This window comes from Vicugna pacos, chromosome 16, assembly GCF_048564905.1.
Source record: "Vicugna pacos chromosome 16, VicPac4, whole genome shotgun sequence".
NCBI lineage: Eukaryota > Metazoa > Chordata > Mammalia > Artiodactyla > Camelidae > Vicugna > Vicugna pacos.
Window position 1 is genome coordinate 3,358,230 of NC_133002.1, and position 469,478 is coordinate 3,827,707.

Sequence of the window (469,478 nt, forward strand, 5' to 3'; positions counted from 1 at the left end):
CATTGAGCTAATGCAAGAAGCAAAAGAAAGCATCGAAAATAAAACTATTAGAAACATTCTCAGAGAGATAAAGGTGACTATGCACTCAGGAAATTGAAAATATTGTAGCAGGAGCAAAAACTTTAATAAATGATTCGGAAGATAAAGTTGAAGAATCTTCCAAAAAGAAGGAAAAAAAACCCCAAAAGATGGAAATTGGAGAGGAAAGAAGTATGGGATCACTGTAGAACATCCAATTTCTACCTAAGATGTGAATGGATGTATGAGGTTCTGGGTTCAATCCCCAGTACCTCCATTTAAAAACAAAAAAAACCCCAAAAGACAGGCTATTGAATGTGCCCTCATTGCATGCAATTGCAACAAGTAGAAAATGGAGGCAAAAAAGTGTAACACAAAATTGATTCTCAAATGTCCACTAACAAAGTAAAAAAATGAATAACGCTTACCTCTGGTCAGTATTCCTGTGGTAACCAGGGCTAGGGATAGTGCCACAAGGTTCCATGAATCTGGATTGTTGGTTTTTGACTGTCCAGACCCTTTTAATGGTAAGTGATAGAAATTCAGCTCAATCCAATTTTAGCCATGAAGAGAATAAATGCCTAGGCTTCAGGAAATGGGAGGTCCAAGAAGTGGGTCCTGCTTCTAGCATAACCAAATCGGATCTAAGAGTGCAAATCACATCATTAGATCTCTCCTTCTACCATTCTCTTTGCTTCCTCCTTCTTACTTCTGTTTTTCTCTGTGTGGCTTCGTTTTTCAGGCTGTCTTTATCCATAAGGGACCAAAGACAGCCACCAAACAGCCCCGGCTTACATTAGTCTCGTAACTAGCAATTCCAAAGATAAGAGTACAATTTTGCTGCCCCAGCATCTGAATCAATCTTGTTTTTTTTTTTCAATTGAAGTATAGCTGATTTACAATGTTGTGTTAGTTTCTGGGGTCCAGCATAGTGATTCAGTTATATATATGTAAATACATATTCTTTTTAATTACAGGTTATTACAAGATATTGAATATAGTTCCCCGTGCTAAACAGTAGGACCTCATTGTTTATCTATTTTATATATAGTAGTTTGTATCTGCTAACCCCAAACTCCTAATTTATCCCTCTCCCCATCCCCTGTCCCCTTTGGTAACCATAAGTTTGTTTCCTATGTCTGTGAATCTGTTTCTGTTTTGTAAATAAGTTCATTTGTCTCATTTTTTTTAGATTCCACCTATTAGTGTTATCATGTGATACTTGTCTTTTCCTGACTTACTTCATTTAGTATGATAATCTCCAGGTCCATCCATGTTGCTGCAAATGGCATGGTTTCACTCTTTTTTATGGCTGAGTAGTATTCCACTGTGTGTATATATGTGTGTGTGTGTGTGTGTGTACTACATTTTCTTTATCCAGTCCTCTGTTGATGGACATTTATGTTGCTTCCATGTGTTGGCTATTGTAAATAGTGCTGCTGTGAACATTGGGGTGCATTTATCTTTTCAAATTGGAGTTTTCTCCAAATATATGCCCAAGAGTGGGATTTCTGGATCATATGGCAGGCAACTCTATTTTTAGTTTTTTAAGGAACCTCTGTACTATTCTCTAGAGTGGCTGCACCAAATTGCATCCCCACAAACAGTGTAGGAGGGTTCCTTTTTCTCCACACCTCTCCAGCATTTATCGTTTGTGGATGTGCATCAGTCTTTGGAAAGAACTTGGATTATATTACTTGCTCCCTTTTGGACCAAGGGTGTATCTAGGGGAATTAAGTACTCTGAGCAGCCTGATTCATAAACCCATGTAACTGACAGGTCCACCAGAATCCCGTGGAGTGAGAGAGAGAGATTTTAAAAGGAAAGGATGGGAGAAGACTCCTCCGTACCCACCAACCCCAAAAGTAACAGATGGCCACTTACGTGTAATCTACCCTCAGGAGTCAAGATGCTTCACGCTATAGGAGATTAAATAAAACTCAATGGTTTTATGAACCACATCCTTGAGAAAATTATCACCTTGAAGTGATGGATGGCTTAATTAGAATTTTAAAAAGAAAAAAAAAAACTCAACCCACAACATTATCCAAATTACTGGAGGTAAAACATCTTTGGTTTCTAGGAGATATGTAAATGATTCACTTGTATTTTTAATTTGTAAGTAAATGGTGCCAGGTTTCTAGCTTGAATCTGAAGACACATCTTTAATCCATACAACTTCACACAAAGAGGCACATCTTGGAGAAGAATACAAATCTAAAATTATTCCTATCCAGATGTGCCCTGACATTGTACCTAATATTTGCTGGTCATGATATTCTCATAGCTCTGAGTTCTCTGAATCTCATGTGGACTCTTATTCTTTTCAAAAATAACCCCTTTGTAGTACTTTAATACAGCTCCAGGACTTGACCTGACCAAAACACATTCTATTAAACTTGCATACTAAATAATCTTTCCTTGTAACTGTCAGAACCCGCCTGAATCCCTACTTCTATATCCTCCCTCTCCCCACAGATATCAACCATCTGACTCCTAAAATAAATCTTGGCCTTTGGAAGGCACTCCTACCCATCACCCAGGGACTTGGCACACAAAGTTATACTTGCTGCTAAACTTGCTCTGACCTCATGCTCCAATAACCGGGCTTCTGACTTGTCTCCAAGACCACGCTTTCTAGTAATCAGTCCTAGTAACTACATCTCTGTCTGTTTCCTGTGCCTGAATCCTTGACTTAGAAACCTTCCAAGGGCCATGGTCTCTCTAGACCAGGAGGCTCTGCCTTGTTCTTATCATTCCCTGTTCTTATCACACCAGGAACTGAAGGTACACACTGTTGACTTGAAACAAATAGACTGCCAGATATTTCTCCAGCAAAGATCGGTTTATTTGGGGTCAGCAGAGAATTGCAATTCAGGGCCTACAACTGTAGCAAGCCACGTGCACATTCCCACACAGCAAGAGAAGGAGAACACTCTTGTGGATGTGAAAAGGGAGGCTGGGAGGACTATGGTAAACAAGGAGTCCAGGATTTTTCATTGGCTGAGTCCTGGCCAGGAAAGGGGTCTTTCTTCTTCCTGTTGAGCCCTGCTATCAACACAGGGTGTGAGAGCCTCTCCATTCTGGTCTCCCAACTCTACTTAATTGATATTTCTGTTTATTATCTTTTTATGGCACCATAATCTCAGCTTAAATAGCTGACAGGTAGGTGGCACTCAATATTTAGAGATCTATGTAGAGAAGCATTAAACATCTTCCTTCAGAGACTTCCAGCTTCTCTGTGTTGGGACGCTGCTTTCTTGGCTTGTAGCCTGCTGTCTCTTACCCTACCTTCCCGAGGTAGATTTCGTCCCAGCATCTGTAGCTCTATCTGTCCCTTTCTAAGCCCATTTTACCCCAGCAGACGGGAACCCACTTCCAGGCTTTCTCTATACCTCAGAGGAGAGCAAGATTATTTCCTGTCCTGCTGCATTTTCTCAATATCCTAAGTTTAATTTCATGGAAAATTTACTCTTTAAGAAGAGTAATTTAATTGGGTGCTGGGAGAGGAAGGCCCAGCTGGATTGTAGTAATTTTTATACTTCTTTTGTGCTACTCTCATAAAAATAATTTATCCTTAACTTCCCTTACCATACTGGATTTTGTCATTTTTGTCTCTCTAGCATCCTTAGTGTTGGGGAACATTAGTTCCCCCATTTCATAGGACTTTTAGTCACAAAACTCTGACAGCCTTGGTCTCAAGGGTCAACCCAGGACCAGGATCTGGCCATGATCTGAAGATGATCTGACCATGATCTAACCAGGATCAGTCCCTCCTCTCCCTCTGATCAGAGTGATTGTTTCAGAAGGTAGGACCTGACCAAGGCTGGCCAACCAGAGAACTTCCCTAGGATTTGATGTATACAAGTGTGGAGAGAAAAGTGGGGTAGTTTTGCTGTGATGTCGGCCTGGAGCTGCTGGGGCTCTCTTCCCCTCCACATGGAGAAAGGCTGAAGGTACCAAGCATGAAGATATGAAGCCAAGATATGAAGATATGAAGTCAGAAAATGAAGCCAAACCAAGTAGAGATGAGAAATGAGAGACAGAAAATTTTAATTTAACACACTCTGTATTTTTCCCAAGATGGGAGCCAACTGCCTTTTTTTTTTTTTGCTTTAGCCAGTTTGAGTTGAATTTTTATCTTTATAATCAAGAGTCCAGATGAATAGAATTCTATTTCAGGATATTCACGTATCTAACCAAAATCCATCTGCTGAAGGTCTAGGGGCTAATCTCTCCCCTATCTTCCCCGTCAAGTTCTAACCCATTGGAAAGCAGACGTAGGGAGGGTTTCCTTACGAACTGTGTGGAAGCAATGTGACTTTAGCCTGAGGCTAAAGTAGGGTGACTCTCAAGTCTCCTCTTGTCTACGCCTTTCAGCCCATCTTTAGGGAGAGTGGGGTCTGCAAGCAAGACATTCCTTCAGCTAGCAGTGCATAGGGTCAGGGATGGTCACACAACCTTTCACCAGCAGAACAGAGAGAATACTGATGGTGTAAGCCTCTAGAGTCCCTTTTTCAGTGCAGTGCTGCCTTCCAGTTTCTTGTCCTAGTGTCACTAGTCTCATAAGTCACTCCTACTTGCTGGTGCCCTCAGGGACCCTCAGGGAATCAGTTTCCACCAAGGTCTTTTTTCCCTGGGAATGTGAAGGAAAGTCACTCCCCTTCTTGGGTCCTTACCTCCCTTCCCTTGGCATCTCACCCTGGTTCCTCCCACATTATGCATAGTACGTCACCCGCAGGGGCTGGCACAGGGCTCAGAGGGAGCAGTCAGAGCCCATCTCTTGACTTTCTGAATTGAAGTCCAACCTTCTGTGCCCCCTTCATCAGATAATGCCGTCTTCAAAGTCACTTTTCTTTCTCAGGGCCTTCGTACAAGCTGTGCCTCCGCATGGAATGCTTCCTCCTGTCGTCACCTCACTTGACTAGCTTTTTGTCTTCCGTTAGGCCTCTGATGGAATAAAATTCATGTGTTATAACAAGACAAGGAAAATTTTAATATAATTTTTTTCTTTGCCCGTTTGGGCCTCCTCCTTCCCCTTTAGTGTGTATTGTGCACCTGCATCACCCAGACCTCCTCAGGAGGAAACATTCCTTCTTAATCTTGTAAGGAGTCCCGGTGACCCTCTACTTGCTTTGTACAGGCAGATCTGGAGTGTCTAAGCTATCAATGTGTCATGTGATGTATAACCTTTTGTCTCAAAAAATGTGATCTCCATTGCAGGCCCTTGTTTTACAACAAAAAGAAGTGATCATTATATTTTAATTATAGGCTGATGTAAGAAAATAGAATATATGTACAGCTAAAAACATGAGATACAGAAGTACATTGAAGTATCTTTTAAAAATATATTAGAAGAGAAAAATTATCCCAAACTTGAATTGGAAAGAAATCAGCATTCCTGATAAAATGTGTAAGGAGTTTTCTGACATTTAACTCATTGGTACTTATTCTGGAAAAACCAATCACCTGTCCATTTAATCGAGTCATGACTTAAACTTCCTTTTATATTCGATCTAAAAGTGATTAAACTTTCTATTTTTCTATAAAAGAAATAGCATCTTATAGTATCTTTACTTGCTATATTTGTTCCTAACTTGTTTTGCCCCTTCCTTGCAGTAGACCATAAGCTATTAAACTGTGAGCTTCAGTGGGGCAGGGACCAGGTTTGTATTATTTATTTCCAAGAACAATTAGCACAGTACCTGGCAAAGAGCAGGAGCTGCCATGATATTTGTTAAACTAATCAATAGTAAGTGCGTAAAATTTAAATACGTGCCCATTAACAAACTGGACACATTTAAACAAAAATTTACGTGAATCTTCTCTTTTCTTGTGGTGGGACTCAGGACACGCTACTACAAACTGCACAAGGTGAGAAACTGAGCGTGCAGTACAGTAGAGAAGGAACCAAAATACGAAGCCTACACCCAAGGTGGTCACAGGAATGATCATTTGTCTCTAGGTTGTCGGCTGAGGCACTAAAAGGATTAAATGATTTGCTTTGGCTTTTGTTCTTCATTAGCACTGAAACGGCTAGTTAAAAGTCAGTGGTTATTATACTTATTGACACCTCAACAGGTAAGGCTTCTCTGTGTAACTTCTAAAAGAATGCCTTGCAATTACCCTCTGTATGATTTTTAACTCATTTAATGCTCCCTCATTTAAGATTTTTGAAGGGGGTGCAGGGGAGGTAATTAGGTTTATTTAAATTTTTTTTTTTAATGGACGCACTGGGGATTGAACCCAGAACCTCATGCATGCTAAGCATGCACTCTACCACTTGAGCCATTCCCTCCCCACCTCCAAGATGTCTTTTATTGTCTTCTGAATGCAATTTTTTTCCAATTAAAAAATGCATCACTAAATCCTTCATTGCACTAGTAAGTGCTCAAGATGCAATAGGCCTCCTCCACGTCTTCCTTCCTTTTGCCAGTGTGGGCTGCCAGTTACATGAATGTAGGTCTAAGGACACCAGAGAAGAAATTGTCAGCATCTCACCATTCAAGCAAATGTTTCATGTCCAACCAAAGAGCTAATTCTATATGGGACAAAAATAGATGGAAATGTGTTATTTGTAGCTCAGCTTGCCTTGCTTTTTTGACAGAACAGAACTGACTTCATTTTTTCTATCCTGCTCTCTTCTATACAGTGACTTAAAAACATAGTATAGAAACTTTCAAAAGAATTTCTGTTATTCCCAGTGGCCCCAAATGGATATGAAAAAGAGCCTAAGAGCAAAACAGAATGCAATTCACTGCAGTACTGCTTTCAGTATAATTTGGGTCTTTTTTGTTGTTGTTGCTATTCAAGACACATACTGTTTTTTCATCGATTATTAAAGAAGTGCATATCTATTGTGAAAATTTATAAAATACATGAAATAAAAATCAGTAGTAATCCCCAAAACCAAAGGTAATGACTATTGACATTTTGGGAGATTGTCTTTCAGTATGTTTTCTACAGACAAGGCCAGTTTCAAGGGCGTGAGACCTATGCAGACACACAGGACTCGTGTTCAGAAGGGCCCTACATTTGTTTGAAGGCTCTACTGTGGCTATCTTGAAATTATTAATAGTTTTTGAACAAGAGGTCCTGCGTTTTCATTTTGTGCTGAGCCTTGCAAATTATGTAGCCAGTTCTGTCTATCAATGTTCATGCACTCACACATGCTGATTATATGCACATATACGTATATTACATGCAAACATATGATATATTTACAATCTGTGTCATAAAAAGTCATTGTAAATGTTATTTTTAATATTTGCATAATATTTCATCATGTGAAAACATAATCACTTATTTAATTATGTTCCTATTTTTAACCCTTAGATTGTAAAAAACTTGGTATTATTGTAAATAGAAATGAGGAACACCTTTTTATATTAATTTTTCAATGTACTTCTAATTATTTCCTTAAAATAACATCCCAGAAGTCAAACTGAGGGGCTACATGGATTTGAATGTTTTTGATACTTTGTATTTAAATTGGTAAGTAGCTTTCCAGAAAGATTATTGTTACTAAAAGAGTGTTAGAAACTCTCTCTTCATACCCTGAGTGGCAAAAAATACAGTAATTTAAAAATACTTGGTAATTGAATAAGTTAAAATATTATCCAGTTACTTTAATTTCTGTTTCTTTGACTATTAGTAGAGGAAATATATATATATTTGAAAATATATATATTTATTAGTCATTTTTGTTTTTTCCTGGAATTGCCCTAGAAGACAAACTTCTCAACATGGTTTTTAAAGCCCTTTGTGTCCTACCACACTGGCTTTATTTTTCACTGCTCCTCTCCTACTCATCTCCCCAATCTATTCTAAAATCCAGCCATCCTGTATGTTACTCAGTTGTGAGAAATTGTCATGCTTTCTCTTGCTTCTGGTCCATTAAACATTCTACATGCTATTTCTGGACATCTCTTCCTGTATCTCCTTGCCTGACTAGCTTCTATTTGTCCTTCAGTTCTCAACCTAAACATTATTTCCTTGAAAGCCTTCCTTAAACCCCAAATTCAGTTGGTGCCCCTTCTTCTTTAAATAAACTTTTTATGTGGAATAATGTTAAGTTTATAGAAGAGCTTGTGAAGACAGTAGGGTTTCCATGCACCCTCCACCCAGCTTCCCCTAATGATCACATCTTACATAATAGTGGTACGTTTGTCAAAACTGAAATCTGAAGACACATATGACACTATTAACTAAACTACAGACTGCATTTGGATTTCACTTATTTTTCCACCAACGTTCTTTATCTGTTCCAGAATCCAATCTAGGAGACCATACCGCACTTAGTTATCATGTCTTCATAGTCTCCTGTATTTCATATGTTCTTTATTTTGTGTATATTTTATTCCAATTGCATCCCCTTCTAGCATATAAACTCTGTGAGAGTAGGGACTATGTATCTTTCACCTTTGCATCCCCAGTAAGTAGGTGATGTATATGACTGAGTATAAAGCAAGGTTTTTTGTTAAAGAATCTCTAAAAAAAATGGGAAACCACTTTCCATTTAAGTTCTTACAGAATCTCTTATATTGTTGTATATTTTCTCAATTATTTTATTCAGAACTATAAGGAACACACATCAGCCATAAATGACCTCACTGAATGCTTGGATGCTTGTAGAGATCTTCTGCTGAAATCAGTAAAAATGATAAAAAATGGAGGTAAAGACATTTTTAAACATTTAGTTATCTGTGTTTTAGGGGTTGTGACCTCACAGTTAGAGGGGCTGGATGTCCTTATAAACAAAGCTTTTAAAAGGAGATGGACTGAAAAAAAAGGAGATGGAGACTGAAGGATAAAGGTTTATTATAACATGCACTTTAAAAAGCAATGCAGCTATTCAGGGTGGGGAGGAAGTGGAGCACTTCCCTGGTCACAGCTACTGTCTCTTTGCCTGGAACTGCTCCAAAGCATCCTACATGGTGCCTCTGAACCCTCTCTTGTCCATCTACAATCAGCTCCCCATCAACATCCGGAGTGATCTTTTCAGAATTCAAGTCCCCTACCTAAAATCCTGCAATAGCTTTCCAATTGACCTTCGAATAAAGACCAAAATCCTTAATGATAGAGACACTGCCTTGGGAATGATCCCCAGTGCTCTCCTTACTTGCTGCAAGTAATAATAAACCCTTCCTTCTCCCGCAAAAAATAAAAAATTTTTAAAAATCTTAATGATCTAGAAAGCCTTGAGTGCTCACTCGCCTGCCTCTACCCTCAGCATGTGAATCTCAGCTCAAGCCTCAATTCCCTGACCGTGTCTGTCCATCAGGTATATGTTCTCAGCATTCAGCTGAGCTTTTCTTAATAGCCCTTGTGAGAATTATAACTATAAACTCTATGAGAGCAAGACCCAAGTGAATTTTTGCTCACCCTTGTATTTCCAACATCTAGCAAAGTGCCTGGTGTAAGTAATTTGAAGCACTTCAAATTAGTCGGAAAAATGAAAAATAAGCCCCTTTAGCAAGAGTGAATTATCTACTTGGTGGTTTAAGAGAATAACTTTTAATATTTTTACTTTTCAGTTCCTAGGCACTCAAACTTTACTCTGAGTCTTGGCAGCATGAGAATTGGCCGTTGAACCTGGTTAAGATCATTCAGTTCTGCGATTCTGGGATCAAATAGCTGTCCAGCTTAAGTGAAGTCTTATTTGGACATCCTCATTTTTAGATGTCTTATATATCAAGCTAATCATCAATGACTGACATCTGCTGCCTGATTTTCTGAGAAGTCTTTCATCTCTACTTAATTTCAACGTGATATTTACCATATGAGAATTCTCTCCCTGAGCCCTCTCAACCGTGGTCCTTTTTCAGACTTTCCAAGTGGTTCTTCTGGTTAAGGACATGTCAGGCATCCTACGCGGAAATGAGGGCTCGCTTTCAGGTATTTGTAACTGACATAGAGAAAGAACATAACTCTGTGTATCATGGACTCCGTGAAATCTCCTTGGAGAATAAAATGTTGCTCTCTGTATCTCATTCCGTTCTGTAGCTTGTGTACCTCTTGTAAGGATCAAGAGTAATTAGGAATCACCAGGCAGTTACATAGAAGGACCCGCCAGCTCTCTGTAGTGTGTACTGCATGTAGTCTGTTCACGCTACGTTAACAGCATTTGTATCTCCCAGGGGTACGATGCTCTGTGCAATGTGTCCTGCCTATAACTTGCTTAGAAAAAGTCGTTATCAAAAGTTGTGTCTTGCTCAGAGAATCCATGATGTTCTACATACCCCAGGCTACTTCTTTACTCCCTGGCCACAAGCCTAACCCAGAGTTCTAATCTTCAAGAACTCTTTGCTCCCTAAATGCTCCATTCACATCTTCTTTCTCTTTCTCCCTGAAGGTCGTCATAGTTGTCTATTCAAAAAAATCACGGAGTTAAAAAGAAAACCTCTTTTTATGTTTTTCCATAACACTTATCATCATCCAATGAAGTAACTATTTTACTTCTTCCCATGGTTTATTATCTGTTTCTTCTCACTAAAATGCATGTTCCATGAAGCAGAGGTTTTTTTAAAAAAAATTTCTGTGTGTGTGAGTGTGTTTGATGAGGGGAGGTAATAGGTTTATTTATTTTTAGAGGAGGTACTGGAGATTGAAGCCAGGACCTCCTGCATACTAAGCATGCACTCTACCATTGAGCTATACCCTTCCCCACTTGAAGCAGAGATTTTTATCTGTGTTATTCACTGTTGTTGTCCTATTGCTTAGAAAAGTGCTTAATACATAGTAGGTGCTTAATAAATGTCTGTTGATAAAATTAATGATGACCAACCCAGAGAATAAAAAATATTCAAGATTAACTATACTGTGCATAGGGTTTAATGCAGTTCTTTATTTCAAATTGTGGAACAAAATTCTCAAAGATAAGGAAAAAAAAAACCCCACTACTTTGGAAGAGAATGCAGACATGTGGAAGAACTGAGGTGCTGAATTAGGGAATTTAGACTAGAAATACCACTGAGGAGTGAACACTGGGAGACAGGCTAGATATAGCCCTATATCACACGTGCAGCTGGGGCTTAGGTTGCTAGAAATAATTGCCCTGAATAATTTCTGAGAGTTTATGCCATCCCTGATCGGCCTGGCTCCACCTGCCCCTCGGTCTGGGCCACTCAGCTTACTTCCTTGCCAGAAAGGTCTTAGGAGGTGATAGCAGAGTGGGGGCTTTATAACCAAGGGAATGGGGTGAGGCAACCTCCTGGGGGTGAGGACTGGGCTGGAAGAGCAGTTTCAGGAACTTCGTTCCACCTGACTGGACCCATGCAGGCTCTGGCTTCCCCAGGGTTTTCTTGGAGAAGCCAGAAATGTAACTGTTTGCCCGTTTTTCCTGCCCTCCAGCGGGTTGTTCTGAGACCCACACATCCTCTCCAGAGATGTCCCATGTTACCAGGTAACCAGTTGTGTCTCTTTGAGAAGCCATGACCCTTCCCCCCAACTCTTCCTTTTCTGGAATCATACTTCTCTGCCCTCTCCACCCACCCCCTCTACACAATAAAAATGAATCCTCTAAACTTTGTCTCAGGCTTTGTTTTCTAGAAAACCCAGGCTAGGGCATAGAGAAGAGGGAGGAGTTGTCACACTTCAGTTTCAGAAAGATTGCACTAAACCATAGATGTATCAGAGTTCTAATCCTTTTCTCGTGTGCTTTACTGCAAAAAAGTATGACTCTGCTTCAGAATAGTTAAAATATTACTATCTAGCAGAAGTCAAATAGCCAGAAAGTAAAAAAACTGGTAGAACTTCAAATGAAGACTAAAAGACATGGAGATGAGTTATTCTAGTCAGAAAGACCGCTCTAAAATTTATTCATTCATTCAGCAAAGAGTATAAAGCACTAATCTAGGTGCTGGAGGTACAGCAGTAACCAAGACACATGGACCCTTCTTCCCCAAGGAGCTTAACTATTACTGGAAGAGACAAGTGACAGACAAATAAGAAATATTTAGTATAGTGTCAGATGGTAATGAATGATATGAAGAGAAATAAAGAGCAGGAGATGGATAGAGAATGATGAAGTACTCCTCTAAGTAGCATGGTCAAAAGAAACCTAAGCAGAGACCTTCATGAAGTAAGAGAGGAATCCACGTGAAAGGCCAAGGACTAGCATCCAGCTTTGCATGCTCATCCGTTGTTTGTCAGATTAGGTTTCAACTAGGAATAGATAGAGTAACGGAAGGAGACAAGTTTTGCCTTTTTTTTTTTTTTTTTCAAAATCATCTAAGCCTGTCCTAAAACCCTCCTAAATTCTTCTTGGTGACTGGTTGTTTTTTTAAAATCAATCAGCTTAGCGGAAGTCCATGATGCTTTCTCCTTCTTCAATGCAAGATCATTCCTAATCTCTTCTAGCTCCATGATTGCTATTTATTTATGTATCTCATATCCATGTAACATGGCATATACTTTGAAAGCAAAGTCTGTATATTTTCAGCATTACATTCCCTGAAATATCTAGTACAGTGCCTATCACAAGAGTCAGCAAATAATTACTTGTTGAATTATATTTTCAATTTTTATTACTATAAGTACTTTTTAGGACAAAATCATCTGACTTCTTGAAATTCCTAAATCATGAGTAAGTCTTTAGCCTCTTTTGAAAATACACTTATGCATGCACCAATTTAAAAAAAATAAAATACGTGATCTTGGACAAGTTTACCTAACCTCTCTGCACCTCAGTGTATAGCAAACAGAAATAATAATTCAAATAGAAATAATTCTTATTTCACAAAACTTGTTGGTGCAAGAATTTTAAAAAGAACATAAATCATGTGGTATAGGACCAGACATGTGGTAGTATTTATTAAGTTGTTGATCAATTGAGAAATAAGGAATTTTCAAGGTGGATCTAAAACCAGGTTATGTGATCATGTAAAGACTGTGCTGATTATTTGTTAACACTATTTGTTATTAGTTATTTCCTATAATGAAATCGTGGTATTATCACAAGATCCTTTCTTTAATCAGCTTTATTGAGATATAATTTACATGCTATAAAATTAATCCGTCCACAGTGTACAGTCTTTGAGGAATGCACACAGCTGTGTAATCACCACCAAAATCAATACATAAAGTATGAACATCACTGTAAAAAGTTCACTTACACTCCCTTTGCAGGAAGTTCCATCCTTCTACCCCCGGACTTGGCAACCACTGGTTTGTTTTCTGCAAAAGTTACTTTTTATTTAATTAAGCAAATATTTATGAAGGCCTTCTATTTCAAAGTCGAGCTAGATACTTCACAGAATACAAAGATAAGTAAGATACAGTTTGTGTCCTAAAATAGCTTAAAATCTAGTCTAGTTTTATGTAACTTTGAGATTACTTGTCTACCAATAATATGGGACTGAATTTCAATATGAATTATGCCCACTAAAGAGGAATAAGAAGAAAAAATATTGTGAATGATTCCCTTACTTTCAGAACACTGAATGAAATTATGTACCTTCATGAATGCCACTATGATTGCAAGATATTCTGGATAATTGTTAAAAAGTAAACCATTTTTAAAATTAAGTAACACATATTGGAAAAAAGTGCAGAAATCATAAGTGCACAGCTTGATCTTTCCAGGTTATTTAATGTCAGCCTAGACCAGCTCTCTCACCAACACAGTAAAAAGGCAACATCCCAAAGCCTTTCAGTTTAGAGAGAATAATTACATCATTGAAAAAAAAGAAAGAGATAAGAGAATAATGTGCTGCAAAGGCTCACCAAGAATTGTGGGGATAAGTAGTGAGAAAATGGATGGCACATTAAAATTCATGAGGAAATGACGGTTAAGTTCCATGAATAACAAAGCGATTATTATGCAGAATCAGGTTTTTCTTTCATCATTACAGAAAGACACAAAATCATTATTGTGATCCACCACGAGGTTTTCTTTTGTTATTAGATGCTGGGACTGGCCTATTAAATGTTCCGTGTTACCCAGGGGGATGGTCACAGAGGCGAGGAACGGTGGTTGCTGTGCATGTGGCTTTGTATGGTTCTAATTGTATACAGACTAGAAGAAAGGAGCAAATTAAAAACAAGGGCAGAACGGCTGGGTGGGCATTTTCTTGGTGATTACAAAGAACTGAATCTATCCTCAACCTTACGGCCCCTTGCTTCATGCATTACACCTGCCAATTCCAGGATAGACAAAGCTGGTATTTGCATTTAGAGCCTCCTTGGCCAATACAACGGGGACTACAGTTAATTTCAAAAGGAGTGTACATGTGAATCAAGGAAAGGTATTAAAAGGTGAAAAAACAATCTGGAGAAATAATCCTATACAAATGTGTATAGTGGGTCAAAAATTGACCACACTGTAAATCCAATATGCAAAGAAATTATTGCTCTTTATTTTCTTTGAGGGACTTAATTTTCTTTGCAAGCTTCATGGTGGGAGGGAGAAAAAAATCCCAAACTTTAAGCCTGTCAATTCAAGGTAATGGTTTTTTTTTTTCTTTTTTCAGTTTAAATAAATGGTCATTTTTGAATACATTTTCTTTTGGGTAGTTGCAAAAATCTTTCACATTCTTCCCCCTTGTTCTTGCTTCTTTTCAAAAAGTGTCTAGCTGTATAGAAGGATTTGTGACCTCATGGTGGCAAGGGGAGGAGAGGCCTCAGATCCCTGTGGGGGTCTCAGGATGCAAATTTGTCCCTGCAGCAGAACAGCATCTCTGTGGACTGGTGGCCATTGAGGGCCCCTTTGGAGATGTGGTAGGTCTTACCTGGCCTTTGGGCCGTGAGCTGGTATCATCCCTGGGTCAGTGGTTCAGGCCATTTGCTCTACACACGGCCACCTCTTAGTTGGTTCTAGTCTCATCCTTATTTCTGTGCTGTCTCACCAGAATTCCCTGACGATCACACAGGAGCCAGGACCACTGCTTCAAGCTAATCCATCCACCCACTTCTCTCTGTCGCCGCCCAACAATCACTGTATCAGCTGTTGGACCGAGTCAAATAGAAGCAGGGCATGAGCCCGTTGATTCTCCGCTTTCTCCTCATGCTGTCTCACATATCTTCCTTCTCTAGAACATTGCCCTGGAAAAGAGCACTCAAGACACAGAAATCTAACCCCTCTTCCTCCTTTCAGGGCCACCGTTCACCCTCCACTCCCTCTGTCACTGAACAGGCTTTCTCGATAGCCTCCTGCTTCACTAGCAGGAGATGGGAACTCCCTGGTTCAGTCTTAATGGCAGAAAAGAGGATCTTTTCTTCATTACAAGACTATTAAGAGTGATCCTGACAGGGTAACAACTGGGAACTGGGGTTTACAAAATACTCATTTATTTTTCCCAAATATTGTTCCAATTTTTTTTGAAGAAGCATGACAAATGCTCCCTAATTATACATGACACAGTGTTTCAAAATTATGACCATTAAGGAGAGAAGAAAGAAATTTGTGGTTTCATATTTTAGGGTGGTGGTTTTTTAGGCCTTTTATGGAAACAGAATTTAAAAAAATTTATATTTGATGCTTGAAATGGGGTACATTAAGGAAGAGTGTATCCCAATTCTTACTTGGAGGACTTTAAGCTCAGTTCTTTTTCGTTTGGCTCCTTCCTCTCTTGTCTGTCTTCTCCGGCACCAAAGATTCATCTAACTCTCCCAATGACAAAAGACCCACAATTGCCTTGAACCTATGGAGTCAGAAAAACAAAAACATGGATGCACCAAAGCTCCCGTAGGAAATGTGTCCCTTTATTATATGCTTCTTTTTCTTTCCTTCCTTTGAAAAGTACTGAACATTGGTGAAGGGAGTGTTTTGCATGTATTGGAGTAAGACAGAAATACAGTTTGGATCTCAAGGATCTTCCACCTTCACCTTCTCTGCAGTAGAGGGTCAAAGTGATGACCAGGAAAACACGAGATGTGGTACAGCGTCTTTCCTATAAGCTGTGTTGACAACTGATGTGGAAAACAGTTTAGCAGCCTCCTTCAATGTCCTGACAACCAGTGAGAAGATATTTATAAGTACTTAATTATTTATTTGCTCAAATAGGCTTATTTACTGAGGTTTTCCTGAGCTAGTGTTTGGAGGGTTTTTAATGTAGAGTTAATTTTTCAGATATTCGTAAAAGAACAGAACAGAACATGATAACATCTAAGTACTCAACAGCAAACCTTAACAGGTTGCCATTTTGGTTCAGATTCTTTTATTTTAATTTTATTTTTCGGGTTCTTTTACGAGAAATCAAAATTACAATGAAGCAGCAGTCCCACCTCATTCCCTTCACTACTTACCACAGGTTACCTGTGTCCAGAAGTTAGTACGTATCCCATGTTTTTTATAATTTTACTACATAGGTATGTATCCATAAGCAATGTTACTATTTTTTCTGTGTTAGAAATGTCATTTAAATAGCGTCATGCTGTGAGTATAGTTCGGCATCTTTATTAATACAGTTTATTTCTACTATTTTATTTTGTGTTTTCTATTTACTATGCTTTTATTTTACTTCCTTTTCTACACTTTCCTGCCTTCCATTAAGCTATTGAGTTATTTCTCCCCCACTTCTACTAGCTTGGATATTACGCATTGAAAAATATCAACCTTTATTTATTATAGCATTAAAAAGGATTTGCTGCCATACAGGTGGAGTTTCAGATTTATTTACGTAAAGCTTTATGTGATACAGAAAAAGTACCAGAAAACAAACTATGCTATTTTCTTATAGGCTTACACGTTTTGAAATCTACCTTTTCTTCACTGTAATTATATACAAGCTTTAAACATTTTTTTCCCCTTGGATTCTGTCTCTTTTGGTGAGAAGTTCATGGCTCTCAAGTATATTTTCTTCATAGTGGTGAAACTAACAAGAACTTAACTTGCTTCTCTTTGACATTTATATAACACTTTCTTTTTTTCATTCAGTGTTGACTCTTAAATTTATAACACACACATTCAACCGGGTCTAAGATATCCTCAGCCTTTTTTTAAACAATACATAATCTTAGAAGCTGCAACCCTCCTGTCATTCATGTTATTATAGTAATTAGGTTTCACTTTTTCACAAACTCTCTCAAGTTAGAAATACTTACTTTTTTTTTTTAACTAACTTTACTGTTCACAATTAGGACTTATAGCCAATGCTTTTTTCCTGGCTTCATTTTTCTTCATCTTGAAATACATACTTGAGCATATTTTAAGCAGCAATTTATTATTATTAAATTACTTCAGTATTTGTCTGAATATATCTTAACATCAGTCTCCCTTTTGAATGTTACTTTGAGTGCAGACCTCGATTATTTTCCTTAATAATGTGGTGATACCTGTTATTCTATTGTCTTTTCTCTATTTTTGTTAAATGAGAAACCTGCTGATGATGTTATTATTATTCCCTTGTACAAAATATTTTTTATCTTGTTGCTTTTAAGATTTTCTCTTTTTCTGTTGTGTTCTGTGTTTCACTTTGTTTAGGCATATATGATTTTTATTTCCTCCTGTTTGGGGCTCACTGATTATTTACTCAGATATTGCTTCTTTCCTATTCTGCCCCTTTTATGACTCTGGAACTCCTTTTCAATATATATTCAGTCTCTTCATTCTAGTCTCTGTATCTCTTAATTTCTCTTTCACGTCTTCCATCTCTTCACATTTACGTGCTACGTTCTGGGTGAGTTCCTCAGCCCTGTCTTCTACTTTATTCTTTTCTCTTGATTTGTTTAAAGTGTCCACTGAGTTTCTAATTTCCATGAATATATTTTTAATTTTTTTGACATTTAATTTTATTACATTTTCAAGCCTACCTGTTTGTTTTTGTAATGTTCTCTTATTTCACTATGGTTCTATTTAAAAAATCTTTTTAATAATTTAAAACACTTATTTTACAGTCTCTTTCAGATTTTCCTATTACTTCTAGTTCTAGGGGTAGTTTTCCTGTTTGTCGGGTTCCTTGACCTCTCTCATGATAGTGTTTCTCCATGTGACGTGTAATTTGTTGTTGTTGTGAGCTCAGTTACAGTAGGGGATGTTTACTCTATGAGAAGTCCTTGCACCCTAAACGTGTCCTCACAGAAGACTGTCCCCACAGAACAGTGTTTAATTTTCCTGTAGATAGATTTGCATTCCCTATTTGTTTCTGACATCTAGGGATTTTTCTCTTTCTTATATTTTATCAAGCACACATGTGTTATTGTTGCATAAGGCAAGGTGGGATCATTCAGATTTAATTCATCAGGTTTGCTGGAAGTCCCAGGTAGTAAAAGAGATGAATTTTCTGTCTAATTTACAATTAAATGAAAGGAGATGTAGCTAATTTAATGTAAAGTAAAAAATTATGCATACGTGCAATCTTAGAATTATCAACTAAAATCTCAGCATTTTAGTAATCCCTAGGTTACTAAATTAGATTTGTTTCTTTTGTCTAGATTATGTTGCCTTCCTGTGTATTTATTTTGTGATGAGATTTGTAAACTCAGTGGCATTGGATAAAGCTTAGAGGTATTTTGTAGAAACTGGGTTTAATTCTGCTTAGTCAAATTCATGTAGTAGCTAGAAAAAGCAGTGAAAATGAAGTTTTAGATAAAAGCTTATAGTTGCAGCAAAATCTATATTTAAAAAATAGAAATAAAGTTAGTGACTTATTCAATAGGGAGGCCACAAAGAGTTGGCAGAGAAGGCAATAGCCTGAAATTTGGAAAGTTGAACCCTGGACTTTGCTCTGCCTCTGTATAGCTGTATGACCGTGGGCAAGTCACTGGGGATCTTAAGGTCTCAGTTTCCTCATCTCTAAAAAAAATGAAAAAATTGAAAAACAAAAAATTGAAAAAAGCTCTCAAATACGACCAATCACAGATTTTAACTATGATTTAAAAGGGTGAGTCTCTTCCTCTGTTAAATTTTTCTCCTGTGAAGAAATGATACTGAACAATTGGACATCTACATAGAAAAAAACAACATTGACCCGTACCTTGTATCATATACAAAAATCAACTGAAAATGGATTACAAACCTAACTATAAAACCTAAAATTATAAAATTATAGAAGGAAACTTACAAGGACATCTTTGTGATCTTGAATTGGGCAAAGATTTCTTAGGTATCACACCAAAAGTCCAATCAAAAGAAAAACATTGATAAATTGGACTTCATCAAAATTAAAAACCTCTTCTCTTTGAAAGACACGATTAAGAAAATTAAAGGTCAAGCCATGGACTGGGTTAAAATATTTGTAAAGCACCTGATTAAGGACTTGAATCCAGAATCCATAAGAAACTCTCAAAACTTAATAATAAAATAAGTAACCCCTCCCTCCCACACACAAGTAGACAAAAGATTTGAATGGACATTTCACCAAAGAGATATGCAGGCTACAAATAAATGCATAAAAAGATGTTCAACATCATTGTCATAGGGATATGTAAATTAAAACCACAATGACATCCCACCACTGCCTATTAGAATGGGTAATATAGACAGACAAACTGACAATATCAGGCCCTAGGAAGGATGCAGAGCAACTGGAATTCTCATACATGTTTGGCAGGAGTGCAAAATGGACCAGCCAGTTTGGAAAAACAGATTGGCAGTTTCTTGTAAACATACATTTATCGTTCGACCCAGCAATTCCACTCCTATGTATTTACTGAAGAGAAATGAAAACATGGTCACTCAAAACCCTGCATGTGACTGTTTATAGTGACTTTGTGCATAATTACCAAGAAACTGAAAAGAACATAAATGTCCCCGAATTAATGAACTGATAAACAACTTGTGGTACATCCATACAACGGAATACTACTCAGTAATAAAAATGATTGAATTATTAATACACACCACAGCTATATTCAGCTATAGCTGAATCTCAAAGTAATTCTGCTGAATGAAAGAAGACAGACCAAACAAGGGTACAAATTTTATGATTCTATTCATGTAACATTTTGGAAGAGGCAAAACTATAGAGACAAAACAAATCAGTGGTTGCCAGGGGCTAGGGGCGAAGGAAGGGACTGACCACAGAGAAGTATGTTAGAGTAATGTAACTGTTTTATATTTTTATTATAATAGTGGTTACACACCATATGCACTTGGCAAAATTCATAAAATGCATGCAACTATACACTAAAAAGGATGATTTTTACTATTTGGAAATTATGTCTCAATAAAACTTACTACACTCCAAAAGACTTATACATAGACTTACTATAGATTTTAATGGTTATACTTAAAAGTATAAGCTCCTTTTTTCTCCTATGAAAAAACTGTATCATAACTGAGAAATCAATAAGGACAATAAAAATTTAAAATTAAAATGTAAAGTACTTGCAATATAAAATCCATGTGCTTTAAAATAAGTAATATTAAATATGTACAGTATTTAAATGATTAACTTATGTTAGTAATTTCAATCTTTTTCACTTTTCAATTTTACAAGTTAAATGTCAATGAAAGTTTTTTTTTTTCCCCTCAGAAAAACAGTAATGTTTCATTTTTCCTTCAAATAAGGTTTATGCTGAAGTTTCTCAGATAAACCCAGCTTGCCACCTTCAGGCAAGTGAAAGATTTACAGAGACCATCGCCAGAGATAGGACATTAATTTTGCAGATTTCTCAATCATTCATAATTAATAATATCTTGGTCACTCTATTAGTGTCTTTGTGAGATTTCTTCTATCCAGGATTTTTCCCTGGCATTTACTGAAATCTTTGCAACTTTCAAAGCTCCGTTCAAATGCCACTAACTTCAAGAAGCCTTTTCTGATTACTCTATTAGTTCTTCCTCCTCTAAATATTTATCTCCTTGACTACTTCTAATCTCATTGAAAGTAATGATCATCTCTTATACATATTTGTATCCCTCTGTGTGGCTATTAAAAAGGGTACATAATATAGCTGTAGATTCTAATACTTATTGAGTGAACATATGAATGAATGAATAGGAAGTTAAAGTACTCACTGAGCTTTTATTTGAAAGAAGTCCTATTTTATTAATAGAATAATGGGACACACACATTGTGGCAAGATTATATGCATAGGTGTAAAGCATCAGTTTTCACTGACAATGACTAAAAGTATCTCAATTATCATTAAGCTTTCAATTAAATAGTATCATTGATGAATGATTTAATGATTGCTTGGTGATACTCAAATCTTAATATCTGGACACTTAAAACCAAAAAAGAGAGAAGAAAGAGGAGAAAGTGTGATGATGGTTTTTACTTTTGAACTGAAACGTGGATACTTTTATAAGTTCTATGGTATGGACATGTAATTATTTCCCTCTAAATGCCCAAACTGCTGATGTCCTAGAAGTGAGTTAGTAGCATATGTAACAGTGGCATGGGGTCCCCTACCTCACTCATAGGAAAATTCCCTATTGTTACCGTCTAACTACCCAGTTTAGGGATTGAGGTTCTTCGTTATGCCTCCATTACCCCCGGAACATAAGAGCTCCCCACTTGTTCCAGGCCTTTATGTATCCAGGACTGCTAAATGACTAAGTGATCATAGGCTTTGGTTTTTTAATTTATTTTTAATGGAGGAATGGTCCTCACTTTAGATGGCTCATCTTCTTGAATTCCTTCCACCAGAACTTTGTAACAAAAGAGCCTCTTTCTCTTGCCTACTTTGAGAGCTCCTGATTCCTTCGATCAGTTCTTCCTTTCTCATGACAATCTCTCTTTTCTCTGCTGTCCCTAGGCTCCATCTCATTTGTCGGAGACAGACAATAACGAGTTCTGCAAGCATGCATGGGAGGCACCTATCTTGGCCTTCAGGTCAGCAGTGACTCTGGATCTTTGTTTCTGCTCTGGTGAGGGCCGAGGAGGAAGGAAGGTCCTTGGCTTACAAATGAGATAGAAATAAAGGAGGGAAATAATGGAGGAACAATCAGATTCATATTTTGGGATACAAATCTGCCACAAGGTAGAGTTATTATACCTGCCTTGGCTAAAAGTTTGTTCTCTTTCCTCCAGTCCTACATCCTTTCTCAAAATATGAACTTGCTTTTTCTCCTTCGTTAGTACCTCTGTGTTTCAGCTCTCCAAAACACACCTACTTCAGTGGTACCCCAATAATTCCATTGACTGTGACTCATCATACATATACTGTAGCAGCGGCATCTTTTTCTGGCTATTCTCTTCTCTCCATTCACTTACCTTAGTTGAGTCTAACCAAATGCATTAAGTACATTTTCAGTTTACTCTCTAATTCTCTTCCCACCCACTTAAAATCTGGTTCCTATGTGCTTCTCTTTACCAAAACAACGATTGTTTTGGTCAAATTCGTGGATTAAAAAAATATGGTGTACTTTTAACACTATTTCTCACTCTCTGTGCCTTCTTGTTATGATTAGCTTTCTGCATACTGTCATTTGTCTGGTGTTTTTAACTTTCTGGATTTTATTGTGTTAATATCTTTGATAATTTTCCTTTCTGCTCCAGTTTTTTCTTTTAAATTATAACAGTGGTTCTATACTCTCCTTTCTTTCCTGAAGAGGATTAAAAAATTCTATTCTGCTTTTGTAAATCTTTAATATTGAGCTTCCTTCCTGTGTTTCTGATGCTCAGAAGCAGATTGCTTGGATTTGAGAACATTTTGAAAGATGGCTTATGAAGCAACAGCAACAGGGTGCAAGTCATACTTCTCACACTTCTTTGAATATCATTTGTCTCAGGTTTTTCTTGTGACCCAAAGATAACAGGAAAGATTCACTGTTGTTGGGAACACTGAATTTTTTCCTTTGAAACACTGACCTTTCTTCTCAAATCCAATCCATGTATTTTCTATTTTCAGTTTGCCTTTGTAATTTGTAAACTCACTGGGCAGGAAATAATTGTTGATCTTTCAGTGTGCAATAGCCCTGAGCACATGGTTATTAATGGTAACATGTTTTAAACGTCCTTGGTTTTAAAATCAACAATGTTAAACGATATTTGAGTTTTTCACTTTTACTTTTCTTTATTCTTGGCTTACAGGTTTTATTCTGGATACTCTCATTAGGTGGTTCTCATATGAGAATGGAGATATAATAGCTGATTTATAAATATTGAAAGAAAATATATTAGCCACCAAGACTTAGATAATTCTATCTCGCATTACAGTATAGTAGTTATTAGCGTGGCTTTGAAATTCAGTCCTATTATCTCTTTGTTTTGTTGTCCTGAGCAAGTATGTGAGCCTTGATTCCCATATGTGAAAACTACTGATTATAACCCACCTCTATGGGGTTTTGTGAGGAATAAATGAAAACAATTTATATCAAATGTTTGACCGCTAAGTGCTCAATAAATGGTAACTATCATTGGTCTGAAATGATTTGCTCATTTTCTTAGAAAGTGACTTTATTATGCCACTGAAATACCTTACCCTGAACTCACTGATACCTTGCCTGTACTACAAATGTAGTTTTGCTTTATGGTTTATTTTTCTGATTTGTAATATTTTGAATTTTTAACAGAATCCAGAAGGTTGGGAGATTCCTTTCAAGGATGAGAGAAATCTGAGACGTTCTCCTATTACCAGATTTATTCCTGTAGTTTCCAGGTTTTGGAGATATGAAGGTTGTTAGAAAGCTGCCCTCACTCAACATCTGATAAATTTGCATTTTAAGAGATGTTAATCAGTCCCATTTAAAAGGAGTCGGTATATATACACTTTTAATGAGCACAGGAAAATCTTGGGGGCCAATGACATCTTTTGAAGCCTGGTTAGATGGGAGAATAGTGGCCTTTAGTTAATGTAAAGTGACAACTTGAGTTGTCTTCTTTAGCAGTTAAGTGTTGGTCAATTCTAACAGCAGGAACAGTTGAAAAGTCCAAGAGACAATCTTCTTGCACTGATTTTGTTACAATTGACATCAGTTACAAAATCATAAGATTCTATAACAGAGAGATCTCCTCCCTAAGTACCTTTCCTGAAAAAGTCACCCCACCTGATTGTTGTATATCTGTTTAACTTTTCAGCTTTTGTGGTTTCCAAGAAATCCACAACCATTAAGTGGGCTCAGTATCTCTGGAGATCAATCATTCATTCACCCATTCAGCAAATTCAAATACTGACGGCCCACTTTGAATCACTTTGCTGGACTGAGTGTACCATGGTTTTCTAAAGTTGCTGCCCTTGCGTTTTTATGGTTGGGGCAAAGGGGAAGAAAATAAACACAGAGATAAATTAAAATGCAGGATCCCATGAAGGAAATGAACAGTGTGGGGAACCTAAGTCCTGGACACTGTAGAACTAGAAATTCAGCTCTGCAACTCATTAGCTGTGTGCCTTGAACGGGCCATTTTAGGATGAGCAAGGTGAGACTTTTGTGGAACGCTGAACTCCAGGAGGGTTCCAGCTCCTGGCAAAGGGTCATATCACTTCAGCTGTGTAAATTCAGGATAGGCTTGCAGTGACCACTGTGGCCGAGAAGAAAGGAGTCGCCTGGCCCTTTTGCGCCCAAGAAGAGAAACAGGCGAGGGCCCTTCCGGATCCGGGTCTGGCTTCGCCGTCTAAGGCTCAGAGCACGCGGGCAGATGGCGGGAAACACTCGTGGGTGGGCCCTCGGCTCGCCGCCCTGTCGCGGGGCGGGGTGGCTCTCCTGCCGCCGCGCGCCACGTCATCAAACAGCTCCCCCTCCCCTCGCTCGAGTCGCACGCGCGGAAGTAAACACCTCAACGTCATCAGGGCGCGTCTTCTCCTTTCCCCTCCCATCTCCCTGGATCGGTGGACGTGCTCACCTCCGCTCCGGGCCAGGTCTATGTCCCGGTTTCCCGCTGTCGCGGGCAGGGCGCCAAGGCGGCAGGAGGAGGTTGAGCGCTCAAGAGACCTCCAGGAAGAGCGGCCTTCGGCTGTTTCCATCGCGGATAGAGGTGCGGTCGGCGGGACACTACGGAGGCTAACGGGAGTTATGGCATGGGGTTTAGGGGGGTAAAAGTCCTCCTTAGGCAGGTAGAGAAGAGTAGGGTGAGGGGCGCATCGTTCTTCTCGCCCTCCAAGCCGGAGGCGAACTTTGCGTCCAGTGAGCACTTTGGTCTAGAGGGGGGCGGTCCCAGACGCAAGTTGAGTGAGAACCCCACTGGGGGACAAAAAAGTGAACCCCATCGCCGAGACGCGTTCTGCTCTTAAACAGGCTTATAAAGCCTTTGTTCTCTACCCATCCACCCCCCCACCCCGCCCCTTCGTCGGGCCGCCAGCCTGCCTTTGGGTATGGTATGAAGGGAGCCAGTTTCCAGGAGCCAGTTTCCATGGTTACCCACCACTTGGCCTTCTGGGATATCAGTCACTCTGAACAGGGACCTAACTTGAACCATGAATCAGAAGCAAACACAGGTGGCTTTTAATTCAGCTGAGAGTTTTTCCGCTGTGTTCCAGTTTTTGTTTAATAAAATTGGGTTTTGTTTAATAAAATTGGGTTTTGTGCTTCTGTATAGGTATGCTTGCAAATACATTGCCTTGTGCTAGGCTTACTCTGTCAGATACTTTGAGTCATGCATTAGTAAATGCTCAGGTTGTTAGATTTCACTGAAAAGTTGCTCTGGACTTGCTAATTGGATGTAAGTGATTTAACTGAGAAGTCATGGGTTAATTCTTGCCAGCCCTGAAATTGTCTTCAAGAAATGTCATTCTCTTTTCAGTTCTGGCAGACTGAGTCAGAGAAATCTTTACAGGCATTTTAATTAAACAGTTTCTTTTTTTTTTTCTGTTATTACAGAGGAGAAAGGATGCACATCACAGGAGGGAGGAACTACTCCAACTTTTCCTATTCAAAAACAAAGGAAAAAGCTTATTCAAGCTGTGAGGGAGAATTCATTCCTTATTGTTACTGGAAATACAGGAAGTGGTAAAACAACTCAACTCCCAAAATATCTATATGAAGCAGGTAATTTTATTCTGGGATAACACTGGGAATATTTTTTTAAAATATCCTCTTAAAAGCTAATAGGACTTCTGTATTACTCAAACTCTTACATCCCTGTTCTTCTCTTAGCACACTTTCCCTGCATCTTCCTTGCTTCTTTGTCGTCTTATTTTGGATGCAGGAATTAGCTGAGATGGCAGGTTTTCCATTTTTAATTACCATTATAATTCCAAATAGAATTATAGGTAGATGTTGATTCTCTGCTCTAAAATAAGGTTGTCATGCAGTAGACTATTAAACATTGGGTATTGAAATAATTTTCAGGGAGAAGGGATTATATTGATATCTACCACTGACATTTCTTGGTTCTTTCTCTAGAGCTGTATCAGGTAACTGTTGATTACTTGACTTTGCTAACACCAAGCCAGCTAAACAAATTACCCTTACAGTGTTTTTCCCTTCCTCATGGTAAAACTTTCTATCATAAGTTTGGTACAAGACTCATAGAATACAAACTTGTGGTTGCCAAGGGAGCAGGGGATGGAAAGGGACAGAGTGGGATTTCAAAATGTAGACTAGATAAACAGGGAAATATATACAAGATCTTGTGGTAGCTCACAGCGAAAAAAAAAAAAGTGACAATAAATATATTTTTAAAAAAAGTTTGGTACAGAGCAAAAGTGTGTTGGATATTATTCATATAAAAAAACACCAAAAAATTTAGCTTATATTAACTTACTCTAAGGCATCAAATCTGCCATCTATTAAGACATAGCACTATTTTACATACTATTAATAAAGAAAGGTGTCATCAATTATAAAATGCATCTCCCTTTCAGAGATATTAAGATGGTAATAAAAAGCCTGTAGAATCTACGAAAAGTTGTATATTTAAACTTCTATTATAGGATGTGTGTGAAATTTTAGATTCCTAAGAGTTAAAAATTTTTGGCTTATTCTTTAGATTAAATCTTCAGATTGAAATTGGAAAAAAACTAAAATATGTACATTAGAATGGTTATTAATATGTATTCTTATTTTAAATTTATACTTAAATTTCCATGGCGCAAATGTAATACAGTGTGTTGTTAATTTGCACAGTTTTCTTTTAGAAACACTTGAACGGTTTGTACTGATTGACCAGAAACAGTTGAGCTCTAATAGGAAGCAGTTGTTAACATTTTGTGGTTTTTACCTCTGGTTTTGATAGGGTTTTCACAACATGGTATGATTGGTGTGACTCAGCCACGAAAAGTAGCTGCCATATCTGTTGCTCAGAGGGTTGCTGAAGAAATGAAATGCACTTTGGGATCCAAAGTGGGATACCAAGTTCGTTTTGATGATTGCAGCTCTAAGGTACAGAAGTTTGTATTTAACTACTGTAAACTTATAGAAAGAGTGGAGAAAGTTATGAAAGATTTTAACTTCAAAATCCCATTTATATTTTAAAGAAACAAAGCCTCTGAGTAGAATTAGTTTGTGTTGCCCATTGTTAATGCTTTAGCTCTGTGTTGTCTAATTTATCCCTTCTCCCTTAATTTATGTGACAGTTATCTTGATTTTTCGTAGGTCTCTTATTTTATGTATTTAGCTGTGAGGATCCTTGGCGTGTAATTTCCATTTGTATTCTTAAAAAAATTTTTATTATAGTAAAATATACGTGACATGAAATTTACAATTTTTACCATTTTTAAAAACTATTTTTAGGTGTACAATTCAGTGGCATTAAGTACATTCAGAGTGCTGTGTAACTTATCACTATTTTCAGAGCTTTTTCACCATCCCAAACAGAAACTGTGTCTGTTAAACAGTACCGCCACATTTCCATCTCCCCCCAGCCCCTGGTAATGTCTGTTCTACTTTGTCTCTGTGCATTTCCGTATTCTAAGTACCCTGTATAAGTGGAATCATACAGTATTTTGTCCTTGGTGTCTGGCTTATTTAGTTAATGTTTTCAAGGTTCATATAAAGTATAAGTTTGTATTCTTGAAGTCAATGGAAAACTGACAACTTAACAAAATTGGTAAGCCAATACTTATTGAGCATCTTCTGTATTCATGACAATAGTTCATAGTTACTGTTTACATTCCCACAGGATTTCTTAATCCTGTACCAGATACAGAGCAATCACTGATTTGCATATGGTCATGAATAGGAATGACCATCAATAGTGCAAAGAATGACTCCCTAAAATACTATCTTTGCCTTCCAGTGGTCACTGGTGGGAATTTTTTGTTCTTTCCTTTTCCCCTTGTTTTATGTATGTCACTGCTATTAATTCCTCACCTTTGGACCTTATTCGCCCTTTGTTTTAATGCTAGTCAACTGACACTATTTTTGTAATCGGAAAATGGGCAGGGAACAAGAGGGTAAGAGAAAATGATACACCTTACCACTTCCTTTGCCTTTTCTCCTAAGTCCTCTAAAATAGCAGCTGAGACAGGGAGATGAATCCCATTTCATTGTTTCCCACAGCTTGCTCACCTGGAGTCATTGCATTATCTTAACCACTTTCCACTGACTTCATTATGTTTCCTTATTGGTCACCTTTGTTGCTTTATTCCAGAACATCCACCTTAATTCCTTATTCCTGTCTATATATAGATTATAAGTTTCATAATTTACCATGCATGTTATTAGATATATGTTATTAGACTATTTTATGTTCTTTTTTGTTTAGTCAGATTAGTTTGATCACTTACTGTCTACATTTTGGGGGGAAATTTAGTTTGGGCAGCAGAGGTGAATTTCTGTGATTCATTCTATCTATCTATCTATCTACCTATCTATCTATCTACCTATCTATCTATCTATTGATGTACTCTGCTGTTTGAACATTAGGATACAGCAATCAAATACATGACTGATGGATGTTTATTGAAACATATTTTGGGAGATCCAAATCTTACCAAGTTCAGTGTCATTATTTTGGATGAAGCCCATGAGAGAACTCTAACTACAGTGAGTATTTTAATATATTGGTTATTCATTAGACAGTTTACTTTTTGGGGGTAGCTTTGTCCTGTATAGTGAATTGCATTCTCTTACTTACATTTTAATCTATCCAAATAGGAATTCTTTGCTTAGGTGAGCAAAATATTTAAAATAAGTTGGTTGTTAGGTATACTTGTGACTTACAAGAAATTTACGTTTTTTTTCAGGACATCTTATTTGGTTTACTGAAGAAGCTATTTCAGGAGAAGTCTCCTAACAGGAAGGAGCATTTAAAGGTCGTGGTGATGTCAGCAACTATGGAATTAGCCAAGCTCTCTGCATTCTTTGGAAATTGTCCAATATTCGATATACCTGGAAGACTTTATCCAGTCAGGGAAAAATTCTGCAATTTGATTGGTCCACGAGATAGAGAAAATACTGCATATATTCAAGCGGTATTATTTGGTTTTTTTATATATATGATTCTAATTGATTGAGTAGTTTGATAAGTTATTTGTTCTCTTTTATTTTAATGGCAGCCCTAGGTCCTAGGATTTTTGAGACCAAATTTAATTTTGTGGAACTAGGGGAGGTGGTGGGGGTGGGGGTCGAGGTTGGGGATTATGTTTCCACTAGCGTGTGTTATGCTTGTGTTTCTTACTTTAGATTGTGAAAGTGACCATGGATATTCATTTGAATGAAATGGCTGGAGACATCTTGGTTTTTCTGACTGGTGAGCATTCAGTATCAGGTTTAAAATTTTACTGTTTGTAAGAAGGAAATGTGACATCACGATAGAATGTTACCTTTGTTGGGAAATCTAGGCTCTACTCACGTTACCCTAGGTTTTTAAGATTATCTGAGTAGCTTTAGATATTATTTGTATTATAAGATATATAAGATAATTCCTCACTGCCCCCAAAAACGCCAGTCTCATTAGTAAACATGTGAAACACACTGACCTTCCAATAGAAAGATATTAAATGACAAAATATTAATATTTGTGGTACTCTGTTTTATATAGAACTGTTGCCACACTGAACAGTCCTGGATCTGAATGATTAATTTCATTATTCCCAAAGACATCCTACTAGCTCCTTTCTTATTTGAGTGGTGAGATGGTACTCTGTGGTAGCAGTGCATAAGGTGTGGAATTCATGTCTCATAGACTAGCCTTTCTTGGAGGTCAAAAATGGAAAAGTTAAATCTCAGACTAGTGTGATTCTTCAAGTAGCAGCATCCTTCTAACAGATATGAGTCATTTCATGGCTCACCTCCTACTCTGCCTTGTACTGATGTCAGAAGTGAGCCATTGTAACAATCTCTTTGCTCTTTTGAGATTACTTAAGTATTTTGAAATAAAACCTAAATGTAGTATCTCCTAGACTAGCTTCCCCTATGTTAATGACTAACTTTACTGAATCTTCTTCAAATACCATACCAACAAGATGAAGGTCTTGAAGATTATAAATATTTTAATTTTTTTAGAGATTTAAATTCCTTGGAAACTGGTGTTTCTTCTATTTCTAATTTTATTGTTGAACACGTGGGTACAACCTATGTGTTTATCGACTTCGGATCAGATGAGAGATTTAGAATAACTATCATGCAAAACTAATATTAATCTAGAATCCTGTTTTTTTATTCTTAAGTTAATTTTGCTGTTCAGTTGCTGACGTTATTTTCCTCATTTCAGGTCAGTTTGAAATTGAAAAAAGTTGTGAGTTACTTTTTCAAATGGCAGAGTCAGTTGATTATGATTATGATGTTCAAGATACCACTCTAGATGGCTTGTTAATATTGCCGTGTTATGGATCTATGACAACAGGTAATTCCTCACTAGAACAGAAAATTTGATTTTTAAAAAGCTTTTTTATTGAATAATCACATACATATGCAAGAGTGCACAGATGTAAGTGTTTAGGTCAATGAATTTCACATAGTGAACTCACCTTTGTAACCAACAGCCAGGTCATGAAACAGAGCATTAAGAGAACCAGCATCCCTTAAGAGAAGTGATTTTTTTCTTGAAGTCTTTTTAAAAAGCCGTGGACAGCCATCCCTCTTACTGTTGTTAAGAGTGGTCTGTGTCCTCTCCCTGCAGAACAAAAGTGTTGTTGGTAATTTTTTGAAATTAGGACTATAATTCCTTGATAGTAGTACTATAAGTTAAGTCTAATTTGTCACTGCTACAGAATTTCTAGAAATCTTATATATCAAGATACATGAAATAACCTAGTATGTAGTTTTCTTTTTAAGTAGCCACACATTAGTCTCCTTTTCAAGAAAGATGTTCTTTTATAAATTCAAAGAATAAATGCAAACTCTTATTCTAATATTTGTTCATAATATTGTTGAATGAGGTTTAGAATTTGTTTTGCAAAGCTATTTTATTATGTAATTTGACTTGTAAACTAAAGGGAAGTTAACCGTAGTCTATTTGGAGTTTGACTGGGATTAACATTGAATGTAATACAAAAAACATTTAAACGTTTTTATATTTTATGTGTATTTTTGTTTTTGTTAGGTGGGTGGTTCTTATCCTTATATTAACAAAAAAAGTTTAGAAATATATGTGTTGGTAAATAACCAGAGACCACACGCTATTTTGGAAATCTCTCCTGTGATGATATTAGGCCCTTGCTCTCAATATTTTTAGATTTTTACATCTTTAAGGGGATTCTTAGGATAATTATGAGATATTTAAGGGTCTCATTGTGTTTTGGAGATTTGAGCTACTAACTCTATTGTAAGTTACTTTGTAACTGGTAAGGTAATTCAAAGCCCATTACAGTTGCTTTGTTATTAACCATTAACTATATATATATATTTTTTTCCTTTTTCTATGTGAAGTAAATAATTTCATTCTTACTTGTGTCTTACTGCCCCATTGAAAATAATGTTCTGTATCTCCCATTGCTTCTTGTTTATCTTCCTGAAATCCAGTTTTTATACTATTTAAGATTGCTAGTGACCTCCTACTTCTCAAATCTCATGGCTTTTTTCTATTAGTTTGCATTTTGATTTTGTGATAATGAAAAGTCTCCTTCTTAAATGCTATTGTCCAGGATAATATTTAATTATTTTGTTCTCCTGTCCACTCTCTCTAAGGCTGCTGCCTTCCCACCCTCCCTGACCGTTGTTCCCCTCTTACTGTGACTTTTCCTAAGGTTTCATCCTTAGCTTGCTGTTTTCTGAAAATTCTCTATTTTGGGGAAGTTGGCTCCTAGGAGTTACCTGTCACTTCTTTGTGATGACTTCTGGAAGCTGTTGCTAGTTCATTGTCCTGCACTCTATACCTACTGGGTTTCATGGGGCTTTTTGGTCTGTGCATCATGTCATCCTAGATCATATAATTCAAATAAGTGGCAACTCCTACAGGCTTTCTTTTACCTTTGTCTCATCTAGATTCCTTTTTTTTTTCTCCTTTTTTTTTTTTACTATCATTAGAGTTGGGATCCTTAATTTGCTATCCTGAGTTATTAGTATATCCTGCTAAATTATTCTTCCTGATTTAGTTCACCATCCTACCTGCCATAGTGAGCATAATCTTCCCAAAGCACCGTTCTGATTGTGTCAGTCTCCTGTTGGGTACCTTTAGCTATTTTCTATTGCCAGCTGAATTAAAATGCCAGCTTAATAACTTGGTGTTCGTTATCCTTAAACGTGACTCAACCAGCTTTCAGCCTGAATTCTTAGTGTATGTGATTTTCTTTGTTGGTGTATATGTGTAAATTGAAAAGGTGTGGGATTGGGTGTAAGTAGAGCCATTATTGAAGGATTTTGTTTATTTATTTTAGTTTCCTTTCTGGGTCCAAGGGCGCTCTAAGGGTGAGCTGTTGATAATTCATTATGAGCATAATAATATTTATTATCGTGGTTTGTAACCATGCAAAGAGGCATTCAGATGGAGCTGATGAGGTACTAAGTAATGGGTGAGGCAGAGTTGGATGAACTAAGGAGAAGGTGGCAGATTCCTGGGATCTTAAGCTTTCTTTTTAAGCCTGGTTAATACAATACAGCATTTATTTTCTTTATTATTGCTACCTTGGGTGGTTGGGAGAGACACTATTTTAATGTTATTTCCTGTTCAGGAACAGAAAACTTGGATTTGGAGGAGAGGGAAGAAGGGTTTCTTGGTTGTAACCTAGTGAAGGGAGTTCAAAAATGACCCATACCTAGGTTTAGTGAATAGGTAAAAATTATGGGGTAGATATTTTATATTTGCTCTTATTTCTGGAATAGCCATGAGGGTGGCTGACTGATTTAGAGGGGATCTTACAATATCTCCATAATTGACATAAATTCTCATCTGTCAGATGTGAAGAGGTGCTGTGGTTTCCTTTCTACCAAGATTATATGAACTGCTCCCTGGGCTAAAGTCCTCCTTACCCACCCCTACTCCACTTTGTGATGTTCCATCAGGCTCTCAAATGTAAGAGTTATTTTTGATGCCTTTTCCCTCTACACCTTTTTTTGTGACTCCGTATTTCCATTTCCTGAACTTGAACTCCTTCTTTCCCTCTCATTCTCCCCTCTTTGCTGGTCAAAATCCTGCTATTTTGTTTCACAAGTGCAACCAACTCCATAAAAACCTTTCCTGTTTTCCCTCCCCACAACTGGCTTTCATTTCTTCTTCATTGGAACCTCATTGTGCTTTACTGTACCCTGTTGTGGCACTTAACCCATTTATCTTGTTATGATTGTCTCATCACCTCGATGAGATTGTGAACTTCTTGAGGGCAAGTACCGTATGTTGAAAAGTTCTCATTAAATATTTGTTAAATTGAGTTTTAGATTTTTCCCTTTCTGCTGGATATTCTGTTAACATTTTGCATAAAGCGCTCTCTGAACTTTATTCTTTTTTCTCTCAAAACTTTTCCCTTCTGACTTCCTTCTTTTGTTCAGATTTTGCACCTCTTCAAGTTTGTCATGCACTTAGGAAAAGCTGAACCCTACAAAAATGTATGAACTGAAATATACCTGTTACTTCATAAGTGACAATTATTTGCATGGAATTAGACAATTTTAGCACTGAAGTAATTACCTAATTCAGTGCTTCTTAGCCTTTTTTTGGAGGGTGGGAATCTCAAATTTTTTTTTTAAAGTATTGAAAGCCATGGCTGTTTTTTCCTAGAAAAATGCACATATACCCATATATATGTTTTTGCATAATCAGATTTCTTTATTTTACAGATAGAGGCTAATTGATGTTCCTGAGGTCACATGGTAAATCTACATTTGATACCTGGTTATTTATTCAGTAGTGGGGAATCTAACAGTACATGTGTTTCCAGAATACATGAAGAAAAGGAGAGGAGCTTTACCTTGAATTAGTGTATGGCATTTTAAAAGAGGAAAAACTGCTCATTTAGATTATTGCATAAACCCCAAATATCTTTTTTTTGTTTCTTATGCCTGAAAAACAAAGATGTTATCTCAATATAGCAATTTCCAACTGTCTAAATAGTTTCTTTAAATGTTAAGATTAAAGAAAAGATATGGGGGAATAAGGCTAGTGAGCTTTACATAAAAATTCTCAGTTTATGTGGAGTCTCCCCAAATGAGGAAAATTTTCTTTTGTCTTTTAAAGGAATATATACTTTTTAAAAACAGTAAAATCAGTAAAGTAAGAAAAGTAATTAAACTTACTAGATCCCACCATGATTAAGTGATAATCACTATTAATATTTTGAGGTATATTTTTCTAACCTTTTTCTTTATAAATTTAGGTATATTTTTATTGTTTAGTTTTTTTTTTTAACAAAAATGGGTTAACATATGCTCCTTTGTTTTTCTTTTTTGTTCTTTGTAGAAATTTTAGAAAAGTACCCCAAAAATCCATTTTCTACTATACAGAATTAATACAGTTGGTGTCTCAGCATATTTGTTATTGTTTTCTTTTAAGAAAAAATAGTCAGTTGAGGAAAAATGATACTATTTCATTATAAAGAATGCAAGCAGTGTACACAATTACAAAGGTGAAAGTAAAGAAATCACCTCAAGCTCCTCCATCCAGAAATAACCATATTTAATACTAGGAAAACCGTTATTTAAAAACTCTGTGTGTGTGTGTATGTGTGTGTATATTTGTGTTACATTTAGAAGGATAAGTAAGTAGATAAGTAGGTTGATAGAAATACTTTTTAAAAGTGAGATTACACTATTAGTTGCTTTTTAAAAAATAATTTAATTTTACTTGAATTTACTTGAAGGAATTGTTAAGCTTCAAGTGAATCTTTACCACATGAGATAATAATTCATTAAAGATTGTTAAAAATATTAAGCTGAAGTTAATATCTTCTTTTTAGACCATATTTGAATGGAGATCTTACCTGTTGCCTCTCTGATTTGAAAGATGAGGGCTTAAGTACTTTTACTCTTCTATATCCTCCCCTTCTGATTTTTGTTAGTTATTTTTACATTGTTCAGGTGTATTTAGTGTTTACCATCAATCCTTTTACCATGATTTTTTGATTCCTAAGTTACTTTTAGTTAATTTTAGATTCGTTAGATTTTAACTTTTTTTAAATATAAGGGCTCTTGGGTGTTTTTTTTTTTTTGTAGTTTTTTTTTTTTTTTTTTTGTCTAAGAATGTCTGGCTTTTGCCTTTATACTTGAGCTACATCTTGGCTGGGTTTTATGTTCTTGGGTCACACTTTCTTTTCCTTAGAACTTGGTAGACGTTGTCCAGTTGTCTTCTGGCATTGAATGTTGCTGCGGAGAAGTCTGAGGCCAGCCTGATTTTTTTTCCCTTCCTTGTAAGTGATTTGCTTTTTCTGTCTGATTGCCTGAAAATTTCTGTTTTTATCCTTAAAGTTCAATAGTTTTAATTAGAATATTTTTTGGTGTTGAGTGTTGTATATTAAAATTTCCTGGAATTTTATGTGCTCTTTTAAAAAATCAACTTTACTGAGATATAATTTACATATAATAAACTGTGCCTGCTTTAAGTATACAGTTCAGTGAGTTTGACAAATGTACATACCTGTGTAACTACTACCAATACAATAAACTTTTTTGAGTTGCTCCTTTTATCTACAAATTCATTTCCTCATTTCAAGGAAGTTCTCTTGTGTTATATCTTTGAATATAAGTTTTGTCTATTTATTGGTTTCTCTATTTCAGGGATACTAATTCTTATGTTGGATCGCCTGTCTTCCATATTTTTAAGCTTCCTCCTAGACAGTTTATCTTTTCAACTGCATTTACTCATGATCTCAAGCCTTTTCTCTGTATCAGAAGTTTGATTTTCAGCTGTTTTAGTGAGACTTCTCAAGATATTTTTGACTCAGCCAAAAATGACTCCCAGGGAGGGTAGAATTTGAGCTAAGCAGTGTTGTATCTCTTTGGTTCTGTTCCAGAATCATCTTTTTCCCCCTTTGATTGACAGTTTCTGTTTACTGCTTTAAATTATGTTTCTTTTATACACATACACACACTTTCTCACACACACGCTTTCTCTCTCTCTCAATTGTGCTTCTGCTTTGGGATCAATTTGAGACAAATCTATGAGGAAGTTTCAGTTGGCCTTAATATATGTCACATATTCACATATTTTAGGAGCATCACTCTGTGTAGTGTTAAGTGGTCTATCCTCAGTATCCTTATTTCTTGGTAGACTTTGTAACATCTTTCTGCCTCTTTGACAACTTTTTCCCCTGTTAATTTACATCTTACAACCTTATGAGGTACTGAGATAGATGGAGTAAGGCGTATCAGAATCTGTCTTTTTTTTTTTTTCAGATTTATTTTACTTTTTTGGGGGGGGTGGAATTAGGTTTATTAATTTATTTTAATGGAGGTACTGGGGATTGAACCCAGGACCTCATGCCTGCTAAGCATGCAGTCTACCACTAGACTCCCCAGAGTCTATTTTAGATAGGAAGATCAGGTAGTGAAAATAATCAGAATTTCTACATCTTAATGAAAGTATTCAATTTCCCTTTTCCTTTGCGGAAAGTGGGAATGTGCTTTAGGGTGTATGTATTTAACTTTTTCCCTAATATTTATAAATAAACATAAAATTGACATGTGTTTATACTTGTGGAATATGGTGTTAAAGTACGTGGGTGAAATGTAAATGCGAAACAAACGTGAGTCTTTTCAAGCAGCAGTTTCAGGACTTTTTATTTGACTGTAGTGAACAAAATAATAAATGAAGCTGAAGTTTTGCTTGAACTGAAGACTAAAATTAGGTACTTTTAGAAATGGGTTATTGAAAACAGGGTTGGTAATAGATAAATGTTCAGATTGGACATTTCTAATTTATATAAAATTTTAGAGTTATGTCAAATTTTAAAGGTAGAAAAATTTCCACTTATTTTTATCATACATTTTAAAATTTATCAATTCATCGAACTTTATTGAGCACTTTCTATGTTCTAGGCATTGCAGGTACTGGGGATACGTCTTGAATAAAAGAAAGTCCTTGTTCTCATAGAGCTACATTATAGTAGAATACATAGACAATAAATAAATGTATAAATCTATAATTTGAACTAAAGTAGTATATGGCTTCTTTGAACCATCTGGAAGAAATGAGCTATCTAAATCTAAGAAATACCTAAATAATTTTTCTCATGTATGTATAAGCTGCCTCTCTAGCACTTTTTTACTTGTGAAATTAATTTCAGAATGATGTATTAGAATAACAACAATACTTGACTTGGTTTTAAACTTGCCTGTCTATATGTACGTCTTGGGCAAGTAACTTGACCTCTCTGGGCTTTAGTTTTCTCATCTATGAAATGAGATGGTTGGCCTAGTAACATGATTTTAAAATTGTGCTGATCTGTGTCACTGCTTTTTTCCCTCATAAAAGTTTAACTTTGATCTGTTTCATATTTTGGAAATACATGGATCTTTATATGATTTTATATGGAAACAAGTTTTGTACTTTATTTAAAAACAGATTTGATTTAGATTTTCTTGGCTGCTGAAAAGAAAACAACTTGAGGTTGCTCAAGTAGAAAAAATGAACTTTCTAAACAAACACGTGCATATCTTGTGGAAATCAAATGCAGCTAGGCATTAAAAATTTTTTTCTTTTTAAAGTATATGTAAGTACTTACTGTTCTAGTATATAGTGTAGAATAATAAACACATATGAAACAAAAAGTTTAAAAGGATGTTATGAGAGACATAGACATGCTAATAATTTCTTTTTATACCCCAGTAGATTGACTTGTGTACTTCCTGGAATGATTACTCCTAATTTTTGGAGATCACTGAAATAGACAATCTACCTAAATCCTTTGCTTGACCTGTCTAGTAGCTTAAGTGGTCTTTTCCTTCATCCTTCCTCAGCCACCCATTCAGAAACTTGTTATAGACTTTGTCATTACCATCATTTATGATCGCAGTTTTAAACATCTTTCTGATGATTCTGAATCCTGTTTCTGTTAACTAATTTCTGTTCCTAATTCAACAATTTTCAGAATGCATCGAGATTTGTCTTTTACCAGCCAGCACTTATCTCCTTTTGTCTATGCCATAACCATTTCCTTGTAAACATTAATTCTCTTGTCTGGTTCTCTGCTTAACTGGCAGGAGGGCAAATCTGGCCAAATCCATCTTTCATTTGTTTCACGCCCAGGTCTCTTAAGGCCTGGGAAGTGCCAGGAACCCAGAAATACTCTCTTATGAACTCTCATGGCTGATTCAATTTTTTCTCTCTTTAGCTTTACTTCATGTACACTAGTCACTTCCCTATGGTTCACAAGTTAATTTTTCCTCTTTGCAAGAGACTAATCTAATCAAATTGAGCATCTCTTGGACCTTATTCCAAATTTACAGGAGAATCAGACTGGCCCACTTGGAGGGGGATATTTATCCTTGGTGCCATAAATTGTGGCCAGAGGAGCAAGGTAGCATACTATAAGCACTGCTGCTGGGGCATACCCTTCAGAATGTGTGGATAGTGGAAATCAGTGTGATGTTACTTGTTGGGACATGTAGTCATAAATTAGGCAGACATCTGAAAAAGTAAAAACAGCCTTAGCTAATCAATCCTTAAAACATAGATAGGTCCTTAATCTGTAGTCCATAGATGGGCTTCAGAGAATCCCTGAACATCCTGATACTGTTTGAAATTTTTTGTGTGTGTGTACATATGTGAATTTTAATGGAGAAGAGGCCCACAGTTTTTAAATACTCTCAAAGGGAGCTATGACCTACATAAATGACTGCTGAAGGATTTATTTTAGCAATCTGTGGTTCCATGGATCTTTGAGATCTTAACAGTGAAAGGTGAGGAAAAAATAGTTTTTGCTATTATATTTTGAATTCAAGATAATTAGAGGTGAAGAAAACAACTTTTAATGAAAAGAAATTAGTTTTTCAAAACTTGAGTTTGACAAATGCGTGCTGTCAATTAGTATTTTCTCTTTACGTATATTTTAGATCAACAGAGGAGAATATTTTTGCCACCACCACCTGGAATTAGAAAATGTGTCATATCCACCAATATTTCTGCAACATCTTTGACAATAGATGGAATCAGGTATAACTTTTAAAATTCCTCTTAAAGCCAAGGAAGCCACTTAGCTGATCATAAACATGAAGTTTGTGTCTCTGTGCCCTCTAATTTCCTTCTCCCTACTTAACTTGTAATCACCTATTGTATTTTGTAATTATTGATTGCTCTGAATAGGAAGTGGAGAAGGAAGTGCATGTAGCATTTCTGTTCACACGTTTTAAATACTTGTACTGGCAACTTCTAGTTTTCTCTTCCCAGATTTAAGGTTGTATGTAGTACTTGATGAGTTTCATTAAATGGGAAGCCAAACCTGTTTCTCTGTGCTCCCATTCTCAGTGTGTACCTAAGATGATCTGCTATTCCCTTCTCTCTTCTGTAGTAACTTTGTGTATCCAAGTGTTTATCTGGAAGTACTATTTCTCACTTTTCACCTTTTGTGAAATGAACTATGACACAGACCCTTTATTTTTAATGTAATCAGCGGTGCCCTCAAATTTTTGAGTGAATTTAGTAGAGAAACACTTGGAGATTTTAATTCTAGCTACCTAATGTGAAGTTCTTTTAGACTGTTGAACCACATTCCTTCTGGATATTTATCTTTTCCTCCATATATTTTATGTTTTTAACTAAGGCTGTCTGTCTGCCACAGGAAGGCTGGACCTGACCCAAAGATCCTATATATTTTGGGTAAAATGATCACCCAGATCTGAAAGGAAGTTTAATTTCCTCTGCTTTTATCCCTCACTTTAAGAATAACTGTTTCACTAAGGGCTTAGGGGAGCAGCTCTCTTGAATAAATTAACCTCTAAAGATTTCTGTTTCCAGCAAAGGCAAAAGTTATTAAATAGCATGTTTCAGAATGTTCCCTTAGTGAATGATAGACTTACTACTGTTCCTAACTTAATTTTTTATCTGACTTGTTATCTGTTTAATTGGCTTAAAATGGTATTGTTAAAGGCTAACTGGAATTAGACTCTGAACCTGTTAGAATGGTTTAGAGCTGATTTTCAGGTTTGCTTTTTTTTTTACAGGAGAAATTCACATAACATAAAACTAACATTGAAAAGTGAAAAATTAAGTAGTATTTATTACATTTACAATGTTGTGCAACTACCACCTCTGTCTAGTTCTAAAATATTTCATCACCTCCAAATAAAAACCTGTACACTTTAAGGAATTGCTCCCCATTCCTCCCTCCACACCTGCCAATCACCACTTTCTGTTTCTATGGATATCCTCTTCTGCATATTTCATATAAATGGAATCATACAATATGTGACATTCTGTGTCTGGTTTTTTTTACTCAGTGTATTTTTTGAGAGTCATCTGTGTTGTGTCATTCCTTTTTATGGCTGAATAGTATTTCATTGTATGTATATACCAAAATTTGTCCTTTCATCTCTTAAGGGTTAATGGACATTAAGGTTGTTTCTGCCTTTTGTCTTTTATCAGGGGTTCTCTGAACTTATGTCTACAAGTATTTGCTGAGTACTTGTTTTCAGTTCTTTTGGGTGTATACTTAGGAATGGAATTTCTGGGTCTATGTTTAGTGTTTTGAGGGACCTCCAAACCATTTTCCACATTGGCTGAACGATTTTACATTTCCACTAGCAATGTACAAGGGTTCCAATTTCTTGACTTTCAAGTTTTACACTTAACATAAAGGTTGTCATGTAGAAAAGGAGAACCCAAAGTGGTTAAAAATTAATAAGTCTTTCCTTATTTCCTGGAAAATTAACTTTTTTCGTTCTCCTTAGATATGTGGTAGACGGTGGCTTTGTGAAGCAGTTAAATCACAATCCCAGATTAGGACTGGACATTCTAGAGGTGGTTCCAATTTCAAAGTAAGTCTCTGTGTTAAGCCTTTTTGTTCAAAGAATAGTTGATTAGATAATTTCTAGCTGGTTTGGGGGTGGGAAGTGAATTACTTAGAAAACTCACAGAATATTTTCGGGACTTTTTTTTCTTCTAAAGGAGTGAGGCATTACAGCGAAGTGGCCGAGCTGGCAGGACTTCCTCAGGAAAATGCTTTCGGATCTATAGTAAAGATTTTTGGAACCAGTGTATGCCTGACCATGTGATCCCTGAGATTAAAAGAACTAGTTTGACATCTGTAGTTCTGACCTTAAAGTGCCTTGCCATACATGATGTTATAAGGTATGTAGACAACTTGAAAAGAAAAAGGAAAAGTTTGGTAGGGAGCCAGGTTATTCCTCAGAAATTTTTAAAAAGTATTTGGCTTGTATATCCCTACACTGCAAGGTTCAGCTGAACCTGAATAAGGCTTCTTTGCATTGCTTTCTTGGGATTTGATCCCTTGCTCATGTTTTAACCTTGGCTTAATGGATTTTTTCATGCTGATGTTTACTTGGATCATTTAGTGACCACTGTTTATCTGTAATGGAAGATATATAATGACCCTAATCAAAAAAGTGTCTTGTTTTTTTGTTTGTTTTGTTTGCTTGTTTGTTTTTGTGTAGCATCTTTTTTATGGCCAGCACTGTACCAAGTACCATGAGAGACAGTAGTTTTTTTGTTTTCACTAAGCTTAAATTATAGTGGGGAGATAAGATTCAGACACATGAAGCAAAGAATAGAATAATTATTAAATTAGTTAAATGTTAAATTATATAATTAATTAGTATAGGACTCAATATTGTAGGGGCTTGAAATTTCATATTATACATGGTAGAGGAAGTAATGAAATGTCTTGGTCTTAAATTTTGGTCTTAATTGTCTGGGTGTGTAAGTGTCAGGAACCTTGGGAGAAAGTGACCATGCATTCTTTAAATTCATAATAAGAAGGGGAGTGATTACTAGGTGCATTGTTTACTCTTGGAAAGCAAATTAAAAATTTTTTTGATAGTTATTATCATGAGACTACAGATTTTCTAAAGGAGAATATAAATTCTAGACAGAGGAAGGCAAAGATTTGGAATTCTAACTGTACTCATAAATGATACTAATGAGAAGGAAAAGCCACTTAAAGAAATCTAAATTGCCAAACAGATGAACCTAGATTTTAAAAATAATATTTAGAAAGGATAGCAGAGCAGCATGAAGAATAATTTAGTGAAGAATAAATCTCTCAGAAAAATAGGAACAGTAATTACTTAATAACATCTGCCCCGAGTTATTTTTCCATCTTAAGTTTTAAGACATAGAATGTAAAAAAGTCCTTAAAATGCTAGAGATCAGGAAAAAAGACTTCTTCCCTCCCTCTTTTTTCATCCAGTTTTATTGAGCTATAATTGACATACAGCACTGTATAAGTTTAAGGGGAACAGAATAATGATTTGACTCTACATGCATCATAAAATGATTACCACAGGAAGTTTAGTGAACATCCATTGTCTCATACAGATACAAAATTAAAGAAATAGAAAAAAATTTTTTTCCTTCTGATTCTTAGGATTTACTCTTTTAACAGCTTTCATAATAGCATACAGCAGTGTTAATTATATTTATCACATTGTATCTTCTCTTTTTAACATGTGTATAGAATTTGGACAGATAGAACCAGAATTTGAAATAGATGGTATAGTATTCATAGATGACAGAAAGAAAAAACAGCTTTTCAATTGTTATTTTGATTTCTGTTCTCCTTTATTAAGAATGATTTCAAAACTGGAACAAGTCTAGATAAGAAAGCATTAACGATCAATATGGATTAGGAAATAATGAGAGAGAGTACCTAAGGACCATAAATGAGTTTGTCTTGAGGCTTTATTTCCATGATACTAAAAGAACTTACAGATAGAATGTTGGAGGTATTGTGGGTTGTGTGTGAGAAATTATGCAGTATGGGTTATCAGAAAATTGTGAGAAACGCAAATGTCTTGATTTTTCCATTTAAGAGAAGGACAGGTTATGGAAACAACTGCTCAGTAAGCTTGACATTGATTTTTAGCAAATTCTAGCATAGTTTATTGAAAAATGATTTAAGATAATTTAATGGTGATTTATAATAAGTATGAATCAAAATGGTTCACAAAGAACATGTCATAGAAACTATTTCTTTTTCAGTTTGAAGATACGACCATTCACATAATGGGTGCCCCACAAGAATTTATTGAATGATAACCTAATGGCTCTAGTTTCAACACAATATTTAATAAGATTATATTTGACATCTCTGTGAAGAAGGATGTGACAATACTGCTGAATTAGAGTGTAGTTGTCAAATAGCTAAATCTAGAAAGAATTGATTAGTTGCTTTGTGTAGCCTAGATGGGGGTTTTACTGGTACAGTACTGAACTTCACTCTTTCCTAATAAGCATTTTTAATGAAAATATTAAATAAAGATATTGAAGTCATGATTATCAGATTTTTGGAAAATGTTTTCATGTCTAATTGGTAGGTGGTTAAAACCAAGATTTAGAATGGTCTACACAGGCCAGAACCTTGGGTGGAAATCAACAAGGTAAAAGACTAAAGGGTACATTTTATATCCTGCGTTTCGGTTGCACATTAAGGAAATTCACTATGGTGGGGGTGGGTGTAGCTCAGTGGTAGAGCACATGCTTAGTATGCATAGGGTCCTGAGTTCAATTCCCAGTACCTTCATTAAAAAAAGAGAGACAAAGGAAGAACGAAAGAAAGAATATCAATGCAGAAAAGATCTGAAATTATCAGATTCCTACAAACTTAATATGAGCTTGCAATTAACAGAATTATTATTTTGTTTTAAAAAACAATTTAAAAAGTCCCATTAGCATGGACTTTGGTTATATTAATAGACTGCAGTGTCCAGCTGACTGGCAATTATAGCATTCCTGTTCTGTGTTGGTCACGCTACATTTGGAGTTCAGTTTTGCATATCATCACGTTTTATGATGAGTTTGACAAAGTAAAAATGGTAATTAGATATGGTGGGTCTCTTAGAAGCCAAATAATACAAGGAGTGTTTGGCAGCTTTGGTAATTGGTATAATCAGGAGAGAAAAATAATTGTAGTTTTTACAGATCTGAAAGGGTTCTTATATAAGAAGACAAAGTTGACTAGTTTGGTATTGCTTTGGACAGTCATTGGCAAAATATGATCCGGACTCATTGACTGTTTTTGTCACTAAAATTTTGTTGGAACACGGCCATGCTCATTCATTTATGTATGGCTGTTTTACTTCAGCAGCAGAGTTGAGTAATTGTGACAGAAACCATATGGCCTGCAAAACCTAAACTATTTACTATCCGGTCTTCTTTAGAAAGTGCTTGACAACTTTTGCTCTAGGAGATACCAGGCCTTGTTGGTACAGATTGTAGGAAAGCTGCCTATAGAGCAACAGTCTACCAGATTTTTGTTTGTTTATTTGTCTTTAAGTAGAGCTGTCAATCCTGGCATGGACATTTATGTAAGGTGTTGGACCTTTTGTCCTTTTTTGCACCTTTTTTTCAAGGTGAGAAATTGGAGTAGATGATTTATCCTCTCAAGACCAATGATGGAAAAAATAATCCAGTGCAGATAATACTAAGTAATTATTGTTCCTATGGAAAAAAATGTATATTCATGCTTGGTTATATCCTGTGTGAATATTATTAATTGTCATGTTAATTAATGATATTGTGGTGTGTCCTTATTTAATAAGAGAGTGTCCTTATTTTCAGGGGATACAAGCAGAAATATTTTGGGGGCAAACTGGCATTATATTTGCAGCTTGTTTGCAGATAGGGAGAAAATGAGTATATACACATACATAAAGTAAATTGGTAAAATTAATTGAAAATATTTACCATTTTATCAAAAACCATTTTGAGGTACTATTAAATAATTTGTAGCTTTTGGCCACTTTCAGTTAATTCTCCTTCACTGTTTTATAATGTTGTAATAAAAACTGCAGAACAAAGAATAAAAGAATAAAGACTGTTAAAAAAAAAAAAGACTGTAGAACAGAGTAGAGATAAAGAATAAAGACTAGAACAGAGCAGACTTGATATTGGCTATAAAGAATGGGGAAAGATTAAGATAAGTAGAGAGGAGTGGTGAGAATGTTCCAGATAAGGGGGATCAGAAAGGAAGTACTTCTTGAATTAAATGGAAGAGTATGATTCAGAAAAAACTGTTTCCTCCTTTGCTGAATGTTGATCATGACCATAGAATACTTCTTGAAAAAAGAAAGGGAAAAGAAAGACTTGAAAAATAGAAGGAGAAGTAAAACATTTTAAGGGAATTTTCAAGTGTGTATAAAATCTTACCATGTTCAAGGAATGGAATTTCATTTTATATCTCATCTAAACACACAGGTTTCCCTATTTGGATCCACCTAATGAGAGACTTATTTTGGAAGCTCTTAAGCAACTTTACCAGTGCGATGCTATTGACAGGTAAAAAACCAACCACAACAGATGTTAATTGCTTTTTAAAATAGAGTTCATAATACTTTCCTTTATCAGTACAGAGTGATTTGTTTGAATTGGATAGATTGTCTCACCTGAAATTAGGATTCATCCTCAACCTTTCTTCACCATAATTCTGAAAATGTACCATAAACCTGTTTTGGTTTGATACTGGTATTACTTAACAAGTAATTTCTGAGAACCGTTTCAATGCCAGGCATTATGTTTGGTACATCAAAATGATAAAGAGAGCCAGAATCCTTGTACTCATGATTGTGTGATGGGAAGAGATTTGATAATTATCACTGTCTCATATCTTCAAGGACATCTTCTCTGTTTCTGTAGCATTTTGTGTCTTTTATTATACTACTTTATTCTGCCTCCTTATTTAGTTTTTCGGATATATTGGCCCTGGACAGAAGGTTTATCATCTTTATATTTCTCTTATCAATGACCACAGTGTATCATGTTTCTTATATTGAATTGAATTTCTGGAGGTGACTTAAGGTAATCTAAATTATGTCTGATTTATTCTGAATGATGAGCATTTCATTTGTACTCTCCCAATTAGAAAGACTTAACCTTTTCTTTCTATTAAGGAGTGGCCATGTGACCAGGTTGGGTTTGTCTATGGTAGAATTTCCTCTTCCTCCACATCTGACATGTGCAGTAATAAAGGCTGCTTCTCTGGACTGTGAGGATCTGTTACTTCCAATAGCAGCAATGCTGTCTGTGGAAAATGTCTTCATTAGACCTGGTAAGAAGTTTATTGATGAGTTGTTTTTGTTTTAATTAATAGATTTTATTTTTTGGAGCAGTTTTAGGTTTATAGAAAAATTGAGGGAAGGTGCACACACACAGTTTTCACTATTATTAACATCTTTCATTGGTGTGGTACCTTTGTTACAACTGATGAGCCAATATTGATACATTATTATTAACTAAAATCACTGTGTAATAAACTCTATGGGATTTGACAGATCCATAATGACACATATCCACCATCACAGTATCATAGAGTAGTTTCACTGCCCTAAACATTTCCTGTGCTCCACCTGTTCATCCCTAAATCCCTTCCCCCAAGCCCTTAGTAACCACTGTTGTTTTTACTGTCTCCATAGTTTTGCCTTTTCCAGAATGCCATGTAGTTGGAATAATACAGTATATAGCCTTTTCAGATTGGTTTCTTTAACTTAGCAGTGTGCATTTAAGATTCCTCCATGTCTTTTTGTGGCATGATACCTCATTTCTTTTTATTGCTGAATAATATTCCATTCTGTGGAATTTAACCATTCACCTATTGAAGAACATCTTGTTTGCTTTCAAGTTTTGGCAGTCATGAATAAAGCTGCCATAACATCCATGTGCAGATTTTTGTGTGAACATTGATTTTTAGCTCATTGCCGAACTGTATAATAAGAATACGTTTAGATTTGTAAGAAACTGCCAAATGTATCTTCCGAAATGTCTACACCATTTTGCTTTCCCACCAACAATGAATCTGAGATTCTTGTTGCTTCAGATTCTCACCAGCTTTTGGTGTTGTCAGTGTTTTGGATTTTGGCCGTTCTAATAGGTGTGGAGTGATATTTTGTTTCTGTTTTAAATTGCAGGTCCCTGATGACATACGATGTTAACAATCTTTTTATATGCTTATATTCCATTTGTATTTCTTCTTTGATGATCTGTCTGTTCTGGTCATTTTTAATTGGGTTGTTTGTTTTCTTATTGTTGAGTTTTAAGAGTTCTGGAAGGAATTGACATCTTGACAGTGTTATCTTCCTATACATGTACATGGAATATCTATTTCAATCTCCAGTAATTCACTGAACATTTGTTTTTTATTTTTAATAGATGTACTGGGGATTGGACCCAGGACCTCTTGCATGCTAAGCACATATTCTACCATTGAGCTATATACCCTCCCCTCCCACTAATGAACATTTTTGACTGCTTACATCTAGCCCTGCGGGACATGAAACTGAAGATAAACAACTTTTTCATTCTGTTATCCTTTAACTTGGTTTTTGAGTAGAGAGTATATATTGTTCCTGGCTGAGAGTTAATTTCCTTTCACTAGTAAAGGAAGATAGTATGGTGAACCTTTGCCCTGTTGTAGTACCTTAGTAATATATTAACCTTTTTTTTCTAGAATCAAAAGAAATGGTAGTTCAGCCCTTGTACCCTTAGAGATTTGTTTTGAGGTTTCCACGTCTTTTTTGTTTATTCTGTTTCTTTCCTTTCTTGGTGTGTCAGTACAGGGCACAACAAAACACCTTAGTTCATCATGTGTCAGGTTTGCTTTCTTCCAGTGGGGTTGGTGGGGGCAGTGGTTGTCACAATATTTTTCTCCCCCAGGAACTTCTGAGTAGATTGTGTATCTTGCCTGCAACCAGAACTTAACAATAGAGTGTGTTATCTCATTAGCCATATCGCTTTATGGCCGTGAGTGCTGGGTCCAGGTTCGTTTATTATTGCAATGATTATAATGGAGGGTATGTTTTTCTATAAAAATACTCTAGTTTATAATCAGTGTGCTACCTATCCCAAATAGATTACAGTGTAGTTTTCAGTGTCAGAATTTTGATTCTAATAGTACCCCTAATTGCAATTACATTTTTTCTCGTAAAATACTATATGCAGTTAAATAAGGGTGACGGGCTTTCATTAGGTAATATCAATGCTAAAAATACTCTAGAAACGATTACAGAGTATTGAAGTGGGAGTCAGGAGATCAGGATTCTAACTTTCCACTGCTACCTAATTATCTGACTATTGGCCTAGTCTTTCTGGACTTCATTTTTCATTTGTAAAACCAGGGAGTTCGATTAAGAAAAAGGAAATGTTTTTCCTTTTGGAATACTTAAATAGATGAAACAGTCTGGTGTTAGCCTTTTTGGGGGGAAGGGTAACGTATTATTGTAATACAATTTCAAACTTACAGAAATATTGAAAGAATATTGAAGGAACTCTTTTGTGCCTTGTATCTAGCTTCTGCAGTCTTTAACATTTTGCTGCATTTGTTTTATTCTTTCCCTATATGTGTGCATGTATACATGTATATATTTATAAAAATGCATTTTATATCTTTTTCTGAATCAATTGAGAGTAAATTGGAAACATTGTGCTCTCTTACCACAAAATATTTACATGTGTATTTACTAAGAACAAGAGCAATCTCTTATTTAACCATAGTACATTTATCAAAATTAGGAAAGTTAACATTGATACAATACTGTTATCTAGTCCAGAATCCATATACGTATTGCCCGTTGTCCCTAGAGGATACAGAAGTAGTTTCAGAATTGCTAAGCTATACCACTGTGAAAGGCAGCCTTATTACATAACTAGAGTTCAATATTTGCTTACAGTTTTGTTTTTTTTTTTGAGGTAAAATTTACATGTAGTGAAAAGTATAAATCCTAGGTATATAAGTCACTGAATTTTGTGAAATGTGTTCACGTATGTAACCCACACTTCTGTCAAGATATGAAACAGTTTTATCACTCCAGAAAATTCTCTCAGTGCCCCTTCCTAGATCCCATCCCACTTCCTCCCAAGCCAGCCACTTCCCTGATTTTTTTTTTTTAAAGGCTAGTTTGCTTCTTCTGAAACTTAAGTATACATATAATTATACAATTTGTGTTTTTTTGTGTTTGGCTTCTTTTGGTCAAAATATTGTATGTGAGATTAGCCCATCTTCTTGTATGTATCGATGCTTTGTTCTTTTTACTGTTTAGTGGTATCCTGTTGTTTGAACATACTGAAATTAGGTTATCCATTATCCTATTGATTTGTTTCTTGTTTGGTGCTATTTATGAATACAGCCATCTTGAAAGCATTTGTGCAAGTCTTTTTCATTTTTAATTTCTCTTAGGTAAATACCTAAGAAAGAAATAGTTGCATTATTGAGTTTAGTTAGAAATTGCAGACTCTTTCTGAAAAGTGACTGTACCATTTAAAAATCCCATCAGCTGTGTTTGAGAGTGCAGCTTGCACCTCATGTCCTCCTCAGCATTTGGTGTTGCCAGTCACTTTTACTTTGTATATTCTATTATATATTAGGGATACCTCTTTGTGGTTTTAATTTGCATTTTATTGATGAGTAATAATTTGGGTTCCTTTTTTTGGGCGGGGTGTAATTAGGTTTATTTATTTATTTATTTCTTAATGGAGATACTGGAGATTGAACCCAGGACCTCGTGTATGCTAAGTACATGCTCTACCGCTGAGCTATACCCTCCCCCGATCACTTTTTTATGTGATTATTGGTCATTTAGCTGTCTTCTTTGTGTAGTACCTATTATAATCTTTTGCCTATGTTTTTTTTTTTTGCCTATGTTTTAAATTTAAAATATATATATATTGAATCTGGGAATTCTTTATTCTAGTTATAAGTTATTTGTTAGGTATGAGTTGCATGTATTTTTTCCGAGGGGAGGGTATATAGCTCAATGGTAGAATCTGTGGCTATTTCTTTTTTAGTGGCGGGGTGGGTAATTAGGTTTATTTATTTATTTGTTTTAATAGAGGTGCTGGGGATTGAACCCAGGAGCTCCTACATGCTAGACATGTACTCTACCACTGAGCTATATCCTCCCCCCTGTGGCTTTTTCTGTTTACTTTCTTAAAGATGTCTTTTGATGAGAGAGGTTTTGAATTTTGATGAAGTCTAATATATCAGTTTTTTTTCCTTTGGTGGTTATTGCTTTTAGTATGTAATTCTTTTCTTCCCCCAAGATAGTGAAAATATCCTTCTTATATCTCTTGATATTTTGACTTAGGAGTTTTATAATTTCTAGCCATTATGTTTAGGACAGTGATCCATCTGAAATTAAGTTTTGTCTGTGGTGTGAGGTAGAGGTCTAGGTTACTTTTTTTCCTGTGAGTATCCACGTGTTTCAGCACATTTGTTGAAAAAACTTACTTTCCCTCATTGAATTGCTTTGGCTCCTTTGTTAAAAATCTATGGAAAGTATATGTGTACTAATCTATTTCTGGACTTTATTTTAGTCCATTGATCTATTTGTCTATCTTTATGTCACTGCCGACTTTGTATTGATTATGTAGCTTTGTGATAAATTTTGAAATCTGATAAATTTTGAAATCACAGTCTGTTTCTTTTTCAGTATTGTTTTGGTTATTCTATATTTTTTGTACTTCTATATAAATTTTAGAATCAGCGTCTCAGTTTCCTCAAAGTAAGCTTGCTAAGAATTTTGATAGGGATTGTGTTGAACCCTTTGTTGACTTTTTGCTATCTCTTAATATATCCTTGCTCTAGGGGTTATAATATACATCTTTAATCAAAATTTACTCAAAATTAAGATTTTATTCCTTCATGTGAAATAGAAGAAACCTTGCAATAGTTTAGTTCCATTTACTCCCCATCATTTGTGTGATTGTCGTCATATATATTAATTTACATACATTATAAACCCCACAATATAGTATTATAATTTTTCATTTAAATATTCCTATGTTTTTGAAAGAAGACAAGAAAAGGAAAATTAAGTCTCTCTAGAGCTAGAAGTAGAAGTCCAGGTGTTGGTTTTTAAATTCTTACTTAGAATCCTCTGTCTATGGGTGGGCTGTTGACTTTTTTTTTTTAAGCCTTTCATGTGGTTGAGGTCTTAGGTTTTAAGTATCTGTTCTTTGGTTTTTATCAAGTCCTTGAGGTGGCTTTTGATATCTTGAAGGCCTTTATTTGGGACCTACACTTTAGGAATACACTGAAAGTGAACTGCATGTGTAGACACTCAAGGAAAAGGGAGGCTTCCCTTTGCTAGCCTAATACTTGGCCTTGGTATCTATGGACAGAAGGCAGTCTAATTCTTTGCAATATATTGAGATAATAGCCAATAAGACTATGTCTTGTGTTCTGTGCTTTGATTTGATGGGAAATTTTTCAGTAAGTCTTGCCTTTGTGAAGCACTTGATGTGAGTGATGTTAATGGATATGACACTTGAATTACCCTCAAAGCACTGAGATAACACAGATTTATCAGTGTTTCTAAATATTCCACACAATGAAAATGTAACTGTAAAGCAGTGAGTGGCCTTTTCTGTTGTTTTGTTAGAATTAGATTTATTTTCTTTAGATACTGACCTAGGCCTCTTTAAAAAAAAATAGGTAGTAACATGTGTTGCTGTTGTCAGATATATTATATTTCTCTGTTATAGGCTTAGCAATACAATTTTGTAGATAATGTTTCATGCAATTTCTTTTAAAATTGCATAAAAGAATAGAAGAAATAATGATTGTACACTTTTTAAAAATTTTACCTACATAGTAACTTTTACTAGTGCTCTTTTATAGTGTCATTCTTGTGTTACTTCCTTTCGTCCTGAATAACTTCCTTTTTTATTCATTGTAAGGCAGGTATGCTGGCAACAAATTCTCTCAGGTTTCATTATCCAGGAATGGCTTTATTTTGCCTTCATTTTGAAAGATCATTATGCTGGATATAGGATTCTTAGTTGACAGTTGTTTTCTTTCAGCATTATAAATATATCATCCCACAGTCTTCTGGCTGCCATCATTTCTGTTGAGAAATCAATTGTTAATTTTATTGAAGTTCTCTTGTACACAGTAAGTCATTTTTGTCTTGCTGCTTTCAGTGTTTTGGCTATAATATATCTGTGGATTGCTTTGTTTTTATCCTACTTGGAGTTCATTAAGCCTCTTGAATGTGTAGATTAATTTTTTAATCAAATTTTGAAAATTTTTAGCCATTATTTCCTCAAAATTTTTTCTGCCCTATGCTCTCTCTTCTTCTGGCACTTTCATCATGCATGTGTTGGTGTGCTTAAAGATGTTCCGCATTTCTCTAAGACTGCTTATTTTTCTTCATTGTTTTTCCCCTCTGTTCTTTGGATTGCATGATGTCTCTTGATCTGTATTTTGCTGCTTCTTTCTTCTACCAGCCCAGACCTGCTGTCAAGCCCCACTTACTGAAGTTTTCATTCTATTTATTGTACATTTCAACTTCAGAGGTCAGCCACTGTTGGGTCAGGGGTTGTACCCGAGCCCCTTAAGACACTGTTGTTTTCACCCTTTACTGTTTGGGTCTGTTTTGTGTGATTTGGAGACGATTTTCACAGTTCAAGGAGTTTATGAGTTTGTCCTATGTTCAGCCAAAGACCAGAGGCTCAGACATTCCCTTTGCTTTTGCTCCTCAGAAGGTACAACCTTGGGCATCTGCAGCCTTCCAGAACATCAGGACAGCTTTGGTTTTAGCAAATTTCTCAGATCTCTCTGCTAAATGTTTGACTGGTCTCATTTATGACAAACCCATAGCTAATGTCATACTCAGTGGTAAAATGCTGAAAGCTTTCCCTGTAAAATCAGGAACGAGACAAGGATGCCCACTGTAGCCACTTCTGTTTAACATAGTATTGGAAATCCAAGCCACAGCAAGCAGTCAGACAAGAAATAAAAGGCATCCAAATTGGAAAGGATGAAGTAAAACTGTTACTATTTGCAGATGATATGATAACCTTACATAGAAAACCCCTAAAGTCTCCACTAAAAAAATCGTTAGAACTAATAGGTGAATTCAGTAAAGTTGCAGGTTACAAGATTAACATTCAGAAATCTGTTGCTTTTCTATATGGTAATAGTGATCTATCAGAAAGAGAAAGCAAGAAAATAATGTGTTTAAAATTGCTTTAAAAAGAATAAAAATACCTAGGAATAAACTTAACGAAGGAGGTGAAAGACCTGTACTCTGAAGACTATAAATCATTGGTGAAGGAAATTGAGGACAATACAAAGAAGTGGGAAGATATCTTTTGTTCCTGGGTTGGAAGAATTAATAATGTTAAAATGTCCATACTACCCAAAGCAATCTATAGATTTAATGCAACCCCTATCAAAATGCCCCTTACATTTTTCACAGAACTAGAACAAATAATCCTAAAATTTATATGGAACCACAAAAGACTCCAAATTGCCAAAGCAATCTTGAGAAAAAGGATCAAAACTGAAAGTAACATACTGCCTGACTTCAGACTATACTACAAAGCTATAGCAATCAAAGCAGCATGGTACTAGCACAAAAACAGACACATAGATCAATGGAACAGAATGGAGAGCTGAGAAGTAAACCCATGCACTTAATGTCAGTTGATCTACAACATACAAGGCAAGACTGTACAATGGAGAAAAGACAGTCTCTTTAATAAGTGCTAGGAAAACTAGACGGTTCCATACATGTAGAGTGTATGAAAAAGAATGTATAAAAGAATGAAATTAGAACATTTTCTCACACCATTTATAAAAATAGACTAAAAATGGATTAAAGACCTAAACTTAAGAACAGAAACCATAAAACTAGAAGAGAACATAGGCGGAACACTGTGACATAAGTCATAGCAATATTTTTTTAGATCTATCTCCTAAGGCAAAAGAAACAAAAATAAACAAGTATGATCTAATTAAACTTAAAAACTTTTTCACAGAAAAGTAACCGCTGACAAAACAAAAAGACAAAAAAACCTATTGAATGGGAGAAAATATTTGCAAATGATATGACTGATAAGGGGGTAATATCCAAAATACATAAATAGCTCATGAAACTTAATATCAAAAAAGAACCAAACTGATTAAAATATGGACAGAAGACCTGAATAGACATTTTCCAAAGAAGATATACAAATGGCCAACAGGTACATGAAAAAATGCTCAGTATCGCTAATCAGCAGACAAATTCAAATCAAAACCACAGTGAGATATCACCTCACACCTGTCAGAATGGCTACCATCAAAAAGTCTACAGATCACAAATATTGGCAAGGATGTGGAGAAAAAGGGAACCCAAGTATACTATTGGGAATGTAAATTGATTCATCCAGTATGGAAAACAGTATGGAGGTGCCTCAGAAAACTAAAAATAGATCTGTCTTATGATCCAGCAATTCCACTTCTGGGTATATATCAGAAGAAACTGAAAACACTACTTTGAATAGATAACATGCACCCCAGTGATCATAGCCATAGCCATACATTATTTACAATAGCCAAGATACGGAAGCAACCTAAGTGGTCACCAACAGATGATGGATAAAGAATATTATTCAGCCATAAAAAGGATAATATTCAGCCATTTGCAACAGCTTGTATGGACCTAGAGAAATAAGTCAGAGAAAGACAAATACTGTACTTTTTTTTTTCATATTTAAGATGCCTACAAAGAGGTTTTTTTCTTTCTTTTAGGCAACAAAATATTTTTCAGTCCTTGACATCTCACTCTCACCTAGCACCACAGATGCAAGACAAATACTGTATCCTATCACTTATATGTGGTCTAAAAAAAATAAAACAAATGAATTCATGTAACAAAACAGAAACAGACTCACAGATACAGAGAATAAGCTGGTGGTTATCAGTGGGGAGAAGGAAGAAGGGATGGACAAGATAGGGGTGTGGGATTAAGAGATAGAAACTATTATATATAAAACAGAAATAGACTCATGGGCATAGAAAACAAACTGGTTACTGTGGGGAAAGGTGGGGAGGAATAGTTTAGGAGTTTGAGAATAAAAGATACACATTACTATATGTAAAACAGATAAACAACAAGGACCTACTGTATAGCACAGGGAATGATACTCAGTTTCTTCTAATGAGCTATAAAAGAAACATTTGGAAAAATACCTATATATGTATAGATGAAATGCTTTGCTGTACTCCTGAAACATTGTTAATCGACTACACTTCAATAAAAAATATTTTTTAAAATAATAAAATTTAAGGGGATTTTAAAGTCAAAAGAGGAACTACTTTGTATAAAATAAGCAACAAGGACATATTGTACAGCACAGGGAAATATAGCCATTAGTTTGTAGTAACTCTAAGTGGAGTATAATCTAAAAATACTGCATCACTGTGTTGTACACCTGAAACTAATACTATAAATCAACACTACTTTAATAAAAATAATTTTAAGGGAGAGGGTCTAGTTCTATGGTACAGTGCGTGCTTAGCATGCACAAGGTCCTGGGTTCAATCCCCAGTACCTCCACTAAAATAAATAAAAATAAAACTAATTCCACCCCCCCCCCCCAAAATAAAGAGAATTGTAATTAAGAGAAGTTTGGCTGGTCTGCCTCTGTTTGTATCACACCGAGCTGTTAGTCTCCACTGATTGGTATCTGATTGCTCTGTTGTTTTTGAAAGTCCCCTGGGGCACAAATTGCTCCATAGTTCTATCTAGATAAAAGTTGGGCACCTCAGCAGGGGCAGAGTATTGCCAATCTTTGACAGTACTTGTTCCTGCCCTCCCCTGGGAAGAACCTCTGTGCTGTGGAGCAGGAGCTGAGGGTTGATTGGGAACGTCTGGTCTTCTCTGGCTGCCCCAGCTGGGCCCTCCCTATAGGGCAGAAGCTTGCAATGGGAGGTGCTGGGAACTGGTTCCTACTTGAATGCAGTGCTTCCTGCTGTTCTTACTGAAAGCCATAGATTCAATCTCCAGAAGCTTTGAATATTTATCTTTGGTAATTTTGACTAGTTTAACAGATGTCTCTGAGAGTGCAGTTTCACCTAACTCCTCATACCACCATTCCTAATATACATCAGTAGCTGAAAATTCAAACAGAAAAGGAACTAAGTGAAAAGCAAGTCTTCCTGTCCTAAACACGTCCCCAGGTCTGATACCTGGAGGCAGCGATCACTGCCAGTTTCTTACTCATCCTGAGAGAGATGCTCTTGCTATATATGCACATATGATCTAGACTTCCTTTTTAAACTTAGATCATCAAGAAGTTCAGCTGCTGCAAAATGCAGCTTCAGTTTTTGAGCATGTGATTTACTGAGGTCTTGTTACACCCAAAAATGTGTATCGGATTTCCAGCTGCTTTAAAGTGCGTATATGGTCTTTGTAGGTTAAACAGTCCTTTCTGGCTTGGGTCTTAGTCATTGTAGATCACCTGATTTAGTTTATTACATACTTATCGGTAAGACCAGTTGGTATTCTCAAATCTAACACTGAATAAAGATTTTAAACATCGAAATGATGATACTGTCACCATTTTTAGTAATCTTTTTGCTCTAGTTAACTGTACACAATGTTTGGTATAGATACTGCTTTAGAAGTCAAACAATGAAGTGAGGGCTCTTAAATATTTTTAAGCCTTAAAATGAAACAATATTAATCTAACATTGTGTTTTAAAGTTTTTAATTGTTTTAACTGTGATATTGAGAAGTAAGGGGTACTTTATGTGTATATGACACGTAAAGCTTTATTCCCCTGCTTCAGCTCTGAGGATTGTTGTTACAAAAGCCCTTCCTGTGTGATAGTTTTGTATTCTGATTGATTGTTAGATAGAAAAGCACTGAGTTCTCCTCCCGAAGGGAGAAGTTCAGCTGATACACCTTGTTCTGCTTCTTCAGCTTCTTATTTATAGTTTTTGCCTCGGTAGCATCTACCTATTTGCATTGAGGTAAAACCAATAATAGAATTTCATCTGGGGAAAGATAATAAGTTAAAGAAAATGACAAGTCTACTGGGAAAGGAATTAAAGATGGATTGTCAAAATATTGTGTAGTCAGAGGATAAACTTACTGAGATTGTCATAACTGTGTGTGATATGGTTTTTGATTTTCCTATACAAATCCTGAATTTACTGTGAGACTTCTGCCAATTTTAATTTTAATTAATTAGATTATTTTGAGGGAATAGTTAGGGAAAAGGAACACAAATATGTTCCGTATGTTGTCTTCAAGAATAAAGGGGGAGAGAGAGAGGGACAGAGAGAAGGTAACAGCAGTGTGGGAAGGACAGCCGGAAAAGCAACGTGCCTTCTGCATTTTTCAGATTGTGAGCAGGTAGCCACTCTAAACAACAGAGATCCAACACTAACCATGCAGTTAATTTTCACAAACTATAAACTGAGTTTAGAATTTTAATCCACTAAAACTTATTGTAGTTATTCGGACGTTTCAATAAGAGATGGTAAGCCATCTGTGTAAATTGCTAAAGCAGATATTAGAGCCAAATCGAACATTTCTAGGGTTGCCTGGAGGCTGAGAAGGGAAGAACTGAACCATAATGGGAAGCTTCTCTGAGGCTACATAGCCCAGGCATACACAGCCCAAGGTAGCTGACACTCCACATTTTTATAGTAGGGAATTCAATTCAAAGATCCAGGAGCCCCTGGCTGATAGGTAGGCTTGGCTCCTAATGTTGGCAGCCAAGGCAGCGTTGATACTTGAATCTAGTACATTTGATTTTGGCATAATACCTTCTAGGCAGTGGTGATGGGTGCATGAAATTAGATGTTTTGACTTAAAAATCAGTATCCCTAACTGGTTCAAGCATTATATCTTCAGCTTGGTACTGTCATTTGTATGACCTATGATAAATCATATTCACTCTTTTTTTTGTCTCCAGCTGTTTCCTTCAGTTGTTACCAAATCACATAGGTGGAACCCACTTAAAGCCTGGGATGGAGGACTTTATATCTTCATGAGTGTTTTGCTTAATCAGATTGCTTTCCTCCTAATACCAGGAACTCCTGCTTTGCAGATTCACAGTGTAGTCTGTGTAAGTGCTGCTCCCTGGCATCAGGCAACATGGCGCCTCTGCTAAATCTAGTTGTGATTGGTAGACTGACAGAATAGGAATTGTGGTTTGATGTCATACAGAGAGGAAAGAAGCCCTGGGAAGTTTGTTGGGGGGAAAGGTGGAGGGGTGCCCTCTGAAAGATTAGCCTGGGTAAAGTGGTATGTGGGGAACTTGAGCAATCAGAGAACAAATCATTCCTGAGTGGGATCTGGTCAAAGTCAGTAACAGATAAATATCAAAAACATGATGTTAAGCAATAGAAACCAGACACAAAGCGCATTTATACAAGGGTTAGAAACAGATAATACCTTTCTGTGGGGTAGAAGTTAGGATATCGTTGTCCTTGTGGAGGGAAACAGGTAGTTATTGGAAGGATAGCAAAAGGAGAGCTCTGGGATGCTGATAATCTGCTTGTTGTTCTGGGTGTTGGGTACATTGGTATGTAATGTTTGTGAGCATTCACTGAGCTGTACACTTATGGTCTGTGTCGTTTTCTGTGTGAATGATATACTTCAGTATAAAGTTAAAAAAGAAAAGTTTGTAGTAGTTCAGTTCTGCATATATGATGGTCCTAATTGTCCATAATTAGAAATTGAATAAAATAGGGACTGGTTAAATAGGTTTATGTTTCTTATACTCCTGAGAAATACAAGGTAGGTTTTTTGAGAATGAGTAATTCTGTATGTACTGGCATTAAACTGTTGTTAAATAAATAAAGGAAGTTTCAGAAGGTATATCCCACTTCTGTAAAAATAAACCACTGTACACAATGCTTGTATTATCTATAGAAAATATCTTGAAGAACACACACTAAAAAATTAACAATTGTTAGCCTAGAGGATTGTTTTATAGATAATGTGTCAAAGTGGGGAACTTTGAGCTTTTACATTATATATATATTATATATATATATTATATGTATATATATATTTTCTGTGAGCATGGGTTGCTCTTATGGTAAAAATGAATTTAAAAAATAAATTCCAAACACTATTTTAAAGGTGAATTGATTAGCAGAAGTAATGTAGCTGTTCTGATAAAATCTCCCAAGAATGGTTAAAAGAAGAAAGGAGTCGTGGGAGTAATTAGATACCCTGCAGAAGGGTTAATATATTTCTCCCTTATTCCACCCCAGAGGATGAGGCAGATTTTAATGAGCTTGAATAAAGGAAGTGAATGTACGCACTTGATGTAAAGTAGAACTAAATTGCCTCACCAATTGCCATTTTAGTTGATCCAGAGTACCAGAAGGAAGCAGAACAGAGACATCGAGAACTGGCAGCTAAAGCTGGAGGATTTAATGACTTTGCAACTTTAGCTGTCATCTTTGAACAGTGCAAATCAAGGTATGTGAGATAGTTCTATGTACTGGCAAGTGCAAGTTTGAAATAGAGCTCCAATATATACTATGTGACTTTAGACAGTAAGGTTCTGTGGGGATGATACTGACCTCAAGGTATTTTTGTGAACATTTGTGAGATTTATCTATATCAGATGACTATGACTTAGTAATCATTTATTATGTAACATTAATTCTCTTCTTTCTTCTCTCCTAAACCTCTCCTGAAAATGACCTTATAGAATTTTGGTTCTGTTTCAATAGCTTAAATGAGAAAGTGATTGGATATTTGTTAAAGCATGTTTGTCTAAAAAGAAACCTATTTACAAAATATTTTTTAATTCACTCAGGGGCACCTACATCAATTTGTTTTTTTTCCAAATTCCTTAAAGTGCTTTTTAATTAATTGGGCAGGTCTCATAAGAGAGCTGATAGTTGCTTATGGGTTTCTAGTTTTGCTATAGAAATGAGAATGTTAGACTGTCCTTCCCCTATAGAAGATATTTTCAAGACACCAGTATTTTTGCTTTGCAGTGGAGCTCCAGCTTCGTGGTGCCAAAAACATTGGATTCATTGGAGGTGCTTATTTTCTGCATTTCGTGTTGAAGCTCAACTTAGAGAGCTAATCAGGAAGCTTAAACAGGTGATTGCTATACTGGTTTTTCCCTAGAGAATTATTTTCTCAAGACCCTGTGAGTACTCTACCCAAAACCATGTGTGTTATAAGGTGTTCTAGAATGGCTTGTAGTAATAGCCGCCATTCCTAACCCTGTTTAAGCACCCAGCTCTGTTCTCCCTTATCCTTTTAGGAGGTTCTTCTCCTGGCCTTGGGTAATTTCCTCACGTTCATATGCTAATCAGTCCTCAGCTGAACACTTGGGGCCCTTCTGCAGATCTTTGGAGTTGTCTGTGCAGTTCTTTTCTCTCCTGAACTCTGGCCTGCGAGCTCTGGCTATCTTGGTCTTCCTGGATTCTCAGCTCTGTCTCTTTAACTCAGGGAGCTCTCCAGGATTCCTCTTGGGTTTTTCCTTTCCTGCGCCTTGGTCGGGAATGTCTCTCAAGGTTGACTGTAAGCTGGGGCAGTTGTTGGGCTTACTTCATTTACTTCCAGGGATCGCTGTCCTTTATTGCTTTACATAATAGTGTTTTGGAAATCATTATTTCATGTTTTGTCCATTTTTTTGGTTGTCTCATGCAGAAAGGTAAATATGGTCCCTCTTACTCCATATTCACCAGAAATGGAAGTCTTTAGAAATATGGATTTTTCAAAATAAAAGATTATTTCAGATTGTTCTGTGGGATTTACCACTATACATATATTCTTTTGATAGCAAAGTGATTTCCCAAGAGAGACCTTCGAAGGCCCTAAACACGAAGTATTACGAAGATGTCTTTGTGCAGGTTATTTCAAAAATGTAGCTCGAAGGTAAGCAAAAAGAGCTTGAGAGATGGCTAGAGGAATACTGCTATATTTGATGACAATATTGAACTATTTAATACTAAAGATTGACAGTTTGATTTAAGTTCTGTGATTATGATGGCATCAATCACAATGACCTTTTTCATAATTGCCACTTGTGCACGGGGAGCTGCGGTGACTCAGAGTGGGATATTAAGCTCAAGTAGGGTAGGAGGGGAGTCTGTAGGACAGCTGACCAGAATGAGATATTAGCATCTAAGCTGAGTGACAGTGGCTTTCTTGCAGAGGGGCAAGGATTGGGGAAGGTACTCACATGGGGGTCGTTTGGTGTTGAGTGTCAGAGTCTGAAGGCATTTTTGTAGGGAAAGGGGTAAGAGTGGTGGTGATGGAGATTTGTGATACAGAGGAATTGATCACATAATTGAATGTATTAAGGATAATGGTGAAGGGAGTTAGAAATACTGAAAGGGAGAAAACAAGAATGAGCCCTGTGGTGCTGATTGGGATTTCAGGTTTTATGGTGGTTTTAATATTGTTAGATGGGTGGATAGATAGATATGGTAATAAAAATAGATGTTACTGTGTGGGTATATATAAAATACATATATTTGTATGTGTGTAAATATTTACATACTTATGTACCCTGTGTGCTGGACTGGGAGCAATGATGCTATAATAGCAATAAATACACTTGTGCCCAGATCTTGACTTGGAACAACCATCTGCCACATAAAGGACCCAGGGCTCTTTGGAGAAATAGGGCTTAGAAAGTACATAATGGGCCTGAAACATCTTATTTTGCCAGCAAGCAAAGAAGTGATTATTGAAGGTTGAGACCATGTCAGAAGTACACAGAAGCCAGCTTGAATAGGCCTCAGCTGATCAAAGATGAGAAATTTTGAGCATTGAAATAAATAATGATAGTAATTGATTATATAACCCACTAAATAAAATGAGAATCATGGGTCTATAATCATAAAATGATAAATCAATAAATTAAACGTTTAATGACAACTGGAATGACAACATAGCGAGCACCTTTTCCACAAAATTCTTGTTAATTACAAAAGGGAAAAGTAACTTCTCAGTGAAGAAACCTGACCAATGTTCCCTAAATCAAGCGATCAAAGTGAACATCAACAGTAATGAAACAAATCGAAAGCATATTCCTCCTGATAGGATATAATGGAAACACAGCATCACTTCTGTGATGTTCCTGCCAAAGACCTGTAACCTGAATCTAATCCTAAAACAGACAAAATCAAATTGAAGGACATACTACAAAATAACTAGCCTATAATCTTTAAAGGTGTCAAGATCATGAAGGTTGAAGAAAGAGTGGGGGAGTATTTATTCCAGAATGAAAGAGACTAATGGGCCATGAAAAGTAAAGGCAATACATGATTCTGAACTGGATCCTTTTGCTATAAAGGATTATTATTAGGACATGTGATAAAACTTCAGTGGGGTCTGAGGATTAGATGTTGGTAATGTATCAGTGTTAATTCCCTGGTTTTGATGGTTGTATTATGGTTTTGTAGGATAATGTCTTTGATTATAGGAAATGAACAATTGGGTATTTGGGGATGATGGGGCATAAGGGTAGTGACTTACTTTCAAATGGTTCAAGGAAAAAAGTTTATTGTGTTGTACAAATATGTACTAAACTGTACAGATACATATACAAATAATTATAACAGTCTGATCTGGGTTATAATAGGAATTGAATATATATAAAGTTCTATAGGAAATCAATTGTGACAATTGAGCTAGGGCTGTTACTTTGACAAGTTTTTGGAATAATATTTATGTAGGGAAGGATAGAAGAAGATAATATGAAGTTAAGAACATGAATTAGAAAAATTATAGACAAAATGTTCTAATAGTGAAATTTAGAATAGTGAAAATTGTTTATACCTTTAAAAAGAGATAAGTCATGATATAATGTAAATAATACTGTATTTAAGTCAGAAAACCTATATTTGGGACTTACTTTCACCATACATTAGCTCTGTGGCCTTGAGAAAGTTAATTAATTTATTTGAATCTCAGTTTTGACCCTTTAATAATGTACCTGGCTCATAGTTCTTTTGAGGCTTTATTATAAAAGCATTTTGGAAATTCTAATGCATAAATACAATATTATTGTTAATTAACCAGAAATATTTATACTGAACTGAAATGACTAAGTTGTATCATTAGTTTTAAAATGAATTGGTAGAGAGGTTATAGTGGCAGTTGAATGAATATAAATCTCTGCTCATAGTGCTCTCTGTAGTAGAACACATTGTAATTGTTCATTGTTAGCGCTCTACTTATTTCATTGCTTTACTCTTCTTGTATTTATCCTTTGGTTTTTCGGTTCTTAGATCTGTCGGGAGAACGTTTTGCACAATGGATGGGCGTGGAAGCCCAGTTCACATTCATCCTTCCTCAGCAGTAAGTACCTTATTTTTAGTAAAAGGAAGAAATGTGTAAAGATGTAGGAATAAGTAATACACAGATGTCTTCTACTTTTTGCTTTGAGGATAAGTTTACATATATCTATGTTACATATAGCTGTAAAGGCATTGGTTGGCCCATGCCTCCTGTTTGATTAAAGAATATAGAAATTAATTCAGAAGAGTTTGTGCTGTTAGTATTTGGTTGGCCTAATATGGAATAAGGCAGGTTATTGTGTTATCATCCTTAAATGAATTCTTTTGTGTAGCTTCATGAACAGGAAACCAAACTTGAATGGATCATTTTTCATGAGGTATTAGTTACCACCAAAGTCTACGCAAGAATTGTGTGTCCAATTCGTTATGAATGGGTAAGGGACTTGTTACCCAAGTTGCATGAATTTAATGCACATGATCTGAGCAGTGTGGCCCGACGTGAAGTGAGAGAAGATGCAAGAAGGAGGTGGACAAATAAGGAAAATGTGAAACATCTAAAGGGTGAGCGGATTGCTTGTTCTGGAGCATAAATGTCCTAATTCTCATAAAACTACAGAAATATTATTACAGAGCTTAGATTCTGGTTCTGTCTCCTCAGAAAAGTAAAGAGTTGCCATGAGTCTCAGACTCCCTTCTTCCCTTTCAGTTTATCATGTTTTCCTTAGAAACACTTAGCAGTGTGCAATAATTTGCTGAACACTCCATAGCTAATATTTGGTGAATCTGGATTTGGAATTCAAGGAATTTGACTCTGTGGCCTCTACTCTTAATCATTACACAATATTACTTCCCAGTAGTGCTTTCTTTACTTTTTTTTGTTGTTGTTTATAAAACCTCAGAACATCTTCCACCCTCCACCCCCAGCCCCCAAGGGGATTCTTCCTTGATATGTTAGGTTCTTAGTTGGGAGGTAGAAACAGTTGTGGTACTGAACTAGGACAGCTTAATTCTCAGCTCACATATAATTGATGGAGCAAATTATATTATCCTTATGTAACAGCACTGAGAAATAGAATGGTGGGGAGTTTTGCCCAAGATTATAGAAGAGTCTTTGGAAATGTTATCTACCAGGTGTTCTGTTACAGTGTGTAACTACACTGCATGCTTGAATTAGGGTCAGTTTTTCTGACTCCTCAAGGCCACTGTGCTCTTATTTTTTAACCATAGACTATATCTTTTCTTTTGAAAGGGCAAAATTTAATTTCCTTTTTTTCCCACTTAACATTGAAAAATCAGGGCATCTCTTTCTCTTAATATTTCTAATACTGAAACTCAAAGTTTTACTGGATTAATTTGTAATGTTTTCAGATGGAGTATCAAAAGAAGTCCTAAAGAAAATGCAAAGAAGAAATGATGATAAATCCATATCAGATGCGCGTGCCCGTTTCCTTGAGAGAAAGCAGCAGAGGTCCCAGGATCACAGTGACACACTGAAGGAAACGGGCTAAGCAGTGAACCCTCCAATTCAGGAAGTAGGAAAAGCAGCCAGAAAATGTGCTTCTACTTTGCCATTTATGTCAGACAGCACTACCAAGAGGAAGTGGTCGGCAGCTGTTATTAGCATACGAGTTAAAAGCAAATCAAAGTTCATCAGTACCAATAAATGGAATTTTCAAAGGAAAGATTGGGTGGCCATAGTCATAGGCGATGACACATGAAACCAGTGAAAGACAATACATGTGATGTTTTCCTCACTTCAATTTTGCTGGCCTTAACTGGTATCAAATGCTGTCATTGAGATATTTTCAAAGAACATTGAATTGTATTTAATCAGCGTGTATTCCATTTGCATTGAAGCATTAAAAATTATTTTCCCTAAATCTCTTTAAGGCCTTCTTGTTGCTATTAGAATAGTATTATATCAGGTTATCAGGTATGTGACCATTTCCTTCAGAAGGCTGAACATAAGAGGTTTTTACTCAGCAATACTTAGATGTCTAACCATATAATTGCTACAGAGCTTTATAGATATTTAGAGAAAAGAATCAGTTAGTAAATAAGAAAATTGCCTATGGCAAGATTCTTTGTTGAACTAATACTAATCTTTAAGTTGATTTTTCTGGGATTATACAAATTCCTTTTTATATAAAAGTATATTGTTTAAAACAGTAGCTATAGCCATTAACCAAAGGACAGATGATATATATATATATGTTCTTTTTTCAGCTGTCCCTACATACTTGTATCAGCACCATGTATGTAGGTATGACAGTGTTTAAAACAGCCCCTCCACTGGCCTACTCTCTTGCCTCCAGCTGCTAGGGTAGGACCATTTAAACATCTATTATGCTGATCTTGAGATGGGATTTTCAAAGCAGCGAACACTACATCACCAGTGTTTCAAATTGGAACCTTGAGGCTAGTTAGTATCACACTCAGGCCACACTCAGCACTTGCCCACTCTTGTTGTTTACTGCCTTGTATTCTAGTTATTTGTGTATTTGTCTGTCTCCCCCACTAGATTATACGCTCCTTGTGGGCAGGGACTCTGTCTTTTTCATCTTTGTATCTTTCATGGCACCTAGCACAGTGCTTTGCCCATAGTAGTCACTCAGTGTTTGTTAAATAAAGCTATTAGTGTCATTAAAATTCAAAAGGCAGTATAATGTGTGTTTTTAGATGTTTTCTTGTAAAATTTAAGACTCTAAAATTTGTATAGGTAACTCACTCTTCTGCAGTTATCTCCTTTGGCATCTAAACAGTTTTCTGTTCATTATTAGAAACTTGAAGACTTTATTGAAAAATCACATAAGGATTCAAATCCATGTGTTTGTTCTTGAAGTAAGGTGAATGGTGGTGGTTTCTCTGAACATTCCCAGAATTGTTAATTTGTTCATTTAAATCTTCAGTGTTGTAGACACTGTTTCAGCACATGAGTCCTATCAGCTTCTCTTTTCAGGTTTATGTGTCAGTAATTTCCTTAGATATGATGGGGGTATATGTGGATTCTTAGAATGAAAGCTCTTTTATTTCAGTAAATATTTATTGAGCACACATTCTAAATCTATGGTCTGTATTTATAATTTCATCAGCTGTCCCTATAATGTTCTTTTTTTTTAAAACATTTTTTGATTGAGTTATAGTCATTTTACAATGTTGTGTCAAATTCCAGTGTAGAGCACAATTTTTCAATTATACATGAACATGCATATATTCATTGTCACATTCTATTTTGCTGTGAGCTACCACAAGATCTTGTGTATATTTCCCTGTGCTATACAGTATAATCTTGTTTATCTATTCTACATATGCCTGTCAGTATCTACAAATTTTGAACTCCCAGGTCCCAATAATGTTCTTTATAGCATTTTTCTCCAGTTGAGGATCCAGTCAAGAATCATGTATTGTATTTAATCTCCTTTAACCTGGAAAAGGTCCTCTGTCTTGTCTTTCATATTTCACATTTTTTAAAATTGAAGTATAGTTGACCTATAACACTGTGTTATTTCCAAGTGCACAGCATAGTGATTTGATATTTCTACACAATGATCATCACAATAAATCTAGTTACCATCTGTCACCATATACAGATATTACAGTATTATTGACTATACTTCCCATATTTCATACCCATGACTCATTTATTTTGTAACTTAAGTTAGTACCTCTTGATCTCCCTCACCTATTTCACTGATCCTGCTTCCCCTCTGGCAACCACTTACTTGTTCTCTGTATCTATGACTGTTTTGTTATGTTCGTTCATTTGTTTTTTAGATGCCATGTGTGAGTGGTGGAATCATTCTTTTTTCTAGCTGAGCAATATTCCATTGTAAATATATAAACCACATCTTCTTTATTCATTCATCCATCAATGGACACTTAGGTTGCTTCCATATCTTGACTATTGTAAATAATGCTGCAATGAACATAGGAGTGCATATATCTTTGAATTAGTGTCTTTATTTTCTTTGGAAAAATACCCAGAAGTGGAATTGCTGGATTGTGTAGTAGTTCTATTTGTAATATTTTGAGGAACTTCTATACTGTTTTCCATAGTGGCTGTGCCAATTTACATTCCCACCAACAGTGTATGACGGTTCCCTTTTCTCTACATTCTTGCCAGCACTTATTTGTTGTCTTTCACATTTAACATTTTTGACATTTTTAAATAATATAGGTTGGTCATTTTATAGAATGCCCTCAATTTGTATTTCTCTAATGTTTCCTTATGGCTCTGCATTTTTGACTGGAATTTTGCATAAATGATACAGTATCTGGTCCCAAGGCATCAAATCTGGAGGTACATCGTATTTGCCCCTTACTGCTATTATTAATTTTGATTACTTAGTTGGGATATTTGATTTTTTTCAATCTAGTTACTCATAATTAATAAGTAATTTGGGGGAAGGATACTTTGCGATTATATGAACTAGCCTGTTCCTCATAAATTATTACCCTCTGGATTTATCATCAACTGATGATTCTTACCTGAATCAGTTTTATTCTCATGGTTGCAAAATGGTGATTTTTTTTTCCCTAATTCTTTCCTATACAGTTGACCCTTGAACAACATGGGTTTGAACTGCACAGGTCCACTTATACCAGATTTTTTCCAGTAGATACGTAGTATAGTACTACATGATTCTCGGTTGATTGAATCCAAGGATACAGAACCATTGATATGGAGGGCTAACTGTAAAGATATACGAGGGTTCTGGACTGCTAGGGTGGGGGTGGACTCTCAACCACCTCATTGTTCAAGGGTCACCTGTATAGATTTGTTGGCATTATACTGTGAGCTTCCCTTGAAGAAGAATTTCCAATTAACACTTGGGTATTAGGAACAGCATAAGTCAAGACAGAACTGGAAAGCACAGGGTGTATTTGAGAGGAGTGGCAAACGATCTAGTTTATTTGGTGCATAAAGTATATATAGGCGAGTAATAGGTTGAAAATGTAGGTTGATGATAGATTATGGAAGGCCTTGAAAGCCAAACTATGGACTTGGACTTTTTACTTTATATGAATTTATTGGAGGGGAATTACATCATTACATCTTTAAGGTAAGTGTGACATTGGTGTTGGTAAGAATCGATTTCCATTGAGTGGGCTGTGAGATGAAGTATGAAAGGAATACTGCATCTCGTTAAGGATGTGGAAGGAGTCTTGGAGGAAAGGCAGTGGTTATGGAGATGTTTGTTCTTAAAAGAAATGAAGATTCACCTTCAAATTACTAAATAAAACAAAAAGTAATGAAGATGAACATTACAGAAAAATGGACAAAGGACACCGTCAGTCATTTCATAAAAGGAAACAAATGGTCAATAAATAAGATACTGAATCTTACTAGTAATTTGGGAAATGCAGTTGAAAATAAGTGAGATGCCATTCTTTTCCATCAAATTGGCAAAGTTAATATGCCTGAGAAGTGTTGGTATAGGATAAGTTGCTCATATTTTAGAGAACATTTTGACAATATCTAATAAAATTGAAGACGTGAACAACCTGTTACCTAGCAAGCCCAACTTTAAAGTTTATGTCCTAGGAACTCCTTGAGACTATGCAATATGTTCTGTTCCTCATAAAGCGTGACTCCCATAGATTTAGCATCAGTTGATGATTTATGTTAAATACAGCACTCATAAAACTGTTATTACTTGCTTCTACAAGCAAAAAACTGGAAAAATACGTAAATAACTATCAATAGGGAAATGTTTGAATAAATTGTGATATGTTCTTATGGTTGAATTCTTTACAGCAGTGAAAGTGATCTTTGAGACTCCTGTTGCCTACTTACAAACTGCTCTGCAAGACAGATGAACCAGTTTGTATTCCTAACAGCAATGTAGTAAAGTACTATCTTATTGGAGCCTTGTGGCCCCTCAAAAATATTCTTGTTATTATAGACCCAAAAGGTGTCATTATTATGTTTATTTATTCAGCTCTTTTTTCTTAGTCCAAATTGTCTATAAGAAATGAAATTAACTGATTTGAATTTGATAAGGCCAGATGGTAAATATTTTAGGCTTTCAGGCCAGTCTCTATTGCAACTACTATGCTGTTGTTTGTTGTAGTATAAAAGCAGCCATAGATGATACATAAACAAATGGATTGGCTGTTTTCCAATACAACTTTATGGACATTGAAATTTGAGTTTCTTACAATTTTCCCATGTCAGGAAATATTCTTTACCATTTGCACTTTATTCCAGAAAAGCTACTTTTCACATATCCATTCTAATTCACATTACTTCGTTTGAAAGAAAAGACCTTAATTTCATGAAGTACTGAGATATTTTTGGTTTTTACTTTTTCTTTATAGTAGAAGTGACAGGATTGAACATGTCAGAAATCAAAAAATTTAATTTGTAATCTTTATTCTCCCAAAGATTTTCGAAGCAATCTGTATTACTTCTTAGCTGTTCCTTTAACCTGAAAATGTGAGTAATACAAAACTCTTATGAAGCTGTTGAGATTTTTCAAGGGACAGAATCATATTACTTGTCCAGGTAAAATCTTACATAATGTTTCTTAACCTACTATTACTTGGTGCTCAGTTAAATCATAGGAAATAAAATGGGATAACCCCACAAACAGCCTAGCACCCAGGTTGGTGCTTTCTGTATATGACAGGTATTTATAAATGATTGTTGTGCTAACTGCAGGTGTGATTATTTTTTTCCCCTTTAATGGGCGCACTGGGGATTGAACCCAGGACTTTGTGCACTCCAACCACACACTCTACCACTGACCTATACACCCCACCCCCACAGATGTGATTATTAACGACATAAATTAGCCTAGGCTTCGAATTAAATAGGTAGCTATAGTCAATAAATGCTGTACTAGCTTAAGAAGTAGGGTGAAAGGGTTTTAATGTGAGTTTTTAAGGAAGAGTAAGACTTGGATTAGAATAAAAATGGAGACACTGTGTGGATCAGGAGAGGAATCAGGTAAACAATTGAAAGATGAACAGCGTCACCTTGAGAAGGGCTTTTTTGAAGGATTTTGAGGTTTCCAGTTCTATAACTTGGGTTAACACTAAATAGGTCATATGCAGGATAATGTAAGTGCCAATCATTCTTGCAGCTAGAAAAATTTGAGTCAGCCTGGACTGGAGGTTTTCTTTCATAGCGTGCAGCACTTTCAGACTGCCATGGTGTGCTAGTTGCCACTACTTCCGGTTCCTTTTCAAGAAATGGAATTTTTAAGGCCTCTGCAGTAATGAGCACAATCTCATCTCCACATCTAATCTGATGGCTTAGCACGATGGTCCCAAAATATGGAGACAGTAAAGGACAGTCAGGTTATTTTCACCCTGTGGAAAGATTTATATTTGGTCGGCTTTACATATAGAGTGGCCTAAACTCAAGAGGCTTTTTCATGCCTCTTGGTGCTAACAGGGTTGGCTTAGAAAAGAAAAATAAAATTAAAATCAGTTAATTTGAGGTAGGCTTATATGAATGCTACATATTTTTCATTACTGGAGTGTTACGGAATGAATAGTAATTATATGGTTGTATACTGTACAACATTAACTCACAGTTATTTGTAATATAAGCAACAAGGAAAAGGAAATAAATAGGTTTTGGGTTTGTTTTTTTTTTTTTCTTTTTTTATCAGTCATGACACATTGAGGTAAGACATTTAAAAAGCAGTAAATTTCTAGTGTGTCCTAAATTTGGTACATATTCATATCAGGCTCCATAGTGATGAACCTGAGGCCTTTAAGATTCAGAATTGCTTTCCCCATATAAAAATATATTTTTAAAAGCCTTGTCAAAAGATTTTAACATTAACTTTTCATTGTTTATTCTGAAGTATTTGTTGACCAAGTAAATTATACTTTCTTGACTTTGTCATTACTGAATTAACTAAAACTTTATCAAATCTCAGTCCTCAATACTCTGTTCTGAGGAGTTTACTACCATAACAAGGCTGCACAGGTGCATTGCTACTGGTAGAACTATCCCCGGAGTGTGACAGAATTTTAAGACTGTTTGAAGAGCATCTTTGTGGGTCATGCCTTTCTTTAGAGACAGTAACTCCAGGAGGTGAAATGAGACAGTTCTACGTATTTAGAAAGGGGTAAGAAAAGCTCATAACAATCATTCCCACACCTTGGCCTTCATGGCCGCTTCATTCTGTAGATCCTCTCAAGCTTCTTTAACTTTTGTGTTTGGATGTGAAAGGAATGTTGTGACGTAGCATGTGACTGTTGATCAGTAGTGCTCTAACTCTCCTGGGTTTTTCTGTCCCCAATGCTCTGTGTATCACTATATTTGAACCAACTTCCTCGAGATGACTTTTTAAGGTAATGTTATGAGCTACTTCATTCCTCTGATGGGATATGATTTAACCTTCAGAAAACATGGGAGGAGCCTGTATTATATGCTAGATTCCAGATTATATTCCCACAGGGCTGGTCTGTACTATTCACTTGGAACATGTTTGATCCTGACACAGAATAAAGATTCACTATAGATCTTCCTCGTATCCATGATACATTATAAACTTGTCTATATAAAATTAGGTTTAGGACAAGCCTGAGCAGTGAGTGTTAACTGAGTATAAATTCAGGTCCACTTCATACCAAAATAAGGCCATGAAAAATTTTTTTCTTGCTTTGTAAATGTTCTTTTTGGGAGAGCTTTGCCTATATAATCAGTGCCCTTGTACCAGGCCAAAAAAGTGGGTACTGTATGTTGACTGATACCTGAGCCACTTACTGGCCTTTGATATGCTCTTCATCTTATCCTGCTGGGATTCGTATCAGTGGCTGTAGGGGGCTGAGATGTTTCAAAGCTGCTGTTTAAATGGCAAAACCACTTAGCTTACTTAGGTGATGCTTAAGTATATCCCTCTTGGTTTCATTAAAATCTGAATTTTAAATATTTGGCACAATGGTTTAGGTTTTAAAGTTCTGCTTTACAATTAATCTCTTAATGTTTGAGAAATATTTTTACGCTGTGGCTTTTGCAGTGCAGCCAACTCATGCTGTTTTCAAAAGGTCAAGTTAAAAGGCGGGGGGCCTTAAATCTGGGGTTGCTTGAAGATGAAAAACTATACAGGAATCCTACAATGAAAAGTTATTCTGATGTGTCATTCCTGTTGGAGGTTTTATATATATAAAATAGTTCCTGGCAAAAAAAATATAAAATTAGGGACACAATAAAGGTTTCTTGTACAGCTTCTGAGAAATTGGCACTCCTCAAAATAACAGACGAGCAATGCAGTTTTTGCTAATGACACTTGCTGTGACTCAGAGCAAGGACCTACTATTGAATAATCTGCTAAAAATATCTTCAAATTCAAAGAACTTGACCACTTATTAACATGGATACCTTACTAAAACATTTTCTAAAACCAAAAGCTGGGATGATAATATACTTATACCAGTTGTCTTATTAAAAGACTTTGTCATACTTTGATAACCTAATACACCAGAAAACAAATGCTTTTTTTTTCTTTCTTTCGTCTCCTCTAGTTAAGATAGTGCCTGCAAACAAAGCCATTCAGTTACTGCTCAGGTAGCTGTTAACAGTGACTCAGCCTTTGGGGGCTTCTAAACCAAAAATTGACAACCTTTTTGCCTGTGCCTACACTATTAGCAAGAACAGTATACTACCATAAAATGCTCTCATTACCTCAGCCAAAATGATCTTTAAAAGGCACGGGTTTGGGGTTGTTTCTCATCTGGATCATTTTTTCTCTTGAAAAATTTTGGGTTTTTTGATTTGATGGATACAGTGTTCAAAATGAGTTGTATGATAAATCTAAATTCTTTCCAAATGATTTCTGAAAATAACGCATTTATTAGATTTCTGTGTGTGATGACACAGCAGTCACTAACAGAATCTCAGCACTTTTGGTTAGATATTCCACACCAGATACCCAAATTAAAATCCATTGCTTTGGGGATTCTAAGTGTATTTAAAATTACAGGTTTGTATGAAAATACGACAGTTATTAATAAATTAAAAGAAAATTTTGCTGGTCTGTCCATGATACAGTTCTTGTATCCCAGATTCTGAGACTGGAAATGTAACTTTACTGCTTTTACTGTAAGAAAACAATAACTCCTTTAGATTTTTAACTTAGAATTTGTCTACTTCCAAAAAAGATTCAAAGCAGTTACTATTAAACTGGTAATAGAAAGGTCGTTTCAAATGCTCTAGAATACAGAACACCTTCAAGTTTGTGGCTTAACAAAACATAATGAAATTTTGCCAAGCATACGCTTTCACTCTGAGGACATGGTGGCAAGGCTTTCCTTTGCACAACAGTCTCTGCTCTCTTAACTGCCAAAGATTCTTCCCTTATCCTCAGTATGTGAGATATACTTCAGGAAAAAACATTAAAAGCAATTTTAATGTTTGCTAAGCAAACTTCTCTAAGCAAAACTGCTTAACACAAAATTACTGTATTCCTAAGAGTTTTATGTTTAACTGAAAAGGGCACTAAAAATAATTATTGGGTACTTGAATTTTTCCTGAAGATCTTTCTGGAAGATCAATCACACCTCATAAGATGAAAGGCACAGAATGAAATTTTTTTGTCCTTTATTGTAATTTGTGCTATTATGAAATATTATTACAGATTATACATTAGCAATAAAGTGGTGGCAAGGTTATCAATCGACAATACCGTGGATACCTTAATGCTGTTAGAAGACACGATGCTTCAGCTTTGAAGAGCTTGCATTTCCAAATACTAATTTAATGCTGAGGTGGTCCCACCGAAATACACCACTAATAGTTAATCCCTTTCCCCAAGAGTATGCATTAGCCACACCGAGGAAACACCTTAAGGTTTCACAAACCATCTTTAACCTAATTATCTAAATCTTTGAGGCTCCTTAATTACTTGATATGTCTAAAAAAAATACTCCTGCTACAATTTTGTTCCTATTCTTTAGCGTATTTATGCTACTCAAATTCTTCAACACCAGATAAATTACTAAGCTAGACCCATATACAGTCCGCCAAAATGTCCGCAGAAAAGTTAAGAAAGGCTACCACAAGGCCAGCGTGAGATACCTCACAAATGGCCTTCACTGTCCTGAGCCAAATGTCCATTATCCGAAGAGACTACTAGTCAGAATCCAAGCGTCAGCTTCTCCAACCGTCAGAGGGACGCGCGAAAGGGCAGAGGATTTTAAACGCCATTTCATTCCCTCTCCCTGGATGTAACACACCACCCACCACTTGAAACTAGGCGGGGGAGGAGCGCTGCAGCCGGCTGCCAAGAGCACCCTGCAGGGAGGCCGTTTCCCTGAGTCACGGAGAGGGCGGGAGGCTGGGCCCATCTGCCCACGCCACGTCCTCCTCCTTAGGGACTCGGTTTAGATAGGCAGGGCCCACAGGGGAAGGGGAGCAGCACCGCCATTCCTCAAGGCGGCCCACCAGTCAGCTCATTCCCAGGGGACGGTGCCTTTCCCTAGAACGCGCTCTGCATTCTGGCAGCAATCAACCGACCTTTTCCGACCAGCATCACGTGCACCCGGATGTACGTGGGCGGGACCTAGAGCGCCCACGGAAATGACGTTGGTCGCCCCTAGTCGCATGATGTGGCAAAATGCAAAAAAAAAAAAAAAGGTGGGGGGAGGGAAAAGCAGGCGGCTGGGGAAAGTGATGAGGCAAAAAAGTAGTCCCTTCGATTCCTCTATTTACCGTCGTGTCGCCGCAGCACGCGAGGCCCTCAGCGCACTGCGACCCGAATTCCTGCGCTCCGCTGTACCGCGGCGCTCCGTGGAGGGGTACATAAGGTGGAGGGGGTGAGGTGACTTGGGCGGAGTTCTGTCGCCAGGATCCCTCCGCAGGGCTCAGCCGTTTCCGGAGTCTGCGCTGCGCCCGGTTCCGCCATTGCGGCTCTCCCGGACCCTGGAGCCTCCGCCCCCGACCTGAGCTCTTTCGTCTGCCTGCCAGTTTCCTGCGTCCCCGGAGACTATCCTGCTGAGCCCAGCCTCCCCCCTCCCCCTTCTCCTCCTCTCCCTTGGAGAGCCCGGGCAGCCACTGCCCCGTAGCCCCAGTGACAGGAGGAGACCGTACCCCCCGACAGCGCCATGGCCCAGATTCTGCCAATTCGTTTTCAGGAGCATCTCCAGGTGCGGCTGGCCCCGGGCTGATGAGGGCTGTGGCGAGAGGGAGGGAAGAGGGAGCAAGCTGGAGTCTGAGCCCAAGCGAAAAAGAGGCTCAGAGGTGGGGGGTGGGGGTATCGTTGCCTGGGGTAGATGGAGGATGGGGACACTATCTTGGAAATCTTAAAGGGTTAAATGATGTGGGGCTTGGAGAGAAAGGACGAGAGTCGGGGTGCAAAGGGCGAGCGAGACCAGGCCTGGGTTTGAAGGCCTCTGTCTTCGCTTCCTGGATGACTGGAACTGCGCATACTAACCCTTCCACCCCCTGCTTCTGTTCAGTTCATTCATTTGGGTAGGTTGGGGGTAGAGGGGTTCTCCTGCGTTTCTTCCGGAGCAAGAATTCTCATTCCTTAAGCCAGTGCAGGGCTGTCACCTCCCATTGCACTCTCTTCCCTTTCCCCCATCGTGTCTGCACCCAGGAGTTGTGGGGCGGGTGGGATGGGGAGGAGCAGTTTTTTTTCTTCCTCCCGCTGCGGTTCTCCACGGGAAAGGCACCTTCCCCTAAGGGTGCGGGGGACGGCAGTGGTTCGTCTCTTGCCTTCCCCAAGGCAAGAGGAACAGGGAAGGTCACTGAAGGCAAAGGAGGAATGTATGGGGGAACGTATTCCTCAGGGCGGTGGCAATCTTAGAGTGCGTGGGGTCAGGGTTCCTAGGGGGAACTCGAGTGGTTTTTTTTCCCCTTTTTTTTGATTTCTCTGGGAATGGTGCAGCACTTATCCTCTCTTTGATTCTAGAAGCCAGAAAAGAGTTATCCAGAGGTTATCTTAACTTGGGCTGAGTACCTCCCTCAAGACTGCATGGAATTGAACGAGCCCTGGGGATAGAGCACACCTGTTCTGAGATATGCAAGGTTATTTGGTCTGCAATTGGCTTCCTTTAGTAGGTTCTAGAGTTCTTCCCCATGGTGCATTATCCTGTAGGCAACAGACTGTCTTATCTGGCATCATGCCCGTGGCGGGCCCAGGCAGGTGATCGTTGGAGGGTTTGACTGAATTAAGTCTTATGAGCTTCTGATTTTCCTAGTTCACCTGTCTTGGTTTTACTTTGGCTGAAATAGTTTGTTCATAAAATACGCTTTCTTCCCAGTTACCTTCTTTAAAGAAGCGTGCCTCAGCTCAGTCATTTGAAGGGCTAATTTTGTAATGATAAAAGATGCCAGTGGTTTCACATGACATATTAGTGACCTCTTGGACAATTTACCATTGAGGGCTGTTTTTATTTACTTTCTGTCATTGTTATTCATAAAGGATTCTTCTTAATAAAAAGGTTTAATTGGGGCTATCAGTAACATAATTTCATATTTTTTACAGGTATTACCTTTGCTTGCATCAGCAAGAACTTTCCTTTTAAGTCCTGAAATATAATGAATAATAAATCTTTACTCAAAAAATGAGTCAAGTAATGCACTTTCTTCAGTCATCTTTGGTTTTCAGATAACTCATCTGATGTAATAGAACACTTTTACAGAACGTTAAAACGTTAAATGACAGAATGGACATAGGTTTTTGTTAATGCCCAAGACAAACTTTAATTGCTGTGGTTACAGTTCTGTTCAAGTGGGTAGTAAGTGTGGAGGGTTAGGAAAATAGTGTTCTTGAGGGTAAGGGGAAAACACACCCTTGTCCTCACATCAAAGTGCTTCTGGAGTATAATCTTTCTACAGACAAAAGTTTGTAAAATCATACACAAGAAAAGCGGTTACAGTTGCTGTTTACAAAGCAGAGGTATAGCCCACTGGTAAATCTTATTTCTTGACTAGTGGTGGTTTGAACAATAGTTTTCATTTCTATTAAAGGAGACAGGATTGTTAAATAATCCCAAAGATTGGACTCCAACCTTGTCACTAATTGAAGACAGATTTAATATGGGTCTGATTTCTAAGTGGCTCAGAGTTTTTGCAAATACTTGAAGCCATTTCCTTCTCAAATAATTTGAAGGGTATAAAATAGGTTTGCAAATAGACTTGAAGAATTCATTTATTTTTTGGAGTAATATATATGCCATGCTTAAGCTTGCTATGGTGACTGTATACTCCAGCTGATAATGATTAATTGTGCAGAGCCCTGGTCACCAACCTCTTCCAGGATAACTCCTGACTCCTCATTTTTATCCCTTCCCTTTAAAAAAAAAATGAATGATTATTATTTTTTTTTTTATGAATGATTATTTTAATTGGCATCTTAGGTCTTTGGCCTCTGAATCCCCGTCACTTTGCTAAGTAGCAGAAAACTTTCTGAAACACTTACGATAAAAGTTGGAAATAAGAATTAAGGAACTTCAGTGTAGAATTCGCCTGTGAAGGCTTCAAAAGGTGAACATAAATGATTTTATTTTATACCATGTAACTACTTTGGCCAATGGAAGGATCTGTCATCAAGGCCTGGAACTACATCAAATTAATGTTAATATTTTAAGTTATGAAGGAATTTTTCTTATTTTAGGATGTTTAGGCTAATAGCAATGAACAGATGAGTGCTTATTTGAGCAAGACTTTGCTAGAATTGTAGGTTCTGAAAAAAATCCTAAGCTACATTTAGTGTTGCCTGTTATTCTCATTTCTTGGCTCATTAAGTATCTGTATGCCAGTTGACTCATTCCACTGTATTCCCAGGTTCTTTGGGTCTGCAGTTAATCTCCCCACCCTATTCTTTTCCCTTTGATCCATAAATACAGGCGTGGAATTTGTTGTGCATTGAATGGCAGGGGTTCTTGCTCTGTTTATTTTGACTTGCAAAGAGAAAGCAATGCCAAGTATTACTGGGATATGTTATATGCTTAACTATGCTGCCTGGAATTATGCTGCAGTCTTCTGTAGGAATAACTTCCAAGCTTAAAATGTATCAGGTTTTTGAGAATTTTCCTAATGGTCAATTTACTTAGCTTAAAGGGGTGTGGCTAATTCTAGTGAATGTGCTTTCACTCTGTTTTGGAAATAATTTGACATGGAATTGGTTTGCGTGTGTGTGTGTGTGTGTGTGTGTGTGTGTGTGTGTGTGTAGAACCACAGTCATTTTCATTTTGGACTGCAGTGAAATACATGATTTCAGGAACCTTAGCCTGTGATGTTTGAATTATATTTAACAATAACAAGATGTTTTTCTGTCAGTGTTAATGATGCAGCTTTTCCTTTTTGAGAGTAACCTGTCCAGTAGAACTTTCTTCCATGATGAAAATTTATCTGGCTGCCTAGGCACATTGAGCACTTGAAATGTGCTGGTGTGACTGAGAAACTAAGTTTTTACTTTTATTTATTTTTAATTAATGTAAATTTTATGAGGCTGTGACTATGACATTGAGCTGCACAATTACAGGCCACACAGATGTGCTTTGTAAGAGTGAAGGTTTATTTGGCCACCCAAATTTATATGTTTAAAACACTTTGTTAGCAAAAATAAAAACATTCATAATCTGAAAGTGTTAGTTGAATACTGTCTTCTCTTTTGGGAAGCAGTGGTGATGAGCAGTGTCCAGTGAGTGGAAGGAGCAGCAGACTTCTATGAAAACTTGTTGTGTCCTATGAATGTGACTGGGTGCTTTCAGGTCTTTACTTAATCCCTCCAGACATCCTTCTTAAACAGTTGAAAGTGAGACTTGAAGTAGTAGCCAGGGGAACACTGTCAGAATGGGATTTTGAACCTGGGTCTTCTGATACTAAATATTTCAAAGAAAAAAAGTGATCGGCCTTAAGTTACACAGGTCCTATTGTGGTTTTTTTTTCTGTTGGAGTCTACCCTGAAAAGTGATTGCCCTACTGGTTTCAAGTGTGATTAATGATTTGGTCTACTAGATAGATCAGGGGTTTGGAGGTTTTTGAGACCATTGCTGTTCAACAGAAAACTATGAGCCACAACTATAATTTTACGTTTTCCAGTGGCCATAGTAAAAGTAAGAACAGGTGAAATGAACTTTAATGCTTTGTTTAGCTCAGTATACCCCACATGTTGTAATTTCAACATGTAATCAGTATAAAATTTTCAGATGGGATATTTTACATTCCTTTTTTGGGGGGGTACTGAATTTTCAAAATCTGTTGTGTATTTTATACTTAGAGCACATCTCAATTCAAGCCCTATTTTCATTGGATATATTTGATCACTATTTAACTTTCATAAAATTTACAGTTGGAAAAGCAAATTTGCATATGTAGGTTGTTCCAGACATACTTAAGTTTTCCATAATTGGATCGACTATCAGTTACTACTTTAAGATTCAAAATAATTCAGTCACAGTAACCACATTTCATGTGCTCGGAACCACATGTGGCTTGTGAAATGTGGCTACAGTATTGGAGAAAGCAAGTTAAGACTAACCACTTGCTCCTTTTTCTCTGTAAAATAGGTATGCTGCCTCACAAAGTCAACTGTGAAGGTCTGAGACGGTGTATGTGAAAGTACTTGGTGTAGCTCTTGAGGAATATTCATTGTTAACCATATAATTTTTGTCCAGTACGTTTTATTCAGGTACCTCTCAACCAGTGACACAGCATTTTATTTGCAGACCTAAGACCTAGATATTTATGATTTATAAATATTTGGTACTGACCTGAGATTTGAGTACTTACTATTTATCAACAATTGTGTTAGACTAGGGACAGTGGTAACAAGACTGCAGATTGCATTTGTGCTTGTGTTGATTAGTTGGCAAAGGCTGTCCACACATAATTGGAACCTTGGGTGTTATTGAATGTTAGATAATGTGCAGAATTTAAGATAAACATTCATATAACACAAAATTGATCCTGTTCTGAAACTGCCCAAAAGAAAGAAATTTTTAAATTAATCTTTTATTATAACCCGTGAGTGCTCACATGTGCCATTGGTTCATTTTTAATTAGTATTCTTTGTTCAGATATATTTGAGAATCCTGATAAATCACATCTGATACCTACATAGAATGTCAGCCAGGCTTTTGTGAGTGGTACTATTATGGCTGTCCCTCTATAAGATGGTAGCGCTGAAGCGAATGTTCTCACTTAGATAGGAAATAAGTTCATAGCTGATATTTTTGTCCTGTATATTAGAATGAGTCTAGTTCTTTAAATTTATTTACTACATACATGCCATGCAGAATCTACTTTATGAAATCAAATTGTAAGCCATAGCAAAGTTTACAGCTCTACATGTCTTTTTTTTTTTTTTTTCCTTCCCCTCTTGGCCAAGTGCCTGAGGCTAATGCTCTTAACTCAAGGGATGGCAGGAAGCTTGGATCGGAATGTATTATGCAAAACCCATCTGTCATACTTGGATTTTTGTGTCTCTCCTTTTGTTATGAAAGACATAATTTAAGGTATTTTATCCTAGTTTAGAGGGAATTACTATTCATTTTAATAGTCTAGGGGGAGGGTATAGCTCAAGTGGTAGAGTGCATGTTTAGCATGCATGAGGTTCTGGGTTCAATCCTCCATCAAAAAATAAATAAAGAAACCTAATTACCTCCTCCTGCAAAAAAAAAACAAAACAAAACTAAGGAAAACAAAGGACAATCACATAAAAAAAGATAAGTAAACATCTTAATAGTCCTGAAATCTACAAAAGATCAAAATAAATTGACCATTACAGCTATTTGAGCACCTACTGTGTGCCAAGAACTCTGCTAAATATTTTATGTTCATGTTCTCATTTAATTAGCAAAAACATCCCGTCAGGTAGGTAGGATTAGCCTTATTTTGCAAGGGGAAACCGAAGTTCATAGCAGTTAACCTGTAGAGTCACACTTTATAACACTTGCTCTTCTTTCAGTGTGGCACATGGCCTCATTTGGTGAATGATCTGTAAAATGTGTGTGTGTGCTGTGGTGTATATTCTACTAGTATTTTGTTTCTAGCTCTGTAGTTTTTATATTATGAGAAATGTAGGGGGCCAGTGAACCTACATCTGATTTTCTATGCCTTAAATGGTTATTTAGATGATGTTTTTAAAGAGCTTTGTCCAGGTTCCCACTAGAAAATTGTGCAGAATGATTGGGATCATGTTAACTTGTAATTACTTAGATTATCTATATCCCTCTCATAAGGCTGAATGTCTCAAATTTCTCTTAGACTTTTCCTTAATGACAAGAGAGTGTATGCGTTCCAGTCTGAAGTCACTTGTGAAAGCAGGAAAGTTCTGCTTTCTATTTTACTATTTTCATGTTTTTGTGTTTATACTAATGTAAAACTTGAATAGAACCCAAGGAAGACAATTGAGCATGGGGTGGGGGAAGAGGAAGGTGGAAGTAGAACATGCTCCCTCAGTTTAAATAGCATAACCATAGAGGGGAAAATGGATACAAATTTGTAGGACTGTGCTTTGGAGGCAGAACTGCCAGTAATATTAGGACTTCCTGTCTGAATCATTGGGTAATTGAGAAATTTTAAGTTCTGAAGTAAAGCAGATTTAAAGCTTACTTTTGAAAGAATGGGAACTGAGTCCATTAAAGCCATTTTGTCACATTAAAAATTTTAACTTCTGCAGTGTGTTATTGTGGGAAAATGTCTCAGATGTTTAATTGAAGCTGTATCTTTTTATCTTTTCTCAACTTCCTCACTTATTATATAATTAATACTTTCTGTACAGTTGTAATGTTAGACTATAGTATGTATTTGTGTTTATATCATAATACTTAGCCCACATAGACACTCAGATATTAGTTCTTGGCCCCTATGCTGGAGGGGAATCTCTATCCAGTTGAGTTGAACAAATGTTATGCTACAGGAAAAAACTACCTTACCCAGGTATTGAAGCCAAGATCTTGGAATTACACCAGACTTTGTCCTCGTTTTCTACGTCTAGTCCATTTCGGGAGTAGGGAAGGGAAGAACTGGGGGTCCTGGGGATTGCAGTTTTTAATGACCTCTGTCTATTGAAACTGTGGGAATCATCATAGATGAAAAATGGGAATTGGGTTGAGAGTTCCTTTCATCTGTTTCTGACTAGTTTCTCATCTGAGAAAGGGCTTAAAAACCACCAAAGTGGACAGAGTGAAGCCAGAGACTATCCATATATGCTAAGCTTGGCAAACAGCTGACTGGGTAGATCTCATTATTTGAGAATTAATAATTAGGGGGAAAAAACCTTTAGGGAAAACATGGTCTACAAAATCCGTCTCTTTCTACACTCTACGATACCCTACATTCTCTCCTATGCAAATCTAAGGCAGGTTTCTTTTCTTTTCCTTTTTTTTTTTTAACCATAAAATACTCCTCAGGAACTGAGTGTCCATATTACTGAGTCCTTTCATAGTTACTTCTGTTTGAATTGAGTGCTACAGCAATGTTCAATGAAGGCTACCATGGGCTTGAAACCAGCTGGATTGGTAAGAGGTAAATTTAACACATCTAGTAATTATTTCTCTCTGTATGGCCTCAGTTACAACTGTTGAATGTTGTAAGCAAACATTTTAAATATCGTTCAAATATCAGTCCATTGGGGATGTGTTTCTGGAGATTATAATCCAAAAACCAACTGTAAAACTAACTCTCCTAATACAGAAATAGAAATTTGAGGCATTTTATAAAATTCCCATGATTACACCAGAATGGATATTTAAAAAGCACTTTGATAGAATGGAGATGACTTTCCACTGCTAATGAAGACATGTATGATGTAAAAAATGTATTTGAAGAGTTTGAAATGGTTTCTGAAATGTGAAGAGTAGAAAAACATTTCAAAGTTAATTATTTTTAAAAATGTCTATATAAACTACGTCAAATGACTACTTGAATTATACATTAAGTATATCTAATCCCTAAAAGTTCACAATTTAACAAGACCAGAAGCCTTTTTAAATTAAGATAAAATTGATATAATTTAAAATTAACCATTTTAAAGTGAACAATTTAGTGGTATTTAGTATATTCACAGTGTTTTGTGACCATCTCCAGTTTCTAGTCCCAAAAGATTTCATTACCCCAAAAGGAAATCCCGTATCCATTAAGCAGTCTCTTTCCTGCCTCCTCCCATCCCCTGGCAACTACACTAATGTGCTCTCTGTCTCTGTGAATTTACCTATTCCTTATAAATGGAATTGCACAGCATGGGACCTTTTGTGTCTAACTTCCTTCATTAAGCTTACTGTTTGGGGTTTATCCGTATTGTGGTATGTATTAATACTTCATTCCTTAGTGGCTGAATAATACTCTGTTGACTGGATATACCACATTTTATTTGTCCTTTCATCTATTGATGAACATTTGGCTTCTTTCCACCTGAGGGTATTGTGATAGTGCTGCTACGAACAATAATGTACAGGTTTTTTTGAATACCTGTTTTCAGTTCTTTGGGATATATACTGAGAAGTAGAATTGTTGGGACATGTGGTAATTCTATATTTTAACTTTTTTAGGGACTGCCCTACTATTTCACAGCAGCTGTACCATTTTACATCCCCACCAACAATATATGAGAGTTCCAATATTTCCACATTCTCTCCAACAGTTGTCAAACGCTTTTTTGGATGTCCAGGGAGTAGTATGTTTGGGAAAATGAATATATATAAAATACTTGGGCATATATGGTATTTCTTACTACTGTATGTTCTTGCCCAGTCTCTGCACGTCTGCCCTCTCTTAAATTACGTGTCTCGTCTTAAATTGCGTTTCCGTTTCTTCTGAGACAGCACGTGTACCTCCACCTGTAACCAGTCATAGCTTTAGTTGCATTCAGCTGAATGGCATTTATACAGGAAAGGGTATAACCTTGAGGAGTCATACCCATCTGTAAGATTTGGGGTATAAAAACTTCCCTGTATTCCTCTGCAGCTTGATCAGAATTAATATGTGATTATTCATCTAATTATTGGATAATTATTTTTAAGAATGAATCAAATTTAAAGGTTTTTAATTTTGTAGTTAGTAGTTGGGTACAAGTAGGAAAAATTCTTTGAGTCTCCTGATAGTTTACCAAAGCTAATAGTCTTTTTAAACAGTCCCTGTCTCCACCTATGGTTCCTTCCTGAATGTGTTAACAATTTGGAATTAGTGACCAGAGGAAACAATTCTAAGAATGTTTGCCACGAAGGCTTAACAGAGGGTAGAAACAAGTATGTGTATTTTTAAGTGTGGGGTCAACAAGGGTTAAAGGCATTTTTATTGCTTAAAATTTGTGAAGCGCATAGAAAACAGTGGCTGGTACACAGCTGATGAAAGGATTAAAGTGACGCTGCATTTTCAGCATTTTTATTCATTTCCTGCAGAAGACTGCAACTGCAGTTCTTATTTCATATTCTGCTCGTTTCCTGGAAGGGCTCAGTGAAGCGCCTACTGTCAGCATGTTTTTCAGTGATTAATACTAGTGAAGGTAGAGGATGTTTTGGAACTTTCAAAGGAAATTATGCTGAGTGAAATCCTTGGGATAGGAAGTTAACCAAAGCTTCAAGCACTAAACAATATCTGTCTTGGGTGACATCCACGCATCAGCAGGCCTCTCTAAAATTGTTGACTTCTTAACTCTGTAGCGATCACACCTATTAAGTCTTCATTAAGGTACAAGATCCATTTACAGAAAAAGTAATGGATATAGGACTATACATAGAGCACTTCCAAAATCGCCTCATCTGAAACCCAGTAGCTGTACATACTTCCTTTACATTCTATTAGATGAAACAAGGAGGAGGGAACCGGAAAGTGTAAAGCCAAGCACTGATTGTGAAACATTATCCTTAATAATGCTGTTGTAAACACAAATTTTAATGCATTTTGGTTTTCAGCTGATTCAGCTGGTAAATGAGTTCTGTTCTGAGTTTGCTAGTCATTCATTAGGAAGCAGACTCCCCAGATGTGCATATAAAGAAGCTTGTTTCCAGTGAGTGTTCCTGTCTGATCAACTGTAAAGAACTGCTGGTTGAAATTAGTAGGCTCAAAGCAAACTTACTGCTCCTTTAATTGTGTGATATTTGTAGGCATAGACACAATCGTGATTGATTGCTGAGGCAGACGTTGTGCTAACAGAGTGTCGTATTTAGCTAGCCAAAGAATTGGGCATTGAAAAAATAGTGTGGTTTTACTTGGTTGAATTGTCTTACACTAGAATTTTCTGCCCTTTTTGCTACGTGCATACTATTGTATTAAACACTTGCATGGTCCATTTGGTTCCTTTAACAATATCACTAATTTATTCTAACATGGTTCTGACTCACCGTCAGTAGGTTTCCTGATTCCTTGACACATGAAGGTTTTCCTATCTGTCTTTAGTAACGTCAATTTTGAACAAAGAAAATTGGCCTACCCTTGTTCTGGGTTTGACTGTAATATTAGTAGCGTCACATCAGAGCCAATCTATTTTAGAATAATTTGTCATAATACCGTAGTCCTAGAGCTAAATAATTGTAAAAGAATAGAAGTCCATAAAATAGAGTGCTTGTATGCCACATTTATAATCAAATCAAGTACAGTTTCAAAACCAAGACAGGAAAATACAAAATGTTAAAAACTGATGAGCATTTAACTTAGATTTCTGAATCTAATATTGTTGAAGTTAAAAAAAATTCACCATAAATCTTTGATTTTAATACAGTCTGTTTCACCATTAACATTTTTGAAATTGGGTATTCTTCTTAACAGTTGTGTGCTCTTCTGTCAAAAGCTTTATCATATTGAGCATCTTAGAAATTGAGGCAGTGGTAGTTTACCAGGCACAGAGATGGACCTCTCTTGTATTCTCTGAAGAAATTACATCTTATTATATCTGCACATTCTCAATCCTTCTTAGTCCCTTATAACCCTGGGCCTAACCAATTTGAATTTTTAGTGATTTCTTGAAGGGGAAGAATCACCCAGACTGAGAAGTTTTTCCTTAGGCTCTCACTTCTGCTAGCATTGAACTTTGTAGGTTTTTTTCCCCCAAGCCTCCTGCAGATACTGGACTCTGAAACCTGGAAGTTCTAATTTTTTCTGCTTCTCCTTGTCTTGTGTGAAATCCTTATATAAGATGAATGTGTCTCTTTGCCAGCTGTCCTTTATATTTGCCAGAATTTAATATTAAAGTTAAAAGTTCTTGTTGAACTCCCAAGAGAAATTTCTGAAAACAATGCTGTCCAGTAGAACTGTGCAGTGATGGAAATGTTCTATATTCTTTGCCTTCCAATACAGCAAGTAGTCACATGTGACTGTCGAGTACTTGAAATGTGACTAATGTGCCTGAGGAGCTGAATTTTAAGTTTTATTTACTGAATAAAATTAAATAGCTGCATGTGACTGGTGGCTGCTGTATTAGACAGTGTAGCAAAACCTCTTAGTTCTGATTGGATCTGTACAGCTCCTTTACAGAGCGTAACCTCTTGCTCTGGAATTATGTCGCTCTTTGAATGACTTGATTTTCATCTTTACCTTTTGAGATGGTAGTCTTCCTTCCTGCCGTAAAGGTAAATTGCCTAATAAAAGTCTAATCCTTACAGTTGTAATTTACTTTTCAAGTTCTATAACCTATAAAAGAGTGGAGATTTATCCCTTTTTAAAAACTTTAAAAAATAATAAATTTGCAAGCTTTCATAATACTAGGAAGAGCATATGCTCTGTCATCTAGATTTTTCTTTCATTTTTCCTGTTTTCTTTGGCCTCTAGATTTTTAATAATATTTTGCTATATTTGCTTTTTTGTTTTACTTAACCTGATTTTTTAAAAAATTTAAATTTATCATGACATCTCACCTCTAAATATTCCAGCATCCATCTTTAGAAAATAAGGAACTTTTCTTACAATAACAGTATCATTATAACATCCTAATAGTTTACAATCCTTCAATACCAGTCCATATTCAGATTTCTTTGTCCCCAAATGTTAACTGGTTTGTTTAAAGCAGGGTCCAAACAAGATCTACATGTTGTTTTCAGTTATGTCCCTTAAGCTTCTTGTAAGAAACGTTTTATTTCTACAGAGTTTCAGATTTACAGAAAAGTTTGAAGAATGGTACAAAGATTCTTTCCACACTTACCCAGATTTGTCAGTTCTTAACATTTTTTTTTTTACTATATTTGACTTATCTTCTTCAGCCTCTCTGTACATTTTTTATTGAACTGTTTGAAAATAGTTGCAGACATGATGCCTCTTTGCTACTACATACTCTAGTGTGTATTTGCTAAGAATAACAAAATGATCTTAAAAAACTACAGTGATCAAAGTGAAGAAATTGACTTTGACAGAATACTGTTACCTAATTTCAGGCTTTATTCAGATTTCATCAGTTGGACCCATAATGTTCTTTATATCAAAAGAAAATTCAGGATCATGAGTTGCATTGAGTTTTCCTGTGTCTTTAGGTTTCTTTCATCTGCAACTGTTTGTATTTCAGTATGTAGATAATTTTGAAGAGTACAGATCATTTATTTTGTGGAATGTCCCTCAGTTTGGGTTTATCTGATAGGTCGTCATGATTGGATTCAGATTGTATACCTTTGGCAGGAATACCACAGGAGTTATATGTTTTTTTGTAGTGCATTGCATCAGGAAGCACATCTGTCATTTTGACCCACTGCTGGTGATACTAACTTTCATCATTTGATGAAGGTTGTGTATAACAGATTTCTTCACTATAAAACTTTTTGCTTTTGTAAGAAGTATCTTGTGGGGAGATATTTTGAGACTATGGAAATATGTTACTCCTCAAAATTTCATCTATTAATTTTTAGTATCCATTGATGATTCTTGCCTGAATCAGTCATTGTGATTACAGAGTACTAACTTAAAAAATTCCATCAGTCTTTCACCATTTTTAAGTTAACTTTCTTTCACAAGGAGCAACTTTTCCTTTTTTATTATTTATGGTTTTTATTTATATTGGTATAGACTCCTGAATTTCATAAATCTTTTAATCTAATTGTCCTGAAAATAATTAACAGTATGTGTATGGAAAAGAATGTTGTCCTCTGTAGGAGGATTCTGGCCTCAAGAACTTCAGGCATATTGAAAAGCAGAGATGGAAGAGACTTTCATTCTTTAGGAAAGTTCTTTTATTTGAGGAGCTTAAAATTTAGTTGGATAAATTGACCTGAAATTGTGGGACATGGGCAGATGAGGAAATTTTGGTTTTGGCAAGGTAGAGTATAGGGGACAGAGAGACAGTGTGTGTCTGTCTTTGAACCATGTGGCTTCAACTTTTCACATGGAGGGCAAAACGCTGTGTCTGCTTTCCATTTCACCTTCTATTTCTTAGTCTTGAGCTCTTCAGGGTGAAGAGAATTTTTGGTGCTACTGACCATATGCCGTCTGTTTGCATTAGCTTCCCCAGCTTGCTCCTTCAGCGAAGGTGTAGGAAACGTATTTGCCAAGTTTGTTAGAAAGTCTTAACAGTACTGTTTCATGTTGCCCCTAAAAACAAGAATTGAAATAAAATAGGGTTGCTTACCATGAAAATGTTACGTGATTCCATGTTACATGGTGTTAAAAGATTCCAGTCTCTACCTAACTTTAGTTAGGCAAATTAAAGGGCAGAATTGGAAGTTTTAAAGAATGATTTCCTTTTCTCAGAAACAAAAAACAAATTTCGGTGTTTTGAGTAAGTTAAACACCCAGAGACCGGTAATCTTTTATCAGTAGTCAACAGAAATTCACACCCAGGGTTTCAATCAACTTCTAGGACAGCTGAATTAAGCAGATAATAAAATGCAAATATGAAAAAAAGAGCTAACTGTGAGCTGGCCTAAGTACTGATGTGTTACATGTACTAGGAGTGTCTATTGAGGCTTTAGTATGAGTCAGGCAGGCATTAAATCTTCATGTGGAAGATGTACTATCATTTCAGATGAGGAGACGGATATGCAGGGATAATTGATTTACCCGTGATCATTTATGTGGCAAAACTAGGACTAAACCCATACATCTTGGCTCTTATGGGAAGTCCACAGAACTAACTCTGGATAGCACTTGTACTTTATAATCACAGCCGTACATTTCCACAGTAATTGTCTACTTGAATGAAGAACCTCTGTGTTCTTTAGATTTGGAGAATCTGAAGTATTATTTCTCTCTACAGAACTAAGAATGCAGTGTCTTTTTTCCCTAGCATGTTAATCCAAATTGGGGTGAGGGAACGAGAGGAAAAGGCATTTTTGTATCATTTGTAAACTAATTCCAGGGCACTCCAGAGTTTTGGTTGTGCTGATTAATGTTAAATCAGTTTACAGTCAGCCCTCCCCTCCACAGCAGCCACAATTTCTCATCCATATAAAGGACTTTTGAGCATCTATGGGTTTTTGGTGTTTGGGGGTTTGGGGGGGTCCTAGAACCAATCCCCAGCAGATATCAAGGGATGACTACTTATTTTTTGGAATTTGAACTAGACTTAAGTGTCAAGTCTTAACAGTCATGCTACGTGCAGACCAGTGTCCACAATCTAGCCTGGAAACTGAATGAACTACAAAGTACAGGTAGCTTTCTTTAAAACGGGAGCAGTTGATAATTTGTGTGCTTTTGTGCATGCGCTGTTAATGTTTTTTAAAAAGGGAGAATGAAAATACGTATTTTCATATATACATAGAATATCTAAGATGGAAAATTATTTCTAATTGCTAGGGGGAGAGAGGTATTACTGGAAATGTGGAGTGGGTGACTTCATAGTACTTAGACCCTTTTGTGTAGTATGAATTCTTTGCCATATGCATGTAATAACTATTCAAAAGAAAGTAACCCCTTTCCTTGGACCTAAATTTATTGACTCCATATCCTTATTTTATAACAGCCAAAAAAAGTTATTTGAAATTTAAAAATAATCCACTTTATTATGGAAACTTCCAAGTATATCTCAAAATAGAATATTCTTGGCTTCAACAGTAGCAACACTTTGCCAGTTGAGAGAAGAAAAACTGTGGCTGGAATTTGGATATTATTGTGTATTCTCTGAAAATAGCTGCAAGTTTGGAGACTCTTCTGTGTCCTGTGAATTTATTAGTGTTTTGTTCCACAGTCTGTAATTCAGTTTCTGTGGTAGATAGTCGATGCACCATCAGACCTTTATAATTGACTAGAATATTTTATGATTAGTATGTGCTCCTTTGAAAATGAAACTTGTTTAAAAACATGTGTTTTAAAGTTTTAATCTGTGTAACTGTTACTAGACACAGTCGTCTAGTATGATAACCCTCTTACATGATCCTATTTTAAGAGTGCTTCTAAGCCAGAATTGTGGTTAATGGTGGTGACTGCCCTATGACTGCGTGTTTTGCGCTGTTTCCCTTTTGAATATATCATAGAAAAATATGGGAAGAATTGGTGAGTGCTCTGGCGATTCTCACTGAAAAGTATCACCACTAAGTGAAAATTCTTATTGACCTTATTTGAAGAAGAGGAAACAAATGTAACTTTCTTTTATCTAGTAGGAATAGATCACTTGAAGTTCTGTTGCTTATCCTAACAACTGGGAGAGGATTTTTAGGAAGGAGCAGTTTCCTATTTAGTTGTGTAAATGGGCATTGCTTAAGTGTACTTCTTGAAATGTTTAAACATGTAGATTGGTAATAAGAGTTTGCCATCTCCCTCTTATTTAATTTTGTTTTTTAAGTAGAAGGTGTTAAGTCTGTTTCATGTGGAGTATTTTGAATAGTCCTGGTACATTCCTTTTTTTTTTTTTTTGAGTGCTAGTACATCTTGATAGAGAATACTAAAAATTTCTATGCATAGCTTTCTTGGTAGAATGTGTTTAATGAAAAAAGAATTATAGGGATTACATAGATTGCAAGAAGTGCAGAATCCCCATCCATTTTGAACCAAATCTTTGCCTTTTCTGCAAATAAAACGGCTCTGAGACTGAAGGTCAGTGCTCACTTTTGATGACGTGCTTTTCTGGGTGCATATATCTGGAGTTCTGTCAGAGAATAAGAAACAGATTTCTTGATTTTCCTTTTTTCCTCCTCTACTGTCTTTTCTAATAGTGTGTTCTTCTCTTACAGTTGTCTTGTAGCTGCCTCTTATGTGGAGGGATAAAAAAGAATCTATTAGAATCATTTGTGGGTTCAGTTAGTAGTGTTTGTGCTTTGCATCCTTGTTTTACTTTTAATTTTACTGCTTGACTAGCCACTATTTTTGCTTTTTATCAGACACTGTAAGATTTAAGGTGTGGCAGCTGAGACTCAAAATTGTCTTAGGTGAATGCTCTGGAGTGACTCAGAAACGAAGAATTCTTATTTTACAGAGTAGTTTAGAAGGTAACTTTTTGCCTTTATATATGTAGTTCTGGGAGTTCTATGAGCTATTGCAATGTTTTCTTTAATTATGGAAAAGTAAATATCAACTGAACTTAAAAGAGTCTGAGGACTGGTCTACTTAGAAAAACGTCCACCTCCCCTGAAATTAGACAGCTTGGGTAGTACAAGGCTTCCCTGCGGCCCCTACACTGACCCCGTATGTTGAGAACCACTTATTTTTACCTTCCCCCATTAGTTCTGAAACTAAAAGTCACTATAAGAGTTAAAGTTAGGAGAAATGAAAATTGATAATTCATAAAGTTTTATTGTAACCAAACTCACTTATAAGTTACAGATCTCATAGCTAGTATACTTGCTTTGCTTTGCAGCATATGCTTGAGCTTGTAAAGCTAGTTAATCTTCTACTTGATTACCATGTTTTATTAATAGTTAGAAAATTGTTTGACTCCTTGCCATGGTATTCAGTGACTAAGTTACTCTAACTACACTGTGTAATTGGCTGTGCCTGTGCAGTCATTGAAATATAAGAGGGAAGTGAAAGTAAAATGTAGTCTCAATCTTATGTTGTATCTCATTCAGATCCAGGCCTGGTTATGGTTAAGCACTATTAACAGTAGAGTTTGGCAAAAGAATTTAAGTAAAATACCGTTTACTAGGTTTGGCCAGTCCATAAAAGAGTAGTGACAGTGGTGGTTGCTGGGGAGAGAAACTGGATATTTGGAAGACAAAGGCAAGAGGAAGACTTGATTTTTTTTTTCCTGGGCTTTTTCATTCTTGTTTGTATTTTGTTCCATATGAATTTGTTACCTATTGGAGGAAAGGAAAGAAAAAGCAAAACAAAACCTGGGCTGGCCAAAGCTAATAAAGCCTTCCGGTAGCCTAAATCTGTTGAACAGTCACCCAGAGAAATGACCTACTGTGGTAGAGCTCTCCCTGTAACAAGTGCCTTTTGTTCTTACACAGTTAACTAGTTTTCAGAGTCTCATCTTTAGATCCTATATTTTTGTTTAGCAAATACTTTAATAGCTTCTGAGTACACAGGCAAATCTGATTCCATTATTTTCGTTGTTAAAATCCTTAAGTAGTTTCCTTTGCCTGTAGAATAAATTCGGGATTCTTACTGGGGTGCATTTAGCTTATCATTCTAGCCCTCTCTTGTGTTCATAACCTTAATTCTCTACCTTGCAAACCTTCCGTAACCTATACTCCTAGTATTACAAAAGTTCTTGCAGTTACGTTAGTAGACCACACTTTCACATCTCTAGGCCTTCGCATTTGTCCTTCTCCTGTTGAGCATTCTCTAGAGACCTCCCTTGAACATACTCCCTTAGCTGTTGGCCGCCTTCAACCAGATCTCTGTGACATATCTTTGTTTTGGCACTTCTGTAGAGTATTGTAACTTTTATCTGGCTAGTCCAAGTTCCTTTAGATCAAGAATTCTGTGAAATTTTTAAATGTCTCATTTTATGCTGTAACTTAATTTTCAGATTTCTGAAGTCCAATGTATGTGAATAAGTTAACTATTAAGTGTTAAAGGATTAGAGAGGATAGATCCAATAGTTCAAAGATCTTAAACCGGGTAACACTGATGACCTCAAGTCCCTTGGCTCATAAAGGCAAGCTCTCTGATGTAACTCTTTCCTTTATATCTGTTTATTCTACCTCTTAGTTACAACCATAGGATTATACATCTCTAGTTATAACTACAAGGTTATAACAAAAGAATTGAATGCTGTATTTGTTGGAAGATAGAAGGTCCATTATATTAATCGCCTCACTTGAATCAGTGTAATGCAATTGTCCCTGTTGACCAGGAAGCAATAATTGTTAAATGAGGATTTGAAATGATGGTAATACATGAATATCAAGTCTTTCTAATTCATTTTGTAACATGTTTTTTTTTTTTTTTCCCCTCCTCAGCTCCAGAACCTGGGTATAAATCCAGCAAACATTGGCTTCAGTACCCTGACTATGGAGTCAGACAAATTCATCTGCATTAGAGAGAAAGTAGGAGAGCAAGCCCAGGTGGTAATTATTGACATGAATGACCCAAGTAATCCAATTCGAAGACCAATTTCAGCAGACAGCGCCATCATGAATCCAGCTAGCAAAGTAATTGCACTGAAAGGTATATTAAAAAAAAAGATTATGGGCTTTTTCCTTAAAACTCTTCCTGTGTACCATTTATTCAAATACAGTAATTAAGATCTTCCAGTTTTAGTATGTTGATTAAGTTTGGTTAAATAGATCTGCAGAGTTAAAGCTGTTACTGAATTTGATTTTTAACTCCTTTCATGACTTAGTTGGCTTCTTTCTTGTGAGATGTCTTACTTTCTACTCAGCATAGATCTACTTGGAAATTTTTAAGTTTTAGATTAAATGAATTTAAATTTTATACCTACAGTGTGAGAAGATTGTGCTAAAAACGTAACTCTGTATACAGTAGACATAAGAAATTAGTGATTCATATTCTAGAATAAAGTATACTTTACTAGGATTAGCACCTAAACATTACAGAAGTTTGCTGTGATGATAAACTTGCTGTTTATGCTGTGCCTTTTCTATACTTCAGGCTTGCGTTTCATCTAGATTATCAAGTTCTAAAAATGGCTTGAATTTACACTAATTTTTAAGTGTAAAGAGATGGGTATTAAAGCTTTGGAATCAAGGATGTCATAGTTTATTCAGACTAACTTATTAATTGTCACAGTAGGTAACTGTACAACCTGTCAGTCTAAACAAGAGTACAGAGAACCTCATACTGTCTGGGAGCCTAACTTTTTTCCTTCGGACTTTAGACTGAAAGTATAATTGAACCTTTAAAACAGAAGTTTTTGAGAGGGCTAGGTAGCAAACCTGCTGAATCTAAAAAAGGCATTTAATTGCCTGTTTTTTGCTTTGTTGTTTTTCTTCTTGGTAGTAGGAGGAAGAGTTCAGATTCCCAGTAATTTTTTGATGAATTTGTGAGTGAGTTGTTAGAGGTGCTGAGATTTTTAAACAGACTTTTGTTTACATGATTTACACTTTGTATTTAGTAGTAACACTGGTTGGAGATATTGGGGGAGGTAAGGGGAACAAGCGTATTTAAACAAGTAAGTCGCCATTATAATCCAAGATAGGCCTTGATCTCATCTCATAGCCCAGCTTTTACCTGGGACCACTTATTTTGTGACAGTAAGCTTTTTGCTTCTATTAAATAATACATTACTACACTTTAAGGTATTAAGCTCCCTTCAGCCTCCTTAAAGAATTTAAATTCAACTGCTTAGCAGCTCCCTCACCTCTTAAAAGACCATCATTTTAATTTTCTCAAAATTCTCTTCTATTTTTAATGTTATTGTTATTTTATCACATTTCTTAATGCTTTCTTATGTGTGCAGATGGTGAGTTATCTTAAATTAGATTGTATTAGTTATTGTCCTGTTATATAAAAAGAATACATTGAAAAGATTTTCAGAGCATTGTACAATAATAGCATTATAGATTTGTGCGTGTATGTCTACACTGTAGAGTTAAGCTGTCATCCCTTGCCCTCCCCGAGCCACCCTCCATACATACACTCCAATCACTTTCATGTAAAGAATAAAAAGTGCAATTCTCGAGGCTGAGGAAGGCAGCAAAGGAAAGCAAATCATTCCCAAATACTGCTTCCTTCTGAATCCAATTTCAAACCCCTTGGTTTCTTTTTATAAACAGGACTATAACTCTCACAATTTTTCAAGTCTGATTGTGGTTTACATATTGTGTGGGATGGGAATAACACTCTTTGTTTTATGGAAGAAGTTTTTACCCATGTAGTAAGAAGGGTCATGATACAAAGCTGTATGTTTTGTGTCCCCTCCCATCCCTCTCCACCTCTACCCCTATACCAGCTTCATTTTTGTTCTTCAGGAGCCAGATTCTCTGTGGCTCAGGAATGGAGTTTTCTTTAGTCTCTGAGGACTAATCTGGATTAGATAGCCTAGTGACAACTGTGAACTTTGACCTCTGTTAATTTAAATCAAATTACTTTTCGGACTGTGATGGATTTCAAATTATAAGTGCAAGCCTTTGCATCTGACTCGGTGAACTCTTAACATTCAAGGCAAATTTCATCCTTTTACTGAATGTTTGCTGCCTTACTTGGATGAAGCTTGAACTTTGTTCTTACCTCCAGTAGACTAACAACATCTGAAACTCTCCTTTGTCTCCCTGTCCTTTCCTATAGCACCTCTACTTTCCCTTTGTATCTTAAACCAGTTAAATGTAGCATGCACTTCTCTTATGTGCTAGTGGTACAAGGCAGAGTTGAAGTAGATTCTCTTCCAAGAAGTTCCCACGAGATTTAGTTGGATGGGGAACGACTGCTTTTTCAAGAGTAGACATTTTCCCCATGGGCTTGAATCAGATTTGCTTTGTTCAATGTACCTACAACTAATTAAGTTTATGGGTAAACATTCTTAAGTATGAAGATTACAACCTTTGATTACCATCATTAAGTGAGCTGTTCTTTAGACTCATTTTTAGTTGGGATTTAGAAGTCCTTGGAAGTTATGCTATGTTTAAAATGTCTTTATTAGTGGTTGTAGAGTTTCTGCTTCAGATGTAGATGGTTTACTCAGTCTTAGCTGTCTCTTCAGTGGTTGTGGCTCTGTCAGTGTGACTTCCGTAGTTGGTTAGTGGTCTCAAGATAGAACCATTTTGTTTGGAAGTTACAGATTTTGCTGTAGAGCTAGTCTAGTCCAGCTAGATAGTAATTTATCCTGAACTTTGCTTTCTTAGTGATTCATAATTCTTACTTTTGTTTTTAGCTGGGAAAACTCTTCAGATATTTAACATTGAAATGAAAAGTAAAATGAAGGCCCATACCATGACTGATGACGTCACTTTCTGGAAATGGATCTCTTTGAATACGGTTGCTCTTGTTACGGATAATGCAGTTTATCACTGGAGTATGGAAGGAGAGTCTCAGCCAGTGAAAATGTTCGACCGCCATTCTAGCCTTGCAGGATGCCAGATCATCAATTACCGTACAGATGCAAAGCAAAAGTGGTTACTTCTGACTGGCATATCTGCACAGGTAATATTTTTCTAGTTTTTATTAAAGAAAAGGCCTAGAGAATTAATGTGCCCAGAATGCAGTTTGTTTTGAAATTAGGTCTTCTTTGCAAATCTGACTTATTTTGGAAGACTTTTTTTTCCTTTCTTTTTTTATTTTTAAGAAGTTAACATTGCTGGCTCATTACTTTTATACTGACATACAGTTCAGAGTACTCTTACCAAGTGTTTTTAGGTCTTAATTGCAGGTTGAGTGGATCTTAAATTCTTACATGAATGATTTGGAATTTACTGTCGACATTTACTGCAGAACATGTACTCCTATATCCCTTTTTTTTAAGATAGTGTAAAAAGATGGTTGTAAATGAGGCACATGTGAAACATTCATGTTAAGCTTTAATGAGATAATGTTTGCAACTAAGTTTTAAATTAAGAGGTATCAAATCTTCATTGAGAGAACTAGTAAAGAATTAGAAATCCTGCTAAAGATGAGAAAACATTCTAATTGTTTCACTAGTTGATGAATCTGAGAGTTACTGATTCATTGGGTCATCAAACTTTATTCTGCTCAATCTTTTGTAGCAAAATCGTGTGGTGGGAGCTATGCAGTTATATTCTGTAGATAGGAAAGTGTCTCAGCCCATTGAAGGGCATGCCGCCAGCTTCGCACAGTTTAAGATGGAAGGAAATGCAGAAGAGTCAACGCTGTTTTGTTTTGCAGTACGGGGTCAAGCTGGAGGGAAGGTAAGTTTTGCTTTTGGAAATTATTTTAGTAAGAACTTGTACTTTGTCTGTTTGCTACTAATTATCTAATTTCAAAATATTGTCTCTTTTCTTGTTAATTTTTCTTTAACATTCAGATTTGTGGTGACTTAATTTGTTGAAATTGTTTCTAGTGATACTTGTCTAAAATGAATAATCTTTAACAACTTTTTTGTGTATCAGCTGTTTGTAATAAGACTTTATTTTCATTGCCTTTACCAAAGGCCTTAATATGATGTTTTTCAGCTTTACTGAGTTTAAGAATCATTAGCATGGCTAAAATGCACATTTGTGTGCCATCCGTCTAGAGTCTGATTCAGTAAGTGGAGCTCATAATGTGTGTTTTATATACTCTTAAGTGACTAGACAGAATGTGGATCACAGTGTGAATACCACTGCCTTAAGTCAGAGCTTCTCAACCCTGACTGTGCACTGAAATCACCTGGACAGTATGAAGTGCTTTTTATGTTAGGATTCTTAGTTGCAGACAACAGGCACAAAGTCTGGTTGATTAGAGCATAAAAAATTTAGTGAAAAGATAATGGATAGTTTATAATAGCTAGGAACATTTTGAACCAAGCTTGTACAATGAAGAAGAATGAGGGAAAATGGGCAGCAGCCAGGCCCCCAGCCAAAAGCCCTGCCACAGAGCTCGGAGGACCCACTGCTCTGACTGCACTGCTGGATGCCCCGGTTAGCGCTGCTGCCCCGCGAAGCTCAGGTTGACTTTGTTCTCACTGCCATAATAGAATCTCTGAAGTCTCAGTATTTTTCATGGTAAGTAGTTTTTAAAATCAAGATAGAGATTGTGTAAAATATGGTAATCAATAGCCAGTAAGCTGGGAGAGAATATATGCACATAGAGTTAGAATTCTGCCTCAAATTTCAGAGTGGGAATCCCCGAACCAAGGAATGATCCTACCAATCTGGTATGACAAGGGTAGGCTGTGACATCTTTCTAAAAGTCCTCTTGGAAATAAGCCTTGCATATCATTTTTGTAGTAGTTTATAAGTTCTTGAGCCTGTGTGATGTGTTGTGTTATCTTTCATGATCTGCCATGGTTTTTGAAGGAAGATAAACTTTTCAGTATGGCTAGTCATCCTAATTAGGGATGAGACCCTGTAACTTTCATATGGTTATTTATCTTGAGAACTTCTTTTTTGTCTTAGTCCATTCCTGACATGACTAAGCAAAATATATGACACTCTTTCATTGACAGTATTCACTTTCTTTTGCCTTGCTCACTGATGTGCAATGTCAGACATTTTAAACCAAAATGTTCTCATCCAGTTTCTGAGATGTATATGATTACAGGGACAACTCAGCTTAGGTGTACGCTTTCAATCTGTGTTTAAGTAGGTATGGGCAGAGAAGAATTTAATAACTTAAGTTAGATTTCTATTTGGGAATACTAAATTATAATTGAAAGCCATGAAAAAGTACCTTTGTGGTTATTTTACCATTCTGTGTACTTACTTTAAGGTAAATTGAGGTGTGATTGTTTGAGCTAATCAACTGACTTTATAAAATTTTTGTCTTAAGATAATATACATTGAGAGGAAGCTACAAAAACAGTAGGGACAGATCCTGTACCCTTTATCTAGTTTCCCCCAGTGGTTACATCTTACATAGAAATATTGTACAGTAGAAAAACCAGAAATTGACATCAGTACAATTGTATAATTTGGTGTCATTTCATCATGACAAGATTCAAGATACATACTATTCCATCACCACAAAGATTTCCCTCTTGCTACCCCTTTATAATCACAACCATTTACCTCTCCTTCACCATCTCTAACCCCTCACAGTCACTGATTTACTCTGTAAATTTGTGTAATTTTGTCTCTTCAAGAATGCTGTATAAATAGAAGAATATAATATGTAATCTTTTGAGATTGGCTTTTTTGTTGTTGTTCCCAGTGGGCATAATGTCCATGTTATATGTATGTATATGTGTGACTGGGACATTGTGCTGTGCACCAGAAATCGACACGTTGTAACTAACTGTACTTCAGTTTTTTAAAAAGTTCATTTTATTACTGAGGGTATTTTATGGTGTGATTGTACCATATAGTTTAATGTTCACCTTTTGTGAGACATTTTGGTTGTTTCCAGTTTGGGGCTACAAATAAAGCTGCTATTATCCTTTCAGCGGTTGATGATAGGTTTTGTTTTCTTTTGGACAGTTACATATCATTGAAGTTGGCACACCACCTACAGGGAACCAGCCCTTTCCAAAGAAGGCAGTGGATGTTTTCTTTCCTCCAGAAGCACAAAATGACTTTCCTGTTGCAATGCAGGTATTTTAAGCAAAACAAATGGAATTTTAAGATCTCTCCTCTTAACACAATTCATTCAAAAACTACTACTCACAGTCAGTATCATTTAAGTGGTGCTTAAAAGAGTACCATTTATCCAAAAGTAAAGTTTACTAGTGAAACTTTACGAAGTAATACTCTTATTTTCATGTAGTGTGTAAATTGGGTTATCCTAAGTTTTTCAGAGTCATGTTTTCTCTTGTATATAATTTATTAATATTCTTGTGTTTTATGGAAGAGCATGGGGTTATCCCATATTTGAATTTGCTATAAAAATGAGGAAACCATAAATACTAGCTTTTAATTTTCTTGTCAACCTCTTGTCAAAGTTCTAGAGTTTCACCATCTCTAAAATGGAATTGGAATAAATTTCGTTTGTAGATTATTTTACTGAATTGTTGATTTTCTTTATACAGATCAGTGAAAAGCATGATGTAGTATTTTTGATTACTAAGTATGGTTATATCCACCTCTATGATCTTGAGACTGGTACCTGCATCTACATGAATAGAATCAGTGGAGAAACAATCTTTGTTACTGCACCTCATGAAGCCACAGCTGGAATAATTGGAGTAAACAGAAAAGGACAAGTAAGGAAACATAGAAAAGTAAAGTGTGATAAAATAGCACTTATTACTGTCAGCTTTTTTTCAAAAAGTAAATGGTAACTTTGGATGTCAGAAAATAATCTATACCTAAAAATGCAGAAGCATATGATACAGTCTCTCTTTAATCCTGTCTCAGAGAGGGAAACTGGCATACAGCATCACCACCTAAGATCGTATTTTTGTCTCTGTTACAAAAGAAGTGCCTCTTCATGGAAAGAAACTGTTAGGGTCACATTTGATAGGCTGTAGACATTTTATGGTGATCTTCTTCTTGTGATCTCTGAGACAAATTACCAACTACAAGGAAGAGAATTCTTCCTACATCTTTCTTCCTAACTCTTCAGTAACTATCACTAAATGTTTAATGTTGGAAGGTGATACGTTACAGTAGCTATTGTGGGGTACCTGGAAAGTCATCCAGTTAGATAGGGAACATATTTGTCACACTTGATAAACCTCTTCGCTCCACCTAGCACAAGTGATCCTTTTTCTGTTTTCTTAGTATTCTAATGTAATTTACAATATTCTGCCAGGGCATATCTTTTTTTCTTAAAAATAAAGGTTAAAATTTTAAAAACGGTACTGTTACTGGTCTTGCCTTTTACTAGTTTTCCTCTAAATTAGTATTTTTTTTAGATGGTAAGCAAAGGAAGTAGGTAGGCTCTTTCCTCCTTTACTCTGTTAATTTCCACAAAATGGTATGTGTATGAGGAGGGAAGTACTCTAGAGAAAGGGAGTCTTTCCCTACCTGTCCATCCCCTACCTCAGTTCTACACCTGGTGAGGTGCTTTATGTCCCTAGATCTTAAGTGGCCCTCCTCATGGCACTTACACAGTGACTTACAGTTGCTCACTTAACTGCTTCAGTCACTGTTCTCCCTTAGGAAACGGGCTTTTCTTTGTTTAATTGTGTTTCTACACCAGTTAATGTCTGGCACAAAAGTGACTTTAAAAATTCAGTAGCTTTCATTTATTCAGTGGCATGTGTCTCTTGGAAGAATCAAGAATGAATTGGTCTTTTGATAAACTAGGTTAGTGATTGTTTTATAATCATAAAGTTGTTAAGCCAGACACTTTATTTCTGCTACTATGCTGATGTTTTTTAAGATAATGCTTAAGTTAAGCCAAAGTATCTTGAATAATTTTCACCATATATACTTAATATTCATAACTCTGATTCTGGGACCTTACTTATTATTCCCCTCCCTTTCCCCCACAAATTTTCTTTGAGTAAGGAGATGGATGTTTACAGTAAACTTTAGGCCTCAGGACTTTTCTCTGTTCTTTTGATCAGAGTCAAGTACAGCTGGACGTAAGCCCTGAAGGAATGAGTGCGTGGTTTCTATTAGTTGAAAACTCGAAAGTGATCAAGGTGACATTATTGCCAATATCTGGCTTAAATTCTGAACTTGGTAGAACTGAGTACTTTAGAAAATACAGGAGAACCTTCTTTGTCCCCTGTAGATCTTAAGTACTGGTTGCTAGAAATCTGCTAGTACAGTCTAAAAGCAGAGTGAATATGAAACTATGGATTTGGTGTTTGGGGAAGATCAAGGTGATGCTCATTAGGAAGCTTCAGGAAGTATGGTTAGAACTGGGTTTGTTTATTTCCTTATTTTTCCTAGGAGGTAAGTATTAAAGGTGAGAGTCAGGAATGCAGATGACTGTAAGGAAAGCAATTCCTTTCTTTTTTTAAAAGGGATGTCTTAATATGGAGTAGAACGACACATTGCCAATATAGGATGGCCTTTGAGGATGGAGGTCAGCCCTGTGGAAATGAAAAAGTTTTGGAGGTTAAAATTCCATCGTTTTCCTCGTAAAGAATAATAGAGCAGGCAAATAGATGTTACTTATCTAACTGAGTTCTCAAATTATATTCGATTCTTGTTCTTGGGACAGAAATTTCTCACATTCATTTATTTAACAAATATTAAGTGTCTGCTCTGTGCTAAACAATGTTTGGTGCTTGTAATACAGTTCAAGATAAGTCCCTTTCCTCATGTGGAGTAGTGACTGAGAAACACTTAGACGGGAAAATAGTATGACGAGTGTTGTTGGAGGTGAAATAAATCGCTTACTGGCTGGAGTGCGTGACCACCTCTGGTGCTGGGGAGAGGAGTGGGTGCACAGTAGAGGGCTTCCTTTCTCTGTGGCAGCTGACACAAATTCAGCTTTTGGACAAGTAGACCAACATTATGAGGAAGTGACTTTTTAGGAGGACTGTGAGGGTAGGTGACTCTTCGCCAAAAAGCGGTTGGAAATTGCACTTTACCAACGCCATATTTATTAAGCACCTATTGTACACTTTGCATTTTATTAGGTACGTTGGATTCAGTAGGTACGAGGATTCAGTAGTTCCTCCCCTCATTGAGTATATAATCTGAACTCTAGGAATGTAAATGTAATTAAAATTACTGAAAAATCCTTGTTAAAAAAAAAATCCTTGAGTTAAAAGGAACGTGCCTTAAACTACTTCTAGGCGAGTCCGTACCATGTTAAGAATGGATGGTAGCAAAGTATTTAGAGTTTGGACAGTATGAAGTAGGGAGTTACTTATATTACAGAATGGCCAAATTTTAGGAACCCTCAAGTGGCTTAGCATCCCTGTGTCTTCTTTTTTCTGGTCTCTATTTTTTCTTTTTTCTTTTTGTTTATTTTTTTTATGACAACAAGAAAGCAGCTGTCACAGTGTTATTACCTTTGTGACTCAGTAGTAGTTGTCTGTAAACCGATTTGGTATCATTGATAGTCAAATGCACACACTGCATCTATTCATTAGCTCTTAAATTGCAGGTTCTCTCAGTATGCGTGGAAGAAGAAAACATAATTCCTTATATCACCAATGTTCTACAAAATCCTGATTTGGCTCTGAGAATGGCTGTCCGTAACAACTTAGCTGGTGCTGAAGAACTCTTTGCCCGGAAATTTAATGCTCTTTTTGCCCAGGGAAATTATTCAGAGGCAGCAAAAGTGGCTGCTAATGCACCAAAGGTAAATAGCTATGAAGATGAACTTGCCATGATTGGATTCATGCTAACATGCTTTATTTCATTACTCTTATAAGCAGAACCAACTTCCACAGAGAAGCTAATCTGTTTTAGGTCAGATTTTCCAGAAGTTGAGTTACTTGTCAGTACCTCTATATTTGATTAATTACTTTTCTGTGCTCTAGATTTAGTTAGCTTTTTAAAACTCAGAATGTTAGAATGGTATGTAGACCTAACAAGCTATGATTTACATAGATATAATAATGTTTAATTACTTAGTTGTTACACTGTTTGAGCCTCATCTATGATAGCTACTGATTTTACTTCCACAAGTTGGAGATTTAAACAAATCCTGTTGAATTTATGGTAGGAAAAGTTGTCTGAAATTGAGCTGAGTTTATCCTCATCACCTGTGAATTATGTTGGACTGAATTAACGCCTTACTCCCTGGCCAGTGTAATGAAATTTCCACTTAATGTGAACCGGCAATAATAGCTTAGCCATAACTGCTTATTAATACGCTTATTCTCTTATACATTGGCATTATAATTAGGTTGGTATATTTCTGATTCAGAATAATCTTATAGCACTGAACCAGAAGTGTGACCAACATTGAATCTTTACTATTAAATATATTGAAGATTTGAGATTTGGTATTCGTAGATGGAATCATTCCTCTGAGATTGATCTAAGAAACCCATGGAGTTATTAGTATGATGTTGGATCATCTTTAAAGGGAGTCCTTAACTTTTTCTTAAAGGGAATCCTTCGTACCCCAGACACCATACGTCGGTTCCAGAGCGTCCCAGCCCAACCAGGTCAAACTTCTCCTCTGCTTCAATACTTCGGAATCCTTTTGGACCAGGGCCAGCTAAACAAATACGAATCCTTAGAACTGTGTAGGCCTGTACTTCAGCAAGGGCGGAAACAGCTTTTGGAGAAATGGTTAAAAGAAGATAAGGTATATTAATTTATGTGAATATATTTTTGCTGTGATTGCAGTAGACAGCACATTAGCAAGGTAAAAACATATAGACTGTGCCAAAATGTCTCCATCCATTATTTATTGCTTATGAGGACAGAACAAGAACAGACATTGCATGTGATGATAAACGTATATCCTTTTGAAAATGTGTTTTAATTTTGTGGCACGTTGAGGTGGGATATCTTTATTTTTTAGGTGGAATCCAGGATTACTTGTTGAGTGCTTAAAACTACCAACCTGGAAGCAAGTTGCTGTCCTTTTGCCTTAGGAAAAGCTTAGTGTGAGACCCTTAGTTTAGTATACATTCAAATTTGTCAACATATGTGATAGTCATTTGGACATAAGAGTATCTTCTATCTCCCACACTTCACACTTGATATACACAGTAGTGTCAACCATACATCATTTCTTTTCTTTTGAAACTTCCAAAGTATCAAAATTGTCATATTTGCTGCTAGTAATCATGTTTGGGTGTGCAAGGGAAACGTTATATAAAATGTTGGATCATAGATAAGTTAACAAGGCAGCAGGGCTGTCTCAATTAGCAGTGATATCGATTTCCAGAGTGATTTCACGGAATACTGATTGGCATTATGTGAAAAAATATTTAACTTAGTTTCTTGAAGTTATTTAAATATGAATCTTTAAAAACAGTTGTTAACCATCTTTCTTTACTGTAGGATTTCTCTATACCTTTTATATTCACTCGGTACTTAATTTCTTTTTACATAGAGCATCTGATCATACTATGGTTTCTAAAGTACATGTGGTAAATGTTGCTTCTCAGTTAGACAAATTACAGGGTTAAGCAATCCATTAGTGATATTGTCCCTTTCATCCCACCAGAGAAAACCTTTCTCCACAAAGTAACAGTAATGATTACCATGTCTTATGCCACTGTCAAAAACCAAGGTGGTTCTGTTTAAAACACCCTGAGTAGAGAATACCTTTTAATGTTATTACACCATTCAGCGTTAGTGTGTCAGTAATATTTTTACATCACTAATTCTAAGTCCTTGTTTCTTGAACCAGCTGGCAGTCTTATACTAGAGAATAGTACGTCAGGATTGAGATGCTCAGACGGGAGTTTGCTCGGACGGGAGTCTGCTGAAGAGTTGTTACTAGCCACACTAGTATTTGAGATCCATCTTAATTATTTAAGATAAGGGAGGATGGGAACAGCCAAGGTAACTGAGTTGACCAGCATAACAGCGTGAAAGCTTTTTGAGCATCATTACTTGTTTGTGTGAATGGTCATATGGGATCCATTTGTGGTTAAAAGGACACTGGTCAACTCTTCATTTAGTCAGCATGTTAAGTTTAGAGGTATAGACTCTGGTAGAGCTTCTCAGTATTGACTTATCAGGGATGGGGCTATTCTCTGACATAATCAGAACAAGTAGAAAATCAGCTCTAGTGTATAAAGCAAGACTCTCTTAGAGAAGCTGCTTTCCAGATTGGGCAGCTGACTGAGGCAGGTTGAACAGTACAGAGGATATTTGCCTGCATGCCGCCTAAAAATTCTAAAATTTTTATCTGTTTGACCTTGTTAAATTGGTGGCCTTCTTTACAACCTTAAATCCAGACATCGAGAAGATAATGGAACTTAGATCCTTCAGACATACAGATTCTGCTCTAATTTTAATAGTGGTCCTTGTGGTAAGCCTCATCTGGCTCCTTAAATCAGATTTTCATTTGATAACATTACATTAAGGATTGCGTTGTTCTTGAAAAATTGGGACCACGGGAGTTTGACACCTGAATATTTTTAATAGTTAGAAGTACATGATTCTGCTTTTTAATTATTTACATTTCTAAGAAGATAGTTGGTAATACTGGTAAGTGTGAAGTCTTGGTGGGTTTTTAATCCTTGTTTAAGTAGGATGTGTGGAAAATTCTCCAGAGATACTGCTGTGAATGCAAAATCAAGAGTCTTTATAAGCACAACTACTGCATATTTATCATACGTTTCTGGGACAACTGAGTAACTGTCATGTTAGTTATTATTTGTAGGGGAAGTTGTGTCAAGTGCTGGTTATAAAATACCTCATGGATTACTAAACAGGCTCTCTTTCCTTTGGACAGCTGGAATGCTCTGAAGAACTGGGAGACCTTGTGAAATCTGTGGACCCTACACTGGCACTCAGTGTGTACCTAAGGGCTAATGTCCCAAATAAGGTCATTCAGTGCTTTGCAGAAACAGGTCAAGTCCAGAAGATTGTTTTGTATGCTAAAAAAGTGAGTTCAGTGAAACAAATACTCAGCATAAATTCACTAAAACATTGAGAGAAATGAGCCTATAGTAACTCTCAGTGACTTTAAAAATTTAAGGAAATTCACTATTAATTACTTGGAAAAGTATAAAAACGCTGTTACTACTCTCAGATAAAAAATTGCACTTCAGAAATGGAGATAGTTACTTTTGCATGACTCATCAGGGTTTAAGTTGCTAGGGTATGTTTAACCTGTTAGAACAAATTTTTCTGTGGTCATTGAAACTGAATAAGCCAGTGAAAAATTTACAACTATTTGTTCAAGCATGTTGTCACCAGAGTATCTTTGTCTTATATAACCAGGTTAAGTTAAGCATCTGAGTTAAAACTGAATTTATACTTTTACCAATAGTTCTGAATTAGCAAGATTCTATTATAGAAAAAGCTTTAAATGATGTCAAAATGGAACTTTGCAGCAGGGGTTAAATTTTTCTGTGTTTGTAGGTTGGATATACTCCAGACTGGATCTTTCTGCTGAGAAATGTCATGCGTATCAGTCCAGATCAGGGACAGCAGTTTGCTCAAATGTTAGTTCAGGATGAAGAACCTCTTGCTGATATCACACAGGTAAAGGAATTAAAATGTATTTTGTAGAAGTTGATTTAAACAGAGAATGAGGGGATCTTTGGAGAATAGGTTAACTTTTCTGTTTGTAGAAATTACTTTGGAGAATAGGTTAACCTTTCTATTTGTAGAAATTAGAGCTATGTCTGTTTTCATGGATAAATCTCAAGTATGTTACCAAAAAAAGCAAGTTGCAGAAGAATGGACAGTAAGATACTATCTGTATATAATTTTAGAACATGCAAAACAAACACCACCTTTTTTAGAGGAGGTATATGTATTAAAAATATGAAAAACGTATGGGAATAACAAAATGCAAAGGATAGTCATTCCCATTAGGTGAGGGGAGAGGGAAGAGATGCATATACGAAGTGGGAGTCACAGACTCTTTCATTTTTATGCTTTTCTGTGTTTTAAATAGTTCATCAAAATTTTAAATTTTTATCAGTTTGTATTCTGCTATTACATAGTATCTTGAAATAGTTTTTACTTGAACTAAAAGTCACTCCAGAAGACAAATTTTTTTCTTGAATTATGAAGTTAATGTTGTCCAAATAATATTCTTTAAATCTGGGATTTGGTCTGGCAATTTTTTGTATGTAAAGGAAGAAATAATGTTTAATTTCCTTTTGTTTACATATTATCAACAGTATCATAAAACAGTTTTTAAGCATCTTAAAAACAATTTTCTTCAAATCTTTTTTTTTTTTTTTTTGCAGATTGTGGACGTGTTTATGGAATACAATCTAATTCAGCAGTGTACTGCATTCTTACTTGATGCCCTGAAGAATAACCGGCCATCGGAAGGTCCTTTACAGACACGATTGCTTGAGATGAACCTTATGCATGCACCTCAAGTATGTGTTTTCATGCTTTTTTGGCATGTTTCCAACACTGTTTCTGTGGTTATTCAGAGCTTCTTAGATTAAGTTATTTGAAGCTACTGAGAAGCCTGTTCCTCATTTAACAAAATTCAGCTAACATTCCTTTGTACCTTCTCTCCTTTATGTGTTCATTAGTGAATCTTATTATGTAATCTGGATATGGGATTACTGGTATAAATGGGGTGATAAAATAAACTCATCCTGTTTGTGATTTTATAGGTCGCAGATGCTATTCTAGGAAATCAGATGTTCACACATTATGACCGGGCTCATATCGCTCAGCTGTGTGAAAAGGCTGGCCTCCTACAGCGTGCATTAGAACACTTCACTGATTTGTATGATATAAAGCGTGCGGTTGTTCACACCCATCTTCTTAACCCTGAGGTATTTCAGTCTCTTAATAGTTACGACTAATTAGTATACTGAAAATGTGTTTGCGTTACTGAATGATAGTAATTTCATATCACCATTAAGTTCAACATTATTTTATTTATTTTGTCCTCTAGTGGTTAGTAAATTACTTTGGGTCCTTATCAGTAGAAGACTCCCTCGAATGCCTCAGGGCCATGCTGTCGGCTAATATTCGTCAGAATCTACAGATTTGTGTTCAAGTGGCTTCAAAGTATCACGAACAGCTGTCAACTCAGTCTCTGATTGAACTTTTTGAATCTTTCAAGAGTTTTGAAGGTAATTATGAGTTTCTGAGTTGTTTTAAATTATTTAAGATAGCCAGGAGGTGTTATTGGTATGGTCATAGGCTGTTGGAAATTCTTTCTACAAGCTTACTTTGATGGGATAATTTAAGTTTTATTATTCAGTAAATGTTGTCAAGCATCTTTTATGTCAGGTTCTAGGGATGAGCGATGAGCAAGACTGTGTGGGTATTCTATAGGTGGATTAAAGGCAGAATTTTAAAATTCAAATATATATAGTAGCTTTGTCATAAATATATAAGATTAAAATACTAATAATTGGGTATAGTAAGATTTCATGCTTATATTGTCTAATTCTTATTGTGGCAAAGTTTCTAGCCAAGGACATTCTGTGTACAGCAGGTTTTCTCAAGCTTACACTACAGACGTTTTGGGCCGGATAATTTGTTGAGTTGGAGGATGTGTTGTGTGCATGCAGGATATTTAGCAGCATCACTGGCTTCAGTCCGCTAGATGCCAGTAGCATGGGCTCCACCAGTTGTGACTACCAAAAATGTCTCCAGGGAAGAAAATCGCCCCCAGTTGAGAACCATGGTTGTACTAAATACTAATGTGATCACTGTTGGTGGCTTTTAGGTTCATTAGCTAAACATCTGGTCCCCAATTACCTTTCCTTCCCTCTCTTTATAGTACTGCTCTAGACAGAAGGAATAAGAGATTTCTACTGATTTTCTTAGTTTTTTCATTTTCTGTTAACTATGCACTGCATTTATACTGTTCTTTCAGTATAGTAGCCACCAGCCACATACAGCTATGTAAATTTAAAGTAATTAAAATTGAATACAATTAAAAATTTAGTTATTTGGTCACACTAGCTACATTTCAGATACTCATAAGCTACATATGGTTAGTAGCTACTATATTAGATAATACAGATATAGAATTATTTGGATCACTGAAGAAAATTCTGTTGAACAGCACTATATTATATTCTTAAGCTACTTTTGCATGTTTCCCATTAACTGCATATAGAAAAACACCTGTTATAATGGACTTCGTTTAAAATTTCTTACATGGAATATGGTATGATAATAGCTTTGATATTAAGCAGTTGCCTCCTAAGTGTTTCTCAGCTACTAGAAAACATTGGATTGAATTTTCTGTTTTGTAGGGATTAAAGTGCAAATCTGTTTATTGAACTGAATTCTCATTGAGCTTTTTAAGCAATCAGTTTTTATTTGGGAGTATTCAGTATAATAGTGTGTTTGATGTTTTTTAAATTGAGGTATAATTAGTATAATGTTTAATTGCTTAGGTATTTTTTATTTCTGTTATTCTCAAAGGTGCACCTGTGCTTAATTTTAATTATTTGTTTCTTTAAGGTCTTTTTTATTTTCTGGGATCCATTGTTAACTTTAGTCAGGACCCAGACGTGCACTTTAAATATATTCAGGCAGCTTGCAAGACTGGGCAGATCAAAGAAGTAGAAAGAATCTGCAGAGAAAGCAACTGCTATGATCCTGAGCGAGTCAAGAATTTTCTCAAGGTAACTGGTTTTGAGTAATGCATCTTCTGGTTGGGTTGAAGATCAGCAGTTCTACAAGGGTTTGCTCATAGTTTTAAAATATTTTTCCCCTAAGTGTGAAATTCTTAGCATTCTCAAATTGTGTGCTGAATTATTTCTTCCAAATTTAATATTTTGTGGTTTCCTTTGAAATAGGGAAGGAAATTGGTAAGTAATATTTAAGAATGACCATCTGTTTAAATGAAAAAAAAAAAACCCACTATCTCAGAGGAATTTTCTTTCTTTCACTTTATTTTTGGAAGAAAAATTTCGAAAAGTGGTTGTAGATGCTCAGTATTTTAAAATATCATTTAGGCTCTTTTTGAATATTAAGATTCGCTTGCCCTCAGTGTCATGTTAAGGAGCCTCTGTTATATATAAACGTTCTATTGTGTAAAGAACATAGTTTTTCTCTTATCAAATTAGCCTGACTCTAGAAACTGAGTATTAATCATTTATTAATTCATAAATTTAAGTTACAGTCAAACAAAAAAATCTTCAGCTTTTGTGACACATGAATTTGGTTGTAGAGAAGTAAGGGTTGCCTGAGTTGGAATGAAGAGTAATGATTTAAGGATTCTTAGACTTTAAAGCATACCCAAGGGCAGTTAATTTTGTTAAATATTTAACTTTAGCTTCATTCTCATACCTACTAGTTACTTTGTGAGGAAAATAATACTTTAGCAGTTGCTTCTAAAAATTAGGAAAAGTATAGAATATTTATGTATTTTACATTTATATTAAATATATATGAAATGATTCCAGAGATAGTATATAAAATTCTTAAGTATTTTTTTCTTCTGGGATATTTTAGATTGAAACTGAAACCGAAATGTTTATTGTGCAATTTAGTAGGAAAAAATAGGCTTTCCTTACTGCAATCATCATTTTTAGATAATCTATAGTTTTAGCTGTTTGTTCTTTTGAAGAACTTAATACTTAGATTAAATAACTGAACCCTTAGGGGTTGTAGTATAATGATGTAATTAGAAGTGCTGAAGTTGCCCTATATTTTAGATTAAAAGATAAACTTTCCCCCAAAGTATAGCTTTATAATGTTTTGGCCATCATAAATATTCTGAGTAGCCTGCCTGGCTAGTATGATGTGTCTGAACCCAGGACTTTCTGGTGTCAAAAAACCCCTCCAAATGAGAAGGATTTCATGCTCTATGCTTGGCTAGTGTACCCATGATACCAGTTTAGTTCCTCCTTTGAATATCAGTACTGTTTCCTTTTCTTAAAAAATACTACTACATCTGACACTGATTTCTTTGTGTTTTTATTAAGCTCTCAACTTTTATGCTTCAGTTGTAATTTCTTTAGCATTAAGTTATCATATAAGTAAAGCAGGACTAAATTAACTGTTTTCACCTAATTGTGATGTTCTTGAGCTTCAGAAAATCCTCTGGAATCTAGGATGGTGCAGTCTTGTGGTGCTTAGCTCATGAGATCTAATTAGATGAGGATTCCCCTCCACACTTGGGAACTGGATGCGAGTCTGTTAGAGGAGAGTGGATGTGAATTATGGGCTTTTGAACCAGTCAGACCTAGTTCAAATTCCATTTCTTTCTGTTATTAGGTATAGTTTATTCATTCAGTAAATATCTAGCTGTTACCTCGGGCAGATTAACTACTGTGTCTCAGCCTTGGTTTCTTCAACCACAAGCTGTGTTTGTCAAGTACTTTGTATGCCATAGGTGTTCAAGTGGTGACCATGGTTAACAAGCCTTGCAAGTAAGGCCGAGTTAGCCTTTCTGTCAGGCAACTTTTGTTTCTTCTTGGTTTTTAGTTATTCCTGACTTCTTGAAGGAATTTTAATTCCAGGGTGAGTTAGGAAAACATGGTGTCTTATCATTAAATAATCTGAAATGTGAGCTCATTGCTAAGATTCTGCTGTTGTATATTCAGCCTTTCACGCCAGTAATGAGAATGAAAGTATTAAACCATTTACTCACTTGTTACTGACCTGTAGTATGTACCTGCAATGCTACATCTCATCATTATTGTTACTAAACTTCATTTTAGACATACTAGCTATATAATTGACTGGTGGTGTATGTAAACTGTGATAATAAGAAAAATACTTATCTGAATCTAATCTTGAACATTAAACACGTATCATTTATACGCTAGCCGCCAGGAATACAGAGATTGGTAGAATATAAATTCTTTACAGCAGCCTGTAAGTAGGATGAAATGGTGTCATTAGCATTATTCAGTTCATGCCCTAACCTTCTGAAACTGTAGCCCTGAACAGAAAACATAGAGCTGTTCTTCAGACCGATGAGCCTCTTCTTGCTACCTTTGATCTTATTTTTCTATCCTTTTTCCTCTCTTGGTTTTACTTCAGCCTCGTTGGCCTGCTTGCTATTCCTGGAACTCCCTAAACCCTCTCCTGCCCCAGGGCCTTTGCTTGTGTCGTTTTCCAGTTTCCTCTCAGACTTTCATGACCTGCTCCCTTACCTTCTTTCAGATTTCTGATCAGATGTCATGAGAAAGGACACCTCAGATTTACCCTATCTAAAAATAAAATAACTCCTATTCCTATTCCATCATCACTTCTCCTATATATTGCTCTTTTCCTTTATAACACTTAACACTATGAGACAGTGTCTCTTCCCACTAGAATGTAAGTCCTTTTGGGGAATGCTTACTTTGTTCTCTGTTATATCTCCAATGCTGTATTTCCACTTATTCCAGTGTCTGGTACATAGATACTTAGTAAATAATTAGTTAAATGAATAGCTTTATGTTTAAGAAAGCCTGAATTTGTTTACATAATTTCAATTTTAATCTTAAAATCTTTAACCATATAACAAAAGAGAAACCTTTTAGTAAAAGTTTGAAGTATTAATAGCATTATTCTCATGTATGAAATCATGTGCAAATTTAGGCAATCAAGAAAATATCTCCAGAGAAAGACAAATATCATATGATGTCACTTATATGTGGAATCTAAAAAAATGATACAAGGGAACTTATTTACAAAACAGAAATAGACTCACAGACATAGAAAACAAACATGGTTACCCAAGGGAAAAGGAGAGGGGGGATACATTAGGAGTTTGGGATTAACATATACACACTACTATCTATAAAATAGATAAATAATAGGGACCTACTGTGTAACACAAGGAGCTATATTTATATTTAGTATCTTTTAATAACCTATATTGGAAAAGAATCTGAAAAAGAACATATATATATATACACATACATATATATATACACACATATATATATATGACTTGAATCACTTTGCTGTACACCTGAAACTAACACAGCATTGTAAATTAACTATACTTCAATTAAAACAGAAACAAGCAACCAAAATTCAAAATTCTTTATAAATTAAAAAAATGTATCCCAGTTTTTGTCTATTTTTTCAAATTTAAATTTTCTTTGCAAATACAAATAGTTGTCTTTGCAGTAGAAATCTTAAACACATATGTATGAGACTAGAATACCTAAGTAGTCTTAGATTACTTGCAAGTGTGTTTTTTCCCTAAGTGGTGAAATACGCTATTTAATATCTTACATGCATATTAAACAAGTTGAAGATTAATGTGTTGATACTTGTTTAGTAGGAAACACTTGGCCTACAGAAGTCTTTCACATTGATCAATCAAACATTCTTTTTAGAAACGATTGCAGCAGCTGTTAGTACAAAGTTTCCATGGTGCTAGTAACACTTGCTTGAGACTTTCCTTGATGTGAAAAATCTGCAGCTGGACATCCACTTCAGATTTACAGCCATTTTGATTTTTTTATTCAAGATTTCTTACAACTCCCGGATTTAGTTTAGTGTTCTCTGAGTACTTCATAGACTGATCTTCTAATTATTTATAATTGGGTGACTGATCGGTGTTAGACTTACGAAACATTTTATTTTGACCTTGCAAATGATGTTCTTAGTGGCTGTCATTGAGGAAAGTCCTACCCTGCTTATTAGTTCTCCTTCCTTAGTAGACTATCATAGAGGAATCATTTATTGAGGAATGTTTCACTGTGTATAAATGAATTCCTGATGGAAACTGTTGTTTTTTGTGCTGTACCTAATGTCTGTGGAATGTAACAGGACATGTATCAGGTAAATGCCCAGTGCAGGTGTTACCTATCTGTCTGTAACATCTGTGTCAATCTATATGTAGGATGATAGCTTGGTATTTGTAATGATAAAAGCAATTGGCAATTTAAAGATGCTTTAGGTGCTTTTTTTTTTTTTTAACTTGTATGTTATAGCAACATATGGTGTATTTAATTCATGGCCATCACCATCATGCTGCTCTTGTAGGCTTTATTATAATAGTGTGTTAGAAGCTGGCCATATAGATTGGAATGGGGAGGGGTAAAAAAATAAGTTATTAGTTTGAAAGAAATGTGAGCCATATATACCTAATTTGACAGTATGACTATAGCTCTTAAATCAGCTCCAAATTCACTTGTTACTATTAGTGAAAGTCCCAGTGTGATTATTTATACCCTGAGTGTCACTGGTGGCTCACAAATCTTGTTGCCTGTTTTTGTAAAGAGTATGTGTGGGAAGGACCTGGTATTTTGCTGTGACTATAGGTATTCATAAAAATTTACTGAAACAGGGTTAGGCATTCTTCAGCTATTGGGATATGAGCCAAGTATAAAACAGCTTTTCATATTTTACATTGATAATCTCACAGACGAAGAAAATTAATGTTTCTTTTTGTTTTGTTTTTCAGGAAGCGAAGCTAACAGATCAGTTACCACTTATCATTGTATGTGATCGATTTGACTTTGTCCACGATTTGGTGCTCTATTTATATAGAAATAATCTTCAAAAGTATATAGAGATATATGTACAGAAGGTAAGTAATCCTTAGATAACTTAAAAATAAAATCTTGTAGATTTTACTTCTCACACTGGAAATTTTCATCCTTTTGAAACTCTGTGTCCAGTAAGAGTGAGCTACAATGACTTTCAACTTTTTTTTTTACCCCAGCAGAATCCTTTAAAATTTTATGTGCATGCCAAGTACATAGAATAGAACAGAGCTGCTATCATTGAAAAAGTTAAGTGGCCTACACCTTACTTATTTGATAGCCTCTGAGGTATCTGAGTAGAGGCCGTAGTCTCTAAAGCACAGTATTAAAACCATCTTAACTAAAGATATTAGAAACTTTATCTTCTAGCTCCCCAAACAGAAAGGCAGTGTTGCTATAATGGAGGCCTTTTTACCAGATGATGTTCCATAATCATTTCATGACTGTAGCATCTTTGGACTTACTTGTGCTTTGGAGGAATGCTGAAGTAATTAATTAACCCAAGCCAGACAACTGAATTTTAAAACTGAGCTCCAAGAAATAAACAAAGCAAAACAAAACAAAAAACTGAGCTTGAAGAGGGAAATGAGTTTTATTTTTTTTTAATTTCTTTTGGTTTTGCTTATAAATAATACGACTTTTTTTTTTAACCGTAGGTGAATCCAAGTCGACTTCCTGTGGTTATTGGAGGATTGCTTGATGTTGATTGCTCTGAAGATGTCATCAAAAACTTGATTCTTGTTGTAAGAGGTCAATTCTCTACTGATGAGCTTGTTGCTGAGGTTGAAAAAAGAAACAGGTGCAGTACTGTTCTCATCTTCATAACTGGAATAAATTACTAGTCTCTCCTAGTGTGGTAGTGAATAAAAGTATAACCTGTCAGTTGCCTTAGAAGCTACTCAGTAACTCATATAGACCTTAATTTGCTGGAGATGCCTAATTTAGAAGTGATAGGCTAGCTATAGCTTGATGTATAGCGCTGGAAAAAAATCTGTTTTGCTGTTTTCTGAGATATTATAGAATATCTGTTACCCTGGTTGATCAGTTATTTCTTACATGTTTATAATTACACAGAGTCAAACCACATAGCTGTTTTTCATATAAACTATGTAAAAAGCCTCCTTTTAGTTAGGTATGATACCACCATATTTAATAACTAATTCTTCTCTGATAAATTCTTACCAGGTGTAACAAGAGAAAAGAGTTTCCTCTATAACCCTGTAACTCTATGTTAAACTGATTTTTAAGTTGAACCTTAATATGACAATGTGAATTACAAATTTCCAGTAGAGGAGAATATATGTGAGTGTGTCTAATACTAAAAAAGTACATGAAGTATGTTTTTTTAGTTGGGACATTTTGATGAACTAGTGTTCAGAAAGTGCTGATGTAAATGAGGTTAGTGGGTTAGAAAAATAGTATAAGGTTACTCTATCTATGAAAAGATATCAAGAGACCCTATGGGGTTTAATTTTAAACTGTGTTGGTATAGGTGTTCTACTAATGGTATTCATAGAATTTATATTGGAATGTTTCAAACATGGAAAAATTCTGCATTTAAGGACAATGAAGATATAAAATAGAACATTGATTTTTAAAAGCTTGAGACTAGTTTAAAGTGATTATAGGTCATAACAATTTAACATGTTATTTAAACCATGATAAGAGTGTTGGTCATCTGGACCATTGAAATATAAGCTGTAGCTTAGCAAAGCCATGTCCCTTGGTGGAGTGATCATATGACTGCTAGCATTATTAAGCCCAGAGGTTCTAAAGCTACCAGATTTTTGTTCCTGGTATGTATTTGGGGTACTGCTTCTTTTGGCTATTGGTAATGATGTATGTTAATTATGTTAGAATTGAAAGGAACCTCAGATAATCTGGCCTATTTTCTCGTTCCATATCCCTATCCTACTCCTAGGCAAGATTTATTTAGGTCTAGATATTTTGACCAGTGTGAAAAAGAACAGTCTAGGAGGAGGGAATAGCTCAACTGGTAGAAACGCATGCTTAGCATACACAAGGTCCTGGGTTCCATCCCCAGCACCTCCTCTAAAAATAAAACAAATAAGTAAACCAAATTACCACCCCTCCCCTGCTGAAAAAAAAAGGTTTAAAAAGAAGAAAAAAGAACAGTCTGTGAATCTGTCATCTCTTCTTTCTATATCCTATCTAGATAATGTAGCTGATAGATTTGGGAGAGTATGGAATAGTCTTACATACTGTCTGTGTAATCTTGGGCAAGTCATTAAACCATTTCCGGGTCTTAATTTCCCAATTTGTAATAGGATTGTTGGAGAATTCAAAATAATACATGGGAAGCACATTATAGACCATAAGGTACTTACATAGTTAGCATGTCAAGAGTGTGTTATTTATATATAATACAGTATGTGTATATGTGGGTTTTTGTGTGTGTTTTGTTTGTTTGTTTTTACTAGATTGAAACTGCTTCTGCCATGGCTAGAGGCAAGAATCCATGAGGGCTGTGAAGAGCCTGCTACTCACAATGCATTAGCCAAAATCTACATAGACAGTAATAACAACCCAGAGAGATTTCTTCGTGAAAATCCTTATTATGACAGTCGTGTTGTTGGGAAGTACTGTGAGAAGAGAGATCCACATCTGGCCTGTGTTGCTTATGAACGTGGCCAGTGTGACCTGGAACTTATTAATGTGAGTACTGCTAGCTGAACCATGTGGAGAGAAGAACGCATTTTTACAAACCATTTTATGTTTTGATAGTTTCAGAGTGGTTTTAAGTAATAATGGGGAGTTTTTGGAAGAGACATGCTTTTTAAAAAACTTTGCCGATGATTATGAACTTTAAAGTGGCCAAAATAGTAGATTGTCTGTACTCACCTGTTAACATTTAACCCCACTAGTTTTATCACTTGTGTTCTCATACACTCTCATGTACACATAATACACACCATATGTACATACATGGGTGTATATATACACACATTTAAATTTTTAACCATGTGAGAATAAGTTGCATACATCATGGCTTCATACCTCTTCTGTGTGTGTTTCCTAAGAATAAGGATATTCTCTTTCATAACCACATTATAAATAGCAACCTTGGTCAGTCTGACACTGATGGAATAAAATAGATTTTAAAAGAAATTCTGATTTTGTCAATTGACCCAATAATGTTCTTTAAAAGAAATTTTCCCCTCCAGTCTAGGATTACATATTGAATGTACTCATATCTTTCTAGTCTCTTTTGATCCGAAACAATTCTTCAGCCTTTCTTTGTCTTTTATTGTCAGACATCATTGTACAGATAGACTTTTTCTAACTTTTTATTAAGGTAAAATTCACGTAACATAAAATTAATCGTTTGAAAGTGAACGATGTTGTGTAATCACCAGTCTGTCTAGTTTCAAGTTTTCATCACCACATAAGGAAATCCGGTACTCATTCTCTGCCTCCTTCCAGCCCCTGACAACCTACAAACTGCCTTCTGTCTCTGTGGGTTCACTTATTCTGTATATTTCACGTGAATGAAAAGTCTCTTTTAAAAAAAAATGTTCTTTGAGTTTTTCTTATAGTTCCTACTGATTATATTTAGATTGTGCATTTCCATCCAAAATTTATGACTGAAGTTTTGTCTTTCTCATGCTATAACGTGCAGAAGCACCTGATGTCCTTTTGTTCTTCCTTTGTGGAGTCACTTTTTATCAAGTTGTCAGTTTTCCATTGTATGATTATTAGATTTTACCCTTCAGTTATTGAGTAGTTTGTGAAGAGACACTTAAGACCATGCGAATCTCCTGTTGTGTGTGGGTGGGTGGGTGGGTAGCCCCCCTGCCCCGCAATTTGGAATCTATTGATTCTTCTTAACCATTCTTACTCTACACTGGGTGCGAAATGACAGTACTCCAACTTCATTGCTTTCTCCACATTTATCAGTCATGGATATATTCGTGCACTCATATGAGTTCTGTGGGTTATAATCCAGTAATGTTTGTTTGTTTCTTTGTGTTTTGATTTTCAAATTATCCCAGTTTTGACTGATAGAATAACCTTATCAGCCTGCCTCTCATGGCTTTGGGTCATGGTCTCATTGCTGTTTGAGCACTTCCTAATTTCCTGCACAACAAGTTACACCATGCTCATTTTATACCCTCCCCAGCCCTGGATCTTTCATTTTTCTGGGAAGCTTTAATCCCTTTTATAAAAAGTGGAGAGTAACAATAGAAACACAAATCTAGGCTCTAGGTGTATTTCCTTCTAGGATCTTTCAGTGGTCAGAGCTAGGAAATAAATGCATCTATGTACGCATATACACATGGGAAGATAAAGACACAAGAATAGCTAGTAAGGGGAGGGCATAGCTCAGTGGTAGAGTGTATGCTTAGCATGCATGAGGTACTACTGGGTTCAATCCCCAGCACCTCCATTAAAATAAACAAACCCATTCCCCCCCCCAAAAAACCTACAAAATAATAAAAAATTTAAAAAGAAAGAATAACTAGTAAAACACTGAAAAGAAAGCTGTGACTCGCCCTGCCAGATACTAAAGCACATTACAAAGCCTCTACAATTAAAACATGCATCCTGGTACATGTATAGACAGACCAATAGAGTAGAATTTACAGCCCAAATATAACTCTAACATCAGGGTATTTTTTAAAAGTCTCCAAAAATGAATAGCTGTTTTTTCTGTTGACCGAATTTTAATAAGAAAAGCGTGATTGTGACCTATTTAAGATTATATGTAAAAGTGACTTTTTTTTTTTGCTATAAATTACTTAACGGTATAATTATAAGGAAGTAATCTTTAAAAGTAAAATCAGTCTATTAAAAGTTTTTACCTTTTACTTTGACATTAATCTTTAACATCTCATTTAGGTTTGCAATGAGAATTCCCTCTTCAAGAGTCTTTCCCGCTATCTGGTACGCCGAAAGGATCCAGAATTATGGGGTAGTGTGCTGTTGGAAAGCAATCCTTACAGGAGACCCCTAATTGACCAGGTAAAATTGGCGAATGTATTTAAAAGTTATCTTTTTAACTGTGAATAAAACCTTTCCCTCATCACATACCAAATATACTCAAATGGATCATATCTAACTGTGAGAGATGGCAGTAAAAATTAGAAAGAAATAAAAATTACACTAAAAATTACTAAACATATGTATCATGTTAACAAAAATGAAATATATCTCCTCCAAGAAAATACATTCCCAAAGAGAGAATTTAATTATACAGAACTCTCTCAATTCATCACAGTTAGAATACTAAATTAAATATTTAATAAAATGAGTTAAGAATTGCTATTGTTAATACCTGAGAAGTGACTGAATTGATTGGAGACATTCAGGACAATGGTAAGTCAGCAAAGAATAAGGATTGGTGAGAGAAAATACAAATGACTGAGTAGGTGAATGTTGAATAAACTCAGTAGTAAGCTTAGAACTGCAAGAGAGATTTAGGCTTATAACTATATAAAATTGAAAGCATTTTTAAAAACCCTAAAAATTGAAGATTGTTACTATGGTTCTTAAATTTTCCTGGTAGAAGTATAAATATGGAAGAGGATAAACTGATGACTATTAATTTTTTGTTCCTCTCCTAGGAAGCATTTCTAAGGAAAATTCCTAGTAGATACAAAGCTTCCTGGGAAAAAAAATTCATTGCAGCATCTGAGAACCATGCATATAAGGCAAAAATAGAGGGACTACTAAGTATATAATGCCACATTTATGTATTTGATTTATATGTGGCCATTAAAGTGATAACGAGGAGTGTTTGTGGGTAATATTTTAAGTAGGGGAAAGATAGGAATTAATATAGGTAGGGTGCTTTTTCAGGAGTATGGAAGTACACATGTTATGGGTATACCTGAATTTGCATAGAAAGACATTTGGGTGATATTTTAAAGGTATTTCATCTCATTCATTCTTTTTTACCTTCAAGTTTTCTACTCAGAGGCCAGCTTATACTTATTAGATAATATCTTCAAAACCACCTTGATTCTCAGTGTTTATTCCCTATATATCCTCTGTAGGTTGTACAGACAGCCTTGTCTGAAACTCAGGACCCTGAAGAAGTGTCAGTAACTGTCAAGGCATTCATGACTGCAGACCTTCCTAATGAACTCATTGAGCTGCTGGAGAAAATTGTCCTTGATAACTCTGTATTCAGTGAACACAGGTATGCTGTGAGAGGGGTCCAGTAGTCTTTATATGCAGTCTTTAATTATGGCCTGTCAGTTTTGGGAAGGAACGAAGAGACAAAGATTAGAGAACATTGTCTAAATTCTGACTTTTTTTTTTTTAACTCTCACTCTTTTAATATCCCTTTCTCACTCTACCTTCTGAGACAAAAACCTCTTTATAGCTGCAGTGTTTATTCTTTATGACTAATGAGCTTTTAAAGCATTGCATTCAAATCTTTTTTCCTTAAAGGAATCTGCAAAACCTCCTCATCCTCACTGCAATCAAGGCTGACCGTACCCGGGTTATGGAATATATTAACCGCCTGGATAATTACGATGCCCCAGATATTGCCAATATCGCCATCAGCAATGAGCTGTTTGAAGAAGCATTTGCCATTTTTCGGAAATTTGATGTTAATACCTCAGCAGTGCAGGTAAATCTTCAGATGACCTGAGTTGATTTACTAAATGTAATGCCTTCTCTTGACTCAGTGTATGCATTGTCCTGTGAGGATGGGCATAATTTATTGCTGTGGCAATAAAAGAGCAATAAAATCCTAACCATTTAAATGTCATTGCTATGTGGTAAGATTCATTGTACTGTAATTTTTTAACTAAAAATTGGTTGCCTAGGTCTTAATTGAACATATTGGAAACTTGGATCGGGCATATGAGTTTGCTGAACGCTGCAATGAACCTGCAGTCTGGAGTCAGCTTGCAAAAGCTCAGCTGCAGAAGGGCATGGTGAAAGAAGCTATTGATTCGTATATCAAAGCTGATGATCCTTCATCCTACATGGAAGTTGTTCAGGCTGCCAATACTAGCGGTACGACTTCTCACTTTCATGTGTTTGTCTCCTCAGAAAATGTACATAAGCTAAGCATGAATTTAGTTGCTTATTCTGAATTATATTGGAGTTAGAGACTACATGGTTACTTGCCCTCCATCTTAGTGCAGATAAAGAGAGGCTGTATTTTGTGAACTTAAAAGCTCCATGGGGAAGTTTAGTTTTCTGTTTTGAAGTCTCGTAAAATTCTCATTTGGCTCTAATCTTATAACTTTAAGGAAAAGGGGAATTCAGCTATTCATTTGGTCAGTAATAATAGAGGCATAATAGAAGTTTTGCTATTTTGATGCCTTTCACTGTTTACATTTGTTACTCTCTCTTCTGCTTCCTTGAAAAGGAAATTAATAGCTTGGGTGAAAAGATAAATTTGGATATGTTAGTGTTTGGATTTACTTATTTATTTTCCTATATGCAGGAAACTGGGAAGAACTGGTAAAATACTTGCAGATGGCCCGTAAGAAGGCTCGAGAGTCCTACGTGGAGACAGAATTGATTTTTGCGCTGGCTAAAACAAACCGCCTTGCAGAGTTAGAAGAATTCATCAATGGGCCAAATAATGCTCATATCCAACAAGTGAGTTTCCTCTTTTAAATTTTCCTTTAAAAGAGTGTAAAAATAGTTGAGTGGTTTTATTAGCTGAATAGGAACTTGTGACAGTTGAAGGTTTCCAAGGAGAAGTCTTACAGGAAAAATACTTTTTCTCGATATTAAATTGAGTTGTGACTTTGGAAAGAGGATTGAAACGGTTTGTGTTTTTTTTTCAGGTTGGTGACCGTTGTTATGATGAAAAAATGTATGATGCTGCTAAGCTGTTGTACAATAACGTTTCCAATTTTGGACGCTTGGCATCTACTTTGGTTCATCTGGGTGAATATCAGGCAGCTGTTGATGGAGCCAGGAAAGCTAACAGTACTCGAACATGGAAAGAGGTGATCTAAATAAACAGTTTGAATGAAGAATTAAGATGCTATTTAGGAATGCTCTTTAAACTTACTAATTGAATTAACCAGCCACGTGTACATGTGAGTTCACATAATTGAAATTTTTTAAATTGTAGGTCTGCTTCGCCTGTGTCGATGGGAAGGAGTTCCGTCTTGCTCAGATGTGTGGGCTTCATATTGTTGTACATGCCGATGAATTGGAGGAACTCATCAACTACTATCAGGTAGTGAACCGGAGTCTTTTGCATTAATTGAAATCTTTTGCCACAGATATTCTTATTTTTAATTCCATTATTTCCTTTACTTAGGATCGTGGATATTTTGAAGAACTGATAACCATGTTGGAAGCAGCACTGGGACTTGAGCGAGCTCATATGGGGATGTTTACCGAATTAGCTATTCTATATTCTAAATTTAAGCCACAGAAAATGAGGGAGCACCTGGAGCTGTTCTGGTCCAGAGTGAATATTCCTAAGGTAACCAACCTCTAATTGTAAGGCAACTCTGTAGCTAAAACTCATACTTCAGTTTTAATTGTAATTTATTTATTTGCTATTAGCTGGAATTAGAGACCCATATCTAAAGCAAGTAAATCTTTCTCATGCAGGTGCTAAGAGCTGCAGAACAAGCTCATCTTTGGGCAGAATTGGTGTTTTTGTATGACAAGTATGAAGAATATGATAATGCTATAATTACTATGATGAATCATCCCACTGATGCATGGAAAGAAGGGCAGTTCAAAGATATCATTACCAAGGTGTGTACCTTCTTCAGAAGATAAAGGCCTCAGAAAAAGAAAGCTCAGTAGGAAATAACGCTACCTTACATGTGGACTTTTTCCCATTTAGGTTGCCAATGTGGAACTGTACTACAGAGCAATACAATTCTACTTAGAATTCAAGCCCCTGTTGTTAAATGATTTGCTGATGGTGCTGTCTCCACGGTTGGATCATACTCGCGCGGTCAATTATTTCAGCAAGGTAATAATTTTTAAAACTTACTCATAGCAAGGAACTGAGGCACAGTTGGATAACTTTTGTCCATGGACCTTCAGCAATGTGATGCATTTGTAACAAATTCTTATTTTAAAGGTAAAACAGTTACCACTGGTGAAACCGTATTTGCGTTCAGTTCAGAACCACAACAACAAATCTGTGAATGAATCACTGAACAACCTCTTTATTACAGAAGAAGATTATCAGGTAAAACTTTTTGGTTCCTGCATATATTCTCAAAACTCAGGTTATCATTGACTTGTAAAGTTGGTGTGCTTTGCAGTAAAAAGGCCCATTATCCCTTAGGATTACAAATAGAAGGTACTTGTGTGCCTCACATCTAAATTTTGTGAAGTTTCCAGGATTGATAAATCTGATGTCTCCTAATTATGTGCCAAGTTTGCAAAATTTGCTTAGATCTTGTCCAAGTTAATGCTTTAGAAAAATACTCATCCATCTGGACTATAGGTTGAGTTGAAAAAGTCTTTTGATCTCTTAAACTAGGCCATAAAACTTACATGGTATTTGCTATGTTTTATTCACTGTTTTTCTTCCCAATAGCGTATTAGTCTTTTAGTGAGCTTTCCCTTGTGAAGGATTTCACAGAAACAAAATTAAAGTTAAGGATAAGCCAGTTGCCTTTTCTTTCTCTTACTGTCAACATGATTTTCTTTCAGGGTCAGATCCCATGCTGATCTGTATGACTGAATATCGTGTTGGTTGTATCAATAGTTTCCCTCGAGCATAAAATCTTACCCTCCAGATTTTATAACCTCCCAATTTTTTTAACCATTCAAGTTAGTCCTCGATATTGAAAACCCTGGAGAAAATTGTACCTTTAGAAATTTTATAGTACCTTCGAGGGCTTAATTGTTATACAGTTAGATTAAAGAATGATACTTGTTCAGATTACAACTTTGCAGTTTGATGCTTGAATCGAGGCTGTCATATTACAGTAACGGCTTATTGATCAAGTCGTATACGTACATATTACACAGTATATTGATCACATATAATCAGTCATATACAATAATGGCTTATTGGTCAAGAATGGTGGAACATAAAATATAAGCTAAAATGAAATACTGATTTGGCATTTAAATGGCTTTGTCTTGTTTTTTAAGGCTCTGCGAACATCAATAGATGCTTATGACAACTTTGACAATATCTCGCTTGCTCAGCGTTTGGAAAAACATGAACTCATTGAGTTCAGAAGAATTGCTGCTTATCTCTTCAAAGGCAACAATCGCTGGAAACAGAGTGTGGAACTGTGCAAGAAAGATAGCCTATACAAGGTGAATAAAGTTGGTGGGGGCAGAGCTGTTAAACCAATTACCAGATGATCTGTGTTAACCTTAAAATGGTATGTTACAAGTGATTATGGTCTATAAAAGTGTTAGTTTTGTGAATCTGAGAATTGCCTCTTAGTCCCCCCTTTTTTTTTTCTCTTATTTTTTTTTCTTAGTCCCCATTTGAGGACGTAAGTCAGGCAATTTCTTGATTCTGGAGACTGTCTTATGTTAATGTCAAACCTCTCCTGTTAACCTGTACTTTGCTTTTTTTCAACAAGTCTTTAACTTAAATGATGTAACTGGGAGTTTTTGTCCCCCATTGTATTATTTGGTTTACTAGTTCAGTGTATGAATTTAATGTCTGACCTTCATCCTTTCCTTTAAATAGGATGCAATGCAGTATGCTTCTGAATCTAAAGATACTGAGTTGGCTGAAGAACTCCTACAGTGGTTTTTGCAGGAAGAAAAAAGAGAATGCTTTGGAGCTTGTCTCTTTACCTGTTATGATCTTTTAAGGCCAGATGTTGTCCTGGAAACTGCATGGAGGCACAATATCATGGATTTTGCGATGCCCTATTTCATCCAGGTCATGAAGGAATACCTGACAAAGGTAGAACTAATTGTCTTTAGGATATGTAAAATTCAATTTTTCCCAAATGTTTTTTCTCTAATACAAGTAATTTAGTTGATCTTACAATATTCCTATTCTACTGAAAATTTTAGTACCTGATAAATGACATTGAGTGGAAAGGGAACTCAAACATAACTTGTCAGAATGTTTACCCTCACTGTATTTCTGAGGGTGAATACTACCGTATTGTATTTTTTTTAACGCTTGATAAAATCTTTTTTGTCAAAATAACATCTTCCTCAGATCAGTTCTTGTAACTCAGCTGTCCGTAACTTAGTAATGTATATTTCCATCTGTTTGATTGGTTCTTGAGTTTAATATGTATGCCTATTTCCCCTGGGGAAGCTGTGTCTATATTCTTAATATCCTGTTAATCTTCATACTTTGATAGTTTAACCCCTAATTTAAAAATAAGAGTTTAACAATTAATGACACATTTCCTAAAAGCACATTAAACAAGCTGGGGTATAATCATTTTATAAAATTCACTTATTCATCTTAGTGTTTGTTTTTGATGTTAGGATATTTTTTACTTACTGTCCTCAACGGTTACTAGCTTTAACATTTAATTTAAATGGTCCTAAAGGATCCATTTTAAATGTCAAAGCAAAACATGCTTATTAAAATCAGTTTCACATCTGATCTCTTTGCATGCCCGAGTGAAGAGGGGAAAAAGCACTGCTAACACCCCCTGTGTAACTAAATGTTTCCTTAGGCTGCCATCCAATTAGATATCATTGTGTTAAGTTGTAATTTTTTTTTAAGAATTAACATTTTCTGTGTATAAACTGCTTAAAGTCCAGTGTAAGAGAAAAAACAGTTGCCGTATCTTAGCCATACATGAGAATAGCTTCCTTTCTTACGCGTAATGCCAACTTGTGAGACCTGGCTCTAAGCTGCTGTTAACCAAAGTGCTATGAATTTTACTAGCGATTAAGCTGCTTTCTTTCACACTGACTCTAGCATAAATTCTTCTGCAATAAGCTCTGAAGTTAAAAAAATACATATTCTAAATTTTGCTTCCAGTATGCCCTTTATTTTCACTTTTCTCATACCTTTTTTAGTGGTTAGATGTTTCTCCCCTAAACCTTTGTTGCTGACTCTACCTTTTTATGCTCATTATGGAATTTGATTTTTTTCTAAGCTGCACCTTCTGAATTCCTTTGCAGGTTGATGCAATAAAGGAAAAGGTGAAAGTTGATTCTTTTCCATCTTTAAGTCTGGAGGACTAAGTCTAAGGAATTTGCATGATTTTTTTTCCTTCCTTTTCTACACTGCTGCTGCTGCTTTTTCCCCCCAGTAAATTTTCACTAAAGCCTCTGCAAGTCCCTTGAAACATAACTATAATAGAGCTGTAGGACATTAGTAGATGTTTGCTACTAATCGGCTAATAGGCTTTAGGAAGGGCAGGAGGCTAATCAGTAGTTGGTTCACAGTCTCTCTTAAATGTATTATTAAAAACTGAGCATGTTGAGTTTCTGTATTAATTCCAAAGTTTCAGGAAATTTCTCTTCCCTGTCAGAGTATCTGGACCATAATAGGATTTTCTCAATACTCTAAATAAATTTAAACAGCCTCTGGTTTTATTTTGTGAGCTTGCCTGACAGTTGTTGAATTTATATATGTATATACATGCCCTAAAAGGCTTTTTGGGGTTTTTTTTTTTTAGTATTGAAGGACTGTGATCCAGTTTCTGATCTCTTGATTCTTACTAATTTTTTGCTGAAGTAGATACAAGAGATACTAGCTGCTTCTGAAGAGACTTTCCTCATGTTTCTCCAGGTGTCCAGTTCTTATGGTGCTAGTCCGTTTTCAAAAGGAATCAAAACTTTTTTTTAAATCATCAGAGTAGCTTGCTCTAATTGTTGCTAAGCAACATGGATATTTCTGTATTTAATGAAACAATATTAACTTCTACTTTCTGTAACGAGGCACATCTCTGAAGCTACAAATTTGCTCTTACTCAGCCGTTGGCTTGTCCAAGGTCAAATTTAGGCACCTTTTGGTTGCTGCTTCCTTCATTGGCTTATCTCCATCCCAGTATAAATGAAACAAACTTACAAACTTATGTCCAGTATCAAATTGTGATAAGAAAAGGGTGGGAAGGTAAAGGACAGTTGGAACAAATTTAAAAGAATTTGGAGGGGGGACAACAATGCCTTGAAATTTTGTTGAACCAAACAAGTCACCATTGGAACTTAGGGCTAACCTGAGTAAAATACATTGTGTGTGAGGCCCTTCAGCAGCTAGTAAGCAAGGCAGTTAGAAAGCGTGTGTGTGAAAAACAGGTAATTGAACTGCAGTGTTATGCGTTGTTTTAAATCAAGCATGTACGGCAGTCATTGCAATTACATCATAGTACTTTTGAAACTCTTAAAGCATTGCTGTGGGCTGTGTGTGTTTCTTGAGAGCCTGTATAGCAACAGTCATCTTCAGATCTCACTTCTTGCTTCAGTACTTTTGCCTTTTTTTCATGCACACATGCACCAAAATAACTGACTGCATGTGAACTTTTCCTCTGCAGCATATTGCAGTCTTTGTGGAAAAGCCTTTTACATTACAGGGAATTTCCAATAGTACAGATGGAACTAAACTCAGTGACATGCTTACCTGTAATTTTTCTTTTTAAATCCAAGGATCAGAAACTTTTGTTACAGCTCTTAATAAAGCTTGTGTTCATAAAAGCCTTCTCTGCTTTTCTTTTTTGAGCAGCCTAAATTGGGTCAGTGGAAACAATAATTGGATATTGCTGTGCCAGAGGCTGTCCCATTATATAGAAAAATCAAAAAATTTTTTTGCTTAGCTCAGTTCTGCTCCTTCAGAGTTGTTATTTTTTGTTTCTTCCCTATATCCAACCTGCCTAAGACTATGCCTGGGCATTGTGACATTGCTAGCTCTTCTAAATCATTAATGTACTTCTGTCTTCATCTGACTCAGACATTAACTTCGAAACATGTGTTCACTTCAGATTCTTTTCCTTGAAAGTCTGGAAATGTATTATGCAGTGGTGGATTTTTGTTGTTTGATTTTTTTTTCTTCTAGAAACTATTAATGTACACTCACCCATGGTTTTTTTTGGGGGGGGCAGGGGTATATAACCCTTTAGCTCACTCTTGGGTACTGTTTAGGTTAGCAAAACCCCACCTGACCAACCCTTAGTGGCACAGACTGTGCCTTAAATTAAATTACACAGTTGTAACAGTTTTTAAGTTTGGGTGCCAAACAGTGGGTGTTTCTTGTGGTCCTTATACTCCATAGTAGTCTTTAATTTGATGGGGGTAATTTGCAACACGTGAGCACTTAGGCTGTAAAGTGGAAAAACAGTATACGAAAGCAAGCTAACCTGTCTTCCTAGGGTAGGAAAGCCACACTTTATCTGAAGGTGTCTAGAGCCTACCTCTGCTTACTTTTCTCACATTTTGTTCCCTGGCAGGATGATTAGACCCATAATTATGGTATTTAATATGAAATGATTAAAGTATGTGTAAAATACTGTCCTAAATAACCTTAATGGCCTGTATGAGGATTGAAACACACTGTTTTAAATAGTTTCAAATAGAATCTAGGGGCTGCTTTGACCCTGTGGGGACCCAGTCTTCGTAGCCTTTTCACTGAAGTCTGCATGTCCTTGTTTGGTGATTTTTCACTATTTCCCTTTTTGAAGAACATGCAGTGATCATGTCGAAAAGACAAATACAGTATAGTTTAAAAGGCAAATGGAAGTTGTACGGTGAAGGTTCCCTAATCCCAGTGTCCTAATGTCATTCTCCCCAGTCCTTCACAGAACTGCGGAATCAAGTCATGTTAGTCCTAGAAGGAACTTTATAGAGTATCTTGTTCAGCTGACACACTGTATAGACAAGGAAATCTGAGGGTCAGTGCAATGGTTTACCAAGATCACACAACTAGTTAGTGGAAGGATCTATGTATTCCAGCTCCTTTCTTTCACTGATGTATTTGGACTCCTCTACAGTATCTGCTACTATTCACTTTTATTTAGAGTAGCTAGCATATGATAGCTGTTTGCTTCTTTGGCTTGAAAAAGAAAAAAAAATTTCTTCCTCCAAGAAGTTTGGGCAAAATCAGGCTTTCCTAGTTACTTAGAAAATAGAGCGTTCACACATGCAGCCTGTCTTTAAACAAAAAGAACAAATATGGAGCCACTTGAGTCTTAGACTTCAGTCTGCACCTGTTGTCAATAATGACAGAAATTGTGCACAGTTGGCAAAAGATAGCTTATTCTGCACAAGTCCTTGTCCAGTCAGTAGACTCATTTCACTTTTTTGAAGACCATTTCCTTTGGGGAGGGAAATCTTGCCAGGTCATGAGTTCATTATTATTATCTTTGATAGGGTTTAAACTTCGTTTGAGAAAGTGGTTCCTTCTTGTTAATCTCCCTCCCTCAGGCTGGCTGCATCCTAGCATGCCCAGTTTTAGCCTGGCGTGAGCTTTTATGGCATTTATAAATCCCTCCTTCCTGAGGGTTTATAATGACAGTGCTAAAAATCACCTTGACTGAAGTATGAACATTGCCACTGAATTTGAGGGGGATCGAGAGTGTTCTTTCTAGTCTGTTTTATTTTGACAAAATTTAACACACTAAGGCTTTTCCACTTTCTGCCATAAACCTAGGTTTATAATACTTTTGAGGTGCTAATTACCGTTACCTGTTTTTCTACAGGTGGATAAATTAGATGCTTCAGAATCATTGAGAAAAGAAGAAGAGCAAGCTACAGAGACACAACCTATTGTTTATGGTAATCTCTCTCTTTAACCTCACAGAAATGTAGTAGACAAAACAGTTCATTCTGTAGGGATTCGACCTCAAGATAGAAATATTATAAGCTCTAAAGAGCAAAAACCTCACTGAGTTAAGAAATAATTCTCTCTACTACCTTTGTTTTCTGAAAACAGTCTTAATGCAGACATTGACATTATTCACTAAAATAATCTTAAATGCAAAGATAATCTCAAAAAATAGTCACTTGAAATCATAACCTAAATTACTGAGAAAGAAGTATTGATGAACTCAATTTTCAGAAGTACAAAATGTGAGAGAACATGCCAAGGCCATCTGAAGGACACTTCACAGAAGTAGTACATCCTTTCTTTAAAATTCTGACTGGGACACAGAGAACTGGGTGGGGTTTCCATTTGAGAACATTCCAGAGAGATAGGATCTTCAGACTCTTGAGTGAATATTGAAGGCAATTTAATTTCTTCTTTTGTGTGTCTGTCTAGACTGCTTCCCCTTTCTATTTCACTCTTGGTGAACAGATTCATTTGAACAGTGAATTTGAAGGGTATAAGTTAAGCACTTTAACCAGGTGGTTTTGGGAGGAGGGTATAAAATTATGACTATTATATCTCAGCCCACTAAAGGAAATGATAGTATATAAATCTACTATGGCATTATCTCCCTTTCCTATAGATAAAAAAGACTGGGAATTTAGAGTGTTCAGGGTAGTTTTGATATAGTTGGAGAAAATAAAATAGATTATTAGAGGTGGGAGCAAGATGTTTGACATAACTGAGTTAGGAAACAAAGTAGAAACAAAAACAAGGTGGGTGTAATAATTTGGGGGCACCTACTGAATTTGGCTTATCTTAAGGGTATTTAAACTTCCTAAAAGTGTTAACTTAGTATTTGAGAGAGATTGTTTGCGCTAATGTATTCCATACCTGATGCATATTTGAATAGGTCTTATTTTTTTATTGCTTTTAAAAAAATACTGGATACTTTGCTAGAAATGCATTAGGTTTTATTACCACTTAGACATGTTGAAATCAAATTTAAATCTGATTTTAAAAGTTCAGTTGTGTTTAAAAAAAATCTGTTAAAAAATTGTTTCCCTGTGCTAATTATATTGTCACCAGATACAGTGTGCAAACACCATGTGCCAGTAGGCTTACTGCTAAGTGTCTTGCATGTCGAGCATGCATGTGCGTATTGCTTTAAATGATGCGTGAAGTAACAATTACTGTTAGAGTCCTGGCCCTGGCCCTGCACTGTTTTTGTTGGCTTTCTAGGCAGGACCCTTCTTAGGGTGCGTGTCATGCTGAAATTGAGACAGTCTAAAGTGCCCCCACCAAATTCATTCTAAGTTGTGATTCCACGTTGCTAGAGTAGGGAGATCGGGGTGTGGTCATCCTACAATGCTAACAGTTTCTCCCACTTCCTTGCCCCCTACCCCTGCTCCTTTTTGTTTCCTTCTTTAGGTCAGCCCCAGTTGATGCTGACAGCAGGACCCAGTGTTGCAGTCCCTCCCCAGGCACCTTTTGGTTATGGTTATACTGCACCACCCTATGGGCAGCCACAGCCTGGCTTTGGGTACAGCATGTGAGACGGAAAGCTGATCCTGTAGTCGCCTATTTTCGTACTGAAACATCGTCTCTACCTGCTTCTCAGTTTATAACAGGGGAAAACAGGCACATGTTCTTGTAACCTTTATTTCATGAAGGACTACTTTTTGTTTCTAACTATAAACTTCAATCACCTATGTTAAAAGCTTATTTCACATTCCGCATCATTTTAGAATTTATTTTCAAAGGGGAATAGTTTCAATGTTTATTCACTTGGGCTTTTTTTCTTTCCCCTCATTCTTTGAAGAACTGCTTAATATTCAATCTGTTGTGAAGAAACTGATTTGCACTCTGTAGTGTTTAAAGGAAAAAAAACTCTAATATTGAATCTCTTAAATTTAGTGTATGTAAACAGCTTACAGTATGTATTGTCTAAATGCATTTAAATCTCTTTTATTCAAAGAAAAGCTAAAGTGAAAACATTGGTATGTGACCATGCAGGACTGTCAATGCCAACAAAGACAACACTAATCAGCATATCCTACATTGGATTGCAGTGCTCTCCAAATTATTTGAAAAATGCATTACAGACAACTTGCCTGACTTTTAAATGAGCATAAAAAAAAGGCCCTCTAACCTATGCAGGTTTCCTCATTACGCATATAGAAAATGCTAGTGTGTTTTTGCTCACTTCATATGTAACAGGTGCCCTTATGTTGTGCTGTATCCTGTGCTTTTTCTGTGGGACCATTCCATTCAGGAACAAAGAGCACCATGATTCCAATCTGTGTGTATTTACTAACCCTTCCCTGAGGTTTGTGTATGTTGGATATTGTGGTGTTTTAGATCACTGAGTGTACAGAAGACAGAATTCAAACAAAATATTGCTGTTCTTCCGTTTTGTTTGTGGAATTTGAAATTACTCCAATTTAAAATAAATTACTGGACTGTGGAAATAATATGTAGAATGGCAGTTTTAATTAATCTCTCAAACTTAAATCAAAAGAAACATCGTTTTGGTGGTTTCATATTGGAGACTGAGGCAGTATAGGGAGGCAGGAGAGCAGAAGTGGAGTAAGGGTCTTGGGACATGTGCAAACTTGGCATTACATTGTGTGCATTCCAGTAGTTAATAAGGTACATGCAGTCGTGTGAAGAACCAGTCAGTGCTGCAGTGGGCTACATTGCAGCTACCTCCATCACTTTAACCAAGTGGTATTTGAGGTGTTTATAAGCATTTCATTTTAATGAAGAAGTCATGGGTGTTAAATTATATTAACTTGAAATAAGAGTACATAAGCACATAGTTTACATGCTGTTCTTCACCATGAATTTTAAGAGTCCCCAAATTATGGGTATTTAAAGGTTTTTTTTGTTTGTTTGTTTTTTTAAACCAGCATTTGAATTCAAGTTTTTAGCTTAGGGCAGAGAATGATACTTGACCTTCATTTGACTGTTAATCCTCAATAGAGTTAGAGCGCCCCCTACCTAGCCTTGTATTGCTCTGCAACTCTCCAAGTCAGGCCAATGGCCATAAACTCCTCAGAAGTTTTTTTAAACTTAGAACTCTTGCCTTTCCCCTGCTCCAATTTTCCCATAGGAAATTACAGTATTAGTTGGAAAATCCCTTTTCCTTTTTTGGTTTGTCAGAAGCAAGTCATCTTGCTGTTCAGGTCCTGGCTGTACTTGTGTTTCTCCTGGATCTCTGCCTGCTCTCTTCATTATCAAAACAAGAGGAAGAACAGTGATGGTCCCTGGGAGCTCATTCTTTTCAGAGTCAAGATTTGTTCTCCTGGACAAACTGAATCAGCTGGTTTTTATCAATGGAATGACTGTCTCTTTCCCCTTCCCTAATAGAAACAAGTTAAAATAGTAAAGGTTTCCTTACAGCATACTTAAGATTTTTTTTTAAAGCCTTGTTTAAATCTGGTTTGTGTCTCTGATACTGAGTTGCCACTTAAACCGTCCATAATGGGCTGCAGTAGAAAGAGAAACTGCTGTAGTGTATGACTTAGGTCCAAACTGAGAGCAAGCTGAACTTCTAAGCTTGTTCTCTGACATGTATGTTCACACTAAACATACTTTTCAGAATTATTTGTTGGAGTATGTTTAAACCACAAAATACCTAGCTCAAGACTTGGGCAGTAGTTAAGTATTGTACAATAAGAGACAGAATGAATTGGTAATAAACTGTAACTTAAGGGATCTTCCCTAACTTCACTGTGAACAGGATGATAGTTGATAGTCTGGAAGAAGGAATTGAAACAGAAAACCAAGAGTACTAAGAGTTCTTAGCACTCTCTAAAGGTAACAAACAGGAGGCAAGAAGGGGGGAGATTAATGGGAAACTTCAGGAGGTAAATGAGCTTTCAGTGATCTTCCTCCCTAGCATCCAAATACAGCCATTATACAAAAGAAAAAAAATGATAGTGTTGACAACCATTTCAACATAGACGTTAGTATGATAGCAAGAGACTGCTGACCTCCAAGTAGGGCTGCTTGAGTTTTCTATAAATTTGATTTTGTCATTTAGACATTCTCATTCTAGTAGTTCTCAAACTTTCTTAGGATCCTTTTACACTCAAGTTATTTAACATCCCAAAGAGGTCTAGTTTATGTGGGGTTCTATCTGTTCACATTTACTATGTTAGTAGTTAAAACAATTTTTTTAAAGTATCAGCCCATTTAAATATGACAGTAATAAATTCATTGCATGTTAACATAAGCAATTATGAATTAACCGTATTTCCCAAAAAATCCAGGGAGAAGAGTGGCATTTTACTGTTTACAAGTCTCTTTAAAGTTTGTCTTAACAGAAGACTGCTGGACTCTCATATCTGCTGCTGCATTCAATGTTAACATTTTGAGGTATATGAAAAAGATCTGGCCTTATGCAGATACGTAATTAGGAAAAGGAAGGAGTATTTTAATAGCCTTTCAGATACTTGTGGTTAGTTGAAATGTGGACTCTGAAGCTATGAAAGTGAACTTTTTGTAGTTACAGCTGCCAAACACCCAGGTCTGGATAACTAGGTTTTGTCAGTTGTTCCTGTAAGTAAAAATGTTCCATGATAAAAGCAGCTAGTTTGCTCAGGACTCAGTCTCACAAGTCTTCTTCCTCAAGATAACAGTCGTAAGTCGACGTGCACCAGAAGTTTGAATATTAAGACAAACAGTTTAGGGTCAGATTGAATAATTTTTTGTACTGCTTCATCAAGTACACAAATGAAACCTTTTTTTTTAACTGTTAAGTGTAGGGCAGTGGAAAACTACAATGACTACTTGTACAGGTAGGTGCCCCTGCCTTGATTTGTGAAAGGTGCCAGCAGTTTTACCCACCATTGCTTTTTTTTATCACCGTAAATGTCGAAACATTGAAAAAGAAAAATAATGTCTTAGGATTATGAGTTTTGATCCCCTGAAAGTGTCTTTGAGACCGTAAAATAAGATTATGAGCCCTATAAAATAAATACTAAAGAACAAGTGAGCTAGAAAACAAGCCTGTTTCCATGATTACCAGAATTTGTATACAAATCAATCATCCTAGTCGATATGCCAAGATTCATTACAGTTACTTCTATCAGCTGCACACGGCGGAGCATCCTGTTGGGAATGCATTGTCTTTGGACCTGTAACCATCAGTCTGTGAGGCAAGCCTCAGAAATTACCTGCGCCAGAATCATACATTTAGGATTGCATTGTCTTCAGCTGTTACTTGCTGTTGCATCACTTTTCAATCCAGTATAAACATTCTATTTAGAAACAGTTGCTACTGTGGCATCACTCACAGTTGCAATTTCTTCTGTGCTGTCAGATGCCAGTGGAAACCATAATACTGAACAAATACTAGAACCTTTAAGGCTGGCTGCAGTAGTCTTCATTGTTCTGCCCAGACTCCACTGACCTTAGACCTTGAAGTTGTAATATTTTGCTGCTTATGTTGATGTTAACTGCTAACAAATGCTCATTGTTTAAGTTAACCATGGAGAGTTGCAGTCACTTAACATGCGTTGTTACCAGAATTCTCCCTGACAATCACTGTTCTTCGTGATACACTGAATTCAGAAATAGTGTCAGGATCCCCTAAAAGAAGGCTTTCAGGAAAAATGGCTTTTTGCAGAGATCAGGAAGCTATGTGGCTCCTGGGAGCTGGGACCTTCCTATTCTGGGCAGCTGTTGTAACAGAAATTATTGGAATTCTGTCATGCTAAATATATAAACAAACAAAAAAATAAGGTGCCCTTAAATTGAACCATCCAGTTCCTTAAGTTCTAGGTAAAGAAATAGTGGGATGTTGGGGTGATAAGCTAAATTTACTTCACAATTACCATAAATTTGTTTAATTCCTTATTTATTTTTTAAACATTTTTAATTGAGTTAGTCATTTTACAATGCTGTGTCAAATTAATTACCATAAATTCTTAATGGGCCCATTACCACCTCCAACAACAATACAAGTCACTTCACAAGTGTCAATGCCTGCATTGTTAGGAAAGGGGGGAACTAAACATGTAGAACAAAGGGCTGAGAAACGGACCAATGAAGGTGAGGGAAATGAACATGAAACACTGCACAGGTTTCAATGCTAGAAAAACCTCAACTTTAAAACAAAAAGTCCACAAAGTTAGATTCTCAAGCCATTGTGGGTGTCTATAACATGATCTATTTAGTAAAGTATGCAGTCTTCCAAAAACTGAGAGGAGGAGAAACAAACTGCAGTTTGCTTCCAATGGGAATGCCCTCGAACCCCTGATTCTCCAAGGGGACAGCATCACGATCTTGGGGAAGAAGAGCTATTAACACACAAAGGGACCTAACCACACAAAGGAAATGCTGTTTCCCACCTCGTGATCCAGTTTTATCGTGACCTGTTTCAGTACCCATCACTTGAACCATCAGGACTATTTATTAACCAAATTTTTTTTCTTTTTTTTAGCCCAAGATGTCTGTGTAATTTTGCCAAGTACATGATAGAAGAACACAGGAATGGATTTTCATCTCAAGAATACTTAAGTTGAGGGAAGAAATTCAGCTTTTATTGTTAAGACTGTGACAGTTTCAAACACTCGTGGTGGTGGGACGACCATCATCATACAAAATTCCACCTAGTAAAGTTTTAAGTGACCAGTGACCTTGTCAATTAGGTCCACCGGTCCTGGTCCAATTCCTAAAACAGTTCGAGAGCCTGGTGCAATCTGAGTACGTCCAGCATCTTGGATTAAACTTACAGTCAGTCCCAGCATTTTCGCATGGGTCAATAATTCAACCAGAGTTTCTTCATCAGGGGCTTTGACCACCACTTTGGGCTGGCCACAGTATTCCCACTGTTGGAGTAATTCGGGGTTTCTCCTTTGAATTTGCTTGTAGGCAGAAACAGCAGCATGAGAGCACTGGGCAGCCACCTTCCCTTTTCCCATCTTTAAGTCACTTCGAACCACAAGGATCATTTTGTACTCCCCACTCTCTCCTAAGATGCTTGCTTCAGTTCCAGTGTCGGTGTCTGTCTCACCCACTGAGCTCCTGGGGGTCATCCCAAAGCGTGCTCGGAGGCCCCAGCCCAGGCACATGCCACAAGCAACTCCAGCAGCCAAACTGAGTGCACCAGGATGAGCCAAATACTCCATAACCAAGGATTTGGAGATCATCTTAAAGGAAAAGAAAAAAGTTACCACTATCTAGCAGTGGAAAGTTAGAGGCTTATCAGATAAAACACACAATATATAAGCAGCAATATTTTAGTTCATCCAGAAAAAAAGGCAAAATATGTTTTGGGTCTGAGGCATGTATTGATTTTTTTTCTCCCCTATGTATCAGAAAAGATTCAAGAATACAGATAAAGCAGTTTAGGTCATTTTGAATCTCTGTGAGGAGGACATCTCTCTTTCTTGGACACAACAAAGCTCTGTTCCTCAGTCTTCCCTAAGTCTTATGGAGAAAGGAAATGTTCTGTTTTACCAAGATGCCGAAAGGATATAGATATAAAGAAACCAAGAGTAACTAACTCACCCTCTTCGGGAATATAGTGCTTATTGTGTCTTCATAATGCAGCAGTTCTCAACAGGGATGGTACCAATCCCTTAGAGAAGTTCCTGGTTGTCACAGCAATGGGCCCGGAGTGAGGTGCACCGCTGACATTTACTAGACCTTGGCGTGGAATGTTAAAAGCCGTACAAGTGAAAATCTGTCTCACTGGACATGACTGTAGGCGAAAAACTATTATACCTAAAACTAGAACCCGACTTCATTTTGTGTATGAACACAAAGTTTTTTTTTTCGTGGTTTTAACGCACACTGAATTTACCAGTAGTGTAACTATCATAGGAAACAAAGGAAGATTATCCTTTTTCATTTTAGAAATTCCTGTCACCCCAGCAGAGCTGCTCATATTTGAATCATCAACAATAAAACACCTATATCAGCCTACATTTGAGTCTGTTGGATTCATACTTACGTGTATAGGCACAACCACCATCAGCTTCTTCTAGCAGAACAGTATCTAAGCATTTATACATTTGAGATACATGAGGACACCATGTTTCTAGTGCTTATAAGTAGTGCCCTTGGAATTGTGCAGTGCATAATCTGCATGGTATAGACAGCAGTTGTAGAAATACATATTTTATCATAAATTCCCTTTTTATAGTCATTTAAGTTAAAATTAGGACATTATATTAATGTTTCTGAAAGAAAGAATGTGTTGGGTCTGGTAGGGTGAGAACCACTGCTCTAAGTGCCTATGACTCAAGTCTCTAATTCAGAAACAAAATCTCCAATGCCTTTGCAAATAGATTTTCATATAAGTCACGGCTGTCTCCAGATCTACACGGATTAGGAGGATTAGGAGAGAAACTGGGCCAACAGACCTTCAGTAATTGTTAAAAAATGATAAATTACACTCTATCTGAAGAAAAAGAAAATGTCTATATAAGTTTGTGTCCAAATTATAAAAGTAGAATTAACACATTACTGCTGTGCTATGTATCTTGCTTTTTAAGGCTAGATCTAGGTCAAAGTACAGTTAATAAACAAGTGAAACAACCCAACATCCCTTACACTTGCAATCTCAAATTCAAACCTTGCCCTCCCCTCAACAAAACTAATTTCCCTGAAACTGCTACGTAATCTTATAAAACCTGTAGCTACTGCCCCTTCCTTGGAGTCCATTAGAATCCTTTACTATTCAGATACTTTCTGAAACACCTACCAAAAACCCCTCTGCATTTTTAGCTTATGCACCCCTTTCTCTAGTTGGAGTTCTTTCTGAAGCTACCGTCTTTAAAGCCCAACTTTTACAGATAACGGAGGCAAGAATACCAGGACAATGTGGTGAGCAACATATTTCCAGAAGTTCAGAGCATTCTAAGACACTCTTTTATCCTTAGGATGTTCTAATCTCCTATCAGCTTGATCTGATTATCATCTAACTCCTCTAAAAGGTGTTTCAGCCTGTCCCCTTCTCCGTGTATCTCTTATAAATATGTATCAGTAAACCCAGTGTTTGAGACTAAGGTAAAATAACTACTCTTAGTCTCATTGATAATCCCAAGCAAAACAAACAGGTCCTATGAAACCCTCCTCTTGGTGCCTTCCAATTCCTCTGCCAGATTAAACCCCTTTCACAAATGCTCCTGATCCCATTACCTCTAGAACCATCCTCCACCCATTAATCATGTTTCACTGGCTATTGCCCCTTGGCCTTTTCCAACCTAAAACAAAACAAAACAAAACAAAACAAAACCAAACCAAACCAAACCAAACCAAACCAAACCAAACCTTACTGAATCCTCTTTGACCCTTAAATCACTGTCTCACTTTTCCTCTAAACTTCTTCAGTTACCTGCCTCCCTTCCTCACTCAACTGAAATTCCTAAGGAATCAGAAACTAGCCAACTGCCAAATGAGGTCTCTTTAGTTTTTGGCACCACTCATTGGTAACTTTTCCTTAACTTTCTTCCCTTGAATTCCTTAACTCAATTTTCACCCTATTATCATCCTACCTTTCTGACAGCTTTTTTCCATAGTCTTTCTCTGGCTATACATCCTCTGTTTGCCCCTGATTTATCTATCACCCAAGCTTAAACATTAGCCCTCAGTCTGTACGTATGTCGTCCTATGTAGCAACCATTAGCCAAATGTTATTTAAACTTAAATTAATTACGGCCAAATTTTAAAATTCAGTTATTCTGTTGCACTTAGCCACATTTCAAGTGCTCAATAGCTCAACAACTTAAAAGTGGCTAGGTGCTGTTCCATCAGTCAGTGAGACAGAGAACATTTCCATGACTTTCATGGCAGAAAGTTCTACTGGACAGGGCTGGTCTATATAATCTCTTTCCATTCAATCAATCAATCAATATCTACTGAGGGCCTACTGTGCACTGTTCTGGACCCTGGAGATAAAGCCCTGAGCAAAACAAAGTCCCACTGTTCATGGAGCTAACATTCTAGTAGGAGGAGACAGACAATAGTTTGTCAGATGAACAATCTCATTTATTCCTGAACCATCATATGCTGAGGAATCCTAAAGCCTCTCCCAGGCTCCACGCCTGAACTTTCAGCTTCTGCTGTATCTCATCGCTTAGATGAATATGAAGTAGCCTGAACTGTGTCCTAAACTGAACTCAGTATTTTCCCTTCCATCTCAGACTTCCTGTAATCTTTCCACATTTGGTTCACTTGTGCTTTAGATCACCCTAGTCCATCTGACGTTGTAATTAATTGCGCTTCTAAAGCACAAATCTCATCCTGTAACTTCTCTGCTCAAAAATCACTGGATAAATGCGTAAGGTATAACGAAACTGAGTTCCCCTAAAACTGAGTCCTCTTATTGGGTTTATAATTAGTTTCATTAGTCAAAATTTTATTCCCTTTCTTGTCTGCTGTGATCTCAATCCTGCACTAATTCAACACTAATCAACCAGAGTCAATGACTAAAACTGCTGTTGTGTAGATATCATCATTAACATACAAACTCTGGTTGTTTCGCCAGGGCAAGATGAACTAACAGACCCTTGAGCCAGGGACCACCTGGCCAGGAAAATCATAAACCAGAGATATCCTGACTCCTGAATTAAAAAGTGTCACAGAAATGTCAAGAGATGATTAATCTAAGCCTCTTTGTTCTTCTCCTTAAAAAAACCAACCAACCAACCAACCAAGCGAAAAAACTAACTCCAAGACCAAACTGGAGTGGAAATGAGGCTTATCGCCCACTCCCTTGCTTGGGGCAGGGCCCCACAACGAACACTCCTTTCCTTCACCACAACTCGGGTTGTCAGTATTATTGCCTTTGCTACCCATCAGGCACGTGGACTCGTTCGTTGGGTCCCATAGCACGAATTCAGAGCACTACACAATTTGGTTTTGATCCACTTTACCCTTCTAACCTACTTTCCTGTTACATACTGTACTATTCAGCCACACCAAATTACTATGTATTTCCAAACAGCAATTTCACTTGAACATACAAACATCCTCTTCACCCATGAAGCTGTAGTTCAGTGCAACCTGTCTCTTAAGTCTTTACCATCCCCCGGTAACCTTAATTATTTACTTTTTAGAGTCGCTGTAGCAATTATACATAACCACTGTAGATCATATTCTTAACGTCCAGCACAGTTCCTGGGGTACAATTTGAAGGAGTAAATACTTCTCTAAACATTGTATCTGTGTAACACAGGAGGTCAAATTTTTGGATCATATTCTTAGAGATCTTTTCTTTCTTCGTAGGACTCAACAACTTGATACGCTGTGGGTATTCAACTAATACTCATCAGAGCGTGAGGCCTACTCGGTATCTTCTGACTTTCGGGGCGAGTGCATCGATACTGCCTATGGAGGCGTTGCCTGGAAACTAGAAATTCTGGGTCCTTCCCCTCCCCAGCAGCTTGGTTCCTTCCAAAAGACTGGCCGAACCAGAACAGTGGCTCCAGCGGCCACTGGGCGGAAGACCGTTTATAAAGAAGATGAAAGGTTGGAGGAGGGCGAGGGGGTGGATAAAGAATGAGATGGGAAGAAGCATTTCAACTGCGGAGAGAACGGAGAATAACATCCTTCTCCTTCGCCCCCTTAGGGACCGACCTACCTACAGTACCTCTCCTCTGTTTCACCCGCGACTTCGCGTTCTTCACTTCTGGGTAGCGAACACGCTTCTTTCGTGCGAGTTACCTCTTCCGGGGTCTCTTAGACAACAAGTTCCGGATCAAGAACCGCGAAGAGAACAGTCATTCTTCCTTTCGCCCCGCCCACAGGTCCCTGACCTAGACCCGAGCTGAAATCCCGCGACAATCAGCGGAGGTGGCCAAAAGGAGAGGGGAACGCTTCTCTTTTGGAGGCAGTCTCCCAGGGTGGGGCGGGGGAAACGGACCGGAAGTGACGAAGGCGAGTTCCGGTTGGCCGGAGCCCAGCGGCGGGTGTGAGAGTGGGTCGGAAGCCGCTTCCAGGATCCGGAGATCCGGAGAAGCTGGAGTCAGAGCGGTAGGTAAGCGAGCGCGGGGATTTGGGGACGGACGCGCGAGACTATCCTCAGAGCTTGGCTTCTTCTGAAGCGCTCTCACTTAGACGGTGCAGATCTGGGGCACCGTGATTTCGACTTCAAGCAGTGTTTTAGGGCGCTGCTGACTGTCTCAGTCTGGCAGGAACCAGGTTATTTTGGGACGCCTCCCGGTGGTTGGCTACCGGCACATTGAACCCATGCACTGGACTCCCAGCCTCTCATCGCCGCGGACTTGCAAGCCGTTCTAAGCTTCTATAGAATACCCGTCTCCTCTTCCTCCTCGGGTGTCTAGGACCTTGGAATAAATGAAGAAAGATCTTCCCTGCTGATGACCAAGCTGTTTCTCAGGGTCGGTCAGTTGCTCTCCCCAAACACTAACGCATCCATTTCTAAACAGAATTCAGAGGTTCAAGTGCCACTTAAAACGTTGGTGACCAATGGAATGGGGCCTTGGCTCCGTAGATCTCTTGCAGATGACCTGAAGATTATCGCCCGCTATTTTCATGAAGAATAGCGTTCTCTGCCTTTTCCAAACCCCTGACCCACTGACCTTTTTATTTCATTACAGTGGAGACATTTGCAATAAAACGTGAAGGTTGTCTTAATCTCTAAACTTCCAAGAAGCCATATGTGACCCAGTGTCACGCTGCTAAGATTTATGACCTAAATTTTACACTATTACCTTTTGTTTTTCTGCAAATTCCTGCAGAAATCTCATAATACATAGGCTCTGGCACTGTTTTCCTGTCTTGACAACATAGCTCCTTTTCCTAACTTTGATACCTTTCCATTCTCTTTTTGGGGCTCTTCAGAAATTTTGTAGACACATTCCACTGATCCTTCGGAGAAGTTTGTACAAGTATTTCTAATGTAATGATAGAAAATTTAATGTTCTAACTGCTACTACCTGTTAATTGTATTATCATCAGCTCTGATTTTTGTTGTGTATTCTTAGCATAAATGATGATAGTAAGAAACTTACCTTCTAGGCAACATTTTATGCATTCTGGATTACAGTTTTATTGACCTTTGGAAGAGGTGGTGGTACTCACCCAGACAAATGTGGCTGATTTGTATAGGTGTGAAATGACTCTACAGAAGAAATCTTTTATATTTTACTTTGTCTATATTATTTTAAAACACTGAAGCATTTTTTCCCTTTGAGGTATATATCCTGCTTGGTTAATACAGTTTAATTCCTGTGATTCATGTTCCAGAATAACCAAGTTTCTGAAATTCTTCAATAAATGATTTAATGCCTTTTAGCAATTTAATGCCTTATAGCTACTTTAATTTACATATTATTTTTGACTTAGAAATTTTTTTCACGTTTGTCTTTGAAATGAAGTGACAAAATTTTTTGAGATGTGGAATTATATAAATTAGAATCATTAGTTTTAACATCTGATAAATTTATTTCTTGACTTTATAACTGCCAAACTTGGTCTTATATTCTTTTTATTCAGTTCAGTTATCTAGGGACCAATTGTCCAGATTTTCTCACTTTCCAACTTCTTCCTGACTTTGACTTGATTACCGCTTTTTATGATTGCAAAGATTATTTAACTTTAAATCAGAAAACCTGGATTGAAGTCTGGGCTCCAGCACTTGTCAGCACTGACTGTATGTTGACAAGTTACCTAATTTTCTCAGCTGATCTGGATTGTGTTGATTAAAATATTGCTCACTTCATAAGACTACACAATGAATAAGTGAGATAGTAAATGTGAAATCACTACATAAATGAAAATATGGTGATATTGTCATTGTACGCTGAAAGCAGGAAATATATCAGTGCAGAATACTGTTACTTTGCATCATTTCAAAATTTGATTTTGTTTAATACTAAATGGGTTATTGATCAGAAAATATTGTCACACACTTTTCTGAGATGATCTTTGTCCTACTTTCGAACACAATAAAAGCTAGCCAGGAGTAGTTTGAAACTGTAATCAATTGAATTAGTCACCTTGGTTAATAAGTAGGTGGCTGGAAAATGAGTATAGTTTTGCATCTGGGAGTTTAAATTTGATCTCTTTGGCCATCGTGTATTGTCACTCAAGAATTTCAAAGTGCAGAGGGAGTTGAAGTTTTGGGTGCTTACCTGTAGTTAACTAAAGCCCTATTTATGTATATATGCTTATATTAAGAAACTTTGTCATTCTTCTGAAAGCAGAATTTAAAATTAGAAGCTCCCTCTGTGAACACATAGATTCTTCTCATTTAACAGAGGAGAAAATTAGGGCCCAGAAACAATCAGTAATTGGCTTGCCTGAAGTCATATGGCTTAGGTAGTGCCAGAACCTGAACTGGAAATGAGGTCCCAAGTGTGCTTTCTTTCTGCTTAGGTTGTCTCCGGGTATCTTTATTTGGTTTGGTAATACTTCCTGATTTGCATGAAAATGGTTTCTTATGTATTAAAGGGATCTACATGTGTGTACGTATTTTTCCCTTTTTAGCTGATTTAGTTGTATGAGTTCTAGGAAAACAAAAACTATGCTTGGCAGGATTTGCAGTGGAATGGAATAAGGAAAGAAAAAAATTAGTTCTATTCAGAACAGTTGCTCTGAGTTTATGCTTCATTACTATCAGGTATCAAGGTGTCTTCTTTCTAGCAAGTGGAAAAGACAGGATCTTTGTAACACATGGCTCTACTGAGTGAGTGTTGTTGATGAAAAGAAAGCTGTGTTATTTCTTTGCTTCTGATAAAAAAAATTTCCTCAAGCTGTTTGTAATTTTCGTAGAATTATTTCACTCTGGGTAAATAGCCACTGTAAAAGAGTTATTTTTTTGTCTTGTTGGGAATCCTTTTGCTTCCACTGATTTCACAAAACTTGTTTAGTCTCTTCCCTTTCTTGGAGATTATAGTGCCAGGTGTTTATTATTACTGTTGTTTTGCCTAAAAGTGCTCGTTGTTGGTGTTTCTCTCTCTTTGGTATGGAAATAAACTCCAGATTAGAGAATTCTTTGTAACCTCAGGAACAGATTGGATGAACTGAAACGGAAATTGATAACTTGCTTGTTGTTGTGTTAGTTAATCTGTTTTCAGATTTGCAAATATTTTGGGCAGTAAGCTTTTAAAGTATTTATTGCTTCAAGAAACTCCTTTTTTGTCTAAGAAAGCAACTTTGTATGAGTTTACTTAACTGCTATTATGTATCATGTTAAACCCTTAAGTAAAACTCATTTCAAAATTATATGTTCCTGAAAGGTTTTGGAAATTTGAACAAGATGTACTTTCTGTGTCAGATAAAAGATGATACTTAAAGTTTGAGGCATTTTTAAATTAAGCAAGGGCAGTCCATTGAGTAATCCTATCCCAGCTGGTCTAACTGTAAAGAGTTTGTCAATATTCTAGAAATACAATCTTCAGTAGGTTATTGTGGTTTTTTCTCTTGTTCTTGAGGTTCATTAATAATAATCTGAGTCTTTATAGATTTTCCTGGAAGGACTAGGTAGATAGCGTTAAGAGCCTGAGCTATGAATTTAGATTTCCTTGGTTCAAATTCCAAATTTACTGCTGTGCAACCCTTGGGCTAGTTATTTAATTTTTTGCTATCTCAGTTTCTTCCTAGCTGTTGAAGTCAGTACATGCCTTTATTGTTAGGGGTGAATGAATACATTTAAGTAAAGCATTTAGAACAGTGCCTGGCATGTAGTTAACTATGATTGTTACATCATCATTATCTTGTGGCTTACCAAGCAGTTGCTAAGAACTCTTTCTCAACCCTCTTTTGAAAGCATATCTTTGTGTCTCTTTTTACTTGATTATTATTTGCTCATTATTAATATAGTTTCAGTAAATAAATAAATATATATTTCATTTTGGGAATATTTTACAACATATGCAGGATTCTTTACCAAATGTGTCCTTTTTGTAGGCCATTACCTCAACCTTTTTGCGTTACTATTAACAGTTTATACGATATTTGTTAGGCCATACCACAGAGTTTCGGAATTGCAATTTGGAGATTTGATTTTTAATGATGTCTTCTAGCACTTACTTTCTTTGCATGAGAAGATCATTTTGCAGTGATATCTATTGCCTTGTCTATCTGTTCAGTCATCCAGTCAGTGAACAAACATCTAGTGTCTTGAGCCTTTTACCAGGTTCTGGGGAAAACAGTGGGAAACAAAGGCCAATAGATATTTTAGTTAGGAGCCTGATAGAGGAAAAAAATACAAAAAATGAAAGACTAAGCACTGTGTAATAAATGTTATGAAGGAAACAGGCAAGGGTCTGAGAGAGTTAGTGTGGATATGTGCCTGTTTAAGACGCTAGCACAGTATACCTAGAATATAGAACATGAGATGATGTAGGAAACAGCCATAGTCCAGGTTACATAGAGCTTTGCAGTCCATGCAAATGAATTTGGATTTGATTTTGAGTATAATAGGAAATCATTCTACAGTTTGAAATAGGAGAGTAATACGATTTATAAGAAGTTTACTCTTGCTCATTTGTGAAGGATGAACTGAAGGGAACAAGAGTAGAAATGGAGAGAGGTTAGGAGTCCATTGGAGTAGTCCAAGTGAGAGATGAAAATAGCCTGGACCAGAGTAGTGGCAAAAAAGTGGAGAGCAGTGGGTGGATACTAAATCTATCTGGAATAGGACTTGGTCCTGGGTTAGATGTGAGGAGTAAGGAAATGAGAAGAGTCAAGGATGACTGCTTCTGCATTTAGTAACTGGGTGGATGGTTGTACCAAGTACTGGAAGAGGGAAGTTTTGAGAAGGACCAGGTTTGTTACAAGAAGGGGGCTAGGGAAGGAAAAGAAAGTACATGTTAAATTTGAGATGCTTAGAAATTAATTATCCGAGTGCTGCTATTTGGTATACACATCTAGAGGTCAGGACCAGAAGTACAAATTCGGAGTAGTATTTTAAACTGTGGAGCCACGTAAGTTACTTGGGGAGACAGGGAAGAGCAGAGGGCCCAGGTCAGGTAAAATAGAGAACTGGCAACGGTGACTAAGGAATGTTTGAAGAAAGAACGATCAGATACACAAAACTAGTAAAAGTGGTTACCCCTTGCAGGGAGAGTATTAGATGACAGAGGGGAGCGAGGTTTTTTTCACTTTTTTTCTTTAATATTTTAAAGCATACGAAAGTCAGCTTATTCAGACCTCATTAAGAAATGTTCAGGGGGTGGGTATAGCTCAGTGGTAGAGCATGTGCTGAGCATGCATGAGGTCCTGGGTTCAGTCCCCAATACCTCCAATTAAAAAAAAGAAAAGAAATGTTAGACTCTGTCAAATGCTGCCCACTGGTCTACAGAACGGGATAAATTCAGTAAAGTAGTATTGGTTAATCTGATTAGCCATTTCTAACCTCATCATTAAAACTGGTTCCTTCCAGTAGCTTTTAGGCCACCACGTTCAAAAGCATTTAATCAAGAGAATATACAAGTTTCTTTCATTCTTTATTGAGTTTTTAAGGTCTATTTAGAGGAGATTTTAGTACTGCTTTTGTGGGGCAGAGGAATTTTCTTTAATTTTTATTAAATAATCAGAGAGATCTCTAGAATCTCTGTATCTATAGAACTATGCTTTTTAGGAATTTGAATATTTGAATTTATCAGTAACCTTAATAACTATTGCTAGTTAAAACATGCCAGGCAGATTCCTGCCTCAAAGTCTTTGTACGACTTTTTTTCTCTTTCACTGTAGTGCTCTTCCCCATATTTTTCATGGTCCTTTTCTAAGGTCAGATTCTGAGAGAAAGCTTCTCTATCCACCCTGTTCAATATTGTGCACAAACACATATACACACACACCAAATTGCTTTATTTTTCAATTGTAGCACTTACTACTTTCTGGTACATGTTTGAATTTCTGTGTGTTCACTGCTGTATTTCTAGCATCTCAAACTATGCCTGACAAGTAGTATATACTTAGTAATATTTGTTAAATGAGTAAATGAAAAAATTCATTTCCGTAGCTGTATAATATTCCATTGTGTAACTATAACTTTGTTTATTTGACTTCCTGACAGTGGACATTTGAGTTGCTTATAGATTTTGCTGTTAAGACCAGTGTGGCTAAAAACATTACTGTACACATCAGCTCTTCACATGTGCAAGAGGTTCTTTTGGCTATATACCTAGGCACAGAATTGCTAGCAAGGGTATACCAGTATTCAACTTTATAAGCTATTTCCCAAACTTTGCTATTACCATCCTTCCTAGTTTTTGCCAAAGGAAAAGAAAGCATGTAAAGAATGATGTAGTGAATTATAAAATTGATTGTTGGATTATAAAATGGTCACAAATTCATCTCATCATTGTATACATACCCCTCTGCAATATGATTTTACTTCTAGAGTCTGTTATTCCACCCCTAGACTCTGTACTTGGCTGTGTGACTTGTTTTGGCCAAAGGGACATCAGCAAGTGTGACCAAGGAGAGTCTTGAAAAGCCTGACTTCTCTTACTGCTCTTTGGAACCCGGAGCCCACCGTGTGAAAAAAGCTCAGGCTAACCTACTGGGTCAAAGAGGACCAGGTGGAACAAAGACAAGGCATCCCAGCTTAGTCCTGTCTAGCACGAGAGCCAAGCCAGCCGGCACCAGAACTGCCCAGCCTAACTCACAAAATCATGAGAAATTTTAAATGATTTTTTTAAGTCACTAAGTTTTGGAGCTAAGTTGTTACACAGCAAAAGATTATGGATACAAATGATACCTCATTATGATCTTGATTTATATTTTTTGATTGCCATTGAGGTCAGGTAGATCCTCTGCTATGAAATATCTCTTCATGTCTTTTGCCTGTTAGTTTTATAAGGTTGTTTCTCTTTTTCTTAACATTTTAAATTCTTGATATAGTCTGCCTTTTAGTCCTTTTTACTTATATGTTTCTCTGGTTTATCTTCTCATTTAAGGAATCTTGTGATGAATTTAAGTTTTAATTACAATACTGTCCAATTTATCAGTCTTTTCCTTTATGAATAGCTCTTTTGTGTGTCTCAAGAAATCCTTCCCTACCCCAAGGCAGAACGCTGTTTATGTTTTCTTCTAAAACTTTTGCTTCTTGATTTTTAAATCTTTAATCCATTTGGAATTGAATTTTGTGCACGGCTCAAAGTAGAATCCAAATTTTCTTTTCTTTTATGGATAACCAGTTTGAATTAGTCTCTTCTTTCCCCACTGATCTGTCTTGCCATCTCTGTCACATAGAGTTCCAAATACAGAAGAATCTTTTGAGAAGTCCCTTTTTCTGTTTCTTGATTCGTTTGTCTATCTCCATATCTATATAACATATCCATAGAGAGAGACAGCTATACTCTGGATACAAGAACTTTGTCATATACATGTAGTGCAAGTATTTTCTCTTGTTCCATGGCTTACCTTTTTTTAACAATGTGTTTCAAAGAACAAGTTTTTAAACTTGATGAAGTTCAGCTTATAAATATTTTTGATTCTTTTTAAATCCTGAGAAATATTTGTCTGCCCCAAGATTGCAAGATTTTTCCTGTTTTTTTTTTTTTTCCCCTAGAAGCTTTATAGTTTTAGTTCATACATTTAGGTCTATGATCTGTTTCAAATCAGTTGTTGAATATGAGAGATAAGGGTCAATGTTCATTTTTCAAAAGAACATGCAGTTATTTTAGCACCATTTGTTGAAAAGACTTTCCTTTCACCATTAAATTGCTTTGCACTTTTGTTGAAAATTTGTTGTCAAAATTAATTGACCTTATATATGTGGGTCTTTCCTGTATTCTCTGTTCTGTTCCATTGAATGGTATCTATCCCTTTGCCAAAACCACACTGTAGCTTTATAGTAAAGGAAGTCTTGAAATCGATTAGTGCAAGTCTTCCAACTTTATTCTTTATCTAAATTGTTTCATCTATTATAAATTCTTTGCATTTCCATATAAATTTGAATCCATTTGACACTTTGCTTGAGTTTTGATTGAGATTGCGTTAAACCTATACATCAGATTGAGGGAAATTGACATAGTAACAATATTGAACCTTCCAAGTGATGAGCATGATATGTATTTCCCCATTTATTTAGGTCATCTATGATTTCTTTAAAAAATTTTTTTTGGAATAGATCTTGTACATATTTTGTCAAACCTACCTGTAAGTATTTCATATTTTCAGATGCTATTGTAAATGAAATTTTTAAAAATTTAACTTTCTGTTTATTCCAGGTATATAATAGAGAGTATTGGTTTTGACTTTTTATCCTGTGACCTTGCTAAATTCACTTAATAGTTCTAGTAGTTCTGAGCATTTTTCACTTTTCTCTCCTTTTGACCTGAGTTAGTTAGAACTGTGTACATTAACTTCTAAATATGTGCAAATCTTATATTTTTGTTGCTAAAGTTTGACATAATTTCTGGTTGAAAATGTGGTCTATGATACCCATTGTTTGGAATTTGTTACTTATTTCTTGACTTGATCATAAGTGGCTTATGAAAAAATCTGTATTCTTTGTTAGATGCTGAATCTTATACATATCCCTTCCTACATTTTAGTTATTAATTTTATTGTTAAATCTACTATTTTACTTGATTTTGTTTTTTATTTGCTTGAGATACCAGTAATTAACAGTCGTTCTGTGAAATCGGCCAGTAAAATGTTGAATCTAGCTCTGTGTATTTTTATCTATTTTAATGTTACAAATTTTGATGCTATATTCTACTAGGTGCATTCAGATTTAGAATTGTTACAGTTTTTTTGGTGAGTTGAACCTTTTATTATTATGTTCTCTGTTCCTAACGATGACTTTTGTCTTATTTTTAACCTTTCTATATCCTTATTTTTTATGTTTTTTAAAAATAATTTTACTTATTTTTTGTCGGGGGAGGTGATTAGGTTTATTTATTTTTAGAGAAGGTACTGGGGATTGAACCCAGAACCTTGCGTATGCTAAGCATGTACTCTACCACTTGAGCTATACCCTCCCCCTCCTTATTTTTAAAAATGTGGATTTTTAAAAAATATAATTTGCAGCCAGTTTTTAAAGGGATGAGTTTAATCTGTTTATTTTGATTATTCACATATTTAGACTTGTTTCCAAGAAGTACTATTTTGATACTCACCAACTTTAGAACACTTTAGCTCTAATCTCTCTCTTCCTGATTTATATACCATTGTCCAAATTTCAGTTCTTTTAAAAATGATCACAAACTAGACTCATTATTTTATACAAACTTTTAACAATTTGCCTTTATATTTACCATTTTATTTTTCTACATTTTGCATATCTCATCCAATTTGGGGGATTATTGCTTTCTTCTTATAGAATATTCTTTAGAAGTTTCTTTTTTAGCAGATCGGGTGGCAAACTCTCTGATTTATTGCTTACTATTAATGTCTTTATTTTGTTGGGCACACATTCAGATGATATAATTCCATTGTTTGCTTTCACTTTCATTGTTATTTCTGAGAATTCTGCTTTCATTCTAACTGTTCCCATCTTCAGCAGTCAGTCCTTTCTTTTTGACTTCTTTGAAGATTAAGAGATCTTTGATTTAGTGGTCTGTAGTTTTTAGTTCCTGGATGGGATTTATTTTCATTTGTTCCTAGATCTGTGAGCTCATTTCTGAAAAAATTAGGCCTTCATTTTTTTTTAATTTACATTTCTCCCATTATTTCTATTTTTCTGGGGTTCCAGTCAAACAAATGATAGACCTTCTCATTCTGTCCTCTATGTCTCTTACTTACATTTTCCATTTTATCTCGCTGCAGTCTTAATAAATTTTGTGAATAGCTCATCCAGTTCACTTCTGATCTGCTATATAATCCATGCATTGGCCTTTAATTTCAACAGTTATATTTTTTATTTTTAGAAGTTACATTTGCTTTTCCTTCCTTCAAATCTGTTTAGTTGTGATAGTTTTTATTGTATGCTCATATTTGTAATTGCATTTTTTCCTGTAAACATTTTATACATAGCTATTCCATAATATATTTATTCTTCACCTGAATCTCTAATATCTGTTGTTCTTGTCCTGAAGGAGTAGGGGGTGGAGGGTGGGGTCTATACTAATAATGGCTGCTAGCATCATGTTAGCTAATCTACATGTAAACTATAAATCACTATACAGAAGGAGTTATTATGTAAATCAAAAACCCTGGCCTTGGGCTGGGTAGAATTCATAGACTATTAGAATAGAAAGAAAATTATGTCAGTTTTTTATTCTGTGTGCCTGATAATTGGATGAGGAAAGAGAATTAGGGTGTGAAATGACATTCCTGAGGTCTCTCAGTTAGCTGAATCTCCCAACTCTAGACTATTATTCCTTTTGCTATCTTAATTCTTGACCTTACGCTTACTCCCCCATCTTTTTGGTGAAGATGTTTTGCTGAGATTGCATTAATTATGAAAAACAGTATGAACATTTACGAGTAGATTGAGAGAAAATGATAAGTGGGGTTTTTTAAGTTGTAGTTTTACAAGCTGTGCGTTTTCCCTATGAAAATAAAATCATATTTTTTACACGTAGGAACATAAGATGATATTTTTACATACTAGAAAGAGAGTTGAAGAAACCGTCCCCCAAATCAGTCAGACTTGCAAAAAAGAAGTGTCTAAAATGTCTTCCAGGTTGTAGCTTTCTAAAATTTGGATTTTTACTTAAAATTTTACCTCGTGAAAAATTAGATCTGGAGCAGTGGCCTTTTCAACAATTAGAAGACTGTGATGAGTTCAATGTATTTTACACTTAACTAAGTTGAGGGACATTTTAGGCCAAAAATATATACGGTCATAACCTGCTAGCCTATTATTAGGAGATTTGTTGCTTTTCTCTTGCTGATTTTAATATTTTCTCCTTATCCTTAATTTTTGTCAATTTGATGGCTGTGTGCGTGAGTATGTTCCTCTTTGGGCTGATCCTGTGTGGAACTCTCTTGTGCTTCCTGGACTTGGGTAACTGTTTCCTTTCCCAAATTGGGGAAGTTTTCGGTTATTGCTGCTTAGAAAGTTTTCTTAAGTCCTTTCTCTCTTCTCTCTCTGAGACCTCTATAATGCAAATATTAATGTGCTTCATGTTGTCCCAGAGTTCTCTTAAACTATTGTCATTTCTTTTCATTCTTTTTTCTTTTTTCTGTTCTGCAGTAGTGATTTCCACTAATCTGCCTTCTAGCCCATTGATGCATTCTTCTGACTCATTTAGTCTGTTCTTGGTTCTTCTAGTGTGTGGTTGATTTCAGTGATTTTATTCTTCAACTCTGGGTATTCTTTATATTTTCCAACTCAGGAGGAGCTGGTGCCTCCCCACTGCTGGGTGAAGAAGCTTGGTCATGGACCTCTGGCAGTTAGGGCCTGTGGCATTTGTGGCTCAGGAGATCTGCTGATGTATAGAGTTGTGTTCCCAACTCATATGTTGTTTGGCCTGAGGCTTCCCTACAGGCTGTTGGATGTGGCTAGATCTTGGTGCTAATGATCCAATCAAGATGCCAGCCTCCGGGAAAGCTCATTTATATGAACACTCCCAAAATGTCCACCACCAGCTTTTATCTCCCCTGAGTGAGCTGCAGCCTTCCTCTACATCCCCAGGAGACCTTCCAAAACCAGCAGCAGGCCTGGCCCAGGTTCCTATGAAATCACTGCCTCTGCCCTTGGACCTGGCACATGCAAGATTCTGTGTACACTTCCCATGAAAATGAAGTCTGTTTACCCCAGTCCCTTGGGACTCCTGGAGCTAAGCCCCACTGCTTCAGAACCAGATGTCCTGGGGTCTCCTCCTCCTCCTGATGCAGGAAAAATGGATGTGGGGCATGAGGAGGGCTGTGTCCCAGGTCTTGGTGGAGCCCCTGGGACATGCCCCACCAGGTGTGGGTCCTGGCTTTGCACAGGAGAGAATTCAAGAGCGAGCCACAGTTGAGTAAATGTAGATTTATTTAGAGAGATACAAACTGCATAGAGTGTAAGGCAAGAGAAAGGCCACGAGGTGTGGAGGTTGGGTGCTCAGATTAAAGAAAGAGCTGATACACGCTCCATAGACAGAGTGCGGGCCTTATCCAAAGAGTAGGGAGTGAGAGAGGCGTCTTCAAGGCTCAGTGTTGTTAGTTGTTATGGGCGTGGTATCTTCACACAAGTGGGAGGACTATTCCAACTGCCCTGGGGAGGGGGCTGGGATTCCCAGGAATTGGGCCACCGCCCACTCTTTGACCTTTTGCAGTTAGCCTTGGGACTGTCATGTCGCCTGTGGGCATGTTTTTAATCATGCTAATGTGTTACAGTGAGCATCTATGAAGCTCAAGTTCTACTAGAAGTCAAACCTCCCGCCATCTTAATCCTCAGGGCCTACTGGGAGTTGAATCTTCCACCATTTTGGTGTTAATTGCTGTCATTCCTTGAATGGCTGTGCCCTGCCCCCTTCCCTCCTGTCCCACTCCCAGTGCCAGAAGCCTGGTCTGGGGAGCCTGACATGGGGCTTAGAACTCTCACTCCTGTAGGAGAGCCTCTGCTACTTAATCATGCTTCAGCTTGTGGGTCCCCCACTCAGGGGATATGGGGCCTGATTATATCGTGAGCATGCCCTTCCTGCCGTCTTGCTGCGGTTCCATCTTTTGGTTTCCAGTTGAAGAAGATCTTTTTTGCTAGGTTCCAGTCATTTCTTTGATGATTGATTAGCAGTCAGCTGTGGTTTTGTTGTAGTTGCGAGGAGAGGCGGGCTCATGGTCCTACCACTCTGCCATCTTGATTGGAAAGTCGCATTTTAAGGGAGGTACTGGAGATTGAACCCAGGACCTGGTGCATGCTAAGCATGTACTCTACTACTGAGCTATACCCTCCCTTCCCCCCCTGGAAAACATCGTGTTTTATTGAGAAAGCTGACTTAATATTTTTGTGAAAAAGTAGAAACAGTTGGATAGATGATTTTCTTAAAAGGTAGTGTGTTCATTTTATTTTGGAATTCAGTGATGAAGAAAATTAGAATCAATGGCTTCACTGCTCTATTTTCTTTTCCTTTTCATCTTGGTAAATTCTCCAATAACTCTTATACAACTCGGTGAGTTGCCATTTTCATTTCATCATTAAATGTTTTTTTGTCGCTTTGGGGGACTTAACAGTAGATTAGTTTCATACTGTTTTTGCATTACAAGTGTAGCTAATGTTTGAAATGAATGGAGTATTATATTCTTAGTGCACGGGATGTACAGCCTACAAAGAAGCTTTGTGAGCTGAGTTTAGCAGTGTTTTCTGAGCAGTTCTGCCAGAACCCCACATATTTTAATATCAACCTTATATTTTAAGTGCTTCAGCTGTATTTAAAATTTGCTAGTTACTGCCTTTTAAAGCATTTCTTGTATCTATATATAGCTTCACAATGAAAATTATTTGATATTTGAGTTATGCTTCTTTTCTATTTCTGTCTTCTCATCCCATCCACAGACCTATAGAGTTTATTTCAACAGCTTCATTCTTAGAAACAAAGCTAACTTAGATGCTTGCTGTTCAAATTGGTATTATGGCCCTCATTGCAAAGCTCCATTGAATGTCAGAAATATGTCATGTGCTTGATTTCTGTTTGAGAAGATTTCAGTATTTTGAACAGTCTAGTAATACTTTGAATTTATTCCCACATCCAGGAATCTGACTGACATTGTTTAGTAACAAGTTTCCAAAATTAATGCTACTTCATTGAACTGTGAAAAGTGGCTCTCCTTAAAAATGATTATTTCACTTTACTCTAGCTACGTTGGCTTGAGCCCTTTTACCATGCAATAATTGTTTAACAGATTGTCCTTTTGATACGTTTCAGAATGTTTGGATTGATGAAACATAACTCGCTTTTGTTATCCAACATAACAAATTTTTCAGTGGATGCTTCTGTTTAAACCAGTTACTCAGGGTCTTTTATACATCATAGAGATATGGAAGACAAATGCCTATAAATGAATACTTGGGGTAGTATTCACTATGATTATTTTGGAAAATTGTAACATTCATGAAAAGGGTGTGGAAAAGCTAATTCTAAGTGCTGCTATGTGCCAGTCACTGTGCAGGACAATTATATATAATTTTTCTTGAATTAGAGAAACTAGATAACTGAGAATCCCTTAAAGCAACATAAAAAAAATATAAGGATGACATGAAAATAGGAATGGGAGTATTTTACAAATAAACTCAAATACAGACATTTAAATAACTTACCCAATGTTACACACCTGTAAGTGATGTTGGTTTTAGAGCCAAAGAAATAAAATTACTTTCAGGTGGGAAGGAGAACAATTGGAACAGCATAGATGCCTTCAGTCTTGAATTGTGGAGTATGGATAAGTACCCAGTCCAAATGCTGCTTACCCAGACTTGGCCGCAAGTCAGTTGAGACATATTGGCAGCTTTGGGGCCCTGAGTCTTCCTGTTTCCCCATAAAATTGGTTATCTTATAATGAGGAAGATGATAATGAGTAAGATAACAGGGTATGCTGATGCTAGGTTATACGTAGTCTGTTGCAGTTTGAAGACACGTGCAGTAAAGTTCGTAGGGTATTTCCTGGATAAAAGATAGGCTGGCATACACAGCTGAGTCCGCTTAGGGCATCTGGATCTACATCTTAGTGTCTGATCCTCAGCTTTATAATTTAGAAATTTGACGTTGTAAGCATATATCTGAAAGGACTCCCGAGGCTGTATTTACTTCTGCTAACCAAATTCACACACCAGGATACCAATTTATCAACATTACCAAGAAAAATATTACTATCGTGTTATCTGGTTCCCCTTGGTTATACTAACCAGCATTGGGTTACTGTGCTGAGCAGACTAACAGAGTAACACAGATTGGTTGATTTAAACAACCAAAAATTTATTTTCTCACAGTTCTGGGGAGGGGAAGTCCAAAATCCAGGTGCTAGCTATCTTCCTGGCTTGTGGATGTACCTTCTTGTGTCCTCACTGGCCTTCCTCTGTGTGTATGCAGAGAGAGGGGTTTCTGATCAGTCTCTCTTCTCCTCTTGTAAGGACACCAGTTCTGTTGGATTAGGGTCCCACCCTTAGGATCTTATTTAACCTCAATTACCTGCTTCAAGATCCTAACTACAAATATAGTCACGCTGGCGATTAGAGCTTCAACATATAAATTTGCGGACAAGGGGACACACATTTCAGGCCACCTCTAGCATAGTCTCTCCTTATAGAGTAAGTGTGGCATAAGAAATATATATTTGGTCTTTGTCCCAGTTCCAGACACAAAACTCCTAAATCCCTTGTAGTTTTCCTGAGTGATGTGAGTAATAGGAATGTCTTGTTCTAATGAGGCAACTTTTGTTGGGCTCCTAGAATCCTCCAGAATGGGTGTTAGTGTTAGAATTGAATTGAATTGTAGGGACAGTCAGTTTATGTCTGGAGAGTTGAGAAGTTGGTTGTTGGTGTGGAAAAAACCCCACACATTTGATGTCAGAAGTGTTGTAAGTAAAAACATTTTGGACTAATCCTCCCAGAAGACCAGGTTACAATCAAAATATTTGGTGAACCTACAGTCAGTGGAAGGTAGGAAAGATAATCAGTGATAATCATGATGCTATATGCCCCACAGGCATGAGATTTCTAAGTGCTGCACTGCATTGGAGATATATATTTTCTATTTTTGTCTTGTTGAGCTTCCCTTTTACCATAAAACCAGCTCCTTAAATTACTGTTTTTCCTTCGGATAGTAACTTTATAGTTATTGTCCCAGTCTCCTAATACCTTCCAGTTTATCAAAGAAAACTCAGACTCACCCCTACTCTGACATGATGAGATTTAAGTTGAGCCTTTAACTCTTAAATCACATTATGGACCAACTCAAATTGGGCTTATCTCTTTCAAGATTCTCAGAAAAATAATCTTAAATTTAATTTTGAGATGGGGGGTTATCTTACAGTAGGTAAATGTCCTCCATACTGTTGTTGAGACCACCTGTATGCAGACACGCAGGTTTGCTGCTAACTTGTTCAGTGACATTGTACAAGTCACTTTGCCTCTGAGACTCACATTCTTTGTGAATTGTAGGGGTAGGATAGGCTTTCATGCTAAGATCTTTTCTATGATTGTAATTGCTTTTGCCACATGGACCATCATTCTACTTTTGAAGAGAGAGAGAATTATAGATGGTATTTAAGACCGCATGAATACATGACATCATTAGGGAAAGAGTGTAGAGAAAACACAATAAGGATTCCAGGACCAGACACTGAAGAACACCAGGAAGTAGAGCAGTGGGAGCTATCAATGGAGTAGGCAGAGAAGTAGGAAGAAAAACAAGACAGTATTTCAAGAAAGGGAGTGATTGCTTGTGGTGAGTAAAGACAAGAGGTTCATTAAGGTGTGTCCATTGGATCTTGCAATGTGGAGGTCACTGGTGACCTTGACAAAAGAAATTTGTTTTGATTTGTTGAAACAGAAGGCGTATTGCAATGGATTGAAAAGAGATTTGGTGATGAGGAAGTGGAGACTATGTTTGCCTAGGCAGCTCTCTGGAGAAATCTGTCTATGAGGGACTGAGAATGGGAAATGCTATTTGCTAAATGCTAATGCTAATGCTTATTTGCTGCTGAGAGTAATCCAATAAAGGGGAAAAATTGATGACACAGAGATAACTGAAGGAGCAAAGTCCCTGAGAGGGTAAGTGAGGATATACAAAATGTATATTGACGTGATAGCCTTTGCTGGTAGAGGACGCTGCCCCTGTCGTAAAGAGAGGAAGAATGCTAACATGGCTGAAGGTATAGATAATTGAGTAGATTTAGTGGTAGAAAGATTTGGGGAATTCTCCCTCTGCTTTCTTGATTTAAAAAAAAAAAACAAAGAAAGAAAGTAAATGCCTGAGAGTACGGAGGGGAAAAGTTTGAGAAGAAAGAACAAGGAATGAAAGTATGAGAGTGAAAAAAAGTATTAGTAAGAATGAGCATCAATTTGAGGTTTGAGATTTGGCATCTCAAATAATTGTCACATGATGAGTACTTGATAAATATCTGTTTAATGAATAAGTGAAATGAAAGTGACTGTGCGAGTGTGTGATTTTTCTCCAGCTTTGTTCAGCTAATCAGTCATTCTATAAAAATGCAGGTTGTTCCGGGAGCATCGCAGTTTTGCAAAGTATATATGGGACTGAGGAAGATAGGGACAAAGGAATGGAGAATATTTTTAGGGGAATTTTAAAAGACAAGGAATTTGTGTAAGATATTTTGGAAAATGGTTAAAATGCCAAAAAGTTTTTATGCTTTTATAAGCTTAACTATTTAGGACACAAGTGATTCGTTACATTTTTGGCTTTATATTATAGTTCTGTTGGGAATGATAAAAGTTTTTCAAAAGTTTTTTGTTTAGGTTTCTTTTATTTTACAATGTCATAGTTTTAAAATTGAAGTATAATTGATGTACAATGTTATATGTTACAGATATACAATATAATTCACAATTTTTAAAGGTTATACTCCACTTATAGTTATTATAAGATATTGGCTATATTTCCCATGTTGTGCATTACATCCCTGTAGCTTATTTTATACTTGATAGCTTGTACCTCTTAATCCTCCACCTCCATCTTGCCCCTCCCCCTACCCTCTCCCACTGGTAACCACTAAGTTCCTTCTCTATATCTGTGAGTCTGTTTCTTTTCTGTTATATTCACTAGTTTGTTGTATTTTTTAGATTCCACATGTAAGCGATACCTTACATTATTTGTTTTTCTGTCTGACTTATTTCATTTAGCATAATGCCCTCCGAATCCATCCATGCTGTACACCAGAAACTAATACATTTTAAATCAACTGTACTTTAGTTTAAAAAGCAAAGAAACAACCCATTTAAAATATGGGCAGAACTGCACTGACACTTTTCCAAAAGAGGAAATGCAGATGTCCAAGAGGAACATGAAAAGTTGCTCAACATCACCAGTATCAGGGAAACAAATCAAAATCACAGTGAGCTATCATCTCACACCTGTCAAAATGGCAGTCCTCTGTCCCAGCAGTACACTCCTCTTTTGTCACCCAAGGCTCAGGGTCCAGCCAGTCCCAGTGTAGAGTCTGGCCTGTGTTTGTGGATTCTTTCCACAGGCTTTGGGATTGTTGTTTTCTTATTTCTGGTACCTGGCCCCTGGTGGATGAGGCTGGACTAGGCTTATGCAGGTTTCCTGGCAGGAGGAGTTGGTCCACAGCTCAGAAAGTCTACTGATGGGTGGGGCTGTGTTCCCATCCTGTAGGTTGTTTGGCCTGAGGCTTCCCAGCCATTAAGCCTACAGCTGTTGGGTGGGGCTGGGTCTTGGTGCTAATGATCCAATCAAGATGTCAGCTTCCAGAAAAGCTCATGTAGATGAAAACTCCTGGAATGTCCACCACCAGCTTTTAAGTCTCCTGGGTGAGCTACAGCCATCCCCTGCACCCCCAGGAGACCCTCCAAAACTAGCAGGTAGGTCTGGCCCAGGTTCCTATGAAATCACTGCCTCTGCCCTTGGACCTGGCGCACACTAGATTCTGTGCAGGCTTCCCAAGCGAATGGAGTCTCTGCTTCCCCCAGTCCCGTGGGGCTCCTGGAGTTAAGCCACACTGGCCTTCAAAACCAGGTGTCCTGGGGTCTCCTCCTCCTCCCCATGCCAGAGCCCCGGGCTGGGGAGCCTGACGTGGGGCTCAGAACTCTCACTCCTGTGAGAGGGCCTCTGCAATTTAATTTTTCTCCAGCTTGTGGGTTGCCCACCAGCGGGGTATAGGGCCCGAATATATAGCGAGCACGCCCCTCCCCTCCTACCATCCTGCTGTGGTTCCCTCTTTCTGTTTCCAGTTGAAGAAGATCTTTTTTGCTAGGTGCCAGCCTCACCCCCTCACCATGGTTGTTTAGCAGTCAGTTGTGGTTTTGCTGTAGTCACGAGAAGAGGCGAGCGTGTTCCTACTATTCCAGCATCTTGACCGGAAAAATCACAGTTGTTTTTTTAAACTGTGAATTTATTTTGTTTATAAAGAAGTAGACTGATTAAAAGAAGATAACTTAGTCTCGTAGGTTATTTCTTTAAAAATGAGATTCCAGACTATTTTTTTTCTAGAGAATTTTTTTTTGAAAATTTTTTGAGTAGGAAATGTCAGTAGACCTTTTTTTAAAAAGCATACTGTGTAAGGACACATTTGCTCAAATAAAAATTCCTGTTGAAACAGCTTTAAAAACATCTTTGAATAATTGTGTAACACCATTGTTATAAGTAAGAACTTAAACAGACCCAAGTTTTAGATAAAACTCTTACAGATGATACTATGGGAAAGGGTAATACTGGGGAAATAAACTCAGTTATCATTGTTTTTCAGGGGGAAAGGTTTTAGAATGTTTTCTTCGAAACACAGAAGGCCTTTTATGCGTTATCTTTTTACTACAAATTAATTAAATGTTATTTGTTATGATGCAGATGAAAGTCTTTTTATCTCTAAAATGAATTACCTATAGAATTTGGCTGAATATGAGTTCACACAGTTTTAAATATTTATAGAACTTAACTATGGCTTCAAGTTGAATGATTGAAAGATGGAAAATCTTTGCTTTATTATATGGTCCATTTCAGACATCTTTCGTTAATTTTATTATTAAAATCCAGAAAGCTTGATTTGTGGAACAGATTCACATTGTGTGAACCTATTGTGATGCTTTGATTTTATAGATTTTCACAAAATATCTTCATCTTTCCTTTTTTTGGTAATTGCTTGTCTAAGTTTGCAGAATCAATTTTCAGCTTCTTTGACTCCTTTAAATGTATTGCCCTCTGAGCTCCCATATTTTCTCCTGTGCTTTCTTCCTCATCATCATTATAACTACTATATATTGAGTTCATACAAAAGGTGAGATAATATATTGGTATTTTATATACAATACCTGCTTTAATCCTCATAGTAACCCTTTAATGTGTGTCATGTTGTCTATATTTTGCAAATGAAAGAAACTGATGTTTAGAAAGATTTAGAAACTTGCCCAAGGTCAGAATAAATACTTGTGAAGTTTGGATTTGAATCCAGTTCTGCTAGATTCTAAAAGCTGGTTTTTCCCAGTAAGTTATTTACTTTGTGTCTCTTTCATTGTATTATATTATAATTGAAGTCTTGTACTCATCTGGCTTCCCTGCCGGACTCTGACCGTCTGGAGGACAAAGATCTTGTCTTATTTGTATTTATACTTTCAGTGCCTGTTATAGACCCCAGAACTTTTTTAATTAGTGTTGAATGAAAGACACTGACGTCACTGATGGTAGCAGTGAGTCGTGTGTTATATAAAGTGGTATAGAGAGTTTCTAGATTAACTGCTTCATATAGCTCCTACCCTTTTGATGTATTGCCATTTATAGTTATATACACGCATGCATGCCCAATCACACACCTTCATCCTCATCGATCCTGTGGAAGTGAGAGTTTTTGTCCTCATTTTATAGATCCAGAAAATCAAGATCTAGAAAGAAATGAGACTTGCTTAAGATCACACAACTAGTTAGTGGCAAATCTGGTCTGCATATCCAGATTTTAGACTTTCAGTCATCTGCTCCAGGCTGTCCATCTGTGCTGATGGAAACCTATACTTTATTTCCTGATACGTTCATTGGTTCACATTGTCCCCAAGTGGATTGTGTCTAAAAGAAAAGACCTTCTGTTGGAGTGATGAGTGTATGCTCTTTTCTGAGTCTTTACAGCCTTTCACTTACTTTCCTTTATGAGGCATACCTTTTGGGAATAGTAATTATGGTTAGAATTTTAGTCAGGGAATGAAGTAGCTCAAACTAATGAACTGTAGGAAGATTGAACTCATGACCACATCATAGTCTAATCAGCTGAATATAAGTCTAGCAGGACTCAGCACAAGCAGAGGACTCAGCACTGAGACTTTGTTGGAGTGATATGCTTTCTGAGTAGAAAGATTTGCTTTACTAACATCTGAGTGATATAGGCACAGGTAATCTGTGTTTTTATGTAGAATAATTATGTCAGCACAATTTATATGTTGTAATACAGGGACTTAAAGTAAAAATTTACACCTATACCTGTAATGTGAAGCATGCTATAAAGAGTACCTATTTAATATACATTAAACATTTAAAATTTTCATCTTCTATGCCCATATCATTAATTTTTTAGATAGAGTTGTTGCATGAATAAAATTGACCTTGGATCTGTATGTTAGCATTTTTGACATATTTGGTAATACCAATTTTTTTCTAATGCTAGAAGGACTGAAAAATTTGTTAAATTTGAGTAGCTAATGTGTATGATATTAAGTTATGAATCAAAATGACTCTAGATCTTATAGGTTATCAATATTTGAAGGTACTAGTACTTAATATCCTTCTGTGGACAAACTACCTCCAAATTTTAATCTGGAAAATTGCTGGAATAACTGTTTGGAAAAGGTTTACAACAACATGGCTTTTATATTTTAAAATGGCTTTTATGTTTTTACTACTTCTGTTACAGTTTCTTTACAAATAATTAAACCTTGATTATGAAAGAGAAATTTAAGGTGTAAATATATTATTGAAACAGCCCGGGTGGTAGTACTGCCATGTTGTTTCTGTATTCAGCGTTATTCAGTCATAAATGCAGAGCAGAAGTATGTAACGTACCCCTGGACTTTATTTTGTTTTCTTAGCTCCTCAAGAGTTACTGATCTATGAAATGGCAGAGAATGGAAAAAATTGTGACCAGAGACGTGTAGCAATGAACAAGGAACAATATAATGGAAACTTCACAGGTGAAGTATGGTGGTTTAGAGGGAGCAGATCTATGGGTTATCCTTCTCATTGGAGTAAAATAGAAATAGATTATATATAATATTTATTATCTTTTGTTAATAAAATAATATATAATAATACAAGATACGTAAAATTCATATGTATCTTGTAAAAGATTAGTTATCATTTGTTTACTCTTCATAGTAAATTAAATTATGGGTATATAGGGCCTATAAGTGGTTTTCCACAGTGATAGCAGAGGCAGCCTGGCCATAGTTACATCAGCAGTATTCTAGGTGCAAGGTAAATATTTATTGCACCACAAGATTAAGAAGTAATAATTTGGCTTTATTTGGTGCTCAGTTTTATCATGCTATTTTATAACTTTAGAATTAGATTATAAATTTACTTATTATGCTAATCCTAATTATGTAATTATCCAAAAAGTCAGAATGTGATTATTGTGGATTTATTTTTAAATTTTAGTGTAAGACAAATTTATCTTTTAACTGAATTTGGAATTTGTGGTAAATTTCAGTATATTTGTCTCTTATTCATACATTTACCCGGAAAATTATAGCTTTCATTTATATAGAGGATTTAAGTAGGAACTTTGCTTTATATGTACAAAGGAAAAGGAAAGGTTTTCCTTTTTTGTTCATTGTAGTAGTTTTCTTTTTAACTTCTAAATCATTTGGCATCTAAAACACATTGCAAATAATACTTCAGCGTAGCAATATTATATCATAGAAATTTTCTTGCATTGGAGGAACCACAAGCTATCTGAAATAATAGTTTCCACTTGTTTGATTACCACATTGCCTTGCAGAACACATTTTGCAGAATTTTTGACTTTTGGGTTACTTTAGCTGTCAGAAGTTTTGCATCATTTTACTAAGAGTTTCAGGATTCAGAGATAGGCATTGCATATATCATAGTCTCTTCCCATTAGGAGCTTATGCATGTTATTTTTTCTTACCTTTCTTTTAGCAAGCACATACATTTATATATTCTTTCCCTCCTGCCCACTCCCTTGGAATTTAAAATTAATGTTAGTATGGCACACTTACTCTTCTGTACCATGGTGTGTGTTTGTTTAGGGTTTTTTCCTTAATATTTCCTAGAGATTGTACATGAAGATCTTATTCTTTATTACGGCTGCTTAGTATTCCATTGTCTGAGTGTATCATATTTTAATCACTCCTCTGTCCTGTATTCATAAATTTAAGTTGTTCATAATCTTTTACTAGAACAAATAACACTGCATTGAATAAACTTGTACAAAAGTCATTTCCCCTTATACCTAATGATTCTTAGAAATGGAATTATTGGGTGACAGGGTATATGCATTTGTAATTTCAAGAGATGATGCTTAGAGAGTTATCATTACTACCAATAATAACTAACCTTAATTGCACGTATACATTCTTATATTAACTCAGTTATCTTTACAAAACTCTAAAAAGTAAGTAGTATTTTTATCTTTGTTTTAAAGAAGAGAAAACTAAGGCATAGAAAGGTTAGCTAACTTGCCCAAGGTCACCTGACTAGTAGATGGCAAAGCCAGGATTTGAAACCAAATAGTTTGCCTTCACGTTTTGAGCTCTAAACCAGTTTGCTCTATGATACGATGCTAAATTGCCCTTCATAGAAAGTGGGCTAATTTAGTATTTCAGTAATGTACAAGAAGAACTTGTGTCCTGATGACAAAATAATTGCAGAACTAAAGAGTAGAACAGCAGGACCTAGCCTAGACTTGTCACAATGTGAACAACATTATTTGTTTTTTGAGGTTTATATGCAGTCCTTCAAATGTGGAATGGGGAGGTAAGTGAATTTTGAAAGTGATTGGGAAAAGTGAGCATTCTGTTTTAACCTCTGCATTAATCTTTTTCAGATTCCTCTTCGCTGAGTGAAAAGAAAAGGAGGGATCGGGAAGAAAGGCAGAATATTGTCCTGTGGAGACAGCCACTCGTTACCTTGCAGTATTTTTCTCTGGAAATCCTAGTAATCTTGAAGGAATGGACCTCAAAGTAAAGAATCTTCCTTTACTTTTTATATAAACCTAATTTACTAATTTTAGAAATCTTCAACAATCTCCTCCCTGCTCTGCCAAAATGGATTAATTACATTTAGAATGTTATAGAAGCATTTATTTTCCTTTCTCTGTATAGTTTGAAGAAAACTAGGTTAGGGGAACATATTTCTATTTGCTCACTGGATTATTACAGTCAACTTTCTCATGTCGACTCTTCTATGTAAAGGAGAACACTGAAAATGAGAAGTTGTTTTCTTCTGGCTTGACCTACAGGAGAAATCAGACCTGTGTACATTAAATACACTGATTCTTTAGTAGGTCAAGGTTCAGGATACGTGGCACTTTTACTGATAGTGTGAACCAGTGAAAGAGGACTCTGCCATGGAAATTGTGTTCTATCTTGAAATTTAGTACTTGTACCTGTTTCAGATAAAGAGCAAGTTGAAATTTTATTTGCCGTAATCATTTTCTGGCTTACCTTTCCAAGTTATCTGTGACAATATCTTAACATTTTTATTGTACGTAGAGTTTATAAAATGTTTTCAGCTCATTTGATCCTTAAAGCAATTCTGTGAAGAAGGTAAAACAGGTATATGATAATTATGATTTTTTATTGTTTTTTGGATCATTCTGATTTTAAAAATGAGAAACAGAATCAGACAGATTGAGTGTCTTACTCAAAGCACAATACTTAATGGACTCTGATCCAGGTCCTCTGACTAAAGGCCAGTGCTCTTTCCATTGTGTTATAATGCCTGTCCCAATTAGAAGTTAGGGTATATACAAGATCAGTCTTTGGATAAGGGAAAGGCTATGATGGGGTGTCTAAAAAGAAACTAGATTCTATACCCATGTACCTTCTCTTGACCCCCTTCTTCACCACCAAGAGACCATAGTGCTTAAGAACAAAAGACCTTCAATCCAGAAAGAACCATTTCTGTAACCAAGCTAAATAACCTGCTTCATCAGGAAGTTGTTTTGAGAGTGATGAATCCTGAAAATGAGACTGACATATTTCATTTTTAAAAAATTTGTTTTCAAGATTATGGCATCGTCAGAGCATTGTGGTGTCTTTTTTACTGCTGCTTGCTATGCTTACAGCTACGTATTATGTTGAAGGAGCACATCAAAAGGTAAGAGGTTCAGCACCTCTGTTTCTATTCTTGTATCCTCCCTAATCCCAGACAGTTTCAAAATGGGACTGTTGAGCGTTTCGTAGAATTTTTATCCTCAACATTTTTAGGCTTGGTTGATTTTTTTTTAAATTTATCTCTTAATTAGTATCTTGATGTCTTACTTTTAAGACCAACTAGTAAAAACTATTGTTGTCGAAGTTCATGGATGCTCAGCATTTATATTTGGTATCTATCATTCCTTTTTACCTTTAAGGATTTAAATGTAACTTTCCTGATGCTGTTTAGTCAAAACAGCATGAATCCTTTCATCACTACCCAAGTCTTCATATTTTCTGTAACACTCCTATTATCTATCCAAACTGATATACTCATCCTAGATTGAAGGTTTGGTTTTATATGTATAAAATGGGAAGTTCATTTGCCTATAATCTGTAAGTACAGCATAACTGAAGGGAAAATAGAACATTTGGTTAATGACTTTTATTAAAATAGCAGGTTAATGTTTTCTAATAGGACATGGTTCTAAAATGGTATCATTTCATATTTTAAAGCAGTTTATCTCTAAATGCGTCAAAATGTTAATGGTGATTATCTCTGGGGGGTAGAGATTATGGGTGATTGTTATTTTTAGCTTTATGCTTTCATGTATTTCTAGTTGTCTGTAATAAACATATTGCTTGTAAAACTGGAAAATGATAAATGTCATTAAAAATGGAGGGAGGGAAGCAATTTAATCTCAGAGACATTTTTATAGTTTTAAATGCATTTAAATATTTTAAAGAAATCTGTGTATGCTATCAAGAGTGCAGGGAACTGGCTTGATGAATTTACTTGCCAGTGTGAAAATCTAGACTCTAAAGTCTGGAAATCTTCCAAGTCCATATCCCAGTGGATTTCAGTTTGCTCTTGTTTGAAAAGCGTCTTGGTCTTCAATATACAAAAATAATTTTATTCCCATTTTTGCCTTAGATAAATAAGAATACATTCTGGTCTCAAACATTATATAAATAACTGCTCTTACCAGTGTATATTATTATGCTTTTTTAAACAAAGTTTTTGTAACTTTCAAGTATCTTAAAATTTTTTATTCTCATAGTTATCAGTAATTTGCGTTTTTCCTATAAATGTCATTGTTATAATAGGATTTTTTTAAATGTAGAAATTAGCTTTTTTCCTATTAGAATAACTTCTTTGCTATCTCTGCTACTACGTGTTAGAGGAAGTAAGCCTCTTCATGGAGCTTTTAACCTTAATGCTTTCATCCCATTGGAAACTTAATTGGTTTGTTTTATTTGGATTGTAGTTGATAAATACCACATTTCTGTTTAAGAATTCTGATTTTGTTTTCACCTCATCCTTTTTGTTTTTCAGTATGTGCAACGTATAGAGAAACAGTTCCTTTTGTATGCCTACTGGATAGGCTTAGGAATTTTGTCTTCTGTTGGGCTTGGAACAGGGCTGCACACCTTTCTGCTTTATCTGGTAAGAATGACTTTTAATAAGCAAGGCTGAAAGAGATTATGTTTTAATTCGTTCTTTTACTTCAGAAGTTAAAATTCTAAGTTTTGTATTTGAATACCTTTGTGTTTCATATGCATGCTAATCCTCTGGTCAGTGCTTTAAGTTTGATTTGGAATTCTGTTTTGTTTTTCCTGTTGGTTTGAGGATTTAAAAAGAAAAGGGAGGAAAAACCTTTAGGCAAATGAGATTGTTTACTTATATTAATTCAGCCAGGAAATGTTTTTTCCTTCCAGAGTTTGGAGTAATGATTCTCTTGCTTATGCAATTGTCATTTTAATAGTTGAAGTTATTTAAATGTATAAAATTCCATGTAAGGCTTAGAATTAATTTGGACAGTTTATTTTCTCTGTTAATCAACAAATGAGAGTGTCTTCCCTCACATCTTCAGACATCGTGTACATACCTGGATAGTTATTTTGATATTCTTATTGAATGTAATTGATGAAATATTACATATGTAGAACTAATGCTTTCTTAAACCCTTTAAAATCAAAGTATAAAATGTACCCTTACTAAAAAATACTTTTTTACTTAGTTGAAATTAGAGAGAAAAGATAGATTTTCCTTTAGACATTGACAGATATACTGAAATAATAGCAAATCTAGGACTAGGGGTGACAAGCAGGACATGTAGGGCATAGAATTTACGTAGGCACTTCTGGGGTCATGTGAGTGTGGAGTTGATAAGTGAATGCCTCCTTAAATTTTGTGCCCTGGATGCCTCTCGTGTCACTCTCTTCCTGCCTCTGATTAATATATTGAAAACAATTTCATACTTGAAAACAACTTAACCTTGATGGAGAAAAACAGCTGAAAAGTTGTCACAGCAGTACTGATTGTGGAATAAAGTTCAACAATGCAAACACTTCCACTCTGCTTCAGTGAGTTCATCTGAAGCAGGTATAATAAATATTAAGATATGATTATTCAAAGGGTTGCTTTATTAATGGTTTGAAGAATAATTTAAGAATTGATCTATAGTACACAACTTCTCTAAGATTATGGGACTTTTTCTAAAGCGGTTGCAGTGGCTGTGGCTTGGGATGAAACAAGACAGATTTGGGGGAAATTTTACTGCTTTAGTATGGGGAAGAAGGAGCCAAAGAACTGTTGGTTTTTGAAATGAGAAGATGTTGATACCATTAGCTGAATAGAAACCTGTTAAATATTCATTTGTTCTTTCAGAGCATAGCATATATTCTGAAAAGAGAAATTTAAAGAGATACTGTAATTATGTTGCAAGGTAGATGAGAGCTTCACCTGATCCTGGTGGGTTGCTGGTGCCAGAGGCTGGATAGAGAGAAAGGGGAGATTTGTGAAGGACTAAGAACACTTTCTTTTCCTTTTTTTAATTAGTAGGCTTTGTTTTTCAGACCCATTTTAGGTTTATATGAAAATTGAACTGAAAGGATAGAGTCCCATATACCTTTACACATGTACAGACGCACACAGAGAGTTTACCCAATTTTTTTTAAATCTTAGGCATAATTGACGTATATACATTATATTAGTTTCAGGTGTACAAACATGATAGTTCCCTCTATTATTAGTATTTAAAGTTTCTACATGTCTTCATGGCTTGATACCTCATTTCTTTTTATTACTGAATAATAGTCCAGCTTCTGGACTTACCACCACAGTTTGTTTATCCATTGACTTACTGAAGGACATCATGTTTATTTCCAGGTTATGACAATTATGAATAAAGCTGCTACAAACATTCATGTGCAAGTTTTGTGTGTGTGTGTGTGTTTGTGTATGCATTCAACTCATTTGGGTAAATACCTAGGTACAGGATTCGTGTATGTTAATTGCTGATATATAGGAAAGCAATTGACTTGTGTATTGATGTTGTATTCAGCAACCTTGCTATAATCACTTAATAGTTTCAGGACTTTGTTGTTGATTTCTATGTAGAAAATCATCTCATCTGGAGGAAGCTTTATTTCTTCCTTTTCACTCTGTATACCCCTTCATTTTTTTTTTCATTGTCTTATTGCATTAGCCAGGTCTTCCAGTATGATACTGGATAGTAGTGATGAGAGGGACATCCTGCCTTGTTCCCAACCTTAGTGGAAAAGTCTCTAGTGTCTCACCGTTAGGTATCACGTTAGCTGTAGGTTTTCGTAGATGTTCTTTATCAAGTTAATGAAGCTGACTTCTCTTCCTAGTTTGCTGCAAATATTTTTTTCCTGAGAGTTTTTAATCATGAATCGTTATTGATTTTTGTCAAAAGAACACTTTTTTAGACAATAGTGATCAAACATGGATAAAAGGCTAATATAGCAAGCAAATTCAGTACATAAAGCCTTGGAGAGCAATAAATATGTTAATATCAAAAAGAAATATAAAGACAGACCCAGCATATGCCATTTCCACTTGACCATATTGTCTTTAGTTCTTTGATAATTTAGTTTAGACACAAGATTCCTTCCAGGATTCCCTAGGTGTAACAGGAAGAATGAAGAAAAACAAACATTTACCAAAAAAAAACATTTTCAGAGAGCTCAAGCAAAAGGAAAATAAAAGATGTCACTGATCTTTTATTTTTCAATTGCCTTGTTGGGATGGAAGTCAGACTACAAGAAATCAACTACTTCTGTTGCTAATAAATACGACAGACATTATCATCATCATTGTCATCAGAGTAATACGAGCTGAAGTCAATTCTGTTGTTTCTTATCCATATTTGGTGCTCATGTTTGTGGTATCTGTACCTGCGGGGAGATGTTGCATCCTTGTCCTGTTGAACTGCAGCCATATGGTTTGCTTTGACCAATGAAATCTGAGCATAACTGGTAGGTTTTGCTTCCTGGCAGAAGCTTCAAGCTTTTGTCGTACTGTCTTTCACCTGAAGCCTGAGTCTCTGGCTTTGATGAGCAGATTCCTTTTGCTAGCCTCTGATGGATATACAGAGTAAGGGAGAAATAAACTTTGTGATTTTAAGCGACTGAGATTTTAGGATTGTTTGTTCTTACAACCTGTCCTGACTGATAGACTAGCTAAAATTTATTGACTGTTACGCTCTGTGCTCAGCACTTTACATGAATTATCTCATGTAGTCCTCCCGGGAGCAAAGGTAGTCAGCAACCAATAGTGTAGCAAAGGTGTAGTAAAAAATATCAGTGAGTATAGACCATGCATTTGTGAACTTTGGCAAATAGAGAATAGAGAAAAATAGCCAGGAAACCAGAGGCAAAGCAGAATCTAAAGGATTAAGAATTTGATCTGTATTATTTAAGAAGCTAGTTGAAATAATTTATGGTTAGATTTTTAAATCTCAACATTTTCTTGGTGATAGATGGTTGATACAGTTTTATCCTTACAGATCACCATTCCTTTTGTTTTATATTTGCAATGTGCTTGTGTCTAGAAAGTTCTAATTATACCTCCTTTCCTTTATGAACCTTTACATAATCGTCATTTAGGGAGATGTGACATTAACATTCTCATGTCATACATTTTTGTGCTGATGGGACAGGTACCTTTTCCATATACATATAATTCCTTAGTCAAGAAAACAAATGACCATATTAAAAGAGTGATCTGGTCAGAAATATAACCCTTCTTTTAACAATAATTTGCAGCAAAACAGTTAAAAAAGAAACCGAGTTTAACAGAGGGAGAATTAATTCATTCTTGATCATGGTTCTCTTTACTGGAAATCATGACTTCAAAGTGAAACAGGAAAATTTTTCCTGCATAGACAAAATTTCTCAATTAGATTCTTCCCAGTATGGAAGTTCCTCTTTTGGAAATATCATTCAGTTAATTATATCTCATTATACAACTAAATGGTGATCTAGAAATGTTACTATATTTCCTAAAATATTAGATATCTATGTATCTGCCTTTAAAATGAAAAAGTTATCTTGATTTTTAAGTTTATCAATCAATAATTCCATTTATATTTTTAGATACAAGTGAAAAGTTATGACTTTATGTAGATGTCCTGGAAATTCTCATAACTTCTTTGAACATTAGAAGTAAAAAGTTATTTGGTCCACACTCAATTTAGTGAAAATCAACAGGGAAAATGATTAGTTTGGTCTAATATCAAATTTTGTAAATTCGTTTGAGAATGGTAGAAATCTAGTACTTTGCCGAGGACAGATATGTAGCCACAAAGGAAAAGTAAGATACTGTTTACACAGGAATAGTGCTGCTAACCCAAGAGGAAGCGATGAAGGGAAAAGTGAATGGATTCCTTCTGAAGGCTCAAGGGGAGCTCTTGGGCCTCTCAGTTAGTTGGTTTGTTCCATTAGTATTAATAGTCAACAAATGGACTTTAGGATCTCTGTTAATTTCCTGAATGGTGTATGTGTTATGTGTCTTCGTAAATATGCGTCTTTTGGGCAAAAAGGACCTGTAGTATTAGATTCTCCAAAGACTCTGTAACCCATAAAAGGTTAAGGACCACTCTTCTAGGACTTTTTTTTCTTAGTATGTCTATATTAGTTTGCCACTAGGTGGCATTCATTGCTGATACAGCCAATATACTGGACTATATTTGCAGGTTCTATTCTGGATAAATATGAAATCCTCAAATAGCTCTCCTTAGGTTCTATTATTTACCTGTATTTCTATTATTCTATTCTATTCTATTCTTTCTCTCTATATTATTTATCTGTACTTATGACTATATAATGCCAGTACTTTAATGTACTTTAATCCATAATCAGTGTGTTCACAGAAGTTTGAGAATTTTGGCAGAGCATTAGAAGCTACAAAGGAGAGCAAATGGAAATTTTAGAATTTAAAAAAACATAGTAACTGAAGTTAAGAACTCAGTTAATGAACTTCAGTAGGCAACAGCTAAGAGAGAGGTAATAAACTGCAAAATAGGTCAGAGAGAAATATCCAGGAAAAAAAGGAGCGATGGAGAAAAAAACATACTATCTTCAGAAGAACTCATTTGCCGTCATTGATTTTGCTGAGAAGTCAGATGACTGTGGAATGGTATCTTCAAAGGGCTAAAAGAAAATAACTACCAACAGAAGATTCTGTACTCAAAGTGTCCCATGACTGATATAAAATAAAGATATTTTCAGAAAAACAGAAACAGTTTGTCACCATTAAACATGCTCTAAAGGAAGTATAAAAATTATTCTTTGAATAGAAGGAAAGTGATTCAGGATTGAAGCTTAGAGATTTGGGAATGAATAAAGATTAAGGAAAGGGTAGATATATGGGTAAATTTAAATTGGTTGACATTAGAAGCAGTAATGATGGAGGGAGGGAGTAGCTCAAGTGGTAGAGCTTGTGCTTAGCACGCATAAGGTCCTGGGTTCAATCACCAGTACTTCCATTAAAAAAAAAATTCAGTAAACCTAATTACCACCTCCTCAAGAAAAAAAAATGTTTTAAAGCAACAGTAATGATTATGTTTTGAGAGATTCAAAATAGAATTAGAGTACATCATATACAAATCATATGTGGAATAATTGAAATTAAGTTATTCTAAAATCTTTGCATTGCTCTGGAAAATGTAAAATATTGATTTATATAAGACTTCAAATGAAGATTTATATTATAATCTTTAGAGTAAGCAGTACAAGAATATACAACTATTTAACTAATGGGCACAGGTGAAAATCAAGTTATTTTTAAAAAGTCAAGCCAATAGAGGGAAAGAAAGGAGGCCAAAGGAACACAGAACAGGCAGGATGAGTAGTAAGCCTTTGATGGTAGATTTAAATTCAAATATATCAATAATTATATAAATGTAAGTAGAATAAATGTTCCTTCCAATTATCCAAATAAATATTAAGAAATTCAACTATTTGCTATATCCAATCTACATACCTAAAATATGAATGCACAGAAAGATTAGTAATAAAAGGATGGGAAAAAATGAGCCATTCAGTGTCAACCAAGAAGAAGCTCACATAGTTATATTGAACCAAAGTAGAATATGAGGCAAGAATTGTTAATACATAGTGTTCGTTGTTAGATTCAATTCACAGGAAAGAAATAACACTTCTAAATTTGTATTTAATAATATGTACTCAACGTATAAAGAGCAAAATTTGGCAAAACTAAAAGAGAATGAGATAACTTCCACAAACTTGGAGAGTTAATAGGGAAGTATAACATAGACAAAATACGTGTAACAACTGTATTTCTGTATAGTACAGTAAACACTTAGAGAATGAACATTTTTAGAAACACCATTTGTAATAACATTGTTAAAAGCAAACATCTAGGGATAAATCTAACAAGAAGTGTGCCTGGCCTCCACGTAAAATTGTAAAATATTATTGGAAGCAAAAAGATCTGGGTTAAAGAAATGATATATTATGTCAAACCTACTCTGAGTAAGTATTTTTGTGGAAATTGACAAAGTGATTGAAAAAAATCTTTATCACAGCAGCTTTGTAGTAAGTCTTGACAACCAATATTATGTATCTCTCTTGGGTGTTTCTGTTTCTTGATCTAGATAGCAGATACCTGTCTGAAATAATTTATTAGGATGCTTGTGTTATATACTTTTCTATATGTACTATACTTAAGTAAATACTCTCATTTTAGAACGTCTGCTCTTTTGTTTTAGAATTTTATAGTCATTTTTGGGTAAATATACCTGAAAATAATATCTGTTGTAGTTATTTTAAGTGGGCATCTAACTACTTCCTAGAATTGGAAATGTTACGTTTAGATAACATTCGTTTTTCTGAGACTTTTTTCAAACTAGAGCTGGTATATCCTCTTTTATATTTCCCCAGTAAATAAAACTGTATCTACTCTCGGCTTTATAAATCAACATTTTAATATGCTCTTGGCATTAAATTTACTTAAGATAACAGGCACGATGAATGGCTTAAATGTGGTTGTAATTTTTTAATGTGTGCAAACATGCTTATGATCTCTGATGTATCTGTGTAGTAGGTATGTTATATTTTCATATAAGGAAAGAATCATTATTATATAATGGATTAGAAATAGCATTTGTAAACTGCTTTTCTTCTTTTTATTTCTTATGCAGGCACTTTTTTGTTCCTTTGTTGAATGTCTTTTTTCATGAGCAAATTTTGCCTGGCAAATAGTGCAGGTTTACTGAGTTCATTCATTTACTTTATTCGTGTTTTTTATAAGTCGATCAGATGCATAGAAGATTCTGTGGCTGGCAGATTTTTCTAAGATCACACCTTATAAGCCCTCTTCTCTTGGATACTAATTTCCTGAAATCCATTAACAAATTTATTTTAGTCTTAGCAAGCATGTAGTGGGGTTTCCTTTCAGGAGATCCAAAACACAAGTTACCCAGGAATGCTTATTTACTAGTGGAAATTGTGCCCAGAGTGAAAACAGTAAGTTAATGAAGGGAACATGACTGCTGTTAACCTCTTTGATGCATCTCTGTGTTTGGATGTGGCAAAATTTTCACCTTAATAATGAGTTGACCCAAGGCAAGACAGCCCAGGGGCACCACTTTTTCTGTAAGAGGCCAGAGAGTAAATATTTTAGGCTTTGCGGGTCATACGGTCTCTCTTGCAGCTCCTCAGATGTGTCATGATAATAAGGAAGCATCCAAGGGCAGAGTATAAAAGAATGAATGTGACTGTTTTCTAATCAGCCTTTATTCACAAAAACAGGTGGCAGACCGGATTTGATCTGCAAGCTGTAGTTTCGGAATTCTTGCTCCAACTCATGGGATGACAGTAGTATACCAGAGAAGCATATCGAGCTTGGGAGCCTTAGTGAGCTAGCCACCTTCCAAGATTTTTACATGACATGTTAATCATTTGATTCCTCCATTTGCCAAAAAAGGATTGTCACTTCCCTTTTCCAGGTCATAATACTAGACGTAACATGGTGTTTTAGAAGAGAATATAGTTATGCGAGTCTAGAAAACCATCAAGGTAAAAAAAAAAAAATTCTTTTTTTTTTCATAAAGAGAAAAATGGAAGAATTTCTTCCAAATGAGCTGCCTGGTGAAGGCAAGATTTAGTTCTAAATTCACATTTAAACCGTTGATGGATGTGATTATTAAATGCCATTTTTTTCAACACTGTATTCATTTTGAGAAATAAATAATTTATGGATTACATTTATATTGTTGCAAACAATTGGTAGAAGTGATAGGGTTGTTTCAGTAGCTCCCTTAGAATTATTTCCCATTACTAGAAAATATGATTCATAATTTTATAAACAACCAGGTTACAAAGACAGGAATTTTGATACTTGATAATGAGAAATGTATCTCAGACATGCTCCTCACATGCATGTACATTGTTATTCATCAATTTATAAGGGAGAAGATTTAAGAACCATTTGTAAACTGTATGTGCCATCAGTGATTCATAAAGTCTGCTCTATATAACAGTAACAAAGAGAATGAGCCCTTTGGCAAGAATTTACAAATAATGTGATATATGAAGTTTTTGACACTAGGTGGAGTGGTTTCCTGGAGAAAGGCTTAAAAAAACCAATATTCCTTTCAAATAAGCCCAGCTCTTAGACAAAGAACTCTGAGAACAAAAACTATCAACAATCATTTAAAAATTTTTAAAGATACTTAAATATTGAACTATAAATAGAAAACGGACTATATTTTATAGATAACTTTTCTCTTTGGCATGTATCTTAGTCATTGAATTCCCTCGCCTTTGGGAATCAAAATGGGAGGGATTTTCACAGGTTGAAATCATTGGAACTGTGCTCTTTTGATGTGATTTGGATGTAGAAAAGTTTGGGAGCTATTCAGTTAAACTGTAAAATAAATCAAGTTTTTAAAGAAGGTATAACATCAAAGCATTATTATCTGAATGGTATTTATAAGTCATTTGTTTAATGTGACCATTTTAATAGAAAAAAATTTGGCTCTTTGTTATAAAATAAATACAAGAAAAGTTAGTCATGAGATACTCGTCTCTGTAAGATTTAAACTTTCTGCTGTAAAGTTTAGGGTTATTTCATCAGTAAAATGGGGTTAAAAATTGTGTGTCTCTTAAAATGCGACATCGTGATTACTATCAAATATTTATAGAACATCTCTGTATATAGCACCCTGTTTGCTTTAACGAGCAAGTACTTTATAGTATGTATATAGTACTTTATAGTACTACTTTATATGTATATAAAGCTCTTTCTTACACTTTTTGACTCTTGGCTATTTATTGCCTAAAGTAAATGTTACTTGGAAAACTGTATGTACATGGATTGAAATGGAATGGCGAAGTACTTTCAGTAAGAGAAGTATTGTAGCAATTGTTTAATACCATGAGGTGGAATAATTCTTTTGAAAATTGTTAGCCAACCCCTTCACTTTTTTTCTGCTTGACTTCTGATTATTGCTCCATTGCTTTGTCTATTCCTCTGTAAGACAAAAACAGGAAGAAATTGCCAAAAGTCAGTTTCTAGTGTGACTTGATCTTGATCTATATAGGTACAATGACTCTGACTATAAGCATGCAGTGACTCAGGGCTTTTGCGGGAAGACCAACAGGCCTTTCTTAGAAAAGGTCTGTTTGCCCTTTTTTTTGATGAGGGTACGGTCGGTCGGCTCTTCTCCTGTCTTTCCCCCAAGGAATGACTCATATATTAACTCTTAAGAGCATCACATCAAAAGTAGAACCCAAGGTCTCCAGGACATAGGGCTGGGTTTTCACCACCCAGAAGGGTATGAAGAGACTGGCTGACTTCCTGCCCTAAAGTCCCTATTTATTAATATCTACTTAAATGAACACTAAGAAGATTCAGTTTATGCAAAATCTGTTCTCTTGGATATATATTTTAAATAATTTATAATAACCTTTTTTAAAGCTGTCTTTATAAATGTGTAGTCCATTTCTCCTGAACACTTAAATCAACTCAGTGATCAAAATTGCATAGATTTAGAGAAGAAAAGTGCAGCATTGTTTTTATTTATGGATTGATTTAAGTAAAAATGACTCTGAAGACAGTTCCTTATAACTTGAAGCATGAACTACAGAGTTTCCACATTTTTGTTTTGGTTATTTTATACTTATCATAACACTTTTAGTATATAAATATGTAACTTCATACATTGCTCTGTTCCCTAGGTTGTGCAGGCATTATTATTATTAGCTTTTCATCAAATAAGGAATATGAGATAGAAGTCTGATCACATCTAATAAGTTACTGACAGATTTAGAAAACTAAAATCTGCATTAACTAATGGCTGGTACTACTGCCTTTTTACATACTATACTGCATTTTATAGGGAGAGATGGGGCGAAGGTCTTAGTTTGTAAAGTGGGGACCTTCTTCACAAAAAGAATATAAGCACTAGTTAAATTTCTCGGTTCCCGTTTGGAATCAACAGTTTTATGCTCCAGCCTTCTAGAATTATTTGTTGTACACCATAACCTTAGGTAAGTTTTTTTCTGGCTATGATGAGAAAAGCAATGATTAAAAGAATTTGGAGAGGAGAATTTCTGTTTGCAAGAGCATTTCTAAAGTCCCCTAAAAGTCGGACTTAAAGAAAACAAAGATTTTGCAAGCATGCAGACATTCATTTGTCATCTCCTTTCATTTATTTATCACCCAGATATTCCTAATGAATCACATTCCAGACTAACCACTGACTCCTTTTGTTCCTTAGTGAAGGAGTGTGGCAAACAAATGTTTTCCCAGTGAATCAGCGCAGGATTCTTGATTTTATTACCTTTGCTCTAAACTTTCCAGACAAAACTAATTGGAAATTTTGCCTTTGGGATCTCACTTGACTTCTGTGTATGGATGATGGATTAGGCTATGAATTGACATTACAGATGTTGTGCAAACAACTCGTCTTTAGAAATGTTTTATCAGTTCTGAGGGAGCCGCCTAAAGTGGAAGAATGTCTGTCTGTCTGCTCATCTTCCTTAAACAACTCATATATACATATACTACATTCTTAATGTGATATCATGTTCATCTTGGTTGATAAGAAGTCTTGGCTAAATTAGGCTGGTTTACTAATATGACCATTATAGGTTTCTACTTTTTAAAAAATGTTTCTGGAAGTAAGGGCCCCCCAATGAATCAAACAGTAAAATTAAAAATCCGGAAAACATTTGTTTCCCAATGAAACAGCAATACATATACAAATTTGTTATTTACTAAGGCAGTTATTTTCAGGGATTAAGATGTGACTATCCCTTTCTTTACAAAGACCCTGATTAGTGTTTGTGGCACCAGGACTACTTTCTCAGAGCTTATATAGGTATTACATTATTATCAGGGCACTACTTAGAACTAACTTTCACTACCAGACTAGGATGTTTTTGTTTGGTATAATTTCAGGAATGTTCATTTTATCTCTAGGATAATTTTTTTAATTCAAGATTTTCTTAATTAGACAGAGCTAGTAGTATATTTACTATTCCTGAAGCTAGAATAAAAGTTGATCCCATAGAATTTTTTTGCAGTCACTAAAGCTTCATCTTTTTACACTATTCATGAAAGAGTGTACATTATAGAAGTATAACTTTAAAATTTTATCTTAAAAGAATATTTTAAGTTAAAACACTTTTTCCACAAGTACCTATATCTGCTCTTGTTAGAAATCCTACCCCTGATCTGTCTATGGTTTTTCTCTCATCTAGACATCCTCTTGCCTGGGCAAGCACTACATCTTTTATCCTGGACAAAGCAAAATTATTCCATTATCAAAATTTTGGAAAATATAATGTAATACAGCTCATGAGACTAAGATATATGAGGCCTTGAACTGAACCAAAACCAGATGTTCGATATGTCACAAGCAGCTGAACTATCTTGTTGAATTGACTTCACTTACAATGACTATACTGAAATACCTCCCCACCAGTTAAGGGCCCTAAAATCCTGTCACTTTGATAAGAGTGTAACTTTTCATCACAATCATTAAGTTTGACCTATCTATCCTTAAAAGGAATGTCCATTGGCAATAATTAGGAAGTCTCAGGGGCTATCTGTACAGTTAGTGACTGTTACTTGTGACTTAGTGGCTAACTAGGAAATTTATAGAGCTTCCTGGGGAATAACAATGTGAGCTGTATATATATAGTTGTTTAACTTCCTTCAATTACCACCACATAGATTAAAGGACACTATCCTTAAATAGAAAAATTAACCTTTGAGGACCTTCATTTGCTGCTTTTCCTTAAGCAGTACTCCTTGTGTTGATCTTAACCTTGCCACATGGCACAGTCTTTTAAATGTCCTGAGGCTCATTTTATACCACAGCATATGGTCTATCTTGGAGACTGTTTCATGTATATTTGAAAATAATATGAATTTGGCTATTGTCAGGTATAGTGTTCCATATTGTTCAAGTGTTCTATATCCATACTGGTTTTCAGTTTATTTATTATATCAACTTTAAAAAAATAGGTTGTTGAAATTTCAACTATAATTGTTGATTTATTTATTTCTCTTTTTAGTTCTGTTAGTTTTTGCTTTATGTATTTTGACATTCTGTTATTAGGTGCCTGCATATTTAGGATTGTTCTGTCTTCTGAAAAATTAGCCCTGTTATTATAAAATGTCCTTATTCATTTCTAATAATATTCCTTCTCCTGAAGTCTACTTAATCTGGTATTAATATAGAATACTCAATCTTTGTATGATTACTTTTACATTGTTTATGTTTTTTCATCCTTTTACTTTTACTTTTGGGTCTTGATGTAGACCTGATGGACTTTTTATAGACAGCATGTACTGAGGTCTTGCTTTTTTAATCCAGTCTGACACTCTGCCTTTTCTGCCCAACTATTTTTTTATTATTTTCTTTTTCTAACTTCTTTTGTATTGAGCGTTTTTTTTACTGTAAATAATGTAGCCACATTATACCGTTGTACCCCATTTTCTCCATCCCATACTTTATGCTGCTGTTGTCATATATTTTACTTCTATATGTGTCATAGTTTTTACTTAAAACAACTAGTTATTTTCTGTTTCCAGCACTCTGCACTCCATTGTGTACATTAAAGTTTCTATCTTGTATCACTTCTATCTGAGAATTTCCTTTAACATTTATTGTAGTGCAGATCTCCTGAAACAGATTCTTTCGGCTTTTGTTTGTCTGAAAAAGTTATTTCATCTTTATTTTTGGAATATATTTTTCATGAATTCTAGATTGACATTTTCTTTCCTTTCAGCACTTTAAAGAAGTAATCCTGTTGTTTCTCAGTTTATTTCTCATGAGAAGTCCTATCTGTATTTCTTGGTAGGTGACTCAGTCAGACCTTGGAGATATTGCAGGTTGGGTTCCAGACCACCACAATAAAGGGAACATGGTGATAAAGCAAGTCAAACAAATTTTCTGGTTTCCCAGTGTGTATAAAAGCTATGTTTACACTGTACTGTACTCTATTAAGTGTCTAAAAAATTTTTATTTACCTTAATTTTAAAAATAATGTTTTTGGGAAAGTGATACTGATAGACTTGTTTGACATGCGGTTGCCACAGACCTTTAATTTGTAAAAATCTCTGTATCTTCAAAGCACAATAAAATGAGGTATAACTGTAAAGTGTTATTTTTACCTCCTGTGATTGCTTTTAAGATTTTCTTGTTATTGCTCAACTATAGCAATTTGATTATGGTGTGATTTTTGATGATTTTCAACAATTTAATTATGTGTTTTATTTCTTTGTGTTGATCCTGACTGAGGTTTGTTGAATTTCTTAAAAATGTAAGTTGATGGATTGATATTTTTCACCAATTTTTGAAAATATTTGGCCATCCTTCCCCCAACACACACACTTGTGTGTGCACACACATACTTTCCCTCTCTTTTTGGGATTTCAGTTACATATATATTAGATTGTTTGGTAATATTCCACGGGTTCCTGAGGTTCTTTTCTTCCATAGTGTTTACTCCTTATTTCCTTTAGTTTAAATACGTTCTGTTGCCTTGTCTTCAAATTCTCTAATAATGTCTTCTGTGGTGTCTAATCTGTTGATTAACCAATGAATTTTTGTATTCAGATACTATATTTTCATCTGTAGAAGTTTCATTTTTTTCTACTTTGTATTTCTTCTCTCATTATGTTTATGTTTTCCTTTAAATCAAGGATCAGCAAACTTTTTCTGTAAAGGGTCATATAGTAAATGTTTTAGACTTCATTAACCATAAGTCTCTGTCAAAGGTACTCCGTTTTGCCATTGTAGCACAGAATTAGCCAAAGACAATGCATAAATGAATACACATGCCTGTATTCTTTGAAACTGCTGCTGGGCTGATTTTGGCCCATGGGTTGAAGTTTGCCAGCTGCTCCTTTAAATTCTTGAACATATTTATATTCACTGTTTTTAAGTCCCTGTCTGCTAATTCCATTATCTCTGCCATTTCTGGCTCTGTTTCTATTGACTAGTGTTTCTTCTTGTTATAGGTCATATTTTCCTGCTTCACATATCTAGTTATTTCTTACTGGCTGCTGGAATGTGGTACTAAGTTGTTGATTGTATGGATTTTTTTTAATCTTCTTTTATAGACTGTCAGTTTTTTGTTTTGGGAGAGAGTTAAGTTACCTGTGGATCAGCTTGATCTATTTAAAGCTTTAAAAAAAAACACACACACACACACACAAACCAGAAACCACCGTGTTTTGGCCTGTTTAGAGTGGATTTTTCTCTAGGCTCTTTCCAAGATCTTTCCTGAATGCTGAGTCTTTCTGCTCCAGCTAGTTGAAGTTGAGATGTTTCTCAGCCCTGGATGAAGTCTAGGAATTATACAGTTTACAATCCCGTTAGTTGGTCTTTTCTCACTAATTATACTTTGCCTGGCCTCATGGAGTCTCATCATAGCATGCAACCCAGCTTAGTCTGAAGGCGACCCCCATGCATATTTGTGGAGTCCTTTCTCTGTGTAGCTCGCTCTTCGCTCATGTTCTACCCCACAGATTTCAACCACTCAGCTCCCCGAACTCAGGTTTTCTTTTCAGTGCAGCAAGACCACCCTGCTCTGCTTGGAGTCTTCCTCTTTGAATCATGGATTTTGCTGGAGACACAGAATATGTCTACAAGTGGAAAGCCAGGGTCATCCCAGGGCTTCCTCATTCACATCCCTTCTCTCAGCAGTCAGAAGTACTATACTGCCTATGGCACGATGTCTGAAAAGAAATGTCCCATATACTTTGTTCACTTTTCCTGTTGTTCACTGTAGGAGTGAAAGTCTGTAGCAGTTACTTCATGATAGGGGGCAGAAAACCCTTAGCCGCAGGACAGGTCTCTAACCCATGCGTATCAGTACCTGTGTAATCCCATGAGAGCTGGAACCTCCTGCTCAGTACATTGTGTTATATTTACCTTTTATGGCAGATCTGTCCAGGTAGCCTTTTCTACTTAACACTAGAGCTTTTTATCTTTATCCCTTGTTTCTTCACTTAGTGTAGTTTAAATGTGATTCTTCTAAATTTGATTCCTTTTAGTAGGAGTTTTAGATTTAAAAAAAAAGACTTTAAAGATAGTTTGAAGATGTGTAACTTTAAAAATTCTCTTAATTAAAATGATAAATTTTTTTAGTTTTTGTGTTGAATTTTTCATGTAAACTAATACTTACTTCAGTGAAGTCCATTCTATGTAGGAACCATTAAACTACTATGTTGAAAAGAACGTGTGAGGTTTCCTATCAGTTATCATAGTTTAAAATGTCAAGGTGCAAGTTAGACGGGCTCTGGAGAATGAACAAAGGGCAAGAGGCTGACTTATTCATGTTCACTTTGTCTGGGAACCACCACATCTGCCTCTAAGGCTGAGTAATCATGACTTATTAGTGTGGTTATGGAAAGTATACGTCAGTTTAATTGTGTAAACCATCCCTTCTTTAGGGAAAAAATTCTCATCAGATGGCTGAAAATTTCCCTTTTTAGAATCATTTAAAATTAAAACTATGAGCATGTCTTTTATCTTGTTGATTAACCTGCTTAATTTGTTGGGGTTTATATTTCACTTATATTTCGGGAATAAAATATTTTTTCATTCCCATATATCTGAGAAATCTCATTATTTTATCATCTGGGACAGTTCAGTTTTTGTTCACCTAGAGTTCATTTCTAGAGGACAGTTTTGTGGGGAAATCACGGACAAACTATTGAATTTCTTCTCTTTTACTTAATAATACCACATTTCTCTTTTGTGTTTTCAAACAATAAAGGTGGAAGTTACAGTTGCCTTTTTTTTTTAACTGCATTTGATGCTTAGCTGTAAGTATACAGTGAGAAATTTTTCACCAATTATTCAGTTATTCCGAATTCTGCACTCTTGGGTTTGTGTGTGTATAGGATCACAAAATAATTCTTGTTTTCTTTAACTGTGAAATATCTTTTATGCACATAATATTTAAAGAAACAGTTGTAGATTTCATGGTTAATCACAACTTTAAAAAAAAGCCCTGAATACTCAAAAATATTCCTGTTTTAAACATTCTATAATTATTTTTAAAACTTATTACTGTTTATTGTTTTCTCTGACTTAAAATTCAAGAAAAAGAGGAAGAGACTAAAAATTCACATAGGTTTTTTTTTGTTTGTTTTTTTGTTTTGGTCTAGAAAAAAACTTACAGTTAATTGATTCAGTGCTCAGTATAGGACTTCATTTTTTAGATTTTTATTTGAACACAAAATACCAACTGCATTTAGGGAGAAATGTAGCTTAGATTTATGAGTATCTTTCTTTTTCATATTAGCATGCAACAAAAAAGTTTATAATCACCTTCTATCTCAATAACAGTATGAGTTCTTTACTGTTTTATTTTCATCAGTATGTCTTATGCACTTTGTCTTCAAACCACAAGTTTTTTCACCATGTAGTTTAAAACGCCTTTCTTATATCCAGTGACCCCTTAGCGTATGTGTATCTGTATATAAGATGCATGGATGTGTGTGTATAATTTTACTCTACAAATACAGTATTTTTCTTCATAACAGCTAATGGCTAATACTTTCGGGGGTCTTAATATATGCCCAGCACCGTTCTAAGCTCAGCAATTTATATAAATTAACTAATTTAAACTTCACAGTATCCCCAGAATATAGATCCTGAAGGTATTTTATTATTCCCATTTTATAGATGAGGAAAGGAAGATTTAGAAGATAAGTCGCAAAGGTCAGAACCTGAATCAGAACATCTGGGTCTAGAAGTTATGCTTATGGCAGCTGCTATAAACTTTGTTTACAGCATTCTTTAAAGTGAATACTTACATAACGTCTGTTAGAAAAACACGTTAAGAATGTCCAACTTCTGGAGCTTGTATTTCATGAGAACTTTGGAAATTAGCAGTAGATTTTATTGACATACTTGATTATATTTAGGTTTTTGGTTTTTTTTTTTTTAAACTTTGAAGCTAGATAAAACCATAAGATGAATCTAATTCTTTTGCCTTGCAGGAGAGTAAACTGAGGTCCAGAAATGTCAAGTGACTTGTCTGAGGTTGCTTATTTTCTGACCATTAATAGCTTATTAAGAACCTAACCTATTTGAAACTCAAAACGAGCTTGTTTAAAACATACAGGTTCCCCTCCTACACTTTTAGTGGGAATGTAGTTTGGTGCAGCCATTATGGAAAACAACATGGAGATTCCTCAAAAGACTAAAAATAGATTTACTCTATGATCTAGCAGTCATACTCCTGGGCATATATCCAGAGGGAACCTTAGTTCAAAAAGATGCATGCACCCCAGTGTTCATAGCAACACTATTTACAATAGCCAAGACATGGAAACAACCTAAATGTCCATCGACAGATGACTGAATAAAGAAGTTGTGGTATATTTATACAATGGGATGCTACTCTATCATAAGAAAGAATAAAATAATGCCATTTGCAGCAACATGGATGGACCCAGAGATTGTCATTCGAAGTGAAGTAAGCCAGAACGAGAAAGAAAAATACTATATGATATCACTTATATGTGGAATCTAAAAAAAAAAGAAAAAAGATAAAGATAAATGAACTTATTTATAAAACAGAAACAGACTCACATACATAGGAAATAAACTTAGGGTTTCCACAGGGGAGGGGTATGGGAAGGGATAAATTGAGAGTTTGAGATTTGCAGATACTAATATATATAAATTAGATAAACAACAAGGTCATACTGTATAGCACAAGGAACTATATTCAGTATCTTATAGTAACTTATGATGAAAAAGAATATGAAATCAAATATATGTATGTTAAAGCATTGTGCTGTACACCAGAAATTGACACAACATTGTAAACTGACTATACTTCAATTAAAAAAAAAAATACACACACACACACACACACACACACACAAAGAAAAGTTAAAAAAAACCTTACAGGTTCCCATGTCCACCTGTTGAATCATTTTATGCTTAGGGGACCCCGAATTTATATTTTTAACAAAGTCCTCACCTTAGCATACATGTGCATTTGGGAACCATTGTGTTTACATCTTTATCACACATTAAATATGAATCCATTTTAATCCATATGATTATTATCAGTTTGTAATCTTTCAGAATAAAGGTACAAAGCAACACAAAAGCTTCCTTAGAAAAAGTTAGTTTAAAAGACAAACTCTGATACTAGTTCCAAATTTTTATTTTCATTTTGGGTTCTCAGTGGGAAAGATAAGTGAGGTACTTACTTCATTAACCGTTTTTCAAGTAAGGACAAAAAGTGATATTCTCAAATTATGCCTAAAGGAATAGGGGCACAGGAGGTTTTATCATAGGGAATAACATTCTTACAAATAAGAAAGATGGATAAATAAAATAAGAATCAAGCTAGAAATCATATGGTTTCCAGGGGCCAGTAGTGCTGATGAAGGAGACTGAAAAAGGACACAAGGGAACTTTTTGCAGTGATGGAAATGTTCTGTATCTGTATCTTGATTAATTATGGTTATATGACTGAATATAATTTCAAAACTTACTGAAGTATAGACCTAAAAAAATGACTCTTACTGTGTATAATTATACCTCAATGAATTTGAAATTGATTTTTAAAAAAGCAAACTGGGAAGAGGTTCTGGGAAGGATAATTTTTTCAAATTATCAATTGCAACTTGTCGTTTAAAAGCTAACATTTTTCTCTTAATATATAATGATTGAGGTACGATTAAAAAAATGTCTATTGATAATTCCTTTTTCATTAATATTTCTCACCAGAGGTTTCTCATTTTTTTTAATAGGGTCCACATATAGCTTCAGTTACATTAGCTGCTTATGAATGCAATTCAGTTAATTTCCCTGAACCACCCTATCCTGATCAGATTATTTGTCCAGATGAAGAGGGCATTGAAGGAACCATTTCTTTATGGAGCATCATCTCAAAAGTTAGGATTGAGGCCTGCATGTGGGTAAGATGTCCATTTTCATATTTGTTTAAAATTAACCTCACTCTCTTGACTCTTTGTTGTACCTCATTGAAACTGAACCAAGCATATACCAAGTCAGTAGATAATTAATTCATAAACTGACCAGCTACCTAACTTCCAAGTAAAAGAAACCTTTGAGAGCTTCTCCTGTTCATGAGTGACATTCAGCAGGAAGGCAGGAAACGCTTAGTGCCACGAAGCACTGATGCCATGTAGACAGCAGCAGAGAAAAGAAATACAGATAATGCAACCATACCATTTTGTAAAGTTTTAGTAATGTTTGTAAAACTTGACAAACATGTAACAAATGGTTATGTATCAGTCCAGATTGGTAAATATTATATGTCTCTCTCCTAGATATAAATACTCTGTTTATTCTTAGAAGACTCATTTCATTTTCTGAGTTGTTCTTATACTGAAGTAAGGTCAGTATTTATTTCTTAATAAACCACACTTTACTGTAGTGGAGGTATCAGACTATATCGTTGTATACGGTGATCTCACTTTCAGTCTACCAATTATTTTTATAGTTTGCTAAATATATTTTGGTAAGTTTTAGACTGCTTGTTCAATGGTAGAAGTATTTTAATCCACATATCCACACAAAGCATTTTTTTATGTGCCTAAATTCATTCAGGTGTCTGTCACTGGGGAATAGTTCATTTGCTAACAGTTCCTATTACTGTTTGAAATATTATTTTAATATCATTTGGAGTCATTAAGTCATATGTTCTCTGTAACATTTTTTCCCTAACAGTTTTCTTATAAAATAAAAAAACGTGGAACAGACCACTTAAAACTCTTAATTAAAACGGGCATGAATACCATGCCCACAGAAGAGGCAGAGTTTTCAAACACATTTAAATGTTAGCAACTTTGTCATGTTTTAAAAGAATTAAAAGGGAAAATGCCATACATTGAATTTGTTGAATGTGAAAGACAGGAAAAACTGTCATGTTCCTGTTAGTCTTTTATAAATACTGGAAACAAATTCATTGTACTAGTTGCATATGTTTTATAAATTTCACCACATTAATCGATGAAAAGCTATTAATGAAATAACTAGATACTTAGAACATGCTAGAAAGGGAGTATGTATATAATAGACTTCGGTTTTCTGTTTTTCATTTGTTCTTTCAAAGATGATTTACGTGGCTGGATTGACACTAATGCCAAGAAAGAAAATTTTTCATCCCAGCTGGCAGCGTTACCTACCTCTCCAAATTCCCATAGTGCATACTGTCTGAGGTGCTCATTTGGCCTAGCTCCATGCATGCCTCAAATTAGTTAAATTGGCTGGTGTGGTCGCTTACTTCCCCAAACAGATTTAATCTCCAAAAAGAAATTCAGACTGTACCTTATATTTATTATCCTCACAGCAGGCAGCATTAAGCTCTGCGCGTAGTGCAAGAATGTCAGTAAATACTGATTAGTTAGCTGAATTGCTCTTCCTATTCCCTTCTTTGAAACTGCCTTTTTTTATGTTAAAAAATGTTGCACAAAACCGTGTTTAAATTGGTTCTTACTGTTTTCACCATTTACAATGACAGTCCCTTCAACAAAGAATATTGAGGAAACTGAATATCCACATGCGTAAGAGAGAGGTTGGACCCTTACCTTACACCATACGTAAAAATGAACTCAAAATACATCAAAGACCTAAACTTAAGAGCTAAAACTAAAACTCTTGGAAGAGAATATAGAGACAAATCTGCATGATGATTTGACAGTGGTTTTTAAAATGACACCAAAAGCAGAGGCAAAAAAAATAATAGATAAACTGAACTTTGCTAAAATTAGAATCTCTTGTACATCAAAAGACCACTATTCAGGAGAATGAAAAGACAACCACAAAAAGGGAGAAAATATTTATAAATCGTATATCAGATAAGCGTTTAATATCCAGGATGTTTAAAGAACTACAACTCAACAACAAAAAGACAAACAACCAAATTAAAAAGTGGGCAAAGAACTTGAAGAGACGTTTCTCCAAAGAAGATAGACAAATGGCCAATAATTGCACAGAAAGATTCTCCACATTGTGGGTCACTGGGGAAATGAAAACCCAAACCGTATGGAAATACCTCTTCACACACTTTAGGATGGCTGGTTTTTGTTTTTGTTTTTGTTTTTTAAAGGAAAGTAAGAAGTGTTAGTGAAGATGTAGAGAAACTGGAATCCTTAGGGGGTCGTTATAGCTTAGTGGTAGACCATGTGCTTAGCATGTGCAAGGTCCTGGGTTCAATTCCCCAGTACCTCCATTAAAAAATAATGCCCTTACTTATTAGAAATATGGGATGAAGAGATACATACCATTATATATTTTTTTTAAATACGTAAAATAAATACCTGTCTATTATCTAAGTCTTTCTGTCTCTTTATCTACCCTGTTGGTTTTGATCCTCTGGAGAACCCTTAATGCAATTTATTAAAGGCTTTTTTATTTAAAAAAAAAAAAAAAGAGAGGTACTGGGGATTGAACCCAGGACCTCATGCATGCTAAGCACGCACTCTACCACTGAGCTGTACCCTCCCCAACAAGCTTGTATCTTTTTGATCTTTCACAATTTGGCTATATTACTAGTGCAGGGCTTCAAAAACTTTCTTTTCATTTATGAATTCCAATAATAATAATAATAATAATAATAATAATAATAATAATAATAATAATTAAATTCAATAATATTAAGCATACAAACATTGGAGATTCAGGCTGATCAAAACTTAATGGTCTCTACCCTCATGGAACTTTGCATCTTAGTAAGGGAAATAATTATGGGAAAAGATATATATAAGTATCATTTAAAAATATACATATAAATATTTAAACAAACAGTGATAAGTGTCATGAAGGAGAAATCTGCATAACATAAAAATTTTTCCTAGTCTGTGATTCAGAGAAGATTTCCGTGAAATAGCAGTGTTTCAGTGGATATCTAAGGATCCTTGTTAAGTTCATGGTTTTGTTTTTGTTTTTGTTTTTCTATTATGGTAAAATACTTATAACATAGTTTACCATTTAACCATTTCTAAGTGCACAATTTGCTGGCATTAAATACATTCACAGTGTTGTGTAACCATTGTGAATATCCACTTCAAGAACTTTTTTGTCATCTCCAAACAGCAACTCTGTACCCATTAAACAGTAACTCCCCATTCCCTCCTCTCCCCAGTTCCTGGTAACCTCTCTACTTTCTCCCTCTATGAATTTTCCTATTCTTGATACCTCATCTAAATGGAATCATACAGTATCTGTCCATCTGTGACTGGCTTATTTCACCTAGCATGTTTCAGGTTTCATCCATGTTGTAGTATGTGTCAGAACTTCATCCCTTCCTGAAGCCGCTTTAAAACTGATCTTAAAGGAAATCGGAAGCATATTTTCTCTTTTTTCTTGTTTGCAAAACTGTCTGATAATTTTACTAGAGTTGGTATACTTGTTTTTTTAAACATTACTGTAAGAGCCCTGAATTTCTCAATGGTTGCAAGTTACCCTGCAAACTTTTGCTTTTAACTTCTGTCTCATGTTTTTAGTTGGAATAATTAGTAGAAAAATGATTTTGTTTTTTAAAGATCATTAACACACTGATAATACCAAACTGCTGTAATTTCTGAGTGGTCAGCATATATAAAAATGTCTCCTCTCCAGATTTTTACCATTTAATTTAGGATTCCTAACAGAAAAAGCAAGATGCTGGTGATTTACTTGTGAATTCACTTGACAAAACTTTTAAAATATATTTTTATTGAAGTATAGTCAGTTTACAATGTTGTGTCAGTTTCTGGTGTACAGCACAATACTTCAGTCATACAGGAAAATACGTATATTCAATTTCATAGTCTTTTTAACCTTAAGTTGCTACAAGATATTGAATATAGTTCCCTGTGGTATACAATATAAACTTGTTGTTTATCTATTTTATATATGACAAAACTTTTTAAAAGCATAACAGTTCAGGATTTTTCTCCTCCCCCAAATCTTTGAATAAAATTGACATTCCAGAAAAATACTTTTTATCTTTTGATTTTGTATATTTTGTTGCATATTAAAGTCTTCTCCAATTCAAGAAGCAGGGACCTCAGGGTTAATAAATTGATACACAGCAGATAGTTTTTAGAAGAGTTTTATGAATTATTGCTTGACTAAATACAAATTGTCTTTCTTTTACAATAATAAAGCCAGTCATCTCTTTCCCTTAATTAAACTTAGGCTGACAGTTTTTAGTATTCCACAGTTTAGTTTTTTTTTTTTTGTATTGATTTTGTTTGCAAGAATTATAAAATTGTTTTGTAACAACTTCAGTATCTAATTTGAGATAACTGACTAAACTTCTGTGTCTAGACTATAATGTATTTTGAGGAACCTGTCTGGATGATTATATTTTCCTTTTATTTTATTTTATTTGTGTGTGTAGAAAATAGAACCCTGGCCCGTGATCACCATTCTTATTCCTTGCTAATATGGGAAAACATGAGCAGAATTAAAATATAACAATGAATATGATCAGCTAAGATAGTACGTAGCTCTTGATTTCATCTCAATACATTACTACTTCCTTTTTACCTTGAAGGAAATTTGTCATGAGTTTGAATCATATGATTGTTTTCAGAACTATTGAGCATTTGACTTAATAGCTTTTAAGAGAAGTTTATGTTTTGAATGAAATGTTGCATTTAATTTTTCTTCCTACTTTTTGTTATGAAAAAAATTTTTAAGTATAGGAAATTATATAATTAATTCAAAATATTATCAACCAACTTCAGCTAATATTAACTCCTGGCTAATACTGTTTTATCTAGACCCCTCCTCACTTTGCTCACAATTATCTTGAAGCATATCCCAGATAACATTATCATACCTCATCTGTAAATATATCAACCTGAGGACATTGTCACACCTAAGAGAAATTAGGAAGCGTTTCTTCAGTTACCTGATGAGTGTCCAGATTTTTCTGATTGTGTTTATTTCTCTTTTTTCTTTTCAGATGTATTTGTTGATGAAACTGGATTGTTTGTCAAGTACAGTTTTCCATAGTTGATTTTTACTGATTGTATTTTGGTGTAGTTTAAATGTTTCTCTTTTTCCTGTGAATTGATAGCTGGATTAAGAGGCTTGGAAAACAATTTTTTTTGACAAGAATGCACTTTATAGTCTTGTGTGTTTCTATCACAAAGTGCAATATAAATAGAAACGTCTCCTTATCACCAATTTGGTTACCCTGAGATATCTTTTGTATAGGTTAAGACAGGGTAAATAATTGATTATTTCTCTTTATTTACCAGTTTTTTAAATAATTAGTTGGTTCTTTAACATCTTCCAAAGGTGACTAACATTAACTCTTCTTGTTTAGCAAAATATGATTTGAATTTTATTTTCATATCCTTCTATGTATATGTGTCTCCTCTTCTCTCTGTTCTTTAAATATAGTCTTATTCTTCTGGAACTTAATTATAACACCTGATTCACATGTGGGTAATGGAGTTACGCTTGGGATTCCACATGCTGAAAAATAACATTGATCGTGAAATATTTGAATTTGATAATGTTCCTTGGGGATTCTTGTCAATGCATTTGCAGGTAGAGTCATAGGACAGAGCAAATAGAAAGGCCTAAAGTTGCTTCTGAAAATGAGCAAAGCTTTTTTATTCACTATAATTCAGAACAGAGAAGGATGGCTCAAAGTTAAGAATTTTCTTAGAGACTATAGGCCCCTTGTATTATTATCTATCCTGTATGTAAGCCATTTAAGACCAAGCCAAGTTCCTGATTCTTTTACCTTTGTTTTCATCCTTTTGTCCTAAGTTAATTGAAAAAAAAATTATCTTCAAAAACAAGAATCCACAAAGTGACTGAAACATGAGTCACTCAGTGTCCTGAGGAAATCAACATTTTTCCTGTGGTGAAAATTTATCCATCCTATGTTAAGATTTCTAGTGGCTTCCTGACCACAGTTTGTTAAAAGCTTTAATTCTGCACAAAAAATGTTATATTGGGATTAAAGCAACAGCCTAAATACCAGAAGATTTCCTAGAAAATATGTATCTTAACAGCTATCCTAGTGAATGCTCATTAGCAAATCATTTGAATATTTGAAAATGGGGATGACAAAAATAACTGTGTGTGTGTATGTGTGTGTGTGTGTGCACAAAATCTAAAGAATAAAACAAACGAGAGAATATGTCTGAGGAACAGATTCTCAGATATAGAGAACAAAATAGTGGTTACCATTGGGGAGGAGGGAACAAGAGAGCTATAGGGGATTAAGAGGTACAAACTACTATGCATAAAATAAGTAAGCTACAAAGATACATTGTATAGCACAGGGAAAATAATCAATATTTTATAGTAACTTTAAATGAAATATAATCTGTAAAAACTCTGAAGCACTGTTTTATACCTGAAACTAATATCATATTGTAAATCAATTATACTTCAATTAAAAAAAGATGTCATAACATGTCAAAAGTCTAGAAAAGCATATGTTATTTCTAAAATTAGTAAAAGGAAAAGGTATGTGAAAAATAATAACAACAGAGGCTGTAAGTAGAGATGCTTGACAATTAACATTAATTTAGTATCTGCAATGTACCAGGGATTGTCTAAGACTTTCATGTATGTTATCTAGCCTGGCATTGCATAGGTTAGTATTCTGGTCAGGATTCAAACTCATATCCTCCTGATTATATAGGATAGCTTCTCCTCCCTAATACATGCATGTTAGCATGCTTTTTGGTGAGAACTGACAAATACAGATTTGATTTGTTTAGCATCGCTGTGTTGAGAAGAGAATCTCATGTAGTACTTTGGTTTTTCACAGGGTATCGGTACAGCAATCGGAGAGCTGCCTCCATATTTCATGGCCAGAGCAGCTCGCCTCTCAGGTGCTGAACCAGATGATGAAGAGTATCAGGAATTTGAAGAGATGCTGGAACATGCAGAGGCTGCACAAGTAAGATCAGTGGGGGAAAAAAATAGAATAATTATCCCTTAAAGAGGTTATGATTAAGGTAAAATTGTCAGTAGTTACTCTGAAGAAGAAAACTGTCAGTGTGAAATCAAAATCATACATGGTTTGGTATAAAAGATTTCGAAAAGCTGAAATATAAAAGTGATTATAATCATGATCTTAGAATAGAGAAATACAGAAAGAGTCGACAAGACAACTCAGACTAAACCCAGGTAAATTCCTCTAGCCAGTGAGGTTAAGGAGCTAAACACTGTTTGTCCATTATGTGTTTGCAAGTGTTATCAAACAGACCACTGAATAAGTAAGGGGGATAAATAGGCAGGCCAGGCTGTAGTCCAAAATAAGAGAACTTCTTACTTAAGTTAATTTTAAAAAAATAATTAATTTTAATTGATTACTTAAAAAAATAACAAAACAGTTCACTGTGGTTTAGAAGAAATTTAACTCCCAATTAAGAAAGGACAATTAAGATAAACTTATCCTTTGTTCTGGGGGAGAAAGGCCAAGTCCTTTTTATACCTGAGCACAAACTATATATCAACCTGTATCTTAATGTTACAAAATAGGTGTTTTTTTTCTTTGTAGGAAAATTCCTGAGAACATTATTAACTGATTGAGTCTCCATCATAGGGATGACAGTAGAAATCAGCATAGACATAAATAAAGGATTTAAAGGAGAGATTTTTGAAAGAATATATATAAAAAATACATCTCCCTCTTGAAATTTGACCATTACTCTATGAAATGTTTAAGAAATTGTCTTATTATTGTGTGTCTGTAAGTGCATGCGCCCACATAAGTATGCATAAATTATTTTGAGGAAGGAGTTCATAGTTTTCTTTTCAGTGGAATTTGGGACCCAAAACCTCCTACCCTAGAGAGGAACAAATATGTACTTTTTAGTGACAGATGAGCTTTTTAAAAAAAGCATTATTAAATGGAAATCACCTAAGCATAGTTATGGTTTTTAATTGAAAATACAACTTTCAAATATAAATATAGAATAGCCAAATATAAAACAAATGAACTGAAGAGCTATGGACAACTGCTCGGTATGGAAAGAGGCAAGTTGTCCTTGAATCTGCTTTGTCTTCACCAGATACTGTGCCTGTCCTCCTCACATCATAATGTTTATATTAATGCTAATAATTATTACTAGTAATACCAATAATACTTTTAAATTATTTTTAATGCTTTTTAAAATCCAGTCTCTAATTTGAGCCTAATGTTAACTCTCAAGTAGTATGGAAAGGTACCATTCTATTAATTTTATAGAAAACTGCAGAGCTAGAAATTGTTACCTCCTTAATTTTACATGCTTAGAAGTAGAGCTGGAACCAGAACTCAGAATGCCAGCATTACTGGTAAATTCCATTTACTGAAACTGTGTCCATCTGTAGACATAGATGGTTAAGTACCGTCATTTGGGATAACTCTGTCATTTGTGACACTAATTAGTGCATGGCATTTAACACATTAAAAACTTTTTTCACCTATGTAAAATCAGCAAATTGAAGTAGAGTCAGTGTAGGATGGCATGCAGCTTTAAATCTTTATGCTATGATTAGATACCAAGCAGGTATAAGTATTGTTTTCTGGTAAGCCAACTAATAATACTATGATTATTTTCCTTTTTTTAAGAAAGCTTTTTGGTTTAGAATTAATAATTTTTCATTGGCATGGTTTCTTCAATCTCTCCTCTTCCTTCATCCAGCTCTGTAAAACACTTCTCAACATCACTTGCCACTTGGCAACACATTTAAGTTCATATCACTTTTATTTGATTGATTGATAGATTGATCGGTTGATTGATTTTTGGAGTCATCATTTTGGATTCCTCCATGCTCCCACTCCAGTCTGTATTTGGTGTTCTCTTGGCCCTCTGCATGGGTGCTTCCCTCTTGATTTGGGACCCTTACCTTCCTCTTTCTGGATTTACTCCCTCATTTTAGTTGAATATATTCTGCAGTGGCTTTCTGAGAAAGGATGATTAGAAGGAAAATTCTTAAAATACTGTGTTCATTCACTTTTAATCAATTAAATGAATATAGGATTCTAAGTTGAAATCACTTTTTAACTTAAGATTGGAAGGCATTTCCCAGTCATCTTCAAGCTTCTAGTGTTGATAGTAGTTTACCTCATGCCATGGTGAGCCCTCTTTATAGGTAGTCCTTTTGGTTGTTTTATTTTTTTCTCTGAAAGCTTTTAGATTTCATTATCTGAAGTATGGATCTTTTTAAAATATATTCTGCTAGGCAGTCAGGAAACTTGTCAACCTAGAGTCCCTTAGTTTTGGGAAACGTTCTTGTATTTTTTCTGTGTAAGTTTACCCTCTTTGGTCTCTACTCTTGCTTTCTGGAATTATCATTATTTTGATATGGGGACTCCAACACCCATTATTTTAATTTTTTTATCATTTTGCTGCTAATACTTACTCATTTTACTTTGTATGCAATTTCTTCAACTTTATCTTCTAAACCTAGTATTAAAATATTTTTCCACTGATAGATATTTATTTTCAAAAATCAATTTGTATTATACTTCCAAAAGATGGCTTATCTTTTTGAAGATTTTTTGTTTCTTCAAGTTTTCTGTTACTCCAGGCATTTGTTTTCTTATTTGTTTCTCCTTTGTCTGTTCTGTCTTCTGTTGAAATCTTTCCTCAAAACCTGGTGATCCTTGTTCATCTGTTTATATATAAGAATAAGGCACATAAAAGCTGAATGGAAAGTATGTATGTGGACACAAGGTGTAGGAGTAGCAGACCACTGGGTTTATTGGAACCTCTGTTTATCAGCTCCTGTGCATCTTTCCTTTGGGATGGTTCATTTTCTCTAGAGGTGGATCCTCTAATTTCTTGCCTAGGGAATATAAACCTTGCTGCTGACATTCTAAACCTAGCCTGTGAAGGTGAGTTAGAGATCTCCTTTAATGTGTAGCCTTTCATTTAACCTACTTTGTGTCCAGTCTGTGAATACCTGCGCAAAAATGTCCTGAGCCCAGAACTTTCGGTTCACTGTGTCCGGAGGCTATGCTTGATGTCTTCTTTGGGACTAGGGGAGGAAGTTGTCTGGCTGTGCTAAGTACTTCTTATATAGTCTCCTTGTTTTCAGCCCTATCCCAGTTTTGGAGTTCTGTAGTACAAATTACTTCTCTTCCATGTCCTCCACTGCAGGCTTTCAGGTATAATCTTTTCTTCTATCTGCATCTCTCTTCATTTATTAATGCTAGTTTCATCAAAGACAGAGTTCATGTTCCTATTTTCTATGTTTTGGTGTCATTAAGATAAGGCATATTCCAGTTATCTACTGCTGAGTAATAAACCACCCTAGTGTTTAGTGGTCTGAAACAAGAATAGTTTATATTGCTCACAGATGTGCAGTTTGGGCAAAATGGCTTGACTATAAATTGGAAGATCTTCTTCCAAGGTTTACTTACATGATGAACAGGTTGATTCTGGCTGTTGGTTTGGAGTTCAGTTGGGCTGTTGTTTTGGGACCTCAAATTACTCTTCGTGGGGCTTCTTGGGCTTCCTCGTAGCACCTGAGTTCTAAGAAACAAATGTTCTGAAAGAACGTCGCTGGAAGCTACAAGGTTTCTTGTGACGTTATCTTGGAAATCCCAGTCACTTTACCACTTTATGTTGGCCAAGTAGATCACTAAAGCCTGCCCAGACTCAGAGAGGGGAATTAGACCCACCTCTCAATGAGAGCAGTAAGCAAGAGTTTGCACCCATCTTTAATCTGCCACGGGGGCAAAGGTCTTATTTGGTCATCTTGAAGTGGAAAACTTACTGTAATAACATTTTTAATAGGATAGAACAAACTAAAATTATTCTAGAAGGGGGAATGAGATGGTAGTTGATCTTGACATCATATAATGTAAGAAATTGTTGAAAAGAATTTAGAAAGGGGAAGTGATGGGCTTGTCAAATATACAAAAGTTGTCTCTCCTCAGGCAAGAGCATATACTCATGCTGAGAACCTACAGGGATAAGTTTTGTCTTAGAATTAGCAGGTTAAAGTTTTCTAAGGCCCACACTGGCTCAGTAATTTTTTAAAAATTCCGAAAACTCAGGTCTTCTAGAATTTGATGAAGAAATAAATTGTGCTTCATCTTTTATGTATAATTTGAGCTCTTGAAAACTTTTGCACCTTGAAGGCTCTTAGTCTTTATCTAGCTCTACTTTGCAAGTTTTGAGTTGTAGAAACCAGAATGCACACAATACTCTGATGTTCAAGAGGGTTAGCTGTTTTCATCTTGTAAAGCCAATAATTACCCATCACTATTTTAGGATAAACTATTTCTTATTCCCTAATATCATTTTAGCTTCTATTAAAAAATCAAGTAAACAAAATGTGCACTTCTGTTTCATGTTCTTTAGTCAGAAATTATATACTCTTTCTGAGCATTTTATTTAAAAAATTTATCCCAAATTACTGTCATATGTAATGTCAGTTGATTATGCAAACTAAAAAATAATGAGTAAAATAATGAGTAAAACAACCTCTCCCTGACAACTTTGTGATCTTCCCTATTAAATTTCTAAAGTCAATAAAAAAATCTATGAATAAGGCACTTGAATGAAGTGTGTTAGTACAGCTATGAAGTAGAAGATATTTTCCCTGATTTAAATAGGAAACACACTCTCAGAGCCATTACCCAACCCAGTTTTCTGACTTTGAATTAGTGCTTTGCCTACTGTAACACAATATAGCAACATTTTCATCCTGGTTAATGGAACAAAAAAGTGGAGAACCGATTACAATTTTTTCTTTCTACTACATTTGATTTTTCTTTTCTTTCTTTGTTGCCTTTCATGTTTTTTTCACCAGTATCCATCAGTTTAGTGGCTTATTATAGATTTCAATGTATGTAAGTATATTTATCCCTTCATACTTTCCCCCAGGTTTAGATAAGGGGTTGTATGAGGATTTTTAACTTTTATTTATTTGTTTTGTGGGTAAAGGAGGTGGAGGAAGAATAGTTGGGGAGGGGGCTGTTGTCAGTTTTCCACATTTTAAACTAACTGAGACAGTGCTAATGTTTTAATTCACTGTTCAGAGAAGAGTTCTTGCAAAGTAAGTTTGGCAAATAAAAGGTTTTTGGTTTTGTTTGTTCTTGCTTAACACTGTGGAATATTGCTAGAGCCAAGTAAGATGCCTCAACTGTTTGATACACTTTTGTGATACATTCTTGTTTTTGTTTTTCACTTTCACTGTGCAAATAAATTTACAACAATTTAAAAGGATATTTTTTGTCATTTTAGTTCTAAGTCAGTGATTTTACATTTTTTTATGTTTCTACTGGCAGATTTGTCTTACACTTTTTGTTTCTATTTTTTCCAGTTTTGCATGTTTTCGAATTATGTAAGTGCTTATAGATTGAAATATTCCAGAAGTATTAAAAGCAAAAAGTGAAAGCCCACACAAGTACTCCCCAAAGTAGAACAATAGTCACCATATTCTAGACAGTTTTCTTTGTATAATTTTTTTTAGTAAAAACTAAAATCATACTGTATATATTAGTCTTAGGGTCCCCTTTGACATATATATTATAGACATTTGATACTGATTTTTAAAATTGTGTTCTTACTAAAAATGATTGCATACAGCTTATTGTAGAAAATTGGTATTTGTGTACTTTTAAAAAAATCCCTTTTTCCTTCAGTCTCTATAAATATTTATGAGTGAGTCATGTTCTATTTATTGTTTTGTGGCTTGTTTTGAATATAAAAACATACTGTGAACATTTTTCAGTGTCATCAAATATTTTCCACATCTTTTTTTTATAACAATTTTATTTCTGACTACAAAGCATGTTTATCATATAAAATGTTGAAACTACAGAAAAACAAAGAAAAAACTTTCATCTAACTGGTTCATTTACCCATTTTTAAAATATTTAGTGTATCTTTTCATTTTCTTATTGATAGAACTTTTTAAGGAGATTCCATTTGTCATACGCTGACAGTATTTTTCTGTATTGTTTGTTGTGTGTTTTATTGTGTTTTGCTTTTTGGATAAATAAGTTTACATTTTTTCTTTATTCTGATATCTTAGATGTTTCCTTTTGGAGTTATGCCTAAAATTTATCTTCCTGAACCATTAGGATTATGCAGTAGATATTCAGCTGCATTTTCCTCTAGTATTTTTATGTTTTTATTTTTACCTTTAAATCTTTAATCTATTGAAATATTCTTACCTATCATACAATATGGGAATCTAAGTTTCTCTTCTACAGCTCATTAGCTATTTATGTATTGTTCCAACACTATTTTCCCAGTGATTTTAATGTTAGTTTTCTCTTAGGTTTTATTTTCATAAATTGGATATTATATTTTTGTAAATAGTTATTAATGGTATAAAGATACTAGGTTTTTATTTGATAAGCCGTGACTTTCCTGACATCTTTTTAGTTATATCTTATCAATTGTGATTTAAAAGGTTTTATAGTAATCAGTTTCATAAAGACCTAAAAGTTTACCTGATTTTTGTGCTGGAATCTCCTAATTGTTGGCATTTGTTTTTTAAAACCTCCAGTTTGACAGGAGCAATAAAATGTTAAAAAAAAAAAATTGGATTGACTGTAGCTAAAACAGCAAATTAAGTAAAATGAAATGAGGTGGGAAATGTATTTTTTATTCTTGAAGGCAAATCCCTTTGGTAGAGTAAGCTTATCAGCAGGAAGAGTAAAAAAAATACTTGGCTCTCGTTGCTTTCCCATGTGCTCTCCAACTAGATTAAAGTGTGTATATACTTTTACCAGGAAATTGTTACTAGGTAGCAATTTTATAGCTAAGTATTTGCCTAAATTTCAGTTTTGACTGATGGCTGGATTTTGTTTTATAGATATTCTGAGGGAAAAAAAGATGATTGATGCATTTATTTGAATTCTGATCCCTTATGGTACCTAATTTATTTTCGTGACCACAATATTGAGATTAGGCAGTATTTTTCCACTAAGCTGACTTCCTTTTGCTCTTGGCTTTCTATCGTGTTTTTACTAGATGTCTGTGGGAGGTAGACATGAATAAATGTAGCTTCCTATAACTTTTAACAATGACAGCATTGTTCATAAAAGTTAGGTCTAGATAGCTGTTGTGTGCTTTGTGGACTATTTCTTGCAAGGCTTAATTACTCTCTTTATGATCTTTTTTTGCCTTTGTTCATGATTTCTGTTAATGATATCACCATCCTCTTAATCACTTGGAGTTCAAATCTGACTCCCTCCTTACCTCTCATATCTAGTCATTCTTCAAGGCTTGTTGATTCTGCCTCCACAGTATCTTCATATTTGCCCTATCTTTTTCCCTTCTCACTACTGATTCATACCTTTATCACCTCTTCTCTGAACATTTCTGGTGACTTCCTAATAAGGTCTCCTCTTTACTAGTCTTTTTTTTTTTTCCCAATCTATTTCCGCATAAAGCAACAACAACAATTTACTGAAAAATTCCTCTGGTCGTGGACCTTTGCTTCTCAAAAATCTTCCAGATCCCTGAGAATTGTCTTGCTGTATCTTTCTTGTATCACTTACCACTTTCTCCCTTCTTTTAAAACTATTTGTGAACTTTTCTCATTTCTCCCAGGAGTTTGTAAGCTCCTTGAGAGGAAGCCACAAAAATGTGTGTATTTTTGACACTGCCTGCATTGACTTACATATCCTGCTTATGTAATAGATGCTTTGAATGAACTAAGAAATATTAAGAGAAAATGTACTATTACCTGAAGCATGATCACTTAATGTTCAGTCTTTTTTGTAACATCACAAATAAGATTTTTTATTTATCACCCTTATAGTTCTGAATTTTAAACAGATTTTTGGACTGGTGGCTCATATCCATCAGCTTGTTCAACTTTAGCACCTGTCTTATCCCCAGTAGCTTTTGCAAAACCACTGCCTTCGCCATGATACACGAATTTTCCCAATTCAAATTTGGGGATTCAGCATTTTTGCTTTGCTATCAAAGTCATGATAGGGCAGATTACTAGATTGGCATACCTTTTCTATGTCTTTTCCAACACTATCTGAAATCAATTTATTGGCCACTTTTTTAAAGTCATTTGTACGTACCTGTTGGGATATAATTTTCATCATCTTCTTCTGGATTTGGCAGTCCTGTTGGTGCTGCGTGTGAGGTCTTCTGCATCTGACTGTTGCGTTTTTAAGTAAAACCAACACAGAATAGATAGAGCTAATAACCACCCGCAGTCTTGACATCAACATGAGCATCAGTCATGGGCTGCCATTTTTTTTACCGTGCAGCACATTTTATCACAGGTAAGATCTGTGCCATGGAAATTACTTGGATAGTTTTTGCCTTGAACATTCTCCGTAATTAGCTTGAATTTTCTAAATGCAACTTCATCATTCTCCAGATCAGCAAAGCACACTTCAAAAACATGATTCTTGAGGCCATCAGATGTGATTTTGGTTCCTTAAGTTCTCATGACTAGTTTTTTCAATATTTTTTATATTGAATATAGCTGGTGGTTTCACATCTTACCAATCTTTCTTAGAAAATGGATCAACTGTTTGCCTTTTGGCTCCCTTTTTGCTGCCTTTTGTGAGGCGCTTGTTCTTGCAGACTGCCATGATGCTGCTCAGAGAGACAAAAGGGAATATTCAGTCTTATTCCAGTGAAAAATAAAAAATAAAACAAAAAATACAGTGAGCACAGAAGTCATCTTACATAAAAAAGATGGAACTGTTTTTCATATTTGAGTTTAATAATCTGATTGTAAAGCACTGTAAATTCATCTTTCATTCAATTAAAAAAATCATCTGAGAGCAATGGTTGAAGATAATATAGAAAACATCCTTAGTTAAATGACTTGTAACCTTTAATTCACATTAAGTATAATAATGTTTGTAAAGTTAAATACTTTAGCAAAAATAAAGGTGGTTGTGATGGCTTATTATGTAAGCTGCATAATCAAAGAAAAAGGAAAATTAAAGACATTAAGATTCAAAGAATTTGAAAAATTAGTATTTGCTTGATGTATCCTAAAAGATTAGCGCAGCCAGTATCATTGATGAGGAATGGACGGGAGAGAGTGTAGCTCCAGCGGTAGAGCGCATGCTTAGCAGGCACGAGGTCCTGGGTTCAATCCCCGCACCTCCTCTAAAAATAAATAAGTAAACCTAATTTCCTCCTCTCGCCAAAAAGGAAAAAACAGAAAAGAAATGATGAGGAATGGATGGTTGTGGTATTTTTGTGTTTAAAACTTACACAATAGGGTAGGAATGTTGTACATATTTACTGAGAAGAATATGGTTTGAATAAGTTTGCTTTTCTAAACATCTCTTCAAGTGACCGAGCTACTTGGATTCTTTTTCACAAAGTATTAGGTTACTGACTGTGTGAAACTTACTGTTTCTTATTACTCCTGTCAATATAGGAAATTGAGAATTAGGTTAGAAATAAGAAATGTAAATTTCTTAAAACTTCATCTTTTAAAAGGATACAGTATTTTCCTTCATGTTTATAGTGGTTAGCTTTCTACTGAGTATAATTCATGAGTTTGTACAGCATCTTAGATTAAATAGTTCCTCAAAGGCTGTTTTATAGTCACTGGATTTAATCTTATTTTAAGGGAGCATTTCTTAGGTTCTGTTTAGGACTGCTTTTTTTAATTTAATTAATACTTGCCACTTAGTCTGATTTATTGAAACTAAGCCACCAAATTAAGTTTAAATATCTTTTACTACCTTCAGAAATTTCAAGCTATTTACATTATTTTCTTAGTGAAAACACGCAACACCAAAAAAAAAAATTCATCAGTTGTAACGTAGCTCTCATTCTTATGGCCGGTGCACTTTCTTTTTATGCAGGAATAGATTACCTATGAACATCCGCCCTACGTATGAGGTGATAATTAAGGTTTTTTTTAAACATTCTTTTGATAATGATAGAATATATGTTTGGTCATTTGATTTTAGAGACAATGGGAAAGGATTTAATAGTGATTATATACTCGCTGAAGTGCTTTTAACATTCCTTTGATGGTATTCTTTGTTAAGCACATTTTCCTATGAAGTGTTTGTCGTTGTACATACCATGTCAATGCCTGCTGGTTTTTCCCCTGTGAAATATCTGTTCTTTCACATACAGAGATTTATGAAAGAGTTCAGGGTGTAGATGATCAGAAACCCAACAGGATGCATTTTCATATAATTCAGTGCCAGTTGAACACTCTGGGTGTCGGTTGTTGCTGGGACCTGTTTTTGACTCTCTTGAACCTTACTGGCTGTGGTTTGTCTGGCCATCACATGACTTCTCTGAAAATTCCCCCTCCCCTTCATTTCCAGTAAACTGTTTGAGTAGGAGTGAGTCAGAGTGAAACCAGCTTCCCTGTAACCACAGGGCTTGTTAAAGAATTTGTCAACGTGGACTCTAGAGGGTTTGCATTAAGCTTTGCAGTAACTGCTATGGTTTGTGTTGCGTCAGGAGTTCCACAGAAAAGCTTCCTGCTCTCAGACTCTCTTGCGTGTTTGCAAAGGGTTAAACTTTACCGTGATGCACATTAGCGACACATGTTTAACACATTTCTTTATCATTTAAAGGCCGAGTCAAAGCTACCGGGGCTCACTGTAGTTTCTCTTTTCAGAATCAAGCAGCCACACCCAACAACGTTAAGTTTTTGAAAAGACAGGCCTGCTAGATCTTCTTTCAGAGCTGGCTCATGATTTTACCACAAAGTACCATCAAGATTAAGCAATTTTAAGTGGTCTCTTTTGAAGGATTCTGTTGCAGGATGTTGCGACTACTAGCACAGTTAGCTTTGGTACACAAAGGTCACTTACTTGCATTTGGTTGAACAAGAGAAGATACTTAAAACAGTTCTATAGTTGTAGTTTCTAAGCACATTTAGCATGATTTAGAGTGGAATTCTTAATGCCTCATTTTACTTGCTTTCTCAGGAAGGTTTTACTTTATTTTGAATTCTTCTCTTGCCTCTCCACTCCCAGACTTGTAATCTTTCTTCCTTTTCGGACTCTTCTCTATTTCTTTAACCCATTGTTATAGTAGTATTAACTAACTAAACAGGAAAGAGTTGCAATTTGATGCAAGCTGCCAAGTGAATGTCTGTTTGTTGTGTGCATCCCCGAATCCGTTTGTTTTTACATGTTCATTTCTATACTTAACCATGTCATCTCGACCAAACTTTTATTTTAAAAATAAATTTAATGAATACATTTAATTTCAGCCTCCTGAAAATCATTTTATTCTGCTAACCTTCTATCCTAACAACAACAACAAAAATTTAGGGAAAAGAACATGGTAGAAAATTTTGAGCTAGTTATTCCTCACAGGAAAGGATACTACAGAATAATGAAAGTTTGAAATTGTTTATTTTAGCAATGCTCACTAACTCTCAATGACCAAATTAAAATAGAAAAAGAAATAGTTGTTTTAATGAAGAAACAATTCTAGTTGAAATTAAGTGATTTAAAAATGAAAATAAGAGGTTAATACAGTGATTTACAAAGTGCGGTAAGTAACAAATGTTTAAGGCTTTTCTTGTTAGTTTGCTGTACACATTGGAGAAAAATAATAGTTTTGTTTTATGTCTGCTTTGTTCTTTTCATTTGCACACCTGTTTATAGATATGGGGGAGAAATAAGCAGTGGGCAGGCATTAGGTTACCTTTGTTGAACTAATTTAAAGATTTTTTTTCAGGTTTATGTTTCAAACACCTTTTGTAAAATGCCTTTAGAAAGGCCCCTTTCATTGAAACTTGGACCAGCAGACTGTATGTATGATGTGCTTTTTTTTGCTCATGAGTTTGCAAATCAGTAACACATTAAATACAAACCCACCCTCTGTTGTAACTGCTGAATGCTCCTAGGGGTCCTTGCCTAAGATCAGAGTTAATGCAAGACATAGGCAGCATAATAACTATTATGCTCATTTCCTATTACAAAAGATATTTTTATTTCTAATTAGTCAAGATTTTTGGTTTGCCCATAATAGATCTGTAGTCCCCGCTTCCTGAGTATTTTTTAAGGAATTTTCTCTGGTTGAACGTTCTTCCCATTTTCCTGTCTTGGGCCTTACAAATGATTGTCATGCTTTTAAACATGCATTTAAGTGGGCATGATAATTCATCCAGTGTTCCTCAGAAGTAGAAGTGTACTCTAGATTTCTTTGTCCTGTTTCCCTGATGGGGATCTGCATCAATTAATGTATCAAAACTTGTAAAAATTTGTATTTTTACTACTTCTTAAGGTAAAGACATCAGCAGTTCATAGCCTGTTATTTAAAGCCATGCTTCCATTTGTTTGAAATTTGCCTCTTTCATGTTATAAAGGGTACCACCCTCATTCTAGTATTGCAAGTTTTTTTTAACATACATCCCCTTTCCTCTTTTCAAACCTTTATAGATTTTAGTTGGTTCCCCTTTCTAGAGAAGATAATCATTTACTTTTTATATCTGATAGCCCCAAAACTCTGATCATTTTAATACCCCCTGCCATGGATTTTTTTTCCTAAATTCCTTATATCTTTTCTAACATTTAGTTGTCAGAACTGCACGTGATTTTCCAGGGACAACTACATAACTACACATTTTTTTCAGATTTCTACAACTATATAGTCCTAGTAGGCAATGTGTTTTGCTGATGTTTTTAATAAATTGTTGACCTCAATAAGCTGTTTACTTGGGAGACTACTCTTTTCTTTGTTTATAGCTTAAAACTTTTATAGCCCATTATTTTATATTTAAATAATTTTCCCTTAAATATGTCATCTTGTTCTTGTCCACTTGGAAACTTACCTGCCATGTTTCCTCTTTTCCCCTCAGTTTATTGCCATGAATTTGACACTTCCTACTTTAAAATTTTAATTTCAGCTGTAGATTTGTGGTTTTTTGTATTTATATATATTTATTAAAGTATAGTCAGTTTACAATGTTGTGTCTGTAGATTTGTTTTTGTTTGTTTTTTTCCCTCTTTTTTCTGCTGTAGATTTGGAACTTAAACTCTTCCTTTTTCCAGGACTATTTATAAACTTAAGTAGAATGATTGGTTCTGTCTTAGGAGAGAATCCCACTATTTACATTTCTCCTAATAGAGATGGACCCATTTATCTTTATCTTTTGTTTTCAGTCTCTTAAGTTTCCTGTCCCTGACAGTTTTGTAAATTTTGTACCGACATAGTTTTCATAGCTTTGCATGTTTAAGTTCATCTCAACCATTTTTACCTTTTTCTTTTTTTTCCCTCACAGACTAGTATTATTGTTTTCACATGTACAGTAGATTGTCATATGCTTTCTGTTTTTTAAATTCCAATTTGAATCTGGACATAAAAGTTATTCATTAGTTACTTGTAACCAAAATACAATCTGTTATAAAGTGCTAAAAATGAAAGGTGATTTTTTTTTTCCCCTAGCATCAACTAAGATTTGGTAAATACCCTTTCTGAAGAGACATGAGGAGATCACATGAGGAGATACTGGCTTGAGACAGGAAAAAAGAGAAAAGAAAAATGCATTACTTGTGTAATGTGTCATTTCTCATAAATCTTGCACACACAGACAGTTTCCCTGAGTGTCTGGAGCACTGTTGTTCTTCCTGGGCTACAGGGTCCATTGTTATTTCAAGTAGAGGCCAGGCAAGCACTGATAGGAGGAGTGCCTGCCTGCCTGCCTGCCTGCCTGCCTGCCTTCCTAAGAATTACCATATGGTTTCTTCTCAACAGAAATCTAAGCAGGCAGAGAGAGAGGAAGGAAAAAGACGCAGCAGATACCGGCCAGTTTTACTGCTGGTAACTTAAGACCGTGAAAAGGAGGAAAAAGCTCTGTATACTTACCTGGAACTTTCCAAAAATACTTCTCTAGTTTTTTAATCTGAAAATGTTAACAAATGGTGATGGTCAGCCCCTGACTTCTTCCATCTCTTCTTTCCTCCTAGACTACCCAAGAGGTATTTTATGTCTAATAGAAGATTTGTGCATTTTAAAATTAGTAATCATAGTGAGGTAACCGTTACAGGTGTAAATAACTAAAGAATGCCCTCTTTATTTTCTGGAGACAAGAATATGTTGATTAAGAAGGAGCATTCAGGAGCAGTAATCTCATCCATCTTTACCCTCTTGTGATGGAGTATTTAGTTAAGCTAATTGTTTGCACTGGTGAAGCAGGTTTGCTAAATTTTCGATCCTTAATGCATTTTCTTCCTGAACCCTCCTCTGCTTTATAGCCCTCTTCTTTTCTTGATATTAACATGTTGCTTTTCTTTTTGAAATAAACGAAACAAAATAAAAAATCTCTTACCCCTTACTGGTGTGTGATGTTGCACTAGCACTGAGCTCACATGTTTGACTAAGAATTCTGAGTCTTAGGATTTTTGTATCTTTTGACAGAAATGTAAGTCTAGTCTAAACGTTTTGTCACATAATCAGTTTTGTCTCTTAATTATCATGGTGATATTATTATCATCATTTTACAGAAAAGATGAAGAAACTGTGGCTCAGAGAAGTTTGAGAACGACATAGTTGGTGTGCTATCATTTGATGTCGCAGAAAGTCTGTAGAATTGATCTTCATATTCTGTTTCTCTAAGCGTTTTTCATCTTTTTTCTTTTTCATGCTTTCCTTTTCATTGTATGTTTCCTGAGCCATCATTTCCTTCCCCTTCTCTCTACTAATTGCAACCCACCACTTACATACACATACTAGATTATTTATTTATCTCAAGGGAAAAAACTTGCTAGAACTCTCTTCCCCTACATTCTCAGCCTGGCGTATTCACTTACCTTCTTTGGGTTTTTAATCATGTGTCACCTTTTCTGTCAGACCTTCTCTGACCATCCTATTTAAAATTACAACTTCCCTGCCACCCCATGCTGTAGTTTTTGTCTCCTCTCAACTAAAATGTAAGCTGACTGAGGGTCCAGATTGTTATCAGTTTAATTCAGTGTTGTATCCCTTGCGCCTACAGTAGTGTTTGGCATGTAGTAAATACTTGGTAAATATATGTTGAATTAATGGATGAACCATGATGTCTTTGTATTCTTTATTACCACATGTGAGGGGAGGATAGTTACCAGCTTTATTGGGTTGAATTGAATAGCTTTTAAATAAAAGATAATAAAAGAAAAGATTCTAATTTTGTCTTCTAAAATTCTATATGAGCAAAATCTACATGTGTTTAATTTTTCAAAACTCAGCATTTGAAGCTTTTCATTTCCTCTTTTTATGCTTGAATTTATTCAATCTTCATATGTTTGAATTATCAAAACTGTTAATTATCAAACACTCATTAGAACCATCTGTAGGAGAAGGGCAAAGTTTAGGGTTTTTTATTTCAATTGAAATTTATTACGAGTTGGCTACAGTGAAGCAATATTAAAAGTAATATTAATACTCTTACAACAAAAGTACTTTGAAAGGGGTTTGGCAGCGTCTAGTAAAGTTAGATGTAAACATAATTTATGATCCAGCAGTTCCGTTTTGTAGATTTATACCTAGCCGAAAGATGCTTCCAGAGACTCATCCAAGAATATTCATAGCAGCGTGATTCCTGACAGGTAGATAAAACTGTAATGTCCACCACAACAGAATAAGTTAACTTGATTTTGGTATATTCATATAAAGGCAACAAATTCATTATTGCTACATGCATGTAGGAATGAATCACATGAACATAATATTAAGCTACATAAGCCAGAAATAAGAAGACCTACTATATAATTCCATTCATATAAAGTTCAAAAGTAGGCAAGCTACATCTATAGCAATAGAAGTCAATGATAGTGGTTATTTTGGGGGAAGGAGTAATTACTAGGAGTGCCACCAGTGGGGTTTCTGAAGTTTTGGTTATGTTCTATATCCGGATCTCGGTGGTAGTTACATGGGTGTGTTCATTGTAAAATTCCACCAAGATGTATATTTTAGACTTGTATGCATTACTGTGTATTTGTTGTACGTCAGTTAAAAAAATACTTTTACCACCTTCCGCTGAAGTCAATTTGGTGGTAAATATATGAGTGCGTGAAGAAATCCGTTTAATTATGACCTTGAACCAGATAGCTGGTAGCTTGCTATTTTAGGCGCAACTCTCTGAAATGTGTGTTGTTCACAGATTATAGATTCCATGTGTGTTATTTTTTATGTGGAAAAAAAAATCTTACTAGTCATGCAAGATACAATGTGGATGAAACGTCTTAGAACCTGCTACAGACAGAGTTGCCTTTTTATTAATGAGTTTTGGGTCTTTATTTTTCCATATCCCATAATACAAACTGCATTGATTGTACTTTACAGTGTAGATCCTGTGCACGTATAACTGAAATAACTGTTTCGTGAGGCAGTTATTTACTTGTGTCACATGTATTGATTTCACATTTTTAGTTTGTTCATTAAAAAACAGAACGCTGTTTGTGACCCACTAAATTTTCACAATATGCAGTCTAATAAAACTGCATTAAGTAATAGAAATGTATGAACAGGGTTTTTAGTACTTATTAAATTTAGCTAGTTGCCAAAGTAAATATTTCTTGCTGTTTCAAAAACTACATGAATCTTCTTTACTTTATAGATTTTTGATTGATGTGAAATCTCTGATTTTTATGTTTTTTATATAATCCCGCCCCTTTTTTTGAAGGGGAAAAGATGGTCTTTATGTTATTCAATTTTATTTTTAGTATGTCAGAGAAAGGGAAGCCATATCCTATATCTAGATAGTGACAAAAGCAAGCAATTGACAATTCTAGCTATAGAATCCAATACTGTTTTACAATCATTATTTTTAGCTCCCTAAAAAGTGTGCTTGTTAGCTGGGATATGAAGAAGACAAGATAAATGTTTACTCATTACACATTGAAGTACACACACAGATTTCTCATATTTGTCATTTACAATCTTGATTTTTGCCATATCTGTGAGCCAGTTGAACCATTACTTCCTTAATGGTTTGTTTTTTCTTCATTTTGAACTGCTGAATTTTTATTTTTTTTAATTGAGATATAATTGGCACAAAGCATTGAATTAGTTTTAGGTGTATAAAATGATGATTTGGTGTATGTATATATTGCAAAATGATTACCACAGTGAGTTTAGTTAATATCCATCACCACATATTGTTACAAATTTTTTTTTCTTATGATAAGAACTTTTAAGATCTACTCTCTAAAAAACTTTCAAATATGCAGTACAGTCTAGTTAACTAAAGTCACCATGCTATACATTACGTGCCCAGAGCTTATTTATCTCATAACTGGAAGTTTGTGCCTTATGACCACCTACACCCATTTCATCCATCCTCTATCCATCTGCCAGTCTGGTTTTCTGTATCTGTGACCTCAGGGTTTTTTTTTTAGATTCCACATATAAATGAGATCATATAGTATTTATCTTGTTCTCACTTATTTGACATAACATAATGCCCTCAACATCCATCCATGTTTTTGCAGATGGCAGGATTTTCTTCTTTTTTCATGACTGAATAATATTACAGTGTGTGTCTATCTATCTTTATGTGTATATCCCACATTTTCTTCATTCATTCATCCATCAGTGGACCCTTAAGTTGTTTCCATGTCTTGAGTATTGTAAGTGATGCTGCAATAAACAGATTTTTTTTCAAGATAGTGATTTCATTTCTTTTGGATCAATACCCAGAAATGGAATTGCTGGATCATATCGTAGTTCTATTTTCACTTTTTAGTAAACTCCGTACTGGTTGTAACAATTTACATTCCCACCAACAGTGCACATCTTTTTTTCTACATTTTTGCCAACATGTGGTATCTCTTGTCTTTTTTATGATAACCATTCTAACAGTTGTGAAGTGATATCTCAGTATTATTTTGATTTCCTTGATGATTAGTGATGTTGCACACCTTTTCATGTACCTATTGGCCACCTGTGTGTCTCTCTGGAAAAATATCTGTACAGATTCTCTACTTACTTTTTAATCAGATATTTTTTGTATCGAGTTGTATGAGTTCCCATATATTTTGGATATTAATCCCTTATTAGATACATAGTTTGCAAATATTTTCTCCCATTTGGTAGGTTGCCTTTTCATGTTGTTGAAGGTTTCCTTTGCTGTACAAAAGCTTTTTAATTTGATGTAATTCCACTTGTTTATTTTTTATTATTGTTGCCTTTCCTCATATCCAAAAAGCATTACCAAGACCAATGTCAAGTAGCTTACCCCTTATGTTTTCTTCTAGGAGTTTTATGGTTTCACATCATATGTTCAAGTCTTTAGTCCATTTTGAATTGATTTTTGTGTGTGGTGTAAAATAGGGATCCAGTTTGATTCTTTTGCCATGTGGCTGTCCAGTTTTTTCCAACACCATTTATTTTTCAACATCATTAATTGAAGAGACTATTCTTTTCCCATTGTATGTTCTTGGCTCTTTTGTCATAAATTAATTGATCATATATATGAGGGTTTACTTCTGAGCTCTCTATTCTTTTCCATTGATTTTTGTGTCAGTTTTTAAGCCAATATCATACTGTCTTGATTACTTTAGCTTTGTCATACAGTTTGGAATCAGAAATCATGATGCCTCCAGAAAAAATAGAAAGAAAGCATGATGCTTTTGGTTCATCTCTACCAAGGTTGCTTTGGCTATTCTGGGTCTTTTATCATTCCATACAAATTTTGGAATTGTTTTTCCATTTCTATGAAAAAATACCACTGGAATTTTGTTAGGGGTTGGATTGATTCTTTTAGATTGCTTTCAGTAGTAGGGACATATTAACAGTGTAATTCTTCCAATCCATGAGCATGATATATCTTTCCATTTATTTGTGTCTTCTTCAATTTCTTTCTTCAGTGCCTTATAGTTTGCAATGTACAGGTTTTTCACCCCCTTAGTTATATGTATTTCTAGATATTTTATTTTTTTTTCACACAATTGTAAATGCAATTGTCTTCTTAATTTCTTTCTGATAGTTGACTATTACTGTATAGAAACACAATAGATTTTTGTATATTGATTTTTTTAATCCTCTGACTTTACTGAATTAGTTGATTAGTTCCAACAGTTTTTTGGTGTAGTTTTTAAGATTTTCTATATATAACATCATGTCATCTGCAAACAAAGACACTTTTTTTTTTCCATTTGAGTGACTCTTTGTTAATTGCTCTGGTTAAGACTTTCAGGAGTATATTCAATACAAATGGTAAGAGTGGGCATCCTTTCTTGTTCCTGATCTTGGAGGAAAAGCTTTCAGTTTTCACTCTTGAGTATGATATTAGTTGTGGGCGTACCATTTTTGCCTTCGTTCTTTTTGTACCCACTTTGTTGAGAATTTGTGTCATGAATGAGTATTGGATTTCTTCAAATCCTTTTTCTGCAGCTATGAGATGATTATATGATTTTTAACCTTCATTTTGTTGATATTGTGTATCAATTGATTTGCAGATGTTGAACCATCCTTGCATTCCTGAAATAAATTTCATCTGCTCATGGTGAATGATTCTTCTAAAGTGTTGTTGAACTCAGTTTGCTTAAAAAATTGTTTTTCTTGGAGATTTTTGCATGTGTGTTAATCAGGGATATTGGCTTATAATTTTCTTTATGTGTAGTGTCCTAGTCTAATTTTGGTTTGGGGGTAATGCTGGCCTCTTAAAATGAATTTGAAAGTGAACCCTCCTCTTCAGTTTTTTGGAAGAGTTTGAGAAGATTGATGTTAGTTCTTCTTTAAATGTTTAGTAGAATTCACAAGTGAAACCATCTGGTCTTGGACTTCTCTTTGTTGGGAGGTTTTTGATCACTAATTCAATCTCCTTACTAGCAATTGGCCTGATCAGATTTTTTATTTCTTCATGATTTAGTATTGGTAGATTGTAGGTTTATAGAAATTATCCATTTCTACTGGGTTGTTCAATTTTTCAGCATATAATTATTCATAGTAGTTTCTTATGATCCTTTGTATTTCTGGGGTATCAATTGTCATGTCTTTTTATTTTAAATCCTCTTTTTTTTTTATGAGACTAGCTAAAGTTTTTGTCTGTTTTGCATATCTTTTCCAAAACTCAGCTTAGTTTTGTTAATTTTTTTTCCTGTTGTTTGTCTAGTCTCTATTTATTTCCACTATGATCTTTGTTCTTTCCCTCCTTCTACTAACTTTGGGCTTACTTTGTTCTTTGTGTTCTAGTTCCTTGAGGTATAAAGTTTAAGTTGTATTTTTGAGATCTTGTTTCTTAATGTATGCATTTATCAGTACGAATTTCCTTCTTAGAATTGCTTTTGCTGCATCCCTTAAGTTTTGCTATATTGTATTTCCAGTTTCAGTCTCAAGGTATTTTTTTATTTCACTATTGAATTCTTTGAACCATTGGTTATTTAATAGCATGTTGTTAGATCTTCACATATTTGTGAATTTTCCAGGTTTCTTTTTGAAATTGGTTTCTAGTTTCATACCATTATGGATGGGAAAAATGCTTGATATGACTTAAGTCTTATTAAATTTATAATATTTGACTTATGTTCTAATACATAATCTATCCTGGGTAATGCTCCATGTGTCCATGCTAAAGAAAATGTGTATTCTATTGCTTTTGGATGGAATGTTCTATAAATGTTTGTTAAATCCAACTGGTCTTATGTGTCATTTAAATCCAGTGTTATTTATTTTCAGTTTGGATGATCTATCCATTGGTAAAAGTAGGGTATTGAAGTCTCCTACTATTAGTGTATTGCTGTTTATTTCTTCATTTAGATCTCTTAACATTGCTTTATTATTTTCCTGTCTCTTAGTTTGCTATAGTCTAACGGGTCTCATGGACGCAAGCCCTGTAGGCTTCCAAAGCTAGATGTTTTAGGGTGGAAGTAAAAGTTGGGGCATCAGGTGTGGGTTTGTGAGGAGCCAAACCTTTCACTCTGCAGGAAGAAGCTGGAAGTTGTGGGTTCCTCCCAGTTTTGTGTCACTGCACTGGGCATGGGATATATGGTTAGTGTGTTTCTCAGCTTCTCCTACCCCTTCGATGTGGGTTTTTACTCATTCACCCAGTGTGTAGGAATCACCCTGTGAGTTTCTGGATTTCTTTCATAGGGAATTGTTCCTTACATAGTTATAGATTCAGTGTGTTGATGAGAGGAGGTGAGTTTAGGAACCTCCTGTGTTGGCATCTTAAATCAGAGCTCTATAATCTTTTCTTAAGACTTCTAAATCCCTAAATTATCTTCCAAATGAAATTGCTTTGCTTTTCTGAAATGTGTTTGTATGATGTGGTTTTTTTTGCACTATTACAGAATTTTACCCTAATTTCCAATTTAAGTAGACAGTCTAGTGATTATCTCTGACTTAGTAATATAAAAGCTATAAATTGGATATTAAAATTTCATTTTCAAATGTAGTTGTACAGCTCTGTTCTCATCACTTTTTTTGGCAAAGGTATGTGTATTTTGTAATCCAGCATCCCATAAGTACTGTATTAAGTAATGTATTAATTACTTCCTATTGTCATAATCACTTTATTTCACCAAGTTAATACCCCTACGTTTTCTTGTAACTCAAGAGTTTGTTTCTTAACAATCTTCATCTCATAAGTTTGAGTCCATTATAACTCAAAAACAGAATAGATGATATATGACTCTTTTGAAATTTTACTTCATTTAAAGGAGGCCTATTCAAATATGCAACATTAAAACTTATTCATTACATTAATGATATTGTTGAGGATATCAGCAGTAAGATAAAATATTTTATTCACCTTGACTTTAAAGAATTCATACTCTATATCTTTATGTGAAAATGGCTCATAATGAGTCTTGATAATGGGTAGGCGATTGCAATTAAGACACACTTTATTCTATTTTTAAGAGAAGATTTAAAAATTATGAGTTATATTTCATTTAGTTTCTGTGAAGATGGTCGTATCTTTTAATTATGTTATTTACTATGTAACATTATTTCATTGTAGAAAATATGTAATTGCATGCTTATTAGGATCTTAACAAGTAAATAGTGTAAAATGATGGTCTACAATGCTGAAACAGCTTACAGTATTAAGTCATTACTGTTCAGTTCTATTTCTGGTTAATAGAGAATAATAATATGACACAACATATTTGATTAGGACACAGGAATAAACAAGTCATTTTTAGACTTCACAAATATGGTATATTTTAACATAAATTCCTATTATACACAAGGAATTATTGTTTGAAACAGTTGCTCTGTGGTTTTTAATATTGACTGTGGCGCTCCTTTAATGTCAAATCCAAGAAGAACAATAGCTCAGCAGAGGTTGTAACATATAATGGGTTAAGATGGCAGTTAATTTATAAAACTACTGACCAATTATATAAATATATAAAACTACTGACATTGATGGTGATAGGTCAACTAAAACTAACACTAAAACTAACTAAAACAAGAAATCTTGGAATTTCACATGATCACTTCCCATGCAAATGAAAAGGCTTATTGTTACCATTAGAAGATAAATATTATTTCATATATATAGATCCAAGTTAATCTCAATTCAAAACCTAGTATTTTGCAAGCTAGTTATAATTAGCCATACAGTTTTCTGTTCTCTCTTAATCATAAATATGTTTCTTAGGAAAATGAAATGTGTAGCAAAAAGTAGTACAGGAATATTCATATTTGAAGGCATTGTCTGCTTTTCTTTATAAATCCTTGAAATCTCAGTGGTAAGGACTTATTGTAACTTTTCTTCATTTTTTTCTTCTGTAGTCACTGGAATAATGTTCCTAGTGTCTCTCATTCTTGGTTTCAGAAGCATGATTGATTATATACACAATCACTGTCTGTGGGAAGAAAGATAATTTTATTTTCTAGTATTTTGTGCATTTATTTTTAAAAAATAGAAAGTGATATATGATTATTAATTATAAATGCATGCTACATATTTAGGTAGAACTAGAAGACGAAACTTTCCTCTCAGGCACCAAAAGTTGTGAAATACGTAAATGTTGTGAAATGTGAATCCAGAGAAATGAAACTACTAAAAGGAATTTGGGTTTAGTTGTACAGATTTTTTTTTTTTTAGAGAAGAATGACAGTTGAGGAAGTAATCAAATTGAACTTGCTACACTGTTCCCACAAACAAACGAAAACGATTAAAATGAAATATTTATTTCCTTTGAATATTTAACTTGAATATTGAATACCTAACATGTTAATTTGTTAAACCTTTTCTTTAAATTATTGTTGTTTATTTTTGGTTCACATTTTTTCTTGGCTAGTTTATTTTATTTGGTGGCCTAAGAAGAATGAAGACATTTTTGTTCGAAGTCATTCTTTTAAACTTTAGTTTTAAAAAAGGTTGGCTTTTTGTCGTTGTTTTGTTACGTTTTTCCATTTTCTGCTGACTTTGTGTGTATGTGTGTGTGTGTCAAGCTGGGTTTATTGTCTACTATTATACATATGGTACATTTCTCTTTAAAATCAGACAGGAATATAAATATTTTAGTGCATAAAAATATTACTTTTACATCATAAGAAAGCTGTCAAATTATGCAAGTAATGAAAAAGTACAGAAATTGTTCAAAAATAAAGAATTTTTAAAACTACAGAGCAACAAATAAGGAACATAGAATTACACTTAATATGTAACATTTAGAGAATAAAAGGAATGTTTTCAGTAAAATCTCTTAACAAAGACTTTAAGGTCTTATCAGTAAGTTTTGAATATATGACTTTAAAAGTGAAATAAGTTTAGATAAAAACAACAAAAAATGTGTGTTTATGAAATCTAAACATGAGTTAAATTACTATCATAAAATATTTTATATTTGGTACCAGGACTAGTATAATGTTTCCTTGAGTTCATTTTCATTATTCTGGCAAGGAAAACCATCAAGAAAATACTGCCTCAAGCTGCATACTCTGCTACTGTTGGTTTCTTGTAATGAAGCAACTGTGCAGACTTCGTATTAGTTCAATTTAAGTAACTTTTTATGAATTATTTAATATATAAATGTAATTTTAATTCCGAGAATATTGTGAAAGACCTGGAAAACAAATTACAGGAACTGAAAGTAGCACAGTCACTGTGTGTGTGTGTGTATGTGTGTGTGTCTGTGTGTGTGTGTGTAACACACAGTAAATACGATTTATGAAATCCATTTTCAGTAGATTACTTTCAGGCTTTTTAAAAAGTAAAACTCTCCATTAAAAAAACACTTGACTTATTTTCCTTATAAGCCATGCCAGCTAAAAATTAATTTTAAAAGGGCGGGGGAGGTAAAGGGAGCTTTCTATTTCACTTATTTGGATAGAGTAAGTCTTCCTTCAAATAAAGATTCTTGAAGCAACATTAAGGATAATTGGTGATGGGCAACCAGGCATCTGAAAGAACAAGGAGTCTACCTTCCCTTGTTCTTGTCTGATTTCTTTTCAGCGCAGAGATTCTCCCAAGGGATATATAGCTCCTTACTTTCAGGATGTTTTTAAAAACATGACCTCTGGAACTTTTGTATGCTGAAGTATTTTTATTATTTTGTATGTTAGATGATCTGCATAATGTTAAACACTTTTTCTTTATATAAACCAATTAGTATTCTTACCTCTTTTCTAGTTTAAATGTATATGTGTATGTATCTCTGTAGTAGAAAAATACTATCAGTTTAAAATGATAAAAAGTTTCTTCTGTGTAGCACAGGAAACTGTGTTCAATATCTTGTAATAATCTTTAATGAAAAAAGTATGAAAACGAATATATGTATGAATATGCATGACTGGGACATTGTGCTGTACACCAGAAATTGACACATTGTAATTGACTATACTTCAATTAAAATTTTTTTTAATATATATATACAATGGTGGCAGTATCGTAGTCACTTGGTTTAAATAAATAAAAGATTCTAAAGCCTTGGAATTAAGATAAAAGAAAACAGGACATCAGACATTTTAAATACAACACTTTGTTGATCTTGTCTGATTTTAAATATTGAAGACTGCATAAATACTATGATAGAAAAATGTTCCCACATCAATCAGACTTAGAAAATAGGTTTATAAAAAGTTGTGTTGTCTTTAGAATAAAATTTATATAATTTTTTGTTTGTTTTACTTTTTCTTCGCAATTGAGTACCATTTTGCTTCTCTACTAAAGTAGATTTGCTATGAAGATATCAAGGGCTGTAAAGAAGATGTTTTCCTGAATTTATATTTTTTAACCCTTGGGCTATCATAATTAAACTTTTATATCTAGTTCATAATCTGATAGTAATTTTTGGTATTTTAAAAACTCAAAGCATTTCTGTTTATTATGGCCAGTTTTTTAGTGCTCTTATGAATTAAAATTTAGTAATCTGTGAATTGTGTAAATTATTCAAAATAAGTGGAAGTGTACTTTGTTTTAAAATAAATTACATGGGAAAACTGATTTTGTTATATGTTCCTAAACAGTTTTTAAATCAGTACTTCACATTTAATGCAGTGAATGTTAATTTAAGAAAAAAATCTTCAGTTAGAAATAGGAATAAAAATACAAAGACTCCTTTGCTGCAGTAATTCAGTTGTTCAAAATTATTAAATCTTATATAATGTACTTACTAAAAGAGTAAGCCAAATCCTAAGAAGAAAAATTTTGTCTTTGGAAATAAACTGTAAAATTACAAAATTTAGTGATTAACTTTAAGAGCCTGTATATTTGAATTTGAAAGTGTTTGTGTTAACTGTTAATATCTCTTTTTTTGAGGGGAAGGTAATTAGGTCTATTTATTTTTGATGGAGGTACTGGAGATTGAACCCAGGACCTTGTACCTGCTAAGCATGTGCTCTACCACTGAGCTATACCCCACCCCCCACTTTCAAAATCTATATTATGGTTTAATTCCTTTGACTTTTTCACCATTATCATCAAGTAATTAGGAGGAAGGTTTGGTTTTGTTTTTAATTTCAGTATTCACTGTTGTGATAATCTGATAGAGCTGTTCAACATAATATTATGGGTTAAAAAATTTTTTTGCATTTATTTTTTAAAATTGAAATACACAACTTCTGTTGAGGATTAGCGAGGTGCTTTAAGCCCTGTTTATTCTATGAAGGAACCTTCTACCAAAAGATAATACAAAAATATTATGATCATTCTATAAGATTGTTGCCTACTAGAGTATTGAACTAAAAAGAGAAGAGGTTCTATGATGTGAAGACTTATTGAAATTTTGGAGTACATACCATTTCAAGACCAGAAAACAGTTGAAGTCAAACTTCAGATTGAGACTTTTAAGAAAAAATTGTGTACATATATTTAATTGCAGCATCCACATGCTGAAAGAAGAAATTGTGAAAATAAACCAGCAAGCCAAATCCATGTTTCAGCATGGGAGGTGGCATAGTGAAATAAAAAGAGCTGATTTCAGAGACTGAAGAATCTACATATACCCCAGGATTATTAAAAGGCTCAAATGAAATGTTTATAAAACCTAGTACGAACTTTACAAATATAGGATAGTATTTGTTTTGGGGGGTAGTGAATGCTTAGTTATTGCCACGTTAACTAGGTTTTTTTCCCCCATCTTCTGGCTAGTGGTCAGTAGAGGTGTCTTCATTGGCTGCCTTAAAATCCTGTGATACAATACTGTGATGTCAGTCAGGGAGTAAGTCTGCTGAGTTATTGAAAGAAAGAGGAAGAGATATGTGGTAGGCTAGAATTTCCAAAAGAATGAGTTGGTTCACAGTTAGTTTATAGCATTTTGTTCACCCGTAGATAATCCAGAAAGAATCTGAAAAATAAAGTAACAGTATTTTGGCTTATTTTCGAAACATGATAAAAGTTTATCTTTAAAGATTGGTAATTAATGTTCTATCAAGATTTTATTTGCATGTCTTTCAGTGTAGCCTGCTGTGATTTTTTTTCATCATTCATCTCATCAAATGAATCAATGCTTTCAGGTTATGAGAAATTTAATATGATAAACTCTATAAAGAACCATTTTTCCTTCTTCCTTCTATTTTTCATTAATGTTATGATATCCTCCTTTTATACAGGACTTTGCCTCCCGGGCTAAACTGGCAGTTCAAAACCTAGTACAGAAGGTTGGATTTTTTGGAATTTTGGCCTGTGCTTCAGTAAGTAAATTGTATTTATATGGTAGATTTATATTGTTATGAAATTTATTTAAAGGTACATGACCGAATGAACAAAAATGCTATCAGCTTTCGGGAGTTTATAATTTTATTAATCATTCGTCTTACTCATCAAATAAGCTGTTTCCTGTTGGATATGTTCCTATTTTGTTTATTGACTTTTAGGCATTGCATCATACCATGATGATTTCAGATCTAAATGGCTTGATGCAGTAAGAACAACAGAGGCAAAATCCATCCTTCCCACGAAGAAATTATAGTAAAGCGCACTTAACTAAATAACGGTGACTTAATTCTTTCCGGGGTTATAGATAGGTAGTCTTTTCCCAAAGTTTCAGGCACTAGTTATAAAGGAAAATTCATGTAAAACCTGCCTTAAGTGATTTTAACACCTGGTTAGGTATTTCAGACATCTGTGGCAAGGTTAGGGCACCTTTGGCTATTTGTGTGAAAAATTATTTGTGTAAAAAAAACTTAATGTCTCAAATTGCAGATTTGTGAAAATGACATTCCTTGATGAGTTCATGTTTATCCCAGTCCTTCTCTAATGTAATAGAAACAGTTATATTTGAAATGGAGTATTTTGATCAGAATTTCCTTTGGTACTCTGTACACAATTGTTGGTGGTTTTGTGGTGGATTTGGCCAAAGTGATATGATAAAATGTGCAGTTATAAGTAAAATTCAGAAAACTATTGTCTACTGACGCATAGTTACTTTATCCATTATATATTACTGTCTCTTGGCAATACTAGAAATGTTCATAATCTAACTTTTCTTTTTAATGTAGAAGCTCTTTATCACAATATTGATCTCAACTGAGTAATTTGCAGGTGTGTTGTGTTGTGGTGTAGTGGGATGAGAACTGGCTTTGGAGTCAGGCTTACTTAGGTTCCTAAACCAGGTTTGCCTCTTAGCTGTGTAACCTCAGTCAAGTTAGTCTCTTTGAGCCCAAGATTTCTAATTTTTAAAATGGAACAGTTAAGACACTCTTTGCAAAGGCTAACGTCAGGATTTAGGATAGTATATATGAACTAACACAGTACCTAGAACACAAGTACTCAGCCATTTTTTATTGTTATTCATCAGTTTTGTCTCAACCACTGAGTGCTTGGATGAGGAAGTGAAAGGGGAATTTCCTTTCCTCAAGGATCCTGAAGTCTAGTGAGGGAGACAGTTTAAATACAGAGGTAAATGAAAGGTGCCGTGGAAGCCCAGCAAAACAGGATTAAGCTCAGAGGCCTAAAGGAGGATAACATCCTTAGCTGAGAGGCTGAGAGGACAGCATGGGAGCCATGTTGGCTGCGTTGAAATCCTGCTGTGCTGCCACTGACATGAAACAAATTGCTTAACCTGTCTATCTCACTTTTCTTATTGGTAAAATGGATGTAATGGTATTGTATATAGCATTGTTTGGGGGATCAAGTGAGTTACTGATGTAGGAACCTTAGAAAAATACCTAACAATTCAATATGGGGAAAATACAAGTACCTTTAATTTATTACAGAAAACAATTATTCTTTGGCATTCATCTGTGCTTTTGTCTTAACCTGCTAGAATTCCACTGTCTGTGTTAGCCAGACTTCTAGGAATAGTCAATATTTAACATAAATTAACAGGTCAATTTGACCCTCTAGGAACTCTTTACTAGAAAAACTCTAGTATTAATAAGTATATAGACTTGATTTAAGGTGTAAGAAGTTTATTAATTAGTTATTTTGTTAGCATTTAAACTAAGATAAACTAAACTCCTAGTTGGGGGAAAATCTTAAAACTACTTAATATTCTTTTAATTTTAATCTTCCTATCTGTGTATTTAGTTAGCAGTTGAGAAAAAAGAAAAAGTAACATGCACGTGTCACAACAAATTCATTGTTTATGCTCTTCTGAGAGTATCCAACATATACTGAGGTGTCCGACATGTTAACACATTCTAATTTTTATCTACTCTGATTTACATATCTTGTATACTTTAAGTTAATTTCCATTTCAATATGTAATGGAGTCTGATAATAAAGGAAAACAATTAAAATTTTAATTCATAGAGTTGTGAGAGTCATGAGAAAATACAAGAAATGACAGCTGTAAGGATGTGGAAGTGGTATTGCTATTACATGGTTGTAAGATAGATGAAATTGCATAGAGCTTTTGAATTTGGATAAGAAAAAATAAAACTGAGTTATTGAATCCAAGTGTTATTAACAAAAGAATACTTGAATTCTAATTTAGTTATGGCATTGTTTTTAAAAGAACGTACGTGACAAATATCTTTTAAACAACTGGGCTTTTCTTTGAAAGTTCAAACATGAAATTACATAAATTAATTGGCTTATAAATGGTTTGACCAACTGACACAAGGAGAAGAATACTTCCGTGGGAGAAAAATGGATGAAATGCTCAAAAACAGCTTGTGGTTTCTTTGCATTTTTACATGAAATTGTCCTTTAGCATTCCTGAAATGTGGGAATGTTCAGAAAAGGTATTTGTTGTGAATAACTCCTTTGTCTGGGACCGAATATTCACAACATATGAATCTGTGCTCTTGTATTTCCACACTTGATTTTTATTCTAAAGTAAATCACGTGGCCCCATGGCCTTGGGCTGCCATAAAATACAATACAAATAATGAATTTTTTTTATGTTGAGAAATTAAAGCACATCCACCTATAAATATATTTGTGAATTTACAGGAATGCTTTCTATAGATTTGAGCACTTTCTAGATAATCTTATTTTAATTTAAGCTAAAGATTTTAGAACCCTAGTAACTACTGAAATAATCTTAAGGCTTTTTCTTCTTTTTTACCTTACCTTATTTGTGCTAGAAACTTGTCCATTTCTCCTAGATTGTCCAGTTTATTGTCATAAAGTTGTTCATAGTATTCACTTACGATTTTTTGTATTTCTTTGATGTTGGTTGTAATTTCTCCACTTTCACTTCTTATTTTGCTTGTTTGTGCTAGAAACTACTTTATACCTTACCTTAAAAGTCAGCTACTGGATGGCCAAGTATCTACTGAATGGGATTAAATTCCTGCTGATCCATTGACTTTTTAAAAAATTTATGTTATGATTATTTGGGGGAAGTAGGGAGGGAATTAGGCTGGCTGGCTGGCTGGCTGGCTGGCTTGCTTATTTATTTATTTATTTGTTTGTTTGTTTGTTTATTTATTTATTTATTTATTTATTTATTTATTTATTATTTTTTAATGGCAGTACCATGCATGCTAAGCATGCACTCTACCACTTGAGCTATACCCTACACCCTGATCCATTGACTTTATCCAGTTTTAATGTGATGAAAAAAGTATATTTACAGGGCATTAGCCATAAGTAATACAAGCAAAAGGACAGCTGGGTTTGCTTTGAACAGATTGGACAACCACCTGGGATGAATATGAGACCCAGCTTTTAGATACATTAGAATGCTTGTCCAACCATCTAGACAGTCTAGTACTACTGATCAGGGATCCCACACCTCTCTTTCCAGTTGTAAACAAGGTGTAAAGCATAATTCCACACACCTATAGGTGGTAAAATTAAAGTGTTCTTTGGATTATATATGAATGTCCCATTTTAATTTTTTTCGTTTTTTAAACAGATTCCAAATCCTCTATTTGATCTGGCTGGAATAACATGTGGACACTTTCTTGTACCTTTTTGGACTTTCTTTGGTGCAACTCTGATTGGAAAAGCAATAATTAAAATGCATATCCAGGTAATTATACTCTGATATCCTGCTTAATGGTGATGACCCTATTAAAAGTCACTGGAAACATATTTCTCTTGCTCCATCCAAGGCAAATTGTAAACATTTTGGTTCTGCTTCTTGGTTGGTAGAAGTATGCTTACTTAGGTTGTCACCCGTGAAATGTCATTTAGAGGTTAGTGAATTTGGTGCAGAATTTCCTTTCTGTTGGAAAAATGTTCCTATTTATTATCTTTCTCCTTGTTTTATTTCTTGCTTTCTTTCTTCCTCTCTCCTTTCCTTCCTCTCTTTATTTTGCTTTTTTTGCCTTGTGAAACTGTTTCTCCAGGTCTTTTACCTAACAAAAATAATGTTTTTATGTAGGAAAATGCACACCATATTAATATACATAGTCCAAAAATGTCATATCTTTACTGACCATGAGCTGGGGAAGTACTGCCTTTCATTATTTCTACTTTTCTTTCACACACTCTATACATAACACTTCCTCTCAAGGAACCAGTACCCTTTATAGAATACCAGTCAGTGTGGAGAAGAATGGGGAAGAAAGGGAGCCCTGAGGTGGCAAGGAGATGTGGTTTATGGTTAGAGAAGTGAGAATCTGCTAGTCTTCAAAACCACTCTGAACAAAATCTTTAGGATAGGTGTGTGTATGTGTGCATATATGAAGAGAGGAGAGAAAAGAGGCTAAGAATAAGAACTTAAATGAGAGGAAATGGATACGTGCTTCTAGGACTATGATATGAAAGGCAAATCTCACTAGAATAAAATAAAATTAACCTGAAAAGAGTGTCTTAATTAATGAGATTTGCAACAAGGAAGCATTCACCAAAGGACAGGCAAAAACAATGAATAATTTCTTTGCCCTGGTCTGATTCCCTAATAATTAAAAACACTTCTATCCCCCAAGTTTCTGCTTAATACCTCTCTACCTCCAGTTCTTAGAAGAGAATGCAAAAGGAAAATTTCAGCTGCTTCTACCTGCCCAGTTTCTAATACTCGATTTTGGTGTTTGAGATAAATTCATTGAGCTTGTCATCTACTCTCCCGCCATGATAGTCACTCAGAATTTCGAGTATTTATTTTTCTTCCTTCAAGGAATATATTTTCTCCCACTTAAATTCGGTACATTGTTCGATGAAATGGGTTTTTAAATATTGGAATGCTAGTTACTTTGGTAAAGATTTAAAATCCCATGACAGGATTTTTCAGATAAACTCGTTTAACTTTTTGGAGTCCTTTGAAAGTAGTTAATACCTAAGGAACAATAACAGATTATTTAAATTCCCATTGTAACAGCAACTTCTCTAGGAATCCATAAACTTTATACATCCTGCTTTAGGTGCTAACTTTCTGTAAATTGTAGTAAAATGTATTATGCTAAAAGTACCCTACAGGGTAACTTACTGGACCTTTCATTACAGCATATTCAAAAATAGTATATTTTTAAAACATCCTCAGGAAGTTTTTTTCAAGTTATGATGATGCTTAATTTTTTCATGTAATACTTCACACTTTAAAGTACTTAGTATGCCATCTGATTCAATTATTATAATCCAGACAGAGATGGAGAAATTCTTACTCTCATTTTGTAATTATCAAACTTAGGTAAATAGGTGATAGTTGCCTAAGTGAGTAAATAACAGCTGGAATTTGAACCTGAGTGTTTCAGCTTCAAGTCCCGTGTTCTTTCCACTCTTTTGCATTGACTTCTTAACTATCACTTATTTATGTGATTAAGAAAATGGAATTATTTAATACCTGCTGTTTATCAGGACCTGTGCCAGGCAGTTTTCATTGCTTATCTCAGAACAATCCTGTGAAGTGCTAATATCTATATTTCATAGATGGAAGAAGCAAGTGTTAGAGACGATAAAATATATGGCTAAGGCCCTAGAATTCAAGCCAAACTCTGTAAAGTCAAAGCTCATTGTCTGTATCTATCTGGAAGAAAAAAAAAGAAAGCTAAAATCCATCTGTGTTTCTGAAAGGAAAGAATCTGAGTTCCTTCACTAAACTGAGACCATGGGCTATGTTTTCTGTGTTCTGTTGTGTAAGAGAGACATACTTTCTAAAGGCATGTCACTTGACATACATCCAGATGTGGCTCGGGGCAATAAACATTTCTCATTCCTTGGGTAAGCAATATTACTGAGTGATAAAAACTTTATAACTATTTCTGAAATAACAGCCCCCTGTTATACAGATTTTTCTGTAATCTAATAGTAAACCTATCTCTTCTCTTGGTTCTCTTCTCTTTTTCCCTCAGCTTAAACTAGAAAACTTTCCTTGATGTATATTGTTATTTTTATTGATATCATTCTGTCTGTTAAATTTCCCTAAAAGTTTCACATCAGCCCACCTAATAGTGGTAATTAGGGATTTCTCTTTCCACTGAGCAAGTTTAATTCCTGTGCCTGTACAAGGTCCCTTAGAAACATTTCCTTTCTCCCAAATAATGAGGAAGCTGAGAAGTCAGCATACTGATGTATATCGTATTTCATGTACATATAATTTATTTATCATGTGTTTTATGTATTGTCTCTTAAGACCTTCCTCCGTCTTAACCACCACACACAAATATACAGAAATATAAGCTCCATGAGGGTAGAGATTTTGTTTTTCTTGGCTCACTTAGGTATTCTAGTGCCTAGAATAGCATCTGGCGTGCAGTAGGCACTCAGTAAATATTTAATATACAAGTCTGTCTAAGGTTCTTCTTTCCATTGAAAGACCCTTTGTTTACAGGTAGGTAGTTTCTTCTTTGTTCATTCTAGCACCATTAGTTCCCTGCACCCATATCTTTGTTTGTATTCCTCCTCTACCCTTCCCTTTATTTCTTCTGTGCACGTGGTTGAGTGGTCTCTTTGGTGATCTGTGCCTCATGTTTATTTGGTAGAATCCCCACTCAGCCCTCCGTCCTCAGTATTCTGAGACTTTTGTTCTCAAATGTCTTGCCCAGCACAGTGAATTTTTAAACTGTTACATATAAAAAGAAAGTTTTGTTTTCAAGAAATGAAATTATGCAATTATCTGGGAATTGGCTTGTTTTGAATGGTAGGAAATGATGGTAGGAGAAACTCATGATGGTGAAATCACGAAGAGGCAAACCATTAGCCCTGTTTCTTAGTTAAAAAAAAAAAATTATAGCTCCAAGTAACTGGCTTTTAGTATGGATACTAGAAGAAACCTCATATACTAATGCTTTTCTCCCTAAATGATTGTAATAATTTATTATCTTCAAGATCTTCATACATCATTTGTACAATTATTTATAAATCATCATCCATCTCATAACTATTTGACATCTATATGTTCTTGCTTTTTTCATGAGATAGATATCTTTTTCAAGTTAATAGATGCATAAACAAACATCCAAAAGAACTATGAACTCATTTCCTTCAGTTTTATTTTCTCATATACAGCCTCAAAGTCCGAGCTCATTCAGGATCTGCGAATAGAGCTTTCATGATACTTCTATAAATTTTCCATGAAGGGCATACATTCTTTCAAGGGTCCCTGGATTAGATTTAGCCCAGATTACTATCACCAGGCTGATCAGCTTTAATGTCAGTAGTGGGGTCTCTATGGGAACTCATGACTGAAGTTGAGGACTCTGTTCTAAGGTACATAGAACATGTGGAACGTCCACCCAGGCTTGAGTTTCATGACTCATATTTTTCCCTCAGACATGGTCATGTATCCTGGCAAGACTAGTACTGTGCTTAAGGAAAAACGTCTTTAAAATACAAAGTAGGTAGCATTTGTCAAATGCTGTTTTGTTTTGTTGAAGAATTTTTTAAATTGCATTTAGAAGCAGCACCTCATCTTTTTAGACTATTATCAGAATTGTGAATTTATATTGTGTTTTTTGTTTTGTTTTGTTTTTGATAAGAGAAATATTTATCTTAGCTGGCTTTTTTTTTCAACAGAAAATCTTCGTTATCATAACATTCAGCAAACATATAGTGGAGCAAATGGTGGCTTTCATTGGGTGAGTAATTCTTTAAGGACTAATACTAATACTATCACTGTTTAAATGGGAAGAAATGTATTAAAAAAAAGTGTTTATTGAGATAGAATTTTTGTGGTAGCTCTTTGTTTTTTGAGAAGGAAAAATCTTTTGCATTGTTTTAAATTGGAGATGAACTTCTTTCCCTGCAGCAGGAAGGGATGAAGCTCAGATTGTCCTTGTTTAATTTTAAACCAAGCTTGTATCAAATCATACAGTTATTGATTTAAAAGGAGCTTTGGAGTTTGAGAGTTGCCCTTCCAAAACAATGTGAAATTCTCTTTATGTAAAAGACATGTGTGTATCCTTATAATTTATTTTACAGTGCTTTAAAAACTTGGATGCCAGATACACAGTTGTATTTCATTTAAATATAAATCTCTCATAAAATATTAATATTTCACTAAGTAAGGCATGATAAGATATTACAAACTATGTCTATTATGAGCCTATTAATTACTTCACTAAAGAAAAATTAGGCCATTTAGAAAGACTAAACTATCCAAAGCTTTTTTAACATATGCTTTAAATGATAATGTTACAAATTTGTGGAGTTTACTTTGATAAAACAGTAAAGAAAGGCTTGTTTGGTTAATCAAATTAATGTCAACTGAAATGTGAATACTGCCAGATATTAAATGAAATTTTTTTCAATATATGATTTTTTTATTTGGTGTTTATAGGTGAGAGGTTTTCTTTTCATTTAATAGTGTAACTGCCCAATGGTGGAAAAATTTTAACTTCAAATGCCCTTTATGTAGTTTTAATACAAATCTTTATTTTAAAAGCCACTTATAAAAAAAAAAGTAAAGAAAAAGAAACAGGGAAAAAAATAAAAAATAAATAAAAGCCACTTATAAAGCAAAATATTTGTAAAAGTTTTTGCTATTAAAAAATTACTACTTGGAAGTGAGATCATGAGTTTTATTACTCTTTGAACCACATTATATGTTATATTTACTCTTTTCTATATATGTTTTATAATAAAATCATTTTTGGTTTTTTCTGTATAGTATTAATGTAATAATTGAGGGAAAATATATTCTTGAGAATATACTCCATGGAGTCAGCCACTGATTTTATTACTTGCTCAGTTTCTGATTGGAAATATAGATTATAGCTTGTGAATTAAATTTTAATTACTCCAGTTTTTGTTGCCTGAATTCTTACAAATAAAGTGGTTTATTACCTCCTCCACCAAAAAAAAAAAGAAAAGAAAAAGAAAAAGAAAGGAACATAATAAAAATTAAAATAAAAAAGTGGTTTATAAGTCACCATACATCACATTCAAAAAGAAAGAAGGCATATTCCTGTCCCTTATTTTTTAAATACAAAGAAGACATTGCATCTGTTCTTAGAGATTATTGTGCCTTGAGAGAATTCTGAAGGACGTACAGCTAACTGCCACTCAAATCCATGCGTTGTAAGAATGACTTGTTTTCCCTTTCATTCTTAAGATAAAGCTAAAACTGCTTAACATGGTCTGTATAGCCTTGAATGGTCTATCCTCTACAGTTTTCTCTGCTTGGCTCTCCCACCATTGGTCTTTGCTCCTGATTTTTCCCTTTCCCTCATTCAGGGTTTCTCAACCTTGGCACTATCGACATTTCAGGTCAGATAATTCATTGTAATGGGGGACTATCCTGTACATTGCCAAGTGTCCCATGTCAGCCCCTACTGTTACCACCAGTCCTGTTGAAAACCAGTGACTTAGGCAATGTCCTTTAGATTTCAGCTATTATGTTCACAAATCACCTTCTCTAACTAGGTCACAAATACCCTCTTTCCTAGGGACCTCTTTTTTCAGCAGCATGTACTACATGCACTGACAGTTGTATTTTTACGTTCATTTTGAGGGTGTATAATTACTGTACTTCTACAACTAACCTGTAAGCTTCTTACTGGCAGAGGCCATGCCTGTTTCTGTCTATTGTTGTGTCCAAAGCTCCTGGCATCTTGATTGACACATAGCACGTGCTTGATACATATCTAGTGAATAAATGAACACATGGTGTTCAAATAAAAGTCCCACCAATAAGAATTAGCAAATCATTTGTATAGCCCAGATTCTTCTGTTTCCCCAGCCTTTGGAGTTTCTAAGAAATTATATTACTTATCTCTAGTAAGTAGAATTAAAAGTGTCTTTAAGGTTAGGCCAATAAATTGAAGTTAGAATTTCTTATGTTTTTCAAAATCAGTAGTTGCTTCCCTTTCCTATCTCCTCTAGCACAGCCCCTCAAAAAAAAAAAAAATCCATCGATTCTTCTTAAAGGTGGTTTTGCATGAAGTTATTCTAGGTGTTCAAGGTCTACTGGAATGGGTGATGGTTTTGTTTTGTTTCGTATGTGTCATATTTTAAAAATTCTTTTCAGGAGACAGATGTTGGAATGTGCTGATATCTTCATCTTTTCCCCAGTGCTGTCTACAGAGATTACCCATCAACTTCTTGTCTAGATGAAATATTGAACAGTATAAATAATTAGACTTTACAACGGATAATAATTCTTTATAACCAGATGCTAATGGGTACCTTTTTCATCTTTGTCAGTAATAACATTATCTTTTAATAAGATGCTCTGTTTGAGCTTGGCATGGTTTTCTTTCCTACATTTTGAAGTAGGAAATGCTATACAAGTGTTCAGATGATACTTAATAAATAGTGTCAGAAAACCTAGATTAAAAATTAAGTTAAACAAGGAGAATGAATTTTCAGTAGACTTAAACTTATTATGTTGTATCATAATCGTAAAACTTAGCAGTTTTTTTCAGGAAAGGGAAGGAAACCAGTCAGACTGATTCCCTTGACTCATTGTTGAGTTGAACTGAAAAGACTGCATGTAATCTGCTATAGAAACATTCTCCTTTAATTGTTGGTTCTCCCTCTGCACACTGTTAAAACTCTAAATGGCATATATATCAAATCATCAAACTAAACTAGTAAAGCTTGGAATACAACTTTTTGAAGGATATTTAAAACTATGTGCCATGATAGAGTGAAAAATCAAAAGACAAGACCAAAAAAAAAAAAAAGTCAGCAACAGTTCTATTTAAAATAAAATTATGAGATACTAAGGCAAAGCAGAATGAAAAATGAATCCCAAGAGTCAGAACAGCTATGGAGTAGAATATGAAAAGAGCACACAGGCTTTGGACAAAACAAATCTAGGTTTGAGTATAAACTCTGCCTCAAGCCAGTTACTTAATTCCTGTCTGTATCCACTTGTAGTTGCTATTCTTTCAAACAAGTTTCTTTAAGTAGCATTTCTTCCCCAGTTCAGGAGACCACCTTTCCAACTTCCAATCAAAATGTGAAATGTCCTGTCTCAAAATATCTTACAGTTTAGTTGAAATGTACTCATGTCAGCGCTTTAAAATTCTAAGGCATGTGAATTTTTAAAATACCTTTCCTCTCAATTTTTGTGTTGCCTTTGTTCTTAAAGTCTTATTTTTTCCCCAGAGTTTCTGTTGACGTGAATAGAAAGCCTGCTGGGTGACTATTTTGTATGCTCTCAGGGAAGATTGAGGGAAAGCCTACTTCTCCTTGAAGAAAGTTCCCATTTCTTTACTCTCTGATGAATAAAATGCCTTTAACCAGGACAAAGTTTTTTGTCAAAGATTATATAAATAATTCTTGAGGACACTATTTATTGAACATCGTGAGCACTTTACATACAGTTATTATCAAACTATATATGTAATCTCTGGGGGCTTTTCACTTATTATGTTGCTAATATTATGTGCTGCTGAATTGTTCATTTTGTCTATTATATTTTATTACATTGGGTAATTTTTCATCCACTCTCCCATTGATGGACATTTGGAATGTTTCTATGTTTTTTTCTGTTTTGAACAAGTGTTTCTGTGAGCGTTTCTTAGTGCAAGATAGGTAAGCACATAATAAAGATCTAGAGTATGATAAAAGGGGCAACACAGAAGAGGGGAAAAGTGAATAAAAGAAAGATTGAACATAAGCAAGATAACCCTTAGTCTTTGATAACTTAGTTTTTGCCTAGGATGAGATTTTTGTCTAGGCAGGTCTGCCTGTGGCCTGCCGTGTTAAGCTACTCACCACCCCCCAGGTGGCAGGCAGAGTTTGTGTGGACCATTACGTCTCTGGTGGTGCCGGTGAGTATCAGTTTTATGTAGGTTTGAATGCTATACTGATGACTGAAAGAAATACCCTTTTCCCAAATGGCTTCTAGTCTCAATAAAACTGTGAAATGGCCCAGCTACATGTGATACCCTAAAGTATTCCTTTGGCCTGTGGAAGTTTTAGTACGGTATGTCATCCTATGACAGTCCTAAGGTCCCAGAGATAATGTAAACCCTGTCGCAAAAATTTATTGTCATTTTAAGAGTAAATAATTCCCATCGCTGAACTAGAAATAATTTGTAGGTTTATTTCTTGGACAGTTCTGGAAAGCAGTCATTAGGATCTCTGGGCTTAGGGGACGGTATCCCTGTTGTCTATTCCTAAATCAAAGGGTTTGTCTAGTTATATATGGAAATTGGAACAGATGTAACGAATCAGTTACATATTCTGAGAGAGGTTAGAATAGATAATAGCCTTGAGGAGGAGGCCTTTTGGTTTATGGTGTATTTGGCAAAGAGACCAAGAAAGATTAGGCATGTAATGGAGTTTTCTCAATTTGGTATCCTGGGTTGAAATAAGTCAGAGGACAGAACCAAAGAACCAGGGAACTTTACAGCTTCAAAGGCATTACATTCGTTGCAGTCTTTTTTTATTTTTTCATTAAGATTTAAAACTAACTTTATTTAATTTTAGATTTTCTCCAATGAGAGCGACCTGGAAATGTTTCTTATAAAGCATGACCAACTTTAAAAAAATGACATGTTCCGGGTATTCTCACCAAATAGAGAGGATGAGAATTCCCAGAAAATAACATTAAGCGTATGACTCGCAGCAAACCATATGCAGAACATGGGCTCGTTGTCAGGTTGCCAGGGTCTTATTGGAAGACAAAGTCCCCAGTTTTACCACACAGGAAAGTTTCCGTAACTCAGTCATGGAACTCGGGGGATGGGGTTGGCTGCAGCAGGGACTTTCTACCAGATACAGAACGTTCCATGCTCTTCTTTGCTGTCTCCTGTTTCTGAGTTAACTTGACATTTGACCTCAGAGTCGGATTTGCCTGTGGCAAGAGAGATCATTTTAACCAGTGAGTAATTAAGTGCTTGAATCTTAATGTTGTTTCTTGTTCCTTACTCTGTGACAAGTGGTCAGAATGAGCTCTATTGGCCTGGACTTTTTCTTCTAAAGAAAAGAAATCTATCCTCTCATTTTAAAATATAAAATGGTTTGTGTGCTTGGTTCTCTTTGGCTTTTTTTTTTGATCACTGTAAGAGAGTCAGAAAAAGTTATGGACACAGGAGACACACACATTTGTATTAACGAGAAGAGGGTATATATGTTGAAAGCCCCAGCAGCTGAGACCCAGTTGTACATTCTGATTTTAATGTAGTCTTGTGCAGTTCAGGAGGTCGGGGTGTAGTTCAGCTGGTACAGCGCATGCTGAGTATGCACGAGGTTCTTGGTTCAATTCCCAGTACCTCCACTTGAGAAAGGAAAAAAAAAAGAAACCAAAATGCCGTTCCAGTAGAAAACTCCTTCCTTTTTGTGTCCTCTTCTTAGAGTTGATCTTCTTTTTTGATTCTTAACTCTTTTATATTCTTGTTATAGATATTGGGAGGCAGCATAGATAAAGGTTAAAGCAAGAACTCTGGAGTTAGACTGTAAGGTGAGAAATGGACATTGTATTAAGAAGTTACTATTAACATAACTAGAGCATTTCTGTAAAATGATGAAAACTAAAACTCAGCTGTATTAGACTACACAGAACTATTGGATAAAGGAAAAATCAGGCCAAGGTCGTGCCTGACACATTTTAAATGTTCTATAAATATTTATTGACTAAATAAATTCATGTATTCATTATTAGGAGAGACCTCTGTGTATTTTAGGCTGAGGGAAATATTCTGGTAAAAAGCTGGAGATGAAAAATACAAACAAAATAAAGAAAAGGCGTGGGTTGAAAGTTAGCATTTAGTAAAACACTCAGTGTGCCAGATACTTTACCTACATTTTTCTGATCCCTAACAAAACCTGTAAGCTAGTATCACTGTATAGAAGGGGAAACTAAAACGTATCTAAATTCATGTAAATGATGAGAGATGTAAGGAGATAGGATCAAAAGCCTGAGTGGATTGGCTTAACCACGTCCTTCAAAACTGGAATGAAGATTTCAAGATCTTTTGAGGAGCAGACGGACTTTGAGAGAATGCCGAAGAAGGCAGTGTGGCAATTTACTTTCAGTGGGGATTTGGGTGAGAGTGCTGTGCTGGTTTGAGATGGCTTTGTGAATTTGTTAGGGAGTCAGCATGAGTTTTTCCTATCCGCTCTTTCTTCTCATTCAGACCTGTCTATATCTACCTGGCACCGCTGAAACTAGTTACTACTGGTGTTACTTTGAGAAACCTGCTGGGTTCCATACTCTAAGTTTGTGAAGGTTTATATGCATTTTTTTCTGTCTGATCACCCTTCTAGATTAAGTTCATTGAAGGCACGCATCGTGACTTTTTTGTATTGTAGACTATCTGCTGCATTTAGTGATTTTCTGCCTAAAGGTTGGAGTAACTGGATTTTTCTTAGATGAGATTAAATTCCAGTCAGTACTGTCACTTTTTTTATCCAGTCACCATCATGCCACTTTGAATGATAGAAAGGCCAATGAGCTTCTGTGCCGTTTCACCTTAAATTGAAAATTCTTCAAACTATTCTTTGGGTCCATGGGTCCCTGTTGCTGATTTCATTCTTTCTTAGAACTCGGAGGGGCATCCAGCCAGCCGCAGATTGATTTGTCACCATATAAAGCTGCCATCAGCTGTCATTTTCTGTAACTGAAAGCAGTTGATTTTCAGCAGGGTTTTGTTTTGGCAGCCAGTCACTTTTACTTGGTTCTTACAGACTACTTCTTTAACTCTGGCCTCATTCATTAACATAAATGCCTGTTTGGTTCCTACTACTCAAGTCTACATTCCGAAATGAGGTTTTGTTTTCAAAAGCTTCCCTTTAATGATAGAGTATTTCAAAGAGTAGCTGCTAATTATAAGGAGATCTTAACTCCATTCTGATTCTTATAGAAAACAATTCCAAATGTTCAAAAGCAAGGGCAGTTGCGATTTTTAAAGAAGCCTGTGATAGAAATACGCTGTGAGGCAGTAGAAACAAAATACCTGACGTTTCTAGATAAAGCAGTGGTCTTCTTATACACAGCCACTAAGAAACTGATGGTGTCATGTGTTTATAATACTATTCAGCACACAATGGACTAGCTTGAGTGCAAAAGAGGTTTTAATAATTTGAAAGGGGCACAGCTGTGAATGAAATTCAAGATGTTTTAATCCCAAATTCTAAGGTTGAATCACAACGAATTTTAGACGGTGCCAGAGGCTCTCTATCAACCCAAACTTGTATATATGAGAAAGCCCTAGATTTTTTTAGTGTAGCACATAATTTTCGTTTTGAATTGATTTTTATGTTGGGGCACTATTTGAACATCCTGAGATGTAAAAGGAACTTGGTTTGGGTCAGGCTTCCACACTTCAGATCCAAAAGCAAGTAGAATATATCAGTTACCAGTTTTTTTCTTATAATTATCAGCTTCAAAGATTCAGATTCACAACTTAGTTAAATTTTAGTCATATAGGAATAATAGATCCTGTTTCTACTAGGTTAAGTTGATTTGCACCTAGCACTAGTTCATTTACTTGTCATATTCCTGGATTAATTAGGTATCAATTTCTCTCTCTCTCTCTCTCTCTCTCTGTCTCTCTCTCTCTCTTTTCTTCTTTCTCTAATATCTGAGGACTGGAAGGCTGTAAATATTAATGGAAGTCAGCATGATGGCCTTTGGCTTCTTCAGAAAGATTGTAGGATAAATTCTCCCTCCTCCTCCTTGCCCGCCTGAGCTCCAGAGCAATGGACCTCAGGAGGAAAGACAGTCCCCCCCCTCATTTGTAGGGCAATCTATCATTGTTGAATCAGGCCGGTGTCTGAGAGCCATTCTGAGTCACTATGAATAGAGTTGTAGTATTGGTCAGGCCCCAGGGAAACTGGTGGTTAAATACTGTGAGAATCTTTATCAGACAGGAAATGACAACTCATTAAAATACTAACCGTTAAGCCTGTTTAGATCGCAGCCTCATTGCAGGGGGGGGGCAGTTGTATTTAACTCTACAGTGTTTGACTAAAAATGTGCACATTTCTGAAAACAAAGAATTATTTATAAGGCTTATCAAGAAAGAGAATTGCTAGTCTGTCTTGTTGCTGAAGCACTGAAGTTCCTCGGTACTGTCATTGCATCTTTTGTTCAGAAGACAGATCAGCACGTAATAGAGGTGGAATAGGGAGAGGCTTTTGCTTCATCCCTGAGAATGTATCCTGCTAGTACCTTACTGGTAAAGTTCAGTCTCTTTAGCAGAAGTCTCTGTTAGCTTCAGTCTGGAAGAGTCTGTTTAGGGTTCTACTTCTCTGCTCCCAGACCAAATCTCGGTTGGTAGACGAATTCTCTAGAGTCAGAGGATGAATTTGATCTGTTGATTTACATACAGTGATCCTCAATCAAGAAAATGCTGAAGAGCCTGATGTTCATTTAAAACATAAATATAAGTTTAACTGTGGGCACAGGATTTCATTCTCTTGATCTTTGTCTATCTAGATTCTTTAAGGCCCTCTTTACACCGGCCTATGAGAGCCACTGTAAAGAGTGGGAGGATGAGTGAAAAAGAGACACCTAATCTGGATCTTTCTTTTTCTCTAGTATGTTACCTAACAATTTTGCATTGAGTTGGCCGGCTAACTAAGCCTTAAGATATTTTTGACCTTTTGGGAACAGGGTATTATATATTTGTACCCCTTGCAGTTTAGTTTCAAGGTCTAAACCAGTGGTCTCCACCATCAGAGTGGGACTAAAATAGAACTTCTATTTATTTTCGTCTTTTTTTCTTTTTTGCATATTTTTGTAATGTATGTAACACTATGGTAGCACACACATACATATAGTTTATGTGGCCATACGTACATGGAGGATGTAGCTCACCGTTTGTCTGATCCTCATGTCAGAATATCACATATTATTACAAAAGTAGGCTGAGGTAAGAATAGGAGTTCCACAATACATAAGGGGCCTATAGTGGGCATGCTGCAATTTATTGTGTTTTTTCTATGCCCTATTAGTCAGAAATATTTACTAATGATAACATAAAAGCCATCATAATTATTTAAAGTAGCAATTTAAAACTTTTATTTAGATTTCATCTTCATTTTATCCAGTAATTTCTATTTGTGCATTCTGCTGTTTGCATAAGTAGCATATACATAAAACAAAAATGTTTGCAGAGCATTGGTCTAGACTCTCCTGCCCTTAAAAACTGCTTTTGGTACTATCACAAAGTACTGGTCATTAGCATTCTACTTCAAAAGATCTCTTCTATGTTTTCTGAATTAGAGCAGCAGTAGAATTGATTAAACCCTTCTTTCCTCTTTCTTCTAATACTACCCTGACCTGAATCTTATTCTAAAACATTTTCTCACATTTATAAACTTTCAGTGGTTTGACTAATCACACCCTGAGAATGTTATTTAGACGATTCAGTTAATCATCAGAGGGATGTTAAATAAATCAGCCTCAAAGTACTGCACAAATAGTGAAACGAAGGTTAAAAAAAATTTTTTTTTTTGCCTGCACTTTTTTTTTTTCTAAGAAAGAAAGATAAAGGTTTATTGCCCTGTAGACTTACTGTGAATCTGTGTCACACAGTATGGTTTCTGGAAAACCAGTGATGTAACTTATGTGATCACATTAATGCTAAGATCCTCAAAAAAAGTGGTTAAGAAAGGAACAGAGCCTTTATTAAATATTTACTTTATTAATATCTGTTTTATTCCCTTAGGTATTTCAACTGCTTCACCTTTATATAAGCCCTTTGTAAACAGAGCTGAACAACAAGACAAATCAATTTTTTTCAAGTTTATATTCTCTCTATTAAGCACTGTGCCCCAGTTCTATGATGGCACATAGTAATTTTTTAAAAACCCACATCTGGCTGGAAAAATCCAAACAGAATCATGAACAGGAAAATTTCAGGTCATCTAATAGCAAGTCCTAGTTTGATGACTATCTCCATGATGGAGAAGGGATTCAAAGTAAATCAAATGGTGTGTTTTTTGTATCTGGGGAACCAATTTGTGTGAGAGTTACATGATTTGAAAGGAGTCCCTTGAAAACAGAATAAGAATGACCGATGAATTTTTGTAATGGGTGTATGCTCAGGACTAACCAACAAATGAAAATTTATGCATTGTGGATGAAAAACTGGAATAATCACATCACCCACTCTCTGCAACTTCTGCCAATTGTGATGCTTCCTATGGAAGATTTTCTGGCTTTTTGTGGGAACAGAATGCAGACCTTTATTTATAATGAGTCAATATGGGGAGAGTTCAAAAATACAGATTTCTTATCAGATAAGTGATTTCCAGAAACAGAGTCACATATGCATTAGAAACTGTAAAAAAAAAAAATAGACTTTTGTTTGCATATTGGTCAGGGCCCTCGACGGAATTTTGTAAAGCAGTTTGTCTTGTTTGTGTTTCAACACATACTTGGGTCTATGAGCATGGCAAAATAGTGTTCCCATGGAACCATTTTTGAGCTCTGGGTGAGTTTAGACTTCTGTGGGTTTTTTCTTTTTTCCCCGTCTTTTGTTTGTATTTTCTGAGGGCTTTTTTTTTTTTTCCTTTATTAAAATCAGTAACAAAAGCTCAAAAATTGCCATTAGAATAATTTGCTGGAAATTAGTTTCTTCTAGAGTTATATTATCTGAAAAGTGTTTGTGCCAAGAAAATAAGTATCAAGATACTGCTGCTATCCACAAAGCTGCGTCTGCCCACCATGCTGAAGGTCTACAGCAATGAAAAGTAAATGAGATCAATTATTCTTGCTTTTTTCCCCTTCTTTAAGGCTTTTTTCACATAGAGAAAGTGGCTATTTAAAAGCCAAGTTTAAGCACTGACTGAAAAATAGTTCTGTGTGTTTGTTCTCCGCCTACCTTATGTTCTTCTGTATCACAAATCTGTAATACTTTGAACTTAATTAGCACCTATTGGCAGGTGGAGAACTTCACCCACTCACTGTGGGTTGAGATGAGAGTCCTTAGCCAGGTGCACAAGGTACTTTGAATTTAATGGCTTTCAGAAAATGACATTTAAGTTCTTTCTTAAGCTAACTATAAAAAGACACTGAAGGAAAGCTGTATAGCTCAGCAGTAGAGTGTGTGCCTAGCATGTAAAAGGTCCTGGGTTCAATCCCCAGTACGTCCAATAAAAATTAAAAACTAAATAAACTAATTGCCCACACACACACAAATAAACTGGGAGGTGGGGGGAGACACTGACCTGTGATGCAAGTTATTCCTCCACATTTTCCTCATGTGTGTACCTTAAATTAATCCTGAATGTCAGAATGAACTCTTACTTCTGTCTGCTGCTTGAAAATAACTTGAAGGATGAAGTTCTGACATGGTGTTATTATTTTCCTTAAATGCATGTTAAGAGTGAAAGCTGTAATTTCCATTTTTATCTGGGCCATTACTCAAAGAGCTTTAGTTAAGCTCTCAAGAATTAAGAAAACTATAGTATAAGAATGCTTTGTACAACCTGAGGCATGTGTGGCCTAAGCCATTGTTTGTAGACATAGAGAAATGAAAATAAGACTAAAATTTTGATGAATATATTTTAAAAATTAAGAGGTAACTCACTATGTAACACTTAATACCTAGATTTCAAATATGTTAACTTTTTAGATTTACTTAGATCATGTGGCATTTGTTCATGATAGTTTTGATTAATATATTGCTATAAAAACCTTTAACTTCTTCTCTGTTTTTAACTGTTCCTAGTCTCTTATGAGAAATTACATCTCCCATTCCACCACCAAATCTCTTCAAAGCTGGTAACATCATACATACCATAGCACCTTGAAAAATTAATTTCTGCATTAGCCCAAGATAATTCTTTGAAAGTTACACATCATGTAAATGTATCATGACACAGTCTCTATTAGCTAAATAGTAGCTCTTAATGGACTTAACAATGGCAAATCATTTACATTTTCCAGTTATTTTGAAGGGAGTTTACAATGATTGTTGCCTGTCCCTTCCTCCTTCCCTTAAGCAACAACAAGGTAGAACCTTTCTAACATTGGCTATGGTTCTTAATTTTCCCTTTAAATAATGGCTTGACCCTGGAGCCCTAGAATGACTTGAGGAAAACTGTAAGCCATATTTCTGCTCAACTCTAGTCTGAAGTCAGACATCTGAAGAAGGAACAAGACATATATAATGGAATCCATCTCTTGGAGGACATCAAAAAGGGAATTTTCAAGTCATTTCTTGTACAGCCTAGCTGTTCAGATAAGCATATAATCATTTCAGCCTCTAAATAAAGTTTTTCTTAATTTAAAAAAAATGACATAAGGTATTGTTATTAAGGGTGAATGAATTGATTTCTGAGGGAAAGATCTTATAAATCTACAGTCTTCAAAGCCAATCTTGGGCATTTATTTTACTAGGTTTTTCTTTTTATATTCGTGTGGTTTATTTCAAGTGTAAGTGGATGAGCTATTTGCATTCCTTTATGTGTTATATAAGAAACTATTCAAGGAAAATCTTTTAAAGTGAAAGTTTGTCCTATGGTTGCTCCTCTGTAGAAGAGTCATTACCGACTGGTAAACAGCAACGGAGCTCAGAGACAGCTCTTCTGGGTTTACACTACTAATATAAGGGCGCTTGAAAGTCTGTGAGAGGGAGAGAAGACTGTGGGTTAAGGGGCTTTGCCCTTCTCCATCTTCGATGTCTGTCATATGGGTCTTTTGGAATCATCAGTGCAGTCATTGCCTCTACTACGTATGTCTATTCAGGCCTTTTTACATATACTTCAGTATTTATTAAAGGACTTTTTAAACAACTTCATCCCACACCGATCTCTTGTCCCTTCAGTTTCTTTGGAAACTTCTGTACCAAAAATGGAGAAATTTAGTACTGATTTGTAAATTCTTTGTTCATAAATTAGTTCGTGTGTGTTTTGAATCTACATAATGATTTGGACATAGCCCATTGCTTGTAATTTTTTTCTTTTCCCATAGCACCAATTACAGTGTTGGATACAAAACAAGGACTCTATTAAGGGTTTGGTGGTTGATAATTAAAAGGATCAAAGAAAAGTATCAGCCAGGAGTTATATACTTGTTAACCTCTGGTAAATATAGTAGCCAAAAATTTCTTTTCCTCTACTCTTGCTTTTTGTTACAGAAAGCAGCAGTTGAATTATTGTAGGGAAAAAAAGGAGGTGAAATTAATTTAATACTTACTTTAAAAGGAGAACATATTAAGCACTGTTGCAAATATATAAAATACCTTTTGTTGGCCCCAGGAAAAAGGTTGGGCTCATTTAGCTTTTAGCCCAATTATGACAGATGAGAAAATAAAGGGTATAGAAAATAGAGATGTTTGGTTTTCTAAGTTGCCCCCAAGTTACCTTTTTTTTTTTTTAAATGCCTGCAAGCATTTCTAAACCGGGAGCCCGATGGCTGCAGTTGCCAAACCGGTTTAACAGCGCTGCCTCCACGTATTCTAGGTGAGAGGGAGCTCCGAGCACATAAACTTATCAGAGATCACCCTGAGATCCCAATCATCTCAGAACAAGTTGTTTAGTAATGTACTGTAGTTTCTGTGCAAACCGTCTACCATAAACCACGAAGTGATTCAAGGTTCATAGTTCTTTCTTTGTTCCTTTGTTAATCACTGACTTCTGACTAGTGGGAGGTGCCTCCCAAATTTGCTAATGCATTCTTTTTGGATAAGGATGACGCACAGATTGTCCTAATAAGGACTTGGATTGAGAAAGGACCGCCCCCTCTGAGAAGATGGGACAAGTCAGAGAGAGGGCGGGCAGTTTCTTTTTCAACTGGGGATGACACAAGCATAAGTCATTTCCTTATTAATCGGTTCAAACCAGTTCTTACAGGAACTGGTGGTGATAAATGTGAGACTTCTCAGAAGTCATTCATTTTATTCTTTGTACCACACCAGGGTGCAGCATCAGCCGGGCTGGCCTCACTCTGAGAACTCACTCCTCTGCTAGAAGGGACTCTCAGCCCCTAGTTTCTTCTTAAACACGTTGGTGGGAGAGATTTTTCTCCCTTATGGGGTTGTTAAAGGATGGATTTTTATCCACTGCAAAGAGCTCCCAGGGTTTTGCCAGCTCTGCTGATTGTACTTTACTTTTCCTCTATCTAATCCCTGCTTCTTGAGTCGAGGCGGTAAGTGGATTTTTCTTTAACGTTTTTCCTGCTTTTCTTCCCAAATGTATCTTTTTTCCTTGGGTTATTGTACCCTGCTTCAGTGCTGTCCCCGGCATAGGTCCATCTCTGCAGAAGCCATTCCAGGAATACCTGGAGGCCCAGCGGCAGAAGCTTCACCACAAAAGCGAAATGGGCACACCGCAGGTGAGACTTCCCTCTGCTTTCTCCTTTCCCCACCCCGACGGTTTCAGGCTGAAATTACATTCATAGCACTCCCTGGCATTTTTAGGCAAATAGAGTAGATAGAGGTTTGTTTGTCTGTCTTCTTTAACAGAAGTGCGAGGTTCTGTTTACTCTCTACTGGCAAATTTGTCTTTGTCTGAATCAGAAAATGTGATTTCTCTTCTGTACATCTTCTCCCCAAAACCAGGGTTGAGCTAATGGAAAATAATAGGTCTGTTACGTAAAATGAGTTTGCTTCTTGATCTTAAATGATTGATTAGCAAGTAAACTTTCCCAGTGGATTAAAGTTAAAATTTATTGCATAACAAAGTGTTGAACTTAGTGAGGTCCTTTAAATATCTTCCTTCATTTTTACTCTAGTTTTCTTTTCATAGGTGGAAAAATCTTTTTTTTTTTTTAGTGGAAATCAAAGCTGTTAACATAGCTGAACTTAAAAACTTTTAAATTAAACGAAGCCTGCCTGTTCTATAAACAGCTCTGTGGCAAAAGGAAGTGACCAGAAGAGGATGAGTAGGCAATGACCTGAAGTGGGAAAGTTGAAGGAAGCATAGTTTTAATTTTTGTGTGTTTCTTGTTTGCTTTTTTATTTGAAGTCCTTGCACTCTTTATGTGGCCCTTTGCTGCCCTCAGTAGACCAAACATGACTTCAGAAATAGATAACATTTATATTTTAAAAGCTGCTCCTAATACTGGAGATATAATATATTTACATATATATATTATAAAAGTATCTTGACACTACAGTCTACAAGTATCTACGGGGTTACTTCAGGTAGAATTTAATCAAAAAAGAAAAACAAGAAATGACCTCACTCTTGTCCCCCTAAACTATGTGAATCAACCTGCACTTTATATCCAACAAAGTGAAATCTTATTAACTCCGTATAAAAAGGCCTGAATGTAGATTTCACAGTAGCTGAAAACACAAGACTTTTCGTTTTTAATTGTTTCGGCTTTATAGGTTCTAAGCTCCAAGTTCTCCTTATTTTCATTAAAACATGGTAGGTAATCCTCCTTTTACTACTGAACTAATGAAGCATTTCTCATGGGTTGTTCTGCCTTCATTCCTGCAGGGAGAAAACTGGTTGTCCTGGCTGTTTGAGAAGTTGGTCGTTATAATGGTGTGTTACTTCATCCTGTCCATCATTAACTCCATGGCACAAAGTTATGCCAAACGAATCCAGCAGCGGTTGAACTCAGAGGAGAAAACTAAATAAGCAGAAAAAGTTTTTAACTGCAAAAATTAATACGGACGGGTTCTGCCTTAAATTGGGAGGACTCCAAACCAGGAAGGAAAATTCCCTTTTCCGACCTGTATCAAATTTTTTTTTCCCCCTGAAAGCAGTTTAGCCCATATTTTGCACTGACATACTTTTCCTTTGTGTGTTAAGGTAAGGTATCCACCCTCAGTTCAATCCAAGTTGTATTTTATTAGGGTGGAATGTGATGGTCAGCAGCAAATTTAACAGAAACTGGCCTTCTATTTGTTACTTTCAAAGGTCCACATGGTACGATTAAAGAATTCCGGACACCAAAAAAAAAAAAAAGTTCCTAATACGTTAAATATGTCAGGCTTTTCTGGTTGTAACAAATGACTTCTTTGTTTTTCTAAGTCATCAAAATGTATATAAATTATACTAGATTGGATACCAGTCGTGCATGTCTATCATGGTAAAATTTAATATGCCATCCTGCCCAGTCTTTCCCACCTTTGAAAAAAGGCCATTTTATGATGCGTTGCACACCCTCTTGGGAAACTGATCTTTAAATTTTGAGACAGTATAAGGAAAATCTGGTTGGTGGCTCACAAATGAGCTGACACCATTTTTTATTCTGTATATTTAGAATGAAGTCATGAAAAACTTTATAAAGACACCTTTGATCATTCCAAAATTGTGTCCGTTTTCTTGAGCGTTTTGATTTTTTTTTACTTCCTTTTAACCTCTACCAGCTAAATGCAGCCTTACCAAATTCACCTACCACCACAATTTCTTAAGCCTTTATTTATTTGAGTGAAAGAGCTACCACTGAGGCATTTTTTGCTAGGATGGGACTGCTCAGTAGCTACACGCTGAGGAAATGGCGCCTTGGGGACTGGCGTATTGAGGGGATTTCTTTGTGAAAACAGAAGAGATGATAAAGGACACTGGAGAGAATGATAACTTTAAAGAAAAAAAAAAGACCTTTCTCATATCCATTTTTAATTTAGCACTTACTCTGGTTTTAACAGACAGAAATTTACTTTTATGTGTAACCTAATTTTCTTGTCTTCAGTGTGTGTTTTGTCCTTATGTGATTTTACCTCTGGGATGTTTCTGGTTGAACTTGCTCATCTTGTTTTGCTTGGGAAAAAAATAAACAATTTTACTTTTTTCCTTTAGGAAAATTGGTACTGACAATTATGTTGAACGTAGAATTGGGTTTAAATGTGAACAGGCCAGAAATGCCTGGTTTGTTTCATCAAATCCTGCCTGAATGTCCGCTTGTTTTGCCTCCGTCGTGACATCTCCATGGCTGTACCACCTTGTCGGGTAGCTTATCAGACTGATGTTGACTGTTGAATCTCATGGCAACAGCAGTCGATGGGCTGTCTGACATTTTGGTATCTTTCATCTGACCATCCATATCAAATGTTCCCATTCAAACATTACCCAGCATCATGGTTTACAAGTTTAAGGGGAAAAAAAAAAACTGGTTCTTATGTCTAGTGGCACTTTGAATCTTTTATGCCATGATATTGCGGTAGTATCAAGAGGATTTATTGGAAGATTGGGTTAGTCTCTGTGAGCAAAGCTAAATAAATAACGGACAAGCAACCTGCTTTGTGGGTTTTGGAAAGGTTACTTCTTAACGGTCTTTCTTCTCTGCCCAGGGACCTTCTGGCCATGTGGCTTTTAACCTTGCTTGAAAAGCAGTAACCGAATGCTTTATCTTCTATAGATTCACATTAACCAACGTAAGTTTTTAGATTCTTCAGGGTTAGTGTGTTTCTAAATCAGCTTCCTGTTGTGTTTCATCTCCTTCACCTGCATTTTATTTGGTGTTTGTCTGAAGAAAGGAAAGAGGAAAGCAAATATGAATTGTACTATTTGTACGAAATCTTTGGGGTTAGTTGGTAAATTTATTTCAGGGTAAGGTATTCAAAAAAAGGAAGACTTTTTTCTTAGGCTGAAGGTCTAAATGATTATAATACATTTGACGCATGATAACGGCTTGTTCACTCTTTCAAATGAATTTGCTTTGAAAACAAATGAAGAGCAGCTTTCCTCTTCCCTCCGCTAAGTGTCAGGTGTGGCATGCGCAGCCGATCCAGTCGACCCTTCTGTTCCAGCGGTTGGTTTGTCCCTTTCTTTTATCCACCAGAGTGAATCCCAAAGACGTACCTAGTTAATTCCAGCTAACTGGAGACCAGAAAATTTGTAAATGAGTGGTTTGGTATTACTGCAAATAAAAAAAAAGGGCCTGGGAATTCTTTTGATTCCATCTCTACTTTGTTTAAGTGTCATTTTCTGTCTTAAACATCTGCAGCGTCTTACCATGTGTCAACTCTCAGTTGCTATCAAGCACTACAAAACCTTGCAACACAGCCTCAGTTTGCACACTTAAGTCCTGAGGAGCACCTCCAAACAGTGTGAGGTGGGAACACGCAGTGTTTTCTATATTCTCTGTGAAACCATAAGCTGGAGTGTGGAGCTTAGAAGAAAGGGGGAATATTAATTTCATTTGGATAATGGCCATTATTTCCATTCTCTGACAAATCCAGAAGAAGACAAGGCTAGAAGTGACATTTCTGAAACACACTAGTTAATTCAGTGTACGTAGTGGCAAGTGCTCCTTACAAACAAACATGGCCTGTGTTCCAGGGTGCTCTGTGCTGTTTGTAGCTTTATTTGGGCAGCTTAGGTTTGTCTGCTTTCACTAGTTACTCAAAGTGATTAAGCACAGATTATGCTTCCAGGTAAATAAAATAAATGTGCATTAGTTAGTTATTGATGGTTTAGGTTTCTGCCTCTAGAGTATGTGACCTTGAGAAAGTTTTTAACCAAGCCTAGATTTCATCTATAAAAATAGAGTTATAGCCAGGTGTCATAAGGATTAGATCAGACAAAATGTTAAGACACTGTAAGTGTTAGTATGTTACCAGTTTTTAATTCATCAAAGACAGCATTTGCTACGCGTACAAGAATTTTACAACATTGCATTTACTCCAGAAACAAAAATAGATTTTTAAATGTTCTCTGCATATATGCCTTTGGGAGTAAATATTCTGTCTAAAAATTATTAACTAAATCCAAGATACAAATTAATAAAAAAAAAAAAAAAGGAAAAATTAGTCAACTAATGACTTGATTAGTAAGACCGAAACCTTAAATCCAGAAATAGGCCTCCAGCTAGCCTGGTTAAGGTGCAAAGCACAGTGAATGCAAAATTTACTATGAAATAACTGAAAATACTTTTCTAACCTTCCCACCTTTAAGTGTTGACATTTTCTAATTTATTTTTATTACAAAGACAGTTAATACTAAAAAAAAAACTGGAAGTTAGAGAAAGAAAAAGGGAATAATCAGCTTTTAGTACCTTGTCAGAAGCACTCCATCTGGAATATTTGGTGAGTTTTGCTGGGTGTAAATAGGTTTTAAACAGTAAAAGAAATATTTGATTCGGTGGCACCCCAGATCTTCCACAATAGACTTGAAAGTCTCATTCTTGTTGGAAAAATACAAAATTGGTTTATTTTATTCACAAATAGTTATTAATATACTCACAAAAAGTTAAGACAACCTAAGGAGGTTAAATAGCCATGGTGGGGGGTGTAATTAGGTTTATTTATTATGTTTTTAGAGGAGGTGCTGGGGATTGAACCTAGGACCTCGCACATGCTAAGCATGTACTCTACCACTTGAGCTATATACCCCTGCCTTTTATAGCCATTTTTTTTAACAAGGCAAATTGCCTTTTTTTGTAACGTTTTTCTATTGAGTTATAATAGCCATTTTTGAAAGCCAAGTAACATTCCATCTCTAACTCACATGATCAAAAGTTCTCTGGTATTCACTAAATTCACATAGTAAATGAGATGCTCACAAAACTGTTTCATGTGAAGTGTTTTGTTCCTTTATTCTCAAAGACAACAAGAAAAGAAAGCACATAATGTACTTGAAAATTCTAGAAGCAATTGAGTCATTTGTGTCTGGTAGTCAGGGGCTTGGTTCCTGTCCCTCCCTTCCCAGCAAGGCCAAGAGTTCACCTGAGGTGATACATTTCCCTTGAGGGTGAGGACTTGAATTGCAGCAAATAACCTACATGTATTTGCATATTTAACCAGTACTCACAAGAGGGACTATAACAAAAACCTGTTCTGGGCAGCTGCTTACTCACTGCTTTTAGAACTGTGTGGCCCTGGGACAGGCAGGTGCCAACTGTTTGCTCATTCTCTTTTGACCTACTAGCCTTCCACAGTTTGCTGTGTGGGTGTTGATACTACTAAAATAAAGATTTTTTTTTTAAGTTGTTTTAGATGGCCCCCACTCTCTACCCAAACACCCTGGATTCACTTGAGATCTTGGATTCTAGTTCTGTAGTTGGGACACTGTCCCAGACTGTGGCCCAGAGAGTGAGTCAGTTCTAAGTGGCCAGCTGACTCTCTGGGAACAGAAATGAAATGCAGCTTAGGGGGTTTGTCAGCCAAATCCACAAATGTGTGGCTTTTTGAAACATTGGACATCTGTTCCTCTTAATTTAAAATAAACCTTTTTAAAAAAGCACGAAGTTGCTTGGCTCCCTGTTTCTTTGTGTCAGCAGCAGTTGCCGCTCTAGCTTAGTAAGCCTAGAATCAGAATTAGAAAATTTGGAATCTTTCAGGCACACTTCAGAGAAAGTGGAACTGAAGGGATGGGAAGAGATGATTTTACAGTAGAGAGTCTGTTTGGAAATCCCCTTCTGGGGTAATCAGCCCAGGTGTTCAGCCCGTTTGTTAACCATTTCCAAATGACTCAAAGGACGTAAAGGGAAGGCTTGGACACACTCCAGCACTATTTCTACAATGTGTAGTATCTGTTTGCGTTGGAAACCACATTCCTGAATTCTTGAAGGGAAGGCTCTGGCTTTTTCTCGGCATCTTTGGCTCAGAGCGACCCCTCGGCCACCTATCTGAACTAACAGTCACAGCCTTTTCAGAGTTTCCAGGGAGGAGTGTGGACAACTTGCTTTGATGGCCTTCCACTCACAGGCCTTGGGGGAAGAGCCTCGTTCATTCAAGGAGGTCTCCGAGGGCCCCTTTCCTCTCCTCCCTTTGTTACCACCTATCCCTTTTAGGGAACAGAGCATGAGCAGCTTTTTCCTTCAGGCCACGTTTGCCAGACCCACCCCGACAGCATTGCTTAATTGTGTCCCAGCCTGTTTCCGGTGGGGGGGAAACTGTTTTCGTGGAGTGAGACAGTTTGGAATTTGAAAAGAGGGATGGTTCTGCCTCTCCCCGAAGGTGGGGGATGACTGTTCAGGTCGCTCCCGTCTTCCTTTGGCTCCTCACCAGGCTGTGTTGGAAACAGGGCCGCTCGGGTTCACTTCCCTTGGCAGTACGTGCCGAAGCCCAGCGCTGTTCGTCACCAGAGAACCTTGTTGTTCTCAGCCTCTTTTCATTACTTAAAAAGATGGAAGCCAAAAATAACGACAGGAGGCCTTTTGCTGCCTCTGCGCTCCCCCAGCCTCTTGAGAGTCACTTTCACTTGAGTGTCGGCCCTAAACCTCTTGCAGCAGCCAGATTTTCTCTACCTAAACTCGGCCACACCCTTGAGGCTCTTCAGACACCTCTGCTCCATGCTGCCCTTTGCAACAGCCCGTTCCCACTCCCACGTCCCCTGCATGGTGTGTTCTTTGTAACCAACCACACGACTCCAGCAATCAAGATTAGCTCCCAGGAACCTCCTGGGGTGGGCCCTGTACCAGGAAGCACAGTGGATTTATTGTAACTTTGATAATGACTAGCTTGCTTGCTTTGTACCAGGCACTGTTTTCAGTGCTGTTTTAAGTGTATTGTATTTAATCATTAAATCCTTACAACAGGCCCCATGAGGAAATTAAGGCAGAGAAGTTCAGTGATTTGCTGGAGGAAGCAGGGAAGTAGAGCAAGAATGGAAACCTGGGTTTTCTGGCTCTTCGCCACTCAGCTCTGCAGGAGAGTTCAGTGCAAAAGTCCGAGCTTCTGCTTACTTATTTCATCTTGTGATCACAAGGTGGGTGACGGGGAAAGGAAGACAGCAGAAAATCAAGGCCACAGCCTAAAAAGTTTTGCATTTAAATAAATGCGCAGACTTTGTGCTTCCCTGTCCAAGGGTTTGGGAAAGACAGCTCCACTCCTAGCCATCCTGTGTGGACAGGTTCCCAGAGTGATGTTTGCTATAATTACGATTACAAAGCAATTTCCATTTGTACGGATCTTTTTTCTTTTTCAAAGCACTGTCACATCTTGAGTGTTATTTGATCTTCATGACAACCCTGTGAAATAGGGCCAGTAGTGGTATTAGCCACACTGGGGAGAAAAAAAACTTTATTCACTTTAAAAAAAATCTCTACTAATTTAAGGTACTGGGGGGAGGAGACAGCTATTGACAAACGATCTCCCCTCCAGGAGCTGACAGCCTTCTTAGGGGTGCTATGCGTATGTGCAGGTGACTACCACGCAGAGTCAGAGGAAGGCCACAAGAATTGGGAAGAGGAAGAAATTGCTGACTAGGAAGGAGCAGAGGAGGTTTCGTGAGGATGTGGCATTTGAATTGCCAGGTAAGGGTGGGGCGAGAGAAGGGGTTCTAAGTCAGGAAGCCCTGTGAGAGCCACCAGGAAGGCACAGGTAAGGGAGCCGCGTGCAGGGTGGGTGGAAGAGATGCAGCCAGTGAGTCATCTACCTGTCATTCTTTGTCTAGCCCCATTTTGTTTCCTTTGAAGTACCTACATATAATTCACAACTAGTTTGTCTATTTTCTTGATTTTGTGGTTTCCTCCACTATAGCATAGGCCCCAGAAGGGCAGGCACTACTGGGCTCTCTTTTGTAAGCTCAGAGCCGAGCACAGGGTAGGGTCGCAGGGAGTGTTTGCTGAATGGATCCCGCAGTGGTCCAGGTGAGGCAGCAGTGGAGATTCAAAGGCAGGCAGGCAGGCGGTGCTACCCGGGTAGCGTCCAGGTAAGGGCGGAATATACATGAAGAAGGTACCAAAGAACCCTGAGAAGACAGCACTAACCATTGCTCACTGAGCCAGGAATATAGGAGGAGCAGCAAGTTTAAGGGAGAGTCACCGCTCCGTTTTGAACATACAGAGCAAAGATACTGATAGAATACAGACCCCCTATGGGTCTGTATGTCAGCTTTCCCAACTCAGCTCCTAGTGAATGTGCTGTCCTTTAGACACTCTGTAATTTCGCCCTGTCAGAGAATAAACTAGATTATTTCAGAGAATTCTCAATAGTATGTCCTCTGTACTTTCCCACAAGCGCTCATCTGAGCCTTGACTTGTTACGCAGCCCTGTTCTTGCAGAATGGTACTGCGGCTGGACCTTGGGGCCACCGGAAGCTGCTTTAGAATTCCTCTCTCTAGTTGTATCCTGCCTGCTTAACCAGTGGCTCCTCCCTCTGAGAACTGGGAGGATGGTAATTCCTGGACAGATCATCTGTCTTTATAAGGAGAAAAGTTTGGCAATGTGATTTCCTGTGTGTTTCTGCTGGAGTCCAGGCTTCCTGTAGCACTAGCCCAGACAGCGGTGGCAGCCACCTAGAACCCAGATGTCATTAGTTCTCCCCAGGAAGGACGAGGACATCCTCCCAGCTGCCCTTGCCAAGCCCAAAGGCCGAATCCCAGCTTTATTACACCTCCTGGAGCATGTGGTAAAGGCAGCTCTCCATTTGGCTGCTTTGGGGCTGGGCTTGTTTACATGCTTCAGTAAATGAGTTATGCTTATTGAAGTTGGCTGGGTAGGAGTTCAGAATAAATGACATATGACCACAATTCTGCCACTCACCAGGAGCGCCAGAGTTCAGAAGGGGAGATTTACTTGTATAATAATCCTCTGTAGAGAAGAGAGGTACAAAATCCGAGTATTCCACTCTCAAGAGGGTGGACAGTTTTTGAAGCCTGGGAGAATCAAGAGTGTCACCGTTACTGGCTTTCTGGTGGAGTCAGACAAAACGAGATGTCTATCTGGTAAAGGCACGTGAGTCGGGGTGCTTTGCACAGTTTTAGAAGAAAAAAGAGAGAGAGACATTGAAAAATAGTGCTTGTAGAAAAAGATAGAGATCAAAGGCACTTTCAGATGTTCTGCATTTTCTTCTTCAAACATAAAGAATCTGTCTGAGCATAAAAGTCATTCCAGGTCTCTGCAAGGAGGAAATAAAAACGTCTTTCATACAGAAAAGATTTTCTACTTTATACACCTATACACCTCTTTTCAGGCTGCTCCCAGCCTTTGTGTGTGATACATTTTCTAGTCTCCCTGCAGCAGGAAATGGTCATTAGAACAACATGTTGAGACAGAAGGACCCTAAAGTCAGTCTTTATTTTCTCCCTCCCTCCTCTGCCCCTGCAAGAACCTGGAACATCCTGTAGTTCCTACAGGCTGTTTATGTGCCAGTTTACAGAACAGCGACGCTGCTCACTGCTTCCACCCTGCTGCTGCCGCCTTCTGATTCATTTGACTTACTCCTCCATTCCTCAAACTGTATCCAGGTCTTAACATCCTTTAAAAAATCATTTGAGTCATTTTATCTTTATGTTGGGTTTTTAAGGCTCTGTTTAAAAAGAAATGCAAACCAAAGAAATGCATAATACAAAAAAAGAAGGAAATCCCGTAAGATATTGCCACAAAGAAACTACTACAGAATCTAGTGTGTGTCCTTTCAGGCCTGCTCAAAAATCTTCTGAGCCTCCCTCCCGTTCTTGGATCACTGCAGCAAGTCTCTCCTCTGTATCTTCCGGTCAGTGACAGGCGGCTCCATCCTGTCCTTACTGAAACCACCATTTTTTATAACAACACTTAAGAGCCATTTCTGTCTGTCTCGGCTACAACAGTACACGGCAAGGGAACAGTGGCAGAGAGGGAAAGGCCGAGCTTTAGAAGGCTTGGAATTCCAGGACAAGGAATTTAGATTTTCGGCAAAGACTTAACAAATAATGTCAATTCTTCACTCTCTTAATATATTGTTTGAACTTAGATTGCCTTACATGTCTTCTAATTGTATCAGATGGCTTCAGAAGTAAATATTTGAACACATTTCTGGGTCCTTAGCTGCATCTAGTTGAGAGATCTGTTGCTAACATGGGACCTTTAACTGGCTTCACTGGGTCTGTAGGTTTGCAGCTTTATGTCTTTATCATAGTTTTTTAGACACAGTTTATATTAATCTGTTCAGTAAACAGGGAGTTTCTATGTGAACCAGGCGTATTCTTTGCAGCAAAGGATATACCAAATGGTGAACTCCTTAAGCGTAGCGGCCAGGTTTAATTCATTTTTAAATTTCCCTGTCTTTGCACAGTGTCTTCCCCTTGCAGGTGTTCAGTGGATGTTTGTTGGATTAAGCGCACATCCTGCCTCTTTCCTGCTGTCCACATCAGCAGAGCTTAAGCAAAGGCCTCTTTTTTTCAAAAAAGGAAACTCCCATCTTTTGCCTCATATCATGTTTCTTACTATCATGTTCCCATGAACTCTCACCTAGTAAGGACAAGCTTGTTCAACTCCAGTTTCTACAATTCCCAGGACTTTGCTCCTGAAATGTCTAGAATAGCCCTGTCCAATAAAAATACAAGCCCTGTATCTAATGTTTAAAAAAATTTTAGTAGCTACATTTTAAAATTTAAAAGGAAACAGGAATTATACCAATTTGAATAATTTATTTAACCTATTATGTCCAAAATATCATTTTAACATGTTGAAATATTAATATTTTACATTACTTTGTTCATATTCAAAAATCCAATGTGTATTTTGCACTTATAGCCCTAACCACATGAGGCTAATGGCCACCTTATTCGACAGCCAATATTGGATAAAAAGACTGGACAAAAGTCTTTGAACTTCCGTGTTCTTACCATGTAAATAATTAAATTCAGATGGGACAAGAGAACCATAAAACTATCCATCAAATTGGCTCCATCATTGGCAAAGGAGCTAAATTCAGGTAAGACAGAATTACTTGCTAAGTGACTTGTAATTTAGCTTACTGTTTCTTTTTATGCCAATTTTGTAAGCTACTCTTGGGTTTTTCATCATTAGGTAAAGCCCATAATTCAAAAACCATCCAGACTTCTGCCCTTCTTCCCCTCCCCCTCCTTTTTTTGAAATGCTTGTGAGCTATGAGCATTTCTCTGGGGGCTTCATCCTTCCCCAGACCTTCCTTTTCATCTCTTCCTGCTTCACTGGCTTTCTAGAGTCTATAAACGGTTGGAATTTTCTCTTTTCCTTCTCCACTGAATGTCACATCTTCTCCAACACTGACCCAACACTGGGTTCTCCAGAAACTTGAAATATTTACATTGTTTATCTTAACATTCCTGCTAGTAGAAATGGGATTCCATTTATTAATCAGGCTGACACTGCATCATCTGAGACATTTCAGAGTGGAGGAGTAGGAAGTTATTCAGTTAAAAATATAAAGCCAGACTTGGTAGCTCACATTCCTAAAACCTATAGGAAACAATGTGATTGATAGAGACAAGCAAATTATCTCAAATTAAATAACTATTTGCCAGAAATGACAAGAGAGTAGGCAAAGCCATGTTTGGTAGGTAAGTGGAAGAACCAGAAAGGGTTGACTGCTGAACCTTGGGCTCATGGGGAGAGAACAGTGGGATGGGAACTTAGGGAACACGTTTTAAAACAAAGTTTTGGACAGGAACGCAAGTGTGATAAACATGGTGGTCAGGAGAAGAATCACTGGTATGTCCACTGCACAGAGAGGAGATGCTTCAGACAAATTTTAAGCCTCGACTAGAGATCCCAGTTCATTGTTCTTTACCTTGTACCACCTCTCTTGTAAAAAAAAAAAAAAAAAAATTGAATGTGGACATGGGCAAGATAATAAGCAATAATTAGGAAGCTAGAATTGTAGCACCAGATGTGCAAAGAAACTTAACCATGTTGTAAGTGTCTTCATTTAGACTAAGTGGTATTGATCCCTATATCCCATAACATCTGTTCAGTGCCTAGCACTGAATAGATACTGGTTGAATGGACTAAGAAGTGTGAATTGTGGGCATACCTACCAGGTTCTAAGTGACAGGTTAAACAAAGGAGAAAGATGCTGCAGATTGATTAAGAGGCTGGGGAGGGAGGGAGTACCCAAAGGTAGAAGGAAGAGGGAATGAATGGGAAAAAAGATATTCTACAGCTTAAAGAGCTCTTAAGAAAAGCACAAATAGGGGAGAACGAAAACACTCGAAAATAAGCAGCAGTTTGAATTTATACTGTACTCACTGCCTGTAATGTGCGCTCTGGCTCTGGGGGACAGTGTCTGAGTGAGACCCAGCATGCCAGTTACTCAGGAATCTAAGAAATTACACGTTCAAAGCTTTTGAATCTGTATGTCCGGGAAGTCATGATTCTAATGTCCTGGCTGATTGGTCGTTATCTGCACACAAATCAAAGTACATTTCCAGCGCCACCCCTTCTCTTGAAGCTTTGGCATCAGCTTCTCTGTGTTAATTTTAAGTTATCACAATTCTAATAGCAAAAATTTTATATTATTCCAAATAGACAAGAAAAAATACTTTCCATGTAAATGTTTAAAACAATTTTGTAAATATTTAGGTATCTACACAGATCAAATAATGCAGCTGTGGATCATTAAAAAGGGTCAACTCACATAAGTGAATGGACCCAGGGCTCTGTCTAACTGGAGTTTACTTCCAGTAGTCACCTGCCATTGATTCTATGAGTTCACATTAGAAATACACTTGTCCCCATTAGCACATCATGCATACTTTCTCAAATACAAAACGATTTCAGCTTAAGACTTTCTTTAAGCTTAACCTGGATCAAGATTTCTCAGAATCAGCTTACCCCCCTCGTGAGGTAATTCAGTTACAGATCTTCATTAATGCTGGTTTAGTTTGGGAAATTGTTTCAGTCTTTGGATCTCTGCAGTGCTAAACTACTACTTTTTACTGTAGTTTGCAAAAATTATGATCTAATTATTTTCAAGTGGACTTGGGTTAACAAAATGCAGCAGTGGGTGTGCCTTTTAGCAGCTGAACAGACCACTTTTTACATTCCTTAGAAGTAAGATATGGTTCAGTATTTTAAATCATAGCAACAGTTGATAAGAAAAACAGCAAAAAGGTAATCATTTCCATATGGAAAGAAAAGGAAGAAACCAGTGAATCTGTGAACTGTCATTTTTCCATATAAAAATAAGTCACCACTGGTAGATCTGGCAGAAAGGGCAAATGTTCCTATTGTTTCCCATTTTACATTTGTTAATACAGTGCATGTGACAGGTTTTACTGAAACACACCATTCCCTTCAAACGGAGCTGCCAGTGTCCAAATGTGTTTGTCCTTCTGAGTAAACCCACATTTGTACATGTCAGTTTCATCCAGCATGGTATTTCCTTGGTGATATTTTCTCAACTTAGTGAAATTTCGGTGAAAGCTCTTACCCCTCTTACTGAAAGGCATAACCATCTTCCGCATCAGTCAAATACCTGTAATTTTAAAACACTGATCGAATAATATCAGTTCCTGCTCTGGCATTCTAAGATCTAAAAGAAAATTGCAATTTTTGGATGCCCTGAAAATTTAAGAAAAGCAAACAAAGTAAACATTTACTTATTCATCTTTGTATTAAAGCCTGATATACATTTATTAACAAAATCCTGACATTTATTTTTAAATAGTTGCCTAAAGTAGAAAATCTTGGAGCGGAAGGCATAGCTCAAGTGGTAGAGCTCATGCTTAGCATGCACAAGATCCTGGGTTCAATCCCCAGTACCTCCTCTAAAAAATAAATAAACTTAATTACCCCCCCCCCAAATTAAAAAGAAAAGAAAATCTTACCCTGTTACAGAATAATAGTCAAAATAGATATTCACACTATTTGACAACAGCTCCCTCTTGTGGTTCAAAGCATTCACTTCAAAGATGATTACCTTTAAATACAGAATTAACAATTCCTTAGCTTCAAATTGTGCTGTACAAGTTTAGCTCATATTTAGTGAATGCTTGTTTGGAATGAAGAGAGAAGTTTTATGAACATGAGGACAAAGAATATTCCCTTTTTTGGAAAGCTCCAGAGTTCCAATATCTTAGCAGTGTTCCCAAAGTTTTTTAAAGAAGCACCATTTTTTTTCTTACAAAGGAAAACAACCAAGTAGATGTTTTCTTTGAAAACATGCTCCATTTAAAAGATTTCCCTCCTTTTCTGTGGGTGTACTATGCAGGAGGAATCAGCATTTAATTTTGTTACTTTAGCAGATAGGAATTTGAAAAACTTACAGAGAAAAGTGTCAAAAATATTTTAGTCCAAAAATGACTTAAGTACTTCTTCCCCTTTGCTCAAAATCAGAGGTTCCTGTAACTGGCAATAACCTGTTCTAACAATGCGAAACCGTCCAAAAAGTCCTCTTCTTCAATTCCAAATTTTGTATACTGATGAAGGTAGGCTCTGGTGAAAGAAACAGAAAATGTGAAATAAAAATCTCAAGCAAATGAATAACTCTTAAAATCAAACAATAAATACACTTTTCCTAGCTCACGAACATTTGAAGATGGCAGACTCTCTTAAAAGTCGTTATCTTTGCTTCAGTGTTTGCTCCAAAGGTTAGCAAACTTTCAAAGTTTATGTCTATTTAACGTCTAAGAGTGTGACAATAAGAAACATGTAGGAAAAAGCAGCCCATTCAGGTGTGGCGTCTACCCGGCACGTATTCATCACCCTGCGGGAGATGACTGGGTTCAATATAAACTCTAAAAAGTGCCTAAGATGTTTTATCTAAGGCTTGACACTGTAGAAACACATTGGTCTGGTCCCCGAGATGAGGTGAAGGCTCCTAAGTGTTTTTCTGACACTTAATTTCCAGCTATTCCAGGTGGTCCTCTTAATAGCCCATCCCCCCAAAATGTTCTGAGGCAGGAGAAATCATGTTAAAAAGAATATTAAGGGCAGGCATGAATTAAATTGATGAAACAATGGCTGCTACCATTTAATGAGAGTGGGAAGAGAACTACACCAGAAAAGGACCAAGAGGTCACAGCCCTGAGGAGTGGGGGCTTATGGAGTGGTCACGTGCAGGATGGGGGGGGGGTCCTTGGGAATCCTGGCTAATTAAAGTAGAAGCTTAGCCCATCATTTGAGGAATTTGGCTTTGACATTATGCAATTGTGCCAGAGGTCAGGAAACCTGATAACACAATTCTTAGTATCAAGTAGATACTTTTTTAGTATCAAGTGGAGTTGAAGATGCAGTATTTCTTACTGAGCAAGATCAGGATTTCTTCTGTTCTCAAGGATCTTGTTTTGGAAAACAATCTTATTGTCCTTGCCTTATAATGAAATTTCTACTTTCATTTCATTTCATTTAGAAACTACTCATTTAGTCAACAACAACAACAATAATAATATGGAACAATTATTGAGCATTTACTAGTTAGGCACTGTACTCGGGTATTTTTTACATTATTATCTCATTTAATCCTTGCCACATCTTCACTCTCAGTTTGGACCCATCGTACAGAAAAAGAAAGGAAATGAAGAAAAGTAACATGCCTCAAAATTTATACCTACAAAGTGGTAGCCATGCCTGCTCATGCTATCAGATTGAACGTGCGCTCCCCAAATCCATCCGTTGAAGATGTAACTCCCAAGGTGATGTTTCTAGGAGGGAAGGCCTTTGGGAGGTGATTAGATCATATGAGTGATCAGATTCTGGGCCCTGATGAGTGCGATCAGTGTCCTCATAAAAAGAGGCCCAAGAAAGCTCCTTTGCCCTGTCTGCTGTTTGAGCACACAGCAAAAAGATACCACCTATGAACCAGGACGTGTGTCTTCACCAGACATCGAATCTGCCAGCATCTTAATTGTGGACTTTCCAACGTCTAGAACAGTGAGAAATAAATTTCTGTGGTTTATAAGCTACCCAGACCGTGCGATTTTTGTTAGAGGCCCAAATGGACTAAGACACTCCAGATCCTGCCTTGCGTTTTAACATTATATTATCTGCCTAAGGTTAGAAAAGGTTCGTAGACTTATTTTTTACTTACTTTGAAGCAAACATATTCCACGCTTTGCCTACAATCATATCCAGTGGTTTTACTAAGGACTGGCTATTGCTGACCAACGCTGCAGACTTCTCATATTTGCTGAAGGCTCGCTGGGTCTTCCACACGTTGAAAGCGGTAACAGGCTCTAACCAGGAAGTATAGAGAGCTGGATCTTTAAACGCCCCTACAGTAAAATGACATAAATCATCAATTCTGGAAACAAATTAATAAACAGATACTTTCATATCCATTTCACCAAAAGTCTTTTGTTTTGCCTTTTAAACTAACTTTATATTGCTTTTGGATAAATGAGCCATATGTAGCATAAAAAACTAATAATTCAGAGCATTCAGCAAAGTATTACGAAGAAAATTTAAAAGTCAACTGAACAGCTGAAATGTCACCACCCAGAGATGATGACTATGAACAGTCTGCTGACCCTTTTTTGTATTATCATTTTTTAAAAATTGAAGTGTAGTTGATTTACAAGGTTGTGTTAGTTTCTGGTGTACAGAATAGTTATCAGTCATATATACATGTATATATATACATCCTTTTTTATTATAGGTTATTACAAGATATAGAATATAGTTCCCTATGCTATACCATAGGAAACTTTACACACATGCTTTTATGTAATATGCCCTCTTTTTTTTTTAACTTTTTTTTTATTGAGTAATAGTCATTTTACAATGTTGTGTCAAATGTAATATGTCCTTTTCAATCACCAGTATGTTGTAAACTTCTTTTCCACGTCAATAAACATCACCCATATTTAAAGTCTCCTTAGATGAATATACCGTAATTTACTTGACACATTTCCTACTGTTGGGCATTTAGGTTGTTTCAACATTTCTGTTAGTGTGAAAGATACTGCAGTGAATCTCTTTGCAAGAACACCTCTATGTATCTGCATCATTTGCTGTGGGTAAATCTTTGGAAGTTAGATTATACATCTTTTTATTAATTCTTCTATGTTAAAATCTAAAATGAAGAATATGATGAACGTACACCATCTGACTGACTCGAAATGATCTCTTTTTAATTATTACTAGTGTTTTATTTAAAGGGTTATTACATGCGACAATGAATATATGTATGTTTATGTATAACTGAAAAATTGTGCTGGAATTTGACACGACATTGTAAAATGATTACAAATCAATAAAAAAATGTAAAAAAAAAAAGAGTATTGCACGGATGAAATTGTTTGGTTTTCTTTCTATCACAGCTGGAAGCAGCCAACTGGATGCTGCTGGACTCATCAGATAAGGAGAATATAAACCTAGAGACTTTGCCGCAGAAACACAAAGCTAATAGACTACTGCTCTTTCGGCTTCCTTACAACGTTCCGTACGATGCTTGTCACGGAGACCATTAGTTGTCCCGCAAAGCATGTTCTCCTTTTCTTCTTTAGTAACAGAACCCCCGAATTTCAACTGTGCTCACAGCCATCCTTGCAGCTAGATGTGGCTCCCAGTTCAAGTCAAAGGGCTATAAACACAAGTGTGGTGTGTGGCCCTAGGAGGAGGGGGCATGCCCTTCTTTGCTTATTCCTATGTGATCTGATGGCTGAAGTTCAAACCGATGTCTTGAACTATAAGGAGGAAGCCACAAAGTGAGGATGACAAAGCAACCAGGTTCAGGAAGAAAGAATTAATCTTGTCTCTTGTTTACATCGCTTCTGTTTTGGTGTCCAGTCACATACTAATTGATACGATGGTTACGTTTTGCTACTAAAACAGATAGTTATTATTTTCCTTTCTTTAAGAATAAATTCAGGGACTTTTTTTTTTTACCATGTGTACCACGTACATGTGCAAAATATACATATTAATTTTTGCCTTAACTTTTGCTTACCCAGATCCGCACTGTGCACATCTTTCCCACGAAGGATGACCAAGTTAGCAATGGAAGTGTTAAAATGAAACTCCTTGGTGAGAGGCATTTTTCCAAGAGTAGGAAGTCCTGATAGAGGAGGCCGTACCTGCCAATCAATACCTACCAAAATTTTAAAAAGCAAGAGATTTTACAAATGGCTTTGAACAAGAAGAGAAAAATGTATTACAGGATGTATATTTTACATAAATTTCCATTTGATCAGTATAAGTTGTCAAAACTTGTCAATTAAATTATTTTGGGGCAAGGGTATAGCTCAGTAGTAGACTGCATGCTTAGTATGCATGAGGTCCTGGGTTCAATCCCCAGCACCTCCAATAAAAATAAATAAATAAATAAATGAGCCTAATTACCTCCTCCCAAAAAACAAACAAAATAATAATTTTAAAAATTAAAATTAATTAATAAAAAATTTAAAAATGTCAATTAGATTACTCACTTACAATAAATTTTATACTTATTCAGAGTTCTTTTAGAGTAAATTAGGTTTATATTAAAAAAATCATACATCATTCTTGAGCATACATAAAAATATATATATAACAAAGTAAGTTGGTTAAGGTTTTCCTAAAACGTTTTCACATTCAGTGACTTTATCACTCTTTGACTCGGCATTAATGATGCCTGTGTTTTTTCACACATTATTGTCCTTGTGTCCCTAGAACATGGAGCAGCATTCCTTAAGGGAATCCATGAAAATGCGAAGTCACTGGCTCAGTCATGGTGAGCACGTCTACCTTTAGCTTCAGCTTAAGGAATGTTGCTAAACTGGTCTGTTTATCATGCTGACTGCTTCTTCCCCACCCTAGCAGAAAGCTAAAGGTTTATTTTCTGGAGAGGATATGATTGAGGGTCTCTGGTCTGAAGAACACCAGACAGAGGTAAGGGCAGGGTTTGTACCAAAAGCAGAGAGCTCAGGTGAAAACTAGGAAAACCACGACCCTCCCTTCTCTGCCCCTAGGTCACTGGGGCTTTGTCTCTCTGAGCAGAATCTCCAACACAGCGAACAGGCAAACAGAATATCCAGGATAACAAAAGAACCTTGCTGAAGAGGGCAAAAAAAAAATCCAGACTGAAGCAGGTCAAAAGCTCTCGGGGAAATTTCTAAAGGAAGATGAAACTGACAGTATACCTAAACACAGGCAGACCTCGGAGATTTTTGGAGGTCTGGTTCCAGCCACTGCAATAAAGTGAATTATCACAATAAAGCGAGTCACACAAATTTTTTGGTTTCCCAGTAATTACAAAAGTTATTTTTACTACTATACTGTCACTACTATAATGTAGTCTGTTAATCTGCAGTAGCATTATGTCTAAAAAAAACCAATATACATACCTTAATTAAAAAAACACTGTATTGCTAAAAAATGCTAACCATCATTTGAACCTTCAGCAAGTTGTAATTTTTTTGCAATAGTAACATCAAAGATCACTGATCACAGATCACCATGATAAATATAATGATAATGAAAAAGTTTGAAATATGAGAATTATCAAAATTGTGATACAGACACGAAATGAACAAATGCTGTTGGGAAAATGGCGCCAACAGACTTGCTCAATGCAGGGTTGCCACAAACCTTTGGTTTGTTAAAAAACACAATATCTGCAAAATGCAATAAAATGAGGTGTGCCTGCATATCAAGAAAAAATTCAGACAAGTAGAGAAACAGGACTGAATAATTGACAGGTACGTAGAAAAACTAAGCAAATAGGAGAACAAAGCGATTATTAACTCCAAAGAAAATTTAAAAATTACACAGGAAGGGAACAGTATTCACAGGATACTCTGTTGCCCAGCTGTGAATACCATGTATTTGCTCATGATGATGTAAAGCTCAGTATTGGTTTAATCCAGTGATGACACCACCACTATATTAAAAGGATGAGGAGACAGAGGATGTTTTAGGGCTTAGGGGCCAGTTTGAGAAAAAAGCTAAATCCTAACCTTCCATGGTGGGAAGTAAATAATTAAAAAATCTATAAACGGCAATGTGTAGATAAATACAGCAAAAGAGTTCTGAAAAACAGTTGTCTCTGGGAGGGAGACAATAGAAGAAGGCTATGGACTAATAATTTTAACAACCAGAGTTGTAGAATTACTTGACTTTTTAATCTATGTATATATAATGTTATAGCACATGTATAGTACACAACTTTGTAGCTACTAAAAAGAATAAGGCATGTCTAAATGTACTAAATTGGAATGAAAGCCACAAAATATGTTGAAAAAAGGTGTGGAACAAAAAATGCATATAATATGATGCCAGTTTAATTTTTAAAGTCTTTAAGGGGAGGGTATAGCTCAGTGGTAGAGTTCATGACTTGCATGCACAAGGTCCTGGGTTCAATCCCCAGTATCTCCATTAAAAAAAGCAAATAAATAAATAAATCTAATTAACCTCCCCCCTCCGCCAAAATCTGTTTACGTACACCCTTAGAATTCTGACTCTCTAGTTCTCACATGAATTAATTAATAAATTAATCCAAACTAGCCAAAAATAAGTCAACTAATAGAATAAAATTTTTAAATATGTTTTAAATAAAAGTAAAATTATAATATAGCTTGGTTCAGAGGGCCAAGCCAAAAGCCATGGAAAAGTCTTCCCAGGTCTTACATTTTAATCAAGAAATTGTCAGCGTGAGCCCTGCTGAATCCTTATACACCAATGGCTCCCATGTGCCTTTCGTTTCCCCCCTTTTGAAAGGGAGTGTCTACCAGTCATCCTGCGCCTGCTCCACCATGGTCTGTTGGCGGTGGGGTGTCCTTAAAGAGCTACACTCAGGAAATCACACCTGAGGAGTGTAAATCCACACCTGGACCTGGTTTTACAGGACAAGATTCTGGACTTTAGGCTGAGGTGCTAATGAGATGTAACTCTGGGGGGCATGGGAGGGATTCAGTACATTCTGTGTATGCGAGGGCATGATTCGTTAGAGGACAGAGACTAGCAGCCAGCCTTCAGGATGAACCCCAGGGATCCTTGCCTTCTCCCCATGGGATAGGCCTGACTTTAATAACCAAAAGGTTGGTGCAAAATGATGGTGTGTCACTTCCAAAACTAGGTCATAAACGACAGTGTAACTTCTGCTCACTCCCTCTTGGATCAACTCACTCCTCCTGTTGCTGGGATATGTAGAAACAAGATACATTGCTGATGGCAATATTAATGGAGCCAATCTGCATACAGAGTAGTCTGACACACATAAAGAGTTTTAAAACTTCATCCTTCAGGGTGTTTAATGACATTAACATATTTATTCATATATTAATATTCATATGGAAACATTTATATGTTCAAAACTCTTGTCTATAATTGTGAGAAAACGTTGACAGTTTAAATTCCCAGATTGGGGGATGGGGAAGGGTATAGCTCAGTGGTAGAGCACATGCTTAGCATGCTTGAGGTCCTGGGTTCAATCCCCAGTACTTCCATTTAAAGAAATAGAAAAATAAAAATAAATTCTCAGATGGGAAAATGACTAAACAGACTGGTTTACTGACCTAAGCAGCACATCTCACCCTGAGGAACACTGTGTTCCTTGAGATGATAACAGGTATTCCTAGAAAAACAGGTACTGCGGCCGAGAATTCCAGGAAGCATTAAGATGGGAACTTTCTGCTTATCTGCAAACCTCAGGCACTATTATCTAAAATCCATTAGGTACTACAAGTACATGTAGAGGGAATTACGTTCACATTATTGAAACCTAACTTACTGTAATTTGTGGTCAAATATATGCTACTGAAATAATACACAGTAGTGACTACCAGTTAAATGTGACAGACTAAACACACCAGTTTACTCCCTAAATCTCACTAACAAGACATTACAGTGATTTTTTTAAAAGGCATAAACAAGAAAAAAAAAATGGCATGGGGAGAGAAGATGACGGTAACAAAAATTTGGAAATCAAATGAACCAGTAGTTACTGACTTAGCAACCAGGGGAGGGGAAACGTCTGCCTACAGTGGAGGTCCTGGAAGCAGGCCAGGTACTTCTGAAAGAGGACGAGACGGGAGGATTAGTTAAAAATCCGTATGAGAAGCAGTTAAGAGTCCCAGACTCTTCCCCAGTGAGGGGAGTGCCCCCTCCATCCATCAAGATGCTTCCTGCTCAGGAAAGGCTAAACCAGTGAGGCTCTGAAAATACAGCAGTAAACCCAACAGATAAGGATCTCTGCCCTCATAAAGTTTACTGCCTCCTGAGATACAGCAAAAATCCACACTAAGGAATTCCAGAATGCTAGAGACAAAGAGAAAAGAATCCTAAAAGAGACAAGAGAGAACAAAACAGGATTAGGAATCCAATTAAAGTGGGACTTCTCAATAGCAACACTGGAAACTGGAAGATAACAGAGCAATGCCTTCAAAATACTCAGCAAAAATGACTCCCAACCTCGAATCCTTTACCTGGACAAACTATCAACCAAATGTAAACGGAGAATGGTGACATTTACAGCGTTAAAATTTTTACCTTCCGTGTACTCTTTCTTAGGAAGCTCCGAGAGGGTAGGGTCTATCAATAGGAGGGAAGGAACCCAGAAAGAGGAAGATGTGAAATCCAGGGAACAGAGGCCAGAGCACAGAAGGAGGCAGAGACGCCAGTGCTGGCTGCTTATCAAGCCTGGAGAGTAACCAGTGCAGACTGGACAGGAGGAAGAAGGCCTCCCGAGGGGACATCTCCAAGCAGACAATGGAAATGATGATTACCTGAGAGGTCTGAACATGATGGTTTCATTTTTACGGAAAAGTTTAGGGGTAGACTAGTAATAGGTACGAAGAATAGCAACCAAATCAAAATACTTATTAACTCTAGGAGGGAAAAGTAAACTGTATGTGAAATAAAAGGTGATAATCTGTGTGTACAGTCCATAGCTCCACTGTGAGCACTATTTACATAGCAAGAATAACACAATAATACAAACACTGAAAACTGATCTAACCCAAAAGTATGTTTTAACTAGATTAGGAGGAGGGAGGACGGAGTAGGGTGTGTGTGCCCTATATGTGTGTAGGGGGTGGAAGAAGATTCAATTCTCAACTTCGCTTTAGGCAGGCAACTGATAATATCTAAACCTGGAAAATGAAAAAAAAATAACAGTATAAGCAAGACCTTTAGAAGTATGGAGGCAAATTCCACAAGAGATAGCTAAAAACATTGAAAGTTGTTTCTGCTGGGCAGTAGGGAAGTGTAGGATAGGCTGTTCTCTTCCTCATTATAAATTCATGCTGGACAATTACTTGACTTTAAAAAAAAATTGAGATGTAATTTACATAGAGATGTCCAGACTTAAGTATACACTTAAATGAATTTTGACTATTTGATTAAAAAAATTATGTTCATATATTACTTTGAAAAAAATTAAAATAAAAGTAAATGTCAGGGGGAGGGTATAGCTCACGTGGTAGAGCGCATGCTTAGCATGCATGAGGTCCTGGGTTTGATCCCTAATACCTCCCCTAAAAATAAATAGACCAAATTACCTCCCCCTGAAAAAAAAAAAGTAAATGTCACACTAATTTGAAAATTTTTTTTTTGAGAAATGAAACTGTGAAGTGATCAAGAAGTCCTACTGGGATGTTCTGGTGAGTTTTTACAGGAGCCTCCCTCACCAGAAGAAGGCACCATTATTTCAACTGGCCCATGGCAGTGTGTATCAGGAAGCCTGGGACGGGCATTCTTCCCAGCTTGTGGGCTGCATATTTTAAAAATATCCCTTACCTTCTTCCATTTTCGCATCAGAAATGAGCATCTGTCTCAAATGCTTGAGGAGGCCAGCCCAAGTAAACGTGCTGTATGCCAGGGAATTCTCAGACATTTGAGGAATGTTACGAACACCCAGCATCTTGAATTCTGGATGGGGAACCAAATCCTCCATTAAGTCTCCTGCAAAGAAAAAAACAATTTTTTTGAACTAAATTTTTAAATTCCACATTGTTTCTGCTGGCTCATATACAACCACAATTTGATGGCTTGGGGGCCAAATGTGTTTTCTCCTCCAAGGCCAAAATTGCTTAAATTTTACAATGTAAATACAATTTCAGTGACAATATCTATTACAGACCACTTATTTGCTTGATTCGGGCACCGACTTTGGCCTGGGTGACAAAACACACTTTGCCAAAAAGGAAACAAAGAGTTTCTTTTCAGCTAAGTGACTGGAAATGCGAATGAAATATGTAGCTAAATCCCAGGAAAACAAAGTGAACATGAGCGCTAATGTGCTTTTACTGTCATTCTGTATTCATTAGATATTCCTTTAGAAATTTCCCTAGATCTCTTATTTACTTTATCTGGTTAAATGATAATCAGAACCTGTTAATATCAAACTCTACTAGGAAAGAAGACAGGATCAGTAATTCCTGAAGACAAGAATATGCCTACCGTTAGAACATTGTATTTGTAATGAAACAATTAAGGAGACAGGCTAATTTGTTTTTCATCCAGAGCTTATTTGATATATTTTAAAAAATCTTTAAAGTTTTAATATACCTTTTATATTTTTATGTATTTTATATTTTTTATATATGTATAGAAAATACCTAGTGAAGAAAGAAAAATATCTTACCATAACATGAAGTTAGAATTTTATGATAACATTGAATGCAAATTCATATCCTAACAGAAAGAACAACCTTTGATACAAATGTCTACAAAATGCCGCACAAATTGATCTTAACGGCTAGTGGAGTTTCATTTAAACATAAGAATCCTTTCTGTAAAATACCTAGAGCTAAATTCTATCGCATAACATGCATAAACAAACAACAGCCAGCAAGTAATTCCTGAGCACTGGTGCACAGATTGTTACAATCTGCTTTTCCCTCCAGCTTTCTTTTTCATTTACGCCCTCATTTGAACCATCCTTTTTTTTTTTTTAACAGCAACATTATTTATAATTACCAAGATATGAAATCACCTTAACCATTCTTGACAACTTGTCAAACCCTGGTATGGACTCAAAGTTTGTGTCCCCCCCCCAAATCCACACACTGAAACCCTTACCCACAAGGTGATGGTATTAGGAGGGGTTAGGAGAAAGTGGGGCCTTTGGAGGTGAGGTCTCATTATAAAAAGAGACCCCAGAGAGGTCTCTCGCCCCTTCTGCCATGTGAGGACGCAGTGAGAAAATGACCATCTGTAAACCCGGAAGCGGGTCCTCTCCAGGCACTGAAATGACTGGTGCCTTGATCTTGGACTTCCCAGCCTCCAGAACTATGAGGAATACACGTCTGTTGTTTTGTATAAGACACTCAGGCTATGTACCTCTGTTATGGCAGCCTGAGTGGACTGAGACAGAGCCCAAGCTGTGGACCCTTGATTTATTTATTTTGTTTTAAAATTAATTTATTTTTTGACCCCCGCCTCCCCACACCGATTTCTCAATCCTCAGTCTTGCCCTTTCTTCACTTGCCTCTTTACTCATCTCCTCACCCCTCTGTCTCTTCATCAAATCTTTCTGGTGAAAATCCAATCTTGGCTCAGCCCCACTCCTCACATTATCTGTGCCTGTCAGAAAGGCACCCCACACGGCAGACTGGGGCCCCCTCGGAATTCACAATCCACAGACACTGATGCCCACTGATGCTGATGCTCTGATATCTCCACAAACACCCGAGTGGAGCCACGTGGATATCTGAGGTCATTTAGTGCAGAGACCCAGGGGCATGGCAGGCATATCTGGAAAACGGTGTGGAGGTCAGTGTGACTGGAAGAGAGTGAGTGAAGGAGAGCCGGGTAGGATATCAGATCAGGAAAGTAATGAGAGACCAGATAGAGCAAAGCCTTGTATGTGACTCCCGTGGGTGAGATGGGAAGGTTTTGAGTAGGAGAGTGACCAGATCTGATTCAACCCTTTCAACACCGTAAAGCCAGAGTTCAGTCTGGCAGCTGCACTTAGGAAATGGCTGTGTGTTGGCAAAGGTGGAAGTGGTTAGACTAGGTGAGCTGTCCTCCGGCCAACTGGCTCCACTTAGGTGTTTGAAGATGTCACTAAAATACGGCAAAGGCACCCACACTCAGCACGTCTAAGACCCACCTCTTTGCCGCAATGTGCCCTGTAAATCAGGGCCTTTTCTAGTGTCTCCAGCCTCTGCTAACAGCACCACCATCTATACTGCTGTGTAAACCAGGGTCCCAGGAATTATGCTCTACACCTCTCATTTCCTAGATGCAATCCAGCACCTACTCCTGTCTATTTTACCCCACACCCAATCTCTCTCAAATCCATTCTCCTTACTCTATCTTCATTTGTTTTGTCCCACTTAGCAAGGACCTACTATATGGCAGGCACCACTCCAAGGACATGGGATACGGTGAACAAGCCAGACTAGGTCTTGCCTTCACAGAGCTTCCATTCTAGTGAGTAGAAACAATGAATAAAAAAGGTAATAAACAAACAAAAGAATGACAGAGAGTAAAAACTCCTGGGAAAGAAGCCAACAGGATGATACTATAGGCAATCACTCCACAAAGAGGACACTGGAGGAAGGCTATTTAAAGGAGGTAACAGCGAGCTGACACTCGAAAGATGAAAAGGGAATACGGTCAAGATAATATTCCTGGGAGAGGGAGCAGGAAGACAGGAGGGCAGTAAGAATAGCCACCCTGGTGAGCATTATAGGAAATTATGAGGAGGTCCCTACCTAGCTCCTGAGCTCGTGAGCAAGGAGAGAATGCAAGAGAGGAGAGAAACCGGAAGAAGGAGACAGATCACATACAACCGAAACCACTGTAGGCTCTACTGTAAGAAATTTGGACCCAGGTTTTTAAAATTGAGCAACTGAGGGATTGAGGAAGGAATAGGGTTCTGGGGGAAAGCTAAGTCACCTGTTTTAGGCACATGTTTGGGATGTCCATGTGTACATACAGATGTTGAGAAGGCCGCTGGACACAGAAATCTAGAGCTTAGGGAATTGATCAGAGTTGGAGAGTAACTGGTAGGTTGGAGGATACAAATAGTGTTTAAAGCCATGGAACTGGGTTAGTCACCTGGGGAGAGGGTCCAAGACCAGCACTTAAAGCTTAGGAAAAGGAAGAGGGGCCTAAAAAGGACGAAAAAAGAGAATAAAAGGGTTAATGACGAGTGAGGATGAGTGATGAGCGAGGAATTAAGTCCCTGAGAAGAGAAAGGGGGACCCAGAACCCAGGCGAGAGGCTGGCCTTTGACAGGAGCAGGACACTTCTCCCCCGGGACAGAAAGGAAAGGGCAAACGTGGCCCCAACGCCATTAAGTTTGCACATGGTGCTAGGAGTCAAGGGAGCACCCGTCTACCTTACTGCTTTTATTTTCTGAGTACAGTTCCCCAGAATGTGTTTGCTTGTCTTTAAAAGTAACACACCAGGAATGTCCACGTAAGCCAGGAATGTCCATGTAGATGTGAGCTTCTATTTTTGTGCGAAAAAGAAAAAGAAAGAGAGAGGAAAAAGGACGCAGAGAAAATAGAGAGAACTTTGTATTCAGGGGGAGTATGCAATATTAGTTGAGAGATACTGACCAACTGAACCAATGTCAGAGAGACAGTGAGGGAGGGAAGAATGCAGACAGATGGCAGAGATGGCAGTAACAGGCTTGAGCATACTGATGAGATATGAGGACCGTGGGAGAAATCCAGGTGGCAGGAATTGAAGAAGAGGAGGCAGGGAGAGAAGACAAGAGGAAAAATGATGACTCCATTCAGAACATGCTAAATTTGAAGAAGCAGAAGGCAACTAAGAAAACTGGGATAGGCAACAATTTGGGGAAGAGATCAGCACGAGGGGACATAGATTACAGAGTCATTGTGTCTAGATGATTTGAGTTGATAAAGCACCACTTGATAAATAAGCTGAGAAAAGAATGGTGGGTTTCTTTATGGGGTGATAAAAATGATGGTTATACAACTTTGTGATTATGCTAAAAAAACACTGAGTTGTACACTTTAACTGGGTGAATTGTATGCTATGTGAGTTATATCTCAAAGTTATTAAAAAGGAAAAAAAGGAGAGAAAGGACCCTGAAGAATGGAATTAGTGGAAACCCACTACTCTTTTGAGCAACTGAGTAACTTCTCACAACTTCTTAATAAGACAGAGGGGAGGAGTCAAGAGAAGATAACGTTAAGGCTTTCAGAACCTAAGACTTTCCTACAAATAATACACAGGAGGACAAATACCTAGTGGATTTCTTCTGTAGTGAAATGAGCCTTCCCCAGAGTAAGTAGGCTGGAACACACTTCCCAGCTGATGTGCGAGGACTTGATTTATATCACGAAAGGAGATCTGCTTGATATTCATCAGCTTCGCACAGATCTTATGAACAGCATCATTCTCATGGACAAGGAGGGCGTCTGAAGATCGGTACAAGTGAGAAAGAGTCAAAATGGAGTTGTAGTTCTGAACAATAACCTGGAGAGAAAAAGGCCAGAAATACGAAAGGCAGGAGAGAGAGTGGTTAAGAGGGTACGTTTCTAAGGACATCTTGGCCTGGGTTCAAGTCCCAGCTCTGCGCTTTCTAGCTCTATGATCTTCGACAAGTTATTTAATCTCTCTATGCCTCAGTGTTGTGTTCTCATTTAAAAAGGGGATAATGATTATACCAGCTTCCTGGAGTTGCAAGAACTAATGACAGAATGCAAGTAGAGCACTTAGAACAGTGCCTTGTATATACTAAGAGCTCAATAAACGGCGACCATTACAATCAGGCTTTCTTCTTACATCATTTCCTATGATGACTTATTTCATTTCCGGTTTTATTATTTCTCCTACGAGGCTGATCAACAGGAAATTGGCCTACAGAGAAATTTCCTTTCAATGGAAAGAAGTGAAAGTTCTTTGGAGGTTGGCAATGGTACAAAGTCAAGGTCCCTGCTTTACATACTGTAGCCAGAGGGACTAATCCAGGAATGGATTTCTGAGAGAAGATGCACAATTGTCTTCCTTGGAATTTTTAAAACCAAGGACACCTCATTGTTTGGGAAAGTTTAAGCAAAGTTAAATGAATTGTTCACAAAAGTACCATATTGTATAATCACTCCCGATGCAGTAACTTAACATTACCAAAGAAAGGATAGCATCAATCTCTTACCAACATTTGTTTTAACTGCAAAGAATACAAAATATAAAATTTTAAATTGATATGTTCATACCTCACCAGTTCCATAAGGCCATATAATCTGATTCATTTTCAAAGAATTTGAGTACTGATCTTGTAAGTTCTGTGTAAGGAAGGCTCCCAGCCCTGATCCTGTGCCTCCAGCCATACTCATTACGATGAAAAAACCACTCAAAGAGTCGCATTTCTCCACTTCCTTCTGGATGAGGTTCATTATAGATTCTTCATGCCTGGGTCCATGGACAGAGTAACTATGCAATGCAAAAGAACAAAAGACAAACATCTTTCAACCTAACCAGAGAGATGGAATGCAGAGAATGATATAAGATACTGAAGGCTTTTTAAACCTAAAGAAGTGAACTAACTCTCATGAAAGGTATACGTACTCTGATTGACAAAATTTAAAATATACAAGTTAAATATTTTTTAAAGTCTTTTTTTTTTTTTTAATGGAGGTACTGGGGATTGAACCCAGGAACTTGTGCATGCTAAGCACGCACTCCATCACTGAGCTATACCCACTCCGCAAGTTAAATATTTTTAACAGGTGAATAGGACATCTAGGTGAGTGAATTTACTGGGAATAAAAAATTCTCTTTTATAGGCCATTCCTTTGGCTGCAGACTTCAATTACTATGTAGTCCTGCAAGTTTATGGTACAACATAATATTCAATTTTCATAGCAATACTCCTAAAGCAGTGGTTCTAACTTCGCTGCACATTAGAATCACCTAGAGAAGCTTTAAAACATCCCCACATTCAGATTTCATCCAAAATCTATTAAAGCAGAATTTCTGGAAGTGAGTCCTAGGCATTGGAATTTTCCAGAAAACCCTAAGCAACTGTCTTGTCATATTCCCTAGTAACTAGAATACCTGCCAGATAAAGATATTGTACTGATAATAAGTTAGCTGGCAGAAGGACAGCGAAGAAGTAGAAAACCCTGCTGCAAGAGAGTCTTGATTTCATCACTACCTGGACCTGAAGTACAGACATACATGAGACAGAATGAGCATCTTCTGGACAAAGTCACACTCTAAATTTTAAAACGGCAATTTCAAGATTATGTGTTTCATACATAACCACTGTGCAGCTGTAAATACACTATTAATTGACTATGCAGCTGTATCTAAGTGGAAAATCATGAGAAATTATTCTTACCCATATGCCCAGTTGTTTCCAGAACCTTGTTTTTGACAGAAGTGTGAATGCTGGCCATATTTCCAACGGCCAGAATGGGCAGCCTTTGACAGTGTTTGATTGATAACTTTAGGTTCCATGTCAACCAGTACAGCACGGGCAACTGGAACTAGAGAGGGGAAAAAAAGAATCAAAAGAAAAATATTTCATATGTCTTATTTGGGTTAACTCAGAGCATAAACGTCTATATCCAAAAAAGAATTTTTCAAAGACGAAGGTAGAAAGAGCTGTTCATTCTGCTTAGAAATTGAAGTGGGAAGCAGCAGGTGTATGCAGATGGTTCATAATGCCTGGCATTCTGCTAGGCAGGTTGAATGAATGTGGACTAAAATGATGACTAAGTCAAGTCTACAAACATCTGCTGAGTGCTTACAATGTGCTATGTGCTGTGCTGGGAATACAGGGATGAAGACATCAATCCAGCCCTAGAAGGACCAGTGGGAGAGAGAAGATGCATCAACACTTAATCACAGTATGATGTGATACGACCCTCAGCAAATCTACACTAACAGAACAGCATATTCAGAGGTACAAAATACCAGGGGCACAATAAGCAGCTCAGGATTGTTGAGGCAGAAGATGGAGAAAGAGGGGGCATGAGAAGTGATGGATGCGGATGGGGAGCAGGCAAGGCTCAGATCTTGGAAGCCCTTGCATGCAATGCTAAAAAGCTTGAAATTTACTTTTTAGGTAATGTGAAACCACTGAAAATGTTCAAGCAGGGGAGGAATAATCAGATGTATTTCTCAGTACAGCATTTGGAGGACAGATGTGACAGACATAAGAGACTAGGCAGGGAAACTCAGGAGTGTTTTGAAACAGTCCAGGTGAGAGAGGACAGAGCCCAAACTAAGGCAATGACAGTGAAGACGGAAAGCAGAGAAGAGTTATAAGAGATATACAGGAGGCAAACTAAGCAGATTTTGACATTTGATGGTTTGTGGACAGGAAGAGCCAAGTTTCAAAGGAGAGATAATGAATGCCCTTGAGTATGGAGATGTTAAGTTTGAGGTACACATGAGAGATGCAGGTTCACTAAGCAAGGAGAGGCCACACTCGAGATATGAGAGTCACTAGAGTAAAAGATGTAGCAAAATTTGACAGTAACTGAAATTGCCCAGAGAGAACTATACAAGTGAGGACAGAGGAGAGGCTGAGCTGCAACCACTGGACAAGAAAAGTTCAGAGACTAAGCAGGAGTTTTAAGCAGGGAGTTTTACAGTTAATGTTATCAAATCCGGTTAGAGAAGTTAAGTGAATTAAGAAAAGAAAAACAGTCACTGGATCTGGTAATTAGGAGATCATTGGGAATTTTTCATAGAATAGCTTCAGTGGTGTTATAGGGCAGAAGCAGAATTAGAGTTGGTTAAAGAAGGTTCTCCTTTGAGAATCTTAGATGAGAAGCCAAAGAGATAAGAGGAAGAAAAAAGCTTATGGTCAAGAGCTAAGTTTTGTTTGTTTGGTTTTATTTACCTTTTGTGGGGGAGGGGAGGTAATTAGGTTTATTTACTTATTTTAATGGAGGTACTGGGGATTGAACCCAGGACCTCATGCATGCTAAGCACACACTCTACCACACTGAGATATACCCCACCGCTGTTTCGTTGGTTTTAGATTGGAAAGATCTGAGCATGCTCACATGCTGAGGGGAAGGTGTCAACAGGAGAGGCAAAGAATCTTTAACAGAGAAACAAAAGGCTGAGAGCAAAGTCATTCCCCAGTAAGATGGAAGAGGATGGGATTCAGACACCACCTTGAAGAGGCTGGTTATGTCAGAGTAAAGGAGAGGACTCTGGACCACACATACCTCCATTTTCCTCCTCACTGAAGAATCTTTCTTTGCAAGATGCTTGATATGCCTCATTCTCTCTTTTAGAGCAGAATTTCTGGGGACAGTGTGAGTCACTAAATAAAGCATCAAACACTTCAAAACCAATCTGATTGCCACACTGGCCAAGTTGCACTGTTACTATTGACATACTGAGACACAAACTAGGCCTATCTCCTCAAAAAAGTGAGCAACCTGTAATAGAAAAAATACAGTCTTTGAGAACCACTACATTAGTAATAAAGAACAAAATGCTATATATTTTAATATACATTAATAAAATATAATTTTTAAATACAAAGAGGCATATAGTGTTATAGATAAAATAGCTATGTTGTCTAGGAGCCAGTCATTTAAGGAAGTTGTACTTTTTCTCCAAAAGGTTTTGGGATTCGGGATTTACTGTACCCAAATCCATTCACACACAACTCAAAGGCTTCCAAAATCTCATTTGTAATCGCTATTTTCCTAAGCATGTATTTAAAATAAACAAAACTAATGTTGGTTGAAGGAATTTGTAGTATACACTTCACACCAGAGGAATACTTAGAATGCAGAAGTTAGCTCTACAATAGTATATTTAATTAATACTAATTTTCTTTCTTCTAAATAATGACTTCCTCTCTCCACCAATCGCCTTTCTGTTCTGGTAACTACAGTAACACGTATGAGAAAGACTTTGTGTTTAGCTCAGGTAGGACAGCCAAGGAAGACGAAGCTTGGGAAAAAAGGAGACCAGATGAAATATTAGAGCAAGTATTCACTACTTTTAACAATGAGAAGACAATTTTTGTCAAAGACCTCACACCGGCTCTATGCAGCACTGCAAAGAGCAGTGGCTTGTGAGCCAAACTCTACTTAGATAATCAAACAACCCTGCAAAATAGGTATTTATTTCCATTTTACAGGTAGGAGGCTCTGAAAGGTTGGGTGACTTTCGCAAGGTCACTCAACTAGTAAATAGCAACGTCAAGAGTCTCCCATTCTACACAGCCCCAGGAGTTCCCCATTAACCCCACTCACTGACAGCACCAGGACCAGCCGTTTCTGTCCGGTTCAAACTTCAGAACGCCTTCCCTCTCACTATGCGCATGCTCACATTCAATAGGAAAAAAAAAAAAGCTACAGACTACGAATGCGCATGTTCTACAAACGGAGAGATTTGTTGTGGGTTTTGGGCTGGGGGGAATTTTTTTTTTCTTTTTTCCCTATTCAGAAAGGCTAATTACGCATGTTCGATTTCAATTTAGCTACTTCAGACCTGGTACGCATGCTCACTGTCCATCAAACGCTTTAGCCGACAATGCGCATGATCTGGCTCCCAGCAGCGGCTTCGGCTGGGCTTCTGCGCATGTTTCTGCCAGTACCTGGTTCCTGGCAATGGTTCTACGCATGTTCACTGACCACAGTTCGGCTTCACAGACTCCTGTACGCATGCTCCAGCGCTGAACGTGAGGAGCCAGTCTAGGGCCTAGGCGCAGACGCACTGAGCCCCAGCGGCCGGTGATGGCGGCAGTGGCGGCTGTGGCTGCGGCGGGTCCGGGCCCATGAGGCCACGACGGAGGCGGGACGGCTTTTACCCAGCGCCGGACTTCCGAGACAGGGAAGCTGAGGACATGGCAGGGGTGTTTGACATAGACCTGGATCAGCCAGAAGACGCGGGCTCTGAAGATGAGCTGGAGGAGGGGGTGAGGCCCGGGGTCCCGGGGGGCCCGAGGTGACAGGGCCAGGGCGGCGGCACGGGCCCTGGAAGCCCGGTGCGTCCGAGAGCGGGGAGACCCAGGGGGGCGCGAGTAGTCTGCGGGAGGAGCCGAGGCGCCGCGCGGCCCGAAGCAGGGGAGCGGGCGGGGCGGACCTGGCCCTAGGTGTGAGGCCGCTGCGGGGCTTGCAGGTGCAGGTCGCGCCCCCAGCCCTAGATCAGCGCAGCCAGGATCAGTCTGTCTGTGGAGGGAACGAGAAAGGGCGCGTGGTCGATTCCTGGAGCTCTCGGACTTGAGTGTGACCGGGCGAGAGTGGTGTTAAAGGTGTGTGTGTGGTTGGGCGGGGGGTGGTTGCGCTTGCTGAGTGTCCCGTAAGTGCAGGTGAAGTGCGGAAGGGTTTCCCTTCGAGGGTAAGATTTCAAGTATTAAATCTTCAGACCTCCCACAACCACCTCTTTTCTCGGCCTGTCGCTTCTCTCCTAGGAAGCGCTCAGCTGTTAGAAGTGACAGCTGAAAACTTCTGTCGGGAGTAGCGCTGCCGCTGCTGTTACAGCCACCAGGAGTTTTATTTCGGGAGCAAGGGGGCTCTGCTGCATCTTCCAGGGTTTGTTTGTTTGCTTTTTTTTTTTTTTAACCCCCTTCCGTGTGACTTAAAAAAAAAACCATTTATAACGACACACGGCATTTGTAATTTACTTTTCCCCTAGTTGAAGATGTCTATATTTTTTCAAAATACTTGATGTAATTTTGGGGCGGAAAAAAACCAGCGTTGACAGCTGTGATTTGGCTTGCCAAAAATAAATTGCTTGAACTGAGACTTGTGAATGGTGGTGTGAGGGCTTTCCTTGCTGTAATTTAGGGCGCTAAATTTAGAACTGTTTTTCCTAATGCATAGCTTGGTTTTACCTTTGCTGTCTTAGTAGTTTGTTATTCTTTATTCAGGATATTTTTTTTCAACATAAATTGTGAAAAATCACAAATTGTACCTGACGTTCAAAAAATGGTGTTGTCATACTAAATCACTGATTCTGGGCAAATGATCATCAGTGATAACCTCATGGTAATTTAGATTCTAAATTCCATTGTCTAGATAAGTACATGGCTGATGTCAGATGTTTGCTGTAACTACATATGGGGCTTTCCTTTCTTTTCCTCACCCGATTTTCCTCTGGCAAGTAAGTTTTGCTCTGCTTGTTGACAAAAGACTGAGATGCTATATATAAAAGAACTTTGAACACTTGAAGAAACTACATGGGCTAAAATACTGTTCTTTTCATAATCAAGTGAGTCTAAATCAAAACCAGACAGTTTGGAAGGTGGGTATTTAAATGTGTACTTTTTAATATGTTTACATATGGAAATACAGTTAGCTTCTTAATGGAACATGTGATACACTAATTACGATTTGGAAGAAATATGGGATTACTTTCATTATGTATAACATGCACTAATCAATTATATTGGTTCCATATGGCAGTGGCTTTGGAGCAGAGCAGAGGGGAAAACAGGATAGAAAGGGTGCTTTATAAAATCTTCATCAGTTGAACTGATAGAATTTACAGACCATGGATTTATTAGGGATTGGAAGTAAAATACTGTATTAAGATTCCTGTTATGAACTGGGATCTCTCCTGGACATTTGTTTTTCTGGGTACAAGCAAGTAGAATTTGGGGAGGGTGTGCAAGAGGAGGCCAGGGAAATTGGTGGAAATAGGAAAGAGAAAGAAATGGGGTCACTACCTTGGGGAGAGGAGCTTTGGGGAAAGAGCAAAAGTAATTATAGAGGATTTTGAGGAAGAGCCTTCAGCAGAATACATCTTACTTATGGAGTTGAAAATGTTTGTTTTGAGTGTTTTATTCTAAGAAGTATAAGGTGGACAAGCAGAAGGAGTTGGAGTGGGATTGGGTTGGCCACCCAAGGAGATTCAGTGACATCCAGGTTTACCTAAAATAAAATTTAAAAGTTCTGAAAAATGAGAGAAGTTTAGATTCTTAGAAAGTCTGGCTACTGTGAATGTGCAATAATATAATTAATATTCTGGCTACTTGTGAATTTATATCCTTTAGTACACAAATGTTTTTAAACATTGATGTGTATCAGAGTAGCCTCGCTTCTTCAGTTTATAGTAAGGAAATTGAGGAGAGAGAGTATAACTCAGTGGTAGAGTACGTGCTTAGCATGCACAAGGTCTCGGGTTCAATCCCCAGTATCTCCATTAAAAAAATAAGTAAATAAACCTGATCCCCCCCCAAAAAAAAGAAAAAAAAATCTAATACAGTAAGGAAGCTGAGGCATCAGCCAGAGAGAGAACTGTCCAAGACCATGGAGATAACTAGAGGTGCTATCTTCTCAGTTCATCGAACTTCATTGCGTAGCTTCTTCATTGCATTTACTACTCTTGTTCATAATGTATCTGTTTGTGGTGTGTCAAAAGTGAATTCAGGTCCCTCCAGCCATGCTCATCGACTGTGTGATCTACAATAAGTCGCTTAATCTTTGTGACACTTTTTTCATCTCTGTAAACTGAAGATTACATGCGATCAGGTATATAAAGTACTCTCAAAATATCCTGGCAAATTAAGCAGTTAGCTAGTTTCTGGAAATATAGCTTGTCAGTGTTACTCATTGCCAAGGAACCAATCATTCAAGTTTACCCTCATCTATGCCTAGAGACTTAGTAATAAATGCAGTTATACTAGAGGTGCTGCATTTTTAGAACTGTACTTTGTTTTTTTTTCTTTCCTTCCTTCCTTCTTTCATTCCTTTCTTTTTATCATTGGCCTTATTTAGAGATATGTTACAGTGAGTACATCTGTATTAGTAAATATATACGTTTACATAGCATAGTTAATTCTTCAGTGAGATGAAGAGAGTAAATTAATACATTTTAAACACTATATTAAAACCAGTGGATGGTATGGTTTTTTTTTTTTTTCTTTTTCTCTGGTGATGGTATAATTTGGGGACAGAGTTGAAACTAAGGGAAAATTTTCCTCTAGAGATTTTCGTTAGATTAAGAAAATGTTGGAAACCTCTACTTTTTGTGGAGACACAAAGTTAAAAAATTGTTACTGCAACTTTAAAAAATCCTTACTCTACTAATTCGAAATTTTTACTCTACCAATTCAAAATTTGAAATCGTCACGGAGCGTTACTGCACAAATTACGGATTGGGCTATTAGGTTTTTATTGAGCAAAAAGTTTGAAAATTTTTAGTATTTTGCAAAACAGTGCTATACAGATAGTATGTTCAAAGAATGTCTGGATTGGGGATATTTTACCTATTCGGTAACAATTTATTTACATTTTTATAAAATGTGCTCTTTCACTGGGACTTTAGGCATATTAACTTTAATTTATATACAATTTTAATTTAAAACTTTGTGAATAGTCATTGTGGTGGGCTAGTCTGAAACGGTGTATCATGTGTAGTACCTTAGATTAGGAAGATTTGACTTTGTCAGCCATAGTGGCACACATAAAGCACCGCATGGGTCAGGGCAGTAGAAAAAAAAAACCTGAATAGTTTCCCGTGAAGGAAGGTGTCAGTATGTATTATATTAAAATTTAATGATTCTGTTGTGAGACTTTCTAAAGGTAACATTTAGTAGCAGGAAAGAATTGTGCCTCAAATGCTTCTGTTCCAAGAAGGTAACGGTAGGAAGTCATAAACCCAGATGCAGGTGGTAATACAGGCCTGGCTGGCTCCGGAAATGAAACATAGCCACGGGGCATATCTTTCTAGGTGGCTTCAAAGTCATGTAGTTTAGTGTTAACTACTCTGTGGTCTTTAATTAAGAATTAAGTGAAATGAACATTAAAGAAAAAATAATTATATAATACCAGTTTTATAGAAGTTAGTTTTTTGTCTTTAAAGTGAAGCCATCATAGGTGATTGTATGAAGCACCAGAGACCAAAAAAAAAAAACAAAAAAACCCAAAAACTACTTATAGCCACAACCACCCCTACCTGCCCGTCCTCACACAGAAAAGAAACTATCAAGTTGAAACTGCAAGAATTTTTTTCCCCTTGATACTGCCCCTCCATTTGCCTAGATCTAATCATGAAACATACATGGCTGGTGTTAGACATCGTCCTGACTTGTTTACTCCCTGAGCAGGTCTGACTAAAATAAACTTGGGTTTTGTGGGGGCATTTAAGCATCCATTGTGTAAGAATGCTGTCAGTTTTCTTTGTGTATCTTGACTGTGTAGTGGTATCTTTGAAGAAAGATGAGTCCATTTAAATTTTTTTTGAATTGTTCTAAAATTTTCAATAAAACCTTTAATCTTCCTATTTTCATTTAAGTGATACACTTTCATGTAAATTGAAAGAGTTCATAATCAGACTGTATTTAAGAATACTCATTTTAAAGCTATAGTTTGTAATGCTAAAAACTGAATTTCTGCTGTCAGGTTACCATTTTTTTGTAAAAATTCTGTGACTTTTCTATTTATAGAGTTGTACAACCACACCTTAGTTTAATTTTAGGACGTTTCTGTTGCCCTCAAAAGAAACTTTAGGCCAATTTACAGTCTCTCCTCATTGCCACCTCCAGCCCTAGGCTATACCACTGGTCTACTTCTCATCTCTGTGAATTTGTCTTTTCTGGACAGTCCATGTAAATTGAATTATACAATATGTGGCCTTTTGTGTCTGGCTTCTTTCACTTAAAATAATGTTTCTGAAGATCATCTACGTTGTAGTATATCAGTACTTCATTCCTTTTTATGACCAAATAGTATTCGATTGTTAAGATAACCCACATTTATCCTTTCACCAGTTGATGTTCGTTGGAGTTATTTCCATTTTTTTGCTGTTGTGAATAATACTGTTTTAAACATTTGTGCCTAAGTCTTTGTGGAACATATATTTTCATTTCTTTTGGGTAGATACCTAGGAGTAGATTTGCTGGATCATATGGTAAGTCTGTTTAATTTTTGAAGAAACTGCCAAACTGTTTTCCAAAGTGGTTGTAGTTGTACCACACTGCTGCCAGCAGTGGGTGAGGGTTCCAATTTCTCTACATCCTTGCCAAGCTTGTTACCATTTGTCTTAATTATAGCCATCCTAGTTGATATAAATTGGTATCTCAGTATGGTTTGGGTTTCTAGTTCCCTAATGACTAATGATGTCGAACATCCTTTCATGTGACTGCCATTTATGTATCTTTTTTGGAGAAACACCTGTTCAGATCCTAACTCATTGTTTTTTAAATTGTTTTTTTTTAATTATTATTATTGAGTTGTAGACGTTCTTTATATGTTTTTATTCTGTGGATTTTCTTTTTACCTTCTTGATAGTATCTTTCAAAGTGCAAAAATTTTAAATTTTGAATAAATTCATTTTATCGGTTTTTTTCTTTAATCTTTTGTGCCTTTTGTGATCTGTCTTAAGAAGTCATTGCTTACCTCAAGATCATGAAGATTTACTCCCTCCCAGGTTTCTTCTAAGAGTTTATAGTTTTAGCTCTTCTATTTAGGTCTGTGATCTATTTCGCTGTATGATGTGAAGGTAGGGGCCCAAAATAAATTTTTGCATGTGGATATGCAGTTATCCCAGCACCATTTATTGAAAGATTGTTCCTGTCCCATTGAATTTTCTTGGCATCTTTGTTAAAAATCAGTTGACCATAAATGTAAGGGTTTATTTCTGCGCTCTCAATTCTATTTCATTGATTTATATTTCTGTCCTTATGACAGTACCACACTGTGTTGATAACTGTTGGTTTGTAGTACATTTTGAAATCAGGACATCAGTTCCTCAACTTTGTTCCCCTTTTTAAGGACTGTGTTGGCTATTTTGGGCCCCTTGTGTTTCTGAGTAAGTTTTAGAATTAGCTTGTCAATTTCTGCAAGAAAGGAACCTGGGATTTTTAGAGTTGAGTTGAATCTGTAGACCAATTTGTTTACTATTGCCATCTTAAAAATATTAAGTCGTCTGATCTACGAATGTGGGACACCTTTTGATTTATTTAGGTCTTTTATAATTTTTTTCAGTAATGCTTTGGAATTATCAAATATACAAGTCTTGCACTTTTTAAAAAAATTGTAGTTGATTTACAATGTTGTGTTAGTTTCAAGTGTACCATAAAAGTAATTCAATTATACATATACACATATATGTATATTCTTTTCCAGATTCTTTTCCATTATAGGTTATTACAAGATATTGAATATAGTTCCCTGTGCTATACAGTAGGTCCTTGTTGTTTATCTGTTTTATATATAGTAGTGTGTGTATGTTAATCCAAGACTCCTAATTTATCCCTTCCCCCAGTCCCTTTCCACTTTGGTAACCATGGTTTGTTTTCTATGTCTGTGAGTCTATTCTGGTTCATTTGTATTATTAGGAAAATTTTTTTTGGACCACATATAAGTGATGTCATATGATATTTGTCTTTCTCTGTCTGACTTAACTTCGCTTAATATGGTAATCTCTAGGTCCATCCGTGTTCCTGCAAATGGCATTATTTCATTCTTTTTTTTTATGGCTGAGTATTGCTAGTATACAGAATCTTAATTAAGTTTTTCACTCATTGATAGAATAAACGTTTGGCCAGCATGACTCCTCAAAATTTGAAAGAGTTGTTTAATTGTTTTACTTTGGTCAGCCACATTATACACCACAATATCTTGGACTGGTTATGGTTAACTTAGGCTTAGTTAGTTGTAATTACATAAGGTTTATAGCAGTGTGTTAGTCTTACGTATCAAAAACATGTCAGAATAGCACTTTGTGTAAATCATTTGATTAACTCATACTTAGAATGTAGTGCCTTTAGTTTCATAATATACAAAATACATTTCAAAATACATTTTTGAATAAATGTAATTTTTGAAGGAAAAATCACCTGGTTTTGTTTGTAGATCTTTGAGGAGTAGCATCTGTAGCTTAGTTGTCAAATAAATTAAAAGTGAAATCCCCATGGTATTGTTTGTATACCTGTATTTCATTCATCACCACATTTGCCTGTTATTAAAGAATAGAGAATTTTTGAGCTGGTTTATTTGATTCATTCTCCTTCAGTAATGGAGTGAAGCATTAACATTTTTTATTTCTTATTTATGAGATTATTTATTTTTAAACCTTTAACATATTTTTCAGGGTCAGTTAAATGAGAGCATGGACCATGGGGGAGTTGGACCATATGAACTGTAAGTTTACATGAAAAGATTTCATTGTGCTGTCTTTCTTATAAGTAGGTTATATCAGCTCCACTTCATAGCTCTTGTGTGATTTTAATAACCTGTTATTAAACATCTAGTCATATATAGACTTGGTTTATTAAGTTGGGCACCAACATAATAACATATGTGGGGTTTTGAGATCATGTATGGATTTTGAAAAAAAGATACTCATTCAAATTCAGAGTGTACTGAATATCAGTTTGAGTGGGTTAGGAATTTCTTAGAGAACCACCTTTTCTTACTGAAAAATAAAAATTTTAGAAATGCCTCCAAAATCAAATGCTTCTTGTTTTGCTTTGTAATACAAACAGATTTGTACAGTCTTGTGTCATTTTAGGCAAGCTCCATCAGATGAGTGTGGTGATTAGTCTACTCTCTACACTGTCATCAAGTAAAAAGCTTTGGGTGGTGGGAAGGCTGAGATCATCACTAATAGAAAGCATTTAAGAGGCAGACAAAATTGCCACCCTTTTTGGAGCCTTTAAATTCGACAGATACCGAAAGATGCATGGATACAATTTATTAGGTAGAATTTTTGTAGCATAAAAACTTGAACTAATTGGGTACCTTCAGAAAGTGCTCCGATTTTCTGCTGAAGCTGCCAAATGAAGTTGGATAATACCTAATCTCACAGACATTTTGAATGAACTAAATTGGAATAAGTAGAAGTCTTTTTTTCCTTCGTCGGGATTAACTTGTTCTAATAAACTTGTACTAATTTATCTTAGCTTGGGGGTGCCGGATGTTTATGAAAATAGATAATCAATAGCACATTCTATAAATAAGCAGATAAGCAAACAGTTATCAAGACACCCTAATTGTGACCTACCATGTTATTGAATCATTAGTTTACTTACAGCACACGCTAAATTTGCTGTTGTGTACTTTTTCCCTTTTGCTTAATTGGATTATAATTCTCTTTGTAACGATATGCTGAAGGTAATTTAACTTTTTGCAAATTTACTTTTGGTTTTGCTTTTCTCCCCAGTGGCATGGAACATTGTGAGAAATTTGAAATCTCAGAAACTAGTGTGAACAGAGGGCCAGAAAAAATCAGACCAGAATGTTTTGAGCTACTTCGGGTACTTGGTAAAGGGGGCTATGGAAAGGTAGGAAGTATTTTTGAAATGAGAGCTGTTGTCTGTCTTGGAGAGATTAATTTTTATACCCTGGTTCCAGCAGTCCTCTTGAACCTTTGTTTGCTAGCCATCTGCAAAGGATATGATCGCTTGCCTGGTATTATCTGAGTGATGTGCAGAAGTTTTCCTCTTCCTACCACCATTCACATTAAAGCCTGGCACACTATAGGCACTCAGTGAATATTTGTTGAATAAATACATAAGCAGCTGTGCCAGGCAAAATCTGTTACTAGAGGATTCATTTCTTCCTTTGGTTAAGTGGTACATGCTATACGTATCCTCTTAAAAAACAAACCACTCCTTACTTTCAAGAGGCATGGCACATTAAATTGTTATCTGTTACTGAGACCTTAATCTAAATTGGTTTTCTTTGACCTGCAGTATCTGGAGTTAGGAAGCTGAAGAATATGAGGGGAGAAGAAAAATAAAGAGAACTTCTTAGTTTCATAGTTTTGCCTGAGGCTAATTTAAGACCTCACCTTTGCGTGTTCTGCCCAAGAAAATTTATACCGCGCTGTTCTCCATCAAAAGACAGAATTTGGATAACATTTTAGTAGTTGGGATTAAGTTTGAGAATGATTTATGCTATTGTGTAGTGTTAATTTTTGCAGGACATGCCGTTTATAGTTTATTCTTAGGCTTAAGGACACATTCTAGTATGTTCTAACCATCTTGAATGTGTAACATGCACTGTGTCAGGTATTTTATCTGTTGCATGAAAATGTATTATAGCTAGCCATTTTAAAGAACAGGCAGTTCCTGTCAGGTATTATTAAATAGTTTTATGTGAGGCATCCCTGGGAGAAATTTATGAAATATTTTATAATTTTTAAGTGTGATATTATGTGTCTGGGAACCCTGATGATAGGTTTTTCTATGCCAACTTGGATTTTATGTGTAAAGTAACAGAGTACTCACTATTAGATGGTCATTGCCCAGCTTTGCCACTAGATGTCAGCAGATCAACAGGAAAGTCTCACGTATAACTCTTTTCACTGCTAATATTTAATATAGTCTGCTTTTTTAGCCCATCATTTTTGTACCCATTCCTTCATGGCACTAGTTTTTTTAAGAATATAAACTGCTGTATCATTTGTTTCTTACAAATAGGAATTAAGGGAGTGTGACTAGCATGGTTTAGCTTTTAATAATACACGAACACTTTTATTTTTCATCCAGGTTTTTCAAGTACGAAAAGTAACAGGAGCAAATACCGGGAAAATATTTGCCATGAAGGTGCTTAAAAAGGTGATTCCCTCCGCCCATTATATTCTTAATTGCTATCAAATCCACATTTTGGTCTAAAATTCGCAGTCAGAAAATATATATTTCTAACACAATTATAAGTCCTCTTGGAATGTGGGATGTGTTTCATTGTTGTTATTCCTGTTTTATTTCTGATTGGTGAGGGTTGGGAGGAGAGCTCTTTGAATTCTCCTCTGAGGTAACTCTTTTAGCTCTTGGTTCTGGTCTCTGTATTTCTAAGCAATGAGTGTATTCTGCTGTCACTTAATTCAGCAGTTTTAGAATTATGTATTGACTTCTGTTTTATTCTTTTTTACTCCTTTCTCGCTTCTTCCCATCCTCATCTTGCTTCATTTTCTTTCAATCTACTGTTACCTGTTTATACCTTCCATCAATTCTGTAAAACACCTTTCAGGCCCAGTGTTCAATGTTCACAGTTACTAGGTAATCTATTACTCCATTTATTTTCCTAGAGACGTCCCGTAGGGACCTCCTGTCCTCACCTGTACTGATAGTTCTTATTACGGGCCGTTCCCTTTACCATAATCCTTGGAATCCTCTTGGTTCCTTCAGTGTTAGAGCCTTTGTTTCCTGGGTACCATATCTTTCTTCTTCTTAGTTTGTGTCCTTGTTGCCTTGTTCTGGTGACCTTTTACTAATGGATTCTGAGGAACTGTGAATGAAGTAAATTTCTTGGAAACATTGCATATTTGAAAATTTCCTTTTTATATCCTTATACTTGTTTGATTGTTTGGATGCAGTTTTGAAATTGAAACTCATTTCCACACAGGATTTTGTACCATTTTTGTCTACCTTTAAATGTTTCTATTGAGAATTCCCTTGCTATTCTGATTCAGAATCTTTTATATATAGATCTGTTTTTCTTTAAGATATTTAAGATTTTTAAAAAACTTTAGGGGTGGTTAATTAGGTTTATTTATTTATTTAATGTAGGTACTGGGAATTGCACCTAGGATCTCGTGAATGCTAGGCATACAGTCTTAACCACTGAGCCATATGCCCTCCTTCCTAAGATTTTATTTTAGATGCTTTTTACAGTGATATGTCTTTCTTTGATTCTTATTATTTTATTTATTTTTAACTCTTTCAAGCTTAAAAGTTTTAGTCTTTTCACTCTAGGAAATTTTCATAAGTGATCTTTTTGATAATTTCCCCACTGTTATTTTCTTTTCTTGGAATTGCATTTAGTTGGATGTTGGACCTACCAGACTGATCGTCTGTTTTTCTTACCTTTTCTGTTCTTTCATTTCTTTGTCATTTTGTTTACTTTCTGAGATTTTTTTCTAGAAGTTTATTTTCTAATCTTTTTACTGATTTTTTTATACTATCATTTGTGTTCCCAAAGCTCTGTTTTTTCTTTTTATAGTGACTTATTTTGTGAGTACAGTATCTTCTTTTATTCCTCTGAGGGTTTTAATTATTCTTTGAAATGTTCTTTGGTTCCATGCATATGTCTCTTCTAAGTTCCTGTTTTCTTTGACCGATTTAGTCCTCTCTGCCATGTCAAAGGCTTTCTTTAGACGTCTGGTATCCTTCATTGATTGTTCGTATTTAAGAGTGGAACTCTGAAAATCTGATCAGAGGCTCTGTGTGTGTACACTTCTCTGTAGTGCAGTCATGTGGTTAGCTGGCAATTGACTGAAAACTTCCAAATATCAGTGTCTGAAGGTCTTTTTTCTGGTATGGATCAGTTGCTGCTGAGAAAGATCCTCTATTCTTTTGCCTAGAAAAAGCATTCTGGAGCTGATGACCAGGAAGCGATGGAGAGCTCACCTTTCAACATGCAGATTTTCTTTAACACTCTCCTCTGTATCTGATCCGTCACCTTTTTTTTTTTTTTTTTCCTTTTCTGAAAAGTACATCCCTCCAAGCAGTAGTTCCTTGGCTGGTTAGTGTGGGGATGGGAATCTTGTTGGTCTGTTTGTTCCTTATAGAGACTTTCAGATCATCTCCCACTTTTTTGTGCTCTGCCTTCTGCCTTTTGCAGTCCCTAATGGCTCTATTTTTTTTTCCTTTTTTTCTTGTTATTTTTGCTTATATGATTTTTGAACCTTGCTATGGTTCTATACGTGGATTCAGTTTCTTTTGAGTTTCTTTTTTAATAGACTTTATTTTTTTAGAGCAATTTCAGGTTTACAGCAGAATTGAGCAGAAAATACAGAGTTCCCACATAGCCCTCCCCACCCACACATATGTACTCCCCTACCCTCAACATCCCTCATCAGTGTGGCCTATTTGGTACAATTGATGAACCAACATGGGCACATTATTATCAACCAAAGTCCGTAGTTTACATTAGGGTTCACTCTTGATGTTGTACATTCAGTGGGTTTTGATGAACATATAATGACATGTAGCCACCACTATAGTATCATACAGAATAATTTCTTTGCCCTAAAAATCCCTTGTGCTCCATCTATTCATTCCTCCCTTCCTCCCTCTCCCCAAACCCCTGGAAACGACAATCTTTTTATTGTTTCTGTAACTGTGCCTTTTCCAGAATGTCATTTGGTTGGAATTGTACAGTTTGTAGCCTTTTCAGACTGGTTTCTTTCATTTAGTAATATGTCTTTTTAAGTTTCTTCTATGTCTTTCATGGCTTAATGGATCATTTTCTTTTACTGCATATATATTTTTTAATTTACATATAAGTACCGTTCACTGCTTCTAAGAACGTTTAGAGCTTTAGCTTTTTAAACTTACATAGTTATCAAAGGAATAAAGCCAACCACAAAATAAGAATTAACTCAGAAAGATGCATACACCCTGCTATTAACAGCAACATTATTTATAATTGCCAAGATACAGAAGCATCCTAAGTGCACATCAATAGTTGAATAGATAATGGGGATGCATATATGTATATACTGGAATGGAATACAACTCACCCAGAAAAAAGAAGGCTATTTTGCCATTTGCGGCCCTTCATTCACCTTTTTTCTTTTCCACTTCAAAAACCAGAATTTTATAACTGTCAGAGACATTTCCATTACATCAGAAACAACAAAACACCTAGAAATAAACTTAACCAAGGTGGTTACTTATACTCTGAAAACCAAAATGACACAAAGAAATGGAAAGATTTCTTGTGCTCTTGGATTGGAAGAATCAAAACTATCAAAATGGCCTCACTACCCAAAGCAATCCACAGATCCAGGTAACCCCCGTCAAAATATTCACGACATTCCTCACAGAACTAGAACAAACAATTCCAAAATTTATAAGGAACCACAAAAGACCCTGAACAGCCAAAGCAATCTTTGGGTCTCTCTCTTTTTTTTTTCCCTCTTCTTTTTGTTCTCTTTTCTTATGGTTTGATGACTAGAGACGGTCCTTTAACATTTGTTGTAAAGCTGGTTTGGTGGTGCAGAAATCTTTTAGCTTTTGTTTATCTGTGAAGCTTTTGATTTCTGCATCAAGTCTGAATGAGAGCCTTGCTGGATAGAGTATTCTTGGTTGTAAGTTTTCCCCTTGCATCACTTTAAATACATTGTGCCACTCCCTCTGGCCTGTAGAGTTTCTGCTGAAAAATCAGCTGATAACCCTATGGGAGTCCCCTTGTATGTTATTCATTGCTTTTCTCTTGCTAATTTTAATATTTTCTCCTTATCCTTAATTGTTGTCAATTTGATGACTATGTGCCTTTGTGTGTTCCTCTTTGGGTTGATTCTGTGGTACTTACTCTCTGTTCTTCCAGGACTTGGGTGACTGTTTCCTTTCCCAGGTTGGGGAAGTTTTAGGTTATTATCTCTCCAAAAATTTTCTCAGGTCCTTTCTCTCTCTCTTCTCTTTCTGGGACCCCTGTAATGTGAATATTAGAGCGCCTCATGTTGTCCCAGAGTTCTCTTAAACTATCCTCATTCCTTTTTATTCTTTTTTCTTTTTTCTGTTCTGAAGTAGTGATTTCCATTAATCTGTCTTTTAGCTCACTGATCCGTTCTTCTGCCTCATTTAGTCTGTTCTTGGTTCCTTCCAGTGTATTGTTCATTTCAGTGATTTTATTCTTTAACTCTGGGTATTCTTTATATTTTCCAGCTCTTTGCTAAAAACTTCACTCTGTGTGTCTATACTCCTGTTGAGTTCTCTGAACATCTTTGCTATCGTTACTTTAAACTCTTTCTCGGATAAATTGCCTATCTCCTCATTACTTATTTCTTCTTCTGGGATTTTATCTTGTGCCTTGGCCTGGGAGATATTCCTTTACTGCCTCATATCATCTATCTTTCTATGTGTTTGTGGATTCCTTCCACAGGCTTTGGGGTTATTGTTTTCTTATTTCTGGTATCTGCCCTTGGTGGATGAGGCTGGACTAGAGGCTTGTGCAGGTTTCCTGGCAGGAGGAGCCGGTGCCTGCGCACCGCTGGGTGAAGCTTGGTCCTGGACCTCTGGTGGGTAAGGCTGTGTCTAGAGGCCTTTGTGGCTTAGGGAGTCTGCTGATGGGTATGGCTGTGTTCCCACCCTGTATGTTGTTTGGCCTGAGGCTTCCCTACAGGCTGTTGGTTGGGGCTAGGTCTTGGTGCTAATGATCCAGTCAAGATGTCAGCCTCCAGGAAGGCTCATGTAGGCTGTCAAAACAAGATGTCCTGGGGTCTCCTTCTCTTCCCAATGCCAGGACCTAAGCTGGGGAGCCTGACGTGGCACTTAGAGCTCTCAGTCCTGTGAGAGGGCCTTTGCCACTTCAGCTTGTAGGTCGCCCACCCAGGGAGTATGGGGCCCAATTATATGGCGGGTACGCTCCTCCTGCCATCCTGCTGTGGTTCCCTCTTCATATTTCCAGTTGCAGAAGATCTTTTCTGCTAGGTTCTAGTCTTTTTTTGATGGTTGTTTAGCATTCAATTGTGGTTTCATTGTAGTCGCGAGGAGAGGCAGGCTCGCGGTCCTACCGCTCCACCATCTTGACTGGAACTCAGTTTCTTTTGAGTTTTTCCTCTTTGCAGGCATTTATACCCCGGTCTACTAAGTCATGCACCATGGCTTTATCTCCATTCTGTCTTCACTTTTTGAGTTGTGGGTTACATATGTTTCCTAGTTTTATTGGAGATGGATTATGTGTGTTTGGCTTCTTGTTCTTTTGTTAGGGGTTGATTTCTGAAAAGATCACACTGTCTTAAACAAATCTTAGTAGAAAACTTTATTAAAAGATAACCTAAATGACATTTAAAACATTATACGGATGGTAATATTTTGGTCCTTATCTCATTCCTGATTTTTGTTTAAGTGGTATAAGTGACTTCTTAATTTAAAAGCCAAGGAACAGATACTATGACCACAGTTTTATTGGTGTTTGTCTTAAAGAAGCAGTTTAGATATTCTCAACTTCAATTTCTGCATCAGTAAGCCCGAATTAATCTGCTATGTGGCCTTCCCACTGGAATCATTTGAGATTAGTGGTTTTTTTAATCTGTAAAATATGTTAGGCCTAAAATTAGAGACAGTATAATAATGCTTGTTCTAGAAATGTTGAAAGAAGTACTGGTGAAGATGCTTTGAATAATCCATTCCTTTTGATACATTGCTTATACGTGCCTAATAATCAGGGCTGACCCAAATTGGTCATCATTAAGTCCTGAGTGAAGCATGTTTCTGGCACAGGTATCTTTAATGGAAAGAATAGGGTGTTGGGTTTTTTTCCTACTTACAGTGAGTGGGCGTGGTGTAGAGAAAGCCATAGCCTTAATTACTGCTAAATGTCAGGCCTCCTTTTTGGGCCCAAGCATCTAAGAGCTAATTTGCTTGCCCCTCCTTTTGCTTAGTTACCATTTCTTTCCACTGTCAGGGTTTTTCTTTCCTCGAGCCTGGCTAGAGAATCAGGTACTGCCTTATTCTTTCCTTGCTGTCCCTGATAATAAGCTCACAGCAAAAATAATGAGAATGAAAAGGTTGCTAAGGTTGGGTCCAAGGTTTTAATTCCTACATTCCTAGGTAAGATGACTGAATACTCCCTGTGAGTTTCTTCCTTCTGATTTCGTTAATCCTGGAAGCACAGCGAGTGTACCAGCCCTCTTGACCTGAGTATGTGGTAAAAATATACCTCGTTACTGCCTTGAAGATAAAACCAGAGTAAACCAGATGTCCCCTTATCATGAATGAGTTGCTTACATCTGGACGATCTGCCTGGATTTCTCAGTTCTCCTGGGATTGTTTACTCATTATGGGAATGGTCCCATTTGGGTACTCGTTCATGGTAGAATGTTGAGGAAAGGACTGTTTCCAGCAACTCTCTCTCTACCATACCAGTCACAGCAAAAATATACTCTGGAAGCAAAATACTGTTGCCCATGGCATTAGTTGAGCCCACACTGTAAATTTTACAACTTTTGGCTGAAGGCTTGTGGCTCACAATTGGTCATACTTTGATTCATCCTTTTATTGACCCAGCAGAGCTCCTGTATTGTGCCAGGCGTTGTGCTAGGATTTATCGTTTGAGTCAGATGCAGTCTCTGCCTCTCACTCTGCCGACTGTGTGATTCAAGGGAAGGACTGATAAGCTTATCCTTACAATTTCCCTTTTCCTCTGTGGTCAAAACCCTTTCTGCTTTGAATTTCAAGCCAGTACCACTTCCTCGTCTTGTATCGGTCTTTACTTCCCCCACTGCCAAGTCTCCCGGTCCCGGGTGTCTCCACAGTCCTTGCAGTAAATAGTAGTCAGCGACCTAGCCTTGTCATTCCTTGTTGCTCCCAACTCCGTCAGGCCTCACCTCCATTCCGCTTCACCAGTGCCCACAGCTGTGTCCTCCACCTCTGAAACATCGGACCATAGCAGAACAGTAATCTCCCCAACTTCTTTACTCCCTGGTCTTTGGCCCTAAGCCATTCAGTCCTTTGACATCTGTGTTTTTCCTTCGAGTTCTTAGCCCCTTTCTTACTTTAGTTTATTCCTAGTCTAGGCTAATCAACACGATCCGCCACTTCAGTCACCTGCTATCCCCATTGATGTTATGTTTAGGATAGTTGTACTCTTCATCATTTTGGTTGTTAATGCTCCTTTATTCCTGTATATCAGCTACTGAACATGACTAATCACGTAAACTTTTAGATTGCTGCTGGGACAAATTCATCGTTCTCAATTCATGTGGACCCTCGGTACTCACCAGCCATTTTTCTACGGGTCCCTAGACAACTCCTTCCGTTCTTTAAAACTGTGAGAGCCTTTACTGTCAGTCCCTCTACTCTTTTTAGCAGACCACCTCTCTTATTCAAGGCTGTCAGATATGATTCCCCTTGACTTCCTGTGCTAATCCCTACCCTCAGTACCATACTGCTCTGCATTTTCACCTGTCTTTACTTCCTTCTCTCCAGGCTTAGTGGGAGATGTGTTCCTCCTTCTTTCCAAGGCTAAGCCCTCTCTTTATAATTTGAATCCCGTCCCTTTCTGCCTGTTCAGGGTCTTTTCTCTTTCGTCTCTTTTTCCATCCTCTATCCTGACTACTCTCTTTATTTAAATATATCCATATCTTTGCCACATTTAGAAAACAGGTCCTTCCTTCACTGGAGGTCTATTGTAGCTTCCAGTCTCTGCCTTTCGTAGCTGAATTTCTTGAGAAGTCATGTTTTATTATTTTTTCACTCACATTTTGAAATAATGACTCTATTGTAATGAAACTCTTGTCCCCTGTGTCACCACTGATTTCCTAATTGCTGAATCCAGTGGTCTTTATTTACGTAATTCACCCTTAGTTTACCTCACTGTTGCATTGATGCTGTTGACCACAGCATTTTGAAACTCTGTACCCCCGACTTCTGTGATCCCCCTTTACTAATTTTTCATCTTATCTCTCAGTCCCTTTCTTCTCAGATTTTCTCAGAATTACTTATTTAAAAAACTCAAACCTGAGCAGTCAAAAAAAACACATCTTTGACATTTTTCACTTTCCAAAGAGTTACAAGAATAGTACAGTGAATTGTTTGCCGTATTTTCTTTGTCTTCCCCTTCCTCCCTCTGTCTCTTCTTTCTCTCTATACGTGTGTATATTCAAAACTTTTAATTTTTTTTGCTGTACAATTTGAAAGTTAGTTGTAGACATGGCACTTCACCCTCAAATTCTTTAGTATGTATCTCTTAAGTATAAGGGCATTTTCATATATAACCGCAATGTGATAATCACATTTGGGAAATTTAACATTGATATACTATACTGTTTTCTGACACGTCCATACTCAGACTTCCCCAGTTGTGTCAGTAATATCCTTTATAGGTATTTTGTTTTGTTTTTAATATCTAGGATTTAGTCACATTGCACTGAGTTGTCCTGTCCCTTCAGTTTCCTTTACTCTAGAGCTATTTCGTACTTTTTTTGTCTTTCATGACATTGACATTTTTTGAAGACTCCAGGCCAGTTGTTTTGCAGAGTGTCCCTCATATGGATATGTTTCATTGTTTCCTCATGAAAATGCTTAAATTTTTAATTTAGGTTAAATGCGTTTTGCAGGAGTATCGTGTCCTCAGTGCATGTGTTCAAGAGACACATAATGTTAGTCTGTCCCCGTTTTTGGTGAGACTGAGTTTGATCACTGGGTTGAGGTGGTGTCCACCAAATTTCCTGTTGTACAGATTAATTCCCTGTGTAATGAATAAGTATCTATGGCATGATAGTTAGAGACTGTGACTATTCTGCCCTCGTAATCTTGTACATCCGCTGGTTTTCTCATCCATTGTTTCTTATCAAAATAAAATAATACTCTGGTGGTTTTAAAGTGGAGACTTTTCTGTTTTTATCGTTTTTTTCTGTTAGTTGTCATTCTTCTGTAAAGAAGGGCTTTCCGTACTTCTTTTTTTAATGTTTTTTAAAAACAGTCAGTATGGACTTTTTTCAATATATAATCCATTTCTTTCATTATTCAAATTTTGTTCCTCAAATTGTCCCAGGTTTTGCTAGAGAGCGCTATAAAGATGGCTTCCATGTCCTTCTACCATATCCCTGTTAGTTTCTGAGTTCTTCCTTACTTTCTGTACAATAGAGTACTCCAGGTTTACCTTGTACTTTCGCTGACCCTGACCTAGAACCATCTATTTCTCCATGGAACCCTGGTTTCTTTGGATAGAGAAAACAAGATCTGGGCCATGCTGTGCTACTTGCTACTAAAGTATCATTGTTTCTGGCTCTTTCAGTGTTTTGTTTTGTTTTTAATCATGGCATCATACTAATGTTCTTAATTTCAGTCCAATTCTGTAGGGTTCTTCTTTCCTTAGTCCATGTTTACATATCTGTTTATCCACAGTGAGAAAAGCCTGGTAACAAAATCAGTACATTTACTCATTTGCTTACTTGTACAATATATGCATAATAGTTTCAGAATTATAATACCAATACTATTAATAGCTACAAACCTACTAAGTATGGTTTAAGATTTCTTTGCAATTTTTGTTACACCTATATAAATGTCACTAAAAGTATACAGTGTGAAGTTATTTAAATATCTTTTTTCTCGTTTGTGGTAAAATTATCAAAGTCATAGTCAATTAAATTCATGTATTTCAGTTGTGTTCAATTTTATTTCTCTCCTCCATCCTTGTTGACTTAATTTTATTTTTGAACTGTATAAAACATCAACGTGGTTCAGAATTTAAGCTCTCCATTTTATAATCACAATACTAATACTTGATTCAGGTAAGAAAAAAAAAGGAATGATAAAACCATTGAGGTTTTACTCAGACGTCCCATTCAGTTTCGTGCCTTTCCACTGTCATGAGCTTTTGACGTATCTTAGTTGTGTTCATTATTGCAGATATAAGCAGGTACATATTATATGTATTCTTATTTTCTCTTACACAAAAGGTAGCTGTGTATACTACTGTGCCAAATATGTTCTTCTGCACCTTGCTTTCATAGAGATATTCTTCATTGTTTTTATAGCCTTTTTTTTTTTTTACAGCCCGTGTCCTCTGCATGGGCATTTAGGTTGTTTCTTTTCTTTCTTTCTTTTTTTTTTTTTTTTTTTACATTTTTTTATTGAGTTATAGTCATTTTACAAAGTTCTGTCAAATTCCAGTGTCGAGCACAATTTTTCAGTGATACATGAGCATACTTAAATTCATTGTTACGTTTTTTTTTCTCTGTGAGCTACCACAAGATCTTGTGTATATTTCCCTGTGCTATACAGTATAATCTTGTTTATTCTACATTTTGAAATTAGGTTGTTTCTAATGTTTCAGTTTTGCAAATATTGCAACTAATAACTTTGTGTGCTTTTTCATGTTACTGGAGGTGTACAAGAACTTAGTCAGAGAACTGAGACACATGTCCAAAACAATGTACCATTTTCCCAAAACTTTTTTCTTTGCTTCCATTTCCTATTATTGAATGACACCATTATCTATCCTATTACTTACACAGAAGCCGTGATATCATCATTTCTTCTCGTATCAAGTCAGCAAGTGCTAATTATGCACCTTTATCACTCCCCGCATCTTCATTTTCTTAGTTAAAGGTTTTACTTTTTGTTTCATTTATTGGCCTCCTAACTGGTTTCATTTCTTCCCTAAATTCTGTCCACACTGCTGCTAAACCTGTCTTACTTAAAGCCAAGGGTTATTCATTTTCCTTACGTTAACATTTCTCCTTGGCCTCTAAAATAAGATTCAGCTGCCTTTGCCTAGATGCCCAGGCCTTCCATTTCCTGGCCTCCACCTACATCTCCAGCCTAATTCATCACCTAACCACTTCTAACCATACTGAGCAACTTACAGATTCTCTAGACACATCCTGTCCTGTCAAGCCTCTTCTGCGCTGGGAATGCCTTTTTTTTACCCTCCACATTTCATCTTAATAACTTTTTATGATACAGCTTAGGTATCACCACCTCTAAGAAGACTTTTTGTCAGGTCAGATGCTGTTCCCCTGTTCACCCGTAGCACCTTGTGCTTACCTCCAGTGACTTGTCTCTCTTTCCTGGGACTTTAGACTCCTGCGGGCTGGAGACTCCTTCTGTTAGTTCTGCTTTCTTGTTAAAAGCCTGGAACATAGTAGACATTCAGCAGTTAGTGAATATATGAATAAACTTGATCTGTTTACATTAAAAAGTTACTTAGCTTTTTATTTACATGTTCACTGCAAAAAAATCCAAACAGTGCAGATGTATATAAGAAGCAACTGTCTTCCATTACCCCATCTCAGTATCTATGATAATAGATTTTCCCGTTACTAGAGTAAAAATGTCTACTATTTTGTTCTTATAGATCATCTCTTTTCCTTTAGGCAATGATAGTAAGAAATGCTAAAGATACAGCTCATACAAAAGCAGAACGGAATATTCTGGAGGAAGTAAAGCATCCCTTCATTGTGGATTTAATTTATGCCTTTCAGACCGGTGGAAAACTCTACCTCATCCTTGAGTATCTCAGCGGTCAGTACGCAGTTTGGTGTAATTTTTTGCATTAGCTCCAGAAACTGGGTCAAAACATTATTTTCCAATGGAAAAATGCTTTTTTCCCAAGGTGATCAAATAGTTCTTAAAACTGACAAATACATTGATATAAGGAATTCAGATGATTGACCACATGTTTCTTTTTGCAGACAAATGTGAAGGAAATTGTAAAGGTTAAGTCTTTTTCCCCCATCTGTAAAATTGTATCTTAATCCTTTTGTAATCACTTAACAAAATAACAAACACCTAATTAACAGCCATCAAATTGACTGCACTTGGGTAAGATAACATAATTTAAGTAAATTACTAAAGTGTTCTTTTAAACTGAAATAGAAAACTAACTTAGAGTGTTCTTTAAGATATTGAGTATTTCTGGAATTATATCTTTAAACAGGAGAGTTGTTCTGTTCAATGTAGTCTTACTGATATATTTTGCAGTTTACATTGGAACTCATCCACATTTTCCAGGGCCTGCCCTGCCTGGGAATTTGTGGCACCCCAGAACATTTCTCAGTCACAAGTATCTATTTCCAGCAAACACATTTCAGTTTCCTGAAAAGCAGATTTCTCAATAGCTTGTAACATGGAATAGAAAGCTGTAGAATTCAGTAACTTTTCTGTCTGTTGCCATTTTTCTCTTGTAACTTTATTTTAACATAGTTTTAGATTTCCATAAAAAAGTTGCAAGAATAGGACAAAGAATTTCTGCTTACTCTTCACCTAGATTACCCGAGTGTTATCATTTTGCCCCAATTGTTTTGTTTCATCATTCTTTCTCTCCCTCTCTGTATAGGTATATATGTGTGTATATACACACGTGTGTGTGTGTGTGTATATATATATATATATATATATATATATGTGTGTGTATATATATATATGTATATATACATAATTTTTTTCGGAACTATGTAAGATAGTATTGCAGACATGATTCCCCTTTACTCCTAAATACTTCAGTGTATATTTTCTAAAGTTAACAACAGTATCTTACATAACTGTATTAAAATTATCAGATAGGAAATTAACATTGATACTGTAATCTCTCTCCTTAGTTTCCTGTAGTCTGGGACAGTTCTTCAGTCTTTCTTTGTCTTTCATGACCTTGACATTTTGAAGAGTACAGTCCAGTTACTTTGTAGAATGCATCAGTTTGGGCTTATCTAGTGTTTCCTCAGGATTAGATTCAGGTTATACATTTTTGGGAGGACCATCGAAGTGACATTGTGTCCTTCTCTGTCAGAGCAGGAGGTACATGATATTTATATCTTTGTTCCATTACTGTTGATGTTAACTTTGATCATATATATGAGGTGGTGTGTGCCAGTTTTTTCCCTGGTGAAGTTTTCCTTTCGTAGTTAGTAAGTATCTTGAGATACTTTGAAACTATTTAAATATCTCATCTCTCATCAAACTTTCACATAGTTTTAGCATCCATTGATTCTTGCCTTAAACAGTTAACTGTGATGGTTGCCAAGTGATTTTTCTTATTCTTTCATGCCTCCTTCATTTGTTATTTGATACTCTGTTATAACAAAGAGCTTTCCCTTCTCCCCCATTAAAAAAAGTAATTTATTTATCTGTTCATTGATTGACATCATTGTGGACTCATGGATCCTAAGATTATTCAGTGGAATATAACCCTTTATTATCATTGTCTATTTTGATACTCAAATTATGCCGTGCTATTTACACAGCCACTGGCAGGTTTATCCAGTTTACGAGTTCTGAAAATATGGAATATGGGCATTTACTAATTTGCAAGGATGGTTTAATTATATACTAGCAGTTTTCTACTTACAAGTGAAATGTTAGAGACGCTTTAATCAAGGTTTTTTTTTTTTTCAACCTCAGGTCTGGAATCTATCTGTAAATATTTGGAAGTTTATAGACATAAAACCTAGAAATCCAAAACTTGTATATTTCACATAAGAATAAAAACACTGCTAAAAATGGAATCCTGATGACTTAGATTTAAGCCTATAATTTTTAGGATCTATTTTTTATTTGTAAAGGGCTGATGTCTTTTAAGTATGCTCAAAAGAAAAGCACAAACCCTCTCATTAGAAATGGGTTGGAAATAAAGATTGTTTTGTTTCTAATGTCTTTTATTTTCTTTACAGGAGGAGAATTATTTATGCAGTTAGAAAGAGAGGGAATATTTATGGAAGACACAGCCTGGTAAGTGAAATTTTTCTGGTTGCATGGATTCAGGTAATAATTTATATAATTAAAAGCAAAGTCCAGTTCCTACTGTGGGCAGCCAGATGATTCAATAGATTGTTCTGGAGCCAGTCAGTCACCTAGGACTCTTAGGGGGAGAAGCACCTTTGGGACTTGGCAGCTATTAGAGGTCACATCATTCCTTTGCCCCCAGGCCTTGGGTGGAACGCTCTTCACACCAGTTCCTAACAGAACCATTCTCACTGGGGCTTTCTTTCCTTGAATTGGTAAGCTGCCTGCCTTGGCTCTGGGTGAGTGTGGTTTTCCAGTGAAACTTTATGTGTGGAACCGTGGAAAGTGTCAGATATTATCTCTTTTTTTGTAGACTTTCCAGTTCCCAAGGTGCAGCCTTATTAGGGAGGTAATAAGCCTGAGCACATCATCTGTGGATTGATTCGCTGGCCAGGATGGGATCTACCCTCCTATTTCCTAAGATGGCATATGCTTCAGATTAAAGATATACACACCCTTTAGTGAGATGACAGTATGGGTAGCAATAAATCAGTTTATCCTACACATTAATTGAATAGAAAACACTAAAATGTTTCTTCTACCTTAATTACCAAACTGCATTCCATTGTTTAATTTCAGGCCTTTTCTAACACAGAAGCTGCATTTAAGAGCCGTAGGGATGAAGTGCCCTTTTTTGGAGGAGGCTCTCTGAGCCGTGTTTGTGGTCCTGCTGGCTGTGAAAGTGCCTCAGTCCTCTAGGACACACCCTCTCCATCCTGGAGTAATCTGCAGGATTGCAGCATTGTTATGCAGCCAGTATTGCAGTGCCTTGTGCTTTTCGAATCCAGACAGGGTTGACTCAGCCCTTTATTCTTTTGAGGTAGATAAATTTGAGTGTCACACAGTTTGTAGTTGTGGGCTGGCTGGCGAGAGGGGGGGCAGCTACTGTGGGCCTGAGCTGTATGTAAATATGCAGCTTTGTTAAGTAGGGGATGAACGGGCTTCTCAGGGTCAGGTTACAAGGTATCCTTTGAAACTAAGACTTGACCTCTGAGAATAACAAAGTTCCTGTTTCCTGTGGGATTTTAAAATTGGGGGTGGGTGGGAGAAATGTGCTCTGACCTGAATGACTGCTGGCCCAGTTCCTGCACAGACGGAGTAAAACATAACACTGACAGTTTGGCGCCTTCTGGACTTCGGCATGTTCTTTGAAGTTTTCGCAGTACGCGCTAATGATGAAATAAACGTTTCATAGTTTCACTAAATGAGTGAAACGTCGATGTCTTCACGCCTTTTGGCGGCATTCAGTGCTGTTTCCTTCCCCCACCCCCAGCCCCACCCCCCACTAATTTTGGTCTTTGGTGCATGTCTGTTTCTTTCAAGGAATTTTGTTCCCTACCTGAACTGCTTTGAGTAGATTACTCTTTTTAATTGTATTAAATCACTTTTGTTTCCAGCTTTTACTTGGCAGAAATCTCCATGGCTTTGGGGCATCTACATCAAAAGGGGATCATCTACAGAGACCTGAAGCCGGAGAATATCATGCTTAATCACCAAGGTGGAGATGTATCGTAAACAGTTCTATAGTAAATAATCATCTTAAAATCCTCCCACACAGGTCACGATCATTTTCAAAGCCCTCTAGTGATGTGTCTGTTATTTTACATTCCTCTCTCCGAATTTATGGCATCGTGATACTTGCTGAGATTTAAATGTTTAAGTACTTAAAGTTGATGAGATTAAAGAGAATTGAGGATAACTGGCCACTCAACTACTTTTTCTAGTTTAACTCTTTCTCTTGATAGCTTTCATTCTTTTGAAATCCTTACATAAAGTGTGGTGAGCCAGAAGCCAGTGCAAACACTAATTTTGGTTGGTTCCTTAAACTGGAACATGACTCTTAACTCTAACAGAGTTTTCTTTAATGATGATAATGTGTAAGTACTAGAAATCAGTACTTGTGATGATAATTTTATTTAAACGATTTAAAAGGAAAAGACTAGAGTTGAGCCAAAATATCTGATGTAGCCTTGGAAATAAAATGCTTAGTAGGCATCAGTTTATTCTTGCTGTTTGTAACAACAGGTATACAAATCACACCAACTAATATTCCGTACAGCAATAGGTACAGCAAAGTGAGTTTGATTACAACTGCACGCTGCTACAGACAGTTCAACTTATGTGAGAGTAATCTGGGGTGTTCACTTACATCCGAAAGGAGCAACCAGCCCACCAGGGTATCTGGGGGCTGATGGCAACTGCTGGTTATTAGGTGTCTACCAAATGATGCATGAGGTAGTTAATGGTTTTAGATTCTTGAACAGAAAATGGTCTTTAGACAGCTGACACCAGAATAAATGTGTCAAATTATGGGGTTTCTTTTCTTTCCTTTTTTTTTTTTTTTAAGGAGAAATGCTGTACTTAACCAAGTATATCATGGGTATCTATGTATCTCCCTCCCTCCCAGTTCTATCCACATGTCTCCCATCCTCCCAGTTTGCCCCAAACCTAGATTCTGATTCTGAATTCTAAGGCAAGGGATAGAATAGGAAAGTGCCTAGCGAACTTCTTTGATCCATAAGCTTGGTTCTGTGAAAATAATGGTCGTATTTCTTTACACAGTTACATTTGAGTTAATAGTTCATGCCTTTTCTTTTCTTGGAATGTGGAATAGTAGGCCCCCGGGGTCGCTGAACCAGTGGCTAGCTCATCACAGTTCAGTGAAGCTAAACTTGAACTGAAATATTCTTTATGTAAGGTGGTGAGGTGTTCACTGTCTGGATCAGAGATAACGGCTCCATGATATGTAGCAGTTTCATTTCCTTTTCTGAACTGCATGGGCAGAAGCAGCCAAGTTGTTACAGTGACTGTCTGAGACTGTTCTAAGAACTGTCAAGTCACAGTTCATGGTGATAAAAGCTGTATGTTTGAAGTACAGCGTCACACCGTTATTTAAAACATGCAGACTATCTTTAGGGTCTGTGTACTTAATCCATACTTCAAGTTTTCGCAGGACTTACTTTCTCAGGATGATAAAGGATTCTTGGTATAGGTAAATCCAGTGCTTAGACAAGCTGTTTCACCTTTTTCTCATCTTTTTTTTACCTTAAATAGATAGATTATATCCTTAGCCAAAGTAATTATGTCCTGTCCTTAAAGGTTTAGCATCCCATTTATGGATGGAACCTTGCTAGTTCTTGATATCTCAAAAAAAAAAAAAGGCAGAAAAAGTAAAGTGGAAGACTAGATGATTGTCTTGTATGATATGTTCAAACATTTGCACATACTTAGAATTCTCAGAATAACCATCTGTAATCTCTCATTGTAGGTCATGTGAAACTAACAGATTTTGGACTATGCAAAGAATCTATTCATGATGGAACAGTCACACACACATTTTGTGGAACAATAGAATACATGTGAGCTGCATGTTGAAAGAAATGTTACTGATGTGGGGGTAATAGCTAACTGTTGCCTGTAATAATAGTGTGCTAAACAGGTTCAGTAATAGTGTGCCAGATTTTCTGTAGCAACGTTTGGTTCTGTGTATTGTGTTTAAATTTTTACTTCAGATGCTATGCAGATAGTGGATTTTTAGGCATGTTATTTTTCTCATTGTAGGGCCCCTGAAATCTTGATGAGAAGTGGCCACAACCGTGCTGTGGATTGGTGGAGTTTGGGAGCATTAATGTATGACATGCTGACTGGAGCAGTAGGTGCACAGTTAAAAGCTGCATGTATTATGGTCTGTGCTGAGCAGTCATTAAGTCACTAAAGCAAGAAACCTTTCCTATTTTGAAATGTTTTCAAAATGCTTTTTGAAAAGGTTACCAATGAAGTTATTTTTTAATAATTTAACACTCCCAGTGCTTTACTAGTAGTATTATGGCCTCTGTACTTTTATAAATATTTTCACTTAAACGATCTATGTCATGGCAGTCCTGTGACATAGAGGTAAAACAGATACTGCTCTTATTTATAGATGGAGAAAGTAAAGCATAAAATCACATGGCTCACCCATTATCATACCAGTTAATGGAGGAAACCCTGTTCCTTCAAGACACTGCTGCTTCCTCTGTGCCACTGCTTAAAAACTACAGGTCTTTAGCAGTCATCCCGTATCACAGCATACATTTCTGATCTCTATGCATAACTGACTAGTTCAGCAAGTGGATAATTCTGTTTATTTAAAATCTGATTGTTTTATATGCTAACTTTTCTCACTCTCTTTTACCCTTAGCCCCCGTTCACTGGGGAGAATAGAAAGAAAACAATTGACAAAATCCTCAAATGTAAACTCAATTTGCCTCCCTACCTCACACAAGAAGCCAGAGATCTGCTTAAAAAGGTAGGTTTTTAAAATAGGCACTCAACCATAAGCCTCAACTATTAGGATTTAAATAGATAGAACTGAATGTTCATTTTTGAATATAGACTCATACAGATGTTGAACAAAAAAAAGCTTACAAAAATTTTTTTTGCAGGCAGAGTACAAATTTATTTCCTTTTTTCTTTAAATTCCCAAACAATATTTAGTTGTAATTAATAAATCATATGTTCTCAAGGAAAAATAGCTAAGCAAATTCTCTAAAAAAAATAAATAATCAACCTGACCAAGTCAGGTTCATCGGTGATTTTTTTTCCTCCCTAAAGCTGCTGAAAAGAAATGCTGCTTCTCGTCTTGGAGCTGGTCCTGGGGACGCTGGCGAAGTTCAAGTAGGGATTGGCACGTCTGGTGGTCTTAGGGGGAGAGAATGCTAACTTTATGTACTTGTGAAAGTTTTATGTAGTTGCTTATAAGTGTAGCTTATTTTTGACTGGTATCTTTAACCAGACAGCTAATTTGTCAATCCGGGGAAGTCTGTTCCCCTTGACTTTTCTTCCTGTTTCTTTTTCCCCTCAGGCTCATCCATTCTTCAGACATATTAACTGGGAAGAACTGCTGGCTCGGAAGGTGGAGCCCCCCTTTAAACCTCTGTTGGTATGTGCATATGAAAGCATATAACTTGAGGGGCCTGGTACTTTTTTAGAATAAAAATCTCTGAGCGGCCAGAAACATTAACAGTTCAAAAAACTTTGGTCTGTCCTTCTTTTCTTCAGAATTTTGATTCTGTGCAGTCTTTTCAAGAACTACTGCCTGCAGCAATTGATGGCTGGGTATATAAACTGTTTTTGGGTTGGTTGCCTAGGATATTGAAATACTCCAAGTAGTTGGAATTTTGGTGGGTTTTTTGTTGGGTTTTTTTTTTTTTTTTTTTTGCTTACCTGACCCTATTTTAAATTCACTTTACTGTAACAAGGTGTCAAACTAGGTGGCTTGAACAACAGAAATTCATTATGTCACAGTTACGGAGGCTAGAAGTCTGGGGTCAGGGTGCTGGCAGGCTTGGTTCCCTCTGAGGGCTGAGAGAGAGAAGACTGACGCCTCTCCCCCTGCCTTTGCTGGCAGTCTTTGGCATTCCTTGGCTTATAGGCACATCGCCCCGTCTCTGCCTTCATGTTCACGTGGCACTCTCCTTGTGTGTAGATCTGTGTCCAGATTTCCCTTTTTTTATTAGGACACTGGTCACATTGAATTAGGCTCCGTCTCTATTCTGGTGTGACCTCACCTTAACTAATTAAATCTGTAATGACCCTCATTCCAAGTAAGGTCACATTCTGAGGTCCTGGGGGTTAGAACGTTGTCGTATATATGTTGGGGGGACACAATTCAAACCACAGCAATATGTTTATGCATAAATGGGTATTAATTCCTGTCTTTCTCCCATCTCAGAATTTGAGAAAATACTGTTTCTTTTTCTATTTCTTGGGATGACAGTAGAGGAGAAGGAATGGGATAATGATGATGATGATTTGGTCCTGGAGCACAAGATGACTTGCTTTAAAATTTCAACATACATACCTGTAAGGATAATTAACCCTCATGTACCAGGTGCCCAGCTTCAAAAAATTATTAAGTCATCTTGTTTAAACATAAGCGTAACCATCATGCTGTCAACACAACTAAAAAGCTGACCATTTTCCCGTTGTTTCCTTTTTCTTTGCTTTTGTTTTGTTTCAGTAAAGATTCAGTCAGATCTATACAGATTGGTTATTACGTCTCTTAGATCTCTCCATCTGCAGATATCCCCTCTCAGTTCTTCCTTTGAGGACTTACTGAAGAAACTGGACCACTTGTCCCATAGTGTTCCTCACATTTTTGTTTTGCAGATTTTAACCCCATGATGTCCTTATCCGTGTTCATCTGTTCCTCATATTTCTGAACACTGATAGTTTAGATTTAGATGCTTGTTCTGATTCAGATTAAACTTTTGGTGCTATATGTGTACTTGTATTTCTTTTCATGATGTTAGCAGTCATTGATCATTGCCTGTATCAGTGGTTCTCAGCCAGGGTTGACTTGGCAATGTCAGAGTCAAGCGTCAGAACTTAGAGAGGGGGTGCTACTGGTACTTAGGGGTAGAGGCCTGAGATGCTGCAAACATCCTGTAGTGTACAGAACAGCCCCTTACAGGAATCATCAGGCCCAAAATGTCAGTAGTGCTTAGGTTGAGAATCTGTAGCCTAGTTCCAAGATTTCATCAAGGGTTTGCAAAATTGTCTTATTCTAATACAGTTATTCATTTATTAGGTAGAATTCCTCTATAAAAAGATACTTTTACATCAGTCGTTTGGTTACCTGAGGTGCAGTTCACGCAGAAAATGCAGGATAAATGTTTCCTTCCCAGTTTTCAAAGTAATGAATTAGTTCCCAACCACCCTCCAAAATTGATTTTTTAAAATAAAAGTGTAATTATGAATTCATGCCTTTTAACATATTTGTGTTTCAATCCATTGCAATTATTTTTATTGACGTTCAGTTTTTCTCATCTTTAGACACTGGGTGCTTCTTCATGTTGGTTCCTGAGTTCTTTTGACACAACCACATAGTCTGTACCAGATGATGTACCAGAGAGAAGAAATTAAAGAAAAAGATCTGGTGGTTAGATTTAGGTGATAACATTCCTTCACAAGAAAGTATACTTATACAGAGTAGAATATTATTTTTGTTCCTTGAAAAAATTAAAGAAATGAAATAAGCTATAGGAAGCAGCTTTAACTAGACCATCTTACAAATGTGCTTTTTGTTTAAACTCTGCTTCAGTAGTTTTTCAGGTTTAATACGAATTTGCCAACTGAGCAAATTATCTCTAAAAGGGAATTTAGACAGTGGGCTAGGCATACTGAGAGAAAGACTGATAGACTTTTAATAGAAATAATAACTGTGTACTAAAATCGATTTTAACGTATGTTTAAAATTTGATGATGTAATTTGACATCTGATACTTCCCACCTGTATTTTTTCTTTGGTCTGTGTCTAAGGCTATTCTGATACTTTATTGCAGTCAAACCCTGAGAAAAGAGCTTTATCTAGAGCTTTCTTTGATGCACATAATGCATTTAATTGATATGTGTAATACAGTCTATTCATCATTTTCTAATCATTGTTTCTTATAAAGCAATCTGAAGAGGATGTGAGTCAGTTTGATTCAAAGTTTACACGTCAGACACCTGTTGACAGCCCAGATGACTCAACGCTCAGTGAAAGTGCCAACCAGGTCTTTCTGGTAAGTGCAAGAATTTCCATGTAGCCGTGGCAAATTTAAGTATGAGGACAGGCCCTAGAAAGAAACACCATTTTCAGTGAGAAGATTACAATTTGCTTGCTTTGCATTTCACGTAGATAACCTGAGGTGCTATTTTTTTCAAGTTGTCTCCTTTTAACTTATAGATAAGTTAGAAAATTGAGTCATATAATTCAACATTCCATTTTAGCAATTAGTCAGAGTATGTGATTCCATTTTTGAATGGGCCACTGACTTAAAATATTTGGCTCAGCACCTTAACTGAAAGCCACACAGCCGTCGCAATAGAAGAGCTCACAGTAACTATTTTATTCCTGAAACAGCTACAGATACTTGCTTCTTTTAACATAAGTCTCTAGGGGAGTTTTACCATGTTGACTGAATATTTGACATCAAAATATATTGGTTTATGTGAGATACTGAGTAAATTAATCCCAATGAGGACGTATCTGTATTTCCTCAGATAGAAAAACAAAGCTTTTAAATCTTGATCCGCAGAAATGATAGATTTATATTTTGCCTAATGCTTATTTTATTACTATATTTACATGTTACATGAATACCTACCTTATTTTACATCATTTGTTTCCTTTGTCATTTCTTTTTGGACTACCTCTAGGGAGAACAGAATATGGAGAAAGTAATCATTTTGAAGTTGGTTCCCCCCCCCCTTTGTTTCTGAGTTCGCTGGATTTGTCACTAACTTAATTCTCAAACTTTTTTTTTTTTTTAATACTGCTCATAGTATACCACACAGTAATGTTGTATCTTTTGGGGTGGAGGGTAAGTTCTAAAGTTAGCATGGAATGCAAAAATTGTGTATGGTCAAAATTACTTTTAAATCACCATAGTACAGTATGTTTTCTGAGTAAACAATGTTGAATAGTGATAATTCTTTAAATGTATGATCATTTAGTGATAAAAGAACATACATGTAAAATACAATTTTATAGTATTTTTAATTACATAAGTGAAAGACTGCACGCTAACTTTATGTCTACATGATGCAAAGTCACTGTGTCCTGCTTATTAGTAAAATCTCCCATCAGTGAGGGAAGTAGGCATGATTCATTTTAATTCTAGCATTGCTTTCTTTTTTTCCCTCATGATGTGGGATTTTGTTTTCTACTAATGTGGGATTTACACCTTTGATTTAACATCCAGACCTTTTCCTTAGTTGAGCATCACAGAGTTTTAACTGACAGTTTTTCCCCCATAAAAAAAAGCCTAGAAACATCTTACCTTGCTTCAAGGAAATCCAAAGCTGTGATGGCAAAAGTTATTTTCGTTCCAGTTCAAGTACTGTTGAGCTTTCCTTCATTACGTATATTGGCCAACTAATGAACGTAAGAACAATTTTTTAGGTTGTAGCCAGAATTCTGTATATGAAGTGGATCTCTTTTAAAATTTAAAACAGTAACATCTCACTTACCTGGAGACTGTGGCTGTAGCAACTTCAGTTCAACTAATATTTTAATTCCTATCACAGAATTAAAGGAAATTCAATGGTCATTAAGGCACAGTCTGGTCATCTTGGTAGTTACAGCTTTGGCCCCTAGAGTGTGTGGGGAAACGGCCTCGGAAGTCCACGTGTAGCGGTAGCTGTCATAAAACGTATGCTGTACCGAATTGCACCTCGCTCTTTAGGACTTCACCCAGAGCCTTATGGAGTCTTTTTACTGTAACTCAAATGCCTACTCATAGGTGACTAGAATAACAAACAGAAGGGAAGAGAGGTGGAGGGCTGATTGTTAAAGGGATGAACACTGACAGCAAGATAAATGATAGCTGGTAGCCTAACAGCAAGGTCCCAGAAAGAACTAAAGCTAACAAAGCTGCGTTTTGCCACTTACAATCAAGGGTTTTCACAATGCTGACGCTTATTCATCAGGAAATTACCAAATCTATCCAGTCCTTGGCCAGAAAGATCACGTGTCAAGTTAGAGAATTGTTCATTTTTGGTTTTGCTTTTTTTTTTTAATGGAGGTGCTGGGTTGAACCTAGGACCTTGTGCATGCTAAGCATGTGCTCTACCACCGAGCTACTTCCCTCTGCCCGAGAATTGTATTTTTACTTTGGCCTAATATTGAGAAACTATTTTGGGTGTGATAATCTTAGTTGCTTATATACACATCGCTAGAAACGCTAGAATTTTCTTTGCGTTCATCTTTGTATTTAAGATCTTAATGTAGAGCCTGCATTTTCCTGTTTTGTTCTACTCCTTTCAGTGGAGTGAAATTTTGTTCACTGGTATGTGGGGCGTAATAGTATTCTGCTTTCTTGAGGTATATGCTCAAGAAATGGCTGGGAGGAAGTTAAGAACTGTGAAATGAGGTCGAGGAGATGGGAGAGTATCCGGCTTGGTGATTGTAGGTGTGCATCACTGTGTTGGTGTGTCAGAGACTGAACAACCACATTTTCTTGATATATGTAACAAAATACCATTCTGTAGCCCACTGTTACTGTCTTTTAGGGTTTTACATATGTGGCTCCATCTGTACTTGAAAGTGTGAAAGAAAAGTTTTCCTTTGAACCAAAAATCCGGTCACCTCGAAGATTTATTGGCAGCCCACGAACACCTGTCAGGTATTCAAACTTTGTTATTCTCACTTTTTTTTTTAACCTAGAAGTGCATTGCTTAAGAAACATATGCCAGCTGACAGAGATTAAAGATCCTTCATTCTCTTCGGCTGACATGTGCACAGCATCAGTACCACGCTAGACTGCAAGTGCCTAGTCTGTGCCCAAGCGGTGATGACACGCTGAATCATTTACCTTCCCTCCTGGAAGTAAGCTCCTGCCCTTGCAGGTGTCCCCTTTAACCTCTCAGTCAACATTTACTGTGTACCAGGGGTTGTCCTGCATGCTGGGGACACATGATTAAGGCAGGAACCGTCCTCGTCCTGATGGAGCTTACAATTTAGTGAGACTCAAAATAAACAAAGAAGGAAATACAAAAAGTCTGTAATTACAAGTAGGGCCAAATGCTTTATATATATATAAAAAAAAAAGTGTGGTGGTAGAGAGGAAATAAAACCAAGGGGACTCCTATTCATGATGGTCAGAGAAAGGCCTCCCTGATGAAGCAGCATCTAAGAATGAAGAGAAGGAGCTAGCCATCCAAAAGACAGACGTACAGGGGTGTCACAGGGAAGGGAACAGCTCATGCAGAAGCCCTGAGGGAGGGAAAAACTGGGCCTTTTCTTGGAAATGAAAGGGAGCTCTGCATTCCTGAAGTGTGGTAGGTGAGGGGAAGAATGGCACAAGTTTGGAGAAATATTTTACTTTAAATGCAGTAAGAAGCTGTTCTAAGTGTGGAATAAAGTCATTTTTTTTCCAAAATAAGTATGATTGAAGGTTTATGGGGGCAAGTATAGAGGGAAAGGGACCACTTGGGACACTCGCAGTCCAAGGGAGAGATGGCTCAGCTGTTCCCTTTGTGCCAGTCCACGCGAAAATAAAATTAAATGAAAAAAAAACTTATTACCCTACGCCCTTTGAATATGAGGGAAGTGTTTCTTGTTGAGCTACTACTTGAGACAAATGAATGATAGCTCTTCCTTGTCTTCAAGCCCAGTCAAATTTTCTCCTGGGGATTTCTGGGGAAGAGGTGCTTCGGCCAGCACGGCAAACCCTCCGACACCTGTGGAATACCCGATGGAAACAAGTGGAGTAGAGCAGATGGATGTGACGATGAGTGGCGAAGCTTCAGCGCCACTTCCAATACGACAGCCGAACTCTGGGCCGTACAAAAAACAAGCCTTTCCTATGATCTCCAAGAGACCAGAGCACCTGCGTATGAATCTATGACAGAGCAAAGCTTTCGATGGATTTAAGGGAAAAACGGTGAGCAGGGGATGTGTGCACATCCTGCAAGAAGACTCAAAGGGATGGTCTCGAAGAGTCAGTGTCATTACATAGAACTCTGTGGACAGAGGGAAAAACATGGATTAAAAAAAATCAATCAATGGTGCAAAAAACTTACGCGAAAATAGTATTGTGGAACTCTTTAGGCACATCAATTAATTGATTCCTAGCGACATCTTCTCAACCTTATCAAGGATTTTCAAATCGATGGCTCAAAACGGACAGTATTAAGGGTAGGATGTTGCTTCTGAATCACGGTTGAGTTCTGATTGTGTCGAAGAAGGGTTATCCTTTCATTAGGCAAAGTATGAAACTGCCTGTCATACTTGCAACTAAGGACAAATTAGCATGCAAGCTTGGTCAAACTCGTTCCAGCAACATGGAATCAAAGACGAAAGAAACTTACCGATTGATGTTTTACGTGCAAACAACCTGAATCTTTTTTTTATATAAATATATATTTTTCAAATAGATTTTTGATTCAGCTCATCATGGAAAACATCCCAAACTTTAAAATGCAAAATTATTGGTTGGTGTGAAGAAAGCCAGACAACTTCTGTTTCTTCTCTTGGTGAAATAATAAAAATGCAAATGAATCATTGTTAACCACAGCTGTGGCTCGTTTGAGGGACTGGGGGTAGACTTGGGGTTTATTTTCAGTAACCCAGCTGCAATACCTGTCTGTGATACTAGAGAAAAAAAAAATCTATTTAATCATTTCTACTTGCAGTACTGCTATGTGCTAAGCTTAACTGGAAGCCTTGGAATGGGCATAAGTTGTGTGTCCTACATTTCATCCTTGTCCTGGGCCTGCATTGCACTGGAAAAATACCACCACCTGTTCTTATACCAGTATTTGGTTCAAGACGTCAAATGTGTTCAGCCTGTGGCTGAAGAAGGACGGAAGAGAGTCAGGATAAAATGCATATTGATGGCGGCAAAGTGAGGGAAATAGGAGGGAGATCCAGGGGAAGAGGGTGTTGCCTTGGTCCACTCTCTGTGTCTGATCTCTTTACAGCAAATGTTGAGGTTTTACATTTTACTTCTTTGTACTGTTTTTTGCTGTCTGCCTTCCTTATGTTTTTTTTTTTCCTTAACAGTTTAAAAAGGAAAAAGGGTATTTTTTTCTCCTATATTGGGGCTACATTTTTTGATTGTAAAAATATTTGATGGCCTTCTGATGAATGTCTTCCACAGTGAATAAGAAAACTTAGTGGCTTTATTTAGGATACATGTTAACGAGATACCATGTTTTTGGAATTGTAACAAAGTCTACATAAGTGATTTACAGGTACAAAGAATAAAAATAAAGGTAACTTTACCTTTCTTAAATACTTCCTGCCTTAAAGAGAGCATTTCCATGACTTTAGCTGGTGAAAGGGTTTAATATCTGCAGAGCTTTATAAAAATGTATTTCAGTGCAAACTGGTAAAATAGGTGATCATGCAGTTGCAGCTGAGTCTTATCACCTCTTTTTGTTTGTCTTTTATAAAGTCTTCAGTTTGTGCAAAGTCAATTTGTAATATTTTGCAACCCTACGATTTTTTTTAAATAGATGCTGCTTGCTATGTTCTCCAAACTTTTTTGAGCCATAGGATCCAAGCCATAAAATTCTTTATGCATGCTGAATTCAGTCAGAAAAGAGCAAAGCTTTGCTTATTTAAATGACAGTTCAAGAGATGAGGTGAAATCCTGACATTAAGCAAAAATAGGACCATGAAAAATGATTGGAAATACACCTTTTCAATTGTGGCAATAAATGAAAGAATTGATTAACAGTTCATCTCTGGACAGAAAGCTTTTTGTTTTTTTAATCACTCCCTCTAGACCCCCCCTTCCCTTACTGCAGCAGCCTACTGAGAACTGTGTAACTGTAGCTAGTACATTAGGAGCGACGATAATGATAAGGGCAGAAATTGTACTTGTGTGAAAAAACAGAACCCAGAAAACTGTGGTGATAAGTACCGGCTTTAATTTCACACTGTCAATGGCTTGTACCACTCTGATGGTTCTTTTCAAATGTTTACTAACTGTGGTGTTGACTGCCTGCCCAAATTACAGTGACATTCTTACACCAGAATATTCCTCCTCAGCCCTGCTTGCTAGTAATACTTGCGCTGTGATTGGCTGGCTTTAACCACCTCAGAGTTAAACTATTTTCATGATTAGTCCTGCCAGCAATAGTGGCAAACACTGTAACTTTTCAGCATAAAAAGCATTGATTGCACACCTGCCATCCACACAAATAGTATTTCAAGCTTAACATTAAGTGAAATTAATTTCCTATATGGTGGCAAGTTTATTGAGAATTTGTGTTCCATAAATGGATATCCCTACTATGACTGTGAAAACATGTGAAGTGCCACTTTAGTGTCACAGACAGCACACACCTATGCAATACGGCTTACCCTATATTTATTTGTAAAAACCCCAGCATAGTCTAAAATATATGTCAGTAATACTAGTCTTGAGTTTCTAGGAGGGTTCTTTGTGATTATTCCAGGTAAGTGTATAAAAGAGATTTAAGTGTTTTCCTTTCATCATTTGATTATTTTCTTTAAAATCAGCTATTACAGGATATTTTTTAATTTTATACATGCTGTTTTTTAATTAAAATATAATCACTGAGAACTAAAGTTTACTAATTTTGATTTTATAAGGTTTGTAGCATTACGGAATAAACTGGGATTTATAAACCAGCTGTGATTAACAATGTAAAGTATTAATTATTGAATTTGAACCAGATTTTTAGGAAACATGTTATTTCTTTTTCCCCTTTAACTAATTTGAATCCTTCAGAAGGATTTTTCCATACTATTTTTTAAGACAGAGATAATTGGGGGAGAAGAATGCATGTATGATACTCCATAAATTCAGCATTCTTTAAGAAATAAATGATTGTTAACATGCTGCATCTTCAATAGTATTAATATTCCCAAGCCTTGGATTTTACACTTAATATAGGACTTAATTATTTTGGTTACTCAGTTAGTCATATGGTTCCTTGCTAATAAGGGCTAGATCTAAGAGTATTCTCATGAGAAATGTTGAATTTATGAAGAATGGATTTTGAGGCTCTGAAAATGGTTAATTTCTCAAATAAAAACATCAATGTCCAAACATTTGCCTTTTTTCATAGGAGTAGACACTAGCAAGCTGGACAAAACAATCATAAAAGTATTTGTCACACCATGACCTGTGGTCTGTTGCTGACTGATACAAAATTCTTCATGTGTGATTCTTCACTTACCACTACAGCACAAGTATTATCTCAGTGGATTATCCGAAGTAACATTTGAAAGATGGGTTCATCTGTGTTTGCTCTTTATTATTTTTTTCCTATCCCAAGTTGGCTTTGCATCTATCAGAGTAAATAAATTCTTCAGCTGCCTTATTAGGAGTGCTTTGAGGGTAACACCTTTTCTGCTTTTCATCTTGTATTTAGTTTACTGTATTAAGAATTTGATTTCAGATTGAACGAATGTAAATAGAAATTAAATACAAATTTGAATGAACATAAAATAGAAGTGATTTTTTTTTTATCATTATCCTAAGATAGGAAGAAATAACTAACAGATGCACAAATGGTTTCAGTTTTTTCCACTAACATGACAGATGTGTTCAGGCTCTCATGTTTAATAAATTTTATATATATATGAAGAATGTATATATGTAAATGAAAAAAATTTCTCTGTTGAGAAATTGAAGATACTTAAATATATTGTAACTTTTAGTACTGGTTTTATATATTAGTTGTTAAACATCTGTGATTTCCAAGTTCTGTCAAATAGAATTAAATTGGTTGCTGAAAAAAATATTCATTTGAAAAGTTATGGTGAAAGCCAGCTTCACATAAAAACACTGGAAGACTTTCTTGTAGGAGCACTCAGCAGTTTTTTCAGCCACACTGGTCAACAATATTTATTTGATGTGTATGCACAAAATAATGTAGTGCACAAATCTGCTTTTAACTAATGTCTCAATATATCTATCTAACATGTTTGTTTTGTATAAACCAGTAGGTAATTCCGTCACACTTGCCAAGATGATTTCTCTGTAGAAGTTCTCAAACTGACTTTTTTCTAAAACATAGTAGTGACTCAATGTTAATAAATCAATCAGAAGATACGATCTGAATTCACAGAATAAATGGGTTTTTGAATCCCTATTCCTGTTTTTGAGGTGAAGGAATAAGAGGGAACTGCTTCTAGTTCATCAACACTGTTAGTCAATGGCATAGCTTTCCTATTACATTTCCCTGCTTTTAAATTCATATGTGAACTGCTTTCTCCTTTGTTAAAAAAGAGCAACCCCCCTCACTGTCCACCACAGACCTCCTTTGTTATTAAGTCATATTCAGAAACAAAGTTATCCATACGGCCATATAGTGAGTAGGTATTGTTAACAGGGCTGAAATCACGCATGTAGTAAGGTGCTATTTTTTAATCAAGGAGTCAGCATGTCCATCTTTCATACCCAAATTTGAGTCCCAAATTGCCTTTCTCATCCCCTGTTGTATACCTAAAAAACAACTATTATCTTCACCACAAAGTCAGGAAGGTGATTTAAAGCCAAGTAAACATGTTCTTGCAGAAGTTCTCGTAGGTAGTAGAGTTAAGTATATCATTACTTTAAAAACAAAAAAACCCAGACACAGTTGTACTTACAACCTAGCAATATTTACCTGGGGAGAAAAAGTTACAGGCCTTCTAATGTTCTTTTGTCAATTTGTGTGGCCATAATTCATGAAAGTGATTTCACTTGTAGCTGGCTGGTCACTATCCCTTTTAATCTGTATGTTGGTTTAGCCTTTGTATCAGCACTGCAAATTTGTTTTCTACCTCTGCCTCCTAACTTCTTCCCGCTACCATCTTTTTCTTGTAGAAAAACTGATAGATGGTAGAAGAGAAACTGCGCAGAGGCCTTTGACTCTAAATGTGGGTAATAACCAGCCGTTAACACTTCTGTTACAGATCTTGATTCCCCGCTTAGAGGTTTCAAGGGGAGAAAGTGCTCCACTCCTTTTCCCACCCTGTACAAATACCGAGAGGCAAACCACACTATCCGCACGATTCTGGTTGCCTGAGTTCAAGCTTTCATCTCCCAAGTAATGGTGATTACCAAAACTCTTCTAAGAGTTTGAGTTGGTCTTGTCACCTATTCAAGTCATCAGTGAAGCCAGCTGTTTACAATCCATGTGAATTCTTTTAATAGTTACTTCAATACAGTCCATGGCACTATACAAAAAAGCAAGATCATGAACATTAAAGCTGACAGCAGGACAGTATGTATGATGTTCACAAACAATAGGAATTTAAATCACCTGTTCTCAATGACTGCTAATCATATTACAGGAAATACAGTATTAAAATAGTTCATCCTCAGTACATTGATCCTCCTTAGAAAATACAATTGTTACAAGTAAAATATAGCATTTAGAACTTTCATTTAAAAATACAAATTTTATGAAAAAGTTGAGAATTTTTTGAGTGGGAATTATAAAAGTCAATGATAAAGAAAATTCTACTTTCGGGTAATGTGTACTTTAAAATATTGTGAAAAATATTTTTTTATTCTAAAAACAATGTCAGGAAAGAATACCCAAATTCTTCTAAAACCACTAGTTCTAGTTATGCAATTGTTATTTTGGTAACATTAACAAGAAAACACATTTACAATTTTAACACTGCAATCATCTGTCAGATAATTAGGATAGAATAAATGTTGCATATGCATTAGGTTGAACATTACATATATATATTTAAATATAGCATTCTTTTCATTTAATCTTTGATGAATTGGACTACACACTTATGTCTTACTATAATACTCTAAAATGATTTGGAAACATTTTCCTTAACTTCTAGCCCTGAAAATCCATTCTAATGTCTTTGTCAATAGTCACTGAAACCAAATGAAATTATAGTGTTTTGTGGCTTTAATATTAAGTTGAGAACTTAATATATCTGAAGCTGTGATGAAGTGGCTCCATCTTGCCATTTGTATACGTGGTCTGAAATCACAGTTCTGCACAACGGACATCTTTTCTCTCTGTTAAGCCATAAGGTAATGCACTCTTCACAAAATATATGCTGCAAGGGAATTAAGAACTAGATTTTATAGTTGATAACATTTTAATCTTAAACTCACCACACTGTAGAGAATCATACTCTAGAGCTCAAAGGGTTGTGGACAACACTGATCCCTCCATTTTACAAATGAGAAAACATAAGCAGTGTTCAGGAACACACAGCGGGCTTAGTGGTGGAACCACTAGCATTCTTTTGACTCTTTTATCCATTTTAACCACTTTTAATAAAATTTAAGCTAACTTTAGGTGATATAAGATCAAGTGTGACTTAACAGCTTTATAATAAAGTCTTTGAGAGTTCCTGGAATAAAGTACAGGAAAGGGCCTTAGACAATTCAGTAACAAATGCTGGCCTTTTATTCTAAAAGACCAGTATTCAATTATTAAAATGGTCTGTACTCCAATCACTTTGGCATCCAATCTGCCATTGGAATTATTTGTCCCCTTCAGTCTTCTACATCAAAATCATTAGAATATAAGGGACAAGATTTAATCTTGTCTAATCTACCAAACCCGTAATCCCAGTAAGAAATTACAAGTGTGTGTCCTGAAATGCTACTTTCTGCAGTGAAGATTATTTTTTCCTTACAGCTAACATAAATGCGAGTTATGTGTGGGACTTTTGAAAACCACAGAGAAGTGTGTTCAGGTTGCTTAAAAATACAGTTACCTGACAGATGAGAAGAATTGGCTTTTGAAATTCAGCTTGACATACTGAACAAATATCATACGCATCTGAACACTGTCTCTTGCTGGCAGCCACTCCGTAACTCTAGAAAGATAAGAAGTTCCATTCATCTACAAACTTCTTTCTTTCCTGTTCCTCAAATACATAGGTGATACTGTATTTCTACATGCCTGTGGAATTAGGCATTTGAGAACTCTCCCAAAGGACACAAACATTTCTAAGCTGAACTATGGATGCAGAACCATGGATGCAGAACCAAGATGGACTGCATCTTGGTGAACTTATGAAGTAACACATAACAGAATGCTGGGAGATCGTCAGATTCACTGGATTCCCAAATGATAGTGCTTCAAATTCAGAATGGTTTAAGAGACTAAGTGATTTGAAATATAATAACCATTGTATAATCTATATTCACGTACCATGTGACACAGTATTGATTGCCAAACTGAGCCCACGTATTATGATGGCACTGGTTCAAAAGAGTCAATCCAGAGCTTGACTAGCTGAATGTAACTTATTTGGAGACTGGTTTTGTTTTTTGGGTTTTTCTTGGGGTGCTGGTAATTAGATATTTACTTATTTTAATCAAGGTACTGGAGATTGAACCCGGGACCTCGTGCATGCTAAGCATCTGCTCTACCACTGAGCTATATACCCTCCCCGTCTGGAGACTGCTTTAAAGATAGATTTCTGTGCTCCACACTGGAGATTGAGTCAATAGGTCCAGAAATAATCTAAGAATCTGTAAATTTTTTAAAGCTCTCCACATGAGATCAACATGAAGGTCTGGAGACCACTGAACAGTGTCCTGCCACTAAATCTAAAAACAATTTTAATTTTCATCCTTACTTATCACTAAATCAGCATTTAGTACTAGGTAAGAAAATTTTACAAAAGAACTGCAGTAGCAAAATGTCACGGGTAGAGTTACACTGCCAAAACTGACTAAACAATCCTACAGATCTTTGAATTTCCTTTTCTTCTAAAGTCCTAAAAAAGTTTCTGATCTCTTTAGGATCTTAATAACTTCCTCACCAAATTCAGTAGAATTTAGTCATTAACTAGACATGACAAAATGTTACAAATGAGATCAGCTTTCTGTAGAAATGATGTGTAAAAGCTGGCCGTGGAGAGGAAAGAACACCCAAGTTTTTAGTCATCGTTATGAGAGTTAAAGCATGACTTGACTCAACAACCTGAAGCTGTAATCTAAACTTCCTGTATAAAATACTGAGGGTTAGGAAAATTAAGCTAAGACCCAAAAGCTAAAAATAACTGGAAACTAAGATTTTTTGAGACTGGTGATGTTAAAGATTTCAGAAACAGATTGGGAGACTGATGACCTTGGTGCCAGTTTCCCATAAGTAAATGTCAATTGGCAGAGTACACCGCAAGTATGTACGCTGACGGGCTTTTAAAACAGCACTCTTCTCTGGCATTTTGCGGACTCCATTCAGGTAAAGACTTAACCTGATGGTGACTTCCATTTTCTTGGCAACATTAAGGAACGTGAGAGTCTCAGAAACAAATCAAAGAGGCTGATGACTGTGATAATCTTTCTATGCTTCACAAAGAAACAATACCAAAAGTATTTCAGCTCAAGCCTTACAAGATTAATAAACACAGCAAAATGGCTGATACCCACATAATCAACTGAATAAACTTCACCAAAGCTGAACTCTCAATTTTATTCTATTTCGTCTAAAGAAGTCTGAATAGGATGCAGTAAAACTTGTTACTACATTACTAGCTATCTTAGGGAGAGGGTGCCTTGGCCAGTTCAGGCCCCTTTGTAGGTATAATCCATTTTTTTTAAAAAGACATGTATTATTAGGTTGGCATTTTTGTAAGTCACATCCCCTAAGTCCTGACAAAGTAATTGTATAAGTACCTAACAGACTGCAAAACTGAGACCCAAACTCTGAAATCTGGTGGCCACACATACTGAGAACCTTTGAAACTACTAAAAGCAAATGAGTCCATGACACCCTTTCTCTGCAATGTTACGTTAGTAGAATCACATAATAATCATGTTTATAACTGACACTGGAGTCTCGATTTACTGTTAATTTCACACTGTGAACTTACTTGTGCATACAGAATTGAGTACTGCTGGGGGAAATTTTCCAGTTAAAATTTCAAGGGACATGATTTTTGGTAATGAGCTTTTTTCATATACACCGTAAGTTATAATCTAAACACCTTCACAGAAGCTGAAGAGTTAATGGAAATACACAAAGCCACCATTTGTGGATTTAAAAAGGAAGAAGAACAAAAGTTCACAAGATTTTTAAGGGAATGTTTATAAACCCTTGAGCATGTCAAGTGATCTGAAGGGACAAGAGGCACACTCAAATATATAAGCACTGTGTCAACTATCAGGTGGCTGTCAAAGTGCAAGAAATTGATCGCAAAAATAAAATCTCTAAACCATTACAGCCCCAAGTGCCAAAGTCCTAAGAAAAGGTTTTTTTTTAAATCATGCACTTCTGAAATCTGCGCTTGTGGGGGTCCGGGTATAACTCAGTGGTAGGGTGCGGTTGGTGTGCATGAGGTCCTAGGTTCAATCCCCAGAGGCTCCGTCAAGGGGGAAGAAAAGAAATCTACGCTTGTAAAACTGCTAAACTGGAAAAATTTTTATAATGAAAAAAGGAAGGTAAAAAGAGTTTTTTCTGATAAAAAAAATACTTACTGGTCGTGTAAAAAAAATTTGCAAAACCCGTCTGAAAGTTCTTAGATGTCCAAAAAAGTCCAGAAGCTGAAAGAGAAATAAGTAATTCATTAACTCAAAGAGCCCGGGGAGGACTGCGAAAATAGTGGAGTAGTAGGATTGCCACAAATACACCAAAAATTACAAGTGGCAGACTGATCAATTTGCACAAAATGCCCACTGAACTTTGGCAGAATATCTCTTATTTCAGGAATACAACAAGATTCCCCCCCGCCCCCAAAAAAGAAAAAAAAGAAGGAAATTGATGCAGGACCTGTTCTGCAGGAAGGGGGCAGCAAAGGAGGAAAAGCGTCTTCACTCTGGGACACCCCCTGTCCAGGGGGGAGGTCAGCAGGAACAGAAAGGGGGCTTCTGAGGCTTGGAGGAGAAAGCAGCAGCTGTTAGGCAGACAGAACTGACAGAAACCAGCACAGAGGGTCCCTGCGACCCCCAGCCTGAGACGCAAGCCAGTGGGGGTGGGCCAGGACTGCCTGCTGGAGCTCGGTCTTTTGTGGACGAGCCGGGGAAGAGGACTGGGGCTGGAGCGTGGTGCGGGCTGCAGCTGGAAGTGTGTACAGGACAGAACAGCCTGAGACCCCCATAAAAAAGTACCACTGCTGGTGTACAGGGGGGCACAACACAGCCAAAGCCGTACCCGCCATCTCTGCTAGCCCAGAAGACACTGCTCAGCACCACCATTGGTGAAAAGAGAGGTGGGATTCAGACACAGCCATCTTCTTGGCTTGCTCTGGTGCTTGGCTCCCAGGTGGAGGAGGGGCTGAAACATCAATCTGTACCCAGGGGTCCCGCAACTTCATAGGCAGGACTGAGATTTGAGTCTTGCCCCAGGCAGCAGTGGCAGATTTGCTCTGCTGGTACCTTTGTGGACCCATGTGTTTAAGACAAATGAGCAGACTTGTGGTGGATGGTGGGAGTGGGTTTGGCATTAACAGTAGGCCTGCGGACCTTACGTGGATGCAGGGCCAGGGTCTGTGCTGACCCTGTGGCGCACCACTGGTCCAGGTGTGTGACCACACACACCACAGCTGATCCTAGTGCCTGATGTCGGTGGATCTGCACTGGTGGCTCTGCGGGCACAGAAACTGGGGGACACTAGAGTGGGTTGCTAACATTCCCACGGCTGAGACGGGGACAAGGGTATCATCAACAAAGTGTACTTTGTAAGTCTGTATAACAAGTGACAGACAACACCACAGAGGGCACTTCCCAGTGGACATCTCCTGCGGACATGCACCCAGCAGTGCCTCTTTGAGCTGAAGCACTCCAACCCTGCCTACCGCTCACCGCAGCTCAGAAACGGGTCTGGAAGCCTCTATTCCAGCAACAGGGGAGCACACCCAGCCCCGTAAAGGCTGTAACAACCACAGGACAAAAAAGGAGACCCCGCTCGACAACAATAATCAGGGCAGGTTCTGATCACCATAACTCCAACCAACCCCCATCGAAGGGATAACAGCCAATACATATGGAAGAAAGACATGGCAACCATCCATATTAAGAACAGCCCTAGCAATAAAACTACTGGACGCTCAGTCTGCACAGGGACGCCCCTACTTTAAAAACAAATTTAGGAGAGAAATTATTTCAAGCGTCTTTTCTGACCACAATGTCATGAAACTAGAAATCAACCACAGAAAAACAAACGAGAAAAAAAATTACTGCCCGGAGACTAAACAACATGCTACTAAAAAACCAATAGGTCAACTCAATGATGAAATCAAAGAGGAATTCAAAAAATACTGAGACAAATGAAAATGAAAACACAATGACCCCAAATTTCTGCAACGCAGCAAAAGCTGTTCTAAGAGGGAAGTTTACAGAGATACAAACTTACCTCAGGAAACAAGAAAAACCTCAAGTAAACAACCTAACCTTACACCTAAAGCAATTAGAGAAAGAAGAACAAACAAAACCCAAAGTTAGCAGAAGAAAAGAAATCATAAAGATTAGAGCAGAAATAAATGAAATAGAGACTAATAAAAAATAGAAAAGATCAATTAAACTAAAAGATGATTCTCTGAAAAGATAAACAAAACTAATAAATCTTTAGTTAGACTCATCAAGAAAAAGAGGAAGAGGGCCCCAATTAATAAAATCAGTAATGAAAAAGGAAAAGTTGCAACTGACACCACAGAAATACAGGGATCGTAAGAGGCTACTATGAGCAACTATACACCAACAAAAAGGACAACTAGAAGAAATGAACTATTTCTTTAAAAGGTACAATTTGCCAAGACTGAACCAGGAAGGAATACAAAGTATGATTCGATCAATTACCAGTACTGAAATCGAATCAGTAATTATAACTCTCATACAATGCTATAATTTGATACATGTATATACTGCAAAATGACTACCATAATAAAGTTAGAAAAATCTCCCCCACCAAAAAAAAAATCCCAAGAAACAAAAGTCCAGGACCAGGTGGCTTCACAGGTGAATTCTACCATTTAGAGAAGAGTTAACATCTATCCTTCTGAAACTATTCCAAAAAACTGCAGGGGAAGGAATACTTCTGAGCTCATTCTATGAAGCCACCATCACCTTGATACCAAAACCAGACAAATATATCACAAAAAAGAGAAAATTACAGGCCAATATCACATATGAATATAGACACAAAAATCCTCAACAAAATACTAGCAGATCGGCTCCAACAATGCATGAAAAGGATCATACACTGCGATAAAGTGCGATTTATCCCAGGGATGCAAAGATTTTTCAATATCCACAAGTCAATCAATGTGATACACCACATTAACAAATTGAAGAATAAAAACCGTATGATCATCTCAACAGATGCAGAAAGAGCTTTTTGATAAAATTAAACATCCATTTATGATAAAAACTCTCCAGAAAGTGGGCATAGAGGGAATATATCTCAACGTGATAAAGGCCATATATGACAAATCCACAGCTAATATCATACTCAATGGTGCAAGGTTGAGAACATTTCCTCTAAGATCAGGAACAAGACAAGGATGCCCACTCTCTCCATTTCTATTCAACACAGTTTTGGAAGTCCTAGCCATGGCAATTAGAGAAGAAGAAGAAATAAAAGGAATCCAAATTAGAAAAGAAGTGAAACTGTCACTGTTTGCGGATGACACAATACTACCCGTAGAAAATCCTAAAGGTGCTACCAGAGAACTACTAGAATTCATCAATGAATTTGGTAAAGTTGGATACAAAATTAATATACAGAAATCAGTTGCATTTCTATATACTAGCAACAAAATAGCAGCAGAAGAAATTAAGGAAACAATCCCATTTACCATCATACCAAAAAGAATAAAATACCGAGGAATAAACGTACCCAAGGAACAGATGGCCAACAAGCATATGAAAAGATGCTCAATATCCCACTACTTGTTAGAGAAGTGCATATCAAAAATACTGTATCACCTCCCACCAGCCAGAATGGCCATCATTAAAAAGTCCACAAATGATAAAGGCTGGAGAGGATGTGGAGAGAAAGGAAGCCTCCTACACTGTTGGTGGGAATGTGAATTGGTGCAGCCACTCTGGAGGATGGTATGGAGGTTCCTTAAAAAGCTAAAAATAGACTTACCACATGATCCAGCAATCCCACTCCTGGGCATATACCCAGAGAAAAATATAATTCTAAACGACACATGCACCCCAATGTTCATAGCAGCACTGTTTACAATAGCCAAGACATGGAAACAACCCAAATGTCCATCAACAAATGACTGGATAAAGAAGATGTGGTATATACATATATATACAATGGAATACTACTCAGCTATAAGAAAGAATAAAATAATGCCATTTGCAGCAACATGGATGGACTTGGAAATCATCATTCTAAGTGAAGTGACCCAGGAAGAGAAAGAAAAATGCCATATGATATTGCTTATATTTGGAATCTAAAAAAATATATAAATGAACTACTATTTATAACTTAGATAACTGATTTCCTGAATATGTGTAACCACATTTGACTGCCCTTTATGATTAGATTACTGCATTATGTTGATTCTTATTTTGTGTTGGCTTTAGTCTTTTTTTTTTTTTACATTTTTTATTGATTCATAATCATTTTACAGTGTTGTGTCAAATTCCAGTGTTCAGCACAATTTTCCAGTCATTCATGGACATATACACACTCATTGTCACATTTTTTTCTCTGTGATTTATCATAACATTTTGTGTATATTTCCCTGTGCTATACAGTGTAATCTTGTTTATGTATTCTACAATTTTGAAATCCCAGTCTATCCCTTCCCACCCTCTACCCGCCCCCCCCCCCCCCCGGTAACCACAAGTCTGTATTCTCTGTCCATGAGTCTATTTCTGTCCTGTATTTATGCTTTGTTTTTGTTTGTTTGTTTGTTTTTGTTTTTTAGATTCCACATATGAGCGATCTCATATGGTATTTTTCTTTCTCTTTCTGGCTTACTTCACTTAGAATGACATTCTCTAGGAGCATCCATGTTGCTTCAAATGGCATTATGTTGTCGGTTTTTATGGCTGAGTAGTATTCCATTGTATAAATATACCACATCTTCTTTATCCAGTCACCTATTGATGGACATTTAGGTTGTTTCCATGTTTCGGCTATTGTAAATAGTGCTGCTATGAACATTGGGGTGCAGGTGTCATCCTGAAGTAGATTTCCTTCTGGGTACAAGCCCAGGAGTGGGATTCCTGGGTCATATGGTAAGTCTATTCCTAGTCTTTTGAGGAATCTCCACACTGTTTTCCATAGTGGCTGCACCAAAGGCTTTAGTCTTTTGATAACTATGAAAGTTTAAAAAGCTAAAGCTTTAAACTGTTCTTAGAAACAATGAACAGTATATATATGTAAATTAAAAACAAAGACAAAAACCCACCCAAGGAGGCGAAAGACTTGTACTCTGAAACTGTAAGACAATGATGAAAGAAACTGAAGACAACATAAATAGATGGAAAGATATACCATGTTCTTGGATAGGAAGAATCAATATTATTAAAATGGCCATACTACCCAAGGCAATATACAGATTCAATGCAATCCCTATCAAATTACCAATGACATTTTTCACAGAGCTGGAACAAAAAATGTTAAAATTTGTATGGAAACACAAAGGACCCTCAAATATCCAAAATAGTCTTGAAAAAGGGGAACAGAGCTGGGGGAATCACACTCACTGACTTCAGACTATACTACAAAGCTAAAGTAATCAAAACAATATGGGACTAGCACAAAAACAGACACACAGATCAATGGAACAAGATAGAAAGTCCAGAAATAAACCGACACACTTATGGTCAATTAATCTACAATAATAAGTGATGCTGGGAAAATCGGACAGCTGCCTGCAAAAGACTGAAATTAGAACCTTCTCTAATACCATATACAAAAATTAACTCAAAATGGATAAAGATCTAAATGTAAGACCAGACACTATAGAACTCCTAGAGGAAAACATAGGCAAAACACTTTTTGACATAAATCACAGCAATGTTCTTTTTTCAAACCAGCTCCTAGAGTTATGGGAATAAAAGCAAAAATAAACAAATGGGACCTAATTAAACTTAAAAGTTTTGCACAGGTAAGGATACCATCAACAAAACGAAAAGACAACCTACAGAATGGGAGAAAATATCTGCAAATCATATGACAGATAAAGGACTAATTTCTGAAATATACAAATAGCTCATACAGCTTAATATCAATAAAACAAGCAACCCAATAAAAAAAAATGGGCAGAAGACCTAAAGGGACAGCTCTCCAAAGAAACATCCAGATGGCCAAAAGGCATGTGAAAAGATGCTCAATATCGCTAATTGATAGAGAAATGCAAATCAAAACTACATTATGTATCACTTCACACCAGTCAGAATGGCCATCATTGAAAAGTCCACAAATGATAAATGCTGGAGAGGGTGTGGAGAAAAAGGAAGCCTCCTACCCTGTTGGTAGGAATGTAGTTTTGTGCATCCATTATGGAAAAGAGTATGGAGATTCCTCCAAAAACTAAAAACAGACTTACCATATAATCCAGCCATCTCAATCCTGGGCATATATCTGGAAGGAACTCTAATTCGAAAAGATATATGCACCCCAATGTTCATAGCAGCACTATATACAATAGCCAAGACATGGAAACAACCTAAATGTCTACAGATGACTGGATAAAAAAGTGGTATATTTAGACAATGGAATACTACTCAGCCATTAAAAAGAATACAATAATGCCATTTGCAGCAACATGGATGGGCCTAGAGATCATCATTCTAAGAGAAATAAGCCAGAAGAAGAAAGAAAAATACCATATGATATCACTCATATTTGGAATCTAAAAAAAGAAAAAAGAAGACTCTAATGAACTTATCCACAAAACAGAAACAGACTCACAGACATAGTAAACAAACTTATGGTTACTGACGGAAAAGGGGGTGGGAAGGGATAAACTGGGAATTCAAGATTTGCAAATATTAACTACTGTTTATAAAACAGATAAATAAGTTTCTTCTATGTAGCAGAGGAAACTATATTCAATATCTTGTAGTAACCTATAGTGAAAAAAGAATATGAAAACAAATACATGTATGTCTGAAACATTATGCTCAACACCAGAAATTGACACACTGTAAAATGACTATACTTCAATGAGAGAAAAAAAAAAGAAAAATGAACAAAGAGCTCTATCTGTTAAAACACAAAGATCAAAGCTAGTATTGAATACTGATATTAACTTAATATTCACTGTGTATGACAATAATTTCATTCTAACTATAAAGTCCAATTATGGAATATTTTACTCATCGATTTCAGTCAACTCTTAACCAAAATGAAATACATCTGAATTCCTAGAGATACAATTTGGTCAAGACAAATATGAACTTAACTATGTCAAAGGCCAGGCAATTTTACCTGGTTCACATGTCCTTAACATATTTAAAGTTTCACAAAGTGATTAAGTTGAGGGGAGCAGGCATAAGGGGAACAGGAGAAGATACTCCACTAGTTTGATAATTATGTGTATGATAATGCTACTGGGTATATTCTATTCTACTTGTTTCCCCCACATTAGATAATCCACAGTATATGGAGGTCCACTCTGCCAATAAAATCTGGAACCATTGGATTAAGATAAACATACCTATTTCCATTTGCAAGTAGATATAGAGCCTGCCATTACTTCAAACTAGTGATTTAAAGATAAAATAAACTTTAACTCAACATTGTAAACCAACTATACTTCAATTAAAAAATAAACTATAAAACAGTTAAAGAGAAAAGCAGTAGTATATAAAATCTATAAATATTACATGCATCATTACAAATGACAAGATTAATTGCTACCTACTTTTAGTATGAGGTAGAGTAAAGCCAGCAATATCCCAAGACTCCATCTAGTTACATTACCAAACTCCCCATAGCTTATAAGGTAACGAAACCAAACTGGTATGGGAACAAAAGTTCGGTAATACTGACATAATTCTTCTAAAAGCATATACCAGTAACCCTAAAAAGGAAGGAAAAAGAAAACAAATAGAGTCACCCAAGCTACTTACATACATAAAACAAACAGTTCATATTGGATTGAGAACATCATGAGTATATGGTACAGTAACACAAATAACTATAAAGTCAATCTTCATAATGATAATGGTTATGACTGACAACCTTAACCTGGTTCTCACATCTCACACAGTCACTGTGTGGTTTGTTTTTCAAAGAATTTCTAAAGAGTGACATTGAAAATGTTTTACACATACTAAAACATTTTGCTGATTATAAAAATTTATATTGAAGTTTTTACTGAGTATGGAAAAACACTGACTAAATGCATACAGTTACCAACTGTCTATCAATAATGCCCTGGAGAAGTACAAAGTCAAATATTTTCCAATATATGATGTGGGGACTGATTTTTAAATTACTCCAAAGCAAATATAATTCTGATTTTATTGGAACAGATTAATATTTAGGTGCAAGTCCTTGAACAAATAATTGCCAGTCTGAGATAATATAGATAATTAAAATTAGCTTATTCAGCAAACTGAAAAATTATGAAAGGAGTCACTTAAACAAAGACTAAATAGCATTAATGCAGTTTACTAATATCATTCCAATAAAAGATGTTACTTTCTTACCTTGGATTTAAAAGGCATAATGAAAGAAGGCACCAATAAAATAAGGCATTTTAAGCCCATGAAGAGGAATTTCAGAATGAAGTCTGTAATTCCAACAATCCAAAGCACTTCCCAGAAGCTCGAATGGTCCAAAGAAGGATTTAAAAAAATTAAGCTACCAAGAGAAAAACATCAAAACTTACCAGAGCAGCGTACAAAGATAAAGTGTTGATAGGTGTTCTAATTTGCTACCAAACAGTTTACTTTCATTTGATGTGTGAAAAATTGGAGTTTGGCGAGATACTAATGTCTTATGTTTTATGTTATTAGAATGGAAGATCATTTTGCTTATTTTAAAGAGGCTTTTTAGGTGTTTGAATTTCAAATCTTTTTTCTATAAAGAAAAAGAAGAGTCTTCCTAACTTGTCATGGTTATTGTTCTAGCCTGTAATCTGTAAAAAAATTCACTAACTAGATAAATCTGCCATTCTCTCCTCAACCGATTCCAACCAGAATTCTATCCTCTCCTTTCCACTGAACTGGTTTTGTCAACATCATCAACTCCCTCCTTCATGCTAAATTTAACAATCACTTTATTGTCCCCTTTTCCCTCCCTGAAATATTTTCTTCCTAGACACACTCTCTCCTAGTTGTTCTCATATGTGACTGACGGTTCCTTCTTGAGTCTCCTTTGCTACACCTCTGCTGAATAATTGTGGGTATGTCCAGTCCTGGTCCCTCTTCTCTGTCTCCACTTCCTTTTCCTGATTAATCTTGTCAAGTTCCATGGTTTTCAAATATCAACATATGCTGATAACACCCAAATTTATAGCCCTAACCTCTACTCTGAGCTTATGACATATTTATTTATTGATTTATTTAAATTTATTTTTGCTTTTTTCGGGGGTGGGGAGGTAATTAGGTTTCTTTGTTTATTTGTATTTTAGAGGAGGTATTGGGAATTGAACCGAGGACCTTGTGCATGCTAAGCATGCGCTCTACCACTTGAGCAATACCCTCCCCACTATAACTTTTAACAGTTATACACAACCTTTCAAACTTACCATGTTCAAAAGAGAATTACTGATCTTCCCCTTAGAATCAGTTCCTTCCCCCATCTTTCCCAGTCCAGTAAATGGCACCACCATCCAGTTTCTCAGACTAAAAACCCAGGTATTACCCTTTATTCTTCCCCTCTACCTACCCACCCGATCCAATCCGGATGATACTGGCTACATCTACACACTATATTGCGGATCTGTCCGTATCTCTCCATCTCCACTGAAACCAGGATTTCTAGTTATCTCATTAAGGCCAAAAATTCAGAATACTTACATCTGATACAGAAACTTATCAACTACTGTACTTTAGCAAGTTTTCTTTTAGAAACAAAGATCGAGTGTTCTCATCACACATATACACAGAAAAAAAAGATAACTAAGGGAGGTGATGGATATGTTAGTCAGCTTGATTGTGGTAATCATTTCACAATATATACATATATCAAAAATGTTGTACATCTTCAATATATACAATTTTTATTTATATAAAAATAAAAACCACCACCACCAACAACCTAATTGTATTTAATAAACATTGATTATATAAGTAAAACTTTAAATATCAAAAATTAAATATTTATTGAGCACTTGCTATGAGGTAAGGCACTGCACGTACAAATGGAAGTAAGTCACTTCAAACTTTCAATCTTGGAAGGAAACAGGTAAAACTTGAACTCTAACAATAAATATGGGCAAGTAAGATATATGCAAAGTGCTATGGAATAGGATTACATTAAAAATGTGATTGTGTACTTGGACCTCTAATTACCTGTAATAAAGTGATTGAGAATGAAAGGTGTAATATAAAAGAACAGAAGATCCTGCTAAGAATACCAGTAACCAAGCACAATGAATCTTTGAGCACCTTTCCTGAAAAATAAACAATTTTATAATTTGTTACTTTGAATTGTCAGAATTTTAAATATCATTATTTTACTTTAATAACTTTAATTTAGAACATTTCACTAGATTAACTTAATAAAAATATAGACTATCTTAAATTGTACAATCATCACATTCTATTTTTATGTATCTTTAGTGAACAAAACTATATTTTAAACAAATTTTTAAAATACAATTTCTTCATTGTATAACATTAGCTATGTTTCAAAGAAGCCAAATCTTCTACAAACTGACATAAAGTACCCACCGAAATGAAAATTCTACCTCTGCAGCTCCTATTTTTGCCTCCCCAACAAAACAGAATTTTTAAAAATGCATTTGTTATCATGGTTTATAATATAATATTTTAAAATCTCAGACAATTCAGTAAGAATTTAATAATCTGTTTTTAATCTCACTTTTACAATTAAATTTTAATTACTAATTTAATTAAAAGTTTTACTAGTTTTAAACCCTGAATTAACCTTTCATTGTTTGACAGGTTCAAACAACAAACTTTCAGGTCAAAATGTATGATCCTTTACACAGATATAGCCCTTTAAAATTTCCTAAAGGTGAAATTTTATAAATTAATCCTATTTTCCCAATAATTTATATGAATAGGACTCTTATCATTTGTTATGGAAAAACTTTTGGGGTTTAGTTTTCTTTAAATGAGAGATCTAAATAAATAGTTCAATACCCACCTATTCAATGTACATTTTATTTAACTATTTTAAAGCTTATAATGCAACAGCTGAAGTTTTTAATGATGATTCCATTACTTAGTGTGGTTAAATTAATTCAAAACGTGAAGGCACTTGATAAATCAATCAAATAGTGCATTCTAAACCTTCTAATCCTTCTGCTTTTTCTTTCTCTATCAGGAATCCAACATCCAAAGAAAGTAAGATGAAACAATTTAGCATTAGGACAGATCATTTATTCCAGGTCACTTAAATAAAAATATATTATGGATGTTCTAGCTATTTAAATTTGTCAAATAAACTATCTATATTCCTACTTCTCTCAAAAAAGAGTATATAATTCTACAGGGAGAAACATTTAATGATTTTTTAGTTGCTGGTTATACTTACTCTTAGAAAAACCTGATTTACAATGCTTTTGTTTGCATATATAAAAGTTGTAAGCAGCCCAATTCCAAGAGAAATTCCTGTTAGAAAATAAGGTCCAGTTAATTGAAAGAAAAAAAAAAAAGAGGTAACATAATGACATGAATTTAAAGGAAGCAAATACAGTTTTAAATGCTAACAGAAAATAAGTAACTGAAATACACAGGTTAAAGTAGATTACCAATAAAGAAAGAAAATTAGCTGAATTTAGCAATGAAACAATTCAATGTTTTATTATACTCTACCTGTTAGATGCTGCATAAAAAGTTTGACACCCAGAATCAAAATATATGGAATACTTTTTTGCAACCATTTGAAGAGATATCGGAATTCTGAGGAGGAGCTACTACCATGATCTCCAGACTCCGTGTTTGTATCATCAGGCTGCCTTGCTTCACTGTGGGAGTGACTCCGGAAGCGACTATGTGCACATCCATGGGTACAGCTATGGACACCTGACCTTGCATTTCCGGAGCTTGTATTTTCAGCACATTCTTTCAGCATGGAGTTCATCTGGATATGAACATCTCCACAATAAAGACAGGAAGCTTCTCCTGTCAATCTTGTTTGAACACACTGGGAGGCTGAGGCATCCTCACTGCCTGCAGCTCCTGAAGGGCTGTGAAGTTGGCTACAGTTGGCTTGCATGACCCTTGGATACTTTTTCCGTGATCCAGATTTCTTTGCTTTAGGGCTCTGTCTCCTAAAAATCAAAGAGCAGAAAATATTCTAAAAGAACAGTTAAATGCAGGCAATATACTGCTCGCTAAGAATCCTTTATTCACTAAAGGAGAGGCTGACAGTCACAGAAGATACATTATTTTGAGCTTATCTATCACCTGTTATTAGATTCCTCCCTCTTCACCCTTTATACGAAGGCTCTGCTGCCCTACACAGACTATCTTTTAAGGAACATCTGCTACAAAAACAAGTTCAGATTTAGATGCCTCCAGTTCTGTAATGACAAAAGAAATCAGCAAAACGGTAGCAAAACGGTCAAAGTACCAGTGCCTACCAGATGTACTCATTCTTACTTGAATACTTTAGTAGATTTCTGTGCTTAGCTGGAGCAGTTTCATCTCTGATGCAGATTCTACACTTCCTAAGAGTGAGTCTGTAATTTTTAATGGTTGGAAAGGCTAGGAAGATAAAAAAACATTAAATCTTAACCCCTTATTAAGTACCATCATGGAGAACTAAATAAAACATTTCACTTAAGTGACCTACAAGTTGGGAAACAGCTTTCCCAAAGCTAATAAAAAGGTTTCCAGTAATTAATACCAGGACTATTACCTTCCCTCCCCTCAAGAGAATGCTGCCTAAATACCTGTAAAATAAGGAGACTTGGGGAGTCGCCATGTAATTATTAGATGACTCTTCAGTATGAATAAGGATGAGGGGAGGCGGTGTGGGGAAAGAGAACAGGGGCAGAGGAGGAGCCCTAAATGACGAGCCTGAGTAGCCACCGACGATGCCTGAGTCCGAAACCAGCTGACAAATCCCAGAGACTTGCTGCCGCGTCTGTACGAGGAAGCTGGGGTCAACTTCAGGGCATGTTCTGTGTCATTCTACTTCATTCCTAGGTTTGAGTTTTTCTTTTTTTTAGTTATACTGTTTGGCAGTTTGGTTTTTAGTGCCTTTCACTAAAGGCTTTCACCGGTGCTCCAACGCCACAACCGCTACTGATTTCCTCGAATCTCTAAAGACGGACGTTGGACGGGGCAGTTTCAGCGCCTTTTTCCATTAAATAAAAACGCAGAACCCTCCCACTTTCCTCCGTGCACGAGCAAGAAAGGGAAGAAAAGTCAACGCAAACGACTCTTCCAGAATCGCCAAGACAGTTTTCCACCCACGTTCAAGCTTCGAGTGCCTCAGTTATTCTCCCCAGAGCCCACTCGCCGCGGGCCCTCGCCGCCTCCGCCCGCTTCCCCTAGGCCTGACCTCTCATGACGACGTGCGGACCGAGGCTCGTGCAGCGACTGCAGGAACACCGGGAGACGCCGCCTCTAGGCCTTGAGTCACGGCCATCACTTTCAACCCCACAACCGGCAACTCCGGCCCAGCGCGGCGGCGGCGGCGGCGGCGGCGGCGGCGGCGGCGGTTGCGGCGGTTGCGGCGTTGGTGGCGGCGGCGCGCGCGCTCCCCGCACGTCCTCGCGCGCGCTCCGCCCCCGCGCGACGCGCCGACGGACGGGCTGCGACGACCGGTGGGGGCGGAGGCCGCCGCGGGTGTTGGCTGTGGAGGAGAGAGGGCTGAGCCTGAGAACTGCCTGCGGCGTCTGCGTTAAGCAGTGAGGCGCCCTCACGTATGCGCGTACTGTGTCATCCGCCCCAGGCGTCGGAGCTCTGGACGTTTTGAGGTGACAAATGTTTTGGCTTCGGGAACCTGCCCTCGTGGGAGGAGCCTGAGCTTGGGGGCTGGCCCGGCCCCGCCCCCGGCTCGTCTGGCCTCTGGGGTGTTTTGGTCGCGCTTGGGACCGGAGCTGGAGGAGCCACGTCGGCGAGGGGTTGGCGCGTCTCCCAAAGAGCGGGGCGGGGCGGGGCGGGAGCCTTCGGGTTTCCGCGAGCTCAGCTGACCCAGTTGTGGCTGGGCGGTGAAGTTTTAACAGAACTGGGTTTTCATGACAGCTCTCAAGTTGCACAGGGTGTCCTAGGCCCTCCCGAAACCTGAGGAGATCAGAAGCGGAGACAAGTATGGAATAGTATAGGTGGAGGTGGAAGTAGAAGTTAGTTTAAAAGCCCTGCCTTGTATGGGGGTATGGGGAACTCTTTACTATCTTCGCTATAATTGTTAACCTAAAACTGTTCTAAAATGAAAAGGTTTATTAAGGAAAAATTTAAACTAAGCAAAAGAAACAAGAAACCTTGCCTTTTGATCCCCAGCCAAAGTATATTCTAAAATATAATTACTTGTATTCCATGAATCTGCCCCTTCTCCCACAACCACCGATAGCCTTTCCATTCTGAACCTCAAGTTTTTGACCTTTTATTTCTTGAAATTAACGTGGAGTAAATAACTCTTTATAGTCTTCCTACAGATGTTGAAATTAAATATTCCATGCCGTGGGCGACGGGTGCAATCTTTCCTCACTAGACAGGATAAATATGCGTACATATACACACATGTCATGAGTTGAATATCTAGTGAAAAGAGTGATACTTTGTGCTTTTTACTGGTCACTGCCTGATTTAAAGCCATTCACAACAACTTTGCCCGAGTTAGTTTGCTGGTGTGTGATTTTTGAAACTCATTAATTATGAAATTGCACCTAATTTTTTCCCATATCTAAGTACAACTGGACCCACTGTTTAACCTGAATTATCCATTTTGAGGCTGTAGTTAAATTAGATTAATTTTATTAGCAAACCATTTCCCATGGTTAGAAGGACACTCCCCCAATACCACCAACCGGTATTAGATCTGCTTCCCACTGTCAATTGAGATACTGGCTTTTTTTTTTTTTTTTGGTGTAAGTCTCCATGAGCCCCATTAATGTACGTCTCCCCAGCAAATTAGGTTTCTAGGTCAGTAAGTCTGTCTTAGTCTATAGATGGATGGCTTATAAACAACAAATTTATTTCTCACAGTTCAAGAGCGTGGGAAGTCTGAGATCAAGGTGGCAGCAGACTTGGTGTCTGGTGAGTTCCTGCTTCCTGGTTCATAGACAAATGTGTCTGGCTGCGGCCTCATGTGGTGGGAGGGAGGGGGGAAGCTTTTTGGAATCTCTTTTATAAAGGAACTAATCTTCCTGAGAACTCTGTGTTAATAATCTAGTCATCTACCCCTGTCTCCTTACAGTATCACATTGGAGGTTAGGATTTCAACATATGAATATTTGGGGAGGCACAAACATTCAGTCTGTAGTAAAGGCTGAAGCCAAACTCTGGTCTGTAGTGAATTTTTCAGAGAGACTTATTTGTATAGTATATTGTATCATTCCAACTACTATATGGATGTTTTTATTTTAAATTTTAAAATTTATGAGAATTTAGGAAACAGAAAAAGAGATACAATCTCACATAATCCAGCTACTTCCACAATGGGACATCAATATGTTTTAGTACATTGATAATTTTAATATATTTATAAATTTAGCATATTTATATTCTTAATATAATGTTTAGATTTTCATTTTAACACATTCATAATCCACTGAAGGTATATTAGTTCACATTGTAAGTTCATTAGCACGCTTGGAACTGCATTCCACTCAGGTAACTTGACTGAAAAGTAACATTTCAAGAAGAGTACTGAATTGATGACAAGATTTGACAGTGACAGACTTATCTGATAAATTTTCTTTCTACTGTCATCTGGAATGTTGGAAATGAACATTGTAACTGATTAATCCAAAAAGCATTTTCTGAGCGCTTGCTAAGTGTCAAGAATTGTACTAGATTGTTGGAGAGCTAGACGTTAAAAAAGACATAATCCCCATCCCACAGTGAAATCAGTGGGTAGACAGGACTCCAAACAAGTAATTACAGTTATGGGAATAAACACTATAATTGAAGGTTGTGTGAGATGCAGTAGAAGCAAGAAGTGGGAGCATTTAACTTCAACAGACAAGAAATGCTTCCTTAAATTTGTGGCATTTGAGATGAATCTTGAAGAATCTTGAAGAATCTTGAAGAATCTTGAAGAAGAAGTTGAAATTTGCTGGAACACAAGTAGTAATAGGACATTCCAGATAGAAACAACATTATATGTAAAGTCATGGTATTGAAATACCACAGCCCTTTGAAGGACTTAGTTCTTTGTTTCTGAAAGAGTAGGATGCTTATGAGGGAAGAGTAAGAGTAAAGAGGGGCTAGAAAATGAAAGTTTATGGGTCCCATTTAGGAATTTATTCTTTAGTTTATTCTAGTGGCCAGAGGGAAACTATTGAGTTTTAAGCAGAAGAGTTATGTGACCAGATTTTTGTTTTCCAGGAAATTCACATGCTAATAACTTAGAGCAATGCAAGCTCAATTGGGAGATTATTACAAGTAGTTGAGGTAAAACCTGAGAAGTCTTGAACTCCTTAGTGAATTGGGATTCTAGAGGAAGAATGAGATTGGAGAGAGGAGATAAAATCGATAGAATTAAATGTGGTAGATCTTTACAGTTTTATGCCCCTCATTTTGAATTATGTTTTCATGACTACCTGTATCCGTACCCTTGGTTAGTCCTCTCTTTGACCCCTGGGATGAAAGCAATTGTAATTTAGCAGAGGCTTGAAAAATATTTACACAGTGGGACTTCCTCTTTTATTGCTGGCAACTCTTCTATCACCATGTAATCAGATTAGGGCTAACCTCTTAGAAAATGAGGGACCACTTGGAGAGAGGCCCCAGGTGTCCCAACCATCTCAGCCTTCCCAGTTGAGGCCTCAAACATATGTATGAGGCCATCCTAGACCATCCAAACCCAACTAAGATGGTTCAGACCAGAAGAATCAGCCAGTCAACCCACAGAATCACAAGAAATAAGATTTTGTTTTAAGCCTCCAGATTTGGAGCAGATGGTTTCATAACAAAAGTTAATTGGTACCCTAGGTGACCAAGTAGATGTGGAGTGGGTAAGAAGAAATCTAAGATGAATTTCCATTTTGTAACTTGGGTTGATGGATTAATCAATATTGGAAAGCTACAAGTATTAGAACAAGTATAAATATTAGAACAAGTAATAGGTTGTATTACAAGAGAATAGAAAATGTATTTTTTTAAAGACCAAGTCTGGAAGGATAACAATAAATTCAGCTTTGGAAGTACTCAGTCTTAGGAGTTCTTCGGACATACAGGTGAAGATATCCAGTTGGCAATTTGATGTAAAGATCTGGAGATTAAAAATTTGAAGTAAAAGCTGTGGCTTTGAATGGCATTGCCCATTCTCATTTATTAGATTTGGGAGCTTTTTTTTTTTAGATTTGTTGGTATTTTGTACTTAGCATTATCTACAAATAGAGATAGTCTCTTCCTTTGCAGTCTGTATGCCTTTTCTTTATCATTTTGGCTGGAAATGCCACTAACATGTTGAATAGGAATGGTGAGAGTAGACATCCTTGCCTTTTTCCTGATTTTAGGGGGAAGATCTTCAGTTTTTCACTGATAAGTGTTAGCTCTAGTTTTTCTTCTGTAGATGTTTTCAGGTTAGATCAGTTCAGTTCTTCTTCTAGTTTACTAAGAATTTTGTTTTGATTTTATTTTTATCTTTATTTTTCTTCCATTTTAAATTTATGTATTTTACAATATCATATTTTTAAAATTGAAGTGTAGTTGATGTACAATATTATATGTTACAAGTATACAATATATTGATTCACAAATTTTTAAAGGTTATACTCCATTTATAGTTACTATAAAATACTGGCTATATTCCCCATGTTGTACAATACAATATGATTTACTAATATTTTGTGGTGAATTTTTGCATCTATGTTTATGGGAGATACTGCCTTTCATCTAATATCTTTATCTGGTTTTGATAACAAGGTCATGCCAGCCTGAATTGGAAATGTCTCCTCCTTTTCTGTTTTCAGGAAAGATTGTATAGAATTAGTATTATTTCTTAATCTTTAATTTGGTAGAATTTGCCAGTGAAGCTGTTTGGCTTAGAATTTTCTTTATGGAAAGGTTTTAAACTACAAATTTAATTTCCTTAGTATAGGATTATTCAAGTTATATACATCTTCTTGAGTGAGCTTTTGTAGTTCATGCCTATGAATGAATTGGCATAAAATTGCTTATAATATTCCCTTATTATCTTTTAAATATCTGTAGTGTCTGTAATTATGCTACCTCTTTCATTCTTAATTTTGGTAATGTGTCTTCTTGGTTTTTTTTTTTCCCCCTGGACAGTATGGCTAGAAGTTTATAGATTTTATTGATATATTCAATAAATTTATTTATTTTGGTTTTACTTACTTTTCTCTGTTGTTTTCTTGTTTTTAATTTTAATGATTTCTACTCTTTATTATTTTCTTTGGTTTGCTTTGGATTTAATTTGCTCTTTTTTATCTGATTTCTAAAGGAAAAGTTTAAGTTAAATCAATAAGATCTTTTTTTTTCCTAATTTAAGCATATAATTGTATGTATTTCCCTCTAAGCACTTTTTTAACTGAATTTCATAAATTTTGATATGTTGTATTTTTATTTTAACTCAGTTCAAAAATATTTTCTAATTTTCCTTGTGACTTCTTCTTTGATCCATATTTAGAAGTGTGTGGTTTAATTTTAAAATATTTGTGACTTTTCCAGGTATCTTTCTATTATTTATTTCTAATTTAATTCTGATATATTCAGAGAACATGCTCCTTATGATTTCAATTCTTTGAAATTTGTATTATGACTTAGAATATGTCTTGATGAATGTTCCAGGTGCACTTGAAAAGTGTTTGTATTGTGCTGTTGTTGGGTAGAGTGTTCTACAAATGTCTTATGAGGTCAAAGTTGATGGATAGTATTGTTCAGGTCTTCTCAATTTTTTCACTGATTTTCTGTCTGCTTATTCTATCCATTGCTGAGAGAAGTACTGAAGTCTCCAAGAATAATTATGAATTTGTCTATTTATCCTTTCAGTTCTTTCAGTTTTTTCTTCATGTATTTTGAAGATCTGTTTTTAGTTCCATACACAATTAGAATTCTTATATCTTCTTGGTAATTTGATCCCTTTAATAGTGTGGTAATATTCCTCTTTATCCATTGTAATACATAGCAACTCCACTTCTTTGATTAGTGTTTTCATGTTACGTCTTTTTCCATCCTTTCTTAACCTATCTGTGGATTGCTGCTTTTCTTTTCATTGAATCTTTAAAAAGAAATCCAGCTTGACAATTTCTGCTTTTAATTGGTGTATTTAGACCATTTACATTTAGTGTAGTTATTGATATAGTTGGAATTAAGTTACCATTTTCTTATTTTGCTTTCTGTTCGTCTTTTTTGTTTCTCTATTCCATTTTTCTGCTTTTCTTTTGGATTATTTGGGTATTTTTAGTATTCTGTTGTAATTTATCTATTGGTTTTTTGGTTAGCTCTCTTTATAGATTTTTTTTTTCAGTTTCTTATTTTTAATTGTAGTAAAATACACGTAACATAAACTTTACTTTCTTAACTATTTTTAAATGTGCAGTTCAGTGTTGTTAAGTGTATTCACCTTGTGCAACCAATCTCCAGAACTTTTCATCTTGCAAAACTGAAACTCTATACCCATTAAGCAACGACCCCCCATTCTCTCTCTCCCACCCCCTGACAAACACCATTCTACTTTCTCTGAATTTGTCTACTCTAGATACCTCATGTAAGTGGAATCATGCAGTATTTGTCTTTGTGACTGGCTTATTTCACTTAGCATAATGTCCCCAAAGTTCTTCCATTTTATAGCAGGTATCAGAATTTCCTTTCTTTTTTAAAGCTGAATAATATTCCACTGTATATATTGCATTATTTTATCCATTCATCTATCTATGGACACTTGGGTTGCTTCTGCCTTTAGACTATTATGAATAATCTGCTGTAAATATGGGTATGCAAATATCTCTTTGAGATCCTGCTTTCAGTTCTTTTGGATATACACCCAAAGTGGAATTGCTGTATCAATTTTTAATTTTTTGAGGAACTGCCATACTGTTTTCCATAACAGCTGCATCATTTTACATTCTCACCAACACTGCACAAGGGTTTTTAATTTCTCCACATCCTCACCAACACCTATTCTTTGCTTTTCTCTTCCTTCTTTCCTTTTTTTTCCCTTTCTTTTCTTTTTTCTTTTTCTGTCTTTTATAGTAGCTGTCCTGATGAATGTGAATTGAGACCTCATTGTGGTTTCCTTTTATCCAGCTCTGTTGAGATATGTGACATGTAACCATTGTGGTTTTGATTTGTATTTCCATGATGATTAGTGATGTTGAGCATCTTTTCATATGCTTGTTGGTCATTTGTATATTTTCTTGGAGATTTATTGTTCTTTAGTGGTTACTCCAAGAATTATAATATACATCCCTAACCTTTCACAGTCTACTTGGAGCTAATCTTTTATAAAATGTCAAAATCTTACATCCATATGGGTAGGTCCCTTTATTTTCTTCTTTTCTCTTATAATTGTCATGTTTGTTACATCTATATCCTTTGAAAATTGTATCAAACTGTTATAATTTTTGCTTATAACAGTCATAGAGATTTTAAAGAACTTAAGGAAATCAAAAGAGTGTTTCATATTTATCTAGATATTTACATTTCTTATGCTTGTATTTCATCCTTCAAGTTCCAGGTTTCTCTCTGATATCATTTCCCTTTGTCCTGAAGAACTTTTTTTAGGATTTCTGTTAGGGCAGGTCTGCTGGCAGTGTATTCTCTTTGTTTCCATTCATCTGGTAATGTCTTTATTTTATCTTCATCATTGAAGGATATTTTGATTGACATCTAGTTCTAGGTACAGAATTGTTTTGGCTTTTCACAGGATTTCTAATAAGAAATTCACAGTCATTCAAGTCATTGTTCCTCTATATGTAGTGTATTATTTTCCTCTAGCTGCTGTCAAGAATTTTTCTTTGCCTTGGGCTTCCAGCATTTTCTTAAATTGAGATATAATTGACATACAGCATTATATTAGTGTACAAAATAATGATTTTATATTTGTATATCTAGCAGTTTTATTATGATGTCTTTGGGAGTGGTTTTCTATAAGTTTATACGGTTTAAGATTTGCTAGGCTTCTTGAATTTCAGTAGATTTGTAAATTTATGTCTTTCATCAAATTTGGGGTATTTTTGATAATTGTGACTGGTGTCTAAATTAAGGGCAGTCTTATGAATCTTACACCTGTGGAATCTGACACTTCCCAAAGTAGAATTGAATTAAGTTATAGGACACCCAGTTGGTGTCCAGAGAGTTGAAAAATTAGCTGATTTGGTGAAAAAAAACGTGCTTTGTGTCAGAAGTGTTCTGTGGGTAGTAGAGAAACAGTTTTCCTTTAGTTGGTGTCAGAGAAATGGGATTTGCTAGAATGTAGAATGGCTCCTGGCTTAAGCAAACATGTGGTTTATGAAAGGAAAAGCCAAAAAAATGGGGAATGTGGAACCTCTTAATCCCCATATGGCTACCTAGTCAACCCATGGTATGAAACTGCAGCTACACTGCAATCAGTTACTAAAAATTACCCATGGGATTTAGAAATGGTGGTACACCTGACTCCTAAGGAGTTGGCTTATTGGATATGTAAGGAAATGCAAAATAATAAGAAGCATGCTAACCTTATAATCCCCTGGTTATTGTTATCTGTAATAGCCAAAATGGAAGAAAGTGCTGGGTCAGGCCTTGTTGCTCAGATTTGGGTTGATTTACTTAGATTTTGGTTGATCTGAGTTTTGGCCACTAGCCTCAAAGGGAAAAATTATGCCAGAACAACAAAAATTGCCTCTAATACCTCTGTTGCCAAGAATGTAGTCTACATGCGGGTTTTAGAAACTATTGAAACCAAAGGATTTAGTGTGGAGGAACTGTCTCATTTTGTAGATCAGTATCATTAGCTTTCTGTAGAACCTTTACTAAAATGGATTGTGAGAATAACTAAATTAGCAATACCTTTGGTTTTAAATGCTACAGAGTAAAAGAGTTGTTTGGGTTGATACAGGACCCAGAGCTCACTGTTAAACAATCACAGATGGCTATACACGATCCAGACACACAGGAGATTATTTGAGAAGGAACAGTCAGCCTCATGGACTGGACAAAAACCATTGTAAAGTGTGTTTATCCTGAGAAGGGGGACCACCTAACTCCCCCTGTAGTCACCAAGTAGAACACCCCAGATGAAGCAGCTGCTAATGTTTTGTATGCAAGCCATGTGAGACTGGTTTTATGATGACTGAGATGTTCCCCCACTGAATATGCCCATTACTCAGGTTATGGTAGATGCTGTGATTAAGGAGGCCCCTGTTACATAGACACTCCATATAACTCTTACTGCTGCAAAATCAAACTATCTTGAGAAGTCCTGTTAGGTTTGCCATCTCTGCTTTTGAGTATGGGTCTTACTGAAACCAAGATCATTAGAGTAATTAACAAGGAAATGGGAGTGAGACAGAAGGGCTTATTTGGGTAGAGTGGAAGTCTTTATATGAAGTGGGATAAATGTGGTAGACATTGATGGTGTTGAAATGAAGGTGTTGATACAAACTTGGGTGGACCAGTAGGACCCACTGCTAGTCCCCCAACATTTTAAGGCCCCAAACAAGTCTGCTCTATTTAATTTAGTTTGGAAGAATTTAAAAATCCAGAAGTCATATATTACCTTGAGAAACCCTACCCACACTTGCCGGGGGTGATGGTCAGGTATTAACCTACCTGACCTTCTCCAAGGTAAAGATTTATGAAGGGACCAGGGTCTTCTGGCCTGACCCTCAAAGCCATATGCATTTGTGTGTATAAAGTGGTCAAGGGGTAGAGATATTTCTGGAACTCCTTTATATCAGAGCCCCATGAACTGTGGTATAGAAAGCCCTAATCTGGACTTCAATCAGATTGAGAGATTGTAGAAATGTAAGAGTTGATAGGATTATAAAATTGGAATATTTAAACAGGTTTTATATAAAGAAATTGTGTCTCCTTTATCTGAATAGTTAATGGGAATGAGTATGTTTGTCTGGGGAATGCCTCTTCTAATTAGTATTATAAAAGCAGAATCTGTTGATGGAGGCTACAGAGGATTGTAAGGGTTAATAGGATTGAGGTGAAAGTTTGAAAGAGAATTGGTATGTTTGCACAGGCTTTTTGTTGGGTTTCTTTTACCTGCTTGTATTAGGGGGATGAACATTGTGTTTCACTGGGGAACATGTCACCTACCTAGTATTATAAAACACGACACATGTATATCGGCTCTTCAGGCAGTGTTATTTGGACATGCTAAATGGATACCAATAAGACTACCTGAGTCCAAACAGTATAGAACACAAACTGGAGTGCCGATACAAAGTCTCTGTACAGTAGCTCAGTGTAGAGTATAGATTGGAGTTTATTGCAAGTCTGTGAGCACCTCCTAGCACTGACTACGAGGATTTTAGTCTAGAGAATTCCCATCTAAGGGGCAATTACAAGCTTGTTATCAGACATTAATTAAAACTACCCCTATGGCTAAAGAGTAGAAAATAATCTTGAAATCTGAAATTCCTACGGTATCTTGGATGCTGTTGAAAAGACACTCTTACCGGGTTGGGCAATGTCCGGAAGAGTTCCTTCATAAAATGGAAGTAGTTTACACAACACCATGCTACCTGTGGAATGCAGGGATCATGTGCTCATAAGCAGGGAGCCTCTTTTCCCCTAGGATTAACTTTGAAACTATATGAGGAGCCACCAGATTCTGTCATCACTTGGGCAGTTCCCTATAAATAGCTCTCAGCTGACCAACAAAGAGCTGCTTGATTTGTGGATGGTAGTTGTAAGGTAAACAGCATCCTGTTTGGAAGGCCACCATTCTGATCAAAGAAAGTAAAAACAAATCAGGTAGGTGGACTGAATTGCATGCTGTTTTCTTAGCAGTGACGGGAGAATTGAACAATGATAAAAGCCTGTAAGTTTTGGTATTTACCAACTTGTAGATGATGACCGATGAAGGGCAATGAAAACCTGGTCTTTTAAAGGGGTGCCTTATGGGGCACAGCTCTGTGGAACTCACTATGGAAATTTGAGCAGTACATTAAAGTAGGACATGTTAATGCCCATCAGAACTCCCATGGGACATTCTGAATGTCATATTGTTACATTCTGAGTCCCATTAAAATCCTCTGAAGTGCATTGATTTTTGTTGTTCTTTTCAGCACTTAGTCATCTTGGTTGGATTGAGACTACAAAGTCTGTCTTGCCTTTTTTCCCCTAGAGGTTCCAACATCAGGGTAGTTCTGTCCTACTTCTGTGCTACTCAGGGATTAGTCTCAGACTTGTGTTTCGCTTTATATTGTGGTTCAGTTCTCAAGGACTTTGCTTGCTGCTTTGGGATGTTCTGTGTATGTGTCCCTTAGAAATGAGCCCTGGACATAGGCTGATTCATACAGAACAAAAATAGGAGAAGTCTTTTTCCAGTTCTCTTCTCTCTCAGATTCTCCTCAGTTTCCTGTCTCTCTCCTCCTATAGCTGGAATGATGGGGTTTCTCTAAGGAATTTTACTTGCCTATGCTACAGCAAGAGAAAAACAGAGTGGAAAAAAAATGGGGATTTTCCCCCCACAAATCTTTGAGCCCCAGGGACCTGTTTTCTCAGTTCCTCTGTCTACAAAGATAGGGTTTCTCTAGGAGTTTTAGTTGCCCACGGGGCCACTACCACAGCTTCACTGGGCACCCACCCTCAGGTAAAACACACACACAAACACACACACATGCACACACACGAAAGAGGAAACTCACTTCTGTATGGGTCCCTTTTCCAAGTTTGACTCTTGTCCCCAATGTTGTTTTTGTTTACTTTCTTGCTAAGGTACTTGCTTTTTGTGTTTCATCCAGAGTATTTAGGTATAATCAGCAGTAAAGATAGGCTTTAGTGGACTACGCCTTCTTGGCTGGCACTGGAATCTCTAAATACATATTTCTTAAATTAGCTATTTAATCTATTAGTCTGTCTCTTCCATTATACTCAATGTCAGCAGGGATTATTTTGGTTTTGTGTATTACTGTATCCCCATGCCTAATACAGTTCTTGGCATATGCTAAATAGCCAGTAAATATTTATTGAATAAATGAACAAATGGACACTTTTCAGACCTTATCTTACTTGACATTTTGGCAGCATTCTACACGAAGGGTTGTTCTCACCTGGGTTCTTTCTTCCTTAGGCTTCCATAGTACTATATTCTGCTGGATTCCCCACTTCTCTAGCATTTCTTTTTTCTTTTTGTATTCTTATTTTTTATTCCAATGTAGTCAATTTACAGTGTTAGTTTCAGGTGTACAGCAAAGCAATTTAGTTATACATATACATACATATATATTTTTTCAGTTTCTTTTCCATTACGGCTCATTATAAGAAATTGAATATACAGTAGGTCTTAGCAGTTCTTTATAGGCAAGTTGCTACTTCTTCATGATCCTTACAGCTTTAGAAAATGCTTTTGAAAAGGGGACAGAGTTAGCCCACATAGGCACAAGCACAACCTTAGTAATAAATGTTCAGTCACCATTTCATCATCCTAGAACAGCATAGATGTTTGTTGACTGCATGGTGGCACTCCTTTGGTGTCCTTTTGTTACCTGTTATTAGGTCCTCTGCAACTCTTCCCTCACTTATCTAGCTTATTATTACTTTTTTATACACATTCTTGCTATAATTTTCAAAAAGTTAAAAACATGACTCATTCAAATATGAAGGGAAGTATTTCAAATATTATTCAGTTTATTAATTAATGAGAGAACATATAAGATATCAAGACTGGTTCAAAGAAAAAGTCAAAGAGAACTTAAATAGTCAAAGTTATGCTGAAATAAATTTATCAATAGATGAAAACTCCTACAAGGTGGGAGACATAATATTTGGGGTTATGTTTTTTACCAGATGAAAAACAATTAAATTTCTACCAAAAGATTTGTGTTTATATTGGTCAGGACAGGAATCATTTGCACTGTCCTCTGATCGGATGAGCAATTGCTTTGTTTCCAGTTTTCCTACAAGTTAACTACTACCCCCATGAAGTTCTAAAATAGCCTAGTCAGTAGAGTCAAATTAAGATGCACATTCCTACATAATCAGATAATTCCCAGAGGGTCTGCTAAATTACATCCTGCATTCTATTGAAAGGACCCCAATAATCTCTTCTGCCTATTTCCAAGTTTTGTGTATTTTTTCTTAATACTCTTTGCACTAGACAAAACAACTTTACTTTTTTTTTCCTTTGTATTTGTTCCCTTTGGTGTAAACTATGATTGATCTTTTTTTAACAGACGTTGCATTTACTAACTCAGGGATGGTAAATACATATCACTTGTGTTACCACTCTACCTGTCTATAATATGATAGTTATTGACAATTGATATCAAACTCGTTCTTTTTTTAATTGAAATATAGTTGACATACTATATTATGTTAGGTTCAGATATATTACATAGCGATTTGACATTTGCATGCATTATGAAATTACCACCGCAATAAGTCTAGTAACCATCTGTCCCTATACAAAGTGATTATAATATTATTGACCATATTTCTCATGTTGTATGTTACATCCCTGTAATGTATTTATTTTATAACTTGAGTTTAGTACCTCTCAATCCCCTTCACCTATTTCGTCTGCCCCCTCACCTACCTCCTTCAGTCACCTGAATGTTCTAAGTATCTATGTCTGTTTTCATTTTGTTTTTTCAGATATAAGTGAGATTATACAATATCTGTCTTTCTGTGTCTGACTTATTTCACTTAGCATAATACCCTCCAGATCCATCTATGTTATCACAAATGGCAACATTTCATTTTTTATGGCTGAGTAGTATTCCATTGTAGATCAATACTACATCTTCTTCATCCATTCAATTATCAGTGGACACTTTGATTGCTTCCATAACTAGGCTATTATAAATAATGCTGCAATAAACGTGAATGGGCATATAACTTTTCTAATTAGTGTTTTTGTTTTCTTTGGCTAAATACCCAGAAGTGAAATTTCTTGTTTATGTGACAGTTCTCTATTTTTAATTTTTTAAGGCCCCTCCATACAGTTTTCCCTATCAACAGTGCAAGAGGGTTCCCTTTTCTCCATGTCCTTGCCAACACTTGTTATTTGTTGTCTTTTTGATGATAGCCATTCTGACAGATATGAGGTGATATCTCATTGTGGTTTTAATTTGCATTTCCCTGATGATTAATGATGTAGAGCATCTTTTCATATGTCTGTTGTCCATCTCTGTGTCTTCTGTGGAAAATGTCTATTCAGAACCTTCATGCACTTTTTAATCAGGTTTTTTTTTTTATTGAGGTACCATCAGTTACAATGTATCAATTTCTAGTGTACAGCACAATGTCCCAGTCATGCATATACATACATATATTCATTTTCATGTCTTTTTCATTAAAGATTATTACAAGATATTGAACACAGTTCCCTATGCTATACAGCAAAAACTTTTTTAAAATCTATTTTTATATATAGTGGCTAACAATTGTAAATCTCAAACTCCCAAATTTATCCCTTCCCACCCCCTTTCCCAGTAACCATAAGATTGTTTACTATGTCTGCAAGTCTGTTTCTGTTTGTAGATGAGTTCATAATGTCCTTTTTTGTCCTTTTTTTTTTTGATATCATATGGTATTTTTCTTTCTTGTTCTGGCTTACTTCACTTTGAATGACGATCTCTAGGTCCATCCACGTTGCTACAAATGGCATTATTTTATTCTTTTTTATGGCTGAGTAGTATTCCATTGTATAAATATACCACAACTTCTGTCGATGGACATTTAGGTTGCTTCAATGTCTTGGCTATTGTATATAGTGCTGCTATGACCATTGGGGTGCATGTATCTTTTCATATTAGAGTTCTCTCCAGATACATGCTCAGGACTGGGATTGCTGGATCATACCGTAAGTCTATTTTTCGTTTTTTGAGGAATCTCCATACTGTTTTCCATAATGGTTGCACCAAATTACATTCCCCTCAGCAGTGTAGGAGGGTTCCCTTTTCTCCACACCTTCTCCAGCAGGGTGGTTTGTTTTTTTGAGTTGTATGAGTTCTTTGTATATTTTAGATATTAACCCCTTATCGGATATATCATTTGTAAATACATTCTCCCATTCAGTAGTGTGCTTTTCGCTTTGTTGATAGGTTCCTTCACTATTTTTTTTTTAAAAGTTTGATATAGTCCTGTTTTTTTAGTTTTGCTTTTTGTTACCCTCGCCTGAGGCAACAGATCCAAAAAAATATTGCTAAGACTCATCAAGGTCAAGCATACTGCCTATGTTTTCTTCTTGGAGGTCTTACATTTCTTCTTTCAGCTCTTACATTTAAGTCTTTAATCCATTTTGACTTTATTTTTTACTTGATATGAGAAAGTGGTCCAGTTTGATTCTTTTGCACATAGTTGTCCAGTTTTCCCAACATCATGTATTGAAGACACTGTCTTTTCTCCATTGTATATTTTTGCTTCCTTTGTTGTAGATTAATTGACCATATAAGCATAGGTTCATTTCTGGGCTCTCTGTTCTTTCGTTTGATCTATGCAGCTAGTTCTGTGCCGTACTGTTTTGATTACTGTGTCTTTATAGTATAATTTGAAAACAGCAAGCTTGATACCTCCAGGTTTTTTGTTCTTTACCAAGATGACTTTGGCTATTGAAGTTCTTTTGTGTTTCCATACAGAATTTAGAATTATTTGTTCTAGCTCTATGGAAAATGCCTTTGGTATTTTGATAGATGTTGCATGGAATCTGTAGATTGCCTTGGGTAGTATGGTCACTTGAACAATATTAATTATTCTAATTTATGAATGTGATATATATTTCATTTATTTACATTGTCTTCAATTTTTTTCATCAATGTCATAGTTTTAAGAGTACAAGTCTTTTACCACTTTGGTTATATTTATTACTAGGTATTTTGTTCTTTTTGATGCAATTTGTATATGGAATTGTTTTCTTAATTTCTCTTTGCGATAGTTCATTGTTGGTGTATAGAAATACAACAGATTTCTGTATATTAATTTTGTATCCTGCTACTTTATCAAATTTGTTTACTAGTTCTAGTAGTTTTTTCGTAGAAAATCTTCAGGATTTTCTATATAGTAACATGTCATCTACAGAGACTGACAGTTTTATTTCTTTACTTCTAATTTGGATTTTTAAAATTTCTTTTTCTTGTTTGTTGTGCCTATGCCTTCCAATATTATGTTGCATAAAAGTGGCTAGAGTGGGCATCTTTGTTCCTGCTCTTAGAGAAGATGCTTTTAGCTTTTCCTTTAGAGTATGCTGTGGCTCTGGTTTTGTCATACATGGCCTTTATTTTGTTAAGGTATGTTCCCTCTATACCCACTTTCTTTGTTGAGAGTTCTTATCATAAATGAATGTTGAATTTTGTCAAAAGCTTTTTCTGCATCTATTGAAAAGATCATATGATTTTTATTCTTCAGTTTGTTTATGTAGAATATCACATTGATTGAATTGTGACTATTAAACCATCTTTGCATTCCTGGGATACATTCCATTTGATCATGGTGTATGATCCTTTTAATGTGTTGCTGAATTTGATTTGCTAATATTTTGGGGATCTTTACATGTATGTTCATCAATGATATTAGCCTGTAACTTTCTTTCTTCCTTCCTTCCTTCCTTCCTTCCTTCCTTTCATGTCTGGTGTCTTTGTCTAGTTGTGGTATCAGGGTGATGGTGGCCTTATAGGTTTTTTTTGTGTGTGTGTGTGAGGGAGGGAGGTAATTATGTTTATTTATTTATTTACTTTTTTTATGGGTGATTGAACCCGTGACCTTGTTCATGCTAAGCATGTGCTCTACCACTTTGAGCTATACCTTCCTCTGATGGTGGCCTTATACAACTGAGTTTGGAAGCATGCCTTCCTCTTCAGTTTTTTGGAATAGTTTTATCATTTTAGATTGAAGTATAGTGGATTTACAATGTTGTGTTACTTTCTGGTGTATAACATAGTGATTTATATATGTTCTTTTTCATTGGAATAGTTTTAGAAGGATAGGTATTAACTCTTCTTCAAATGTTTTGTAGAGTACACCTGTGAAGCCATCTGGTCCTGGACTTTTGTTTATTGGGAGTTTTTCTTTTTTGTTACTGATTCAATTTCATTACTAGTAATTGGTCTGTTCATATTTACTATTTCTTCCTGATTCAATCTTTACAAATTGATTTCTAGGAATTAGTCCACTTTGTCTAGGTTGTCCATTTTATTGGTGTATAACTGTTCATAGTAGGGTTGACCCTTGAGCAACATGTGTTTGAACTGTATGGGTCCACTTACATACAGATTTTTTTCAATAAATGCATACTACAGTACTATATGACCCATGGTTGATTGAATCCATGGATGTGGAACTGGGGATACAGTGGGCAGACTATAAGTTACATGCAAATTTTTGACTGGGTGATAGGTTAGTACCCCTAAGTCCCACATTATATAAGGGTCAACTGTAATCTCTTAGGCTTATTTGTATTTCTGTATTGTCAGTTGTAATTTCTCCTTTTTCATTTCTGAATTTATTTATTTGAGCCCTCTCTTCTTTTTTCCTGAAGAGTCTGACTAAAGTTATGTCAATCTTGTTTATCTTTTCAGAGAATTAGCTCTTAGTTTCATTGATTTTTTTTCAATTTTTTGTCTCTATTTTATTTATCTCTGCTCTGATCTTTTTCTTTCTTTCCTTTTACTAACTTTGGGTCTTGTTTGTTCTTCTTTTTCTAGTTTCTGTAGGTGTAATGTTGGATTGTTTATTTGAGATTTTTCTTCTTTCCTGAGATAGACTTGTATTACTAGAAACTTCCCTCTTAGAACTGCTTTTGCTGCATCTTACAGATTTTGGATTGTTGTGTTTCCAATTTTTTTATTACCTGGTGTTTTTTGACTTCCTACTTGATTTCTTCAGTGATCCTTTGGTTACTTAGTAGCCTATTGTTTGGACTCCATGTGTTTTGGTTTTTTTTGCAGGTTTTTTTCCTTACAGTTGGTTTCTAGTCTCATACTGTATGGTTGGAATAGATGTCTGATACGATTTCAGTCTTCTTAAATTTATTGAGACTTGTTTTGTGGCCTAGAATGTGATCTATCCTGGAGAATGTTCCATGTGTACTTGAAAAGAATGTGTATTCTGCTGTTCTGGTTGAAACAGCAGAATGTATCTGTATCTGTATGTATCTATAATTAAGTTGGTCTAATGATGACGATGGTCATTTAAGGCCAGTGTTTCCTTATTGATTTTTCTGTCTGGGTGATCCATATATTGATGTATGTGGGGTATTAAAGTCCCCTATTATTATTGTCAATTTCTCCCTTTACGTTTGTTAGTATTTGCATTATGTTTTTAGGCGTTCCTATGATTGGTGCATATATATTTACAGTTTTTATATCTTCTTGCTTCCTTTTATCATTCTGTAGTGTCCTACTTTGTCTGTTTGTCTCAAAGCAATCTTTGTTTTAAAGTCTATTTTGTCTGATATAAGTATTGCTACCCTAGCTTTCTTTTCATTTCCACTTGCATGTTATATCTTTCTCAATTCTGTCATTTTCAGTCTGTGTGTGTATTTAGATTTGAAGTGAGTCTTGTAGGCAGTGTGTATATGTGTGTGTGTGTGTGTGTGTGTGTGTGTGTGTGTATCTTTTAAAAAATCCATTTAGACACTCTGTCTTTTGATTGGAGCATTTAGTCCATTTATATTTGAAGTAATTATTGATAGGTATGTATTTATTGCCATTTTGTTAATTGTTTTGGGGTTGTTTTTGTAGTTCTTATTCCTTTCTTCTTTTGCTGTCTTCCCTTGTGATTTGACAATTCTCTTTTGTGTTATGTTTGGGTTCCTTTCTCTTTTGTATGCGTGTATATATTATAGATTTTTGGTTTGTGCTTACCATAAGTTTTATATATAGTGTGCATGCTCTCTCTGTCTCCCTCTCCCCCAAGCCATGTATATATGATTATTTTAAGTTGATGATATTTTAAGTTTGAATACATTCTAACAACCTGATATTTTTACCCCCAACCATGTTTAATGTTTTGACATTATATTTTACATCTTTTTGTTTTGTGTATCCCTTAACTGCTTATTGTGGGAAAAAATAGTTTTACTACTTTCATCTTTTAACCTTTCCAGTAGCTTTATAAGTGTTTGATCTACCTTTAGTATATGTTTGGCTTTATCAGAAAGACTTTTTTGTTTGTTTCATAATTTTCATATTTCTAGTTGTGCCTATTGTTTTCTGATTAGAGAAGTCCCTTTAACATTTCTTGTAAAGCCAGTTTAGTGATGCTGAACTCTTTTAGCTTTTGCTTGTCTGTAAAACTCTTTATCTCTCCTTCAAATCTGAATGGTAACCTTGCTAGGTATTCTTGGTTGTAGGTTTTTCCCTTTCATTGCTTTGAATATATCATGCCACTCCCTCCTGACCTGCAATGTTTCTACTGAACAGTCAGCTCATAGCCTTATGAGAGTTCCCTTTTATATAACTATTTACTTTTCTCTTTCTGCTTTTAAAATTCTTTATCGTTAATTTTTGCCATTTTAATCATAGTGTGTCTTGGTGTGGACCTCTTGGATTCATCTTGTTTGGGACTCTGTACTTCCTGGACCTGGATGTCTGTGTTCTTTCCCAAGTTAGGGATGTTTTCAGCTATTATTTCTTCAAATAACTTCTCTGCCTCTCTCTCTCTCTCTCTCTCTTCTTCTGGGACCCCTATAATCTGAAGGTTATTACATGTGATCAGATGTTTCTCAGACTATCCTTAATTTTTAAAATTCTTTCTTCTTTTTTCTGTTCAGCTTGGGTGATTTCCACTACTCTGTCTCCAGATGACTGATCCATTTCTCTTTATCATCTGATCTACTATTGATTCATTCAACTGTGCTTTTTTTTCGATTATTGTATTCTTCAGCTTTGATTTTTCTTTATATTTTCTAACTATGTTAAAATTCTCATTGAGTTCATCCATTTTTCTTCTAAGGTTGGTGGACATCTTTATGATCGTTACTTCATTTCGCTTAGTTCTTCTGGGGTTTCATCTTAATTTTTTTTTAATTTTTAACAGACTTTATTCTTTTAGAGCAGTTTCAGGTTCACAACAGAATTGAGAGGAAAATACAGAATTTGCACATAGCCCTCCATATCCACACATATATAATCCCCTACTCTCAAAATCCCTCATCAGTGTGGCGTATTTGGTACAATTGATGAACCAACATGGGCACATTATTATCAGCCAAAGTCCATAGTTTACATTAGGGTTTACTCTGTATGTTGTACATTCTATGGGTTTTCACAAATGCTTAATGACATGTATCCACCATAGTATAATACAGAATAATTTCATTGCTCTAAAAATCCCCTGTGCTCCATCTGTTCATTCCCCCCTCCATTCCTCTCCCCAGATCTCTGGAAACGATGATCTTTTTATTGTTCCTGTAGCTGTGCATTTTCCAGAATATCATCTGATTGGAATCATACAGTTTGCAGTCTTTTCAGACTGGCTTCTTTCATTTAGTAATATGTCTTTTAAGTTTCTTCTATGTCTTTCATGGCTTGATAGATTTTTTTTTTTACTGCACATATATTTTTAAATTTACATATATGTACTATTCATTGTTTCCAAGAACATTTAGAACTTTAGCTTTTTAAACTTACATAGTTATCAAAGGAATAAAGCCAACCACAAATAAGAATTAACTCAAAAAGATATATACACCCTGCTGTTAACAGCAACATTATAATTGCCAAGACATGGAAGTATCCTACGTGCACATCAGTAGTTAAATAAATAATGGAGATGCAGCGTATATATATAAATAATGGAATACAACTCACCCAGAAAAAAGAAGTCTATTTTGCCATTTGTGGCCCTTCATTCACTTTTTTCTTTCACTTCAAAACCCAGAATTTTATAACTGGCAGAGACATTTCCATTGCATCAAAAACAACAAAACACCTAGAAATAAACTTAACCAAGGAGGTTACCTATACTCTGAAAACCAAAATGACACAAAGAAATGGAAAGATTTCTTGTGCTCTTGGATTGGAAGAATCAACACTATCAAAATGGCCTCACTACCCAAAGCAATCCACAGATCCATGTAACACCCAGATCCACGTAACCCCCATCAAAATATTCACTACATTAGTCACAGAACTAGAACAAACAATTCCACAATTTGTAAGGAACCACAAAAGATCCCGAACAGCCAAAGCAATCATTTGTAGGGGTCTCTCTCTTTTTTTTTCCTCTTTCTTCATTTTATTCTCTTTTCTTATGGTTTGATGACTAGAGAAGGTCCTTTAACATTTGTTGTAAAGCTGGTTTGGTGGTGCTGAAATCTTTTAGCTTTTATCTGTGAAGCTTTTGATTTCTCCATCAAGTCTGAATGAGAGCCTTGCTGGATAGAGTATTCTTGGTTGTAAGTTTCCCTCTTGCATCACTTTAAATATATCATGCCCCTCCCTTCTGGCCTGTAGAGTTTCTGCTGAAAAATCAGCTAATAACCTTATGGGAGTCCCCTTGTATATTACTCATTGTTAATTTTAATTTTAATATTTTCTCCTTATCCTTAGTCGTCAATTTGATGACTATGTGCCTTTGTGTGTTCCTCTTTGGGTTGATTCTGTGTGGTACTGTCTGCATTTCCAGGACTTGCATGACTGTTTCCTTCCCCAAGTTGGGGAAGTTTTCGGTTATTATCTCTCCAAAAATTTTCTCAGGTTCTTTCTCTCTTTCTGGGACCCCTATATTGTGAATATTAGAGCGCTTCATGTTGTCCCAGAGTTCTCTTAAACTATCCTCATTCCTTTTTATTCTTTTTTCTGTTCTGAAGTAGTGATTTCCACTAATCTGTCTTTTAGCTCACTGATCTGTTCTTCTGTCTCATTTAGTCTATTCTTGGTTCCTTCTAGTGTGTTGTTTATTTCAGTGATTTTATTCTTCAACTCTATTTGGATATTCTTTATATTTTCCAACTCTTTGTGGAAAACTTCACTCCATGCATCTATGCTCCTCTTGAGTTCTCTGAACATCTTTCTCAGATAAATTGCCTATCTCCTCATTATTTCTTCTTCTGGAATTTTATCTTGTGCCTTGGCCTAGGAGATATTCCTTTGCCGCCTCATATCGTCTATCTTTCTATGTGTTTGTGGATTCCTTCCACAGGCTTTGGGATTATTGTTTTCTTATTTCTAGTTTCTGCCCCTAGTGGATGAGGCTGGACTAGAGGCTTATGCAGGTTTCCTGGCAGGAGGAGCCAGTACCTGCCCACTGCTGGGTGAAGCCTGATCCTGGACCTCTGGTGGGTAGGGCCTATTTAGAGGCCTTTGTGGCTTAGGAAGCCTGATGACAGGTGTGGCTGTGTTCCCACCCGGTATGTTGTTTGGCCTGAGGCTTCCCTACAGACTGTTGGGTGGCGCTAGGTCTTGGTGCTAATGATTAATCAAGATGTCAGCCTCCAGGAAAGCTCATGTGGATTAACACTCCCAGAATGTCCGCCACCAGCTTTTATGTCCCCTGAGTGAACCACTGCCATCCCCCACGTCTCCAGGAGACCCTCCAAATCCAGTAGGCTGGTCTGACCCAGGTTCCTATGAAATCACTGCCTCTGCCCTTGGACCTGGTGCAGGTGAGTTTCTGTATACGCTTCTCAAGAGAATGGGGCCTCTGTTTCCCCCAATCCCATCAGGCTCCCAGATCCAAGCCCCCCTGGCCTTCAGAACCAGATGTCCTGGGGTCTCCTTCTCTTCCCAATACCGGGACCCAAACTGGGAAGCCTGACGTGGGGTTTATAGCTCTCACTCTTGTGGGAGGGCCTCTGCGACTTAACAAATCTTCAGCTTGTGGGTCACCCACCCCAGGGGCTATGGGGCCCAATTATACCACGAGCACGCCCCTCCTACCGTCCTGCTGTGGTTCCCTCTTTATGTTTCCAGTTGCAGAAGATCTTTTTTGCTAGGTTCCAGTCTGTTTTTGATGGTTGTTTAGCACTCAGTTGTGGTTTCATTGTAGTCGCGAGGAGAGGCAAGCTCGTGGTCCTACTGCTCTGCCATCTTGACTGGAACTTCTGGGGTTTCATCTTGTTCCTTTATTTGGAACATACTGTTCTGTCTCTTAATTTTTCCCAATTCTCTGTATTCATATCTTTATATTAGATAGGTTGGCTGCATTTCCTGATCTTTAAGAAGTGGCCTTATGTAAGAGACGTCCTATACGACCCAGGAACAAGCTCTTCTTGGTCACCAGAGTTACATGCTCTAGCGATGCCCCCATAGTGGGCTTTGTGTGCCCTTCTGTTATGGTGGGGCCAACTGCTGTGGGTGTGCTAGCTGGTGGGGCTGGACCCCTGCCCCAGTTGGCTATGAGGCCATGTCATCTATCATGGCTGCAGGCCTGCTGGAGGGTGAGGTAGGTTTCCTGTGTGGTTGGCTCTGCAACTTGGGGAGGTGCAGGACTGGTGCTGGTCTGCTGGAGGATAGGGCCAGGTCCCTGTGCAACTGTCTGCACAGCCCAGGGGATTCGGGGCTCGTGCCAGCCACTAGTGGGCAGGGCTAGGTCTGCTCTAATAGACTGGAGGAAGGATTCCAAAATGGTGCTTGCCAGTGCAGTGTTATTGTGGTGGAAGGAGCTCCCCAAAATGGATTCTATCGCTATTTCCAGCTCTTGGCAGAGTCCCAGCTGCCTCCTGCCTTTCTGGGAGGCTCTTCAAGATCATCAAGTGGGTCTGACCAAACTACTTGCTTGCAAACTACTGATTACAATGCTGGGACTCAAGAGTGTGTGAGATTTTGCATGTGCCCTTTAACAGCTGAATCTCTGTTTTAGCCCTCTGGCTCTCCTGAACATAAGCCCTCCTGATTTTCAAAGCTGGATGTTCTGGAGGCTTCTCTTCCTAATGCAGAATCCTTGAGCTCGGGAGCCTGATATGGGGCTCAAACCCCTCACTCCTTAGGGAGTACCTCTACAATTGTGATGTTCTTTCCAGTTGTGGGTTGCTAACCCAGAGGTGTGGGTCCTGACTATACTGTGGCTCTGCCCCTCCTACCCATCTCATTGTGTTTCCTTCTTTATGCCTTTAAATGTGGGAAATGTCGTCTTCTAGTCTCTAGGTTGTTCTCATAGATAGTTGCTCTGTAAGTAGTTGTAATTTTGGTGTATCTGTGGAAGGAGGGATGTTCAGATTCTTCCTACTCTGACATCTTGGCCATCTCATATTAATCTCATTCTTGTTCAGCCTGAGAATCCTTAACACAGAATTTTAGGCATTAACTATCACTGAGTTGAAGTGGGCACAAAGTGGACATGTTTTAAATGAATGCTTTTAGGAAAAACGTCGTAGAGCAATCTGGTTCTAGAGCTGGTGTATAGGGAGGTAATAATTTTTGTCTCTTTTCCATAATAAAAATGTCTTTTTTTTCCACACTATTTAGTTTATTTAATTTAGTGTGGAATTGTTCCACACTAATTAGTTATATGAGGTTGATTATATTTATAATCTTAAAAAGTATGTTTCCCTTTGCTTTTTAAAGCTAAAAAATCCAAGGTATCAATGCAGATGCATTCCTTATATAAAATTTGTTTCTGTCATTCAGCTAAGTGGTTTATCTTCTGGAAAATAAAGAGATAGATTTATTAATCTATTTTCAGTCCTTGTTGGTTTTTTTTTTCAACTTCCGAACTTTTCTTTCTGGTGCCTGTGGTTTGTCTTGAAAATACCATCTCCCTCTGCCCCAAAAGTGGTAGTAGAAGTAGTAAAAAATAGAAGACATCCCCCACCTATTGCACATGGACCCTATATATAAGCCCACTTGGCCAAGGCTGCGGAGACTCCTGGCCCCTGTTCACAGGGGAATGGGTGACCAGGATGGCTTTAAACTTGGGGGCAGGTGAGAGGGGGGACCTCCAGGGCATTCTCAAATTCCTGTTCAGGTGGGGGATGGGTAACCGGGGTGGCATCACACTGGGGGACGGTAAGAGGGATGACCTCCGGGCAGCCAATCTAGTCCTTGTGCTTCCTGGTCCCACCTCCATTCTTAGTCTCCCCTCAGAGACATCCTCAGTGCATCTTTTTAGATGTATTTACATTTTACCCTAAAGTAATGTGGTTTAGATTGAAAATTTATTTGAATTTAATAAATATAGAGAGTTTTGTCATAGATCAAAGAGGGTTCAAAACCAGAAATTAGTTACCTTCTTTATTGTAGAAGAACTTTACAATAAACTTTAGCTGTATCATATGTCCAAAGGAAGCATTTGGTGTTTTGTAGAGGGCAATTCAGAACAGAAGATAAGAAGGATCTATTGGCTGGTTTAATGTTCTCAGAGCTCTTGATATATATCTAGAGTAATTATCAAAAACATGGTCTGTGGTGCCAGACTCCCTGGATTCAGCTTGGACAAATTGCATAACCTCGCTCTTTCTCAGTTTCCTCATTGTAATGGGGTTATTGTAAGGAATATTTATTTACATAATTGTGAGCATCATGCACAGACATCAGCATTCATATACGTATATCCATGTATGTCCGTATACATACATACACACTCATGTATATATAGCATTTTAGTCTAAGAACTTGGTAAGCACTGCACATCTTATTTATCTTTACAAATTAAACTTCATACCGTTCCTCAAATGCTTACCAGTTCCAGATCTTTTCTCATGAAAGAGTATTAAAATTTATTTAATGTTTATATATCATAATTACAGATTTTTTCTTTTTGTAATTAAGTTCCTTGAAAGAGCTGTTTGCTCAAGAAAAGAAATTGTCAGTTTGTTCCCATCCAGAAAGAATAGATAAATTTGAAATACTCTTCATAAAACGGCTGTAAGAGGCAGTAGTGCTGAGAAACATGAATTTATGGACATAGCCACATGCTTTTTTTTCTTTCAGTTTGATTTAAATTTAATATCCTCCCACAATGGAAAGTGATTTACAATGAAGAGATGAACTGGAAGGAACAGGAAAATGGAAACAAGATGTCATTTCTTTTTACTATTCAACAGATTTACCATCTGTTTTAAAATGATTTTTGACCATTTACAGTAAATGAAACAAAATGCTTTTTAAAATAATGTTAACACTTTATACTGTTTTTACTACCAAACTCTCCCTCTCCTGTGAACACATTCATCTTACTGAGCAAAAGCTTATTTAAGCTACACTTACATCTATGTTGTTTTTAGCTCATTTCCTTTGTAAAAAAGCAATTGGTGAGTTTATATCCCAGTTTAGCTGTTACAATAAAATATAAAAGGCATTTCTGTTTTGGCCTCTTGTGTAGCATTATCAAAAGCTACTAGAGTCATAGCAAAATGTAGGCCAGCATAAAATTAGAAACTGCTGGTGTTTCCTTAACAGCAGTTACTGCACTTGTAGTTGTCCCTCCTCTTGCTACCAGCAGAAATCTGAAAGTCACCTCTGTGTACCAGACAGCAAACCCTGAGTGTGTTTTTTAAATAACAGCTTTTTTGAGATATTATTCACATAGCATAACATTTACCCTTTTAAATTACATCATTCAGTAGGTTTTAGTATATTCACAGAGTTGTGTAACCATCATCATTATAAATTTAGAACATATTCTTCACTCCAAGAAGAAATCCAGTGCCCATTTATAGGCCCTCATCCTCCCATCCTCCCTGCCACTCACTAGCAACCACTGACCTACTTTCTGTCTGTATGGATTTGCCTATTCTGGAATTTTCATATAAATGGAATCATACATTACATGGCCTTTTTTGACTGGCTTTTTTTACTTCGCATACTGTTTTCAAGGTTTATCCATGTTGAAGCATATCTCAGTACTCCATTCCTTTTTACTCCTCAGTAATATTCCATCATATGGATACGCCAAGTTGTTTATCCATTCACCAGTTGATGGGCATTTGACTTGTTTCCCCCTTGCTGACTATTAGGAATAATGATGCTATTAACATTCATGTGTATGTTTTTATATTGGACATAAGTTTTCATCTGAATGAAATAAATGGAAATTAGGTAGGTAGCTATCAGTGTCTACCATAAGAAATAGGTTTATTTTATTCCAAATGTATACTCAGTTATTCTAGCACCATATAATAAATAAAACTCTTCTTGAGTCTCATGTATCTTTTAATCAATTTCTGGACTCTCCAGTCTTTTTACTGATACATTTGTCTGTTCCTGTGCCAATAACATTCTATTTTGTTTACTATATCTTCATTTTAAATTGAATTATGGTAAGATGAGCCTCCCTTCACTGGTCTTCTTTTCCAAATATTCTTGACTATTCGCATGTATTCTTCCATATGAATGTTAGTTACTGTCCCGTAAAATCCATGTATCAACTCATACATTACTGATGTAAAATCAATGTATTCTGACTGGAATTGCATTTATATGTTAATTTGTGAGTAATTGACATATTTATGATTTTAATATTTCCTAGTCAAGAATATAGTATGTCTTTTTTTAAGGGTAGTATTTTTATGTCATTTAAAAGGTCTAAGTTTTAATCCTAAGTAGCCAAAATTTATAAATTCTTTTTTCTGAATTTGGTAACATGCTCGAAAAGGCCTTTTCCACTCCAAGATTATAAAATATTCATACGTATTTCCCTTATTTTTATGCTTTAATATATCTTTAAATGTTGATACATATGGGCTTTATTTTGGAATAAAGTAATGATTCAGCTTTTAAAAAAAGTCTGAACAGTTGCCTCATTACTTTTATTGAATAAGCCATCTTTCTCCCACTGATCTGGAGTGCTAGTTTTATCATACATTGAATTCAGTATGTATTTGAGTCCAGATTTGGTTTTTGCAGTTTGTCCCATTTCTATACTAATACAGTAAACATTTAGCCTCTTTATACTTCTAGGTGATTTCACCAAGATGTTTAACCTCTAATTCTCTGTGAATTCAGTATTTTTCTTCCTTTTTGGGATAAGGAAAATGAGCCTAGCAGAAGTTATCTCTCAGGTGTTTGGATTTGGCAGAGAAGCCTCTTGTCCTTTCCCTAGGAACATCAGCTAATCTTCATTACCTTAGAGTGAAGATGAGCATCTGTATTAGAGGACACAGATGAAGTTCGGAGATATTTTTATGTATTAATCCAGAGACCAAGGAATGCTTGGGTCCCCTCCTGCCTTTGGTGTCTCAGATTGAGGGAGCTATACGGAGCTGCATACAGGGGTGAGAAGCCAGTAACACCCACTACAGAGCTCTGTTATGTTGAAGTTTTTTCTCCCTTCTACAAAACTAACATGGCACAGTCTTCAGAGGCACAGACCCCAGTAAGGGGCAGAAAAGAAGAGAGACCTGAGTGAGGAAGAGGCAGCAAATAAGGCCTAATAAATGCCTTGGACTTTGACCAATCATTTAACCACTCCTCCTAAGGGCTTAGGGGCCCAGGAAAGCCTTTTTGGGTTGGCGGCATGAGAAGATGGAGCAGAATTGTTCTCTTCCCTCAAATCTGCAAAAGTAAACCATATGCCTGCAGCGTAACCAAAATGTTCCGGAGATTAAAAATTGAGATGGGGTTGGTTGTAGATGTGGTTAGATCCAGTGTCCCCTTAGTCTTTTTGTGTTCTCAGCCTATGCATTTTCACAACTTTTATAAACCCCAGTTCCTCCGAATTTCTCACTAGAAACTTCGAGAATTACCTTTAGGGTACTTGACCTTCTAGTTGCTGGTATCTTCCCCAGTCTCTCTGAAAATATCATTGTTTCAAGATCTTTTTTGAGGTAGTTTTGCTAGGACGTAATTCTAGGTTGACAATTATTTTCCTCTCAGACTTTAAAGATACTATTCCACTGTCTTCTGGCTTCCATTGTTGCCACTGAGAAATGTCCTGTTATTTTCATATGTTCCCTTGTAGGTAAGCTGTATTTCTCTCTAGCTATTTTAGAATCTTTTTCTTGTCTTTAGTTTTCTGTAGGTTCACTATGGTGTGTCTTGGTGTGAGTTTCTTTTTATTTAGATTCGAATTCATTTAGTTTCTTCAAACTCAGAATTTGAGTTTCATTAATTCTGGAAGATAGTCAGTAACAATTTTTTGAATATGATCTCACCTCTCTCCTCTCCATTTTCTCCTTCTGAAATTCCAGATGTACATTGGACTTTTGCACTTTATTATCTATGACCCATAATTTTCCTCTCATCCTTTCTATTTGTTTGTTTCTCTGGTACATTCTAAGTAACTTCTTTGGGACTATCTTCTAGGTCACTATGTATTTAGCTGAACTATTCGGCTGCTTAATCTTTCCATTGACTTCTGTACTTTCAAATATTATATTTTTTATTTTAAAAATTCTGTTTGATTCTCTAAATACTACCTATTCTCATGCTATTTTAACCAAGTCAGACTGCTTGCAGTTCCCCATATGTTGACAGTAGTTCAAGCTGGCTGATGGATATGTGGGGTATTCATTATACTCTTCTATCTACTGTAAACAAAAAAAAATTTTTAATGGAGGTACTGGGGATTGAACCTAGGACCTCGTGCATGCTAAACACATGCTCTTCCACTGAGCTAAACCCTCCCCTCTTTTAATTTTTCTAAATGTGTATCTACTTTTGATATGTTAAATAATTTCCACAGTAAGTTTAAAAACTGGAATGGAGGACATCATCAAATTTTAAAGGGTTGGAAACAGATGAACAATTGGCCACTTGAAACCGTGGGAATTTAAACTGGAGCATGGAGGAGACAGAATTGTGGGACATAGAACTTCTCGTGGAATGCAGTGGAGGATTCTGAATCAGCGAGGACAGCAGGAAAGGAAGCTGTGAATGTGTGGGAGACAGGAAAGGGGACATTGGAAGTAAGGTTCTAACCCTTAGTGGGAGGGCCCCAAAGCAGTCTATTCAATTTTCCACAGGGCCTAGAATTAGAGAATCACTAAGAATCATCTCATATACTACCTTTATTTGAGCATCATGGATTGCTGATGTTTTGGGTTTCAGGGATTTTGAAAAGGTGAAAACTCTGGCTTCTGCCAGGTTAGCATCATTGCTCCATTCTGGCTAGTCTGGTATAGCTAGTTTGACCTCTTGACTTAATTGGTTTTCCCAACCTATCCATGCACTGCCTTGCTGAGAAAAAGAGGTTAAGAGGCAGTGAGGAGACAATGAATATATGTATGTTTATGTATAACTGAAAAACTGTGCTCTACACTGGAATTTGACACAACATTGTAAAATGACTATAACTCAATACAAAAATGTTAAAAAAAAAAAGAGGCAATGAGGAAAATAATAGTTCAGACTTCTTAGGTGACTTAATTTTCTATTTCCACTTTCTCTCCTGTCATGAAAATTTGAAGAAAATTTTTAATTTAAAAAAGTCAGCAGAGCCCCACATTCAAGGATTTTCTGCATGCAAAGCAACCCCTAAAATATGTCCTTGGAACCACCAAGGTTTCTCTTGCAAACATTTTAATAACATTTCTCTCTTTTAAAAGATGTGGTTACATATGTCATGTTATTAGATCCTTACAGCAATTCTCTAGGGTGAGGCATTTATTACTAAGTCATTTTATAGAAAGAGAAAAAAAACAGTATTTTTTTCTTTTCTTCAGTAACTTTGAGTTCCTCAGTTTGACGTCTTATTCCTGGCACGTAGTGGGGGCCCTCAATACATACTTGTTGGGTAAATGCCATTTAAAATGTGATTGGATTTATGAGATTTTACATGCAGTTTTCCAAAAAAATGAAATTCTCTTGGCTCCCTCCGGTATGGTCTTTTTGAGTAGAAAGAAATCTGTTTGCAATGATTTAGACAAGTTTTTATTTGGAAAAGCTGAGTTAGAAATGACCTGGAGGAGTTGTTACCCACCCCTGGAAATATACAGTCAGGCTATCACATATAATTAACAACTTAATTGGATACAGATTTTCATTCAAGCATGATAATAAAATAATATTATGATGAAAAACTTTTAGCAGTTTTAAGGAAAAACTCCTTAAGCCATTAAAATTTGAACCAGAACAATAATAACTTCAGTTACTTTAGAATTAAATTTGGCATATGAAAAGCTTGATAGGGAGTGGCAGTAGGATTAATCACAGTCTTTAGCATTTACTGAATGATACTTGAAGCTATTATAAATGGGAAAATAAATTATAATTGTATTGCTGCTGAGATTAGTCCTTTTTTAGATATCTAAAACATTACAACAAAGACACACATGAGGGCGCTCTAATCAGTCAGAAACTGCAAGTGCATAAGCATTTGTTACCAGGAATTAGAATTTTAAAAAGTCAAAACCAGTACTACACTTTTACAGATCGAAAATTAAGGCCCGAAGAGATTGAGAGTCTATACGCTCAATTCTTTAGAGTAAATACATTGGATATTAAATTTTTTTTTAGAGATTGTACAGCAGTCCCTTGTCAGTGAATTTACGCTGGAGAATTTTGACTCTGATCCTGGCAACTCTTTTTAAAATCTTTACCCATGACTTGATATAATTTATCTGCAAGATGTAGGAAGAAATTGTTATTTAGAATATTTATTTCTATGAGTTTTTGCTCCACAAAATGTTAATTGTGCTTCATTTATACTTAAAGCTCAACTGATTTCTTTGGTCGCAATCCTTAGTCTTTTCCCCGTTTCTGATACATTCCTAGTTTGTTCTGTGACATTCATTTAAATATAAAGTTACCAAGCTGCCTGCAGATTTTCCAGAGAGAAGGCCTATAAACATCCACAAAGATTTTATTAGAAAGAAACTATAATGAGAATATTGAATGTAGATATTTTTCACCCCTAAAAATCAGTATGTTTATGGCAATATTTGTTTTATAGGCAAATTTTCTTCAACTTATGTACTACCATTGTCACAGGAGGGTTTGCTTCATTTAGGTACCCGACACAACTTGGTCAGTTTCACATTTCTATTTTTTCAAAGAGGAGTTTCTTTTCCTTAAATAATAAACTCATTTTTAAAAACAGCATATTAAAAAAAAAAAGAAACAAAACAAGACCTAGGGCTCTGAATGAGAAAGATCTCTCCCGTAAGTTATTGGGCGATGGAAAAGAAAGTATATCATGAATTTTATTTTCTGATTTGTCTTTGTTAATAACACACACACACACACACACATTTCAGTTCAAGACATGGCTATACTCTTAATCACCTAAATTTATTTGTATTTTACAAATCAGAAATTAAGCCTCTTCCGCTTTTGCTGAGTAGGCTGTGAGCTGGATGGGTTTTGAGAGGTGGAGGTGGGGAGTAGGGGCAGAGCTGAGTGAAAGGATAAAAGACAGACGGTAGGAAAAAGAGATACAGTTACAAGATACAGCAGATGGGCCGGTTTGTCCTGTGATATGTGGTGGAGCTCTCTTCTCTGTGATCTGCCTTCAGTAAAAATTTGCCTTCATCAAAAAAAAAAAAAAAAAGAAAGAAATCAAGCCTCTTCCTGTCCTTGAAAGTACTTGACAATACTATAACACAAAGCACAGGGTTTTTAAGTCAAGGATGCAAATAACATTGTATTACAAGTACTAAAAGTTGTGTTTTTATGTTTTGTCACTATTTAGTTAAATATATCAGGTAAGTAAAAATATAATAGTATGCATATGACTCTGTATGATCTGGCCCTGCCCACCATTTTGCTTCCTGTCTTATTACTCGCCACTGAGTCATTCTGTATTAGTCATACTGGTCTTTCTGTGCAGCAAACAGCCCAAGCATCCACCTTTAACAGCAGTATTGTACTTTCTGTTCCCTCTGCCTGGAATATTCTTAATAATGAATTTCTTTTCTTTGATCATGGGAATTAAAACTCTTAGATGGCAGCGTCCTTATTTGTCTGGTTTAGTAAAGGTTTCAAAAGAAAATAGATGATATGTTCAGAATAATTTTAGGAATACTTTTTTACCAAGTGATTATTTAGGGGTTATTTACAAAGATGCAAGTACCGGGAAACCACAAAGTGTACAACAGTATCCTCAAGGTGGTAGCAGCTGTGATGTCACCACTTTTAGGCCTAAAATGGCAGGAGGGATACCAGTTAGTAGAACCTAAAAGAAACAGCATGTAAAGTTGACTCCCTTGGAAGATCAGTGACCTTGCCTGGAGAGGCAAGGTGTCCTCTCAGGGAGGGAGCCAAGAGAATAAATATCCTGATTCCACTTTCCTTCCCACTCTGATCTCCTGCCTGGGCTTCCTGTTGACCAAACCCAACCAAGGCATGAGGACCCTTTTGATGTCATCTGTTAGATCAGCCTCTACGGGCAAAGCACGTAGTGGAGAAGGGTGAGGAGTGAACCTGGAAGGGTAAATGGAAGACATATGTCAACGGCTGTATTTGTAGCACCTAGAACATTGCCAGACACATAACAATTGTTTTAATATAACAGGCTTTATTGAGGTATAAGTCACATATCATTAGAGTTCACCCATTTAAAGTGTGTAATTCAATGGGGTTTAGTATTCTTACATACTAAAGAGTTGTACAACCATTATCATAATTAATTTTAGAACATTTCATCACCCCAATATAGAAACCCCATACCCATTAGTAGTCATTCTCATTTTATCCTTTCTCCAGCTCAAGGTAACCACAAATCTACTTTCTGTCTCTATGAATTTGCCTATTCTGGATGTTTCATATAAATGGTATCCTTAAATAGATGATCGTTTATTACTGGCTTCTTTGGCCTAGCATGTTTTCAAGGTTCATTCATGTTGTCGCATGTATCAGTACTTCATTCCTTTTTATTGCTTAATAATATTTCATTGTATAAATTTTACCATATTTTATTTATTCAGTCATCAGTTGATGGGTGTTTGGATTGTTTCTGCTTTTTGGCTATTATGAATAATGCTGCTATGAACATTCATTTACAAGTTTTTATATGGACATAATGTTTTTATTTCTCTTGGAAATATACCTAGAAGTAGATTTGGTGGGTCATATGGTAACTACATGTTTAACATTTTGAAGAACTGCCAGACTGTTTTCCAAAGCAGTTTCACCATTTTACATTCCTACCAGCAGTGTATTAGGGTTCCAGTTTCCCCAAACCTCTCCAACACTTGTTATTATCTTTTTTATTATAGCCATCCTAGTGAATGTGCAGTGGTATCTTAATGTGATTTTAATTTATATTTCCCTGATGGCCAATGATATTGAGTATCTTTTCATGTGTTATAGGCCATTTGTATGTATTGGAGAAATGTCTATTCAGATCTTTTGCCTATTATTTATTTATTCATTTATTTATTGGCAGTGCTGAGGATTGAACTCAGGACCTCTTGCATGCTAAACATGTGCCTTACCCCTGAGTTATACCAACCCCCACCTATTTTTAAACAGGGTTATTTCTCTTTTTAAAACTGAGTTGTAAGTTTATATATTCTAGATGCAAATCCATTGTAGATATGTTTTTAAAATTTTTTTCCCGTTCTCTGAGTTGTCACAAAAACTTTTAATTTTGATAAAATCCAATTTATCTTTTTCTTTTGTCATGTGTGTTTTGGTGCTTATCTAAGACTGCCTAACCCAGAAACATAAAGATTTAGTCCTGTATTTTTTTACTTCATCTGTTTGGGCTACTATAACAAAAATACCATAAAGAACAGAAGAAACTTTTGAGTGGCTAATGAACAACAGAAATTTACTTCTCTCCCTTCTGGAGACTGAGAAGTCCAAGATCAAGACGCTGGCAGATTTGTTGTCTGGTGATGATCTGGTTCCTCATTCACAGACTTTTGCCTCTCGCTGTATCCTCACTTGGCAGAAGGGACAAGGGAGCTCTCTGCAGTCTCTTTTTCAAGGTCACTAATCCCATTCGTGAGGGCTTTACCTTTCTAATCTAGTCATGTCCCAAAAGTTTCACCTCTGAATACCATCACTTTGGGTGTTGCAATTTAACATACGAACTTTGAGAGATGTGACACTCACTCTATAGCAGTTTTGTTCTATGAATTTTACAGTTTTAACTCTCACATTTAGGTCTCTGATCCATGATGACTTAATTTTACACATAGAAATTTTAATAAATATTGTTGAATAAATAGTATTGTTAGGTTTAAACTATTCATAATATCCATTATTGGTGAGGATATCTGAGAAATAAAAACTCTTACACAATATTTTTGGGAATACAAATTGGGACAACCTTTTTGGAGAGCTGTCTGACAATAGCTGTATAACTTTCAGCTTACTCTAATCCAGTAATTTCATTTCTAAGAATTTATCTCACAAGTATATAGTAGTTCTGTTAATCACTCTCCACTTAAACAGCCCACCAGAATAACCAACACCGTAGTTCCGTCTCTGAAGTATGCTGACAGATGCCCACAGCCCACTGAGCTTTACACTGGGGGAAAAACAAACTGAAATGGGAAATTGTAAGCCATGTGTTTTGGCCATGGTTTGTGCAAGAAACATAATGTGAAACTATATGTAATCAGTGAACTCATTCTCAAAATAAAAGACCTTGACTCTTTGTCAAAACATTGGAGAAGAAAAACACATACATGTGTCTTAAGTTAATATAAAGCGTTTAAAACATGTTGTATCAATTTTTATGATTCCTTGCTTAACTTGACTAACCAACCGACTACTGGTCCCAATAGAGTTAAATGAGATGGCTTCTACCCTACTTATTCAAGAATATTCATCATAGCATTACATAAAATAGCAGAAATTTGGAAATAACCGAATGTCACACAATAGGAGGTTGGCTAAGTAAATTATGAAACACTTATGTAATGAAATGCTAAGCGACTATAAAACGTGAGGTAGATTTATACTGACATCAACAGATGTTTAACATACCTTAAATGGGAAAAAAAGCAAATTAAAAAGCAGAATTATAATCTCATTTTATTAAAATAACAAAAAAACCCTCTTTATATAATAGATAAAACCACACATGTGTGATAAGGAAAGAATGTAATATTATGAGTGTTTTCCTTTGCTGCTCCTGCCCCCCCCAAGCTTTCTAAAGAGGAAAGATCCTTTATTTACTTGACTAATTAGCCAACTGTGAGATTAGTTTGACCAAAACTGGAAAAGCCTTCAGACTGCTTTATTTGTGAAAAGAAAAGGGAAACATGAAAGATAGGGAAGAGGAAGGAGGTCTGAGAAAAGGTGGCTGTGTATGAGTTTGGGGAAAGAGATGGAATGAGAAAGCAGTTTTGTGAGGTGGAGGTAAACTAAGGTGAACACTTGGGAAGTTTTATAATGGCATGCAATGTAATTTTCATATTATTCATTTTCTCGGAGATGTATGAAGGCTTTCTATTGCTCTCCAGTGCTTTTGGAGTTGGTATTGTGTTTTTTAAACACAGATAGATGCTGATATCATATATGGATAGAAAAAAAATTGTGAAAAAAATACATACCAAATTACTAGTAGTGGTAATCTCTGGGGAGATAATTTTATGGGGGAACTTTCATTTTCTTCATTGTGTATTTCTGTAAGGTTTGAATGTTCTGAAATGAGCATGCATTCCCTTAGTTAATAGGAAGCAAATGGTAGAACTATGGGATTTGTTCCTTTATTTCGGGGCAAAAGGCTAAAGTAGTGAAGTAAAAATGACTTAATTTTACCCACTGCTTTTAGATCAAAGCTTTCTCATTGATAATACTAAAATAGCCAGCTTCCTTTATTTTTAATTTTTTTATCGAGGTATAGTTGATATACAGTATTACATGTGTCAAGTGTACAACATAGTGATTCACAATTTTTAAAGACCATGCTCCATGTACAGTTATTATAAAATATTGGCTATATTCCCTGTGCTGTACAATATATCCTTGTCAGCTGCCTTTATTTTTGAAGGCATTGAATAAACTTAATTTTTGTTACACATAGTCACTCATGTATAGTAGCACTTGGGATTGTCAGCTGTGTAAGGTATGGGTATGTGTGTGTGTACGCATAGCCACATACTGTTGAACACTTTTAACAACTTTAATTCATAAGCCTTTTGCAGACAGTTTCAATGACTGCTTGCTTATATATAATGTTTTTCTTCTTTCTAAAATAGTCTATTTTGTAGAGAAATTTCGGGTTCACAGCAAAATTGAGAGGAAGACAGAGATTTCCCATGTACTCCCTGCCCCCACACATACATAGCCTTCTCCATTACTAATATCCCCCACCAGAGTGATGCATTTGTTACAATTGATGATCTTACATTGACACATCCTTATCATCTAGAGTTCATAATTTACAGTAGGATTCACTCTTGGTGTTTCACATTCTATGAGTTTGGACAAATATACAGTAGTAAAGAAATATATAATAATATATAGCCACCATTATGGTGTCATACAAAGTAGTTTCACTGCCCTAAAAATCCCCTGTGCTCATACTAATCATCCTCTTTCTTCTGGCAAAAACTGATCTTTTTTACCATCTTAATAGTTATATTTTTTCCAGAATGTCATGTAGTTGAAATGGTATAGTACGTAGCTTTCCCAGATTGGCTTCTTTCATTTAGTACTATGTGTTTAAGTTTCCTCCATGTTTTTCATGGCTTGATAGCTCATTTCTTTTTAGTGTTGAATACTGTTCCATTGTCTGGATGTACCACAGTTTATTTATCCATTTACCTGCTGAAGGGCATCTTGGTTCCTTCCAAGTTCTGGCAATTATGAGTAAAGCTGCGATAAACGTCCATGTGCAGGCTTTTTGTGGACTTAACACATAAAAATCCTTTGGGTAAGTACTAGGAGCATAATTGCTGGATTAGTATGGTATAAGTATCTTTAGTTTTTTTAGAAACTGCCAAACTGTCTTCAAAGTGGCTGTACCATTTTACAGTTTAAACAGCAGTGAATGAGAGTTCCTGTTGCTCCATGTCCTTGCCAGCATTTGGTGTTGTGAGAGTTTTGGCCATTCTATTAGGTGTGTAGTGATATCATATTGTTGTTTTAATTTGCATTTCCCTGATGACATATGATGTGGAGCATCTTTTCATATGCGTATGTGCCATCCTATAGTTCTTCGTTGGTGAGGTGTCTGTTAAGATCTTTGGCCCATTTTTAAATCAAGTTGTTTGTTTTCTTATTGTTGAATTTTAAGACTTTATATTTTGGATAACAGTCCTTTATCTGGTATGTTTTTTTGCAAATATTTTCTCTCCATGTATGGGTTGTCTTTTTATTCTCTTGACAGTGTCTTTTGCAGAGCAGAAATTTTTAAGTTTAATGAAGTCCACCTTATCAATTTTTTCTTTCTTGGATTGTGCCTTTGTTATTGTAACTAAAAAGTCACCACCAAACCCAAGGTTATGTAGGTTTTCTCCTGTGTTATCTTCCAGGAATTTTATAGTTTTGCATTTTACATTTAGGTCTGTGGTCCATTTTGAGTCAATTTTGTGAAGGCTGTAGGGTCTTTGTCTAGGTTCATTTTTTTGCATGTGGATGTCTAGTCATTCTAGCACCATTTATTAAAAAGATTTGTCTTTTGTCCAATGTATTGCTTTTACTTCTTTGTCAAAGATCAGCTGACTATATTTATATGGAGCTATGTCTGGACTCTGTTTTCTGTTCTATTGATCTATTTGTTTGTTCTTTTGTAAATACCACAGTCTTGCTTACTGTAGCTGTATAGTGAGTTTTGAAGTCAGGTAGTGTTGGTCCTCCAACAGTGTCCTTCTCTTTTAATATTTAGTTGGCTATTCTGGGTATTTTTCCTCTCCATATAAACTAAAGAACTTGTCAGTACCCACAAAATAATTTTCTAGGGCTTTGATTGGGATTGATTGGATCATAGATTTAGTTGGGAAGAACTGACATCTTGAAAAGACTGAGTATGTCTATCCATGAACATGGAATATCTCTTCATTTATTTAGTTATTTGGTTTTTTCATCAGAGTTTTAAGATTTTCCTTATGTATGTAATTTTCTGTGTTGCAAATTGACCTTAGAAATTGTAACAAATTGTTCACTCTATTTACATTGTAGGTCACGATTCAAATAAGGTATGGGAACACAGATCTAGAAAGCAATACTAAGGAGCTGTCCAGTTTTCTTGTTTGAAAAGGCACATCTTCTGGACATTCATTTTTTTTTTGCACAATTATGCTAATATTGTATTGTCAAAAGCACTTTATAAGAAAATATAAATATGGCTTCCAATAGGAATGTTATACCTGGACTTGGTACCGAGCTCTCAGATTTTACTTTTGCAAGGAAAAACAGGCTTTCAGGCTCAACAACAATTTGTAAGCAAAACTTTAATCCCAAGGATTGTCACAAGACATTACAAATGACAGCATGAAAAAAATCTTGCACAGTAACTCAAAAGTTCAGCTCTAAAATGTACCCTTAAACTGGCAGGACACTGGTATCTTGAATAGTCTCAAATTTCCCAGTAAAGAATGTTATGAAAAGCTATATATTCATATACAGCAATCACATAAGGAACTTATGACCTAAAGCAAAGGTAAACTAACTTTCTTGAAACTTAAGATTCTATACCACTGGACAACCTCTTGTCCAGTGTGAAGACTGGTGAGATTTTAAAATCTTTAATCTAGCTTAATGGTGCAGCTTTAATATTTACCTGCTGGCTTTTATTCAGAGCAGCTTTTAGACTGCTTGTTCAACTACAGCTGCATACCATATCCCAGCTGTGGAAAGTCTTTTCACTTTTTGCCAGTTTTGTTTCTGTAATATTAATCACACTTTAGCTGGGGAGCTAGAGGTTATTATCAGTCTGTGTAAGACTAAAAGCAAATTCAGTTTTGCATAAGGAAACATTGTAAAGTAACAATTCTTGGTATTACATGCCTCATATGATCCATTTCAAACCATAGAGAATTACATCTTTATGTGTCACTGTTCCAAGAGACAGACAAATGTGAACAGCTAAAACATCTTAAAAACGCATCAAGCTTATGAAGTCTCAAACCAAACTTGAATTTTTTGTACATACTCCTGTCAAATGCGGTTATTTCCTGTACGCCACTCCTCTTGCAAACTGGTCTTCTGCTTGCTTTCGTTTGACCTAGATCGGCTAGGAGACTTAGAGAAAGAGAGGGTTGGCTTATGATTTCTTTCCCAAGACAGCGATCTCTCTCTTCTATCTCTAGAACAGGACCTGCTCCGGCTGCGAGAGAAGCTTCTTGGAGATCTCTCTTTCAGATCTGCGACGGGGTGGAGGACTCCTCCGATAATCATCTCGAGGGCGACGACCCCAAGAGGGAGGTGGGCCACGATTTTGACTTCTGTTTTCACCGTTGGACAGTTCCACCCTTACTTGGCAGCCACGTAGTGTTCTCCCATCTAGCTCTCGGGCAGCATCCGCTGCATCTCGGGGATCTTCAGACGCAACAAAAGCAAAGCCGGGAGGGTTTCTAGCAACCCAAATACTTCGGAGTGGTCCATAATAGCCAACAGCTCGTTCCACTTCAGTCTTGTTGCCATTGTTTCCGAAATTACCTACATAAACTTTACAGTCCAATGGACAGGAATCACGATGCATTTCTAGATCTCTGTTACAAGCACGGAGGCTCAAATCCACACACCCTCGGCAGGGTCATCCCGCTCCCCACACGCCTGATTCTCGTAGATGCTCTCGCTGACCCGGGTCCACGAAATGGCCTGGACATTCGTCTTAATGGAGAGAGTAATAGCAAAGTTGCTAGATTCTGTCCTTACTCTACATTAAGGTAGTGTAACATGGTGGTTATTTGTAGTAGCTTTTAGTTCTTAATCGCTTAGATTCAAATCCTAGTTTTGTGACCTCAAGCAAGTTAGTTCACCTGCCTGTGCCTCAGTTTTCTCATATATGAAATGAAGATATCATAAGGTTGCTATAAAAATTAAATAAGGAAATACATACAGCGTATGTATTGCTTAGCCCCTAGTATGTAGTTTGAACTCAGTAAATGGTAGCTAGTAGTTTGCTATTGAATTTTCTTTCTCAAGAAATTTCAAGCTATGTTAGAAACAACAGATAGCGATCAGCTTTACCAAGCTGTACACTGAATTCAATTTGATGTAAATCTAGTTGTGATCATAATAAGATAGTAATGAAAAAGAGTTCTGTTTGTTTGGTATTTGTTTTTTAAATTAAGTTATGAAAGGATTTCAAAGGAGCAACAGAATCAAACATATATTTAAGTGGTGGAACAGTTCTCCCTTACACCTACTTCCCTGTAGTCATCAGCATTCCCTGCCTTGAGCAAAGGATGACACAAGTAAAAAGCTTTTGAATTAAAACTTAAAAGTTTAAAAAACCCAAGGCCTAACAAATTCAAGGTATAGAGTTCATACCATGAACAGTGGATTTAGAAAAACAGGTGGAATCAGGCTGCCTACTCCATCCTGGATTAATAGAGTGTTTATGAGCCCAGCAGGATGTGGGAACAAAGGAATGTTATTCATGAGTTTGTATGTGGAGTATGAGGCAATAGGCCTAAGAGAGAGCCTAACTCAGCAAAGGAGCCAGCAGACTCAAAGAGGACCTACAGCCAGAAGCAGGAAGGTACCCCAATACCTAGCAGGGCCCAGGTAGGAATGAACACTTGTCAGCTTGAATAGATGGCACCTAGAAGCCCCAATACCATGTCCATCCCTGGAATTTAGGTGCAGCTCAGGAAAAGGCAGGAGAAGGACATTTTGCATTCACTGAGATTAAGTTCCTGCTGTTGGGCAGAATGGGAGCTCAAAATGGGAATTAAGTGTAGTGATATAAAAACAAAGTTAAAGTTAATTTCTTGTACTTCTGAGTTAAGGTCTTAAATCTATTTTAAAAAATCTAAATAACCTTCCAATATCTTACTAGAATGTTTTGAAATATAATATCTTTCTTGGATCTGGAAAACTGTAGGCCACTTTCTAAACGTCATGACCAGGAAAAATGTGTCATTGTCCATGATGCTAAGTACATATTACATAAAAAGTAGATGTTTTAATAATACATATATAGAATTAAAACAGTTCCTTGATATATTCTCAATAAAAATATGTAGTTATATTCACTAAAAATGTGCTCCAGATTATTCATAGCAGCATTATCTGTAATAGCCAAAATCTGGAAACTAAATGCCCATCAACAGTAGAATGGAGAAATAAAATTATGGTAAGTTTAAACAGTGAAATAGTATGTAACAGTGAGAAGGAACAAGCTATCTGTGACAGCATGACTGCACTTCACAGATCTAAATTGGGTGGAAGAAACCATTCCCAAAAGTACTAATGTATTATCCCATTTATATAAAGTGTAAAAACAGGAAAAACGAATCTATCAGCAGTTAGGATAGTAGTTACCAATGGCTAGTGGTTAGAAGTGAGTCCACGTGGTACTTCTGGGGAGTTAGTAACATTCTGTTTCTTGATCTGGTTGAGGATTGCATAGATGGGTTTGTTTTGTGAAAATTCATTGAGCTGTATTTATGTGTGGCTTTTAAAAATACTGGGACTATTATGTACATGTTCTTCCTTATTGTTCAGTTTCCAGTTTATGATTTGTCAAAAGTAAATAGTCAGGTGAAAAATAAACGTTAAGCCCTGAAAATGGGATGATCAGAATTTAAAACAATTTTTTTCTTTCTGTTATATTCATAGATATTTTCTTCCACTTAAAAGATGATAAACTGCTCAAAACAGTAGAGCAATTTTGGAAGGAATTTGAAAGAAAACTACATTTTGGAATACCCAGTAGTTAAGATGATTTCCATGTATAGATTCTAAGGGGTCTAAACTTGCTTTATGAAGATGAGCTTTCTCAAACACCACCATCTAGATAATTCAGCATTCAGAACAGCAATGAAAACTTACCACTTTAAATCTGGTTGGATTGTAGATAGAGATTGTCATGTTAGATTTAGTACAACTGTAGAATTAATACTCAAAACCCCCATGCTGCACAGTTTTCCCATATGCTACATAAAAATGCTATAGAGTTTCTCACTCACAAGCTGCTATATTAGAGTGCTAACTGATTTTATGCCTTCAACTTGCTTAATGTTTTCATTTATATACAATAGAGTTTTACACCACATTGGTCAAACAACCTATTGCAAAATAATTTATAGTAAAGTTATAATAAATTTATATAAAGGATTGATTTAGCATTAATTTTCTAACTGTGGAAGTCAATGAACTATAAATCTGTAAATAAATTGGTGAAGCAAAAGACATAAATGACAAAAAATTGGTCACTGTGTTGTATATGTGCTTTTTAGATAGCTACATGGAGAAAATATATGGGAGGAAACTTCATAAAATTTAAAATTAGTAACATAAAAATAATATAATGCACAAAGAAGTAGACTATCCCAGCAAAATTGTGAAGAAAACCACCCAAGAATCTGGTTCATAATCTTGACATACTGGCATCAGAATTCAGTTAATGATTCCCTGCAAAGGAAAGCATCTTCACACTCTTGTGCTTCCAAATTTTTTTGGAGGCAGATCCATAGCACAATCTATTTAATTCTTAGAATACCATGTTTCTGTTTGTGTGCATATGTTTGAATATCTTTACTATTTAAAAGACCACACTGAAGACATCACCTTGGCAGTGTAACAGTCCAAGTCCCAAGTGGTTGTTTGAATCCCCTCTACTACATGCCTTAAACAGTCACCAGCCTGGCTTTGATCACCTGCAGTGGTAGAAGCTCACTACCTCCAATACATTTGATCCATTTCTTCTAGCCTTGACTGGTTACTTAGAGATGGTGGCAGTGTCAGTTTAGTCTCCATTTTTTTGTCAGACGAAACCTTTTTTCTAAAAAATCCTTTGAAACCCAGTCTCAGTGGTGTCAACTGGGCACAAGAGAGGCCAAGAAGGAGAGTCACTGTGTTAATGAAGATACCATCATCATTGCTTGGGGAAAAAAACATTAACTCCTTCATTTTGAGACATTTCATTGATAGTTGTGGTCTTCACTAGATACTATTAGTGTGAAAAAAGGGTCAGAGTTTTTATTTGGAAAATTATGTCATAAGGGTGTGCATTCCCATCAGGAGTCCTGAGAGCCACTCTGATTGGGCTAGGTTAGGTTTAGTTCATGTGCCCACCATTGACCCAGGGGCCAGGGGAGTGGGATGCATTAGGCCCGGTCATGTGCTCTAACTCTGGTATATCCTATCAGATCAAGGTGACTGTGACAAGGTGAGCAGTGACTCACATAGGAAAATTAGGGCTGTGGCCGGGTATACTGTGAATGTTGTGCAGGTTGTGCACTGCACAACTCCAAGGGTTACCATTCAGACAATCTGCATTGTGACTGGTGCTCCCTTGGAATGTGTGGTGCACAACCTTTGCAGCTATATGTAGTAAACCCAGCTGTGACTTGAAAAAGGAATTATTATTATTATTATTATTATTATTATTATTATTATTATTATTATTATTATGCTGTAGAGACAAATTACAAATGTCCACTGCTCTGATTAACTATATTTGCTTATCTGTTTGTTCCCAAAAGGTTTATGAGTGTACTTATGATCCTCAATATTTGGTCTAATTATATATTCTGTCTCTGCACCAGTGGTTTTCAATTCTTTTTTTCCTGCTACAACATGCACAAAGAATGATTTTCATACAAGTTCATATCTAGGTTACATAAATCCTGAAATGTGTGTTCTAAAACTCTACTCCTTTGTCATTCACTCAAGAAATCACACCTGTTATCTCTTGAGCACCATAGAAGAAGAGAGGCATGGGCCTGGTAGGGAATGTGTTAATGGTGATGGGTGAGTTCCTCCCCTCCTCATAGCAAGCCAAGTAAACTGGGAGATACTTAAAAGATCGCTTGTAAACTGTGTTTTGAGGAGTGCCTGCAAGAAGGGGTGACTGGCATTTCAGTATCCAAATGTCCACACACCTGCTTAGGTAGCACACCTGATCTATCACCTGTGCCTATCTGAGCAAGGGAAGAGTAAATAGGAGAGAAATGGAGAGACAGAGACAGGGCCTGGTGGAGCAGCCTGCATTCCCCTGGATCAGGACAAGGGTGTGAGCATTTTCCAAAGGGTGGGGAGCTGCCGAAGACAGCTACCTGTCCAAGAGAGCTCCCCGCTGGCTGAAGGCACTCCAGCAGCAAGAGGCTGAGGGAGACAGGGACAGAGGTGGCAGAAGTGAAGCTGGAACCAGACCTCTCAAGACTGGAAACAGTTGTACTGAGGCCCTGCCAGGCTTTCCAAAGAGCCCACACAGTAACCTCAGGAGGGAGTGGGCAGTTGGACACCTACCACACAGAAGACACCTGTGGCAGTCATGGTGGTGAGCTGCCCAGATCTCTGTTCAAGAAAGAACTTGCTTTCTGACTTTAGGGAGTGCAGTTAGCTGTCAGCCTCCAGCTGCGCCGTCAGGGTCAGCTGCGCCAGTTGAGTTGGGGCCTGTGCTTTCCCTGGGTACACCCTAGTCTGTGACAAAACAGCAGGGATACTAAGGCCTGGCCATTTCTGCCCAATGCAGGACTCCTCTTAATGTGCAGTCTCTTCTCCAGAGTCCCTGTTGGTTAGCTGAGACTTTGTTAGACCTGCATCACAGTCTGAAATTCTTCTTGTCAGATTCTCTTCCCCCACCCTATTCCCTATCTTTTGGCAGTATTACTCCTCAGTAACCTCTCATACTCCCAAGTCCACTGCAGCATCTCCTTGGAGAACTTGTACCGACACAGTATCCTTGACCAGTTAGCATTTACTGGAGAAATGATGATAACACTTTCATACCAAGTTAGAGAAAGAGATGTTTTCCTTTTTCAGGACCCTTCTTGCCACCACCAAAATGGTAAGGTGGGAGGGTTAACAAAACAGACTGTGCCTCCTCCTTACTCCACATTCTTCTGGCCTTTGGGTAAACCTGCTCTGGGAAGCGAGGCAGGTAGGGAAGAAATGAAGTTAAAATTAGGATTACCAGATTCAAGAAATAAAATATAGGGCGCCCAGTTAAATTTAAATTTCAGATAAATAATTTTTTAGTATACATATGTTCTAAATATCGCATATTTCTAAATGAAGTGTTTAAGTTTGAAGGTTTTACCAGGCCTAGACTTTTTTTAAGGGCTAGCCTTAATATTTAAAAGGGATCAGAATGTTATAGGATCTGCCCAGGACATTAAAGGGAAGGAGGAGATTAAGTATATCACAGTTGGGCCCCTGAGAGAAAAACAAAACAAAAAACTTTTCACATTTATATTCCCTGAGTTGAAACTTTTCAATAGACTGGTTACATACATAAGCATATAAAGTAAATCTTTCAAACACTTTCACAGTTTAATTGTGATTAGTAACAATCACTAGATGCCAGAAGGCAACAACAGTTTCTAGTGTCTTCTGGTGAAACATACTCTCAAACACACGCCAGTGGAACGTCACTTATGTAAGTCTAAGGGTGTCAAAAACTCTCCTGTACTCACGAAAACTCTTTGAGCTGACCAAAAGAAGATAAAAGATAAGAGCCTTGTCTTTTTGCTCTGCACTTGCTTGAAACTGCTGAATCTTTAACCTCAGGTGGCAAGGTTCATCCCAGCAGCTTCTAGCCATTGTTGCCTGCTGCAGGAAAAAAAATAGCTACCACACCCTCTTCTTTTACCCCTCCGCCAAGATCAGCAGCTACACAGAGCCCAGAGTGAGAGGACAGAGCTTGAAATTGCTGATGAAATGTAATTGTTCAGAGGGGGCTGTTTTTGATAAACAAGAGACTAGAAAAAAGCACAGTCAATAAACATACCTTGGACACATCATTATTGCGTTATGTATGAATTGGAGTGGGGGCGGACAATTCTAGGTTTATGGTCATTAATTAATGAATTAATTAGACAAATAGATATATCTTGATTCTTGAATTTTAATCATACCTATAAAGAGTATTTCCCTAGCATTTTGAAAAACTTATTTTAAATCAAAAGCCAATAAAATACTTAATGGCAAAAGACTGAAAGTATTTCCATTAAAAATCAGGAGGCTGCTAACTCCATTGTTGTAATGGTAATTCTGGAAGTCCTTACCACTGCAGTGACACATGAAACAGAAATAAGGCTTGTTAACAAATTATGACATGTCAATAAATGAAATACTGTATAGACACTGAAATGATGTTTCCAAAAATTTTGAAAGACAAAAAATATTATGAGTGAAAATATAGGATGTGAAACACTGTGTCTGTGGATCAAAGTTAACGTCATCAATAATTGACAAATTAGCAACATGTGCCTTCTGAGAACATAACATCAATTATATGTTTTTGCTAAAACAGTATAACTTGAACCTAATCATGAGGAAACATCAGACAGCTCCCAACCAAGGGACATTATAGAAAACTAACTGGTCTTTATTCTTCAAAAATGTCAATGTTGTGAAACATTAAGAAAGACAGAAAATTAAAAAGACATAATCAAATGCAAAGCCTGACCCAGGATTTTCTTATGTTATAAAGGACATTGTTGGGAGAATTGGCAAAACATGAGCAAGATCAGATACAGTATTGCATCAATGTTAATTTCCTGGTTTGATCATTGTGCTGTGGTTATTGCAAGAGAATTTCTTGTTTTTAGGAAATACACAATGAACTACTGCGGTGTATAGGGGAACCGTATCTCTAAGATACTCTGAAAAGTTTCAAAGACAGAAAGAAACAGAGTAAATGAAAGAGAGAAAGCGAGAGGGAAGGATCTTCACATAGAGCAAATCTGGGTAGAGGGGAGTTCTCTGGACTTTTTTGCAACTTTCCTGTAAGTCTGAAATCAAAATAAGAGAAAAAATTGTTCAGTGTGTATTTATTTAAAAGTATGTATTATAAATATGAAAAATATAGACATGCATATTATTAATATAAAATACATATTATATAAAAATATGTATTATGACTGGGAAGAAATATACCGCAATGCTATTTCTTAGTTGAATGATTTTTTGATATAACCTTTCTATGAACTGTGTATATATCTTTTTTATGATTCTTAAACAGACCCATTTATGCTGGCATTTTAATGCCTTTAAACAAATTCCCATAAAATAATTTTTTTCTAACCTCTGTTTACTTTTTGCTTATTTTCAATGTTTATGGCACTGTAATGATTAAATTAAGGTTTGTTTTTTGTCTGAAACTGAATTGAAAATGATTACCCACTTGCCTCAATCAGTCATATAAGTGCAATGAATAATGGAGAATTCTGATTTTTACCTCATGCACCCCATAGCCTTATTAGAAAGGGTAGGTTTGTAGATTTGTAATTGGGCATACAAGACCAACCTAAATAATTTATATGTGATATTCCATTAATGCAATTTTGTATACCTTTAAGTGAAGGAAATACTAGATAAGATCTATCAAATTTATGATTCTTTTATTATCAGGCATTGTATAGAGAGAGATTCTGTAAAGGCTGCATAGTACCTGGGTTCCACATAATCCAGGTTATAGATTTCACATCTGTAAATCAACAATCTGATCTTTACATGGACTCATTCCACTATATGCCTTATAATAAGTTTAAATTTGAAACTACGCAGGTTTTATGTTTTTTCAATAGAACAATAAAATCCCAGCATAAAAGTCATCAACTGAGCTTCATTCCTCTAGGCAGATTCATAATTAAGTCATCTTAGACAGGTAATTGTCCATCCCAGTGAGAGTCTGTATCATGCTCAGTAATTCATTCCTATAATGATCTTTCATTAGAAGCTTCTTTATTATGTCTAATTCAGGTATTTGCTTTTCAGTTTAATCCCACATCATCTGACTTTATAAGTCATTTAGGAACTCATCCCAGTGTAGAAGCTTATGCAATAAATATCCTTATTCTATCATCCTGATGAGAAAATATTGTTTCATTTCATATTGATCATTAATGTTATTTGCATATATTAACTTTATTTTCTTTCTTCTCTCTTATCAGAGTGTAATGATTTGCTGTTACATTGCCCATTTCATTGAAATCTGTATATGGCTCTTTGAAAAAAAATACGGTACATTTTTTGCTTTGAAAAGCAAAAAATAACCTTCATGTATTTATCTGTAATTTTTGACTATTTTAGGTTGTAGTTATTTGACCTCATACAGATGACTTACGTTAAGATACGTTATTGAAGAATCCTGAAATGTATGTAGATCTGAGAATATGATCATCCACTATCATGTCCATTGTTTCTAGTAACCTGTCATTTTACTAGTTTTTAATTGTCAGTATCTAGCATAGTACTTAGCACTAGGGGTAGAAATGAGCATGAATAATAATCTTGTCATCATGATGCATCTCCCATTCATAAAATATTCCTTAAAAAGAGGACAATGCTTATTTCTTATATGTCTGGACAGCATGGTGCCCACATTCTCCTTCCTTGTCACACTGAACATACTTGTAATTCCAGATTACCTAACTATTACATGTGAGCAAGAATGGATTCTCATCAAAGTAGGCATATCTTAGATAGGGATGAGGACATATCCAAGGTGCCAGGCACATAGGTTATGTACAATGGAGAATGTCTAGAGATGAGACTAAAAGTGCCACTTAGTGAAGGGCCTTGTGTGCCACACAGTGGAGTTTGGCTTTTGTTTTTAAGAAGGATTAGTTGAAGTATTATGCAGGGAAATTGAAGATGTATTAATGCAGATTTAGATTTTAGAAAGAGCACTCCAGAAGACAGCAGTGGAATTCGAGGGTACAGATAGAAAAATGGCAAAGGCGTGATCAAGACAATGATGCGGGAATGAAAGGAAGGGTTGGAATTGAGAATTATGAAAGGAGTAGAATAAAGAGGATTGAGTGGTTGATTAAATATGGAAGGAGATGAAAGATAAGGAATATACCCAGGTTTCTGATTTACACTTTGGGGTGAATGGTGATGCTCTATAATACTGCCTCCTTAAGTCATTCCATTCAGGGTTTCCTCACTGAATCAAACAGGATTCTTGGTCGGAAGTAATAGAGACAGACACTGGCCTATCTTAAGTAAAAAAGTAATTGTGGAAAGTGTGTGTGAGAGCGTGTTAATCATTACATAATTTCTTCCTGTCCTTTTTTACTCACTTGCTTATCAGAATAAAGACCACATTTCCCAGCCTCCCTTGCAGTTAGATCTGGCTATGTGACTAACTTCTGGCCAGTGGCATACAAGCAGAAGTAGCATGTGAAATCTCCTGGACTTATTAATGGGTGGAGGCATAAATCTCTTTCCTTTTACCCAATCATATATGTGATGGCTGGAGCTCCATTTTGGACCATGAGGAAGAAGTCCATACCTTAAGGATGGTAGAACAGGCAGCTAGAAGCATTCTGGGTTCCAAGTGATTGTAGAGCTACAATAAGCATCCTAAAATGCCTATATCCAAACTTTTATGTGAAAGAGAAATTTGAACCTTGTTTAATTGCCCATTATTTTGGTTTCTATTACATGCTACTGAATCCATATCTCAGTAACATAGGTGAGCACTGGGGACTCACTAAACGGACAGAAGGTGGGATACAAGGGAGGCACGGAGTACATAAACTCAGCACTGTGCTACTGCTGCTGGGAGCAACCTGACTCCCAGATTCCTCCAGACTTTGGTTCATGATTCAAGATGCAAAATCCTGGCAGGGAGCATTGTATTGCCTGTGTTAGGCCATGTGTCTGCTCCCTAGGGGCACTAAAGGGCAGCTGGAGAAAGGATCTGGCTCTTTATTTCCATAGAGAGCCTCAGCAGTGGGAGGTGTGTGCCAGGGGTGGTCGGCACATGAACAAAACACGCAACATAGGATTCCCTCCAAGGGAAGACTGAGCTGCTGATAGGAAGAGGGATGGGAAGTATGCTGGACAGCCAAAACCCCCAGCAAATATCCACTACACTCAACTCTCCTTATCGCTGCTGAATCAAGGCATATTAAGAAAGGCTATTATGATTTTTTTTAACTTTCCTATTTCAGTGGATCCATTTTGCCACAAAACATTGCAGTTTCTTTCACAATACCCTTACTTTAAGTGGCACACACTTACCATTTTTTCTGAATTCTGTTGCAAGCAGATTCACAGGCTTCTTATAGTACTCATATGCTCAACCCTTTTTTTTGGCAATAGCAGCATGAAAAATAATGGCAACATTGTATAATAGCTACAATCAAATTTCTATTTTTAGATACTCAAACTACTTAAGAACAGTTAGGAGATGGTATGTGTAAAACAAATTCTTAGCAACTCAGAAGTTACTAGTGTTCTTTCAAAAGTCAGCATCAGTCTTGGCAATCTTGAATTTTTTTCAGCTTTGTTGAGATGTAATTGACATAGAACATTGTGTAATTGTAATATGTGCACCCTGTTGATATAATATATTTATATGTTGTAAAATGATTACTACAGTAGGGTAGTTAACATTTCTACCTCCCATGATTACAATTTCTTTTTTGTGATGAGCAAATTTAAGATCTACTCTCTCAGCAAATTTCAAGTATATTATACAGTACTGTTACCTATAATCACCATGCTGTACATTAGATCCTCATATCCACTTACATATCTTACAAGTGGAAGTTTGTACCCTTTACCAACATCTCCCCATTTCTTCTACCCCTAGCCTCTGGCAACTGCTGTTCTACTCTCCACTTCTATGAGTTCAGCTTTTTAAGATTCCATTTATAACTGAGATCATACAGTATTTGCCTTTCTCCGTCTGACTTATTTCACTTAGCATAATGCCTTCAAGTTCCATCTGTGTTAATGCAAATGGTAGGCTTTCCTTCTGTCTCATAGCTGAATAATATTCTATTGTATATATATATATACACGCACTAAATCATATTTAGCCGTTCATCCATTAATGGACACTTTGCTTGTTTCCATCTTGGCTATTGTGAATAATGCTGCAATAAACACAGGAGTGCAGATTTCTCTTCTATATCCTGATTTCATTTCCTTTGGGTATATACCCAGAAGTAGAATTGCTGGGTCGTAAGGTAGTTCTACTTTTTTTCCCCACATGTTTTTTGTTTTTGTTTTTTGTGGATTTTTTTTTTTGGTAGTTTTACTTTTATTTTTTTGAGGAAACTTCATACTGTTTTCCATAGTGATTCCAATTTACATTCCTGTCAATAGTGCACAAGTGTTCCTTTTTTCTCTCTGTTTTTGACATACCTTTTTTTTTTGTCTTTTTGATGATAAGCATTCTAACAGGTATGAGGTGGTATCTCATTGTGTTTTTTGATTTGCATTTCTTCAATGGTTAGTGATGTTTTGCATCTTTTCATGTACTATTAGCCATTTGTAAGATTTCTTTTGAAAAATGTCTATTCAGGATCCCTGCCCTTTTTTATTGAAGTATAGTTGATTTACAATGTTGTTAGTTTCTGGTGTACAGTGTAGTGGTTCAGTTATACATATATATGTATTCTTTTTCATTATAGGTTATTACAAGATATTGGATATGGTTCCCTGTGTTATACAGTAAGACCTTGTTATTTATCTTCTATTTTATACATAGCCAGTATATACAAATTCCAAGCTCCTAATTTATCCCTCCCCCTCCCTTTCCCCTTTGGAAACCATAAGTTGTTTTCTATATCTGTGACTCTGTTTCTGTTTTGTAAATAAGTTCATTTGTGTCTTTTTTTTTAGATTCCACATGTAAGTGATAACATATGATGTTTATCTTTCTCTGTCTTACTTCACTTAGTATGATAATCTCTAGGTCCATCCATGTTGCTGCAAATGGCATTATTTTATTCTTTTTTATGGCTTAATGGTATTCATTGTATGTATATACACCACAACGTCTTTATCCAGTCATCTGTTGATAGACATTTAGGTTGCTTCCATGTCTTGGGTATTGTTAATAGTACTGCTATGAACATTGGGGTGCATGTATCTTTTCAAATTAGAGTTTTCTCTGGATATATGCCCAGGAGTGGGATTATTGGGTCATATGGTTACTGTATTTTTAGCTTTTTAAGGACTCTCCATGTTGTTTTCCATAGTGACTTCACCAAATTATATTTCCACCAATAGTGTAGGAAGGTTCCCTTCTCTCCACACCCTCTCCAGCACTTATCATTTCTGGACTTTTTAATGTTAGCCATTCTGACTGGTGTGAGGTGATACCTCATTGTGGTTTTGATTTATATTTCTCTGATAATTAGTGAAATTGAACATTTTTTCATGTGTAGACATTACTTCTTTAAATAAGCTTTCTACTTCTTTCTCCTTCTCTTCTCTTTCTGGAACCCCAGTAGTTTTTCAAATTGTTTTTGATGGTATTCTATGGATCATGTAGAATTTCTTCACTCTTTTTCATTCTTTTGTCATTGGTCTCCTCTGACTGGATAATTTTTAAAATTCTGTCTTCTAATTTACAGATTCTTTTTTCTATTTGATCTCTCCTGATGTTGGTGCTCTCTGTTACATGTTTTCATTTCATTCATTGTACTCTTTAGCTCCAGAATTTCTGTTTGGTTCTTTTTGAAATTTCAGTCTCTTTGTTAAAGCTCCTATTTTGTTCATGTTGAATTATTTGCGTTTTCTTGTAGCTCACTGAGCTTTCTTAAAACAGCTGTTTTGAATTCTTTATTGGGTAAATCTCAAGATCTCCATGTATTTGGGATCGCTTACTGGAAGATTATTGTGATCCTTTTGTTGTATCATGTTTCCTTGATTTTTCATATTCCTTGAAGTCTTATGTTGCTATCTTCATATTTGAACTAGCAGTTACCTCCTCCAGTCTCTACTAACTACCTTCTTTATTGTGTCTAAACTTGGAATTTTTTTGCTCCAGTTGTATGCTGAAACTTATCTGCTGGAAACCTGGAGTTCCACAAAGACTCTCTTATTTATGACTAATTGTCTACAACAGTGTTTTCCAGGGGTTCCCAGCCAAGAGGGGCTGGAGTCAGTTCGTAGGCAACTGCAGGGTCCACATCTGGGACTGTGGTCTGTATGTCTATTACGTGAAGCACTGGTGGGTGAGACTCTTCCAGATCCTTTGGCATATGGTGCTGAATCCCATAGTTTCCACAAAGGCATTTTTGTCTGAAGATGGATGCCAAATTGTGGTTGAGGAAGAGGGACATCTTATTCAGTCATGTTTCTGATGTCACTCCTCTGGCAATCTTGTGTTTTAACTTGATAGTTTTATTGCATTTCAGAAAAAAAAATCACAGAGAATTCAACCTCCTAATTTATTTTTAAAAATCTTAATCATGTCCTCCTTAACAGGAAGACTATCAGGTGGGCCCAAAATACAGTTGTTGAAAATGAGTATTATTTGAAATTAGCTCAGTCTCATTCCTGTTCTATTGCAGTTACCTGGCAGTTTATGGAAAACGATTCTTTCCTTTTTTTTTTTTTTTTTTGGTAGAGGGAGGTAATTTGGTTTGTTTGTTTATTTATTTATTCTTAGAGGCGATACTGGAGATTGAACCCAGGACCTCATGTACACTAAGCATGTGCTCTTCCACTGAGTTATACCCTCCCCCCGCCAAAATGATTCTTAATACCTTTTTTTTAATGAGCAAAAGTAAAGATTTATTCCAATGAATTTTACAAAAACAACTCCATAAGAAAAGAACAGATTAGTATTCCTAGTACAAGAAGAACATGTTTAAAAAAACAAACTTTGACATTCACGTGATACCTGTTTTCTTAAAGCCTTCCAAATTAGTAATATTGGCTGACATGCCAACAATTTATAAATAAGCCTTATGTTGCACAAAATTAAGAAATTATTCACAGTCACACCAAATAAAACATCTACTTTTATAACTCTAGCACTTTCATAAAAGTCCTTCACAAAGATAGGAAAAAACTTTCCTCCCTTCCTCCCTACTTCTCTTCCTTCTTCCCTCCCTCCTTTTCTTCTTTCCTTCCTTTCCCCCTTCCTTCCTTCCTCCTTCCCTCTTAATCAAATTTGGCTTGAATAGTGAAACATTATGGTTTACACCATTTCTAATGAAAACTCATGTGCCTTGTTGGAGTGTGATTTTTTTTAAATAATTGTTTACCATGATAATGAAAAATGTAAAGTGTGTGGAAATTTGCCCTACAATCACTTCCTGAAGATCTGATATATGTTTGCATTTTATGTTCTGTTATGTAATCATTGCTGCTTTAATCAGTGGCTCCAACTTGACACAAGATCCTGTTAGACAAGCTTTTCTCATTGAAGAGCACGACATTACAAAGCTGACAACAAACTGGTATTTTTTTAATGGGTTTCATAAAATATTGTCAGATTATTCACCATAAGCAAAATTTACGTCACTTGTGACATGGAGTACCAAATGTGTCTCTCCATAAAAATGGATTTAGAATTTTAATAGGTAGTACATGCACATTATATAAAATTAAAAACATATAAAAAGGTATACCATGAAAAGTCTCCTGCATCCCTGTTACCCTGCCATCTAACTCCCCTTCCGGAAAACAGTTTCATGTGTGTCTTTGCAGATATAATTCACGCATATGGTAACGTATTAAAAATATTCTCTTGATTTATGTAAGTAAACCATACTAAATACAGAGACTTTCCCCTCCTTTTTTTTTTTACCTTAACAGTATGCCTAGGAAATGTTTCACATTCATTGTGGTGAATTAAAGATGGCTACAAAAACATTTATTATTTTCCCATAGAGTTGACTTCTTCTTCCCTTGAATTTGTGTGGCTCTGAGAATGCTTACCTAGTAGAATGTGGCAGAATTAACAGTGTACCAATTCCAGGCTGAGACTTTAAAAGCAGCCTCTGTTTCTATGTTCTTGGAATATTTGCTCTTGGAATGTGTGTTCTGGGGCAATGCAACCATGGTGTCAGAGTCCAAGTACCATCAAATCATGATATTGTAAGGCCAAGTTAGTGCTATGGAGAGGCTGCATGGAGAGAAAGAGAGAAAAGGAGCAGACAAGAGAGAGCGATTGAGAGAAAGAGAAATGTTGATTGATTTGTTTTTGGCTAGTTCTCATTTACTCCATCTGTCCCAACTAAGACACAAGCATGTGAGTGAAGAAGCCATATCTTGGACATGCAACCCAGTCAAGCCTTCAGATGACTCCAGTCTTAGCTCCTATCTTATTACAATCTCATGAAAGACTCCAAGAGAGAATTGTACAGCTGAGCAAACCAACCTGCCAAATTATGAGAAATTATACATTATTGTTTTAAGTCACTAAGTTTTGAGGTGGATTATTTTACAGCAATAGGTAATAGAAATATTTGTTTATGTGGAGCCTTTTCTTTCTCTCTTAATGGCTAGATAATACTGTTTTAAAAATATATATCACAATTTAAACTCCAGTGTTTTGCTATTAATAAAACAATAGTGCAGTGAATATCTGTATAACTATGTTATATTGCATGGTGAAGATATATCCATAGGACAGATTCCTAGAAGTGGATTTTGGTTCAAAGGGTTTGTGCATGTGTAATTTTCTTAGATAAAGTTCACAGTAGTTCCATAGAGTTATGCCAGTTTTCATTCCCTTCTAAAATGTCTGAGAATGTTCTTTTCACATCACGCCAATGTAGTATGTAATCCACTTGTTTGCTTTTTTGCCAATCTTCTAGGTGAAAAATGGAAAAATAATTGTAGTTTAAATGTGCATTTTTTTAATGAGAGAATTGGAGCATTCTTTTCAAACTTTTGAGTCATTCATATTTCCTTTTCTGTCATCTTTCTCTGCTAGATTGCTAGTCTTTGTTTTTATTGATCTGTTAGAGCAGTCGGATGGTAGAGATACATAAGACAAGGTATGGGGAAAGGGGCAGAGAGCTTCCATGCTGTCTGAGCATGCCAGTCTCTCTAAATCTCCAAGCGTTCACCAACCTGGAAGCTCTCTGAACCCATAGTTTTGGGTTTTTATGGAGGCCTCATTACATTGGCATACTGATTAAATCATTGGCCATAGGTGATTCAACTTGGTCTCCAGCTTCTCCCCTTCCTTGGAGGTCAAGGGGGTGGGATTGAAAGTTCCAGGCCTCCAGTCACATGGTTGGTTCCCTTGGCAGCCAGCCTCTATCCTTATGTGATTTCCAAAAGTCACCTCATTAACATAAACTCGGGTATGGTGATTTCTTTCGAATATCAAAAGACCTTTATTGCTCTTTCACTTAGGAAATTCCAACAGTTTTAGAGCCCTGTGCCAGGAACTGGGGCAAAAACCGAATATATATATTTTGCTATATATCACAATATCAGATGATAATATTAAAAGAGTTTGATGCCTGAATAACTGAACAAATTATAGCCTTAGATTTGCACATTTTTACTATCATTTTTAAATGTTTCTAATTTTTAGTTCTGAATTTAGTATCAAAATTCTGAATTCCAAGAAGATAGTGGCAAGTAATAGCAATAATAATGTCATTAATGTCAGTGTATTTTTCTTAAATTCTGGTGATCTGGTTATAATTTGTTAACAAGTTTATTTGGCATATTTAGTTTCATCCTGATTTTTTCATTTATTTTTTTCCCCTTAATATGGAGAATAAATATTTTAAGTCAGTATGAAAGGAAATAAACCATTGATGTGAGAAATGGGCATTTGTTGGCAACAGTACAGAAATAATGATGTTTTGTTAAATATCATATTCACCACTTACTATAAACTTTATTAGTAACTTATTTGATTGATTATGGGTCAGCGGATGGTAAAATAGTTTAAAATCTATAATTGTAAAATGATCCAGGGAGACAAAATCAGTTAAGATATCTGTTTTAGAGAGTCATCATCTCATATGTTGTTCAATAAAATAGAAGTTTGGTCTGGAAAAAAACATTTAATTATTTAAAACAATATATGCAAACAATGAAAAAAAATCCGATAGATTGTTAGATTCCATATGGCAAGGTGCTGGTTTGCATAGTTTCCAAAACTCTACACATTGAAGACTCGAGCAAGCAGATGCTTTATATATCCTGGGATAGTTCTGTCGCCAAGTGTTTCTTTCACATCTGTCCCTTCATTTCCATTTTCAATGATACCATCCTATTTCAGCTCCTTATGTCTTCTTCCACAGTCTATGGTAATAATCTTTTAATTGGTCTCTCTTTCTTGGAGCTTCCCCATTTCTGACATTTTTTTCCTACAGAACTCCAGATTAATCTTAATATGATTCTCTTCAGTTGTTCTTCATAACCTCTTGAGCTTTTCAGCTAAGCATTCAAAACCCACTGTGAATTCTAGCCTCACTCCCTGTCAGGCCTAATAACTCGTGTCTCCTGAGGACTTAGAGGCCTGGGAGTGGAAACAATGGACTCACCCTGACAGAAATAAACAATATTCTCCTAGCTCAGCCCCACCCCTAGTGCTGCAAAGACCCCTGTTACTTCTTTGGCTCTTTTCCCTTATCCTTGGCTCTATTGTTTTTCACTAGGGTTGTCTACTGAGGTCTCCACATCCTGATGAGCCCCTTAATAAAATAATGACACTAAAGAGTGACCATTTCACAATGTGTACAAATATTGAATCATTATGTCGTATACCTGAAACTAATATAATGTTATATGTTAATTTTACCTCAATTGAAAAAAAGTACCACTAAAGATTACTATGAACCAGACACTGGATCACCATGTTCACATATGTTACCTGAACAAATCCTCAACATTCTGTGGAGTAGGTACCCATAGGATCTAGTAAGTGTCAATGCCAAGATAAAGCCCAGGAAGGCCAGTTCCAAAAGCCAAGCTCTCAGCCACCAACCTATGAGGTCATCTTCTGATGTCACCATGCACCATTGAGGATGACGACTTCCACGTGCTTCTGAGCTGTCTTCTCCGCTTCCACCTCATAGTACTGCTCTCCCTACTTAGAAGCCAATGGTTCTGATGTCACCAGAGCCTCAGGCCTGGACCTGCACCATTCAAACCACTGGTGAGCAGGAATTTTTGATGTGTCAAAGCTGCATTCTGTCTTCCGGAACTCTCCTAGTGTCATAGCCCTGTGGGGTCTCTACCCAGGTAGGCAGAATACATTCTCACCCTTTGAGCTATGCTGTGGTACCAAGGTACCTAGGCTGTCCCTATGACCATCTTGTTTCCCTGGATTCTTTCAGAGATTTTAGTGAACATAGATTTTTCCACTTTAAGCTTTGGATCCCCCCCACCCCGACCTGGCTCCTAAATGTGGGTTCTTGGACTGAATGAGGAGATCTAATGTGAACAGAGGCCATTGGGATGAACTCAAAATCACTTCCTCCAACACTAGGGGGCTGGGATGGGAGGGAGAATCATTTTTCACTGAATGCCTCTTTGAACTGTTAGACTATGTCTTCCTTTTTCAGTTAACAAAATCTAGTTAAAAACAAGCAATTATAGAAAATTCAAACTCCCCTTCCCTTAATCCCCCATGATTTAGTTATTAGGCAGAGTGTGTGTAATGTTTTTCCCAGGAGGCTGCTCAGTCTCTTATATAAACAGATACCTGGCAGGTTCCAACTGTGAGACTTCTGAGTTGAACCCTATTTAGACTCAGAGTTGACTCCCACTGTACTTACTTATTTCCTGCAGTTCCCATGTGAACCCTCCATAATCTGCCAAATGGAAACACACACCAAACCAGCCCTACAGTGCCTTTTTTCATGACCCTTCCTTCATCTAAACCTCCTTACCACCTCCACCTCCCAAACCCCTGTCTTTTAATGCTCAGGCCCAAGGTCCCTCTTCCAAGAAACCTTCACTGAGCACCCTAGAAGTGAACTCTCTCTCCCTGCTCTAAACTCCTTAACTGCTTAAGTCACTTTCCTGGCACTTAAAATGGACTTTGTTTTGTCTGTGCAGCATCCTTTTTCGTTATCTCCGGTAATAGGAGCTACTACCACCTCTTTTCCTCTGCACACTGTCTATGTAACTCTGATATGGATACCAATCACAATAACTCATTGCACTGGACGAGGGGTAACATATACCCCGCATTGCTGATCATAGCACCCGACTGCTTTGGCCTGAATGACTGGTGAGGGATGGAGACATGTGACCAAAGCACCCCCAGTGAGTCTTGCCCTGTGATCTACCTTTATAAAATTGAGGAAAAAGAAGTTCTCTCCTTCTGCTGTGTCAAAAAACTGACATGGTGTTAAGAGGTGCCTTGATTTATATGTGTGTGTGTATGAGGTGGGGGACTCAAACCAAATTCTTGGTTTGAGTCCTTCAGTCTACTGCATTCTTCCAAGTTGCATGAACCAATGAATCCCCTTTACTGCTTAAGCCATTGTGAATTGGTTGCTGCTACTTGCAACAGAAAGAACCTGGGCTGTAAAAGAGCCTGCCCTTATAATTAACATGACTATTTATTTGGGGGCATCGTTATTATTACCTGCTAGATTACAAGCTCTTGCTGGCAAACACTACACCTTTTTCATATTTCTATTTCCTCAGTGCCTAGCATAATGCAATTAATTGCATAATGTGAGCGTAATAACATGTTCTATGAGTGAATAGCTTTGTATGCCATGCCTCAATTGCCAAGCTAAGATTAAACTATTTATTTCTCCTCAGACTGTCTCTACATAAATTTATCTGCTACCGTGTACACACTAGTATTTTGTTATATGATCTCCACAGAATGATAGGAATGTACTAGTTAGGTTTATTTCACCAAGTTAAATGAGAAGAAGACTTATTGGAAAGATACAAGGTAGCTCATACATTCATAAAACTGAACATCCAAGGCTTTGGATATTCCCAGGAAAGACTGGCCAAGGCTGGATCATGTGCCCACTCCTGGTCCTGGGGGAGGGACCAAATCCACTTAAACTACACACAGTTAGCAAGTGGGAGGGTGATCTCTCCAAGAAAAATTAATACCAGAAGAGAAGACCCTTTTAAGGTGGACTGGCAAGTCTACCTTAGACATATAACTTAGGTTCAATTTGAAGTACTTTCTATGAGCTGAGAATTATGAGGAGTGAAAAACAAGGATAGCCTATGGTCCCTGCCTGCTTTGAAGAATGGGGAAACAAGACTTGTGCACATGAAAATAAATATAATGAACAAATTAAAGCAGCATAATATTAGCATTGAGTTGAAGTTACCAGAGGTGAACGCTATGGCAGCAAGGATTGGCTTCCTGAAGACTCAAGGCCATTTGCCAAATGTGCCAAGGATTTTCAGGTCTCTATGTTTCCTTAGTCTGAAATGTGCTTTCCTCCTGTCGAAATCCCATGTATCCTGCAAGACTCAAAGACCACTTCCTCATGAAGTCTTCCCAGCTGAACACCTCCACCAAAATTCTGCCCTTCCACAGAGTCTTCTTTGTTCTTCTGTTACAGCATTTGCCTCATTCTTCTGTATGTCCTACCTGTCTTTACTATCATTCCTAAAGAATAGGGATTGTGTAGTTTTCAGTGATGGTTAATTTTATGTGTCAAATTGGCTAGGCGATGGTACCCAGTTGTTTGATCAAACACCAGTCTAGATGTTGCTGTGAAGGTTTTTTTTTTTTAAGATGTAATTAGTATTTCCAATCATTAGACTTTGAATAAAGCAGATTATCCTCCATAATGCATGGACCTCATCTGATCATTTGAAGGTCTTAAGAGCAAAGATAAGTTTTCCAAAGAAGTAATTCTTCTCAAGAATGCAACATAGAAATCCTGCCCGAGTAGCCAGGCTGCCAGTCTACTCTACAGGTTTCAGAGTTATCAACTCTCACAGTAACGTAAGCTGATTTCTTAAAATCAATCAATCATTCAATCAGTCAGTCAGTCAGTCAGTCTCTCTCTCTGGGTTTTGCATTTCCTCACATATTTAGTGAGAGTCTACTATGTGTCAGCACTGTTTTAGGCCTTGGGGATACAGTAGTGTACAGAACAATAAAAAATTCCTGCATTCATGAGCTTATAATGCTAGAGACAGAGGCAGATCATAAACAAATACATAACATGCATAGTATATCAGATGATGATATGTGCTATTAAAAATAAGGCGGAGATAGGGAGACAGGGAATACCATCAGTGGAGGCAGGGTGATGTAGTATTAAATAGAGAGGTCAGAAAGGCTTGATTGATGAGGTGTCATTTGAATAATGACAGGAAGTGAGGGATTGAGCCATATAGGTGGATATTTGCAGGGGGTGGGAGGATGCTCCAGGCAGAGAGAATAGCAAACGTCAAAACTCTGAGGTGGGAACATGCATTATGTGTTTGAGAAACATGAAGGTTCCCACTGTGACTACAGTGTAACGAACAAGGGAGAGAAGGAGAGGGAGTCAGAGATCATGTAGGCGCTTATAGGTTGGTCATATACCCATTTCTAGATAATGAGGTAGAATAAGATGTCTGCAAACTTGATTCCCTTAAAGAAAAAAAAAGAAAAACTAGGGCAAAAAATTTCTAAGCAAATAAGTTTTAAAAGCCATTGAGGCAGAGTGCAGAGGATTTTTAGGGCAGTGAAAATACTCTGAATGATACTATAATGATGGATATATGTCATTATACGTTTGTCCAGACTCATGGAATGTGCAGCACCAAGAGTGAATCCTAAGGTAATTGGACTTTGAGTGATTATGACATGTCAGTGTAGGTTCATCACTGGTAACAACTGGGGGACGTAGATAATGGGGGAGGCTGTGCATGAGTAGGGGGTATATGGGAAATCTTACAATTTTGCTGTGAGCCCAAAACTGCTCTAAAAAATAGTGTTTTTTTAAGCCATTGAGACGTGGTTTTTGTTTGTTTATTTTCAGATAAATGCAAGTAATGGAGAGACTAGTCAGATTTTAGCACCTTTATGGAAATTGATAGATATTGTTGTCTGCTTGGGATTGGATTTATCTCATTTCCTTTCCTAGGAGTGAATGACAGTTGGGAAGGGTATTTTTATTTGTTGGGTTTCTGTAATATTTTTAGCAAAGACTTTGAGTCGTCTTGCCCTGTATATCAATTCTCTCCTCCCTAGCTATATCGCAAATGTAATTGAAGTAATTAAAATAGCATGAATTTATGAAATTAAAAAGAAATCTGCAGGAGTGAGGGACTTCAAAACATTTTTGTTTCCTCATAAAAGAAACAGAGGACAACTCCTCTCCTCCCTTCCATTATGACCACGGATGTGATCATTGGAGATACAGCAGCCATCTTGAAACCAGAAAATGATCCACACCGAAGACAAAGGCCAATAACCTAATGATGGCAGAGCAGAAATAAAGAGCCTGTATTCTCGATGGCATTTTAGAGGAGCTGAACCAGCTGTAATATTAACCTGTCTCTAGGTATATAAGATAATAGATGTCTGTATTTCTTAAGCCAGTGGTTCTTCAGTGTCAGCTGTAAACCACCAGCAGCTCGGAATCACCTGGGAACTTGTTAAAAAATGCCAATTCTCAGGTTCTACACTAAACATACTGAATCAGAAATTGCAGGTGTGGGGCCCAGCAAGCTGTGGTGTAACAACACATCATCCTCTGGGTGATTTTAATACACACAGAAGTTTGAGAATTTAAACCAGTGCTTCTTGAACTTTAATGTTCATAAACATCACCTGGAGATCTGGTTAAAATGCAGATTCTGATTCAGTAGGTATACTGATGCAGTGGTTGCACCCAGATCCCCTCTTAAGGGCGGAGGCACTCATTCCCCCATCTAGGGGTGTGTTGGCAGATGATGGCCGTTGGCTGGGGACCTCCCTGAGAATTGTCTTCAGCCAAAGAGAGCTACCTCACGTAAGATCAGACCCCCGGCAAGGTGCAGCCTGCATCTGATGGCTGGTTGATACGGAGAAATAAAGTCCTACCCTTCTTCCTCAAGGCAGAGAGCTTTCAAGGGGGTATCTGATCTCTAGGCCTCCCTGTAGAGTCAGCTAAAGCCCCGCTTGCTTCATAGTTCAACTTCTCCCCACTTAAGCCTACTTTCTTCACCTCTCATAGGTGTTGTTCCCTAGATAGGGTTGCCAGATTTAGCACATATAAATACAGAAGGCCCAGTTAAATTTAGATTTCAGATAAACAAGAATAATGTTTAATATAAGCATATAAATATTGCATTATTTGTTGTTTATCTGAAATTCATACTGAACTAGGCATTCTGTATTTTATCTGGCAACCCTGTACCAATAGCACTCCCAAATAAATCTCCTGCATCTGAATCTCAGAGTCTGCTTCATGGGGATCCCACTGACAAAATGACAGTTGGCCAAATGACAGTTGGTACCAGGAGATACCAGGAGAAACAGACTAAAATGGGATTTTGGAGCTATTTCACCCCAAAACTGGCTGACAGTGAAGACCTGATCACTGGTATAGATGTTGACTCTTTGCAAATGGCTGAGGTGTAATTGTGAAAACTTCACCTGTGGGGAACTGGGCTAGAAGACTGGGGGAAGGGGATGCACTGGAGGGTCATTTGAGAGTTTCAAGAGAAGCAAATAATTATATAAGGACTTTGGAACAGGATGGCTGTTTTTCCCAGCTATTAAATACATTAGAGAAAGACAATGAAAGGCTGAGGGTCATTAATCACCTACATAAGATGAACCGGAGGCCTTCCTTAGCAGAGTATAAAGAGATTCCTATCGCCTGGAGGGCAGAAAAGGCTGAGGAGCAGAACTAGGACTTGTAAGAGTAGCAGAGTTCCAAAGAAAACTGGGTTTTCTGTCATGTCAGATCTGCTATACCAAGGTCAGGGCCCTGACTGGGAAGAAGTGGGACCCTAAGATTTGGGATGAGAGTCTGCATCGATGAACTCAGTATCTGTGAACTCAAAATCCTCTGAGTCAATGCACTAAAAATTCCTCTGAATCCTCTGGGCCCCCGGAAGTAGCCCACTTCTCCCTGTTAAATGTTACCATTCCCCCCTTTTCTTGAAGATGATTCTGGGGGTGCTGCCTTGCAGGACAATTCATGCCTTGTATAGGATCCATTCTCATTTTCTCTCCTTTGCTGCAAAACCAATAACTAGGGTCAAGGCACAACATAATCTAACAGGGGAAGTCTTAGGCCTGCTGAGGGAGGAAAGGACTGTACACTAAAGGAGCGGTAGGGGCTAGTCTACCTATACCCTTAGGAGCTGGGAGAGCATATAGGCCATAGACTGAGTTCCCTGGGAAACAGACTCAGGTTGCTAGATCAACGAACACTGAATAAGATTGGATAACAGAGTTTATTGATGTGGGACCCATGATATAAGATTTAACACCTGTTAAGGATCCAGGGAAATGGTGTTATTAAGCTTTCTGTTTGCCTTTTGGAGTCTTAAAAAAGTGACAATCCACTCTAAGTGAAGCAGAAATGCTGGAGCTATCATGGCGAATCATGAAGGAAGAGATCAAAAGGCTGAGAGAAGTCGGCATATTAGAGTGGATATTCTGTATAATGCCAGAAAACCCACCAGCCAGCTGTGTTCCATGTGGGCCTGGAGGACATTCTATCTACCAAATCCATAAGAAATGTTTACTGGGGGAACCAGCAATACTAAGAAATTTAGTGTGGTTGTTATGTGTGGGCCAGTGTTAACGGTAGGAAATGCTGTTACAAAACCAGGTTCTAAGAACATTGGGGCTGATAGGATGCCAGGTGATAGCACTTAAACCTCAGAAACAAGGTGGGCCCAGTTATCATAATAGCAGCACCATAGAGACAGTCAGGAGGAACCGATCCAAGGAGAGCTATGGAGAAGGTCAATAAGAATGTGCCTCCTAGGGGCTAGATGAGTCACAAAGTGAGTTGTTCAATCTATACAACCAGAAGAAATCAAGAGTGGATAATTAGGAGTTTGAGGGCAGTCAAATAACTTAGAACCTACTGACTGAAGGAGAGGCCAGGTCTCCAGGAAGAAGCACCACAGAAAGTATGTATGATCATTCCTTCAATCCTTCTTCAAAGGAACCAATGGCCATCTCCTCAGGAAAGGGTGATGCCCAAATATATTAGGGATTGTTGCATACAGAGCCTGACTTGACATTGATCCTTGGGCACCCAAAGCTTTATCACAATCTCCCTGTTAGAGTGGGAGTGTTCTGGGGCTAGGTAATGAATAGATTACACTGTAGCTCACAGTGGATCCAGGGACCCATCTCACTTTGCTCAGTCTCCAAATGTATAATGACATGAGTGTACTTGTGAGTTAGCAGATCCCCCACATTCCTGTCAGGGAATTTTACTTTCCTTACAAGCTAATAAATTAGCCTGTTATTATTTCATGGATGCTAGTAGGATATAAAACTCCTGGATCAGAAACAGGACTTTCTAACAGCACAGTAAGCAGCATGAGCGGCATATTTACCTCACTTCTCCTTTCCCTTAAGTTCCTATGGGGGTAATGTGGACACTCCAGATGGATGCCTGCATGCAGTAGATTGCATTATGGGAGATTACTGAGCTTCCAGAATCTACCATTTTTATAATAAGTGCTATGCAGTCCTGTTCTTTGTCTTGGAGGGAGATGTCAGCTCATCTCTCAAGGTTCTTTGCTGCAGACACAACCCTGAGAAATTTCCTGGATAAACAGTAGTTATGACCTTGACATAGGTCTTGGCATACCCAACAAGAATGTGCGGGGATATTCAGAACCCATGGCAGATTCCCTTTCCCAACAATCTGTTCTTTTGCCAGTAGGATAAGTGCTATTATAGTGGGTGAGGTCAAGAAGAAGCCTCTGAAACTGCTCCCTCTTGCCCATCTGAGAGAGTAAATCAGAAACAATATTGTGTTCTAGAGAACACAGCAGAGATGAAAGCTACCTCTAAAGACTTAACAATGCAAGAGTAAGGTTACCTCATTTAATTCACCAATCTAATCCAAACAGAAATGCTAGGAAGAAACTGAAGGATGGAAAACTCATCTAACTAACTAGTAACCACAACTGTAGTTGCTGTGTTGCAAGTGGTATTTTTGTGAGAGCAAACTAACATGGTTTCAGGTATGTGGTATTAGCCATTAATCTGACAAATGCTTTCTTATCCATCCCTGTCTGGAAGATCGCATTCACCTGGGATGGACAACAGTAAATATTTACAGTCTTGACCCAGGGCTATGTTAGTTCTCTTGACCTCTGTCATAATACAGTCTGAAAGAACCTTGACTACCTGGATGTTCTGCAGAACAACACTTTGGTCCATTATGTTGATGACATTGTGTTATTTGGATCAGATGAGCAAGAAATGCAAACACTTGTTGGAGACCTATGTAAGACATATGTGTTTCAGAAGGTTCTACAAAGATTCAGAGGCCTGTCCCACTAGTAAAGTTTTTGGGGGACCAGTGGTCAGGCATACTGGAGCATCTCCTCCAAAGTAAAGTTCAAATTATTCCATCTTGCACTTCTCACCACTAGGAAGGAAACAATACCTGGCAGACCTCTTTGGGTTTTGGAGGCAGCATATTACACACTTGGGAATATTGTTTTAAACTTTACCAAATCAGAGGGGAGGGTACAGCTCAGTGGTACAGTGTGTGCCTAGCATGCATGAGGTCCTGGGTTCAATCCCCAGTACCTCCATTGAAAATAAATAAACCTAATTATCTCCCTCCCTCAAAAAAAATTTAAAAAAAATTAAACTTTACCAAATCAAAAATAAGTCTACCAGCTTTGAGCGAGACCCAGAGCAGGAAAGGGCTCTATGGCAGTTCCAGGCTGCAGTGCCAGCAGCTCGGCTTCCTGGTCCACGTGACCCATCACGTGCTATGGTATTAGAGGAATCTGTGATGAGAAGACTCATCATGCGAAGTTTATGCCAGTCCAAATGTGAAAATCACAGTTGACACACAGGGCTCTGGAGCAAGGCAATGCCAGCTGCAGCAGAGAATCGTGCACTGTTCAAAAACTGGCTCTTGGCATGCTGCTGGCTCCTGGTACGGACGGCACATCTGATCAAGTAACCGTGTGGCCATAGCTGCCCATTTAAGGCAAAAGATCAGCAGACCTAGTAGCAACCCATTGTAAGATGGAAGCAATGCTTCCAGAATTGGGCGTATGCAGGGCCAGAGGGCTCAAGTAAGTGAGACATAAGCAAATGACTGATACCCCCATGTTATCTACTGTTGAACTGGTACCACTCAATCAGCTCAAACCTGTGTTCAGGCTAACTTCCAGAATGTCAGAGTAAAGACCTTTGAAAATCTGCCTTTCCATAAAAGCAGCAAGAATAATTATCAGAATCAACTTGTTCAGAACTTTGGAAATTAACAAAAGACTTGCCGCAATGCTATGAACATTGTGTTCATTTTTTGGCATGTTCATTTTATTGGCATATAACTATTCATAGTATTCTCTTGTGATTGTGTATATCTCTGTGGTATGAGCTGTTATTTCTCCTCTTTCTTTTCTTATTTGTTTTTTTGGGGGGGAGGTCCTCTCTTTTCTTCTTGGTGAGCCTGGCTAAAGATTTATCAATATGTACCTGAGTATATTTTACTACATTTCTCACTAAACGTTAACCTTTATTTATCACTTTAACAATCTTTTCCTGATTTTCTTATGAGGCTTGAATGGAATTCTTTTTTTTTTTAATTGAAGCATAGTCAATTTACAATGTTGTGTCAATTTCTGGTGTACAGCATAGTAGTTCAGTCATACATATACATACATATTTGAGTGGAATTCTATTTTTGAACTTAAGTCCTGAAAGCTGTGTCTCAGTAATATCCTTTCCAAGGTTCACATAGAAACTTCCGGATTTGAGGATATTTTGCCATCCAAACCTCTGCTCTGGCTTCCTTAATCAGTCACTACCCATTTAGTGACCTTGTTTGGGAGTTGAGCTAAGTAATGCGATGTCCTGCCTCAGGTTCTGCTTCTAGTTTCTTCCCTTCTCCTTCACAGCTGACATAACTGAAGGGCTCTTTCTGGTCCTGTAAGGGTATCTCCACCCAAGCAGCCTCTGAGAAGAGAGGACGTCAGCCAAGAGCCCAGCTACCCTGTCTATTAGTTTCTCACTCAGCATAGAATCACCACTTTAGCAATCAGTAACCTGCCTCTGACAGAGATATTTACAAAATCTTCCTTTAAGCCAGAATTTTTTTCTAAATGGGTCAACATGTCTAGCAGAATACATGCTATCTTTAAAGTCAAAAGCCAATGTTTAAGCCCAAAACAGCATTTCAAAACAGAATTGTATAATGTATTTTTATCGAAATTTACTATGAGGAGAACAAAAGGAAATGGATTTAGGTCTAGATTTGCTAAAAGGAAGAAACTTCTGAAAATATAGATTATATATCAAGACAGATTATTAGAGATTGCTTTCCTTGTGGATTTTTAAAAATAGATCATTCTTCTTGAATGATTTAGCTGCAGATCTGCTTGGAAGGAAGAACTGAAATAAATGCTCTCTTGAGGTCCCCTACGGTTTGCCTAATCTGTGGTTTCTGACAACCCTTGTCCCCACCCACTGACTTTATCCCAGGTCCTCCTGGCATAGCAGAGATATGGAAGTTGATGGGAAATAGATTCTGGTAGTGACATTCAGATTACTTCACTACAAGAATTAAGAAGAAATGATTAAACCGCTGTCAGTCCACCAACTGAGCAGTTAGCACAAGCAGGCAATATGGCATAATCCTCCAGTTATTTCTAGAATCTTGATGATTCAATCAATCCATTCTTGAATAAATAAGGAAAATAATTACCCCATCTCCAGAGAAATACGGTAAAGCTGTGATTCCAGTCTGAATGTGATACTGATCAGAACACAACAGTGATATTCTTTTCTTCCTACTCCTTCATGATGACCAACTGTTATTCAAAGTCTAATACATATGACAGTCTTTTAAAAAGTGTGTGATTCATGCTGTACCTTTATTGGAAATTCTATAGGATGCATGTAACTGGCATAAATCTTATAATATGAATCAGTTTTTCAAGAAATGTATCTTTCTTCATTTTTCTGCAACTTAATTTCTCTCTCTCTTTTTAGTATCATTCTGCCAAGTGACAGATACTAAAGTCCAGTGAGTTTAGGATTTCCAGTGCTCTTTTCTTCTGAGATACAGGGACTTCCATAGTGCCAGAGCATCATGGTGGGAATGGCTAGTGTCTTGTCCCTGTTCATCAGTCTATGCTGACATCTGCTAAAATGACATCTGCTGAAACATCCTGTCTGATTCCTCTGTCTCTAGCCCAAGTGGCTGTTCCATTGTCTCTCCTCTTGATTGTAGAACCTCTCTGGATATGCTTTTTCATGTTTCACTTCCACGTTCCCTCACCATTCCTAAACTGCAGAAAACTTAATGGAGTATCTAAGCTCCTGTCCCAAGAATGTGTTATGTGGGGGGAGAAGCTTCTCCCCACACCACACTGAGGCCCAGGAGATGCATTGAGACTGCCTCTGTCCTGCCTGCCAAGGCACAGATATTTCTTCTGTGCCCTCATCAAGCTGAGTGAGGAGGACTCTGGTCTTGAAACCTCCCTGGGCTCCATCTGTGGATGCACCACAGGTTTCCTCTACCAGATGAGATGAATTGGAGACAACCCTGCACTCCTTCTTAGGAACCCACCAGTGTCTAAACTTTCTTCTTTCCTTCTGATTTTTCTCTCTTCACCTTCCAATCCAGGTAGACTTTATTTGGTCTTAGAGGTGACACAGATCTTCCAAACTGTCCATGCTCAGAGAGCTTCAGGGTTTGGGTTTGTCATACTCAAAAATCCTCTTCTGCTGTAGCAGCCCTTCCCCAAGGTAATCAGTGCTTCATAGTATAGCTTTAAATGGAGGTATAAGCGAACTACCAGGAATTAAAAACGTGTCTGTTAATATATCAAAATATGGTGCCACTATACTGCTATAATAGAAATTTAATGACAAGAGGCAATGAGAGCTGGGAGGTTTCAGTGCCGGGTGAGAAGCAGAGCATCCCCCACTCCCTGCCCCCCTCTCTCTGGCAGTGCGTAAAAGCCACATAGCTATTTCTTTTGGTTCAGCATGATTTTAGTTTTTATTGCAGTCTCAGGCAGGTATCTATTACTGTATCAGTTGAGGTTTTTTTCATCTGCATCTCAGAAACCTTTTCCAGGGAAAAGGAGAGTATGTTTCTCTGCTACTCAGGGTTTGAATTAATGCCTAATCCTCCTTAATCTTGGGAGAGGGAGTCCCTCATTGGGTACATGATGGCTGTCCACATACCCTCAGATTGGAACACTGGCAAGAAAAAATAGAAATAAATGAATCTCCCCTACCTTGGAATTTAGTTCTTTCAACAGATTGCGTTAGCACTTGAAATCACTGCCTTAACTACTAAAATTGATTAAATTAGCAGCTCTGTATTTTGCCAAGATTTTTATAGGCTTTTTTCCCCCTTCTCAACAAATTAAAACCTGGCTTGGAGAGGAGCGTAGTAGACTGGAGACATTTCTCCTCCTGTTGCTGGATGCTGGTGTAGCAAGCTTTTGACAATTTTCAAAAAAAGAAATTAAATTCTTGATTACTACTCCTTATGTGTCTTATGTCAGGACTGCAGTATGAGTGTGTGGGAGGAGAACTGATGGAACATTGAGAGTTTAATAAATATTTGTAACTTGGAGTTTTAAAATGATTGAGTCACAGAAGGATATTATTATTACTATAAAAGTAGAATGATTTCATTTCAAAGGTAATGCTAGATCTTTAGTAATATGTTAATGAGGTGAATAAAATATTCCATGATATAAATGTCAGACTACTACAAACTAACAGATTTAAAACATTTAAAATTTGTCATAAAATGCAATAACTGCTAACAATCACTCACTGTCCAGAATGGTAACAGTCTTCACAATCTAGAAAGATATAATATTCAACTTAAATAGTGCAAAAAATGTGGTAGAATGATGAAGAAGTATGTATTATGATGTTCAACTGATATTATAATCTCAACTTCCAATTCAAATGAAACATTTTTACTAAACTCTTTCACTCACAACTTTTAAAATATGTATTTTTGCTTGTGTTATAATTGGAAGTGAAAATGGGACACAAAAGCATTTATATAGGATATATATATGTACATATATATGATGATCACAGCAATTTTTTTTTAACTACATGAATAAAAACCTAAAAGGAAATGCCATGAAGTTTTATTAATGGTTATCTTTTGATAGTGGGCAGTTTGATTGTAATGTATCCTGGTGTTTGTCTCTCTCTTTCTCTCTTTTTTTTTTTAAGGTGTTGGGTAAGGATTTTTTTTATTTCTTTTTCCTTTTTAACATTTTCAACACCTTCTCTAATAAGGATGTATTTCTTTTATGTTGACCAAATGAATTAAAAACTCTACTTTTGAAAGTAAGTCTTTATTTCCCACACTGTCACTTGTGTTTACTAAGTACAATATTTGCTTTCTTTGTGCTCCTCCTGATTGTTTGGGAAAGTGGTATAAGCAAGAATTAAATGCTAAAGTGGTTGCTGAGATGCAGCAATCTGCTCTGCATAGTGTTACCAGGAAGCACGTATCAGAACAAGGATCAAAGACACTTTGGTCTTCAAAGTAGTAAAGACACTGAATCGTCATAATTTCAGTTTAACTCCCCTCCCTCTGTGACTAGATAGATGGCTTTGCTTTTGAACTGCCCACTGTAAAGGCCCAGGTGTGTGAATGCTCAGATCTTTCTATGGTTGACAACCGCTTCCTTTCACATTTCATTTTGCATAATGATTTCAGTATAGGAATGTCATGGTGTAAAGTGGTAGGGAAATATAAGGTGCTAAAATGAGGTAAAGCACTAGTTAAAAGGCTGTGGCATTGCCTGTCAGTTGCTGTTGAGGTTTCTGCAGATTTTATCTATACACTCAGGGAATTCTACTGATGAGGAAGGCAATAGAATCTGAACAGCCAGGATCAAAAGGAGAGGATGTCTTTGATCATCTATTTGACTGAAATTAATAGTCACAATTTACTTGAGTATTTTGTAGGTGCTCAACTCATCCGAAATAACTATTTCTCATATACTTTTAACACAGCTGTTGGCATTGGTTTGTACAAAAGTGTGTTTAAGAGTCTAAGAAAACAGGTATGCATTTTCCTGATTTACCTCCGTACTGGAGTGCAAAAGAAAGACATCAGGCATGAAGTCATGAATCCTATAGGTGTTGCCAAGGTGGACAGATTCAGGAATTAGTTACTTTCAAGTAGATCTTAATTAACACGTTTGTAACAGTAACTATTTTTTCAGGTTCTATTCTGCCCCAGTTCTGTACACTAAGAAAAATCACTATTTTATTAAGCTTGTTTTGAGAGCCTTAGGGGCAATCCCTAGTGCTGTATCTCAAAGATCATCTTCAAAATTTTATAAATAAGTGGTTTAAATGAATCATCAAAGATTGTTTCAATGTTTCCCTGTCAGAGGCAAACTTGGGTAATCATTTAAGATGTTAAGTAAAAGAAAGATGCAATGTATATAACAAGGTGTAGAGTAGAAATCACAAAAATATAGGTTTCCAGGACAGAATAAGCCTTGATGGGTGCCCCACCTGAGAATGTTTAGAATATGATACAGCTCTGAAGTCTGTCAAAAAAGACTCCCATCTTTTTTTTTTTTTTCTGTAGTAACACCTTTGTGCCTGTCAGAGTCCATGTGCTAGGACTAATTGAACCAGGGTGGCATGGAGGGGCTGGAATATTGGCTAAATGAAAAGCTTCCTAGGTCTAGAACATGATCAGGAGTGGATAATGACCTCCAAGTTCTGGCAAATCAGAAGTGATTAGTACAGGTGGAGCAAAGCCTACATCTAAGAAAACCTAGATAAATCAGTCAGTCCCAGATAAATAGAGGTACAAGGGTGGAACCAAGAGTAAAGAAATGCTAAAGAGTTGAGCTGGACAATGGGTCTACCTGTGGGAAGGATTCTGAGAGCAGAGACCCGGTAGCCAGAAGTGGGTTGACAGTTGGGATGGATAGACAAAGACCATGTCAGGATCAGTTCCTCATCTATAAAGGGTGATAATAATAAAACCACCCTCAAGATGTTATTGAAAGAATTAAATGAGGTAATGCCTGCAAGAAAACAAAACAAAACAAACAAACCCTCACCAGGTAACCAAAAATGGATCCAGAACAAGAAAGAGCATAAAAGAGGCAAGCAAAGTTGATGCCCAGGATGGATGCCCAGGATTCTTTGAATGGCTTTTAAATTTGTCAAAGTTTTCTAATCAGTGCTTCTTCTCACTTCCAGAATCTCAGAGGCTTCTGGGACTGGAGTCTTGTCATGCCTCCGCCTAACACCAACTCTATAGAAATATGATTTCATTACCACAACTAAGGTAAGGTTCTACGTAACAAAGCTATTTCTGCCATCCAAAATAATGCATATCGATGACAATTTGTTTTCATCTGCTTAGCATTAACTCCCAGTAGGGGAATAATCTTGTAGGCAAATACATTATCTCATACCAGATCATAGACTCTCAAGACCAAAGGGACCATGGAAGACAAAATAGTCCAACAAGATACTTCAACTAGCTACAGCATCCCTGTATGTGTTGTCTATTGCTCCCCAATATTAATAGGCTTAAAACACAGTTATTATCTCACACAGTTTCAGAGTATCAGGAATCCTGGAGTGGCTTATCTGTGTGGTTCTGTTACCTGAAAACCAGGTTTACCTCTTGGTGGGTGTTGAGCCAAAAGACACAACCAAGCCAAAGATCTGGAGAAGGAAGGATTTATTACTTGCAACAAGTAAGGAGACCACCGGGAATCTTTCCCAAAGCAGTGTCTCCCTGAACAGCAAAATTGGGGAAGTTTTAGGCTAAAGGTAGACACATATTCGTTATAAGGAACCCCCTACCTTATCTTCTTACAATGACACCACCCAACATTTCCATTTCCACTATATTATACAAATTTTAGTATGTATTCTTGTCGTATTATAATACTTCTGAAATCATGATGTCTCTCTTATGGTTAATTTATTTGAATAAGGTAGTGTCATTTTTCCTGAAAAACCATTATGAAATCAATGGTGCTTCTTACAGTCACTGACATTTCAGAGTTGAGGAAATCAACCTGCCAGTATTAACTTGCTATCAAAGTTTTGTGTCATCAGAAAATTTGAGAGGTATACATGTAAGTCATTTGCAGCTGAACGCAGAACAATCTAACAGGGATAGATAGGAGATTCTGAATTTCGGTCTGAAAATCAGCTGCACAGTTTCAAGAGGAGAGATATGTGGCTCAACAGCAACAGATCTAGGAGTTTTAGTTGACTGAAAACTTGATAAGAATCAATCATGAGATACAATTAGGCAAAAAGCAATCTGTGTAAATAGAGTTTCAAGCTCAAGTTAGGATCCTGTCTTCTCCATTTCCTTCTGCCCTCCAGCAAAGTACGAGGCTGCTTCTGCCCATACACTTGAAAAGTGAAGCCATGCCTATGAGCAAGCGACCAAAATGAAAAACAGATTATCACAGAAAAAAATAGTCGAAGAAATTTGAGTTTCTCGTCACTCCAGTGACTGGAGTAGCATGTCTTCAAATAGTTGACTGTCTTGTGGAAGAACATTTTGGGATTGAGTTAGAACCGATATGTGGAAGTTATTGGAGATATTAACTCAGTACAAGTTAAACCATACTGCTCTTCAAAAATGGATTTGTTGCCAAAAGATTGGCCTCCGTCCCTGACAAGCCAAATTGAAACTCAGAGACGGAGTCTTGGAACTTAAAAAAAGAGAGAAAGCTTTATTATTTTGCTGGGCAAAGGAGACTCACAGCAGGCTGGTGCCTTCAAAACTATGAACCCACCTTTGGGATGGGGTAGGGTGATTATATAGCCATTGCTCAAACAATAAAACATAGGTAACAATTAACAGAATCATTTTCTCGTCATAAGACTTAGAGTGGCGTCATGATGCCTCCAGGCAACCAATTCTATAGAGAATATTGTTTGTCACTTTTTCTGTCTTTTTTTCCCGACTGGAATAAAGCAGAAACAGTAAAATTAATAGCTTTATTGTAACAACGGGCCTGGAGCTGTGAGTAGCAACTGGTCAGTCAGGTCAGTTACCATTTTAAGGGCAAGCATAAGAATAAGCAATCTGTTAGCCTAAATGTGGCCATTTTATTAATCCTCCTTCAGATGGAGCTGCCTCTCAGTCTAGCTACCCATCTCTGGAGGTGCTTATGATAAAATCAGATGACATCTTACAGGGAATTGTGGTAGCCAGACTCTAAGATGGCTCCCCTGATCCATAGCTCCTGGGATTCATGCCTCTGTGTCATCCTCTCCTTGACCGTGGGCTGGACTTAATGATTTATAATGAATAGATAAGGCAGTATGACTTAGAGACAAGGTCCTAAAAAAGCAATACAGCATTATTCTTTTTTTCTTGTACCACTTGCTCTGGGGGAAGCCAGCTGTAATGTATTAAACAGCTGAATGGAGAAGCCCACATGGTGAAGGGCAGAAAGTTTCTTACCAATAGCCATGTGAGTTTGAAGTGAATCATCTAGACTCAGTCCAGACTTCTTAAGTTGACTGCATTCCTAGCCGACAGTTTACCTGCAATCTCATGGGAGATCAGAGATGGAACTGTAAGCAAATAGGATAGGGAGTATCCAGAGAAAGAGAACCAGGCATAGCTTTCTTGACATAAGAGAAGCCATTTTTGGCCTGGGCCATTTAGTAATCTAAGCCTGGCCACAATGCCTGTCCTTGAACAGGTCTCAGTAATTAATGATCTAAAGGGAACAAAAGAATGCCTGTTAACAGGCAAGAGAAATAACAATAGCAAAGATAATTTATCAGTTGTTATCAGACTCCCAGTTCTGTTTCAGTGATAAAGATTAGCCTGAAGCATTCGATCACCAGATCAACTAGAACCTAAGGGATGATGATGTTGACCTTTTCTCACCCTCATGATTTAAATTAACCAAAGTTTGGGCCCTGTCAACCTTTGCCTCAATTCTGTGACCTCACCCAAGCCCCTTCATGAATATGGATGTACCCTTAGCTTAAAACTTCCCCAATTTTGCTGTTTGGGGAGACATTGCTTTGAGAAAGATCCCCAGGGTGTTCTCCTTGCTTGCTGCAAATAATAAATTCTTCCTTCTCCTGATCTTTTGGCTTGACACCCGCCAAGAGGCAAACCCAGTTTTTCAGGTAACATCAGCAGCATTCAAAAAGGTTTCACCAGGCTAGAAAAATTAGACATATCTGAATCAGGGCCAAGAACATAACCCCACTAAAACTAATTCTATTTATTTAATCATTCCTTCTTTTATTTAAAAGTTTATGGAACATCTGCTATGTGTTAGAGGTAGTATAAGGCAAAAATGAGTAAGACATGGATTCTGCCCTCTGGAGCTCAGAGTTTACTTTTTTTTTTTTAATTCAAATATTAGAGTTTCAACTTCTTTTTGAACACAATATTATTGCTTCTCAAGCATCCTCGGTGTAGTTTAAGCTCTGAGTCAAGACTTTTCTTTATATTTGGGTAGATCCTGCCTGACAAATATGATGGCTTTGAGAATTTGAGCTTAACAAATTCATTGTTTGGGTACTTTTTCTCTGTAGTTTCTAAATAAATTATAATGAAGGGATCAACTGTATACATGGATGGATGCATAGATAGATAGATACCAGGAGTTGCAGCAGAGAAATTAATCCTGTGTTTTCCTGAAAAGACAAACTCATTATCAGACTTCTGTATTAGAAAGCCAAGAGAAGTTCATGGTAAAGAAAGAGACAGAGTTGTGTATCATACTGTGAAATAATAAGAAGTATATATACATATTGATTTCTGCTCTCTGTTCCTGACACATGGCTCCTAAAATTTTTATAAATAGGGGTGCTGGGAGAATCTTTTTTTCTAATGTTTAGTCTTTGACTCTGGTTCCTGGCACAGCGCTCCTAAAACTTGTAATTTCCTAAGTGACAAGAGCATTAGGAGCATCTTTTGTTCTGTTATTTGGTCTTTGACCCTGGTTCCTGACACAGGACTCCTAAGTCCTTGGACTTTCCAGGTTGGCAGGAGTGTCTTTAGGCAGTAGCTCTGGGTGGGCTCCTGGATGGCTCCTGGTTGGGGACTGGTCACCAGAAAGACAAAACTATGGCTGGAAACTTGAAATTTTCTGCCCAACTCCCATTCTCAGAGAGGGGTCAGGGACTGGAAATGGAAAGTTATTAATTAATTATGCTTGTGTGATGAAGCCTTCAAAAAAACACCAATAATATGGGGTTCAGAGAGCTTCCAGGTTGAACATATCCAAGTACTGGGAGAGTGACGCACCCCAACTCCACAGAGACAGAAGCTCCTGCACTCAGGACCCTCCCAGAACTCTCCCTATGTATCTCGTCATCTGGCTGTTCATCTGTATTCTTTATCAGATCCCTTATTATGTAATAAGCCAATGGACATAAGTAAGTGTTTCACTGAGTTCTGTGAGTCATTCCAGTAAATTATCATACCCAAGAAGGAGGTCATGGGAACCCTGATTTATAGCCAGTTGTCAGAAGCACAGGTGACAACCTAGGACTTGTGATTGGCATCTGAAGTGTTGGAGGAAGGCAGTCTTGTGGGGCTGAGCCCTTATTTTCTGAGATCTGTTGCTAATACAAGTTGGTTGTCTCAGAACTGAATTATGATGATGTCACAGAGAATAGCTTTGTAGGGGAAAAACACCCATACATTTGGTGATCAGAAGTGTCAGAAGTGAAATGTTCTCTCTGAGTAGTAAAGGAGAAACACACAGGAGGAGGAGTGAGTTTTTCCTACTCACATGCACAGACTATCATCATTCACTTTATTTCTTAGGTTGTGAGCAGAGGCCTGAGACGCAACATTCTTAAATTTCCTAACGTTAGAAGTGAAGTGAGAAGAGAAGTGGTGACCAGTAGGAGATAGCATGGGTCCATCACTCAGGTTGCCATAAATGTGTTAGTAATCCTCTGTCTGTATATGTACTAATCATGTGTCATAGTTTGCAGTAACAGCTCTCCATAAATTTTATTTTCAGGTTGAAAAACAAAATTTGAAGAAATGGGATTTGCATTAATAACTTGGAGAGGTAGTAATTCTTTTCCAAAAATGATTTGGTGCTTTAAATTTGAATATGGTTTAGAAAAAGATTTTATTTCTGTGTATAACTGCATTCATTCCCTTGTTGACTTGATTAATTAGATCTGTTCTGTTTACATAGTAACATAAATATTTTAGAGTAAAACCCAATTTAATAAATGAACAAACTTATTAAGATGTAATTACTTTTCTAAGTTGTATGTTTTAAAAGTCATAATTAGAATGTGGATTACAAAACATTCTACATGGAGCCCTCAGGGAGGTTTGGCTTGTCTTTCTGTAACTTTATTTGGTTTAAAGCTAAACATGCATCAATATAGAATGCAAGGTTTACAATTGGAGTCATTTCATATTGATCAGGCAAAGTTTTATTAAAAACAAATTATTCTTTAAGATGGGGAAATGGAGAAGAAGAGCATCCCAAGTGGAAGGAATTTCCGATTAGGCTCATGTTTCCTCACATGTAAACAATTATATGTATTATTTATGGATATAAAGTATGGATGTAAATATGGAGAGTAATGGATATAAGTAGAAACAGTACAAAAATGTGCATGGAGTAAATGTGCATGGAAGTCAGCTCTAGGGTTGTGACTATCTCTGGAGAGATAGGAAAGGGGAAGGGAGAGTTTAGGGCTTTAGTTGTATCTGTAATATTTTGCTTCTAAGAAGAGTAAGAAAGGGTGTGGGTTTCTCTTGATATCTTCTGTGTGTTTGTAGTATTTCATTAATTGAAAATCTGGGGGGGAAAAAGCAGCTTAATTTTCTGATTGCTTTTCTAAAGGATCAAACTGTTTACCTCCTGTTGATTTGAAAATGTGGTTAAATAAGGCTTACATGGTACCTAGGGAGTTTATTTTTACAGTTTTAAGATATACTAATAATAACAACAGCTACAGTTTATTAAGCACATACAGTGTGCCAGGCACTATGGGAGGTGCCTTAAATAAGCTCTCTGCTGCTCTGAGAGTAACTGTGTGAAGAAGGTATTTCCGTCACTCCCATTTAACAGATGGCAAGGTGAGCTGTAACTCCAATTACATCCAAATCCATTAATGGTGATAAAATATGCTAAGTGAAAATTCAGACTTCCAAATGTCAAGTTTAATATCCCAAAGATCATTTCTCCTGTATAGTTTTCTTTTTCTCAAGAGTTATCTCTACATTGTAATATGTTTACTTGATAGAAAATTTAAAAATATGGATAGGGAAAAAGAAGATAAAAATTGCCTGTAATTTCACTGTCGCCAACAGAAAATTGCTGCTAGATTTTGATAGGTGCCCTTTCATGTGTTTTCCATGCATAAATTTGTATGAATTTTCAAATGCTTTGAGAAGGAACTGTGTCAGAAATTTTTCTATCAGTACTGCTTAACAGCATATAATATAGAATAAATTTTAAAACTGGCTTTTATTCCAAACATGTGTGTATATTTTTTAAAAGCAGAGTTAAACTAAAAAAAGGCATTAAAAATTTAGAAAGAAATTAGATAGGCTACTTTTAAAAAAATCCTGGCATTTTTTTATAACAATATATCTAATGCAAAGACCAACTGAACAGTTACTACATTTTATTTGCCAGCAAATTGAAGAATCAGTAATGAGTATATTACCTTTTGAACAGTTTTTTTAAGGACAGGTGAATCTTCATTTTAAGAAAAAAGGAAAATGGTGCTATATAAAATATGAGAACCAATATTTCTAAATTCAAAATTTCTATCATGCAGTTGTAAGCCAAAATAAAAAAAAGAAAAAGCAAAAGTTAAATTGAAAAAAGGTACAACTTGTATATCATTTCCAAAAATCTATGTAGGTATTTTGTATTTTCCCAAGTGTATCTTTGCTTAATTCAAGAAATGTGACATAAAGATTATCATGACATTGCTCTGCCCTTCATTCCTGGAGAATATCCCCATGAGAAATGAAACATTCATTAACAAATATTTATTTCTTAAGTACCCCCCTATTCAAGGTATTAATCCTTCATCAATTACATAAATCCAAAGTAACAGTGCAATTTTAGACCACCTGGATATTATTTCTATATATGTGTCATGGACAGGAAGCATTGATTTCTACTTTTTTCCCCAATTTTTTTATCATGGTAAATTGATAAAACATAAAATTTACTATCTTGACTATTGTTAAGTGTATAGTACAGAGGCAGTAAATACAGTGATGTTGTTATACAGCCATCACCATCATCCATCTTCAGAACTCTTTCCATCTCACAAAAGTGCAACTCTAAACCCCCTTAAACAATAACTCTCCATTCCCTCCTCCCCTCAGCCCCTGGTGACCACCATATTACTTTCCGACTATGAATTTGACTAGTCTAGGTATCTCATGTAAGTAGAATCATACAGTATTTGTCTTTTTGTGACTGGCATATTTCACTTAGGAAAATGTCCTCAAGGTTCATCCACGTTATAGTGTATGTCAGACTTTCCTTCCTTTTTAAGACTGAATGATATACCATTGTATGTATATAGCATATTTTGCTTATCCATTCATCAGTTGATGGACACTTGGGTTGCTTTAATGTATTAGCTATTATGGATAATGCTGCTATTAACATGGGTATACAGATACTTCTTCAAGAACATCTTTCATTTACTTTGGTTTTATATTCAGAAATAGAATTGCTAGATCATGTGGTAATTCTATTTTTAAATTTTTGAATCATTTCCATACCATTCCTATAGCAGCTGTACCATTTTATATTCCCACCAACAGTGCACAAGTGTTCCAGTTTCTCCATATCTTCGCCAACACTTGTTATCATTATTTTTTTTATCATAGCCATTCTAATAGATGTGAGGTGGTGTCTCTCTGTAGTTTTTGATGTATTTCCCTAACAATTAGTAATTTTGAGCATCCTTCCATGTGCTTATTGGCTATTTGTGTATCTTCTTTAGAGAAATGTCTACTCAAGTCCTTTGCCCATTTTTTTGTTTTTGTTTTTGTTGGTGGTAACGTTTAGCCATTTTCTATATATTCTGGATGTTAATCCTTTATCAGATATGATTTACAAATGTTTTCTCCCATTCTTTGGGTTGACTTTTTACTGTCTTTATAGTATCCTTTCATGTACACTGTAAATTTTTATGAAGTTGAATTTGTCTAATTTTTTCTTTGTTGCCTGCGCCTTTAGTGTCATATCCAAGAAACCATTGTCATTCAAGTCAAATGTCAGAATATTTTGTCCTATGTTTTCTTCTAAGTATTTTATAGTTTTAGGTCTTATATTTAGCTCATGGATCCATTTTGAGTTAGTTTTTGTACATGGTGCTAGGTAAGGGTCCAGCTTCATTCTTCTGCATCTGTATATGCAGTTGTTCCATCCATTATTGAGAATGGGATACTGAACTCCAACTATTATGTAGAACTATCTATTTCTCCCTTCAATTCCATACAATTTTGCTTCATATATTTTGTTGGTCTGTTATTAGGTGCATGGATGTTTACAATTGTTACATCTTCTTGTTGTATTGAACTTTCTATTAATATACAGTGTCCTTCTTAATCTCTTATAACCACTTTCTGGTTTAAAGTCTGTTTTGTCTGATGTTAGTATAGCAATTATACTATTGAGTGGATTTTCTTTTCCATCCTTTTACTTTCAACCTATTTATGTCTTTGGACCTAAAGTGAATCTTATAGACAGCATATGGTTGGATCATGTGTTTTCATCCATTTTGCCAATCTTTTTTTTAACAATCTGTCTTTTGATTGGAAAATTTAATTCATTTACATTTAAAGTAACTACTGATGGGGAGGCACTTACTTCAGTCATTTTCCTATTTGTTATTGATACACCTTATAGCCTTTATGACTTATTTATTCTATTACTGCCTTCTTTTGTGTTTAGTTTGATTTTTTATAATGAAACATTTAAATTTTTTTATCACTTCATTAAAAAATTCTTTAGATATTTGCTGGGGATTACATTTAACATCTTATAGCTTTAGTTATAGCATTTTAATTTGAATTTATACCAGCTTACCTTCAATAAAACAAAACCTCTGCTCCTTTAGCAGCTTCTTCCCTACCTCATTCAGTTGTTGATATCACAGAATTACATCTTTATGCATTATGTGTCTCAAAACATAAGTTAATAATATTTTAATGTATCAGTCTCTTACATTGTGTAGAAAACAAAAAGTGGAGTTACACAATAATACCAGCTTTTATAATTGCTCATGTATTTACCTTTACTGAGATCTTTATTTCTTCATATAACTTCAAGTCATTGTCTAGTGTCTTTTTTTTTTAACATTTTTTATTGATTTATAATCATTTTCATGTCTAGTGTCTTTTTGTTTCAACCTGCAGGACTCCTTTTAAGTATTTCTTGCAGTTTAAGTCTACTGGTCACAGATTCCCCTGGTGCTTGGGAATGTCTGAATTTTCCCCTCACTTTTGAAGGACTATTTTGCCAAATATAAGATTCTTGGTTGATAGTTTTTTCTTTTAGCACGTTGAATATATCAGCCCACTGCCTTCTGGCCTCCAAAATTTATGTTGAATAAACAATAAGTTTCTACTGTGTAGTACAAGGAGCTATATTCAATATCTTGTATTAACCTATAATGAAAAAGAACATGAAAGTGAATATATGTATGTATATGTATGACTGAACTATTATGCTGTACACCAGAAATTGACAACATTATAAACTGACTATACCTCAATAAAAAAAAGAATAAATAAAAAATACCAAAATAAAGCAAAACAAAACAAAAAAACAAAATTTATGTTGAGAGATTTGCTAGTAACCTTATTGAGGATCCTTTGCATGAGGAGTTGCTTACTCACTGCTTTCAAAACTCCCTCTTTGTCTTTGGGCAGTTTGATCACAATGTATCCTGGTGGTTGCCTCTCTCTCTGTTTTTTAAGATGCTGGGTAAGGATGTTTTTATTTCTTGTCAGCTGCTAATAGAGAGTTAACCAGTATAGGCTTTAAGCAATTGTCATATAGTAAATGCCAATCTGTAGACATAAATTTTATCACATAGTGATCTTCCCCCTTCTTTCTATTTTTACTTATTTATTTTTTGTTGGGCTATTTATTCTTTTCATTTTATTTTTTATTTTATATATATGTAAAATTTTGAAAGTATAGTTGATGTGCAATATTCTATAAGTTACAGGTGTACAGTATAGTGATTCACAATTTTTAAAGGTTATTTATACTTATAAAATATCAGCTATATTTCCTGTGTTGTACAATATCTTTGTAGTTTATTTTATGCATAATGGTTTGTACCTCTTTATCCCATACCTTTATATTGCCCCTCCCCTCTTTCCTCTCCCCACTGGTAACCTCTAATTTGTTCTCTATATCTGTAAGTCTGTTTATTTTTTTGCTATATTTATCAGTTTGTTGTATTCTTTAGATTCTACATTTAAGTGATATACAGTTATTTGTCTTTCTCATTCTGACTTATTTAGCATAATACCCTTCAAATCCATCCATGTTCTTGCAGATGGCAAAATTTCCTTCTTTTTCATGGCTGAGTAGTATTCCATTATACAGTATATACCACATTGTCCTTATCCATTCATCTGTTGATGGACATTTAGGTTGCTTCCATATCTTGGCAATTGTAAGTAATGCTGCTATGAACATTGGGGTGTGTGTATCTTTTTGAATTCATGTTTTCATTTTGGGAGGATATATACCCAGGAGTGGAATTGCTGGATCATGTGGTAATTCTATTTTTAGTTTTGAGAAACCTCCATATTGTTTTCTACAGTGGCTACAGCAATATACATTCCCACCAACACTGTAAGAAAGTATTCTTTTCGCCATATCCTTGTCAACATTTGTTATTTGTGTTCTTTTTCATGATAGCCATTCTGACAGGTGTGAGGTGATATCTCATTGTGGTTTTGATTTGCATTTCTATGATAATTAGCAGTGTTGAGCACCTTTTCGTGTACCTGTTAGCCATCTGTATATCTTCTTTGGAAAAATGTCCATTTAGGTCTGCCCATTTTTTAATTGGGTTGTGTGTTTTTTGATGTTGAATTATATGAGCTGTTTATATATGTTGAATATTAACCCCTTGTTGGTCATATCATTTGCAAATATTTTCTCTCATTCAGTAGATTGTCTTTTCATTTTGCCAATGGTTTCCTTTGCTGTGCAAAGGCTTTTAAGTTTACTTAGACCCCCCTTACTTACTTTTGCTTTTATTTCCTTTGCTGTAGGAGACATATCCAAAAAATATGTTGCTATGATCTATATCAAAGAGTATTGTGCCCATGTTTTCCTTTAGGAGTTTTGGTTTCTGGTATTACATTTAGGTTTTTAATCCATTTTGAGTTTATTTTTGTATGTGGTGTTAGAGAATGTTCTAATTTCATTCTTTTATATTTAGCTGTTCAGTTTTCCCAGGACCACTAATTGATTGTCTTTTCTCCATTGTATATTTTTGACTCCTTTCTCATAGATTAATTGACCATTGGTTTGTGGGTTTATTTCTTGGCTCTTTATTCTGTTCCATTGACCTCTGTGTCTATTTTTGTACAGTAGCATACTGTTTTGATTACTGTAACTTTGTAGTATAGTCTGAAGTTAGGGAGCATGATTCCTCCAGCTCTGTTCTTCTTTCTCAAGATTGTGTTGCCTATTTGGGGGCTTTTGTGTTTCCAGAAAAAATTTCAAATTATTTGTTCTAGTGCTGTGAAAAATGCCCTTGGTGCTTTGATAGGGATTGCATTGAATCTGTAGATTGCCTAGGATAGTATGATCATTTTAACAATATTCCAATCCAAGAGCACAGTGTATCTTTCCATCTGTGTTTATTTCTTGGAGTTCATCGTGGAGTTCACTGAGCTCCTTGGATGTTTATATTCATGTATTTCATGAAATTTGGGAAGTTTTTGCCATTATTTTTTAAACTATTCCCTCTGCCTTTTTCTCTCTCTCATCTTTTTAGGACTCCCATGAGTTGTATGTCAGTCTAATTGGTGGCATCCCACAGTTCCTTTAGGCACTGTTCGTGTCTATCTTTTTTCTTTCTGTTTCTCAGATTTAATAATTTCCATTGTCCTATCTTTAAGTTTGCTGATTCTTTCTTCTGCCTGCTCAAACTTGCTTTCTAGTAATCTTTCTAGTGAAGTTTTCATTTCAATTATTGCACTTTACCTGCTTCATAATTTCTTTCTGGTTTCTCTGAAGATTTCAATCACTTCACTAATATTTCCATTATATTCATACATTGTTTTCCTTTTTCTCTTTTTTTTATTGAGGTATACTTGACATATAACAAACATTATATTAGTTTCAGGTGATAACATAACAATTTAATGTTTGTATATGCTGAGAGATGATCATCACAGAAGTCTAGTCACTGTCTTTCACCACACCAAGTTACAAAAACCTTTTTTCCTGTGATGAGAGTTTTTAAGATTTACTTTCATGGCAACTTTGAAAAATGCACTACAATATTATTGACTATAGTCACCATGTTGTTCACTACATCCTCATGACTTATTTCTTTTATGTATTTTTTTCTTGACTCTCTCCACATATTTCTTTAGTTCTTTGAGCAGCTTTAAGACAGATGTTTTAAAGTCTTTGCCTAGATGATTCACCATAAGGTCTTTTTCAGGACAGTTTCTGTGGTTTATTTCCTTTGAATGGGCCATGTTTTTCTGTTTCTTTGTATGCCTTGGGGTTTTTGTTGTTGTTGTTGTTGTTAAAAACTGTATGTTGAATTAATACTCTAATAACTGGAATCTAATAATGTGATAATTTTTGAAATCACATTCTCTTTCTTCCCCAGGGTTAGTGTTTTTAGTTCTAGTTATTGTTCCTTTTTTTGATTATTGTAGGCTTTCTCTGTACCAAGGATTATCCTGAAGTGTAAACTCAAGGTCTTCTCATGTCTTTTCTGAGCCTGGTCCTTCCCCAGGGCATGCATGGTGACTTTCTGATTTTTCCTGTATATGTGGTTGCTTTTGAATGTCCTTGTCTTCAGTGTCTGGCTCCCAAAAGCTTAAGATAAAAAATGAGGGGGAAAAAGGCTCTGTCCTTTTGAGTCCCCTGACAATCACTCCCACCTGAGGGGAAGGCCTTGCAACAAGGAGTGGGGAGTATACAACAGCAATGGCCATAGCCTCTTTACCTGAACCTGTGTGATCAGTGATCAGAGCATAGGTCCCCGATACCTGAAGAACAGTCCTTTTTGTCCACTGTAAGCAGTATGCAAGCTACTTCGTGAACACAGGCACAGCTGCCTGCAATGAGGCTGAGGTGTGTGGGGAATGCATAGCTGCTACTGGGCTAAGAGCTAAAATTGACTGAAATTAATCACAATTTTGCTGTCTAGTTTTCCTCTGGAAGTTGTGAGGCTTCAGTACACTCCAGAGTTGCAAAATTACAGCAGACAGATTCTTCCAGTGCAATTATTGTCTAAGTGAGGAGATAGAGTTCTGGTTCTTCCTACTGTGTGATCTTCCCAGAATCCTCTTACTGTTTTTTGTTTGTTTTTACACTATTGAGTGCTTACTATAATACCAGGCACTGTTCTAAACATCCAGTAATTTATTTTAATTTTTTTCTCATTTAAATATACACACACTTTTACGCCTAATTTTGTACTTGTAACTTTGCATTCTTCTTCGTAAAGAGGGTCTCCACCATTTTATAGAATTCAGGCTGCACAAAGTTTGAATCTGCCCCTGCTGTGGCATCAAGAAAGTGACATGCTTTAATTTAAAATAATCTCTAAATTTTCTGATCTTCAGTGTGGCCCCTGACTTTTGGTTTTGCTTTTTGAATACATTATAATCCTCATCCAACTCTCTGCCAATGGGAATGTGTCACAAGAAGATCTGAAAGAGGAGCTCACTGAAACACAAGTCACCTTTTCCCTGCTGATGAGAGTAAATTTCATGGACTGCCAGAATTTGTAAGTAAAAATGTAGGATTCCCAGTTAAATTTGAATTTCAAATAAGTGTTACTTGGGACATACTTACACTGAAAGTTTTTGTCGTTTATCTGAAATTCAAATGTGAGTGGCACTTTGTATTTTAGCTGGCAACTCTATGAATTTCTCAAAAATGGTCCCTCCAGCACAAGAATTAAGTTTTGTTCATCTTCTGTAGAACTAGAACAGTTCGTAGGTCAATGATAGTGGTGTTGAATACTAACATCAGTGGCTTTTCTTAATTTTTCTGGGTAATAAAATCTAATGCAATTTATGGATCCTCTTCCCAGAAAAATGCACAAAAACAAAATACTTTGCACACAGTTTCAGAGCCCTCTCTGCAGCTCAGACTCCTTATGTGGAGCTCTTTGTTTCTATAATATTTTATGACTTACAAAGTACTTTTATCTTCACCACAGTCTTATAATAAAACTAGCCCATTTTGTTGATGATGAAACTGAAGCGTGGGTTCAGAAACATTGCATTCCTGGTAATTATGGTTAGAACTCAAGTTCAGTTCTTCCCATTTCAATTCATGGGCTCTTTGCACCACACTAGCCTGCCTCATAAGTCTTCCTTCTTAAAATGTTCTGACTTCTACCAGTATTTTCCTAAGAAAGTCAAAGTGGAAGGTGAAAAGGGCATTTGGATGAGGAGTCCTGGGTATTAACTTCCTTCACTAAAAGGATATATGACTTTGGCCAAGACACTTCACCTTTCTAGGCCTTAGCTTATCCATCTGTACAATAAGGGAGCCAGACAACGTTGTCTAAGAAGCACTGATACTCTGTGATTCTAAAGGGACCGTCCATTGTCCTAACTTACTAGTAGGCCAAAATAAAACCTGCTTTTGTGGCCTTCTAGGCTGCGGGTTACAGAGTTACTTACAGGAATTTCAGGGTGAAGGCTTAGGAGTTAGAGATGAAGTTGCTCTACTTGGGGGCTCCAGGGTCTATGGTATAAAGAGTTCTGTGTCCACCCAGTCAGGATATGAAGGGAATCTCAAGGCACAAAGGAATGGGATGAAACCCCATGTGCAGACTCTGGATTTGCAGTAGGAGAAAAGTATTGCTATAGTGAAATTCCAGGCTTTACTTTTACCATCACTCTTTGGTTAAGATTGAGGGAGACAGAGCCTGGTGCTGGGAGACCCCACTCAGACCATCAGCCCTGTTCAACTGTCCTTGGCTACTTTCCATGGAACAAAAGGCTAAGAGCCACTAAAACTTGGAGGATTTAAAGGGAAGCTCTTTGTTTGAAACTCAAGGGAAGAGGATCCTGGATTTTAATCCCTAGCACCTAAAAGGATGACTAACTAAAATCCTGTGCCAATGGCTGTATTTTTTTCCCCGTACATCAGTCCAACATGCCCAAGCCTAATGACATTTGATACCTTATGGGAATCCTGACTAACAGCCTGAAGTCAAAATAGTGTGTCAAGAAATATCTTGGCATTTATCTTAGTGGGCTTGCTAATTTGGGAAAGTATCTAAGAAGTGCTTACAAACTAAATGATTATGACTTACCTTCATGATGGTAAAATGGTCAGCTTCAGGAGATGCCATTCCAAAGAGAGAAAAGACCATATCTTAGAAATCGGAGACCTTGAACTGGTGAATCTAGGGGAAGAAGAAGCATTCCCTGTTCTCTACTTCCTCCTCCCAGATAAATTTCATCCCTGGAGGTTGCCACAAGCCATCTCCTCTGTGATGCCTTTCCTATTCCATTCCTCTTCCAGGGAAAGATGGAGACACAAACATATCCCAGACAAACTAATAATTTGGTGCCTCTTTAAAACAATACACTTAAAACACTTATTTGACATCTATTAGGTAGGGCTAGGGAGAAACCAGTATTTTAATTATTATATTAAAAAAAAGAGAGAGATTCAGCCACTTCCACTGGCTAAAGTAGAGTCAGTGTTCTGGAAAAAAGAAGTCTCATTTTTCTGTAATTCTTGCTCTCATTTCTGTTTTCTTTTGCAATTTACTGAATCAGACTACTTGGGAGACATACCAAAGAATTTAAAATTTAGGCTTTGTTCGACAATTTAAAATTCATTCCAGAAAAAACAGCTTGGTGCTATGCATGATTTGATTTCAGAATTTCAGTCGGCTTCATCTGCAGCTGCTCATGGCAAAACTAATCAACAGACATAGGTCAGCTTTAGAGAGGAGATCTTTGGTTTTTCTTGAATTTCCACATGAGAGCATTGTCTTGGGTGGAAGCAAAACCAGATTATCTTTCACCAGGAAGGTAACGACTTCTGTACAAAAACCCACTTCTGGGTTTTGTGGCATCCTATATGTACTGGTGCCTAGACAGGTACTTCAGTCTCTCATTCCTTAGTACAGCTGTGTCCCTCAACTGAACAGAACTGTGTGCTCGCTTGGGCCTTCCACAGTCCTCTACCTTGCCTTGATTAGGGGTTATACTTACCACATGATATTGTAATTGCTTTTGTGTCTTTGTCCTCTACTAGATTATGAGCTTGCTTAGCTCAGAGACCATATTATCTTCATGATGCCTGGTGAGCCCTCAATAAATGAATGAATAAATGCCGTAGGCAGCTGGTAATGATCAACAGGTACTCAGACTGCATGTGGGACATCAATGAAGAATCTGAAGTCTCACTGGGCAGAGCCTTCTATACAATGATCAGAAACTCTGAACAATCCTCAGTTGCCAAAAATTCAAAGAATTTAGTTACCCGTTGGCCCTTTTTTGTGCATAGTCTACACCAAGTACTTACCGTCTCTAATTTGATACAAAACAAAATTAACTGACCTAGGATCTTTACACACATCTCTCTTCTTAAATTAACATAACAACCCTATGAGGTAGATATTATTAGTCTCTTTTATAGGTTAAACAACTAAATTCAGAAAGGTTAAGTAAGTTCATGATCACTGTGCCAGGAAAAGATGAAACTGGCCTTTGAATCCACCTCTGCCTTCTCCTTCTACCATTCTTCCTGTTATAGTCACGTATTACTTATCTCACTATGGAGCTGTAAGGAACAAGGAACACTCAGGCATTACATTCACTTTTGTATGATATGCAAGAAATCAGAGACTAATTCTCTCCAGCCTCAGCCCTGAAAATGAAATACAGTAATGTTAGACATAAATATCTATCTTGATTTTTCCCTCAAGGAATCTCCCTCTCTCATCCACATAGTGAGCATTAACAATTAATGGCAAGTGCTTTCCAAACCATATAACATCGTTCTTAATATTTATGATACCCACGAAACACACAAACATCTGCTCTGTAGAGTGATAGCTATTAAAGTGTACTTAAGTGCCAAGCACTCTCATTCGTGTAGACGAGTCAAAGCTTTAAGCAGTTGCCCCTCTGGAGATAATCCAGATAGCAAGGATTCCAAGAAGATGGGAAGAAGACAATTTTAGACTCAACCCGTCTTAGGGAGTATTAGTTCATTTTATTGTGGCCAAAAGCACATAGTAATTTTAAGTAGAATAAAGTTACATTTAAATGGTTAACATGATCTTTCATATTGGGGATGACTACAGGGCACCCCTAAAGCTGAAGTTAAGATTTCCCTCCAAGAAATAAAATTAGATGAGATTATTCATCAATGACAGCACATCCAAAACACACACACACACACACACACAGACACACACACACTCTCTCTCTCTCTCTACCCCCGACCAACAAATACTGCTACCTCGCCTCTCCCAGCTGACACTTCTTGAAATTGTAACTTTAAAATTTTAACAAACACATGATTAACATAACAGCAGCAGCAACAATCATGGTAACTAACTATTGTTGATTACTTACCAAATATTAGGCATACTTCTAAAGCTCTACGTACAGATTACCCACTGAGCCTTCACAGCAACCCCATGAAGTAAGAGAAAACCCTGGTGCACACGGAGGTTCTGTAGTACATGCTAGGTCATGTACTAGTGAGTGGTGGAGCCTAAATTGTAACCTAGGTAGGCTGTGCACATTCTTAGCCACTCGCTGAGGGTGAGGGAGTGGGGCGAACAATATAAATTAGATGTTCAAGCAGGGTATTTTTGTTGTTGTTGTTTTGGTTGCAAGGTACAAAACAAACTATTTCGAATGTATAAAATGTTGAGTGAGACTCACCCTAAGCCTAGTAAGATATTCTAGGGCGTTCATCTCTGTCATTGCATTTACTGCCCTGTGTTATAATTCTCCATTTACATGTTCATTATAATGATCCCACTTGATCCCCATAACTTCATTCCCCTCCCCCTTTTATTTACTCCTGTATTCTTGGTACAAAGAACAGTGTCTGACAGATGATAGGTACTGAAGGAATATTTGTTCAAATAAAAAATAAGGTTGGGGACACTGGGTGGGGACAGGGTGTTGGTTGATTACTTTAATAATTAAAAAAAAGCAAGAAACAAAGTTAGACAGACTTCATGGGAACTGAAAATTCAGAAACAGAGTTTATTCCCTTACCCCGCACCCTACCCATGTGCCTTGCCTCTGCACTTTTTGACATAAATATTCCATTTTCCTTTTTTGTTCACATAGCCTTCCATTACTTACGTGTAATTTCTGCTCCCTAATGATTTTGGCTTTTGTGAAACTTTGGATACCCTTGGGACAAGTCTTCTAGGCTAATGCTGCAAACCTCAGCCCCATCTCTAGGTGACCTTCAATTCTGGAGCCCACTACAGACTCAGTGCCTACTAATTTAGATTCTCAGGAGAAAGATTCCAGTTGGTTCAGCTTTGGTCAAGAGTTCTCCAATTGTCCAATAAGCTATGGCTGGACCGTTACGTGACAAAAATGGCTGTGTAGGCTGACCCTTTTGTCAAGGAGGCAGTTTTCACAGAAAGGACTGTGGGCTGGGTATGCACCCCAAAAGTGGGTCTCCTACAGATGTCAGATTGATATTTTTCTTATTTTGAAATGCAGACAGTTTTTAAAACCATCAGGGCGCATATTCTAAATTACATAGAAAATTTACAGTCATACATTTGCTGTATTTTAAGAGAATTTCTATAGGCTGCCATTTTCCAGTTGCTCACATTTTTAATTTTGTACTTTGCTTGAAACACAGATGCATTTTCTTTCTTGCCATGCAATGAAAATGTTCTATTTTGATATGGTATGTGTTAGTCATAGTGTTTGCATTTTCTTTATGATATCAAGAAGTTAATCTGTTCCACTCTTTTTAACTAGTGTAGCTAAGAGCTTTTGATGGTTTCTTGTGATAATTGCATTATGATTTTCACCCTCTTATGTTTTGGACTACATAATTGGTGAAGCATTAAAAGAATTGCCTGAAGTTTTACTTGTAGTTCTTGATTTGATACTGATGCTAAAGAGCCCTAGATTGCCCTTAATTTACAAATGAATTCAAAAAGATCACTTCTAAGTCAGTTTGAAACTGAAATACATTCTCTTAGTGGTCCACAAGAGGTTATTTGACCTATAGTATATCCACTCAGTTAATCATTCCATTACGAGCCACTATTTGCCTGGTACTGTGTTAAACAACTGTGTGTATAACATGAACAAAACAGATATAGTCCGTGTCCCCATGAAGCTTACAGTCTATGAGAGGAACACAGATTAGCAGACAGTTAAATTACGGCTAATAGTAATGGCTGACCCTGGGTGTCCAGTGCCTAATAGGTTCTCCAAAAATTTTCATGGATGTGTGACTCAATATGTTAAAACTGTGTAATTTACATTTATTATTTCATTTAATCTTCACAATTCTCTGAGGACTTAACCTTTTAAAAATCTCTAATTGTAGCTAAACTGGTTAGTAATTCCACTCAAAAAGACAAATTTACAATGGATGTATTTTAATTTTTTTAAATTTATTATTATTTTTTAATTGAAGTAGAGTCAGTTTACAATGTGTCAGTTTCTGGTGTACAGCATAATGTTTCAGTCATACATGTACATACATGTGTTTGTTTTCATATTCTTTTTCATTATAGGTTACTGCAAAGTATTGACTATAGTTCTCTGTGCTATACAGAAGAAACTTGTTGTTTATCTATTTTGTATGTAGTAGTTAGTATTTGTAGATCTCAAACTCCCAATTTATCCCTTCCATCCCCTTTCCCTGGATTAACCGTAAGTTTGTTTACTATGTCTGTGAGTCTGTTTCTGTTTTGTGGATAAGTTCATTTGTGTCTTCTTTTCTTTTCAGATTCCATATATGAGTGATATATGGTATTTTTCTTTCTCTTTCTGGTTTGCTTCACTTAGAATGACAGTCTTGAGGTCCATCCAAGTTGCTGCAAATGGCGTTATTTTATTTTTTATGGCTGAGTAGTATTCCATTGTATAAATTTACCACAACTTCTTTATCCAGTTAATGGTCATTTAGGTTGTTTCCATGTCTTGGCTACTGTATATAGTGCTGCTATGAACATTGGGGTGCATGTATCTTTTTGAATTAGAGTTCCCTCTGGATATATGTCCAAGAGTGGGAATGCTGGATCATATGGTAAGTCTATTTTTAGTCTTTTGAGAAATCTCCATACTGTTTTCCATAATGGCTGCGCCAAACTACATTCCCACCAACAGTGTAGGAGAATTCCTTTTTCTCTACACTCTTTCCAGCATTTATCATTTGTGGGCTTTTTAATGATGGCCATTCTGACTGCTGTGAGTTGATATCTCATAATAGTTTTGACTTGCATGTCTCTGATAATTAGCAATATTGAGCTATTGTCATGTGCCCATTGGCCATTTGTATGTCTTCATTGGAGAATTGCTTGTTTAGGTCTTTCCATTTTTGGATTGGGTTGTTTGTTTTTTCATTACTAAGTTGTATGAGCTGCTTATATAGTCTGGAAATTAGGCCCTGTCAGTCACATCATACAGTGAATGTATTTTTAAACTTTAATTGATATACAAAATATATACAGAGAAGGGTATATATCTCAAGTACAACTCAATGCATTTTCACAAACTGAACACAGCCAATCAAGAAACAAACTTTATCAGCATCGCGCGACCTTCCTTGTGCCTCTTTACAGTCACTGCACCCTCAAAGGTAAAGGACATTATTTATAAATTAAAATAGATTGGCTTGCAGTCATTTAATAATGTATTTGAGAAGAAAAATATTTAGGTAAATTCTAATTTGTCTATTTAGAATTCAATACACTATGTTACTCCATTTGTTTATTTTGTCAGTTATGATTAGACTCATCTGTACCTAATTAGAAATTCAAAATAACAATGGCCTAAATAAAGCAGTTTCCTTCTTTTTCACATGAAAGAGTTTCAGAAGGAGATATTTAGGGCAGATTTGGCAGCTCCATAGTTACCAGATAACACTATTTCTGTTTTACAGATACACCATTCTAGTACGTAGCTAGTGATGGGCCAAGATGGCTATTGGGAAATCCAACCATCACATCCACATTCCAGATAGGAAAAAGAGGAAAGGCAAAAGACCTCTACCTCCCAAATGACTAAGTTCACCTTTAAGGAGTCTGTCCACAGGTCCCTCATCACATTTCTGCTTTTATCTAGTTGTCCAGAATTTAGTCATGAGGCCACACAGTTTTTAAGTGAAGGTGTTTTTTTAAGCTGCATACATTGATACGTCCAATAATATAGGAGTTCTGTTAGTAAGGAAGGAGAGAATATATTTGGGGTAGACAACTACTAGTGTCAATTTTCATTATAACTGCTTACCATACATCACATTGTCTAATGAAAATCTTCCTTCTAGGAAAGAAAAAAAATGGAAATTTAAGTGTCATGTTTAAGAAACTGAGAGATGAGAGTTCAACAGAAGTTCATTTACTATACAAAGTTATCTTCTAGCCAGATTCTATTTCTTGCTGTTAAGCCCTGGAACTCATCAGGAAACCTCTCTAAGCCCAAGAGTCTTGCCAGTAGGATGTGGCAGATATACCTTCATTCTAGTAACAGCACAGAGTCATGGTTAGAAAAATTTCTCTAAAAAACTGCCTGTCTGTGTGTGTGTCTGTGTTTTAAGCCCTGGTTAGAAAAATTCAAACTGATAGTATTAGTCCTCAGAGGCATATTTTCTTCTTTCAAGTTTAGTATTTTGATATCAGGAGATGGGTAAATGTTACAGTAGAACCTGGCTTATAATAATGGATTTATAACTAGAACAAGTTAGATCTTGTTTCCCACAAGAAAAACTACTTACATAAAAGGCTAATGCACCATGATTATAAAGCAGGTGCTACTCTCATCTCCCTTTTTCACCATGTTATTAATGTTGGGCTCAGTTCCAGGAAGATTCCTCCCCAGGTCTGGGTGAGACTGGGAGCAAGTTGTACGTTGAGGCCTGCTTGCCTTTCTTTTTTTGAACAGGTGAAATCTGGTTAGAGTGAGCCTCCAGGGCAGTCTGTAGTAGTTGAGTTACGAATGTAAATATCGGGAAGAGCAGGAGGCAGAAAGGGAGATGAGCAGCTGCCAGAAGGGCACATCTCTGAAGAAGCGTTGTGTGGGATTAACTAGGAGATGGGGCAGGGAAGCAAGGGTGAGGGATGACCATTGTGGTAGCTGGAAAGAACAGAGAAAGGGAGGAAAGGAAGAGAGGGAGGCTTCCAAGTAGGCGAGGGATTTGCAATGAGCACTTACAGGGCCCCAGACTTCAGGAGAGTGGGAGTTGTAGTGGAGCAACGGCCACGTAGTTGATTCAGTGGACATTTTGGAACACCTGCTACATCAAAGGCACGGTACTAGGTGCCATGGGGGACACAGATTTAAACCTGACATGGATCCTGCCGAAAGAATGCTGATGGTCACCAACCTCTATCAAAGGAGAGAAGGCAACAGCTTAAAGTGTGTCACAAGGTTTAAGTTGATCAATGCTGTCAAAGAAGCATCAATGATATGTTCCAGAAATTCAGGGGGATAGCTGAAAAAATGGGAAAGGTGAGGTGAAATAGGGAGAGGGGACTGTAGAAGATTTGAGGAGGACATCCCCTTTGAGTTGAATCTTAAAAACTGAGCAGGAGTGATAGAGATCTTAAAGGTAAGAATAGAGTTCTTGGTAGTGGGAGGATGGGTCTTAAGAGACACAGGGGAGCTGTGAAGAAAGTGGGGCTCAGAGATGTGGCAGGATGACAGAATTTTATTGTATTGCAGAGCATAGGTGGGCATCTAGGACCTCATAATGTAGCGTCTGCTCTGGGGAATAGCCTCTGAAGGAAGAGCAAAAAAAAGGTACCTACTCTTTCCCTCAGTCTAGAGTTTCTACTTCTCCCCCAATTCCCTGCCATACCTCGACTTTGCCATGCCTGTCTACTGCCATCATCACAAAGAGACTTAGGGTCCCTGGGCTCTGTGACCTTTCAGCCTAGATGTAAGTGGCTGAAGACACAACTGGAGAAGGTGGAGCAAGTTAGAGAGAGACATGGGTGAAAAGAAGGAGAAGGAGAGTGAGTAGGATGATATATATTAACTTCTACTTCTGGGTATATATCCAAAGGATGTGTTAGTATCACAGAGAGCTATCTGCACTCCCATGTTAATTGAAGCATTATTCACAAAAGCCAAGATACGGAAACAACCTAAGTGTACATTCATGGATGAATGGATATAAAACAAATGTAACATGTTTAGCATTGAAAAGAAGGAAATCTTGCCATATGTGGCACAGAGATTAACCTGGAGGACGTTATGCTGAAGTGAAATAGGCAGAGAAAGACAAACACTGTATGATCTCACGTGCATGTGAAATCTTGAAAAGTCAAAGTCATTAAACCAGAGAGAAGAATGGCACTGCCAGAGGCTGAGGGATGGGGGAAATGGGAAGATGCTGGTCAAAGGGTATAAAATGTCAGTTATAAGATGAGTATGTTCTGGGGATCTGATGTACAGCATGGTGGTTATAGTTAAGAATACTGTATTGTATACTTAAAATTTGCAAAGAAAGTAGATCCTAAGTGTTCTTACCAAAAAAAAAAAGTAATTATTTGAAGTGATGGATGTTTTAATTAACTTAATTGTGGTAATTATTTCACAATTCACACAAATATTAAATCATCACATTGTACAACCTAAATATATGCAGTTTTTATTTGTAAATCATACCTCAATAAAGCTAGAAAGATAAAAATAAGAGAATAAAAATAAAATTATACCCCCCAAAGGTTATTTGAAATTAACATTTCAAATTTTCAACTTGAAAAATTTCAAATCTAATACCTGTTACATGAAAGAAACTTGATAGGTGTTTCTTAAATTTAACAATTCTAAAAAGTTACTTGACATTGCTAACATCAAATTGTGAAGCTGTAAAAACACTTCAGATAATGAATAGAAACCATGTTATTTTTCTGTAGTTTGTTACACTTTCATATCTTTCAGCATTTTAAAATCAATAATTTGTTATATTTCTCATTCTAAGTAAAAATTCATGTTGGCCACCTAATTTATTTTTTGTATTGTTTTCCTTTCCTTTTCTTTTTTTTGTGTTCTCTTTCTTAATGGACGTCCCTCCCAACTGTATAAACTTCAGGCCCCATAAAAACTGCTTCCACCCATCACCCCAATGCCTTGACATTGCATGAGCCACAAAACTCATTAGTAACCCTGAAGAAAATGTAGGGGCTCCTCCAGTTAGCTGAGATTAAGTTTCCATTACGTCCCAGATACTGTATATTTGTACTCAAAGTCCTCCCTGTTCTCATCAGCTCTTCCTAGTACTGTAGGAGCAAGAAGCCTAGCAACTACTTACCAAACTCACCTGTTTACAGCCTTGTTTAGATTCAGCCAAGAAAAGACAAACAAGGGAGATTCGGAAGGTAGAGGAGATGCAACAGCCATCTGCAGCTCCCTTATTCCCTCAGGTTATTGGTGGTTCTCCCTGACCTTTGCTCCCTTAACCCTTTCCGAAGAGTTGTAAGCGTCTTATTCCCCTTATTCAATCCCCTCCTTCCTGAAACATCCTCAGTGGTTTCTGTTTTCATAGTATATCCTGACTGATACATTTGATGGATTGGAAGCTTTTAACAGAAACTAAATATTATAAGAAAATAAACTTACATTCTCTGTGCAGCTGAATTTGTGGTTGAGCTAGATACGCTTCACCACAAGCACATTCACTTCACTTCACATTCACTTCACCACAAGCAGCTGAATCATGGATTTTTAATTAATAGCGATCCGTCTTCTATCTCCCCTCTTTTCCGGTTCACTGACTAGATCCAGACTACTCCTGAAATCCACGGAGCCCATAAAAGAGTGGGGCGTAGGAAATTTGCTAGTTTCCGTATCCTAGGTATAACTATATTTCAGGATGAACAAAATTTTGTTTCATTCTTGCCCTCATGTCCTTTCCATATTTTCCTTACTCTTAGTCCCTGCCCATTTGCTAAGTCTGGTACCACATTGTTTCATCTTTCTCTTCCTGCCCAACTCTCCCATTACTGTTATAAATCCAGCTCTACGTGCTACTGAACAACTCTCCAATCACCCCAGCATGCAGGTGCTGGGAGTAAAAAGGTAGGAAAGACATAGCCCCTGCTCCGAGGAGCTTATAGAGTATTTTGAGACACTATATGTGATTTTCATCCTGATGTTGCTAAAATGTTAATTACAAAATGTACACTCTTAAAAGGACTCTTACAAAACATAGATATAGTGAGACCATAATCCGTAGATTTATAGCTTGACTGGATCCTTGTACATCAGGTTAATTTAAACCATGCCCATTTGGCTATTAGTGAGCTGTTCTTAACGGAAAGGAGTTGCATAAATTGATTCATTATACACAGGGCAAGATCCAAGCTGTCACTGCTTTGTATCTAGATTTGATTCCTAAAGGGTATTCAGGTGAAAGAATCACTTTTCAGATGAAAGAGAAATATTCCAAAGAAGAACACATGATAGAGTCATAAACACTTATGTTAGCCTGAGGCAAACGAAGTTTATGTACTACTCTTTTTGAATATTTATTCACTCCAGGAGTGGTTTAAGTTACTACTTTCATTCAAAGCCCCAAAGGCGTTATGTTTTCAGCAAAACTGATAATCACTTCCTGATAACACTAACTGACTTATGTATGTTTTTCTTCTTATCTTATTGTTTGAGAGAAGGAAGTCATAAAGTAAGCATCTGGTTTCAGTCCTGGGCTTCAAAGAAAGAGATGCTGCCTACATTGCAGAGAACTGGTATATTGAAATCCTTTTACTCTCTTAATTTACCTCCTAAATCTAGTTGCACAGTGTAACCTGTGGACCACCCGGATGAAAAGGGGCCACCTTCAGTAATGCATGCTCCTTACTTGGTATGCTCATTGAGCCCCCAAATCTTGTTTGCAAGTCAGATGGAATCCAGTTGGTTTAAGTACCATTTCTTAACAAAACGATTCTTAACTCCATGACATCAGTAATATATCAAAAAGATTATTTATATATATATATATATAAAATATATATATGGTAATATATTTAACATATATATATGTATATGTAAAACCAAATAACATAAATATGTATATCAGGACTCTGGATGAAGGTAACAGAAATCAACTTGAAGTAGCTTACAGCTAAAAAAGGGAATTTATTATATGGATAAAGCATTATCTCAAGCTGGAAGGCAGCCAGGTTTCAGGAAGCAAGTGGCATTGCGTATAGGTGTAATAATCTTCTCTCTGCGCAACCTGATTTTTCTCTCCATAGAACAAGTTTTATGCTATAGAGTTTTAACTTTTGTTGTTGTTGCTGTTGTTTTATTTGATTGTTTTAAATTTGGGGAATCATAGAGACCTCTGGACAAATGCCTTGCAAATGTCAAAGTCTACTCCGTGTTCACAAACGTATTTAAACCAGTGAACATCACATTTAAAAACTAAACAAACTATACAAGGAGAGTTTGAGACCTAGCCTATTAGTAAGTGTAGATTCAGTAGGGCATCTTGAGAGTTTATCTTAATTACTTACGGGAAGGTCCTTTTTACTTTTCCAGGAAATTATAGTGGTCATTTCCAATTGTATTGCTAATCAAAGGAGTGAAGAATTATACAGAAATCTTTTAAATCATATCTTTCAATTCATAACGCATTAAGCCTAATGAACCACTAAGCTGGTTTACCCTTATGAAAACAAATTAAGCTTCATTTTTCATGAAGGGAGACTGCATGTATTATGTCTACTAAACATTCTCCTGTACTAAAAGAGTGTGAGATGTTGAGATTTTTTTTGGTGAAATTCTTGAAGGAAGATCAAGTTTATGGACTTCGATTAGGGAAGGATAGTGTAGACCTCTATTATTGCATTAAACACACACACCCATACAACACAAGTAAATCTCAATGGTGGTGCCAGTAATTCATCCAACTCAAAGATACTTTAATGATAATCATAAACTATTAAAAAAATTAACTATTATGGTATGCAGGAAATATAGAGAATAGGAGAAATCATTTTAAACTGATCTAGGGATTTTGAATTTATATAAGGATTGAAAAATAAGACAATACCATCAATATCGTTTCAAAGAGTTCTCTTAAGATATAATATGAAAATATCAAACAGTTTTGATTTTGTTTTCTAATTGTTAATTAGTGAATTTGGCTTGGGCACTTTCCAAACATTCTGAAACATGTTTAAATAGCAGTAAATATATTTGCATAAAATTGGCTAAAAAAAGCAATTAGAACTTGATTAATATGTAAATTTAGTTCAGCACAAATACATCTATATTGAGTTTATGGAGTAAAACCTCTCTTGCTGTAATGGAAGCCCAGGTGTATTTGTTTACTTTAAAATTGAGCAAATTGGTTCATAAAATTTTTGATATGAGAAAGTGAATTTGTTTTATAATTCTACTACCAAAAAAAGACTTAAATTTTTTCATTTGTTAACAACTTAATTATATGACATTAAACACAAAATGAAACTAGTTTTTTCTAATATAGTTATCCTATAAACATATTTTCTTATATAGGAAATTTTCTTTACCATCTGGAATACAAGGTTAAAGATACCCACACAAATGATGTGAATAGCACACCTCCTATTAGAGCTGTGTAAATAGACTATTCCATTTGGAGAGAACATACAAGGCCGGGAATTTAAAATCCCAAGCCAGGAATGACTTCCATCATTGTCTTCCACTAATTATGTAGGAAGCCTTTTTGAGATTCACTACAAGAATTTGGCAGTTAAGCTCTAGAGGCTAATTATATTCCTCAGCCATCAGTCAGAAGGATTAACCAGTGGCTTTTAAATCTACATTGTAAAAATCCAGTTAAAAATAAGTCGTTTGGCAATTTGTTTTATTTTTATTACGTAAAATTCGGTGCCATACAAAAGAATAGAAGTGACATGCACAAATAATGATGAAATGAGTGCCTGTTACCAACCACCCAAACTGGAACTAGAACATTACCCGATGCTTGCAACATACGCTTCTCCCTGTCTTAACTCTTCTGCTCTGCCTCCCAAGAGGTAACCACTACCCTGAATGTTGTGTATTTTCCTGCCTTAGTCTGTCTCAGCTGGCTGTACCAAAATACTGCAGACTGGATGGCTTATAAGCGACAGAAATTTATTTCTGGAAGGCTGGAGGCTGGAAGTTCAAATTCAGGGTACCCCCATGGCCAGCATGGTCAGTTTCCATGTCCGGTGAAAACTGACTTCCCAGTTCATACATAGCCGTCTCTTCACAGTAACCTCACATGGTGGAAGTGGCTAGGGAGCCCTGTTAGGCTTCTTTTCAAATGACACTAATCCCATTCGTGAGAGCTCTGCCCTTGTGACCTAATCACCTCCCAAAGACTACCTCCTAATACTGCCACGTTGGGCACTGGGTTTCAACATAGGAATTTTGGAGGAACATAATCATTCAGACTATAGCAATCATTCTCTTGCTTTTAAAAAATAATTTGATCATGTGTATGTATTTCTAAGCAATGTCTTATTTAATTTTGTTTGTGAACTTTATAAAAATGATATTCTGCATGTCGTTTTCTGCCACCTGCTTTTTTCACCCAGTTTTATGTTTCTAAGATTCATCCAAAGATTATGTTCTAAGATTCATATGTTGTTGCATATGGCTGAAACAGTGTTTTATGACCTACTTTTTCCACTCATTCTTGTGTTTCTAAGCTACATCCTTGTTGCTGTATATCTGAATGACCTTGGGTTTTCCCTCTCAGCCAGAGTTTTATTACCTTAAAATATAAATAATAATAGTAATTACTACATAGAGTTTTTGTGAGCACCAATAAGTTATTGTTAGAGTTCCTTTTAAAAAAAAAAAGTGTGATGGTGTATTGTTTGTTCCCTGTAGGTGCCCTGGCTTTTTTTCTCTGGGATTTTTAAGGTCTTCACTTTTGACGTTGCACCATTTCGACTAGGTGTGGACTTCTCTATTTATCATGCTTGATATGTTCTGTGTTTTACCAATTGATTTCAATCAGTTCAGGAAAATCCTTGACCATTATGTTTTTCAATATTGCCTTCCTCCTATTCTGTCAATTCTTTCCTCCTAGAACTTAGATTAGATATATGTTGAACCTTGTTCTATCCTCCATGTCTTTTAACCACTCTTTCATATTCTCCATCTCCTATACCCTCTGTATAGATAATTTCCTCTGATAACAGTTTCCAGGTTATTAATCCTGTCTTTGGCTGTTTTTATTCTGGTTTTAACACATTCACTGAGTTGTTAATTTCAAAATTTGTATCTGTATCTATTGGCCAGAAAGTTCCAGTTGGTTCTTTTACTAATCTTTCTCATCATTTTGACAGTTTCTTATTTCTTAATCTATTTCACTCCGTATTTGATTTCTTTAAATGGTTAATAAAAGGTTTTTTTAGTAATCTGTAAATGACAATTCCAGTTCCAGTTCTTCAGTTTTTATAAATTCATTGTTGTTTCTGTTGATTCTAACTCATGGTGGCTTATATATTGGAGATTTTTTTTTAAATTGTGAGCTCATATTTTATAGAATTTAATTTATGGAAATCCAAGGACCCAAATTGGGAGTGGCTTTCCTCCAGGGAGTACTTGCCTTTGATTCTGTGAAGTGGCCTGGGATACAACTGATCAGAGATGTCTGAAGCTCCTCTTGCAGAACCAGGCTCAAAGCAGGCATCTCAGGTGTAATTCCCAGATGCAGGTGTGCCTTGTCCTGGGCGGGTACTGTCATTTGCCCATGGCAACTCTAGCTTTTATGTTCGCTTGTTGCTCTCTGTTCTTGTTTGGCTCACTTTTTTTTTTTTTCTTTTTGATCCCTTTCATGAAACCCCAGAAAAACTTTAAAATGCCTTATAGTTTTGGTTCACAGCAGGATTTAATTGTCTCATAGCTAATGGCCCTTCAGGTTACCTAGCTTTCCAGGTTGCCAGAAATAGAACACACGACATTTCTAGCTAGTAGCAATTCTTGGGTGAAAGCTGTGGAGGATTCTTCTATTAGTATAATGTTAAGCTTCTCCATTTACTAAAGTCCCTGCCACAGAACTTAAGTTCTGTGAGGAAGGAACACTCAATTGGAAACCAGAGATGTGAATTGTTGCCTGTGTTACCTCTGGAAAATCACTAACCCTGGATAAAGTATTTAGCTTCTCTGTTTCCATTTGTTGTCCTATAAAATGGGGATACATTTACCACCATACCTGCCCACAAGTTGTAAGAATAAAATGAGAAAGTGTTCTAATAAAAAACCTTGAAAAGTAGTTGAGGTGAGAAACAAAATATAATGATAATTATAGTAGCTAACATTTATTGAGCACTTACTATGTTTGGCAGTTTGCTAAGCTCTTTATAAAGCTCTCATTGGCTACTTAAAACAACCCAACAAGATGAGTACTCATATCATAGTTTAACAATTGAGGAGGGAACCCTCCTACACTGCTGGGGGAATGTAGTTTGGTGCAGTCATTATGGAAAACAATATGGAGATTCCTCAAAAAACTAAAAATAGACTTACCATAGGATCCAGCAATCCCACTTCTGGGTATTTATCTGGAGGGAACACTAATTCAAAAAGATACATGCACCCCAATGTTCATAGCAGCACTGTATACAATAGTCAAGACATGGAAGCAACCTAAATGTCTATCAATAGATAAAGAAGTTGTGGTATATTTATACAATGTAATAATACTCTGCCATAAAAAGAACAAAATAATGTCATTTGCAGCAACATGTATGGACCTGCAGACTGTCATTCTAAGTGACGTAAGCCAGAAAGAGAAAGAAAAATACTGTACGATACCACTCATATGTGGAATCTTAAAAAAAAAAAAAGAAAAGAGAAAAAGGACATGATGAACTCATCTACAAAACAGAAACAGATTCACATAGTAAACAATCTTATGGTTACTGGAGAAAGAGGGCGGGAAGGGATAAATTTGGGAGTTAGAGATTTCAAATTTTAGCCACTGTATGTAAAAATGGATTTTTAAAAAAGTTTCTTCTGTTTAGCACAGGGAACTATATATGTATCTTGTAATAACCTTTAATGAAAAAGGATATGAAAACAAAAAAAAATTGAGGAAACTGAGGCTCAGAGAGACTAAAAGTATAAGATGATGGAACCATTAATTAGGAGCTCCTTATTTTAGTCATGAAACGATCCAGTTCAGTTATTAGAAGGGTAGAGGATTCCTCAAGGTAAATTAAGTACTGCCATCTCTCAATTTCCTGGATGATTTTCTCTCAAGTAATGACAAGTGTTTTGCAAGGATGCATGCCCATCAAGATGCCTGCTGTGTTAAAACTTCCACCCTGAAGAAGTGATGTGTTTTTGATAAAAGCAGCTTAAGCTGTGAACACTCCATTGCAATTTGTACAGCTGTGTAATCGAAACTACTAAAAGGCAAGTTAATATATTATTCTACTCACAGAACTGCAGTTTGATTCCTATGACTTCTTGGCACATCTGTCTGGGATATAAATCCTAAGCAGACTGAGCAGTCACTTTCTAAATCTTCAAAATGCTTTACTAAGCAAAGTCTCAGTGTGGTTAAGGGGAGGGAAAAAATTAATAGACTCCCAAGTGAGTGGAGTTGTCTAGCTCACTGCAGAGTGTTTAGGGTAGGTGCAAACAGGACTGGGAATGTGAAGAAAGTGCACTTTGAGGTAGAGGATAGAACACAAGCCTGAAAGCACCAGAAGGTGAACTCTCTTGCCAGCTTGAGATAATTAAAGAGGGTCTTTGGGAAATGGGTTGCCCATGTTTGCAACATGTTTAATTTTTTGTTATTGGCAAGAGTTCAAATTGCATTTAAGTAGGCTTGATTAGAGATGCCAGTTATTACTGGCCTGCTCACGTCCCTTTCTAATAAAATCCCTGCCCACTGACCTTACTGAGTGGTCAGTGGGCCACATGGCCATGACCACACCTAACTGGACACCTGGTCCAAGGGAGTGGCCATAAACCATATCCAATGATGTATACTCCATGAACTTGGTTTAAAAAGAAAAGCAGAAGAAGTCAAATCTTCTCTCTTTAGGAACCTACAATAAGAGACACAAAGGGAATTTTGGTATATACTGAAACTGGAAGGCCATAAAAGTAGCTAGGGCGGCCACTTTTGTAGCCAGGTACAAGATGCGTTCGCTAAGAAGGCTGGTCCAGAGAGAGAGTGGTGCTGATTCGCTGAGAGGTCGGAAAGCCCCGAGAGAGATGATTCAGTAGCTGTTACTTAGTGCTACTGCTGCAGTTTCACTTCATATATGTTTTTTGTGTAAACCCTCCCTTTGACTTGTGTCTAAGTGATGAGTAACTTATCTCTAGTAGCTTGACTCCATCTCCGTTTCTTGCAACAAAAAGAGCCCAGTATGGATCAGACAATTCATCACTATTCTAATGCTGCTGTGGGTGTTAACACCCGGACTGTCTTCAAGAGTACCTGACTGACTTCGTGTTTTAGTAGGACTCTTGCATTGCAAGTGGCAGAAAGCCATATCAAACTGACCTAAAGGGAGGAGTTTATTGGAAGAACTGAAGACTGTGATGAAACAACCGAGTCTGGAGAAAGACAAGGATGCTCCTGGGCCTCAGAAACAACTGGAACCAAGGACTCAAGTCCTGTTAGAACTCTAACCCTACCTTTTGTCTCTGCTTCTCTCCCTCTTTTTTATTCCTTCTTCTTGCTGCAGACTAATGTTCTCTACATGATAGAAAACATGGCCTCTGAGCTTCCCAGTTTTCTACAGAGCTGTATGGTTTAGTTCTTAGGAAGCATGGGCCCCAAGTCAGGAGGGGGTGGTTTTGAATCCATAGTTAGCCATCAGGGAGATCTTGACCTTTAAGCTTAACCTTGACTTCTGAGTAACCTCTCTGAGCCTCTGTTTCCTCTTCTGTAAAATGGAGATTAAAAATAGGTGCCTACCTCCCAGCGTTGTTGTGAAGATTATATGTGATAATGTATGTAAAGCATTTAGCTCGACATCTGGCGCTCAATTACGTTAGTACTTATTATTACTTCCCTGCCAAATGCAAAACCAGAAAAGGTTTTTCCTTTGAGAATGTGTATCTTAGTATCTCTTGATACAAATACATTTACAGGAGAAAGGAAGGCAGGGCCTTTGGTGAATTTCTCCATCAGCAAGTTACAGGAGGTTGAATCGCAAGGGGCTAGGCAGAAGTAAGGTTTGCCAAGATCTGATAGTAGATTCCGACAGCTGCTCCTTTTAAGTGTCACTGGAGGGCCCTAACAGGCCTGGGGATTCTCAAGTAGGATCTAGCTCTGAAAGTCACTGCTAGCCAGGGCACAGCCACCCATGACCACTGGAGGGTGCCAGATGGTCAGGATGGGGAACTGGCCCAGGCAACTTGACTGCCCTAGGAGATTGTTCATAGAGAAAAGCTGAGAGAAGGAAAGAGGGCCGATAAAGAAGTGTGTGTCTTACTGGCTTATTGGAGGTACCATGTCAGTTGGGGAGCCGGGAAACGTGGGACAAGAAAACCCAGAGCCTCAGAAAATCTCTGGATGGGCTTGATCTGACTTGAAGTCTCAAACAACCAAGTCTCCCAGAGACCAGGCTGGAAAAGCAGGGAACTGCTAAAACATCAAGGCAAGAGGGCTGGGAGAGATTAAGAATCAGATCTGTGTTGAAGAACCTACACAGAAAGCAAGCCAAAGCCAAGACCAAGACACAAAGGGAGCCTAGAAATATGACCTAAGGCAAAGTCGACAGAGGGCAGGAGCTGTGACAGAGCATCTAGGCTGCTGTCTGGGTGGGATCTGCCCAAACTATCAAACCAGTTCAGGCTACACTGTTAGAATGATTATTTCAGCCTTAAAGTAAACTCTACTAATTAATTCAGTCATGGTCCAAGATAATAGATACTAAAACACAAATTTATTTAATGTGTAATTATCTGATGGATAAAATGGATTTGCCAGTTATAATCTAAACTGCTCTTCTTTCTGCACTGTCAGAAAATTCATTATAGAATAAAGTTACAGAAAAACAAATGAAGCTCTACTCATCAGAATTCCAGAGGTAATTTAAAATACATTTATTGGGTTTCAAAAGTATGGAGAATATTAAAAAGTATAACTAAAACAAAAAATGATTTATATTCCCGCAATTTAAATTGATCTTTAGTCTTATTTTAAATGTATAGTTTGTGAGTATATTCAATTTGGTATTCTGTCTTCTACACCTATCATCATTTTATAAGTATCAATGTAATGAAGTTATTTTTAATGACTGCATATGGGAGACATGGATTTCATGTGGAGGGACCATAAATTACTTTAACACTTTCACTGCTATTGAACATTTAGGTTGTTTTCAATTATAAATTATACTATGATAAATATCTTTTGTGCATGACACTGTGTTCACATTTCTAATTATTTCCTTAGAAGCTATTCTGGAAAATAGAGTTACTGAGTCAAAGAGCCTGAGCGTGTTAAGACTCTTGGTATATACGGTCAAATTGTTTTGCAGAAGTTTGGCCAAATCTACATATTTCTTTGTATTCTCATAGCATCAAATGTTACCTACTTAAGTAATGTGATCTTTGATCAATAATACTAACAAAGCTGTAGGGTTTTTTTCATATTTTTTAGTCATTTGTGTTTCATTTGTTATGAATTGTCTGTTTATATCTTTTACCTATTCTTCTAAATTTGGATCCCAGTGTTTTCTTTATACATTTATTTAAATACAACATTATAAAGATTTTAAAGTATATTAACCTTTTTTTCATATTAACTATTGGCATTTATTTTTATTATATTTTGGCTGTAGAAGATATTTCTTTTATGTAATTCAGTTTATTCATTAATTTGGCATTTCATCTATTAATTTAATGGTTATAAAGTTTTTCCTTATCTCTGAGATAAGGTGAATCTTCTTATCTTTTTATCCTATCACATTTTCTTTCAGTATTTTAAGATTTTTATCTTCTTATATATAAAACTTTAAATTAGTAGGATTTCCTTTTGAAGTGTAGTTATGGTGAGAATGCGTGTACTGTATATTAAGGCAAAGTGTTTATGACAGGCTCTATTCTTGTGAAATACAGCCACTGATCTTGGTGAAGGGATTTCATGGTGTTCAGGGTCTTGGCTTACTCCTGGGTGACTAGTTCTATCCTAGGTGCCTATGAACATCAGACACTGGATTGCCTCTGTTAGTTGTAAGCACAGGAGGATTTCCAAGAGTAGAGATGTTTTCTCTACTCCCTGGTACTTTGCAATAAGGAACCCACCTGGCCATTTCACTCCCTAGTTTGTAAGAGATAGTAAAATCAAAACACTCAAAGAAAGGGGCTCACGAGGTCTGTCTCAGCTGCTCCAGGCTCTAGTGGTCCGAGCACATTGTCACAAGATACTGGATACCTGTATCTGGTTTGATGCTTTCAAACTTCTAAGGTAGCAGTGATGATAAATGATTCCCATTCTCAAGTCAGGTGGTTGATATCAACTAGGCCAGCTTCCTCCACATAGACTGATTGTTGCCAGGCCATGACTTCCTAATATTTGGGCAACGTGGCCCTACTGCACTGTTAAAGGCATTGGTTTCAATGGTGTAGAACTGTTTGGATGAAGGTAAGTCAAAGTTGGGAAGGGGATATGCAAGTCTTCAACAGCTGGAATGTTTTATCTAACTCTGGATCTGAGAGAAACTGTCTCCTCCTTTTGAGAAGGTTAATTTTGGTCCAGGAAAGGCAGAGGCCTGTGAGAATTCCAGGAATAACTCAATGCCTTTGATAAGCCTGGCCGAGTAGAAAGTACAAGGCCACTATGTAGAAGTCCATGAGGATCTCTAACAGTTCTTGGAGCTGACCTGGAGTGGTGCTACTGCTCATGGTCAAAGAACCTGGTTTGTGGGCTCATGTCAGATTGGGGAAGTATCTCACGAGATTGTGCTGATAGAGCATGACCTCCAGGAAGTCATACAAGTTGCTGTTTGTTAAATGACTGAGACAGTGCATAGGCAACACGGCAGTGCCACGTATTTAGACTTACTCAATCGTAAGCAACCTTTCTTTCATTTTCCTTCCAATGAAAAATTGCAGAGAAGGTGCAGGCTTCTTAAAGTCTTCATTTTGTAAAGACCTGTGCTGGAAGTCAGAGATCAGTAGAAATAGACAGTGAGCTCAGATAGAGGACTTGTAGAAGTTGTAGTAGTTCTATAAGAGGCAGAATTCTCTATGTACTGCAAAGGGCACTGGGACTGAGATGAAGGAGAGGAAGAGAGTGATAAAACTGTCACAAAAGGGAGGCGGTCAGTGACACCCGCTGGAGGTCTCTGACTCTAACTCTGAAAAGAATATGCATGAAGGAGTGTCACAGGACATGAGAGCTGTTGAATGGTCCCACTTGTGCAGTAGAGAGGCTCCTATACATCTGTGTCCAAAAGCACTTCCCTGAAGTTCTCATGCTCAACCATAGTTCTGGAAACCGAGATCATGGGTGAGATAGAGTTTGGCTGGGGGCTAGGGTAAGGAGAGGCACAAGCTGTAACGGTGGCAGAAACCTGACAATGAGAAGAGGGAGTGGGTCTTCCAGGACGTGGTGGGGTCATGGGCCTCCATTCAGAGACAGAAATCCACGGGCAACACGTACATTGAATGTTCTCAATTTCTATCGATACTGCAGTGGCCTCATATCAGGTGGGAGAAAGACCAGCTAGACCAGAGAAAGCTGCCTGACCCCCTTGAGGCCATCACTGAAGACTGGAACTCACAAACCTGTGCTCCCCTGGTATGTGAAACGTCGTGAGCCTAAGAACCAGGCTACCCCACGGCTGAGGTCCTGCAGACTATCTGGTGGGGCTGGACCAGGCGTCAGTAAATAAAGTAGCCTTCCTTTTCTCCGACAAGCCCAGCCGCCCTGCCTGCTAATTGTGGAGCAAACAGAAAATGTCAACTAGTTAACTTGAAACATATGTCACTTTATTTGGCCAATTGTTTGGTTTAATTAACAGACACGCTTCCGGACACATTTGTCTCATTTATTTTCAGTCTAACATTGAATCTTAATTCAGTCCTTTTAAACGATGACAAAGGAATGCCTTTGCAATTTGCCTGTTTTCCTAAAAATCTTTCTATTACTATAAATAAATATATTTATATCTATAAATATATGAGACAGAACCATGGTTACTATTGAATACAACCATTGTCATTATTATGTCATCATAGTACATAGCGTAGTGCAGGGCTCGCAATTGGGAACCTGCTCCTAGGGCAATGTGTATGTTAGCCTTCCCTCTACCCTCCCACCTGGGCTTTCTGAAGTAGAGGTAGAACCCATTATGTCTCAATGATATGAATGACCATTTTTGTATGCGGGGATGACATGCTGTAACTATTCCTTCAGTAGATTTATGCTTCAACTTGCTTTACAGGCTGTAGTAGCCGTTTGCCCTAATTTATCAACATTCTGCCATTAGGGTCTGTATTAGCTACAGTTCGTCAGTTGTACACAAGGGAAACAGACTCTGGAAAACATGAGTAGGGAATTAATGTTTTAGAAGGATAGTGGGAAGCCGACAGAACTAATGGGAAAGCAGGAGAATCCTCCTAGAGAAGGACAGGAGCCAGGACATCTCTAGAGGTGTAGGTGGCAGGAAGCCCTTGACAGTCTGAGGGTACAGCTGCTGGGACAATGGGCGCCAACCAGATTTTCAGTGTCTAGGTCACATCATTCAGGATTCATGTCCCCGGAGAGCCTGTTTGCCTAGCTCCTTGAGCGTGGGAGAACAAGGCAGTCTGATTTATAGTCCCACCAAGACTATACACACGGCGGCAAGATAGTTTCCCAGTCAGAGAGCTGTTCCCAGAATAAGCCTGTGTGATACCAGGGCGCTAAGCCCCAGCTGTCCACGGTTCCTCTCGTCCTGAGTGTCCCAGGGACCTGCTGTCCTTCAGTGCTTCTGCAGCTCTCCTAGAGTCGGCTTTGAATTCTCACCACTCCTCCTGGTCACCAGGACCACCACCTGTCATTGTCCTCCACCACTGCAGCTGGGACTTTGGATGTCATGAAAAGGTTTCCTACAGTTATAACTTCTATAGCCAGTAGGCGAGACATTTTGCCTACAGAGAATTGATAGTTCTGTTTTTACGCCCCCAGAATGCCATGTGGATCCTTCAGGTTTCAGTTCTCCGAGTGAGCTCCGCAAGTGAGAGTATTTGAGTGCACTCCTCTGTAGCACCCTCAGGAATACTTCTCCCTGCCAGAACCGTCAGGATCCTAACCCGAAGCACTCTTCATCTTACTCTAACCAACGTCAGGGTGAATTCTTTTCTTCAGCCTGCTAGTCCCTGTTCAAAGGTTCTCCCAGGCTTATCCACCCACCCTACCCCTCCACTCAGTGTCCCAAAGTCTCCCCTACCATTTCTCTCATGAAATGAGGACTCCTGGTGTCCCAGAGAAATGCAAATGAGGTCCCTAATGTGACAGAGTTTAAGTGTCTGCGTATGATAGGGTGTGCAAGGCATGTACAAATAAGAGGCTCCATTTTGTGTTTGGGAAGCTCAGCTTAGATCATTGGCCAGGATACGTGGTGGGAGTTGGGATCATTTTAGTGGAGATGAATTGCTTGAAACTCCAGCTTGAATCCTGTAGCAACTGAAAGCAACTAGTCTGCCCACCACCACGTATGGGGACATTCTGATAAGAATCAGCACTGTGGGAATAAGGTCAAGAGTCCAGAGGACTCCCAGGGCTGAGGAATATGTGTTACTGGCACTAAAACTCTAAATGCTCTTTCCCACAGAAATACTGTTATAAATAGTGGTCAGGGTCTTTAGTAGTATTAAGGCAGTATTTAGGTACATTAGGATTCCGTGAACTTTTGTGCCTGGCCTTGAGGGCAGAGCCACAATTTGTAATATTGTTTCCATAGGAAAACTTGTTCCCAGTTCCAGACAACTGACCAACAAATAAGCTAATAATCTGGGAATTGCCTGTTTCGAGGCTTTTCACTGGTAAACACAATAGATTCATAGGCTTTCATAGTCAAACTGAAGTTTAGTCTGAGATTTTGGCTCTGAGCCCAGGAGTCCTCCTCTGGCCCTCTGTCCTCCTTGTGCTGAACATTTTGATTGAATTCCTCTTGGCCTCAAGAGTCCATCAGCACTGTTGTCTCTATTCCCAGATCAACCTGTTGGCATTTCAGTAAGGTAAAAGCTGAACACAGTCGGCCCTCCATGCCCACGGATTTTGCCTCCAAGGCTAGAGGGCCGACCGTGGGGCTTGAACATCCATGGATATTGGTATCCACGGAGGGTCCTGGACCCAATCACCCGCAGATACTGAGGGACAACTGTACCTCTGATTCTAAATTTTTAAGTGGAAACATTTCAGAATTATAAAAGGTATAAAGAATAGTGAATGCTTATGTACCCATCTTCAGAAATAAAATATCTATACAGTTGAAGCACCTGTAGCCTGTCCCTAATCTCATCCCATCTCCCTTCTATTCTAGAAGTAGTCACTTTCCTGGTTTCAGTGACTGTCATGGCCATGTAAATTGTCAACCATTCTATACATGTATACTGGGTGTCCCCTCTGCAGGAATGATAGAAATGTGGAGAGTGGGAAAAGACAGACTGGGGAATATGAACCAGGTGATCCTGGCCCTAATCCAAGTGTTTGGGGATCAGGACTCAACCCATGTTGTAGAGGTATCATTTTAGGAAATGGAAAAAAACAGTATGTATCAGGCCCATATTCTGGAAGCATGTAGAGAAGGCAGGCCAGGAAGAATCAGGACAGGGTGTCCCATGAGCTGGATTTGTCTATCCCAGCAGATGGTCTCTGTCTGGCAAGCACCGAATCAAGGCCAGGAGATTAGTAATCATGGAAAAGGGTAGGCAAGAATGGAGGAGTCTCACCAGAGAGGCCACCTCTCTGAGTCCAACATTTCTAGACTACAGGAACAGGGCAATAGTAGATAAAAAGTCCACTTACTCACTCATTCGGTCAGTCATTCATCCAACAAACTAATTCCTCTGTGGGTTACAGGCAATGTGTCAAGCATTAGAGGGGAGAAACGAGAATTTTTTAAAAATGGCCCCTGTTCTGAAGAAACTCAGATTAGAACTGGAGAGGACATATGAAGATAATTACAATTTAATATTGTAAATTAAAAGATAAATAGGGGCTTGACAGGGCTCAAGAGGCAGGCTGGGTCACATCAGACTCATACACTGAGTGTTAATTTAAGAAATAATCCAGAATGCAGCTTCTTAGGAGGCAGTAGAGGGTCTGGAGGCAGGGCGAAGATCTCAGAGATGTCCTGGGGCAAAGGAGAGGATGCGGTGGGGGAGGTCAGAAACTCAAATTCAGTGGGTGACGATGAATCAGGAGCAGGCAGATATCTGGAATGGAACAGGAGTTCAGGCAATGGACAGATGGGACGACTGTCACCGTGTGCGTACAGCTCCTCCTTTAGCTACCGTTCTAGATACCACCTTCCTGACACCACAATTTGGAATCCACAAACCACCCTAACCCCCTACTTCTGCTTCTCTTTACCCGACCAGACATTTATTTTGGTCGTATGGAACTCCTGTCGGTGAACAAATTCTACTTTCTCCACTTCTTCACGGAACAATCTATAGTGAACACCTCTTGGAGGATCTTCCCAGGTCACAAAGACCTTCATAGCACCTCTCCTCACCCATGATGGTTACTCCCCCAACCCTCCACTACCACCGGCGGCAGAGAGCTAGAGTTAATTTCGGTTACATGCAACCAGAGACCTAACCTAGCTAATCTCCCACCACCTTGTAGCCTGAACTGAAACCTGGCTTCCCCCTGAGGTTACCACTTCCCCTGCAGTCCTTTCAAGTAGAAGCTATTTATTCCTCCTTGCCTCACACAGAGAGAGGCACTAGCAACATTCTTTGCTCCCAAAGCTAGACATTGCTTCTGAGCAGCAACAGGCATGAAAAACCCGCCCCACTGAGATCCACGCTGTTCAACTAGTAACCGTCTCTCCTGTCATCTACCAACGTGGTTATACCCTCACATTTTGTTAAGTGCCTGGCTTATTTCTTCATCCTCTGGGGAGGGGGATTTCGCTGAGTCTGTGGAACCCCTACTCAGTGGCCAGCTCCCTTGACCTTTCAAATTTAACATCTTCACCTCCAGTTTATTTCAGTGTACTCCTGTGCCATACCCTGTACTTTGTCACTGCTGGTACAATTCCACCGTGGAAAATGTAAACTATTACTATGACTACCCGTTCAGCTCTCTCCTCTGTCACAATCTGATGGATTGAAGCATCTACAGATTTTCAGCTGTGTTTTCAGCCTGTTGGATAAAACTTTTCACTTGTTTCCTATTAGCTTTCCCTTTCATCCCCTGCGATCATTGCAGACCTTCACTGCTCTTTCCAAGCTCCACACAATCAGGGAAACTCTGTTCATTTATTCATTTATTCATTTATATCATTCAGCAAATATTTATTCCACACCTGTTATGTTTCAGGTACTGTGGCTACAATGGCATATCTTAGCCAGTGAGGAGCTCATAGTCAAGAGGACGCCAATCCAGTAACCACACACATAGAACATAATTACAAACCATGATAAGACCTGGGGGTGGAGCCGGGAGGTAGAAAGGGGCATTTCAGGAAGAAGAAAAAGCATGAGCAAAACTCTGAGGCAGAATGGAGTGTGGTCTGAGGAAATGAAACAAAAAAGATCTATGTGGTTGGAGACAGAAAACTATAAAGAGAAGGTGCAAGGTGAGGCTGAGTGAGGGGAGTGACAGGGTAAAATCTGCATTTGGAAAAGATCCCTTTCAGGGGATGAATACGTGAAGCCTAGGGGCTTTTTCAGGGCAGTACCACTGTTCTGCATGATATCTCCTGATGGATGCATGACAATATGCATTTGTCAAAATCCACATTAACTGTATAGCACAAAGAATATGAACTATGGGCTTTAGTTAATAATAGTGTATTAACATTGGTTCATCAATTGTAACAAATGTGCCACACTAACGAAAGATATTAATAATAGGAAAAGCTGGAGTGGAGTAGAGAGGGGTATAGGGAATTCTCTGTACTATGTGCTCAGTTCTTTGTAAACCTAAAAGTGCTCTAAGAAATAGATTTCTTATTTAACTTTCTATTTAATATATAATGTAAAATATTTTTATTTAATAAAAAATAAATAAAGAGGATGGGGAAGACCACTGGCTGCTGTGACGAAAGTAGATTGGAGGCAGAGGAAATATGGCAAAACCATAAAGTTGTGTCAGAAGTCGAAGCAAGAGAAGATGCAGCTCAGACCAGAGCGGTTATGAAGAAAAGGGAGCGAAATGGACAGGAGATGGTATTGGCAAGACGTGGTGATAGACTGGATATGGGTTGGGGATCAAGGGCCACTGAGATTTCTGGCTTTCTCAACTTGACGATTAAGTGAGGATCTAGGCCAATTTTATCAACACTATCACTACTTTCTAGGAAACCACTGAACACATAGGTTCTCAGCATGCACGTAAATCTGATGCTCATACTTAAGACGTTTCATTGTCTGCTTTTCCGCTCTCACTGTGATCGTTCGCCACCAGACCTTGTTTAAAAGAGAGATCATCCCGTGAGTCCTGTTCTTGCTTCAACCGTTAATTAAAGTACAAGGTTACTTGGCTTTTCTGGGCCTTAGTACTTCCACCAGTAACACAAGAAAGCTGAACCAGTTGGCCTCTAAAGAGTAGTGCAGAGTGGGGGCGTGGATGCCAGTGGTCTCTAGCAGCCAGAGGTCTTCCCGAAGTACTCTTCATGCCGGTCTCTGCCCGACTCCTGGGTGAGTGCCAATGTCTCCTGTTTGGTGGTTATTGTTCGCCTGCTCATGGCAGAGTTACAGTTCCTGGAGCCCTGCTTGTGTCCCAGGACAGTGGCTGGGGTCAGCATGTACGGTCGTAACCTCAAGTAACTATGGACCAGCATCAAATACTTCTCTCTAAGTCAGGTTTGGGACCCAATACCAGACGGTATCAAAGGAACTTTAGTTCCCTGTGTGTTTTTATTTCAAAATCAAGCTTATCTTCAGACAGCAGAACAAATGTGCCAGTATCCTGTTCCAAAACCCAAAATACACAAACTCCCAGGAACCACCAGCCCTTTAGTCAGTCTGCCTTCTAGAGAACGCTGTTACTATTCAGCACCCCTGGGATTTACCTCTTTTCCAGCCACATCAGTAACACAACACAGCACCTATAGCCAGTTAAGCCATGCCAACTGTGTTGCCAACCCATGTAGGGCGCTGCCCCTCAATCTGACTTTCTCCATATAAACGCCTATCTGTGGGTCCCAGCAGGGAAGCTCTAGGTCACATGCTATGGTTGTGGCTGTGGTGCCTTTGCATACCATGGCTTGTCTAAAACATTTCACTGAAAACACGAAGGCCCTGAATCTGGCATGAGAGCCAGCGCTACGTTGAAACCTATGGCACTCAGGCGCAGACTGAGGACTGTCTCAGAGAATTCAAAGGCCTCTTGCTCCTGCCACTTCTTCCAGCCAGCCCTGGGAAGCACACTGCATGGATTTGCTCCTACCCAAGGCTGACACCTTCCTTGGAAGGAACCTGGCAGAGTTCCCCTAAGCCTCACTCTGGCCATCATTTGAGTGACAAACCCTGCCCTGTGTTATGTTCAAAACCACTCCTGCCCTCTGCCCTGCTTCCTCCTCAGAGTCCCTGAATCAAATAAGTGCCCTCTAACTTTCCATCTTGTAAATGAGAAAGTTCCCTATAGATGAAGTCTTTCCACATTTAGATTACTGCTCTGGAATGTAAGGTTTATCCCCCAATAGTAAACTTATCAACTCTGTATGTCTGCTACACTATAATTTCTTCCTTCTATGGGAAGCTTAATAATTTGGGTTAAATTGCAGGTTGCTGGCCAGCCACTCCATTACTTGTCCTTGGTCAAATGCCAACTCTTAGTCCAATCAGCTCTGTCTGGACGTTGGAGAAGAGGGAGTGTCTTAGTAATAAACATGACAGCCTGTTGCTGCTGCTCCTGAAAGCAGATACTCAGGCCATAGAGTGTCCAGTAACTAATCCCTGGGACTGCTTTAAACAAATTATCTGAGGCAATCAAAATCTACCTGAAGCACTGTTATGATTATTTGATTGATGTTTCTCTCTCTGACCGAACAATAATCAGCATGGGGGCACACAGTAGGAGCTCAACAGGAATTTTTCAAATTAATGAAAAAAATGCACGAATAAAGCTGAAAGGCTATAAGGTTAAGAGAAGTTGGGGAAGTCAGGAGAGAGCTTGAATGAGTCAAAGGTTTGACTGAGTCAAGTTATGAGTAACCCAGGTTATGAGTAAGCAGAACTTATGATGCAGAAAAGACACACAGAGTAGATTAAGAAAGCCAGGCAATAGTGAGTGGAGAGTGTGGCAGACACAGTGGGAGTGGCTGAGTCACTCAAGAGTAAAGATTCACAAAATCTGTGGCTAAGGTCTTGGAACTACCTTAAATCCATGGCCACCCTCCTATTCCTGTTCTTCCTGATCCTGATTGCTCATCCTTCCCTGTGTTTCCAAAAATATGTATCTTTGTACAAATCATTTATTAGTAAAGGTAACTTGAGTGAATTGTCACTTCTTGGAAGTTTCTGCTTTGGGGATCCTGAGGCTAGCACTTGAACTCCGAGGAGTTCAGTTATTATTTTTGCCGTGAAGCACATTCTTCCTCTGTGGTCAGCCCCCTATGGAAATGTCCTGACATGCATGAAGTCAGAGTGGAAACATAGCCGAGGCTCAGTCTACAATTCCTGCCATCCATATCTTATTTTTTCACCCTGCATTTCAAGAAAGCCCTCCTATCTCCCTTGGGCTAGGGCGGCCAGATCTGCTTGGCCACATCTGCCTTTTAAAATGGAAGATTAAGAGGAAAAAGTAATTTGACTTCAGAAGAATATTTGTGAGGTGTTACGAAGATCATTTTCATCATAGCGTGAATATTTACTGCTTGATTATTATGAATCATCAATTGGTTAACTGGACGGCCATGCTGTCAATTATCCCCATGGTCCTGAGCCATTATTGGTGCCGGTAGATATTGGTTTCTATTGCTGCTGTAACAAATGATCACACTTTTAGTGGCTTAAATGACAGATTTATTATCTTACGGTTCCGTTGGTTAGAAGTTCAACACAGGCCCCACTGGACTAAAGTCAGGATACCATCAGGGCTTCATTCCTTTCTGGAGGCTCTCGGGAAGAATTTGTTTCCTAGCCTTTTCCAGCTTCTACAGGACGCCTGCATTCCTTGGCTTATGGTACCTTCTCCCATTTTCAAAGGCAGTAATGGTGAAGTTGAGTCCTCTTTACATCACATCCCTCTGACCCTCCAGAGTCACATCTCCCTCTGACTGACCTCACCCGGAAGAAGTTCACTGCTTTTGAGGACTCCTGTGATCATTTGGGGCCCACCTGGATAGTCCAGATTAATCTCCCCATCTCAAGGTCATTAACTTAATCACATCTGCAAAATTCCTTTTGCCAAGTAAGGTAGCAAACTTATTTAGCATATTCACAAGTTAGATGGATTAGGACTTGGGCATTTTTGAGAAGCAATTATTCTGCAGTTATACACTGTAGTTACAAATTCTTTTATGTTCTTATCAGAACATCTGGGATTCAGATAGCAGTAAGAATGTCTAAAAAGTTCAAGTAGGTTTCTAGATCGAGGGAAATTTACAATAACAAATACAAGGTATGGCTTTGTTCACTAAAAATCAGCAGAAAGGAAAAAGAATTCCCACCTATTGAGTGCCATCAGCTTCACTGTGTCTAGCATAGTGAAACACGTGTTTCACTCAGTTAACTTTCACAACTCTTTCAAGTAAATATTGTCTCCATTTTATAGTTGGGGAAACTGAGACTCAAAGTGGTCTAATAATTTGCGCAGTCACACAGCTGTTAAGTGGTAAAGCTGGAATTCGAACTAGATTTGTCAGACACTAAAACCCATGTACTTTTCACAGTGTCACTCGGCCTCCCAAATTTCCTGTGGCACTTAGCTCATCTATATAAAAATTGATACACCGCCAGACAAAAGATTCCTTCAGGGGCTTTAAGATTGACATTCTTAGACTCTTTATACTTGGCACACTAAATATTTTTCGCAGAAAGAGACCACGGGTAATCCTACCATTTTATTTGTTGGGGGAGGTGGTAATTAGGTTTATTTCTTTATTTTTAGAGGAGGTACTGGAGATTGAACCCAGGACCTCATGCATGCTAAGCATGTGCTCTACCACTTGAGCTATCCCCTCCCCTCCTGCCATTTTATTTATCTAGGAACGTTGTGGACCTGAGGACGGCCCGTGGGGATTTACTGATCAGATCTGCGATCTAGTCAAGTCCTCTTTTTCCATCAATGACACTCAGATAAACCTGCATCCAGTGTTTATCCTGCATATCCAAGGGCAGTGAAGATAGACCTGAAATACTTCTCCAGAGAACTTTGTCAAGTTTTACCCCCCACTCCTAACCAACCAGTCACTATTACCAGCAAGACTACAGACCAGGCTCGCTACAGATGCATTCTCACCAGGGTAAGGAAACTAATGGCTGTTGAGGCTAAGACAGTGTGTTGCTTCCGTATTGAGAGTCCTTCTCTGCTGAGTCTGGGTACTGTGTGTTCTCCCTCCAACTCTGCCTCTTCCACATTGCCTGTGACCCTCTCTGACACCAGCTGTTTGTCTGTTCAACAGCTCTCCTCCCTGCAGATTGTTTACATGTACTTTGGTCATCCTATCTGGTTCTGCCCTCTGATATTTATTTACTCACTCTTGACTTCTGTGGATTAATTGGCCTTTGTCTTATTGCTGTTCAAAGCATTGCACTTCTTATTACTGCCTTGTTCTCTCAGCTTCAGCCTGCTGCCACATCCAACGTGCACGCAATTTCTTTCTAGAATCCTGTGTAGGTAGACTGGACATAGACTTCTTTGGAGCCAACTTCCCTTAGGCCCTTCCATAGTCAACAGCCATTTATTGAGATCAGCAGTGTATTAGGACTGTGACTTTTTCTTGATTCTATCATTTCCCCAAATATTTGTGTTTTTTAATGCATAATGTGATCTTGGTGCTTAATTTGTATTCTTGAATTGCATTCTTCTGCACCTCCAAATGTGCTTTTTTAAAATTAGTTTTTAAAATTCTTATTTTTTATGGAAGTATAGTCGATTTACAGTGTTAGTTTCAGGTGTACAGCAAAGTGATTCAGTTATACATACATATATATATATGTATAAATATATATATATTTCAGATTCTTTTCCATTACAGCTCAATACAACAAACTGAATATAGTTCTCTCTGCTATACAGTAGGTCCTTGTTATTTATCTATTTTATATATAGCGATGTATATCTATTAATCCCAAACTCCCAACCTATCCCTCCCCTGCCTTTTCCTCCCGGTAACCCAGAATGTGCTTCTTTGATGAATTTATTGTTTATGCCTCTCTTGGTGGACACTCATAGAAAGGGATTCATTTGTGTACTTCGCAGCAAATGCATTTTATTTTTCAGGTCAGCTGAACTCCTTAACGCTATTCAGTAACTGGAAAGGAGGATATCTTACAACAGACCTTCCAACAATAACAACAAGCATTTATTAAGTAGTTCATATAAGCCTCACATAATGTTACTTCATTATCTTCACATAGTGTTACTTAATCTTTCCTACAACTCTGTAAGACTAGATCACTATTTCACAAATGAGGAAACAGGCTTAGAAAGGTCAAGTAACTTGTCCAAAGTCTCCTAGCTAATAGGTGATAGATCCAGAAATTTGAACTTACTTTATCAGTTTCCAAAATGCAGATTTCCACTACCCTTTATCACTGCTGTTGGTTCAGATCTTAGTCTGCAACATTTTAGGAAAGAGAATATCAAACAGCCAGGTAAACAGCAAGTAGTACCATGGAAACAAGGGAATTTTGCTTACTCTCTCCTGACAGGATAAAATGGAACAAAGGTGGCCATGTAGGGTGGTATCCTAGAGGGACCAGGAGAGAGTGCCTATTACTCTCACTGTCCTAGAGCGGGGCCAAGGTGTAGAGCCAATATGGTGGGAAAGCAGGGGGAGCCAATTAATAAATAGGAGCAAAAGGGGCAGAAAGGACTGTGGCCTGGAGGAGTTCCTGGTGTGGAAGATGGCCACTAGTGGACTTTGTTATAAGACTCTCATGGCAGTTTGCATGGGTTTACCAAGTATAATAACATAGTCTGGAAGGGAATAGACTAGAACAGGGGCAGAATCAGAGAGGGTATATTGTGACTCCAGCAGCAAAGGAATGCTCTTGAGTTCTGAGGCATTAGGCTTGCTAGCTTCTAGTTGCTCTTGTTTTTTCTCTGAAGGATTCCCCCTCCCCTAGCCCACAGGAGGGTGGTGGTGACTGAAGGAGAGGGGTATGGTTGACCTGGGAGGGGTCAGGAGGTTGTTGGTTAATGTGTGGAATTTCTCACCCATAACAGTGGGAGATGCCCAAATCATAGATGTCTGAGAAATGTTAAAGGAACCAAATTCCTAGAAGCTAGAAGGAGAGCCTGGAGGTAGGATATGAGCGAGGGATGTCACTCAAACGAAGAGCCTAGAAAGGGAGGCTGGGTAGAGTAGTGGAAAGATTATAGAATTTTTGTTTTAAACAGCACAGCCCTTTCACAGTTCTTTCTCAATCTGTGGAGACTGTGAGGGCCCTACACACAGCTCATTCCCGTGCTCCATCCTCTATCAAATCCACTTGCGCTGTCCCGATGGTCTCCATTTCCACCCTGGTGTCCTGTACCTAGCCTCTGCTGCTCTGCCCATGTCTTTGGCTAGGTAATTCACTAAAATAATCTCCTCGGTCCTCTATTCCAGCTTCACCCCTTGTCCAGATTTGCCATGACCCCATGCTCTGCAGCCTGCAAGCTGTCTTATCCAACCAACCTGGTTAATTCATCCCAGGACATCCCCCTGAATCCTTCTTGGAGGCCCACAGTGATGTTCCTTCCATTCCACCTGGGAACCTGTATAGTGTTGGCTGTGTGCCATACCACTGATCACATCCTGCCAAACATCGTGATGTTCACTTGGAGGTTGTGGGGAATGTTTCCATTACAGCAGAGAAATCTGTAGGAGTTTTTTTACGTTAATAGGAATTGCCAGGTTTTCCAAAATGGCTAGTAGAAATACAGGAAACCCCATTTACCCAGCCACTAACCTTGAGTGTCCTTCACAACTACATTTTTAGGAGAAAGCAAGGAAGTTTTTCTTTCTGTCACTTCATTCACATATACCATATATAGGAAAATACATGAATCTTAAGTGTACAGCTGGACGAATTTTTGCTAAGTGAACACACTAGTTTAATCAGAACTCAGATTAAGAAACAAAACACTATCAGTGTCCAATCCTCTCATATCCCCACCTGATTACCACTCCCCTTATGGTAACCACTTTTCTGACTTGTAACGACATTGATCTGTTTTTTTTTCTGTTTTAGAATTTCATATGCATGGAATATATGTTATGTCTTCTTTTGTGTGTGGCTTTTCTGTGTTTGTAAGATTCATTCATGTTGTGCATTGCAGTAGTATTTTTTCATCATTATATAGTGTATTATATGAATATACTTCTCTTTATTCATTCCACTGCTGTTGGACATTTGGATTATTTCCAGTTTTTTGCTATTATGAATAGTCCTGCTATGAGCATTCTTGTATGTATCCTTTGGTGAACATGTGTGTGCATTTCTGTTGGGTATATATCTAAGAGTAGCATTGTTCGGTGAAAGTATATGCATGTGTTTGGTTTTAGTAGCTACTGCTGAACAGTTTTCCAAAATTGTAACCAAGAATTTTTTTTTAAAGAAAAAAAAGAATATATATATTTTTAACCCTTCCTAGATCTCTTGGAGCCAGAAGGAAAGGGGTGCAGAGGCAGGCAAGTAGAAATTTGGCAGGCAGTGCCAGCAAATGCAGGTTAAAGCAACTCTTCCGTCTCCTCTGCCATTGTTTATGTCAGGTGGTTTTTTTTCCAAAGGCACAGGACTTGGACAGTAGATGCCACCCAGCTGCAGTTGGCTGGTGGAATTCTGCAATACTATGGCTTAGTATGAAGACTCTCAGTTAAGTCAATATAGGACACCAAGCCAGGGGAGTTAGAACAACTGAAAACTGGGCAAGAGGTCAATGTCCATGCAGCCTGCAAGAGAAAGTAGAGTCCAGTGAAGAAAGAAATGGGATTGACACAAAGAAAGACAGAGATGCAAATATCTAACTGGCAAATAGGGCCAAGAATCCAGGATGAGGAGAGAAAGAACAAGCAGGTGAAGAGTGAATGGGAGCAGGTGTGTGGTTCATGACTGGCCTTTATACACCAGCCTAGGAGTTGAAGGAGAATGGTCAACCAAGTTTAAAGAGATGAAAACAAAACAAAACAATCTCATTCTAGTGAAAACCAAAGCTGAGTAAGCTTTGTCTGGAAATGTCTTTTGAGGATAATTGCAACCTTCTGGGAACTTGAGTGGAGAATGTGGGGGTGGAACAAACATAAGAGTTTTCTGTCAGAGCTGTAGTGTTTGTGTAACGCACGTCTCCCCAGGCCACTCGAGTCTGACAGTACAGTTGGGTAATATGGATGGAAGCAGCCTCCACAAGGCGATTGTTGGAAGCTCAGGTCCCTTCTGTATCTCTGAAGGATACGGGGGGAAGGGAGGTTTGACATGCATTTCTGAGTGGCTATTCACTGACTCATGTCACTAACCACAGCCAGTGTGCAGCCACTTCTCTGCTGAAGTCGAGAGAGATGCCTTCCTCCCACCTGGTCCATAATCAAGCCACAAAAAAGGGTGGCTTTGGGCCCTGTTTCCTTGGTGCCTTTAACGGTGCAGCACTTGCATTTGACTTTGTTTTTCACTTGAACAAAAAACGGATGGCAGTGTGAGTGACTTCACAATGCACTGTACTTAGATACCATCTCTCCTTACTGACCTTCTCCACCCCACCCCTGTAATTCCTAATACTTACAAACTGTGTGACCTCAAACAAGTTACTCAGCCTCTCTAGTGTTTAATTTTCTCATGGGTAACATGGCAAGAAAAATATCTGCCTTTCAGTGAGGATTAAATGAGATTCCATGTAAAGGGTCTAGGGAAGGGGAAATTCCACGGTTTCTTCCTTATCACCCTTGGTGTTCCTCTGCCTCCATAAGAGTAGTAGTCAATCTGTAGTTGCTTAGATTCTCGGTCACAGACCAGGCCATTTTTCCCGGCAGTTAAGGTCACGCGTGATGTGCTCGGATTACGCACGTGGGTATGGATCCCTCTGGGCTCTTCTCCCTTGGTCCCTATGGGACTGAGTGACGCTGATCGCAGGCTTAGAGAGAGGGAACAGCTAGGCTATATTTACACTGTGAAGGTGCAGCCTGGTTCAGCCAGTGTCCGTTTTGATTAGGCAAGGTCCTTGCTGTCCTGGTGGTTAGATATTTTTAATGTTGCCCCTGGAAAATGTCCTGTAAGCCTCCAGTTCTAGGCATGTGACCTCAGACCACCTTACCAGAGAGCGCAAGCCTAGCTAAAATTCAGGTTTACTTGTTGTCTTTAGCTGCTGTCTCCCGCGTATATTTCTTCCTCCAGACCTTGAAGGTTGGGGCATGGCTGTGCTCTGAGGTAGGATTCTGATTGGTCTTAAGCCTCTTGATCTAATATTAACTAATGGGACTCCAAACCAACCATAACATCTAACATTATTAATATTAGTAATATTTTGGTTAATTATTACTACTTAATAAACCACTCCAAAATGTAGTGGCTTAAATCAAATCAACAGTCTTTTTTTTTTTTTTTTAATTTCTCATGATTGAGTGGGCTGACTGGTTGGTGCTCTGCTGGTCAGTTCCATTGGTCTCATTTGGGTGTCTCACATGGTTGTAGTCAGATGGCAGCTGGGGCTGGAATCTCCAGGGTTACTCATATGTCTGACACTGTGTCAGGAATGTCTGGAAGGCCAGACTGAACTGGGATGCTAGCAAGGCAATACCTCTCCTTCTCACTGTGTAGTCCCAGGGCTGCTTCCTCTTATCAAATGGTGCCCAGGGTTCCTGAAAGCCAAGAAATAGAAGCTACCAGACATTCTTAAAGCTTAGACTTGGAACAGACACAGTGTCACTTCTGCCATTTCTAACCCTTAAAGCCAGTCAAGGTCCAGCTCTGAAGGAAGGGCAGGGACTACATAAGGGTATAAGTGCTGGCCAATATGGTTGGTTGGGGGTCACCAGTATAACTGACTTCATAAGAAATATCAGTGTCAGTTTCATTTGCAGTCTTTCCATTTAATAAATGTCCACCAGGATTTACCTCTCTCTCCATGCAGGAAAAGTTTTTTCTACGTATGGTACAATCTCCATAAAGTGTTTCCTGAGATTTGAGGGTCTTAGTCTGTAGGACTAGTCTTACACCCCGACATATCCAGTTACTGTCTTTTGGATGTAGTTTAACTTACAGTCATGCAAGTAAAGCCTCTGTTGACCCACCTTCTCAAATTTAACCTCACAGGGTTCTGTGAAGGATTAAATGAAATCATCTATGCAGACTGCCTGGGACCACATGTCAGTAAGTGCTCAGTAATGGTAATTATTATTTTGTTATTAGTAGGATCCCTAAGGTATTGGGCTGGCCTTGGTAAAAACGTAATGAGATGACTTTGGGAAGTCACAGTTTCCCAGGGCACCTGAGTGATTGATATCCAAGAAAGTAAGTGGAATTGTTAACCTGAGATAGTGGGGACAGAACAAGGTTATCAGCTGCCCACATGCAAGATGAAAAGAGAATCAACAAGTGTAGTTGCAGGAAGTACCAGAAAAACAACAGGAAGAAACAATAAAAATAGTCTGAGTTCAGAGGAATAGGAGAAAATAATTTAGAGGAGAGATAGCAGAACAAAAGGAAGAATCATTTACTTCTTAGTCAGCAATAGGCCCCTAACAGGTGATAAGGGCAAGCTAATTAATAGAGAGCTCGCCTGTAAAGGGGAATGCAATGAGGAGCTGCCAGTTTCCAGCCTGCAAGGAAGACGGAGCCAGGTACCAAACAGACTGAGAGACAAGTAGTCTTTGGAGCAGTGTCAGCCTTCCAACACAAGTAATTATGGATGATCCAGACAGCAGAGGACAAAGGAAAAAACCAGCCCTGGGAAGGTAATAAATCAGCTCCATCCTGGGTGAGGAACCTGAGCCAATCAAAACAGCTTTGGTCTCATCATGATGACAATGTTAGCGTTTAGTCAGTTTATAATTCAGTATCTATCAACTCCCTTTTTCCACATCTAGTTTTCCTCTTAGTTGTTCTAGAAAAAAAAAGTAATCATCTGTTTGGGAACAAAGAGATTAAATAAGATTTAAGTAAGATCATGGGAATAAAAAGAATTTTGTAAACATATACGTGCTCTACAAATGTGAAATGCTACTATTTTTAAGGGAATCAGGTTCAAATGTTGCTCAGAGAAGGGAGTGTTCGAGTCCCATGGCTGAGGTGAGCAGTTCTGAAGCTGAACACAGTGGGGAGTTGTAAAAATCACAGAGACCAGAGTAGATAGAGACTATTGCTAACTGTTGAACTTCTGAGCTCTCCACCCTGGCTCTCACCCTCCGTCACATCTCCCAACAGCTTTGAGAGAGAAAGTGTTTGGTATTATTTATCTTCAACTAAACTTGTAAGCTGAAGTGCAAGGGAAAAGCTAATGAGTATTTAACCATTGTATTAAATTAATAACTAATATCTAGATACAGGTAATTCAGAAAGAAGCACTGAGAGTAAAGCGCAGGTAATCATCTCTCTCTTCCAGCTTCATTTGCATCAGAGAAAGAAGAATTTCTAAACAGAAGAGAAGCGAATTTATGGGGAAATATTTAGTAGTAGGCTGAAAGGAAGGCAGTTACAGGAATAATATCTTAAGTTAATTTTATCATGAACATAGCAGGAAGGTCTTGGAGGAGGCTTTTGGTGCTAAATTAGCCTGAAGCTACAAGGCCATAGAAATGTATCAGAAAAGATGCTTGACTCTGCCTGTAAGATTCAATATAATTTTCACATATTCTGTAATTCAACAAGGATCTTTTGAGTACTTACACTTATGGTGCTGTGTGCCTCATGGAACTTACATTCTGGAGGGTAAGACAGACAGTAAAATAACAAACAAACAAATCTTCATATTTTCAGGTAATGATAAATTCTGTGAGGACACATTGGGAAAGGAGATGGAGAATAATTGTGTACTCACAGTGTATTTGCTCCCCCTGCACTTCACACAGTAAGGGTCCACAAGTGCCAATAAGTAAATGACTGCCTTCTTCCAAGTTCGAGCCCTCGCTACCTCAGGCCTAGTATATTGTCAGTCGCCCTTTAATGGGTCACTCTGCCTTCATTCTCCCTTGTTTTCAGATACGAGGCACACCACTGCCGGATTTAAAATGCTACTTTTATCATGCCAGTTTTCTACTCCAAAACCCTCAGTGACTTCCTATTGCTTTTGTTTTTTTTAAAACAAAGTTTAAAGGAAGTGGTATATTTATCTATCACTGAATCTTATTTATTGATTAATATTATTCCTCTCCCAGGTCTTACTAAAGACATGTGGTATCCCTTTAGTATTATTATTAACCTAAACAACTTTCCCAGAAGGAAGGTAATAAACAGGAAACTACATTTATGTCACTACAAATCTCTAAACTATGGAATCACTAAATGTTAGCAGTAAGAGTGGTCTTGGAATCAGTCGAGATCACCTTCTTTATTTCACAGAAGAGGAAACTGAGAACAAGCAGGTATATCGCTCAGATGTGGATACCCAGCCCAGTGAAGGCCCGGTCATAACTAGAACTCAGCTCTTCTGATCCCCGCTTTCCTTTCCACCACACTACATTATGCATACATGCATTTCTACATGGCTTAATCAGATTATATATGCTACTTTGTGTCTCTTCTTTTCTGTTTATATTACTCTATGTACTTATATTACTCGATGTGCTCATTTCCAAATGTGGACATAATCCAGGTTCTTGTCATTGGTGGTAGCTACGTAGCATTCCAGCATATCCAAATAGGCTGTGGTCCTTTATGAACCACTGCTTTGAGTTGCACAAAGAATGAAAACGAGCCTACACCAATACTTTGTGTTAACTATGTTTAATAGTAAAATAAGAAGAATATCTGCAGCTGCTTTATAAATGAAGTTTAAAAAATCATATATTCTCAATCTGGTTTACTCATATTTTCTTTTCTAAAAGCGGACCTGCTCATTTTGTGTATTTTCTAAGTGCTATTTGCATTTAAGTTTTTTTTTAAGTATATTAAAAGGTTAAGGTATAAATATATATGAAGTATGAAATTGTTTGAATTGAAACTGTCAAAGTCATTTACTAGTGATTCAAAATGTGTACATATTTAGGTTTTTGATTATTCTTTGTGTAATTCATCTGTTTGATCATGGCTATTCTGCATTTGAATATACAAAACAAAAAAAGAACTTTGGAAAGTATTCTTCTTCTACCCTTTCCATCTAGAAAACAGAGGGAGTCTTACAAAGGTGAATACCTCCAAAGTTCATTCACTACTTCTCAGAATGTCTCAAGATTAAGGCATTTTATTTTCTATAGCCTTTGGGAAAATTAAGCCAAGATTGATAATCTAATGTTCGTATGGTGGCATTGTAGTATCTTATTACTATAAGAAAAAGCAGATTTAAAAAAAATTCTAGTTCAAAATTAAAAAAATTTTTTTTAATTTTTTTTTTTTTAGGGGGACAGTAATTGCTGTCTGGAAGTGGGATTCAGCTGTAACAAAGTCCTAAACCCTAAAATGCAGAAGTAACTTTGGAACTGGACAGTGGATTTTGGGGAGAGTGTTAGTGAAAGCCTAAACTTGAAGAAACCGTTAATAGAAACATCATGATCTTTGATATGGCTGCAGGTAACGGCTTGCAAAAAAATAAGGTAATGTTATTGGAAATTGGAGGAAAGGGGACTCTTGTTATATAATGGCAGAAAGTTCAGTAACATTGTTGCCTGCAGTAACTGAAAAGCAGAAACTATGTCTAATGAACTGGGCAATCTAGCTAGGGAGATTTCCAAGCAACAGTTACTTCTTGTTGCTTATAGTAAAATGTGAGAGGAGAGAGGCAAACTGGGGGAAGAACTGTTAGACAAACAGAGACATAATTTGCTGGTTTTGAAGATTCTCAGACTCTCTAAATGGCAAACAATGCTAAAATTAAGATGTAGCTTCTGAGCTACAAATCCATGGCACTGCTAGTAAAACATGGTCCTAAGATGAAGCCAAGGGTATGACTATAAAATCTGTTGTTAAAATCTTAGAAAGATTTAAGGTTGTGCATCAGAATACTATTAAGTCAGACAAAAGGCCCTCAAAGGATATTAAAGGTATGTTTCACATACTCTCTCAATAAAATGATAAAGCATCTAGGAAGCTTAAGGACACTGTCCCTAAGTCATCTCATCAGAAGTCTAAAGTAGCAAAGAGCTTATCTGAAAGATATTTGAAGGTGTGGCTTTCATCTAATGGAGTGGACCCCAATAATATTTACAGAAGACTCGTAACATTTTTTAAGTAAGTATGTATGCAGAAATATTGGCACCTTGAACCAAAAGGGATAGAGAGAGTGCAAAATGAAAAGAGGCCTTGGGACCCTCCAAGTTCCACAGACAAGAAGTAGGCTGAGAGAACTGCTCAGCTGTAAACATGGGCTATCTTTCATTATAAAAAAAGGAGGAAGATTTAGAGGTCGGAACCAAGACTCCAGAACATGGAGCTGAGAGCCAGGGAGAATTATTCTCAGGCTTTGAGACTTAACCAAGGAACCTTCAATGTTTGTTCAACTGGATTTCAGAATTATGATGAACCAGTGACTCCTCTGTGCCTGCCATTTTCCCTCTTTTTGATCAGGAATATCTATAGCAGTTACCCTGTTACACCTGTCTTACCATTGTGTGTTGGGTATATTGGGGGAGGGGTGTGCAAATAAATTGTTGCTTTAGTTTCACAGGGGAAGAAGAAGTGTACTCTAGGCGCTGTACTTAACGAACTACACCCAAGGAGCCTCAACTGCATCTGGACCTGCTTTAGACGATAAGGTGTTAGACTTCAAGCTGATGCTATAATGAAATGACTTTTGGTGACTTCGGGAGGAAGTAAGCGTATTTTGCCTGTGGGAAGGACCTGAATCATTTGGGACCTGAGGATGGATTGTGTTTGCCAGCCTCCGGAAGATAGCCCTGAATTATCCTCGCCTCCTATCATTCACACCCTTGTGTAGGCGCCTCCTACACTCTGTCATAGTTGGTCTGTGTGACCAACATCGTGTAGCAGAAATGACGATATGTTACTTCTGAGATTAGGTTATTAAAAAGACTGCAGCTTCCATTCTGGTATCTCTATCTCTTGGATAACTCCCTACTGGAGAAGCAAGCTGCCATGTTGTAGGTAGCTGTAAGGAGAAGGCCACCTGGAAGACTACTGAAGCCTCTGGCCAATGGCCAGCTAGGAACTATACCGTGCCAACAAGCATGTGAGTGAACTTGGAAATGAATTTTTCAGCCCTACGCTAGCCATGAGATGACTGCAGCCCCAGCCAACATCTTGACTGCAATCTCATGAGAGTTCCTGAGGCAGAAACACCTGGCTAAGTCACTCTCAGATTACTAAACCTTAGGAACTGTGTGAGATAATAAAATGTTTGTTTTAAGCTGTAAAGTTTCAAGGCAATTTATTATGCAGCAATAGATAACAAACACACCAGCCCAAGAACCAGGACTGCCCAGCAGAAGCTGGGACTAAAGAGGGAGGAGTTTTCCACCTGCAGTTAGAACCACAAAAAAGATGCAGCCACAACTGGAGACACTGCCTGAAACACAAGGAGAAGGGAAGACCTAGCCTCTCCATGGCCCCTCACCTGCCACCCTTTCCTTCATTGGCCAAATCAAACCACAAAGAAATCAATGAGGGAGCCTGAGAAATGTCATTTGCAAGGAACAACCTCTTGTAATACAGAACAGGGCAGAGAGAGAGAAGGAAATTAACCTGAAAACAAATAGGCAAATTACCAGCACAACCAGGGACCCTTTTCACATGGAATTCCCAATGACTTTTTTCAGACCCTTGACTCCAGTTTGGGAAACAGTGGCCTAAATGGCTCTTCCTCGTCTCTGCAAGTCTGAATCTTAGACATCCATTATCATTCACGTTAAAGGCAAAATTTTTCTCCAGTAACTTTTTGTTCCTTATTACCTGGGGTAGCCTCATCTTTTCTCAATTCTACAGCATTCAGTTTATACCCATTTTAGGCATTTTCAAACACAACTTACAGTTATTTAGTCTTATTGTCTCAGCTTCTTGAAGACCAGATCTATTTCTGATGCACTGTTGCATATTGCCCCATCATCATAGCATCTAGTACAAAACCCTGATCATAGTTACTATCAGGAGGTATTAAGCAAGTGAATGAGAGAATGGATGAATGTCAAAGTCAGTGGTAGAAATGGTATAAAAATCTATTACCTTCATCTATATTACTGTTAAATCCCTTTTATAGTTTTGGCAGAAACAAGAGATTCTAGAATAATCTTCCTATTTTCTTGGCTGGTTATATCTTTTGAACTCCTTTGAACCTTTTCTTGGGGGAAGAGAAACAATAAAATTGCAAACTGGTTTATATCTGAGCAGGAATAATTATCCTGTGAGAGCAAAGTCCTGCCTGGAACCTTTCAGCAGGAGAAGGTTTGGAGAACTGCACTTGTCTCCTCTCTCAGCTTTGACTACGCTGAGAAAAGTCATCTGCTCAGTAACAAAGGAAAGCTCAGCATTTTGCAAAAGTGATTTCCTCTACTTCCCTGTCTCTCTTGCTGATGCCTTGATAGAGAGGATACATGCAAAACAGAAAGGATGTTTTCAGATAAGCTCCTCTTAATTCAGGCCTCTTCACTTCTTGCCTGGATTACCACAATGCCTCCAACAAGTCTCCTGGCATCTTTGTTTCCAAAAACAAATCTTAGCTTGGCACTCTCATGTTTAAAGCTTTTCAATAGTTATTTATTCTCTTCTGGATGAAATCCAAACTCTTCATGATTTGACCTTGGGGTTACTTCTTCAGCCAAATCTTTTCTTACCAACACCAGGCTTTCCAGTCCTCCCCCTCTTCCTTCTGTCTCTCTCCTTCCCCTCTAACCTGCATCTTCTCCTAGCTCAACCCAACTCATCCTTCAAGATTTGGTTTCAGTTGTCTCTCCAGGAAGTTCCTCATGAGCCCTCACAATAGACTGGGACACTTTACAGACCTCTTCCGCCTTGGGCAAGCTGCTCTCTAAACCTCAGTTTCCCAGTCCAGAAAATTGGGATAAAGTAGTGTATACTTACCTCAGAAGCCTGTGGCAAAGGGACCTGGAGTTTGTCCTACTAAGTGAAGTAAGCCAGAAAAGAGAAAGAAAAATACTACATGATATCAATTATATGTGAAATATTTTAAAAAATGACACAAATGAACTTATTTACAAAATGGAAACAGGCTCACAGACGTAAAAAACAAACTTAGGTTACCAGAGGGGAAAGAGGGTAGGGAGGGATAAATTGGAAGTTTGGGATCTGCAGACACTAACTCCTATATATATAAAATAGATAAACAAGGCCCTACTGTACAGCACAGGGAACAATATAGTCAATATCTTGTAATAGCCTATAATGAAAAAGAGTATGAAAAGGAATGTGTGTGTGTGTGTGTGTGTGTATGTGTATAACTGAATCACTATGCTGAACACCAGAAACTAACACAACATTGTAAATCG

The 469,478-nt window shown here is 36.8% G+C and overlaps 7 protein-coding genes, 5 long non-coding RNA genes and 2 pseudogenes across 34 annotated transcripts; 6 read left to right on the forward strand and 8 right to left on the reverse strand.

Moving 5' to 3' along the window:
• Positions 1-21,470: 21,470 nt before the first annotated feature.
• On the reverse strand, positions 21,471-25,146 carry LOC140686390 (uncharacterized). Its single transcript, XR_012060167.1, has 2 exons — positions 24,687-25,146; positions 21,471-21,803 (listed from the first exon to the last, which is right to left on the reverse strand). It is a non-coding gene; the product is annotated as an uncharacterized lncRNA (long non-coding RNA).
• DHX40 (DEAH-box helicase 40) lies at positions 24,567-65,914 on the forward strand. Its single transcript, XM_006218001.3, has 18 exons — positions 24,567-24,818; positions 25,661-25,828; positions 27,018-27,163; positions 28,649-28,768; positions 28,969-29,196; positions 29,408-29,474; positions 30,438-30,569; positions 39,146-39,245; positions 40,979-41,065; positions 41,196-41,378; positions 45,462-45,542; positions 46,154-46,311; positions 59,353-59,467; positions 59,995-60,103; positions 60,792-60,886; positions 63,250-63,319; positions 63,591-63,819; positions 64,627-65,914. The coding sequence occupies exons 1-18, from the start codon at positions 24,707-24,709 to the stop codon at positions 64,764-64,766; spliced, it is 2,340 nt and encodes a 779-aa protein (XP_006218063.1). The 5' UTR covers positions 24,567-24,706; the 3' UTR covers positions 64,767-65,914.
• Positions 65,915-75,083: 9,169 nt separating this feature from the next.
• CLTC (clathrin heavy chain) lies at positions 75,084-133,076 on the forward strand. Of its 2 annotated transcripts, XM_015250955.3 has the most exons (33): positions 75,183-75,363; positions 93,427-93,634; positions 96,297-96,565; positions 97,126-97,287; positions 99,496-99,609; positions 100,044-100,217; positions 103,028-103,225; positions 103,982-104,182; positions 106,292-106,444; positions 106,924-107,046; positions 107,763-107,900; positions 108,147-108,311; positions 108,434-108,614; positions 109,963-110,126; positions 114,860-114,985; positions 115,598-115,740; positions 117,383-117,617; positions 119,802-119,924; positions 120,959-121,104; positions 121,359-121,542; positions 121,742-121,934; positions 122,371-122,528; positions 122,720-122,884; positions 123,013-123,120; positions 123,205-123,372; positions 123,504-123,653; positions 123,745-123,876; positions 123,988-124,098; positions 125,016-125,186; positions 125,572-125,793; positions 126,984-127,004; positions 130,496-130,571; positions 132,034-132,481. In XM_015250955.3, the coding sequence occupies exons 1-33, from the start codon at positions 75,322-75,324 to the stop codon at positions 132,156-132,158; spliced, it is 5,049 nt and encodes a 1,682-aa protein (XP_015106441.1). In that variant the 5' UTR covers positions 75,183-75,321; the 3' UTR covers positions 132,159-132,481. The 2 variants fall into 2 exon arrangements, with proteins under 2 accessions (XP_006218062.1, XP_015106441.1); XM_006218000.4 differs by lacking the exon at positions 126,984-127,004 and having other exon boundaries at positions 75,084-75,363; positions 132,034-133,076.
• A 4,055-nt stretch (positions 133,077-137,131) lies between these two features.
• PTRH2 (peptidyl-tRNA hydrolase 2) lies at positions 137,132-142,418 on the reverse strand. 6 transcript variants are annotated; one of them, XM_072940244.1, is made up of 3 exons: positions 141,671-142,085; positions 138,124-138,261; positions 137,132-137,762 (listed from the first exon to the last, which is right to left on the reverse strand). In XM_072940244.1, exon 3 carries the CDS (start codon positions 137,760-137,762, stop codon positions 137,223-137,225), a length of 540 nt encoding a protein of 179 aa, XP_072796345.1. In that variant the 5' UTR covers positions 138,124-138,261; positions 141,671-142,085; the 3' UTR covers positions 137,132-137,222. The 6 variants fall into 6 exon arrangements, with proteins under 6 accessions (XP_072796345.1, XP_072796348.1, XP_006218061.1 ...); XM_072940247.1 differs by lacking the exons at positions 138,124-138,261; positions 141,671-142,085 and adding an exon at positions 142,285-142,418; XM_006217999.3 differs by lacking the exons at positions 138,124-138,261; positions 141,671-142,085 and adding an exon at positions 142,202-142,388.
• A 29-nt stretch (positions 142,419-142,447) lies between these two features.
• Positions 142,448-248,033, forward strand: VMP1 (vacuole membrane protein 1). 3 transcript variants are annotated; one of them, XM_006217997.4, is made up of 12 exons: positions 142,448-142,593; positions 164,168-164,269; positions 166,147-166,282; positions 167,330-167,420; positions 168,795-168,905; positions 188,034-188,201; positions 195,038-195,169; positions 222,123-222,203; positions 225,821-225,937; positions 229,861-229,922; positions 244,423-244,525; positions 245,638-248,033. In XM_006217997.4, exons 2-12 carry the CDS (start codon positions 164,194-164,196, stop codon positions 245,779-245,781), a joined length of 1,221 nt encoding a protein of 406 aa, XP_006218059.1. In that variant the 5' UTR covers positions 142,448-142,593; positions 164,168-164,193; the 3' UTR covers positions 245,782-248,033. The 3 variants fall into 3 exon arrangements, with proteins under 3 accessions (XP_006218059.1, XP_015106444.1, XP_072796343.1); XM_015250958.3 differs by having other exon boundaries at positions 142,462-142,597; XM_072940242.1 differs by lacking the exon at positions 142,448-142,593 and adding an exon at positions 142,617-142,961.
• Positions 202,999-203,785, reverse strand: LOC102539402 (small ribosomal subunit protein eS1-like; annotated as a pseudogene).
• A 10,368-nt stretch (positions 248,034-258,401) lies between the features above and the next one.
• On the reverse strand, positions 258,402-278,135 carry TUBD1 (tubulin delta 1). Of its 4 annotated transcripts, XR_012060168.1 has the most exons (10): positions 277,850-278,019; positions 276,806-277,021; positions 274,960-275,107; positions 273,833-274,049; positions 272,861-273,092; positions 268,428-268,592; positions 262,663-262,803; positions 260,803-260,986; positions 259,040-259,208; positions 258,402-258,693 (listed from the first exon to the last, which is right to left on the reverse strand). XR_012060168.1 is itself a non-coding variant. In XM_072940241.1 (9 exons), exons 2-9 carry the CDS (start codon positions 276,975-276,977, stop codon positions 259,106-259,108), a joined length of 1,362 nt encoding a protein of 453 aa, XP_072796342.1. In that variant the 5' UTR covers positions 276,978-277,021; positions 278,088-278,135; the 3' UTR covers positions 258,402-259,105. The 4 variants fall into 4 exon arrangements, 3 of the variants coding, with proteins under 3 accessions (XP_072796342.1, XP_072796340.1, XP_006218055.1); XM_072940241.1 differs by lacking the exon at positions 277,850-278,019 and adding an exon at positions 278,088-278,135 and having other exon boundaries at positions 258,402-259,208; XM_072940239.1 differs by having other exon boundaries at positions 258,402-259,208; positions 277,854-278,019.
• Positions 278,136-278,285: 150 nt separating this feature from the next.
• Positions 278,286-316,669, forward strand: RPS6KB1 (ribosomal protein S6 kinase B1). Of its 5 annotated transcripts, none has more exons than XM_072940249.1 (15): positions 278,288-278,514; positions 285,636-285,685; positions 286,707-286,827; positions 288,037-288,105; positions 299,319-299,466; positions 301,611-301,668; positions 303,120-303,220; positions 304,991-305,081; positions 305,284-305,374; positions 305,903-306,010; positions 306,316-306,378; positions 306,566-306,643; positions 309,162-309,269; positions 311,761-311,873; positions 316,294-316,669. In XM_072940249.1, the coding sequence occupies exons 1-15, from the start codon at positions 278,374-278,376 to the stop codon at positions 316,304-316,306; spliced, it is 1,353 nt and encodes a 450-aa protein (XP_072796350.1). In that variant the 5' UTR covers positions 278,288-278,373; the 3' UTR covers positions 316,307-316,669. The 5 variants fall into 5 exon arrangements, with proteins under 5 accessions (XP_031541048.1, XP_072796350.1, XP_072796349.1 ...); XM_006217990.4 differs by having other exon boundaries at positions 278,289-278,514; positions 312,860-316,669; XM_031685184.2 differs by lacking the exon at positions 278,288-278,514 and adding an exon at positions 279,010-279,130 and having other exon boundaries at positions 312,860-316,669.
• Positions 316,670-318,339: 1,670 nt separating this feature from the next.
• On the reverse strand, positions 318,340-335,966 carry RNFT1 (ring finger protein, transmembrane 1). 5 transcript variants are annotated; one of them, XM_072940250.1, is made up of 10 exons: positions 335,773-335,913; positions 335,159-335,352; positions 334,077-334,534; positions 333,796-333,872; positions 332,586-332,686; positions 330,777-330,930; positions 329,987-330,145; positions 322,629-322,694; positions 319,916-320,017; positions 318,340-319,246 (listed from the first exon to the last, which is right to left on the reverse strand). In XM_072940250.1, the coding sequence occupies exons 2-10, from the start codon at positions 335,188-335,190 to the stop codon at positions 319,112-319,114; spliced, it is 1,284 nt and encodes a 427-aa protein (XP_072796351.1). In that variant the 5' UTR covers positions 335,191-335,352; positions 335,773-335,913; the 3' UTR covers positions 318,340-319,111. The 5 variants fall into 5 exon arrangements, with proteins under 5 accessions (XP_072796351.1, XP_072796353.1, XP_031541055.2 ...); XM_072940252.1 differs by lacking the exon at positions 335,773-335,913 and adding an exon at positions 334,866-334,970 and having other exon boundaries at positions 335,159-335,763; XM_031685195.2 differs by lacking the exon at positions 335,159-335,352 and having other exon boundaries at positions 335,773-335,966.
• Positions 335,967-336,008: 42 nt separating this feature from the next.
• On the forward strand, positions 336,009-467,394 carry LOC107034924 (uncharacterized). Of its 3 annotated transcripts, XR_012060170.1 has the most exons (10): positions 336,009-336,190; positions 337,419-337,469; positions 387,769-387,808; positions 409,425-409,512; positions 414,206-414,256; positions 446,261-446,365; positions 455,938-456,194; positions 462,184-462,240; positions 465,424-465,617; positions 466,680-467,394. It is a non-coding gene; the product is annotated as an uncharacterized lncRNA (long non-coding RNA). The 3 variants fall into 3 exon arrangements; XR_012060169.1 differs by lacking the exon at positions 387,769-387,808; XR_004193251.2 differs by lacking the exons at positions 387,769-387,808; positions 414,206-414,256.
• Positions 375,374-376,013, reverse strand: LOC102543288 (serine/arginine-rich splicing factor 3 pseudogene; annotated as a pseudogene).
• Positions 382,711-394,257, reverse strand: LOC140686392 (uncharacterized). Of its 2 annotated transcripts, none has more exons than XR_012060173.1 (3): positions 394,053-394,257; positions 386,369-386,432; positions 382,711-383,127 (listed from the first exon to the last, which is right to left on the reverse strand). It is a non-coding gene; the product is annotated as an uncharacterized lncRNA (long non-coding RNA). The 2 variants fall into 2 exon arrangements; XR_012060172.1 differs by lacking the exon at positions 394,053-394,257 and adding an exon at positions 393,939-394,046.
• Positions 397,435-398,526, forward strand: LOC140686393 (uncharacterized). Its single transcript, XR_012060174.1, has 2 exons — positions 397,435-397,833; positions 398,355-398,526. It is a non-coding gene; the product is annotated as an uncharacterized lncRNA (long non-coding RNA).
• On the reverse strand, positions 449,723-457,548 carry LOC140686391 (uncharacterized). The gene is made up of 2 exons (XR_012060171.1): positions 457,447-457,548; positions 449,723-449,988 (listed from the first exon to the last, which is right to left on the reverse strand). It is a non-coding gene; the product is annotated as an uncharacterized lncRNA (long non-coding RNA).
• Positions 467,395-469,478: the final 2,084 nt, after the last annotated feature.

Excerpts from the sequence above, each read along its gene's own strand:
- DHX40 (XM_006218001.3), top strand. The coding sequence starts at position 24,707 with ATGTCCCGGTTTCCCGCTGTCGCGGGCAGGGCGCCAAGGCGGCAGGAG. Across the intron at positions 25,829-27,017 it reads AAAATATCTATATGAAGCAG|GGTTTTCACAACATGGTATG; the intron begins GTAATTTTATTC and ends TGGTTTTGATAG. Across the intron at positions 30,570-39,145 it reads TTATGGATCTATGACAACAG|ATCAACAGAGGAGAATATTT; the intron begins GTAATTCCTCAC and ends CGTATATTTTAG.
- CLTC (XM_015250955.3), top strand. The coding sequence starts at position 75,322 with ATGGCCCAGATTCTGCCAATTCGTTTTCAGGAGCATCTCCAG. Across the intron at positions 100,218-103,027 it reads GAGTAAACAGAAAAGGACAA|GTTCTCTCAGTATGCGTGGA; the intron begins GTAAGGAAACAT and ends CTTAAATTGCAG. Across the intron at positions 121,935-122,370 it reads TCAGGCTGCCAATACTAGCG|GAAACTGGGAAGAACTGGTA; the intron begins GTACGACTTCTC and ends TCCTATATGCAG.
- PTRH2 (XM_072940247.1), bottom strand. The coding sequence starts at position 137,762 with ATGATCTCCAAATCCTTGGTTATGGAGTATTTGGCTCATCCTGGTGCA.
- VMP1 (XM_006217997.4), top strand. The coding sequence starts at position 164,194 with ATGGCAGAGAATGGAAAAAATTGTGACCAGAGACGTGTAGCAATGAAC. Across the intron at positions 195,170-222,122 it reads AACATGCAGAGGCTGCACAA|GACTTTGCCTCCCGGGCTAA; the intron begins GTAAGATCAGTG and ends CCTTTTATACAG. Across the intron at positions 222,204-225,820 it reads GAATTTTGGCCTGTGCTTCA|ATTCCAAATCCTCTATTTGA; the intron begins GTAAGTAAATTG and ends TTTTTTAAACAG.
- TUBD1 (XM_072940241.1), bottom strand. The coding sequence starts at position 276,977 with ATGTCAATAGTAACAGTGCAACTTGGCCAGTGTGGCAATCAGATTGGT. Across the intron at positions 268,593-272,860 it reads CTACAGAAGAAATCCACTAG|GAGACTTAATGGAGGATTTG; the intron begins GTATTTGTCCTC and ends TTTTCTTTGCAG. Across the intron at positions 260,987-262,662 it reads TGTGCACAGTGCGGATCTGG|GGGCGTTTAAAGATCCAGCT; the intron begins GTAAGCAAAAGT and ends ATTTTACTGTAG.
- RPS6KB1 (XM_006217990.4), top strand. The coding sequence starts at position 278,374 with ATGAGGCCACGACGGAGGCGGGACGGCTTTTACCCAGCGCCGGACTTC. Across the intron at positions 278,515-285,635 it reads AAGATGAGCTGGAGGAGGGG|GGTCAGTTAAATGAGAGCAT; the intron begins GTGAGGCCCGGG and ends CATATTTTTCAG. Across the intron at positions 306,379-306,565 it reads GGGACGCTGGCGAAGTTCAA|GCTCATCCATTCTTCAGACA; the intron begins GTAGGGATTGGC and ends TTTTCCCCTCAG.
- RNFT1 (XM_072940250.1), bottom strand. The coding sequence starts at position 335,190 with ATGGCGACTCCCCAAGTCTCCTTATTTTACAG. Across the intron at positions 333,873-334,076 it reads TTTTATGCAGCATCTAACAG|GAATTTCTCTTGGAATTGGG; the intron begins GTAGAGTATAAT and ends ATTTTCTAACAG. Across the intron at positions 330,931-332,585 it reads TCTCAATCACTTTATTACAG|CTTAATTTTTTTAAATCCTT; the intron begins GTAATTAGAGGT and ends TTCTCTTGGTAG.